This window comes from Scyliorhinus canicula, chromosome 9 (genome assembly GCF_902713615.1).
Source record: "Scyliorhinus canicula chromosome 9, sScyCan1.1, whole genome shotgun sequence".
Classification (NCBI taxonomy): Eukaryota; Metazoa; Chordata; class Chondrichthyes; order Carcharhiniformes; family Scyliorhinidae; genus Scyliorhinus; species Scyliorhinus canicula.
The window spans coordinates 120376445-120792968 of record NC_052154.1 but is presented as its reverse complement, the minus strand read 5'-3'; the positions used below and the strand labels follow the sequence as shown (position 1 = coordinate 120792968).

Genomic DNA, 416524 nt, shown 5'->3' with positions numbered 1-416524 from the left:
TACTGCATCCTATCATTTGTTTTGTATTTGTTCTGTTCTAACTCTTTGTACCTAATGCACACTCGATACAAATTCCTGTCATTTCTGATACTAGTTATGTTGTATTCTGTAGAATGAATCCTGATGTGTTCTCATCTGCACTATCCTATTGCATCCCCTCTAATAAATCGCCTGCTCCCCATTTTGAAGGCATTCATTACCAAATTTCAGCAATGTATTATAAAATATTTCAGTTGCACTGGCTATTTATGAGAAGATTTATTGCAGATAATCATTTGACCTTGGTCATTAACATATACAGAGTGTCAATCGTTCATTGCTTGCTGTTGGTGGTCAGCACAAATAGGTTTCAACATGCAGTGTGAACACCGAAATCTCAAATTCCTTGTCGCAGTTGGACCCTAATTATCACCGGAGAATTCGCCAGTCAGCTCTTCCGAATGCCGGGCCCGGTGCAACGAGGGCACAGTGAAGCTACTTTTCTTATCTTGTAAAGAGAGGCTGGTTCCCTGGCTGAGCTCCTGGACTCTGTCACATATGTCACAAATCTTTCTAAAGATGTCCTCGGTATCCGACTTTTTTAAACTAGTTAAGAAGAGGAGAGAGAGAGAGAGAGAGAGAGCGTATAACATAAAGGATAGTGGTAACGAGTTACGGGACTGAACAAATTAATGGATAACTTTAATATAATTGCTCAGTGTGTATTTTTGGAAACATATCACACACATTCTTACATTTATATATCAACCTCGGTGGGGCTGGACTGCAGATCCATCAGAATGATCCGAGGGTTAAAAGGATTACATTATGAGGACAGATTGCATAGACGAGGCATGTATTCCCTGGAGTATCAGAGGTTATGGGGTAATCCACTTGACGTGTTTGAGTTGATTAAAGGTTTTGCTGAAGGGGACATCCGGTGGCAGCCATGGAGGAGTAGGTCGCACATTTGATAGCTCCTGTTTGTGACAGGACCTTTTTCTCCTGTTTTTTTCCTGGATTTTATTGGTTAAATCGGTGAAGAGTGAGACAGTGATGAGAAATCCTCCCCTCCCCCCCCCCACCCCGTGTATGGGGAATTGGGCCAGAAGTGGCCGTGTGAGAAGACAAAGTTCTACAAGGAAGACGTGAGCAGAGCTGGCAATGCGTGAAAGCATGGCGAAGAAGCAGGGCTGCGGGGAGACGGCACAGTGGTCAATGGAGCAACTGGTGAAGTTTTATGAAGATTGCTACGCCAAGCTTAAGAAGGACACGCTGGACCTGATCAAGGCTTCGATTGATCAGGTGGTGCAGAATCAAGAAATCCATGGACGTGCGTTCCAAAAGGTGGAGAAAAAGGTGTCCAAGCACGAGGAATACCTAACCGTGCTGGAGACCAAGGGGGAGATGATGAATGTCTGCCAGAAAAGAATACAGGAGAATCTGGAGGACCTGGAGAACAGGTCCAGGAGGCAGAATCTGAGAATCGTCGGCCTCCCTGAAGTCAGTGAGGATCAGATGCAAGAACCTATGTGAGGAACATGCTGGAGAAGTTGATGGGGGCTGAGGTGTTCCCTTGGCCTCTGGAAGTGGATAGAGCGCACAGAGACCTTGCGAAGAAGCCCCGAGCTAACAAGCCGCCGAAGGCGATGGTGGTACGTTTGCACCGATTTCTGGACAAGGAACACGTTCTGGGGTGGGCCAAGAAAGAAAGGAACAGCGAGTGGGAGAATTGTGAGCTGCACATTTATCAAGACCTGAGCGCGGATTTGGCCAAGAGGCGAGCTGGGTTTAATCGGTCAAAAACGGCCCATTTAAGAAGGGGGTGAAGTTCAGGATGTTGTATCCAGCCCATCTGTGGGTCACATATGAGGAACGTGATTTTTACTTCAAAACACCAAAGATATATATATCCAATGATGAATATATCAAAAGATGTGCAGGTTAGGTGGATTGGTCATGCTAACTTGCCCTTAGTGTTCAAAATCGCCCTAAGTGTTGGGTCGGGTTACTGGGTTTTGTGGATAGGGTGGAGGTGTGGGCTTGGGTAGGGTGCTCTTTCAAAGAGCCGGTGCAGACTCGATGGGCCGAATGGCCTCCTTCTGCACTGTAAATTCTATGATTCTATGATTCACCAGACGATGTATGGACTTTCATCAAGGAAAAAATACTGGAGGTGAACTAAAGACACTGAATCCTTGGAGGTCATTGTCGTGGCGATTTGTTGAAAATCACTTTTGTGCTGGCTTGAATAAGTAGTGCTCTGTGCAATAAGGGGCTGTTTCGATGGTTAAAGTTAACTTTGTCTTACTGGGAGCTGGTTGGAGGGGGGCTGGTTTCTGTGGTTGTTTTTTCTGTGGCTATTTTTCCACTGTTTTTTCTGATGTTTGTTTACTGGGGAATGTGATGCTTTGAATATGTTTGTCCAAGTGGGGGGCGAGGGGAGAGAACAATGGGGAGACAGACTGTTTGGTGCCATGAGTGGGAGCTATCAAGTCAGCTTGGTCAGCTGACTCATGGAAGCACAATGGGGGGCAAGCAGGTGTTAAGCTGGAGCTTGATAGGGGGATTGGGTTTCTTGTGCTGTTACCAGGGGGGTGGGAGTGGAGGGGGGGAGCTGCTTTGCTGACAGGGGAGAAACTGTTACTAGGGGACAAACGGATGATCGGGGACGGTGAATGCCCAAGGAGGGGCTCGAATGGGCCGGGGGCGCGAGCTGGAGGCTGGCCTAAAAAGGGTGATGCCTAGTCGGCGGGGGAGGGGGGTGGGGGGGAAGCCCCCCCAACCAGGCTGATTACATGGAACGTTACGGGATTGAATGGGCCGGTCAAGAGGACTCGCTTGGTTGCGCATTTGAGGGGGCTGTAGGTGGACGTGGCAATGTTACAAGAGACACACCTAAAGGCTATAGACCAGACTAGATTGAGAAAGGGGTGGGTTGGCCAAGCATTCAACTTAGGGCTTGACTCAAAGACCAGGGGGATAGTGACCTTGATCAATAAACGAGTGGCATTTGAGGCAGGGAGAATCGTGTCAGACATGGGGGGTAGGTACATAATGGTGAGTGGAAAGCTGGAGGGGGTGCGGGTGGAACGCATGAACGTATATGCTCCGAATTGGGACGATGTGGAACTTATGAGGCGGGTGTTACGTAAAATCCCAGACTTAGAGTTACATAGCTTGATCATGGGGGCAGATTTTAACAGTCATTGATACGGAATTGGACCGGTCAGATTCCAATACAGGGAGGGTGTCAGCCGCGGCAAAGGAATTGAAGGGGTTTATAGAACAGATGGGGGGGAGTAGACCCATGGAGGTTTGCACAGCCAAGGGCGAAGGAGTTTTCTTTTTTCTCCCATGTCCACAAGGTATACTCTCGCATCAACTTTTTTGTTCTGAGCAGGGCTCTAATACCGGGGGTGGTGGATACTGAGTACTCGGCAATCGCAGTGTCGGATCATGCCCCACATTGGGTGGACCTACAGGTTAGTTTGGAGAGAGGCGAACACCCGCTATGGAGGCTGGATGTGGGGTTGTTCGCGGACGAAGCAATCTGTGGGCAGGTGAACACATCCACCCAGAAGTACCTGGAACCAAATGATACGGGGGAGGTCCCTGCAGCAACGGTTTGGGAAGCTATGAAGGCAGTGGTCAGAGGGGAATTAATCTCGATACGGGCCCACAGAGAAAAGGCGGAATGGGCTGACAGGGATAGGTTAGTGGAGGAGATACTCCAGGTGGACAGGAGATACTCGGAGGCCCCGGACACGGGGCTGCTGAGGGAGCGGCGGACGTTACAGGCGGAGTTTTGGGCTGTTGACTACAGGGAAAGTGGTGGAACAGGTGAGGAAGGCAAAGGGGCGATTTATGAGTACGGTGAAAAGGCTAGCAGAATGTTAGCGCACAAGCTCAGGAAAAGGGAGGCGGCCAGGGAGATAGGGAGAGTAAAGAGGAGAGGTGGGAATATGGTCCTGGACCCAATGGTGGTGAATGAGGTGTTTAAGGACTTTTACAGCAACTTATATGGGCCGGAACCCCCAGCTAGGGTGGAGGGGATGAGGCAGTTTTTGGGTCAGTTGAGGTTCCCGAGTGTGGTGAATGTATTATGGCAGCCATTCACCACTGCATTGCATTGTACTATGTTGTTGCCCTTGTGGGCTCCACCTATGGACCATTGTATTATATTACACCGCATTATAATCATGTTGGTGCCCTTGTGGGCTTCACCCCTGGCTCCATTCCTTTGGGGGAGGTATATAAAGCCGTTGCCCAGTAGGCGGCACTCAGTACAGAGCAGTCGCAGGCAGGCACTGTTCTAGCTGATTAAAGCCACTGTTCACTTCAACTCTCCGTCTCGTGTGGATTGATAGTCGCATCAATTTAATCAGCTACAACATTGCGATGGAAGCAGTCCACAAACCTGATCGACTGGAACTCGACCCACAGGCTGCTGAGGCCAAATGGATTTTTTTGCACTGGCTCCGCTGTTTTGAGGCCTACCTCGCCGCCTCCTCCTCCACCTCCGTCACCGACGAACAGAAGCTGAGCCTCCTCCACGCCCGGGTGAGCCATCGAATCTCCGTGCAAATCGAGGAAGCGACCACATACGCAGACGCGGTCGCGATCCTGAAGTGGCAATACGTGAGGCCGGTGAACGAAGTGTTCGCGCAGCATTTCCTCACCACTCGCCACCAACACCCCGGGGAATCGCTGGAGGAGTACCTACACGACCTGAAAGTACTCACGCAAAGCTGCAACTACAAGGACATCACAGCCTCACAACACGTGGAACTCGCCATCCTGGACGCCTATGTGGCTGGAGTCCAGTCCAACTACGTCAAACAGCGCCTGCTCGAGTTGGGCGCCCTCGACCTAGAAGAGACAGTAAAACTAGCCACCTCCCTAGAAGTAGTGTTGCAGAGCCTCAACACTTTCCCCTCCGACCACGCGACCCCCCCGTGGACACCCGACCAGTGAGTACCCCAGGCCTGTGCCGCGCGGCTGTCCGCCCAACCCGGGGCTACCTTGCTATTGCTGTGGCCAGCACCAGCACCCCTGGCAGCATTGCCCGGCTCGGAACGCGACCTGTAGCGACTGCGGCAAGAAAGGACCCTTTGCCAAAGTTTGCCTGGCCAGGTCCAAGTCCTCCAAATCACAGGCCTGACTCTCGGGCTCACAGGCTCGCAGACCCCGCAGTGTGGCTGCGTGCCTGCCAGCTCCGCCCCCTTCAGACGAGTCATCCGCCTCATGTTGTCCGTGGTGGCAGCCATCTTCGACTCTACACAACACATGTGACTCATGGGGGCCGCCATCTTCGCCGCCATCTTTATCACCGCCCGACACGTGCGGCCGACGGGGTCCCCCATCCTGGCCGCCATCTTCAACGCCGCCCGACACGTGCGACCGACGGGGGCAGCAATCTTGTGACAACTACCCACCACGAGGTGTGGGTAGCTGGCGTGGTCACCCTCGACCAGGCACGTTGAAAGCACCTCAGGAACTCTATGATGAAGATCTGGGTCAATGGGCACGGAACACCCTGCCTGTTTGACTCCGGGAGCACGGAGAGCTTCGTACACACAGACACGGTAAGGCGCTGTTGACTCCAAATCTCCCCCGCATTGCAAACAATGTCCCTCGCTTCTGGATCGCATTCAGTGCAGCTTTGGGGGTACTTTGCACAGCGACGACCAAGACCCCTCATGACCGCTTATTTGTTTTCCCTAGAAAATCCACTTCCGGGGTCTCGCTCCAGCCTGGCTGACGACATTGGGGCCCGTACTCCTCCGAAAACAAGTGAGGAGCCATAAGTCCAACCCCCTGGTAGAGAAGGTCCAGCTCCTTCACGCCAACCCCCAGTATGCCTGCTTAGCGCACTACAACGGCCGACAAGATACAGTCTCCCTCCAGGACCTAGCACCCGCAGGATCCCCTATGACCATCACCTACCCCCCCCCCCCCCACAAACTACACCGAACAGCGCCCCGCCCCTACATGGCCTCCACTCTCCCTCCTACACCCCCTCCCCCCATCGCCGACCTACAGTGTGAAGGGGTGAAGCTGCAGAAGACACGTTCCCGAAGTTCACACCCATGCCCGCATCGACGAGTTCAACACCCGTGCCTGCAGCAAAACTAGAGCTCAGGCGATCGCAGCGCACGATCAGGGCGCTGGACAGACTCAACCTGTGAGCCACTCCACCCCAGCTGGACTTCAATTTTTTTAACAGGGGTGAATGTGGTGAATGTATTATGGCAGCCATTCACCACTGTATTGCATTGTACTATGTTGTTGCCCTTGTGGGCTCCACCTATGGACCATTGTACTGTATTACACCGCATTCTATCATGTTGGTGCCTTTGTGGGCTCCGCCCCTGGATCCACCCCTTCGGGGGGGGGATATATAGAGCTGCTGCTCTGTATGCGGCTCTCAGTGCAGAGCAGTCGCAGGCAGGCAGATCTAGCTGATTAAAGCCACTGTTCACTTCAACTCTTCGTCTCGAGTGAATTGATGGTCGGACCACCGAGGGTGGATGAGGATCTGGTGGAAGGGCTGGGAGCCCCAATTGAAATTGAGGAAATAATTGTGGGGCTGGAGGGCATGCAGTCGGGCAATGCCGCAGGGCCAGATGGCTACCGGGTGGAATTCTATAAGAAGTTTTCAGAGATTTTGAGCCCACTGTTGGTGAGGACATTTAATGAAGCAAGAGAGAAGGGAGTCCTCCCCCCACAATGTCGCAGGCCTCGATTTCATCGATCCTGAAACGGGAGAAGGATCCGGAGCAATGCTGGTCATACAGGCCAATTCCTCTACTGAATGTGGACACCAAACTGCTGGCTAAGATACAGGCCACAAGGATAGAGGACTGTGTCCCTGGGGTGATAGGGGAGGACCAGACAGGATTTGTAAAGGGCAGGCAACTCAAGGACAATGTTCGAAGGCTTTAAATGTTATTATGATGCCCTCAGATGGAGGGGAGATGGAGGTGGTGGTAGCGATGGATGCAGAGAAGGCTTTTGATCTGGTGGAGTGGGATTACCTGTGGGAGGCACTGGGAAGTTTTGGGTTTGGTGAGGGCTTCATTGACTGGGTGCGGTTGCTCTATCAGGCACCAGTAGCGAGTGTGCATACGAACTGACTAAGGTCGAGGTATTTTAAACTACACTGAGGGACGAGGCAAGGGTGCCCCCTCTCCCACTACTGTTTGCTCTGGCCATAGAGCCATTGGCCATAGTGTAAGAGCCTCTAGGAACTGGAAAGGGCTGGTTCGGAAGGGGGTGGAGCACCGGGTCTCACTTTATGCAGATGACCTGCTCTTGTATATTTCAGACCCTTTGGAGGGTATGGGGGAAGTTATGCGGATCCTCGGGGAATTTGGTAATTTTTCGGGGTATAAATTGAACATGGGGAAAAGCGAGATGTTCACGGTCAAAGCAAGAGAGCAGGAGAAGAGACTGGGAGAGCTGCCACTTAGAATGGTGGGAAGGAGCTTTCGGTATCTGGGTATCCAGGTGGCCCGGGAATGGGAGGCACTGCACAAGTTAAAGTTATCCCGGCTCATAGAACAAATGAAAGAGGACTTTAAGAGATGGGACATGCTCCCGTTATCACTGGTGAGGATACAGACCGTGAAAATGATGGTCCTCCCCAGATTTCTGTTTGTCTTTCAGTGCCTCCCAATCTTCATCCCAAGGGCCTTTTTGAAGCGGTGAATAAGGTTATTGCAGGCTCTGTGTGGGCGGGTAAAACCCACGAGTGAAGAAAGTGTTGCTAGAGCGCAGTCGGGGGAAGGGTGGGTTGGTGCTGCCGAACTTGTGCAATTACTACCGGGCGGCTAACATAGCCATGGTTAGGAAGTGGGTAATGGGGGGGGGGGGCACTGATATCGGAACCTCTTCCGTTCTCGCCAGCCCGATACTCCACACGTCTGGTGATGGTGGTGGCTCTGAGAATCTGGGGGCAGTGGAGGAGATATAAGAGAGTGGAGGGAGCATCGGTTTGGACCCCGATTTATAATAATCATCGGTTTGTACCGGCGATGGCAAAGGGCAGGAATTAGGAGGAGGGGGGATCTATTTATAGATGGGAGTTTCCCCAGCTTGAAAGCCTTGGAGGATAAATTTGAATTGCCAACAGGAAATGGTTTTAGGTATTTGCAGTTTTGAGACTTCTTGAGAAGGCAGGTTCCGGCCTTTCCGCTGCTGCCACCGTGGGGGATACAGGCTAGAGTAGTCTCCAGTACCCGGTGGGAGAGGGGAAGGTATCAGATATTTCCAGGAACTTTTGGATGCAGAGGAAACTCGATGGAGGAGCTTAAGGGCAAGTGGGAGGACAAGCTAGGAGGAGAGATAGAGGCGGGGCTATGGGCGGATGCCATAAGCAGGGTTGATACTGCCTCATCATGCGCTAGGCTTAGCCTGATAAAATTCAAGGTAGTTCACTGGGCACACATGACGGTGGCTCGGGTGAGCAAGTTTTTTGGGGTAGAGGACAGGTGTGCGAGGCGCGAGAAACCCAGCAAATCATGTCCACATTTTGGGAATGCCCAAAGCTTAGAGGGTTTTGGCAGAGTTTCGCGAAGGCGATGTCCACGGTACTCAAAACACGGTTGGTGTTGAGTCTGGACGTAGCGATCTTAGGAGTGTCGGAAGAGCCAGGAGTTCAGGGGGTGAACGAGGCCGACGTCTTGGCCTTTGCCTCCCTGGTAGCCTGGAGATGGATCTTATTAACGTGGAGAGGCTCGAAGCCCCACGATTGTCGAGACCTGGGTTAGTGACATGGCTGGGTTTCTCATGTGGCACCCTAAGAGGGTCAATGGTTGGGTTCACCCGGCGGTGGCGGCCATTCAGCCACTTTCTCGGGGAAAATTAAAATGTCAGCAGAAGCAGAATTCAAAAGGGGGGGGGGTGTGCGGAGAGGGCCGGACTGTTGTTTTATGGTTGGTGTGTGTGAAGATTGTGATGGAGGTGGAAATGTTTATTGTACTATGTTTATGTCGCTGTTATTGTTATTATTATAAAAACTTGCAAATACCCTAATAAAAATATTTTTTTTTAAAAAAGGTTTTGATGAAGAATCAAAGAACCTCTGCACCCTGGTGGCAGTGATATTGGAACTGCGGCAGAAACCTGCAGATTCGATCTAAGTCATTCAGTGGGCAATATCAAGAAGCACTCCTTCAAACAAATGGTACTGGAAATCTGGAACACTTTCCCCCAAAACGTTGTCAAAACTAAGTCAGTTGAAAATTTCAAGATTAAGTTCCATTTTCTTTGAGGTGTATGAAAGAATCTGGAGGCGAGGTGGATAAATGGCATTGAGGTTCAACTCATTCAGGATCTAATTATTTGGCGGAAACAGACTCCAAAGGTTTGAATGGCTTACTCATGTAACAATCCTGTTACTATGTCCCTATGATTTCATACCCGCCATCCATCTACTTTGGTGTTATTCACACACTCAGCGCTGGGTTTTACCTGCTCCCATCAGGCATGATTTAACCGAGGAAACGACGCCTAGCCCACGATCTTGCCCCATCCCTGAGCTCCTAAGTAGGTCGGGGGAGAGGGGCCATTGAATTCAGCAGTTCATATGTAAATAAATCAATAAGTGTCAAATGCACTAGCCAATCATCCAATAATACCCGGTCCATGCCACAATATTGTTGTGTGGACTGGCAGGCTGATTTTCGAATTATTTTTTGAAAGGGGGGAAGGAGCGGGGCAGTGGCATAGTGGTGTTGTTGCTGGACTCATAACCCAGACACCCAGGATAATTCTCTGGGTACCTGTGCTTAATAATAATAATAATTTTTATTGTCAATAATAATAATTTTTATTAGCTTACATTAACACTGCAATGAAGTTACTGTGAAAAGTCCCTAGTTGCCACATTCGGCGCCTATTCGGATACACAGAGGGAGAATTCAGAATGTCCAAATTACCTAACAGCACGTCTTTTGGGACTTATGGAAGGAAACCAGAGCACCCGGAGGAAACCCACGCAGAAATAGGGAGAACATGTAGACTCCACACAGACAGTGACCCAAGCCGGGAATCGAACCTGGGACCCTGGAGCTGTGAAGCAACGGTGCTACCCACAGTGCTAACGTGATGCCCATAAATCCCACTGTATTATCCCACATGGGATCCATGGGGTTGAATGCTTACATTCCCCGTGCTCCTTGTGGAGTTCAAGCTCCTCTACTAGGGGTGGGGTTTCTCAATTAACCAATGTATAAATGCCCCTTGGTGTCCAAGGAAGTGTAGGTTAGGTGTGGTTATGGGGGATAGGGCAGGAGAGTGAGTCGAGGTAGGGTGCTCTTTCAGAATGTCAGTGCAGGCCTGATGGATTTCTTCCCAGCATTCACGTGGGAAGAGAAAAGAACTATAATTAGATACTTTGAAATGAAACCTTTGGCTCCCAAGCTACAGGATATAAATGTCAGGTGTGTCTCAGTGGGTAACGCTCTCATCCTTCAATTAGAATATTCTGTGTACAAGCCCCACTCCAAGTCTTGAGGACAAAATCTAGGCTGACACTCTGCACAGTTGGCGGTGCCACTTTTCGATGAGAAGTTAAATCGAAGCATTGTCTGCCCTGTGGATGTAAAAGCCTCCAGGCACTATTGCAAAGAATTGTCCTCGGTAACCTGCACAATATTTACCCCTTAAACAACATCACCTTCAATGCTTTATCTGGTCATTATCATATTGCTTTTTATGAGATCTCACAGTGTATAAGATCGACTCACTATTCTTACAATACAAGAGCAAAAATATTTAATTGGTTCCAAAGGCTTTTGGACCTCCTGAGGCTGAAAGGTGCTGTATAAATATAAATCCTCTCCTTTGCTTGGTGCTTTTCTTTTTTGTATATATATTTATGTATATATATTGCAAAGTTTAGTTCGGTTAATGTGTCTTTGCTCCGCACCATTTTACTCCTGCCTTTCCTTGATGGGATGGGAGTCACCCTCAGCTGATGGGAAGCTGGAACTTGCAATTTACGATTTTCTGCAATCTATTATCCAACATGTGTGGCATTTACCAGAGAGAAATCCAGCTGTGGTCTGATGAATATTTTGGCATTAAACATCCTGTCATTATGTCATAAATAAAAGGTCCAAAAGAGCTAGAGGCATTGCTCATTAGGCCTACTCACTTTCTAAAGTGCAAGTGCCATTCGATATCTGTAAAAGGACAGTGGTGGGGGGAAGTTGTAACCGAGCACAGCTCCAATTCTTTCCAAATGTGTCAATCTACTCCCCCACCTTCCCATCTTCTCTCCACAGGGCAGTAACACCACAGACTTCGTAATTTGATGTTAGTAAGCCAAATGCAAATACAATGACAATCATTTTACTTTTAGAAGCCAATTTTTTTCCAATAACTTAAAATCTTTTTCTCCAGACCTATTAGGTTCCTTTTCTGTCCTGCTTCATCCATCCAGAAGGAGGCAAGAGCACACATTGCAGGATGAACTTTAACACCCCAAAGAACAGTGGGTTGAGATCATACCTATGTTAATTTTTAGAAATCTGAAACCCACCCTACTGGAAGCAGGCCATGAGGCATACAGTCAAGTCACTCCCAGGAGGCGGGCTGGCAACTGAAATGTTTGAATGAGGCTTTCCCAGCCCTCAAGAAACTTGGCTGCTGAAGACACACCAATAGAGCTCTGGGTAGAATGGAAGCCTTTACAGAACTGCTTGTGGGCCAGGAGAAGCAAGAATCATTTTACTAGCTCCCCCAAGCTCCACCTCATCAAATGCTCCACCCATACAAAAGCCCATGGTTTTCTGCTGAACCACACAGACGAGAAAGATCTAAGTTCAGCCAATCTCAGCCATGTTACTCATTGGGATCTGACAACCAACCCTGGTTGTAACTCAAGTTTTAAAGAAGGAAACCAGCTGAGGTAAAATGTCTAAACATTGGGAGAATGATCACTCACCTGAGCACCATGAAACATACCTTTCGGATGACTGCTGGTAGAATAGATGCTTCTGCAGCCGCATTATTTCATCTCTGAGAAGACGGATTTCAGATTCCATGGTGCAGCAACGGAAATGTTCCTGGTGCAGCTGGTGTCGCAGATCCTTCAGGTGAAAATTGGAAAATAGTCATTTGGTGACAGAACTTGAGTACCGCTGATAAAGCACACATTTTGTCAAAGCTTTTCATCTTCAAGGACAATTTGCAAGAACTCCAATGTAAGGGGAAACAACAAATGTTATACAGTATGAGAAGAGAATGATAATTGGTTAGAAAATGAACACTGATTGATAGAGGCGTTGCGATGGAGAATGCACCAGTTGATGGTGACTGACAGTTAACTACCAAGCATTGTTCGAAATTTAAACCAGGCAACTTGATTCTGAATGGTCAAGGCATTGCCATGAGGAATGAACCCATAAATGGCTATCACTTTTTAGGTTAGCTGAAATGGGTGCAATGTGTATAAATGTTCTTTCTGTCTGCAAACAACAGGGCCCTGTGTATTAACACATGTAGTTTCTAGTACACACTAATGCGCCACACTGAAAGCCTGACAGACAATCTTAAATTGGTTGACAACATAGTTCTTAGCTCACTGAGGATTATTTAGCAGCTGTTGTCCAATCAAGGAATCACATCTAACGGTGGATACTGTTTTGAGTTTTCCAAACATGGGCTGGTTGGGTATGGTCTGTACTTTTCCCATTACGAACAGCAGCGTAGAATCCAGGCCAACTGTTGATGCCGGCGTCCAAATCAGTGCAAGTGACTCCGGCGTCAATGGGCCTCCAGGCCCAGGCATTCAACCCTTCCTAGGGGGGCTAGTACAGCGTCGGAGTGGTGTCCGCTGCTCTGGCGCTCGAAAGCCAGTGCGGGTCCGCGCATGCGCTTGCGTTGCCGTCTCCGTGCCAGCCCCCGGGCAATATGGCTGAGCCCTACAGGGGCCTGGTGCAGAGGAACATAGGCACCACACACCCACCCCGGAATTAGTCCGCCCACCCATCGGTAGGCCCCGATCGCGGACCTGGCCACCGTGGAGCCCCCCCCCCGGAGCCGGATCCCCTTGCCCCTCCCACCAGGATGGCTCCTGCAGCCATAACTCCGAGGTCCCTCCGGGTAGGACCATACGTAACCCACACCGGCGGGACTCAGCGGAACTCGGAGGGCTCTCGACCCATTGAGGCACGGAGAATCGCTGGGGGAGGGGGGGCAACTTTCAACGGCCCCTGATCGGCACGGCAGCGACCCCATGGGCACGATTAGCGCCGATTCTCCGGTTGTAAGAATCGGCAGCCCGGCGTCGGCGTGGCATGGCGTGATTCTCTCATCCCCCGACGATTCTCTCATCCCCCGGCGATTCTCTGACCCGGCGCGGGATCGGAGAATCCCGGCCATGCTGTTTGATATCATCTTTAGGATATACAGCCTACATACCTAGCACTGAAATTTACATATCACAATTAGTCATTTGTGCGAAAAACAGAGGGCAGAATCTACCAGTCGCGCCACGTCCCCGTTCGAGCTAACGGTCTGCAACGCCGCCAGTAGATGCCAGGAAATCTCTTTTCCTGGATCTACCCAGCTCGCCACGCCTCGCGTGACCTATCAGAATCTCGCAAGACCTTGCAATCTGAATCCTGCCTATATTTGGCAAATCTGCATATTACAGGGAAGCAGCTAGTCTCACTCTAAAATGCACCTTGCCTGATCGACCGAGGGATCTAACCCCTTCACCTTGGAGACCTTTATTTAGTACTGGTTCCCAGAAACATGAACCAGACAAAACGGCACCAAGGAGGTGGTCACCCAGGGAACCATCGTACCTCAGGTGGTTGCCCTCTGGGCAGGGTGGCACCCTGGCACTGCTGGTGCCACTTGGGCACCCTGGCACTGCCAGCTTGGCACCCTGGCACTGGCACCATGGTGTCAACCTGGCACTACCAAGGTGCCCAAGTGGCACTGCCAGCTGGCTGGACCACTGCCAAAGAACCAGGCTGGCATTTTTCCTGTGCCAGGAATTGGGCCTGGGAGTTCCCTGCCCATTTGAGGTGGGACATTGGCTGGACGACGGGGCCGGAGGACCCTCCTTATTGCTGAGTTGGGGCTTAGGGGATCCGAGGTCATGTCAGGGGGATGTTGAGAGATCCAGATGCCATTTTTAAACGGCGTCCTGATCTCCTCCTTCACTGATGAGTTCTGGCGAGAGGAGCTCCTAAGAGCAGTAAACGGGACCAAGTGGGGCCTTGGTGAGCACTGGGAAACACCTGGCTAAACAAGCTGGTCACGGGACTCTGTTGCAATTTAGTTAGATTGCTCCCACAATGTATTTTTGGCTTGACAGCCGTATCCTGTTTGCGGCAACTTGCCCGTGTGTTGCTACTGCATAGCAGCAGCGTGAAACAGCTAGATTCACCTGATGCTCACATTTTTGAGATCCTTGCCCTTCCAGGGTAACTGTTGTGATTCACGTTTCCTGCTGGCAGCGCGCCCCCATCCGTGGTTTTTCAGGTGGTGTGGGGTGGCTACAATGGGGAATCCCATTGACAAGCGGCGGGAAGGCGGAATCCTGCCGCCAGCGAATGGCGTGCCATCGAGAAATAAATGGCTAGTAGATCGGGGAATCCAGCCCATGGTGGTAAGAATTATTACAACCAGTTTTGAGCAGGTTTTCCACACACATGGTAAATGGTTCCTTCACATTTGTGAAGACCATACAGGACTTTCATATCGAGAACAATGCTGTGTACATGAGCTCATTTGACATTGCTGACCTATTCACCAGCATTCCGGTTAAGGAAGCCATTGATATTTGAGTTGAAGCAGAAATGTCATGGCGATCTAGATCCACCGTCATTGCGTGAAACAGTATTAGTTGAACTTATGAACATGACAACTTGCTCAGTACAGTTCAGTTTTAATGACACCATGTATGGCCAACTAAATGGTGTTGTTATGGGATCCCCTCTAGGCCCAGCTCTCTCAAACATCTTTGTTGAGTTCTTTGTTGGAGAACCTGTCTTCGATGGAGTGACCCCTTACATATTTCCAACATGTGGTCACCTTTGCTATACTTCAATCTGCAGCAACATGTAATAATTTCTTTACATGTCTTAATGGGCTCTATCCTACGCTCAAAAATACCTTTGAAATGGAGCAGTCAAATTAATTTGCTTTCCTTGATGTACTCATTGAGGAATCTGCCACCAGGTTCTCTTCAATGGATTACCGAAAGCCTACCTTTATTGGTCAATATCTTGGGATTCTAACAGTTCCACAGATTGGTCTAATGGGCAACCTGATAAATAGGGCCCAAGCCGTGCAGGTTTGATGCTGAAATAGTGCGCATTAAAGGCAGCCTGGAGGGTAATGGCTATCCTGATCGGATAATTTTGTGCTGTACATCATGAAAACTCGTGAACAAGGCCATCTTTACAACTATGAAAAGTGCCATTCTACCTCAGGCGACATCCTGGAGGATGGAGAGGACCAAGAGAGAGTGGAGGGAGGGCCCGAGGAGGACTGAAGTATGGAGGACAGGCGGTGACATGGGCAGGAGGACCAAGGATTCCCTCATCGCCTCTCGGTTCTCCCAATAAGAAGATTGTTGTCCGGCATCCCCCTCCACCCCAAAGATATCCGAGGCCACACACTCTGCCCCATTGAAATGTTAATTAACATCTGACCAGGGTGCTGAGTCTGGATGTCCATGTTCTTAAGTCTCGTGTCAAGGTCGGAAGGGGTTAATGACTCGCATTGAGGAAAGTTGTGGAGACTCCTGCCTGTCTGTTGACCGAACACTGACTCTCAGTCTCATGTCTGAGTGAGGGCCAGGGGCACATTCCTTTGTGCTGCAGCTCCAAAGGTGAGAAAGGGGTAAGCTGAAGTGTTCACTGAGTGATAGCACAGTCATTCCAATACGTTTGTCACCATGGGTACCATTGAGTTTTACTGTTCGCTCTGCTTTGAGGGCCAGTGGGAAGCGCTGATTTCAGATGGGATGATGACTTTTCCCAGTGGGAAATGGATCAAAGAAAGTGAGGTGTTAAGGCTTTGAACTTTAAAAGGTTTTATTTTTCTGATGAGTGATCGTGATACATCGTTTGAAACCTAACTAGGGGTGCCTCGCTTCACCTGTGCTCACTAAATGCCCCTAGGACTACTTAATGTGGCGAGGCATACCACTATATCTTGGTCTGTTCCCAGGATGCACATCAGAAGTGGAAGGGCCTGCTGCCTTCTGTGCCTGTAGCCTGAGATGCCATTGGTGGGCATTCCCTGGAGGGCCTGTACCAGGAGGGACCCTGCTGACCTTCGGGTGTCACTGGTGCTGCCGTATCATCTTGTTATGCCTGCTGCCCTTGAGGTGTGCCGGTGTCCGGAAGGGGGTTTCAGAGGTGCTGGAGAATGCCAAGGTCTCTTTGGTAGAAGGCCCCAGGATGGGCTCCAGTGTTTCCTCCGCCCTCAATGTGATTACATTGGACAGAGGGGCAGCTGATCTTTAGATGCGCCGATGTCGGGGGTTTTGGAAGAACTGGAGCACCAACTGGAGACCCCAGTCGCCTCCTTGGTGGCAGGCCCTGGGCTGGCCTACAGTGGCTCCCCATCCCTGATGGAGCTGGGAAGGCCCTGGGGGAGTTTCTATTCGATGAGGAGCATCTGGAGTAAGCTCCAGAGGCCTTTAGGTCTTCTGGCTCTGCCAGTCCTGGCATTTCCGTATTGTCTGCACCATGGTGTTGATGGCCTTAGCAATGGTCCTCTGTGTCTGGACCATGCTCGCAAGGCCCTCAGTTATGGTCCTCAGAGAGTGGGCCATGCCTCGGACTCCACTAGTCATGGTTCTGACGTCTTGATCCAGGCTTTCCACTCCGGTCGCCACCCTTGCAGTGCTGGCCTAGGTGCCACGCAATTCTGGCAACATCTCCTGTGACTGAAGGATTTGGGACTCCTCCAATCGGCCTTGCACTTGCAGGAACGTCACTGATAACCGCTCCTGGATTTCCTGGCTCTGACTTGGCATCTCTGGCATCTGAGGAAGGAACTTGTGCAGAGGCACAACACCTGCTGGGGCACAGCTGAGTAGTGGGATCCAGCAGACCTCCAACTGCCCGATCTCTAGGACATTCCACCTGATGTGCTGCAGAAGAAGTGAGCTGCTCATCAGATAGAGACCCAGAGGCCTGTCTGCTGAGGTTGCCCACCAAGGCGATTGTGTCTGCGATGGTGGATGGTGCGGTGTTAGATGTGGCATCTCTTTGATCTTCTCCTTGGAGATCTCCTCTGAGGTGGTGTCGAAGATTCAAGGGGAGGGGGGGGGGAGGGGGGCCCTGCTCCTTGATGGCCTTGATGGATGGTGTTCCTGCAAGATAAGGAACATGGTTTTAGTCCATGGCATGGTCAAGCATTTAGGCACTTAACAACTCACTTGAGACAGGTCATCTGGGTGAAGGTGCAACATAACCTCATTTCTGTGCTGTAGGTCAACCTTTTCTGTTGGTGATGGCACACTCCTGGCCCTCCCCAGGCGAGGTCCATTGCCCTTGCCTCGAAGGAAGTGAGAATTCGGAGCTCAGGCATTTCCCCACCCGTCTTCTCCCTTTCCTTCTATTCCGGAAACACGGAAGGGACATTATGAGCCCAACGCCTGTCAGGCCGGATGTCGAGAACAACTGGCATTCATGGGCACTGCACTGAGGCAGAACGGAGTTGTGATGAGGAACGCTGAGGGGTTTCAAACATTATGCTGTGAGGACAGGTGTTGGGAGTCTGCGGGTTGGCAGCAAATGGGTTAACAGTGACTTTCTGGGCTGACGGAAAGAACAAATGCCAGGGGGAGACCGGTGGTACCTCACCCTTGCAGCACATAGGAGGTTGTTCATCTTTTGCGACAGTGCACCCTGGTTCTTTTTGTCATGCTGCTTGCACTCACAACTGCTGGCACCTCCTCCCAGGCAGCATTGGTGACATTGCTCAGGGATCTCCTGCCAACACCTGGGTACATCGTGGTCCGCCTTTCCTCCAAGCTATTGAGAAGTCTGGTGAAGGCCCCCCTCAGATAATCTAGGCATGGGATTTCTTGCTGCTTTCCTCCTGGCTTGACTCAGAGTGAATGCCGTGCCCCCTTGATTGCAGTGCTCAGCTGAGCCCCACGGCGAGCAAAGAAGACACGTGGCGACTCAGGCGCAGCGTGTTTCATGTGGGCGGAAAACATTGACCAGCGCAAATTGCACCAATTTTCTCGCCCAAAATGACGCTTAGTCGTTGTGGATAATTCTGCCCAAAGATTCTGAAATACAAAGAGGAGCATTGCTTCAATCATACTGATACTTGACGAGGATCCATCTGGGGTTTAGAGGGTCAATTTATAAGGACAGGTTGCATGAAGGTGACTAAAATTCCCTTGAGCTCAGAAGATTGAGGATGGAACTAAATGAGGTGTTTAAAATGTTTGAAAGATTTGAAAGGGCAGATACAGGTAAACAATGCCTCGGCCCAACGCATTAGAACGGTGGGGCAGGCTCAATGGTGTACTCGAGTTCCTCTTTTACAAAGCTTAACAGTCACCTCAACCTTTTGCCTCCAACTCTTCACTTCTTTATATGTGCTGTCCTCCATGCGATGAATTTCCTCCGCGATAGAGGATGTGGATTTTTTCAGAACTTGCTGCACAACCTCTGCACTGAAGCAGCATTCCATCATGCTGTCACAGAAGAAAAGAAAAATGGAGTGAATGTCAGCAAGAAGAGATATGCTGCCCTACTCAATGGCACAGAAACAAAGATACCCATGCTCGGTTTAAGTATGGTATTAATATCACTGCCCTTTGATCCTGTTTTGATTGATTATGATATTAATGCTGACATAGTCCTTGCAAAATGGACAAACTTTCCCTTCCCTCTTGTGTAGTGCTGGGACTACTTTTTATAAATACTTATACATACTTCTATATAGACATATATATACGTTTTATATAGACGGGCGGGATAAAAGCAGCTTAACAAAGGTATAACGGCTTCCGGTGGTGGCTATGAGAGAGTAAGTCGCGCATTTGGTGGCTCCCGCTCTGGCTGGACTTTTGGACCATTCCCCCCATTTGTTTTGCGTTTTTGAGCGCTGGCTTTGAAGGCGAAGTCAATTTAGCACTGGATCCACACATTGGAGTATGGAATGAAGAACCCCAAGGGATCGAAAAGGGAGAAATAAGAAGACAAAGCAAGGGCTGGGTGGAGGTTGCGGCAGAAGTCAATATGGCTGATGGTCGGACCCCTGTTGCGACGGCCCAACCATCAACGGAGTAGTTTTTTTAAAAAATAATTTTTATTGAAAGAATTTTTTACATGAAGATATTTACCCCAACTAACTATAAAATATTACAAAATATTCCCTCTTAACAAATATCCCCCCCCGCCCGAACTCGCGCGCGCGTTGTCCCTCCCCCCCTCCCCCCTCCCCCAAAAACAAACAAAGCAACACTCAACATCAAACATGAACTGCGAGCAAATGTGCCCGCATTTCAACCGTAAATAACCCACCACAACCGTTGTTGCCACCCCCCCCCCTCTCCCCCCCCCCTCCCCTCCCCCCCGGGTTGCTGCTGCTGCGACCTCTGTACCCTATCTCTGAGCCAAAAAGTCGAGGAAAGGCTGCCACCGCCTAAAGAACCCTTGTACCGACCCTCTCAGGGCGAATTTGACCCTTTCCAACTGAATAAAGCTTGCCATGTCATTAATCCAAGTTTCCACGCTTGGAGGCCTCGCGTCCTTCCACTGTATTAGTATCCTTCTTCGAGCAACTAGGGACGCAAAGGCCAGTACTCCGGCCTCTCTCGCCTCCTGTACCCCTGGCTCCACCCCAACCCCAAAGATCGCAAGTCCCCATCCTGGTTTGACCCTGGATCCCACCACCCTCGACACCGTCCTTGCCACCCCCTTCCAGAACTCCTCCAGTGCCGGACATGCCCAAAACATATGGACATGGTTCGCTGGACTTCCCGAACACCTAACACATCTGTCCTCACCCCCAAAGAACCGACTCATCCTTGTCCCCGTCATATGGGCTCTATGTAGCACCTTAAATTGAATGAGGCTAAGCCTCGCACACGAGGAGGAAGAATTAACCCTCTCCAGGGCATCAGCCCATGTCCCATCCTCTATCTGTTCTCCCAGCTGCCCCTCCCACTTGGCTTTCAGCTCCTCTACTGATGCCTCCTCCGCCTCCTGCATTACTTTGTAGATGTCTGATATCCTCCCCCCTCCGACCCAGACCCCCGAGAGCACCCTATCACTCGCCCCCCTACTGAGGAGCAAGGGAAACCCTTCCACCTGGCGTCTAGCAAATGTCTTCACCTGCAAATGTCTAAACATGTTTCCCGGGGGGAGCCCGAATTTCTCCTCCAGCTCTCTCAGGCTCGCAAACCTCCCATCTACAAACAGATCCTTCAGCTGCCTGATGCCCACCCTGTGCCAGCTCTGAAATCCCCCGTCCATGTTCCCCGGGATGAATCTGTGGTTCCCTCTTAACGGTGCCTCCATCAGACCTCCCACTTCCCCCCTGTGTCGCCTCCACTGCCCCCAGATCTTGAGGGTGGCCGCCACCACCGGGCTCGTGGTGTACCTCGTGGGAGGGAGCGGCCATGGCGCCGTTACTAGGGCCCCCAGGCTTATGTTGCCACAGGACGCCCTCTCCATTCGTTTCCAAGCTGCCCCCTCCCCTTCCATCATCCACTTGCGCACCATCGATACATTTGCCGCCCAGTAATACCCTGAAAGATTGGGTAATGCCAGCCCTCCACTATCCCTACTCCGCTCCAAGAAGACCCTCCTCACCCTTGGGGTGCCGTGCGTCCACACGTAGCTCATGATGCTACTCATCACCTTTTTGAAGAAGGCCCTAGGGAGGAAGATGGGCAAGCACTGAAATAAAAACAAAAACCTCGGGAGGACCGTCATTTTAACGGACTGCACTCTGCCCGCCAGCGACAGCGGCACCATGTCCCACCTTTTAAATTCCTCCTCCATCTGTTCCACCAGCCTGGAGAAGTTCAGCTTGTGGAGAGTCCCCCAGTTCCTTGCCACCTGCACCCCTAAATATCTAAAACTCTTTCCTGCTCTCTTAAACGGGAGTCTCCCGATTCCCTCTTCCTGGTCCCCTGGGTGTATCACAAATACCTCACTCTTGCCCAAGTTTAGCTTGTACCCCGAAAAGTCCCCAAACTCTGCTAGCAGTTCCATCACCTCCGGCATTCCCCCTTCTGGGTCTGCCACGTATAGCAGCAGGTCGTCCGCGTATAGCGATACCCGGTGCTCCTCCCCGCCCCTTGTCAGCCCTCTCCACCCCCCTGAGCCCCTCAGTGCCATCGCCAATGGTTCAATTGCCAGTGCGAAGAGCAGGGGGGACAAGGGGCACCCCTGTCTGGTCCCCCGGTGGAGCCCAAAATACTCCGATCTTCTACCATTCGTCACTACACTTGCCGTCGGGGCCGAATAGAGCAGCTTCACCCATTTAATAAATCCCTCCCCAAATCCAAACCGTTCCAGCGTCTCCCACAGGTACTTCCACTCCACCCTATCAAATGCTTTCTCCGCGTCCAATGCCACCACTATCTCCGCCTCACCCTCCACTGCCGGCATCATGATGACGTTTAGCAGTCTCCGCACGTTCGTATTAAGCTGCCGCCCTTTCACAAAACCCGTCTGGTCCTCGTGTATCACCCCTGGCACACAATCCTCTATCCTGGTAGCCAGGATCTTTGCCAGCAACTTGGCGTCCACATTCAGGAGCGAGATAGGCCTATATGACCCACACTGCACGGGGTCCTTGTCCCGCTTCAAGATCAGAGAGATCAGTGCCTGCGACATTGTCGGGGGCAGAGCCCCCCCCTCCCATGCCTCGTTGAAGGCTCGTACCAGCACAGGGCCCACCAAATCTGCATCTTTTTTGTAAAATTCCACCGGGAACCCGTCTGGCCCCGGCGCCTTCCCCGTCTGCATATGCCCAATCCCCTTGACTAGCTCCTCTAACACTATCGGTGCCCCCAGCCCCTCTACCAGCTCCTCTTGGACCTTGGGGAACCTCAATTTGTTCAAGAAGCCCTCCATCCCCCCTCCCCTCGTCGGCGGCTCTGACCGATACAGCTCCTTATAGAAGTCTCTGAAGACCCAATTTACTTCTGGCCCCTTCTGCACTCCGTTCCCACCCCTCTCCCTCACTCCCCCAATTTCTCTAGCCGCATCCCGCTTGCGGAGCTGATGCGCCAACATCCTACTCGCCTTCTCCCCATATTCATAAATCGCGCCCTGCGCCCTTCTCCACTGTGTCTCTGCCTTTCTGGTGGTCAACAGGTCGAACTTAGCCTGCAAACTGCGCCGTTCCCCCAACAGACCCTCCTCTGGTGCCTCCGCATATCTCCTATCCACGTCCAAAAGCTCCCCCACCAGCCTCTCCCTCTCCTGTCTCTCCCTCCTTTCCCTATGTGCCCGTATGGAGATCAGCTCCCCCCTGATCACCGCCTTCAGGGCCTCCCAGACCATCCCCACCTGCACCTCCCCCGTGTCATTAGTGTCCAGATATCTTTCAATGCTCTTCCGGACCCTCTTACACACCTCCTCATCCGCCAGCAACCCCACATCCAGGCGCCACAGCGGACGCTGGTCTCGCGCCTCCCCCATTTCCAAATCTACCCAGTGTGGCGCATGGTCTGAGACCGCTATGGCCGAGTACTCCACTTCCCGTACTTTCGGGATCAGTCCCCTGCTCAATACAAAAAAGTCAATTCTAGAATAGACTCTGTGGACATGGGAGAAAAAGGAATACTCCCTCGCCCTCGGCCTCCCAAACCTCCAGGGATCTACCCCTCCCATCTGCTCCATAAACCCCTTTAACACTTCTGCCGCTGCCGGCCTCCTACTCGTCCTTGAACTCGATCTGTCCAGCACGGGGTCCAGCACTGTGTTGAAGTCCCCCCCCATGATCAGGCCCCCTGCCTCCAGGTCCGGAATGAGGCCCAGTAGGCGCCTCATGAAGCCAGCGTCGTCCCAATTCGGGGCATACACATTAACCATCACCACTTTCTCCCCCTGTAGCCTACCCTTCACCATGACATATCTAACCTCTTTATCCGCCACCACCTCCGTCGCCACGAACGACACCCTCTTCCCTACCAGGATCGCCACCCCCCGGTTCTTTGCGTCCAGTCCTGAGTGGAACACCTGTCCCACCCACCCCCTTCTCAGGCGGACCTGGTCCGCCACCTTCAAATGGGTCTCTTGTAGCATTGCTACATCCGCCTTCAGTCCCTTCAAATGCGAGATTACTCTCGTTCTCTTGACCGGCCCATTCAGCCCCCTCACATTCGAAGTGATCAGCCGGGTCGAAGGGCAACCCGCCCCTCTCCCCTGCCGACTAGCCATATCCTGTCACCTGCTCACCCCGAGTCAGCCCTCCCCTTCTGACCCGCTCCCCATGGCGATGGCGCCCTCCCCCCACCCCTCCGGTCCTCAACTTCTCCTCCCTGGCCTTTTCAGCAGCAACCCGGTAGCCCCCCCCTTCCCCCTCCCCCTCCCCCCCCCACCTCCCTCCCCCCCAGGCTAGGACCCTTCCTAGCCGCGATGCACCCTCCATAGTACTTCCGTAAGTCAGTTGGTTTACGCTGACCCGGCTGCCCCTGCCACAATCCGACTCCTCCCGGCATGGGGGACATCCCCCCCCTTACCACCCCTCCTTGACCCCGCTCCAGCGCGGGAAAGGGAGCCATTGCTGACCACGCCCCTTCCTCCCACCCTCCTCCCTCCTCTGCCCCGTGCGCGGGAAACCAGAGGAAAGCCCGCGCTTTCGCCCTGCCACTCCACCCCTCCATCTTCAGTTCCACCCCCGTCCCCGATCCCACACCGATAAAAAAAAAACCCCCACAAGAAACACATACCCCCGGCACTCCCCCCCCACCCCGCCCCCCCAACATAGCATTATAAATAACAGAAAAAAGAAAAAAACTGGTAGAGAGAAAAAAAAGGGTCCAAAAATACAGCCAAGTGAAAATCCAACCAAAAGAAAGCCACGTGTCCAGCTTAAAGTACCAGAGCGGCAACGACCGCCAAGTATCCCCTGGTTCTAGTTCGAGTCCAGCTTTTCTTCCTGGACAAAGGCCCACGCCTCCTCCGGGGACTCGAAATAGTGGTGCTGGTCCTTATAGGTCACCCACAAGCGCGCTGGCTGCAGCATCCCGAATCTGATTCTCTTGGCATGCAGCACCGCCTTCGTCCGGTTGAACCGGGCCCGCCGCTTTGCCACCTCCGCACTCCAGTCCTGGTAGATCCTCACCGTCGAGTTCTCCCATTTGCTGCTCCTCTCTCTCTTGGCCCACCTCAGCACCCTCTCCCGGTCACTGAATCGCTGGAACCGAACCAGCACCGCCCTCGGGGGTTCGTTTGCTCTTGGCTTCCTGGCCATTACTCTGTAGGCCTCCTCCAGTTCCAGGGGCGAAGGGACGGCCCCTGCCCCCATCAGTGAGCCCAGCATTTCTGCCACATACCCCTCCAGCCCTTCTGCCAGGCCCAGGATCCTCAGGTTTTTCCGCCTCATGCGGGTATCCATCTCCTCCAGTCGGTTTTGCCATTTCAGGTGGAGTGCCTCGTGCACCTCCACCTTTCCCACGAGGACCGTGGCCTCCTCCTCCCTCACAGCCATCTCCTGCTGCAGCTCCCGAATTGACGCCTCTTGGGTCGCCTGGGCTCCCATCAGCCTGGTGGTCGTTGCGTTCATCGACTCCAGCAGCTCCACTTTCAGCTCCGTGAAGAAGCGCAGGAGAGCGGCCTGCTGCTCCTCCGCCCATTTCCTCCAGTCCTCGGGTGCGCCGCCGGCCGCCATTTTGGGTTTCTTCCCCCGCTTTTTTCGGGGAGCTGCTGCCGCTTTTTTTTCTGCCCCACTTCGGGTGACGACCATAAATTTTGCAGGGTTCTCCTCTGGGAACCTTCCCCCACCGGGAATCGTCGTTCCAGCGCCGTTAGGGGCCCTCCAATCGGCCCGAAAACACCTTCCTCGCAGGAGCAGCCAAACGTGCGACTTAGCTGGTCATAGCCGCAACCGGAAGTGATCAACGGAGTAGTTGATGCAGGTCATTCAAGAGGGCTTTGCCAGGCAGAAACGGGACTGTCTTGACCCGATAAAGGAATCGATTGATCGGCTGGAACACAGGCTGGATGCTCAGGATCGGACTGGAGAAAGCGCTGGCGGACCAGGAGGAGCACCAAACGGTGGTTGAGCTGGAGGTGGGGATGTTGAAGGATCAGCAAAAAAGGCTGCTGGAGAAGGTAGAAGACCCGGAGAATAGAGTTCGCCGGCAGAACTTAAAAATTGTCGGTCTCCCGGAGGGGGCTGATGCTGGCGCGTTTGTGGCGAGTATGTTTCAGAAGCTCCTGGGGGAGAGGTCTTTTCCCTGACCGTTGGAGGTGGACAGGGTGTACAGAGCGCTGGCGAGGAAGCCGCGGCCGGGGAACACACTAAGGGCGATGGTGGTCTGGTTCCACAGGTTCCTGGACAAGGAGTGTGTTCTCCAGTGGGCCAAACGCATGCGGAGCTGCAAATGGGACAACAGCATTTTGCCTGTTTACCAGGATCTGAGCGTGGAGGTGGCCAGAAGGAGGGCAGGCTTCAACCAAGTTAAGGCGATCCTGTTCAAGAAGCGGGTGAAATTTGGACTGTTATACCCGGCGCGCCTTTGGGTTACGCACGAGGACCAGCACCATTATTTTGAGTCGCCCGAAGACGCAATGGACTTTAGAACATAGAACATAGAACAGTACAGCACAGAACAGGCCCTTCGGCCCTCGATGTTGTGCCGAGCAATGATCACCCTACTCAAACCCACGTATCCACCCTATACCCGTAACCCAACAACCCCCCCCTTAACCTTACTTTTTAGGACACTACGGGCAATTTAGCATGGCCAATCCACCTAACCCACACATCTTTGGACTGTGGGAGGAAACCGGAGCACCCGGAGGAAACCCACGCACACACGGGGAGGACGTGCAGACTCCACACAGACAGTGACCCAGCCGGGAATCGAACCTGGGACCCTGGAGCTGTGAAGCATTTATGCTAACCACCATGCTACCGTGCTGCCCCTAACTTTGCCAAGAGGAAAGGGTTGGTGCTGAACTGAGAACTTTTTGTTTTAAGTTGCAACTTTTTGAGTGTTGTTTATATGTTTCTACTGTTGTTTCTCTTCTGTATTTGAGTTTGGTTGAAGAAGGGGGAAGTAAAAGTTATTCGGTTTCTGCAGGTTCTGGAGGTGACTGGTGGGGCTTTTACTTTGTATTACTTTGATTTACACTATTGGGGAGGTTTTCTGTATGTTTTTCTTTTTGGGATGTCTCTTGTGTTAATTGGGCAATTGTTTGGGGTCATTTTGATGAGGGAAGTGGTTTTGATGGGCGGGGGAGAGGGGAGTGAGGGAACAATAGGTGGGAGGCCACTTGGCGCCGGAGGCGGGGCCACCAGGCTAGCTGGGTGAGCTAGTCTACGGAAGCAAAGTGGGGGGTGTGCATATGATTAATCTATGGCGGGGTTAGTTTACTATGTGTTGTTGCTGGTGGGGGGGGGGGGGGGTAGGGGGGAGTTACTCTGCTGACGAGGGAGGGATTTAGGTTTCGGGACAGTGAGGAGGTAGGTGGTGGAGGATGCCAGGAGGCGGGCTGATGGAAGCGTGGTGCATGGGCTGCTGGCAGGCCCAGGAAAGGGGTTGGCTGATCGGCAGGGGGGGGTGGGGTGTCACGGTGCCCCCCAACTAGGCTGATCACCTGGAATGTTGGAGGGTTAAATGGGCCGGTCAAGAGGGCACGTGTGTTCGCGCATCTGAGGGCTCTGAAGGCGGACGTCGTAACGCTGCAGGAGACACACCTGAAAGTGGCGGATCAAATCAGGCTAAGGAATGGTTGGGTCAGTCGGGTCTTTCATTCGGGGCTGGACACCAAGACTAGAGGGGTGGCGATTTTGATCAATAAGCGGGTGCAATTTCAGGTGGGCAGTATAGTCTTGGATGGGGGGGTGGGTGGGGGGGGCGCTATGTCATGGTTAGCGGTAAGCTGGAGAGGAGGAACGTCATCTTGGTTAACGTGTACGCGCCAAATTGGGATGACGTGGAATTTATAAAGAGGTTGCTGGGGAAGATACCTGACCTGGACTCGCACAAGTTGGTTATGGGAGGGGATTTTAATACAGTCATCGAACCCAGCCTGGACCGGTCATGTTCAAAAACGGGCAGGGTGCCAGCAATGGCAAAGGAACTGATAGGGTTCATGGAGCAGATGGGGGGGGGGGGGGGGGGGGGGGGGGGTGTTGACCCATGGGGGTTTAGGCAGTCGAAGGGGAGGGAGTTTTCTTTTTATTCGCATGTGCCTAAGGTTTACTCCCGGATTGTTTTTTTCATTTTGAGCAGGGATTTGCTGGCGGGGGTGGTGGACACGGGGTACTCGGCCATCACTATCTCGGATCATGCCCCACACTGGGTGGAACTGCAGGTTAGCGAGGAGAGCTTCCAGCGCCCTCAATGGAGGTTGGATGTGGGGTTATTGACAGATGAGGCGGTGTGCGGGAGGCTGAAGAAATGCATGCAGAACTACCCGCAGGTTAATGACATGGGGAAGTCTCAGCAGCGGTGATCTGGGAGGCACTGAAGGCAGTGATGAGATGGGAGCTGATTTTGATCCGGGCTCGTAGGGACAGGACGGACAGGGCAGAGACGGACCGACTGGTTAAGGAGATCCTACAGATAGATAGGAGGTATGCGGCGACCCCGGGGGTGGAGCTCTTAAGGAAACGTCGGAAGCTGCAGGCTGAGTTCGGGGTGTTGTCCATAGGTAAGGCAGTGGAGCAGCTTAGAAAGGCGAAGGGGGGGTTTTATGAACATGGGGAGAAGGCCAGCAGAATGCTTGCACAGCAGCTTTGGAAGAGGGAGGCGGCCAGGGAAATAGAGAGGGTGGTTCATGGGGATGGGAACTTGGTAGGGGTGTCGGCAGGGCTAAACAAGGCTTTCAGGGACTTTTACAGTAGTCTCTATTGCTCGGAGCCTCCCACGGGGCTGGAGGAGATGAGATGCTTTTTGGACGGACTGACCTTCCCAAGGCTGGGTAGGGAGCTGGTGGATGGGCTGGGGTCCCCGATTAGGGCAGAATAAATCATTGAATACTTGAAGGCAATGCAGTCGGGTAAAGCCCTGGGGCCGGATGGGTACCCGGTGGAGTTCTATAAAACGTTCTCTGGGATTTTAGGGCCATTGCTGGTCAAGGTTTTCAATGAGGCAAGGGACAGAGGGGTGCTGCCTCCGACAATGTTACAGGCCACTATTTTGTTGATTTGAAGCGGAACAAGAACCCGGAGCTGTGTGGGTCATATAGGCCTATCTCCCTGATTAATGTGGATGCCAAGTTGCTGGCCAAAGTTTTGGACTCCAGGATTGAAGATTGTGTGCCGGATGTGATTATGGAGGATCAAACCGGGTTTGTCAAGGGCAGGCAGTTGGTGGCCCATATAAGAAGGCTGTTCAATGTGATCATGATGCCCCCGGAGAGTGGGGAGGTTGAAGTAGTTGTGGCAATGGATGCGGAAAAGGCGTTCGACCGGGTGGAGTGGGACTATCTCTGGGAGATGCTGGGACGATTTGGGTTCGGTAAGGGCTTTATCGACTGGGTCAGGCTGTTGTACCAGGCCCCGGAGGCTAGTGTAAGGACAAATAGGACGACCTTGGACTATTTTAGACTGTACCAGGGGACAGGGATGCCTCCTCTCCCCACTGCTGCTTGCGTTAGCCATAGAGCTGCTGGCAATTGCTCTGAGAGCTTCAAGGGGCTGGAAGGGGCTGGTTCGGCGGGGGGCGGGGGGATGGGGTGGGGGGGGTGGGGGGGGCGGTGGGGGGGGTGGGGGGGGGGGTGGGGGGGGTGGGGGGGGGTGGGGAGGGGGGTGGGGGGGGGGGTGGGGGGGGTGGGGGGGTGTGGTGGGGGTGGAACACATAGAGTCTCTCTGTACGCGGATGACCTGCTCTTGGCAGCACGGTAGCATTGTGGATAGCACAATCGCTTCACAGCTCCAGGGTCCCAGGTTCGGTTCCGGCTTGGGTCACTGTCTGTGCGGAGTCTGCACATCCTCCCCGTGTGTGAGTGGGTTTCCTCCGGGTGCTCCGGTTTCCTCCCACAGTCAAAAAGATGTGCAGGTTAGGTGGATTGGAGATGATAAATTGCCCTTAGTGTCCAAAATTGCCCTTAGTGTTGGGTGGGGTTACTGGGTTATGGGGATAGGGTGGAGGTGTTAACCTTGGGTAGGGTGCTCTTTCCAGGAGCCGGTGCAGACTCGATGGGCCGAATGACCTCCTTCTGCACTGTAAATTCTATTTAATCTATGTAATCTTATATCTTTTGGATTCACGGGCAGGGATGGGTGAAATTATGGCAATTGTGGGGGAATTTGGCCGGTTTTCATGGTATAAACTGAATATGGCAAACAGTGAGATGTTTGTAGTCCAGGTGAGGGGTCAGGAGGGTCGGCTGACGGAGCTACCGTTTAGGTTAGTAGGGGACAGCTTCAGGTACTTAGGGATACAGGTGGCGCGATGCTGGGGCTGGCTACACAAGTTGAACTTGTTGGTTGAACAGATGAGGGGAGAGTTTCGGAGATGGGATGTGCTCCTGCTGTCGTTAGCTGGGAGAGTGCAGACGGTCAAAATGACGGTCCTACCGAGATTTCTGTTCGTATTTCAATGTCCCCCAAATTTCATCCCGCGGTCCCTTTTCAATAGGTTTAATAAGATCATCCTGGGCTTTGTTTGGGCGGGTAAGTCCCCGCGAGTGACGAAAGTGATGCTCAAGCGGAATCGGGGGGAGGGGGGGCTTGCACTGCCGAATTTCAATAATTATTACTGGGCGGCTAACGTAGCCACGATGAATGAATGAAAATGAAATGAAATGAATGAAATAATGAAATGAAAATCGCTTATTGTCACGGGTAGGCTTCAATGAAGTTACGGTGAAAAGCCCCTAGTCGTCACATTCCAGCGCCTATTCGGGAAGGCTGGTACGGGAATCGAACCGTGCTGCTGGCCTACCTTGGTCTGCTTTTAAAGCCAGCGATTTAGCCCAGTATGCTAAACAGCCCCAGCTGATCAGGAAGTGGGTGGTGGGGGCAAGGTCGGTTTGGGAGCAAGTGGTGGCAGCTTCATGTAGGGGCACCAATCTGGGAGCGTTGATAACGGCACCTCTGCCGTTCCCGCCAGCGAGGTACTCCACCAGCCCCGTAGTGGTGGTGGCACTAAGAATCTGGGGTCAGTGCAGGAGGTATGCTGGAGCAGTGGGAGCATCGGTCTGGTCCCCAATATGTAACAATCACCGGTTTGCCTCGGGGGGCTTGGATGGGGGGGTTCCGACTTTGGCGAAGGGCGGGGATTGAGAGGATGGGGGACCTGTTTTTAGAGGGGTGCTTCCCTAGCTTGAGGGCGCTGGAGGAGATGTTTGTGTTGGCAAGGGGGAACGAATTTAGATATTTACAGATGCGGGACATTCTGCGCAGGCAGGTATCCTTTCCACCCCTGCCACTAAGGGGGATCCAGGATAGAGTAGTGTCTAGGGGATGGATGGGGAGGGGAGTGCCTCGGACATCTACAAAGGACTCATGGGGGCGGAGGAGACGCAGACCGAGGAGCTGAAGCGTAAGTGGGAGGAGGAGCTTGGTGTTGAGGTGGAGGATGGCTTATGGGCAGACGCGTTGAGCAGGGTCAACGCAACTGCAACATGCGCCAGTCTCAGATTGATCCAATTCAAGGTGATCCACCGGGCCCACAGGACAGTGGCCCGGATGAGTAGATTCTTTGGGGTGGAAGACAGGTGTGTAAAATGTGTGGGCGGACCAGCGAACCATGTTCACATGTTCTGGGCATGTCCAAAACTTAGGGGATATTGGCAGGGATCACGGACGTCATGTCCAGAGTATTGAAAACGCGGGTGACAATGAGTCCAGCGGTGGCGATTTTCGGGGTGGCGGATGACCCAGGAACCCAGGAGGAGAAAGATGTTCTGGCCTTTGCTTCCCTGGTAGCCCGGAGATGGATACTGCTAGCTTGGAGGGACTCAAAGCCCCCAAAGTCGGAGACCTGGCGAACTGACATGGCGAGCTTCCTCGGCCTAGAGAAGATTAAGTTCGCCTTGAGAGGATCACTGTTAGGGTTCGCCCGGAGGTGGCAGCCATTCATCGACTTCTTTGCGGGGAATTAATCGTCAGCGCGGGGGCGGGGGGGGGGGGGGGGGGGGCGGTGAGAGTCGGTGATTGCACAATGCTTATTGTTCTTCTTTGTACATTGTTTTTATACTGTTGCTGTTTGTAATGCCAGAAATACCTCATTCAAACTGTTTATTCAAAAAAAACAAAGGTACAAGCACAGTTCAGAAGGTGAACAAAAAACGATGTCACAAAAAAATTCAATTCCTGATGATCAGAAAACAACCACAACAATTTTTTTCAAGTTCTGAAGAAGGATCTCAAACTTGAAATGTTTTCTCTCCACAGGTGCTTCACGACGTGAAGCATTTGCAGATTTTTCTGTTACATTTACGATTTCTCATATCTGCAGAATTTCATCTTGTGCCAAAACCTGAAATGTTCACCTGTGGTTCTTCAGAACTGATTGATTTATTTATTCACTCACAGACTGGGAGTGTCACTTATTGCCAATCCTTTAGTGCCTGTGAGAAGGTAGTGGTAGCTTGCTAGCTTATTTCAGAAGGCACTTAAGAATCAATCCTATGGCTTCCGGTGGCGGCCATTGAGTGAGTGGCCGCACATTTTGTGGCTCCCGTTCAAGGTGGATTTTGTTGGTCCTTCACCGTGCGTATGGGGCATATTTTTGTGCGAATGGTGTGTGTGAGCGCCGAAGGAAGATAATACTCCTCAGGTGAGTCTGGTGTATGGATCCTTTGGGGGTGGTGGTGGACAGCTAGAAGAGGCTGAGAGGTAAGTTGGAGGACCTGGGGAGTCGCTCCAGGTGACAGATTTTGAGGATAGTCAGGATGCTCGAGGGTATCGAGGGAGCAGACACCGCCAAGTATGTGACAATGATGTTGGGGCAGTTGATGGGGAAGGGGCCTTTGATCGGCCCCTCGAGGTGGATCAGGCACGTAGGGTGCTGAGGAGGCGTCCACAGGTGAGGGAGCCACCGATGGCGATGGTGGAGCGGTTGCACCGTTTCTTGGACAAGGAGAAGATTCTGCAGTGGGCAAGGCAAACCAGGAGGTGCATCTGGGAAGGGAGTGAGCTCCGGGTATACCAGGATCTGGATGCAGTGTTGGCGACGAGGAAAGCCATGTTCAACCAGGTAAAGGCTGCCCTCTTCAAGAAGGAAATTAAGTCTCATCAGAAGTAGGAGTTTTATTTTGATTCACTGGAGGAGGCGATGGGCTTTATGAGGGACCATGGACTGGGAGGAGTGTGAGGACACTGAACATTGGAGAGGAGCTTTGTGCAACTCACCTCGATGGGGAAAGAGCTACGGAGGGTAATAGAGACCAACAAGGGTCTGCGAGCCAAAATGGAAGATCTGAAACCAGGTCCAGGCGGCAGAATCTGAGGATCGTGGGTTTGCCCGAAGGGGTGGAAGGCCCAAGGCCAACGGAGTATTTTGTCATGATGTTGGCAGAGCTATTGGGGGAGGGGGCGATTCCTCTTGATACGAACTGGATCGGGCTCATAGGTCGTGGAGGACTATACCAAAGGCGAGTGAGCCACCAAGAGTAGTAATTGTGTGTTTCTGTGGGTACAGCGTGAAGGAAAAGGTCCTGTGCTGGGCAAAGCAGAAGTGGGAGGTGAATTGGGCTGGAGCTGGTATACGCATATACCAGGACTTTACGGTGGAGCTGGCGAGGAGGTGGGCAGCCTTCAGCCAGGTGAAGAAGGCACTGTACATCAGCAAGGTGCAGTATGCCATAGTATATCCAGCTAAGTTGAGGGTGACCTACAAATCCAAGAACTTTTATTTTGGGACGGCAAAGCGGCAGAGGGGTTTGCGAAGGCAGAAGGACTGAGGCAGAATTGAGAATTGGGACTGAGAGTGGGTCTTGTCCCGATGTAGCCTCATGTAACTTTATTTTCTCACTGCATGTTGATGTATGCACTAAATGAATTGATGGCTGTATATTTGGACAAAGGAGGGGTTGGGGCTTTCATTTGCAATGATGGTTCATTGGGGCTTGGGTGGGTATGCTGGGCTTCTGTGCTAAAGGGGATTTCTTGTTTTTTTTCCTGGGACCGGGCAGGGGGAAGGAGACCCAGGCGAGGGCCTCCACGCTGGCCAATTTAAGTTGGCCAGTGAATGGGAGTGAGGTGGGGGGAGGGGCTGCGGCCATCGGAGCCTGGTAAAACAGGTTTCGATGAGTCTAGCCAGGGTGAAAAGTTGGGGGAAGGAACTGAGGTTCGGGGGAGGAGTTTACAAGAGGAAGTGGAGGGGAGGAATTTTTGTGTGGTGGGGGGGGAGGTCTACAATTCATGGGTGTCATTCACGGTACTTTTTCGAGGATTGGATGGCTTTGAATATTAGGGGGAGGGGGGTGGACTATATATGTCAATGGTGACCATAGGCAATTCCTTTTTCGTTTTCTTTGTTTTTTTTCCTTGGGAGTTTTGTTTTATTTGATGCTTATATTGTCATGCAGGCTATTGCTGGGGGGGTGGTGGGAGGATGGGATTGTTTTTGTTCATAAGGGGATTGACATTGTATTCGTTACTGTTGACTGTTTGTTGGTGGGGTGTAAATCTTGAAGAAAATGTGAAAATGGAGAATAAAAATATTTTAAAACAACACACAATTATAATTTTGACTAGCCCGAGAAGCCTGCACTGTAGACCCCAAATCAATCTGATAATAGAATTGTTGGAAGTAAAAATAACATTTTATTTATTTAGCGAATACAAAGCCGTTTCTTTCATTGCTACAGTATTGAATACGGATAGGCCTGCACTGAATCTGTGGATTGGACATTCTTCTATGATGTGGTGGATAGTTTGCTCTCTCCCATAGGCACACAGCGGGACATTATGGGGTAATTTAGCATGGCCAAGCTACATCTGTGGACGGTGGGCAAGCAGGTGCCGTGGACGGTCCTGAACTTGTTAAGGGTTGACCACTCTTTCCTTGCAAGGTTGGAACCAGAAAGCTATTGGGCTGGGTTTGACACCAGATACTTGTTTAACCATTTGATTATCGATCCACAGGGATAGTGGTGTGTCAAAGATGCTGTCTATTGAAAGTAGATTTGTTCCCTTGGAATAAATAGACCTCAGCTGTTCTCCCGGGTATAGCACTTTACAAAAGATTATGGGTTAGAGATCCACTTGTGATGAAGCCTATTGGTGAAACCTATACTTACCTTTGTTTGAAGTTCAGAGATTGGGAATTCCAAGTCTGACGATCCTCAGGCCTTTTGTGCATGGGCTGCCGGGAATTGGCAGCTGTGCACTCCAGTCATTTCATACTCTTTAGGCCGAGGACTGCAGAAAAGGGAAAGAAGGATGGCGGGAAAATCCAGGTCAGGTACATGGACAGGAATAAGAAAAGGGACAGGGTGAGGTCCCAAAAGGAAATTCCAGGTAAGGGATTATAGAATGGACAAACATAGGTCCTGTTGAGTTAAAATAAAGGAGCAGAGAAATAGGTTCCAAATGAAAGAAAGAGCTGCAGGGAGTAGCTATTAAGTGAAGCGGGCATGAAAGAAGCCCTGAAGATTCACAAAGGCAGCTGAAGGTTGTTGACTCCAGGTTCAGGCTGTTAGCGCAAAGTACTCCTTTGGAACAGTTCTGTTTGCTTGGCACTGCAAACGATTTGAAATTGTGATTGTAAGGTGGCACTTGAGTGTTCTCAGAAATCCAGGGGGAAAGGAATCTTGGGGAGCGAGATTAAAACCTGGGAGGTGAGCCGTTGTTGAAGCCGTCCGAGTGGTAGCAATCTTTGGAGAGAATTTTAAGACGTGATTTTCAGATGTGGAGATTTTAAGCGCCCATGAGAAAGGCAAATTTTCAGGCTCACAATGTGGCAAACATCTGTGTGAGTTGTTGACAAATCCATGGAATCTGTTTTGGTCACATTTGTCATCAATTGTGTATATGGTGTGTCCAACCACAGTCCACCTGTTAATTCACATGAGCCCATACGTACTCTGAATGTTAGAGTATAAGATACATTGTAAATTGTTTTATCTTTCCGAACTGAATGAGATCTTTTTTTCGATTCAAAAAAAGAAAAAGGAGAGGAGCTTTGTGTTTGTGGCAGAATGTCTGGGGTGGGCATTTTGGGGTGGGTTTTGATGGCGGAGCAGCGATGGTGGGTGTGGCTTTTGTTCTTTGTTTGTTGGTGGCTGGGGTAGGGGGATGGATTAGAGGGGGTGGGAAAGTTAGAGGCCTTGGGCAGAGGCCACCATGCCAGCTGAATGGGCTAGTTAATGGAAGTGAAGTGGAGGGGTTATCAGGAGGAAGATGGAGGAATGGAATTGGTTCTTTGTTTGGGGGTGGAGGATTGCTGAAATAGGTGTGGTTGGTGTGGCGTAGTTGGGAAGGGAGAGGTGGCAGTGGAAATCCAAGGGTGGGGCTGGAGGAGTGTGTGACGTGAGTGGGGACTCGCCCAAGAAGGGATATGGCTGATCAGCAGGGCAGCAAGGGAAGGGGGCAGGGAGCCCCCTCCCCCCCCCCCCCTACCCACCCACCCGACCAGGCTAGTCACATGGATCGTGCGAGGGTTAAATGGGCCGGTTAAACGGTTGTGTGTGTTACACATCTGAGGAGTCTGAAGGCGGGCGTGTTTTTTTTTACAGGAAACACTCCTGAAGTTGGGGGATCAGACAAAGCTGGGGAAGAGATAGATGGAGCAGGTGTTCCATTCGAGGCTGGATATGAAAACGAGCAGAGTGGCGTGTTGATCAATAAGAGTGTGGAGTTTGAGGTGGGGAGCATTGTGGCCGATCAGGGGGGGTAGGCATATTGTGGTTAGTGGGAAGCTGGAAGGGATGCCGGTAGTCCTGGTTAATATTTATGCCCCAAATTGGTATAATGCGGATTTTATGAGGCGGGTGTTGGGGAAAATTCCGGATTTAGATACACACTGGTTGATTATGGGGGGGAATTTTAAGATAGTCCTGGACCCGAGCTGGGCCGGTCAAGCCTGAAGTCATTGAGAGGACCGGCAGTGGCCAGGGAGCTGAAGGAGTTCATGGAGCGCATGGGGGGTTGCGGACCTGTGGAGGCCTTGGGGGGCCGAGGGCGAAGGAGTTTTCATATTCTCCCAAGTGACCTGGGTATACTCCTGGATAGATTTTTTTCGTACTGGACAAGGCGCTGCTGGGGGTGGTTGTGTGTGTGTGGCCGACTCTGGGTATTCGGCGATCGTGGTCTCTGACCACGAGCTGCACGGATTTGTGGGTGGTTCAAGGGGCAGCCCAACTGCCTCAGTGGATGTTGGCTGTGGAGCTGTTGGTGGATGAGGGTGTGTTTGAGCAGGTGAGGGACGCCATACGGAGCTATGTGGAGATGAATGATATGGCGGAGGTCACAGCCGCCATGTTGTGGGAGGCACTTAAGGCTGTAGTCAGAGGGGAGTTTATTTTGATGCGGGTGCATAGAGAGGGTGAAGTGAGAGGAGAGGGCAAAGCTGGTCGATGAGTTCTTGAGAGTGGATAGGAGGTACTCGGTGGCACTGGAGGAGGGGTTGTTGGAGGAGAGATAGAGGCTCCAGATGGAGTTTGGATTAGTGTCATCAAGGAAGGCAGTGGGACAGTTACAGAGGGCTTGGGGGCAGTTTATGACTATGGGGAGAAGGCAAGTATGATGCTGGCCCAGTTGAGGAAGCAGGCAGTGGCAAGGGAGATTGGTAGAGTGAGGGATGAAGGTGATGCATCTGGAGGGGTTGAATGGAGTATTTGAGGCCTTCTATAGGAGGCTTTATGAGTCAGAGCCCCCAAGGTGGGAAGAGGGGATGAGACGGTTCCTGAATGGGTTGGAATTTCCAAGGGTGGAGGAGAGGTGGGTTCAGGGCCTGGAGGCCCCTATTGGGGGAAGTGATGGATGGCATGGAGGCGATGTAGGTGGGAAGGCCCTGAGTCTGGACGGGTTCAAGTCAGGTTTTATAAAAAGTTTGGGGTGGAGCTGGGTCCATTGCTGCTGAGGGCGTATAATGAGATGAGGGACAGGGGGGATCTCCCCGCTATGTTATTGCAGTATCCAGGTGGCGCTGAGTTGGGCCCAGCTGCATAGGATGAACTTGGCTCAATTAGTCGAGGGGATGAAGGCAGATTTTAAGAGGTGCGGATGGGATTCTTTGTTTCTGAGACTAAGTATTGTGGTAGTCTGTGTAGAGGTATTACGGTACCTAGTAATGCTGGAACACCATTGGTAGATAATGTATGCTTTCCATTGGTCGAGCCTGTATGGTAGCTCTGCCCTGCAAGGCGGGGTATAAGAGCCCGTGCCACCCCAGCAGCTTCCTTTCTGTACCTGAGCTGCTGGGGGAAACATCTCGCTTATTAAAGCCTTTAGTTGTACTACAACCTCGCTTTAGTAGTCATTGATTGTGCATCAATTTAATAAGCTAGATTTAAAGAATGGAGCTCCGAATTAAGCCAGAGTGTCTGCAACTCAGCCCCCATGAAGTAAACTCGGCGGCGACTTTCAAGCACTGGCTGGCGTGCTTCAACGGCTACCTCGGAATGGCAGAAAACACACCCGCAAGAGAACAGAAACTGCAGATCCTGAAATGAAATGAAATGAAAATGAAATGAAATGAAATGAAATTAAATGAAAGATCCTGCACTCGAGGGTGAGCCCAGAAGTCTACACCCTCATCGAGGACACGGACGACTTCAATGCCGCGATGAAGTTGCTGAAAGGACATTACATTTGCCCTGTGAATCAGGTCTACGCCCGGCATCCACTAGCAAAGAGGCGACAGATTTGTGGTGAGTCACTGGAAGAATTCTACCGTGCGCTCCTAGTGTTGGGGAGAAACTGCACCTGCTCACAGGTTTCAGCAAATGACCACACTGAACTGTTGATTCGGGACGCTTTCGTTGCGGGTATGCTGTCCTCTCAAATCCGCCAGCGTTTGATGGAGAAAGAAACTCTAGGCCTCAAGGAGGCACGGGCCCTTGCTGGCTCCCTGGATATGGCCTCCCGAAATGCCCGGGCCTACGCCCCTGACCGCATGGCAGCCCCCTGGGCAGCGTGGAATCCCTCTGCAGCCGACTCCGAGACAATGCCCCACACTCCCCAACAAGCTTGCGCTGCAAGACAGCCCAGCAACCCCGGGGGGCCCCGCTGCTATTTTTGCGGGCAAGCCAACACCCTCGACAGCACTGCCCAGCCCGTTCGTCCACCTGTAAAGTGTGCGGCAAATAGGGCCATTTTGTGGCGGTATGCCAGGCCCGGGCGGTCGCTGCGGTCTCCGGAAGCGAATGCGGACCGCCAATACAATCTTCTCCGCGGGCCCCAAGCAGCCAGTGAGCGCCGCCATCTTCCTCCTCCAGGGCCACGTGTGGCCTCCGGGCGCCGCCATCTCGTTCCGCTGACGCCGCGTGCGATGGATGGGCGCCGCCATTTTGTGCACCCACAGCCACGTGCGACCAGTGGGTGCCGCCATCTTGGATGGACTCCCAGGACCACAGTGCAGATGACCACACACTGCCCGACAAGAACACCCAGCTGCTGCCACGATTAGACTCGGTGACCCTGGACCAGTCTCGGCCTCAAACACTCTCAACTGCTGCTACAATGGTGCTAATCAACGGACACGAGATGTCCTGCTTAATCGACTCTGGGAGCACGGAGAGCTTCATACACCCCGATACGGTAAGGCGCTGTTCTCTCCCCGTCCACCCTGTTAATCAAAACATCTCCCTGGCCTCCGGTTCCCACTCAGTAGAGATAAAGGGGTTCTGTGTAGCAAACCTCACGGTCCAGGGAAGGGAGTTCAAAATTTACCAGCTCTACGTCCTTCCCCACCTCTGCGCAGCCACACTCCTAGGGTTAGACTTCCAGTGCAACCTCCAAAGTCTAACTTTCAAATTCGGCGGCCCTATACCCCCTCTCACTGTCTGCAGCCTCGCGACCCTCAAGGTCGATCCGCCTTCCCTGTTTGCAAACCTCGCCCCGGATTGCAAACCCGCCACCAGGAGCAGATGGTACAGTGTCCAGGATTTTTATTAGGTCGGAGGTCCAACGGCTACTGAGGGAAGGAGTCATTGAAGCTAGCAACAGTCCCTGGAGAGCTCATGTAGTGGTGGTAAAGACCGGGGAGAAGAATAGGATGGTCATCGACTACAGTCAGACCATCAACAGGTTTACGCAGCTGGACGCGTACCCTCTCCCCCACATACCTGACCTGGTAAACAGGATCGCGCAATACAAGGTCTTCTCCACGGTGGACCTTAAGTCCGCCTACCACCAGCTCCCCATCCGCACGAGAGATCGCAAGTACACTGCCTTCGAGGCAGATGGGCGGCTCTACCACTTTTTAAGGGTTCCTTTCGGTGTCACTAACGGAGACTCGGTCTTCCAGCAAGAGATGGACCGAATGGTTGACCGATACGGTTTACAGGCAACATTCCCGTATCTCTATAATGTCACCATCTGCGGCCATGACCAGCAGGACCACGACACCAACCTCCGAAAATTCCTCCAGACCGCGAAAATCCTTAACCTTACATATAACAAGGATAAATACGTGTTTAGCACCGACCGCCTAGCCATCCTCGGCTACGTAGTGCAAAATGGAGTTACAGGCCCTGACCCTGAATGCTTGCGCCCCCTTATGGAGTTCCCCCTCCCTCACTGCTCCAAGGCCCTGAAGCGCTGCCTAGGTTTTTTTTCTTACTACGCCCAGTGGGTCCCCAACTATGCAGACAAGGCCCGTCCTCTGATCCAATCCACAGTTTTTCCCCTGTCGATAGAGGCCCGCCTTCAGCCGCATTAAAGCAGAATACATTAAAGGCCCTCCCCTTCCAGGTCGAGAGTGACGCGTCCGACGTAGCTCTGGCGGCCACCCTCAACCAAGCGGGCAGACCCGTGGCCTTCTTCTCACATACCCTCCATGCTTCCGAAATCCGCCACTCCTCAGTCGAAAAGGAGGCCCAGGCCATAGTAGAAGCTGTGCGACATTGGAGGCAATACCAGGCCGGCAGGAGATTCACTCTCCTCACTGACCAACGGTCGGTCACCTTCATATTCGATAATGCACAACGGGGCAAGATAAAAAACGATAAGATCTTGCGGTGGAGGATCGAACTCTCCACCTATAACTACGAGATCGTGTATCGTCCTGGGAAGCTAAACGAGCCTCCTGATGCCCTGTCCCACAGCACATGTGCCAACGCACAAGTGGACCGCCTCCGAGTCCTCCACAAGGTCCTCTGCCACCCGGGGGTCACTCGCTTCTTCCATTTTGTCAAGACCCGCAACCTGCCCTACTCCATCGAGGAGGTCAGGACAGCCACCAGGGATTGCCAAATCTGCGCGGAGTGCAAGCCGCACTTCTACCGGCCAGAGAAAGCGCACCTGATAAAGGCATCCCGTCTCTTTGAATGCCTCAGCATGGACTTCAAAGGTCCCCTCCCCTCCACCGACCGCAACACGTACTTCCTGAACGTGATTGGCGAGTACTCCCAATTCCCATTTGCCATCCCCTGCCCTGACATGACCACAACCACTGTCATTAAAGCCCTCTATAGCATCTTTACACTGTTCGGATTCCCCGCTTACATCTTACATACATAGCGACCGCGGGTCCTCCTTTATGAGCGGCGAACTGCGTCAATTCCTGCTCAGCAAGGGCATCGCCTCCAGCAGGACGACCAGTTACAACCCCCCGGGGTAACGGACAGGTAGAGAGGGAGAATGGAACGGTCTGGAAGACCGTCCTACTGGTCCTACGGTCCAGAAATCTCCCAGTCTCCCGCTGGCAGGAAGTCCTCCCGGATGCCCTCCACTGCATCCGGTCCCTGCTCTGCACCACAAACAACCAAACACCTCACGAACGTCTCCTTGTTTTCCCCAGGAAGTCCTCCACTGGGACCTCGCTCCCGACCTGGATGGCAGCTCCCGGACCCATCCTGCTCCGAAAACATGTGCGGGCGCACAAGTTGGACCCGTTGGTCGAGAGAGTCCATCTTCCCCCCAGTACGCCTACGTGGCGTACCCCGACGGCCGACAAGACACGGTCTCCCTATGAGACCTGGCGCCCGCCGGATCCCCGCGCACACCCCCGCCGCCAGTCCCACCTCGCATCCCACCGGTGCACCTTACAGCTGCCCCCTTCCCAGGAGGATCAGTTCTTCCGCTGGCCCCGTCTAGGCCCCCTGCCCACCGACGCACCCCGCAGATGCTCCCTTCCCAGGTCAATCAGCTCCCCCACCAGTGCCGTCTAGGGGTGTTGAAGCTGCCACAGAGATCCAAACCACGCTCCCGGAGTCACAGACGCCCGAACCTCCACCGCATCACCACCAAAGCTTCGATGATCACAGAGGACAACCAGGGCCCCCGATTGACTGATTGCTTCATTTTAACGTGTATATAGTTAATTGTAAAATTGTAAATAGTTACGATAATAAGGCAAAACGCTGTACGGAGGCATTACGGTACCTCCATAACCATAACTTCTACCATGTTGTAATACCAAGCCACCAACCCCGCCGGACTCTCTTTTTAACAGGGGGTGAATGTGGTAATCTGTGTAGAGGTATTACGGTACCTAGTAATGCTGGAACACCATTGGTAGATAATGTATACTTTCCATTGGTCGAGCCTGTATGGTAGCTCCGCCCTGCAAGGCGGGGTATAAGAGCCGGTGCCGCCCCAGCAGCTTCCTTTCTGTACCTGAGCTGCTGGGGGAAACATCTAGCTTATTAAAGCCTTCAGTTGTACTACTACCTCGCTTTAGTAATCATTGATTGTGCATCAAGTACGCCAAAGCAGAATTTGTGGACTTTTCACGGCAGCAAAACTGGTGCCACATCTGGATCGATTCCACTACTGCTTAGGGGCTAGCACCGGGCCCACCTGGAACACAATCGATTCCAATGAGAAATGGTGTCAGATTCGCGATTGACACTCAGGAGGCTGACAAACTGCAGCTGCGTACACACATTCCACACCCCCTCTCCCCGCCCCCCCCCCCCCCCCCCCCCCCCCCCGCCCCCCACACACACCATCCCAGCCAACAAGATGGCAGCGAGGAGAGCAGCTCCATGCTTCACTAACACCAAGCTGGAGGCCCTCCAGGATGCTGTGGAAGAGTGGAGGGTGACCCTGTACCCGGCCTGGGAAGGAGGCTGCGAGCCGTCGCTGTACGTTGTGCCTGGGCGCAGGTGGCAGAGGCAGTCAGCGCCACCATCAACACCGTCCGGCCCAGCCAGCAGTGCCGGAAGAAACTGCACAACTTCCTCAGAGTAGCCAGGGTGAGTAGGCACACACCCGTAACCCGACCATCCGAACCCAGTGGGTGCCCGAACCACCACCCTGCACCACATGCCGGCACCCATACCGGCCGCCCTGGTGGGGGGCCCTGACCATGGAGGCCACCAGCTGCCCTCCCCCTGGGCTGTGTGAGTCAGTATGCCTAACACTGTTGTCTTCTGTTTCTCACTCCCCCCCCCACGTGCAAAACCACCAGACCTGCGGCCCCTCACTGTGGCTGAGCAGAGGGACCTTGACATGGTCGCAGTCACAGTCAGAAGAGAGGGAGGTCGCCAAGGTGGAGCTCGGCTGCAGGCAAGGAAGTGAGACCCTGCTCAGTTGTGGTTCGCCATGACACATGTGTCAACACTCCCCCCCCATCACCACCCTCACACCACCCTCACCCCCACATCACCGTCATTCTACACCACCCGCACCTCTATCCTCATCCCCACACCACCCTCAACCTACAACACCCGCACCCCTAAACTCTCCCCCACATTACCCTCATCCCACACCACCAGCCCCCCACCCTCACCCCCACGACCCCCACTTTCCCTCCGGCCCACGGTCTAATCATGTGCCTTGCCTTGTACCTTACTGGACCGGCTGGAGATGGGGCGAGTCCATCTGGTGCCTCCTGCCCCCAGCCAGTGCCACATTCGGAGAGCTCCGTGAGCCGAGCAGTGACGCTGAGAGCAGTTCGGATGGCAGCCCTCCGCCCGACACTCCGGAGACCCCAGAGCGACTTTCCACCATAGCTGTCTCCAACACCCACCACCATCCCTGAGACACTCACCTTGGTTGGGCATGTTGGTGAAGAGGCCCCTAGGACACTTTCTGGTTCGCACCACACAGCTGCTCCGGTACAGCAGGTGAAGGTACAAGGAACTCTGAGGTGTGCAGAGTGGACGCGGGTCCAAGGATATGGGAGTTATGGCAGGGGTTCTCCAATGTGAAGTCTGAGGTTCTGGACGTGAGGGTGACCCCGAGTTCGGACTGGCGATATTTGGTGTGTTGGAAGACCTGGGAGTGCGGGACGGAGATAAGCTGATGTGTTGGCCTTTGCCTCCCTGTTAGCCCAGGACTCGGAGCTGCTGAAGGCAGGAGTGTAGCTGAGCGACCTGGAAGAATTCCTGCGGTTGGAAAAGATCAAGTTCACTCTGGGGGCGTCAATAGAAGAGTTCACTTGGAAGTGGAAACCTTTCATTGATTTATTCAAGGAGGATTGAGGGATCAACAAGGGGGGGGGCTACTTTCGGCGGGGGGGGGGGGGCGGTAAGGGGGTAAAAATGGGGAAAGTTGGACGTGAATGAGCTCAGTGACAAGGAGCTGGAGGTTTGGGGTTGTTTGTTGGGGTTGATGTGATGTTCTGCTGATGCTCTTTGGTTGTTCTTTTGATATTTTTTATATTTATATTTTTGTTGAAAAGCCTTGAATAAAAATATTTTTTAAAATAGGGTCAATCACACGAATCAAGCAGAGTCACATATCAGCAAGAACTGGTAAAGGGCAGCAATATTCTTTCTCCAAAGGACATTAGTAAAGTGGTTGGTCTTCTCCATGAAATCTCTACAGAGCAGAAGGAGGCCATTCAGCTTATTGAGTCTGCACCGATCCTCTGGAAGAGCCTCTGACATAGGTCACTCCCCCGCCCTTTCACTGTAATCCCATAACCTAACCTCCACATTTTACAAACTGAGGGGCAATTTAGCATGGCCAATCCTCCTAACCTGCACATTTTTGGATTATGGGAGGAAACCGGAGTACCCGGAGGAAATCCACACAGTCACGGGGAGAACATGCAAACTCCAAACAGATTGTCACCCAAGGCAATCTGGGAATGGAACACAAGTCCCTGCGCTGTGAGGCAGCAGTGCAAACCACTGTGCCACCCTTGGAGGGGTGGGTGGTGGGGCCCCCTCAAGTGGTTGGGCTTGGTCAGGTAGCTGAAGCGTTCCAGGTTGGGTTCTCCCCTGAGCCAATGTCCACCTGTGTATGGGACATGTCTCTTAGTGACGGGGACATGATATCGAGGCTCTCAACCATAGTCGTCACAGACTGAGCCATGCCTTGGACACCACCACTCAAGACGTTTGTGCTGCAGTCTTTCCACTGCGGTTGTCACCTGAGCAGTGTTGGTCTCGGTTACATAGTTGGCATCATCTCCTGTGCCCGCAGCCTTTGTGACTCCTCCAATTGAATCTGCACTTGCTGAAATATTGCTGATAGCCCCTCCTGAATCTCGTGGCTGTGTCCTAGCATCTACATCAGCTCTGGACTAACCTTGTCCAACAGCTTGGCATCTGGCTGGGCCTCAGCTTAGTCCGGGAATCCAACAGACCTCTGACTGCTGACTCCCTTGGATGTCTTGCCTCCATCTGATGTGCATCAGAAACTGTGTGGTGCTCACCAGATTGTGCCCCAGAAGCCATTAATGTCACCCACTGAGGTGCATGTCTCTGTGCTGGTGGAAGGTGGGGGTGGTAGGTGTGGCATCTCTGGTCACCTCAGAGCTCTCATCCGAAGTTGTCTCTTGGGTGGCAGGGTGGTGACGACTTCAAATGGCCTAGCCCAACAGATAGAGATCCTCTGAGAGTCTAGATATGTGGTCAGTAAGAGCGGAGGATCATTTTATCTGACATGAACAACTCGCTTGAGACAGGATGGGTGAAAGGGCAGTGGATCGTCACCTCTGCGGCACTAACCTCGCTGTTGGTGACTGCCCTCTCCTCAGACAAGCCCGCGATCTCTAGTGCCCGTTCTTCATAGGGGATGAGGACTCAGACCTCTGATACTCTGCCCTCCGTTTTGGCCCTCTCTTTATTATGGGCTATCTTCTCCTGCGGTGACTAAGAGAGGGCATAGTGAGCTTAGTGCTGAATGCATCAAGGGAGTCTATAGCAGGTGGCATGTCTGGGACCTGCACCTGGGACATGAAGGGATTGTGCTGGTGGGTGCCAGAGGATTATGATAAACAAGCACGAAGATCGGATGTGGGGAGGGTGTGAGGTGTCAAACAATGTGACATACAGAATGCAGGAAGAAATTATTGTTGTAACAGAAGTGATAATGATCAGTCATTCTCACAAGCATGAAATTCCATATCCTACTTCTACCCCTTCCGCCTAACCCTTAGAGACTCCTTACAAAGTTGTTGGAAAAAGTATATTATGGCCAGTTTGTTGTGGGGGGGGGGGGGGGGGGGGGATTTGAGGGGTGGCAGGCGGAACTGATGCCAGGAGAGAGGTGGTAACTTACCTTGCAGCTTGTTGGAGATCGTTGGCCTTCTTCCTACATTGGCTGGCGGTCCTCCTTGTTATGCTGCCCGAACTGACCGTTGCTGCCACTGCCTCCCAGGCAGTATTGGTGACCCTGCTGCTGGCCCTCTGGCCCCCCTCGGGGAAACAAGATGTCCCGTTTTGCAGCGCCGATGTTGAAAAACCTGGCTAGGTTGGCATCCCCAAAGCGAGGAGCAGGTCTACGCGTTGCCATGCTTATGTGCTGACTGGAGTGAGTGGTGAGGGAGCGTTTCAAAGCAGCTCCTCCTTGTTCGCAGCGAGACGCTGAGGCACAAGTCTGGCGAATCAGACAGTGAGGTAGTCAGTAATGGCAAGAAGCTCGTGCAAGTTCATTTTCGGTACTAAGTACCGTTAAATACGAGCCATGATCTTGCCAACGAGGCTGTCAAGAAATACCCTGTCAATCACGCCCGACATGGTACTTAAATCGCGCCCAATGTTATTAAGTCCGATACAACTTTTGTTCAAATTGATTTCTCTCCTCTGGATTTCTAGTGTAATAGCATAACCACTATGCTGCACACTTGTTTTATATATAATATTAATTTAGCATAAATAGGTAGATTTCTATTCTTACCTTGAATGTATTATATTCCTTTATCTAAAACAGTATACTGATATTCTTACATGATGCAGAATATATTAAATGCTTATATTTAATCGAGTGTATTAATATTCTTACATCCAATAGAGGGTTTATATGTTTAAATAATTTTTCTTATTATATCTAATATAGAATATGCAAGTATTTTTCTCTCCAGCATGCAGTTTACATATGAGCGTACATACAAATAATGAGCAGGAGTAGGCTACTCGCTCCTTCGAGCCTTTTCCGCTATTCAGTAAGATCATGATTCCTGTCAATGTTATGATAAAGGTCCACAGTTGGAAAAGCTGCCAATTTGTACATTCACCTTCTAACTCGGAGTGTGAAAGGGCCTGTACCTTCACACCAATACAGGTTTTGATTAGGTTGTGAGTTTCTAATTGAAAACTACATACTATTCTCTAAGCAAGGTAATAACAGTTGCGCAGTTAACTTGACTGTACCATCCTGTCTTTCCCACAAAATAAAACTGGGGATAAAAGTGACAAAACACAAATGCTTCTCTACACAACTCCATGGATCCCCACACATGATTACATTGCCCGAAGTAAACAATCTAAATCTTTCAAAGGAATTACGGCCCTGTACACAATTTCTATCACATCAGGACTCAAATTCATATCTATAATTTTTGATGCAATTAACTCGTGGAATATTAGTTTTACTTTACTTTTATCCACTTTGATGTGATGTAGAAAGTATTCAGATTATAATATTGCTACTGTTCTAATAAATTGCATATCAATACTATTCTAATTTATGTGAAATATTTTAGAATCATTGTATTACCCTAGATCCAGTACAGAGTATATTAATATTACACAATATTCCTCTAACTCTAATATGAATATTAATATTTGATCATGCATAATTATAATATTTTAATAATTAATGACGCATTTCAGTACTTCTAGACACTGAATCCAGAGTAAAGTAATAACAACTCTTTTATATTGCTCCCTTATTTTGATGCTTACTTTCCACTCTGTGGTTTGGTCAGTAGGTAGCTGCTTTTTTGACTCAGATCATTAGCTCTGTGTAGCTCGACCAATATAGCTTCCAACAGCGAGTGGATTCCGGCAAGATCACTCGTGTCTGCTGCAATTTTAGACACTGCTTCAGATGACTCATTCATGCTAAAAATAAATTCAGTTATAAGACGCTTGGTTAGTACCCTGTTGTTGTACACAGGAAAGTTATCTAAACGTGTTCTTCTGCACTGCCTGCAAACTTAAATATTCTGAGCATTTCTGATGTTTCCCTGTCTGCCTTGTTGCTGCATTTTGTACTTGAGTAACTGCAATGCTTTGGTGAGGTTCTATTTGAATATTACGTGAAGAGGGTAAAGCATAACTTCAGCGGGGTCCTCAAAGGGGCAATCACAATTGGCAGCTCATGGGGGGGTCCAGAACAAAGGGGTGTAATGGTAAAATTCAAAGTAAACCATTCGGATAATGTCTGGAAGCATTACCCACACAAAGGGTAGTGGATATCTGGAACATTCTCTTCACAAAATCTGTTAAGTAATGGTCAAATAAATCCACACCTGAAATTATTAGACAGGCAATGGTTTAAACGTTATAGGACTAAGATTTGGATTATTATAGAAATTCGCTACAATGTAACTGAATGACAGAATAGACTCAAGGGGTTGATGAGCCGACTACCATTCCTATTTTTCTAGGCATGCTGCCCAGCTTTCTTTTCCACTGAAGTCAATGGAAGGGTGTGTAATAATCTGTTACCAAGATTTCAAAACCCTTGTGGCTGAAGTCATATTTTACTCTCTCAAAGACTCAAAGAATACGGCTTTTTGGACAGTCAATTAAGTTATGCCTGACCAAAACATCCATACAAAACAAAACATCTGGTTTAGCACAGTGGGCTAAACGGCTGACTTGTAATGCAGAACAAGGCCAGCAGCGGGGGTTCAATTCCTGTACCGGTATCCCCGAACAGGCGCCAGAATGTGGCGACTAGGGGCTTTTCACAGTAACTTCATTGAAGCCTACTTGTGACAATAAGCGATTATTATTATTAGATGTGAGAAACTACCAATTCCTTCAAACACATGTCTCTAAGAATTGTTGAGTTGTCTGGACAATCTGAACATATTTTGCCCAGTTCAGTTGTTTTACCTACTTTATTCTTCATTCTTTATGTCTCCCCACCACCAGAGTTGCCACACCTCTGTATTCTGCAGTCTTCCCTGCACTCCGCTGCCCAATCCATTGAACTCGTCACACTCCATCCTTTGTGCTGTCGGTGCCAATGGTGTCTCAATAGTTAAGTTGAGCAAATGCCTTGACTGGAATATTTAACCTGGAAATGTTTGTATGATTGATAACTGTCTGCAATATCGTAGAATGGTTGATCGATTTGAATCTCAAAGGTTTTTGTTCTAGTTTGTCATGAACTACAACATTCTGGAAACCTCCTCCCTTCTCTGATTGTCTAAGTGTCCTCACTTTCTTTGATATGCATACTGAACTAATCGATATGTTTAAGGTGAATTTCACAGGAATTATATTTCATTAGCTCAGCTTCATAACATTAACAGAATGATTGAACTATATTACAGAAGTTCCTGAGAGAATTTCAAACAAAAGAAGCATGCAATGATCAAGTCATGATGGCTGAGGGTATCTGATAAGTTCACTTGGTGAAATGCTTAATGTTTCTATTTAGCCACTTTCCATACTTCAAAAAGAAAATTTTTACTTTACTGTACATGAATCATGCTTTGACTCTTTTTGTAATGAACAACATTTCAACTGTTTTGTTCAGTCACTTGGATCTAAGAATAGTGTTGTCTCATCAAAGAGTTCCCTTCTCACACAATGATGTTTCAGCAAGTTAAATAGGTTTAAAGAGCTTGGGGCCAGAGTTTCAGAATAAGGGGTCTCCCATTTAAGATGGAGATGAGGAGAAGAGTTGTTAAACTATGAAATTTCACTACCCCATGGAGCACTGAAGGCTAGATTATTGAGTATATTTGAGGCTGAGTTCCAGTAGTTTTTGATCAACAAGGGAATCGAGGGTTATGTGGGGACAGGCAAGAGAGTGGAGTTAAGGCCACAGTCAGATCAGCCATGACTTTATTGAATGGCAGAGTAGGCTCAATGGGCCAAGTCGTCTACTCCTGCTGCTATTTCTTATGATCTTAATTTCTTCGAAAAGTAAGTGCATCACAGCATGTCAGATCATTAAATGCATATTGTGTAACGCAATGTAAATAATCAGAGTTTGTCACAGTATGCTGTACAACAGTATGTCAGTGTGCTACAGTGAAGCATATAATATTAATAACCTTTATTGTCTCAAGTAGGCTTACATTAACACTGCAATGAATGTACTGTGAATCATAGAATCATAGAATTTACAGTGCAGAGGAAGTCCATTCGATCTGCACCAGCCCTTGGAAAGAGCACCCCACTCAAGCACACACCTCCTCTACCTTAACCCAGTAACCCCAATTAACCTTTTTGGACACTAAAGGCAATTTAGCATGGCCAATCCACCTAACTCGCACATCTTTGGACTGTGGGGTACCCAGTGACAAGCCCCTAGTTGCCACATTGTGGCGCTTCTTCGGATACACAGAGGGGAATTCAGAATGTCCAATTCACCTAACAGCACGTCTTTCAGTACTTGTAGGAGGAAACCGGAGCACCCGGAGGAAACACACGCAGACACAGGGAGAGCGTGCAGATCCTCACAGACAGTGACCCAAGCTGGGAATTGAACCTGGGACCCAGGTGCCTTGAAGCAACAGTGCTAACCATTGTGCGACTGTGCTGCATGAGATGGACAATATCAGAAGGTGTTAAAATGAGGGCTGTGGGACATTAATGACACCGTACTTTCAGAGTATTACAGTAGGAAGTATGAGATATTCAGTTCAAGGACTGAATTTTACAGTGGGGGCAGGCTTCCTCTTGGTCAGCTATTCTCACAGCTAGTTAACAGCAGTCGGCCATTAATTAGGTGAAGAGGGCTTGCTGCCGCCACCGAGAAAGGCAAATACCTCCAAAACGTAACAAACAATGAAATGGCTGGCAACTTTCTTGTCGCAACAGCATCACCAGGTGTGGTGGCTGCCACTGCTAATATTGCAACAGCTCCGAGGAAGGTAAGTGAGGCAATGGGGCCTGGGATTTGTCTTTCCAGGGCCAGAGCCAGGTTAGCAAACCCCTGAGAGGCAAGAGGAGCGAGGAAGGTGAGGTGGGGGGGATGATAAAATTATGGCCGTACAAAAAGGGATACGAATTATGTCCTCTTAATTATAGAATTTAGAATTTACAATTCAGAAGGAGGCCATTCGGCCCATTGAGTCCACACCGGCCCTTGGAAAGAGCACCCCACTTAAGCCCACACCTCCACCCTATCCCCAGAACCCAGGGACCCCATCCAACCTTTTGGAAACCAAGGGGCAATTTAGCATGGCCAATCCACCTAACATGCACATCTTTGAACTGTGGGAGCACCCGGAGGAAACCTACGCAGGCACGGGGAGAAAGTGCATACCCCACACAGTCACCCAAGGCCGGAATTGAACCTGGGACCCTGGAGCGGGATTTTCCCTCAGAGAATTACAGTGGAGGCTGTGAGACATGGAATCAGAATTTTACAGTGAGGTGTGTGCCCAAATGTACCATTGTGAGGGATCTGGGATGCGCAAGTCCAAAGTGTAACCACCCTGTCCAGCGGGAATAAGGAGACTTCAGGCCAGATATCTGTTTTGCACCCCACCTGACTTTGCATTCCATTGATTTTTATTTAGAAAATCTAACTACCTCGTGGAGTTGGGGCGTTTTGTGCCTTAATTGGATGCTCAGTTAAAGAGGCAATGTACGTTCCAGTCGTCACTTCATGCCATTATTCAAATTTGGTCCCTGTTCCTCTGCCTGAATTCAGACATATTCTAATGGTGGACCTCCAGGCCAGCATAAAACCATTAAAATCAGCCCTAAAGGTTCATATTTCCATGTGGGAATGTGCACATCACACCTCCGCTTTGGGAGCAAACCTTCAGTTACACACTCGGTGAGGAATGCTTTACCTGATCGAAACGTCATTTGTTTCAGCTCTGAAGTCCCCAAGCATTTTATGCAAACTGGATTCTTGTTCTTGACTAACTTCCCATTGGTGCAGGAGATTGCTCATCTTCTCTTTGACTTTATCTGTCTGCTTGAACATCTCTTCCGTAAGGGCAGTGTCCTGATGGTACTCTGAATTAAAATCTACCAGCGTCTTCCTAGAATGGTCAAAGATTATGTTAAACTGGCATTGGAGGTACTTGAAATGGATAAAATGCCCCTTCCTTGCCTACACTGACACATGGTCAGCCTTTCAATAATCTCAGCCAAGAATTTGGGCAAAAGGAGACCTATATTAAAATTAACACCAAAGTAATTCATTGAAAAATGTTTGCAGGAACTTTCATGTTCAAAGTGTTAAGTGTTTGGAATAATCTTTGTGAGAAAGGAAAAGCACAAAGACATTGAAATAGCAATGAGATACCCCAATTTCAGAGATTGGTTAATGGAATGCCTTAATTAGCCAGTTCTCAACCTTCGCCCTTCTCTTATTCTGAAATGGTAAGTGTTCTAGCTAACGCTGTAATCTCTCCAACTTGCTAAACTGGAAAGAAACCATCTCAACAAAACCTTCTGAGGTATAGCTTACATTTGGTGTGCCTTCGCTGAGCCTCACCTGTGGGTTGATTTGACAATTACAGTCCGTCCACCTGAATCATGTTTCTTCCAGGTTTTCAGTCATTAAGATAAACAACTGGACATCTGGAGAGGGCTGTGAATTGGCAAGCTGATTTCTCTGTCCAATTTGCCCTCTCATGAAGTAAAGACCTGAAACAGGAACACTGCCTTGTAGACTTGATCCCAATACTTCACATCAGTTTGAAGCCCATTTGTTGGTCGGTGAACAAGATGGCAGGAGGTGAGATGCGAGGAGAACGATGAGTATGAACAATCAAATTGGTCAATTCTTTGCACCATAACCCTCTTTTTACAAATTAAAAATGAACTGGAGGGAGAGGTAATTTTTTTCAGTTTCCTTAGTTTGACCCTTCCACCAGCAGATGGCGAAGTTAGTAAACTTTCTATCGAAGAGGACCGATTGATTTCAATGGATGCTTGCAGTGCACAAGGAAGCCATTCGCCCCATCAAGTCTGCCCCAACCCCCCGAAAGAACAGCCTACCTGGGCCCATGACCGTGCCCTATCATCGTAACCCCACCTAACCTTTTGGACATTAAAGCGCAATTTAGCATGGCCAATCCACCTAACCTGCACATCATTGGACTGTCGGAGGAAACCAACGCAGACATGGGGAGAATGTGCAAACTCCACACAGTCACACAAGCTGCGTTTGAGAACTGAAAGCAGAGGCAGAAGAAACGGACAAACCCAGCCATTCTGAAATTAGAATACAAATGGTGGAAATACGAGGCAGATCAATCAACATGTGTAAAGACAAAATGCAGGTGAATGCTAGGTGTCTGATCCCTTTGGAAGAAACTATTAGTGAATGCCTTTTGTAAGACTAAACAAATATAGACGACAGGCAGAAATAGGTGAAGGAGGGCCTAGAGTTAGGAATGTTGACACCTGTCACAGAGAATAATGAATGGATTTGATAGCCTGCAAGGAGGTTTAGTAAAACAATGGAAATAAGTTAAAAACGGCTCCAGAGTTTACCCATATTGGCCAAGCAAGGGAAAAAGAAACCATTGAAACAAGGGGGAGAAACATAAATCAGTAATAAGGGCTGCAATTTAGTGGCTCCATTGATCTCACTCAATCTCAAATGCAACCAAAAACAGAATTTGCACCAATGAGATCTCAGGTTTAGATCTCCCCTGCCCCCTCTGCTGATGTAATCAGGTTCATACCCAGAAGGGGTGTGAACCTGATATACATGCATTTTAATAAATTACGATGGACTTACCGGCCTTGACGGCGTAATGTCCATCCATGCCTTATCCTCTTGCCAATCGCTGTGATGTCACACTTGCACAAATCACTACTGATTTGTAAAAACGAAAACCATTCGTGATGACCATGCCAGGGGCACAGAAGTAAGTAGAGCCACTAGATGGTGAAGGACATGGCTGGCACTGGTCTGGCATGGTATGGAGTTGACTGGAGAGTTGATCCCCTCTCTGCTAAGGTCTCAAATGCAGTAGTTCTGCCATACTGTCCATTTAATGGTTTTGCCTGCTGCGTTCTCATCTGTGAACAATACTGCAGTTATATCAAGGTTGTGTTGTAATTCACCGACTGACCACTAGGAGTCTCATTCATATATAAGTGAATGTTAGAGTCAGGTGACCTCAGACTGATTAGGGAGCTGAGAGAGAGGTTGCTTGTGCATGTTCATACTGTTATTCATCTGTTGTTTTGTATATATTTGACACACAGTTAATGATAATAAATCATTTATAGGTTCAGCTACAAGTGTTCTTGTAATATAAATCAGCCCATCTGATAAGAACATTACAAATGCTATCTAGGAAAATACAGAAAACAGACAAGCCAATTCTCGCACATTCATTACAAGGGACAATTCTTGAGTCTCACTCATTTTATGAGACAACTGTTAAATTTTGCAATTTTACTTCTGTACACATAAACGTGCACAAGTGCTTGTGAGGGTTTTCCCAAAGCTTACCAGGATGGTGACTCTGGGAGCTGCAGGCAGACAACTTGCACAGCATTGTGACAGACAGGACCTGAAGGTGTCATAATCAGACCCTGAGCATTGGGCTACGTGCATAAATGATTGCCCTGTTTTATCAAGAGCTTTCAAAATAAAATTTTATAATGTGTTTTGTAGTTTAAGTTTGTTGATACACTGATTTCCAATCACACCCCCTCAATGCTTCTTTCTCTCTTTCTCTCCCTGTTCGTTATTGCGCAGTACAATGAAATCTCAGATTATGGTGTTGTGGATGGAGTAAGGCTATTATGTTATGTAAGGTGATCCTCATTCCCCCAGGTCCATTCATCCAACTCACACCTGAATCACTGGCAGCTGTTGCACAATCACCAAGATCCATACACCAACCATGGACGCGATTCATAGAACATAGAACATAGAACATAGAACAGTACAGCACAGAACAGGCCCTTCGGCCCTCAATGTTGTGCCGAGCAATGATCACCCTACTCAAACCCACATATCCACCCTATACCCGTAATCCAACAACCCCCCCCCCCTTAACCTTACTTTTTTATTAGGACACTACGGGCAATTTAGCATGGCCAATCCACCTAACCCGCACATCTTTGGACTGTGGGAGGAAACCGGAGCACCCGGAGGAAACCCACGCACACAGGGGGAGGACGTGCAGACTCCACACAGACAGTGACCCAGCCGGGAATCGAACCTGGGACCCTGGAGCTGTGAAGCATTTATGCTAACCACCATGCTACCCTGCTGCCCTTGGGATTCAGTGATCCCATTGTGCCCTGCGTGTATCCGGGCATAGTGGGTGAATGGCCCGCAAGCCTCAAATTGGCACAAAACCTCACTCGAGTCACCTGACTCACTTCAGATCTCACCCTCACTGGCATGTGATCCAGATAATGATATTTAAATGAGCCATAAGGTGCCCCGATTCACCGACCGTGCCTGGGAGAACTTGCCAGGGCGTTGTTTAGTACTTGTCCACATAAATGTGGACCAGGCATAACAGAACCTTGGGGGAGGTCTCACAGGTCATTGGAGACCCCCAGGTGGTAGGTGGCAGGGCAAGGTGGCATGCTGGCAACCCCCCACTTGGGCATCCCACTGGCACCCAGACACCTTTACATTGTAAGCCTGGAACCCTGTAAGTGCCCTCTGGGTGCTCTGGCACTGTCACCCTGGCACTGCTAGGGTGCCAGCCTGGCAGTGCCAGGTTGACACTGCCTTGGGTCAGGTTGGCGAGGCCTTGGCAGTTGGACGGGGATGAGCAGGAATCCCTAGGTCACCCCAAGATTGGGTGGTTAAAGAGGGGCCAAAAGAGTTTGAGGTGCCAGAAAGGTGTGTGGTGGGGGGGGGGGGGGGGGGGGGGGGGGGCATGTGGGTTAATCGGGGCAGCCTTCCAAAATGGCGCCTCGATCTGCGAGGAACTTTCCCTGCTGACGAACTTCAGTTTGGTATCAAAGGTGGCTGCTCTGGAGTAAGGGGCACCACCGGTTATGGAGTTTTGATTTGCACTCGAGGATCTGTAGGGCTCAGATACGGAGAGGGTCTATGTACCTATTTGATTCTCTTCCCTGGAGTTGTAGGGAATACGAGACCGGCACTGATCACTTTCTCACAGTCTGTGGATACCACAATGCCCCGTCGGCGAAATTCCGAACATGCACCACATTGCCCGCAGAGAATTCCCTGGTGGGTCTAGGTCATCGTGCTTTGGGATGTTCCTGCCAGTCATGGACCTTTCCCCAATGTCTGGCAGAACGGGGTTCAACTGCTTGTGCAGCCAATGACCCATTAACTACTGTGAGGGCACCACCCTGTTGGCGGTGTGTGGCGGGGTTCAGGTACAGAAGAGGAAATGGGCCAGACGGGTCTCCGGGGTTCCGGAGGTCTGTTTTCGCATTCCCAGCTTAAAGTCTGTACCGCCCGTTTGGCCACTCCGTCAGATGACTGGTGGTAAGGCACAGTCCATACATGGCAGACCCCGCTTAGCTTCAGGAAATCGGCGAATTCCACACTTGTGAAAGCTGTGCGATTGGCCAACACAAACACCTTGGGAAGCCATGGATACTGAACGTTTGTTGTCGCTTCTCAGTCGTGGCTCGTGACGTCGTGTGGACAGGCAGTAGACATCCATCTACATTGAATCGGCGCCCATGATAAGTAAATACATGGCTCCTTGGAAAGGTCCAGCGAAATCCACATAGAATCGGGACCACGGCCAGCCCAACCACTCTTATGGGTGGAGTGGAGCTGCAGGGGGGAGCTCCTAGTGCTCCTGGTGCTCCTGGCATCATGTATATTGTTTTGCCGACGTTGCAATGTCTGCGTCTATCCTGGGCCACCATATAAAACTCTGGGCCAACATTCCCATCTTCGAGACCCCCGGGTGTCTGCTGTAAAGGCCTTGTAGGATTGCCCCCTCGCCTCACTCGGGTACGACCACCTAGGAGCCCAACAGTAGGATGTCATCCACCACATTGAGTTTAGCCACCTTTGTGGTGAATGCGTGCAGATCCTCAGGGCGAGCACAAAGTTGCGCCACATACAGTATTAAGTGGCGGAACATGGTCAACAGCGAATCCGTCTGTGACCATGCCTTCCCTTGGGCCTCCCTAACTGGCAAGGAATCCATGAAATACAAAGGTGAGGTGGCGGGTGTCGGAGTGTTGTTGGCAACAGGAGTCAGCTGAGGGCCTGCGTGTGCGGAATCTTTGTTCCTGGATGATATTTTAACATATATTCGTACACTGAATACGGGCGGACATCACAGTGGGGGGATTGCCCCATCCTCCTTAAATAAACCCATAAGAGGCTTGTGGTCCATTTAGGGCATATGTGTATGTCCGTACATGTACTGGTGCCATCACTTCATCCCAAAAACAAATGCTGATACCTTCTTTTTTGATCTGTGCGTAGCTCCGCTCCATTGGCGCCAGGGTGCGTGAAGCCCATGCAATGGGCAGTTCCGTTCCATCATCCATTCGGTGCGCCAGAACAGCTCTGATGCCATAGGTGAAGCATCACAGGTGAACAAGGGGTGGATGGGTCAAAATGAGTCAACAGATGTGAGGATGAGAACCTCATCAAACACCATCTGTTGCAGCTGGTCTCAAAACCATCGCTGGCCCTTCTTTGCAAGAGATGCAGTGGGGCCAAAACAGTTGTCAAATTGGGAATAAGTTTGCCATAATAGTTGATCAGGCCCAGGAAAGAGCAGAGCCCCTTGGGATCCTTTGGCACGGTGGCCTGCCAGATTGCTCGCACCGGGTGCAAGACATTCCAGTCCACCGTGTAAACCAAGTAGATCACCTCTTTTGTGTGAAATACACACTTCTCCTGCCGTATGCAGACCCTGACTGCCTTGAATCAACATAGGACATCCTCTAGGTTGTTCATATGGCCCCAGTCAGATGAACTGGTGATCAATACGTCATCGAAGTAAACTGTGACCTGCAGCAATCCCCTGAGGATGTTCTCCATCACACGCTGAAAAATGGAACATGTAGGTGAGCCTCCGAAAGGCAACCTGGTGTATCGTAAAAACCCCGATGTACTTCCGCAAAGCTGAGTCCAAAATTAACTGCAAATGAGCATGGCTCATGTCGAGCTTGGTGAAAGTACGGCTTTCACTGAGCTGAGTGCATAGGTCTTTTTTTAAATAAATTTAACGTACCCAATTATTTTCTTCCAATTAAGGGGCAATTTGTAGCATGGCTAATCTACCTACCATGCACATATTTGGGTTGTGGGGGTGAAACAGTGACCCAGGGCCGGGATCGAACCCGAGTCCTCAGCACTGCGCCACCGTGCCGCACTGTTTATAGATTTTCAATCCAGGGCATCGGGGAACAGTCCAAACATGACACCCAATTTATCGTCATTTTATAATCCCCCGCAGAGGCGGACGGGCCATCAGGCTTCAACTGGCACAACCGGTGCATCCCAATTCACAAACTGCACCAGGTGAATGTTCCCTAATCGTTCCAGGTGGTCCAACTCTACATCCACCATAAGCTTTAACATGTAGGGGATGCGGTGGGCGGGCCCAAAAATATAATGGCTGGCTTTGGAGCCCACAAAAGCTGGCAAAGCCCCTCGGATGGTACCCAATCCATCTTGGAAAATGCCCGGGAAATGGGCCAGCACTGCTTCCATCCCATTGGGGCACATGTGGCACACCTGCTGCCAATCTTTTTTTTTTTCACCTGCTGCCAATCGAGCCAGTGATGCTTCAGTCAATCCTGCCCCAGCAAGCTGGGGCACAAACCTCTCACAACCACCAATGGCAGGTTTGCTAACTGTGTCCCGTACTCCACGGGGACCTCCAAGGTGCCCGTGAACGCCAAAGGCTCCCTCATATACATCGCCAGCCTTGCATCGGAATCCCGCAATACCAAGCTGCGGATGCAGCATGGTGGCACAATGGTTAGCATTGCTGCCTCACAGGGCCAGGCACCCGGGTTCAATTTGGGCCTAGGGTGAGTGTCTGTGTCGAGTTTTCACATTCTTCCCGTGTCTGCGGGGATTTCCTCCAGTTTCCTCCCACAGTCCAAAGATATTCAGGTTAGGTGGATTGGCTGAGCTCAATTGCCCTTAAGTATCCAGGGATGTGCAGGATAGAGTGGGGTTATTGGGATAAGGCAGGAAGTGGACTTGGGTGGAGTGCTGTTTCAGAGGGTCAGTGCAGACCCAATGGACTGAATGATCTCCTAAAGCAATGTAGGGATTCTATGATTCTATGCCTGAGCGAACTTGGTTGTACATGTGGTGACTGACTTACTGAGACTGCGGTCCCAGTATCAACCTCCATCTGGATGGGAAAACCATTGATCTGGACCGTCACCTGAATGGGCGCCACCCATGGCGCCACGATACAATAAAGTTGGTTGTCCTCCGCCTGGTTCTCCACAAAATGGGCCAGTCCCTGGAGAAAGTCATCGTGGGTATGGCGGCAAGCGGATGGGCTTCCCCACTGACATCTGTCCTGTCAGTTTCTCTGGGCACCGGTGTGTCCATCCCGCAGGTTGGGTGTCTCTGGTGTGGGAGTGTGCCACCATCTCTTGCCAGGGAAACATTGACGCTGGTCCAGGTGTTGAGGAGTGCGCCCCCAATGGTGGGAGTTGTGAACTACAGCAAAGGTGGGTGTGATCTGCACCCAGCTGGGCGCCCTAGACTGAGGACGGCCATACCGTGAAGCTCCTGGACAACCCGCTCTGCGCCTTCCCGGAACAAAACTATGTCAATCGCCTTCTGGAAATCGAGGTGTGTTTCGTCCAGCAAACGTTCTTAGGTAGCCACATTGCATGAGAATGGTCACCGCTTGCCTTTTGTCGCTGATAATGGTGTTGAGTCAAATGAAGTAGCGCATTCGCTTAACATATTGTCGCACCTGTCTCAGCTTCGAACGCCTCTAACTTTCCAATTAGTGACATTCCTGCAGCCTGGAACATCCTTTAAAACAGAGATGAGGAGGAATTTCTTTAGCCAGAGGGTGTGAATCTTTGCTGCAGAAGGCTGTGGAGGCCAAATCATTGAGTGTCTTTAAGACAGAGATAGACAGGTTCCTGATTATTAAGGGGATCAGTGGTTATGGGGAGAAGGCAGGAGAATGGGGATGAGAAACTTATCAGCCATAATCGAATGGTGGAGCAGACTTGATGGGCCGAATGTCCTAATTCTGTTCTTATGTCTTATGGTCTTACAGACGGAGACCTCCTGAGCTTGCTGAGGTGGGCTGGGTTTGGAGGACATGGTGTTTCCTACAGCTCCACTTTACCCTTGCTGCCAGTGTAAAGTTCCAGGTGAGCGACCACACTGAAGCAGTGAGTTTAAGAAAACTCAATATTTTACCTACTATAATACAATTCCTACTCGTTGAAGAGTCTCTCGCCCCTGGCTCACACTCGGGTCGGGGTATTTAGGTCCCATGCGGCCCTTGACTTAAAGGAGTAGCTCCGCCCCCTCATCTGGGGAAATCATATTCAGGTGAGGCCACAGTTTCTCTAATGTTGCAGACCCCGTGGCCTCTGATCAGGTTACAACAATTGACCTCTGTTTTTGCCAGTTCAGTGCAGTCACTGCTGCATCAATAAACCGAGGGATTTTAAAATATTTCCTTGTGAACATTTTAAATGCACAGTGGGTAGCATCTCAACTTCACAACTCCAGGGTCCCAGGCTTGATTCCCGGCTTGGCTCACTGTCTGTGTGGAATCTGTACGTTCTCCCCGTGTTTATGTGGGTTTCCCCCAGGTGCTCCAGTTTCCTCCCACAAGTCCCGAAAGAAGTGCTGTTAGGTAATTCGGACATTCTGAATTCTCCCTCTGTGTACCCGAACAGGTGCCGGAATGTGGCGGCCAGGGGCTTTTCACAGTAACTTAATTGCAGTGTTAACGTAAGCCTACTTGTGTGTGGTGATCTCTACCACTGTATATATGTATGTGCTTGCATTGTATGACAGTACCTGCATTACAGGTTTTCGGGTAAGCCCTTGCTGGCTAGCTCTGCCCACAGGGCGCAGTATAAATATTCATACGTTTCCCTGAGATACCATTCTACAGCTGCAGACGAAGGAATAGCATCTCACTGTAATAAAGCCTCTCTTGTACCGTATCGAGTCTTTTGTGTGCAATTGTTAGCGCCACAATTTGTTACAGTGAAATTTTCCAACATAATGGACATCAGAATCAAGCCTGATCGCCTGCAGCTGGATCCGCAGTCGCCACACGCCAGGAAAGACTTTAACCACTGGCTGGCTGTTTTCGAGGCCTACATTTCCTCAGCGGACAATGAACCATCCGAGGCCCAGAAGGTACAATTCCTATACTCAAGGCTGAGCTCCCGCATGTTCCCGCTGATTCAGGACGCGCCTACCTATGCCAGGGCCATGGAACTGCTCAAAGAGAATTACGCTCAGTCGACGAACACTCTGTTTGCGAGACATGTACTCTCCACTCGCGTTCAACAACCGGGTGAGTCGATTGAGGATTTCTGGCAGGCCCTTATCCCTCTAGTACAGGACTACGACTGCCAGGCCGTCTCAGCCACGGAACATTCGAATCTACTCATGCGGGATGCATTTGTAACGGGTATTGCATCGGACCCCATCCGGCAACGACTGCTGGAAGATGCCGCTCTCGATCTTGCGGCAACAAAGACCTTAGCGCTCTCAATGACGGCGGCTTCCCGTAATGTGCAATCCTACCCCGCGCGGCCCACCCATCCTACCCCTCGTGGACCCCGCAACCGACCCCCCCCCCCCCCCGACTGGAGCCGCTCCCACGCAGTATGCCTGCACTGCTCGCCGCACCACGCACCCTGGGGGTCCCCGCTGCTACTTCTGCGGTCAGCAGAAGCACCCCTGCCAGCGCTGCCCGGCCCACACAGCGATCTGCAAATCTTGTGGCAAGAAAGGCCACTTTGCAGCGGTGTGTCAGTCCCACGCAGTTGCCGCTATCGCGCCCGAACTCCCCCACTCGCCGCAGCCGATCGCGCAATGGGCCCTGCAGTTCGCTGCCCCCGAGGCCAAGTGCGATCAGTGGGCACCGCCATCTTCCTTCCCTGACTCCACGTGCGATCAGTGGGCGCCGCCATCTTTCGCCGCCCTCGCCATGTGCGCACCATGGGCGCCGCCATCTTCATCCTCCGACTACATGTGCGTTCCATGGTCGCCGCCATCTTGCCCCGCCCCCGCAACGTGCGCTGCATGGGTGCCGCCATCTTCTTCCCCGCAGGTACTCCAGACGCCGCCATTTTGTCCTCCCCTCGGAACAGGACCACGGGACCCGGGTCGCAGCCGCTACTCAACGGACTTGTCTGACTCTTCGGGCAATCGCCCGCTACTCGCCTCCATGACGTTCGACCAATCCCGTCCTCGCAACCTGTCCACCGCTTCTACGACGGTGCTTGTCAACGGCCACACGACCTCCTGCCTCATCGACTCCGGGAGCACGGACAGTTTCATCCATCTGGACACGGTAAGGTGCTGCTCCCTCGCGGTCCATCCCGCCAACCAGCGGATCTCCCTGGCCTCCGGATCACACTCTGTCCCGATCCGGGGCTTCTGTGTGGTTAAACTCACAGTACAGGGTGCTGAATTCAACCGTTTCCACCTGTACGTTCTCCCCAACCTCTGTGCGACATTTTTACTGGGCCTGGACTTCCAATGTAACCTCCAGAGCCTCACCCTCAAATTCGGCGGACCCCGACCTCCCCTCACCGTTTGCGGCCTCACGACCCTCAAGGTTGACCCTCCCTCCCTCTTTGCCAATCTTACTGCAGATTGCAAGCCCATCGCCACCAGGAGCAGACGGTACAGCACCCAGGACAAGGTCTTCATCAGGTCCGATGTCCAGCGGCTGCTTCGGGAGGGTATTATCGAGGCCAGCAACAGTCCCCGGAGAGCCCAGGTGGTAGTGGTTAAAACTGGGGAGAAACACAGGATGGTCGTGGACTACAGCCAGACCATCAATCGGAACACGCAGCTCGACGTGTACCCCCTCCCTCGCATATCTGATATGGTGAATCAGATTGCACAGTACCGGATCTTCTCGACAATTGACCTGAAATCCGCCTACCACCAGCTCCCCATCCGTAAATCGGACCGTCCATACACTGCCTTCGAGGCGGACGGTCGCCTCTATCAATTTCTTCGGGTTCCCTTCGGCGTCACTAACGGGGTCTCGGTATTTCAGTGAGAAATGGACCGAATGGTTGACCGGTATGGACTGCGGGCCACGTTTCCGTACTTAGACAATGTCACCATCTGCGGCCGTGACCAGCAGAACCATGACGCCAACCTTGCTAAATTTCTCCACACCACATTTCTCCTCAACCTCACTTATAACAAGAAGTGCGTGTTCCGCCATCCTCGGCTACGTAGTCCAAAACGGACTACTGGGGCCCGATCCCGACCGCATGCGCCCCTTCATGGAGCTTCCCCTCCCCCACGACTCTCAAACGCTGCCTGGGGTTCTTTTCTTACTACGCCCACTGGGTCCCACAATACGCGGACAAGGCCCGCCCACTGATCCAGTCCACACAATTCCCCCTCACGGCCGAGGCACAACAGGCCTTCGCTCGTATTCGCTTAGACATAGCCAAGGCCGGGATGCACGCAGTAGACGAGACACTGCCCTTCCAAGTAGAGAGCGACGCTTCAGATGTCGCCCTTGCCGCCACTCTAAACCAAGCAGGCAGACAGGTGGCATTCTTTTCCCGCACCCTCCATGCCTCCAAAATCCGACACTCCTCTGTTGAGAAGGAGGCCCAGACAATTGTTGAAGCGGTGCGGCACTGGAGGCATAACCTGGCCGGCAGGAGATTCACTCTCCTCACTGACCAACGGTCGGTAGCCTTCATGTTTAACAACATGCAGCGGGGCAAGATCAAAAACGACAAAATCTTGCGGTGAGAATCGAGCTCTCCACCTATAATTACAAGATCTTGTATCGCCCCGGCAAGCTCAACGAGCCCCCAGACACCCTCTCCGAAGGTACATGTGCCAGCGCACAAGTGAACCAGCTCCGTGCCTTGCACGAGAGCCTTTGCCATCCGGGGATCACTCGGATGTACCATCTGGTCAAAGCCCGCAATCTGCCCTACTCCGTCGAGGAAGTACAGACAGTCACCAGAGACTGCCAGGTCTGTGCGGAGTGCAAGCCGCACTTCTACCGGCCAGACCGCATGCGCCTGGTGAAAGCGTCCCGCCCCTTTGAATGCCTCAGCGTGGATTTCAAAGGGCCCCTTCCCTCCACCGACCGCAACACCTACATCCTTAGTGTGGTCGACAAATTCTCTAGGTTCCCCTTTGCCATCCCATGCCCGGATATGACGTCTGCCACCATCATCAAGGCCCTTGATTCCATATTTGCTCTGTTCAACCCATGGGGAAACGGGCAGGTAGAAAGGGAGAACGGGACGGCATGGAGGGCCGTCCAGCTGGCCCTATGGTCCAGGAACCTCCCAGCCGCTCGCTGGCAGCAGGTCCTCCCTGACGCACTCCATTCCATTTGGTCACTGCTGTGCACCGCAACTAACAATACACCCCATGAACGTGTTTTTGCCATCCCTAGGAAGTCTACATCCGGGGTGTCGCTCCCGACTTGGTTCGCTGCTCCAGGGCCAGTCCTTCTTCATAGGCATGTCAGGCACTACAAGGCAGACCCACTGGTGGACAAGGTACGCCTGCTCCACGCGAACCCCCAGTATGCCTACGTGGAGTTCCCCGACGGCCGCCAGGATACAATCTCGCTCAGGGACCTGGCTCCCTCGGGTGCTGATCCCATGCCCACACTCCTCCCTACCCACGCACCACCCTCCTTTTCCCCGGCGCCCCCGAATTCAGCCCCACCAGGTCCATCCCTCGTTCCCCTGCCCACACTAGAGGACATGGAAGATTTCGGCTCGCTCCCGGAGTCATCCCACCACTGGCCAGCACCAACACTGCCAGCACCTACACCGTCATCGCCGACACTGCCTGTGCCAACGTCGCCACCACTGCTGCGTCGCTCGCAACGGAACGTCCGACCGCCGGTCCGACTCAACCTGTGACGGGCACATGGTTGCCCGATGGACTCTTGGTTCCTTCCCCCCCCCCCTCTGTAAATAGATCACGTTTATAGTTTCACGTCACCCCCGCCGGACTCATTTTTTACAGGGGGGGAATGTGGTGATCTCTACCACTGTATATATGTGTGTGCTTGCATTAGGGGATGTATGACGGTACCTGTATTACAGGTTTTCCGGTAGGCCCCTGTCGGCTAGCTCCGCCCATAGGGAGCAGTATAAATATTCATAGGTTTCCCTGAGATGCCATTCTACAGCTGCAGACGAAGGAATAGCATCTCACTGTAATAAAGCCTCTCTTGTACTGTATCGAGTCTTTTGTGTGCAATTGTTAGCGCCACATTGTGACAATAAAGATTATTATTATTAAATTCAATTGTTGAAAATTGCCCAGATTAACATACTATTTGGTATTTGCTCCAAGGGGCAAAGTAGGTCCTTAGTTCCTACCCCGTTCACTTTTGGCTGGATCTTAGTAGAAAATCATAGAATTATAGAATCCATTGAATTCCAAAAATGCAGGAGGAGGCCTTTCGGCCCATCGAGTCTGCATCAACCATCCGAAAGAGCACTCTGCCTAGATCCACACCCCCTCCCATCACTCCTAATCCCCATAACCCCATAACCTAAGCTGCACATCCTTGGACACTAAGGGGCAATTTAGTATGACCAATCCACCTAATGTGCACATCTTTAGACTATGCTTTCATTTTTGACAAATCTCTCATGCCTTTTCAGTTATTTTTGTTCTGTATTGATTTATGTTTGAAAAAAACCGTAACTCCTGAGTTATTCATTATATCAAAACTCTTGACTTGTAAGAGATTTTCACTTGCTTTATGAGATGGTGGATTTGGCGTTTCTGAAAAAATGAGTATTGGGAAATTTAGGAAGCAATGATGACGTGCCAGGAGAAGTAATGATCTCGTATCCATTTGTAATAGTGGAGGAGAGTGCAGGACACTGTCACAAGTGGACAGAGGAACATTATTACCTGAACAAAAAAATTTTTTTTGGAAAAAGGATGTATTTTAACAGTAGAAAGATAGCAAGCTGAAGTTCAATTTCTCCAAAGACAAAGCTGTTGAACAGAGAGCTTGTGCTCCAACATCCTACACACAGCCAGACCTGCTGATTCAATCTTAACAGTCAAGGTAAGCTCCAGGTTTGGATTGGAGGGCTGCAGACACACTGATCACTCATGGGTCAGAAAATGGCACTCTATTTCAAATTTACGAAAACGTTTTGCATGGTACAATGTAGCAGCTAAATAAAAGATGGACATCCATGGTGATTAAAAATTAGGCGGAAATTAATGTCCTCTGCAGAGAATTTGGAGGTGTAGGGCATTTATTCCGGCAGGAGGGTGCTGGGTGGGGACTTAGCCACTTTCACGCCTCTGCCCAATTAAGTCTGCAGTGGGAAGGCTCTTGGATGGCCTTCCTGCCCAGACGCTAATTGAGGTCCTGAAGTAGGCAATTAATGCCCACTTAAAGACCTCATATCACCTTCACTGGAGTTCAGCAAATGAGAAGGCAGGGAAGGCACCCATCGTGTTTGCTTGTGGGCTTCCAGGAGATCCTTCAGTGAAAGGCGCTCAGTTTCTGATTGAGGGACCTAGCATCACTGTGGGGTTGGAAACAGCTACCCGCTTGTCCTCCTTTCATCCAGTTAGGTACCCCTCGCCTATGGTCTGGATCTCTTGTCCATTCTAGACCTCTGCTGGGTGCAGTACTGACAGCAACCATTGCTCCCAGTGGTGCTATTGGACAATGGAGAGCTGCTGGCCTCCAATTGGCTGGCAGCTCTCAGTAGCAGCATTTCTACCACCAACGTTTAAATTCTGGGGAGGTCGAATTCTGGTCAGTTAAGTCCCTGTTGGGCACTTAATTCTGGAGGAACCACCCCAACAACAGCTCACCTTGGTTCTCTAGCCAGTGGTGAGAACCCCAATTCCAACATTAAGTTCCTCCCATTGAAGGGGCAACGTTGATGGTGTTGCACTGTGACATCTCATAGGGCACTTGGGCAGTGCCAACACCAACAAAACCAGGATGCTTGTGGCTGTGGACTGGACTCTCACACTAAAAGTTGAGAGGGCCAGAAGGCAAGATACCTCCTTTTAAATAGAAGATAATCCAAGAGAAACATAAAGAGGAAGTCAGAAATACAACTTAATTGGCTGCAAGTTGATAAACCAGTTATTCCTAAGGAGCTGTTGCTCACCCTTAAAGTGGGGGAGTGGGGTTGTTTACACTATTGAGCTGAAGGGACTGGCTTGGTTGACCAATCAGTGTGCAGAACCAAAGACCACATTGTTCAGTGGCGTCTCTTCGGCGGTGAGCAAATAAAGGACATCCTTAAAAGGGCAACCCACTGTCAAATAAGGTGTGAATATTGTGAAGGTGAAGATTTCAGGGTACAAAGGTGTAGTCTCCATCCAAATAAGATGCTTCCAGCACAGAAAGAGACCACTCAGCCCATTGTGACTGTGCTGGATCTCTGAAGGAGCATTTCACTTAGTGCCACTCACTCCCCTGTCTTTTCCCTGTGGCCTTGTAAATATTTCCTTTTCAAGTAATGGCCTTAGATCTTCTGGTCTCTGGAATACCAGACGTACCCCAGAAGATGCACCATGGAAGTCCAAATTCAAGGACTCGTGCAAATTGCCCGGGATGTTTGAAGTATCGCTGATCCCCGCTATCCTCCAAAAATCTTTGACTTAGGAGTCGAAGACTTTGGACGGTTCTGATTTACTTACCAGGATAGTTACCCAGAAATCATAGACATAAAATTCCAAGTCGAACTCTTGATTAACTATATGACTGATCTCTCTGGTCACTTACATTGAACCACACTGATTACCTCCCAACTCCCCCCAAATCCCTGACCCAACCTAACTAGCTCCCACTATCTGACACCCCCAACTTGATCTGACTAGCTCCCAACCCAAATGGATCACAAGACCTGGGCAAATCTTCAAAGGTAACAGAAGTGTTAAGCTGAGTGTTGGTATTTCTGTGTGCATACCCCTTCTTCATATGAGTGACCCGTCTAATTCATGATCTGCCTCTAGGAGAGTTAGGTTAGCTGCAACAAATGTTACTGAGGGTGGGGAGAGGCATGATAATGATTGTATGGATAAATCACCAGCAGAAGGAATCACGTCAGAAAAAGAATCAGAGTACAAATGAATGGGAGTTGACCTGGCCCAGACAAGGAGGAGGTTGTGACATTGCGATGCTGTTTGGGGAGCCCAGGCACTTACTAACTTTTTCATACATGTTATTCACTTTCAGATCCAGGGTGCTGACAACCATCAGGTATCAAGCCAGAATTGAAGGATCAAACTGAAGGGACTGGCAGAGTATGAGGAGATGGCCATCAATTTTCAAGGGGACATCTTTGGAGACTGCCACTCATCAATAATCCTCCATTTGTTTTGATCTTTAAACATTATCTGCCTGTTTAAGCCCTCACAACAGGGGATATGTTTGCTCAGCAGCTACATGACACATTAACAATTTACCAGCTGAGCCAAGCATCAGCTTACCAGGGGATATGATTCAATCATTCTATTAATAACGCAATAGGACTAGAAGCTGCACTAGTGGCAACAGGATGAGAAATGCGGATTAAAAGAAGCCACTTGATGGATACAACTTAATCCCAGGTGTATCTTTTTATTGGCACAAGGAAACATCTTCAGTCCCTAATTAACTCACAATGGAAAAGATCACAGCTAGGATTTGAGCAGTTATCACACTCAGGGGACACCATAGCCCAGATGTAGAACAATATGCTTTAGCCTTAACTCCGGAAGAACGTTTCCCTTCCCCAGTGCAGGCTGCATGATGTTCCTCATTTCCACACCAGCGTTTCACCAGTCAATTCATAACTTAGTGTTGAACTCTTCTGGACTGCCCACACTCAGATCACTTAGGATCCTTATACGAGGCAGGTGGGGGAGACTCAGGTGGAAAAAGGCGAATTTCACACTGGTTCATGGATGGCACCCTTGTCGAGAGTTGAATGTAGCTTGACCTATATAGTTGAGCGCGGATATTGGCGACACGAAGTGACAAAAATGAAAAGAGGTCCATTTGTCATCACTCACATTCTGCAGCAGGAGCAGTGCAAAAATCAAGTGCAGTCTCCATCACATAGTTTGTGCCTAGCTGTCAGGAATGGATTGTAAAACTGCTCTGAGATGTACACAAGCGAAATCATGGGTTGAATCCAGATCTTCATCTCTCCCCAAAACTCTTTCTCCAGCTCACTCTTTCCTCCTTTAACACCCACATTGCCAAGCTACTGGTCATCTATCCTATTGTCTCTTTAGACTTAATGTCAAGCTTTGTTGAATTATGCTCCTACAAAGCACTTTCAGATGTTCTATTATAATAAATATGCTCTATGAATGCATGTTGTTGTTAGAATCATAGAATCCCTACAGTGCAGATGGAGGCAACTTGGCCCAGCGAGTCTGCACTGACCCTCTGATAGAGCACCCTACCAAGGTCCACACCCCGCCCTATCCCCATAACCTAACCTGCACACCTTTGGATTGTGCGAGGAAACCAGAGCAACCGGAGGAAACCCACTCAGACATGGGGAAAATGTGCAAACTCCACACAGACAGTCACCCAAGGTCGGATTTGAACCTGGGTTCCTGGCGCTGTGATGTAGCAGTGCTAATCACTGTGCCACCATGCCAGCCCTGTGTTGTCGGGGCACTCCGGGATTAGAACATAGAGCATAGAACATACAGTGCAGAAGGAGGTCATTTAGCCCACCGAGTCTGCACCGACCCACTTAAGCCCTCACTTCCACCCTATCCCCATAACCCAATAACCCCTCCTAACCTGTTTGGACACTAAGGGTAAGTTAGCATGGCCAATCCACCTAACCTGCACGTCTTTGGACTGTGGGAGGAAACCCACGCAGACACGGGGAGAACGTGCAGGCTCCGCACAGACAGTGACCCAAGCCAGGAATCGAACCTGGGACCCTGGCGCTGCGAAGCCACAGTGTTAGCCACGTGTGCTACTGTTGTTGTCTATTGTGGATCTCCTTGTTATTCTAGGCTTCCGTGCGGACTCTAATTACCATGATGACATGGCGAAGCAATTCAATACAGGTTACGTTTCTTTGTTACAAAGCTAATCAAATGACGAGAACTAAAAAGGGCTGGTGGCATCCAGCAACATTAAGATGATAAAATTCCATCCCTCATAAGCTCAAAATAACCAGAGTACATGATGCATTATAAACAGCATCCGTAATCAACTCCAATGGCGACGGTAAATGGTTTGGATCATTTGATGATAGAGGGAACCATCTGCAATAAATGTCATTGGTGAGGGTGGTGGCAATATTTATATGAAAAAATATATCAATTTCTGCATTCCTTGACAGCTCTGTGATCCAGGATGTCATCATAGTAATTAGAGTGCACGGTAGTTAGCACTGCTACCTCACAGCACCATGGTTCTGTTATGTGACTTCCGGTTGTGACCATGGAGTGAATAGTCACATACAGGGCTGCTCCTGCTTAAAGTCACAGAAAAGAGCTCTTTTCACACAGAACTGGGTGGAATTTTGATGAAGAGACAAAGCTGAATGTTAGAGGAGTAGTGTACGCCGGGAGTGGCATGTCTGCTGGTTACCAGACCCGGCAGAAAACAGTGAGAGATTTGGCTGAAAAGTTGGAACAATCTTGTACTGCAGCAACAGCCTCTTTAAGCATGCAGGCGGGGGAAGGGCTGATGCAAGCAGGAAGGCCCCAGATACAGGAGCTAATGGCTTTTTATCAGGGAGGAATTCCATAAACGGAGGAAAGAAATGCATGAGGATCGCACAAAGGCCATTGCAGAAGCTGTGACATCCCTGAAGAGTTTTCTGGAATGGGTGAAGGGGTGTTTGGAGGTGCAGGGGTCACAGATTTGGGAGATTGAAGGAGTGATCTTGGCCCACAGCGATCATGTGATGGCTCTGGAAGCAGAGGTGCGGCTCCTAGGAGGCCTCTATAAAATTTAAGGTAAAGGTGGAGGAGCAGGAGAATCCCTCGAGAAAGCCGAACCTGTGAATAGTCGGCCTGCCTGAAGGAGTGGAAGGTGTGAGTGCCACGAGGTACGTCTTGAAGATGCTGGCGGGGCTTGTGGCAGAAGGGGTGCTGGATAAGGCACCTGAAGTGGACCGAGCGCATAGGTCCCTGAGGCAGAAGCCTAGAGCTGGGGAACTGCTGCTGGCAGTGATCGTAGGACTTCATAATTTTATGGAGGAAGAGAAAATTCTGCGATGGGCCAGGGAGAAGCTTACCTGCGACTGGGAGGGGAATAATGTCCAAATTTATCAGAACATCGGAGCCGAGTTGGCAAAGCGGCGGGCAGGCTTCAACAAGGCCAAGGCGCTGCTGTACCGGCGGCAGATCAGGTTTGGGGTGCTCTACCCGGCGAAATTAATGGCAACATTCGGAGGCTGGGAGTATTATTTTGAGACCCCAGAAGCGTCCGAAGACTTCATTAAGGAGTATAAACTGGGGGAGAACTGAGCGGACAATGCTTGGGAACCGGGGTGCTGGGACTTTGTAATGGTCAGGAGCGTGTTTGAAGTGGGGGTAGGGATTGGGGGATTTTCACCTTTTCTTGGGGGGGAGGGGGTCCCTTTTTAATGTTGAGATGGAAAGGAGTTGTAGGGGTGAAAAGTTTATGTTCCCATTCCCCCCCCCTCCTGTTTTATGGGACTGGTTGTGTTTAATATTTGTTTGTTTGCTTTTGGAGAAGGCTGCCTGGTTCAGGAGTAGCCCTTATTTGGGTGGGGGAGGGTAAGGTCAGCAGGGACCCTTCTTGTTTGAGCTGAGGAGTGGTGGTTGGGGGGGGGGGGGGGGGGGGGGGGGAGAGAGAGAGAGAGAGAGAGAGAGAGAGAGAGAGGGCGGGGAGGTCATTAGGATGTGCCTTTGGGCGGGGGCAGCCGTGCTAGCAGGTTATGCTGGTGAACGGAAGTGAGGTGGTGGGGGAGAAGGCCAAGAGGGGTGGCCGGGGAAGTGGGGAGAGGGTAAGTGGGGAGGTAGGAGGGGAAAGGGGGAGGTTGCTGTGACGTGGCAGGGCGTGAGAGATGACATGGCCAGGGGCGGAGAAAGGGGTCATCTGAGATGGGCTAGGTATAGGGTGGAATTAAGGGACGGGAGTTAAGTAGGGAAGATGATAGATGGGAGAGGGGTTTGGAGGCACAAGCCTCCGGTAAGGTTGGTAACGTGGAACGTCCGGGGACTGAGTGGGCCGGTTAAAAGGACACGGGTGTTGCTTATGTAGTAATCCACAGGGGGCAGGAGTTCTGTCACCACACCAATATTTATTTACAATAACAGTATTACAGGAGCAGCTACAAACAGTGCTGCTAGCAGTCCAGTCAACTTAAGACTGGCTCACAAAGCCTACACAGGTAATTATATGGGCTCCCTCAATGAGCTATCATTGAGGGAGCTCATACTCCAATTGGCCAACCAATAAAGCCAATTGGAGTTCATTACAGCTTACCTCAGGAGCTTGAAAGTGGGGGTTATCTTTCTGCAGGAGACGCACCACCATGTGAACGACCAGATTAGGTCAAGGAAGGGTTGTTCCCTGAGGGTTTGATTCAAAATTGAGGGGAGTAGCGATTTTAATGAGCGTGTGAAGGAGGTGAGGGATCCAGGTGGGAGATATGTGATTGTGAGCGGGGTATTGGAAGGTACACCGATTATGTTGGTAAATGTGTATGCCCCAAATTGGGATGATGTGGGTTTTATGAGGGGTTTGCTGGCAGCAATCTCGGATTTGGCCACGCACCAGTTGGTCATAGGAGGAAATTTTGACTGTGTCTTGGAGCCGAGGGTGGATACGTTGAGACCCAGGTCGATGGGTGGTGAGGGAGATGGGGGGGTTTATGGAGAGAATGGGTATGGTGGACCCATGCCGTTTTCAGGACCCAGGGGGAAGGGAGTATTCCTTCTTTCCACACGTCCGTAAGGTCCGTAAGCGGACCAGCCTTCTCTTTGTAGTAAGGCAGGAGATTTTAGTTCGAGTGGAGGGGCAGAGTATGCAGGGATAGTTATCTCGGACCATGCACCCCACTGGCTGGAGGTTCGGTTTAGAATGGAATGAGAGCAGAGGCCGGCATGGGAGTGTGACTCGGGGATGTTGGCGGATGGATGTTTTCGTGATAAGGTGCGGGCGGCGACTAAGATGTGTGTGGAGTTGAATCAAAATGGGGAGGTGTTGGTGGGCATTTTTTGGGAAGAACTGAAGGCAGTGGTTCGGGGAGAAATTATTTTGTTTACGGTTCGTGCGGATAAGGAAAGGAGGGCGGAATGTGACTGTCTGGTGAGTGAGATAGTGGAGGTGGACAGGGAACATTCGAGGGTGCCAAACGTAGAGGGATTGGCGAGGAGGAAAAAGTTGGAGGGGGAGTTTGACAGGCTGACAACGGGGAGGCGGTAGGTCAACTGCGTAGGGCTAGAGGGATGCAATATGAGTATGGGGGAAGGGGAGCCGCATGCTGGCGCACCCAGCTGTGGAAGCAGGCTGCGTCCAGGGAAATATTGAAGATACAAACTGGGGCTGGGGATGTGGTGTTAGAGCCAGGGAAGATAAATGAGGCATTTAGAGAGTATTACCAGGGACTTTATGTGGCAGATCCGGGAGGAAAGGAGGGGGACATGGGGCGGTTTCTGGATGAGCTGGAATTTCCCCAGAGGAAGCAAAAAGGCAGGCGTTGAAGGAGCCTCTGGGCTGAGGGAGGTGCTGGATAGTATCAGGGCTATGAAGTCGGGGATGGCTCCTGGGCCGGATGGGTGCCCGGCGGAATTTTATAAGGAATATGCAGCGGACCTGGCACTACAGCTGTTGGGGGCATTTAATGAAGCACTGGAGAAGGGGGTGTTGCCGGAGACGATGACACAGGCAGTAATCACACTAATCCCAAAAAAGGGAAGGATCCGGTGGAATGTGTGTCATACAGATCCATATCACTATTGAACACGAATGTGAAAGTATTGGCTAAGTTGTCGGTGGGCAGATGGAGGACTGTGTCCCGGGAGTGGTTGCAGGAGATCAAACAGGCTTCGTAAATGGCAGGCAGCTCGCGAGTAATATAAGACGGCTGTTGAATGTGGTGATGAATCCGTCGGGGGCTCTGGTACCAGAGGTGGTGGTGTCCATGGACGTGGAGAAGGCATCTGATTGGGTGGAGTGGTGGTATTTGTTCGAACTTTTGGAAAGATTTGGGTTGGGCCGGGATTTGTGGCATGGGTGTGGTTGCGGTATGTGGCACCAAGGGCGAGGGTGAGGGCAAATGATATGAGCTCACGAAGCTTTGACTTACACAGGGCTACGAGGCAGGGGTTGCTGTTTGCACCGGCCATAGAGCCGTTGGCGATGGCTCTCAGGCGGTCGGCGGAATGACGGGGATTATGTGGGGACAGAGGGAGCATCGGGTGTCGCTCTCTGCCAATATCCTCTTGCTGCATGTTTCGGATCTGTTGGAGAATATGGGAAGGATTATAGGCCTGTTGTGGAGGTTTGGAGGGTTTTCGGGGTACAAACTGAATGTAGGGAAAAGCGAGGTATTCCCGGTGAATGAGCCGGCACAGTGGGCTAATTTAGGGGGGGATGCCATTTACAGTAGCGAGGGATAGGTTTAGGTATTTGGGGATTCAGGTAGCGAGGGAAAGGACGGGGCTCCATGGGCGGCATTCTCCCCTACCCGGCGTGACGGAGGGTCCTGGAGTAGGGGAGTGGCGCCAACCACTCAGGGGTCGCGCCTCCCCAAAGGTGGGGAATTCTCCCCACCTTTGGGGGCCAGCCCCATGCCGGAGCGGGTGCCACCAGAAGACCGGCGCAAAAAAACGGCGCCCCCAGCAGCGGGGCTGGCCGAAAGGCTTTCGCCGGTCCGCGCATGCGCCGGCAATGACGTTCTGCTCTGCTCAACTGAAGAATAGGACAGGTAAGGTAAAGTCACCATAGATCCAATGATCATAGACTGCTTTCCCCTTTGAGGGGGAGAGCTGACTGGTGGTGATTTAACCTGAGAATCACTACACCTGAGAGGCACGGTTGAGAAGGTGGGCACTCATGAATAATCTCAGTCGTTCTATGAATTGAACCCGCACTCTGCATTACAAACCAGCTGTCCAGCCAACTGGGGCTGATTTAGCTCACTGGGCTAAATCGCTGGCTTTTAAAGCTTTTAAAGCAGACCAAGCAGGCTAGCAGCACGGTTCGATTCCCATATCAGCCTCCCCGGACAGGCGCCGGAATGTGGCGACTAGGGGCTTTTCACAGTAACTTCATTGAAGCCTACTTGTGAGAATAAGCAATTTTCATTTTTTCATATTGTCTAAAAGTTAGCACAGACAAGTAGCTATGTGCACAGGTCTGATCCCCATATTACAAAACAATTCGCGAAAAATATGAAATCGAGGTTGCAAAAAAGATTTACAAATTTAAAACTGGAATTAAGAGATTATAACCTTCGAGAAAGACTGAAATGGTGGGTTCTGTTTCCTTGAGAAGAGAATGCAAATATGCGGCCTAATAGAGCTATCTGACATTATTAAGGAGTGTGATAGGGTGAAGCAGAGTAAATGTTTCTGCTTATGGGAAATTCAAAATCTGTAGTCATAATTATATGATCGTCACTAATAAATCCAATGGGAAATTAAGAAGAAGCCTCTTTACCCAAAAAGTAGTTAAAATGTGGAACAAACAATCACAGTAGTAGTTGAGACGGATGTAACTTAAGGGGAAACGAGATATGTTTGTGAGGGAGAAAGGATTAGAAAGAAATATTGATAGGTTAAGATGAAATAAGGAGGTGGCTTGAATAACGCAGAAATATCCACATTTACCATTTGGGCCAAGTAGCCTTTTTCCGTATTGTAAATTCAATATCATTTTAACAGTGCTACCATTATCAGAAATATGTTCACGCTATGGGTTTACCTGACTTCTTCCAACACCGATGATAAAGATTTGGGCTTGTGGGGCAAGTTTCTAGTTTCTGATTCTTTCCTGGATGTTGCGGGGTCCTTCTCTAGCATTCTGTCCGCATTGGGATGCTCCTCGATGCTGTTTATCATGTCTGTCATCATCACCTCCAGGTCGGACATAGTGGCGACAACGTATTCAAGGGTCTGGCATAAACTTTCATTGGGGTTGTAATAGGTCGATGAGCCAGTCTCATTGGTCAGGCTTTTCTTTCGGAGTTTCTTGCTCAGATCGGCTTTGAGCTTCTTGTGTTTTTTCATGGTATCCTCTTTGATTCGTTTGCAAAGCTGTCGCAATTTAAGCTGACACGGGAGAAAAAGCACAGTGCATGATATCTCTGAGATATTCTGAACACTGTCATGCGCAATGGCACACAGGAAGCTCACACTTTGACACTATGAACAAATAGAGTCTTTAGAAGGAAACCCAGCATTTATTTCATTTACATTCAAATGGAAAATCTATTGGATTCGGAGTTGTTGCTTTGCCGGCGGGGTTTCTTAGGAAAAGCTCCAACTGATCCATTCCTGAATCACCCAAACAACAACTCTGACTGTTTTGAAACTCCACTGGCCTTCTGGTAGACATTTTTCAAACCCTAGTTCTTTCCATTGTTCTTTACTGGGTTGGCAAAGGGAAAAGTGTCCAAGTAAAAACAATAATTAAAACTTATTTGACATGCAGTTAAACACATTTGGTGTTAGCCATGCCTCTATCTCACCTCCATTCCGAAAGCTGTTCGAACAACTCTCAGCCCATAGCACTCGCTGCAGTACTGAGGGAATGATGCACAATCAGAGGTGGTGTCTTTCTGATGAAACATTAAACCAAGGCCCTGTCTGGCCTCTCAGATGGACTTAAAAGATCTAGGAAGAGCAGGGGACTTCTCTCTGATGTGCTGGCCAATACTTAACACAGAATCACAGAATAATACAGTACTGATCTTCAACTGAGATTACCTGGTGGAAATTAAATTCAATTACTAAATCTGAATAAAAAGCCAAATTTAGTAATTTTATCCTTGTTACTGCAGGTTATTGTAAAAACCCATTGGGTTCACTGATGTCCTTGAGGGAAGAAAATCGGCAACTGTACCTAGTCTGGCCAACATATGACTCCAGACCCACAGCAATGTTGTGTATTCTGGACTGCCTTTAATAATGACGCGGGAGTCCAAACTGAGTAAAAGTAAGAGCTAGGTTTTGTTTACTAACAGTATATTTACACTTCCTGGAAGACCCTTATTGGGTTCCTCCCTGGTTGGTACCTTACTGGCCGACCTTATATACACTGGGTAATTGAGATACCCCGCCCCTCGCGGGGGAGCTCGTACTCCATAAGGAGCATAGGGAAGACAGGCATTCCCATCCTGTAGGTCCAGTGCGGGATACTATACTGCCCTCTGAAATGGCCTGACAAGCCATTCAGTTGTATCAAACTGCGACAGAAAAGTCAAATGGGAATAATAACCAGGCAGACGACCCAACTTTGACCTAGGCACCAGAAACAAGAAAGACAATTTTACCCAATCAACCTTTCAAAATCCTCCTCAATAACACGTGTGGCCTTGTGCCAAAATTGGAGAGCTGTCTAACATACTTGTCAAGCAACAGTTTTGTCATACTCACCAATCATATCTTACAGGCAATGGCACAGACACCATCATTATTATAATACCTGTGTATGTCCTGTCCCAGCAACAGAACAGACCCACCGGTGATGGCGGAATAATGGTATACAATTGGGAGGTATGGCCCTGGATGTCCTTAAAATTGACTCCAGGTGCCATAACATCTCATGGTATCAGGTCAACTTGGGCAAGGAAATCTCCTGCTGATTACTATGAACTGCCTTCTCTCAGCTAATTAATCAATATTCATCCATGTAGAACATCACTTGGAAGATGCACTGAGGGTGGCTAGAGCACAAAGGTGTGCTCTAGGTAGGGATTTCAATGTCTGTCGCCAATAGTGGCATGGTAGCATCACTACTGACCAAGCTGGCTGAGTCCTGAAGAACCTTTCCTGTGAGGGAATCAACAAGAGGGAAAAACCTATGCGGCTTTGCCCTCACCAGTCTACCTGTCGCATATGCATCTACTTTGAATGCATTGGTAGAAGTTACCACAGCACAATCCTTGTGGTAACCAAGCTTCCTATTCACAGTAAGGATTCTCTCCATTGTTTTGTGTGGTATGACCACCATGCTAAATAGGATAGATTCAGAATAGTTCTGGCTCAAAACTAATGCTGTGGACCATCTTCAGCAGTACAATTGTATTCAACCACAATGTGTAATCTCATGGCTGGCCCAAGATACCACTCACTTTACCAGAACCACCAAGCCCTGGGATCTACTCTGGTTCAATGAGGAATGCAGCAGAGCATGCCAGGAGCAGCACCAGGCACATCTAAAAATGAGGCGCCCACCTGGTGAAACTACATGTGTGCTAAACTATGCAAGCAGTATTTGATAAACAGAGCAAAGTGGTCTCACAGGGAATGGATCAGATCCAAGCTCTGCAGTAGTGAATGTTGGGGGACGATTGAACAGCTAACCAGGAGAGAATGACTCCACCAACATTGCCATTCTCAAAGATGGCAGAGGCCAGCATTACAGTGCAAAACACAAAGCGGAAGCAACCATAGCCATCCAGAAATGCCATGCCAATGATCCATCTCAGCCGCCTCCTGACATCCCCAGCATCATGGCTGTCAGCCAACTGAGCTGCGGTGAGCTTCTTTTCCAGCGCAGCATGGCCGGAAGGTTTCACACTGAGTGTAGTCTAAACTGATGAGAAACTCCCCAGGGCCCAAAAAAAGGACTAAGCATCATTGAATAGCGGTGGGGAACTTGCAGGCAGAGCCGACGGGAAACACCCTGAAAGACCTGTCACAAATGAACTTAGAAATTATTCCGGAGAATCGCGCCCTATGACTCTACAACTAGGTATGAACAATAAATACTATCCCACCTCCAATGAATAGATGAAATAGCAAATCATCTGGTCATTAGCTAACTGCACCCTGTGTGTATATTGACTGCTTTACAACAAAAGCAAGTAAAGTTCTTACCTCCAGCAAGGAGGAGTTTTCTCTCACAGCAGCCGCTTTTCGCCGGATGCTATCTACGGATGCTTCCACATCTTCAGAGTCATACTAAGAGAAAATGGCCAAAATCAGGATAAAATTGGGTCAAGTTTCAATTCGAGTTGAAACAAAGATATGCCAATGCCTCCAACTAATGCAGGTGTTGTTTAAACATTACATAACGTTCTAGGTTTGCAATTCTTAACTTGTTTTTTATCTTGCACTTTGAGATGGTACAGTCAGCACCTAGTGCATGGGTGTTGCACGGTCAAAAGTAACCTAGGGTTCATTCTAAATATTTTGGAGTGGTATGAATAAACAACACTTAAAAATGAAAGAGTTGTTATACCACAACGGTTTTCATTTTTTATATCATTGTACATATCGACAATCTCTATAGTCGCGAGAATACTCTGTTTGCCTGGCTGAGTGCAGTTCTAACAATCCTCAAGAAGCTCAACACCATCCAGGACAATGCAACTGCCTTGATTAGAACTCCATACCCTTGCATTCTTTACCTCCACCACTGGCACGCGGTGGCAGCAGTGTGCACCATAGGGTGCAGTGCAATAACTTGACAGCTGTCCTTCAACAGCACCTTCCAGGCTTCACAGCAAAGGATATCTCAGGGAAATGATTCACAATGGAAAGAGAAAAATGCAGAAGAGGTGAAGAGGTTTGGAAAAGACCAAAAAAGAGGAACAAAAGAGGTAATTGGCAATGATTAATTTCACGAAGGTTAAAGCAACTGTACATTTTCTTTACTACATAGTTCTGGGATCGTGCCAAGGATTGCTGTGCTTACCTCTTCGTTTTTCTTCCTGCCATTGTTTTTAGTATTTTTTATTGAAATATCCGAGCATCCGTAGGTTCGCTTCAGCCCAACCCACATGACATCCAAGGGGTCAACAGTAGAACCAACAGTATAGTTGTTCAGCCTGTTAAAGAAGACAATACTAATGTTAGAGATATCCTTCAAAGACTCCAAAATCATTTATTGCAATTGCCTCAGAAATTGATTTTAATTGTCTCCAAAATAAACTTCAAAAGAGATTCAGCTCCACCATTAGAAAGACCATTTGAGCTCTCGGTGAACTATATCTTCTGCCAATGATTAAATTCAAGATGCCAAAGGTAATTGGCAATGATTAAAGTCAAATCCAGCATCTTTTCTTGATCCCTTGCTGGGAGCAAATACAGTTTTATTGAGAGAAAGTGAAGGGATATTGAAGCTGCCATTATTCTCATTCTTGATTTACATACAAATATTACACTCGAATACTTATGATTCCCCTGAAAAAGTCTAGTACCAGTTCAAAACAGCCAACGTTTCTTCAGACTCCACATATGATAGCTGTTGGGTCTCAGGATTTAACCATGCTTCCTCAACCTCACCCTTCTTAAACTCTGAGGACTGCCAAATAGTTTTGAAAATAACTTCCATTTTGATAGATGCAGTAACATGTAGTCAAATATTTTGAATAAATCTCTTTTGATCTGGCATGCGACCAAAACAAAAAGCCGTGCACGATAATGGCAACAAATATCAGGTTCTACAAGGGTAGTTCCTGTGTCATCGCTCTCATCCAGCTTTCAGTTAAGACAGGCATGGAACATGGCTGGGTTGTATTCAAACAAAGGTTGTTTCAAAGTCATGTTGCTAGAACACGGATTCATTCAGTTCTTGCGTCACACTTTGTGATGTCATAGAGGCTGCAGAATTTCAGCAACATGAATTTGTGGTCATTGGGATCCAAAGTCACATCACAATCATATTAAAATTTCCCAATTTTGAGATAATTGGGAAAATAACCAGATGGGAGATAACTGCAATGCTGCAAGTTTGAAACATCCGGAATACACTATCTGAAAGTATGGTAGAAGTAGATAGGTGGAAATTTACTCAACACGGCTTCAAGAAAAGAGCAGGGAAGTGGGTCTATTTGGATAACACTTTAACAGAGATAACAAAGACAGGGTGGACTGAATGACTTCCTTCTTTGCTGCTGGATTTCAAGATGCTGTGGTGCCATAATATTGTGAGCAAGCTTTGCAATGGAAGTTGAATATTTCCAAATAAAATACATTCAATTTTTTTTCCACGTGCCATGAATGTAAATTTTATTCACTACTTGCTTCACGGTCTTGATCTAATCTCATAAAGCAGGTTTTTAAAAAAAAAACAATAATGAAGAGGGGAAGGAGAGAGGTTCAGCAAGCAGGGAAAGTGGGAAAGGAAATGGAAAAACTATACACAACCAGTCGTTGTAATGATTTGTGAATAAGCTCTTCTGCACAGTCGGAAGCCAGCACTTCAGCATTGTGGCGATTTTCCTTAAAGTGTGGTGGTATCCAGTCAGTGATGTCATTGAAAACTCAACAAATTCTAAAACAAAGCCTTTCTTATGTCCCTGCTTCCTTTGACCTTGTTCAGTGCTTTAAATTTTTTAAATTAAATATATCTTCTTGTACACTGGAATGTTGTTCAAATTTCTATAGTTTTAATTACTTACATAAGTAGACACAATGAGGCCTACTGTTGCCATGTGAGCTTTTTTCGGACGCCATGCCCTGGGCGGATATTGACCCCGGCATTACTGGAAAAATTTATCATCATATAAAATGTTCAGCAATTTGCGACAAGGACGAGATATGCCATCAGTTGAGAATTGCCACAAATTGCTGGGCTCTAGGCACTGTCCAACAATTAGTTGAGCAAAAATAGAAGCTTGTTGTAAACCTCCCCATGAGTGTCAAGAAATTGCTACATTTATCTCATAAATATGAATGAAACTTGCTGCAGAGAGTTATCGTTGCTTATTCATGGTATGTCTATCAACAGGGCGACTTATGTTCCTGTCATTATACCCAACTTTAGTCCTTTCTGTCTCTTTTCTCTTCCTCTCGTATTCCAACTTTTCTTTTCCATTCTTCATTTCTCTCTCTCTGTCTAATCTGATTAGAATCCAGCCACTTCCTTCTTCACAATTTACAGTGGATGCGATTTAATGGAAATGTTTCTCAGTGTGGTAACGAGGGGAAACTGTCACAAGCATCCCGATGGTCGACCCGGTGAGGCTGTCACCGGTATCAAACATTAATTGGTCCACTTAACGTGCTTCACATCGCAAATTATAGTCCCACTGGCTGATTCGCTAGGACTGCGCCCACCAGCTCCCCACTAACAAGAGGGAGCAGCACTTAAACCGATCCCATAGAGTAAACCCCACACAGAACACAGCCGTGCGACTGAGGAGACCAGTCCCAAGGTTCGAGAATGCCGGCCTAGCCAGATTGTTGGACATGATTGAGATCGGACGAGAAGGCCTGTTTCCTAAAAGGGGCTCAGAGGGTTAGCCACAGGTCAGCCAGTGCCACCTGGGAGCTAGTGGTAGTGATCGTTAGTTTGGGGAGTGCCACCAGGAGGATCCGCACTCAGTGTTGTAAGAAGATCAAAGACCTCCACCTGGCCGCACGGATGGGTTGGCACTGGCCCCTGGCAACTGCTCTGCCCACTGACCCCCCCACCCCATGGTATTCACCTGGCACTGCCCCCACCCAGCACTGTACCGTGCCTCAGCCCACCCATGTTCCGCAGTGCCGCCCACGCTGGCTCCTCCTCCCAATCACCCCCCCAATCTCACCCCTCACCCAACATCCCACCATAGTCCCCATCCACCCATGATGAACAAAGCGTGCAGCTAATGATGCACTTTCTCTGTCCCTGCAGGAAAAGTTGGCCAACAACAGATGGAAGAGGGCCCAGGCGGACCTGAAGAGGAACTGGCCCTGGAGGTCGCGAGAGTGGCCGTTTCGATGGGTCACCGACTTAAAGGTTGTCATATGTCGCAGAGGTGAGGATTAATTGACACCCCGCCCAGATAACCTGTCACACGTGAGTTGTTACTGCCATACAGACTGACCCATCCCTACCACTGACCACACTTCCATTCTCCTGCAGGATCTCCATCTGACGGTGCTGGCCCATCTGGGGTGTTCCTGCCCCCTGACTCCCATGAGAACATCTTGGAAGAGAACTCCGAGGAGACCACCATATTCGAGGCATAGCTGCCATCCCCAATCTTCACCAGCGCAGAGACATACACCTCAGTGAGCAACAGTAGTGGTCGGGCTTCTGGGGCACATTCTGGTGAGCACCACACAGCTGCTGATGTACATCAGGTGGAGGCAGGAACATTCAGGTGAGATAGCAGTCGCAGGTCTCCTGGATTCTAGGACCCTGCTGGGCCCCAGCCTGATGCTGAGCCTCTGGACCAGGTTTACACGGAGCTGATGCAGTCGATAGGGTGCGGCTGTGATATTCAGAGGGGGATGTCAGCAAAACTCCAGCAGGACCCTCGCTGATTGAAGGAGTGCCAGAGGCTACGGGCGCAGGAGATAGGGCCAGCAGTGTGTGGCACAGAGATCAACACCGCTAAGGTGGTGACTGCAGTGGAGAGCCTGGTGCATGGCGTCAGCAGCATAATAGAAACTCTGTAGTGCAGAAGGAGGCCATTCGGCCCATCGAGTCTGCACCGGCACTTGGAAATAGTACCCTACCTATCCCCATAACCCAGTAATCGCACCGAACCTTTTTGGACAGTAAGGGGCAATTTATCATGGCCAATCCACCTAACCTGCACATCTATGGACTGTGGGAGGAAACCGGAGGAAACCCACGCAGACACGGGAAGAAAGTGAAAACTCCACACAGTCACCCAAAGCCGGAACTGAACCCGGGTCCCTGGTGCTGTGAGGCATCAGTGCTAACCACTGTGCCGCCCTTGAGTGGAGGTGTCCAACATGTGGCTCAGTCAGCGACAGCTATGGCTGAATGCCTCAACAACATGACCCAGCTGAACACGGTTAATTCCTCTTCATCATGTGCCAGGCTTAGCTTAATTCAGTTTAAGGTGGTCCACCGGGCACACATGACGGCAACGAGAATGAGCAAGTTCTTTAGGGTTGTGGATAGATGTGCGAGATGTGCGGGAAGCGAACCATGTCTATATGTTCTGGGCATGTCCGGCTCTTAAAGGATTCTGGCAGGGATTTGCTAAAGCAATATCCAAGATCTTAAACACGCCTGTGGTGCCGAGTCTTTGGTGTGTCCAGCGAACCGGGAGTTCAGGAAGCGAAAGAGGCCGAGGTCTTGGCCTTTGCCTCCCTGGTAGCCAGGAAACGGATCCTTTTAATGTGGAGGGACCCAAAACCCCCGAGTGTGGAGACTTGGGTCAGTGACATGGCTGGGTTTCTCAGTCTGGAGAAAATAAAGTTTGCCTTGAGAGGGTCCATGATGGGGTTCTCTCAGAGGTGGCAGCCATTCCTCGACTTTCTGGGAGAGCACTAAAATGTCAGCAGCAGCAGCATTCCGGGGGCGGTGGGGGGGGGGGGGGAGGCGGGGGTTATGTTGCACATTCTTGTTTTCTCTCTTTATATAATGTTAAAGTTCACCTTGTTTTGTTAAATGTTGTTAATTGTAATGTAGAAAATTTCGTTTTGATAAAAATCTGAATAAAAATATTTTTTTAAAAACATGGGGGATGGTCCCAGGTGGATCTTGATGATGCGCTGCGGAGCATGTCCCAGTCCCAGGTGGGCATTGTAGGGGCACTCCAGAGTATGCCCTAGTCACTGAGGAGCATTGCTAAGCATTACATCAACACCATGCTGCAGACATTGGGGAACCACCAGGGTTGGCAGAGCCAGAGGATGGAGGGGCAGGCAGGGCACAATCCTCAGCCCAATGTGACCTCCAGGGCCCTATGGGCACTGACTGGGAGGATGGGCCGCTGGGTGCCAACCTGGAATTACCCTACGGAGTGGTGATGGTGGACACCAGCTCCCCCGAGTTCCAGTTCCCTGACAACAACGCATCTCGGAGTCAGCACCCAGAAGAGGGCGGCATGCAGGGGCATATGCCAGTGGCAAATGGGCCGGGGTTCTCCAGCCCTAGGGCCTCAGAGCATGTCCTCCATTAAGCAGTGATGCACCATCGATTGCACGTGAGGCGAGTGATTTACCAATGTCAGGCTTTAATTAACTAGAACACAGCCTGGCGATCGTCTACAGTGGAAAGGGACGATCGTCAGGCTTCTGAGCATTTATACCTCGTTGATAGAGGCGTGGTTAACTCAGCCTCTCGGCCAATCGGTCGAGAGGCACATGACCAACCAGGGCCAATGGTAAGCCGACGTTCTGGCCCAATGGCAGACGAGTATGCAGATCATATCATCACAAGCAGCAGGCTGTCTCAATCTCTGAAACGCATCCTGGGTACACACCCAGACGCAGCAGTAGAGCAAGGAAGGCTAAGTAGGTCGAGGATCCCCCGCCACCACAGGCACACCACATGCAGGTGATGGGTGTGAGCGAGCAGACAGGCAGGAGTCAAACTATGATGTAGAATGAGGAGCACCAGCATCCAGTACTCAGCGGGTTATCATCACCCTCCAACCATTGACAGTGACCCGCTGACAGTGCCGACACAGTACAATCACTCTGAAGTGATGTTACACAGATCCTGGGAGGGTGGAACAGGTTGGTTGGGAGAGGTGAAGAGGGAAAGCGGGAAAGGGAGGTAAGGGGAGGGGTTAGGGGAGGGGAAGGGAAGGCCGATGGAAGACAGGGGAAGTGGGGGAGGCAGTGCGATTAGAGACAAGGCCACGTCCTAGGTTCTGAAGCGGGTGAGGATAAGGGCCTCCCTTGCCCTCTGGGCTTGCTGGACCCTCACCGCTTCCGCCTGTCCTCCATCCTCCAGCTCATTCTGCGGGTCCTCCCCGGGCTCGCTCTCCAGCCGCCCCTGGTTTTGGCACCTCCTCGTCCTTCTCTTAGAGGTGGCCACATGTTCCTCTCCCTCCACCTCCAGCATATCACCTCACTGCTGTGCCAGGTTGTGGAGGGCACAGTAAACCAGCACAAAGCAGGCCAACCTCTGGGAGGTGTTCTGGAGTGCACTACCAGAGCGGTTGAGGCATTGAAACCCCATTTTGAGGAGCCGGATGCACCGTTCAATTACAGCCCGGGTGGCCGCATGGGCCTACCTCTTTTTATCGGATCTCAGCATCGGTCACCAGCCTTTGTATTGCCATTGTAATAGAACAGTACAGCACAGAACAGGCCCTTCGGCCCTCGATGTTGTGCCGAGCAATGATCACCCTACTCAAACCCACGTATCCACCCTGTACCCGTAACCCAACAACCCCCCCCCCCCCCCCCCCCCCCGTTAACCTTACTTTTTAGGACACTACGGGAAATTTAGCATGGCCAATCCACCTAACCTGCACATCTTTGGACTGTGGGAGGAAACCGGAGCACCCGGAGGAAACCCACGCACACACGGGGAGGACGTGCAGACTCAACACAGACAGTGACCCAGCCGGGAATCGAACCTGGGACCCTGGAGCTGTGAAGCATTTATGCTAACCACCATGCTACCGTGCTGCCCATGCTGATATGTATAATCTAAGGAGAGTAAAGGGTTAACAAGATGATGTTCATGTATATCTTTTTATTAATAAATTTAGAGTACTTAATTCATTTTATTGAATTAAGGGGCAATTTAGCATGGCCAATCCACCTACCCTGCGCAGCTTTGGGTTGTGGGGGTAAAACCCACGCAAACACGGGAAGAATATGCAAACTCCACACAGACAGTGACCCAGAGCCGGGATCAAACCTGGGACCTCGGCGCCGTGAGTCAGCAGTGTAACCGCTGTGCCACCGTGCTGCCCTTGTTCATGTATATCAACACTAAATGGCATCACTGAGTAGTCTTATAAAAGGCTGCATCTTTAGGCATTCGGGGAGAAGCTGTTGGAGAAGTTGATACAGAAGGATAGTATGAAGTTGAATTAGAGTGTAGATTATATGTTAGAAAGATAATTAATTACTGTATCATAGATTCATTATTGCGTTAACTGTTACTCAGTAGAGTGTGCGAACCAATTTATGCATTGTTAAATAAACGACTTTTGATTTAAACATATAGCTTTATGTTCTTTGTCAGCACTATGACTTTGGCTAGCTTGGAGAACAATACAAGGAACATAACATGGTACCAGCAAATTACTGAAGTAATTTAATTAAAAAATAGTTAGAATCTAAGAAGAAAGAAAACCAGCATGTGCTCAGACTTCGACGGCAAGATTGCTTCCAGACCGGTTGCTTCAACACACAGACAAGTCCAGACCTAATGGAGAAACTGCAAACTCTGGGACAGTTCAGGACTTCTGGTAAAATTGATGTAAATTGGGAAATATTTAAGCAGTAATTTCAACTATATCTCTCTGCCTCAGATTTAGTTAATGCTAGAGATAACAGAAAACTTGCGTTATTTTTAACAATAACTGGACCACAGGCTATTGAACGTTATAACTCTTTCCAATTCTCCACGGAAGATGAAAAAAAAAATCATATTATTGAAAAATTTGATCTTCGTTGTGAAGCTCAAATTAATGAAACCAATGAACGGTTTATCTTTAAATCAAGAGTGCAAAAAGATCGAAAATCCATAGATTGCTTCATTACAGATTTAAGACTAAAGTCACAAACCTCTAACTTCTCAATAGTATAAGGCCCGGGCAGCACGGTGGCACAATGGTTAGCATTGCTGCCTCACGACGCAGAGGTCCCAAGTTCGATCCCGGCTTGAGATTGTTGAAGCCAATAGATCTTCACTACTAGGTGCACAAGCCTGTCAGGATTTACACCTTGTGAAACAAATCTACAGCACCAGCAAACCTCTTCCACCTGTGCAGGAAGATATTGAAAGCATCCTCACTAAATTTCCTCAGATATTTGAAGGTATGGATACTCTTCCTTTTCAATACAAGATTCAACTGAAAGTGAATGCTAAACCAGTGGTACACACTCCAAGAAGATTTCCTGCTGCATTCTGTGACGATCTGTGACCATCTCAAGCAAGAACTGGAACATATGCAGCACCTTGGAATCATTTCCAAGATCACCAGATTGGGGTCAGCGCGATGGTGTGCTTTAAGAAACCCAATGGAGACCTAAGGATTTGTACTGATCTGAAGGATCTGAATATAAACATCCGGGGCTGGATTCTCCCCTACCTGGCGGGGCGGGGGGTCCTGGCGGGATGGAGTGGTGTGAACCACTCCGGCGTCGGGCTGCCCCAAAGGTGCGGATTTCACCGCACCTTTAGGGGTCAAGCCCTCACCTTGAGGGGCTAGGCCCGCGCCGGAGTGGTTGCCGTCCCGCCGGCTGGCGTGGAAGGCCTTTGGCACTACGCCAGCTGGGGCCGAGGGAACTCCGCCGGCCGGCGGAAGCCCACGCATGCGTGGGAGCGTCAGCAGCTGCTGACGTCATCCCCGCGCATGCGCAGGGGAGGGGGTCACTTCCGCACGGCCATCGTGGAGGCTATGGCCGACACGGAAGGAAAAGAGTGGCCCCACGGCACAGGCCCGCCCGCGGATCAGTGGGCCCCGATCGCGAATCGCGGGGGCACCCCCCGGGGCCAGATCGCCCAGCACCACCCTCCCCCCCCCCAGGACCCTGGAGCCCGCCCGCCGGTAAGGGAGGTGGTTTGATTCACGCCGGCGTGACAGGCATTACAGCAGCGGGACTTCGGCCCATCGCGGGCCAGAGAATCGCTGGGGGGGGGGGGGGGGGGGCGCGCGGCACGACTGCCACCCCTGCCGAATCTCCGGTGCCGGAGAATTCGGCGGCCGGCGGTGACGGGATTCACGCCGCCCCCCAGCGATTCTCCGACCGAGTGGTGGGTCGGAGAATCCAGCCCCACATGTGAAAGCTCTCCAATACTGAAACATGAAGAGATTATGAGTGAGATGGCTAATGCCACAATATTCTCTAAACTAGACACTTCCAGATGTTTTTGGCATATGCAACTGAATGACACAAGCAAAAAATTGTATACATTCAACACACCGTTTGATCGTCACTGTTTTAACAGAATGCCATTTGGCATTATCTCAGCATCTGAGATATTTCATCATGCCATGGAAAAGATGACAGAAGGCATAGATGGAGTTGATGACATTATAATCTGGTCATCTATGTGTGAAGAAAATAATGAAGACTCCTCCAAGTTTTGCAGAGAATACACAAATTTGGATTGAAGCTAAATCGATCTAAGTGCAACTTTGGTATCTCAACTTTAAAATGTTTGGGTGATCAAATCTCAGAACATGGTTTGCAACCAGACAATGATCAGATTGCTGCCATTCAGAAGATGAAAGCCCCAGAAGACAAAAACGCAGCTTTGAGATTCCTTGGTGTAGTAAATTTCCTAGGAAACGTTATCCCCAACCGAGCTTCATGAACAACAACCTTGCGTAACCTCATTAAGCAGAACACATTATTCTCGTGGACTACAGAGCACAAGAAAGAATGGCTAGACCTCAAGTTGTTGCTATATTTATCTGGTTCTAAATATGGCGGTCAATATGGTCGCCTTTCTTAATCCTGATTATGTTTGCTCTAGAGTTGCCAGGTATCTTTTGATACCGCCACAAAGTTCAAACCCGAATACTGATCAAAGAACCAATGCACCAGTTAGTTAGTTCAAAGTCAATACTATTTATTTACACACACAGTAATATCTACTCATGCACAAAATACCATAAACTAAACTATCTCTAACGCTAACGCCTATACTTAACTTCGGGTGCCCACTCAGAGGAACAATGGCCGTTGTTCGGATCTGAGGCTGTTGGGTGCGAAGGTATACAGGAGAACAGCTAAGGTCGTCCATCTGTTGGCGAGCGTTGACCTTGGACTTACTTGCTTCTGGTGCAGCTGGTGGATGGGTCTCTCCGCTTCGAGAGCTGAGTCCAAGAGAGCGATTCTCTCTTGGGGGCTTCTTCTTATACCCAAAGGGGGCTTCGCGCGCTTTTGGGCAGGCCTTGAACTTGGCCCCAATTAATTGGACCGCATCTTGATCACTGGTATTGATCTCGACCAATAAAGGGGTGGGTGCCCTGATGGCTGGGCATGTCTTTGGTGGCCGTTGGCCTTGCTTTGTTTGTGTCTTTCTGGTGCCGGGGTGTCTGCCTGAGTATCGGTTACTTGAATGTTATTCCTTTGTTCCCGGAGATGGGCCATCAATATGTTAATTGACCTACAGTTTCAGTCTCGTCTGGGAGTTGCCTTCTCAATACGCATCCAGCCTCTATGCCTGCCTGCTTTCTTAGCATTGTCCATGTTTCCCTATAGTCTTTGCAAACATCCATTTTGTACTCTGGAAGTGGCCATCCCAGATGGCTACACTCCCTCCTTGTGATCCTCAATGCGAAGGATCAAAGGATCAAATAACTGCATCTGCTTTGTTCTCCTCTGAAGTCGGGCACTCATAAGTAAGGATAAGCCCTACACTACTCTGTCCTATGTATTGAAACTTTTACCTAAATTACTTTATGTACATACATCATTATAAATTTCCAAGGGGCCCTATGACATTCAAGCATGCATTACAAAATTAAAAAAACTGGAACCTCTAACTGTCCTACACTAAACTATCCTCAATCAATCAAAAGAATTTACAACATTTTAAACTGTACAATAGCAGCAACACGGATCTCTCTGGCTTGGCAGTCAAGCACAGAGTTTTACATTTCTTTTTATTGGAACAAATAAAACACACACACACACAAAAAAAAAACGGATGCACTTTAATTCACTTAAAGGGGTTGGGGAGTTTGTTGAAGTCCAAAAATAGGGGATCTAAATGTGTATATCGTAGTGCGAGTGCGGGAGGCTTTCCTCCGCCATTTCCTGAGTCTTAGGGTCTGAACGACACTACAGAGTATTGCAAGTACTAATAGTGATTCCACAACGTAGCATAGGGAATACCACGTTATGAACTTGTCACACCAGGTCGGTGTATTGGTTACTGTCTCGGGGTACAGTGTATGGCAGGTGTGTGTAACATTCACGGCCTGCGTGGTAGGGGTCAGGGGGGTAGCGTCCCCGCGCAACTGGAGGGATCCCGGTAAGATCCAACTGTAGAGCATGATGGTTGTCTTCATCTTTTCTTCTTTCTTTCTTCCTCCTGAGGCTTCTGTGGTTCCGGAGTTCTATGGACACAGGCATAATTTCTGTTATTATCTTGTTTAAGATCTCATGGGCGCGATGCTCCGCTGCCCACGACGGGTCGGAGAATAGCGGGAGGGCTTTCCCGACAATTTTCACGGCCTCCCGCTATTCACCCCCGCCCCCCCCTCCGGCCGCCCCCCGACACGAATCGCTGCTCGCCAATTTTTACGGTGAACAGCGATTCTCCGCAGGCCGATGGGCCGAATACCGCGGAGTTTACGGCCGTTTTCACGGCCGCGATCACACCTGCTTTCAGCGTTCGTGAAAACGGCTGCAAAGTGCCGTCTAGGACAACCATGGCGCCGATTGGCACGGCCGCACCAAGGGTGGCATGGGCCTGCGATCGGTGGGCACCGATTGCGGGCAGCAGGTCCGATACCCGCGCACTATTTGTTCTTCCGCTGCCCCGCAGGATCAGTCCACGGGGCGGCTGAGGGGCATGATGGCCCGCGCATGCGCGGGTTTGACACGTCTGCGTGATGACATCATTCGCGCATGCGCGGGTTGGAGCCGTCCAACCCGCGCATGCGTGGCTGACGTCATCGTGCACGTCAGCCGTCGTGACGCTTGGCGCGCGGACTGAGCGACGGTCGCTAAGGCCGCGATGCTGTGCTTCACGGGGCCCTGCTGCTAGCCCCGCCCAGGGGGGAGAATTGGAGGCTGCCGTGAAACACGGCCAGTTTCACGGCAGCCTTTACGACTCGCCGCATTTGCGGAGAATTGCGCCCCATATGTCTGTTTGTCTGTCCTCTTATTGCCAATTACCCATTATAATTGGTCACCATCTGTGACTCCCTCATGTTTTTTTGAACCAAATCTTTGGCACAAGACATCCGAGAAAAAGACTGACACAGTGCGAGCCGTCTTGCAGCCTGTGCAATCTACCATCCCAGTGTTCGAGGATGTAAATAGCATCTGGAAGCAACCTAAGGGTCGCCATAAACAAACATAAGAGTTTTGAACTAAAAGTGCCAAAATGGGTTGCGTATGGGCCACGGCGGGTAAGAATGGGTGGAATCCCCAGTTAGGACGGTGACAAGTGCGGTATGTGCTCTACCCGAGCGTAGCTGACCAGGGGGTCCTCAGGCACAGCGGGGACCAATGCCGTTACTCCACTGCCCGAGTGACCGGACAAGAACAGGTAAGAGTGTGGTCGGCGTGGTGGTCGCAGTTATGCTATCTCCTGCCTTTGAAGCAGAAGAGCAGTTATGAACGGTTGTCTATGGACAAAATTGTTCCTTTAACTGCCAGTGGGCGTCAAAGGAGTGGTGGTGTGGGGCCATGAAAACATTAAGCGAACAAACAACATTCAACATTGACAGTAACAAGCATTTAAGCAACAAACTAACATGACAAAATTGTGAAGGTTCCATCAGAAAGGACACCGTAAATCACATTTGGCCTGGGGTGTAACTAGCATATGGAGTCAGTGTTGCGTGACCAAAGAAGAGAGGAAGGAGGAGAGAAACAAAAATGAATTGGCATTTCTGAGGTGTCCTTGCCATGAGAAGTGGTGGGTAAGCGCTCACAGTTTGCATGGGGCAGCTGGGACCTTGTAGCTGCTGTGAGTGATGTTCTCTTTCATATCTGGGGGCAAGTCAAGCTGGTGGTGGGGGTCTCCTGCAATCTCGGGTGAAATGTCCTGACTGCCCACAGTTGTAACATGACCCCTGGGGCACGTAACAGGTGGAGTAGGCTGCTGGTGCGTTGTTCCCTTGGGTATGGTTCCCTGGGTGGGGGGTTGGGATGTTGGTGTCGTTGCTGGTTCGGGGGGGCATTGGTAGGCTGATTCCGTTGCTGTTTCGGGGGCGCTTGACATTCTCGTGCGTAGTGTCCTAATTGTCCGCAATTGTAACATTCTTGGGATTTAGGCTGCTGTGGGCCGTTTCTTCCCTCATTTACCCATGCGGGGTTCTGGTGCGTCCTGACTGGATGCATGTCTGCCTGCTCTTCCTCTGCTTTACCATACGCTGACTTACCTTGGATGGACCGCTCCCAAGGGCGGGACAATTTTTTCAAAACCCATTTCTCGTTGTGGGCCTCGTCTGACGGGTCGCAATTTGTGCAAGCTCTCTGTCCCTCTGTCGCATGAGAGACTAGGATGGGGGTCCATTTGGCCATATTATCTGGGGACAAATGGGCGCATGCTAACTCTCCGAACACCGCAGTAAAATGTATCCACAAGCGTCCACAAACTCTGTGGGGTGCTCTGTCTTCTTTTGCCTACACTTGTTTAGGCCTTCCACGGGGTGTCCTTTGTTATAGCTGATCGCGTCCAGGATCGCTGTGTGCATTTCTTGGAGTATGCCTCCTCCTACATTTTGTGGGTCAGGAAGGGCTGCCACGACTGAAGGGTCAAGTCTTAAAACTGTGAGCTTCACTTGCTCCTTTTCATCCAGGCCGTACATGGTAGCCTGCTGTTTTACTCTTGCAAAGAACTGGTGGGGGTCCAATGTGGGTAGGAACGATGTAATCTTCTCACATGCGTCTATCATGACTCTGCAAGGTATCCCATGATGTAGATTATCTAGTGAGAATTCAGATTCCCACTGGAGGATGGTCTGATCTAGCTAAGGTCATACCTCAAGCATCACCTCATTTATATATTGTTCAAGCGACTGATGGCTCTATTCTCAGAAGAAATCAATGTGCTCTTCTGAAAGTTCAATCTTCTCATACGTTATTTTCAAATCTTCAGTTTGATGATAATTTTTTCGTACAACTACAGCATCTGCTAAGCTTACGATGACTTCCAGAAGCCGTTGAAAACATTAACCACTCCACTGACTGGATTGAGATCATCCAGAATCAGAAAGAAACCCAACAGATTGAATTTATAAAGTAAAACAAATGAACTGTTCAACAAATTTTAACTCACTTGTTAACTTTTGGTATACATATCAATGTATCATGTAATAATGTTACTCATATTTTCCTTTTTATACTGTACAAAACATCTAAAAAAGAGGATGAAATGATATGTATAATCTAAGGAGAGTAAAGGGTTAACAAGATGATGTTCATGTACATCAACACTAGAAGGCATCACTGAGTAGTCTTATAAAAGGCTGCGTTTCTAGGCATTCTGGGAAAAGCTGTTGCAAAAGTTGATGTGGAAGGATAGTGTGAAGTTGAGTTAGAGTGTAGGTTATATATTAGAGAGATAATTAATTACTGCATCATAGACTCAATACTATTATTTTGTTAACTGTCACTCAGTAGAGTGTGCAAACCATTTCAAGTAGTGGAAATTCATAACATGCTACCAGTAGTGTAAAATAAACTTGTTTTGATTTAAACATATAGCTTTATGTTCTTTGTCAACACTACGACTTTGGCTATCTTGGAGAACAATAGAAGGAACATAACGCTACCCTTTCTTTCTTTCAGGATGTAAGCTTTTAGAAAGCAACACAACGAGGAATAAATAATTGAATTTTTCTTGCCATTCAAATGAGCCTTGTAAATTAATTCTGGTTCTTTAAAGAGACAGAATGTTATAAATGACAGAATATACACCATGATGTAGTTTGAATTGGAGAACCATGCCAAAGGAGAGCATGAGGGAGAGCAAACACGAGAGAGGGTCTGTTGGTATTACACTATTTTTCCTGTGTACACCGCCTAAAGACATTGTGTGTACCCCACAGAACTACTCATACTGCAGCTGGAGCCACTGCATTAGACAAATGGATATAATTACTTTGTTTATCTTCCCACCCATCTTAAATTATGGTAATTTTCCATCTTAAAGCTTGGCAATTTTCCAACCCAAAGAGACAATTTGTGAAGCTAGAGAGTTTTGGAAGAACATGATGACGCATCAACAACTTCCTCACCGACTTATTTTAAATACCTTGGGGTGGAAATCATCAGATCCTGGGAATTAGTCTTTGTTTAATTTCCATCACCATATTTATAGACATTGAATCTAGTTAGATCCTTCCCTTGACGTTTTTGTTGCTATTTTTTCTATCCCTCATACTTTATCCTCATCTTCTACTGCAAAGACCAGTACATTTGTACCAGTGCTATTTAGTATGTTCACCATTTCCAGTCACAATATTACCCACATCTGTCATTAAATAGCCCAGATCACTCTTTCTGTTAAACTATTTTAAAAAGCTTCAATCTTATCCATAATATCTCTTGTAAGCTTTTTCTTAAATTCTCTTTTTGTGGCTCGTACCACATTTTTTGTACCTCTTTGCTGTTCTTTATATCTCCATTGTTCTTTCCCTCAGTTCTTTCACTGTTGCTGGGCCAAATTCATAGAACTCTCTCCCTAACAGCATTGTGGGTGTATCTACATCACAGGGATTGCAGCAGTTCAAGAAGGCAGCACATCACCACTTTCTCAAGCGCAATTAGGGATAGGCAATAAATGCTGTCCTTGCCAGTGATGTCCACATCCCGTAAATGAATTAAAAAAAGTATAGTGGCTTTTGTTTAGTATTGTTGATAGTTAAATTCTTCACCCGGTAGTCTGGCTCAATAAAATGAGAGATGGATTTGTAGGTATAGTATCATTTAATAATAACTAACTTGCAAGGCTGGCTTACTGGGAGAACTCCAGAACACACAGCCCCCTCCTGTGAGTTCCACAGTAAGAGAGACAGAAGACAAAAAGGTATCTGCTGATATATTCAAACTCGCAGTAAGATTCACATATAAGCTTCCCATTGGTCATTCTATACACCTCCTGACCTGGCCCTCTATCCTAATTGGTCACTTTGCATTGTAACCCCAGCATCCTTTTCACCATGCTCACCATGCGGCTACCCTCCCCCGAGGGTCTCAAACAGGCTTTTGCTAAATCCCTTTGTCCTTTGTCTGTGAGCTAACTACCATCGGACCGGCCCTACTACCATCGGACCGGCCCCATTATCTATACTATTTTAACTAATAATCCTATTTTTATCACATTCATTTATTCATTTCCTCAGTATGACTACATATCTCACTTCTCTTGTTGACCAAAGATGTTTGAATTTAGGGATGGGCGATAAATGTTGGCCCAGCCAGCAATGTCCACATCTCACGAACTAATACAAAACAAAATTACACACACTTCCCTTTGGAGGTATGTACAGATCTTGGGCGAGATTTACCGGCCGTGTTGCGCCCGACAGATCGCGCAGGGCGGCACGGCTGGTAGATGCATTGAGGAAATGTGACGAGCGAAGCTCCTCAGTACAGGAACGGAACTAAGTGCAGCCTCGGCCGCGCGTTCCCCACTGAGGCTCCCAATTTATTTGAATGGCTGTTGGAAAATGTAGTGTTTCTTGGTGCTCCAAGTGCCGGGAAACACCTGGCTGATCGTGTGCATTACGGGACTCTGTTCCGTTCGGGTATATCGTGCCCTTGTATTCTATCAACCATCTTTTTGAACACCTCCCACTTCTCATGCACAATGTCGTTTGCTCCTGTCTATTGTGGGAAATTTCTGCCTCATTGAGTTAGTTTGAACTAAAATTACAATCTTAGCTGATGATTCGGCCTGGGGGCCACATGCGGCCTATCTGGTTCTGAGTGTGACTCATGAGGCATTTTGTTAACTGTTGCCCATGTAAAGGTTACCACATTCCACTGATTTCCATCCGTGTAGTTTTTTTCCTACCGTTATGCCTGTAGTGATACTCACGTAAAACAAGTGCAAGTGAAGTGAGGTGTGTGCTGATTGCAACAACATTGACTTTGAGAGACGTGCGTTCCCTCAGTGTCCAAAGTCTGAATATTTATTTTGTTTTTACCATTTAAAGTTGATGATAGTTCTATTAATATATAAATGATTAAGGCATTTTCCATAAATTGTTATGAGATATTTGGCATGTAAACACTAAATGTTTGTAAACACACGTTTGACACTAAATCTTATTCATGGGGTCACGCTTAGTGAACAAGCCTGATTTCAATCTTGTGACCCACTAAGATGAAGGATGAATGGCCCACTCACTAACCTAAGTTGCCCATCATTGGCCTGATCCCTCTCAAACCTAATATTGAATTCTATTTTTGAAAGCTAGTTGTTCTCTTACCTTTGAATTATTGCATAGCTCAGGGTTATTACTAAATCTAAAATGACCTGTCCTCTAACTGGTACAAGAACATTTCCTTCCAGCAACCTGTTCCAAAAGCACTCAAGAGACTCACTGTCTTTGGGACTTGAGCTGTTCTGTTTCCCTTGGATTATTGAAAATAAACATCGCTGGGGAGGGGAAGGTTTTGGAAATCTATAAGGAGCTGATGGACTGGAAGGGAGCCCCGGTAGGGAGGAGAAGCGGAAGTGGGAGGAAGAGTTGGGTTGGGAGCTGGTGGCTCGGTTATGGGAGGACGTGCTGCGGTGAGTCCATGCATTCTCATCGTGTGCCAGGCCTAGCCTTATACAATTTAAGGTGGTTCGCAGGGCACAAAAGACTGTGACCCGGATGAGCTTGTTTTTTGAAGTGGAGGAGGATAGGTGTGGGCAGTGTGCAGGTGGGCCAGCGAATCATGTCTGATGTGTTGGGTATGCTGGGTCTGCGAGGACTGCGTTTACCATAGCAGAGAGACAGGCTACCAACACTTGTCGAAGTACAACTCTATTTTATTTAACTATGAGCTGTTAAACATACTTGCACTGTAGGTTGACACTATGTTAGGTTGACTGGAGACCTGAGGCTAACCTGACCAGCCTATACTGCTAGCACATGGTAGATGTTTGTGTTGCTGATCACGGGCTCTGGCTGTCTCAGAGGCTGCATCCCGAGAGAGCGGGAAAACTAGTGACCTCTGGCTTTATAGTGGCCGTGTCCTGTCTGGTGATTGGCTGCTGTATTCTGTGTTGATTGGTCATTCAGTGTGTCAGTCAGTGTCTGTCTAAGCACCATCATATATTTGTGTGTACATTTTGACATCTCCCCGTTTGAAAAAAAAAATATGTGTAAGTGGCTATAAATAGTGTGGTATGTGAATGTGCTTGACTATATACAGAGCGTGTGAGCATATTTACATGACCATGATCCTGGCTATATACAAAAATCCTAACATATTTACATGGGAAGGTGTCTAGTGCAGATAGAGTGTACGTAACAAAACATGGGATATAAATAAGTGTGTTCAAACGAGCGAACGAAGAATCAGGGTAACGAAACAATCAGTTCATAAATTCAGTCAGTTCATAAATTCAGTCTCTGTGGTGGGCGACAAATTCTGGTTGGTCGCCTCAAGGGTGGATCGGGGGCCGCCTGCTCTGGAATGGGCGGGGCTGTGTCAGTCGCAGAGGGTGGCAACAGAAGAGGTAGATCTGCAAACTCTTGGAAGGGCATGTCCTGAGGGCGAGGCAGGGCATCACGATCTGGCGGCGAGCGTGGAAGCAGCCGCAGTGCCCGCTTATTACGATGAAGAAGAGCCATCCTGCATACGAACCAGAAACGATCTGGGGGCCACTTGCTTGATCATCACAGCTGTGGCAGACCAGCCACCTTCAGGAAGCTGAACACGAACCTGGTCATCAGGGACAAGAGCAGGGAGATCCGTGGCGCAGGCGTCATACGCCGACTTGTGTTGGGCCCAAGACAGTTGCATTCTTTGCAGGACCGGAAAGTTGTCCAGGTCCGGGATGTGTATTGCAGGCACCGTTGTCCGCAATGTCTGGTTCATTAACAATTGTGCCGGGGACAGGCCAGTGGACAAAGGAGTCGACCTGTAGGCTACTAGTGCGAGGTAAAGGTCGGAACCCGCATCAGCCGCTTTGCACAGGAGTCGTTTGACAATGTGTACCCCTTTTTCAGCTTTGCCATTTGACTGGGGGTAGTGGGGACTTGAGGTGACATGCGTGAAATTATACCACCGGGCAAATTTGGTCCACTCCTGACTGGCAAAACACGGGCCATTATTGGACATGACCGTGAGTGGAATGCCATGGCGAGCAAAAGTCTCCTTGCACGCACGGATGACCGCTATCGATGTGAGCTCATGCAGCCTAAACACCTCTGGGTAGTTAGAGAAGTAATCCACAATGAGGACATAGTACCGGCCTAGTGCGTGGAAGATATCAATGCCAACCTTGGTCCATGGGGACGACACTAGTTCATGTGGCTGCAAGGACTCTTTTGGCTGAGCTGGCTGGAACCATTGGCATGTTGGGCAGTTGAGAACGGCGTTGGTGATGTCCTGGTTGATGCTAGGCCAGTTTACTGCCTCATGGTCCCAACGGCGACACTTCTCCACCACCAGGTGACCCTCATGGAGCTGCTCAAGGACGAGTTCCCGCATGCTTTGCGGAATGACGATCCTGTCCAACTTTAACAGAATTCCATCCACCACTGCCAGATCATCTTTGATGTTGTTGAATTGCAGGCATTGGCCCTTGAGCCATCCGTTGTAAGATGGCGCATGAATCGTTGGAGCAAAGGATCCTTGGCTGTTTCACGACGAATCTGGATGACTCGTTCGTCAGTGGCGGGCAAGTTAGATGGACTGAACTCAACAAGGGCATCAATTTGGCACACGAAGCCCGACTGCTCGCATGGCGTAGCGACAGAATGGGAGAGTGCATCGGCCACGATGAGCTCCTTGCCCGGGGTGTCGACCAGTTCGAAGTCATACCGCCTGAATTTAAGGAGGATTTGTTGCCGGCGCGGCATCATATCGTTGAGGTCCTTCTGTATAATGTTGACCAGTGGCCTGTGGTCCATTTCGACCGTAAATTTGTGGAGTCCATAAACGTAGTCATGGAATTTGACAATTCCCGTGAGGAGGCCCAGGCACTCTTTTTCGATTTGAGCATAGTGCTGCTCGTCAGGCATCATTGCACGCGATGCGTATGCGACTGGAGCCCATGAGGAGGAGTCGTCGCGTTGGAGGAGCACTGCTCCAATGCCGGACTGGCTCGCGTCTGTGGAGATCTTTGACTCATTGACAGGGTCAAAGAATGCCAATGCCAGGCCCTTGGTGAATTTGTCCCTGAGTTCATGCCACTCTTGCTCGTGAGCGGGGAGCCATTGGAATTCGGTGGTTTTCTTCACTAGATTGCGGAGAGCTGTGGTGTGAGATGCGAGGTTGGGGATAAACCTCCCCAGGACGTTGACCATTCCCAGGAAGCGGAGGACCGCTTTCTTGTCCTCCGGTGTCTTCATGGCATTGATTGCCGACATCTTGTCTGCATCCGGCTGCACACCGAACTGTGATATGTGGTCGACGAGGAATTTTATTTCTGTTTGACCAAAGGAGCATTTGGCTCTGTTGAGGCAGAGGCCATGCTCGTGGATTCTCCGGAAGACGGGTTGGAGTCGGTCGATGTGTTCCTGCGGGGTGGTGGACCAGACAATGATGTTGTCTACGTATACCCTCACCCCCTCGATGCCCTCCATCATTTGCTCCATTATTTAGTGTCACAAGTAGGCTTACATTAACTCTGCAATGAAGTTACTGTGGAAATCCCTGAATTGCCACATTCCGGCGCACATTCTGTCGGGTACACAGAGGGAGAATTCAGAGTGTCCAATTCACCTAAAAGGCACATCTTTCAGGACTTGTGGGAGGAAATCGGAGCACCCGAAGGAAACCCACGCAGACACGGGGAGAACGTGCAGACACCGCGCAGTAAGTTCACCATAGCCTCCTTGCTCTTGTACTCTGTGCCCCAATTAATAAATTATGTATCCACATTGCTGCTGTCCCTTTTGTTCCTTGAACTACATCTTTTCCCACAAGTCTTTTGTGTGGCACTGTATCGGATGCTTTCTAAAAGTCCACGTACACCATATGAACAGCATTACCTTCATCGGCCCTTGCTGTTACCCCCTTAATAAACTCCAGCATCTAAGTTGAACAATTTCTCCATTAGAAATCCAACCCGGTTCTCCCTTATCAACCACATTGGCTGGGGCTGGTTTAGCTCACAGGGCTAAATCGCTGGCTTTTAGAGCAGACCAAGCAGGCCAGCAGCATGGTTCGATTCCCGGACCAGCCTCCCTGGGCAGGCGCCGGAATGTGGCGACTAGGGGCTTTTCACAGTAACTTCATTGAAGCCTACTCGTGACAATAGGCGATTTTCATTTTCATTTCATTGATCCACGTGACTCCTAATTCTATCGCGAATAGTTGTTTCGAGAAGCTTGTTCATTACTGATGTTAAACTGACTGCCCTATAATTTCTTGGGCTATCCTTCAAACCTGTTTTGAACAAGGGCATAACATTTACAATTCTCAAGTCCTCAGGCACCTCCCCTGAGTCGAGACAAGACTGGTTGATTATGGCCAGCACCCCTGCAATTTCCATTCTCACTTCCTTCAATATCCTTGGATGTATCTCATCCGGTCACAGGGCCAAAGTCTTGCATCCTTTTTTATTTTTCAGTTCTACCCATTGCGTTTCTAGTGCCTGCTCATCTACACTGACACTATTAAGATTAATCGTCCACCTTGGTTCTGGTACCTGAGATGGAACAGAATTCCACCACTGAGATGGGCTTCAAAAGGAACAGGCTGAGTCAAGGCCTAAGCTGAAAGGATCAATACAGCTGGGTCTAGCACACCTGTCTTCGCCCCCTGAAAAACCTACTCATCCTCATCCCAGTCATGTGGGCCCTGTGCAGCACCTTGAACTGTATGAGGCTAAGCCTCGCACAGGAAGAGGAGGAATTCACTCTTTCCAGGGCATCCGCCCACGTCCCCTCCTTAATCTCCTCACCCAGCTCCTCTTCCCATTTACCCTTCAGCTCCTCCACCGAGGCCTCATCCACCTCTTGCATGACGTGGTACACGTCCGAAATCCTCCCCCATCCAACCCACACCCCCGAGAGCACCCTGTCCCGTACCCCACGTGGGGGCAGCAGAGGGAACCCCTCCACCTGCCGCCTGGCAAACGCCCTAACCTGCATGTACCTAAACATGTTCCCCGGGGGGAGCCCAAACTTCCCCTCTAACTCACCCAGGCTCGCAAACCTCCCATCCACAAACAGGTCCCGCAACCTACCCTGTGCCAGCCAAGAAACCCGCCATCGATGCTCCCTGGAACAAACCGGTGATTCCCCCGTATCGGGGACTCCATTGAGCCCCCACCTCCCCCCTATGCCGTCTTCATTGCCCCCAAATTTTGAGGGTAGCCGCCACCACCGGGCTCGTGGTATACCTCGTTGGAGGGAGCAGCAACGGCACCGTTACCAGCGCCTCCAGGCTTGTGTCCACGCAGGACACCATCTCCATCCTCTTCCATGCCGCCCCTGCCCCGTCCATTACCCACATACGCACCATCGCTGCGTTGGCAGCCCAATAGTACCCACAGAGGTTGGGCAACGCCAGCCCCCCCCCCTATCCCTGCCCCGCTCCAAAAACACCCTTCTCACTCTCAGAGTCCCATGCGCCGATACAAATCCCGTAATACTCCTGCTGACCCTCCTAAAAAAGGCCTTTGGGATAAGGATGGGGAGGAACTGGAACAGGAACAAAAACCTCGGGAGCACCGTCATCTTGATGGACTGCACCCTGCCCGCCAGCGACAGCGGCAACATGTTCCATCTTTTAAACTCCTCCTCCATTTGCCCCACCAGCCTAGTGAGGTTAAGTTTGTGAAGGGCCCCCCAGCTCCTAGCCATCTGGACTCCCAGGTACCGAAAGTTCCTCCCTGCCCTTTTCAGTGCCCTTTTCAGTACCAATCCCCTCCTCTTGATCCCCCGGGTGCACGACGAACAGCTCACTCTTACCCAGGTTGAGCTTGTACCCCGAAAAGCCCCCAAATTCCCCAAGGATCTTCATCACTTCCGGCATTCCCCCCACTGGGTCCGCCACATATAGCAACAAGTCATCTGCGTATAAAGACACTCGGTGCTCCGCCCCACCCCGCACCAGACCCCTCCAATTCCTCGACTCCGTCAACGCCATGGCCAGGGGCTCAATTGCCAACGCAAAGAGCAAGCGGGACAGGGGACACCCCTGTCTTGTCCCCTGGTACAACCGAAAGTACTCCGATCTCCTCCTGTTCGTGGCTACGCTCGCCATCGGGGCCTCATATAACAGCCGCACCCAACTGACAAACCCCTCCCCGAACCCAAACCTTTCCAGCACCTACCAGAAGTATCCCCACTCAACCCTATCAAAGGCCTTCTCCGCGTCTAATGCTACCACTATCTCCGCCTCCCCTTCTACCGCCGGCATCATTATAACATTCAGAAGCCTACGTATATTGGTGTTCAGCTGCCTTCCCTTCACAAACCCCGTCTGGTCCTCATGAATGACCCCCGGCACACAGTCCTCTATCCTTGTGGCCAAGATCTTCGCCAACAGCTTGGCATCCACATTTAACAACGAGATCGGCCTATATGATCCACACTGCAGGGGGTCCTTGTCCCGTTTAAGGATCAAGGAAATCAGCGCCCGTGACATAGTCGGGGGCAAAGCCCCCCCTCCCTTGCCTCGTTAAAGGTCCTAACCAACAGGGGGCCCAGCAGGTCTGCGTACATTTTGTAAAATTGGACCGGAAACCCATCCGGCCCCGGCGCCTTCCCCGACCGCATGCTACATATCCCTTTAATCAGCTCCTCCAGCTCAATCGGCACCGCAGCCGCTCCACCTGTCCCTCCTCCACCTTCAGAAATCGCAGCCTGTCCAAAAAGCGCCCCTCCACCGGGGGCTCGGACCGGTACAATTCCCCATAAAAGTCCCTGAAGACCCCATTAATGTCCACCCCCCTTCGCACCACATTGCCTCTCCTATCCGTCACTCCACCAATCTCCCTGGCCGCGTCGCGCTTACGAAGCTGATGCGCCAGCATCCTACTCGCCTTCTCCCCATATTCGTACACCGCTCCCTGTGCCTTCCTCCACTGAGACCCCGCCTTTCCGGTGGTCCGCAAGTCGAACTTGGCCTGAAGGTTACGCCGCTCCCTCAAAAGTCCCTCCTCCGGAGCCTCCGCGTATCTCCTGTCCACCCTCACCATCTCCCCCGCTAACCTCTCCCTCTCTCTTTGCTCTCGCCTCTCCCTATGGGCTCGGATGGAAATCAACTCCCCTCTAACCACCGCCTTCAATGCCTCCCAAACCGTCCCCACCCGGACCTCCCCATTATCATTGGCCTCTAAGTACCTCTTGATACACCCCCGAACCCACCCGCTTCTCATCCGCCAGCAGTCCCACCTCCAGGCGCCAGAGCGGGCGCTGGTCCCTCTCCTCCCCCAGCTCAAGGTCTACCCAGTGCGGGGCATGGTCCGAAATGACTATGGCCGAATACTCGGCATCCTCCACCCTCGAAATCAGCCCCCTGGTCAGGACAAATAAATTGATCCGGGAATAGGCTTTATGCACGTGGGAAAAAATGAATACTCCCTGGCCCTCGGCCTCGCGAACCTCCAAGGTTCCACCCCTCCCATCTGGTCCATAAACCCCCTCAACACCTTAGACGCCGCGGGCCTCCTGCCCGTCCTGGACATGGATCGATCCAATGGGGGATCCAGCACCGTGTTAAAGTCCCCCCCCCAGTATCTGGCCCCCCGTCTCTAGATCTGGAATGCGGCCCAACATGCGCCGCATAAAACCCGCATCATCCCAATTTGGGGCATAGACATTCACCAGCACCACCCGCTCCCCTTGCAACTTGCCGCTCACCATCACACACCTCCCTCCACTGTCAGCCACCACCGTTGACGCCTCAATCGACACCCATTTTCCCACCAGAATCGCCACCCCCTGATTTTTTGCATCCAGCCCCGAATGAAACACCTGGCCTACCCAGCCCTTCCTCAGTCTAACCTGGTCCGCCACCTTCAGGTGCGTCTCCTGGAGCATAGCCACGTCCTCCTTCAGCCCCTTCAGGTGCGTAAACACCCGGGCCTGTTTGACCGGCCCATTCAGCCCCCTCACATTCCAAGTTATCAGCCGGATCAGAGGGCTCCCTGCCCCCCTCCCCTGCCGGCTAGCCATAACCCGTCCCCTGCCCGTCCGAGGCCAGCGCCACCCGCTCGCCCCGTTCCCCAAGGCGGCAAACCCCCAGCCCGCCCCCCCCTGCATACGCCAGCTCCTTCCTGGCCATATCAGCAGCAGCCCGGTACCCCCCCCCTCCAGGCTAGGACCCCTCCCAGCCGCGTTACTCCCTCCGTAACACTCCCGTGAGCCACTGACCCCGGCAGCTCCCGCTACACCTCCGACCCCTCCCAACGTGGGGCTACTTCTCCTCCCCCAGACCCATCAGCAGACCCACCTCCTCCCGCTCTTGCGCGGGAAAAAAGCCCGCACTTCTCAGCTCTGACCCCGCCCCCATCCACCCTCAGCGCGGGAAACAGAAGAAAAGCCCGCGCTTTCCCTCTGCCCGACCCCGCCCACGCAAAAAAAGACAGCACCCCACCCGCCCTAGAAACAACACACAACCTTCTTAAAACAGCATGAAACAGCATAAAACAAAGACCCTTCCCACCCAAAGTTAAAACAGTTATTTACAAACCCCCGACCCTCAGTCAGAGTCCAACTTCTCGGCCCGCACAAAGGCCCACGCCTCCTCCGGGGACTCAAAATAAAAGTGCCGGTCCTTGTAAGTGACCCACAGACGCGCCGGTTGTAACATGCCAAACTTCACACTCTTTCTGTGGAGCACCGCCTTCGTCCGGTTGTACCCGGCCCTCCGCTTAGCCACCTCCGCACTCTAGTCCTGGTAGATCCGCACTACCGTGTTCTCCCACTTGCTGCTCCGCTCCTTCTTGGCCCACCTAAGCACGCACTCTCGGTCAACGAACCGGTGGAACCGCACCAGCACCGCCCGTGGCGGCTCATTCGGCTTGGGCCTCCTGGCCAGTATTCTGTGGGCCCCCTCCAGCTCCAGGGGCCCCTGGAAGGACCCAGCTCCCATCAGCGAGTTCAGCAAAACGACCACATAGGCCCCCAGGTCTGACCCCTCCAGCCCCTCCGCGAGGCCCAGGATCCACAAATGTTTCCGCCTCGACCGGTTCTCCATCTCCTCGAACCGCTCCTGCCACTTCTTATGGAGCGCCTCATGCATCTCCACCTTTACCGCGAGGGCCACGGCCTCATCTTCTCTTTCGGAGGCTTGTTGTCGGAGCTCACGGATCTCCACCCCCTGGGCTGTCTGCGTCACCAGCAGCTTGTCCGTGTTTGCCTTCAGCGAGTCTAGCAGCTCCACTTTTAGCTCCTGAAAACAGCGCTGGAGAGTCTCCTGCTGCACCTGCGCCCACTGCCTCCATTCCTCGAGGCCTCCGCCGGCCGCCATCTTGATTCTCTTCCCCCGCTTTTTCTTAGGCGCTGCCACCGCTATTCTGCTGGCCCCACTCCTGGTCAAGACCATAGACCACTGGGGATCCGCTGCAGACACCTTCCCACGTCGGGAACCGTCGAGCAAGTACCGCTGTGGGCCCTTAAGAGCCCAAAAGTCCGTTCCTGGCGGGAGCTGCCGAAGGTGCGGCTTAGCTCCTCATAGCCGCAACCGGAAGTCGCATTTATATAATTCAATGTACAACGGTTCTTATTTCTATTTGCTCCAAAGAAGCCATAGAATCCATTGCACTCAATGATTAACTGTTTTTCTCTCTTCACAGATGCTGCCAAACCTGCAAAGATTTTCCACTATTTTTTGTTTTTCTTTCAGCTCTCTGGCATCCACAATATTTTGCTTTTATTAAGTAAATTTGTGACTGTAGAGCCTAGCATTGCTCTGGCACCAAAATTACTCCAGTACATTGCTTCGGTAGCACATGAAACTGAACTCGTCACTGGAGCTGTCCCCTCAGCCTCGCTCTAGCTGGAGGAGGCGCCCCCTCAGCCTCGCTCTGGCTGGAGGAGGCGCCCCCTCAGCCTCGCTCTGGCTGTGGGAGGCGCCCCCTCAGCCTCGCTCTGGCTGTGGGAGGCGCCCCCTCAGCCTCGCTCTGGCTGGAGGAGGCGCCCCTCAGCCTCGCTCTGGCTGGAGGAGGCGCCCCCTTAGCCTCGCTCTGGTCACCGGACGTGATGTGTGGGCTCCGGTTTCCGGGGGCGACTAATACATGCGCAATGATGGGACGTGAGGCCGGTTAGTGATTTGGCAGCTGGTGCCGCCGGGGTGCGAGCGGGAGCGCAGTGCCCGGGAGTCCGCGCACCATGATCCGCAATGCAGTCAGAAACCCGTCTGCGGGAGAACCAAATGGTTTGTTGGGTGTCCCGGAGACGGGGGGTGGACGGCAGCAGCAGCAGCGGGGGGAGCCGGCAAGGAAAAGCGGCGCTGTGGGGCGGCGGGAGGAGCAGGACCGGCGGAGCACCGAGTCCGAGGTGTTTGATGATGGAACCGTCACTTTCTTCTGGTGAGTTAGTGGCGATGGAGAGTCAGAAAGCGGCGGCGGAGGAGAGCGAGAAAGACAGTGAATACCCAGTGATGGTGAGAGACAGTGAATACCCAGTGATGGTGAGACAGTGAATACCCAGTGTTGGTGGGAGACAGTGAATACCCATTGTTGGTGGGGCAGAGAGACAGTGAATACCCAGTGATGGTGGGGCAGAGAGACAGTGAATACCCAGTGTTGGTGGGGCAGAGAGACAGTGAATACCCAGTGTTGGTGGGAGTGAGAGGGACGGTGAATACCCAGTGTTGGTGGGGCAGAGACAGTGAATACCCAGTAATGGTGGGGCAGAGAGACAGTGAGTACCCAGTGATGGTGAGAGACAGGGAATACCCAGTGATGGTGAGAGACAGTGAATACCCAATGATGGTGAGAGACAGTGAATACCCAGTGTTGGTGGGAGACAGTGAATACCCAGTGATGGTGAGAGACAGTGAATACCCAGTGATGGTGAGGGAGAGACAGTGACTATCCAGTGATGGTGGGGCAGAGGAACAGTGAATACCCAGTGATGGTGGGGCAGAGGAACAGTGAATACCCAGTGATGGTGGGGCAGAGGAACAGTGAATACCCAGTGTTGGTGGGGCAGAGAGACAGTGAATACCCAGTGTTGGTGGGGCAGAGAGACAGTGAATACCCAGTGTTGGTGGGAGTGGGAGAGACAGTGAATACCCAGTGACGGTGAGGGAGAGACAGTGAATACCCAGTGATGGTGAGGGAGAGACAGTGAATACCCAGTGATGGTGAGGGAGAGACAGTGACTATCCAGTGATGGTGGGGCAGAGGAACAGTGAATACCCAGTGATGGTGGGGCAGAGAGACAGTGAATACCCAGTGTTGGTGGGAGTGAGAGGGACAGTGAATACCCAGTGTTGGTGGGACAGAGAGACAGTGAATACCAGTGATGGTGAGGGAGAGACAGTGAATACCTAGTGTTGGTGGGGCAGAGAGACATTGAATACCTAGTGTTGGTGGGGCAGAGAGACAGTGAATACCCAGTATTGGTGGGGCAGAGAGACAGTGAATACCCAGTGATGATATGAGAGAGACAGTGAATACCCAATGATTGTGAGGGGCAGAGAGACAGTGAATACCCAGCAATGGTGGGGCAGAGAGACAGTGAATACCCAGCGATGGTGAGGGAGAGAGACAGTGAATACCCAGTGATGGTGGGGCAGAGAGACAGTGAATACCCAGTGTTGGTGAGGGAGAGGCAGTGAATACCCAGTGATGATGAGGGAGAGACAGTGAATACCCAGTGATCGTGAGGAGGAGGAGAGAGACAGTGAATACCCAGTGTTGGTGGGAGTGAGAGGGACAGTGAATACCCAGTGTTGGTGGGACAGAGAGACAGTGAATACCAGTGATGGTGAGGGAGAGACAGTGAATACCTAGTGTTGGTGGGGCAGAGAGACAGTGAATACCCAGTATTGGTGGGGCAGAGAGACAGTGAATACCCAGTGATGATATGAGAGAGACAGTGAATACCCAGCGATGGTGAGGGAGAGAGACAGTGAATACCCAGTGATGGTGGGGCAGAGAGACAGTGAATACCCAGTGTTGGTGAGGGAGAGGCAGTGAATACCCAGTGATGATGAGGGAGAGACAGTGAATACCCAGTGATCGTGAGGAGGAGGAGAGAGACAGTGAATACCCAGTGATGGTTGGGCAGAGAGACAGTGAATACCCAATATTGGTGAGGGGGAGAGAGAGAGAGAGAGAGAGAGAGAGACAGTGAATACCCAGTGATGGTGGAGCTTAGAGACAGTGAATACCCAGTGATGGTGGGACAGAGAGACAGTGAATACCCCGTGATGGTGGGGCAGAGAGACAGTGTAAACCCAGTGATGGTGGGGCAGAGAGATAGTGAATACCCAATGATGGTGGTGGGAGAGAGACAGTGAGGGAAGGGGTAGTGAACAATGGGGAGGGGGAATAATGAATAGTCGGTGGGGGTGGTGTGGGCATGAATGCCCAGTGGCAGTGGTGGGTGCGTGGTGCAGTGAATAAATACCCTGTGACCATAGTGTGTTGAAGATGCAGGGTGAATGGAAAAAGGGGTGCTGATCACTCGGGGGCTGGTTTAGCTCACTGGGCTAAATCACTGGCTTTTAAAGCAGACCAAGCAGGCTAGCAGCACGGTTCGATTCCCGTACCAGCCTCCCCGGACAGGCGCCGGAATGTGGCGACTAGGTGCTTTTCACAGTAACTTCATTGAAGCCTATTCGTGACAAGCGATTTTCGTTTCATTTTTCAATTCTTAGAGGAATGAGGAAATACACCTGAAGAAGAACAGGATCATCCCTGTGGCTGTGTTGAAGCTGAAGCATTTTATGAGGGAATTTTCACCTGATGGTCACCTGAATTGCAGCCCCAATGAGCACTTTAGTCAATTGTTTGGTCTCTGCTTTCTGAGCCACAGTACAGGAGATATTCTTAACCGATAGGTATACTCAATTTTAAATCTTGTGTTGGAAGTGGATTACTCCAGCTACTACTTGGAAGTGCCACATAAAAGTCACCTTGGATTATTTGAAAGGATCTTAATTGCCTAAATTATAAGGTGTCAAAGTTTAATTAAAGCACAAATTCTCAAACAAGGAAATGCATTAAAATGAATGAAAATCACTTATTGCCACAAGTAGTCTTCAAATGAAGTTACTGTGAAAAGCCCCCAGTTGGCACATTCCGGCGCCTGTTCGGGGAGGCTGATCCGGGAATTGAACCGTGCTGCTGGCCTGCCTTGGTCTGCTTTAAGAGCCAGCTCTTTGGCCCTGTGCTAAACCAGCCCCTAGTGATTTGCTCTGTAGTTTTGAAGTTTTATTTTATTTTTAGTTTTATTGCTATGAAGTGGATGTTTGAATTGTGACTTTTCACCGATCTGTGATCGGCAGAATCCAGATGGAGAACAGCCACTTGGGTACTTGTGCATAATACTTGTTATCCATGTGCAAATATACATTTCAACTTATAGTTTCATTATCTTTAGAATAGGCTGGCTACTTGTTATATGTTCATTCTCATGTAATCAAAGCTTTTCAGATGGTGATCCTACACTTTAATACTTAATGTTACTTTTGAGTGCTTAATGGGAGTGCAGTTTGATTACTGTTGCCAGATATGGAACGGCAGTGAGGTTTATTATGGAGGGGGGGTGGTTGGTCACTAGCTGGGTGACCAAATAGTGGCACGTCATTCTAATTCTGTGAAGTAAAATGTCTTTACTGGAATCTGACAATCTGCAGTGTTTACTGGAAAAACACAGCTGGCCCTTCAGCTTCTGGAGATAGAAATGCCAGCTTGATATCTCGGCTGTCATTTCTTCATTACAACATTCTTCTGTTTATCTTTCTTCGGTTTGGAGCAACCTGAGGCGTAATCAAACTTTTTTTCCCCCCAGTTAAGGGGTAATTTAGGGTGGCCAATCCACCTAACCTGCACATCTTTGGGATGTGGGTGTGAGACCCACGAAGACACGGGGGGAATGTGCAACTCTACACGGACAGTGACCCAGGGCCGGGATCGAACGCGGGTCCTCGGCGCTGTGAGGTGGCAGTGCTAACCACTGCACCACCGTGCTGCCCTAGGAGTAATCAAACTTTGAGGGTTTGCAGTAATTTGTTTTTCTTTTATTGTTTAACGATTTGGTGCATCTTGTCAACGCCTGACATTGTAGTGCCTCGCATGACTGAGAATGGCCCGTCGTTTTATGTTATCTTCCAAATTCATGACCTCTTACCATCTAGTAGGGCAAGAGTAGCAGATGTGTGGAATTACCCGTCACTTTCATGCCACATACCATCCTGAATTGGGCATATGTTGCCATTCCATCATTGCCACTGGACTTGGAGTGTATAAATTTCTACCTAACAGCACTGTGGGAACACCTTCACCAGATGACTGAAGTAGTTCCTCAAAGGCAGTCAGGGTAAATAACTGCTGGCCTGGCTATGATGCTCCGATCTCAAGAATGATTTTTAAAAAAATGCATCCTAACAATTCCTCAAGAATATAAGGTGGTCATTTAAAAACAAATAAAAAATACTTATCCTATTATGGCGCACACGGTGGCACAGTGGTTAGCATTGCTGCCTCACAGCACCAGAATCCCGGGTTCAGTTCCAGCTTTGGGTGACTGTGTGGAGTTTGCACTTTCTCCATCTGTCTGCGTGGCTTTCCTCCGGGTGCTCCGGTTTCCTCCCACAGTCCAAAGAAGTGCAGGCTGGGTGATTGCCCATGATAAATTGCCCCTTAGTATCCAAAGATGTGTCAGTTAGCTGGGGTTATGAGAATAGTGTGGGGTTTGGGCCTGGGTCAGTGCAGACTCGATGGGTGGAATGGTCCCCTTCAGCATTGTAGGAATTCTATGGTTCTATTCCATTTTTACCTTATTTTCTTTTTGTTAGCAGTTTTCACTTTTCTCTTGTGTGACCAGGACATAAAGTGGTCAGCCTTTTGGCTTCCCTAATCTGGATCACCTCTCCCTGAGCGGCTGTGCACACGTCTTGGTTTGCTTGCTGGACTGGTCCTTGCCAAATGCATTTGGTTGGCTTCAAAATTCGCCATGGGCAGTGATCGCGTAACTGTAAATTAAAAATGGATTCATGTGGAAATGGTTGAAAGGACAGAGGAAGGGAAAGACAACCAAACAAATGCAAAAAATGGAGCAGAACCAAAGAAGTATGTGACACGTTTGCAAATTGTTGATGTTGGGGTGGGGGGGAACGAAGGAGTGAAAAGTAAATAAATACAGAAAGGTGCATAAAGTGACAACTAGTCAGTAGCAGTATGGAGAGAATGAAACAGGTGTTGAGAAATGTGGAATAAATTCTGAGCAGGAGACAGTTTAAAAATGAAAGCATGGAGGTGCAGCTAATCATTATAGCATAGTTCATAAGACATTGTGAGAACGTTTCATTTTAGTTCTCCACCTTCTTTCAATCTTGTGTTTGTGTATCTTTGTGAACCCGTCTGTGCGAGTCTTTGCGTTCCCGCCAGTGCGGGTCTTTGCGTTGCGGACCCGCCAGTGCGGGTCTTTGCGTTGCGGACCCGCCAGTGCGGGTCTTTGCGTTGCGGACCCGCCAGTGCGGGTCTTTGCGTTGCGGACCCGCCAGTGCGGGTCTTTGCGTTGCGGACCCGCCACTCCGGGTCTTTGCGTTGCGGACCCGCCACTCCGGGTCTTTGCGTTGCGGACCCGCCACTCCGGGTCTTTGCGTTGCGGACCCGCCACTCCGGGTCTTTGCGTTGCGGACCCGCCACTCCGGGTCTTTGCGTTGCGGACCCGCCACTCCGGGTCTTTGCGTTGCGGACCCGCCACTCCGGGTCTTTGCGTTGCGGACCCGCCACTCCGGGTCTTTGCGTTGCGGGCCCGCCACTCCGGGTCTTTGCGTTGCGGGCCCGCCACTCCGGGTCTTTGCGTTGCGGGCCCGCCACTCCGGGTCTTTGCGTTGCGGGCCCGCCACTCCGGGTCTTTGCGTTGCGGGCCCGCCACTCCGGGTCTTTGCGTTGCGGGCCCGCCACTCCGGGTCTTTGCGTTGCGGGCCCGCCACTCCGGGTCTTTGCGTTGCGGGCCCGCCACTCCGGGTCTTTGCGTTGCGGGCCCGCCACTCCGGGTCTTTGCGTTGCGGGCCCGCCACTCCGGGTCTTTGCGTTGCGGGCCCGCCACTCCGGGTCTTTGCGTTGCGGGCCCGCCACTCCGGGTCTTTGCGTTGCGGGCCCGCCACTCCGGGTCTTTGCGTTGCGGGCCCGCCACTCCGGGTCTTTGCGTTGCGGGCCCGCCACTCCGGGTCTTTGCGTTGCGGGCCCGCCACTCCGGGTCTTTGCGTTGCGGACCCGCCACTCCGGGTCTTTGCGTTGCGGACCCGCCACTCCGGGTCTTTGCGTTGCGGACCCGCCACTCCGGGTCTTTGCGTTGCGGACCCGCCACTCCGGGTCTTTGCGTTGCGGACCCGCCACTCCGGGTCTTTGCGGACCCGCCACTCCGGGTCTTTGCGGACCCGCCAGTGATGTTCTCCTTTCCTCTTGTATGTTTCCCTGTAGCTGTGTCATGTTTGCAGTCATCGGGCAGTTGATACGTCAGGTTAACTTAAAATTGTACTACAAAAGAGATATATCATATTCTTTGGTGCACAAGTCGAATTGATTAGATTTACGATTTTATTGACCTCCATTAATATATAAGTTGAAGCGGTGTATGAGACGAGACCAGATCAGAAAAAAATTAATCTATTTAGTTAGTACCTTTATCAATGAAAATGAAAAATCTCTCAATTTATTTTAGCAAATCCAAATCTGGTTCACTGACAATGATAAACTTGGAGCAAACATTATTCCCAAGACAACTGTAAAACTGTATATTAGCTCATGACTAACAGACTATGAACACTTTCAACACCGTTTACTCTACATCAGAGAAACCTTTGAATTCTTCATCCTCCCTCTAAGTGGAGGCTCTCCATTAGCTTGGGGCTGAGGGAAGGACTGTAGTTCTCTTTAGCTTCCATGTCATTATTTTCCTCTGGCTGAGTCTCTTGTCTCTCTTGTCTGCTAATTATCCCAGTTTTGATGAATCCATTCATAACCTCCTCCTTAGGCACTTTGTCCATATTTAGGATAGATACTGTAGGTGCTCTTCCTCAATGTTCCTCTTGACAAAAGTGGGAAAGTTGTCTTGCTTCTCCTTCAAATAAAACGGAAACACTACAATGGATTGTCGATAAAATTAGTATTTCTGTCTGGAGCAATCTGTCTGGCCTTCAGACAGGGCTGAACTGTATTTAATCCGCGGCATGCAGCTCAAATTGGTCACACATTCTTCACACATTTTTGGTTGCCTTGGTTGAACACAATACATCCTGTGCCTTACGCCAGTCCCGTATATTTTTCTCGCTAATTCTGTACTTATGGTGAGCTCCCGCCATTTTTATCTGCATATGTAATGACTTCCGACTTGAATCCTGCAGTACAGGATTGACGTGACTTGACCGGAGGCATTTTGGTATGCGGCATGGTGTTTGCTTGGATTTATTTGCAAGGCATCGGTGTCTAAAATCCACTTAAATGGTAGGTAAGTTGAAGCGGTGTATAAGACTAGGCCTGATTTTCTGGAGAAAAATGTTTGCCTTGTGTACCAAAAAATATGGCGCATTAAATTGGTGAGAGTTCCCTGTAATACTATTTAAGTTACAATTGGTGGAAGATTCCCTGTTAAACTATTTAAGTTACTGAAATGGAAGTTTCAACTAAGGCATTATGTAAACGTTAAACCTGAACCAGCCTTAAAATTATTTGTGCTATATTGTCATCACTTGTTCAAACTATTTGATTTCCTTATTCGAGCAGTTACATAGAATTATATAGAATTAACAGGATAGAAACAGACCATTTGCCTCAGCTGTTCTATGCTAGTATCCATACAAGCCACCTCATACTCTAATCTCATTCTATCTGTATATTCTTCTGATCTTTTCTCCCTCTTGTACTTCTCTGCTAGTGTATTATGGTTCACTCGTTGTCAAACTTGCGATGGCAATATGCACTTGGACACTAACGTGTAAGCTGGAGCTGTGGGTAGCGATGGTAGAGCAGCCAATGTTCTTTCTGTCTCATAGTAACCAGGCATCTCTCTTGCTCTTATTACTTTTGACTGGAATGTGTTGATACTGAATCTGTCTGGCCGTCAACCTGTTCAGGATACATCTTGCGTGGCCATCCTGGGGTGGCACTTGGGTATGGAGCTTCTGCCTCAGACGGAGGAATGCTATCCATGGCACCACAAGATCTCCCATGTACTTGTGTAGCTTCCCTTTCAGTGCACCTGTGCTATCCTTTACTCCCTGTGTTGCAAGTCCTGCATTCGAATAATCTCTCAGAAAATTTGATTCTTCTGAATTGACTGGATTCATTAACTGCTATCTCCGTGTCCTCTAGTTTAAGTCTCTGTGACAAGTGGAAGCATCTTTTCTATTTCTGCTCCATCAAATCCCACTTTATTAGGTTGTCCTTGGACCTTCTATTTTCTGAAGAAAACACCTTAGGTGTTTCGTGATGGGTTTAACCTATTGGTTCTCTTATAGTCATTGTAATATTTTGTGCACCTACTCTGGTGTTTCTATATCTTTTGCAATTTGCCATCGCATCCCAAATCCTGAGAATATAACAAAGCAAATAAATTATTTTCTCCCTTCCCTGAAGGCAATTTATGTTGTATGTAATTCATGTTATGCTCTGCTAGCATTAAGTCTTCCTATCTTCCTATGGTAACTCGCACAAGTACATTTACAAACTAAGTATTGTGCTGGAAGTTGTTTTACTGTGGGTAGCATCACACGTGAGCCCAAGCTTGGCCTTCCCTGATGTCCACTTTCCAGCATGTCTCACAGGAATGGAATCAGCAATGGAATCTTAGCTGCCTATAATTTCTCTGTAGATTTTTAATGAAGAAATGGCTTATTGTGCCCCTGCTGATTCTCTTCAACAGGGGCTTGGTTAACTCAGACACTGAACACATTCAAAATTTTATTGATCTGTGCCTCACTGATATTTTGTATTGAGCAACTGGTGTAATTTAACCTAAGAAAGTTAAAATTATGTAAAGTCAGTATGATCCATGATATTAATAGACTGTTTCTTTTTGATCACCACTCCCCGTGCACTGCTGACTTTGTCATGTGGTATTTAAGGGTGTCACCATTGAATATTTTCTGGATCCGGTATTACATAGGAAGTGTATGTTGAATAGCTATAATTTCAATGTAAATTTCTGTTGAACTAGAGTTTTCTCGTCATCTGGATTATCACGCAAAATATGGTAACTGCACATTAATTTGTGTTAAGGTCATGAAGTAAATTGCCAATTGAAAGATGGCTGATGCTGACACATTGCAAACTCTAGCCTTCATTCCCTTTCATCTTCCCTCCCACCCCTCCATTTCCCATATAATAATGATTATTTTTAAATCCCAGGGAGAGATTACAAGTCTGTAATCTAATTGATGGGTTCAGCTGATGTTTATATATCAGTTGAGTTTGCTCTCGTGGTTTGTCATCTAAAATCTTTGATTAGATTACATGTTCAAAATCTGTGCCTGATATTCACTATTCTATAATATGTCATTTATGCAGTACACCAGAAATGGACTCCTTCTCGAACAAATCCACAGCGAAACTTATTTAAAAAGCTCCAAATCACGAAACATGTATTCCAATTAGGAGGAACTTGGCTGAATATAATTTTTATTGTTCAGTCACAGTTTATGATGTTAGTGTTAATGTTAGTGTTCTTTGATCAAGAGGTCAGAGCCAACATTTCCAGTAAAATACATCTGGTGGAATTATAATGGGCTGGATTTGGTTCAAAATGGGGGCTTTGTTAGACTTGCATTTGACAATAGCTTCAGCACTGGAAATGTTTGTCAGCCAACCATCCAAAAACCATGAACACGTTACAGTGCATCTGGAATCTGTTCAAACAGTGCAAATATTTGCATATGTAAACCAATCAATTGAAGGATTGCTAATAAGTAGAACGAAAACTGAACAGGGACATGCCACTAAGAATATTGAATTCAATGTCAAATCAGTTACAGAAAGCACAATAGAAGTGGGGGGAGGGGGGGGGGGGAGATTGGTTCAGGAATGAGAGACAAGACAAAAAAAATAACCATTTAAGTTGAGTTTCATTTTTTAAAAAGATCTCCAATAATGTTTAAATTCTGAAGGAATGGGATTCCATACTTATTAATTTTCAGCACCAGTGAGGTTATTTGATAGTGATTAAGACTTGCCATGCTATTAAAAGGGTACTTGCATGGGATTGGGCAAGCCCTAACAATTTGAGTTTAGTCTGTATCTGTAGCAATGCATTTGAATGGTGATTCAGATGACCAGATGATTTGTTTAGGAATATTTAGGAGGAATCTTGCACAGCGACATCCTGATCTCTGCATGTCTGTTTTCCATGTAAGGAACAGAGTGCTGATGGCATCACCATTATTTTTACCTCAAAGTAACCCAGGGGAAATGGTGGCACAGAGGTAATGTCACTGGCCTAGCAATCCAGAGGCCCAGACAATTGGTCCAGGTTCAAATCTCACCATGGCAGCTGGTGGAATTTGAATTCAATTTGGAATATAAAGCTGATCTCCGTAACGGTGACCACTGTCAATTTGTTGTAAAAAAAACCCCATCCGGTTCACTCATGTCCTTCAAATGAGGGAATCTGCCACCGTTATCTGGTATGGCCTACATGTTACTTTGAAATTTTCTCTGAATTGGCCAAGCAAGCCACTCAATTCAAAAGCAATTATGGATGGACAACAAATACGGGCCTTGCTAACGACATCCACCTTCCATGAAAGAATAAAGAAAAAATATAAATGGGTGACATTTTTATCAATTTCTAAATGCACTTGTCAGCTTCATTTTATTGTCACTACATAAAATTTGACTATCATATGCCTAATTGAGTAATTCTGATCTGGGTGAAGCCAGGATTACGTGAAATTGAAGAAATAATTTCTGCTTGCTTCAATCGGATTTAATCATTTCCCAGTATCGCTTGATTAAGGCTGCCCACACCACTGATAAAAAAGCAGAATTATATCAGATTTTCAGTATAGCATTAAACTGATTGAATGTCTTGTTAGAATATTCTTGTTCTGTTTCTGCCTTGTTATGAATCCATTCGCTTGTTACTTCCGTGCACTCTGCGACTCTCTTCATCCATCGTCCTACATTTGTGCCCATGTCAAAGTGCATTCCACTTCAACCACACCTTTTGTCATTTTCACTAAATCTCAACCTAATTCGTGCTTGGTCTCTAGCGTTGAATCTAGAACTGTTGCAGATAACAACTGGAAAATGTGAGGAAAATGAAGTCCATAATCAGCTGCCACACTTCTACATTTGGATTTTGAACAGAATGCTGAGATATTCTGAGAAACGGCTGTCACTGTCGGATTGCTGCACTGATTGTACTTTTCTGCACCCTGAAGCAACTCCGTATTCCTGACCAGTTCTTCCAAGTCCACTTCTCCAGAAATGTGAAGAACTCCATATAGCGGAGTAGCATTGGGGTGGAAGACTCCCCACTCCCCCAACTCTTTTTACAGCACTAGCTGCCATGAGACAAATTAAAATGAGGTGGCACGGTAGCACAGTGGTTAGCACTGTTGCTTCACAGCGCCAGTGACCTGGATTCGATTCCGGCTTGGGTGACTGTGCGGAGTCTGCATGTTCTCCCCGCGCCTGCGTGAGTTTCCTCCGGGTGCTCCGGTTTCCTCCCACAAGTCTCAAAAGATGTGCTTGTTTAGGTGATTTGGTTTTTCTGATTTTCCCTCCCTGTACCCGAACAGGTGCCGGAATGTGGCAACTAGGGAATTTTCACAGTAACTTCATTGCAGTGTTAATGTAAACCTTAAACCTACTTGTGACACTAATAAAGATTATTATTATTAAATGGCCATTGTGAAGGTTAGTTAATTAATGAAAGGGTGGATGAATGTGTGATTGTGTAGGGTGAGCACAGTAAGAAGTCTTACAACACCAGGTTAAATTCCAACATGTTTGTTTCAAACACTAGCTTTCGGAGCACTACTCCTTCTTCAGGTCACCTGGTGTTGTAAGACTTCTTACTGTGCTCACCCCAGTCCAACGCCGGCATCTCCACATCATTGTGTAGGGTGGGTGAGGTAAGTGGGTGAACTGGCAGGTGGGTTGGTGGAAGTCAGGGGCTCAGTGACTGAGGTGGTTCAGTCTACAGTTACTTGCGAGTTGGACTAGGTTTTTCCTTCACAGCATTTTCTGGGTAACTATTCAGTGAACAGCTGTGGGACTGTCCATAGTCTCCAACTCTAACAGAGCCATTCGCAGAGGGTTCCAGGGAGCGCACAATTTCTGGGCAATTCCTCTGAGGTCTGCGTGTTACACATCTGTGAGCTCTCAATGTGCATCTTGTGTCCTAGACTGATCTCCACAGATCCGCCGCTGACCGGGCCAATGTCTCAACAAAACAGGAAAATTACTCCAGTGCTTTTAAAATTCTTATAGTCTTGAAAATTTATGTGATAACAATGGTTTCAAGATCACGCCACCTGAGCCAAGAAGCCAGGAGCTAATTTATTTTGCATCTAGCACATGTTTTGCATTCAATATTTGTCATAAAGCAACATGCAAATAAAAACTGTATTTGGAAAATGTAATGAAGTTGTTTTGCCTATGCACATTGCTTTGTTTATAATACTTCATGCTGCAGTGAGTCCTGGCTTTAGTACCGTCAAGAGAACTTGAAAATTAGTTCCATGGTGTATGATTGTGAAAATGGAGCTGCTGGAGTTTAAATAGGGATTAAAAAGTTTTGGCAAAGATGCCACATTAAATTGAACAAGTAAGGGCAGGTACTTGAGAGTTCAGTGGGATCCCAGTATCTGGGACTGGTATGGAAAAAAAATGCCAAAGTCATTCATAGGCTAATCTAATCCAAAGATAACTTAAAAATATGAAGACAAATTTTGGGCTCAGTTTTGTTAAGATTATGGTGAGAATGACACACAGCTAAGTTGTGGTTATAAAGTTCCGTGGCTCTGGCCCCAGTAAGTGGCACACAAACTTCGCTTTCAGTTGTTCACTTTATTTTTCTAATATTTCACTGATTGTGTAAGGGTTGTCCAATATGTTAGCCACACATGGATAACTGAATAAGTTCTTTCCTTTCTCTCTTCACATGCTGCCTGACCTGCTGATTGATTGTGTTGTATTTGCCCAATTCAGATACCACGACCAGTCTATTTACTTAAATGTTATACCCAGATGTCTTTAGTAGCGAGGAGAACAAAATACAACACCAGTGTAAAATTCAACCAATTTTATTTAACAAACATAATATTAACCCTTAAATTAACCCACAAACAATATGAGATACCAAAGATTCGGTTATACTATCTGCAAAGATGGCTTTGTTGAACAGTGGGTCCGATTCCCGAGTCTTTCTGGTTTGTCGTCACAAAGGTGGTTGTTGCTCGCAGCTTCCTTCCTTTCTTCTTTGGTCAGTCGTCTGGATGATCAAGGTCACCTCCCATGTCGAGTCTTGGGCATGCATCTTTATCCCCCTCCCTCTCTTCCTTTCCAGAAACGCCTTTGGCTGCCAGCCAATGAGGTCTCACGGAGGAGAAGGGGGGGGGGGGAGGGCGGCCCAATGGGTTTCTTGATGTCCACTTGACAGGACACCGGGGCCCACCCCCCAGGTGTCCACCTCCAAGTGGTGTTCGTGGATATAACCTGTGCCATATGAGGTAATGGCAGCAACTCTGGGTGCCCAAGAGTCTCGCTCGGTCTGCGTTGCCCAAAACAAATCGATGTATGTCAATAGGATCGATAATCTCATAATATGTGATTGACTGGGTAGGTCCAGACAATTCTGGCAGTTTGTCTATGGCTTGTTTATTTGACTTGACCAAGTCCTAATTCCCATCAGCCTGCCTGAGGTTTGGACTGCAGTTTAATTTAAAGTGTTCAATTCTTTAATTTATGATATCTAATTTAATCAGGCTCAAAACTAGGCCGTGTCAGGTTACCACAAATGTTTCCAGCATTTTCTGTTCTTTTACTTTTGCCAATGGTAGTTAATAGAGATTAAGGTCTACATTTGGAGTAGATAGATGATTATCACCTTCAATATTATCATGCCCTGCTTGCCAGTGTACAGTAATGTGTCCAAATGTATAATAATTACTTATTGTCACAAGTAGGCTTCAGTGAAGTTACTGTGAAAAGCCGCTAGTTGTCACACTCCGGCACCTGTTCGGAGAGGCCGGTCCGGGAATTGAACCCACCCTCCTGGCCTTGTTCTGCATTATAAGCCAGCTGTTTAGCCCACTGTGCTAAATGTAGAACACACAGTAGCTGAAGGTGGGACAGTATAAATTTTGTTTAAAAAATTTTTTTTGAATTTGAACAGAATAGTGATTTGTGTATCTGAAAAGGCAGTGAACCGAAGCCATTTAGCCCCTCAATCCTGTACCACTATTTGATCGTGATCATGAATCATTTGTATCTCAACTTCATTTATCTCTTCAAATATCCTCTTGGCTGTCAAAAATTTGGTACCAAACTCAGCTGAAATTTCCAATTGACCTTTAACAGATTTTTGAGGGGAGAGAGTTCCTGATTTCCATTGCCTTTTGGGGAGGGATTTTATTTTGCTTGCAAAATTGGGAAATGTGGAATTCCGTTGAATTAGGTGGGAGTAGAAATGTTGATTTTCTAATGAGGGTTGAGGTGCAGAGATTAAGTCAGGGGTGTGTTTGTGGTGTGTCAGGCCTCACATTGTCCTGTGGTGATTTTCCACTTGTGAAACATTTGCATGCCATGAATACTCATTTGTGTAAAGCTTTTTTAGATATTTCCTACCTTTTGTGATAAAGTCAGTAGTGCACAAGACTCTTGTCGCACTCGGATCAAGTTCATTTAAAGATGGCCTGCACCAGTTGTCTTTGTTCAGCTGTGTGTGAGGTCAGTGGATTTTATTGTGGAGCTCTGCGGTAGCAGTTTTGGGAACAGGAGAATGGCAGCTTGCGTGGTGGCTTGGGACTGGCAAGGGTGAGTCCAGTGGTGGGGGTTGTGTAGGATGGGGTCGGGAGCATGGTGGAGCAGAAAAGGGATCCAAAGGAGGACGGAGAGTGGAGTCCGAAGCATGGAGGAGTGAAATGGGAAGGACCTGGTGTCCTGGTTGTGGAGGGGGGGAAACGGTTTGTCGAGGTAAGGAAATGAGGGGCCCAAAGGGTGGTGTCAGTGCTGTCCACATGTAGGTCCAGCTCTGGGTGTTGGCTGGCAGAGAGAGCCCTTTATAGTACTTTCACCTAAAACATTTCCGTTATCCCCGCTGAGCGTAACCTCGGGACAGTGGCCTTTATAATACATTGAAGGATGGGCCAGCTGAGCCTACAAGTTCAGCCATGTCCCAAGTGGCCAGTACAACAACAAACACTTCGGTGAACATTCAATAAAGAGTGAATGCAAAATACACCATTGTTTCTTCCACAATAAAGAAATGTCCATAAGTTCCCTGTAACCATCTTTGCATGCTAATCTCCAGGTGTGTCAGCACATTTAACTTAAATGAAAACAAGAAATGCTGGAAAAACCCAACTGGTCTGTAGTATCCTTGATGCGAGCAATAGAGATAACGTCAAAAAGTCATATTCAACTCAAAACATTATCTGTTTCTCTCTCCACATATGCTGATAGCACTTCCTGTTTGTATTTCAGATTTCCAGCATCTGCAGTATTTTGCTTTTGCTCCAGTGCGCTTAGCTCTCTGACCAAACTAGTTACAACTAGCGGTGATGTGCACATCAATGTAGTGTGAAATGTTTACAAGTAAGATCTAAATTTGAAAAACACCCATGTTGTCTTTGCACTCCAAATAAATCTTTTGTTAATGGCAATGGAGTTGGGTCGGAAAGTTCAGGCTGCAATAATTTTGCTCTTCTGTCTAAAAGATTCTTGTGTAGCCCATCTGTACCTACTATATTGCCAGCTGACTGCAGATTTCACCACTGAAAGGTTTCCCCCACCACATGATCACACCCGTCTCCTGTGCACTCCGCCAGCATTTTACATTTTTAATTGTAATTGTGTGGGAACTAGCAAAAGCAAGAGAGGGGAATGGCGCTCACTATTTGTCCTACAATTGGGAATGGTGCGCCACTGGTACTTTGTGTGGATAAAGTGCTTCCTGACATCACCATTGGCTCAGCTCATGTTGTAATGTTTTCCCCCTTGTTCTGGACTCCTCCCGCCTCGTCAAGTTGATCAGCGGCTGGTTTACCACAGTGGGCTAAACAGCTGGCTTGTAATGTAATGCAGAACAGTGCCAGCAGTGCGGGTTCAATTCCTGTACCGGCCTCCAAACAGCCGCCGGAATGTGGCGACTAGGGGCTTTTCACAGTAACTTCATTGAAGCCTACTTGTGACAATAAGCAATTATTATTATTAGATGTGAGAAACTATCAATTCCTTCAAACACCTTAATTAGACTGCCCGTAATCTTCAATGTTCTAGAAATTGCAGGTGTAATGTATGCAACCTGCTTTCTGTAATTTAGATACATTCAGTGGGAGTTTTGCACAGAAACAGAATCTGTTTCTATGAAGTTTTGTACACAAAGAATAACACCAGATACTTTTAAATCTCGGAATGAGATGTTAATTTGTATTTCTTTGACTTGCTAGTTTGGTCCTGATATCATCTTTTTATGATCTCAACCTGTTCAACTAGAAATAATGAAGCCAGGCAAAGCTCGGCAGACATTTGATTTGAGATAAAGATTGGGCAATTTGCTTACAATTAAACCAGTTATCATGAATTTTGATGTATATTGAATATATCCATATTGTGAATGTTAATATTTGCGAAGCCTGTGGAAAGTTTGGTCTGAGGTAGTTACAGTGATACAGTGGTTAGCACTTCTGCCTCACAACGCCAGGTACAAGGGTTCGATTCCGACCTTGGGCGACTGTAAAGTTTGCATGTTTCCCGTGTTTGTGTGGATTTCCGCCGGGTGCTCCGGTTACCTCCCGCAGTGCAAAGATGTGCAGGTTATGTGGATTGGCCATGCTAAATTGTCCCTTAGTGCCTAACGATTAGGTGGGGTTACAGGGATAGGGAGGAGGATTGGGCCTAGTTCGGGTGCTCTTTCGGAGGGTTGGTGCAGACTATTTTTTTAAAAATGTATTTTTATTAAGGCATATATAATTTTAACAATTTTCAAGAGGAAAAACAACAAAGTAAATAACACCCACCCAACCAACAACCAACCCAGCCAACATGGCTTGCATACACCATTCCCCAATCCCCCTTTCCTACTAACTATTTCCTCATCCAATCCTCATGCTTCCCTCTTTCCTTTTACCCCCCCTCCCAGTTGATAGCTTAATTTTCCCCAAAGAGGTTGATAAATGGCTGCCACTTCCGGGCGAACCCTAGCATCGATTCCCTCGGGCGAACGTGATCTTCTTAAGCCTGGGAAACCCGGCCATGTCACTAACCCATACCCTCGATTTCAGGGGTTCCGTGTCCCTCCACGCCAATAAGATCCGTTTCTGGGCTACCAGTGAGACAAAGGCCAAAACATCAGCCTCTCTCACCCCCCTGGACTCCTGGGTCTTCCGACACACCAAAAATTGCAACCTCTGGATTCGGAACCACCATACTTTCAATACCTTTGACGTGACATCGGCAAATCCCTGCCAAAATCCCCTAAGCCTCGGACATGCCCAAAACATATGGACATGATTTGCGGGCCCACCCGCACACCACCCACACCTGTCCTCCGCCCTTTCAAAGAACCTGCTCATTCTGACCACAGTCATATGCGCCCTGTGGACCACTGTGAATTGTATCAGGCTAAGCCTGGCACACAACGAGGACGTGTTGACTCTACGCAGGTACTCAGTGCATCCTCCTACAACCCCGCCTCTAATTCTCTGCCCAGTTCTTTCTCTCACTTTCATCCCCGCCCCCCCTCACATTCCATGAGCTCTTCATAAGCTTCCAAGACCGTCCCCGCCCCCATTCCTGTTTTCAACACTCCCTTGTCCTGTACCCCCTGGGGTGGAAAGGTCAAAACCTGCCTCTGCACAAAGTCCCTCGCCTGCAAGTAGCAGAACCCATTTCCACCAGGCAGCTAAAGTCCTCCTTCAATTTCTCCAAACGCAGAAAGCCCCATCAATAAACATGTCCCCAAACCGCTCAATCCCAGCGCATTGCCACTCCTGGAACCCCCCCCTGTGCAAACCAATGGTTGCCACAAATTGGTGCCCATACCAATGCTCCCTCCACCCCCATATGCTTCTGCTACTGACCCCACACCAGCAGCCACTACTACCGGGCTTGTGGGGTACCGAAATGGCAGAGGCACCATTAATAGTGCCCCTAAACTTGTGCCCCTACATGAGGCTGCCTCCACCCGCACCCCAACCCCTCCCCTACTACCCACTTCCTGACTATTGCAATGTTCGCTGCCCAATAGTAGTTTCTAAAATTTGGTCAGGCCATTTCCCCCCCCCCCCCCCACCAACCCAAGCAGCTTATTTACCTGTGTGGTTTTATCCGCCCACACAAACCCTGAGATCACCACATTCACCCTTTTTAAAGAAAGCCTTGGGGATAAAAATAGGCATGCTCTGAAGTATGAACAAAAACTTTGAGAGAACCGTCATCCCCCCCCTCCCAGCGGCTCAGAAACATACAAAAGCGGGTCAACCGTGTATAGCGAGACCCTGTGCTCCCTCTGAGGACATCATTATCACATTTAACAGCCTTCTAATATTCGCCACCAAATGTTTCCCCTTCACAAACCCTATATGGTCCTTCCCTATCATAAATGGCACACAACCCCCTATTCTTGAGGCAAGATCTTGGCAAACAGCTTGACATCTGCGTTTAGCAGGGAGGGGCCCCAGCACATCTGAGAACATTTTTATAGAACTCCACTGGATACCCGTCCGGCCCCAAAGCCTTGCCCGACTGCATTGCCTCCAACCCCTCCATCACTTCAACCAGCCCAATTGGGGCCCCTTGGCCTTCCACCAGCTCTTCATCCACCCTGGGAAACTCCAATCCCTCTAAAAACAGCCTCATTCTCTCCACCTCGGCTGGGGGTTCCGACTAGTATAACCTGCTATAAAAGTCTGAACACTGTTCACCCCCACCGGGTCTAAGACGGTGTTCCCCCTTTGTCAGTTACTTTCCCAATCTCCCTCGCCGCCTCCTGCTTCCTCAGCTGGTGTGCTAGCATCCTGCTTGCCTTCTCCCCATATTCGTATACTGCCCGGATCAGCCATAAACCCTTCTGGACCAGCCACCAACCCGCGTCTCAGGCCTGCTCTCGGGCACCCACCGTCATCGTACCTCTCCATGTCACCTTTTTTTAAAAAAAACTCCCCTGTCAGCAGTCTCTCCCCTCCCCAAACACAGAATAGCAACCCCAACACCCATTAACACACTAACCACCTGCTTACCCCTCACTGCACTTGCATGAACTAGCTTGCCCTGCTAGCCTGGTAGCCCCTGCCCATGGCACCTAGCATCCTATCACACACTGATTCCTCTCTCTCTCTCTCTCTCTCTCTCTTCCCCCCCCCCCCCCCCCCCCCATCCTCCCAGTGCAACTTAACAACCCCTGTCAAACATCCAAAAAAGAGCAACCCACCATCTCCCATCAAGGAAAAACAAACAAACCCAGAACAAAACAACCAATGGCCCAACCACAGTGCAAAAGTGCTCCAGACAAACCACAAAAATACAGAGCAGGAACATCATCTCCAGAGTTCAATGTCCTCCTCCTCCTGCCAGTTCATTGTCTCTAACAAATTCTATCATCTTCACCTTGTTAAAGGTCGCTCTCCTTTTGGCCAGCTCTGCATCCAGGTTCTGATAAACGTGCTGCTCGCTACCTTCCCAGGTGCAGTGCCTCATCTGCCTGGCCCACCTCAAAATCCATTCCTTATCCAAGAACTGATGCAGGCGCACCACCATCACCCTCGGTGGCTCGTTCCCCTGTGGCTTCCTCATTAGCGCCCTGTGTGCCCGGTCCACTTCCAGGGGCCAGGCAAATGCCCCTTCTCCCAGCAGCTTCTCAAACATCTGCGCCACATATGGGCCGGCATCCGCTCCCTCACTGCCCTCTGGTAGGTCCACGATCCTCAAGTTCTACCTGCGTGACCGATTAACCAAGTCCTCCACTTTCTCCTGAAGCCGCCTCTGTTGATCCTGCATCAACCCCATCTCCACTACCATCAAGGCAACTTGCTCCTCGTGTCCCCCACTGCCTCCACCTTCTGGATCGCCTGGCCCTGGTCCTCCAACCTCGTCTCCATGCGGTCAACCCCGCCTTTATCGGGTCCACAACCCCTGACCAGATCCTCCAAGTTCTCCTTCCTCAGCTGGCCAAATTTCTCATGGAGGAAGCCCACTAGCTGCTCTGTCGACCACTGGGCGGCCAGGATTGGGCCCTGACCCTCTGCCATCTTCCCCTATGTCGCAGGCACCACACCAGCTTTTGACGATTCTTCCCTCCTTTCTTGACCTCTTCTGGTCCACTAATCCATACACCAGTGGGACACTCTCTCCTTCCACCTCTCCTCCATCTTTTGCAATCTCGAGCCCCACCATTAGCCATGGAATAGGTCCAAAAGGTCCACCACGAGCGGGAGCTCCCAAATGTGTGACCACTCACACCATGGCCGCCACGGAAAGTTGGGTTGGTGAGAGTCGATGGGTTGAATGGCCTCCTGCACTAGGGATTCTATGATTCTAATCTGGAGAATCATGCGCTAGAATAAATCTCTCTGCTATTTTGTAACTCGTGGCTGTCGCAGAGTTTTACGCATCGGTTTAAATTAAATTGATCCAAGTGTCGGGGATGTTGCACTTTTTCAAGGAGAATGTTTTGAGAATGTCCTTGAAGCCTTCCTCTTCCCTCCTGGGTCTTGGCTTGCCGTGTTGAAGCTCCCGAGTAGAGCAGTTGTTTCGGTAATCTCGTTTCAGGTATTAAAATTATGTGGGCTGCCCAGTGGAGCTGATGCTGGGGATGTTGGCCTGACCGGGAACACTGAAGTTGGTGAGCCTATCCTGCCAGTGTATTTGCAGGATTTTGTGGAGACGGTGCTGGGTTTTGAGGTGCCTGCTGTACACAGTCCACGTCTCTGAGTCATATAAGAGGGCACTTGTATCACTACTGATCTAAACCATGAGCTCGGTGCCGGGTCTGAGATACTGGTGTTCAAATACTTTCTTCCTCACGCTACCAAAAGACCAAAGGCTGACACACTGGAGGTGATGTTGAACCTTGTCAGTGATATCTGCGTTGTTGACCGTAATGTGGGTGTGGGGAAAGTTGGTCGAGGATCTTTGTCTTATGGGTGTGTACTGTAAGGTCCATGCTTGCCTATGCCTTGGAGAAGGTGTTGATGATGGCTTGGAGCTCAGCCTCTGAGTGTGCGCAGATGCAAGCATACTGTCATTCAATGACAGGATGGGCCGACGTTGGGCCAGCAGGCAGTGGACGTTGAACAGATTTCTGTTTGTTCTGCAGTTTAGCTCCACTCCAGAGAGCTTGCTGAGGGTCAAATGGAGCCTTGCAGCAAGGAAGATTGAGAAGATTGTTGGTGTGATGACAGAGCCTTGCTTGACCTCACTCTGAATGTGAATTGGGTCAGTGGTGGATCCGTTGGCCAGGATCATGGTTTGCATGCTATCGTGGAGCAGGTGGAGGATGGTGACAAACTTCTGGAGGCAGCCAAAATGGAGGAGGATGCACCATAATCCTTTGTAGTTTACAGTGTCAAAGGCCTTTGTGAGGTCAAAGAAAGTTCCCTGCATTTCTCTTTTAATTGTTACATGGTGAAGATCATGTCTGTTATGCCCCTTAGGAGGCAAAATCTGCTTTGCGACTGTGGGAGGAGCTCTTCAGCCACATGGAGGAGACAATTAAGGAGGACTCTTGCGATTGCCTTCACTGTGACCGACAGCAGAGAAGTTCCTCTGGAGTTACTGCAACTTCATTTTAAGAGGCGGAAGATGTCTATGTTTGAGTTCTTTTAGCGGGGTGACCGTGCACACCAGCTACCATATAGACTTGACGAAGCAAGTTCTTGGTCTAATGGCAAAGGGATCCAAGATGACTGGAGAATAGGCTCTGTTGCATGGATTTAGGACACACAAGCACACATACTCCAGCTTTCTCCTTCCCACAGGACCTCTGTCCTGGGATTCATGAAGTGTAGTGACAGCCACATGAAGGTGGCACTGACCTGTCCGTGTGAATGGCCCTGCTGCTCCCCCTCGCTGCCGATGGCCCAATTGCCTCCAGATCCACTTTTAGCTGCTCACCTATTATGACTAGGCACAACTGAAATGTAACCCGATATATTTGAATATTGACAGCTCTATTGCTGCAGTTATGTATTGCAGCTAACGTGTACTCTTGTCTCCTTGTATCTGATGTACAGCAGAAAGAGACTGAAATGCTGCCGCCCATTGGGATGTGTGCTTTGCTATGTTTAATTAAATAAATTGGTGCAAAGTATTTTTAAATCTGTTTTCTAACTTTTCGTACTTTTCCATTCTTGTGGCACCACTGTTTTATTTTTGAATATGAAATGTGATAGTCTTAGCTACATGCTGTTAAAATTCAACAAAATGCAGAAATGCTGCTGTTAAATCTCTCCTATTTCTGACCTGGTCTGGCTGTATCTGGTGGTGGATGATAAAGGGGAGTGGCAGTCTTGCCTAGTGGAGCATACACACGCTTTTGTACCCTGTTGCTATAGTGAAGTGTTTTTTTAAAAAAAGCAATAGATCTATTGTCTCTTCAGTTAGCACTCCCGAGTATTATTGGATATAACCACTTTCCTACAAGGCAAGGCCTGTTTGCTTCGGCTGTGGCAAAGAGAACTTGCAAGTGTGAATGGGAGCCTGTTTTGAGGACTGTTAGCAGCTGGGCATAGTATGTGGCTGTTTCCATGCCAGTGTGTTTCAGTTGTTCCATTCCGATTAAGGCTTTTATTCATTTGTTAGTATAATGGTAATAAAAACAGAAAATGCTGGCACTGCACAGTAGGACAGTCAGCCTGATTTAAGAGAAGGGGCACACATGGTATTTAATGATTACAACCTGTGACTGCAGGGTTGGGAGTATGTAGTGGACACTGGAAATAATCTCCAGTCTTAAAGTTTGTTTGCTTTATGGTTTAGTATCTTGTTATATGTGTCATTCCAAAAGGGCTATTTAATTTGTTTTTTGTTGGCTGCTGGAACAACCCATTGGCTCCTCCTTATTGGTTCCTGAGAAAATGTACCTGAACATAAGTTTTAAGTTGATGGTCTGTTTGTGATTCTTCGTCAGAATCCTTTGGTTTCTAGTGATGAAGAATTCTGTGACTGCCTGACGAGAAGATTTGAGACTTTCCCTCCCGTACCTTGCTTAAAATGATTTAATTTAACATTAGGCTGAGCACAGCACTTTGACTGGCATCTTTTTGGACATCAGCTTCAGATTCTTACAGCTTTCTTCCATAGTAGCCCAATTTGATCATCTCTACCTGTTGGAAGCTTAAAATTAGGCAGATTCAAGGTGAAACGTGACAAATCGACTGGAGCCCTGAAAGGGAAGAAGTTTGAATGGATTGTTGAAGGTTTGCTGTTGGGGCCCTGTTCTGTTTCTGAATTGAAAATAGTTTACTGTCACAAGTAGGCTTCAATGAAGTTACTGTGAAAAGCCCCTAGTCGCCACATTCCAGCACCAGTTCGGGGAGGCTGGTACGGGAATTGAACGCACGCTGCAGGTCTTGGTCTGCTTTACAAACCAGCTATTTAGCCCACTGTGCTAAACCAGCCCCCTTAAACATAATACGAAAGCTGCCAAGGATATATAATGTATAAGTCTGTAATGACGCCAGATTAAATTCAATGCTGATGGGATTTAGTTGAAATGAGTGGGAACGTTAGAAGAAAAATGAACCACATTTGCTGAAAAAGCTAAAGGTAACTTTGAGCTATTTCTAGAGATGTTAATAGATTCTGATTAACATTTTCAATCACAGAGAAGCAGCAATCTACAGAACGATTTGAACCATTGAAAGGACAGCAACAGTTATTCGCTAAAACTGGAGTGCTCTGATGGATTACGTTATTTTGTGTCATAGAGACAGAAGGGCTCAATTGGCAAGAAAAAGATTAAAGATAAAATTCAATCAGTGCAAATGTCCGATAACTTAATCTAGCTTTGCATTAATTTGACGGTAAGTGGGTTTTATAGTAAATAAATTTACTTAAAATCTACTTTTTAAAAATCGGTCTAGTCACTGTTCCGAAAGGGATGTTTTAAAATTTGTTTGGAAACATTTCCCTGTAGTTACATTTATGTGCAAGTATCATCAGTTGAGCTAGTTCAGCTTTGTAACCTCTATTGAGAACCAGTAATTTTATTTCTATTCGCAGGAGAGCTCACACTTTGACTGTGTTATTCATCCTCACTTGTGCACTGGTTTATGTTACTCTGTTGGAAGAAACCCCTCAAGATACAGCCTATAATATTAAGAGGTAAGTGGAGGCCTGCTGTAAGCAGCTAGTGTAATATCTCACCTTCACTGTTGAAATCTAATATGATTACATATTACATATTGCCTTATTTTCCATTCCTCACACCTTTCAAATCTCTCATTGATGCACGGCTGTGCTAATCTGATTTAGCAAGTCTGGTGACAGAGGTTACGCATGGTTGTGTATACACAACCTCTGTTGAGTTGCCGATTGGACATTCTGTCCACAGCTTAATGGAGAAGACCTTGTGCAAATTATATGACTTGCTCTTCACATCATGGGAAGAAGAGGAAATTAAAAATTGAAATTGAATAATTTAAAATGACGCCAGACAGGCCCTTTTGGTGTTAGTTTGGAGAATGGAAAGTTTGCCTTCTATGCATATGTGTTAGGCTGCAGTGAACCAACGTGAGATTGGAGGTGCAGTGCAGAGGCTGGCTTGGTATTGCTGTTTCAAAACCAAGAACTAGAATCTGTTACCATTATTATTGAAAGTCATCACATTATTAGTACAATACAGTTGGAGGCTGTGCTGGGTGTAACAAAGCTTGGAATAACCTAAAATGTCACCTGAAATGCCGCCTGTTTTTCTATTGCACATCAAGTTTCACTTGCCCTGCATCCCATCCTTGGTTTTCAGTCCACAACCACCTCATGTTTTAAATTCACATCCTCGTGCTTAATCAATCTGTAGACATGCTCTTTCATATTTCTGTAAACTCCTCAAGCCCTATTAATCACTTGCTTCACCAGCACTGTACAGTGGCAGCAGTGTGTACCATCCATAAGATACACTGTAGCAACTCACCAAGGCTTAACAGCATCTTCCAAGCCCATGACCACAACCATTGAGAAGGGCAAGGACAGAAAAACCCTGCCCGATCCCTCCAAAACTCATCCCATAGTGTCTTGCATTAAGTGTCACTGAGTCAAACTCCCAGAATTACCCTCCTTTACAGTATTGTGGGTATACCTACACAGGCACTGCAATGGTTCAAGAAGATAGCTAACCACCATGTTCCCAATGGCATTTCAAGGATGCATAGTACGTTTTACCCTTGCTGTGATGATATGCATAAGCAACCTTGTATATAATAATGTTCACAACCTCCGACCAGCAAGTGGCACAGTAAATCAACTTTGTGACTCTGTGCCTCAGGGAGTTGGGAGTAAGTCGTGTTAGAAGTATTTTGCAGCAGCTCTGGGATAGTTGGTTAGTGTTAGCAGTTCGTAATATATTTATTCCAGTTATCTTTACCAAGCACTTGTTTTATAATCAATTATTTTAACTAGTCAAGAATTGGATGTTCTGTAGTGCATCATGCCTATTGCCAGTGCACAAGAACATGACTTGGGTACCAGGACTGAAGATCGACTAAGAACAAGAAGATTCTGTAAAGATCTCAACAATTAAAGATAACTCCGAAGAAGAAGGTACGCTATGGGTCACCGGTAACGTAGACACGAATTGGCGGATGTTCAAACAGCAGTTCAGACTCTATGTTGCTGCCCTTGGTCTGCAGGCACAGCCTGATGAGAGGTGTATTGCATTGCTGCTCACTGTAGCAGTCCTCAAGCAACACGTTTGTCTTTGATAGTGATGTGATCGGCATTGCTCCCCCAAAAGAAATTGAAACGTCGAGGGCTACATATTTCGCACGCACACCCAGAAAGCAGGCAAATCATGTAATAGTTTTCCAACCGGCTTGTGGTTGAAGGTGCAGTCGTGTAATTTTAGTACCCTCCAGTCGTCTATGTTCCGCGATCGGATTGTGTTCGGGATTTCTTTTTTTTATTTTAGAAAATATTTTATTGAAGCATTTTCAGTTCAACACATTAACATTTCTTAAACAACTGAACGGGCCGACACACGCAGAACACCTAAAAGAACAAAAACAGAAAACATCGTCCCCTATTACCCCCGCCCTATTCCTTAATTACCTATATACTAAGTTCCCTGTCCTTATTTAACATTGCCATGCCTCCTGTTCTCCTCCCCCCCCCCCCCCCCCCCAAATCTTTACCACTAACGTTCAATTTTCCTTGATGAAATCGATGAATGGTTGCCATCTCCAGGTGAATCCCTGAGTTGATCCTCTCAAGGCGAACTTGATTTTTTCGTGACTGAGAAACCCTGCAATGTCACGGGCCCATACTCCTGACTTTGGGGCTCCGAGTCCCTCCATCCCAGCAAAATCTGTCTCCGGGCCACCAGGGAGGAGAAGGCCAGGACATCGGCCTCCCTCCCGCGTTCGGGGATTTCTAACGACAAGGTACATGAGAGGTTTTTAAGAGAAAATGAGCTTCAGTTTGATGATGCTATCAAAATATGTCGCGCTAGCGAGCTTGCAACAAAGCAGATTAGCATTTTGAATCTCAGACATTTTGGTGTGAAGGTAGAAGAGGTAGCCGCCACCATTAGTGTAATGACTCACTGGAATAAGAAATGTGGTCCTACGTAGGCGGTCATTTTGAGCGGCCGACCCGATCTTCCATTTCACACCAGCGATGCGGTAAATGACGTCTGCCATGACAATGTCCAGCGTTTGGAAAGATATGCTCCAACTGTAACTTCAAAAATCATTTTACTACGCGATGATTTTCCAGGAAAAAAGCAAAACAAACAAAAACTATCAACACAGTTGATGAAGTATGCCTCGAAGACACGTTCTTCGTCGACATGATTTCTACTGTGGAGAAGGAGAGTCAAGTCATACAAAATGATGACGCTTTCATGATAATTTACAGCAATAGTGAATTGAATGCAAATACTCAAAGACAAATAGACTGTTCCATTAATGATTAATGACACACTAATGAGCTTCAAACTCTACACAGGAGCGAAGCAGTTTGTCAAGATTTAAATGAGCTGAGAATTAAACCGTAAGTAGTTAACAAAGCAGTACTGAGAGACTACAATGGAAATGAAATTACGATGCGAGGAGCAGGCAAGCTCGATGTAAATGTGAAAAACAGAGTTCACACTGTAAAATTTTCCATTGTAGAGGTGGAACACAAATCTTTACGAGGAGTAGAAGGGTGTGAGGAACTTCAGCTAGTTAAGCGGGTTTACAGTGCAGACTGCACTCAACCAGACAACATGCATCAGTAGATTCCATACTGAAGGAATTTCCTGAGATATTTCAAGGCTTTGGCACTTTACCCTACATCCAATTAAAGGAGAATGCAAAGCCAGGAATAACGCACCGAGACGTGTACCAGCTCCATTAAAAAATTACAGCTTTAGGCGTAATTAAACACAAAGAAGAACCTACAGACTGCGTAAACTTTATGGTTTGTGTCAAAATACATGAATAAACCACCAAAGACAGAGTCTTGCAAAAGGTGATATTACATCTTCACGAGAGATGGTCTAAAGGTTCCTTTTCGAGGTTTTATAATATAAGGGCAGAGTTAAGTGATGCAAATGGATTTTTGCTGCAAAAACAAAGAATTCTAATTCTGCAATCATTAAGGTCGGTAATTCTTAGCAAAATGTATGAAGGACACACGGGAAGAAAAGAGCCATAGACTGGGCATTAACTGAGATATTGAAGCAATGGTAAAAACCGGCACACCGTGCAGGAGAATGAACAGCTGCTCACAGTGCGGGAAGCTAAAAAACTGCACGATGTATAGAAGGCTTCAGTTCAACTGCCAAAATAGTCTGTTACTCCAAGATTAGAGAGGAAACCGATCTTTCAAAAGGGGAAGCAAAGGAGGTTTGAGGACAAATCCACAAGAGACTCCAAGCAATGCAGCCAGATGACTAAGTCACACTGGAAGATTCTAAAGGGAACGGACAGTCAGAGTATGTGAAGGTACTGCAGCAGGCAGGAGAAACAGAAGAGCTCTGCTGGAAGTGAAGCAACCTTTTGCACTCCAACCACAAGAAGAAGTTGTGAGAAATCCTAAGACGAGTGAAGAAGATATGGTTCAGCATGCGGAACCACAGTAACAAGGCAAAGACACACCAATGCAAGAAGAACAACGAGCAGCATCCACAATTACAAAGGAAGATGAAGTAACTTTACAAATTCAGCCGCCACTCAGAAGATCAACAAGGCAAAGGCGTGAACCTGAGAGACTAAATTTGTGATGGACTGCAAATAGTTAAAAAGTACAGTGCAGAAGGAGGCCATTCAGCCCATCGAGTCTGCACCGACCCACTTAAGCCCTCAACTTCCACCCTATCCCCGTAACCCAATAACCCCTTCTAACCTTTATGGTCACTAAGGGCAATTTATCATGGCTAATCCACCTAACCTGCACATCTTTGGACTGTGGGAGGAAACCGGAGCACCCGGAGAACATGCAGACTCCACACAGACAGTGACCCAGCGGGGAATCGAACCTGGAACCCTGGTGCTGTGAAGCCACAGTGCTAACCACTTGTACTACCGTGCTGCCCTAAGTGTTCTGAAGAATTATGCATATCATATGGCATTGTAAAACGAAAGTCATGAATGTAAATAAATACATTTCCAAAGGAAAGGGGATGTAATGACATGCATAAGCAATCTTGTATATAATAATGTACGCAACCTCCGACCAGAAGGTGGCAGTGTAAACCTACAATGTAACCCTGTGCCTCGGAGTTGGAAGTAAGTCGTGTTGGTGGATATACGTATTCTGCATTAGCTCTAGGATAGTTAGTTAGTGTTAGCAGTTTGTAATATATTTATTCCATTAATCTTTACCCTGCATTTGTTATGTAATAAATAATTTTAACAAGTCAAGAACTAGATGTTCTGTAGTGCATCATTCCTATCGGCCGGTACACAAGAACATGACACTTGCCAGCAAATGTCCACCTTCTATGAACAAAATAACCTCTCTACATCTCTCCTGAATACTGTTCCGGTTTCTTAATCAGCCTCTTTCTCTTTGTCTTAGTTGGCAGCTGTATCCTCAGCTGCCTAGGTATCACACATCAGCATTCTCTGATTCTCCACCCTGTGTTTTTCGAGTCCCTCAAAACCAAACTCTTTATCCAAGCCATCTCCTAAGCTCTAAACATTTGGGTTCAAGTCCATCTTCGTTATATCTATGTGTAGCACCATATGACATCTTTTTATGTTATAACATTACACTGATGGATGTATTGAGCTTTGTGAAGTTTGAATCTATGAAGATCACTTGAGAGATAGCGAATCCTTTGGTAGTTACAGCTTGCATTGGGGTATAATCTCTGGAGAGGTTTGCTGAGTGTTGATACAGTTCAAGTGAAGTGTTTGAGAAGGGTGACAGCCTGCCTTCAGTCAATTTCGGTGAGTTACAGTCTACTCTGTTCTGTTTATATTTGAATCTCCAAACACGTCTTTTTCAACATAAATTCCTACTCTGTCTATAAGATGCAGATACTGCTCCATTTTGGTGACACCTTATTATACAGCATCAATTGACTGTCCAAGTAGAACACAAACAGATGCCCAACATTTTTGAGGGTGTGAGAGAATTCTTTACTAGAGTGGCTAGAATGTAGAACTTGGTATCACAAAAGAGTAGTTGAGAGAAATAACATGGATGGTGGAAGCTTACTAAGTACATGAGGGGAACAGAATTCTGATTCCAGTTAGGAATGCTCTTTTCAGAGGGTTGGTGCAGACTCAATGGGCCAAATGGCCCCCTGTACTGTAGGAATTATATGGTTCGATTTGTAGTGAACCATTAGGATTATTGACATGGTTGGAGGATTGGCTAACCAATAGAAAACAGTGTGTTAGGATAAATGGGTCATTTTCAGGATGACAAACAACTGTAAAGTGCTACAAGAATCAGTGGTGTGGTCTCAACTATTTATGATCTATAGTAAAGACTTGGATGAAAGTACTGACTATATTATGGCCAAATTTGCTGCTGGTCCGAAACTAGGAAAGTGGATTGTGAGGATACAAAGAATTTGGGCTCCTGTCCACAGGTAAGGCGGTAGGACAGCTGAAGAGGGGATTATGAATATGTGGCAAAAGCTAGCAGGATGCTGGCGCACCAGTTGAGGAAACGGGTCGGCGAGTGAGATAGAGAAAGTGAGCGATGCGGGGGGGGGGGGGGGGGGGGGGGGGGTGGATTCTGCATCCGGCAGGGATGAATGAGGTATTTTGGGAATTTTACAGTAAATTGTATAAATTGAAACCCCAAGCAGGGTAGGAAATGGTGAAACGATTTTTTGGGGGGGCCTGAAGTGCCCGAGGATAGATGAGGAGTTGGTGGAGGAGCTGGGAGCCCCAATTGGAGTTGGGGGAGAAACAATCGGGCGAAGCCCCGGGACCGGACGGATCCCCGGTGGAGTTTTATAAGAGGTTTTCCAGGCTGCTGGGGTTGCTTTTGGCAAAGGCTTTCAATGAGTCAAAGGAGTTGGGAGTGGTCTGCCTGACATTATCGCATGCATGAATATTCCCTTATTTTGAAACGTGATAAAGATCCGGAGGGCTGTGGGTCGTATAGGTCAATCTCCCTTCTAAATGTGGATGCAAAATCGCTGGTAAAGATCTTGGGCACACGGATAGAGGACTGTGTTCTGGGGTAATGGGGGAGGACCAGACGGGATTTGTTAAGGGGCGACACCCAGCATTCAACATTAGGCGGTTTCTTAATGTAATAATGATGCCTGTGGAAGGACGCGAGATTGAGGTTTTGGTGGCCACGGATGCAGAAAAGGCCTTTGATAGGGTGGAGTGGAAATATCTGTGTGAGGTCCTGGGAAGGTTTGGGTTCGGACAGGGATTTGTGAATTGGATCCGGTTGCTGTATCAGGCACCGGTGGGAAATGTAAGGATGAATTGGGTGGGATCGGAATATTTTAGTTTGTGTTGGGGGACGAGAAAGGGATGTCCATTCTCCCCACTACTGTTGGCCCTGCGAACGTCGAATGTTTGGCGGGGGATAGTGAGAGGGGGTTTGGAACATAGGGTCTCGCCCTATGCAGACGATTTGGTCCTTTACATAACGGACCCATTTGGGGGGGATTTCAGGAATCATGGGGATATTAAAGGAATGGCCGGTTCTCGGGTTACAAACTGAATATGGGCAAGAGTGAGGTTTTTGCGATCCAGGCAAGGGGGCAGGAGAGGAGACTGAGGGCGATGCCGTTCAAGGTGGTGGAGAGGGCGTTTTATGTACCTGATATTCAAGTGGCACGGGACTGAGGTTAGCTCCACAAATTAAATTTGGGTAGGTTGATGGAATAGATGAAAGGGGACCTCCAAAGATGGGATGTGCTCCCGTTGTCATTGGCGTTAAGGATACAGAATGTGAAAATGACGGTCCTCCCGAGATTGACAACCACCGGTTTGCTCTAGGGGGAGCTGGACGGGTGCTTTAGGAGGTGGCAGTGGGCAGGGATCGAGAGATTTGGAGACTACATTGATGACTATTTTGGTGCTGCGGACCTGGAAAAATTCATCAACTTTGCTTGCAGTTTCCACCCCTCCATCACTTTCAGCTGGTGCATCTCAGACACTTCCCTTCCTTGATCTTTCTGTCTCCATTTCCGGCAATAGACTATCCACTAATATCCACTACAAGCCCACTGACTTCCACAGCTATCTGGACTACAGCTCTTCGCACACTACACCCTGTAAGGACTCCATCCCTTTCTCTCAACTCCTTCGCCTCCGTCGAATTTGTTCCGATGATGCCACTTTCCAAAATGTTGCTTCGAAAATGTGTTCCTTCTTCCTCAACCGTAAATTCCCACCTACAGTTGTGGACAGTGTGTGGTTCATCTCTCGCGCCACTACACTCGCCCCCTCCACTCCCTCCCAGAACAGGGATAGTTCTCACATTTCATCCCACCAGTCTCCGTATGCAAAGCATAATCCTCTGCCATTTTCGCCAACTCCAGCGTGATGCCACCACCAAACACATCTTCCCTTCACTCCCTCTGTCAGCATTCTTCAGAGACCGTTCCCTCCGAGACAATCTAGTCCACTCCTCCACCAAACCCAGTACCTCTCCCATCACCCATGGCACCTTCCCATGCAATCGCAGAAGGTGTAACACCTGCCCCTTTACCTCTTCCAAGCTTAACATCCCAGGCCCAAAGCACTCATTCTAGGTTAAGCAGCGTTTCTCTTACATCTCTTCCAATTTGGTTGACTGCATTCGCCGCTCCCAATGTGGTCTCCTCTATATCGGAGAGACCAAACGCAGACTGGGTGTTCGCTTTGCTGAGCATCTTCGGTCTGTGCGCATTCAGGACCCTGATTTTCCTGTTGCTTGCCATTTTAACAAAAGACCCTGTTCCCATGCCCACATGTCTGTTCTTGGCCTGCTGCAATGTTCCAGTGAAGCTCAACGCAAACTGGAGGAACAACATCTCATTTTCTGGTTAGGCACGCTACAGCCTTCCGGTCTGAACATTGAATTCAACAACTTCAGAGATCAGCTCTGCCCCACCTTGACCCATTTGTTTTCATCCCATTTCATTTTACCTGTCTTTTAGCACGGTAGCATTGTAGATAGCACAATCGCTTCACAGCTCCAGGGTCCCAGTTTCAATTCCGGCTTGGGTCACTGTCTGTGCGGAGTCTGCACATCCTCCCCGTGTGTGCGTGGGTTTCCTCCGGGTGCTCCGGTTTCCTCCCACAGTCCAAAGATGTGCAGGTTAGGTGGATTGGCCATGATAAATTGCCCTTAGTGTCCAAAATGGCCCTTAGTGTTGGGTGGGGTTACTGGGTTATGGGGATAGGGTGGAGGTGTTGACCTTGGGTAGGGTACTCTTTCCAAGAGCCAGTGCAGACTCGATGGGCTGAATGGCCTCCTTCTGCACTGTAAATTCTATGAATTCTTTCTTTCTTAATATATATTTAATTTACCCCTCCCCCAATCGTATCCACCTTTCCTTCACCTTTCTCCTCTTTGCTTCCCCTTTCCCCTCCCCATGCATCTACAGTTCATCCTCTGATGTTAGTTTCCCTGCTGTTTGACCTTTCACATCTTTTGTTCTCTCTGGGGACTTCCATGAGCACTCTTTCCCCTTGGTTTCTGTGGCCATTAGCGCCTGGTTTCCCTGGGTTTTTGTGGCTATGACTCATCTTTCATTCTCACTCCACAGTATAAATATTGCCCACTTCCTCTGTCTGTCAGCTTTGACAAAGAGCCATCGAACTTGAAACGTTAATGCTTTTCTCTCCAAGTGGGAATGGGTTCTGGTATTTACAAGTGCGGGATTTTGTCCGGAGGCAGGTCCCGGTCTTTCCTTGCCTCCCACTAAGCGGGCTCCAGGATAAGATGTCAAAAACAGGTTGGGGAGGGGAGGGTCTTGGAAATATATAAGAAACTGATGGAGTGGGAGGGAGCCTCATTAAGGGAGGTGAAGAGGAAGATGGAGGAAGAGTTGGGAGGGGAGCTGGAAGTTGGGTTATGAGAGGAGGCCCTGAGGAGAGTCAATGTATCCTCGTGTGCCAGGCTTAGCCTGATCCAGTTCAAGGTGGTCCACAGGGCTCAGATGACTGTGGCCTGGATGAGCAGGTTTTTTGAGGAGGTGGAGGACAGGTGTGGGGGAGGTCCTGCGAACCATGTGCATATGTTTTGGGCGTGTCTGAGGCTGATGGGATTTTGGCAGGGCTTTTCGGATGTCATGTCAGAGGCCCTGGAAGGGAGGGTGACTCCGAGTTCAGAGGTGGCAATATTTGGAGTATTGTAAGATCTGGGAGCCGGGGGGGGGGGGGGGCGCGGGAGGTTGACCTTTGCCTCCCTGGTGGCCCGGAGATGGATTCTATTGGGATGGAGGGGGGTCGGAGCCTCCTAAGTCGGGTGTTTGGGTCAGTGACATGGCAGGGTTTCCTGGGTTGGAGAAAATTAAGTTTGCCTTAAGGGGTTCACTTGGGCAGCACGGTAGCATAGTGGTTAGCGCAATTGCTTCACAGCTCCAGGGTCCCAGGTTCGATTCCCGGCTGGGTCACTGTCTGTGCAGAGTCTGCATGTTCTCCCTGTGTGTGCGTGGGTTTCCTCCGGGTGCTCCGGTTTCCTCCCACAGTCCAAAGATGTGCAGGTTAGATGGATTGGCCATGCTAAATTGCCCTTGGTGTCCAAAATTGCCCTGAGTGTTGGTTGAGTGGGGTTACTGGGTTATGGGAATAGGGTGGTGCGGGTTTGTATAGGGTGCTCTTTCTAGCGCAGGTGCAGACTCGATGGGCCAAATGGCCTCCTTCTGCACTGTAAATTCTATGATTACAGGGGTTCGCTCGGAGGTGTCAGCCTCATCGACATCTTCAAGGAAAATTGACTGTCAGCAAGGGGGGGGGGGGAAGGGAAGGCATGGACGTGATGAATAAGTGTAGGAAATCTAAATGCTTGGGGGAGGTGGGTATGGTATTGTGGGGCTTTTTGTGTTTGTTGGATCTCTTTGTTTAAAATGTTAAATTTATAAATGCCTTAATAAAATATTTTCTAAAACAAAAGTAAGAATTAGGAGCCACCTGGTCCTTCAAGCCTGCTCAGCCATTCAATAAGATCATGGCTGATCTTTTTGTGGACTCGCCCCACTTACCTGCCTGCTCACTATAACCCTCAATTCCTTTACTGTTCAAAAATCTATCTATCTTTGCCTTTAAAGCACCCAACAAGGTAGCTTCAACTGCTTCACTGGGCAGGGAATTCCATAGATTTGCAACCCTTTGGGTGAAGAAGTTCCTCCTCAACTCAGTCCTAATTCTGCTCCCCCTTATTTTGAGGTTATGCCCCCTAGTTCTATTTTCACTCACCAGTGGAAACAACCTCCCTGCTTCTATCTTAACTATTCCCTATATAATTTTTTCCCTTCATAATTTTATATGTTTCTATCAGATTCCTCCTCATTCTTCTAAATTCCAATGAGTTTGGTCCCAGTCTACTCAGTCTCTCCTCATAAGCCAATTCTCTCTACTCTGGAATCAACCTAGTGAATCTCCTCTGCACAACCTCCAGTGCCAGTATGTCCTTTCTCAAGTAAGAAAACCAAAGCTGTTCCCAGTATTCCAGATGTGGCCTCACCAGCACCCTGTTCAGCTGCAAAATAACATCCCTGTTTTTTTAAACTCGATCCATGAAGCAATGAAGGACAGAATTCCATTTGCTGTTTTAATTATCTACTGCATCTGCAAACCAACTTTTTGCGATTCATGCACGTGGGCACCCAGGTCCCTCTGCACAGCAGCATGCTGTAATTGTTTACCATTTAAATAATAGTCCATTTTGTTGCTGATCCTACCAAAATGAATGGCCTCACATTTACCAACATTGTACTCCATCTGTCAGACCCTTGCCCACTCTCTTAAACTATCTATATCCCTCTGCAGACTTTTAGTATCCTCTGCGCACTTGGCACTACCACTCATCTTTGTGTCATCCGAGAACATGTGATCCCCAACTCCAAATCATCTATATAAATTGTAAACAATTGGGGTCCCAAAACTGATCACTGAGGCACACCACTTGCCACTGATCGCCAACCAGAAAAACACCCATTTATCCCAACTCTTTGCTTTCTGTTAGTTATCTAGTCCTCTGTCTATGCTAATGCATTACCCGTAAAGCCATGCACCCGTATCTTATGCTGCAGCCTTTTGTGCGGCACTTTGTCAAATGCCTTCTGGAAATCCAGATACACCACATCCACCAGTTTCCCGTTGTCCACCGCACTTGGAATGTCCTCAAAGAATTCCAATAAATTAGTTAAACATGACCTGCCTTTCATGAACCCATGCTGCGTCTGCCCAATGGAACAATTTCTGTCCAGATGCCTCACTATTTCTTCCTTGATGATAGATCCGAGCATTTTCCCCACTACAGAGGTTAAGCTAACCAGCCTATAGTTACCCACAATTTGTCTACCTCCTTTTTTAAACAGTGGTGTTACATTTATTGTTTTCCAATCTCCTGGAACCGCCCCAGAGTCCAGCGAATTTTAAAAAATTACCACGAACGCATTTGCTATGTCCCATGCCACCTGGGATGCATTCTATCAGGGCCAGGAGATTTGACTACCTTTAGCCCCATTAGCTTGCCTGACACTTCTTCCATTAACTTGCCTGATACTTCCTCCTTAGTGATAATGATCATTTTAAAATCCTCACTTGCCATAGCCTCCTTGCCATCAATGATTGGCATGGTTATTTGTGTCTTCCATTGTGAAGACCAACACAAAATACCTGTTCAATGCCTCTGCTATTTCCTCATTTCCCATTATTAAATCCCTCTTCTCATCCTCTAAAAGACCAATGTTTACCGTAGCCACTCTAGTTTTATGTATTTGTAGAAATTTTTGCTATTTATTTTTATATTCTGAGCTAGTTTACTCTAATTATCTATCTTACTTTTCTTTATAGCTTTTTTTTCGTGGCTTTCTGTTGACATTTAAAGATTTCCCAATCCTCTAGGTTCCCACTAATCTTTGCCACTTTGTATGCATTTTCTGTCAATTTGATACACTCCTTTATTTCCTTGGATATCCATGGCTGGATCCTCTTCTCTTGTATATACTGTTGCTGAGCCCTGTCAAAAATCGCTTTAAAAGCGCTCCACTGTTCCTCAATTGTACCATCACAGTCTTTTCTCCCAGTCTACCGTCACCAACTCCTCCCTCATCCCATTGCAGTCTACCTTCACCAACTCCTCTCTCATCCCATTTCAGTCTCCTTTGTTTAAGCCCAAGACGCTGGTATTGGATTTTACCTTCTCACCCTCCATCTGTATTTTAAATTCAACCATACAGTGATCACTCCTTCCAAGATGATCCCAAACTACGAGATCATTAATTATTGCTGTCACATTACACAGATCAGATCTAGGATAAGTTGCTCCCTCGTAGGTTCCATTATATACTGTTTGAGGAAACAGTTGAGGATACATTCTATGAACTCCTCCTCAAGGCTGCCTTGACCACCTGGTTTGACCAATCAGCATGTAGATTAAAATCCCCCATGACAACTGCCGTACCATTTTTACATGCATCAGTTATTTCTTTGTTTATTGCCCACCCGACCCTAATATTATTTGGTGGACTATAGACTATGCTTAGCAGCGACCTTTTCTCCTTGCTATTTCTAATTTCCACCCAAGTGGATTCAACCATTTTCTCCATAGAATATCATCTCTCACTACCACCCTAACGTCATCCTTGCATATCAGAGCTACACCACCTCCCTCACCTTCCTGTCTATCTTCCCAAATAATCTCATACCCCTGGATATTTAACTCTCAGTTGTGACCACCATGCAACCATGTCTATGAAATGGCCACTAAATCATACTCTTGATTTGTGCCGTCAACTCACTTACCTTGTTTCAAATGCTACAAGCATTTAAGCAAAGTGCTTTTATGCTAGTCTTTTGCCTTCATTTTGAATCGTAACCTCTCCCATTAACATTTTTCATAATTTTCCCTGTAGTTGAACCCTCCTCCCTGCTTTGCTTTTCATTAACCATTATTCTTCCGTATTTTCCCGTATAACCCTTGAGGTCCTGTTCTTTAATTTAGTTCCCAGTGCCTGATAATCCCCCAAAAGGTCTTCTTTCCTGGTCTTGCCTATGTTGTTTGTCCCAACGTGAACCACAACAACTGGATCCTCCCCCTCCCGCTCCAATATCCTTTCGAGCTGGTCAGAGATGTCCCTCACCCTGGCACCGGGCAGGCAACATATCATGCGGGACTCTCTACCCTGCTTACAAAGGGTGCCATCAATCCCCGTAGTTATAGAATCCCCACAACTACCACTTGTCTTTTTGCTCCCTCCGCTTGAATGGTCATGGTGCAGTGGTCGGTTAGCTCCTACTTCCTCCAGCCCTTTTCCTCGTCCACACAGGGAGCAAGTACCTCATACCTGTTGGATAAGGTCAAGAGCTGAGGCTCCTCCGTTCCTGAATTCAGGATCCCTCTACCAGCGTCACTTGCAGTCCACCCTTCCTGTCCCTGACCACTGACTAACTTTGAAGTATTTAAGCCACGGGGTGTGACTGCCTCCTGAAACAAAGCATCCAGGTAAACCCCCCCCCCCCCCCCCCCCCCCCCCACCTCTCACATACCCACACACACACACACATACACACACACACTCCCAGATGTGCCGCAGTGTCCGAAGCTCAGATTCCAGCTCATCAATCTTTCCTCGAGATGTGGTCACTGCAGCTCGTAGTGGGATCTGCCAGCTCCCACATCATGCAGCGGCAGCACATCACCTGCCCAGCCATCTCTACCTAGTTAATTAAATTATTAATTTGTTTTGCAGTGTTCTCCTTCTAATCCCGCTAATCTTCCCACCCCCCTCCCCTCTCCCTGATCCACACCGTATGATCTCCAGGGAGTGGCAAAGAACCAGTGTTAAAAACCCAGGGCCAAATATGGGACAAAATTCTGGGAAAATGTCTCTCATACCCTTATTAATGAAGTCATGGATTTAAAGAGATAAGGGTTGAAGGTTGAAAGTTTTCTCCGAGAGCAGTTGTTGAGGAAGGTGGTGAACCTTCAGACCTTGTTAAATAACTGGTGCAGACTTCCCTTTGCACTAAATAAACCTAACTCATTCTTGACCTTTTGGTAACTTGCATTCCTTCTGCTCATGGATACTTTAAGCTACATTTGGAGGCAGAAATCTGTCACTGTATTTTGAACTGTAGTAACTGATCAGATGATTCTTTACATTCTTCCGTAATTTTTAAATGGTTGTAGTAAATGTTTTATTTTGAAGTTTTGTAGGGAACATGTTACAGACAAGCATCTTTCTTCAAAATATAGCTGATGCAATAAACTTCAAACGCCAAACTTAATCTATTTATGATCATGTGCACCTCTGAATGTGAGTATTGTTTTCAGACCACTTTCATGTTAATTTTAAAATAAGTTTTTGGGTTATTGAGTCAAGTTTGATGTCAGTTTCTTCTCTTATTTTGCTATAATAGGCGCATTGATGAACAATTAGTTATGCACTTCAGGTTATTCATACATAATGAATCTATACTGAAGGATGAACAATTGACAACACTACACAGTTAAGATAACCCCACTCAGTAATTCAAAATATATCAGTCCAGGGTACATTTATCTTGAGTGTCGAAATGTTTGAGTTGAGTTGGGAATAATTAAATTAAATATAAGCAATGCTGTTTTGAAGTCCTGGTATAAAAAATGTTGTTCGGATTTCCCTTTTCCCTTGGTCTGCACATTCCACACATGCTTTGCTATGTGTGCATATTTTTGCGTTGTGGTCATTTCCCCCACCCCCAACCCTCCTTTTGCCAAGTACATTTGTCCATTCATTGTGCTCAATGGTTTTGGTGGCTCATTGAATGCATTTAATTTGTGGCGCAAGCAACACGCTTCCACACCTCCTGCAATTATATTTTCAGATTTTTGTGAGCAATCAAATAAAACTGAATTGAGCAATGTTTTAAGTGTGGGAGGTATAACTAGGTCACAATAGTCTGTTCCTGAGGGAACATAGAAGTAGATTTCTTTAGTGTGGATGTAGGGCAGACAGAATGTTGGTTGTTCAGGGTGAAATAGAACCTAACATGTATATATTTTAGTTTAATTAAATAAGCTGATAGTGGCACAATTAGTCTGAGTTATTTCTCCTCTTGACACTTTTTTAAAAAAAAACACGTACAAGGGACATAAGACATATTATTTATTTTGATTCCTATTTTTGCATGTGGAAAAGAAACCTTGTGGCGACCCACCTGGCCATATCAGTGTCTTTGTCTGAGTGGGTTCATATTCTTTCAGTCTCGAATGTTTGTTTTGTTGCTGAAATGTGAATACCAAGTATGATATCAGTTGAGCATTTTTAAGTTTACTGAGGAGCATGAATCAATACTGCTGTCTTTGGCAAATGTAAAATCCAGGGCCCTTACACTAATTAATTGAAGTTGTATGTATGTGACAGAACATTTCCCTCCCATATACACTTTTGGCTTGATTTAAAAAAAACATCCTTTGTATTGTTTATATTGTAAATTCTACCTTTTCATTGTTTGAACAATAAACATCTAAGCCTTTATCAATGAACCACCCTTTTCTGGAGTTTTCGTTTTCCTTGCCATTCCATACCATGTGGTCAGTTTGATCCTATATAGTGGTTTGCATTTATTTATGTGTGTAGCGCTAACAATTATACTCAAAGCCGAGAGACTGGTTCAATAGAGGCTTTATTGTTGTACGATGTTGTCCCTCCATCTGCAACTGTAGACTAAGGGTCTGAGCAGCTCTCATACATTTATACATAAGCTCCCTGTGGGCGGAGCTAGCCGGCAGGGGCTTACCGGAGGGACCTGTATTACAGGTACAGGCATACATCCCCCTACTGCAGTACACATAACTACAGTGGTTATCTCACCACATTCACCCCCTGTAAAAATGAGTCCGGCGGGGGTGACATGTAACTCTAATACAAAGGATGCTATTTACAAGAGGGTCCAATAAGGAAAATCAAGAGTCCATCCGGTTAGCAGGTTACAGGTTGAGCCGAATCGGTGGTCGAACGTTCCGCTGTGATCGGCGTAGCTGTGGTGGTGACGTCGGCACAGGCGGTGATGGCAACGATGGTGCAGGTGTTGGCGGTGTTGGTGCTGGCTGCTGGCGGGATGACTCCGAGAGCAAGCCGAAATCTTCCGTGTCCTCCAGGGTGGGCAGGGGGATGAGGGATGGACCTGATGGGGACGAATAGGGGGGCGCTGGGGTTGGCGCGGGAAGGGGTGTGGGCATGGGATCGGCACCTGAGGGAGCCAGGTCCCGGAGCGAGACTGTGTCCTGGCGGCCGTCGGGGAACTCCACGTAGGCATACTGGGGGTTGGCGTGGAGAAGGCGTACTTTGTCCACCAGGGGTTCCGCCTTGTGGTGCCGTACATGCCTACGGAGAAGGACTGGGCCCGGAGTCGTGAGCCAAGTCGGGAGCGACACCCCGGATGTGGACTTCCTAGGGAAGGCAAAAACACGTTCATGGGGTGTACTGTTAGTTGCGGTGCACAGTAGCGACCAAATGGAATGGAGCGCGTCCGGGAGGACCTGCTGCCAGCGAGCGGCTGGGAGGTTCCTGGACCGTAGGGCCAGCTGGACGGCCCTCCATACCGTCCCGTTCTCCCTCTCTACCTGCCCGTTTCCCCGGGGGTTGTAGCTGGTCGTCCTTATGGAGGCGATACCCCTGCTGAGCAGGAATTGACGCAGCTCATCGCTCATGAATGAGGATCCCCTGTCACTGTGGATATAGTCGGGGAAACCGAACAGGGCGAAAATGGGATCCAGGGCCTTGATGACGGTGGCAGACGTCATATCTGGGCATGGGATGGCAAAGGGGAACCTAGAAAATTCATCGACCACACTAAGGATGTAGGTATTGCGGTCGGTGGAGGGAAGGGGCCCTTTGAAGTCCACGCTGAGGCGTTCAAAGGGGCGGGATGCTTTCACCAGGCGCATGCGATCTGGCCGGTAGAAGTGCGGCTTGCACTCCGCACAGATCTGGCAGTCTCTGGTGACTGTCCGTACTTCCTCGACGGAGTAGGGCAGATTGCGGGCTTTGATCAGATGATACAAGCGAGTGACCCCCGGATGGCAAAGGCTCTCGTACAAGGCACGGAGCTGGTTCACTTGTGCACTGGCACATGTACCTCGGGAGAGGGCGTCTGGGGGCTCGTTGAGCTTGCTGGGGCGATACAAGATCTCGTAGTTAAAGGTGGAGAGCTCGATTCTCCACCTCAAGATTTTGTCATTCTTGATCTTGCCCCGCTGCGTGTTGTTGAACATGAAGGCTACCGACCGTTGGTCAGTGAGGAGAGTGAATCTCCTGCCGGCCAGGTAATGCCACCAGTGCCGCACCGCTTCAACGATTGCCTGGGCTTCCTTTTCAACAGAGGAATGCCGAATTTCGGAGGAATGGAGGGTGCGTGAAAAGAATGCCACAGGTCTGCCGGCCTGATTCAGCGTGGCGGCAAGGGCGACATCTGAAGCGTCGCTCTCTACTTGGAAAGGCAGAGTCTCGTCTACGGCGTGCATCCCCGCTCTGGCTATGTCAGATCGAATGCGGGCGAAGGCCTGTTGTGCCTCGGCCGAGAGGGGAAAATGTGTGGACTGGATAAGTGGCCGGGCCTTGTCTGCGTATTGCGGGACCCACTGGGCGTAATAAGAAAAAAACCCAAGGCAGCGTTTGAGGGCCTTGGGGCAGTGGGGGATTGGGAGCTCCATGAGGGGGTGCATGCGGTCGGGATCGGGCCCCAGTAGTCCGTTTTGGACGTAGCCAAGGATGGCTAAGCGGTCTGTGCGGAACACGCATTTCTCCTTGTTGTACGTGAGATTAAGGAGAGATGCGGTGTGGAGGAATTTATAAAGGTTGGCATCATGGTCCTGCTGGTCATGGCCGCAGATGGTGACATTGTCGAGGTACGGGAAGGTGGCCTGCAGTCCATACCGGTCAACCATTCGGTCCATTTCTCGCTGAAAGACCGAGACCCCATTCGTGACGCCGAAGGGAACCCTCAGAAATTGGTACAGACGACCGTCTGCCTCGAAGGCAGTGTACGGACGGTCCGATTTACGGATGGGGAGCTGGTGGTAGGCGGATTTCAGGTCAATAGTAGAGAAGACCCAGTACTGTGCAATCTGATTGACCATATCAGAAATGCGGGGGAGGGGGTACGCGTCGAGCTGCGTGTACCGGTTGATGGTCTGGCTGTAGTCCACGACCATCCTGTGCTTCTCCCCGGTCTTAACCACTACCACCTGGGCTCTCCAAGGGCTGTTGCTGGCCTCGATGATACCCTCCCGAAGCAGCCGCTGCGCCGCTGGACTTCGGACCTGATGAAGGCCTTGTCCTGGGTGCTGTACCGTCTGCTCCTGGTGGCGACGGGCTTGCAATCTGCGGTCAGATTGGCAAAGAGGGAGGGAGGCTCGACCTTGAGGGTTGCGAGGCTGCAAACGGTGAGGGGAGGTAGGGGTCTGCCGAATTTGAGGGTGAGGCTCTGGAGATTGCACTGGAAATCCAGGCCTAGTAAGAGTGAAGTGCAGAGGTCGGGGAGAATGTACAGACGGAAACGGTCGAATTCCACGCCCTGTACAGTAAGTTTAACCAGGCAGAAACCCCGGATCGGGACAGAGTGGGAACCTGAGGCAAGGGAGATCTGCCGGTCGGCGGGATGGACCGCAAGGAAATAGTGCCTTACCGTGTCCGGGTGGACGAAGCTCTCGGTGCTCCCGGAGTCGATGAGGCAGGAGGTCACATGGCCGTTGACCAGCACCGATGTGGAAGAGGGTGCCAGGTTGCGAGGACGGGACTGGTCGAGCGTAACGGAGGCGAGCAGTGGTTGATCGGCGGTTGAGTCAGATGAGTCCGACGAGGAGCGGTAGCGACCCGTGTCCTGTGATGGCGGCCCCTGGAGACGAGATGGCGGCATCCGCAGTACCTGTGGGTAAAATGGCGGCGTCCATGGAGCGCACGTTGTGGGGTCAGAACAAAATGGCGGCGGCCATGGAACGCACATGGCTGTGGTGGATGAAGATGGTGGCGCCCATGGGGCGCACGTGGCGGGGGCGGCAAAAGATGGCGGCGCCCACTGATCGCACGTGGGGTCGGGGGAGGCGGACGGCGGGGCCCATTGAGGGAGCGGCTGATGCGGGGGGACCGGCGGCGCGATAGAGGCGACCGTCCGGGACTGACACAGCGCTGCAAAATGGGCTTTCTTGCCACAAGCTTTGCAGGTCGCTGTGCGGGCCGGGCAGCGTTGGCGAGGGTGCTTCTGCTGGCCGCAGAAGTAACAGTGGGGACCCCCAGGGGGTGCGGTGCGGCGGGCAGCGCAGGCATAGTGCGCAGGGGTGGCTGCTGGGGGGGGCCGTTTGAGGGGTCCACGAGGGGTAGGACGGATGGGCCTGGGAGGCCGTTTGCGGGGTCCATGAGGGGTAGGACGGGTGGGCCGAGTGGCTAGCGGAGTAAGTTTGCGCACTACGAGAGGCGGCTGTCATGGAAAGCGCCAGGGCCTTTGCGGCCGCGAGGTCGGGGGCGACCCCTTCCAACAGTCGTTGCCGGATGGGGTCCGATGCAATGCCTGTAACGAAGGCATCGCGCATGAGTAAATCGGAATGTTCCGTGGCTGTGAGGGCCCGGCAGTCGCAGTCTCGTACCAGAGGTATAAGGGCCCTCCAGAAGTCCTCAATCGACTCACCCGGCTGCTGGATGCGAGTAGAAAGTTGATGCCTCGCAAACAGGGTGTTCGCCGATGGTGCATAGTTCTCCTTGAGCAGTTCCATAGCTGCGGTGTAGTCGGTCGCATCTCGAATGAGCGGAAAGACGCTGGAGCTAAGTCTGGAGTACAGGAGTTGCTTTTTCTGAGCCTCCGTCGGGGGAGGGTCCGCTGAAGAGATGTAGGCCTCGAAGACTGCGAGCCAGTGATCAAAGTCTTTTCTGGCATGAGGCGAATGCGGATCCAGCTGCAGACGGTCAGGCTTGATTCTGATGTCCATGGTGAATGGGAAATCGTACAACAATAAATTGTAGCGCTAACAATTATACTCAAAGCCGAGAGACTGGTTCAATAGAGGCTTTATTGTTGTACGATGTTGTCCCTCCATCTGCAACTGTAGACTAAGGGTCTGAGCAGCTCTCATACATTTATACATAAGCTCCCTGTGGGCGGAGCTAGCCGGCAGGGGCTTACCGGAGGAACCTGTATTACAGGTACAGGCATACATCCCCATACTGCAGTACACATAACTACAGTGGTTATCTCACCACAATGTGCAACCATTCAATTATGTAACCTTGAATGACACTTTTACTCTTTCTGATAAGTTATCAATGTCTTTCATGGGCAATTACAAATAAAATAACTTTACTGTATATTTGCGTGACGAGTACATATTTTGCGTTTAGCGTTAGACCAACAAAATTGTCTTTGATATGTGTGAATTGATCATTTGGTCTATAATTATCACAAGATAATATAAGACAAATAGGCATTTAATCTGTTGGCAGTGGAGTTGCTAAACTGCATGAAGGGAACATCATAGCATTGGTGAATTTTTATGTTGACTCTTTAGTTTATGAAATTGTTTGAACAATACGAAAATGTTCTTAAAGTATAGCTCTGAGCTGCAGAATTCACTAATGTAATTTAGATTCCCTTTTATTGCCCTAAAAAATGGTTCAGTTTGGCATGTAGCTACGTGTTCAATCACGAGTCCTTCACTCCGGAGGGAAATTCATTCTTTCATACTTCATTCAACGAGCGTACAACAAAACCATGCTACAAAACCTCCGACTTTGTGGCATGACATGTACCTGACGAGAGCTGTTCTGCACGAGTCCCCTCCCCCCATCACAGTGATTACGTGACAACCATTTAGCACTCAAAAAGGATCAGTAATGATATAAACAACTTGTCTTTTAAAATGTACATTAGCAACTTGGTGACATTAAAAGGTTATCTTCACTTGACATTGCAAGACCACTAATGCAGGATTATCCAGCAAGAGCAGTTTTAATCAGATTATTCAGATTATTGCAGTAAATTGATCAGGGGCTGTAAGAATGGGGCAGTGTAGTTTTTATTGGCACCTTGCCCTTCATCTGCCTTGTGTTTAAGACACTTACTAATATCTACCTTTTTGACCAAGCTTTTAGTCACTTGTCCTCATATTTCCTCCTTTGGCTTTGCATCAGTTTTTATCGCCTGTGAAACACCTCAAAACGTTTTCCAACATGAAAGGGATGCAAGTTTTAGTAGCCAAGGATGCTACTAAAATATTCAAGTTTGTATTTCATCCAACCAGTTAAATGAAAGGTACATCACCAAAGCTGCTGAAATGCCTGAATTGGCATCTGAATGTGAATATGTCTTAAATTCTTCGGTCATCCCAAAAAGCAAATCTTGTGTATCTTCTCATATGTATGATCCAAACGTATTGGTTTCTGGGTTGTATAATCCTTTTAGGGTTTTCTTTGTGCTCAAGTGTATTCCATTCTTTTACGAAACTAAATTTGAGTTAAAGTATTAGGCTGTGTTTGCTGCCAATATCGAACATGCGTGGCCACCATCTTTATATGGGTACAGTAAGAAGTCTTACAACACCAGGTTAAAGTCCAACAGGTTTGATTCAAACACGAGCTTTCGGAGCTGAGGAAGGAGCTGTGCTCCGAAAGCTCGTGTTTGAATCAAACCTGTTGGACTTTAACCTGGTGTTGTAAGACTTCTTACTGTGCTCACCCCAGTCCAACACCGGCATCTCCACATCATTTATATGGGTAGTATGAAGCAGGGCGCATGTGCAGTTGTCTCTGATGCTGGGATTGCAAATTTAGTGCTGGCGGCATCAAGTTAATGCTTTTGACAACCCCCCCCCCCCCCCCCCCCCCCCCCCCCCCCCCCCCCCCCCCCCCCCCCCCCCCCCCCCCCCCCCCACAGCTCACCCTAAACCTCTCGGGGCTGGAAAGAAAAGTGGCAAATGCGACCCACTCCATCCACCCATCCTCACCTTAACTCCCAATTGACGTGGCACAACATGTTAGTGCCTTTTTGGAAATTTCTTGAAAGCTAACATAGCGAAAGAAATGGCTAGGGAGAGGGAGAAAGCAGGAGTGACAGTGAAATAACTGCTCCTTGTCAGCCTAACTGACGTGGAGGTGTGGAATTGCTTGAAATTTTTAATCCGTTCAGATCGATGTTCTATATGGTTGAGTTATGTTCTTTTGTGTTATAAATTATTTTGGTGATACACAGGCAATGATGTAAGATTCATTGTTAAAAGTTTGAAGACTGCTGAAAAGAAGCTGCACCATTTCAGGGTGGATTTGTACTTCCTGCAAAGGACATCATTGGATTCTGTGCGTACGATGACATGTACCAAATGGGTATTAGTAGCCATATTGCACGGCCATCTTGTGTTGGCAGGTGTTAATGCGGAGTATTAACCTGCAACTAGATATTTGGGTACGGTATGTCATCCTACTCATTGAAGTTGAAGTAGGTTATTATTCCTCGTGGGAACTAACATATTTCGGCTATTTATACCTTTTTGGAGCAAAGTTTTTTTAAAAACTAATTTACAAAGAGTGAACACAATCAAATATTCATATAAAGTGCTCTGAATTTTATTTGTGTGGATTTTTATAAAGCCGTAAACATGCCTTTAAATGAACTCTTGATAAATATTATTAACTACATACTTAATATTAGTCAAAGAAATATGGATTGCTTTAGATTCAAATGTGTTCGCTGCTGTGTCTGAATTGGCATTCGAGTCTCTCGGGTTCACATTGATGTTGAAGGTGTTAATTGGTAAAAACGTAAAAACCTCACTGCGATGTCGTGGGTGGTCAGATATCAATTCTCCTAGCTGTTTCTTTCACCGTTATTCCCAGCCTCCACCTGCCATCGCTGCGATAATTCCCAACATAAAACGAAAAGCACAACATGCAAATTTGTGCAACAGTGTCCACTGTGTAGTGAGATTTTTGCCAGTTACCCGATTCAATGCTTTGTTTTGTGTCAACGGAGAAAGCAAATGATTGGTTTGTATGCTGTGGGAATGTAGTCGGAGGGAATATTGATTTTGAGCATGTGCAAGGATTGTTTTGGTTCTTTCTGATTTGTGGAGCTGCTGCAATCAGCTGGGAGGTTCCAAGATGAATTGGGAGATGGAGGTGTCAGGGAAGTGGTTTCCAAAACTATTTTGAGGAACTCTGGGAAACTACATAACAGACTAGGATTCTAAATTTCCCAGTGTGGTGGCAGAAATAGTCTTCTGTCTCATTTATCTTGTTCCTCCCCATGTCCCCAATTGCTTAGTCAAACCACTCTGGGACATTCAACTTACTGGACATTACCAGACTGGCTCAGCAATCATATCTGACAGCAGAAAAATAAAACAAATTTTAAGCTGAAAGTTTGTTCAGTTAACTTTTATGAAAAAGACCTTTTGAAGATGTTTTAAATTTACAAATCTTGGATGTTTCTCCATTTTACTGTTTGATTTACAGAGGGATTGTTGCCAGCATTCTTGTATTCCTCTGTTTTGGAGTCACTCAAGCAAAAGATGGGCCATTCTCCAGACCTCACCCAGGTACGGTACTGTAATTTTGTAATGTCTCTGTCAGTCCTTCTCAGACTCTGTTTTCCACTTAGAAAAAGTCCTGCAAGTATAAAGAATGGTCAAGACAGTTAACCTGCACAAAGCACCCTCTCAATCCAAAGAAGTCAGTTTGGGAAGGGCAGTATAAAATGTATTGTTCAGTCAGCAATGGCCCAGTTTTTTTATTCATTCAAAGGATATGGGAGATTCACTGTCCAGGCCAACATTTATTGTTCATCCCTAATTGCTTTTGAGGTGGTGTTGAGCTGCCTTTTGGTGGTGAGCTGCCTATTTGAGCTGCTACAGGCCAAGTGGTGTAGGTACACCCACGGTGCTGTTCAGGAGGGAGTTCCAGGATTTTGGCCCAGCGACAGTGAAGGACTGGCGATATATTTCCAAGTCAGGATGGTGAGTGGCTTGGAGGGGAACTTAACATGTGGTGGTATTCCAATGTATCTGCTGCCCTTGTCCTTTTGGAAGAGGTTGTCTGAGGAGCCTTGATGAGTTCCTGCAGTGCATCTTGTAGATGATGCACACTGCTGCTGCTGCTACTGTGTGTTATTGGAGGGAATAAATGTTTGCAGATGGGGTGTCAATCAAGTGGGGTGCTTTGTCCAGCAATTTGTCAAGCTTCTTGAGTGTTGCTGAAATTGCACTCACCAAGCCATGGGGACATTATTCCATCAGACTCCTGACTTGTGCCTTCTAGATTGCAGACAGGCTTTGGGGAGTTGGGAGGTGAGTTACTCACAGCAGGATTCATGGCCTCTGACCTGCTTTTGTAGCCACAGTAGTTATATGGCCAGTCCTGTTCAGTGGTAACTCCCAGGGTGTTGATAGGGATTCAGCGATGGTAATGCTTTTGAATGTCAAAGGCTGTTGGCCAGATTCTTTCTGTTTGAGATGGTCATTGCTTGGCACTTGTGTTGCGTGAATGTTACTTGGTACTTGTCAACCCAAATCAGGATATTGTCCAGGATTTGCTGCATTTGGACATGGACTGCTTCAGTATCTGAGGAGTCACAAATGGTGCTGAACAGTACCTTAATACACTACAGCTACATGTCACTTTATACATAGATTCAATTTGATTTTGTACCACTTGAGCTACTCTGTGTTTTCACTACCTCAGGCAAAATTGCAGCAGTGAGACATGAAGTTCCATTGTGTATTTGAAGTGTAGACATTTGCAAGATATCTTGTGCCAAATCATTGCCCTATTGTTCCACTGAGATGTACAAACAGTTACCAGTTCACACCTGTACATTTTCTACAGGGCTCGCTTATGAAGAAACAAATCTTCTCACATTAGCCGGTGGAATTAGTAGTATTCTTATTTTAGGCAGCTCTCATAATGGGATGACATCCACTACTATCAAAAGGCTTGGTTAAAGTTTGTGTTAAAGTAATGGGTTCAGACCAGTCTTTTTATCTATTAATGTTAATGGGTTAAGGGTCCCCCTATTACAGGGTTTACTGGGGTGGGGGAAGAGTCCCCCTATTACAGGGGTTCCAGGAAGGGTTCCCCTATTACAGGGGCCCTGGGGAGGGGGTCCCCCTATTACAGAGATGTGGAGGGCAATTTCCGAGAGGGTGGACCAGGTTTGGGCCAATTTGCAGAGTGAGGGGGTGGCTGGCCATGGGAACTTGCTATCGGGTTGCCCACTCAAAAGACAGCGACCCAATAGCTGGATTCACTGGGAATCCGTTGTATTCCATGCCATGCAAATAACACTAAATTTTTTTACTGGTTTGCGCTTCCAGAGGGATTGTAAACTGGTTGCAATTCAGCCCGGCGGGAGAACTTAGTCTCCCAAGCGGAGAATCCAACCCAGGATGTCTTAGTAGCCTATAAAAAAAAAAAATCTGGTGAAACAAGTTGGAACAAAGTGTTCATGTCTTGGATTTAAATACTTTGTAGGGAGCTTATCAAATTATTTTGGGTGTGTTTCACCTTTGCGAGTGTTTGAGCATAATTGTTCAGAAAAAACTCCCCAAGTATGGTTTGGCAAAATACCATTCAACCTGCCAAACATGTTTTGAATTGCAGTCCATATGCAATTCATTTCGTCGTGGGCTTCACCAAATCCACTTCACAGTAGAAAGAACGGAAACTGATCCCAAACTGAAGTTGCTTGAGGTTTCTTCAAGCAAATTCACACAAGACCAAACAGGAGCTATCCGTACCTCCATGACAGGTGCAAACTTTGACGTGATGGTTCCACAGGTCCAGCAGCTTGCAAACGTTTCAACCATTCAAACATCTATTTATTGTTATACTAAAAGCAAGGTATCTAAAAGCTTCAGTAATTACAATTTCAAAATTCACGAGAGTAACCCCGAAACCACAATATGATGCCTGACCATAAATCATAGACCAATTTTGATGCAGGCATTTCCTCATTGCCCAACATCTACTACAGTAATGGGGTTCAGATTAATTGTGTGTGCCAACGTGCAGCACGATCTGCAGCAATTGCTTTTTTGTGGTTTTTATAGAAATTTGGGATATGTTTGGAACCAGTTTCCATCTTGTTGGATATATCAGCACAGTGGTTACCACTATTGCTTCACAGCGGCAGGGACCGGTTCAATTCCGGCTTGGGTCATTGGCTGTGCAGAGCCTGCATGTTCTCCCCATGTCTGCGTGGGTTTCCTCCGGGTGCTCCGGTTTTCTCCCACAAGTCCCAAAAGACATGATGTTAGGTCATTTGGACATTCTAAATTCTCCCTCTGTGTACCCGATCAGGCGCCGGAATGTGGCGAGTAGGGACTTTTCACAGTAACTTAATTGCAGTGTTAATGTAACCCTACTTGTGACAATAAAGATTATTAAATATTAGCTACACAGAAAAACCGTTGAAATTCAAGAGCCGTGGAAGATTCCGATACAAGCTGTTGTACTGGAGTTTCACCTGCAAGAGTTCTGCCAAATACGATCCCCTGCTCTCAACTTTGATGGCTTTTTAATTACTGCAACTTAAACAGAAAAGTTATAGGGTGTGGCACCAATGTTCTCTCTCAGCAATGTGGCCTTGCAGCAATCCGAAAGTTCAGCAGGTGCAGGCTGCAAACAAGTTTTCCATTTTAATTTGTATGTGCGTGAGTGTGCAAAAACATGTAAAGGGCCTCTGCACTTGGGTGGATTGGTCACACTCTCCAAAAACATTAAGAGTGCACATTCTTCAGACGTTTCACAAATCTTCATTGCTCCTGTTGAGAGATTAAATAGAAACATAGAAAAAATGGGGGCAGGAGGAGGCCATTCAGCCCTTTGAGCCTGCTCTGCCATTCATTGTGATCATGGCTGATCATCCAACTCAATGGCCTAATCCTACCTCTCTTCCCCTCCACCCTCCCGCATACCCTTTGATTTGCATGCCCCAGTATCTAACTGCTTCTTGGAAATGGGCAGTGTTTTGGCTTGAACTACTTCCTGTGATAATGAATTTCACAAGCTCACTACTCTCTGGGTAAAGAAATTTCTCCTCATCTCTGTCTCAAATGGTCTATCCCATATCCTCAGACTGTGACCCCGATTCAGGACACCGACACAGCCTTCTTGCATCTATCCTATCTAGCTAGTCCTGTTAGAATTTTATAGGTTTCTATGAGGCCCCCCTCTTATTCTTCTGAACTCCAGCGAATACAATACTAACTATCACTCTTCATGTCAGTCCCGCCATCCCAGGAATCAGTCTGGTAAACCTTCGTTGCACTCCCTCTATAGCATGAACATTCTTCTTCAGATAAGGAGTCCAAAACTGCGCACACTATTCCAGGTGTGGCCTCACCAAGATCCTGTATGCGTACAGCAAACTTCCCTGTTCCTATACTCAAGTCCTCTTGCAATGAAGGCCAGCATACCATTTGCCTTCTTTACTGCCTGCTGTACCTGCATGCTTACCTTCTGCGACTGGTGTACGAGGGCTCATTGCACATTCCCCTCTCTTAATTTATGGCCATTCAGTTAATACTTTGCCTTCCTGTTTTTCAATATTAATTTCCTTTAGTTTCTCCCTCACTAAATCCTGCATTCCTAACATTTCTGGTATCGAATCTGTGCCCCCATTTGTTAAGACAGAACCAAATTATGTATTTAGTTGCTCAGCTATTTCTTTGTCCCCAAATATAAATTCCCCTGTTTCTGATTGTAAGGGACCTACGTTTGCCTTCGCTAATCTTTTTCTCTTCACATACCTATAGAAACAGTTAAAATAAAATGCATTTATTGAGGCATTTAGAATTTTAACAATTTTCAAGAAAGTGAACAGCACATACCCAACACCCCAAACTGCATGCAGCTTAATTTTCCCCCAAAAAGTCGATAAATGGCTGCCAACTCTGGGTGAACCCTAGTATCAATCCACTCAAGGAAAACTTGATCTTCTCAAGCCTGAGAAGCCCAGCCATGTCATTAACCCATACTCCTGACTTGGGGGGTTCTGAGTTCCTCCTCGCCAATAAGATCTCTCTCCGGGTTACCGGGGAGGCAAAGGCCAAAATATCAGCCTCATTCGCCCCGGGATTCCCGGGTCTTCCGACACATAAATATCGCTACCTCTAGACTCAGAATCGCAATTACCTTCAAATCCTTCCACGTGACGTCGGCAAATCCCTGCCAAAATCCCCTAAGCCCCGGACATGTCCAAAACATGTGCACATGATTCGCGGGCCTTTCGCACAACGCCCACACCTATCCTCCACCCCTTTGAAGAGCCAACTCATCCGGGCTACAACCATGTGCGCCCTGTGGACCACCTTGAATTGTATCAGGCGAAGCCTAACACACGATGAGGACGGGTTGACTGTCCTCCGGGCATCCTCCCATAACCCGACCTCCAACTCACTGCCCAATTCTTTCTCCCACTTTCGCTTTACTTCCCTATCGGGGCTCCCTCCCAATTTATGAGCTCTTTATGAATTTCCGATACCTTCCCCTACCCCACTCCCATTTTCAACACTACTTTGTCCTGGACCCCCTGGCATGGCAGGAGCGGAAAAAGTCGAAATCTGCCTCAACACAAAGTCCCTCACCTGCATGTAGCGCAACCTGTTCCCACCAGGAAGCTTGAACTCATCCTTCAATTCATCCAAATACAGAAAGGGCTCATCTACAAACACATCCCCCGTTTGGCCCTCCCTCCTCCTCCTTCTTCTCTCCCCCCCCCCCCCCCCCAAGTGCAAACCGCTGGTCGCCACAAATTGGTGCCCACAATGACGCCTCCCCCACCCCCATATATGTTTGCCAAAGTCCCCACACCTTCAGGGCAGCCACTAATGCCGGGCTTGTGGGGGACCGAGCCGGCGAGAATGGCAGAGGCGCTGTTAACAGTGTCCCTAAACTCTTGCCCCTACATGCTGCTGCCTCCATCCGCTCCCACACCGACCCCTCGCCCACTTCCTGACCATTGCTACGTTCGCCGCCCAATAATAACTTAGAAAATTCGGTAGGGCCAGCCCGCCCCTACTGTGCCCAACCCCGCTGCAGCAACACCTTCACCTGCGGGGTTTTACCCACCCACACAAACCCAGAAATCACTGCATTCACCCTCTTAAAGAAGGCCTTGGGGATAAAAATAGGAAGGCTCTAAAATATGAACAGAAACCTCGGGGGGAACCATCATCTTCACCATCTGAATCTTCCCCGCCAGTGACAGCGGAAGCACATTCTAAAGTCCCCCTTTATCTGCTCCACCAACTGAGCCAGATTCAGCTTGTGCAGCTACTCCCACACCACCTGGATGCCCAAATACAGAAAGACCCCCCCCCCCCCCCCCCCTCCCCCAAACGGCATCTCCCTCGCTTGGATCGGAAAGACTTTGCTTTTACCCATATTCAATTTATACCCCGAAAACCAGCCAAATTCTCTCTAATCCCCATAATCCCTCAACCTCCCAGCGGGTCAGAAATGTACAAAGGCAGGTCGTCTGCGTAGAGCGAGACCCCTGTGCTCCCCCCCCCCCCCCCCAACCGTACTATCCGCCATCAGCCCTTTGATGCTCTCCGAGCCATCGCAAGTGGCTCTATAGCCAAGGCAAACAGCAGTGTGGGGGAGTGGACATCCCTACCTCGCTCCCCGATATTTCCTAAAATAGTCCGACCTCACCCGGTTCGTCAGCACACTCGCCACCAGTGCCTGGTACAGCAATCGGATACAATCTACAAAACCCTGCCCAAATCCAAACCACCCTAGGACCTCTCATAAGTACTCCCACTCCACCCGATAAAAGGCCGTTTCTGCAAGCATGGTGACCACCAACTCAACCTCTCGTCTCTCGGAGGGCATCATTATCACATTTAACAGACTTCTGATATTCACCGTCAAACGCCTCCCCTTCACAAATCCCGCCTGGTGCTCCCCTATCCCCCTGGCACACAATCCTCTATTCCCGAGGCCAGGATCTTGGCCAATAGCTTGGCATCTACATTTAGCAGGGAGATCGGCCTGTACGACCCACACTGGTCAGGATCCTTTTCCCACTTCAGGATGAGAGAAATCGAAGGGGGACCCGAGGTTTGAGGTGACATAGTTGTTGGGAGCACTCCTCGCTCCCTAGCCTCATTAAACGCCCTTACCAACAAGGGCCCCAGCGCTCCTGAGAACGTTTCATAGAACTCCACTGGGTATCCGCCCGGGCCCTGGGCCTCTTCCGACTGCATCACCTCCAGCCCCTCCACCACTTCAACCAGCCCAACCTTGCCCGACTGCATCACCCCCAGGCCCTCCACCAGCTCTTCCACTCTTGGGAACTCCAATCCTTCTAAAAACCATTTCAACCTCTCCACCCCGGCTGGGGGTTCCGAGTCGTATAATCTGCTATAAAAGTCTCTGAACACCCTGTTCACCCCCACTGGATCTATGACCGTGTTCCCCCTTTTGTCATTTACTTTCCCAATCTCCCTCACCGCCTCCTGCTTCCTGAGCTGGTGTGCTAGCATCCTGTTTGCCTTCTCCCCATATTCTCCCCAACTGCAGCTTCTGCGGCTCCGTCAACAAGCCCACCTCCGAGTACCTCCTGTCCACCCGAAGGATCTCCTCCACTAACTTATCCATCTCCACCCGCTCCGCCTTCTCCCTGTGAGCCTGTATTGAAATAAACTGCCCTCTCACCACTGCCTTCAATGCCTCCCACACCGTGGCTGCCGAAACCTTCTCCATATCGTTTATCTCCATGTACCTCCTAACGGCCTCCCTCACCCACTCAGATATCTCTTCCTCCGCCAACAACCTCATAACTAACCTCCATTACGGACGCTGCCCCTCCTGCCACCCCCGACTCATCGGCAAGTCCACCCAGTGCGGGGCGTGATCAGACACCACTATCACTGAGTACTCGGCGTCTAACACCCCCGCCAGCAATGTCTCATCTAAAATAGAGAAGTCAATTCGGGAGTACGCTTTAGGCACATGGGAGAAGAATGAATATACTTTCGCTCTCGGCCTCCCAAACCCCCCCCCCCCCCCATGTGTTCCATAAACCCCCTTGGCTCCTTCGTTGCCACCGACACCCTGATCTCAAGCTCGACCAATCCAGCTTTGGATCTATAACCGTGTGAAAATCCACCCACATAATCAGTCGATGTGAGTCCAGATCAGGATCTTCCCAACACCCGCCTCATTAACTCTACATTATCCCAGTTCAGAGCATAAATGTTCACCAGCATCACCGGCATCCCCTCCAATTTCCCACTCACCATAACATACCTCCCCCTAGAGTATGCCACTATACTTCCCACTTCAAACGCCACCTATTTGTTAATCAGAATCACCGCCCCCCCCCCTTGTTTTGGAATCTAGCCCCGAATGGAATACCTGCCCTACCCACCCTTTTCTCAGCCTGGTATGAGAAGCGCCACCCTTGGGTGTGTCTCCTGTATCATCGCCACCTCTGCCTTCAAGCTTTTCAAATGCGCGTACACATGGACCCTCTTGACTGGCCGATTCAACCCTGTCACGTTCCATGTGAGCAGCCCGTGTCCCACACCTCCTCAGGCCCACCCTTGAGCGCTCACTGTCATCGACCCTCCCTATATTACCGTTTAGAAGCTCCTCCCCTGTAAGCAGTTCACACCCCTTCCCTCAAATACACAATAAGAACCCTAACCCCACTCCACCCACCAAGCACCTTCGCACCCCCCACTGCGCTTCAGTGAACAAGCCTGCCAGCTAGCCTGGTAGCCGCTGCCCATGGCACCCAATATCCTATCCTCTTTTACCCCACCCCTCAACCACCCTCCAGTGCAAACTTAACAATCCCCACCAAACAAACAGAAAAGTGCAACCCACCATCTCCCATCAAGAAAAAAACAAACCCCAAACAAATCAATGGCCACAAACATAGTGCAAAAGTGACTCAAACAAACCACAAAAATACAGAACAGGAGCATCTCCTCCAGAGTTTAATGTCCTCCTTCTGCCAGTTCATTGTCTCTGACAAAATCCATCGCCTGCTCCAGTGTCCCAAATTAGAGTTCCCGACCCTTATAGGTCACCCACAGGCGTGTCGGGTACAGCATGCCAAACTTCACCCCCTTAAAGAGGGCCACATTCACCTTTTTGAAACTCTTTCTCTGTTTGGCCAGTTCCGCACCCAGGTCTTGGTAACACACGTAGCTCACTACCTTTCCAGGTGGAGTGTCACGTCTGCCTGGCCCACCTCAAAATCCGTTCCTTTTCCAAGAACCGGTGCAGGCGCACCACCCATTCCCCTCAGTGGCTCGTTCCCCTGTGGCATCCTCGTTAGCACACTCTGCGCCCGGTCCACTTCCAGGGGCAGAACAAATGCCCCCTCTCCCAGCAACTTCTCAAACACACGCGCCGGTATCCATCTCACTGCCTCACTGGTATGTCTGCCTCACTGGAGGATGCCATCCTGTACTAGGCTGACCTTGATGAGGTTCTTAAGGACATGTCCAGCTCTCAGATGGGCATGGCTGAGGCGCTGTGGAGCTTGAGCCAGTTGCAGGTGGGCATTGCCAAGGCGCTGCAGAGCATGTCCCAGTCACTGAGGAACATTGCCGAGGGTGCGGACCATGGGAAACAGCCAGGGCTGTCTGAGCCAGATGATGCAGTGGCAGCCGTGGCTTAAACCAGCTGCCCCTCCATCTCAAGGTGAACCCCAGGGCCCTATGGGCACCGACTGGGAGGAGGGGGTGCTGAGTGCCAACCCGGACCCGTCCTATGGGGTGTCAATGGTGGCCACCAGCTCTCCTGAGTTCCACCACTCTGATGAGGCCGCGCCTCGGGGTCAACACATTGGATAAGGCAACATGGCTGTGCCGTTGACAAGTGAGCCTGGGTCCTCCAGTCTCAGAGCCCTCGAAGGACAGCCATCAGGGGCATCGAAGGCTGCGAACTGAGGTAAGCAGCTGGCTACCTCCACCTCAGATGTGCATCCTGGGGTGACACCTACACAGTGGTAGAGCTTGGAGGGCAAAGCACATCGAAGAGCACTGAGGGCACCAGAGGTTGGAAGGGGAACGGGATAGGTAAGGGGGGTGAGGGGGGGGGGGGTTGCACTGTCAAGTGAGTGGGGACCGATATTGAACAATAAACACCCTTGAGCACAACCAGTAGCATGCCTCTGTCACTTTCTTCTGCAATGCATCACCGTGTGCAGGTGATGGGTGTGAGCAAGCATTCAGCAGACAGGTAGGGGTCAGACTATGGCATAGAGTGAGGTGCATTCAGCGCCCAGCTGTCTGCGGGTTATCATCCTCCCCGCCCTTGACAGTGAACCGTGGGCCGTGCCGACACAGTCCCAGCACCCTGGAGTGATGTGACACAAACCCACATACCACCCCCATTTCCCACCCTCCCAAGGTAAGGTTGCGATGTTGGATCAGGCCAAGTCCTAAGTGAATCGGGTGAGTATGATGGCCTCCCTGGCCTTCTGGGTTAGCTGGTCCTTAACCACTGCTACCTGTCCTGCAGCTTCCGGCTGGGCCTCACATTCCTCCCTGGCCTCGTTCTCCAGCCCCTGCTGGTCCAGCGCCTCATCATCATCCTCGTCCTCAGACATGACCACATGTTCCTCGTCACCAGCCTCCGGCTCATTGCCCCGCTGCTGTGGGAGGTTGTGGAAGACACAGCAGACCACAACAAAGTGGGAAACTCTCCGGGTGGTGTATTGGAGTGTACCACCAGAGCGGTTGAGGCATCAACTGCATCTTGAGGAGTCCGATGCACCGCTCAATGACAGTCCAGGTGGCTGCACGGGCCTCGTTGTAGCGGGTCTCCGCTTTGGTCTTCAGCCTCCATACTGGCGTCATGAGCCAGGTGATCAGCGGATATCCCTTATCCCCAAGAGCCAGCCGGCCATCCTGGAGTGCTCTTTGAAGAGGGCAGGGGGACTGACTGCCCCTGTATGTAGCTGTTATGCACACTCCTCGGGAAGTGTGCGCACACATGCATTATCTTCACCTGGTGGTCGCAGATGAGTTGTATGTTGAAGGAGTGGAACCCTTTTCTATCATCGTAGGGCACCCCCAAATGGCCTGGTGAGTGCAGGGCAACATGCATGGCATTAATGACTCCCTGGACCTGGGCTATCCTGGCGATAATGGAGAAACATGCAGCCGGGCTTCCTGTTGGGCTTGGTCCATGTCAAAGTGGATGTAGTCTTGGGTCCAGGCATACAGGGCATTTGTGACCCTTCAGATGCACCTGTGGGCTGTGGCCTATAAGATACCACACAGGTCCCCGCTTGAGCCCTGGAATGATCCAGTGGCGTAACAGTTTGGGTCTGCAGTGACCTTAATGGCTACCGGGATTTGGTGTCGTCCTCCTCCATGTGGTGCCAAGTCCGCGAGGATATGGCACAGGTGCCGCACCGTCTCCTTGTTGAGACGTACTCTCCTGCGGCACACACTGTCCGTCATCTGTTCAAAAGATCAGCGACGCCTGTACACGCCTTCTCTGGGTCCCTCCCTAGTCTGATGGGTGGCTGGGTCCTCAGGGCATGGCGCAGGGTCCGGCACATGGGCTGCTGCCTCGAGCATCTCTAGACGCATCTGCTGCCGCCTTCTCCGGCATCTGATGCACCAGCATCACTAGGGCAATCTCTGCATTCATCATCTCTGCCAGAGCGTTCAATATCTGCAAAGAATTGAGAGAGGGTGTTAGAGTGGTGGCTCCCATGCCGGACCCTCCATTCACCCAATGACCCTACCTGGAACGTCCTGCCGACTCGCACCCAGCTGCAACGGGCTCCCCTCACCGGAGCCTGATCCTGTACCCTGGATACCCGCTCACAACATCAACCGGAGGGCGCTCGACCCCTCCCCATGGCACTCATCCACCCTCGGACCGTGGACATGTTCCCCGAAGCTGTGTCCCATTCCTTGGGTGTTCGGATGTTGGCTGCTATGTGTGTGATATTGCCTTCCGCAGTGTTCTGGCAGACTATCCAGGCATCGCGGTCTGATTGGGATGCTAGGCAATGACGTCCGCATGCTACATGGCCAGCCCACCCATGGAAATACACTTGGGTTGTGTGAAGTCCTCACATAACCACAATTGCCAATTCCCTAGAGGCTATAACCTTCAGCTGCATGACCAGAGGCCCCGGCAGTCCTGGACATTATGTGTGGACGGTGGGGCAGTCAGACAAGCAGGAATAACGTTTGCCCCTCGGAATGGGTACAGATGATCCAGGGGTTGGCATGGTAGTGCAGCGAGTGGTTGCCCCCCAGTTGCTGCCCCAGTGCCCCCCCCACCCTCGTGGCGGCCCACCCTGCGGAGGGTCCCCCCCCCATCCTGAGTCGAGGGTCCACCTCCCCCACCAAATGCAGGGGCAGCAAGCCCAACGCCCCCGGGCTCTTTGCCTGTGAGCAAAGATGGCTACTCATCTACTCGGCTCCCTACAGAAGCCCTCCTGCCAGGTTCTTGTTTTTAAAAAGGAGTACTAATCGGCGCCACGTGAGTACTTGCTGGGGAGGCCGGGGTGGCTCTCGTTAATTGTATGGAAATGGAACTTAAGTGGTGATAATTGGTTTCTCGCCTCTCTACGGCGAGAGTCCGATTTCACTAAGGGGAGCGGGCCAGTTGCATTGCAAACTGATTGCCGCCTGGTGCGGTTCCTGCTTTTGGCCCCTCCTGCTGTTCACCCGTAATGAGGCCGGAAGATTGCGCCCTGCATATGTTAATAAATAGGGCCTTTTTACAGATGGAAAGAACATGTACACACTCATTGCGCCTGTTTCAGCTGAACAACATAAATGACAGTCATTTGTTTGTTCATTCCTGAGGGCACTGTCTTGACCAGTCAGTCAAACTACCTGGATACAATTTCCAAGCCATGCTTGGCAGTTAACGGTCAGTCACAATTAACTGATGCATTCTCTGGAAATGCCTCTACCACTTGCCAACCAATCAGTATAAAGTTGTTGTTTCCTCTGACATGTATTATGGACCAGGGTTTAGAGAACCCCAAGGTATATCATGGAATTCACCTGACCCACAACATAGAACATAGAACAGTACAGCACAGAACAGGCCCTTCGGCCCTCGATGTTGTGCCGAGCATTGTCCGAAACCAAGATCAAGCTATCCCACTCCCTGTCATTCTGGTGTGCTCCATGTGCCTATCCAATAACCGCTTGAAAGTTCCTAAAGTGTCCGACTCCACTATCACAGCAGGCAGTCCATTCCACACCCTAACCACTCTCTGAGTAAAGAACCTACCTCGGATATCCCTCCTATATCTCCCACCCTGAATCTTATAGTTATGCCCCCTAATAACAGCTACATCCACCCGAGGAAATAGTCTCTGAATGTCCACTCTATCCACCCCCCTCATCATCTTATAAACCTCTATTAAGTCGCCTCTCATCCTCCTTCGTTCCAAAGAGAAAAGCCCTAGCTCTCTCAACCTTTCCTCAGAAGACCTATCCTGCAAACCAGGCAGCATCCTGGTAATGTTTTAACATGGTTAACGTTTAATAGATTTTGGTTATGGGGTGCACAAGGGCCCACTTTACAGGTGTGATGCAACAGAGACTTTAAGTATTTTTAAAACAAAACAATGTTTATTCTGTGAATTCAGTTAACACTTTATTATCGCAGAGTAAAAATTTATCAACTACCAACACTGATAATCCCCACAGATGCAATACTCTATAGGTAACCCGTAATAACTTTCCTAACAACATCCATAAATCAAAAGACCCTTTTTAACAAAGACAGCAGGTTTGAAATCTCTACAGAAAGCAAGTATCACTTCTAAATTATCAAGTGATCTGAACACCTTTTTGACCTGCAAAGAGAGAGAGAGAGAGAGACTGCAACATCCTTGTAGTCTGAATACAGCTTTCAACTGAAAACTAAACAAAGACACTGCAGCTCCCAGCTCAAAACAAAAGTAAAAGACAGAATCACATTCCAGCTCCACCCACACAAATGACATCCCTGCAACTATTTGATAAACACACATTTCTTAAAGATACACTCCCATGACACATGTGCATTCTTGCGAATTATCCTGATGAGTGCAGTATGAAAAACATTAGCAGTATGTGATTTTCAGCAATATTCACGTTTTGTGCTACCAAATGACTAATTCACAATTGAGTGTTGATGGTGAGAGGTAATTGCAGCAATCTGTCCCTTTGTAAGCCAGGAAGATAAAAATCTAGAATCTTAAACAATTTGGTCTGCAATACTCTTTCAAAGTTGAAGTCTGAATCACCAAATGTATTTGAGCCACATATTGAAAAATACATAAAGTTAATAATCGAACTTGGAAGTATTCACCCAGTACTAAATTTCATGTTTGTTAACTTTTTTAAAATTCTAACATTTCTAAGGGCCCTTCAGTACCCTGGCCAAAAGGATGAACTCTTGCAAGGCTTTTGCAAATGGCTGTAGTTAATAGATAAAAAGTATAACAAGCACATTATAAATCCAACATGCAGAAAATGCTGAAAAAGTGCAGCAGTTTAATCGGCATCTGTTGAGAGATCAGACAAGTTAATATTGAAAAAAAAAATGAATGATACCCCGGCCTCCCCGAACAGACGCCGGAATGTGGCGACTAGGGGCTTTTCACAGGAACTTGATTTGAAGCCTACTTGTAACAATAAGCGATTTTCATTTCATTTTTTTTCAATATTAATTTGTCTGATCTCTCAACAGATGCCGATGATGCATCAGTTACTATAAGACTTTTCCTAGCTCCCTGACTTTAACTGTTGCTATGTCTTGATGGTGCACACTAATAGTTTAATTGTAAAACTAGTGTACTTTTGTTAAAATCCTATAAATAATTCATATGATATCATGCTCTCCTGAAATGGAGTTAACCAAACAGTACTGAACTCACCCAGAGTTGCTTCTGCTGTGTTAAAGTTAAAGGCACGTTTACAGGTCACATCGCGAATATCAAATTTGGTTAATTCAGTTATAAATAACTTTGCGCCATTTTCTCATATTCATAGTAGTTTTTTAATAATTAAAAGCATTTCATGTCAGAGCACATTGCTGCAATCTTGCTGCAGTAGCTATGGCTTTAATAAACTCTCATTAATCAGTAGATGAGATTTGTGCCACATTTGGGTTTACCTCTTCTATGGGGATTTGCTCTTGGCTCAACCAATTTTAACATTCCTAGAAGCATATATACATTTCTAAAACATGGATTCAATTTTAAGGAACTTGAGGTTATTTCCTGTGTTCCATTTGTCTTATGCAAAGGCACGGAATGGCAACAGTCTTGCTCCTGAAATTAAATGGAGGGGAGTTTTTAAAGCTTTTTTCTGAAATAGTGCACAATTGCTTCTGTGTATAAATATGCATTATTAAAACTTAGACTCCTGCTGTATAATTTGGAGACCATTGGCAACGGAAGTGTCCATCATCCCTGTAAGGAAAGTTGAAGAAAAGACCTGCAGGGCATGTAGCTGATCTACATGTTAGTTAATTTTTTTTGTAGGTAGGGAGAAGGGATGTGACATGGTCATGGTGCCTTGCATGTCCTTTTACAACAATTTGCATTTGTATAGCTCCTATAACAAGGTAAGGTGCTTCATAGGAGTGTTAGCAAACAATATTTGGCACTGAACAACTGAGATGTTCAGATTACTGAAACCATGGCTAAAGACATTGTTTTTCAAGAGTGTCTTTTATAGGAGGGCGGGAGATTTGGAGTCTAGGCAGCTCAACGCACAACATGATTGTGCAAGGAGTGGAGAAAACTGATTCATAGGACTGAAAGTGGTCAGCAATCATGATGGGGAGGGACAAAGTGATGTGGCAATGTGAAATTTGATATGTTGCTGGACTAGGATCCAATGCAGCTCAGTGAGCATAGGTGCTTATTTTTTTTACCTGATAACATTTTCAAAAAGACCAATTCTCACACTTTATAATCATAATCAAGTGGTTTAGAGAGAATTTCTTTTTTTTTTTAAATAATTTTTATTCAAATTTTCACAAAATATCAATAACAGAAAATACTAAGAACAGAAAGAACAAACCTACCCCCCCCCCCCTCCATGTATACAAAAAAGAAGAAATAAATTAATGCCCGTCATTAGCAAAGAACAAATATACACGTCCCTTCAGCCCAAAACAAAGAGACGGCCTCTTTCGCCTCCTGCACTCCCGGCTCCTCTGCAACCCCAAATATTGCGAGCCCCCAGCCCAGTTTGACCCTGGATCCTACCACCCTCGACACCGTCCTTGCTACGCCCTTCCATAATTCCCCCAGCGCTGGGCATGCCCAGAACATATGGGCATTGTTTGCTGGGCTCCCTAAGCACCTAATACACCTGTCCTCGATCCCAAAGAACCGGCTCATCCTTGTCCTGGTCATGTGAGCCCTATGCAGCACCTTAAACTGTATGAGGCTAAGCCTCGCACAAGAAGAGGAGGAGTTCACCCTTCCTAGGGCGTTCGCCCACGTCTCCTCCTCAATCTCCTCCTCCCATTTACCCTTCAGCTCCTCCACCGAGGCCTCGTCTACCTCCTGCATCACTTGGTACATTGCCGAGATCCTTCCCTCTCCAACCCACACCCCAGAGAGCATCCTGTCCTGAACGCCACGCGGCGGCAGCAGAGGGAACTCCGCCGCCTGACAAACGCCCTTTGCTGGAGCCTGACAAACGCCCTAACCTGCATGTACCTAAAGGTGTTCCCCGGGGGGAGCCCGAACTTCCCTTCCAGCTCACCCAGGCTCGCAAACTTCCCGTCTACAAACAGGTCCCTCAACCTCCTAACACCTGCCCTGTGCCAACTCAGGGACCCGCCATCAATTCTCCCCGGGACAAACCGGTGGTTTCCCCGTATCGGGGACCCCATCGAGGCCCCCACCTCCCCCCTGTGCCGTCTCCATTGCCCCCAAATTTTGAGGGTAGCCGCCACCACCAGGCTTGTGGTATACCTCGTTGGAGGGAGCGGCAGCGGCGCCGTTACCAGCGCCTCCAGGCTCATGCCCACACAGGACGCCATCTCCATCCTCTTCCATGCTGCCCCTTCCCCGTCCATTACCCACTTACGCACCATCGCTGCGTTGGCAGCCCAATAATACCCACAGAGGTTGGGCAGCTCCAGCCCCCCCCCCCTATCCCTGCCACGCTCCAAGAACACCCTTCTCGCCCTCGGGGTCCCGTGTGCCCACACAAACCCCGTAATGCTCCCCGCCTGAAAAAGGCCTTCGGGATAAGGATGGGGAGGCACTGGAACAGGAACAGAAATCTCGGGAGCACCGTCATCTTGACTGATTGCACCCTACCTGCCAGAGACAGCGGCAACATGTCCCATCTCTTGAACTCCTCCTCCATTTGCTCCACCAGCCTTGTGAGGTTATGCTTATGCAAGGCCCCCCAGCTCCTGGCCACCTGGACCCCCAAGCACCTGAAGCTCCTCTCCGCCCTTTTTAGTGGGAGCCTGCCAATCCCACCCTGCTGGTCCCCCGGGTGTACAATGAACAGCTCGCTCTTCTCCAAGTTGAGCTTGTACCCCGAGATATCCCCAAATTCCCGGAGAATCCTCATCACCTCCGGCATTCCCCCCACTGGGTCAGCCACATACAACAATAGGTCATCCGCATAGAGCGACACTCGGTTCTCCTCCCCACCCCACACCAGCCACCTCCAGTTCCTCGACTCCCTCAGCGCCATGGCCAGGTGTTCAATTGCCAGCGCAAAAAGCAGGGAGGGACAAGGGACACCCCTGCCTCGTCCCTCGGTATAACCAAAAATACTCCAACCTCCTCCTACTCGTGGCTACGCTCGCCATCGGGGCCTCATATAACAGCCTCAACCACCTGACAAACCCCTCCCCAAACCCGAACCTTTCCAGCACCTCCCACAAGTACCCCCACTCAACCCTATCAAAGGCCTTCTCCACGTCCAACGCCACCACTATCTCCGCCTGACCTTCTACCGCCGGCATCATTATAACATACAAGAGCCTCCGTATGTTAGTGTTCAGCTGCCTCCCCTTCACGAACCCCGTTTGATCCTCGTCGATAACCTGCGGCACACAGTCCTCTATCCTCGTGGCTAAAATCTTCGCCAACAGCTTAGCATCTACATTTAAGAGTGAGATCGGCCTGTATGACCCACACTGCAGGGGATTCTTGTCCCGCTTAAGGATCAAGGAAATCAGCGCCCGAGACATCGTCGGAGGCAGAGCCCCCCCCCCTTCCCTTGCCTCGTTGAAGGTCCTAACCAACAGGGAGCCCAACAGGGCTCCTCCAGCTCAACCGGCGCCCCCTGTCCCTCCACCTGTCCCTCCTCCACCCTCAGGAATCTCAGCCGGTCCAAAAAGCACCCCCCCCCCTCCGCTGGGGGTTCAGACCGATACAGTTCCTCATAAAAGTCCCTGAAGACCCCATTAATGTCTACCCCCCTGCGCACCACATTTCCTCCCCTATCCTTAACTCCACCAATCTCCCTGGCCGCATCCCGCTTGCGGAGCTGGTGCGCCAGCATCCTGCTCGCCTTCTCCCCATATTCATACACCGTTCCCTGTGCCTTCCTCCACTGAGCTTCCGCCTTTCTGGTGGTTAGCAAGTCGAACTCAGCCTGGAGACTACGCCGCTCCCTCAGCAATCCGTCCTCCGGAGCCTCCGCGTATTTCCTGTCCACCCTCACCATCTCCCCCACCAGTCTCTTCCTCTCTCTCTGCTCTCTCCTCTCCCTGTGGGCTCGAATGGAGATCAACTCCCCCCTAACCACTGCCTTCAGCGCCTCCCAGACCATCCCCACTCGGACCTCCCCATTGTCATTGGCCTCCAGGTACCTCTCGATACATCCTCGAACCCGCCCGCCCACCTCCTCGTCCACCAGCAGCCCCACCTCCAAGCACCAAAGCGGGCGCTGGTCTCTCTCCTCCCCCAGCTCGTGTCCACCCAGTGCAGGGCATGGTCAGAAATGGCTATCGCCGAATACTCCGCATCCTCCACCCTCTCATTCAGCGCCCTACTCATAATGAAAAAATCAATCCGGGAATAGGCCTTATGCACATGGGAGAAGTATGAAAATTCCCTGGCCCTCGGCCTCGCAAACCTCCATGGATCCACCCCTCCCATCTGGTCCATAAACCCCCTCAACACCTTAGCTGCCGCTGGCCTCCTACCCGTCCTGGATCTCGATCGATCCAGTGGCGGATCCAGCACCGTGTTGAAATCCCCCCCCCCCCATATTATCAGGCCCCCCGTCTCCAAATCTGGAATCCAGCCTAATATGCGCCGCATGAAACCCGCATCGTCCCAATTCGGGGCGTATACATTGACCAGCACCACCCGCTCCCCCTGCTGCTTGCCGCTTACCATCACGTACCTCCCACCGCTGTCTGCCACCACATTCAACGCCTCAAACGACACCCTCTTCCCCACCAGGATCGCCATCCCCCCCCCCCCCCCCCCACCGATTTTTTTGCAACCAGCCCCGAATGAAATACTTGGCCTACCCATCCCTTCCTCAATCTAACCTGATCCACCACCTTCAGGTGCGTCTCCTGAAGCATGGCACATCCGCCTTCAGCCACTTCAGGTGAGCAAACTCGTGGGCCCGTTTGACCGGCTCATTCAGTCCCCTCACATTCCAGGTTATCAGCCGGATCGGGGGCTACCTGCCCCCGTCGACTAGCCATTACCCTTCCTCAGTCCGCCACCTGCCTGCGCCCCCTACTGAGCCCGTTCCCCACGGCGACAGACCCCCATTCCGACCTGCTCTACATGCTGTAGCTCCTTCTCGGCCATTCCAGCAGCAACCCGGTACCCCCCCTATTCCCCCCCCCCCCCCCCCCTTAGCTGCGTAACCCCTTCCATTGTACTTCCGTAAGTCAGCCGATTCCTGCTGACCCCGGCTGCTCCTGCCACCCCAATGACCCTCCCCAGTGCAACACAACCACCCCCCCCCCCCCCAGTGCCGGCCTCGCCCACTGCTCCTCCAGCACGGGAGAGAGGCTGAGCCCCCCCCCCCCCCGACCCAACACACGGGAAAAGACGGGCACATGACCCAACAGGACCGCGAACCACACTCAAACTCTCAACCAATGGGGAAAAAAAAACAGCCGTGACAAAACGCCCAAGTAAACAGATAACAGTCCCAAAAAAACGAAAAAGCAGAACAGCAAAATGACATCATCAAATAGAACCGATAAAAGCGAAAGGATACCAAGGAGGACAAAGCCTCCGGGCTGTGTACACCGTTCCCCAGTCCTCAGTTCAAGTCCAGCTTCTCAGCCTGAACGAAAGTCCAGGCCTCCTCTGGAGAGACAAAGTAGAGCTGGCGGTCATTATAAGTGACCCAGAGGCGTGCCGGCTGTAACAGGCCAAACTTGACCCCCTTCTTGTGGAGCACTGCCTTCGTCTGATTAAAACCAGCCCTTCTCTTTGCCACCTCCGCACTCCAGTCCTGGTAGATCCTGATCTCCACATTCTCCCACTTACTACTCCTCTCCTTCGCCCATCTCAGCACACACTCACAGTCGACGAAGCGGTGAAAACGGACCAGCACCACCTGAGGCAGCTCGTTTGGCTTGGGTTTCCTCAGCAGCACCCGATGGGCACCCTCCAGCTCCAAGGGTCCCTGGAACGTCCCCGTGTCCATTAGCGAGTTCATAGGCCCCCAAATCCGAACCTTCCAGCCCCTCTGGGAGGCCTAGAATCCGCAGGTTCTTCCGACGGGCGCGGTTCTCCATCTCCTCCATCCTCGCTGACCACTTCTTGTGGAGCGCCTCGTGCGACTCCACCTTCACTGCCAGGCCCAGGAGTTCGTCCTCGCTCTCCAAGGCCTTTTGCCGAAGCTCTCGGATCTCTGCACCCTGAGCCGTCTGGGTCGCCATGAGCTTGTCCAGGGAGGCCTTAAGCGGTTCCAGGATCTCTACCTTCAGCACCCTGAAGGACCACTGAAGCAGCTCCTGCTGCTTCCGCGCCCACTGCTTCCACGCTACTGATTCCCCGCCCGCCGCCATCTTGCCTTTCCTGCCTTGCACCTTTCTTTGCTCCAAAGCCGATTTTTTGACCGCTCCGCTCCTGGTCCAGGCCATCCACTGGCGGAGAATCTTAGAGGAACTGTTCCCACACGGAGAAAAGTCCAACCAGTACCGCTACGAGCCCTTAAAAGAGCCCAAAAGACCGAAAATAGCAGGAGCTACCGAACGTGCGGCTTAGCTCCGCATCACCGCAACCGGAAGTCTCTTAGAGAGAATTTCTAATAGCTTTGGAGTAATTTATGTGAAGCTTAGCAACTTTGAAAGACAAGGTCATCACTTGCCTGTTGTGTAGTGTTCTCTATTCAACACAAGAGTTGCTTTTAAATGCTACATGAATCCACCTTAACAACTCATCATTTTCCCTCTTGATTCAATCTTGTGGAGCGGGTTGAAATGTGGGGCATTTTGAATATTACTTCCTGTGTGGTGACTTGATTATTGCAGGATGTCAGAGCTTAAGTCTAAACTGTCTACACTCGTGTTCACTCTGACCTTGGGGTTTAGACATGCTTCTACAGCCATATTGCCAGAACATGAGGACTGCATGTGACTTTCAGGTCTTTGGTTAGACTCTCTTGCTCTGCCGTTCTCCTAAAGCTATTCAGTTTCCACCCTGTGGGACAAGGAATCACCAGCTCCTTTTGACTTATCAAGTCTTTGGTGAAAATCTATGTTGTATCACCCATGACTCACCAGGTTTTTGCAAATGATTATTTAAAAAAAAGAGGAACACTACACCATGGGAAGGGAGGACAGGGGGGTTGTGATAGTTGCCCACATTTATATGGTTTGAAGGAAGATTGTGACTTCTCTGATTTGTTTATATTACTTAAAATTGGTTGCCAATCAGATTCCAGACAGCATAGTGTATTTTGGAATGCAAATCATTATTTTAAAGTATTCTATTATTGGACATTCTCTTTTGCAGCATACTGGAGATTCTGGTTATGTGTCAGTGTTGTGTATGAGCTGTTCCTCATCTTCATACTTTTTCAGGTAAGGAAGTAGACTTTGGTTCTTCATTTGAATGATTTTTAAGCATCCTCACAAAACTGCTTCAAAACCCATACGTTTGTGTAATAGATTTATATTAGCAAAGCTTCACTGTTCCCAGCTAAGGTAAACACTGGCGTTGATGATATCTCTAGTTAAGCTCCACAGTGAATGTTTTTTGTGGGGGCTCATTGTTGACATTAAGTGTTTGTGCTGAGCTGTGTGTGAAATACAAATGCTACTCTGAACTAAATGCTGATTTGAACTGTTCTCATTTTTGAACACCATAGCCAATCTGACTGCTGATGGCTGCAAATGCAGATAGATTCTTCACATGACTTAAACTACTCAATCATTTATTAAATACTGAAATGCTTCTACAAAGCCTGGCACAGTAGTCAAGGTTATCAAAGAACAAAGAACAAGAAAAGTACGCACAGGAACAGGCCCTTCGGCTCTCCAAGCCCGTGCTGCCCGTCTAAACTAAAATCTTCTACACTTCCTGGGTCCGTATCACTCTATTTCCATCCTATTCATGTATTTGTCAAGATGCCCCTTAAATGTCACTATCGTCCCTGCTTCCACCACCTCCTGCGGCAGCGAGTTCCAGGCACCCACTACCCTCTGTGTAAAAAAAACTTGCCTCGTACATCTTCTCTAAACCTTGTGCCTCACACCTTAAACGTATGCCCCCTAGCAATTCACCCCTCTACCCTTGCGAAAAGCGTTTGACTATCCACTCTGTCTATGCCCCTCATAATTTTGTAGACCTCTATCAGGTCGCCCCTCAACCTCCGTCGTTCCAGTGAGAACAAACCGAGTTTATTCAACCGCTCCTCATAGCTAATGCCCTCCATACCAGGCAACATCCTGGTAAATCTCTTCTGTACCCTCTCTAAAGCCTCCATATTCTTCTGGTAGTGTGGCGACCAGAATTGAACACTATACTCCAAGTGAGGCCTAACTAAGGTTCTATACAGCTGCAACATGACTTGCCAATTCTTCTACTCAGTGCCCCTGCCAATGAAGGCAAGCATGCCATATGCCTTCTTGACTACCTTCTCCACCTGTGTTGCCCCTTTCAGTGGCCTGTGGACCTGTACATCTAGATCTCTCTGACTTTCAATACTCTTGAGGGTTCTACCATTCACTGTATATTCCCTATCTGTATTAGACCTTCCAAAATGCATTATCTCACATTTGTCCAATTAAACTCCATCTGCCATCTCTCTGCCCAAGTCTCCAAACGATCTAATGTTATACTTAAATATGCATTGTAACATTTAACTGAAATCAAATTTGCAGTTTATTTTATCTCCATTCACATTTGAATTCCACATTTTGTATGTTTTGCTTTTCTTACAAGTTTTTGCACAACTTTTTGTTCTTTTGGCTCCCAATTCACTCATATTTGATTTAATAGCAGAACCAAGACTTTTAGATCTGAAATTTGTGTACACAGTATCCTTCATATTTTAACGTTAAATTCCATTTTATTGTTCCTAAGTTCAAAGTCTGATCTTCAGTTAGAATATTGAGAATTCTGTAGGAGCCCAGTCTGATGAGACGTTTTAAAAAACTAACAGCAGCTTTAATATGGAATATTAGCACTGAAGTTAACAATTCTTCACCTTCTCCCCGGGTCTGCGTGGGTTTCTTCCGGTGCTCCGGTATCCTCCCACAAGTCCCAAAAGACTTGCTGGTTAGGTGAATTGGACATTATTCAGTTAACTTTTATATGTCATGGGTATGTTTGATGAGAAATTTAATTTTTCACTTTCCATCCAAATCGTGGTTCCATTCTGCCTTAACTATACAAGCAAATTATGGCACAACCAAACATCTTCATAGTGTATCGATATACTAGAGGGGCGGCACAGTAGCACAGTGGTTAATACTGTTGCTTCACAGCGCTAGGGTCCTGGGTTCGATTCCCGCTTGGGTCACTGTCTGTGCGGAACCGTCTCTGGTTTCCTCCCACAAGTCCCGAAAGACGTGTGAGGTAAATTGGACATTCTAAATTCTACGTCTGTGTACCCGAACAGATGCCGGAGTGTAGCGACTAGAGGATTTTCACAGTAACTTCATTGCAGTGTTAATGTAAGTCTACTTGTGACAATACTAAAGATTATTGTTAAATTATCTTTTAACATTGATCCGCTGATTTTTTTTAAAAAGCCAATGTTGTTAATTTTATCTGTATATTGAGATGCATATTTCACATTCTGGATTCAATTTTGAAGTAAATAGTTGATTATATGATCTTATAGAGATTAACTCAGGAGATGGAAAGGTTCAAAAGGTTTTCGCATTTGTCTTGCATATTTACATATTACTGAATGTATTTGGCTAGTTTGTAAGCTCCCACAAGCCAAAGCATTTATGCATGACTTGGATCGTTTCAATTTTCTCTTCATTGTAGAAGCCTCCTCAAAGTGGGGCAAAAAGCTGATTGCGTATAAAGCCACTAATCCACTACTAATTATTTATTATAGGCAGTATTAAGAAACTGATGTGTTAGCTCAGTTTAGTGGAGCAAATATTTGCATTTAACTGTAATGTAGTCCCCATGTCACTTTATATCTGGTCATTTGTGCTGCATCTGACCCGAGAGTGTTGATATTGGACACTGGAAAGGAGGCGAGTGTTGTGTTCCCACTGTCTTCATTCTTTACCGTAAGTATTAATTCAAATAGAATGCTTCGTAGAGCTTTCTCATTTTGCTGATGCATCCTTTGCCATTTTTCATATTAATATTTTTGTTTATCTACTGATTTCTCCAACTTCTGAAGCTTTTTAAATCAAAATTCAAGTAAACACTATGTTCTAGGATTGAGTTGATTATTTGGAAGCAGGATGAATAGTGCATTGTAGTGACGGATAACCTTATGATTCATGCTGAATTGACAAATTGATTACATCATGATCTTCAATGTAATCTACTGGGCTGGAACCAGTGGCTGGTTTGACCGTTGTACCAGGAGTTAAAGGTCTGGATCTTTCCAACTTGGAATATAAAATTCTATAAATATTTAACTTAACGCAGTTGAAACAGGAAAACAAGTAATTGTTTACGAAGTAAAATCTGTTAATAAAACTTGATTAAGCAGAGTCTCTAAATCAATTCAGGATCAAACGTTTCTCTTGAAAACAGCTTGACCATTAATATTAATCTCAATCTCAAAGCCTGATCCTTGACCAGGCAATGCAGCATGATAATTGATGTTTCAATGTCATGATCCCATTAATAGTATTGAGATTTGATGGGGGAGAAATCAAGCTTCCTTTTTCTGCCACTGATAACTACTGAGTGATTCCTTGAATTGAACAATGGGTTGATTGAGGGCCATTTTGGAGGGACCGATAAGGTTAAACCAAGACCCTAGCAATACTTAATGCCTTCAGGGAAGAATGGAACTAAACTGGAACAGTGACCTTGAATCAGATGCAACTTTGCCATTCTTCAGCTCTTGTGTTTGTGCAACATCAGAAACACAAGTGTGCTCTTCATAAGCTGCATGTGTAGTGTATGACAATCTGCATGGATGTGAGTAAATGGATAAATACTGCTTTCTTCATTTCTAATTGCGCAGTCTGCTGCATTTATAATACCGCATGCCTGGGCAGCACGGTGGCGCAGTGGTTAGCATTGCTGCCTCACGGCGCCGCGGTCCCAGGTTTGATCCTGGTTCTGGGTCATTGTCCGTGTGGAGTTTGCACATTCTCCCCGTGTTTGCGTGGGTTTCGCCCCCACAATCCAAATATGTGCAGGGTAGGTGGCTTGGCTATGCTAAATTGCCCCTTAATTGGATAAAATGAATTGGGTACACTAAATTTATTTTAAAAAATAATATCTTATGACACATCTTTTGAGGCAGTCAAAATATTATATTCCAATCAGAATACGTATGATCATATAGATAAATACACGTAGGGGAGGCCATTCACCCGATCAGGCTGATCCATCCTAGAGTTCTCTTCCTTCACCCCATCATAGTATCTAACAGTATCTCGTGGAGATTTTGCTTTTTCTATATTTCCAGTTATCTAATTGACCTACTAGCCGTGCATCCTGACTCCATCTAAGTTTTCCTATTAGCAGTTTGTCGAGGTTTAAGTTCAAACTATGCTCTGTATTTATCTTAGCTGTTCTATAAAATAATTTGTATACCTCTATGCACTTGATATTTTGTTTCCTTTTATAAGGGCTAATGTCGTTATTTTAAGGTTGCATAGTCTCCTGTTCCATAAGTAGTATTTTAATAGTCATTTGGTAGTACAGTACCTGAGCATTGCTGAAAAGAGATTTTTTTTTTGTCAAAGAGTGGAGTTTGCACATTCTTCCCATGTCTGGGTGGATCTCACCCCCACAACCCAAAGATGTGCAGGTTAAGTGGATTGGCCATGCTAAATTGTCCCTCCATTGATTTTTTTAAAAAGAAGCTGATTGGTTGGCAAGTGGATTCTGATTGGTGCAGGCGTTGACTTGGAAAATGCACCAGCTGATGGTGACTGACAGTTAACTGCCAAGCATTGTTTGAAATTTAAACCAGGTAGCTTGACTCTAGTCAAAGAATTTTTCTGGGGAATGAACCAGTGGAATGGCTGTCACTTAATTTGTTTAAACAGGTGTAGTTTAAACAGGTGCAATGTGTCTAAATGTTTCTTCTGTCTGCAAAGAACAGGGCTCTGTGTATATGAAACTTACGATACATCCAAATGCACCACATTATGAGCCTGAATGACTATCTTGAATTGGTTGTCAGTTTAAGATTTTGCTAACTGAGAATTATTCAGCAAATGTTGTCCAATCACAATCCCGTCTGATATTGTTTCGCGTTTTGCAACTACGGGCTGATTGGGTATAGTCTGTACTATACTTGTTGTGAACAACGGAAGTGATATGCTGTTTCATATGATCTGCTAGTCTTTGTGATGTATGGCCTGCATATCTAGCATCACTGAAATTCATATCACAGTGTGTGATTTCGTGATTGGACAATGTATGCTAAATAATCCCCAATTGCGCTAAGAATTATGCCGTGACGAATTTAAGATTGTCAATTAGGCTCACAATGTGGTGCATTTGCGTGTAGTGTAAGCTACATACTTTAATACACAGGGTTCTGTTCTCTGCAGACAGAAAAACTTATGGACACATTTCAACTGTTTCCACTAAACAAAATAAGTGGCAGCAATTCTTTGGTTCATTCCTCAGGGCAATGCCTTGACCTATTCGAGTCAAGTAGCCTGGTTTAAATTTCTAACAATGCTTGGCAGTTAACTATCAGTTACCATCAGCTGGTGCATTCTCCATGGAAATGCCTCTACCAATCAGCATCCACTTGTCAACCAATCAGCACATTCTTCACATATGATATGAATTTGTTTAATTTTATTTTTCAGATGTGTGCAAGATCAAAAGCTTCGAAAAAATTTTTTAATTTTTTTTCAGCAATGCTTAAGTAGTATTCTGTGGCAAAATGGATGAAGCCCCATGATGTTCTCTGCATTGTCTCCAGAGATACGTTAAGCAGTACTCTTAGGACATGTTAGTTTCCGCATGCCACCTCTGATATGTATATCCTGATTTGGCAATGTAATTTAAGATTGTTTGCTTTATTGATTGTGACCAGGTGACTAAAAGCTTGTTCAAAGAGGTAGGTTTTTAGGAGCATTGTAAAGGAGCAACTAGGTGGAGAGGTTTAGAGCAGGTGCCTCAACCTTTTGGGCTCAGGTAGCTGAGCCCAAACCAACAATAATGGAGCAAAGAAAATTGGGGCTGCGCAATAGGCCACAATTGGATCTCAGGGCTGGAGGAGGTTAAATATGGAAGGTTATTTGCATTCAGGATGTGAATTTGAAATGGGTGTTTCTGGATCAGCAGGTACTGCAGGTCTGCATGTGCAGAGTGATGAGTGAACAGAATTTGGTGTGAGTTATGCTGCAAGCAGCACTGTTTTGGATGAGCCGAAGTTTACAGAGGACAAAATGTGAGAGACCAGTCAAGAGACTTAGAATAGTAGAACCTATAGAGGTAACAAAAGCATGCTTTGAGTGTTTCAATAGCAGATGAACTGAGATGGTGTAGGTAAGGGCAATGTTATGGAGATGGAAATAAGTGTTTTCAATGATGGAGGTGGTCTGGAGTGTGAATCTCAACTGAGGTTCAAATCATGTTTTATCCTTATCCAGTGGTCAAGAAGCGGGATGGAGTGTCTACAAGAACATTTAAACACACTTGCTGAAATTACAAGATATATGTTTTGTGAGCAACATGCAACATTGGAGCAAGGATGTCTTGCTGCAATTATGCATGGCCTTGGTGAGGCCATGCCTGGAATATTGTGTGCAGTTTAGGTCTCCTTATCTGAGGAAGGATAATAGAATCCCCACAATGCAGAAGGAGGCTATTTGGCCCATCGAGTCTGCACCGATCCCTGCAGCCCCAAAACCTGACTTTCGCACCTCTGGGCACTAAGAGGCAATTTAGCATGGCCAATCCACCTACCTCGTACATCTTTGTACTGTGGGAGGAAACCGGAGCACCCGGAGGAAGCCCACGCAGACACTGGGAGGACGTACAAACTCTACACAAACAGTGACTCAAAGCCGGTATTGAACCCGGGTCCCTGGCACTGAGGCAGCAGTGCTACCCACTGTGCTACCTTGCCCTAGAGGGAGTGCAGAGAAGGTTTTCCAGACTGATTCCTGGGATGGTGGGACTGATTTATGAGGAAAGATTGAATCGGTTAGGATTGTATTAGCTTGAGTACAGAAGAATGAGGGGGGTATCATAGAAATCTATAAAATTCTAACAGGGCTAAACAGTGTAGATTCAGGAAGGATGTTCCCAATGGTGTGGGTGTCCCGAACCAGGGGGGTCACAGTCTGAAGAAACAGGATAGGCCATTTAGGACGGAGATGAGAAGAAATTTCTTCACCCAGAGAGTGGTCGGTCGGCCTCTGGAATCCGTTGCCACAGGAAGTAGTTGCAGCCGAAACATTACATGTTTTCAAGAAGCAATTAGATGTAGTATTTGGGGGAATCAAAGGATATGGGGTGAAAGCGGTGTTATGCAATTGAGTTGGATGATCAGCCATGATAATGAATGGTGGAGCAGGCTCGATGGACAGTGGCCTCCTCCTGCCCCTATATTGTATATTTCCATGTAAAAATGAGTTGCCGTCATCATCATCTTCCCTCCCCTCCTCTCATTTACCTTGTTACCATAATGGCCCAGCTCAACTGAATCAAAAAGAACTTTATTTGTTCCCTTGCTTAAACCAAAATAGACTTTAAAGGTGCCTTCCAAAATTTGTCTGAAGCCCTTAATTCCAGTAGCATGCATTTAAGTAGTGTCTTTCATGAGCCCTGGATAACAAAGAACAAAGATGTCCCAATGTGCTTCACAACCAATTAAGTATGTTAGATGTGTAATCGCTATTGTAATGTAGGAAACATGATGGTCAATTTGTGCAGAAATACAATGTGATGGTCAGTTATTTGTTTTTGTCTTTCTTAACAGCCGTGGCTACTTTTCTAGACACCTTAAATGTTGCAGGATCATATTCAAGCTTACATAGAGAGATAGCTGCCATGGATTCATAACTTATGTCTGATGATTTCGCAACTATTTGTGAAAATATGGAGTGCATTAATAGAATATTGCATCTTTGGATTTGCAAAAGGCAGTTCAATAAGGTGCCACATGGAGCTTGTTGATTCAAACAAAATAAGGGACAAAGGGAATGTGGTAATATTGATGGGGAATTGTTTAGCAGAGGAAACACTTGCGATTAATGTTTCTGAGCCTGGAGGGGCCTAACCAGTCGTATCCCTCAAGGCTCAGTGTTGGTACCATTGCTCTTAATGTTGTGTATTTGGACCACTTAACAAAATGTTAAGTCAGGTGTAAAAAGTGATTTTTTTTATGAAGAATTCTGCAAACAGCTTCAGAGGCACATAGGTTAATAGATTGGGTAGATGGATATCCGATGAAATTTCATGGAGAAGTGTGTGGTATTCATTTTGAGAGAAAGAGAAGAGTCCATTTGTGCTAAATAGTGAAACTTTAAAAGGAATCGTGAAATATGGCCTTGGAGTTCAGATACGTAAATCTTTTAAAAGTGAAATTATTAAAGTTTTTCTTCTGGAATTCTTAAGTTTTATAGAGGTATAGGTTACAAGAGAGCTAATGAAAACCTTTAAATCGTGGTTAGGACACATTAAAATATTGTGCCCATGGATGGCAATGCAATGAAGGAAAGTGCACAAGTGTTTATTCAGATTTATCTTGAATGAGAGGTCATAGTTCAGAGGAGAAGCTTGATAAATGTGAACTCTTTATTACATCAGAGAACTATAGTAATCTTTTTAGAGATGGCAGGGCAAGTAAATTGGACATTTTTCAAAATTAAATATTTGGGACAGTTGGCTTTATAAATAGAAGCATACATTGCAAATGCATGTTATGCTAAACCTTTGTAATTCACTGGTTAGGTCTCGGCTGAAGTAACAAACTGACCCTTATCTACAAGGCCTGTATCGTCAGCACATTGATATATGGTGGCAAAACTAGACAACTTAGACCTACCAAGAACAGAGGCTCAATAACTTCCGCCTCTGGTGTCTGCAACGCATCACATTGAATAATAAGTTCACCAATGAAGTGGTTCTTTATAGGACAAGCATGCTTGTGCTAATCAAGCAAAGGCGGCTTTGCTGGCTTGGGCATATGCACAAGATGGAAGAAGGCTGCATCACCAAAGATATGCAATATAAGGAAATAGCCTCTGCCGAGAGACCAGCAGAGTATCCAAAGCTTCGATTCAAGGCATACTATTAAAATACATGAAAGCCCACAGCTTCATTCATGAGATTTGGGAAACTCTAACTGAGGACCAATGCACATTGTGACACCAGCTGTGGATAGGAGGTCACCACTGCCCTATAATTTGAAGAGGCGATCCAGTGAAGCTGTTTAAATGATCAAATGATAACATATTGATAAGGTAATTGTAAAAAAAAATTGTCGCTAGTTGGTTTGTCAGTAACTAATGTGTATAAATTTAAGATCATCGAAGAAATAAAGGAAGAGGTGAGAACTGACTTTTTTTTGCCTCTCCTCTCCCCCCCCCCCCCCAAAAAAAAGATTGCTGGGGCAAAGACTGCCTTACCAGAACCAGTTGTGGAAGTAAAATCCATAAAAGGGTTAAAAAGAAATTGCTAAACATTTAAAAGGAGGAAAGAACTGGAGACTACAATGATTGCACATGTGCTTAATTGGGCGTAAAGTGCTTTGGGGTGTCCAAAAAGATGTGTGAATGGCATTATATAAATGCAGGTTCTTCAGTTTGCTGGCTATTTGAGATCTGGCAGAGGCACTAAAGACTGATGATGGAATCTGTGCTGTTTTTTAAAAAAGTGTTCTACAATTCCCAAGAGAAAACAATGCTGTGACACTGAACAGCATTTCTTGCAAGTGGTTGAATAAACGCAGGATGCAATAATATGTGAAGAATTGTAAACCTGGGCAACTGAGTGCTTTGATGACTTACATTAATTAACCTGGCTTCGTGAATTATAAGTGATTAGAAACCATTTTTCCAGAAAGAAAAGACTTGCATTTATACAGAACCTTTCACAACTTGAAGAGATCCCGAAGTGTCTGTACATTTGATGAAATACTTCTGAAGTGTAGCCGCTGTAGTGTATGAAACCTGCCTTTGAGGACAAAAAGAACTTGAGCACACTGTCAGCGCTGTTGTGTATCCAGATGTACACATTATAGTTGATCCTATAATGGTCCTATGTGGATTTGGCATTAAAGATGAACTTGGCACAGGGTGGTGAGTGTTTTAACGTGGGGCAACGCTTTAAAAAGGTAGAAATTTTGGAGAATAAAGAGCGTAGATGGTGCGTTGGCTGCCTTGAATTTCAATTTTACTGCAGCTTTTGCATGTTTTAAAAAAAATTATGATCTTCATCATATCTCCCCTTTTTCCTTTTAAAACTGTTTTCATTGCAGAAAGATGAGATTTTTTTCTATCTGTTACCACCCTTGGAAAAGGTGCTGAGGAGATTTACCCCAGTGTACGGCTATAAAGGAAAGATTTCAATTATTTGGAGAGTATAGGAAACTGGGATTCTTCTCCTTTGAGCAAGGAAGCCTAAGGGTAGTTTTTTGGTTGTCTTAAGCTCGCTGCCTGAAGGCAGTTCCTTGCCGATTAGTCGCCGAACCATGGCAAAATATCATGATTTTTTTTTACTGCAGGCCGGCTGGGGAGGTGGGCTATGAGTCCATTAAACTTGAATAGGGATTGAATCTTGTGTAGTTGGTGTTAATCTGATCCACACGTTAGCTGTCGTGCTAACTGAACGACCATATCCCACCAAGGACCGATTAAGAGGTGTTTGAGATTATGAAGGGTGGATGGGAGAAACTCTTTCCATTGATGCGACGATTGGCAAGAGTTGGGGAGGTGAAAACTTTTGTTTTACACAGCAAGTTCCGATCTTTTTTACATTGTCTGGAAGGGGATGGAAACTGATTCAATAATGATTTTAAAAAGTGAGTTGTTCATATACTTGAAAAGGAAAGTGAGGAAAAATCAGGGGAGTAGGACGAATTGAACAGCTCTTTCAATGAGCTGACACAATGGGTGGAATGGCTTCCTGTGCTTTATCATTCAATGACTAGAATAGATTTGTTGTGGCAGTTCACTGTTCTGCACTGGTAAGCCTTATTCCCAATTGACCTGAATTTTAAATGAGGATTTACAGATTCGCCCATATCCAGCTGCCTGTGGCTTCCTAATGTGTATTTAGTTGAAATATGATTTCAACAAGCTGAAGATTAAAATACTACACCCCAGGTGGTCGGAGAAAAGACAATGTGTTGGCATATGAAGTAAACATGTCCTATGCTATATGAAGAGTTGACTGCAATTTTTTTTTTTTAATAACTTATATTGGAATGTTTTGAAAAATATATATCAACAAAACAATAATAGTAATAAACACCCCCCCGGCACCCGTAACAACGCATATAACAACCCCCCCCCCAACCCCAATAAACCACAAAATAAATTAACAATAAGCAAATTAACTTAAACACTATCCCCCTAAACCTCCCCCTTTCCCCCCCTCCCCCCCCCGGGTTGCTGCTGCTGCTGACCTAGTACCTTATCATTGAGCCAGAAAGTCGAGGAAAGGCTGCCATCTCCTAAAGAACCCTTGTACCGACCCCCTCAGGGCGAATTTGACCCCTTCCAGCTGAATGAATCCCGCCATGTCATTAATCCAGGTCTCCACGCTCGGAGGTCTTGCATCTTTCCACTGCAGCAAGATCCTCCGCCGGGCTACTAGGAACGCAAACGCCTCCTGCACTCCCGGCTCCACCCCCAACCCCAAATATCGCGAGTCCCCAGCCTGGCTTGACCCTGGATCCCACCACCCTCGACACCGTCCTCGCCACCCCCTTCCAGAACTCCTCCAGTGCTGGGCATGCCCAGAACATATGGGCATGGTTCGCTGGACTCCTCGAACACCTGACGCACCTGTCTTCGCCCCCAAAGAACCTACTCATCCTAGATCCGGACATGTGGGCCTGGTGCAGCACCTTGAACTGGATGAGACTAAGCCTCGCACATAAAGAGGAGGAGTTCACCTTCTCCAGGGCGTCCGCCCATGTCCCCTCACAAATCTGCTCCCCCAGCTCCACCTCCCACTTAGCCTTCAGCTCCTCTACCGACGTCTCCCCCACCTCCTGCGTTACCTGGTAGATGTCAGACACCTTCCCATCCCCGACCCACACCCCCGAAAGCACCCTATCCCTTACCCCCCACGGGGGCAGCAAAGGGAACCCCTCCACCTGTCGCCTAGCCAACGCCTTGACCTGAAGGTACCTGAACATATTCCCCGGGGGGAGCTCAAACTTCTCCTCCAGTTCACCAAGGCTCGCGAACCTCCCGTCGATAAACAGGTCTCCCAACTTCCTAATGCCCGCCCTGTGCCACCCCAGGAACCCACCATCCATGTTCCCTGGGACAAACCGGTGGTTCCCCCGCAGCGGGGCCTCCACCGAGCCCCCCACTTCCCCCCTGTGTCGCCTCCACTGCCCCCAAATTTTGATGGTAGCCGCCACCACCGGGCTCGTAGTGTACCTCGTTGGAGGGAGCGGCAGCGGCGCCGTTACCAGTACCTTCAGACTCGTGCCTCCACAGGGCGCCATCTCCATCCGTTTCCATGCTGCCCCCTCCCCATCAATTACCCACTTGCGTACCATCAAGACGTTAGCCGCCCAATAGTACCCAGAGAGGTTGGGCAGTGGCAGGCCCCTCTATCCCTGCCCCGCTCCAAAAAGACCCTCCTTACCCTCGGAGTCCTGTGCGCCCAAACAAATCCCAGAATGCTGCTGTTCACCCTCCTAAAAAAGGCCCTCAGAACGAAAATGGGGAGGCACTGAAACAAAAACAAAAACCTCGGGAGCACCGTCATTTTAACGGACTGTACTCTACCCGCCAACGTCAACGGCAGCATGTCCCACATTTTAAATTCCTCCTCCATCTGCTCCACCAACCTAGTAAAATTGAGCTCGTGCAGAGTCCCCCAGGTACTTAAAACTCCTCACTGCCCTCTTTAGCGGGAGTCTGCCAATCCCCTCCTCCTGATCTCCCGGGTGTACGACAAACAGCTCACTCTTGCCCAGGTTTAATTTATATCCCGAGAAACTCCCAAACTGAGCAAGAATCTCCATCACCTCCGGCATTTCCCCCACCGGGTCTGCTACATACAACAGCAAGTCGGAGTTGACTGCAATTTGACACCTATAGTTGGCCAGTGTTAAATGTTCACAAGCAGATGATAGAATGAAATGCATCTTAATATGGGGCAGGATAATACTGTATCCAGTGCTGTTCAAAATAAACGGTTTATCCATTTTGTAAATATTTAGGCTGACTGCAAAATAAGCCAAGACAGTACTGCCATTTGGAAGTCATTGCATCATGTAAATAATTTTGAATGTATTTTTGGTTTTAATTGGTGTCATGCCAATAAAGACATATCATATTCATAGCTTTACACTGCTGAACATGTATGGAAACTTAAGAACAGTCTTTTATTTGTTTAAAATGGACACTGATAAACTGTTACGATGGCCGCCAAGGGATCAGGTAACCTTTGCTCAGGTCAAAATTGAATAGCCATGTGCAGGGACTGTAGTATTAGAGTGTTTGGGACTGTAAGGGTTAATATGGGACTGTGGAAACAGTACTGCCCACATTATAATGTAGCAAGTCAACTGGGAATAGTAGAGTGTAGTAGTGAGTCTGATGGATGTTAGCATGAAGTTCGCAACTAGACCGGACTCTATCCTGTATATATATTTATAGTTATTAATAAACAGTTCTTCAACCATACAAGCCTCTGGACCTCTACATGAGATAGCGCATAAGTATACAACAGGGGCCTCCCCCTGGAAAGTACATAACCAAGACTAATGATATCTGGGGAATTCTCTCCAGCCATTGTTTGAAGCTGACTCAAAACAGAGTCAGTGGCCTCCTAGACTCTGTCTCCAGGTTTACAATTGAAAAAAAGAAAGTTGACGTCGCTCATTCCCAACATCTTCCAGTTTCAAAATTCACCAAAGAACAAAATCTTACATATTCAAACACAAGTAAACGTGCAACCTGCTCAGACACCTACCTTACAAAACCCTCAATCAAGTTTAAATTATTCAAGAAACCACAGGCTATCCACGTGGGAAAGCAGAAATTGTAAATTAGACTAATTTAACTGTACTCTGTAAATTTGCACCAACATTATCTGTATCCAATATTTGTGTGTGTGTGCGCGCCCGAGTATGGGACATTGTATTAATTCTGGGTAAATTTGTGATAATAAAATAGTATTTATGATAAACTTTCAAAAGCTTGCTGCAAAAAAGGGACTGCAGTGCAAGCCAAGGCTACCATGTAGCCTGTTGGGCCTGATGGGCATGGGGGTATAATGGATTTTGTCATCCAACTAGGCATGATTGCCATCATCCTAGTTGCCTGGCAGAGGCACTGAGGCTGTACGAGCAGGAGTTGCTCTGGGAAGGTCCCTGCAGAACCGGAGCCTGCCCCCAGAAGAACATGGGCCAGCCGATGAGGTAGAAAGCCAGCCGCAAAACAGGCCGAGGGCAAGGCGGGAAGGAGGCACCGCGCCTCGTGTATATCGGCAGCGTCTGTCATTCAAGGACCTGCCGGTCCAAGCGTGTCGCTGAAGACTCCGGCTGAGCAGGGGGACCATGCGACATCTCTGGCAGATCATAGTGTATCTGGCACCATGGGGTATGAGGGAAGACACCCGCTCCTGGTGGCCGTCGAGGTGACTGTCTCCCTGAACCTTTACACCACGGGGTCCTTCCAGACACCAGGTAGTGACCTGTCCAGGATCTCGCAGACCTCTGTGTACAGGTGCATCTGCGTCGTAATGGAGACCCTGTGTTCCCGGTTGGCACAATACGTTACCTTCAGTGTGACAGTCCACCAGCCTGCCTGGGTCATGGGATTTGCCACGATCACCGGAATGCCCAGGTCCAGGGGTGATGGTCGGGGAGCATGTCCCACTACGAGCATGGCACGTGAGAGGGTGGTCTTCACAAACTGAAAGGGGTTCCACTCCATGAATGTGCAGTTGGTGTGTGACCACATGATGCACATTATCCACGTCTGCGGCCGATACCTTGGCAGTATGGACGACGCCGTCATCCTGGCGCACACAATGTTTCACGACACCTTTGAGGCATACCCCGAGGTGAGTGGTAGGCTCCTGGGCGACACGTTATCTGCTGCGGCCATGGCTGATGATGCCTATCCAGTGGCCACAGATGGATGCAGAGAACTGCTACAATGACGCCTATGCTGCGACCAGGGGCGTGATGGAGCGGTGCATCAGAGTGCTCCATATGCGGTTCGGGTGCGTGAACCACTCTGTGGGGGGGAGGAGAGGGCCCTCCAGTATTGCACTAGGAGAGTCTCCCACATCGTGTGGCCTACTGCATCCTGTACAACATTGTGCAGCAAAGAGGTGACATGGTGGAGGAGGAGGATGAAGCCAGGCCTTGTCCGATGAGGAGGATGCAGAGGAGGACAAGATGGGCAGGGAGACCTGGGCAGCCACTGGAGGCTGCACAAGGGCCCCCCCCTCCCCCGCGCCTCCCTCCCACAGCCACACACACAAATCATCACCGCACCTGTGGGTCCACAGGCGGTACATCAGGAGAGGAAACAGCCTGCTGCCAATCCCACCTTGTGACCTGGGACTACTTTGGCGCTGTCCTCTGGAGTGACTGGGACTGGACGGGCCTGGCAGTCATTCGGGTTTCTCAGGTGATATGGTGCCACCCTGTTCTATCCACTGTCCATTGGATGTGCCAGGGATAGGAGGGGGATTGTGAGGCACTGCGGTGTTCCGGCACTTCCCCTGCTGGAGTCACTGGCATGGGCCCCAGCACCATCACCTCCTCCCGGGGAGGGGCGATGGCCCCTGGCTATTCCTGGGAAGGGGGTGTGGCTGAAGCGAGCTCCAGGGGCTCTCGAGCCACCTGGCACTGCCAGTCTTGGAGGCCCACTCTCTTCTGAGTCGAGATGCTGGCAGCCATGGTGCACAGGGACTGGGCCACGTCCCTCTGGGACTGGCTCAGGCCAACGCTGTTGATGCCCGCAGACATGACCTCTTGTCACTAGGCTAAGCTCTGGAACGCTGCAATAATGTCCAGGTGGCCCTCGTAAATGGCTACCTGTGACAGGGCTGTGCCTAGGCCACAGCCCGCACAGAGTTCCCCAGGCCATGGACATCTTGACCCATGACCGATGCCTTCGCATCCAAGTGATTGTGAAGTTGGTGTGTGACCATGTGATGCACATTATGCACATCTGCGGCCGATACCTTGGCAGTATGGACGACGCTGTCATCCTGGCACACTCAATGTTTCCCGACACCTCCGTGCGGTGTCGGCTTGGGTGGAAAGCATTGTCATCACTACCTCCTCTCCCTGCAGTTGGTTTGATTTCTCCAACTGAACCTGCAGGCGCTGGATGGTTGTAGACAACGCCTTGTAGTCCCTGGCTCTTCTCTTGCATCCCTAACCATTGATGGGACCGCCAATTCCAGAAGCCCGAGACACGTCTGCCCACTCGGGAGGGGGGGGGTTTCACCTCCACCTGATGTACTGCAGCATGTATGGTGCACACCAGATAGTGCCCCAGGAGCCTCTTCACAAATGTGCCCACCAAGGTGAGTGTCTCTGGGATGAGGGAGGATGTTGGTGACAGCAATACTGAGGAATCGCTGTTGTCCCTGGACATGTACTCCAGGGCGTCATGGGGCTGGGGGTTTGCAACTCCAGCAGGTCCCGACGTATTGCTGGATGAGTCATGGCGTTGAGAGTAAGGGACGTCAGGTGGGCCCGCCTTGTCGTCAAGTGATCCTGCAAGACATAAGACATGATGCATGGTTGGACATTGGTGGTCGGGGGTGGGCATTGCAATTCGTCGGGAGCTCACTTGTGCCCCCGATGTCGACCTCCACCTCTGCGATTGGCTGATCTCTGGCCCCATTGACTAGGTCCAATGTCCTCTGCGGTGAGGGGCTGTAGGTCCGGCTGGCCTCCTCCAGCCTGCTCTCTCTCTGGGATCGGGGGTGGGCCGCCTTCTCTTGGGAGACAAACAATGCACAGTGTGAGACACTCGGATGAGGGAATAGTAGGGCGTCTGCACCTGGTGGGGTGTAGGTGGCCTGCCAGTGGGTAGGGTTTGAACGGGCCCCACTCTGTACATGCCCCTCATAATCTTGTAGACTTCTATCAGGTCACCTCCATCATTCCAATGAGAACATGCTAAGTTTATCCAACTTCTCCTCATAGCTAATGGTCTCCATACCAGGCCACATCCTGGCAAGTCTTTTCTGTACCCTTTCCAAAGCCTCCACATCTTTCTGGTAGTCTGGTGGCCTGAATTGAACACTATATTCCAAGTCAGGCCTAACTAAGGTTCTATAAATCTGCAACATGACTTGCCAATTTTTAAACTCGATGCCCTGGACGATGAAGGCACACTTTTAACCCTGATAAGTGCGAGCTGATTCATTTTGGTAGGAAAAATTTTAATGAGGATTACAGGGTCAACGGCACGGTTCTGAGGAATATGGAGGAACAGAGAGATGTTGGGGTTCATGTCCACTGATCTCTGAAGGTTGCCACTCGAGTGGATAGAGCAGTGAAGAAGGCCTATAGTGTGTTAGCGTTTATTAACAGGGGGTTTGAGTTTAAGAGCCGTGGGGTTATGCTGCAACTGTAAGTGACCCTGGTGAGACCACATTTGGAGTATTGTGTGCAGTTCTGTTCACCTCACTATAGGAAGGATGTGGAAGCATTGGAAAGGATGCAAAGGAGAATTACCAGGATTCTGCCTGGTTTCGAGGATAGGTCTTCTGAGGAAAGGTTGAGGGAGCTAGGGCTTTTCTCTTTGGAGCGAAGGAGGATGAGAGGCGACTTAATAGAGGTTTATAAGATGATGAGGGAGATGGATAGAGTGGACATTCAGAGACTATTTCCTCGGGTGGATGTAGCTGTTATTAGGGGGCATAACTACAAGATTCAGGGTGGGAGATATAGGAGGGATATCCGAGGTAGGTTCTTTACTCAGTGGTTAGGGTGTGGAATGGACTGCCTGCTGTGATAGTGGAGTCGGACACTTTAGGAACTTTCAAGCGGTTATTGGATAGGCACATGGAGCACACCAGAATGACGGGGTGGGATAGCTTGATCTTGGTTTCGGACAAGGCGCGGCACAACATCGAGGGCCGATGGGCCTGTTCTGTGCTGTACTGTTCTATGTCTATAGCAAAATCAGGTAAGGATGGTAAATTTCCTTCCCTATGCACCTTAATGAAAGATGATTTTTTTTGACAATCTGGTAGTTTATGAATCACCATTATTGATGCTAGCTATTTATTACAGATTTATCAAATTAACTGAAATTAAATTAGTCAGATCTGCTGGTCGGATTTGAACTTGTGCCTCCAGGATTACTAGTCCAGTAAAATAAGCAGCGTGCAGCTAGTAATTATTGTTAGTTTCTGGTTATGCTAAAGATCTTCTGTTTATACTGCAGTGTGCATTGTACACTAATGAGATTTGAGCAAGTATTCTTTATTGAAAAGGCAAAATCTGTTTGCAGACCCATCTGGAAGACTGCACCCACAATAATACAACAGTCTCTCGGGCTCTTCACTGTGCATATGCGTTATCACGTGTGCATTTGTGGCTTTGCCAAATAGTTATGTAGATTTTGTCTGCTGAAAATACCTTGCTGGCTTCTGAAAGTAGCCTGAAAATAGACCACAAACAAGAGAACACCAACTACATGCTGTGACTTTTTTTTTCAGCCACTGGCGGTTTGGGCTGGAGGTAGGGATTAAACATTGCATTCCTGGAGGACTTCTCTGGCCCTCGCAGCAAGTTCACTGGGTTATTTATATTGCAGTTACTTTGGTGCATTTGGAGCAAAGTGTATGAATGCAGCATCAGTGTAATCAATTTGGTCATGGGTTATTTGCAGGAGGAGAAAGAGACAATATATAATTTTTTTACTGCAGGAGTTCTTACCCTTTATATTTAAAAGATTTGTGTTTTAGTTCATTAACTTTTTGTCTGCAGGCTCCATTCAATCAGATAAAGTGACACCTATTAATATCACTTAATCATGCATCTAGGTTCAGTATCCTTTACCAATGTATTACTGCAGCATTTCTTGATTTTCTTTTTGTTTCTGCAGACTGTTCAGGACGGTCGTCAATTCATGAAATTCATAGATCCTAAACTGGGTGTCCCTTTGCCAGAGAGGGACTATGGCGGGAACTGCCTTATCTTTGACCCAGGAAATAAGACTGATCCGTATCACAACATCTGGGTGAGATTGACTTACATTTCTAAACTGCTACATTCCTTCCCTCCCCCTCCCCCTAGTGGAAACCATATACAGTGGATGGAATCCAGTTACACTTATAACTCTTGGAGTGCCACCATCTCAAATTTTCAGAATAATGGCAGCACTTGGTTTTCCATCCCTGTCTTTGCTTTCTTGAAATTAGACTCCTTTGCAGTTCGGTTTGCTGAGTGCTGTGACCCTGATAGTTCACCCAAGCGGTTATCCTTGTATGATCCATAACATAACAGGTGGTTCATCCATGGCGAGAAGAAGTATTGCATCACAGCAGGTGTTGCCCGAAGGGAGGGAGCTTCAACAGATCTGCTATGATTCATTTCGGATTTTGCCCTTCAATGGGGTAATAACATGAAAAAAATAGGCCTTTTCCAAACCTCCAGAGTCACAAAAGTCAAATAGAATACCCCAACAAATAACAGCTGGGACTTATTCCACACAGTTTAATACAGTAAAATGTGGAGTCATCCCCAAACAAATTTTCACATCTTGACTCAAACGAGATGACCAAATATAGGTTTTAAGAAATGCCTTAAAAGTGGGAGAGGTTTAGGGAGGAAATTTCAGAGCTTGTAGTCTCAGTAGCCAAAGATATAGTTGCCAATGTTGTAGCAAAGAAAGCCAGGGATGTGTAAGATGTCAAAATTGGAGGGGCACTCAGAGGATTGTAAGGTGAAGGTAGCTCCAGAATTGGGGAGGGAAGATTGTAATGAGGGGATATGAAATCGAGAATGAAAATTTAAAATTGAGGTTTCTGAATCGTGATGTAGGTCAGCAAGCTTGAGGCTGTGGATAAATAGACTTGGTTTGAGTCATAATAATCATCCTTATTAGTATCACAAGCACTGAAAAATCCACGAATCGCCACACTCCGGCGCCTGTTCAGGTACATAGAGAGAATTCAGAATGTCCAATTCACCTAACCAGCACGTCTTTTGGGACATGTGGGACGAAACCGGAGCACCCGGAGGAAACCCACGCAGACACGGAGAATGTGCAGACTCCGCGCAGACAGTGACCCAAGCCGGGAATCGAACCTGGGACCCTGGTGCTATGAAGGAACAGTGCTAACCACTGAGCTACCGTGCCGCCCTGTTAGGATACAGGCAGTAGATCTGAGATGGAATTTAAGGAGGATGCAAAGTAGGAGGCTGACCAGAACTGCCTTGAGATGAGGTTTTTCAATTCGAAGTCGGCTGTGGTACATGCAGGGATGGGTGATGTTACGGAGATGTAAGTAGAGGGCGAAATTGGCCAGGATTGTTTCTCCCATAATCGGTATCCAGAAATCCAAGCTGGAGAGGATTTACTAAGGGAACATCAGGTAAAGGAATATTTCTGCCAAACTGAGTCCTATGCTGAACTAACCTGTATAAGTTAATGTTTATTGTCAGAATTGTGACATGTAAAATGATTGCTTTGGTAAAAATGAGGAGGGCAACAGTACCATCACTATCTTTCACACGCGCCCTCCTCCCTCGCGCGCCCTAACCCCTCGCGCGCCAGCCCGCCCTCGCACTCTCGCCCTATATAAAACCCCCCTCCTTGATGTTAATGTATCTAGTGGGGGAGAACGTTACCATCAAAAAGATTTACATTGCAGGTACCTATATGCAGTCCCTCCTTATCTTGCCTGTTGGATTAATTCATGGTATCATTGCAGTGCATTATTTATATATTTGACGCATTATATAACAGAAGAAAGCTGTTGTTTATCATAATACTCCAGTTTAATTCTGGTGTGAGAAATGTGCAGTAACTCACTGGATAGCTGTCATCTGTATTTGTGACTTTGTTGCATGTGTGCATTAAATGTGAATTGGGTTTGGTCTCCAAACCCAGTGTGCACATTAACATTTCTTTAGAACAGCTTTTTACTCATAAATGTGGCAGGGGTATTAGCTTATTTGATTAATACCACATCAAAACTCTCAACACTCCATTTTAGTTCATAACTGAAAGAATGGCTTTGAAGCTTCACTTGGGAGTAAAATGTCATGGTTTAATTTTCAACTTCTGCTAACGGCAGTTGAAGCTCCTTTTATTACTCAAATGCAGTTTATAGTTTTTCCCCCAGATTTTAAAAATGTAATGAGCAGTTAGCAAAATGATGTCCAATTAAGGGTACAGAAGCCTTTGGTTTTTATTTTGACTGTGTATTTTTTATCCACTTTTAAAAAAATCCTTCCCCCAAAGTGCTTTCAAACTAGAAGGCAGATAAACTACCTTGAGGGCTTCAAGTGCAGCTTTGTATTTTCTTCAGCATGTCTCATGTGAATGCCCTTTTCTAGTAGCTTGTCAGTGATCAAAAATTGGTTCTGCAGTGAGTCCAAAGCTATCAGGAGAGGAACAGGGCCTTTTACCTTTGAGCCTGCTCCATTATTCAATAAAAGCATGGTTACCTAGTGTGGCCCCAGCTCCACTTCCCTGTCTGCCCTCCCATAACCCTTGACTTCCCTGCTTAACAAAAATCTGTCTAACTCTGCCTTGAATAAATTCAAAGACTCTGCCACCACTACTTTCTGGGAAAGGGAATTCCACACCCGAATGACTAAAGTTCCCTCCGGATCTTGTATTTTTCAATAAGATCACCTCTTATTCTTTGAAACTCCAATGGGGATAGGCCCAACCTGTTCAACCCTTCTTCATAACTGAGCCCCTTCATTCCAGGAAAGAGTCCAGTGAACCACCTCTGAACTGTTTCTAAAGTGATTATCTTTTTTAAAATAGAGATTGAAACTGCACACTCGCCAAGGCCCTGTACAGCCGTAGTAAAACTTGTGTGTGGTTAGCACTGCTGCCTCACAGCGCCAGGGACCCGGTTTCAATTCCAGCCTCAGGTGACTGTCTGTGTGGACTTTGCATGTTCTCCCCGTGTCTGCGTAGATTTCCTTCGGGTGCTCTGGTTTCCTCCCACAGTCCAAAGACCTGCAGGTTAGGTGGTTTGGCCATAGTAAATTGCCCCTTGATGTCCAAAAGGTGAGGTGGAGTTACAGGGTTACGGGGGTGGGGGCATGGGCCTAAGGAGGGTGCTCTTCCCAAGGGTTGGTGCAGACTCGATAGGGCTGAATAACCTCCTTCTGCACTGTAGGGATTCTATGATTCCTGTTGCAATAAATGCCAGCATTCCATTGCTTTCTGACCACTATATTCTAACTTTGATTCATGTACTAGGGCACCTAGATCCTTCCACCTGTGTTCTGCAATCTTCCTTCTTTTAAATAGAATGCTGTTTTTGTCTTGTCAAAGTGAAGAAGTTTGCGTTTATCCACATTGTACTCCATTTGTCAAACTTTCGCCCACTTGCTTGACCTGTCTATAGCCCTGAACAGACAACTTACTTTCCTACCTGTCTTGGTGTCATCGGAAAATATAACAACCAAACATTTACTCCCTTTATCCAATTCATTGATACAGATTATAAATGGTTGAGAACTCGGGGGCACTTAAATAAGAACTAGGAGCAGGAGTAGGCCATCTGGCCCTTCGGGCCTGCTCCGCCATTCAAGGAGATCATGGTTGATCTTTTGTGGACTCGGCTCAATTTTCCCGCCCGAACACCATAACCCTTTATTCCTTTATTCTTCAAAAAATTATCTATCTTTATCTTGAAAACATTTAATGAAGGAGCCTCAACTGCTTCACTGGGCAGAGAATTCCATAGATTCACAACCCTTTGGGTGAAGAAGTTCCTCCTAAACTCAGTCCTAAATATACTTCGTTATTTTGAGGCTATGCCCCCTAGTTCTGCTTTCACCCGCCAGTGGAAACAACCTGCTCGCATCTGTCCTATATATTCCCTTCATAATTTTATATGTCTCTATAAGATCCCCCCCCCTCCCTTTTGCTGTTATTCCTACCAAAATGGATAACCTCACATTTGTCAAAATTGTATTCCATCTGCTAGACCATAGCCCATTCACTTAAACTATCCAAATCCCTCTGCAAACTTCCAGTATCCTCTGCACTTTTCGCTTTACCATTCATCTTTGTGTCACCTACAAACTTGGACACATTGCACTTGGTCCCCAACTCCAAATCATCTATGTAAATTGTGAACAATTGTGGGCCCAACACGGATCCCTGAGGGACACCACTAGCTACTGATTGCCAACCAGAGAAACACCCATTAATCCCCACTCTTTGCTTTCTATTAATTAACCAATCCTCTATCCATGCTACTACTTTACCCTTAATGCCATGCATCTTTATCTAATGCAGCAACCTTTTGTGTGGCACCTTGTCAAAAGCTTTCTGGAAATCCAGATATACCACATCCATCGGCTCCCCGTTGTTTACCGCACTGGTAATGTCCTCAAACAATTCTACAAAATTAGTTAGGCATGAACTGCCCTTTATGAACCCATGCTGCGTCTGCCCAATGGGACAATTTCCATCCAGATGCCTCGCTACGTCTTCCTTGATGATAGGTTCCAGCATCTTCCCCACTACCGAAGTTAAGCTAACTGGCCTACAATTACCCGATTTCTGCCTACCTCCTTTTTTAAACAGTGGTGTCACGTTTGCTTATTTCCAATCCGCCGGGACAACCCCAGAGTCTAATCACAAGTGCATTTGCAATCCCTAGCCATCTCTTTTAATACACTGGGATGCATTCCATCAGGGCCAGGATACTTGTCTATCTTTAGCCCCATTAGCTTGCCCATCACTGCCTCCTTAGTGATAACAATTGTCTCAAGGTCCTCACCTGTCGATAGCCTCATTTCCATCAGTCACTGGCATGTTATTTGTGTCTTCCAGTGTGAAGACAGACCCAAAACCTGTTCAATTCCTCAGCCATTTTCTCATCTCCCATTATTAAATCTCCCTTCTCATCCTCGAAAGGACCAATATTTATCTTAGCCACTCTTTTTTGTTTTATATATTTGTAAAAACGTTTACTATCTGTTTTTATATTTTGAGCAAGTTTATTCTAATAATCTATTTTACTCTTCTTTATAGCTTTTTTAGTGGCTTTCTGTTGCCCCCCTAAAGATTTCCCAGTCCTCTAGTCTCCCACTAATCTTTGCCACTTTGTATGCTTTTCCCTTCAATTTGATACTCTCCCTTATTTCCTTAGATATCCATGGTCGATTTTCCCTCTTTCTACTGTCCTTTTTGTTGATATAAACTTTTGCTGAGCACTGTGAAAAATGGCTTGGAACAAGTCAATCCAGAACTACCTGGAAACAAATGATACAGGGGAGGTCTCTCCAGCGACGGTTTGGGAAGCTTTGAAGGCAGTAGTCAGAGGGGAATTAACCTTGATACGGGTCCACAGAGAAAAGGTGGAAGGTGCTGAGAGGGATAGATTAGTGGAGGTGATACTCCAGGTGTACAGGAGATACTAGTTGGCCCCGGATGCGGGGCCACTGAGGGAGCGGCGGAGGCTACAGTTTGGGCTGTTGACCACAGGGAAAGCAGTGGAACAGTTGAGGAAGGCAAGCGGGGGGGGGGGGGGGGGGGGGGGGGGGGGGGCCATCTATGAGTACAGGGAAAAAGCTAGCAGAATGTTGGCACACCAGCTCAGGAAAAGTGAGGCGGCCAGGGAAACAGGTAAAGTAAAGAGTAGAGATGGGAATACTGTCCTGGACCCAGCAGGGGCCAACGAGGTGTTTAAGTATTTTTACAGTAAATTATACGAGTCGGAACCCCTGGCTAGGGTGGAGGGGATGAGGCAATTTCTGGATCAGTTGAGGTTCCCGAGGGTGGGAGGGGGACCTGGTGGAGGGGCTGGGAGCCCCAATTGAGATTGAGGAAATAATCAAGGGGGGCTGGAGGACATGCAGTCGGGCAACTCCCCGGGGCCTGACGGCTACCCGGTGGAATTCTATAAGAAGTTTTCAGAGATATTGAGCCCACTGCTAGTGAGGACATTAAATGAAGCAAGAGAGAAGGGAGTCCTCTCCCTAACAATGTCGCAGGCCTCGATTTCATTGATCCTGTAATAGAAAAAGGATCCGGAGCAATGCGGTCATACAGGCTGATTTCTGTACTGGGGCTGGTTTAGCAACTGGGGCTGGTTTAGCACACTGGGCTAAATCGCTGGCTTTTAAAGGAGACCAAGGCAGGCCAGCTGCACGATCCCTGCCAGCTGCACGGTTCAATTCCCATACCAGCCTACCCAAACAGGCGCCGGAATGTGGCGACTAGGGGCTTTTCACAGTAACTTCATTGAAGCCTGCTTGTGACAATATGCGATTTTCATTTAATTTAATTTCTCTACTGAATGTGGATGCCAAACTGCTGGCTAAGATACTGGCCACAAGGATAGAGGACTGTGTACCGGGGGCGACAGGGGAAGACCAAACGGGATTTGTTGAGGACAGGCAACTCGAGGCCAATATTTGAAGGATTCTAAATGTTATTAAGATGCCCTCAGAAGGAGATGAGGCGGAGGTGGTGGTAGCAATGGATGCGGAGAAGGCTTTTGATCGGGTGGAGTGGAATTACCTGTGGGAGGTGCTAGGAAGGTTTGGGTTTGGTGAGGGCATTATTGACTGGGTGCGGTTGCTCTATCAGGCACCAGTAGTGAGTGTGCGTACGAACCGGCTGAGGTCGGGGTATTTTAAACTAAACCGATGGACGAGGCAAGGGTGCCCCCTCTCCCCGCTACTGTTTGGCCTGGCCATAGAGCCATTGGCCATGGCATTAAGAGCCTCTAGAAACGGGAAAGGGTTGGTTCGAGGTGGTGGGGACGGTGGGGCACCGGGTCTCGCTCTACGCAGATGACCTGCTCTTGTATATTGCGGACCCGTTGGAGGGGATGGGGGAAGTACTGCGAATCTTGGAGGAATTTGGCAATTTTTCGGGGTATAAATTCAACATGGGGAAAAACGAGATGTTTGTGATCCAGGCAAGAGGACAGGAGAAGAGACTGGGAGAGCTGCCGCTTAGAATGGTAGGGAAGAACTTTCGATATCTGGGAATCCAGGTGGCCCGGAAATGGGAGGTACTACACAAGTTAAACCTATCCCAATAGGTAGAACAAATGGAAGGGGACTTTAAGAGATGGGACATGCTCCCGCTGTCACTGGCGGGGAGGGTACAGACCGTGAAAATGACGGTCCTCCTCAGATTTCTCTTTGTCTTTCAGTGCCTCCCCATCTTCATCCCTAAGGCCTTTTTCAAGCGGGTGAATAAGATTATTTTGGGCTTTGTGTGGGCGAGTAAAACCCTGCGAGTGAAGAAAATGTTGCTGGAGCGCAGTCCGGAGGGGGGGGGGGGGGGGGGGGGGGTTGGCGCTGCTGAGCTTGTGCAATTACTATTGGGCGGCTAATATAGCCATGATAGGAAGTGGGTAGTGGGGGAGGGGTTGGCATGTAAAGACATCAGTCTGGGAGCATTGGTAATGGCACCTCTGCCATTCTTGCCAACCCGATACTCCACAAGTCTGGTGGTGGTGGCGGCTCTGAGCATCTGGAGGCAATGGAGGAGATATAAGAGAGTGGAGGGAGTATCAATTTGGACCCCAATTTATGATAACCACAGGTTTGTACCGGCCAGATGGTGGGTTCTGGAGTTGGCGGGGGGCAGGAATTGGAAGGATCGGGGAATCTATTTACTGACGGGAGCTTTCCCAGTTTAAATGCTTTGGAGGATAAATTTAAATTGCCAGCAGGGAATGGTTTTAGGTATTTCCTGAGAAAACAGGTGCCGGCCTTTCCACTGCTGCCGCACGGGGGATACAGGATAGAGCAGTTTCCAGTACCTGGGTAGGAGAGGGGAAGGTATCAGATATTTACCAGGAGCTTTCGGAGGCGGAGGAAACTCCAGTGGAGGAGATTAAGGGCAAATGGGAGGACAAGCTAGGAGGAGAGATGGAGGCGGGGCTATGGGCGGATGCCCTAAGCAGGGTTGGTTGATACCTCCTCATCATGCGCCAGGCTTAGCCTGATACAATTTAAGGTAGTCCACCGGGCACACATGACCGCTGCGAGGATGAAATGAAAAAGAAAATGAAATGAAAATCGCTTATTGTCACAAGTAGGCTTCAAATGAAGTTACTGTGAAAAGCCCCTAGTCGCCACATTCAGGCGCCTGTTCAGGAAGGCTATTACGGGAATTGAACCGTGCTGCTGGCCTGCCTTGGTCTGCTTTCAAAGCCAGCGAATTAGCCCTGTGCTAAACAGCCCCTCATATGAGTAAGTTCTTCGGGGTTGAGGATAGGTGTGCGAGGAGCCCAGCAAATCATGTCCACATGTTTTGGGCATGCCGGAAACTTAGAGGGTTTTGGCAGGATTTTGCTAAGGCAATGTCCACGGTACTCAAAACACGAGTGGTGCCGAGTCCGGAGGTAGTGATCTTTGGAGTGTCGGAAGATCTGGGAGTTCAGGGGCGAAAGAGGCCGATGCCTTTGCCTCCCTGGTAGCCCGAAGACGGATCTTGTTAATGTGGAGGGACTCGAAGCCCCCGAGTGTAGAGACCTGGGTTAGTGACATGGCTGGGTTTCTCAGTCTGGAGAAAATAAAGTTGACCTTAAGAGGGTCAATAGTAGGGTTCTCCCGGAGGTGGCAGCCATTCGTCGACTTTCTCGGGGAAAATTAAAATGTCAGCAGATGCAGTACATTCTATAAACTGCTCTTCAAGGTTGCCTTGACCGAGCTGGTTAAACCAATCGACATGTAGATTAAAATCCCCCATGATAACTGCTGTACCATTTGAAATTAAATTAAATGAAAATTGCTTATTGTCACAAGTAGGCTTCAATGAAGTTACTGTGAAAAGCCCCTAGTCGCCACATTCCGGCGCCTGTCCGGGGAGGCTGGTACGGGAATTGAACCGTGCTGCTGGCCTGCTTGGTCTGCTTTAAAAGCCAGCGATTTAGCCTAGTGTGCTAAACCAGCCCCTTTTCTACATGTGTCAGTTATTTCTTTGTTTATTGCTCGCCCCACCTGAGTGTTGGCTTTTATACCTGTTTTGAATCTTAACACCTCTATCAGTAACCTTTCCTAAGTTATTTTTCCTTTTAACTTTTCTTCTAATTTTCCTTATTGTTGAACCCATATCTTCCATAAACCAGGGGGCTGGTTTAGCACAGTGGGATAAACAGCTGGCTTGTAATGCAGAACGGGGCAGCAGCGCGGGTTCAATTCCCATACTAGCCTCCCCGAACAGGTGGCGGAATGTGGCGACTAGGGGCTTTTCACAGTAACTTCATTGAAGCCTACTCGTGACAAGCGATTATTACTCATGTAATAACCGGGCAGCACGGTAGCACAAGGATCCCAGGTTCGATTCCCCGCTGGGTCACTGTCTGTGTGGAGTCTGCACGTTTTCCCCGTGGGTTTCCTCCAGGTGCTCCGGTTTCCTCCCCCAATCCAAAGACGTGCAGGTTAGTTGGATTGGCAATGATAAATTGCCCTTGGTGACCAAAACGATTAGGATAGGGTGGAAGTGAGGGCTTAAGTGGGTCGGTGCAGACTCAATGGGCCGAAAGGCCTCCTTCTGCACTGTATGTTCCAAGTTCTAAGTATGTAATGACAAGTAACTTCACTAGTTACAGCTTACCAATCAGAAAAAGATCAATTTATTCCTACTGTCTGTTCCTGTTTGCAAACCAGTCCTTTACCCTTGCTAATATGTTACCCCCGACAGCATGTGCCCTTATAGAACATAGAACAGTACAGCACAGAACAGGCCCTTCGGCCCTCAATGTTGTGCCGAGCCATGATCACCCTACTCAAACCCACGTATCCACCCTATACCCGTAACCCAACAACCCCCCCCTTAACCTTACTTTTATTAGGACACTACGGGCAATTTAGCATGGCCAATCCACCTAACCCACACATCTTTGGACTGTGGGAGGAAACCGGAGCACCCGGAGGAAACCCACGCACACGGGGAGGACGTGCAGAGTCCACACAGACAGTGACCCAGCCGGGAATCGAACCTGGGACCCTGGAGCTGTGAAGCATTTATGCTAACCACCATGCTACCCTGCTGCCCCTTGTGTATCTTGTGTAGTGACCTTTTGATGCGGTACCTTATCAAATGTCTTTTGGAAATACAAGTGCATCACATCTATCAGTTCCGATTTACCCACCTTGAATGTTATTTTCTCAAAAGATTCCAACAGATTGGTTAAACACAATTTCCCTTTCACAATGCCATGTTGGCTCTGCCTGATTAAATCATTATTATATAAGTATCCTGCTATAACTTCCTTAATGGATTTTAGTACTTTCCCTATGACAGATATTAAGCTAACTAGCCTGTGGTTTCTTGCTTTCTACCACCCTACTTTCTTGAATAAAGGAGTTTATATTAGATATTTTCCAATCTGCTGGAACCTTTCCAGAATCTAAAGAATTTTGGAAGATTATAACCAATGCTATCTGTGCCTTCATTTTTAAGATCCCAGATTGCAGGTCATCTGGTGCTGGGGACTTGTCAGCTTTTGGATCTCATGTTTTTACAAGTAACCTTTCCCTGGCGATAGTGATTGTATTAAGTTCATCCCTACCCATCATCTCCTGATTTTCAAGTCGCTTTGAAAAGTTTTCTAAGTCCTCTACCATGAAGACCGATACAAAGTGCCAGTTCAATGCCTCAGCCATTTCTTTGTTTTCCATTATCACTTCTCCACTTAACGCTAGCTTTAGTTATTTTCCTATTCAAATACTTGTAGATAGGAAAAGTTTCTAATTTTATATTTCTACCTAGTTCACTCTATTTGTACCTTGTTGCCACAATTCTTTTGCTAAATGTTTGCAGTCCAGTCTTAATATTTTGTTACTTCTGTAATCATAAACAATAAAGTTTGATAGTCACCTGTGAGCTTTATGTAATATATTTATTTTTTTCTCCCCTAGAGATCGATCAGTGAGGTAAAGTAGCTTTTTAAAAAAGGCACATTGAGATTATTACAAGCAAAGGGTAAAATAATAATTTTGTCAGATAATTGGTGAAGGGGCAAGTACTTTGTATGTTTAAAAAAAATTGAAAACTGAAGTATTTAATTAAAAGCTTTTCTTTAAAATGTAAAATGTTTTTGTTGTGTTTTAGGATAAATTGGATGGATTTGTCCCAGCCCATTTCCTGGGCTGGTACCTTAAGGTAAGATGAGGCCTGGATCAATTTTCCTTCATGACTATTTTGCTTGTGATTAAGAATATCTCAGTGTCCACATTATCAGTCGTGTTGCATAGATATTTTGGAACCTTTTCTGCCTGGTATGAGTGCTGTCAGAAGGGTAGGTTAAGCATTACGGTGATAGAATAGCAAATTTTCTCTTGGTTTTAATCTTTTTAAATCCTAACTAATGCATGTGCTCAACTAATTACAAACCTATGTAAAACTGCAGAAAAACGCTAACTGGGGTCTATCCTTGTACAACTCACTGCTCCATCAGTCCATGGATAGGATACAAGTATTTTCTCGTTTTATCCCACCTTTATGGTGGACCTCCAATATTTCATGAAATACCATTCTTGCTCCACGGTCTTAAACAGGTAACCCTGCATGCTCTCCACATCCTAAAATAGAAAACGATTGAGCATAGGAGGAGACCATTCGCTCCACATATCTGTACGTGTTATTTATATGTACTATCCAATTAGTCCCACTCCCCTGCTTTTTCCCATGGCCCTGCTAATTTTTGACCAAACGCCACAAATCCACCATATTCTCAATACATTTGGTTAAGAGTCTATTCATCCTAAATTTAAAATTAATAATTGACCTGGCCCCAGGTTGCAATGTATGGAACAGTTCCATACATCTAGCAGCCTTTGCATGATTTTTTTCCTCACCTCCCTCTGAAATGACCTAACGCTGAATATAATGATATTTGTCCTGTCCTAAACTCTGCTCGAGTGAAAAAGAAGAATTTATTTTCTCTCTGCTTGATCATTTCCTTTCAATATCCTAAAGCCCTCAATCAAATCACTCTTTAACCTTATACCAGCCTCTATAATCTACATAACCTAGCCCTTGTAGATGTGGTACATCTATGTTGCCATCTTTGCTGGGCCAATATTTCCTTTCTTTTGGAGAAATGCCCGGAAAAATGAATGACATACCCTGTGTGGTGATTGCTCTCACTACCCAAAAAGATTTGGTATCCTTAACCAATAACCATCTTGCTGATTGTCCAATCAGCCATTATCTCATCTTGCAATCTCATTCTTCAGGGCCTGAAAATAAACATCCAGTACCCCTGTGATTGCCATGGAGAAATTATCCCGTACAAATATTGGTCACTAATTAGTCTGTTTTAACAATAAGGACCAACTAATTGTATCATTTTTCCTCCTGTCTAGACGCTAATGATTCGTGACTGGTGGATGTGTATGATAATCAGTGTGATGTTTGAGTTCCTGGAATACAGTCTGGAGCATCAATTACCTAATTTCAGTGAATGCTGGTGGGACCATGTATGTATATGTACAAATACCATCTTAACCTGTGCTAATTGTCTAACTTGATGTAAACTGCATGTACTGAGCAATATTATAATAGTGCTCACTGTTAGATAATGGTGTAATTAATTAAAAAAGCATGTTTTATAAAGGAACAAAAACAGGAAATACTGGACAATCTCAACATGTCTGACAGCACCTGTGTCTGCTTGGGTTTCCTCCGGGTGCTCCCACAAGTCCCAAAAGACGTGCTTGTTAAGTGAATTGGACATTCTGAACTCTCCCTCCATAATAATAATAACTTTTATTATTGTCGCAAGTAGGCTTATATTAACACTACAATGAAGTTACTGTGAAAATCCCCTATTGGGTACACCGAGGGAGAATTCAGAATGTCCAATTCACCTGACAAGCATGTCTTTTGGGACTTGTGGGAGGAAACCGGAGCACCCGGAGGAAACGCACGCAGACATGGGGAGAGCGTGCAGACTCCGCACAGAGTGACCTAAACCGGGAATCGAGCCTGGGACCATGGCACTGTGAAGCAACAGTGCTAACCACTGTGCTACCGTACCCAAACAGGTGCTGGAATGTGGCGAGAAGGGGATTTTCACAGTAACTTCACTGCAGTGTTAATGTAAGCCTACTTGTGACAATAATAAAAGTTATTATTATTATGGAGGGAGAGTTCAGAATGTCCAATTCACTTAACAAGCACGTCTTTTGGGAATTTTTTAAGAAAAGGGGGCTAAAGTTTCGAATCTGAATGACTCTTTGTCAAAGCTTTGAAGGCACTAGTTATATAGAGTTTTTTGGAGGTGTAAACTGTGCCTGGAAAATAAATAATTTGATACCAAGTATGGAGATGAGAAGGTAAAGGTGGGAATAGAAGGAGGAAGAGGTGGGGAATGGGTGCCATGTGTACAGGTGGTGGGTATGAAGCTACAACTGAGCTGAGGAGGAATTGGGGGAGAAACTGCATGAAATGGGATGAGGAAAGGTGCATTTTATCATAGAATTTACAGTGCAGAAGGAGGTCATTCGGCCCATCGGGTCTGGACTGGCTCTTGGAAAGAGCACCCTACCCAAGGTCAACACCTCCACCCTATCCCCATAACCCAGTAACCCCACCCAACACTAAGGGAAATTTTGCACACTAAGGGCAATGTATAATGGCAAATCCACCTAACTTGCACATCTTTGGACTGTGGGAGGAAACCGGAGCACCCGGAGGAAACCCACGCACATACGGGGAGGATGATCAGACTCCGCACAGACAGTGACCCAAGCCGGAATCGAACCTGGGACCCTTGAGCTGTGAAGCAATTGTGCTATCCACAATGCTACCGTGCTGCCCAAGTGAATGGCAATGAATGAAAAAACTCACCAATCTGTAAAATGGCTTCAATTGCTATTTCTTTGAGATTAAAGGTGGAGAATAAGTTTGGGAGGGTTTGGACCTAGGTGGGGTGCTCTTTCAGAGGGTCAGTGCAGACTGAATGGGTGGAATAACCTTCTGCACCGTAGGGATTCTAAGATTCTATGAAACAGTTTAAGCCAGAGAAAAATGACAGTTCCATTTGAGGTGATCCAGTCAGATCTGATGAAATGTGATGCCATTTTTCACCAAGTATATTTTAAGCTTATAAAAGAAAGACAAACTTGTAGAACATGCAAAAGAGCAGTACAGCCAATTAAGTGGTTTTGCAGTGTAGCCCTTGTCATGTCAGAAATGTGGCCGCCAATTTGCACATAATTTCCCACGTACAGCAGTGAAATAATGACTAGATATTCTGTGTTAGTTGATCCAGGGATGAATGTTGATCAATATCCTGGATTCCTTCTGTGGTCCAGTGGTATAAGTCACCATACAAACCTAGGGCTATGCTCTGGTGTCCCAGGCTCGAATCCACGGTAAATGGTAAATCATCCTGTGGCCAACATTGGTGAGCTGAGAATGTTAATCAATATCCTGCCACCAGCCTCAGCATTCTTAAGATCATCTCTCCACTGCAAAGCATTCACACTGCTACTTTAACAATAATAATAATCTTTACTGTCACAAGTAGGCTTGCATTAACACTGCAATGAAGTTACTGCGAAAAGCCCCTTGTTGCCACATACCGGCGCCTGTTCGGGTACACTGAGGGAGAATTCAAAATGTCCAAATTACCTAACAGCACATCTTTCGGGACTTGTGGGAGGAAATCGGCGCCCCGGACGAAAACCACGCAGATACGGGGAAAACGTTCAGACTCCACACAGACAGTGACCCAAGCTGGAAATTGAACCTGGGACCCTGGCGCTGTGAAGCAACAGTGCTACCCACTGTGCTACCGTGCCACCTTTCCAACTCCTACCCATAATAATAATAATGAGGGGGCAGCATGTGGCGCAGTGGATAGCACTGGGACTGTGGAGTTGAGGACCCAGGTTCGAATCCCGGCCCCGGGACACTGTCTGTGTGGAGTTTGCACATTCTCCCCATGTCTGCGTGGGTTTCACCACCACAACCCAAAGATGTGCTGCTTAGGTGGATGGGCCATGCTAAATTGCCCCTTAATTGGAAAAGAAAAATAATAGGCCACTCTAAATTTATAAAAACAAAAAAATCATAATAATAAGGAAGAAACCCACGCAGACACGGGAAGAATGTGCAGACTCCACACAGACAGTAACCCAAACCTGGGATCCTGGCGCTGGGGAGCAACGGTGCTAATCACTGTGCCGTCTTTCCAACTCCTACTCATTCAGGTCCCCTGTTCTTTAATACAGTGCTGTGAAATATTTTGTGTCATTTGAGAGGGTAGATGGGTCTTAGTTTAAAGTCTCATCTGAACAAAGGCACCCTCAACAGGCTCCCTTGATACTGCAATAGAGTCTTAGCTGAATGATATGCTCAAGTGTCTAGAGTAGGGCTTAAACCTATAAACTGCTGAATTAGGTGAGAATGTCTGCTCATTTTGCAAACTTGCACCCTTGTAGAAGGGGTTGTAAAATTGTAAATAAAAACAGAAAATTCTGGGTAAACCCATTAAATCTGGCAGCAGCTGTGGAGTTGGAGCTCTGAAGACGTCATATGGACTGGGTACATTAACTCTGTTTCTCTCTCCACAGATGCCAGATTTGCCGAGTTTATCCAGCATTTTCTGTTTATTTTTCAGATTTCCACCATCCGCAGTATTTTGCTTTTATTTCGTAAAATATTACTTTTGTTTTCAGTGGATAATGGATGTCTTTCTATGTAATGGTTTTGGAATCTATTGTGCAATGAAAACTCTGGAATGGCTTTCGATGAAACCGTATCACTGGCAAGGACTCTGGAATATTCACAGTTACAAGTAAGTGAATTTGCTTGTCAAAGCACATTGGATGGGTTGAATTCTGTGCAAATGTAGCCCCTCATTACTCAATGCACAGTAAATGCCGATTAATTATAAACACACCTAGGAAGGGATACATTTTTTTGGTGAGATTTGGTGAGTTTTGGAATTTTTAACTATGTGTACAGAGTAGAAGCACCTACACAGGTATGTAAGCACAGTCACACTGAATCAAAGGTACCTTTATTCTACCGGAAGGCAACTATAGTTAGTTGTGCTTCTCATACAATGGCTGCACTCCATATTGTATGTGCCCCAATTGTTTGAGGAACTGACAACATTGTGTATCGAGAAAGGAATGCGTTTAAGAATGTTTTATCGTGGTGAGGGGCGGTTGCTTTCATTAAAGTGAATGCTGGGAGCTGATTCTGTGTATAGCAAACTGTCAATTAACTTTTTTAAGATTTAGAATTTCATCCCAGTGTCCATCAGAGGTTTACAAGCAGAGAAACTGTTTTCACTGGGTTTTGGAGCTGTTGATATCTAGCACTTAAATCATTTGAAAGGTGAAGGTGAAGCTGAATGTTCTCCCACTGATCATTACAATAAGGGCGCAATAACATAGTGATTAAGTTACTGGGCTCATAGTATCGAGGTCTGAACGAATGTTCTAAGAGTTCAAAACCCACAGTGGCAGCTGGGGAATTTAAAAAGATGTTCGTAATGTTGACTGCAAAATTAGTAATTGTTCTAAAATGGTGATTCCAGAGCACAGGACTACATGAAATAGCGAAAGCCACATCTTAGTGACAGAGCAAAGCAATTCTGCAATCAACAAATCAGATGTAAGCTCTATTCTGCCACATCCAGGCATGAATGGTAATGGACAATTAACCTAATGGGAGGAGGAGGCTCCATGACTATCCTCATCCTCTATGATGATGGAACCCAACATGAGTGCAAGCAATATGCCAAGTGGGTGATCTATGTCAACTGCCGCTTGCTAACCCTGCAAATGAGGAAATGAACAGAAGGGCATAATGGGTAGTTAGGCCAAGTTAGGAGTAAGATTTTACTGCAGTAGAATAAGGAGTTAGGTTAGTGGACTTTTAAACATCAACTGGGATTCAAGGCAGGAAGAGGGGGATGGGGAGCCACTAGGACCATTTCTTTGTTGCAAGGGATACTGGGAAAAGGGGCCTCAGGCCAAGTTAAGGAATGTGGGGAAAGCCTATGGGAGCTTTGCATTTGCACCATTGCCTTATTTGATCGTATGCATGTGAAACTTGATGCAACTTGAATGTATATGAAATGAGATGTTTTGTCCCTTTGTCTGCACTCTGGCTGTGGAAGATCCAGGAGACATGGTTGTGTCCTGCTCTCCCAATAGAGTGAGTCACCCAGCTAGCTCGTTAAAATAAACAATAATTGATACCTGCAAATCCGTCTCAAATTTTATTGAGACCAGACTGACGGCAAAAGAATCAGGATTGTTATAACCACAGATGCCAATCCAATTTGTGTTGAAATGGCTGATCCTGCTAGATATAGCTTTGACCCCCAACAATATATACAGTTTAGACTTACTCCAGTGGCACAGTAGCACAGTGGTTAGCACTGCTGCTTTACAGAGCCAGGGACCCGGGTTCGATTCCCGGCTTGGGTCACTGTCTGTGAGGAGTCTGCACATTCTGCTGTGTCAGAGCAGGTTTCCTCCGGGTGCTCTGGTTTCCTCCCACAAGTCCTGAAAGAAATGCTTGGTTGGTGAATTGGACATTCTGAATTCTCCCCCAGTGTACCTGAGCAGGCACCGAAGTGTGGCGACTAGGGGATTTTCACAGTAACTTCATTGCGATGTTAATGTAAGCCTATTTGTGACACTAATAAAGATTATTATTATTCTTAGAATGAACCTAGCTGCTCCAGTCCAGCTACAATACTGGCATCTGCACAAATTTAAATTTGTCCAAGTATATCCTGTCCACAAAAAGCAAGGAAAATTCAACCTGCCAATTATTGCCCCATTAGTCTACTAAACAAAGTGAGGGATGGGGACTTTATCAGTACTTTTAGGTGACATTTGCCAATAACCTGCTCAACGATGCTCAGTTTGGATTCCGTCAGAACCACTCAACTCCACAATACAACATTGGACCAAATGTGGACAAAAGAGATGAATTCTAAAGGTGATGTTTAAGTTTCTGTCCTTGACATTAAGACTGCATTCAACTGAGTATGGTGGCATCAAGGAGCCCCAATAAAATTTAATTCAATGGGAATCAAGGAAAACTCTCCATTGTCAAGGGTTCCAGCTGAAGAGAGATGGTTGTGGTTGCTGAAGGCCAGATATCTCAACCTCAGGATATTAAAAAAAATTAATTTACTGGATGTGCGTGTCAGGAACTGCGTCAGCGTTTATTGCCCATCCATATTTGCCCTTGAGAAGGTGGTGGTGAGCTGTCTTTGAACAGTTCCTGAGGTATAGGTGCTCTTAGTGAGGGAATTCCAGGATTTTGACCCAGTGACAGTGAAGGAATGACGATATGTTTCCAAGTCAGGATGGTGAATGACTTGGAGGAAAACGTACAGGTGGTGGTGTTTCTACGTATTTGCCACTCTTGTCTTTTTCTAGGTGCTGGCATTCTTGGGTTTGGAAGATGCTATCTAAGGAGCCTTGGTGAGCTCCAGCAGTGTACCTTGCTGGTACACACTGCTGCTATTGTTCATCGGTGATGGAGGGAATGAATGTTTGTGGAACGGGTACCAATCAAATGGGTTTCTTTGGACTGGATGGTGTCGGGCTTCTTGAGTGTTGTTGGAACTGCACTCAGCCAGCCAAGTGGAGAGTATTCTATCATCCTCCTGACTTGTGCCTTACAGCTGGTGGACAGATTTTGGGGACTCGGGAGTGAGTTACTTGCCACAGGATTCCTAGCCCTTTGACCTTTTGTAGCCACAGTATTTATATTGCTAGGCCAGTTCACTTTCTGGTCACTGGTAAGCCCCAGAATGTTGATAGTGGGGGCTTCAGCGATGGTAATGCCACCTAATATCAAGGGGCGATGGTTCGACTCTCTCATTGGAGATGGTCATTGCCTGGTACTTGTGTGGCGCAAATGTGACTTGCCAATTGTCAGTCCAAGCCTGGATATTGTTCCAGTCTTGCTGCATTTGGCATGGATTGCTTCAGTATCTGTGGAGTTGCAGGTGGTGCTGAAAATTGTGCAGTTAACAGAAACATTTCCACTTCTGACCTTATGATGGAAGGGAGATCATCGATGGAGCAGCTGAAGATGATTGGGCCTCGGGCACTACCTTGAAGAACTCCTGCAGTGATGTCCTGGGACTGAGATGGTTGACCTCCAACCACCTCACCAACTTACTTTTTGGGGGAGGGGGGGGGTAGAGCGTTGACTCCAACATGTGGCGGGTATCCCCTCTCATTCCCATTGACTCTATTTTGCTGGAGCTCCTTGATGCCATTGGTCAAATATTGCTACGATCTCAAGGGCAGTCACTCTCAGCTCATCTCTGGAACTCTGACCTTTTGCCACATTTGAACCAGGAGGTTAGGAGCTGAGTGACACTGGCGGTACTCAAATGGAACATCAGTGAGCAGGTTATTGTGAAGCAAGTGCTGCTTTAAGGCACTGTTGAAGACCCCTTTCATCACTTGACTGATGACTGATGTAGACTGATGGGGTGGTAATTGACTGAGTTGAAATTGTCCTGTTTTTTGTGTACAGAATATGCATACCTGGGAAATTTTCCTCATTGCCAGTGTTCTAGCTGTACTGGACCAGCTTAGCATTAGAGTTCCTCTGAGTGTCTTCAGCCCAACCACCTGCAGCTGCTTCATCAGTGCCCTTCCCTCCATTCTGAGGTTTTAAGCAGGAATGGGTGCTGCTGACTGCACCGTGTTCAGTACCAATTGCAACTCCATAACCATGCCTGCCTGAAGAAGAAGTTCGGCATTATTCAGGCTTAGCTGACAAGTGGCTTGTAACATTTGTGCCACAAGTGCCAGATAAGAGCCATCTCCAACAAGAGATAATTTAGCCACCTCCCCTTGGCATTCTGTGGGATTACCATCAGTAATTTCCCACCATCAACCCCGGTGGTCCCCACTGGCCAGAAATGTAATGAAGCTAGCCGCATAAATACTATGCCTTTTAAAAAAATTTTTTAGAGTACCCAATTATTTTTTTACAATTAAGGGGCAATTAATGTGGCCAGTCCACCTTACCTGCACATCTTAGGTTGTGGGGGTGAAACCCACGCAGACATAGGGAGAATGTGCAAACTTCACACAGACAGTGACCGGGGCCGGCATTGAACCCGGGTCCTCATCGCTGTAGGCAGCAGTGCTAACCACTGTGCCACCATGCCGTCCCATAAATATTATGCCTACAAGAGGAGTTTGGAGGCTGGGTATTCTGCAGAGAGTAGCTTGTCTTCTGACTTCCTAAAGCCACTCCCTCACCTAGGTTTGGCACGTGTTAGAATACTCTCACTTGCCTAGATCAGTGCATAGTCTCCACTTCCCTAGATCAGTGCAGCTCAACAGTACTCGAGAAGCTAACACCATAAAGGACAAAGCAGCCAGCTTGATTGGCATTTGATCCGCCACTGGGTGTATATATCACTAACAAGATGCACTGCTGCAACTCGCACCTTCCAAACATGTGATCTCAATCACTTAGAAGGACACTATAAAGACCAATTGCATTCTGCGAGTCTCAGTTTTAAGAACATTTATTTGGTGTTTATCTTCAAAAAAATTATATATAACAAATGAATCACCAAAATGCAGCTTCTAAAACCCATTTTTTATTCCAAGGTGCTTGCTGGCCCAATTGGTTATTTTGTTAGCGGGTTTTTTTGTTTCTCCCCAATGTTGCAATTGCTTTTTTTTAAACATGGGGGTGTTGTTGACCCATTAGATGATTTTTGCAATTTCTGCTACATATTTGTGGAAATGCCGCATTGGGCAATATAAATGGACTGTGGAGTGAGACATGTTAAGTAAACTACAAAAAGTTTCCGATTCAGAATTTCAGAAAGCTCTGAGATGCACAAAGTCAGATGTCAAGGGTGGGGGGTCATTCCCATCTAGAAAATAGTTCCCATGCCTTCAGTATTCTCATTCCCTTTGTGATTTTGTATCTCCTTACTGCTATCTGTCGATTATTAAAAAAATAATCTTGAGTGTACCTGGCATGTGAAAAGGACAAAACAACACACTTTGCTTTTGGTATGCAAGTGAGCTTTATTTCTATTTTCTGGTCAACCTTATAGCAGATTTAAATTAAGAGGAATTGAGCAGAGATAGTGCTGAGTTATGAAGAAATTGAATTGCTCAGACAATATACTTATTACTAGTTGAACTGCACGAATGCTCCAAAAAGTTGAAAACTTTGCAACCAAAAATTATGCACAAGTTATAAATTGAATCCATAACCCCTTTCAACTGACTTTTAATTGTTACAAAATGTATACTACAGGAGAAAGGAGCTGATTAGTTGGAATGTTGGCTGAGATGCTGCCATGGGACACACTGTTTTGATTCATTCAGCCAATTGCTTGAATGCATGACCTACATACCTGCTATTGTACTGCCACTGTAATTCATACTTGATATTGTTTAATTATGTGGTAGGAAGAACAGCTTCTGACTGGCAGCATTCTTTTAGTGATGCTAGCAACACCCGTGTCGCAACTACACAGTAGTCACGTATCTTCTGTTGTTCGTAATAGGCAGAGGACAAAGCATGCCAAACTAGCCTGCACTTGTAAAACCCAAAACAAAATGTCGACTGTTGGATGAGATTCAGTGACTGGGCAGCAATGGCTGAACAATCCTGAGTGTGTTAATACTTAGACGACCAACCAATTTAAGAAAATCAATCGAGCTCCTAACTTGGCTCATATAAGCTTGCTAAAAGTGATGTGCATTCATACACAAGGACCCGTTCTCTGCAAACAAAAGGAATTTGTTTAATCTTTGCACCTTATTTTGAATTACTTGAGTGCTTGGAGAGCCTAAAATTTCCCCTTTGATTTCTTTATGACAATGCCTCGGCCAATCAGTGTTGGCTTGCCAATCAGCACCCTTTTCTCCTATAGTATAAATTGTTGTGATTGGTTGAAATTTGGCATTCTTGCATTTATCCTGATGAGTGCAAGATTTGAAAAGCTTCAGTAACATCGCTGTCTTTTCAGCGGTATATAAGATGAACTACACCTCTGTTAACTATAATTATTTGACTATGGAATTTTGCTTAATTCATAATCCAACATTTTAAATTGCTGTTGACGGTACAAGATGCGACCAAGTGAAATAATCCAGCGTGAGATTTCTTAAAACAAAAGCTGGGATTGGGGGTAGCAAAAGCCAGTGATTTCATATTGAGTGCTGTTGGCGTGAAGCTGAAACTGGTGAACTTCTTACAGTTCCTAAAGTTCTCTGCCACATATCACATTTACACATCACCAGCTACTTAATCCATGCCCTCATGAGGGAAGTTGGCAAAGATATTCCCACTGGAAGATTGGCATTCTCTCCAGAATACTTGGTGAAAGGTCAGTGATGTCAGTTTGATTGACCTGAGCTTGCATTTCCTTAACAATAAGACTTTTTTCCCCTTAAAAGGGCACAAATCCAATGTAGCAGAATAGCATTGGTTCATTGCATGGTGTGGAACTGTCTAATTTGATTTACTTTGAACGATGCCATAGGAGAGTTGCTAGTGTATCTATAGAAACATTAAAAACATTTGTTCTATTTAGCTTCCTATTGGACCACATTGAATTCTGGAACACTTCCTTTGTGCTGGAGAGTTATACAAGGCAGACTTGTTTTCTTGTGTGAGCTGGATTTATTTGAACTTGGGAATAAGCGAAAAGAAATGTGAAGTATTAAATTTTCCATCTCATTAACTTTTTGTGACTGGAACATCCTTACAGATCTGGAAGCAGGGTTGTTCCTTATTCCATACAACTTGGAAATTCATTTTGGAATTGAGCTCTACTTGTTGTTGCAATTAGTGTTTTTCTTGAGGATAATCAGGTGCCTTAAAATCTAGGACAACGTAATTAATTACATTGTGTACGTCGAATGTGTCTTGAATTTCACAGTGATTTCTATCCACAAGAAGGGAGTTCATAAACCAAGAAACAAGCTGGAATCCTTACTGAATCTGGTTCTTAAGGTGGCTTTTGTAATGGCATTGATAGGTGCTTTGAAGACAGACAGAGTAATCAGAAGTATAGTTTGAATCTCACACTTGGGGGAGGAATTCTTACTGAAAATTGTAGTTTTAAATGAGATGATAGAATATATTCAGGGTGATCCACGGTTTCATTTCCTTTTTGTAAGGCTTTTGACCAAGTGCTTCTTGTGTTCCTCAGGAGGAGCTGGAAGCTTTTGTAATATGTGGATTTGGATTTTATCCAGGAAGTGTATTGTAGGGGCAAATCCAGGTTTATTGATTCTATCTCCAGAAAGAAGGGTGAGACAAGGTTGTTCGCTCAGTGTTTTTGGCAATAATATGTTGAACTCAATACATAATTTATAAGAATTGCAGCTTTTTAAAAAAACACGTTATATGCTGATCGCCTCATTTGAAGGTATAGCGAGGCCTACTTGGCACCTTGAAAAAATATGTTAAAGCAATGGATGAGTTGGTACGAGCCCCAACTGCGGCATTATAGCCTTGCATGGCTGGAGGGAAAATGAAATTGATTGGAAAGGTACAAGGAGCATTTGTTCTGATTATTCACCCATAGTATTACATGGTGAATGCCGAGTGAATCTAAGGTACACATCTTCACACTGTGGAGAATGTGGATCAGTTTTGTCTTCAGTAATTGCTTGAGGCAGGCAGGACATGCCCAAACCGTTCTTCATTGTTCAAGACTCCTGACAATGGGAAGAAAGGCTGACTGTGTGTCTGGAGGACTAAACTATGATGTTGGTTTATGTCAAGGAAGGGAAATAGATTCTGGGATTAAAGGGAAGGCTCTGTCCAGCCTGGTACAAAATATTTCAAAGGGCACGTCAATTTCATGTGTTTTCTATTGCCCCTCAGGTTTACTTGGGTGAAGCAGAGGGTGATTAATAAGACTGACGTGTGGCATTGATTATTGGCATGTGCATCAGATGGATGGAATATTTCAAACTGTCCTATGTAAACCCTTCCCCCATTTTGAAGGTAGATGCCTAGCATGTAGCCGATGAGGAAACCTGAGAGTTGAATAGTATTACTTGGCAGTTGTGTGTGAGAAAATGTTAATACATCCAGTATTTGTGCCTAACGTGACTAAGTCACAGAAGAGGAAACAGACACTGCTGAGCATTTGTATCTATTATGGTGGACTTTGTTATCCAGAGTGAGAGTCAGACAGATCTGCTGTAAAAGGAAGATTGACTTGTATTTATACATGGCTTTCAAGGCATTGGGAAGTCCTTATCGACAATTCGTCACTGATGAAGTTTTTTCACTGCTAAAATGTAGGAAGCATGGCAGCCACGTTTGTGAACAACAAGATCCCAGAAACACCGATGTGATAAATAACCAGATAATCGGCCTATAACAATATCGGCTACACTGCAAGTTGATTCTGATTGACTAGACTGCCAGTTTAACTAGCAGGATCTAGAAGGATATATCTCGTATGGCTGGGATTCTGCTCATTCATGTCAGGTCTAAGTAACTCTGTAAGCTATTGCCTTAGCCACAGGTTGACTGGTATGGGAAATGGACGACATGGTGGTTTGGCGTGCAGAGGAGTAGGGAAAGAACAGCGTCTCATTAGTTTAATTGGTTTAATAATTGAATAATAAGCTTGCCTCTGTTTTTGACAATGTCATTACTGCCTAAGAGTGCCTGATGTTTGTACTTGGTGCCTGAAACTGGAATGAGTTGTCAACCCCCACCCCACCCCGTGCTCAAAGGTGTTGAACAAAATATTGTACAGTTGGTGATTCTGGTTCATAATTGGTAACATAGTGGATAGCTGAAAAGTTGTCATTATTGTGCACATGTTTGATCATGTGTAGTGTCACAATATTTTAAGTATTAAATTCAATAATTCACTACATTACTCATCATTATTCAGTACACAAGACTAAAATCAGTAATAAATTCAACTCTTAGAACAATACCTCATGGAGTCAATCAGGGAAGAGGCTATTTTAGATCTTGTTTTGTGTATTGAGTCAGGATTAATTAGTCATCTCATCATATGAAATCTTCTGGGGAAAGCGTAATTATAGTGTAGTATTCACAAGTCTGTGAGTGACATGCATAAGTTTGAAACTAGAGTATTGAACTTGGAAAAATTAAAAATTCCATCGAGAAAGAGATCCAACAGTGGCTAACTAAAGAGGTTAAGCTTCGTATTAGATTTAAAGAAGGGGCCTATAATATCGGCAAGAGTTCAAAGCCTGAGGATTGGAAGAGTTTTAGATATCAGCAGAGGATGACCAAAAATTAGTAAAAATGAAAGATCAGAGTAAACTAATCAGAAAGTGTTTACACGAGTAGGTAAAAAGGAAGAGAGTAACAAAAGAAGTGCAAGTGCCTTCGTGGCTGAAGCAAGATCAATTCTAATTAGTAGGAAGGAAATGGCAGATATGTTTTTTTTTTAAGTAGTCTTCATAATCCAAGACCCAAAAATTAGCAGAAAAAGTTGGGAATCAAGAATTTAGTAAGAGTGAACAAACCTATAGTGATAAGGTTAGCAAATTAATGGGACTAGAAGCGAATATATATAAGGTGGACTTGAATGTCAGATCAGCCGTGATCCTGTTGAATGGCGGAGCAGGCTCGAAGGGCTGATCAGCCTACTCCATTCCTGTTTCTTATGGTCTTATAGTCTTATGAAGGGACTGAGTATAATGTACCCATGTTTTCTAATTGTACAAAGGTGGGAAAGTAAGCTGCATGGAAGAATAAAGGTCCTGAAAAGGACAGGTTTAAGTGTGTGTCATGTGGGAGTACCTTTAAGAAATGGATGTTTAAGCAATGTACCTTTAAGAAAATAGTGATGTCAGAGAGTGGGTGGAGCTGAGCTCAGTTTGGCCATTTTGAAGTTCTGGGTTTTAGTTTCAGTTTGAGACAGCAGCTTGGGTGTGACTGTTTTTGTGGCTGTTAGCTGCAGGAAGAAAAGCAAGGTGCTGGAGCTGAAGTCAACAAAGCTGATATATCTCTGCCTCCAACAGAAAATATATATTAACTGTAACCTGGTGTATTACTGTTTTTGTGAAGGTGAAGTCTTTTAGATGTGTAAAGGAAATGTTTGCAGGATTGGGTAGTGTTGTATTATTTTTGGGGTTATCTTTGAAGTAAGGGGTGTTAAGAGATCCAATGTTTATTTAAAAGGTTAATTTGAATTAATGGAATAAACATTGTTTTAAAAACTGTGTGTCCCTAATTGTAATACTACACCTGCGGAACAAGCCGTGTGCTTCAAAAGCAACAATCCATTAAAGGTGGGGGATTGGTTGAACTCCATGGTACATTTTGGGGTTTTGAAAACGCCTCTCCCATAACGTGTGTGGGGAAACTAAGGTTATTTAGTTCAGTAGCGAGAATTTAAAAACACTTTTTAAATGGTGAGAAACTATTTAAATGTTGGCCTTGAGAGAAACCTGTGTGACCTTGTAAATGTGTTACAGAATGTTAACATGCAGCCACAGCAAGCAATTATGTAGGCAAATTATGATGGCCTTTATTGCAAATGGATTGGAATCCAGAAGTCTTACTGCAATTGTACTGGACTGGAATATTGTGTACAGTTTTGGCTTCTGTTCCCAAGGAAAAATATACTTGCCTTTGAGAAAGGATTAATCCTGGGAAGAGAGGGCTGACCTACGAGAAAAAGTTGAGTAGAATGGGCCACAATAGAGTATGGAAGAATGTGAGGTGATCTCATTGAACCAGATAAGATTCTGAGGACTTGTCAGGATAGATGCTAAGTGGCTGTTTCTCCTGACTGGAAACTCTAGAACTAAGACTTGTAGTCTGAGGATAGCGAATGATGAGAAGTTTCATTTCAGAGTTGTAAATATTTGAATTGTCTACCCCAGAGGGCTATGCATTCTCAGTCTTTGAATATATTCACAGCTGCGATTGATCGATTTTTGGACTCCAAAGAAGTTTTTTTTTTTAATTTGTTCATGGGATGTGAGAATAGCATGCTGTGCCAGCATGTATTGCCTATCCCTACTTGCCGTTGAGGGGGCAGTTGAGACATTGCTGTGGGCCTGGAGTCACATATAGGCCAGACCGGGTAAGGATGGCAGATTTCCTTCCCCAAAGGACATTAGTGAATCAGATGGGTTTTTATGACAATCAACAATGGTTTTATGGTCATCATTAGACTTTTAATTCCAGATTTTTATTGAATACAAATTTCACTATCTGTAGTGGCGGGATTTGAACTTGGATCCCCAGAGCATTATTCTGGGCCTAAGGTTTACTAGTCCAGTGACAATACCATTATGCCACCGCCTTCCCGAAGTTGAAGGTTATTGGGATTGCGTGGGAAGGTAGAGATGAGGGTGAAGATCAACCTTTATCTTAAATGATGTGGAAGGCTCCAGGGACCTTCTAGCCTACTACTTCCTTTTATATTCTAACCTTTACAGAAGTGTGTGGAATATATGTACAGGATCAATTTACAAGTTTAAAAAGATGAATTTTACAAAATGGTTAACACCAATATATAGCCTCTGGCTTTTTTACGTTCTGGTCTTCGTCCAAATGAACCCTGTTTGATAACCTACTACTGCAAATCAAGATCGGGGACTTTAAATTCCCATTGCTGAATGGGATGAAGTTCAACTCTGTGGTTAGCTTTAACTGACAATTCAGAAGGGCCAGGCCTTTGGGTTCTTTATGTTTGGTGTTATGGTGGGAATCTTGCCTATCTGCTGTCAGTCATGTTCCTTCAAAATAAAATTGTCCCTCTTAGAAAGGTGATGAAAAATTGTAACCCAAAACTCATGAAACATTCTCCCCCCCCCCCCCCCCCCCCCACTGAGCTCTACACAACTGGATGAAGCATTTCCATTGTCTCTAACATAGTTGAAGCATTCCTTTAAAATAGATAGGATAAGTGGATTTTTCCTGTTTGTTCTTGGGAAAAGAAAAGGAATTTGTGGAATGTCCAAGAGATTTTTTTTGGAGCAGCTTGTGACAGAGCATATTAGGGAACAGGCAATTCTGGATTTGGTGATGTGTAATGAGGCAGACTTGATTAGGGAACTTAAGGTAAAGGAACCCTTAGGGAGCAGTGATCACAATATGATATAATTTACCCTGCAGTTTGAGAGGGAGAAGCTGCAATCAGATGTACATAGAACATAGAACGATACAGCGCAGTACAGGCCCTTCGGCCCTCGATGTTGCACCGACATGGAAAAAACTAAAGGCCATCTAATCTACACTATGCCCTTATCATCCATATGCTTATCCAATAAACTTTTAAATGCCCTCAATGTTGGCGAGTTCACTACTGTTGCAGGTAGGGCATTCCACGGCCTCACCACTCTTTGCGTAAAAAACCCACCTCTGACCTCTGTCCTATATCTATTACCCCTCAATTTAAGGCTACGTCCCCTCGTGCTAGCCACCTCCATCCGCGGGAGAAGGCTCTCCACCCTATCTAACCCTCTGATCATTTTGTATGCCTCTATTAAGTCACCTCTTAACCTTCTCTCTAACGAAAACAACCTCAAGCCCATCAGCCTTTCCTCATAAGATTTTCCCTCCATACCAGGCAACATCCTGGTAAATCTCCTCTGCACCCGTTCCAAAGCTTTCCACGTCCTTCCTATAATGAGGCGACCAGAACTGTACGCAATACTCCAAATGCGGCCGTACTAGAGTTTTGTACAACTGCAACATGACCTCATGGCTCCGGAACTCAATCCCTCTACCAATAAAGGCCAACACACCATAGGCCTTCTTCACAACCCTATCAACCTGGGTGGCAACTTTCAGGGATCTATGTACATGGACACCGAGATCCCTCTGCTCATCCACACTACCAAGAATTTTACCATTAGCCAAATATTCCTCATTCCTGTTATTCTTTCCAAAGTGAATCACCTCACACTTCTCCACATTAAACTCCATTTGCCACCTCTCAGCCCAGCTCTGCAGCTTATCTATGTCCCTCTGTAACCTGCAACATCCTTCCGCACTGTCTACAACTCCACCGACTTTAGTGTCGTCTGCAAATTTACTCACCCATCCTTCTGTGCCCTCCTCTAGGTCATTTATAAAAATGACAAACAGTAACGGCCCCAGAACAGATCCTTGTGGTACGCCACTCGTAACTGAACTCCATTCTGAACATTTCCCATCAACCACCACTCTCTGTCTTTCAACTAGCCAATTTCTGATCCACATCTCTAAATCACCCTCAATCCCCAGCCTCCGTATTTTCTGCAATAGCCGACCGTGGGGAACCTTATCAAACGCTTTACTGAAATCCATATACACCACATCAACTGCTCTACCCTCGTCCACCTGTTCAGTCAAAGAACTCGATAAGGTTTGTGAGGCATGACCTACCCTTCACAAAACCATGCTGACTATCCCTAATCATATTATTCCTATCTAGATGATTATAAATCGTATCTTTTATAATCCTCTCCAAGACTTTACCCACCACAGACGTTAGGCTCACCGGCCTATAGTTACCGGGGTTATCTCTACTCCCCTTCTTGAACAAAGGGACCACATTTGCTATCCTCCAGTCCTCTGGCACTATTCCTGTAGCCAATGATGACCTAAAAATCAAAGCCAAAGGCTCAGCAATCTCTTCCCTGGCTTCCCAGAGAATCCTAGGATAAATCCCATCAGGCCCCGGGGACTTATCTATTTTCACCTTGTCCAGAATTGCCAACACTTCTTCCCTACGCACCTCAATGCCATCTATTCTAATAGCCTGGGTCTCAGCATTCTCCTCCACAATATTATCTTTTTCCTGAGTGAATACTGACGAAAAGTATTCATTTAGTATCTCGCTTATCTCCTCAGCCTCTACACACAATTTCCCACCACTGTCCTTGACTGGCCCTACTCTTACCCTAGTCATTCTTTTATTCCTGACATACCTATAGAAAGCTTTTGGGTTTTCCTTAATCCTACCTGCCAAAGACTTCTCATGTCCCCTCCTTGCTCGTCTTAGCTCTCTCTTTAGATTCTTCCTCGCTTCCCTGTAACTATCAAGCGCCCCAACTGAAACTTCACGCCTCATCTTCACATAGGCCTCCTTTTTCCTCTTAACAAGAGATTCCACTTCTTTGGTAAACCACGGTTCCCTCGCTCTACCCTTTCCTCCCTGTCTGACTGGTACGTACTGATCAAGAACACGCAATAGCTGTTCCTTGAACAAGCTCCACATATCCAGTGTGCCCAACCCTTGCAGCCTACTTCTCCAACCTACACATCCTAAGTCATGTCTAATGGCATCATAATTGCCCTTCCCCCAGCTATAACTCTTGCCCTGCGGGGTATACTTATCCCTTTCCATCACTAATGTAAAGGTCACCGAATTGTGGTCACTGTCTCCAAAGTGTTCACCTACATCCAGATCTAACACCTGGCCTGGTTCATTACCCAAAACCAAATCCAAAGTGGCCTCGCCTCTTGTTGGCCTGTCAACATATTGTGTCAGAAAACCCACCTGCACACATTGTACAAAGAACGACCCATCCAATGTACTCGAACTATATCTTTTCCAGTCAATATTAGGAAAGTTAAAGTCTCCCATAACAACTACCCTGTTACTTTCGCTCTTTTCCAGAATCATCTTCGCCATCCTTTCCTCTACATCTCTAGAACTATTAGGTGGCCTATAGAAAACTCCCAGCAGTGTGGCCTCTCCTTTCCTGTTTCTAACCTCAGCCCATACTACCTCGGAAGAAGAGTCCCCATCTTGCATCCTTTCTGCCACCGTAATACTGTCCTTGACAGTATGTAATGGTATTACAATTAAATAAGGGTATTTACAAAGACATGAGCTGGCCAGAGTTGATTGGAAAAGGAGCCTAGCACGGAATACAGTGGAACAGCAATGGCAGGAGTTTTGGGGGGTTATTCGGGAGGCACAACAGAAATTCATCCCAAGGAGGAGGAAGCATGCTAAGGGAGGACAGGCATCCATGGCTGAGGAGGGAAGTCGAGGATAGCATAAAAGCAAAAGAATAAGCGTACAAAGTGGCGAGGATTAATGGGAAGCTAGAGGATTGGGAAGCTTTTAAAAGCGAGCAGAGGGCAACTTAAAAAAAAAAGCAATAAAGGGGAGGAGAAGATGAAGTATGAGTGCAAGCTAGCTAGTAATTTAAAGAAAGATAGGATGAATTTTTTTCAATATATAAAAGGTAAGAGAGAGGCAAAAATAGACATTGGACCACTGGAAAATGTGGCTGGAGAAGTAATAATAGGAAACAAAAGAGGAACTGAATAGTTACTTTATATCAGTCTTCACGGTGGAAGACACCAGTGGGATGCCAGAGCTCCAGGATAATGGGGGGGGCAGAGGTCAGTGCAATGACCATCAGTAAGAAGAAGGTTCTGGGGAAACTGAAAGGTCTGAAGGTGGAAAAATCACCTTGGCCAATGGGCTACACTCCAGGGTTCTAAAAGAGATAGCTGAGGAGATTGTGGAGGCATTAGTGATGATCTTTCAGGAATCACAGGAAGTAGTAAGGGTTCCAAAGGACTGGAAAGTGGCTAATGTAACACCGCTGTTGAAGAAGAGAGGGAGGCAGAAGATGGGGAAATTATAGGCCGGTTAGCCTGACTTCAATCATTGGTAAGATTTTAGAGTCCATTATTAAAGACGAAATCGAGGAGTACTTGGAAGTGCATGATAAAATGGGACTGAGTCAGCACAACTTCGTCAAGGGGAGGTCATTTCTGACAAATCTGTTAGAGTTCTTTGAGGAAGTAACAAGGAAGTTAGACAAAGGAGAACCAGTGGATGTGATTTATTTAGATTTCCAGAAGGCCTTTGACAAGGTGCCGCATAGGAGACTGTTAAATAAGTTAAGAGCCATGGTGTTAAGGGTAAGATGTTGGCATAGATAGAGGATTGGCTGACTGGCAGAAGGCAGAGAGTGGTGATAAAGGGGTCTTTTTCAGGATGGCAGCTGGTGACTAGTGGTGTGCCTCGGGGGCCGGTGCTGTGACCACAACCTTTCAATATACATTAATGATCTGGAAGAAGGAACTGAAGGCACTATTGGTAAGTTTGCAGATGATACAAAGATCTGTAGAGGGTATTGAAAAAGAAGGTGGGCTGCAGAAGGACTTGGACAGGCTAGGAGACCGGGCAAAGAAGTGGCAGATGGAATATAATGTGGAAAAATGTGAGGTTATGCATTTTGGAAGGAGAAATGGAGGCATAGACTATTTTCTAAATGGGGAGATGCTTGGAAAATCAGAAGCACAAAGGGACTTGGGAGTCCTTGTCCATGATTCTCTTAAGGTTAACTTGCAGGTTCAGTCGGCAGTTAGAAAGGCAAATGCAATGTTAGCATTCATGTTGAGAGGGCTAGAATACAAGACCAGGGATTTATTTCTGAGGCTATGTAAGGCTCTAGTCATTTGGAGTATTGTGAGCAGTTTTGGGCCCCGTATCTAAGTAAGGATGTGCTGACCTTGGAAAGGGTCCAGAGGAGGTTCTGAAGAATGATCCCTGGAATGATGAGCTTGTCGTATGAGGAACGGTTGAGGACTCTGGGTCTGTACTCGTTGGAGTTTATAGGATGAGGGGGAATCTTATCGAAACTTACAGGATACTGTGTGGCCTAGATAGAGTGGACGTGGAGAGGATATTTTCACTTGTAGGAAAAACTAGAAGCAGAGGACACAATCTGAGACTAAAGGGATGATCCGTGAAAACTGAAATGAGGAGCATTTTCTTCAGCCAGAGGGTGGTAAATCTGTGGAACTCATTGCCGCAGAAGGTTGTGGAGACCAAATCATTGAGTGTCTTTACGACAGAGATAGATAGGTTCTTGATTGATAAGAGGATGGGGGTTATGGGGAGAAGGCAGGAGAATGGGGATGATAAAAATATCAGCCATGATTGAATGGCAGAGCAGACTCGATGGGCCGAGTGGCCAACTCCTATGTCTCGTGGTCTTATGGTATGAGAGTTGCTGACAGCAGCAGCATTTATTGTCCATCTGTAATTGCCCTTGAGAAGGAGATGGTGAGTTGCCTTCTTGAAACACTACAGTCCATGAGGTACACATCCACAGTGTTGTTGGAAACAGATTGCCAGGATGAAGCAACAGCGATATAGTTCTAAATCTGGATGGTGTGTGGCTTGGTGGTGAACCTGCAGGTGGTGGCGTTCCGATGTGTCTTTTGCCTTTGTTCTTCCAGGCAGCAAAGGTCACAGGTTTGGACGGTTTGTTGAAAGAACCTTGATGAATTGCTGCAGTGCATCTTGTAGGGGGTACACATTGCTGCCATCGAGTGATGCACACTGTTTTGGAGGCGGTGAATAGATAGGGTGCTGGCAAGTGGAAAGCTTTGTTTTGGATGGTGTTGAGCTTTGAGTGTTGTTGGAACTGTACTTGTCCAGACAAGTAATAATAATCTTTACTGTCACAAGTAGGCTTGCATTAACACTGCAATGAAGTTACTGTGAAAAGCCCCATTCCGGCGCCAGTTCTGGTACACGTAGGGAGAATTCAGAATGTCCAAATTACCTAACAGCACATCTTTCGGGGCTGAGGAGAGGAAACCGGAGCACCCGGAGGAAACCCACACAGACACGGGGAGAACATGCAGACTCTGCATGGACAGTGACCCAAGCCAGGAATTGAACCTGGGATCCTGGTGCTGTGAAGCAGCAGTAATAACTACTGTGCTTCACAGTCCTTGGTTGTGCCTTGTAAATGTGGGCAGGCTTTGGATAGTCAGAAGGTGAGTTACATGCCGCAGAATTCCCAACCTCATTTCTGCTCTTACAGTGATTATATGGTGGCCCAGTAAGATTCTGGTCAGTTGGAACTTCCAGGGTGTTGTTGATGGAGGATTCGGTGACAATAATGCCATTGAATTTCAAAGAAAGACGGTTAGATTCTGTCGGCATTTGTGTGGCACAAATGTTACTTGCCACTGCTTAAGTATCTGAGTAGTTATGAATGGATCTGAACATTACAATTGTCACCAAGCATCCCCACCGCTGGCCTTATGGTAGAGAGAAGGTTGTTGATGAAATAACTAAAGATGGTTGGACCTAGGCCACCACTCTGAAGAACTCCTGCAGTGATGTCCTGGAACTGAGATGATTGACTCCCAACAACCATTACCTTTGTGTGCCAACCAGAGGAAAGGTTTCCTGCTGATTCCCATTAACTTCACTGTTGCCAGGGCTCCTTGATACTGCACTTGGTCAAATGCTGCTTTGATGTCGAGGGCAGTCATTCTCACCTCACCTCTGGAATTCAACTCTTTTGTTCAGTTTAGCCCAAAGCTGCAATGAGGTCAGGAGCCAAGTTGCCCTGGTGAAATCAAACTCAGCATCAGTGAACAGATTGTTGCAGTGTAAATGTTGCTTGATAGCACTATTGACGACATCATCCATCAATTTGATCATGATTGGAAGTAGATTGGAACAGTATTTGGCCTGATTGGATTTGTCCTGTTTTTGTGGGCAGTTTGCTCATCGTTGCCATAGCTGTATTGGAACAGCTTGATGGAGGGAATGGCTTGTTCTGTTTGTTGGACTGATTGGCTTGCTAGGCCCTTGTCAAAGAGCATTTGAGTCAACCTCATTGCCACATGCACTGCAGGTCAGTCTAGGTAAGGATGGCAACTTTCCTCTCATGAAAGTCATCAGAGAACTATTTGGGTTTTTATGATCCAGTAGTTTCATGATATTCCAGATTTATTAATTACATTTAAATTTGACGGCAGAGCATTGTGCGGATTGCTAGTCCAGTAACAAATCTTCTCTGCTACTGTCTTCAGTTTGTATGCAAGTATTTATTAAAGATCACCCGAGTGTTACAATTCTTGATTTTTATTTGATATGGTTCTGTTTATCCATCAGAGGAAAAATCAAGCGCATTGCTTTCCAATTTACGCCATATAGCTGGGTGAAGTTTGAATGGAAACCAGCCTCAAATCTTCGCAGGTGGCTGGCAGTTTGTGGAATTATTTTCATGGTAAGAAATTGGATATATTGTGTTGCAATTAAATGTGAATATTTATTTACAAATTGTGCATTTCAATATTTCAAAATTTTGTATTTTTGACACTTGTTATCCAAAGGAATTGGAGTAGTTTAATGTTTCATTCAGTGCTTTAAATTTAATGAATTGTGGAATAATATTGGCAAACAGCACATTTCCACCCCCTCATTATTTTGCTTGTCCCATCCTGTGGAGAATGGATAATCTAGCCATGAAGCTGGGAAGTGGTTAGTTGACTGGTTTCCCCAATTAATGTAAGCTTATAATTGACCAGCAAAAAGGTGTGATTCTTGCACCAGCGATATGATTGAGATCTTAGTTGTCTTTCCTAGTAGTGAAACATTGTCCCAAAGTCAACTTACAGCCTTCTCTGAAATCTGATGTAAAACATTTCACAAGTTTCAGAGGTGCTCGTTTGAAGCCCTTTTTTGATTCTTTTCTGTTTGCCAATGCCAAGCTTGATGCTTTTAGAAAAATGGGGAAAAGGATGCATTTTTCTTAAGTTTTGTAACCTATTCCTCTGTCTCTTTAGGGTAATTGTACAAAAAATACAATATATAGTACTTATTGTTTCAGCAACAGAAAAGAAAAGTCTGGTTTTGAAGAAAAATACCATCGACAATTTATTTTCACTTGTTGATCACTTTAATTCTTCTCTCTGAACAGTACTTTGTTTATGTTTTCCAGTTCTTGCTTGCAGAGTTAAATACATTTTACTTGAAGTTTGTCCTCTGGATGCCACCTGAACACTACCTGGTCTTGCTACGTCTCGTTTTCTTTGTGCATGTAGGAGGTGTAGCAATGCGTGAGATTTATGACTTCATGGATGACTTGTAAGTATCTGTTGCAAATGAAAGCCCAAAGATCAACAATGTTATTTGGTTCATTCAAATAAATGGCAAACTAAGTCAGTGGACTTTAACTGTCATGTGAAAGTTTATCATTGATGATGCTTTCAAACATACTTTTAACTCTAAAGCATTCCATGGATATTAAATTATTCAGTAGTAATCTCTCTTCACTATTGATTTACCAATTTTTCCAAAAGATATAAGTTTATCATTATCTACACCTGACTTTTAGGGCTTACCTCCCCATTAATCTGTAGTATTTTTGAAAAGGACTAGACTTTGGTCTTGGCAGTCAGTGACCTCTCCTAAATCAACATGCCGAGCATCAAGGCACTGATCACTCCACTGGGCAGAACATGTTGTTCATGTATACCTGCCATCAGACTCTGAAGCAACAGTTCCACTAAGCACTGGGTCCCAGCAGGAGACTCCCAGGAGGACAGTGAAAATGGTTTATGGATGTCCTTAAATCATCCCTGAAGAGGTCAAATAAACCCACCGGCACATGAGAGACTTCCTGGTTTGAGAGTGACCAACGTGGCGAATGTTCCTTTGGGAAGGCACCAAACACTCTGAGAGACTTTGGGAACATGCAGAAGGAAGTCAGAAGGTCTGAGAGTGTACAAATCTTCATATAATTCATGGGCCCGACATTTTGAGCACTGTCTGCCTCAAGTGGCAGAGTCTACAGATTGCGCACTGGACTGAACAGCATCTCGGAACCAATCGAACCAGCGTGGAAGCATGTTATTGTCAATCCCAAGGGATTACCTAACACGATGCCATCTCGCATCAAATTCAGTTCAAGCAATACTGGACCATTTTCCACGTCACCTGGCATTGTAACTGCACCAAAAGTAAACTCCAGTCAAATATTGAAATAAGACTCCTTGGTGAAACAACCCAAAGTGCAAATTTCTGTTGCAATATTGTGTTCTGTTTCTGGTTCAGATTCGCTCCTAGTCAATAAGATCAACTTCTTTGCTGTGATTTTAGACACATTTCCGAGATACACAGCTATCCATGCACTACCGCAGACCCCCCTGCCCTCTATAACTCTGGAATTTATTTCATTTATTGTTGAGATTCTCTATAAAAACCAGACCGTAAACTTCCTTTAAACTCAAAAGTCAGTAACTGCAGTGATGCTTAAAGGTCACTGTTGGTGGAACAACGACGTGCATGCATCTGTTTTAACCAATGGATTTTCCCAGTAGTTAAACTGGAAGAGCCAGATTCCAAGATTTGGGGAAGCACGGTAGCACAAGTGGATAGCACTGTGGCTATCATACCGCCAGGGTCCCAGGTTCGATTCCCTGCTGGGTTACTGTCTGTGCAGAGTCTGCACATTCTCCCCGTGTCTGCGTGGGTTTCCTCCGGGTGCTCTGGTTTCCTCCCACGTGCAAAGGCGTGCAATTTAGGTGGATTGGCCATCATACGTTGCCCTTAATGACCAAAAGGGGTTAGGGGGGGGTTATGGGGATAGGGTGGAAGTGAGGGCTTAAGTGGGTCGGTGCAGACTTGATGGGCCGAATGGCCTCCTTCTGCACTATGTTCAAAGCTCAGTGTAAGTGGGAGTTTACAAACAGAATATTTGAAACGGAAACAAAAAATGCTATATTGCTCAGCGGATCTGGCAGCATTTGTATAAAGGGAAATAGAATTGAAGATCTATGACCTTTCGTTGGAGCTGAGCGTTTAGGTGTGCTTCCTTCACAACTTGCAGCCTTCCTGGAAATGGCCCAGTGGTATAAATGATCTGAGGTTAGCTTAATGTGATACAGTATCTTCACTCCTCCTTTTCTGCTCTCTATCTCCCCCAACACCAAGAAAAGAATGCAGGATAGCTGGTGTGCAGTGGAGTAGCAACCTGGAATATACTGTGCAGTGTAACAAACAAGCACTCCGGAGCCAACATTCCCTTTAAGCTGCTCATGCATGGCAAGGACTACCCAATGTAACTAACAGATTGGAGGGAGCATTGCTTGTTGCCTTCTGGGAATTCAATTTTAAATATGTTTGTCCCGATAGATGGTCAGAGCAAATCCAAGTTAGGTTTTTTTTTCTTTTCCAGATTTAATAAATGAAGTATGCTAACTGGATTGAATGGAGCAGTCTCTTATAGCATTGTTTAAGGCGATAAATATAACTTTTGTTTATTTTGCAGAGCAAATTAACATTTTGAGTATGTCCTTTTCTATTGGCTTTCTGCAAAACCTGGAACAGTCTGAAGAAAGTCAGTGCCAGATAGAATTTCGATAAGCATGTAAATAGAAAGAAAGATCTGAGGGTGGGGGCAGTGGGGGGCATGGTAGTTTAATCACTGAGCAGTTGAAATACTTGGTATAAAAGCAAATGACTGTGGATGCCAGGATCTGAAACAAAAACAAAATACTGGACAATCTCAGCAATTCTGCCAAAATCTGTGGAGAGAGCACAGAGCTAACGTTTCGAGTCTGGGTGACTATCAAAGCTGAAATACTTGACATATTTGATGAAAAACATCTGAAAACTTTGGGTACCGTTTTACACAGCAAAGAAATGATCCAGTGCACGACCTTGAAGTCATTTTCAATGGAATTAATCATCCAAGTTTATGTTGTGCGTAAGTGGAAGGAAAACTGTTGCATGAATGATTTGTGAAGTTAATGAACGGTCATTCTTTCCAGTTTTTAAAAACTGATCAAAGTATAAACTTCAACCAAATTGTCAACCCTGTGACTTCTTGATGCTGTATTAATCACCTTTCTGTGCAGGAAATTCCATAAAAAACTTGGTCAGCAGGCTTGGTTGGTAGCTGCAATCACAGTGACGGAATTCCTCATTGTACTGAAATATGATCCATATACACTTACGCTACCAATTCCTTTCTACGTCACCCAGTGCTGGATCCTTGGATTTATATTAGTCCTGACTTGGACCATATGGCGTTTCTTTATACGGTATGTTTTATTAATGACTGCATGTTATATTTTCTACGATTTATTCGATCGATGATGTGATAAATAATTCCCTGTCCAATAGAGTTTTAAATAAACAATTCATACACTTAAGGATCCGATTACAATTTTACCAGAGCTTCCTTGTCAACTTGACTGTCTCGCCAGTGGTCTCATATTCCAGGCATGCTTTTCAGTCGTCAATTTTTTTTTTCTGTATTCAATGCTGCTGAGGTTTAAATATGTCAAGTTTATGAAAGCATTATGCAGTATGTAATGCTACTGTCATGTTTTTTAATTTTGTCGTGTTGCAGGACATTCTAGCAAAGCATTTTTTCTCTTTAGAAATTTTAGTTTAAAGGCTTCACAAAGTGCACATATTCATAACTTTGGTCACGGTAGCCAACTTCAGATTTTATTTTCTCTATCTGCATTAGGATCAAAACCTAAAAGGAAATTCATACACCATTAAACCTTATTCTTGTTTACTAAACTTGATTCTTGAATTGTTTTCTCTTTCATCCATTTTCTCCTGTCTGAAAGGTGACGACTCTCAGTTCCACTTATGAACCATGAAGCTTCAAATGTCTCACCCAAGCTACCGTTTATCAGATAGCCTGGACTATGAAAGTTTGAAGGCAGTGTAACATAGCCAAGTTCTCATCTCGCTGAGTACCAATCAGGAGAAAGGATCCAATGTGACTTTTCTCTTTAATTTTACACTGAGGACTTTACTAGGTGCTTTAGTAAGGTCAGAGAAGGGGGCAAAAGAGGGGGAGGTGTGGCGCTGCTAGTCAAGGACAGTATTACGGTGGTAGAAAGGATGCAAGATGGGGACTGTTCTTCCGAGGTAGTATGGGCTGAGGTTAGAAACAGGAAAGGAGAGGTCACCCTGTTGGGAGTTTTCTATAGGCCACCTAATAGTTCTAGAGATGTAGAGGAAAGGATGGCGAAGATGATTCTGGAAAAGAGCGAAAGTAACAGGGTAGTTGTTATGGGAGACTTTAACTTTCCTAATATTGACTGGAAAAGATATAGTTCGAGTACATTGGATGGGTCGTTCTTTGTACAATGTGTGCAGGAGGGTTTTCTGACACAATATGTTGACAGGCCAACAAGAGGTGAGGCCACTTTGGATTTGGTTTTGGGTAATGAACCAGGCCAGGTGTTAGATCTGGAGGTAGGTGAACACTTTGGAGACAGTGACCACAATTCGGTGACCTTTACGTTAGTGATGGAAAGGGATAAGTATACCCCGCAGAGCAAGAGTTATAGCTGGGGGAAGGGCAATTATGATGCCATTAGACATGACTTAGGATGTGTTGGTTGGAGAAGTAGGCTGCAAGGGTTGGGCACACTGGATATGTGGAGCTTGTTCAAGGAACAGCTATTGCATGTTCTTGATAAGTACGTACCAGTCAGGCAGGGAGGAAGGAGTCGAGCGAGGGAACCGTGGTTTACCAAAGAAGTGGAATCTCTTGTTAAGAGGAAGAAGGAGGCCTATGTGAAGATGAGGCATGAAGTTTCAGTTGGGGCGCTTGATAGTTACAAGGAAGCGAGGAAGGATCTAAAGAGAGAGCTGAGACGAGCAAGGAGGGGACATGAGAAGTCTTTGGCAGGTAGGATCAAGGAAAACCCAAAAGCTTTCTATAGGTATGTCAGGAATAAAAGAATGACTAGGGTAAGAGTAGGGCCAGTCAAGGACAGTGGTGGGAAGTTGTGTGTGGAGGCTGAGGAGATAAGCGAGATACTAAATGAATACTTTTCGTCAGTATTCACTCAAGAAAAAGATAATATTGTGGAGGAGAATGCTGAGACCCAGGCTATTAGAATAGATGGCATTGAGGTGCGTAGGGAAGAAGTGTTGGCAATTCTGGACAAGGTGAAAATAGATAAGTCCCCGGGGCCTGATGGGATTTATCCTAGGATTCTCTGGGAAGCCAGGGAAGAGATTGCTGAGCCTTTGGCTTTGATTTTTAGGTCATCATTGGCTACAGGAATAGTGCCAGAGGACTGGAGGATAGCAAATGTGGTCCCTTTGTTCAAGAAGGGGAGTAGAGATAACCCAGGTAACTATAGGCCGGTGAGCCTAACGTCTGTGGTGGGTAAAGTCTTGGAGAGGATTATAAAAGATACGATTTATAATCATCTAGATAGGAATAATATGATTAGGGATAGTCAGCATGGTTTTGTGAAGGGTAGGTCATGCCTCACAAACCTTATCGAGTTCTTTGAGAAGGTGACTGAACAGGTAGACGAGGGTAGAGCAGTTGATGTGGTGTATATGGATTTCAGTAAAGCGTTTGATAAGGTTCCCCACGGTCGGCTATTGCAGAAAATACGGAGGCTGGGGATTGAGGGTGATTTAGAGATGTGGATCAGAAATTGGCTAGTTGAAAGAAGACAGAGAGTGGTAGTTGATGGGAAATGTTCAGAATGGAGTTCAGTTACGAGTGGCGTACCACAAGGATCTGTTCTGGGGCCGTTGCTGTTTGTCATTTTTATAAATGACCTAGAGGAGGGCGCAGAAGGATGGGTGAGTAAATTTGCAGACGACACTAAAGTCGGTGGAGTTGTAGACAGTGCGGAAGGATGTTGCAGGTTACAGAGGGACATAGAAAAGCTGCAGAGCTGGGCTGAGAGGTGGCAAATGGAGTTTAATGTGGAGAAGTGTGAGGTGATTCACTTTGGAAAGAATAACAGGAATGCGGAATATTTGGCTAATGGTAAAATTCTTGGTAGTGTGGATGAGCAGAGGGATCTCGGTGTCCATGTACATAGATCCCTGAAAGTTGCCACCCAGGTTGATAGGGTTGTGAAGAAGGCCTATGGTGTGTTGGCCTTTATTGGTAGAGGGATTGAGTTCCGGAGCCATGAGGTCATGATGCAGCTGTACCAAACTCTGGTACGGCCGCATTTGGAGTATTGCGTACAGTTCTGGTCGCCTCATTATAGGAAGGACGTGGAAGCTTTGGAACGGGTGCAGAGGAGATTTACCAGGATGTTGCCTGGTATGGAGGGAAAATCTTATGAGGAAAGGCTGATGGACTTGAGGTTGTTTTCGTTAGAGAGAAGAAGGTTAAGAGGTGACTTAATAGAGGCATACAAAATGATCAGAGGGTTAGATAGGGTGGACAGCGAGAGCCTTCTCCCGCGGATGGAGGTGGCTAGCACGAGGGGACATAGCCTTAAATTGAGGGGTAATAGATATAGGACAGAGGTCAGAGGTGGGTTTTTTACGCAAAGAGTGGTGAGGCCGTGGAATGCCCTACCTGCAACAGTAGTGAACTCGCCAACATTGAGGGCATTTAAAAATTTATTGGATAAGCATATGGATGATAAGGGCATAATGTAGGTTAGATGGCCTTTAGTTTTTTTTTTCCATGTCGGTGCAACATCGAGGGCCGAAGGGCCTGTACTGCGCTGTATCGTTCTATGTTCTATGTTCTATGACACTTAGACCATAAGACATAGGAGCAGAATTAGGCCACTCGGCCCATCGAGTCTGCTCCACCATTCAATCATGGCTGATATTTTTCTCATCCCCATTCTCCTGCTTTCTCCCCATAACCCTGATCCCCTTATTGATCAAAAACCTATCTATCTCTGTTTTAAAGACACTCAGTGATTTGGCCTCCACAACCTTCTGCGGCAATGAGTTCCACAGATTTACCACCCTCTGGCTGAAGAAAATGCTCCTCATTTCAGTTTTCACGGATCATCCCTTTAGTCTCAGATTGTGTCCTCTGCTTCTAGTTTTTCCTACAAGTGAAAATATCCTCTCCACGTCCACTCTATCTAGGCCACACAGTATCCTGTAAGTTTCGATAAGATTCCCCCTCATCCTATAAACTCCAACGAGTACAGACCCAGAGTCCTCAACCGTTCCTCATACAATAAGCTCTTCATTACAGGGATCATTCTTGTGAACCTCCTCTGGACCCTTTCCATGGACAGCACATCCTTCCTTCGATACGGGGCCCAAAACTGCTCCCAATACTCCACAATACTTTTTAGCATCCCAACTGCTGGCCTGGACTGAGATCAGATCACTTCAGAACAGGTTTTGGAACTATTATGGAACCTCTGGCTCTGTGTGGATTCATTTAAGACTGAGCCATTGGTGGGGTTTTTAGTCCATTTTAATGTATATTATAAGTAAAATGCATTGTGACCTTGCGTGCAAATCCGTTTTTTACATTATAAATCGATGTAGTGCTGGTAGATTTATTTGGCACAAGGTGTTAAATTTGTGCTTCAGATTAATCAGTTTCTCCACCCTAATGCTAAGCGAGAGAATGTTTCTACCACTTGGCTGTATAATATGTGCACTCGGAATCAAATTCATATCAGCATCTCAAAACATCTACACAACCATTTAGAAAGTCCCAAATAGAGTGTACATACCTACAAGATCGTGTCCAGATTGTTTTCTAAAGATCTCTGCAGAGTAATGAGACTTAATAAGGGGCATATTGTAGAAATACTGAAATGTTAGATTTCCTAAAAATGGTGGCCAGTTTTGAAGCATTAGAAATCAAAAATCATTGGGAATTGAATGGGAGACCTTTGGAGACAGACATGCAAATAGAGAGAATTGTGTGAACCAGCATTGAGAAACACATTTGTGAATGCATCAGCTTCCATCTCCGATTGTAACTTGCCTATCACTAGTATTGCCTTAATCTATGGGTCACTGAAATTCTCCTCTATGCCTTTATTGCTTTCAAACTCAAACTTTTGCAATGGTCTTCTGGCCAGCCTACAATTCTTTACTGCCTGTAAACTACAGCCCATCTCCCAATGTGCTTCACAAGGAGAAAAAACAAAGAAAGCTTGGCCCTAAACAACTTGAGATATTAGGATGGGTGACCAAAAGATTAGTCAAAGAGGTAACTTTAGAGGAGCATTTGAAAAGAGGTGGAGAGGCTTAGGAAAGGTATTCCAATGCTTAAGGCCCAGACATCAGTGATGCAGGGCTTAATATTCAAGATGAGCAAGAGGCTAGACTGGAGGGGCACAGAGATCCTGGAGGAGCCCGTGGAGAAATTTGAAAAATGTAGACATTGCTAGACCAGAAATCACTAGATCAGTGAGTGCAGGAATCATGGTGAGCAAGACTTGTCACCAGTTCGGATTTCGACAACAGAGTTTTTGATGAGCTTGAGCTCATGGAAGGTGAAAGATGGGAGAGTAGCCAGGCAAATGTTGCAATAGTTCAGTTTAGAGGTAACAAAGGTATTGAAGGTTTGAGCAACAGATGAGCTGAGGCGGGATGGAAATGGATGATGCAGTTCAGGAAGAGGACCCGAGTGTTGCAGCCATTTATGTGGTCACCGTAAGGCCAGACTGGAAGCCAGTGTTCCAAATGATCTGGCTGGGCTTCCGACAGTGACATGGGATAAAGAATGGAGTGTGGTGGTTGCTGAAGACTATGCTTTTAGTCTTGCCAATATTTAGTTGGAGGACATTGCTGCTCATCCAGTTCTGGGTATTGGGCAAACAGTGTGACAAATCAGAGAGTGGAGGACTTAGTGAGACTGTGATGGGGTATTGTCATTGTATACGTGACCCTATGTTGTGTTTTTGTATGAGGTAGCTGAGGGAAAGCACATAAAATGAGAAAGAGAAGCCCTTGGTCACCCCTTGAGGTAATGCTTTGGGAGCCCATGAGAAGTTCTTTCAATTTTCCCCCTCACAGCACTTTTGCCATTGTTTGGGCCAATATTACAAATGTTTCCTTTTCTAGCTCAGAATCTGTTTCCATAAACTGTCTTGGAATATGTTTTGATATGAAAAGAAAGGATTAAAGTTCTCATTGTTTTTTCAATGGCAAGTAAGTTTAAAGTGGGCCATACCTTTAATTTCTTCTTGTTCGTCTAAGAGAACAAACAGGATTATGCTGTCATGGTTGCTTAGTACTGAGTCTAGCTCTAGCCTTTCCTCTATCAAATGTGTGGAATATCCTTGGAAGCCAAGTTACCATGACTTTCAAAGGATTCAGATGAGGAGCAAGTTTGCAAAATGCTTTTGGTAATAACTGTGACGGGCACGCTATTCATTGTGGAGAAGTAGATTTACAAGATGATTTAGCAGCATTATACCATGGATGAGAGGCTTCAGTTTTGTGGTGGTGCTCAGAATTAAGGGAGTAGATAAAGGAAAACCACACGGTTAGCATGCAGAGGATGCCTATTTAAGATAACCGGGGGGGGGGGGGGGGGGGGGGGAGAGAGGTTTACACAACGATTTGTTATGAATGCACAGTATGAAAAAATGATGGAAACAGTTTCAAGAACAATTCTCAAAAGTGAACAGCATAGATACTTGAAGGAGAAAAAAATGAAAAGCGGGTGAACTTATTGGAGCAATCTTTGAGAGAGAGCCAGTCCAAGCACAATGGGCTCCTGTGCTATGGGTTCTGCTTTCTTGGATTATCATAAGGTTATTGAATAATTGTGCTCTAAAGAATGGGCCTGGCATCAGAAGAATAATTTCCATTCTTGACCCAAGTACATACTATTGTTTTCTTAGTTGTTTGCGGACAAAATTAAATCTGTCACATAAATTGGCTCCGTGTGTGACTTGGGACCTGTGAATGGAGGAACTTGTAATTACCCTTTAATTCTGCTATTAAATTAGATTGTGTAATTGAAACGGCTATGCCATCGGCAGGTCTGTTTTTCTGATTGGACTGTTGCAATTGCTTTTTCCCTTCACCAAAGTGCAAGTCACTGTAAACATTTCAGAGTTCAGCAACTGTTCATTGGAGTCTATCCTTTTTCCCAAACTAGTACATATTTGAACACTTTGAATCAAATATTGTGCGAGTGATCTTGATGTAGGAATAATATAACTCCTTTGGCTACCGGTTTAGCTCACTTGGCTAGACAGCTGGTTCATGATCCAGAGTAAGGCCAGCAGTGCGGGTTTAATTCCCGTTCTGGCTGAGGTTATTCATGAAGCCCCGCCATTTCAACCTTGCCCATCGCCTGAGGTGTGGTGGTCCTCAGGTTAAATCACCACCACTCGGCTCTCCCCTCAAAGGGGGAAGCAGCCTGTGGCCATCTGGGATTATGGCAACTTTGCCTTAACCACGGGGCTGGTTTAGCACAGTGGGCTAAACAGCTGGCTTGTAATGCAGAACAAGGCAGCAGCGCGGGTTCAATTACAAGTTCCTCCATTCACAGGTCCCAAGTCACACACGGAGCCAATTTATGTGACACAGATTTAATTTTGTCCGCATACAACTAAGAAAACAATAGTATGTACTTGGGTCAAGAAAGGAAATTATTCTTCTGATGCCAGACTCATTCTTTAGAGCACAATTATTCAATTGGAATGCCCGAACAGGCGCCGGAGTGTGGCGACTAGGGGCTTTTCACAGTAACTTCATTGAAGCTTACTTGTGACAATAAGCGATTATTATTAATACAGGTAGATATTTTCATGAGAATGTCTGCCATTGGAAGCCAAGTGAAAGGAAGACATAATTGAATTTGGGTTGTTCATTCAGCAATTAGTAGAAGGTTCTAGGGAGGTAGGACCAACTCTATAGGAGAGCTCTATGGCTCTCGTATTGTGTTAACCTTTTAAAAGTGCAACTTCTTCCGATGAGTAGGTGACTTTTTGAATTTTCCTCTGGTTAGGGTGGGAACAGCAAATAAGATGGGACTTTTTGGGATTGCTTAACAGCAGACCAGCCACCTTGGCTGTTCTTGCCTGCCTTGGCTCGTTAGTCAAAATGAGTACATAGCTAATGCCAATTAAACAACCCATTTTTTTCATGCAATTAAATTGTTGCCTTGTAACTGTTGCGTATCACTTTTGCTGTCACTACTGAGTGTTTTGCTACCTGTGATGCAATGCAGCATGACTGGTCATTTGAATCTGAAGTATTACTTCACTCTTCTAAATGTTTCTAATTAAAGGCTAAATACTGGTTTTATCTGAAAATATATATAGAGACTTAAACAGGTTTTTATTGTATCAACTGAATAAATACAATTGCTTACTGCCAACAATCTAATCTTGCATGCTGAGCAGAGTAAACCAAGCCCCACCTTGCGATGCAGCCTCTTCAATGCATGGAAAACTCTTGCAGTTTAAAGCTGACGACCTGCACCATTGTGCTGATTGTTTGCCATCTTGCATGTGACCATGGTGTCATGGCTTGTTTACTGTGCAACCTGAGCATAGCACCATTTGATTGATTCTTTTTCCCTGTTTTTAGTGGGATGTGCACGTTCAGTCAGGTAGGTAGTGTGACCTTTTCTTATTTCAGCTCCTTCTCCCTTCATTTAATCTCTCCAACATCTTCCTGCTCTGCTCTCCACTCATGCACTTCATTTCCCATACTCCTATTGGAGGAAGTTTGCACGGAAATATGTTTATTGAGTTGCGATCTGTGAAGCTGTGAGCTCAGTCTCCCATCAATTCCCATCTGTTGTGTTGTAAATGTAGTAGTGCATGATTTATAGCATAAAGAAGTGGTGTTATTTTTTTTACTTCCATCATAAATTTAGCGACTGGTCTTTTTCAACACTTACTCAGATGCTAATTTTAGAAATTTGGAGTTCAGTCTAAGCTTGAATAGATAACTGGATTTGATTTGCAGAATATTTCTCCCATATATAATCTGGAGACTATGTAGAGGATATGTGGTCAGCCAATGCCCCTCTTCCTGCTGTTCATAATTTCTGACAATCTGCCTCTTCATAGTCATACATGTCAAGTTGTAAGGTAAAAGTTGTACTTGTGAAATATCAAAATTACAAATGTCTGGCATCTTGTCTGTCAAATTGACCAAATATTTTCCAAGTTATAATGACTTCAGGGTGTTCTCACTTTTATAAAAAGATTGACTTCCTGGTAAGAATTGGCAGTTTTTGTTCTTTGGCAATCAGCTGTAAGCATTTTAAAAAATATATATTTTTTATTCTACTGCTTTTTAACATTTTCTCCCAAATTTACACCCGCCAACAACAAACAATAATCAGGAACAAATATGTCAATCCCCATATTAATAACAACGATCCCATCCTCCCACCAAACCCCAAACATTAGCCCGCATGTTCACATAAACAAATGACAAAAAGAAATCAGGAATCACCCATAGTCACCATGAACACACCCTCCCACCCACCCACCCCCAACTAATGTTCGATGTTATCCAGTTCTTGAAAGTGCATGATAAATAATGCCCATGAATTGTAGAACCCCTCCATCCTTCCCCTCAGTTCAAACTTAACCTTCTCAAGAGTCAAGAATTGCAACAAGCCCCCCCCCCCCCCCCCCCCCCCCCGCCACGCCAGGGCACAGGGTAGAGAGGTTGCTCTCCCCCTCCGCAACATTCACACACATCATCTTCTCCTTCAAAGAATCGGCTTGTCCTCGCCCTCGTGAGGTGTGCTCTGTATACCACCTTCAGCTGCATCAGCCCCAACCTCGCGCACAAGGTGGAGGCATTCACTCGTCGGAGCACCTCACACCAGAAACCCTCCTCCATATGCTCTCCCAACTCTTCCTCCCACTTTGCTTTGATCCCTTCCAGTGGTGCCTTCTTCTCTTCCAAAATAGCTCCGTAAACTGCTGACACTACCCCCTTCTCCAGTCCCCCTGTCGTCAGCACCTCCTCCAGCAATGTGGATGCCGGCTCCACCGGGAAGTTCTGTATCTTCTTTCTGGCAAAATCTCGAACCTGCATGTATCTAAACATTTCCCCCTGCTCCAGCCCATACTTCGCTTCCAGCTCCTTCAGCTCTGCAAGCCGATCGCTGAGAAACAAATCTTTTAGTGTCTTAATCTCCTTCTCCTCCCATTTCCAAAATTTCTATCCCACCTCCCTGGCTCAAATCTCTGGTTCCCCCGAATCGGCATTTCCTTTGACCCTGCCCCCAACCCGAAGTTTTGGCGAAACTGCCTCCAAATTCTCAATCAATCTATTATTACCGGACTTCCTGAGTATTTCCCCAGGGCTATCGGGAGCAGCGCTGTTGCTAGTACTTTCAATCCCGACCCCCTGCACAAACGCTCCTCCATTCTGACCCACTGGGAATCAACCCCTCTGACCCAGCTCTGCACCTTCTCCACATTTGCCACCCAGTAGTAATACATCCGGTTCGGAAGACCCAAACCCCCTGCCTGCCTTCCCCTCTGTAGCAGCACCTTTCTAACTCTGGCCACCTTCCCTCCCCATATGAACGAAGTAATGCTTCCCTCAATCTCTCTGAAAAAAGCCTTTGGCAAGAAAATCAGCAGGCATTAAAAAATAAACAGAAATCGCGGCAGCGTGTTCATTTTAGCCACCTGTACCCGACCCGTCAGTGACGGAGGGAGACCATCCCACCTTGCCAGATCAGCTTTAGAGCTGTAAGCATTTTAACAACATTTTCCTCAGTCTACCACCTCCACTTCTGTGAATTTGAAGTTGGTAGTTGCTAATTTGTTTTCTCCAAATGTTTCATTGCTTGAATTTGGGGCAACACGGTGACCCTATCTGAGGAGAGAACACCAGAAATAATTTTCTCCCTGGATGTGGGAAAGGCTTTTGAAACGGTCGAATGGAGGTACCTCATAGAGGAACTAGAACGGTTTGGGTTTTGGGCCAGAGTTCACCACCTGGGTGAAACTACTGTACAGCACTCCCATGACTAGCGTACGGACAAATGCCACCAGCTCTGCTTCCTCCCGGCTGCTCAGAGGCACAAGGCGGGGAGAGTGCAGGCAATCAAAATGAACGTTCTGCCCAGGTTTCTCTTCCTGTTCAGATCCCTCTCGATCTACATCCCCAAGACCTTTTTCAACATATAAGCTGATCACAGTATTTATTTTGGGGAGTTGGCGCCTGAGAATTAGGAGCGGTGCCTACAATGGAGGAGAAATGTGCGAGGCCAGGCCCTCCCAAATCTCCAGTTCTACCGCTGGGCAGCCGCTACAGAAAGATTATGGGATTGGTCAACGAACTGGGAACACACTGGGTGAGGATGGGGGAAGAGTTCCTGGCAGGGGCACCCCTCCAAGTGCTAGCCACAACTGCACTCCCTCCCCCCTAGCTAGATAGTAGAAAAGCCCAGTGTTAGCAGTCATTCTCTGAATGTGGAATCAAATGGGACTAATGGAAATGTCCACCATGGCCCCCATCTGCAATAATCACACTCCCACAACAAAAGGTGGTGACAGGTCAAGGGAACACTGACGACTTCGTTAATCTCCTCTGTAGATGGGAGAATAACAACCCCATGGAGAAGTTCTGTCTCCCGAGAGTGAGTGACCGAAGATACATACAAGTCAAAAACTTCCTCTAAGGAAATGATGATGTACCCCCAGATTCTAGGACATTTTATGCCAGAAAAACTACTGAATACAGACGAGCTAGCAGAGGGGAACTGTGCGGACATGTACGGACAACTATTAGAAGAAACGCACTCTCCTCTGGACGAGACACAGAAAAAGTGGGAAGAAGAGCTAGGCAACGGTCTGGATCGAAGCACAGGACAAACTTCACCTCCCTGTGTGTAGGGTTGAGTCTAGCACAACTAAATGTGGTGCACAGGGCGCACCTAACCAAACTCGAATGAGCAGGTTCTTCCCAGAGGTGGAGGACAAATGCGAATGGTGCTAGGGAGGCCCGGCCAACCACACCCACGAGTTCTGGTCTTGCCCCAGATTTTCCGGTTACCAGATTTGAGGCCATGTCCAGGGTTCTGGGAGTGAGGGTGGAGCCGCGTCCGCTAGTGGCGGGTCTTTGGGGTCTCCAAGCAGATAGAGCTCTACATGGGGAGGGGGGCTGATGCCCTACCCTTTGCCTTCCTGATCGCTCTCCGGCGACCCCTTCTCAGCTTTGCCATGTCCCTCGAATTTCTTTTAAAATTCCATATCTTTATCGACCCATGTAATGACCATTTCTATTCTGATTGTAAAACTCAAATTGGTTTGGACCATGATCATTTTAATAGCTTAATCATAAGAGGAACTGTGTACATGATGGAGAAAGCAAGAGTAGTATATGCTAATGTGGTAAATTATGTAAGATAGAAGAATGCTTGTCCGGAGACTTCACATCTGTGTGGATCTGTTGGCCTGTTTCTATGCTGTATAATTCTATGTAACCTCAATGGTATTGACTCCTGTTAGAAAAGGAGTGGGAAAGCTCCATTCAAGGAATACACTGCTATTAATGCTGATCTGCTGGCACTGCTTTTCCTTTCCATATCCTCAAGAAGTTGTGATTCCTTGCAAAACACCTTACCTTTCTCCTCTTCCAGCTTGGATGTTTAAACAGTTGTGACAAAGAACAAAGAAAAGTACAGCACAAGAACAGGCCCTTCAGCCCTCCAAGCCTGTGCCGACCATGCTGCCTGTCTAAACTAAAATCTTCTGCACTTCCGAGGTCCGTATCTCCCTCTTCCCATCCTATTCATGAAATTGTCAAGATGCCCCTTAAACGTCACTATCGTCCCTGCTTCCACCATCACCTCCGGCAGCGGGTTCCAGGCACCCACTACCCTCTGTGTATAAAACTTGCCTCGTACATCTCCTCTAAACCTTGCCCCTCGCACCTTAAACCTATGCCCCCTAGTAATTGACTCCTCTACCTTGGGGGAAAAGCCTCTGACTATCCACTCGGTCTATGCCCCTCATAATGTTGTAGATCTCTTATCAGGTCTCCCCTCAACCTCCGTCGTTCCAGTGAGAACAAACCGAGTTTATTCAACCTCTCCTCATAGTTAATGCCCTCCATACCAGGCAACAGCCTGGTAAATCTCTTCTGCACCCTCTCTATAGCCTCCACATCCTTCTGGTAGTGTGGTGACCAGAATTGAACACTATACTCCCAAGTGTGGCCTAACTAAGGTTCTATACAACTGCAACATGACTTGCCAATTTTTATACTCAATGCCCCAGCCAATGAAGGCAAGCATGTTGTATGCCTTTTTGACTACCTTCTCCAACTGTGTTGCCCTTTTCAGTGACCTGTGGACCTGTACACCTAGATCTCCCTGACTTTCAATACTCTTGAGGGTTCTACCATTCACTGTATATTCCCTACCTGCATTAGACCTTCCAAAATGCATTACCTCACATTTGTCCGGATTAAACTCCATCTGCTATCTCTCCTCCCAAGTCTCCAAACGATCTAAATCCTGCTGTATCCTCTGATAGTCCTCATCGCTATCCGCAATTCCATCAACCATTGTGTCGTCTGCAAACTTACTAATCAGACCAGTTATATTTTTCTCCAAATCATTTATACATACTACGAACGGCAAAGGTCCCAGCACTGATCCCTGCGGAACACCACTAGTCACAGCTCTCCAATCAGAAAAGCACCCTTCCATTGCTACTCTCTGCCTTTTATGACCTAGCCAGTTCTGTGTCCATCAGTACTGCTCAGAGTCCGCTGACTTCAAGTGGCTAAGAAGGGCAGCTTTACTCTGCGAGAGCACTTACCAGAATGCTGGCTAACAGCCCAAGTGAAATAGTCAAATGTCAATCAGTTGTGTTTAATTCGGAATTCCTCTAATTCCGAACCAAACGTGGAATGCTGCAATATCCAACATACTCTGACATACCTTCTTTCCGTGCTCTGCATTTGCTGCTGACTTTATGCTGTGATTGCTGGTATCAAAATTGTTCTGTAACATTGAAACAATAAGGTTACATTGTCTCCAGTAATTCCTGGTCAAATAGATTGAACAATGGAGTGGGGCAGAGGGGAGGTGATGGGGATTTTGGGGGGGGGGGGAAGTGCATGGTGGGAGGGTGGGTGGCGGAAGGGGGAAGAAGGTTGGAAGGGTGAGGTGGTGGTTTTAAACAAGGGGAAGCAGCCTCAGAATAAGAGGTAGGCTATTTGGGACTCTGACTGATAAAGAGGAATTTCTTTACTCAGACGGTGGCGAATCTTTGGAAATTTCTACCCCAGATGGTCATGGAGGCTCAGTATTGAGTATGTTGAAGACAGAGATCAATAGGTATCAAGGGCTATGGGAATAGTGTGTGGAAATGTCATTGAGGTAGAAGATCAACCATGATCTTGTCGAATGGCAAAGGCTCAGGCTCGACGGGACCAAATGGCCTGCTACTACTCCTGTGTTCTTATATATGAAGGACACTGAAAGATCAGCATGTTAACGCGACCAGCATAACTGTGGCACTTTGCATGCCTTGGTGGCAGTGGAACCATCATAACAGAAAATTTATCATTTTGACTTGTGAAAACTTACGGGATTTCAACTTTCTGCGTTAGTCCGTTATTAAAGCTGAGAGTGTTAATGAGTTGCAGCCTGATCATTTTGGAAATGCTGACCTAGAAAGAGTTAAAACTTGTGTGTGACGTGACATATTTTTGAATATGAATGGTTATACAGTAGTTTTGACACCTGTTTTGTTTCTAACAGGAATATCACACTGCGATGGAAGGAAACAAGACTACAAAAGCAGGAGAATACGAGTGAAAAGAAAAAAGTGGGCAATGGCAGTGCAAGTCTCTCTATAAAGAAACAAGCATAGCAGCAATGATGTCCGACAAAGAAAATGTTCAATGTTATGAAGTGAATAGACTGACTACTATGCACCGATAAACCAGTCAATGATTTGAGTATCAAATGCATTTCAAGAGTCCAGTTTTTCCATTGGGCCTTGTCAGTGCTACTTCAGTTTTTGACTGAAGTATATATTCAAAAGGAATCTTAACTAAATTCACTGGGTGTTTAGTTTATGTATAAACTTTGCTGCACTAACAAAATTATCATAATTTCATGAAACTAAATCATGCCAATGTACAACCCTTTGGAGCAATGTTTCTGACACCACTTGCCAACCTATGGTTGTCCAGATTGGTTCTAAGCACCCTTAGATTCAATTAAACTCTCAAATCACTTTCTAACATTGATTACAAACTAATTACTAACTTGTTCATCTCCTACCAAGGACTTAACTTATTCCTGTAAGGAAATTTTGAAGTGGCCAGCGCGGTTGGATCTCTGAAGCGATTCAGGTTTCCATGCCTAATATTTAGAAATCTAAAAGTGCAGAAAACATTGGTGCATTACCACTCTACACTAGACTGCTTTAGTGTGCTAAGCAACCTACATAACACTGAACGTTGTTGGTTACATCTAGTGGTAGAATTGCACTGAAACACCAATCTTTTATTTTTGTTACAGGCAGCCAGCCTTCGATCCTTAAGTGTCTTGCTATACATTGGATATCTGGCTGCATTAGCACTGCTGGCCAGTGTTTTGTTAGAAAAGTTCTTCTTAATAATGCACAATGCAATGAGAATTTTGGCAGATTTTTTTAAATTTGAAAAAGCTTTTGCTTCATGAAATTACGATATTCAAATCCTTCAGCAATAGTGATCTTGGTTTTGAACTCTTAAAGCCATATATAACATTTTCATCTATGTATAGGAATCACTGTTTTTATACTTGGGATTAATTTTTAAATTGATAGTATTACTTGAATTTTTTTTCTTGTATGCTTCATTATGCCATTTTTTAAGCTGGTAAATTTGTCTCTGAATATTGGGTACAAGAAAGGGTGAGGTTACTTCTTTGAACAAAGCAAAAACAATGTACAGTGCTAAATGTTGAGATTTGAATAACTATATTGTAACTAATTTGGTGTCCTGTGTTCAAAATATAAACATTGTTGTGTTTTGTCGATAGATTATGTAAATTATATTTGGTATAAGCTAAAATGTCTTGTAAGGGTATAATATGACAGAATGAAGCCTGGGACATGTTCACTTTTGAACAGCGCTCTGTGCGCAAGAGATTGCGACCCCTACTGCACCTATGCTACTGGTATTTTATTGCCATGGTGAGTCCAATCAGTTCTGACTTAAAAGACAAGGTAGGTGCCCAGATTTCATAAGGGATATCAAGCTAATCACTCCAGAGCAATCGAAATTTGTATTGTTTTCATAAAACACTGAATCCTGTTTAGATTATAGCACCCTGATCAGTTGCCACATAAACACTGTGTAAAAGTAATATCCGAGTACTGGTTTGCTAAATTTATCAGAAGTTACTTCCCTTTCTTGCCCCATATAAAGCCAATCCTGTTAAGGGGAATAATACTTTCCTGTTGGAAGAACCCTCCCCCTTGAAGCTCTGTTATCTTTTGTTCCCGACTTGTAAAATAAGCCTGTGCCTGAGGTAATGATGGAAACTGCCTTTGTCTGTCCTATGGCTGAAAAGTGATCCTGTACCTGAAGCATCGACCACACCACCATAATGTAAAATAAACCTTCCCTTTAGCTTGTTTCCCCTGCCTTAATGCAAGGTAAACTGCCTGAAGGGTAGGCATAGTGATTCTTCTCCCACACCAGCTGTGCAATAAAGTCTCAATGAAACTGTACTGCACTTCAGATAGAAATACTGCTGTAAAGATAGTTGTTCACCTCAAGTTGTATAGTTAGACTGTTTTGAGGTGTTGTGCATCTCACTACGCTATAAAGTTAGCCAGTCCTTGACATATTGTACACCTCAACGTGCTAGAAAGTTAATCTGTCCCTGAGGTACTGAACACCTCACTATGCTGTAAGCCTGTCCCCGAGGTACTAGAACCTCATTATGCTGTAAAGTTAGCCTGTCCCTGAGGTATTTTACACCTCACTATGCTGTAAACTTAGCCTGTCTCTGAGGTATTGTACACCTCGTCATGCTGTAAGCCTTTCTGAGGTACTGAATGCCTCGCCATGCTGCAAAGTTAGCCTGTCCCTGAGGTATTGTACACCTCACAATGCTGTAAACTTAGCCTGTCCCTGAGGTACTAAACACCTCATCATGCTGTAAAGTTAACCTGTCTTTGGGGTATTGTATACCTCATCCTGCTGTAAAGTTAACCTGTCCTTTAGGCTATTTTGCTCCTCTTGTCATTGGAATGATGTGCTAGTAGAACCTGAATGTAACAAACATCAGTTCCCAACTCTCAGGAAATCCACATTTTTCCTTTTCCCTATGTTTTTGTGACTGTATTTTCAGATCTGCTGAATTCTTAGTGTGCTTGCATTTACTACAGGCAGGAAACTTTTAGATTTTAGTTTGTTAACTTGATTTGTGATTACATTAATTCTGTGCACTGAACATTTCTTAGTGGAAAATCTGTTGAATTGCAATGAATTACTTAGCAAACTAAGTTTGAGAAATTTTCAGCTCCTCCTTCATTGTAATAAGTAAACTATGAATCTGATTTCTAGTATTAATTGTCCTTTGTGGCCCACTTTGAGGACAGGACATCCACAATTTTGATTTTGTCTTTTTTTTAAGTTAAAAATTGATTCCAGAAAAGAAATGTTCAGAATAGTGTTCAAAGTCAGAATACAAAGGATTTCCTGTTCGATTAATCAAAATTAGGAATGCAATTAGAATGCGTTCTTGAGAAATAAGATGCTAGTGTCCTGGAATCACTGATGCCATTAGTTAACAAATACTTGCTCCAGCACAGTTTATTGGCATTATGGGTATTGGGAGGACGAAATACCCTGTGCAGTGCCTGCATGCTCTCTCCATTACAAGCCTCTGGAACACTTCTGTCCCCAGTAATCACCAAACATATGCAATTATATATGTTGATGTAAAAATGCTCTGGTCTTCAAAAGATTAACACCTACTCTGCCAAGACATCCAGTGAGTGAAGCAATACTGAACATACATTATAGGGGATTCAATCATGTCAGGGGCTGGACAAGTGCCTAAATTATAGTCACTATCCCTCTTCTATAGGCCCTTAAGACACAGTTTCAATGCTGTTAACAGCACATGTACACATCACTACATCTTAATAATTTACTAAACTTTACAATATAACAGACTGCTTTGATTTGTGTTGCAACACTAACAATGTTTTAAAGGATTTTATTTGAGGTACAAAAGAAATCTTAGTCCTTGTTTATTCTCATTATTTATACAAAGCTGTCAGATCCTTATTACTAGTATATAGCCTTTTGTAATGTGGATAGTTTTGATTTATTTTTGCATAGTGGTGCTCATCTCTCAACCAGGCATGTTTCTGATGAATTGATTGTGGCAATTAGTTCTCAATAAACTGGAAAGTTTAACATTGATGTTGCTTCCATTCCAGCTAATGAAACTAATAGTTTTGAAAAACCTACTACACTGCTGCTTTTTGTTTTGTTGCACAAACAAATTCTGTTGACCTCTTTGCAGTCAACATATGTGTATATTTTGGTATTGGCTATACTGCACAATCTTAATACCAGCTGGCCTGTACAGTGTATGAATGTTAGACCTGGGATATACTGTATAGCCCTGTGTGTAGGAGTTCATATTGGCATTATTGCAAAACCCCAGCGAACGTTGCTGGTGGTTGTCCTATAGACGCTAATATATGTACATCAACATGTACTGTAGAGCAGTGGTTCCCAACCTTTTATATGCCATGGCACACCTCTCTACCATTTAAAAAAAATTGAGGCGCAGCTATTTTCTCTGTCTACTTCCCTTACTGAGAACTTAATTTTTTTAAATTGTGACTGGTTTAGCACAGGGCTAAATGGCTGGCTTTTAAAGCAGACCAGGGCAGGCCATCAGCACGGTTCAATTCCCGTACCAGCCTCCCCGAACAGGCGCCGGAATGTTGCGACTAGGGGCTTTTCATAGTAATTTCATTTGAAGACAACTTGTGACAGTAAGCAATTTTCATTTCATTTTTTCATTTCAAGTTCTCCCTGTCGTCTCCCCTTTTTTTGTTTACCTCTCCCTGTCTCTCGCTTCTTCCAGGGTTTTTGTCCCACCTTTGAGTTTTTTTTTTGTGCAGGTGCAATAGTCCCTTTGTCTTCAGCTCCAAATCCTCTTGGTCATGGGCCTGACCAACATAAAAAATTGAAACCATGCATGTGCTGCTCTTTCGCAGCCAGCACATGCGCAGGAGGCCCACGATACGTTGAGTCTTGAATATGCCAACCACAGAGCTGAAGACGAAGGTTAGTTTTAGGTTAATTACATGAATCTTGAATCATTTTGATTCATTTTTCATGGTGCACTGAGGGGGGTGTGGGGTGACTTCACGGCACACCAGTGTGCCATGGCATTCTGATTGGGAACCACTGCTGTAGAGTTCCCAGTATATGTATGCATTGCTGTTGGTGGCTATACTGTAAAGTCCCAATGTCTGGCTCAGAAGTAGCACTCTCTCCAGTGAATCATGGTTTGTGGTGTCAAGCACAACTCTAGAAATTTCAATATATAATCAGGCTGTTATTTATGTACAGTAGAAAGAGGATTGCACTGTCAGGGGTGCAGTCGTTCGGATGAGACATTAAACTGATACCCAGCTATCCTCTGAGGTGAGCATAATAGCTCCTATGACGCTATTTGAGGACGAGCTGTATTTCCCAGTATTCTGGTCAACATTTATCCCCTAACCATCATCTAAAATATGATTCGGTCATTTATTTAATTGCTATGTGTGGGAGCTAGCTGTGTGCAAATTGGCTGTAGAGTTTCTGACATTACTTCAGTCACTTATGTTTGAAAAATATTTAATTGACTGTTGAGTGCTTAGGACATCCTGAAGGTGTGAAAGTTTTTTTTTATACACATGCAAGTCTTTTTATATGTTAACAGTAATGTAACATCACAGTTTTTGTGTTGGTTTGTAATGTAAAATCTTTGACAGTAATATAGTGATATGGCTTGTTTTAATCAAGTCATATTGGCTTACTGTTGAAGATTAGAAATGGGCTGCTTCCAAGAATAAGATCACCAAAATCACTGTACCTGTGAGTTACATGCTGACTATTCCATTACTGAATGATGCGGGGGTATAATTTGTCTTGGGTTGGTCAGTTTAAAGCTTTAGGTTGTGACTAGCTTCTGTTGAGACTGGGATCATCCACTTTGAACTCGTATGTAATCAAAAACCTATTTGTGTTGCAATGCCAGAGCAGGAAGATGAATCATATTGTGTCAACTGAAAATATGGTGTGAAATTTTGTGCAGTGAATTATGTGAAAAGATAGCACCTCTTTCTGTTAGTTAGACTTGTCAAACACTCCCAGTCAATTGAACATGCACATTTTCATCAGCAACTTTAAAGATAGATTGAAAATCGTGGAAAAGATCCACCAGAATCTTGATGCTTGCCATGTTGTACAATTCCCGTGGTACTTTCCCATGGCAAGGTCTTTAATTTAACTGAGTCCAATTATGTTTTACATTTTATTTTGTAAATTGTCAAGAGCAGAAATCTATCTTGTTTGATCTATACTGTGCACATTTTGTTCACACTTTGCATTGCTGAAATTCCAAGATTGTGTTGAGGAATAAGTTCTTCATAAAGCTTTGGGTTGACTAAAACTCTCCATCTGTTGCCTTCTCCAATTTATTACTGTTTCTGACTTGTTCTTTGAGGCAGGTAAGTAATGCCTGTTTATCTGTTTCGTGGCAAGTCTCTCGTATGCTACGTGCATTGATGTATGCAAGCTTGAGTTTTGTTTTAATTAAAAAATAATTGAAAGAAAATATTTCTCAAAGTGTAAGATTAATAATAATAATCTTTATTGTCACAAATAGGCTTACATTAACACTGGAATGAGGTTACTGTGAAAATCCCCCAGTCGCCACATTCCAGTGCTTGTTCGGATACACTGAGGGAGAATTCTAAATGCCCAATTGATCTAACAAGCACGTCTTTCGGGACTTGTGGGAGGAAACCAGAGCACCCAGAGGAAACCCATGCAGACACTGAGAAAGTGCAGACTTTGCACACAGTGACCCAAGCTGGGAATTGAACCTGGGACCCTGGCGCTGTGAAGCAATAGTGCTAACCAATATGCTACCGTGCCGCCCACTGTCTTTGTAATCAATTTCTGGAGCGTTCAAGATTATCAAATGCCTTAATTCCCATAGCTTGTCATGGTGCAATCATTGCTTCCTGATTTGTCTTCCCTCTTACACTCTTCAAAGTTGTCATCTACCAGAGGCTGGTTAAACACAGTGGGCCAAACAGCTGGCTTGTAATGCAGAACAATGCCAGTGGCGCGGGTTCAATTCCCGTACCGGCCTCTCCGAACAGGCGCCGCAATGTGGCGACTAAGGGCTTTTCACAGTAACTTCGTTGAAGCCTACTTATGACAATAAGTTATTATTATTATTATTATTATAACTCCGCTGCAAACGCCTTATAGCAGGCATTGTCAAATTTGGGGGCGCGACCCGCGGGTGGGTCGTGGGCGGGTGTCGGGAGGGTCGCTTGTGACAATAAGCTATTATTGTTATTATTACTGTAATCTTGACAATCTTAATTTAAAAGCAGCTCTCAAATGGAACTCTGCCAAGGAAGTTCACAAGGAAATACTAAGGGTTTTGGCAAAGGTTGAAATCATGACTGGTGCTGGCTTGTAGAGCCAAAGGGCCTGTTCCTGTGCTGTATAGTTCTTTGTTCAAGTACAGCAAAGGGCCTTTAAACAGTTTGTCGATACTTGACCATTTTAAATGTACCTTATATGGTTCCTAGAGGTTCTGGGAAACAAGAGTATTGATTGTACTTGAGACTCGGTTCCTAAATGTTGTTGCATTGGCTATTATAATATAGTTTAGAAGAAAAAGCCTATTTTTGTGCAGAGTATGTTTACTAATTGCTGGTGAAGAGCAGAGATTTGGGCATATTACACAAGCCGGTATATGGACAGTATTGGACTCCAAACTATCAGAAGACTATTGCGGTTTCAAAGAGTACATTGCAAGCTCACAAGGATTCTCTCTGGTCTGAAGCAATACATGTACTTCACATAAGGGATTTTTCATTAGAGAAAATCAGATTATTGGACCCCTGCCCTCAAAACCAGGGCATTTGGCTGCAAATGATCAGCCCTTAGCAAATACCTCTGCTTCATCCCTTTAACGTTTTCACCTCAATGAATTCAAGCTTGGCACAATGTAAGTTGCTCTTCTGTTACCTTCACCTTTATGTCTCCTCCTTTGGGCAGGAGTCTTCTCACTGCACAGCAGAGGCTTCCTCCTTTCTGGACCTTTCTCTTTGGCTTCCTTCCCTTTCTGCATCTTTCCATTGAGAATTGATGGTGTGACATCAGCTGCCTCAATTTCTCTGATCTTGTTTTATCTAACCTAGCTACTTCTGAACTTTCACCACATGGTATCGCTGTTTGGCGAACTGACCTCTATCCAATCAGAGGCTGAATGGTTATCCTCACACCTTGTTCTACCACCCCTGAGCAATGATGCCAACATCAAACAATTGTTTTCAAGACTGACCTCATCTGTGGAAATCTTTCCTCTATGGTCTCCAACCTCCTGATCTCCTAACCCCAAACAACCCACTTCCACCTGCATAGGATTTACAAATGGGACTGTCCTGATAGACTTATTGTTTCAGCCTGTTCTTAACCCACTAAACTGATCTCTATGTTCACCCTCTTTCTTCCTTTGTTCAATCTCTTCCCATCTGGATATACCATGGCACTTTAACAGTTTAACATTATTGACAAATGTGAGGTTATCCATTTTGGTAGGAATAACAGCAAAAGGGATTATTATTTAAAATGGCAAAATATTAAAACATGCTGTTGTGCAGCGAGACCTGGGTGTGCTAGTGCATGAGTCGCAAAAAGTTGGTTTACAGGTGCAACAGGTGATTAAGAAGGCAAGTGGAATTTTGTCCTTCATTGCTAGAGGGATGGAGTTTAAGACTAGGGAGGTTATGCTGCAATTGTATAAGATGTTAGTGAGGCCACGCCTGGAGTATTGTGTTCAGTTTTGGTCTCCTTACCTGAGAAAGGACGTACTGGCGCTGGAGGGTGTGCAGAGGAGATTCACTAGGTTAATCCCAGGGTTAAAGGGGTTGGATTACGAGGAGAGGTTGAGTCGACTGGGACTGTACTCGTTGGAATTTAAAAGGATGCGGGGGCATCTTATAGAAGCATATAAAATTATGAAGGGGATAGATGCGGGCAGGTTTCCACTGGTGGGTGAAAGCAGGGCTAGGGGGCATAGCCTCAAAATAAGGGGAAGTAGATTAAACTGGGTTTAGGAGGAACTTCTTCACCCAAAGGGTTGTGAATCTATGAAATTCCTTGCCCAATGAAGCAGTTGAGGCTCCTTCATTAAATGTTTTTAAGATAAAGATAGATAGCTTTTGAAGAATAAAGGGATTAAGGGTTATGGTATTCGGGCTGGAAAGTGGAGCTGAGTCCACAAAAAATCAGCCATGATCTCATTGAATGGCAGAGCAGGCTCGAGGGGCCAGATGGCCTACTCCTGCTCCTAATTCTTATGTTCTTATGTCTCTAGTTTCCTGTCTCTTAGCATTTCCCTTCACACCATGGGCATCCAATCTCTACACTTCCATCCTTCACTAGGATGGTCTGAGAACTCTCCCCTTCTACCTTGAGCAGAGGCTCAACCAGTAGCTGTCCACCACCACTCTCTCAACTTGTTCTAACTTTGAACAACAGCTCCTTCAGTTCCACTTACTTCCTCAAAATGGAAGGTGTTCACAGAATCTCTACAGTGCAGAAGGAGGCCATTCAGCCCATCGGGTCTGCACCAGCCCTCTTAAACAGCACCCTACCTAGGCCCAAACCCCACATTATCCCTGTAACCCCTTGTAGGGTCAATTTAGCATGGCTAATCCACCCAACCTGCACATCTTTGGACTGTAGGAGGAAACCGGCGCACCCGAAGGAAACCCTCACAGACACTGGGAGAAAGTGCAAACTTCGCACAGTCGCCCGAGATCGGAATCGAACTTGGGTTCCTGGTGCTGTGAGGCAGCAGTGCTAACCACTGTGCCGCCCTGTGTTGCTATGGAAATCTGTATGGATGCTAGCTCTTTTTGTGGGATGTTCACTTCCACTCTGGCCTTTTTTGATGCCTATAGTAATGCCATCTCCTGCTCTGATTTGGAAAATGTCACTGATTTTGCTTCCAATTTCTATCCTTTCTTAACCTGGTCCCCCTCTGAATGTCCAATTCCTCAATCTTGTCTTTCAAGGGACTTGAATAACCACCTGGAGAGGAGGAAAAAATGGCAAGGCTTTTGGTAAATGGTGGAGGTGCGGGACTAGCTTAGTGGCTCTTCAGAGCTAGCATGGACATGATGGGCTGATTGGCCTCATTCCGTGCTTTATGCATTCAATGGTTCAGCAACTTCTCGTTCTAGGGATAGACTACCGATGTTCACTATAAACCCACTGACTCCCACAGCTACTTTGATTGTTTTCCCTGTTACAGGGAGTGGTGGTGGGTTAACTTTACCCCTATTCCCTCACCTCTTCATTGTTTGCAAATGATATATATTTTTAGAGGGAGAGGTTTTAAACTCCTTTTGGATGTTGTGACTTAATATTAAACACAAAACAGGAATTCTGGTAAGCTTATAGCAGAAGAAAAAATGAACGTTTATTCGCACAATACCACAAAATGTTAATGCAACAAAACACTCCCTCAAATGCAGACATGTACAACAAGAAAAGATGAGGTGTGTGCTTAGGTTGTTAATGGAATAACAAGAAAACAAAGTGTGGGCTTAAATGAGTCCTTTAAAATGAACCTCATTGCAGGCCTGGATGTGGGGTCCTGCCTTGTGGTTCTTTGAAGGTGAATGGAGGTTGTAGGTCTCTAGGCTTTCAGACAAAGCTGTGCACAAGCATCTGTAGAAAAAGAGATGCACTTTTTTTGTAGTTGGGAACAAATTAGCCCTCTTCTCACTGCCTTGGTTAACTTATTAGGCATTTTGCTGGAGGAATGGTTCCTCCTGTACCCGGTTGGTCTCCAGATTAACACTTCTATTGTCCACATGTGATTCAAAATTAGAAACAATTGCTACACAATGGTGGATGAGCAATGGCTGTTCGCACCTGCTTGTGATAAATTGGATTTTTCATTCGTCTCTAAGTTTTGAGTTTGCAGTTGGAATGGGAGAGCTATTATATTTGAGTTTTGGTAAATATTCAGGCAATAGGAACTGTAAATTTTGCATATCTGGATATCGAGAATGCCTTTTCAAAGGAGGGGTCTCCATCCATGGATATGTACATTTAGTGACTTTCCAGAAGCATGTTCAAACATGAGTTCATCCTTGTCTGTCTAGAAACCACAAACCATTGTTACCTGGCTTCCTGGCAGCCATTTGTTTGGAGAGTACAGTGTCCATTCATTATGCCATGTTTCTTCAAGAGCCCATACTGAATACATTTCACCTCTTAAAGATTATGAATTTGACATGCCTTCACAGGGTCTGATATTTCACATATTATACTTTTTGTGAGGACTCTGGTTTATCCTCCCAATTTATCTGTCTCTGCCTGTCGTCTTGTTCTGAAGATGCATCCTTCCATACCAGTGCTTCTAATATGTCTTCCATTTTTCCTCAACCAAGGATTGCCCTCTGCATGGTTGACAGCCTTTTGATTATGCCCACCCCATTTCCTACACTTCTGCTCTCACATCACTTGCTCCCTCTCAGAAATACGATAAGGTTCCTTTTCCCCTCATCCTTGAATCCACCAGCATCCAAGTTCAATGCACCTAATCTTTCAACTAGGAACTTTTTTAAATTTCTGGATTCCATTCAGTTGAATAATTTAATCATGTAATTTGACCCAAGTTTTGAATTCAGCACTTGTTGATAATCAGTCTACTATTTTCTATTTACACCTTCTCTGGACAGATCTTTTGTTTTTGGCCCTTGTCCATTGCCTTCTCTTCTTGCCTTGAGCCATCATCTTTTTTGTCCTTTAATCTCTACTGCCTTCCACCCCATGACATACCTTTTCTTTTGCTCTTTCCTCCCTTTTTCTCTGCCGTAAAAGCTGTTATATCTCTACTTGCATTTCTCATCGAGTCATCAACTGAAAATGTAATGGTTTCTCACCACAGATGCTACCAGACATGTTGAGTATTTCCAGCATTTTTTGTTTTAATTTCAGATAATGTGGTACGATATAAATATTTAAAATGAAGGAAGTGTAAGGTTGGATGGAAAGGAGAAGAATGGGGCCTTTCAACAAGAGATCATAGGTACAAGGTTAAATGTAAAAGAGCCAAAAGAAATGGGTGGTGAAACCCCTGCATGGAGTTGTGAAATTGTGATGTTCACTTCCAGACTTGAGAGGCTGAATCTTGTCAATGTTCTAGTTTGGAAAGGATATTGGACCAGGGTCAGTAAATGTGAACAGTACTTTTGTCATGGTGGGTAGACACTGATACAGACTGGTTGGGCTGAATGGCTTCTTTTTCTGTCTTTTGGCATGGATCTCTTATCAGAACCTGGCTGCCCTAAAATTGTTAAATGCAGTTCTGTTCAGACAAAGCTTTATTTTACTTCAGTGCATAGGCCATTGCAATGTATACTTCATGTGGAGCTAACAATTTTGTGCCTTAATTCGTGGGCACAATTTGTTGTCATAGATCACCCATTTTTCATTCGATGATGTAACTTGGGCTGAGCGTTCCTTTTAAATGTCAGCTGAGTTTTTATCTACCATATTTGGAGATGAAATGCAGGCTTCTCTGCTTTTAGAGCAGTAACATGCAACAATAAGACTGAAGATTTTCTCACCCAGCTACTTTTGGTTCTGTGTTCAGTTAAGGAAGCCATTTGCAATACCCTGTGAATTCTTTGCATGTTACATATTCCTTCTGCTGGCCTGTAAACAAGATTGTTGAAATTAATAAGTACCATGGTAATTTAATCCTTTTTACGAAATGGATTCTGGTATTATTTCAAATAAATTACTGATCTAGAGTGGAGTGAGGGGGCAAGTGTTCATGTACACAGGTGAACATCTGTATGGTGGCAACTTATTGAAAATCTGAAACTCTTCATTTTAACTAGCTGTATGAGCTGAGATGTAATCAGAAAGTCTGAAATGGAGTGTGAAAAAACATGAAACTGATTCCTTCCTAAGGTTATGCGCATGCACTTGATCTAATCTCTGCAGACGGGTGGATAGAACCTCTGTTGTCTTCTCATTATTAAAGCAAACTGCAGTGCACCTTAAATCCTACATTCATGGTAAATCAAATGGGTTACTTGGAATAGCATTTCCATGATCCTACACAATCTTGGTATCTGCTCAGTAGTTTTCTCTGCTACTCATCAGTCACTTGACTATATCTACTCCTAAGTGGCAATAACTGTGTATCATGAAATGTATTGATATGTAAACTACCATGGCATTTTACCAAATAATGTTGGTCAAGATAGCATGACCTTTATTCATTTTCTATAATACTATAAAATAATGCAAAGTGGTCCCTTGGATTATGAGAGCAGACAGAAGCACATTTATCGTCAGCTCAATCATTAATAAGCAATATTGTTGATGCTTTTTGGAATGTTTTGCAAACCAGATCACATTCCCAGCCCGGAAATTATTTTTTCCTGAACCTCAAGTCTAGAGCCGTTACCTGGAATGTAACGCATCTGCTTTTCTGTTTGCAAACTGACTTATTGAAAATGTGGCTAGTGACCAAACTGTGTTCAAAAATGGAAATTGTGAAAGACTTGGGGGTCGGAGAATCGCCGGGGGGCAGGGTGAATCCCGCCCCCGCCGTCTGCTGAATTCTCCGGCAGCGGCCGCCCCGGAGAGTCTCCGACCCGTGATGGGCCGAAGTCCCGCTCGTTCTATGCGGGTCCCGCCGGTGTAAATTGGACTAGGTCCATTACCGGCGGGACCTGGCGGCGCAGGCGGGCTCCGTGGTCCTGTGGGGGGGGGCTTGGACCAATCTGGCCCCGGGGGGGCGCCCCCACGGTGGCCTGGCCCTGGATCAGGGCCCACCGACCCGGGGGGGGGGGGGGGGGGGGCCTGTGCCGTAGGGGCACTCTTTTCCTATGCGCCGGCCGTGTGGGCCTCCGCGATCCGGCGGGAAGGTGAACCCCCCCCCACCGCGCATGTGCGGGGATGACGTCAGCAGCCACTGACGCTCCCGCGCATGCGCGGACCCGCGCTGGCTGGCGGAGTCCCTTCGGCCCTGGCTGGCGCGGCGCCAAAGGCCTTCCACGCCGGCCTAGCCCCTCCGCACCTTTGGGCCGGCCTGACGCCGGAGTGGTTCATGCCACTCCGTCCCGCCAGGACCCCCCGCCGGATACGGAAGAATCCGCCCTTGGTTTCTGAGAGAAGTTAGGGAGGTGAATGATGGGAAGATATGGCAGTAAGGCTTTTCAACAGTCTTTCCATACCGTCCTTTATCATTTTGAAGCTAGGAATAGGCTCACAAAAGTGTGCAACTTACTTTGGTATATTACATCAGAACTAATACACAATCTGGAAATTGCTGGAACAACATAATGAAAATAATTTTTAAAGAAGGCTTCAAATTGCAGGAATGCTTGAAAAGATTGTAGCACAGGTATCTAATAACCTGCAAAAGTAATTTTCAATATCCAGAGTGTGTATGACGAAAGATGACATCTCTCCTTGAGAACACTTTATTTCAAAAACAATTAGAAACATGTTTGGCAGTGCCACATACATGGTGGTTTTGTAACTGTAAATCTGGTTAGTTGTTACACATAATGGGAAAGTGTCCTTGCACTGTTTCCCTCCTCAAACCTTAATAAATCAAGTGCAACGGAAAATCAGTCTACAAATCTCAACCATCGATATTCAAATGCACCTTGGTGCTAATTGATATTTTAACAGTAAAGGATCACGGTTCGATGAAGTAATATCAAAGTTAATGGACAGCCTATCCTTGATGTTGGCTTGATCAAATGAGTGTTTTAGATTATGACTAATTAAACAAGATGTATGTTACATCATTTATACAAACTAAAGATAAATTAAGGCTCATATTGTACTCTTGACCGATAGTGAATCGATGTGAAATATTAAAACTACCTTATCCCATTAAAGAACATAGCAAAATACAAATCCTAGATTTACTCGCACATGTTAAAGACTTGTATTTTGGTAGGATTGGGTTGCTATTCATCACCTGCTTGGGCAGTAATCTGCTGGTCGAGATAGCATGACCTTTATTCATGTTCTATAAAATGACATGGCAATCTATCCTCCCTGATTTTCAAAGTACTTCACAGAATGAATGTGAAGTGCAGTAACATATTTGTAGGCAAATACAAATGTGTAAAATTATACACAGCAAGGTCCCAAAAATAACCCTGAGATTGGTGATCAATTTGGTTGCTTGAAGGAAAGTATTTTGGGCAGACACCAGAAGAACCACCTAGGATCTTTGAACTTAAATTTAACGTCTCATCTTCAGGATGGAAATCTGCTAAAACAGCACTCCGAGTGCTACACTACAGTGTCAGATTAGGTACTCAAATTCTTCAGTGGAGCAAGCCCACAACCTGCCCGACTCTCAGATGATACTCAATAGGTCGCCATTGTGTAGATGTTTAAAGTTCTGTCCAAAGCACTGGGAGCAAATTTTCTCTTCAGCTGATAATGTCCTGGTTTGAGGTTAACTGTATGTAAATCCATGTGGCTTCAGTTTAATACAAATTAAACAGTGCATAAGAGAAATGCTACTCTAATAATAACTGAATCAGTGAAAGGTTTTTTTGTTTATGTTTAGTAAGACTATCATTTCCTTTCCCTCCCCCATTTAAAAAAAAAAAAGGTGCTACAAACTATTTCCTCTGGAATTAAAATTCAAGTTAAACTGAGGAGTTCTTGTGCCGAGCTTTCAATGTTTCACCAGACAATGGCACAGAGCATAGAAAGATGCATGTCGGTGAAACATTTCTCCGTTACGTTGCTCAGTACTGGGTGTCATGTGGCTTATCTTGAAGCTAGTCATCGATGTACTGTATGGCCATGGCAGTCTTGTCCCCTGGAGAGTCATCTGCAGGTGGTTCATTTTGTGGCTGTTTTTTGCAGACTGGAATTGAAGCATCTATGGTAGTGGGAGAAATATAGTTAATGCACCAAGTTTTTAAAGTATTTTAATCTATTTTCCCTGGTCACTGCCATGCAGCCTGAATGACATGTTCATGAAACAGTTGCCCACTATGTAAATAATTCAATTCAAACATACACGTACAGCTTATGACCAAAACAGCATCAGAAATGTGACGTTACATATTTTACCTACAGTATGTGGAATATTAAAAATACAGCCTGGAATAGCTGTGTATTAGAACTGTATTACTGCAAGCAGCGTGATTTGTATGTCCGCAAAGCCATTCAAACTCTGTCACGTTTGAAGCACATAATGTCTACCAAAAAAAAAGTTTTAAAAACGGAATAGTTTTTATGCCCAACATCACAGAGCTGGAATCCCCCTCCAAGTCCACTTTCTGCCTTTGCTGTGGGTGAGATCCATGAGCACAAGACCTTCAGCTGCATTGGCAAATTGTTACAATTTGGCCTTTGACAATGAGTGTCACGTAGCCGTGGAGACGGTGAAGCAGCTGGCATTGATTCATTGATATATTATGAATACTTTGAAACATGACATATGGTAAAGTGCAGCATGATCGGGAGGACCATTTGACTTTTGAATTCCCAAACCCCTCCTACTCCAGGCTATTCGTTGCATCATGTCTGGATCTGTCACAGTCCAATTGGGGTTCAGTTTTTATGATTAGTCAAACAATGGTACGCTGTTATTGAATTTTGAATGGCCACTTGGAAGCTAAATATTTGTCTTAAATGGACACTGCCTTGCCATGTTTTTGGGAAAGCTTGATGGCAAATAACCCATGTGATTTACTAAGAATGACACCAGCTGAGACAAATACTGTTTGAACTTTATGTGCAGACTATAAATTGAGCTTTGAATCATGGATAAATAAAAAATGCTCTGTTCATAGGTCTTTGAGCAGCATCACTAGCCCAGAGTCTGAAGTCCGTTTTGGTGGATTTGTAACATACCTGCTGAATCCATCACTCTCACGGACTCCGTTAACTTTTAAATGAATTTGGTCAGTGCATTGAAATGGTGATAGTTTCATTTGAAAATGGACATTTTTTTTTCAGCTTCTCTTTGGATTACGAGCAGTCTGGTTTGTGTTTTCTTTATGCAAGGGCATGCAGAGAATTTCGGTCATGTGACTTGCATTAGCAACAAACTTGTATCTGTACAGAATTTTTAACAAAAGTGGCCATTGTTATTAGATCAGCAAGCTGGAACTCATTGCAAATTGTTAAAATGAATTCAATAAACTGGTGTTCTGTGGGCTAAGGTGAGGAAAATAACAATAAAAGCTGACATTGTCTTTTTAAAAAAGCTTTAGTTCACTTGCATCCTTAAGGGAACACGCCTCACACAACTCCCTATCTGGCCTGCATGCAATTCACGTCCCAAGTTGACAACAGCTGCTGTGGTGAGTTTTGAACTCTCGTCTTCAGATCAGTAGTTCAGGCCTTTTAAGTACTAGTCCAGTATGCTACCAAGCTGAGTTGAGAGAAAGTAAGAATACCTGTGTATGTTGGAGGAGGTCTGTTACAATGCAGGTTGTGTTGAGTAAAAGATTCGATCATCCAGGATAGAACATCACTGCAGTATATCATCTGTAAAAATAGCAAGAACTGAACTAGGGAAATGCAGCTTCCTTTTTCAAGTTTCGTTTAAAAATTGATACAGCTATCAAAATGAAACAATTGGTGATCCGTCTGCATTTTGATTACAGAATTGAAACCACAAAGCACCTTCAACTATGGTGGGGAAATTCTAGCTATGGGGCCAGGCATACTGAAAGTGTAACCAGTATCTGGCATATCAGTTTGATGTCACATTGGTCAGAGTTAATATTGTTGGCTCTGAATGAATGTTTATCATTGCATTGGAACTAACATATTCTGGCTGGCTTGGTAGCGGTTTGATATTTTCAGTCTAGTACCATGCCATCAAAGGTCTAGTATATTATCTATGATGGCAGATCCTAGTACAGTACCAGGCCCTGCATACAGCAGTGCCAGATCTTCTATTACTTTAACGCTTTGTTCCACTAAATGCTTTACCTTACTCCTTTTCAAAACAAGCAAAATACTGATATGCTTGGTTCGTGTTTTGTTTGTTCAGTTAGGTGGTTGACTGTCATAGACAAAATAATGTACACATCCTCTTTGTAGTGGTATTATATTTTTGTGTTGTTAAACGTTTCCTTCCCATCTCCAATGCAAATGTTATTTATATTTCCATGAAGGTAGTGAGGTAGTAAGGAGCAGTTTTCCTCAACATCAGCTCCAGTGAGTTGCATCTGTGTCATTGTACCAAGTTTAAAATATAGCCACAGCTCCTAAACCTGGCAGTTACCATCACAATATTCAAATGATCACAAATAAAGCTCTGGTATGGCATGCTATGAGATCAGCATCAGTTTTGACCTACCCTTGTCTCTAGGGTTATGAGACGTTTTTCCTGTTCTTGAAGCCTGTTGATTGATTTTGACAATGAATCCACCCTAATAGGAACAAACCGTATAATTAAATCATTAGATGTTGATCTCTGCTAGGATTAAACAGGTGCCATTTAAGTTGAGGCTGCATGTAATTAGCCATATACTGGCCACAGGCCAATTCGGGAATTGGGGTAGTCTCCAGCTATGACCTATGTAAAATTATTTGAACAAATTCCAGAAACCAATTTGAAGATGCTGTACTTGCCACCTAGCTCCTAAAAGTTTGTTTCTATTTGTGAACACAAATGAGCTTAAATTGATCGATTAGTTAATTAAGCAATACATTTCCTGTAGCTTCTAGAACGTTCTGGAACCTGGAAGTTTAAATTATGGAAACATATTGGTTGAGCATAAATTAATAATTGGCCTTCGTTAGACACGATGCGATTGATTTGTGCATGTCAGTTCCATTGTCATTTATTAAATGCAGATTGGCCTGTATGCTATTTATTCATGTGGTGCAAGCAAACTTCCATGTGCTACATAAGATGTGCACAAATGCTACACCCACATACAATACTTTGCACATTGTGATCAGATGTTCGACATTGCACTGGTTCAAATTTTGTCTTTCCTGATTTGCCTTTTGACTGTTAAAAATCTAGGTATAGGATCCAGACCTTTCAGTAACACCAGTGTTCAAATGAGGAAGGCAAGGCGGGTCAGATTATTTTAAAAGTGTAGATTGCAAGAGAAAAGACAAACTGGTAAAGATGGGCCTGTCTTGACATCCTGGGAAAGAGTGTGTTGGAATAACCAGATCTAGGCTATCGGCGCTTGATGTTATTGAAAAGTAAATCAGACTCCAACTTCTGGTAACATATGTGCAGTTGAACACAAGTTAAGAAGTTGCTGTTAGGGTTGGCCTGCACCTCTCTGAGAGACATGAAATTGATATACCCACTGGATACATATTAAATATGCCAGAAAAAGTTATGCCTTGATCGTATCATAGAGTCCCTGCAGTGCAGGAGACGAACATTTTGCCCATCTCTGAAAGAGTATTCCACTAAGCTCACTCCCCGCCATATCACAATAACCACTCAACCTAACCGACATCTTTTTTGGACACCCAAGGGGCAATTTAGCATGGCCAATCCACCTAACCTGCACATCTTCGGACTGTGGGACGAACCTGGAGCACCCAAAGGAAACTCACACAGACGTTAAGCAGGAGATATAGTGCCAGAGAGCTTGCTTTGCAATGACTAAGATTTATCAAACCATGAAGGGATAACTGGCATTCATGGTGACTGTGTGGGGAGAATGTACAAACTCCACACAGTCACCTCACGGAATGTATTGAAGAGGCACTGTTGCTAAGCCTGCTCCCACAGCTCCCAAAACCTTGGTTGAGGGCACTGAAATGGTTCTTTAATTTACAGTATGTTGCCATGTAAAAGCCCACTCAAAAATCTCTGGGCAGCTATTAAAGGTCATGCATTGTGAGCATCATTTGACAATAAAATCCAAGCAAAAAGAATGGAGCAAAGAAAATTGAGGAGCAATGACTAATAATGCTACTTAACAAGCTGAGGAAACTTTTTACTCTCACAAAATAATATAATATTGAACTGTAACCGGCTAATGCTGACTGAACATTAGTGGTCTGGGGATTGAGTTTTATGAAATACTGGACTTGAGATTTCAGTGAGTTAAAATTTTAGCCTTGGATTTTAATTTTGAAAGAAGGTTAAAGGTACAGATTGAGAAGAAATTAGGGTAAATGAGAAAAAAGCTGATTTTAACAGGATGAAAATAAACTGGGGAAAATCAACTTGAAAAATTAATCAGGAATGGCACATATAGACAGTATGGCAACACTGGGGGGGGGGGGGGGGGGGGGGGGACACAAAAATCTGTCCTATCTGCAATGTTGGAGATGCCATCTATTGGAAATATGAAAGCGAGGCCCCATCCCCCAGCTGGATTTATTGCATGGCACTTATTTTGAAGAAGAGCAAGATATCTGGTGTCCTTGCTAACACGAGCAAGACCGTTAGAGGCTACAAGATAGAATAGCCAAGTGGACTTCCTCATGTACCTTATCTTAATAACCCACCCACCCAGTAATCTTGTGAAGAATCTATTTGGGGAAGGGCTAATAGTAATGTGAGACTTAAAGAATGCTAAATATAAAGGTGAGCAGTTTTCAAAGCTGTAAATGCTTCAAAAGAAAAAGCTTCAGCAATCATTTTGGACATGGGAGACAGGAATCTTCTAATAATGATGGTGATAATTTTTTTTCTGACCCTATTGCTTTAAGAGCACCTCTACAGAATGGTGCTCTTCCAGCTTTTAATTGGAGACAACGCTATTTTTGGTTTATTTACTGTCGTTGATCGGACCTACCCTTGCTCTAGTCATTCTCATATTTCTCACATATGTGTAAAAGGCTTTGGGGTTTTCCTTGATCCTACCCACCAAAGATTTTGAACCAATGCTGGTCAGATTGCATTTACTACCATCCTCAAACTACTGTACTTGTACTGCTGGTAGGCACATGATGGTGTTAAGTTCCACAGTTTTAGAACATAGAAAAATATAGCACATAACAGGCCCTTCAGCCACAATGTTGTGCCGAACTTTTGTCCCAGATTAAGAACAAATTAATCTACACCCCATCATTCTACCGTAATCCATGTACCTATCTGATAGCCGCTTGAAGGTCCCTAATGTTTCCGACTCAACTACTTCCACAGGCAGTGCATTCCATGCCCCCATTACTCTCTGGGTAACGATCCTACCTCTGACATCCCCCCACCCCCCTATATCTTCCACCATTCACCTTAAATTTATGTCCCCTTGTAATGGTTTGTTCCACCCAGGGAAAAAGTCTCTGAATGTCTATCTATTCCCCTGATCATCTTATAAACCTCTATCAAGTCGCCCCTCATCCTTCTCCATTCTAATGAGAAAAGGCCTAGCGCCCTCAACCTTTCCTTGTAAGACTTGCTCTCCATTCCAGGCAACATCCTGGTAAATCTCCTCTGCACCTTTCCCAAAGCTTCCACATCCTTCCTAAAATGAGGCGACCAGAACTGCACACTACTCCAAATGTGGCCTGATCAATGTTTTGTACAGCTGCATCATCACCTCACGGCTCTTAAATTCAATCCCTCTGCTAATGAACGCTAGCACTCCATAGGCTTTCTTCACAGCTCTATCCATTTGAGTGGCAACTTTCAAAGATCAATGAACATAGCCCCCCAAGATCTCTCTGCTCCTCCACATTGCCACGAACTCTACCGTTAACCCTGTATTCTGCATTCATATTTGTCCTTCCAAAATGGACAATCTCTCACTTTTCAGGGTTAAACTCCATCTGCCACTTCTCAGCCCAGCTCTGCATCCTATCTATGTCTCTTTGCAGCCGACAACAGCCCTCCTCACTATCCACAACTCCACCAATCTTCGTATCGTCTGCAAATTTACTGACCCACCCTTCAACTCCCTCATCCAAGTCATTAATGAAAATCACAAACATCAGAGGACCCAGAACTGATCCCTGTGGTACGCCACTGGTAACTGGGCTCCAGGCTGAATATTTGCCATCCACCACCACTCTGACTGGTTAGCCTGTTCGTTATCCAACTGGCCAAATTTCCCACTATCCCATGCCTCCTTACTTTCTGCACAACCCTACCATAGGGAACCTTAGCAAGTGCCTTACTAAAATCCATGTACACTACATCCACTGCTTTACCTTCATCCACATGCTTGGTCACCTCAAAGAATTCAATAAGACTTGTGAGGCGAGACCTACCCCTCACAATCCGTGCTGACTATCCCTAATCAAGCAGTGTCTTTCCAGATGCTCAGAAATCCTATTCCTCAGCAGACCAAAGAAACAGCAGACCAGGATATCGGTCCACTGTTGACAGTGCTTATATGACAAAGTCAAGTTTGCACTCCAAATACACTTACTTGGTGGAGGTTTTCTTCAATCTTTCAGTGCTGCTCTCTCTCTTTCCCTTTTCCAAACTAGCTAGATAATTCTCTTTCTGCACAGATTCCCAGATCCTGAGTTTCTGGTCCAAGGCCTCTGGTAAGTGTTTTTCTAGAAGAAATACAAAAAAAACAAATGCTGATTCCTTTTAATGGGGATTTCTGTAGTCATTTCTGTGCTAAAATTAAAACCAAACTCCTTCCATCTAATTTCAATTCCGTTTCTCCGCACCACACGTGCACCCCTTGTGGAAGGTCTCAACTCAAAAGATAATGGTTTGAGGGTCCACGTTCAACTAAAGAGAAATTGGACTGAAATGGAAGTGAAAGCAGATCTTGGATAAAACCTGCTCCACTTGCTCAAAAATCCATTTAATAATCTTTATTATTGTCACAAGTAGGCTTATATTAACACTGCAATAAAGTTACTGTGAAAATCCCCTAGTCTCCACATTCTGGCACCTGTTCGGACTACACTGAGGGAGAATTCAGAATGTCCAATTCACCTAACAAGGATGTCTTTCGGGACTTGTGGGAGGAAACCGGAGGAAGTTATAAAGTTAAGTCCATGATGATGAGCCTACTCCTTATGAACAGATTACAAATCAATGCAGAACTGGTTACGGCTATCAGAAGCAAATCAATAATAGAACCCCACTGGTGCTATTGCCTTCGGTTGTTACATTAGTTTATCTAAATAATGTGACAGAGGTACAGTAGTAGCCCCAAAGCGACTCCAGAAGAGACTTTACCAAGAAAAATTTAGAGACAGAATTTCCATGGGATTTCCTTAGGTATTTTCCATCACCTGAATGCTTTGATGACTGGTTTATTTAGCAGCTTAAACTATATAAAAGCTGAAAACATTTTTTTTTTAATAAACCGACGAACCTGCCGTTTCATGGATAAGTGGGACTCATTTCAAAAAGGTGGGTAGCACAGCGGTTAGCGCTGTTGTTCACAGCGGCAGGGTTCAGGTTCAGTTCCCAGCTTGAGTCACTGTCTGTGTGAAGTTTGCACGTTCCACAGTGCCAGGGTCCCAGGTTCAAGTCCCGGCTTGGGTCACTGTGCGGAGTGTGCACGTTCTCCCTGTGTCTGCGTGGGTTTCCTCCCGACAAATCCCGAAAGACACGCTTGTGTGAATTGGACATTCTGAATTCTCTGTGTACCCGAACAGGTGCCACAGTGTGCCGATTAGGGGATTTTCATAGTAATTTCATTGCAGTATTAATGTAAGCCTACTTGTGACACTAACAGAAATTATTATTGTAAAGATATGAGAGACTGAATAGCCTCCTTTTGTGTTGAACAATCTCTACTAGTGTTTCTCTAATGTACTGTTTTAAAGGTTTTATTTACCTGCTTTCCTTACTTTGCAGAAAAGATTCCAAGCATCTATGGTACCTAAACATGTATTTTGAGAACTTTGTAGCTCTACAGACATCCACAAAGGGCGTGGGCCTCATTTGAATAGATTTCCATGAATTTAAATGTTATTAGTGGACCATTGCCACATGATTCCTCTCTTTCCCCCCCCCCAGCCCCTCACAAAAGATTCATACTTCACCAATGTGACATCACGTTGGTGAGGTTCACAACCGGTTTGGCCAAACGAGAAGCTGTTGAGGTAATCCCTCTGGGGCACAGAGATAAGGGGCTATACTCGCTTCTGCAAACAGCAGTTGAAGCTAGATCAGTTGTCAATTTTAATCCTGAGATAGATAGATTTTTGTTATGCAAAGATATTAAGGGGTGTGGAGAAAGGCAGGTATACGGAGTTAGGTCACAGATTACCATGATCTCATTGAATGGTGGGACAGACTCGAGGGGCTGAATGGCCTACTCCTGTTCCTATGCTTCTCGGGGAAGAAATTCCTCCTCATCTTAGTCTTAAATTGGCATCCCTTTGTTCTGAGACCATGCCCTCTGGTCCTACACTCTCCCATGAGGGGAAACATCCTCTCAGCATTTATCCTGCTAAGGCCCTTAAGAATCCTGTACGTTTCAATGAGATCACCTCTCATTCTTCTAAATTCTAATGAGTAGAATCCCAACCTTTGTCCATAAGACAATCCCTCCAATCCAGGGATCATCGTAGTGAACCTTCTCTGAACACCTCCAATGAAATAATATCTTTCCTTAAATACGGGGACCAAAACTGCTCACAGTACTCCAGATGTGGTCTCACTAGCAACTTGTACAGTTGCAGCAAGACTTCCCTACTCTTGTACTCCAACCCCCTTGAAATAAGGGCCAACATTCCATTAGCTTTCCTGATTACCTGTATGCTAGCTTTCTGTGTTTCATGCACAAGCACCCCCAAGCTCCTTTGTGCTGCAGCTTTCTGCAGTTTGTCTCTCTGGAAATAATACTTTCCTTTTGTTCTCCCTTCCAAAATGTACAACTTCACATTTTCTCAAATTATAATCTATTTGCCAACTTTTTGCCCACCTAACCTATCTCTTTGCAAGCTGTTTGTATCCCTCACACAACTTGCCTTTCTATCTACTTTTGTGTTGTCTGCACATTTGGCTATGGTACATTAACTTCCTTCTTCCAAACCATTCATATATATTGTATACAGTTGCGGTCCCATCACTGATCCCTGTGGAACCCCAATGGTTGCAGGTCGCCAACCTGAAAAAGAACCCCTTATCCCCACTCGCTATTTCTTGCCCATTTGCCAATTCTCTATCCATGCCAATACATTATCTCCAACACCATAGGCTCTTATCTCATGACTTAACGTTTTGTGAGGTACCTTGTCGAATGCTTTCTGGAAGTCCAAATACAACACATCTTCCTCCAAAAACTCTAATAAATTAGTCAGACACGATTTCCCTTTCATGAAGCCATGCTGACCCTGCTTGATTAGATTGTGATTTTCCAAATTTGCTATTCCTTAATAATTAATTCCAACATTTTGCCACCAATAGATGCTTGGCTGATCAGCCTATAGTTACCCACTTTTTGCCTCCTTACTTTTTTGGGAGTGTCACATTGGTAGTTTTCCAATCCTCCAGTACTTCTCGAGAATCCAAGGAATTTTGGAAAATTGCAACCAATGCATCCACTATCTCTAGCTACTTCTTTTAGGATCCTAGGCTGCAAACCATCAGGGCCAGGAGACCTATCTGCCTTTAGCCCCATTAGTTGTCTAATACTGTACCACTTCTCTAGTGATTGGGATGGTATTTCATTCCTCCCCCGTATTCGTTCGTATTAATGGGATGTTGCGATTGATGCAAAATATATTTAATTCCTGTGCCATTTCCCTATTCCCCATAACGATCTCACCTCATTCATTTTCTAAGTGGCCTACATTCACTTTGATCTCTCTTCCTTTACTTAAAGAAGCTCATTGTCAGTTTTTATATGCTTCACTAACTTGCCCTCGTAGTTTATTTTCTCATTTTATTATCTTTTCAGTCCTCCTCTGCTGGATTCTGAATTCATCCCAATCTTCAGGGCTATCACTGACCTTTGCCTCCTATATGCTTTTTCTTAATACTTCCCTTAAATTTCTTCATTCGCCATGGTTGGTTTAACCCTCTCTTAGAATCCTTCCTCCTTACTGGGAAATATTTTTGCTGAGTCACGAACTCCCTCCTTAAATGTCTGCCACTTGTTTACTGCCTTTCCTGCTATGTTGAGTTTTGTTCCATTATTAAAGTTAGAAAATGTGAAACCCTATCCATTGATTTCCTCCTTTTGAGGTAACTTTGGGCGGATACCTTGAGTACATGGGTTTTCTTTCTGACCTGTAGCCGGCCCATCGGGAGAAGGGTCACTTACCAAAATGCTCCTGCTTGTGCTGTGGTTCCTTAATAATCCCACGAATGAAAAGGTTTAAGTGGCTGATGATGATGAAGGGTGGGGCCAGAGCTGGCCGGCTATGGTACTCAACGATTAGGTTGTACCGCTGAAATTTCCAGAATATATCGGTGTTTCCCTGGACAAGCTGGAAGGTATAACTGGAAGGGAAAGAAAGGCATTTCAATGAAAACCAGTGTCACACTGTCCATGCTTGGGTTGCGATCCCGGCAGTTACAATGGGAGCACACCCATTAGTTGCCCTCTGGGTCTGTAGGAAGCAACGAGTTACAAGAACCACTTGAGATGCACATCTGCCACCCACCTGAATCCATACCAGTGGAAACTTGATCATTTACTTCCGCAGGGAAAAGAATTGCTGTTGAACTAACATACTGTTCCAATCAGGCACAAAATCAGTTATTTGACCTTTTCGGGTCCAGATCGCCTGCTAGGATTGGACCGCCTGGTGCACGGGTTATACCTATGCTGGTATATTCACCTCACAAGGCAATTGCAGCACTGCAGGGTACCCTTTCTGTGGATCAGGAATAACTTGTGGTTCCGTGGAACCATCACTTGACTTGTATGGGGCAAATAAGTAAACAATAAACACTTGAATTTATGCAGCACTTATAGCAAACATATCTAGACCGCTTAATTATCCATAAAAGTTTTGATACAAAACGATAGAAGGGGCTATCCACTCATTCAATACCACATGTTGATAAGCAGTCTGACAATTTTGAGGCAGTGGTGGGAGAGTGGAGTGTCACTGATGTACATGTGGAACCTGAGATTACATTTTGTAAGTTCTCACCAAGTCCCACCCAGCTGGATGAAGGAAAGGCATGGAAGAGGATGTGGTCAAATGTGTCAAGGGTTGCAGACAGGATGAGAAAGACGAAGAAGCGTGGTATACCATGGTGACAGTCAAATAAAATGTAATCTGTGATTGATGAGGACCGTTTCAGTACTGTGACAGGGTCAGAAACCTAAATGAGGGGATTCAAACATGGAATAATGGGAAAGATCGGCAGTCCTTTGGGCACTGGCAGCACATCCAAGAATTTTGGAGAGGAAAGCAAGGTTGGATATGAGGCGATAGATTGCAAGGACATAGGGATCAAGGGGGTTTATTTTGAGAAGATGGTTGGTCCCAGATTTGAAAGGAAGGGGGACAGTATCAGAGAGGGAGAGCCATTAACATGAGCCGCCATGGGGAAATATGTGCGGTTAACTGGTTGAGTCGACTGAACAGAAGGTGGGTTTTATTAAAGATGTGTCGATGTGGGTGACTTCAAGAAATGGAATCAACCTTATTAAACCAGGTCTCAACACTATCTCAACGTTCGAGCAATGTTCCACAGTGAGCCCCATAGAATCAATGAGGAATTTCAGGACCTGAAGAATCCACATTTAAAAAAAATAATAATTTATGGGATGTGGGCATCGCTGGCAAGGCCAGCATTTATTGCCCATCCATAGATGCCCTTCAGAAGGTGGTGGTGAGTTGCCTTCTTGAACGGCTGCAGTACTCGAGATGCAGGTGCATCCACAGTACTGTTAGGGAGGGAGTTCCAGAATTTTGACTCGGCAATAGTGAAGGAATGGTGATTATATTTCGAAGTCTGGGTGGTGAGTGACTTGGAAGGGAAACTCCAGGTGGTGGGATTACCAGATATCTGCTGCTCTTGTTTCTAGATAGTAGGGGTTATGGGTTTGGAAGGTGCTGCTTAAGGAACTTTGGCCAGTTCCTGCAGTGTATCTTGTAAATGGTACACACAACTGCCACTGTTTGTTGGTGGTGGAGGGATTGAATGTTTGTGGAAAGGGTAGGAATCAAGCGGGCTGCTTTGTCCTGGATGGTGTCAAGCTTCTTGAGGGTTATTGGAACTGCACTCATCCAGGCAAGTGGAAAGTATGCCATTACACTCCTGACTTGTGCCTTGTAGATGGCTTTGGGGGGTCAGGAGGTGAGTTACTCACCGCATGATTCCTAGCCTTTGACCTTCTCTGGTAGCCATAGTGTTAATATGGTGAGTCCAGTTCAGTTTCTGATCAATGGTAACCCCCAGAATGTTGATAGTGGGGGATTCAGCGATGGTAATGTTATTGAATGTCAAGCGGCAATTGTTAGATCTTTCCTTTGGTCAATGGTCATTGCCTAGCACTTGTGTGGCACGCATGTTACTCGCTACTTGTCAGCCCAAGCCTGGATATTGCCCAGGTCTTGCTGCATTTGGACATGGACTGCTTCATGATCTGAGGTGTCGCAAGCTATCTGCAACTATTCCCACTTCTGACTTTATGATGAAAGGCAGGTCATTGATGAAGCAGCTGAAGATGGTTGGGCCAGGACACTACCTTGAGGTACTCCTGCATTGATGTCCTGGAGCTGAGATGATTGACCTCCAACCACCACAACCATCTTCCTTTCACAGAATTTACAGTGCAGAAGGAGGCCAGTCGGCCCATCGAGTCTGCACCGGCTCTTGGAAAGAGCACCCTACCCAAGCCCACACCTCCACCCTATCCCCATAACTCAGTAACCCCACCCAACACTAAGAGCAATTTTGGACACTAAGGGCAATTTAGCATGGCCAATCCACCTTACCTGCACATCTTTGGACTGTGGGAGGAAACCGGAGCACCCGGAGGAAACCCACACACACAGGGAGAACGTGCGGACTCCACACAGACAGTGACCCAAGCCGGGAATCGAACCTGGGACCCTGGAGCTGTGAAGCAATTGCGCTAACCACTATGCTACTGTGCTGCCCTTGGTCAGGTATGACTCCAACCAGCCGAGAGTTCCCCCCCTGATTCCCATTGATTCCAGTTTTGCTAGGGCTCCTTGATGCTGTACCCAGTCAAATGCTGCCTTGCTGTCAAGGGCAGTCACTCTCGCCTCATCTCTGGCATTCAGCTCTTTTGTCCTTGTTTGAAGCAAGGCTGCAATGAAGTCAGGAGTTAAGTGACCATGGCAGAACCCAAACTGAGCATCCGTGAGCAGGTTATTGCTGAGTAAATGCCGTTTGATAACACTGTTGATGATTTCTTCCATCACTTTACTGATGATGGCGAGTAGACTGGTAGGGCAGTACTTGGCTGGGTTGGATTTGTCCTATTTCTTGTGTACAGGACACACTTGGGCAATTTTCCACATTGCCAGGTGGATGCCAGTGTTGTAGCTGTATTGGAACAGCTTGGATAAGGGTGCGACAAGCTCTCGATTGTAAGTCTTCGGTACTATTGCCGGAATATTGTTGGGGCCCACAACCTTTGCAGCATTCCGTGCCTTCAGCCATTTTTTGATATCATATGGAGTGAATCGTATTGGCTGAAGAATGACACCTGTGATGCTGGGGACCTCTGGAGGAGAACGAGATGGATCATCCACTAAGCACTTTGGGCTGGAGATAGTTGCGAATGCTTCAACCTCATCTCGTGCACAGATGTGCTGGGCTCCTCCATCATTGAGGATGGGGATATTTGCGGAGCCTCCTCCTCCAGTGAGCTGTTTAATTGTCCACCACCATTCACGGTTGGATGTAGCAGGACTACAGCTCTTAGATCTGATGAGTTAATTGTGGAGTCACTTAGCTTTGTCTATTATGTGCTGCTTATGCTGTTTGGCATACAAGTAGTCCTGTGTTGTATCTTCACCATGTTGACACCTCTTTTTTCGGTATACCTAGTATTGCTCCTGGCATGCTCTCCTGCACTCTTCATTGAACCTGGGTTGATCCCCTGGCTTGGTGGTGGGGGAGTATGCCAGGCCTTAAGATTGCAGATTGTGGTTGAATACAATTCTGCTGCTGCTGATGGCCCACAGCGCCCATGGATTGTATTCAACAGTTGAATACTGGGCTGTTTCTGAGGGCATTTAAGGGTCAACCACATTGCTGTGGGTCTGGAGTCACATGTAGGCCAGACCAGGTAAGGATGGCAGATTTCCTTCCCTAAAGGACATTAGTGAACCACTGAGCTTATGTGCACTGTCCATTTGATAACCAGCTAGGGTTTGAAAAGTAAAATAGGTTGCACCAAAATAGTTTCTTGTTTGGTTACCTAAATCAAATGTTAGTGTGTCAGGTTTCACTGCTGTGGTGTTGGGCGCCGCTACCTTTCAAACCCACTCAGTAATGCAGCAACCTATGGCTACCAGCAGTGAGACAACCAGTACTCAATTTGTTTTCTGGAATGAAATTCTTCACAATGCAGAACCGTTGGTACGTTTATCCTTTTACATATTTTACGGTTGTCAGATTTATCAGTGGAATCGGTCGCCTACCCTGCTGTCAACTTGTCCATGTGTTGAGTGGTCTAGGAGTGGTACGACAGTGGCTGCAATTCCTCTCATCCCTTTGGCCCATCCTGAGTTTCGCTTGAGCATGGGGTTGAAGTTGATCACCCCAGTAATGGGATATATGGTGAAGAGAATTTTAGGAAAGGGGCAGGGAGTTGTGTTTGGCATTTTGTTTTGTCGAGGTTTGGGATTCAGGTATGTGTGCTGTTTTATATTAGCACTCCCCTGATGAAGGAGCTGGGCTCTAAAAGCTAGTGATTCGAAACAAACCTGTTGGACTTTAACCTGGTGTTGTAAGACTTCTTACTGTGCTCACCCCAGTCCAATGCCGGCATCTCCACATCATATTTTATATTATGAAGAACCACAAATTGGTCCAAGGGCTGAAGTGCTTCATATTGCAGGGTACACGTGGATAGATCCGTAAGAAGAGCCTCCCTCACCTTACCAAATGATGGATTTATCCTGCTGAACTGATAATGCATTGCACGAGTAGATTCACACACCGGGTTCATTTTGACTTTGACCGTTGTGCCCGTTCTACTTCTCACCCAATTTTCATCACCTTTAATGTGTAACAGGCAAGCTGATCCAAGATTTCCTTTTTGATACTACAGCCCAAAATCAAAATAATAGGTTTAACCATTGACATTGTTTCCATGACAGTGGTAACCTATTTAAAACCAAAGAGTTCCTGTTAGCATTAAAATAAAACTGTCAAAACACTAACCAGAAAATTTAAGCGATTAGGTATCGTAAGAGATGAAGGTTTATTTGCTAAGAAACATGCTTCCAATGTATTATTTGTTCCAAAGAAGCCAAATAGTCACTAACACAAGCCAGAATTCTCTGGTAGTTGTGATTCAATTTTCCTGCCAGCATTGTAGTCCTGCCAGTGGTTTTGAGCGGCGTGGGGTTGTTACAATGGGCAATCCCATTGACAAGCGGCAGGAGTATAGAATCCCGCCACCAGTGATTGGCACGTGGCCGAGAAACACGTAGCTATCCGACCAGAGCATCACCGCCCACTGACTATACAAGCCACAAGTAGCAAGTTATAAACCAGCTGACCAAGTTGCATTTCAAAGCTTAAATAATTGCTGAATACTTTTTAAAGGAGACTGTCATATCAAAGCATTTGGCGAATCTTTATTTTGTTTGGGGATGTTGAAATGCTTGCTGCTTTTTCTGATTGTGCCACTGGCTTGCGACATCTAATGTTGCATCCATATGTTTTCAAAGCAATGGAACGGGCGCAGGCCCGCACATGTTGTTAATGTCATTATAGCATCTCCCTCTGGCATTGAACAGGGTGTAACTCAAAAGTTAAAACAGGGTGTAACTCAAAGTTAGAAAATAAAGTATTGGCAGAATTGCACCAGGAAAATTGTTCAAGACATTTTGGGGTCCAAGTCTTTCGCTTATGGGCAGAGTGCAGCTCATTTCCTGATTTTATTTTGTGCCTCCTTCCTCACTTAGCCAACAATGTGAGTATTAATAATGAAAAATGCTCACTTGTTGAGAAGCTCACATGCAAAAATAGTTAATTGCGGCATAGGAATTAAAACACAAATTAGACACCCTAACTAATCACACTGGAGCAAGCTGATTGATTTACATCCTCAACTAATCTAACGCAACACAGACTCATTTTAATCAGAATCTAAATCAGGCAGACTTAATTCTGAACAAGATCGAGAGAGGTGTAGCATGTCAAGTAACAAATAGTCTGAAACAAATAATTGAGAGCACGGGAGTTTTACAACACCCGTTGCAAATCTTGAAAGGAATAGGCTACGCTCAGGGTTATCTTGTTATAAGAACATACGAACTGGGAGCAGGAGTAGGCCATCTGGTCCCTTGAGCCTGCTCCACCATTCAATAAGATATGGCTGTTTGAAATGAAAAAAACGCGAGGTTGAGCTAACCTTTGTGGCACATTGTGCTTACACAAGACTTTCCATAGTAAAATGACAGGATTTTTGGCATCATGGAACCGTATGATGAAAGCACAGATTGCTGGAGCTCGTGTACCGAAAGTTTGAAATACTTGGTCCAGGTGAACAAAATTGTGGCGGACCTAGTAATCCCATCTCTCCTAAGCATGGGAGGAGGGGTGGGGGGTGTGAGGGGTGGGGGGACTTCCAACTCCTGCAAAGTCTGGTGCGACCAGAAATACCAGGCTCGAAAACTTATAAAATACTGGAGATATTGCAGGCCACTTCTTATCTAAACTCTTGGTCATGGCCAAGAAGTTCATTATCCACAAATGTAATCAACAAGATGGTATATCAATCACACAATTCATAGCTACTTTGAAGAAAGTAGCTGAATACTGTAAATTTGGAGATGTCTTCAATGACACCATTAGAGACAGACTTATGCATGGGTTAAGAAGCAAAGCTATCAAGAAAAGGTTGTTAACAGAGAGCAACTTGGACCTAAAGAAGGCTTTATCAGTTGCAATCTCTGTGGAAGTAGCAGAAAAGGAAGTGCAACAATTAAGCTTGAGCACTAAAGTCCATGAGGTATCAGCTGAAACCCAAGCCACCGACACAGGTTTGAAATTGCAATTGATGTACAAAAACCGTTCACACAACAACTGATTGCTGGAGTAAAGATGCAGCATGCAAGAATTCTGGTAAAAAGGGACACATCGAACATGCTTGTTGGAGAAAGAAACAACAAGTTTCAAACAAGAATTATGAAAAGCAAGAACCAAATACATCAAGTGAAAAGCTAAATAGAGGGAAGAGGATCCACGTGATACAAAAAGGACTGGAATCACAATCAGGTAATGAACTGTTGTTTAAAGTACTGACCAATGCGGGGGCAACAAGCCATAACTAGGTCACTGCTTTACTGGACCGACCACCAATTAAAATGGAGGTGGACACTCGTTTTGTTGGTCCCAGAATCTGTTTACCAAGAGAAACTATGACATGTCGCCTTGAAACCGTCAAAGATAATCATATTCTGTACTGGGGAAGTCCATTGAGGGGCCGTATCGACATAAATGTGCAGCTAAATGGACAGACTGCAGACTTGCCCCTGCACGTCCTCTAATGGGGAGAACCTGGCTGGGGGGCAGGGGCAGTAGCGGGTAGTGATTTGGTGCCAAGTCCGTGGATTTGGAGTGTCCCCCTCAGGATCGGGGTGGCCTGGCTCAGACCACCTTTGCTGCAGTCTGTTTTTTAAATGTACCCCTTTGGTGCTACTTACAAACCTCTGGCTGCTCACACTTCTGAGGGCTGCCTGGGTACTTTGAATGCTCAGAAACTCTCTGGTCATCTGGGAACCCACCCAGGCTGCCACTCTGGACACCCACATATCCCAGCTGTATCATCAAGGGCCAAGCTCAATCAGGAGCCCACCAGGTGTTGGAACTCCTCGGAAGCGCTGCCCCATTGAGAGGAAGCAGGGGATCAGCAGAGCTCGCTCTAACCAAAGGACACCTGTACCACGGCCTTTGGAAACTTCCCTGGTTCTCTGCCCCTCTCAGGGCTGAGGACTCACCAGTGACCCCACCCCTTGGATCACCAGTTGTCCCCTCCTGGTGAGACTGGCAGCACTGACTGCCTCTGCCACAACCTCCCAAACAGTGTTCAGGAGGGCAGGCTTGAGACTGCGGCCACGTTGGGAAGGAGGTTCCCATCCACTCCTCACTGGCATGAAGCTGTGGGTCCACTTCAGACTCCTGACCTCAGGAGGCAGGTCTTCTCTGAGCCATCATGGTGGCTGCAGCGAGTGTGTGGTAAGTGGTGTGCTTAAAAACAGTTCCAGCTGTCAGGCTCTTTGGCGCTAATTCTGGCCCCAATTGTTAGAACGCCCGATGGGCCGGGAATTGTTCGGAATACTCAGCAGCAGAGTGCTGGCCCATTTGGAAGTACTGACTCGCTTACCGAATAGCGCCCCCAAGAAGAACACTAATCGTATGCAATTTAGTCCCGGCATCGACACTTAGACTCCCAAACGGAGAATTTCGTCCAATATCATCAAATTCCTGTCACACGAGTTGGCAACTCTGCAATGAGTTGTTCACCTCCAGACTTTGCAAACCCTCTCTACTACCTGCAAGGCTGAAGTCAGAAATTCTCATCGTGCAAGCAGAATGCACAAGACAAAGCATCATCTCAATATTGTGCTTGACTGGTCCCTCTCTCACTGAACTCAATATGGACCCACTTTACTGGGACACCAGCTGTAGTATGCATGATATAGAGGTTGCACTGTAGCAACTCTGCGTGGTTATTTAGATAACAGCTCCCTTCCCTGTGAATGACAGAAGCACCAGTAGTATGGGAACATCATCACTTCCAATTTCGTCTCCCAAGTCTTACATCATTCGCATTTTGACATACATCACAATTTCTTCACTGTTGCTCAGTCAACATCATGCAATTCCATATGTAACACCATTTTGGGTGTACCATCATCGCAAAGACTGCAGTGGTTCAAGGCGTAGGACAAGCCCCGCCTTTACAGAGCAATTAGGTAATGGCAACAAATGCCAGGAACACCCAATTCCTGAAGCCAAATAAGATAAAGGAAAAACAGAGGTGCACTGTCAGGAATGAAAGAGGGAAGAGACAAATAAAGAGGTCAAACAAGAGTAAAAGAACAGAATGGAAATGAAGGAGAAAGACAGAAATGGAGGACAGAAACACAAATGAAAAGAGGTCGTAAATAAAGGATGAATGTCACCTAACACAGGAAAGAAGACTGACCGGAAGAGATGGAGATATAAATGGTATGATTCATACTTTCCAAATAGACTTGGGTCTATTTAAATTGTGATTCTACCCAACTCAAAACTAATTAAGTCAGGCATTACCCTTACATTAGGATGGACATCACTACCGTATAGGGAACCACTTCCATCGGTGTTCTCCCAATCTCTTGCTGTAATTTTGGCATAAATCCATTTACACTGGTTTAGGGGCTGGTTTAGCTCACTCGGCTAAATCGCTGGCTTTTAAAGCAGACCAAGCAGGCCAGCAGCACGGTTCGATTCCCATACCAGCCTCCCCGGACAGGCGCCGGAATGTGGCGACTAGGGGCTTTTCACAGTAACTTCATTGAAGCCTGCACGTGACAATAAGCGATTTTCATTTCATTTCTACAAGGATTCTGCCAACCATTGTGCCAATTTATGGAACCAGATCGGAAAAGCCCAGCAAAATTCCAGTTGTAAATGTTTATACATCACCTGAACATGGCGATCAGAAGATTCAACAGCAGTACATTAGTAACCAGCAGAAAGATGACCAGAAGCATGATGACCAGCCAGTTTGCGTAACGATTAATGCAGTATGGTAAGTTATCTTCATTTGTCATATTATGTTGGTTACTGAAGCAGGGTCGATTAACCATCCGAGCTTCTAGAATTGCAATGAAATCATCTTCAGTACTGGCAACTCCAAAACTAGACTAGGAGGTGGATTGTGGGAGAGGCAGGCTAAGTCTGCTGTTGACATACATTTATTGAAAACCTTCATAATTTATGCTTTGACAATACAAGTTAAAGAAATTTTAAAAAACACAGATGTATTTTTATATTCCAATACAGTCAATCCAAAATTGGAGAATCAAAATTAAAACAAGGCTGTTAGGCCCTTCATACCTGTACCAATTCTTTGAAAGAACTATCCAATTATTTCTATTCCCCTGCTCATCTCTTCCCCCATAGTCACATAAATTTTCCTTTTCACGTTTATATCCAATTCTCTTTTTGAAAGTTACTGTTGAAATTGCTTCCATTACCCCTCCAGGCAGTGTGCTCAGTTTGGATAATGTGTGGACTTCACAGAACTATAAGGTTAGACCTTAAACCACGTACCATCTATTTCATCCAGTGGAATCTGGCCAAATATCTGAAGGTAAGGTCTGTAGAGAACATTCCTGAAGATCCAGTCCACACGAGTCTCGTTGGGATGCAGTAGAGCCTGAGTGGCCACACCGTAAGCAATGAGCCAAACAGTCAGGAAAAATAGGAAGAAGAAGACATCTTTCATCTGGTGGAGGAATTAGCAAAAGTGAGAGAATCAAATGTCAGCCTGCCCCTGCTCAGCCCACAACATTAAACACTGGGAAATGTGTACCGTTGTAAATGAAGATCTTCAGGGAGGAGAAAGATCATGGATTATGTCAACAAACTTTCCTGCAAGCTTCTCAACGATTTGTACAACTCAGTGTGATTGACTAAGCTAAGCAGACAGAGGCGGTCTCATATTCGTTCCTCAATTTTTGTAGAATCCTTTGATTTTAGTGAAGGTGATGGGAGGTTTATAACAAGTGACTTAGTACTGCAGAGTATATCCCCACACTATTAGAAAGACCCCCTACGACGTCTGGTGACGGTGATGTGCTGAGTAGACGCACATCAGGTGGCTCTCCTCCAGACCAGACCCAAATAGGTACTATTAGGCGAATTTGCCCGAATTTGATGACAACTTAACCTCAACGGTGAGAAGGAAAGACCCACACCAAAATGCCAGCAAACGGGAGCTCGAGGGATCGAAAGGATGGCAGAAGTGGCGGAAAGGGCCATGAGCATCAGGCAGACGAGCCAGCGAACCCCCGGAGGGAGGGGGAAATGGCCACCCAAGAGAGGGGGAGACAGACAACCCGAGCGCCAGTCTCATCACCACCTGGAGACGGATGAGACTTTCCTCATGAACGAGCCGACCGCCATGAATCTGGCGATCAGGATCAAAATCCAGGTGGCAGTGACAAAGGCGATGGTCACCATACAAAAAACGATTGATAAGGTGGAAGCACAGGAAAGGACAATCCACGATCTAGAGAAAACCTCGATGGACCAGAATGACTGGAAGCAGAAGTTAAAAGGTTGGTGGAGGCCCAAAGGAACTTAAAGAGGAAAGTCGAGGACCAAGAAAACAGGTCCCAACGACCGAACATTTGGATCGTGGGTCTGCCAGAAGGTATTGAGGGCAGAGACCTGATGGGCTACGCGCCCAAATGCTGGGCAACCTAGTCGGGAGAAACAGTTTCTCCAACCCCCCCAGAGCTCGACAGAGCACACATGTCACTCAGGCCAAAACCCAAGGTAAGGGAACAGCCGAAGGTGGTCATCGCGAAGCTGCTCCGATACCAGGACTGAGAGGATCCTGAGGTGGGCGAGTACCGGGGAAGTGCACAAAATCCGAATTTATCAAGACATTGAGGCAGACCTGGCAAAACGCAGGGCTGAGTTTAATCAAGCAAAATCAGCCCTGTACAAGAATGGGATGAGATTCGGTTTGCTGTTCACAGCCAGGCTCTGGGTCACGTACCAGAACAAAGAGCACTATTCTAACTCCCTGACAGAGGCAAACAAATTTGTACAGACCAATGGCCTGGACAAGGGGCAGGGCAGGCAGCTCAAAGGAGGATTGCTAAAGTGATACAGACTGATTGGACATTCGATATGTCTCCGCGGGACTGTGCTGCCTAGCCCTGAACAAAAAGACTGGGTCACAGAGAAGTTGCAAGGCAGGGAAATACAGGGGAGGGTGAGGAACAGATGGAGAAAGAGGATAGTCAGCGAGCGTAAGTTAGGGACTAGATCAGCCCCGGGTTGGGGGCCACCACACTAGCAGGGATAGCTAGCACGGGAAGAGAGATAGCAAGGTGACCGCAGTGCAACTCCCGGCAAGGTGGGGGCGAACACAATAGAAACAGGATTGGAAGAAATGGTTGGTTATCAGATTGACTTTGGCAGGCAAGGAATAGGTTGAGGAAACAAGCTGGCGCCGCATGCAGCCACTTTGGAGGGTCATGAGCAAAAGGTAACCCTGGAGTGCAGGAGCGCACCCACGTGTTGGATCCCTACTGGACAATTGGAAACCCCGGAGCACAGGGGCCCGGCCTCATGGTGAGAACGGCAACTGTGGCCATTTTGGATGGCCTTCTAACAAAGGGAAACCCTGGAGTGCAGGGGCACGTCCAGCAGGTGAGTATGGTTGATCCCGCAGGAAGTTGGGGACAAAAACCCCCTACCAGGATTATCACCTGGAATGTCAGGGTCTTAACGGGCCAGTAAAAAGATCCAGAGTCTTCGCCCATTTGAGAAGTTTGAAAGCCGACATAGACTTCCTGCAAGAGACACACCTGAGGGAGAAGGACCGAGGGCTAAGGAAGGGCTGTGTGGGAATGATGTACCTTTCATGTTATGGGATGAGGGCTAGGGGAGTAGCTATACTGATTAGTAAGAGGATGGTATTTACCTCAACAAGGACGGATATGGGCCCAGGGGGACGGTACATTATGGTCAGCCATGTCCTTGACCGGGCACTGGTTGTTCTGGTAAATGTGTACCCTCCCAAATGGGATGAGACAGATTTCATAAAAAAAACCATGGCTGAAATTCACGGCATTGACGCACACCAATTGATCATGGGAGGCAACTTCAACGGTGTACAGGATCCATTGATGGATCGATTGAACCCAGATCGGGAGAAAGGGCAGACATGGCTACGGCATTCATGGAGCAGATGGGGACAGTGGACCCATGATGGTTTCTGCAGGAAGAAGAAGGAATTCTTGTTCTTTTCGCCGATAGACCTGTTGCAGTGGGGAAATCGCTGCTTCCAGAAATAATAAGGATGGAATACTCCGTGATAGCCATCTCCGACCACGCCCAACATGACATGGGTGTGAGGTTGGAGACTGGTCATGCCAAATGCCCTACGTGGTGGTTGGACATGGATCACTTAGCCGATAAGGCCTTCTGCCAGAAACCATCACAGACCACAGCCGAGTACGTTACTAATAACCAGAATAGGGAAGTCTGGAGGTGGACAGAAAGTACTCCTAGACTCTGACCAAAGAGTTTGTGATGGAGAGGAAAAAGCTACAAATGAACTTTAATCTGCTATCCACTAGGAAAACAGTACACCAACTCCACCAGACACCTTGTATGAACACAGTAAATGCTGGCCACCTACTAGCTCATCAGCTGAGAAAGCAGGCAGCCATGAAGGAGATAGCACTGGTAAAGAATAGCAGAGACAAGAATAGTTAGTTGAACAAAAACAGGTCAAAGGAGCAGTTGAGACCTTCTACCGACGGGGACGCTGGGATGAAACGGTCCCTCAATGGACTGGACATGCCATTCGTGGGGGACAATAGATGGAGGGAGCTATAAGCACCAATAGGACTGGGAGAGATCATAGAGGACAACAACTCCATGCAGGTGGGGAAGGTGCCAGGACCCGATTGGGTTCCCTGTGGACTTCTATAAAAATTCCGCATCAGCCCTGGCCCCACACCTATGGGACATGTTCGCAGACTCGCTAGTTAAGGGCGCCCTTTCTCCTATGCTACCGCAGACCACGATATCGCTGATACCCGAAAAAGAGACCCGATGGAATGCAAATCATACAGACCCATTTCGCTGCTCAATGTGGATGCGAAGATTCTCGCAAAGTCCTGACCAAGAGACTGGAGAACTGCGTACCAGAAGTGGTCACAGAGGACCTGACAGGCTTTGTAAAGGGAAGGCAGCTAACTGCAAACATCAGGCACCTGCTGAATGTAATAATGACCCCATCCAGGGAGAGAACACCTGAGGTAATCGTCTCCCTGGATGCAGAAAAGGCCGTTGACCGAGTCGAATGGAAGTACCTTGTTGAGGTTCTGGAGCAATTTGGGCTAGGGACGGAGTTCATCTCATGGGTGAAACTCTTGTACATCACCCCCAAGGCAAGCATTTGGACCAACACCACCAGCTCGGAATACTTCCTGCTGCACAGAGGCACAAGGCAGGGATGCGCACTATCCTTGTTCCTGTTCGTCCTGTCAATCGAACCCCTGGCAATCACTCTGCGAGACTCAAAAGGCTGAAAGGGCATCCAAAGAGGAGGCAGACTTCCCCTGTGCTCACTGACCTACAATGAATGCTGGTTAAACAATACCTTGCCCTTAAAATACTCATTGTTTTCAAATCCACGCAGGGATTCACTGTTCTCTAGCTCTGAAACCTCCTCAAGCCTAATAACCCTTCATGTTCTCTTCGCAATCCTAACTCTGGCTTTGTGTGCGTCCCTGATTTTAATCGCTCTACCATCAGCGGCATTACTTTCAGCTGCCAAGGCGCTAAGCTCTGGAATTCCTTCTCTAAATCTCTCCACCTCTCTTTCCTCCTTTACAATCTCCTTAAAACCAACCTCTTCGATAAAGCTTTGGGCCATTTGTCCTAATACCTCCTTATTTGGCATGGTGTCAAATTTTATTATAGAATGCTTTTTGTGAAACACTCATTGACTCTGGAAAGATTAAACAGGTTGGGTGTGTACTCCTTAGAGTTCAGAAGAATGAGGCGTGATATGATTGAAACATATAAGATTCTTAGGGGATTAGACATAGTAAATGTTGGGAGGATGTTTCCCCTCATGGGAGAGTATAGGACCAGAGGGCATAGGCGGCACAGTAGCACAGTGGTTAGCACTGTTGCTTCACAGCAGCAGTGTCCCAGGTTTGATTCCCTTGGGTCACTGTCTGTGTGGAGTCCGCACGCTCCCCCCATGTCTGCGAGGGATTCCTCCGGGTGCTCCGGTTACCTCCCAGAAGTCCCAAAAGATGTGCTGTTAGGTAATTTGGACATTCTGAATTCTTCCTCAGTGAGCCCGAACAGGCGCCGGAGTGTGGCAACTAGGGGACTAACATTGTTGCAGTGTTAATGTAAGCCTACTTGTGCCAATAATAAAGATTATTATTATTATGAGGTTTTAGTCAGTTTTTATGTTCCCCGCAAGCTTACTCTCGTACTCTATTCTCCCCTTCTTAATCTTTGTTCTGCTTTGCTGAATTCTAAATTGTTCCCAACACTCACGTCTGTTGTCTCATTTGGCCAATTTGTATGCCTCCATCTTGGATATATTATCTCTAATTTCCCTAATAAGCCATGGTTTGGCCAACTTGCCATTTCCATTTTCACAGGGATGAACAGTTATTGTAGATCACCCATGTGCTCCTTGAATGTTTGCCATTGCCGATCCAGAGTCTCCCTTCAAGTAATGTTTCCCAATCCATTGTAGCCAACTTGCACCTCATACCATAGTGGTTATTAAGATTCAGGATCCTAGTCTCAGAATCAGCTATTTCAATCTTACGGTGATGCAGAAATCTATCATGTTATAGTCGCTTATCCCTAAGGGACCTCACAACTAATTGCCAATTATTTCTTATTACACAATACCCAATCTAGGATGGCCTGTTTTCTACTTATAGTTATAATCTTTGTTGTCACAAGTAGGCTTACATTAACACAGCACAGTGGTTAGCACTGTGGCTTCATAGCACTTGGCTCCCAGGTTTGATTCCCAGCTGGGTCACTGTCTGTGCGGAGCCTGCATGTTCTCCCTGTGTCTGTGTGTGTTTCCTCCGGGTGCTCCAGTTTCCTCCCACTAGTCCCGAAAGATGTGCTGTTAGGTAATTTGGACATTCTGAATTCTCCCTCTGTGTACCCAAACAGGCGTGGGAATGTGGCGACTAGGGGCTTTTCACAGTAACTTCATTGCAATGTGAGCCTACTTGTGACAATAGAGATTATTATTCTTATAACACTGCAATTAATTTACTGTGAAACTTGGCTCCTCAACGTATCAGTTCAGAAAACTATCCCGCAGGCACTCCAGGAATTCCCCCTCTACGATATTGTTACTAATTTGATTTGTCCAATCCTAATGCAGATTAATTTCACCCATAATATCAGGTGCTCCTTTATTGCATGCATCTCTAATTTCCTGATTAATGCCATTCCCAACATCACCACTACAGCTTGGGGGTCTATATACAACCCCCCCCCATTGCTTTTTCCCTCGGTGTTTTTCAGCTCTACCCATACATATTTCACATTGTCAGACCTAATATCCTTCCTCACTATTGTGTTAATTTCTTCTTTAACTAGCACGGCAACCCCGCCTTTCCTTTGTTGCTGTCCATGCTAAATACTAAATACCCCTGGATTATCAGTTCCCATCCCTGGTCACCTTGCAGCCACGTCTCCATAATCCCAGCTACATCATACCCATTTACATCTATTTGTGTGATTAATTCATCCACTTTATTGAGAATGCTCCATACATTAAGGCACAAAGCTTTGAGGCTTACCTTTGTAACACTCCTTATCATTATTCACTGTTGCCCGGTTTGATTCTGACTCCTGATTTCTCTACCTATCACTTTTCTATTTTGTTTTCCCTCTGCTGGACCAGGGGTCTGGAGGCCATTTTATGGAGCTACTCCAGCTGAGGTCACTTAGCTGAGCCTTGAGCAGGAATCAAGCTTGGGCCTTTCCTGATCTGGATGGTATTGTAGCACATTTTATACACTGCCCTTATAGGAGCTCTGCTTGAGCACTCTGACTATCACTAAATACCATCCTTATAAATGTCAATGAAAAGGGAAAGATGATTTTGTGTTGTGATACTAATCCTGATTGTATGATGTGCTGTCATGGTCACTGACACCCACCATTCGTTCCACAATGATGATCTTTGGTCCCAACTGTTTATTGATGGCAAAAATGTGAATCAATCTCAGGGCAAACACCATGAAATCCAGGCACAGAGTTGTGCGGCCTGCATTATATGTGACCGACACCATTCTGTAAAAGAAAAGGAGCACTTCACCACTTAGAAAAACAAACACAGATTAAATAAAGGCTCAACAACTAATACAGGGTGGGGACACAATATGAAAAGATATGGATAAATTACTCCTGTTTGCATTGGTGCACCAGGCAAATTCATTTCAACTCGCCAAAAGGCTGTTCAAGATGGATGAGGTGAGAAAGGTTAATATTTGCTTTTGAGTTTAATTTACAACAAATCAGGTTAATGTACTGATGATTTAAATTGGCCAAAAAGCCAAGGATATTGAAATAATGATATTTATGCCCTTTTAAACTTTAAGAATAATTGAAGATATTATAAAATAATAATGAATATATTAGGTTGTCACTTGTGCCAGATTTGTAAAATACAACCAAAGGATTCAAGAAGGCAGTTAAGCTACAATTTTACATTGTTTACTGAACATCACAGTTATGGTACAGTGGATGCCAAACTTCTTTTTGATTTTGTGGGTGGAGTATTGGCTTAAAATGAGAAACTATCATTGAACTTCAAATTAACTGGTAATCCACCATATACTAGTGAAACAGAATAAATCTATTAACACAAAAAATAATCCAAGCATAATCGGGGTTAATGGTGGGCAAATGCACATCGATGGAAAGATCATGACAAATTTGGGGAAAAATATCCCAAAGAGCAACACAGAGAGACAGGCAAAAGTCAAGAAAGAAACAAAGTAAAGTGTTGGATGTGGGAGATTTGTAATACATCTTGCACACATTCAAAGCATTGCAATTGACAGTGAACAGAATCTCCAGCCAGTACATCGGAAGGAAAGGGCAAATTTCGATGCAGAAACAATTCAAAAGGATTGAAATTGGTTTTGGGCATTAGCACAATACAGCGGGAGCAAATTGGGACATCTGCTTTTCTTTTCCATTGATGCACTTTTCTGCCATTAATAGAAAAGGAGTAACCAAAGAGATGGTCTCAATTGACTTTAAAATTGACAGAGAGACAGGGGTACTAAGGTATTCCACAGCTATTTCCAATAACAATGACAAGAAGGTGGGGCTGCTCAGAAAGCCAAACGAAATGCTGAATCAACCCACGTTCTGGGCATAAATGGGCAATTGGGAAACTCAGGTCAAGGAGCATCTTTGGAGAGAGAAACAGAGTCAACAATTCAGGTCAAGGCCCTTTCATCACAACTGAAAAAACTTTTTGAGATGTTACAAGTTTTAAGCAATTATAATGGCAGGGAAAAGACAGGGAAGCAGGGAAAGAGCTCAAGGGAATGGAGGAGAGATTAAATGATAGGAAATCATGATTCTGCTATTACCATTTACATCGCCTCTAAACCCGTGTTTTGTTTCTTTACTTGTCTCTTTACAATCTCCTTTTGCCTTGCACCATCATCACTTTCGTCATTAATCTCTCCTACCTTCCACTCTGCTCTGTTTGAAGGCATTGAATGATGGTTGATTAGCACCTAAGCAGCTTCAGAGTTACCTGTGAAATATAGCCTGATTTATGGGTCTTTCACTCTCGGACCTGCTTTCAGCCACATCTATTTCTTCTGTTGCCGTTATGAAAGATACTTAGATCAAACTTGAAAGCAATGAAGGGGTATTACTGTTATTACCAGTAAGCACTTCCTCAGAGAACAACTGCCTTGCCAGATCACTGGATCTGGTGTGTTAATGGAAATACACAGTGATGGTACAATTTCACAGAAACTATTCCTCATCGGCAAATTATGAACATTTTCAAATACTGAAATGATTATTAGTTTTGAAATAGATTTAAAGCTGCAAGGAGAAATAATTATGATTTTACTATAATCTCCTGAAATCCCGTTCTTCTGCTCAATTTAGATTTTTTAGTAAACTCATTTCATATTTAATAGCTTGAAATCTGTGGCCTTGAGTATTAGTCCATAGAATCCCTACAGTGAGGAAGGAGGCCATACGGCCCATCGAGTCTGCACCGACCCACTGAAAGAGCACGCTACTTAGGCTGACTTCCCCGCCTTAACCCTGTAACCCCAAAAAACCTGCACATCTTTGGACTGTGGGAGGAAACCAGAGCATCCAGAGGAAACCCACGCAGACACGGGGAGAACGTATCAACTCCACACAGTCACCTGAGGCTGGAATCAAACCCAGGTCCCTGACTCTGAGGCAGCAGTGCTAACCACTGTTCCGCCTGTCATCCTGGGCCCAAGAGATCAGAAATGTATAGTGGTCAACTTTATTGTTTCCAGTGTACGTTCATGTTGATAATAAACAGGTTTGCTGTTCAATTGGGTGTACTGCCCCACAGATTACTTTATGTACAATTGTATGTTTTGGATCAGAGGAAGTGAAGAAGAAAAAAAAGTGTTTTTAAGTGTGTCAAAGAGTTATTTTCAAACACTAGAAATGAAAAGCATTGTATCTGGCAAGTGTCCATTTTTAACCTGACAAGGAGACCCAAATACCCATCAGTAAGCAGGCATGAAAATACAGGGTGCCGGGGAAGGGAAACTGTGAATGTATTTCGCAAGGCCCAAATGTTAATTTATCACAGAATTGCATTGGCAAAGGGCTACAGTTCAGCAGAAAGATGGTTGTGAACAATCACAAAAATATTGTCTGCAGATTTTGTTCCTTACCGGCCACAAATACTTCAAGTTAGAGATATAATGAGGAGTGCTGTAGAAAGTCTATCAGGTGAATTATAACTTGAAGTCTGTGATGACAGTTGACAGAAACAGGAACAAGAAACCACAATCGGAAGACGTCTCTGCCAAATATGTCTGTCCATTCAGTGGTTTTGCTAGAAGAATCCAACTTCACCTTGATCACATCCAAAATGCAACAGAAAGACACATAACCCAGCAAATACTGCGGGTGTTTTTAAAAGATAAAAGCTCTCTGCAGCTGGCCAGAGGCCAATTTGGAGTCCAGTGGTATAGATTTGGAGACGTTTCTAATCTAGAATTGGCTGGATTCCCTCCGCAGGTCTCACCCACTGGTTGGAGAAGCAGTCAGAGACCGAGGTGGAGGGGGGAATTTAGGACCCCAGGAGCAGAGACCCCAATACTAACCTGCACGTCACTCCAGCTATGAACAGCACCAAGGCCACCATGTCACATTTATTCCACGAATCCTCCACATAAAGTTTAAACTTCTTCACTATGTTAGTGTTTCCTTCGGTGAAAAAGCTCTGGAGAACACAAAGCAATGGATCACAATTTGTGGGGCAATCTCAATATTAGTGACGACTGCGTATTTAGGAGGTAGGTATAAATAGAGTCCGCCAATAACAGTTTGTGCTGCATCAGTGAGCTCCTTTCATTGCATGACATCAGAAAATTAGAGGATGTGTTGGTAGTGTGTGAAAATACATTATTATTGAATGATTTACAACCCGAGGTGGCTCATTTTCCACATGCCTGCATTAGTGGCACAGTCTGCAGAATAAAATATATCCACAAATGGAAAGGCTTTAAGACTGTTAACTTTAAAAATGAGTACACTAAGAAGTCTTACGACACCAGGTTAAAGTCCAGCAGATTTGTTTCGAATCACTAGCTTTCGGAGCACTGCTCCTTCCTCAGGTGAATGAAGAGGTATGTTCCAGAAACATTTATATAGACAAAATCAAAGATGCAATACGATACTTTGAATGCGAGTCTTTGCAGGTAATTAAGTCTTTACAGGTCAAACAGAGCAACTGTAGAGAGGGATAATCACAGGTTAAAGAGGTGTGAATTGTCTCAAGACAGGACAGTTAGTAGGATTTTTGCAAGCCCAGGCCAGATGGTGGGGGTGAATGTAATACGACATGAATCCAAGGTCCTAGTTGAGACTGTACTCATGTGTGCAGAACTTGGCTATAAGTTTCTGCTTGGCGATTCTGCGTTGTCGCGCGTCCTAAAGGTCACCTTGGAGAACGCTTACCCGAAGATCAAAGGCTGAAATGTTCCCCGACTGGAAGGGAACATTCCTGCCTGCCGATTGTCGCGTGATGTCCGTTCATCTGTTGTCGCAGCGTCTGCATGGCCTCGCCAATGTACCACGCTTCGGGACATCCTTTCCTGCAGCGTATGAGGTAGACAACGTTGGCCGAGTCGCACGAGTATGTACCACGAACCTGGTGGGTGGTGTTCTCACATGTAATGGTGGTACCCATGTCGATGATCTGAATCATTTAGAATTTACAGTGCAGAAGGAAGCCATTCAGCCAATCGAGTCTGCATCGGCTCTTGGAAAGAGCATCCTACCCAAGGTCCACACCTCTACCCTATCCCCATAGCCCAGTAACCCCACCCAACACTAGGGCAATTTTGGACACTAAGGGCAATTTAGCATGGCCAATTCACCTAATCTGCACATCTTTGGACTGTGGGAGGAAACAGGAGCACCCGGAGGAAACCCACGCACACAAGGGGAGAATGTACAGACTCCGCACAGACAGTGACCCAAGCCGGGAATCGAACCTGGGACCCTGGAGCTGTGAAGCAATTGTGCTAACCACAATGCTGCCGTGCTGCCCTCACGTCTTGCAGAGATTGCCATGGCAGGGTTGTGTGGTGTCATGGTCACTGTTCTGAAGGCTGGGTAGTTTGCTGCAAACAATGGTTTGTTTGTGGTTGAGCGGTTGTTTGAAGGCGAGTAGTGGGGGTATGGGGATGACCTTGGCAAGATGTTCGTCTTCATCGATGTCGTGTTGAAGGCTGCGAAGAAGATGTCGTCGTTTCTCTGCTCCGGGGAAGTACTGGACGACGAATGGTACTCTGACGGTTGTGTCCCGTGTTTGTCTTGTGAGGGGGTTAGTGCGATTTTTTGCCATGGCGCATTGGAACTGTCGATCAATGAGTCAAGAACCATAAGCCATTCATATGAGGGAATCTTTCAGTGTCTGAAGATGTCTGTCACGCCCCTCCTCGTCTGAGCAGATCCTGTGTATACGGAGGGCTTGTCCATAGGGCATAGCTTGTTTAATGTGTTTAGGGTGGAAGCTGGAGAAGTGGAGCATCGTGAGGTTATCTGTGGGCTTGCGGTAAAGCGAAGTGCTGAGGTTACCGTCCTTGATGGAGATCAGTGTGTCCAAGAATGCAACCGATTCTGGAGAGTAGTCCGTGGTGAGTCTGATAGTGGGATGGAACTTGTGTAGTTGTTTCAGTGGTTTTTCACCGTGGCTCCAAAGGAAAAAAATGTCATTGATGTATCTGGTGTATAACGTTGGTTGAAGGTCCTGTGCGGTGAGGAGGTCTTGTTCAAACTTGTGCATGAAGATGTTGGCATATTGAGGTGCGAATCTGATCCCCCATGGCTGTTCCGTGTGTCTGGATGAAGAATGTGTTATTGAAGGTGAAGACGTTGTGATCCAGAAAGAAGCGGGTGAGTTGCAGAATTGCGTCTGGAGATTGGCAGTTGTCGGTGTTGAGTACTGAGGCAGTTGCAGCCGTCGTCATGGGGGATGCTGATGTAGAATGCCATGACGTCCCTTGTGGAGAGGAATGTTCCTGGTTCAACTGGTCCATGGGTGCTGAGTGTCTGTAAAAAGTCCGTCGTATCGCGACAGAAGCTGGGCGTTCCTTATACGATGGGTCTCAAGATGCCCTCGATGTAGCCAGAGATGTTCTCACACAGAGTCCCATTGCCTGATACAATAGGATGGCCTGGTGTGTTGGCCTTGTGTATTTTCGGGAGGCAGTAGAGATCTCCAATGCGGGGAGTACGTGGGATGAGAGCACGTAGGGTGCTCTGAAGATCTGGATCCAAGGTCTTGTTCAGTCTGTTGAGTTGGCGGATGTGTTCCTTGGTCGGATCTGTGGGTAACTGTCTGTAATGTTCCTGGTTGTTGAGTTGGCGGTTCACTTCTTTGCAGTAGTCTGTTCTGTTCAGTATGACGGTGGCCCCTCCTTTGCTGGTTTGATGACGATGTTGCCGTTGGTCTTGTGAGCGCGGATGGCGTTGCGTTGTTCTTGGGTGACGTTCGGGGCTGTCTTGTGAACTGGACTGATGAACCTGGCAATGATGAGACTCCTGACAGCTTGAGCATATATGTCGAGTCGAGGGCAGCGGCCTTCCAGAGGGGTCCAATTCGACTCTTTCCTCTTCGGTTGCCGCATCGCAGATCTCTTGGTCTGCTGTTCCGGTTCATTGGTTGTCTCCTTGGGTTCGCTGTGGAACCACTCCCGGAGCCTGTGATTAACCTGTGATTATCCCTCTCTCCAGTTGTTCTGTCTGGACCTGTAGACTTAATTACCTGCAAAGACTCACATTCAAAGTATCATATTGCATCTTTGACTTTGTCTGTATAAATGTTTCTGGAACCCACTTCTTCATTCATCTGAGGAAGGAGCAGTGCTCCGAAAGCTAGTGATTCGAAACAAACCTGTTGGACTTTAACCTGGTCTTGCAAGACTCCTTACCGTGCTCACCCCAGTCCAACACCGGCATCTCCACATCATTAAAATGAGTAGCAGACTCCATCTTGTGGTGGTTGTGAGTACAGCAGTCCCACTTCCCCATATTTCATAGGATCATAGAAAAGTTACAGCACAGAAGGAGGCCATTCGATCTTTCTTGTCCATGCCAGCCTGAGAACATCCAGGTTCCCTTTCTAATCCCACCGTCCAGCACCTGGTCTGCAGCCCTGTAGCTTAGAGCACTTAAGGTGCAGGTCCAGGTACTTATTAAAAAGAGTTTAGAGTCTCTGCCTCCACCACCAACTCGGGCAGCGAATTCCAGACTCCCACTACCCTCTGCGTAAAAAAAGTTCTTCCTCATGTCCCCTCTACATATTCTGCCTCTTTTCTTGAATCTATGTTCCTTGATTCTAGAATTCTTCAACAATTTTATCCTATTCGCTCTATTTCTTCCCCTCGTAATTTTGTCCCCCTCAATTAAGTCACCCCTCAGCCTTTTTTGTTCCAAAGAAAATAACCCCAACCTATCTAATCTTTCCTCACAGCCACACTTTTCTAGCTCTGAAAACATTCTTGTGAACCTCTTCTACACCCTCTCCATAGCAAATGCTGTCCTTCCTGTAAGGTGGTGACCAGAACTGCAATACTCCAGTTGTGGCTTCACCACTGTCTTACACAATTCCAACATTATACCCTTATATTTATATTTTATATGTCTGCCAATGAAGGAGAGCATTTCTGGAATCCGAAAATGGTTGCGGCACAGTGTGAGGCCATTCAACCCATTATGTCTGTGCTGCCTCTCTTACTCAGCTAGTCCCACACGTGCACTTTTTTCTATTGCCCTGCAAATGTTTTCTCTTCAGATAATTGACCACTTCTCTTTGAAAATCCGCGATTGAATTTGCCTCCACCACGCCCTCAGTTGAGGTAAAAAAGGTTGTTCTCTACGTCACCTTCGGTTCTTTTGTCATTCACTTTAAATCAGCGTCATGTGTATCATGATTCTTCTGCCAATGGCAACACTTTCTCCCCATCAACTCTGTCTGTAATCCCGCATGATTTATCAACACCTCGATCAAACTCCCTCCCATTCTCCTCGGAGAACAGTCCCAGTTTCTCCAATTAATCCAACTGACTGAGGTGACTTGTTCCTGGAACCAATCCCCTAAATCTTTACTGCACCTTTCTGAAGCCTTCCCACCTACCCCAAAGTGTAGTGTCCAGAATTGGCCACTCCAATACTCCAGGCTGTTTGATGTAGTTGTTCACCGTGGGGGTGGAATTCTCCTATCTCGTCTATGGTCGGACGGCTGCGAGTGAGAACGAAGAGTTTGGCATTCCAGCCAAATTCCATTCACTTTCAGCGGCACCGGAGAATCGCAGCCACGAAAGGGGATGGAGGTTTTCGCCTCCGATTGAAATCATCGGCACTTCGAGTGTGAACGAAGTGAAAGGTGACAGCACCGATGTGCAAATCAACGTGGAGTAGGAATATTTTTGAGGGGTAGAAGAGTCTTACAGACTTGAAACGTTAACTTTATTTTCTCTTTCCACAGATGCTGCCAGAATCTGCATCCAACTGCTCAACTCACTTTCATACACATGGCCCCTACAGTCACCAAATAGAGGTACCTTTCATCCCATCGTCTGGGATGGATGAAAACCTAGGCTTCAACCTAGGCCTCAGATGAATCACTACTCCATGCAGTCACCAACTTCAGCCTCCACCATAAAACTTAAAAATTGCTTCCCTCTTGTTTTCACAGTTAGAACTGTGTGGTGTTTTATTTTTGCTGTTGTTATAGAGTAATCATTCACTAAAGCTTCCATTCCTTTCCACCATCTACAACCCTGCATCTCTGTCACTAACTTTATTTCTCCTTCCATACAAATCTCCCCCACCCTGCCAGCTCCACAGTTACACTGCGTTGGGGTTAATGGCAAGAGGCTGGTCTCCTCACCTGTCTCAGCTCCTCCAGAGCCAAAGTGAAGACCCAGAAGTACAGCGTTATCTCTGCCATAGAAGGAGGAGGAGGCTTGAAATCCACCAGCAAAATGTAGGCGAACAGGGACAGGAACGCAAAATAGAGGATCACATTCCCCAGGAATACGGTGACTGGAGCTCCCCAGAATTTCTTCCACCTTCTTAAGATAAATTTTCTACTTTCATTCTCTCCACAGAGTCTGTTTTGATCCTTTGCGTCGTGATCACTGTCGGGCAATAAAAAAGTTGTTAAAATTTGAAACATGAGTGAAGTAGGTGCAAGAACACCTTTTCAAACCGGTGCTGTGTTGTTTGGGCTTGAGCAGACAGTTGTCTACTTGCCCTCTGTACTGTTGAACCCTTTATCCAGCAGCAGAATCATGGACCCAGGTTCTCACCGAGCTACTCGACTCCAACATAGACCAACACCGATAAATTGCAGCTCCCAAACAACATTACTTTATAGTCGACCATTTAAAAAGAACTAGACCGGGGTTCCGGGGGGAATTCCAAATACATATCTCACCAGTGCACCTAACACGGGTTGATTATCCCTTTCCCAAAATGTGGAAGCGTGCTTAATGCTGATGGGGAAATTGTTTAAAGGATGGGAATATCCTCGGGCCTGCTCCCATTCCATCACCACAACATCCCTAGGAGTGTTGTGGAAGCCCAGGTTTAGGTGCAGAGATTGCTGTATGACAAAGTTCTGGGAAATTCACAGCCTTAGTGCAGGAGCTCTAAGGAAATTCTCAATATTTGTTCATGATGCAGTTCATACTCTTACGGCGCTGTTTAAAAACCGACACAAGTTAAAATTGAATACAATGAATATAGGCAAATATAAAATGATGCAAACTGAATGTGTTTCATGGTCATGATACATCTCACGATATTAATATGCCATCTTTCTTACCCATCCTGGTGAAATGCAACATTGAAGCCAATTAATATCAGATAACTGCAATATTGGATAATTGTGTTAGAGGTTGTCTCATATAACTGGGACCATCATTAGCAACTTCATTTCAGTTTATTCATTGATAGTATTTATCGTATTGATATTAATCCTCATCAATACTAATAGCTGCCTTGTAGCATCACTCTGAAATGCTACAAGACTAGGTGTACCAACTGGTGAAATCAAAGACCTCAACGTTTTCAAATCAATTCATATTTTTCTTGTTGTGTTTATAGAATTTACAGTGCAGAAGGAGGCCATTTGGCCCATCGAGTCTGCACCGGCTCTTGGAAAGAGCACCCTACCCAATCCCACAGCTTCCCCCTATCCCCATAACCCAGTAACCCCACCCAACACTAAGGGCAATTTTGGACACGAAGGGCAATTTAGCATGGCTAATCCAACTAATCTGCACATCTTTGGACTGTGGGAGGAAACTGACGCACCCAGAGGAAACACACGCACACACGTGGAGAACATGCAAACTCCGCACAGACAGTGACCCAAGCCGAGAATCGAACCTGGGACCCTGGAGCTGTGAAGCAATTGTGCTAACCACTATGCTACCGTGCTGCCAGTTTATCAGTTGTTTTATCAACAGCTGCATTGTCGTCAAGAGCTCAAGTTTCACTTGTTTCAACTCGATACCTGGCCGAACACAAAAAGTTCAGATGGGGGAAGGAAAAAAAGAAATTAGAGCAGCAAAGACAGAGTATGAGGAGAGACTGGCAGCTAATACAAATTGGAATCCAGATGTCTGCCATGGACATATCAATGGTAACAGGGTAGTACACACCTCACTTCACTTGCCCTTGCTTTACGTACGTATCACTTCAGTCATACCGGTAGGAAAAAAGAGACATGGCCGAAAAACAGCGGAATGCGGTAACCTGTGCCTGGGCAACAGTCAACAAAATGTCTCCTGGGCCACACTCAGAAGCCAGTTGGGATGCATGTGGCCCCCAGGCCTCCCATCACTGCCCCAGAGAGCCCTCAGAAAACATTTCCAAGGGTGATCAGACATGAGGAACTTCAGTTACATGGATGGACTGGAGAGGCTGGGATTGTTTTCCTTGAAAGAGAAGAGAAGGACGGGAGGAAATTTAATGGAGGTGTTCAAAATGATAGTCTGGACAGAGTTGATAGGGAGAAACCGTTCCCAGAAGGGTCAGGAAGCGGAGGATACTAATCCAAGATGAAGAACCAAAGGTGGTCAGAGAAAAAAAACATTTACATATTCATTGGTTAGCATCTGGAACTGCATCTGGCACTGCCAAAGAGCTTGTAACGTAATTCATTTACACTTACTCGTAGCAACAGACATATATACCCAGAGACCCATTCCCTGTTAACAAAAGGAATATATTCAAGCCTTCCACCTCTCTTCTGCCATGAAACCCAGAGGGAGGTTCATGTTTTCACACAGGGAAGCATTGTTTCCTTCCAGTTCCCCCAGGTCAGCCTGACTGATAGGCAAGTGAGTGCACTTCAGAGCAAGCTGCAAGACCTGATCCCTGACCTCTAGGTGGGAGGGGAATATCTTTGTATTGGGGGACTGGGGCTTGCCAGCTAATTAGCCCACCCTGGTTAGTAGGGTTACCCACAGGCATCCGAACGTGGCTCTGTCAGATCCAGAAGTGAACCAGTTGGAGGCAGGTTGGAGTCAAGTTTTGATAATTTTGAAATTTGTCCTTTGCTGCCCACCCTTAACCCACTCATCCTTTTGGATTGTCAATCGTTGTGATTCATTGGCCTCAAAAGTATTTCAATCATTTTCGCACTCATGGGCGCTGAGCAAATTTCAGAAAGATAGGGCTTGGCACAACATTAACCATTAATTTCAACTACAAAAAGCTTGCTGAGCAAGAAAATAAAGTGATAATTTAAACAAATTTAGTAATAAATCAAGATGACCACTAGAATGTTAAATGGTGAAATTGTGTATCCAGCTCACTCCCAGTCTTGGGTGCTCACACCCTCACCCAATTTGCGAGTGCACATTGGTGTGTGGGGGTGAGGGTGCATGAGAATGCTGAATCTGGGAGACAGTCAAGCACACACTCACCCTTCCCTCTTAACACACTCACAATCATCCCTCTCACATGGACACACGCTGCCCATCTCATGCACACGCACACACACACACCCTTCTCACACGTGCACACACACACATACACACCCTTCTAACACACGCACACACACTCAACCCAACATGCACACTTAGAATTAACATTATAAGAATGGTCAATGCTGAATTTGGATGGGCAATAACAGTAAACATCAGGTCAGTCAGGTGTACGGATCGAATGTTTACAGTAAAATTGATGTCATCAATGCATATTGTTGGGTATCGACACTCCAGTTATGCCATGGAATGGGATCCTGCTGTAACAGAACCTTTGCTGAGAATCCACCTTTGCATGGTTTAGGGGCACTGCTCGCCTGTGAGTAAACCACCCCACCCACCCTCCCTCAGCCAAGCACCCTCACCTCACTCACCTCATTCATCAAATTGGCAGAGGAGGAAGTGCGATAAGAGGGGAAGAGACACATGGAATGAGGCCAGAAGTCTAGCGGTGCTCAACCCTAGTGAGCCTATCAGCAGCAAATATGGGAGAGACAGGCTATGATTGGTGGAACCGCCCCTTGCAGAAATCTTCAGTTTCATCAATTTGATCAGTGGCTGGGAGGGGGGGGGGGGGGGGGGGGGGAGAGAGAGAGAGGTGGGGGCGGGGAGAGGGAGGTGGGGGCGGGGAGAGGGAGGTGGGGGAGAGGGAGGGGAGGGTGACAACTAGGGGGTTAACCTAGAGGGGCATCATGGGCCAAAATGCAGCCTGTGAGCCGCCGATTCGATAAGCCTGTCCCATATGATGGCACGTTTTTTGGTTGGAGCAGTCTTCTCTTGTACTCTGAAACTAATCTTCTTCCCAGAAAGGTAATTAGCCCAGCATGTTTGCTTGTAAAGATTAGCCATGCTGGACTTTTAGTGAAACCAAAAGTTGCTTTTATCCCATTTGAGTCCATCTGGCCCTGCCCCACTTCTGTTCAATGATAGTTTGCCCCGGACAAACCTGTTTATCACGTCAGTGAGCAGCAAAGCCTTTTCTGTGTCCAAGCTATCCAGCTGTTTCAGTTGCTCAGATTTCCCTATGGACCCGTGGTCCCGTGCACTGAAAGGAAACAGGAAACAAACAGAGGGGGAACATCTGGTCATTTATCTCATCACTGTTTATGGGGGCGTGTGGACATATATTGGTTGCTGGATTTCGTACATTACCACAGTGACGAAGGGCTGGAATCTCCCACCCCACCCGCTGCAAGAACGCCACGGGCAAGCCGCGTACAATGGAGAACTCCATTGACCTCGGGCAGGATTCTCCGGTTGCTGAGCGAACATAGCCGGAGAATCCTGGCCTAAATTTCAAAAAGTGCTTGATTGGATGCAAAGCCCTTTGGAATGCCCTGCAGTCACAAAGGGTGCTATATAAATGAAATAAATGTACTCAGAATACACAGCATAGAAACAGGACATTTGCCCCTACCAGACTATACTGGTGTTTATGATTCACTCAAACCTCCTGACGTCTTTCCTCATCTAAATCTATTATCTATTCCCTTCCCTCTCACAGGTTTGTCTAACTTCCCCTTAAATTCATCTATACTACTCACTTCAACCACTCCCTGTGGTAGCAAATGACACTTTCTCACCACTCTGGTTCAAGTGTCTTTGGAATTCTCTGTTATATTTCTTGGTGACCATCTTACGATAGCCTTTAGCTATGCTTTTTCTCTGTATCTGCTCTATCAAAATATTTCATAATTTTAAGTCACCCCTCAGCCTTTTTTTTTTCAAGAGAAAAGAGACTCCGTCCATCAGTCCTTTCCCATATACCCACCTGCTTCTGGTATCATCCTTGTAAGTCTCCTCTGCACCCTCTCCAGTGCCTCCTGAGAGGAAGAGGAATTGTAAAAGGGGGTAAAACGTTCCATGTCTAAACTGGGGATTCAAAGAGGACATAAAGGCAAAACCTAGGGCATACCATACTGCGAAAGCTAGTGGTAAGCTGGAGGATTTGGCGATCTTTAAGGTTCAGCAAAAGGAGACTAAAAATAAAATCAAAAGAGCTGGGGTCAACTACTAAAGGAAACTAGCAGAAAACATAAACACCGATACCAAAAGTTTCTATAAATATATAAAGAGGAAGAGAATATCTAAAGTAACTGCTGGTCATTTAGAGGACAATAATAGTGGGGTAATAATTGTCAGCATGGTTTAATGAAGGGTAAGTCATGCTTGACTTACTTGCTTGCGTTCTTTTAGGATGTAACCAGCAAGGTGGATAATGGGGAACCTGTGGATGTGGTATAGCTAGACTTCCAGAAGGCGTTTGACAAGGTGTCACATAAAAGATTGATCCAGAACGTGAGATTGCAGGGGACTGGGGGGGGGGGGGGGTAGACTACTAGATTGGATTTAGGATTGGCTGACTGACAGAAAGCAGAGGGTCATGATAAATGGGTCCTTCTCTAGCTGGTGAACTGTAATTAGCGGGGTGCCGCAGGGGTCAGTCCTTGCACCTCAACCATTTACAATCTATGTATATGATCTGCAAACAGGGACAGAATTTAGCAAAGCAAAATTTGTGGAAGATACCAAAATAGATGGGAAAGCAGGCAGTGAAGAGGGGATAAAGATTTTACAGATCGATATAGATAAGCGCGGAGAATGGGCCATAATTTGGCAGATGGAGTTTAATATGATAAGTGTGAGGTTATCCATTTTGACTGAAAAAACTGAAAGGCAAGTTATTATCTAACTGGAAAGCAGATTCAAAATGCATCTGGGCAGAAGGTTCTGGGTGTCTTTATGTATGTTAAAAAGTCGGTATACAGGTACAGCGTGTAATAACACAGGCAAGCATTTATTGCAAAAGGACTGGAGTATAAAAGTAGAGAAGTGTTGTCACAATTGTATAGAGTGTTCGTGAGACCACATCTGCAGTATTGTGTCCAGTTTTTGTCTCCTTATTTGACGAAGGATGTGGTGGCATTGGAGGCAATTCAGTGGATGTTCACAAGATTAATTCCGGGGATGAAAGGGTTGATGTATGAGGAGAGATTAAACAGTTTGGTTTATACTCGCTGGAGTTTAGGAAGAATGAGAGGGGATCTGATTAAGGTATATACTGATGCGACCATCAATTCACTCAAGACACGAGTGGAAGTAAATTGTGGCTTTAATCGACTTACAACTGAGCCTGCCTGCGACCAGAAGAACTGAGGGCCGGCTCAAAAGACCGCAGCACATTATACTTCCGGTAGTGGGAGGAGCCATGGGCGGAGCCAAGGGTGGAGCCCTGTACAAGCTCCTCATCTCCCCGCGGGCAGAGCCGCGCAACGGCTCACAGATGGAGCCCACAGGGACACAGTGTGAATTATACGCATTATACATTCCCCACATTCACCCCCTGTAAAAAGAATCAAGTCTGGCGGGGGTGACGGCTCTACAGATTGAGTCGGTCCGGTGCCCGAATCGTCCGCTGGGATCTGTGGAGCACTGGGATTGCAGCTGCTTCGGATGGCTGTGTGCTGATGTCCGGTGTGAATCTGAGGGTGGACTCCGGGGGTAGTTCGTTCAGAGCTTCGTTCCTGACTGGTGCGACGGGCGAAAGGGGGCACAGGAAACCTGTAGGCGCACGGGCGCAGGGCGTGGGGGGTCGGTTGGGGTGTAGTGTGAGGGGTACCTCGGCGGTGGTGGTGGTGGATCCTGTAGGCGCCAGGTCCCGGAGGGAAACGGTATCCTGCCGGCCGTCGGCGTGTTCGATAAAGGTGTAGTGGGGGTTTAAATATAGTAGTAGGACCCTCTCTACCAGCGGGTCCGTTTTACGTGTCCGGAAGTGCTTCCGGAGGAGAACCGGGCCCGGTGTCCTCAACCAAGGTGGAAGCGACGCCCCCGTGGTAGTGCCCCTAGGGAAAACAAATAATTGCTCGTGAGGAGTCTGATTAGTGGCCGTACACAGGAGGGACCCAATTGCATGGAGCGCGTCGGGGAGGACCTCCTGCCAGTGGGAGGTCGGGAGATTCCTGGACCGTAGGGTCAGTAGGATGGTCTTCCAGACTGTCGCGTTCTCCCTCTCCACCTGCCCGTTCCCCCTGGGGTTATAGCTGGTAGTCCTGCTCGAGGCGATGCCCTTGTCGTGCAGGTACTGACGCAGCTCGTCATTCATGAATGACGAACCCCTTTCGCTGTGGACATAGTTAGGGAAACCGAACAGAGTGAAAACACTATGCAGGGCTCTGATGACTGTATGGGAGGTCATATCAGGGCACGGGATAGCAAACAGGAAGAATTCGTCTATGATGTTGAGGAAGTACACATTACGGTTGGTCGAGGGGAGGGGCCCTTTGAAATCGATGCTCAGTTGTTCAAAGGGCCGGGAAGCCTTTACCAGGTGGGCCTTGCCTGGTCTATAGAAATGCGGTTTGCAGTCCGCGCAGATCGGGCAGTTCCAGGTGAAAGCTTTTACCTCCTCGGTGGAGAAAGGCAGATTGCGGGCCTTGATGTAGTGGGCGAGCCGGGTGACCCCCGGGTGGCAGAGGTCATTGTGGATAGCCTGTAATTGGTCGTCTTGCGCGCTGGCGCATGTGCCGGGGGACAGAGCATCTGGGGGCTCGTTGAGCTTCCCCGGACGATATATGATATCATAATTATAGGTGGAGAGTTCGATCCTCCACCTCAAGATTTTATCGTTTTTAATTTTGCCCCGTTGCGAGTTGTCGAACATGAAGGCAACTGATCTCTGGTCGGTGATGAAGGTAAACCTCCTACCTCCGAGGTAGTGCCTCCAGTGCCGTACGGCTTCCACAATGGCTTGAGCTTCTTTTTCGACTGAGGAGTGTCGAAGTTCTGAATCGGAGAGGGTTCGGGAGAAGAAGGCTACTGGCCTCCCTGCCTGGTTCAGAGTGGCGGCGAGAGCGACCTCTGAGGCGTCGCTCTCCACCTGAAAGGGGACGGATTCATCCACCGCCCGCATGGCGGTTTTGGCGATGTCCTTCTTGATGCAGTTGAAGGCCTCGCGGGCCTCGGCTGACAATGGAAAGAGTGTGGTCTTAAATAGTGGGTGGGCTTTGCCCGCATACTGGGGGACCCACTGGGTGTAATTGGAGAAGAATCCAAGGCACCTCTTGAGGGCCCTGGAACAGTGAGGGAGAGGGAGTTGTAAGAGCGCATACGGTCCGGGTCAGGCCCTAGGACCGCGTTTTCCACGACGTAGCCGAGGATGGCTAGTCTGGTTGAGCGGAAAACGCATTTCTCCTTGTTGTATGTGAGGTTGAGTGTTTGGGCGGTTTGGAGAAATCGGTGGAGGTTGGCGTCGTGCCCCTGCTGGTCATGGCCGCAGATGGTGACGTTATCCAAGTACGGAAACGTGGCCCGCAGCCCGTACTGGTCCACCATTTGGTACATTGCTCGTTGGAACACCGAGACCCCATTTGTGACGCCAAAGGGGACCCGGAGGAAATGGAAGAAGCGGCCGTCGGCCTCGAACGCCGTGTAGTGGCGGTCCTCCGGGCGGACTGGGAGCTGGTGGTATGCAGACTTCAGATCCACCGTGGAGAAGATGCAGTACTGGCCGATCTGGTTGACCATGTCTGCAATCTGGGGGAGGGGATACGCATCAAGGTGCGTGAACCGGTTAATGGTCTGGCTGTAATCAACCACCATCCGGAACTTTTCCCCGGTCTTGACGACCGCCACCTGAGCTCTCCAGTGGCTATTACTGGCCTCTATGACTCCCTCACGTCGGAGCCGCTGGACTTCAGCTCTAATGAATACCCTGTCCTGCAGGCTATACTGCCTGCTGCGAGTGGCTACGGGTTTGCAGTTAGCGGTGAGGTTGGCAAAGAGTGGAGGGGGGGTCGATTTTTAGAGTCGCTTAGCTACATATAGTGAGGGGGGGGGGCAGGGGTCCGCCGAAGCTGAGTGTTAGGGTTCTGCCGTGCTGGGTAGATAGGGAGCGAACAGCGTCTTACCAGGTCTGGATGAACGAAGCTCTCGGTGCTCCCGGAGTCGAAGAGGCGTCCCCCAGATTGCAGACATGGTCAACCAGATCGGCCAGTACTGCATCTTCTCCACGGTGGATCTGAAGTCTGCATACCACCAGCTCCCAGTCCGCCCGGAGGACCGCCACTACACGGCGTTCGAGGCCGACGGCCGCTTCTTCCATTTCCTCCGGGTCCCCTTTGGCGTCACGAATGGGGTCTCGGTGTTCCAACGAGCAATGTACCAAATGGTGGACCAGTACGGGCTGCGGGCCACGTTTCCGTACTTGGATACGGAAATGGCACGATGGCGCTTCGTGGTGGGCGGGCAGCCGCGCGGCGCAGGCCTAGGGCAGTCTCTGGTCGGGGGTCCACGATGGGGTCGCGTGGTTGGCTGGGAACAACTGAGGTGTCTTGTATCCGTTGACCCGAATGGACATCATTGAGCTTTTGAGGTGCTTTGGCCGCGATTGGTCCAAAGTGACTGCGTTGAGTTGCGGGTAGTCGGTAGCTTGATCAGCAGTGCTGGAGCGGCCCCGTGATGACTGTCCGCGGAGGTCATAGTCGTCGATATGCACATCGGGTGATGGCCAAGATGGTGGCCCCCGTTGATCGCAGGTGGCGGGCGGTGAGGAAGATGGAGTCCAAGATGGCCGTCCCCATGGATTGCTCTTAGCGGGCGGCGAGGAAGATGGCGCCCAAGATAGTGGCCCCCATGACTCGCACATGGCCAGCCGCGTGGGGGAGGATTGCCAAGATGGCGGCCCCCATGAGTCGCACATGTCGTGCGGAGGCGGAGGCGGCAGACACGCTGCAACATTGCGGGGTCTGCGGGCCTGCGAGTTGGAGGAGCGATTGCTCTGGATAGCGGTAGAGTTTGAGGGTTTAGTTTTAGACAGGCATACCTTTGCAAAATGTTCTTTTCGACCGCAGCTGCTGCAGGTCGCGTTGCGGGCCGGGCAGTGCTGCCATAGGTGTTGGGGCTGACCACAGAAATGGCACGATGGCGCTTCGTGGTGGGCGGGCAGCCGCGCGGCGCAGGCCTGGGGCAGTCTCTGGTCGGGGGTCCACGATGGGGTCGCATGGTTGGCTGGGAACAAGTTCAAACTTTGGAAAGCGACCTCCAGCGAGGTTGCTAGCGTTACTGTGTCCTCCAGGTTCTGGGCCCCTTTTTCGAGGAGACGCTGGCGCACATAGTTGGACCGGACCCCTACAACATACACATCACGTACAGCGAGTTCCATATGCTGGGAGGCAGTTACAGCCTGAAAGTTACATTCCCATGCAAGAGCTTTTAGGTCACGCAGATAGTCCTCTAGCGACTCTGCGGGGCGCTAGCAGCTGGTAGTGAAAATATGCCGCGCGTAAACTTAATTTACAGGCCGCACGTATATGTGGTCGAGTATAGCGAGGGCTTCGGTGTACGAGTTGGTGCTATCAAGTTGAGTAGAAATGTGATGGCTCACCCGTGCGTGTAGAAGACTGAGTTTCTGCTCTTCAGTAACAGCGGAGGTAGTCGACGCAGCCAGGTAGGCCTTGAAGCACCGAAGCCAATGTAGAAAGATTTCCTTCGCTTCTGCGGCCTGCGGGTCGAGTTCCAGTCAATCAGGTTTGAGGGCTGATTCCATGGTGGTTTTTTTAAGTCGATTAAATTGATGCGACCATCAATTCACTCAAGACACGAGTGGAAGTAAACTGTGGCTTTTATCGACTTACAACTGAGCCTGCCTGCGACCAGAAGAACTGAGGGCTAGCTCACAAGACTGCAGCACATTATACTTCCGGTAGTGGGAGGAGCCATGGGCGGAGCCATGGGTGGAGCCCTGTACAAGCTCCTCATCTCCCCCTGTGGGCAGAGCCGTGCAACGGCTCACAGATGGAGCCCACAGGGACACACTGGTACACAGTGTGAATTATACGCATTATACATTCACCACATATACAATACTAAAAGGGATTGATAAAGTAAACGTAAGCCAAAAGTTCCCCCTTGTGGGGCAATTTAGAATAAGAGGTCACAAATATAGGTTGCGAGGCAGTAGATTTAAAGCTAAGATGAGGGGGAACTACTTCTGGCAGAGGGTGGTGAGCTTATGGAATGTGCTTCCCCACAGTGCGGTGGACTCTGAACCATTAAATGGTTTAAAGGCAACAATAGATACATTTCTGATAAAGAACGGGTTAAAGGGATATGGGAAACAGGTAGGCAGGTGGATTTGAGACCAGGAAGAGATCAGCCATGATCTGAATGAATGGAGGAGCAGGTTCGAAGGGCTGAATTGCCTACTTCTACTCCTAATTCCTATTTTCCTATGTCCTTTTTATTAAATAGTGACCAGAATTGCACAAACTACTTGGAATTGTGGTCTAACCAAGATTCAATATCGTCTCTACTTCTCAATTCCATTCCTTGAGCCTACTGCTGGTTTGCTCATCTTGTAACCTTACTAACCGGAGTCACAATTTTTTTGTGATTAATACTATTTGCACTTGGAGATCTCTTTGTCTTTCAGCCTCACCTAGACTTACACGTTCCAAGTTATGAGCAACCTCTTTATTCTTCCTACCAAAATATATCCCCTCACATTTATCTGTGTTGAAGTTCATGTACCGAGGTACAGTGAAAAGTATTTTTCTGCGAGCAGCTCAAACAGATCATTTAGTACATGAACATAAAATAAAATAAAAAGAAAATACATAAAAGGGCAACACATGGTCCACAATATAATTACATAGACACTGGCATTGTGCGAAGTATCCAGGAGTGCCGTATTAATCAAGTCAGTCCATAAGAGGGTTGTTTTGGAGTCTGGTAACAGCAGGGAAGAAGTTGTTTTTGAGTCTGTTCGTGCATGTTCTCAGACTTTTGTATCTCCTGCCCGATGGAAGAAGTTGGAAGAGTGAGTAAGTCAGGTGGGAGGGATCTTTGCTAATGCTGCCCGCTTTCCTCAGGCAGCGGGAGGTGTAGATAGAAATATGTTGCTGTGAAGCTATCAAAAGAATAAGTGAAGGGCATACTATAGTCAGGTTTTAAAAAAATAAAACATTCATTCTGTTGTTGGTTGAAATCACCAGAAGTGGGCTGTTTAGTTAATCTATCAATAGATGTTATCCCAAGACATATTCGTACTGATGGTTCCTAAGCCCTAAACCCCTGCAGTGAATGCTGTATAGAGCTCTTGGGTTTGAGCATTACTGAACATCTGACTCAAGTTCACTAGCAACTGTTGTTTATCCTCTGTATAAAGAGGTAACTCCACATATCTGTATTTAACCTACCCTTCACAACCTCTTAACATTTGGAAATAGAAATAAACTACATTGAAAGTACTTCAACTAAAATTAACAGTACCCATACTAGCCACATGGAGTCACTGTTTGATTTTCTTTGCTGTGAATGTGGGTGGAGCATCCTGTATCTGAATAATTATTTTATTGATGGTTCTGCTACTGCTTGCAAAATCAGAATGCTGCTTGTCAATCTGAGGTGTATCTCTCTCGTGTTCCTGGTGTTAATACAAGAAAAAGTCCATTGTTTGCCCATCTTGCTGTAACTTCTAGCCTCCAACCTCACATAATTGCTGCTGTGCACTCTTCGATCATGTGCTGAGTAAGCTCACAGAATACCAGTCTGTAGATTTTCCTCCTCCTTATGTCGAGGCCAGGAGTGATCATAGAATCTTGTTTTCTGACCTATTCCGCAGGACCTCAAAACTGGGGAACTCCTCATCTCCCTCAATCTCGAGGCTTAAAATCCAATGTGCTGTGTCGCCCGTACAGTACATCTAATCCCGCGGTGTGGGTTTTGCCACTTCACCAGAGGCATTGGCCTTTGACATGGCAGTGGTGGTGGTCAATGACTAAATCTATTTGGTCTTGCAGAATTCAGTTAGTAAAATTGGGCAGTGGATCTGGGTTTGAGTTGATCATTGAAACCGATATTGTGGTACAATATGGAAAGTGTATTGTATTATCAGGAACTGCCCATCAGATATGAAGATAGCCTAATGCCTTGACTGCTCTAATGATTTGGGTGGGCATTAAAAATCCAATGACACCATGAAGAATGTTCAGGAGAAAGATTTCACCTAAACCAACCCACCTGAAATGTAAGTTAACTGGGTATTAATCTTACCACTATACGTTACTGCAACCAAATGTTTCCCCATATTACAGTCACAGTCTTCACAAGTAATTTATAATGCAAAGCACCGTGAGACATCCTGGCTTGTTGAGATAAAATACCAGCGTAAACACTGGAAGGTTTTTTTCACTGATGTCTTACCTGAAGCTGATGAAGTTGGTAAATATCAGAGGAGGGCACAAGAACCCACACAGCAACTTCCAGATTGGAGTATCAGTTGACATGTCACCCCACCAGATTTTAGTCAACAGTGCCTGAAATACAGAAACTAACGTTAGTATTAACGAGATCACGGCCTTAAAATTGCTTTTGTTGATCCTATTGAGTGTCAGCTGTGGTTCACTTTGTGGCATTCTCATCTCTGAATTATTAGGTTTGGGGTTCACGTCCCACTCTCGGGCTGGAGCACAGAAATTGATCCTCACAGCAGTACTGAGGGAGCTCTGTACTCCCCGATGGATCTTTTTGGATGAGATATTAAACTGAGGCCCCAGATGCCCACTTGTCTGGTTGAAAAACACCGTCTGGTCACGCCGGCGGCGTACCCCCGCCTGCGGGTCTCCTGGCGGCATGGAATGCCAGCGTTGGGAGAAGAGCATACCGCTTCAAATGAACGTCGCGTCAAATTCTCCATCGTCACTAGCAGAATCACGGTCCCTGTGGCACTATTTTGAAGAAGAGCAGGGGATTTATCATTCTTTCCGGGCCAATATTTATCTCTCAATCCCAAATAAGAAGCGGGAGGAGGGGGAATCAAGCACTCTTCGAGACTCCTGCTGAGAAGTTCACATGTTTGAATGTGAAGTAAGACATGAGACAGCTGTTATATAGATCGATTCATCAAGACAACTAGTTCAATGGTACCAATAGTTTTAACAATCAAGTCCAATCACTTTCATACAGTCACAAAGCAGTAGGTGCAAAGAATGGCTATTAAAGCAATCCTTTGGAGCACATGAACTCAAGTCCTGAAACTTGTCAGTTCCTTTGTTCTTCGGTTCTCTCCTTCCTCCTTAAGATCTTGATATACCGTCAATTCCATATCCCCAATTGAACTTTTAAGTCATCCAATTCAGGACACTGTATCCCATTTTACCCATAGATAAGGAGATGTGTTCATTTTATTTTCCCCTGACTCTCTTGTGCGGTTTTCCACCAAACACAAAACCAAATTGCAGCAGACAGTTTGGAATTACTGTTGTGACATTCTCGTCAATTTGAATGCACATTTTCAGCAAGGCCTCTAGATAGTAAGCAGGAGTGATAAGTCTGTAAGAGCTTGCTTTCTTGGGATGTTTTCCAACGTTAAAGTTACGATGCAAATGCAAGTTGTTGTTGTGTTCCTTTCCCAGCTGCTTCAAGGCCATTCTTAGTGTCCAGATCGCTGCCCTGGCTGAGATTAGTTACCAAAGACTGGAAACAGATCCTGGCTCTTCTGCAACCTCATGGCTCAGTCACTGACTGCTGTAACCAACTAAGAACACTGGTGCAGCAAGTTTAAAGTCACAAATTAAAATAAACTCAATCTTATGTACAATATGACAGGAAGTACCATCTATAATCAGAATTATGCTATAGCAAAAAGTTTGCCACGTGGTTTTCCTGCCATGGGTGCGCCTGCCAATAAAGGAAAGAGGTTTTTAAGAGGATGATCACTGCCACAGTACTCTCTGTGCAGACCTGTGACACACACTCTTGGAAATTAGGCCAAGACTCCAAGTGCATGGGCCAATGTCATTCAGTAACCAAAGCAACAAAAACAGAAAGCTAGGAGCTCCGTTAAAGTTCAGTTAGCCATTGAGACCTGAAATGAATGAAAACGGAAATGGGACAGTTGCTATAATGGCCAGGCAATGTCAACTTTACACTCAATGTCAATGGCTTAGTCTCTTTTTTGTCCATTACTGGACCTTGAGCCTGCAGCTGACAGAATTGTGGTTATTGCGCAGTTGACAGAGTGGTGGAGATAGGGTAAATGCCAACAGTGTACACATTTAAACCGATTCTGTACCAGCAGACAATGGGCACGATTCAGACACTCCGTTGTGCCTGGCACCAATCTGGACACAATGGGTGAATTGGACACGAGCCCCAAATCAGATTCCGCGGCAGGCCAATTGCGAGTCACCTGACTCGCTCCACCTGTCGCTGGATGAGATAAAGATCTGAATATTTAAATGAGTCTTAAGGCTCATTTAAATACAAAGGACGCCGGATTCACCCGCCACCTGGGACTCGATGGCTGCGCCTACGAGACCCCGAGAGGGTGGGTTTAATACTGGTCCACAAAAACGTGGACCAGTCGTGAAAGCACCGGGAAGGGTGTCCCAGACCATTAGAGATACCCAAGGCAATGCCAAGGTGCCTGGATATCACTGATAGGGTCCCAGTCTGGAACTGCCAGGGTGCCCATGTGCCAAGGTGGCACTGCCAGGGGGTCGAGCCTAGTGGGGGAAAGCTTGCAAGGTAGAGGGGGTATGGGGTGGTTCCCGGGGGTTCTGCAAGGGGTGTGTGTGTGTGTGTGTGTGTGTGTGTGGGGGGGGTGATGGACAAAATGACACCCCAATCATGCGAGGAGCCTTTCCTATTGACAAACTCTCCCAGAGGCCAAAGAGGCTGTTGGATAGCGGGATGCTTCTCAGCATTGCAGGTATCGAGGAACATCCTGCTAAATGTCACTAAAGGGGGAGCAGCACTTCAGATGGGACCAAGAGCAGAAACCTGTGGGACTTTGATGGTGTCCATTGAAATGGTGGGAATATAATCCATTGCAGAGCCTGCAATGTAGGAAGAGAAAGAGCTAGGGAGCCAAACAGGGGAGATGTGATGAAGGAGGATAATGTGGTGCACTATATTATAGGTGGAGGGATGTTGAGGATGAGAAGGAAGAAGAATAATGCATTGTCACAGTGGTAAACATACTACACTTATGCAGACCAAACTTTGCAGAGAGGTAGTGGCAAAATGATTATGACCAACAATGTCTCGGCAGCGTGCCGTTCACTGGCAGTGGGATTCTCTACTCCCACTGCATGTCAATGGGATTTCCCATGAAGGCCCTCTCACGCCACCGGGAAACCTGCAGGCGGGGGTGCGCTGCTGGCAGGAATAGAGAATCCCAATGGCCGGAGAATTACAGCCAAAGTAAACGTTTCGAGCCCATATGATTCTTCTGTAGATCCTCATGGACTTAATGAAGGCCTACAACCTTAATGGCAGCCATTTGCTTTGCTAAAGAGAGTGAGGCAGAATTATTTTGTCATAATTCGAGGCATTAAGGGTCCAGTTTGAAATGTCTCAATATCTCAATACCTGAACACCATCGTGTGCAAAGAAGGATTTGGCATCTGCTTCGGTGGCTAACTGCAAGCAGGTGGTCTTACTCCAGTACTTGGTCTTGCGAATCAGCAGGCAAAAGGCTCTGTCTTCACAGTTAGTGTAACACTGACCAAACAAGTCTGGAATCAGAGAAAATAACAAATCACTTCAGATTGTGACAAGATGCGACTGCATTATAAACAGACAGGATGTCTCATTCGGTAGACTTGGACTTTCCAGCCTTGTCTTAAAAGTGATCTTATGGAACCTTATAGAGATATACCAGAGTAAGGAGCATAGATAAGATATATCTGGAAAATGAACTTGAAGGATGGAGGAAGGATGTTTGAGGGAGGAGGTGGGTGGAAATGGTTAAAAGACAAATAAAAAAACCAAAACAATGCTTGCGATGTTGACCAACTCAGGCAGTATCTGTCCGGTTAAGTTTCTCCAGCATTTTTATGGCAAATTAAAATAAACTGATTGCTCCTCTCCATCTATAAGTATCTTGTGATCAGAACCGTGATCACATCAGTGTTGCGGTAAGGAATGTTGCACAGACTCCTCCTTGTTTTTTGTGTTTCATTATACCTAGTGCCAGTTGATCATATTTTGCCTTCTTCATGCTACGAGCTGTCTCAGCATCCGATTCCAGATGAGCCATTTCCTTCAAGATTTTGCATGCGGCCAGTGCTGCAGGCACCGCTTCTGGACCCTGGCAGGGATAGAAATCAGTTACTTGCATGTATCAAGGGAAGGAGGAACCTTGTGAGTTCAAAGCTTATCGCACTAAACTTAGGTCCACATTAAAGCAGAGTCACAGCTCGCTGAGCATATCTACTAGCAAATTATATTTATATTTTGCCTCAAGGGTGGAAGTTAGGCAGGTAAACCAGAGGGAGAAGAAGCTCAATGGTACAGACTGTGAGTTTGGGACATTGCGAGGTAGGAGAATGGATGTGGATCACAGTGGGGTCATAAAGGATGTGTGAATAAGGATGAAGAAATGAAAGCTTATGGCATTCAGTGGAGACCAGGGACGAATCAGTATGGGATTGGGTGCCAGCTTGAAAGTTCATTGCTGCTACCTGAAGAGGATGCATTATTAACACAATAAAGCGTAAGCAGAATCAACTAATTGGAGCTTAATGGTCCTTTTATAACTGAATGCGTCTGCATGGGTTTCCACCCGGGTGCTCCCGTTTCCTCCCACAGTCCAAAGATGTGCAGGTTAGGTGAATTGGCCATGTTAAATTTCCCCTTAGTGTCCAACGGTTAGTTGGGATTACGGGGATGGGGCGCGGGAGTGGGCCTGGGTGGGATGCTCTTTCAGAGGGTCGGCACAGATTTGATGGCCAAGTGTCCTCCTTCTGCACTCCAGGGATTTTGTGAATGCAACAATTAAAGGGTGACGTACCCTGCGAGGGCTTTAACCTCCCTCAGCCTGCGCCACTCCCGTAAAATGTACAGCAATCTGAGCAGGAATGTCTCCCAATGTATGAAAAGGGACTAAAATAAGTCATGCAAAATCACTACACAGAGCACAGAGGAATGCACAGAACCAGAGTTCTCTTTATATTCACAATTTTCTTTGAAATGCTGTTTTTTTGTCATTATTTTTATTTTGCTCGTGATTGCTACCTTAACCTTACTGGCTAAATTCCTAGATGTATCATGAGTTAATTGATGGTATAAATTAATTAACAAAAGCAAAATACTGTGGATACTGGAAATCTGAAATGAAATCAGAAAATGCTGGAAAATCTCTACAGGTCTGCACCATCTGTCGAGGGAGAAACAGAGTTAATGTTTTGAGTCCCGTATGACTCTTAAGTCATATTGGACTCAAAACATTAACTCTGTTTCTCCCTCCACAGATGCTGTCAGACCTGTAGAGATTTTCCAGCATTTTCTGTTGTCAGTTCGGTTAATGAGTTGTTAGATTTGTCACTTACTTCCAAGTACAACAAGCCTCGATTGTAATAACATGCAAGTTGCCAATAGTCAAATGGTTATTAGTCAAGAGTGGGTCAGTAATAAAAAGACTTGAATTTATGTCGCACCTTACGCATCCCTCAGGACGTTGAAATAGCTTTACAGCCATAGTATGTATCTGACCTGCATCCAAAATGTACAAGGATGCAGTGGAGTAGACTGAACAATAGATATTATCAGAAATGTTATCTTCTAGCCTAACCATGAAGCTTGTACTGAAATGAATAAACGTAATAGAAAAGTGCCATGAGGATTAATGTGGAGATGTAATGACAGGATAAACAAAAATGTTGGCCCTGTTGATGATCTCAAATAATGTTGTTAGAGGGAACAACCTGTTACATATATCATTCTTGGTTTTGTGATAGCATCCTCATCTGAGCCACATGGTAGTGGGTTCAAATCCCGTTTCGTAATTTTATTTATTATATTACCAATTATTATTTCTTAAATATAATTTATTAGGATTTTGGCATTAGCATAGAAATAATATCTGACAAGTTTTAAAAATCTTGGAAGAACATATTGAGAGAGCAGCTAGAAAAGCATTTAGGATCTTCATAAATGGATGCATTGAATTCAAAAGCAGGGAACCTCTATAAATCTCTGGTTATATCACAATGAGAGTATTGTATCGAGTTCTGGTCACCACACATTGGGAAGGATGTGGAGGGGGTAAAGGAGATTTAACCAAATGATTGCATGGATAATGTGTTCTAGTCACAAGGTTAGGTTGGAGAAGCAGGGGTTCTCCTTGGAGTACAGGAGATTGAGCGGAGATTTCAAAAAGGTGTACAAGATTATGATAAATTTAGATAAGGGAGACAAATAAAATCTGATGGTGCAAGAAGGGAGGACCTAAATTTAAGACTTTTGGCAAGAGATGCAGGGAGAATACGAGGAACATTTTTATGCAACAAATGGAAATGATCTGGAACTGGCTGACTGAGAGGTAAACGGAGGCAATGATTGATTTCAAATACAAATGGGATGGATATTTGAGGGAATTAAACTTGCAGAGCTATGAGGATAAAGAGGGAAACAGGACATCTTGGATTGGTCCACAGAGAGCCGGCATGAACACCATGGCCTAAGTGGCCTCCTTCTGACCTGTAATGACTATAACTGGAGTATATTCCCCAGGATGACACTTCCAGTGCAATACTGAGAGACTGCTGTGCTGTTCAAGATGCCAACCTGTAGATAAGATGTCAGAGATCTAATTCAGCCTTTCCAATGGAGGTAAAGATCTGCTGTGTGTGGAGGCTGAGGAGCTGGAAGACTCCAAACTGAAGTTGCCACAGTGAGAAATGAGCAGGAGGCTGTAATAATAATGTGACAAGTGTACTTTTGCTTTTTCCCCTCACTGCACTCTGTGGTGCACAAGGCAGACTTTCAACTGTTCCCATAGTGAGACTTTTCCTAGAACGGGTTGCTAGTTGGTTGCCAGAGGCTTACTGCTTGAAGGGGTGCCTCTCCGCACCAAGTATAGCTGACCAGGAATCTCTCCCAATCTTACCACCTACCACTTGCGTGTTAGAAGAATTATGCAGGTTAACACTCAACCTGTTTCACCGCATTATGAGCACACTTTGTTACCATCAAGTCCTGTGGTGGGACTCAAATCCAGAGCTTCTGGCTCAGAGGCAAGGTCACTGCTCACTGTGCCACAAGACGTCCGATAAAAGTGGATTAGGAATATATAGTGTGAAACATTGACAAGACAAAACATGGTTTGTAAACAGGGATTGCATAAAGAGACATAATTTTAACATGCCAATTTTGTAAGTTAATAATAAACTATGGGTAGGATTTACCACACAACCCGCCACATGTTTTGCAGTGGCAGAAGGCTGCCAGCTATTGGCCGGCATTAGGATTTTCTGGTCCCCCCCCCATTGTTAATGGAGTTTCCCACTGAATGCACCCTTTACCGCCATGAAACCCGCGATGGGGGTGCGCCATGAGCAGGAGCGGAAGGTCCTGGCGGTGTGAACAGCTGGAAATTTCCAGCCTATCTCTTGCTGGGTGTGGTGGTTTGAAATACAGCAAGGCCTAGATTTCCCCGAGAAGCTGCTCACCATTTCCCAGAAGTAGTTAGCCATTTCTTGACGGTTCAGGAGCACTGCCCACAAAAAGAGGTCCCTCCAGGGGTTTTCCAGCTTCTGCCTTAAATCAGGCATCACAAACAACCTCTGACCACGTAATTTACTGTTCAGTTCCTGAAAGAGTATATTGAATTTGAATATCTGAACACAAGCCCAACTGTCAGTCCCATCAAAGCAAAACTTGATCATTAGAAACATGAAAAATAGAAACAGGAATCAGTCACTCGACGCTTGGAGTCTGCTTCACCATTCAATATGATCATGGCTGATCTTCTATCTCAACCCCATATTCTTTGATGTCTTAATAGTCTAGAAACATATCAATTTCCTTCTTAAATAGACTCACCTGATGAAGGAGCTGCGCTCCAAAAACTAGTGATTCCAAACAAACCTGTTGGACTTTAACCTGGTGTTGTAAGACTTCTTACTCTGCCCACCCCAGTCCAACGCTGGCATCTCCACATCATGGCTTCTTAAATACGTTCAGTGACTTGGCCTCCAAAGCCTTTGTGGGAGAGAATTCTATCCTTGATGTGGAGATGTCGGCGTTGGACTGGGGTGAGCACAGTAAGAAGTCTTACAACACCAGGTTAAAGTCCAACAGGTTTGTTTCAAACACTAGCTTTCACAGCACTGCTCCGAAAGCTAGTGTTTGAAACAAACCTGTTGGACTTTAATCTGGTGTTGTAAGACTTCTTACTATTATTATCCTTATTCTACTTGTTGTACTTTCCTAAGCGAGACTCTTCCCTTCTTTCCTTTCCTATATTAGTCCCTCTTCTGGTGCAAAGACTCTTGATCCTCATTCCCACCACCTCACTTTTCCTCTCTCCCACTCTCAGTGAATGAATTGGAGGGTAGAGAATTGCTTCTGCCTCTCCATAAATGCCCTTTTGGAGTGGGTGTGGTAACTTATGATGGGGGAAGGACATTATCTCAGTGAGGGGTTCAGCAGAAATACCTCAATGAGGAATGGGGAGTGCCTCAGCTGGTCGGAAGGGGTGGTTGGAAATGAGCTGCTACCAAAGGGGGACTAGCAAGGGGTGGGCATTACGTGCCTCGATTACGGGTATCTATGACAAATTGGGCAAAATTGTACAGCCCTTCCTGTCAGCAGGATCTTCCGTCCTGCCGATCGTGACCCCTCCCACCCCCACAGAATGTTGCCTGGTTGCAGGGGGTGGGAGATATACAAAACCCGTGGACATTGGCAGGACTGGAAGATCCCGTCACCGGCCAATGGCAGGCTGCCAAGCATACCCGCCCATTGCTTAAATAGCAGAGGTGGGAATTTGCCACAGTGGATGAGAGTGTTGGGGATAGCGGTGAGGAGAGTTTAGCAAAATGTTTCACTTGGGCACAGGAGGTAAGGTAATGTATGAGAGCCCAATTTAATAAGTTACTGAACTGTAATTTCAGGAAATATATAGCTTATATTTCATTATTTTTCGGGTGTTGTCAACTGTAAAGTATTGAGACCTGAATGTTAGAACTCCAAGTCCAAATATATTAGCCAGAATGGGATTTGATTTTTGACAGTTCCTTCAAGTAGTGAAGAGCCTCAAAGGTGATCTTCAACTGAAACACTGGCTTAGTCCATGTTTCGCATAAGACGTCATGAACGAGCGCTGGTAATCGCCACTTGTAGGATCGTTAAGAGGCTGAGTGCCACTTAAATTGCCTGCTAGCGCTTATTAACAAGACTGTGCAGTACTTTGGGTGCATAACACTTTTTTTCCCTTCCTTTTTTAAAATAAATTTAGAGTACCCAATTCATTTGCCCAATTAAGGGGCAATTTAGTGTGTCCAACCACTACCCTGCATATCTTTGGGTTATGGGGGTGAAACCCACGCAAACATGGGGAGAATGTGCAAACTCCATACGGACAATGACGCAGAGCTGGGATCAAACCTGGGACATCGGCGCCGTGAGGTAGCAATGCTAACCACTACGCCACCGTGCTGCCCATGGGTGTATAACACTTGACCTATTGGTTTCTCCCAGTATTGAGCAGCTAGATGGGAATAAACAAATTATTGCTGAGGATTTTGAACCAAAGGAATGTCATAGAATCTCCACAGTGTAGAAGGAGGCCATTTGGCTGCTTGGGTCTGCAATGACCCACTGAAAGAGCACCCCATCTAGGACCATTCTCCCACTCTATCCCTGTAACCCCACCTAAATTATACATCCCTGGACCCTAAGGGGCAATTTTATCACGGCCAATCTACCTAGCCTACATATCTTTGGACTGAGAGAGGAAGTCGGAGCACCTGGAGAAAGTGCAAACTCCACACAGACAGTTACGCAAGGCGGGAATTGAACCCAGGTCCCTGGTGCTGTGAGGCAGCAGTGCTAACCACTGTATCACCGTGCTGCCTGTTATAATCTTTTACTCTTCCCTTACTGCTCTCTGATCAATGGTAACCTCCAAAATGTTGATTATGGGAGATTCAGCGATGGTAATGCTATTAAATAACATGTAATGATCCATCTACATTCAATGTCCTGGTTAGGGGTATAGTTTGTGACGTGATGATGCTACCTATACTGAACTAGTAATCCAGAGGGCTGGACTAATAATTTTGCAGAACAAGAGTTTGGATCTTGCTATAGCAGCCTGAGAATTGAAATCCCGTTTGAAAAAAATGGAAATAAAAAGCTGACATCAGCTAACTTGACCAGGAAAGTTATCAAACCACCATAAAATTTCTAACTGATTCACTCATGTCTTTTAGGCATGTAAACCTGGGGTGGAATTCTCCGACCCCCCGCAGGGTCGGGGAATCGCCCGGGGCCGGCGTAAATCCCCCCCATGTCGTGGCCGGAATTCTCCGCCACCATCGGCGTACCCCCCCGCGGCGATTCTCCGGCCCGCGTTGGGCCGAAGTCCCGCCGCTGACAGGCCAATCCCGCTGATGTGGTTTAAACCACCTCTGGTGCCAGCGGGATTGGCGGCGCGAGCGGGCCCCCGGGGTCCTGGGGGGGGGAGGGGGGGCCGCGGGGCGATCGGACCACAGGGGGGCCCCCACGGTGGCATGGCCCGCGATCGGGGCCAAACCGATCAGCGGGAGGGCCAGTACCTTGGGGGCACTCTTTTTCTTCCGCCGCTTGCCATGGCCTCCACCATGGTGGAGTGCGGAAGAGACCCCCCCTACCGTGCATACGCCGGTGGTGATGTCAGCAGCCTGCAGATGCACCGGCGCATGCGCGGACCTGCAAAGGCCTTTTGGCCAGCCCCGACACCGGGCAGCGTATCGCCAAAGGCCATTGTGCCGGTTTTGGCGCCAGTCGGCGGAGCGGAAACCACTCCGGGGCGGGCCTAGCCCCTAAAGGTGCGGAGAATGCGCACCTTTGGGGAGGCCCGACACCGGAGTGTGTTGGCGCCACTCCGCTATGCCAGGACCCCCGCGCCCCGCTGGGTAGGGAGAATCCTGGCCCTGCTGCCATTGTTCAGTCTGGCCTAGATATGGCTCCACTCCCATTTGATTCTAAACTGCCTTCTGAAGTGTCTTGGTAAATCAAACTTTTCAGGATGTCCTGGGAATGTGCCAGAAATGTCAGCCTTGTCAGTGATACCCACGCCCCACTAATTAATTTATCAAACATAGAAACAAATTCCTAGGCTGGGCCTTATACTTACTGTTATTGACTTCTTAACACCCAAGGGCTTGCGAGAGGGGTTGGATTCCTGGAAGATCCCCTTGCATGCATCATGGAGGAAATCCTTCAGCACCTTAGACACTTCATACAGGGTAAACTTGGGCTTCTTCTCCAAGGAGTCACGATGTAAATTGGGGTTCATGCCTGTTATAGTAAGTTTCTGCTCCTCAAGTTTTTTCAGTAAGAGCTCATAGAGGAGGCACTTTTGCGGGATCGAACAGTAGAGCTCCTGGAGCCGGCCATAGTTAAGGAAGTCATACATATTCATTCCATTATCAATGAACAACCGGACAAACTCTGGCTTGTCATTCACCAAGGCATCCATCATTACTTCTTCCAGGTCGCAAGACTACAAGACAAAGCATATGATATTGTTCTTGTATAGGACCCTGATTAGGAGACGTTATTATGACCAACAGACTTTATAAAATAGTTACCTTGTGAACTGTCTCTTTTAATTTAAGATAAAGCAGAATGCTATGGAATAGGGGCATGGCGAGAAGTGGTACTGAGCCCTACAAGGTGGCAAGCCCATGCAATCTGGTTGCCATGGGTTCAGGGACCAAAATCAAAACTCATTCAAAGTTAGGTGTATGCTTTAACACCTGAACACAAAAGAAGAGGCTTCAAGGCCTTTCTTTGTGCAGACGTAGAAACACCGTCTGAGTAAGATGCATAGACCCTGGACAGAGAGAGATGCTGCTGGGTGTGCAAAACAGGGAAGCTACAACTATGGGAACAGGAGGCCTGTAAGAATCTGTTCAGAAAGAAATGACAGAACAGACTTTTGGAGGTCATCCTTTTTTAATTCAGGATCTGACCATGGGAAATTCAATTCAAGCATACAAAGATTTCAATAAGCCTTTCAATCACACTGATTCTGCCAAAATGTCTTTATCTGAATGAAGTGCTCGCCTGTTTCATTCTCAGTCCAGATAACCCCAGCATTTAGATTTCATTTTTCAGGTTGACAGATTTCGGATTTTCTTTTCCTACCTCTAATCAAACTGGTCTGGTGCATCTTACTTTGTTCTGACCCAAATGCAAATTGCAACCCGATATAAAGTTGCCAAAGTGTTAAAGACTGCAGTTCCACAGATATTGAACCCACCTTGCTGCTAACTTTAATAGGAGAATCTCACTCCCTCAAGCTTTCCTCTTACACCTCGGCCTACTGACATAAGTTACACATCTTACCGTCCACACCACATCACCATTGAAGATCTCACTCTTGGCAATATCCACCCTGTTCCAGGTAACGGCAAGTTTTAGTTCATCCAGATACTCCTGAGCTTCTTGAGTTTGACTTTTACACGCTACAGGAGAGAGAGAAAGACCATTATTGTGTGCATGATACCTGCTTTTAGAACATAGAAAAATACAGCACAGAACAGGCCCTTCGGCCCAGAATGTTGTGCCGAACTTTTGTCCTAGATTAGGAACAAACTAAGCTACACCCCATCATTCTACCGCAATCCATGTACCTATCCAATAGCCGCTTGAAGGTCCCTAATGTTTCCGACTCAACTACTTCCACAGGCAGTGCATTCCATGCCCCCATCACTCTCTGCGTAAAGAACCTACCTCTGACATCCGCCTATATCTTCCACCATTCACCTTAAATTTCTGTCCCCTTGTAATAGTTTGTTCCACCCGGAAAAAAGTCTCTTGACTGTCTACTCTATCTATTCCCCTGATCATCTTATAAACCTCTATCAAGTCACCCCTCATCCTTCTCTGTTCTAATGAGAAAAGGCCTAGCACCCTCAATCTTTCCTCGTCAGACCTACTCTCCATTCCAGGCAACTGGTAAATCTCCTTTGCACCTTTTCCAAAGCTTCCACATCCTTCCTAAAAACACAGTACTCCAAATGTGGCCTTACCAAGGTTTTGTACAGCTGCATCATCACCTCACGGCTCTTAAATTCAATCCCTCTGCTAATGAACGCTAGCACACCATAGGCCTTCTTCACAGCTCTATCCACTTGAGTGGTAACTTTCAAAGATCTATGAACATAGACCCCAAGATCTCTCTGCTCCTCCACATTGCCAAGAACCCTACCGTTAACCCTTTATTCCGCATTTATATTTGTCCTTCCAAAATGGACAACCTCACACTTTTCAGGGTTAAACTCCATCTGCCACTTCTCAGCCCAGCTCTGCATTCTATCTATGTCTCTTTGCAGCTGACAACAGCCCTCCTCACTATCCACAACACCACCAATCTTCGTATCGTCTGCAAATTTACTGACCCACCCTTCAACTCCCTCATCCAAGTCATTAATGAAAATCATAAACAGCAGAAGTCCCAGACGAATCCCTGCGTTACGCCACTGATAACTGGGCTCCAGGCTGAATATTTGCCATCCACCCCACTCTCTGACTTCTATCGAATAGCCAGTTTGTTATCCAACTGGCCAAGTTTCCCACTATCCTATGCCTCCTTACTTTTTGCATAAGCCTACCTTGGGGAACCTTATAAATTGCCTTCCTAAAATCCATGTACACTACATCCACTGCTTTACCTTCAGCCACGTGCATGGTCACCTCCTCAAAGAATTTAATAAGACTTGTGAGGCAAGACCTACCCCTCACAAATCTGTGCTGACTACCCCTAATCAAGCAGTGTCTTTCCAGATGCTCAGAAATCCTATCCCTCAGTACCCTTTCCATTACTTTGCCTACCACCGAAGTAAGACTAACTGGCCTGTTTTTGAATAGGGGCACGACATTCGCCGCTCTCCAATCCCCTGGTACCACCCCTGTTGACAGTGAGGACGAAAAGATCATTGCCAACGGCTCTGCAATTTCATCTCTTGATTCCCATAGAATCCTTGGATATATCCCATCAGGCCCGGGGGACTTGTCTATCCTCAAGTTTTTCAAAATTCCCAACACATCTTCCTTCCTAACAAGTATCTCCTCGAGCTTACTAGTCTGTTTCACACTGTCCTCTCCAACAATATGGCCCCTCGCATTCGTAAATACTGAAGAATTGTACTCGTTCAAGACCTCTCCTATCTCTTCAGACTCAATACACAATCTCCCACTACTGTCCTGGATCGGACCTACCCTCGCTCTAGTCATTCTCATATTTCTCACATATGTGTAAAAGGCCTTGGGGGTTTTCCTTAATCCTACCCGCCAAAGATATTTCATGCCCTCTCTCAGCTCTCCTAATCCCTTTCTTCAGTTCCCTCCTGGCTATCTTGTATTCCTCCAGCGCCCTGTCTGAACCTTGTTTCCTCAGCCTTACGTAAGTATCCTTCTTCCTCTTACAAGACATACAACCTCTCTTGTCAACCATGGTTCCCTCACTCGACCATCTCTTCCTGCCTGACAGGGACATACATATCAAGGACACGTAGTCTCTGTTCCTTGAACAAGTTCCACATTTCAATTGTGTCCTTCCCCGACAGCCTATGTTTCCAACTTATGCACTTCAGTTCTTGTCTGACAGCATTGTATTCATCCTTCCCCCAATTGTAAACCTTGCCCTGTCGCACGCACCTATCCCTCTCTGTTACTGAAGTGAAAGTTACAGAATTGTGGTCACTATCTCCAAAATGCTCCCCCACTAACAAATCTATCACTTGCCCTGGTTCATTACCAAGTACTAAATCCAATATGGCCTCCCCTCTGGTCGGACAATCTACAACTGTGTTAGAAAAGCTTCCTGGACGCACTGCACAAACTATTTGATCTAAAGAGTTTCCACTCAATATTTGGGAAGTTGAAGTCACCCATGACTACTACCCTGTGGCTTCTGCACCTTTCCAAAATCTGTTTCCCAATCTGTTCCTCCACATCTCTGCTGCTATTGGGAGGCCTATAGAAAACTCCCAACAAGGTGACTGCTCCTTTCCTATTTCTGACATAAACCCATACCACCTCAGTAGGCAGATCCTCCTCGAACTTCCTTTCTGCAGCTGTTTATACTATCTTTAATTAACAATGTAACCCCCACCTCTTTTACCACCCTCCCTAATCTTATTGAAACATCTATAACCAGGAACCTCCAACAACCATTTATGCCCCTCTTCTATCCAAGTTTCCGTGATGGCCACCACATCGTAGTCCCAAGAACCGATTTTAATGTAATATTTTACATTACATTTTCATGCCAGAAGATGGTTATTGTAAACTTAGTAAATATCTCCCTACCTTTGACAAGGGCTTTCAAGATAATGGTGTCCAAGTCCTCAGAGTTTTCCTGCTCGGAGTCATGTACTGTTAAAATATGGTCTTTGGCTATAATGCTTTGAATCTAAAAATAATCCAAAGTTTGTGTTCATTTTTTGTGGCAGGAATATATTTTAGATTAGTGTACCCAAGATTATTAAATCATGTAGATCAAGTTTTAAATATCCCACATTAAAGATGACTGATATTTATGAAATTATGTAGTTTGTACAATGAATAATCCCTCCTTTGAATTCAGAAGAGGATAAACTTCACGAAGAATGTATATTGCCAAGAGAGATAATAAACTGCAGATATTGTAAGGTTCAGGGTAAAGTGGAAAGTTCTGCTGATGAAGGAAAGGACAATTCCTGTAGAACTGAAATGCTGCAAGAATGGCTTATTTATTTATGGGATGTGGCTGTCAAAGGCAGAGCCAGCATTTATTCCCCATCCATTGAGAAGATGATGATGAGTTGCCTTCTTGAACTGAGTGGCTCGTCAGTCCACTTGTTGTGGGATTAGTGTGACATTTAAGAACAGTCCGGTAAGAATGGTAAGGTTCTTCCTAACGGATATTAGTGCTCCACAATTTGATTTTATGATTAAATTTTTTTAAAGTTACACTTTCATGGGATGAGTGTGTGATTGGAAAGGCCAGCATTTGTTGCTCATACCAATCCTTTAACTATTAGTCCAGTAACATAACCACTAAATTGCCTTATGCATTTTTTGTTTGTCATTATTAGTTTATTGGAAAAGAGTTGAAGCATTGCAGGAATGATGTGCTTTCTATAGACAGAGCAAACTGCCTCTATTCCTGATCAGTTGAATTAATTTGCTCATCCAATAAACTACCTTGTTTTTATCCAGTAACTTCTCGATACCTACAAGACATTTCAATAACTAACAACAACAATATACATTTATATAAAAATGTTATAAGGATCACAAGGGTGCAATCACAAATATGGATGCCTAGCCAAAGAATGAAACATTAGGTGATGAAAAACTTAGTGGGTAGTGGGTTTTAAATTCTGAAACAAACCAGAATAGATAAGAAAAATAGCTGTAGGAGAGCATCTATGAAATAGTGATCTCAACATAGTACAGTTTAAGATAATGGGCGGGATTCTCCGGGTCTCCGGCCCTGGGCCAGGTTGGAGAATCGGCGGGGGAGGGGCGCAATTGACGCGACGCCGCTCCGATGCCGGTCCGCCAATTCCCTTGTCACCGGGGAATCGGTTCCATTGGCGCCGGTCGCGGGCCGCTCTATGCGACGATTCTCCATGCTTGATGTGGCGAGTGCCCGCCGAGGTAGGCCGAGGTAGGCCGGTCCCGTTCATGTGTGGTCCTACCCGGCGGGACCTCACTGTTCATGCTGCAGGGCACGGCCTGGTTTGAGAGGGGGATTGGGGGGAGAGGGGGGATCCGACCCCGAGAGGGGGTCTCCACGGTGGCCTGATCCATGATCGGGGCCTACCGATCAGCGGGCCAGCTTGTCCTAGTGGGGGCCTATGTTCTTCTGCACCGGGCCCCTGTAGCTCTCCGCCATGTTGCGTTGGGGCCGGCGCGGAGAAGGCAACCCATGCGCAAATTCCTGCCAGCCGTAACACGCATACGCGGACCCGTGGCATCTGTTCTGATGCCGGTATCGGCAGCTGGAGCTGCGTGAAGCGCTCCAGTGCCGTGCTGGCCCCCTGTGCGGCACAGGATCGCTAGTCCCAGTGGCCCGTTGACGTCGTCGTAGAACGCGATGGCATTTACAACGGCGTCAGCACTTAGGCTCAGGATCAGAGAATCCCGCCCAATAAGTGAGAAAGACAAGTGTAAGACAAAGACCAAAGTAATAAATTCAAAACAGATTGATTTTAAGTGGATGAGAATGGAATTAAGGAAAGTAAACTAGAAAAATGTATTGACCGACAGAAATAGAGCAGCAGGAGGAAGTATTTAAAACAGTGATCTACGGAGTTCAGGCAAAATCTATCCCACCCAAAAGCAAGAGCAAACTAACCAGCAATGCCACATCATGATGGATAAAAAATAAGAGCAAAATTGGAATTAAAGAAAAATAGCATACATTAACAAAAGGGAATATAAAATAGGTCGGGGGTGGGGGGAGTTAAAAACAATTAGGAGACGGAGAAACTACAAAACAAAATAATCAGGGAATAAAATAATGGTAAACTGTTCAACAGAAACATAAATGACAAAAGCAAGGGAGGAGCTACTATGGGATACATGGGATACACTAACAAGTAACAACATTAAAATGGCATTTACATGATGGACATGACATTAGAAGAAGGAATCAAATAAGATATAAAGGACATTTAAGACAAAAGCATGAAGATTGTTGATTAACTAAATGCAATCCCAGTTGTTAACTCACCTCTTGCATGAACAATTTGGATGTGGGAATTGGAAATACAATTTCAAAATTTACAGGTGACACCAAATTGAGGTGTGTATTTCTATAGCACCTTTAACAAAACAAAATGTCCCATTGTGTATTATAAAGCAAAATCTGACCCCGAGCCAGAGGAGGCTTGCAATAAAATGCAGGAAGTATCATGATCCCACACCAGACACCAACTGTTACTCAGAGTGGTTTCATGGCACACTAATTAGCACTGCTGCCTCACAGTGTCAGGGAGCTGGATTTGATTCTGACCGAGAGTGACTGTGTGGAGTTTGCCCGTACTCCCAGTGTCTGTGGGGGTTTCCTCCGGGTGCTCTGATGTCCTCCCACAATCCAAAGCTGTGCAGGTTAGGTGGATTGGCTATGGTAGGTTTCTGGGTTATAGGGATAGGGTGCGAACATATTCTAGTTAGGGTGTGCTTTTGGAGGGTTGGTGCAGACTCAATGGGCCTGTAGCCACCTAAGATGGACACTGGGCTACAAAATGGAGAACTGCTAAGGCTGCAGGGAGAAAACAGTCTTAGCAAGGACAAGCAGTTTGCAGAAGGCTAATTAGCATTCTGCACGTACAGAAACCAGTTTATGGCCAGGTGCAGAATCTCAGCTAAAGGTGTAAATGGCAACAACGATTTGCATAGTAATGAGGTGATCCAGATCTAGGCCCACACAATAGAAACATTTAGGTTTGAATGGATACTTTGAGTGGACGCCCAGACGAAACGGCACCATAAGTATCCATCACAAAGCACCATAGAGACCACCCCACCCATCGAGAAGCGACCCTCAGATTGGGGGGTTTGGAAAATATCGATTGGGAGAAGACCCAATCGATATACAGCAGGTAGAGACCGCCCCGAAGAGGCACGGACTTTGGGGGGACCTATAAAAGTAGACCCCGCACATGGTCCGGTCTGTTGCCTTGGCTCCGGCTCTCTGCTGTCTTCATCGCTTTGCTGATACATCGCATCCTGACTCCAGTTCCATCACCAGCCGTTGAGCCACCAGCCATCGAACTGTAAGTTTCACCACAGCGATCGCTACGTGAGCCAGACTTGCTAGACCCTGACGACCGTAACACTTTGAGAGTTGCAGACCAAGAACGGGACGAAGGCCTCGATCCCCGACCTTGCCTGTTCCTGTTTTAGATAAGTATTTTAGTCGTTTAGTTTAGAAGTAACTTAGTCTCTTTAGCGTATGCATGTGTATTTATTATATTGGTTATAATAAATATCAATCGTTTGAACTTACTAATCGGTGTACAGATTTATTACTTTGAACCTGACCTTGATATACTTGTGAGGTGTCTAAATACGGCACCTGGCGACTCCGAGCAGAATTACATACACAGAGCTGTAGTAGTGTTAAGCACACGGCCTTTAAACGGAGGCGTGTTAATACACGCCAATAAAACGCGTAATACACTCAAGTAAAACGTGCAACAGGCCGAAAGGCCTTCTTCTGCACTGTAGTGATTCCATAATTCTATACTGGACAGACACCCCTATATTTTATTTAATTTGCAAGACTGAGAGGAAAGAATGCTTCACTCCAAGAGTTTTCCCATGCACAAATAGCGATATGGTATATTAAAACAAACTTTATAACACAGGATTAAAATAACGTTAAAATCACACAAGAATATAGTTTACAATTACCAATTAAACAATGCTTGACAATGAAACACACAATCCTAACTGCTAGCTTTTATCTCCACAAAAGCAAAACCCACCTCAGGTCAAAATCCACTTTTAAATACAGTTAGCCAACCCGGGAATACTTGTTGTATAGCAATGTCTTGGATAAACCACTTTGAGAGAAAGATTCTCCAGGATACAGCTGGCAGATTCTTTACTGCCTCAAACTATTGTTTCAACTGCCAACCTTTGAGACTGCTCCTGTCCAGTTCACAGGCGAATCTTTAACTTACTGTTTTAAGAGCAGCTGCTTGTCTGTTGACATCCCAATCTAAAACTGAATTTTAAAACTGAAAAACTTAGGGCGGAATTCTCCGCACTCATGACGGGGCGGAGAATAGTGGGCGGCGTAAATTTTTACGGCCACGCTGGTCCGACGCCCTCCTGCTATTCTCCCCCCCACGCCCGCCTCCCGACACGAATCACTGCCCGCCGTTTTTTTACGGCGAGCAGCGATTCTCCCCTGGCCGATGGGCCGATTTCCAAGGCCTTTACGACCGTTTTTATGAACGTAAATCACACCTGGTCTGACCGTTCGTAAAAACAGCCGTAAAGTCCCAATCTGGGGAACAACGGCCATGCCAAAGGTGCCATGGGCCCGCGATCGGTGCCCACCGATCGCGGGCAGCGGGTACTTACCCCGCGCACTCTTTCTCCTTCCGCCGCCCCGCTGTATCCATTCGCGGGGCGGCTGAGGGGCATGGAGTCGTCCAATCCGCGCATGCGCGGCTGACGTCATCTGACGCGTCAGCCGTCGCTAACTCTGGCTAGCGGGCTTAACGAAATTCGTTAAGCATGCGATGCCGGAGTTCACGGCCGCGAGATGCTAGCCCCGACCGGGGAGCAGAATCGGTTCCCGGTCGGGGGGGGCGGAGGCTGGCGTCAAACCCGCCCGTTTTTGACGCCAGCCTCACGATTTCTCGCGGGTGCGGAGAATCACGCCCTTAATACCTGACTGCTTCAGCTCTGGGCTCCTCCCAATAACTGTCACCTTACTAAAACTAAACACAATGGACGGAATTTAATGGAAACATTTCTAAGTTCATTTGTGGCAGTTTTTCAGGGAGTTACCCGCTGGCATATTCCCCACCCTATCAGACGACACACAGTCACTTTTTTGGGCCCTGGAGAGTTTCTCACCGGTTTAGCCCACACTTAGAAATGTTACCGGAGAATCGCGCCCTAAGTGTTGTAGCGAGCGGAAATTGAGGCGAGCTTCCCGGCGCTCGGCCCAGTGAGGCTGGCAACGCTCTTCAACGTTACTTGGTCCACTTAACGAGGCCTTGATGAATAAATAGATTTTTGTTAGGTATGGGTATCAAATGATACACTTCATAAGATCTACAGATACAAATGATTTAATTGAACAGCAGAGCACGTTTGAGGGAGTGAATTGCCTAGTTACTAACCACAATTCAACATCAACTGTCATCAGATAAAAGCAAATAACTGCGGATTCTGGAATCTGAAACAAGAACAGAAAGTGCTAGACAAGCTCAGCATTGCTGTCAGCATTTGTGGGAAGAGAATGGAGCTAACGTTTTGAGTCTGGATGACTCTTTGTCAATGCTGACTTAAAGCAGGCCCCCCCCCACATGTGTTCAATGCACTGATGACAATGCTAACCGTACCAGTTTGGTCCATTTGAGAATATCTTCCCTGGAAAAGATTTCTTTGGGGAATTTTTCTTGAAGTTGTTCTTGTACAGTCTCTGGAACCAAAGATTCATGCATCAATGAAGCAATAACATCGGCAATGCCTCCAGACCCTGCCAGGATCAGCCACGGAACAGAGTTTTCCATCCCTCGGTGCACTTTCTAAAAAACAAATTGAAGCACACTTATCAAGATTGATGTTTTTTGATTTATTAACAGCAAGCATTGAATATCCATCTTTAACAACTGTCCCAAGACCACAGAAAATAAAGTCACCCAACTTCTTCAGGGCATAAGTAAGCCATAATGGGACAGACTGCCGTGTTATGTGACAAACTCAGTCCAAAAGAAAGTTGGTGCTTGTTTTCTTCATTAATTTTCTCTATCAATTTTTCTACTCCAAACTTCCTTTCCTGGATGCTTTGTCTGCTCACCAGAATACATTCCATGTGCACCAGGCACTCTGAGACAATTCATCCACTCATCCCGTTTTTTATAATTCACTCATGAGATGTAGACGTCACTTGGCTTTTACTGCCCATCCATAATTTTGGTTGAGAAGGTGGTACTGAACTTCCTTATTTAACACCACAGGCCATGTGGTGAAAATATTCTCACAGTGCTGTCAGATAGGGCATTCCAGGATTTTCATCCAGCGACAATGAAGGAACAGTGATATAGTTCCAAGAAAGGATGGTGATTGGCTTGTAGAGGAACTTGAAGGTGGTGGTGCTCCGATGTATATTTTTTCTTACTAGAATCTCTACAGTGCAGAAAGAGGCCATTTGGCCTATCGGGTCTGCACACTCTGAAAGAGCACCCTTCCTAGGCCCACTCCCCCACCCTATCTCTGTGACCTCATCTAGCCTGTCCATCCTGGACGCTAAGGGGCAACTTTTATCATGACCAATCCACCTAACCAGCACATCTTTGGACTGTGGGAGGAAGCCGGAGGAAACCACGCAGACATGCGTAGAAAGTGCAAACTCCACACAGACAGTTACCCTCGGCTGGAACTGAACCCAGGTCCCTGGTGCTGTGAGACAGCAGTGCTAACCACTGGGCTACTGTACCGGCTGCCCTTGTCCTTCCAGATGGTAAAGGTCATATATTTAGGATGTGATGCCAAAGAATATTTAGCAAGTTGCTGCAGTGTATCTTGTAGATGCTATACACAGCTGCCACTGTGCATTGGTGGTGGAGGGAGTCAATGTTTAAGCTGGTGGATGAAGTGCTGATCAAGTGAGCTGCTTAATCCTGGATGATGCCAAGCTTCTTGAGTGTTAGAGCTGTACTGAGCCAGGCAAGTGAAGAGTATTCCATTACACTCCTGACTTTTGCCTTGTAGATGGTGAACAGGCTTTGGAGAGTCAGGAGGCGAGTATAGAACATAGAACATAGAACATTACAGTACAGAACAGGCCCTTCAGCCCTCGATGTTGTGCCGAGCAATGATCACCCTACTCAAACCCACGTATCCACTCTATACCCGTAACCCAACAACCCCCCCTTAACCTTACATTTTAGGACACTACGGGCAATTTAGCATGGCCAATCCACCTAACCCGCACATCTTTGGACTGTGGGAGGAAACCGGAGAACCCGGAGGAAACCCATGCACACACGGGGAGGACGTGCAGACTCCGCACAGACAGTGACCCAGCCGGGAATCGAACCTGGGACCCTGGAGCTGTGAAGCATTTATGCTAACCACCATGCTACCGTGCTGCCCAAACTCATGGTGAGTAACTCACCATAGAATTCCCAGCCTCTGACCTGCTCTTGTAGCCACTGTATTTGAAATGAAAATCGCTTATTGTCACGAGTAGGCTTCAATTAAGTTACTGTGAAAAGCCCCTAGTCGCCACCTTCCGGCGCCTGTCCGGGGAGGCTGGTACGGGAATTTATATGGCTAGTCCAGTTCAGTTTCTGATCAATAGTAACCCTATTGGAACTTTATACAGGTGGTGGCCAATTTAATGATGGTAATGCCAAGCTGTGAAGAGAACCTCTAAAACGCATCAGGAAATTTACTGGGGCACTTGGATAACAATGTCACAACCACTTAAGGAACATTTATTCCACAAATTCTCTGAGAACTTCAGCTAAAAAGAGTAAGTGTGATCCCACCTTACTGGATATCTTATAGGAGTCACCATGAGAAAAGAGAGTGCTTCGTCATTGCTAGGGGTGCCACTTGGTTGGGATAGGAATGTGAGGAGTAAAGGAAGCCAGGCAGTAAAGCACCAGCTGCTGCAGGAGAGAAGTTAGGAGGGAAAGGAGGGTGAGGTTGCATCCTTCCTTCCTGCATTTACAGAATATCACTCCTCCTCTGGACCTCATCCAGCGGCATCTCCAGAGAAGGAGATAAGGATCATCGAACATATAGTGCAGGAGGCCATTCGAGTCTGCACTGACCCAGTTAAGCCCTCACTTCCAGCCTATCCCCGTAATCCAATAACCCCTCCTAACCTTTTTGGTCACTAAGAGCAACTTATCATGGCCAATCCACCTAACCTGCATGTCTTTGGACTGTGGGAGGAAACTGGAGCACCCGGAGGAAACCCACGCACACACGGGGAGAACGTGCAGACTGCACACAGACAGTGACCCAGCGGGGAATCGAACCTGAGACCCTGGCGCTGTGAAGCCACAGTGCTATCCATTTGTGCTACCGTGCTGCCCTTAAAGATCTGTTCTGTTAACCTTCTCACTCAGTCTCTGAGCCAATCTGCGATTTGCTACTGTGTCCCAGCCAGAGAACTCCACACCCTCAGTCGATGTGTATGCAAGGAGTCCCCATATCAGTAATGAAATTTTTATTTTTTTTCCCCCTGTGCACCCTGTGTTTTTTCTTGATAGTGCACAGCTGTCTGGTTCACTGCAGGGCCCAAATACGTCTCTCAGCTGTTGGCTTGGAAACAAATCTGAGACCAACTATCGCTGACGTGAGAATTGGGTCCTTGTCTCGCTCTGCAAGGCCACTGTCTACCTTGTTCCGTATCTATGGCTTTCCAATGAGCTGCCTGCTCTGACTGGCAAAGCAGCAGCAGCCCTCAACATGGCTGCCATCTGCCTTCCCATTGGCACCAGCCTCCTGAAGGTGACAGTGCCTCGAATTGGGCACCAAGTGCCTCCTCGCCAATTAGACCATTTCCATTTGAAAATTACATTGTAAATGTGATGGAGCTCGGATGCAGGGGACAGACCCAGAATTCTCTGGGTGTCAGGATCCCGAACACAAACTAGAAATCTGGCCCAATAGTCCATCTCCTTGCCAGGATGGGAGTCAGGAACATTTCTTCAAACAGGTTCAGTCTTTGAGATACACACATAGAATAAAGGAGAAAGCCTGGTTGCTCTTTCAGTATGACTTGCCTTTATTATGTTAACTTTTTTTACAGGTCAAGAATCTTTCCCAACATGATCATATGGGTTCTACAAAGTAACAAGCCTTTAAGATTAACTGACCTGAGTTTATTTTTCAACTGGATAAGAGGGCTATCGCAACATATGTAGAGGGAAATTGAATCACATTGCAAGTGAATAAAGTTATAAACTTATCACATGACATCTTATTTACATTATGGACAAATGGTGGATTGAATTGGTTGGTGTGCTCCTATAATGAATTTAATGAAAGCTGTTCTTTGTGCCATGTCCATCAGTAAAAGAGTTGAAATGTGTTACAGAACCAGCATTCTATACACCAGCCAGTCAGGCAAATAGGTTGTTACCTGCAACAGATCAGGACCACCATTTACAAGAACACAGAGCACAGGAATTTCAATACTGCCCGTTCCTGCAAAAGACAAAAGCAGCATTTAAAGCACTCTGTACAACTCTCAATGCTGTGCTTTTATTAAGCGGGAAATCATTTATAAAAGACTAACCACACATCTTCAAAAGGATTAATGACACAATGCCTTTTTAGGTAGTAATAACTACACCCTTCCAATACTTGGGGAAAAAAGTATCCACTTTTGTTATTATTTTTTACATCTGGGTTGGCACAGCTTTTGAGATTGTGCAACAATTCAAAGGTCAGGTATTGCTTCTTTTGTATTGCACTATGTGCGTGATGCTTGGATAAGAATATTGTCACAGATTAAAGTATACTCTCTGCCCATGGTTAGAGTCCTGTCTGAAAGCAACTTTGCATGAGCTCCTAGTGGACCCATGCCACACAACTACCCAGCATTGGCCCAAACTGTCACTAAATTGACAGAGACGTCAATGAAGAAAATGGAAATATTATTCAACTCAGAGTTGGACTTGATGCAAGAAATTATTTCAGACATCAGTGGCTAGATTTTCAACTTTCTATCTTGGCATAGCAAAACGGCCGTTCCTTATAGAAACGGAATAACTTTCACTTCTGAAGCTCGTTGCAGCAAATGCAGCGCTGTGGCAGTATGGTCACTGTTGTAACATAGGAAGCAATACAGCCACTTTGAGCACAGGAAATCCCAAATGACCAAATAATCTGTTAAAGTGGTGTTGGTTGAGAGACACATTTGGTCAGGGCACTAGCAGGAATTGTCCTCTTCTTCTTTAAAATAGTGCCTTTGAATCTTTTACATCCATCTGAGCGGGCAGACAGGGCCTCAGCCGAAAGCCAGTAACTCCAACACTCCAGCGCACCCTCAGCCTAAATTATATTCTCAATGTCCCGGAGTTGAACTTCAATCCTCGCCCTTTTGACTCACACAAGAATGCTATTGCAGACTCATAGCTGACAGTGAATGACAAATGAAAATCAAATGGTTTCTCTAAGTTGTGACACCAGTTTTACGCCGGAAAGGGAAGCTGAAAATCTACCCAGGTGCAAAAGTGAGATAAATGTTTCATTCCACAGCATTTAAAATCCCTCTTTTTTTAAAACAGAAAATGCTGGAGATACTGTGTAGGTCTGGCAAGAGAAACAGAGGGCGGGATTTTCTACAATCCCCCTCTCCCCACGGCATGCTTCCCGGTGGTAGAGCCGGCTCGCCATTGCCCAGCAGTGGATATTCCAGACCCTCCAATGTCAACGACACTTTGTGTTGTTTATCGGCCTATCCACTAGGGAACCCGTCCGGGGTGGGGTCACCATTGGCGGGGCCAGAAGACCGCAACAGTGGGAAAGGCTGTAAAATTCAGCAACGAGTTTTTTATAATATATGTTGTTTCACAGGATGCAGATGTCACTGGCAAGACTGCCTTTAGTGCCTATCCCTAATTACCCTGAGAAAGGGCTGGATTCTCCGTTGCGCGCGCAGCGCACCCATGCCCAGGGATTTCCCAATGGCATGAGGTTGCCCATAATGGGAAACCTCATTGGCCGTCTGGCGGGACGGAGAATCCCGCTGCCAGTGCAGGCGCGCGGCAACAGAAACTGGTGTGGTGGGGCGGAGAATCCTGCCCATGATCTTTCATTTTGAAGGCATATCGGAAGCTCTGGTATGGAACATTGCATAATTCCAAGGGATGTAATGGAGAAGAAGTAACTGGGAAAATGGAAATAGAGTCCTTGAAGAAAGTGTGGTGTGAGGAAGTACAGTCAAGGTAGCTGTGTGAATCCGTGTGCTTATAATGAATGGCGGTCGATGGCCGGTCCCAGTAATTGAGACAAAGTCAAGGAATGGAAGGGAAGTGTCAGAAGTCAACCAAGTAAAGATGACAGAAGGGTGGAAATTGGAATCAAAGTTGATTAACCTTTTCATTCAGTTCAAGGTGAGAGCAGAAAATGTACCAATAGTCTTCAGTGTACTGGATAAAGATGTGAGGGAAAGTGACTGAAACCTGGAATATTCCACATAATCCCATACAAAGGTAGGCATAGCTAGGATCCAAACAGCTACCCCAAGCAACATCTCTTATTTGGAGGAAATGAGCAGAATTAAAGTAGATGTGATTCAATGTGAGAAGAGGTTCAGCCAGGTGGAGGGGATTGGTGGTGGGTGGAGACTTTTTGGGCCTCTTCAAGGAAGAAGCAGAGAACCCTCAGACCATGTGGCAGGAATTGGAGGGTAGAGGGATTGCATGCCCATGACAAACTGCCAGGAAATTGGAAATTGTTAAAGTGATGTGGGGTCTCAGAGGATTCATGGATGTAACTGGGCAAACAAAGAGGGGGAAAAAAAAGTGACGTAGGATGAAACAGTGATGTGTGTCAGAACAGGCTATTGTGATGTGTCGGGATAGTCCTGTTTGTGAGTTTTTGGAAGGAGCTGGAAGCGGTTTGTTTAGGACTGGGGAATGCTGCTGTTGGGGGCCATGGAGGCCCTCCAGAGATGAGGCCATTGACAGTCTTGGAAATTATGGTTTGATGTTTAGTGGTGGGAACATGCCCGGAGATGTAGGAGGAAGTATCAGGGAGCAGCAATCCAGCCTCTGACAGATAGTGGTCAATTCTCCACTCATGCATCACTCATGACAGCAGGTTTGGTGATGATGTTAGGGTTAAGTTGAGAGAAGAGAATGTAATGTTCAGAGTGAGAGAGTTCGGAATTAGTGAGGGGAAGAGTAAATGTAAGACAGCTGCTACCAGCAGTTCTCAAACAAGGTAAGAGGCTAGTGGGAGAGGTCCAGTTGTTTGGACTATACCGACGAGGGTTCTGCTGAGTGGGTGGCCAGAGACATTGACATGGAGGCAACGGCGACAGCAAAGTCAGCACCGTGCCAAGCTCAGACGTTATCGAGGTGGAAAGTGAGAGGTGATAAGGATAGATAGTTCAAGAGGTGAACTTCGGAGGGCATCATGAATACACAGGAAGGGGTGAGATTGGAAGAAGGGATGGGATCAGAGGATGAAGGATTCATAGAACATAGAACATACAGTGCAGAAGGAGGCCATTCGGCCCATCAAGTCTGCACCGACCCACATTAAGCCCTCACTTCTACCCTATCCCTGTAACCCAATAACCCCTCCTAACCTTTTTGGACACTAAGGGCAATTTCGCATGGCCAATCCACCTAACTTGCACGTCTTTGGACTGTGGGAGGAAACCAGAGCACCCGGAGGAAACCCATGCAGATACGGGGAGAACGTGCAGATTCCGCACAGACAGTGACCCAGCGGGGAATCGAACCTGGGACCCTGGCGCTGTGAAGCCACAGTACTATTCACTTGTGCTACTGTGCTGCCCTAATTCAGAAGGATGTTGGCCTGAAATATTAACTCAATTTCTCACGCTACAGATTCTCTCGGACCTGTTGAATATTTCCAACACTCTTGTTTTGTTATTTCTGGTTTCAAATACCTCCAGTAATTTGCCTTTGAAATCCCAGGTGTGTGCAAACAGATACTGGAATATGTTTGTAAACAATTAAATGGGGGCATTCTTATTCCCTGTAGTCTTGTAATTTAATGCTGTTAACTGGATGCTACAAATACACAAAACTTTTCTCCAAGTTGGAGATTTGTAGAGCTCCTCGAGAGAGAGAGAGAGAGAGAGAGAGAGAGGAGGTGAGAGAAGGACCCACCAGGAAGTCAGCAGCACCAAAAGAAGTCTGTGAGAGGAGGACCCTGGGACAGTCAGCAAGCAGAACTTACAGGAGTGTGTGGGATAAGAAGTAAGCAGAATTTAAAAAAAATAAATTTTGAGTACCCAAATCTTTTTTTCCAAATTAAGGGGTAATTTAGCGTGGCCAATTCATGTATCCTGCACATCTTTTTGGGTTGTGGAGGTGAGACCCACACAGACACGGGGAGAATGTGCAAACTCCACACGGGCAGTGACCTGGGGCCGGGATGAACCCCGGGTCCTCGGCGCCGTGAGGCAGCAGCGCTAGCCACTGTGCTGCCCCAGCGAGTACGAGTGAAGGACCCTGCGACAGAGGGCTGAAGAGACTAGATGCAGGGATGATATTTCCCCTGGTTGGGGGTAAAGAACAAAGGGTCATAGTCTCAGTATAGGGGCTAGGCCAGTTAGGACGGAATGAGGCGGAATTTCTTCATTCAGAGGGTGGTGAACATGTGGAATTTTCTACCATACAAGTCTGTGGAGGCAAAATCACTGAAAGTATTTGAGAAATAAAGTTATATTTTTGAACTCGAAAGGCACCAAGGGGTATTGGGTGAGAGTGGGAGTATATCATTGAGATAGAGGCCGCGATTCTCCGCAACCACGATGGGTGGGAAAATAGCGGGAGGTGCGGGAGCGGATTCTCCCACCCCCCACAAAATGGCGTGTCTGGTTTTCCGACACGCCATTCGGAGAAACGCGGGCCGCCGTTTTTCACGGCGACCCGCGATTCTCCGACTCGGATGTGCCAAGCGGCCTGCCGTTCCCGACCTGTTCACGACAGCGGCAACCACATCTGGTCGCTGCCGTCGTGAACATGGCGCGACGGTAAGTGTGGGGCCTAGGGGGGGGGCGGGTCGGGGATCGAGCACCACGACCGTGCTCGGGAGGGGACTGGCCCGCGATCGGTGCCCACCGATCGTCGGGCCGGCGTCTCAAGGGGACGCACTCTTTCCCCTCCGCCGCCCCGCAAGATCAAGCCGCTACGACTTGCGGGGCGGCTGAGGGGAAAGACGGCAACCACGCATGCGCGGGTTTGAGCTGTCCAACCCGCGCATGCGCGGCTGACGTCATTAGGCTCCGCCGCGGCGTCATTCTTGGCGTGCCGGGCCTTGAAGCCACGGACAAGGCCCGGCTGCCGAGTTTCCCGGTACGGCCCGCCTATCCCCCTGGATAGTGCAGAATAGGGGGCCGGGAGAGGCTTCCCACGCCATCGTGAACCTCTCCAGGTTTCACGAAAGCGTCGGGCCTTGCGGAGAATTCTGCCCAGAGGATCCACCATGATCATCTCGAGTGGTGGATAAGGCTCAATAGGCCAAATGGCCTACTCCTGCTCATATTTTCAACATTTCTATGTTTCAAGCAGAGCTACAGACGCTATCGTTGAGCCCTTCCCTCATTGTCGTATAGTTTGGCCAAATGATCAGTGAATTACTTAATGTTCATATACATTGTCACCAGCAAGGCAAAACCTATTGCCCCATATTTTATCATTTGAACACGTTCAAAATAGATTCCAGCAAAAAGAGGAAAAAGTTACTATCAGAGTGCAGACTGCAGATCACACTTCCATCTCACAACAGCTTCCCCTTGCCAACCTAAGACAGGGAGGATACCCATTATTCAGCTCAGTGTAGCAATGGAGATACCCATTCTCAGCCAATTTTTTTACCTGCGTAGCCTGTCCGCTGTTCAGAAATGTGTTTCAGTAGTTTCAGCCAAAGTTCAGTGGTGCCATTGGGAGTCTCATCATCCACTAGTATGAAATGGGAATGGTTATTGTCCAAAGAGTAAAGAGGTCCTTGTGCAGTCTCCTCGACTTCGTATATTGCTGGAGTTTGTTTCTAATTGAAGATTGTAAAAATTAACAGATAGAAAATTAGATGGTCAAAATCAACATTGATGAAATATCCAAAAACATTACTTGTTTCAGATAGATTTTTGTGTCAGTGGATAGTGTGATGTTCTTTACTTTCTTGGTACGGATGGCTTTGATGTGTAGTGTTCAATAATCAAGATAGGTTGATTAACAAAGCTAATTTATTAACACAACTTCTAACTAGATTTGAACGCCTTACTAATATACAGAGGTTGCTGAATAAACTATGCTATAATTCTATCTACAGACCTCCAGAACACACGACAACTTTCTATCCAGCCTATTCACCTACTCCCAGAATCAAGGGTGTCATGTGATCTACGTGACTGCTCTTGATTATCATCTGGTGGTTAGATGCATTTGCATAGAACGCAGAAAAACATAGAAAAATACAGCACAGAACAGGCCCTTCAGCCCACGATGTTGTGCCAAACTTTTATCCTAGATGAAGAACAAATTAATCTACACCCCATCATTCTACCGTAATCCATGTACCTATCCAATAGCCGCTTGAAGGTCCCTAATGCTTCTGACTCAACTACTTCCACAGGCAATGCATTCCATGCCCCCACTACTCTCTGGGTTAAGAGCCTACCTCTGACATCCCCCCTATATCTTCCACCATTCACCTTAAATTTATGTCCCCTTGTAATGGTTTGTTCCACCCGGGGAAAATGTCTCTGACTGTCTACTCTATCTATTCCCCTGATCATCTTATAAACCTCTATCAAGTCCCCCCTCATCCTTCTCCGTTCTAATGAGAAAAGGCCGAGCACCCTCAACCTTTCCTCGTAAGACCAGGGGCGGGATTCTCCGACTCCCCGCCGGGTCAGAGAATCGCCCGGGGCCGGCGTCAATCCCGCCCCCGCCGTGTCCTGAACTCTCCGCCACCCGGGATTCGGCCCGCGATGGGCCGAAGTCCCGCCGCTGACAAGCCTCTCCCGCCGGTGGGAATCAAAACACCGACCTGACTGGTGGAATTGGCGACGCGAGCGGGCGCCGGGGTCCTGGGGAGGGCGCGGGGCGATCTGACCCTGGGGGGTTCCCCCACGGTGGCCAGGCCCGCGATCGGGGCCCACCAATTGGCGGGTGGGCCTGTGCTGATGGGGCACTCTTTTTCTTCCGCCTTCGCCATGGTCTTCACCATGGCGGTGGCGGAAGAGACCCCCTCCCCTGCGCATGCGCCGGGATGACATCACCAGCCGCTGACGCTCCGGCGCATGCGTGGACTTATGCCGGTTGGCGCCAAAGGCCGTTCACGCCAGCCGGCGGAGCGGGAACCACTCCGGCGCAGGCCTAGCCCCTCAATGTGAGGGCTTGGCCCCTAAAGGTGCAGAGACTTCTGCACCTTTTGGGGCGGCCTGACGTCGGAGTGGTTCACGCCACTCCAACACGCCAGGACGCCCCACCCCGCCAGGTAGGGGAGAATCCCAGCCCTACTCTCCATTCCAGGCAACATTCTGGTAACTCTCCTTTGCACCTTTTCCAAAGCTTCCACATCCTTCCTAAAATGAGGTGACCAGAACTGCACACTGAACTCCAAATGTGGCCTTACCAAGGTTTTGTACAGCTGTATCATCACCTCACGTAAAAATTCAATTCCTCTTCAAATGAACGCTAGCATACCATAGGCCTTCTTCACAGCTCTATCCACTTGAGTGGTAACTTTCAAAGATCTATGAACATAGACCCCAAGATCTCTCTGCTCCTCCACATTGCCAAGAACCGTACCGTTAACCCTGTATTCCGCATTCATATTTGTCCTTCCAAAATGGACAACCTCACACTTTTCAGGGTTAAACTCCATCTGCCACTTCTCAGCCTAGCTCTGCATCCTATCTATGTCTCTTTGCAGCCAATAACAGCCCTCCTCACTATCCACAATTCCACCAATCTTTGTATCATCTGCAAATTTACTGACCCACCCTTCAACTCCCTCATCCAAGTCATTAATGAAAATCACAAACAGCAGAGGACCCAGAACTGATCCCTGCGGTATGCAACATGTAACTGGGCTCCAGGCTGAATATTTGCCATCCATCACCACTCTCTGACTTCTATCGGTTAGCCAGTTTGTTATCCAACTGGCCAAATTTCCCACTATCCCATGCCTCCTTACTTTCTGCATAAGCCTACCATGGGGAACCTTATCAAATGCCTTCCTAAAATCCATGTACACCACATCCACTGCTTTACCTTCATCCACGTGCTTAGTCACCTCCTCAAAGAATTCAATAAGACTTGTGAGGCAAGACCTACCCCTCACAAATCTGTGCTGACTATCCCTAATCAAGCAGTGTCTTTCCAGATGCTCAGAAATCCTATCCCTCAGTACCCTTTCCATTACTTTGCCGACCACCGAAGTAAGACTAACTGGCCTGCAATTCCCAGGGTTGTCCCTATTCCCTTTTTTGAACAGGGGCACGACATTCGCCACTCTCCAATAAAATTGTTAACCCTTCATTTACCATACAATATCCAGGGTGTTACAGAAAGCACTACTCTTGTCCAAGTTAGAAGATTGTAGATTCAAACCAAACTCCAGAGTCTTCAGTTCAAACAGGTTGTCACTTCAGTGCAGTACTGAGGTTCCCTGTCAGCGGTTCATCTTTCAGATGAAGCATCTGCCCTTTCAGGTGCATGTAAATGATTCCATGGACAGGATTTTTCAGTTGGCAGGATTTCCCGCCTTGCCACCTGAAGAATCGGTAGATCTCTGCTGATCATGACAGGGGGCATCCTGATTGGCTGCTAGCTGTATAGTCCCAGCAGCACTACTGGCAGGGGTGGCCAAGGCGAGCGGCCCCCAGATTATAAATCCAAGAATCCAGGGGCAGGTAAAGGTCGGAAGGGAAGGTGAGGACCGAAGGGGAGAGAAGGGTGGAGGTCTTGACGGAGAGGCTGGGAATGGAGAGAGCATCATAGGAAAGCGTAGGATGGGACAGACCTTGTTTGGTGGTAGGGGTGAGTGCCTGACTTGGAAAGGTGGTGCTTGAGGGAGGTGCCCCTCTGGGAAACTGGGAAAATGTCACACGAGAAGCAATCTTTAATGGCCGTAATTGGGCCAAGGGATGATGGGCTACCCTAGGCCTTGCATCCGCTGCTACACGCACCCCACCCCCCCCCCCCCCCCACTCCACCCACACACTTGGGATCAGGCTGGACAATGATGGAATAGCCAACGAGGGAATTTTAAAGGACTCCCAATACCTGTAAACTGGCCAGTGGAGGAGTGTAAAATTCTGTTCCATTACTTTATTTGAAGAGCTCTCTCACAGATATCCTGGATAATATTTACACCTTATCTGTTATTATTGCAGTTTGTGAGGAATGCTGTGCAGATTACCAGCTATGTTTTCTGTGGGCTGGAGGGTAAGAGGCAGGATTTTAGATAATAGTGGAGGCCAATATTACAGTGTGCCCTTGAAATCTCAGGCCCAGCTGTCTTTTGATTGGAGCTTTGTAAATAGAACCAACTCCCTCTTCAGGGTCCAAGCTAAATTCTAGGTGGGCGTGTACATGGTGGAAGCCACCTCCCTCTGGCCAACACTCCACTCTATTTGGAGACAGGCCGAGCCACTGGCCCCCAAAGAAAACTCCCTGGAAAGCAGCAGTGAGGATCAGGACCCAGCATGCATGGTGCCAACCTATTTGCTGGGCACCTCTCGATTTATGATTGAAGAATGAAAATGCGTCATCATCTTTCACAATAAGACACACCTCAGCTAGAAAGGTGTAATCAGAGGAAGGCAGTTAGAAATTATTTGAATAACTAACATTAACATTGGTTAAGCTTTCACGGTTAGAAATAATTCCCAACGACGATATTCCTATTGCAAAGACTTTGATTTTCGAGGATGTGTTGGCCATGGCATGATCACGGACTGCTTCCCCTATGTGTTTGGTGATTCCAGCTCGCAAACCACTTGTAATTATCCAAGCTCCTGTACAGAAATTAGGGGGAAAAAATTGATATTTCAATGATAAACAATAAAAACATGCTCATTATGTCTATTAGGTATAACATAGGACACTATTAGTCTTTAGGCAAACAACTGATAGAATTTATGAAAATGATCTGCCTTATCTCACATTTTAATCCACAGAACCCAGTTAGACCATGAGGTTCCATCAAAAAAAAGTATAAAATCATACAATATCACAGCAAGGAGACCATTTGGCCCATCCTGCATGTGCTCGATGCAGTCCCAGAACCAATGGGCGCAATTCTCCGCCCCCCACGCCGGGTGGGAGAATAGCGGGAGGGCCTCCCAACATTTTTCACGCCCTCCCGCTATTCTCCCCCCCCCCACGCCCGAACCACGCTACGAATCGCCGCTCGCCGTTTTTTACGGCGAGCGGCGATTCTCCGAGGCCGATGGCCGAGCAGCCGGGCCTTCACGCCCGTTTCAACACGGCAGCAAACACACCTGCTTGCTGCCGTCGTGAAACGGGCGGCAGATGCCCGTTTGGGGCATCTAGAGGCCCGATTGGCACGGGAGCACCACGACTGTGCTCGGGAGGGGACAGGCCCGCGATCGGTGCCCACCGATCGTCGGGCCAACGTCCAAAACAGACGCTTTCCGCTCTGCCGCCCGGCAAGATCAAGCCGCCACGTCTTGCCGGGCGGCTGAGGAGAAAGACGGCAACTGCACATGCGCGGGTTGGCGTTGTCCAACCTGTGCATGCGCGGCTGACGTCATCGGCCACGTCAGCCGCTGTGACGCTTGACGTGCGGCCTTGATGACCGTCGTCAAGGCTGCGCCGCCGTGACGCACGGGGCCGCGCTCCTAGCCCCGCCCGGGGGGGTGGGGGGGGAGAATCGCCCCGGAAGTGGCTGTGGAGGCTGCCGTGGGTCACGGCCTGTCCCATGGCAGCCTTTACGATTCTCCGCATTTGCGGAGAATCTCGCCCAATATTTTTCCTCATAATCCTGCAAGCCTGGCCTCCTCAAGGACATGTCCAAATGCATTGCGAAAGTTACTGTGTCATCTGAGTGTAGTACACGCTTACATAGGAGGAGGGGGGGTGCAGACCCAATCTCCCCCCCCCCCCCGCTCCACCGTGGCCTGTTGCAACTTGACCCTCCGTCCCTTTATCTGTTACATATTTAATGATTTTTTTGGATAGATTTTAGCTTACCCTTTAATCATTTCTCAAACTTGCCCTTTGTCCTTCTTCTATCTTTCTTTAAATTTGGACTACATTGTCTATATTCTCCTGCTCAGTTTTTTTATCGTATTTGGTACCTGACATTTGACAAAAATTTAAATTTTCTGGTAAAGTTAAATTTCATTTGTGACATAGGGTGCTTTATATGTCCTACCTTTCCTTCTTATGCAAACTTTTTAAAAATTTGGTCAGGGGATGTGGGTGTTGCGGCCTGGGACAGCAACTATTGCCCAATAAATACTGCCTATTATCTCTATCTTGAAGGTCTGCCATTATTCATTTACTGTTTCTTGGCCACTTTTCTGCTCAGTCCACCTGCACTCGATCCTTTCGCAAGTCATTGAAGTTGCCTGTCTTCCAGTTGGGTATTTTCACCGGTGATCTTTCTTTGTCCCCTTCCATAAGTTCAATTACTGCTTTGAACTTAATAATATTATGATCACAATTACACAGATGTTCTCCTGCTACAACACATTCCACTTGCCGACTTCATTTCCCAGAACAACATCTGGCACTTTTCAGCCTTCACTGGGCGACACACATGTTAAGAAAGAAAGTACTCTATGCATTTTATTAGTGTGGGAGTAAGTTTACCTGTGCTTTGAGCAGCCTTTACCAGACCTTTCCGGATTGTGTCCCGAAGCCATGATTTCATCAGAACATTTTCCTCTCCTCCGACAATGGATACAACTAGGTTTGGGGCTGGCAAGTTCCAATCTCCAGTCAGCAGCTCAAATATTGCAGCCGGAGGGGTGTTACAGGACACTTGTACAAACTGCACGAAAGAGCCAAAACAAATGGAAAATCAATCTACTTGCATTGATATACTTGAAGCAAAGTCGCCATAGCCCCAGGAAAACATAGGCTGCTTTCCCCTTTGAGAGGGAGAGCTGGCTGGTGGTGATTTAACATGAAGATCACCACATCTCGGGCGAGGGGCGAGGCTGAGAAGGCAGGTCTTCATAAATAACCTCAGCCAATACGGGAATTGAACCCACGCTGCTGGCCTTGTTCTGCATCACAAACCAACTGTCCCGCCAACGAAGATAAACTGGCCCCATTGATATAGCACTGTTAATATAGTACAGTATCCTGGGGCAGTGCAGTGGCGCAGTGGTTCGCCGGTTGTCCGTGTGGTGTTTGCACATTCTCCCCGTGTCTGCGTGGGTCTCACGCCCATAACCTAAAAAGATGAATTGGCCATGCTAAAATGCCTCTTAATTGGAAAAAAGAATAGGGTACTCTAAATTTATTTTTAAAAACATAGGGCGCGGATCTCTGGCCAGGCTGCACTTGAGCGGGATTCACCTAAGTCCCACGTGGCGGCGGAATTAGAAGTCCACACAAAAGGAGCGGGACCAAATGGCACTCGTGGAAATAGGTCTTAAACTTACTTAAGACGTCCTGACCTGATGCTCACTGGCCTCCCTCAATTCTCTGTCTTCCCCAGGGAGGCTGCAGCCAGGTGCCGATCAGTGCCTGTCCACAAGAACATGGACCAGGTGGAACAGCACCCGAGGGGTCACCCGGGCCATGGAAGGCTCTCGGGTGGTCAGGGGCAGTGCAGTGTGGCTCCCCGGCCCGCCCCCTGAAATGTGGCACCAGCTGGCACCTTGGCACTGCCACCCTGACAGTGCCAATAGTGCCCGGGTGGCACTGCCAAGCTGGCTGGAGCACTGCCTGGGTGCCAGTGTAAGGGTGCCTGGGTGGTACTGCCAAGGGTCAGGGCCCCAAGGGGGTCCATGCCCATGAAAGGAGGGTGGGGGGGGGCTTTGAAGAGTGGGGGTGTGCAGGGCAGGTCAGTAGAGGCCTCCGGAGATTAGCGGATGGGTGGGGTCCTGGAAGGGAGGGGATGCTGTAAGGGGGCTTGGGTGGGCCTGAAGCGTTGGGCCCCCAAGGACCCCATAGTGGGGTGTCCTCACTTGGGGGTGTGGGGACGTGCCGTTATATGTGGGGATGACATTGCCCATGGGTGGGGAGTGTGGGGGACCACAAGCTCACTTAAAAATCAGGGCACCCTTTCAAAATGGCGGCCCGATCTTGGAGTTCAGCTCCCCAGTGCTAAAAAAATTTGCTGTGGACTAAACGGGTGAGAAACTCCCCAGGACCCAAAAAAGTGACTCGGTGTCAATGAGCAGCAGTGGGGAACTCGCTGACAGAGCAAGCAGGAAACACCCTGAAAAACAAACCACAAATTAACATAGAAATATTTTGGGAGAATTGTGCCCATAGTATCGCACCTGAAATGTGCATAATTGAACACCAAGCCACATGAGATATTATGACGAATGACCAAAAGCTTGGACAAAAAGGAAGTTTTAAGAAACGACTTCGACGATGAGTTAGAGTTAGGGATGTGGAGAGGTTTAAGGAGGGAATTTTAAAGCTTATGGCCTAGTCGCTGAAGACACGACTGCCAGTGGTGGAGGAATAAAAATTGCGGTTGCCTCTTGCCAGAATTGGTGTGACATATCAATATCCAAGACTGTTAAATGATATGATATCAGAAAACGAGGTCACTAAACCACATCAGTTTGACACATACAGAATTGATCATCATCTATCAGTGCAAGGCTGGTGTTGACTGACAGTGCAATTCTCCTGGGCCAGTGAAACTCAGAACTGCACACCATTTAGATACTAGAACAGCGCTTCCCGAATATTTTCCTGCTGTAACCCCATTTTAATTCCCCTGGCTTCCTGTGACTCCAGAGTGAAAATGTGGGGTGGGGGGAGGGGGGGGGGGGGGGGGGGGGGGGCATTCAAGAGTTGTTGAGCAGGGTGGGGGGATGGGGCGAGGAGTGGGGAAGGTGTGAAGTGGGAAGAGACTTTAATTGTTTAGTGTAGAGGATTTAGGAACTTAGCTTTGGGTTAGTTCTTTTTCATAAATGTAGAGTACCCAATTCATTTTTTCCAATTAAGGGCCAATTTAGCGTGGCCAATCCACCTAACTGCACATCTTTGGGTTGTGGGGGCGAAACCCATGCAAACACGGGGTAGAATGTGCAAACTCCACACAGACAGTGACCCAGAGCCGGGATCGAACCTGGGACGTCAGCTTTGGGTTAGTTGATGAGAAGGCAGGGTTTCTACAAAAATAAAACGAACACCTATCTATTCACAGGCTTTTTTTTTCAAGCCGCAATCAGGCCTCAGAGAGCATTAGGCCATCAACAGAAATAAAATGCATGGATTTAAGGAGGGTTTGCAACTGACAGAAATCAGTTTGAGCTCCAGGGCAGCTATTGCACAGAGCTCGTGGCCACAAATCTTGCCTCGTGACTTCACCCGTGGTTTGGGAAGCCCGGTGTTGTGGTGATCTTTGTGAGGTGTTTCCAGGATGGAAGGCGTAGTGATCACAAAGATACACAAAGCTGTTTTGAAGAACTAAACTAATTTTATTAACACTACTAAATTTGAGTTCTACACTTATTCTGAATAGCAGACATGTAACAATTAAACTACACTCACTAACACTATCTTTATCTACTAATTATAACGATTATATCTTTATAACTAACTCTGCAACACACTATGAATCTTATCTTCTTCAGCTCCAGTCTAAACTCCTCCCCATAGTTTAAGAGCCAGTGCAATTTATAGCACTGTCTCTTAGCTCCCTCTAGTGGCCAGGTTTAACATAACATTAACTCTTCACATGCTGTACATTTGTATAATGTCACAGGTATTAGAAACTATTTGAAACAGATCAACTTTAGCAGAGCAACTGTACCAGTTATGAACTGATCTACATGCAATAAGGGTTTATTTATCCTTATTAATCTCATCCGATTTTTCCAAGAAAATTAACTTCTGGAAGTGTCAAGTGGTCATGTGACACCTTCACCTCCCTTTCTTGTCTCAAATAGGTCACAAAGAAATATTATGCATGGAGACATTACTGAATATAATGGCTTACAACTGTAGAGTTCAGTTATGAATGCTTAGCACATTCTGATTACAAAGGGGGCTGGATTCTCCGTCGGCAGAATCCTCCGTTTCACCGGCAGTGCTCTCACGCCCGTGACTTTCCCGACGTCATGGGAGTACCCACAATGGGAAGCCCCATTGGCCAGCTGCCGGGGTGGAGATTCCCGCTGCCAGCGAGGTTGCGCCGCACCAGAAAATGGGTACGGCGGGGCAGAGAATCTCGCGCAGATGTTTCCTGTCATGGGCAAGGTTACCCTTTCAGGACAGAAATAAGGGGAAATGTTTTCTCTCAGAAGGCTCTCTGATGTTGGAACTCTCTGTCTCAGAAGGTGATAGAGGCAAGTCATTGAATATTTATAAGGTGGAGGTAGATAAGGAAGGCAAGGAAATCAAAGGGGGTAGCTGGGAATGTGGAATTAGAAACACAAACAAATCAGCCATGATCTTATTGGTGCGGAGCTGGCTCAAGGGGCCGAGTGACCTAATTTATCTGTTCCATTCCCTCCATGCACTCTTTTTAAGGAGCTGTTGACTCATTTACCTTAAATTATACTTTTATAGTTAATAGAAGCAGCCTCATGTAGATCTGGATTACCCAGAACACTTTCCATTGTGGATTCTTCTTGGAATAAAGTAGAAGATTTGCACTGAAGCAAAAAGCTGCAGATGCTGGGAAACTGGGGCGAAATGCTCCGACCCCAAGCAAGGTCGGAGAATCGCCCGGGGCCACCGTAAATCCCGCCCCCGCCGTGGCAGAAATTCTCCGCCACCCGGGAATTGGCGGGGGCGGGAATCACGCCACGTCGAGCGGCGAGGCCCCTGCGGCGATTCTCCGGCCCGCGAATTGGCCGAAGTCCTGCCGCTGGGAGGCCTCTCCCGCCGCCGAGGTTTGAACCACCTCTGGTGGCGGCGGGTTCGGCGGTGTGAGTGGGCCCCTGGGGTCCTGGGGGGGGGGGGGGCGCGGGCCGATCGGACCCCGGGGGGTGCCCCCACGGTGGCCAGGCCCGCGATCGAGCCCTACCGATCGGCGGGCGGGCCAGTACCGTGGGAGCACTCCTTCTCTTCCACCGAAGCCATGGCCATGGCGGAGGCAGAAGAGAATCCCCCAGAGCGCATGCGCCAGTGGTGACTGGCACATCGGCAGATTGTGTGGCAAATCCTGCCCCCTGCCTGACCTACTGAGTATTTCCAGGTTTTTCTGTTTTCAGTTCAGGGGCGGCATTCTCCTCTACCCGACGGGGCTGGGGGTCCCGGTGTAAGGGAGTGGCGCCAACCACTCCGGCGTCGGGCCTCCCAAAAGGTGCGGAATTCTCCGCATGTTCGGGGGCTAGGCCCACGCCGTAGCGGTTGGCACCACACCGCCTGGCGCCAAAACCGGCACCAGCGGCCTTCCAGGCCCACCGCCCGGCGCTGGGCTGGCCGAAAGGCCTTCGCCGGTTCGCGCATGCGCCGGTGGTGACGTCAGTGGCAGCTGGTGCCGGTTTTGGCGCCAGGCGGTGTGGTGCCAACCGCTACGGCGTGGGCCTAGCCCCCGAACATGCGGAGAATTCCGCACCTTTGGGGAGGCCCGACGCCGGAGTGGTTGGCGCCACTCCCTTACACCGGGACCCCCAGCCCCGCCGGGTAGAGGAGAATGCCGCCCCTGAACTGAAAACAGAAAAACCAGGAAATACTCAGTAGGTCAGGCAGGGGGCAGGATTTGCCACACAATCTGCCGATGTGCTTTATAATGGAGTTTCCTGGTGAATACACCCCTCACTGATGTGAAACTCAATGCGGGGATGTGCCTTTGGTGGGACCAGAAGATCTCGCTGGTGGGAACGGCTGAAAAGTTCTGGCCACCATCTTTGGAGAGAGAAACAGCGTTTCAGTGGCACAGTAGCACAGTGATTAGCACTGTTGCTTCACAGCGCCAGAATCCCAGGTTCGATTCTCACTTGGGCCACTGCTTGTGCCGAGTCCGAACATTCTCTCCGTGTCAGCGTGGGCTTCCTCCGGGTGCTCCGGGTTCCTCCCACAAGTCCCCAAAGATGCAGGGCGCGATTCTCCGCTCCCCACGCCGGGTGGGAGAATCGCGGGAGGGCCCCCTGACAAAATTCGCGCCCCCCTCGACTCTCTCTCCCCCCGCGCCCCCTGCTCGGAAGAATCGCCGCTTGTCACGGCGAACGGCGATTCTCCGACCCCCATGGGCCGAGCAGCCTGCCGTTCACGGCCGTTTCACGACGGCAGCAAACACACCTGGTCGCTGCCGTCGTGAAACGGGAGTGAGAAGCCTGTTTGGGGCTTGTAGGTGGCCTAGAAAGGAAAGAGCACCACGACTGTGCTCGGGAGGGGACAGGCGTCCAAATTGGACGCACTATTTCTTCTCTGCCGCCCCGCAAGATCAAGCCGCCACATCTTGCGGGGCGGCTGAGGGGAAAGACGGCCACCGCGCATGCGCAGCTGACGTTATTAGGCACGCAGGCCGCGTCATTCTCGGCGCGATGCACACTTGGGATCAGGCTGGACAATTATGGAATAGCCAACGAGGGAATTTTAGAGGACTCCCAACACCTGTAAACTGGCCAGTGGAGGAGTGTAAAATTCTGCTCCATTACTTTATTTGAAGAGCTCTCTCACAGATATCCTGGATAATATTTACACCTTATCTGTTATTATTGCAGTTTGTGAGGATTGCTGTGCAGATTACCAGCTATGTTTTCTGTAGGCTGGGGGGTAAGAGGCAGGATTTTAAATAATAGGGGAGGCCAATATTACAGTGTGCCCTTGAAATCTCAGGCCCAGCTGTCTTTTGATTGGAGCTTTGTAAATAGAACCAACTCCCTCTTCAGGGTCCAAAGTCCCCTGCAAAGGCCGAGATTTACGGAGCGCCGCTCCTAGCCCCACCGGGAGTGGAGAATAGGGGGCGAGGAGCGGGCTCTGAGGCCGTCGTGAAACTCGGCCGAGTTCACGACGGTCCTCCCGATTGTTCCCGGGAGCGGAGAATTCCGCCCGTGCTGTTTGGTAATTTGGACATAAAGAGTGAGTTGTTTGTGATCCAGGCCAAGGGGCAGGAGGAGAGACTGAAAGAGCTGCCGCTCAGGATGGTAGAGTAAAGTTTTCGTTACCTGGGTATACAGGTGGCCAGGAAATGGGATGCCCTGCACAGGCTCAACCTGACCCGGTTGGTGGAGCAAATGGAAGGGGATTTTAAAGTTGGGACATGCTATTACTGTCACTGGCAGGGAGGGTGCAGACCGTGAAAATGACTGCCCTCCACAGATTTTTGTTTGTCTTTCAGTGCCTCCCCATCTTCATCCCTCAGGCCTTTTTTAAGCGGGTGAGTGGGATCATTTTGGGCTTTCTGTGGGTGAATAAGACCCCGCGAGTAAGGAGATCACTGTTGGAGCGCAGTTGGGGTGGGGGGGGGGGGGGGGGGGGGGGGGGGGTTTGGCGCTGCCGAACTTTAACAACTACTACTTGGAGGCCAATATAGCTATGATTAGGAAGTGGGCGATGGGGGATGGGGGGGGGGGGGGGGGGGACGGCGTGGGAGCAGCTGGAGGCAGCGTCATGTAAAGGTTCTAGTCTGGGAGCTTTGATAACGGCTCCTTTGCCGGTCTCGCCGACCCGTTACTCCACACGTTCGGTGGTGGTGGCGACCCTGCGGATCTGGGGACAGTGGAGAAGGCGCAAGAAGGTGGAGGAAGCATCGGTCTGGGCCCCGATATGTAACAACCACAGGTTTGTCCCGGGTAGGATGGATGGTGGGTTCCAGAGCTGGCAGAGGGCAGGCATCAGAAGGATGGGAGATCTGTTCATAGACGGAAGCTTGCCCAGTTTGAAGGCGCTAGAGGACAAATTTAACCTGCCGCCGGGAAATGCCTTTAAATATCTGCAAGTACAAGCCTTCCTGAAAAAACAGTTAGTGGCCTTTCCGACGCTGCCGCCACTGAGAATACAGTTCAGCATGGTCTCCGGCACCTGGGCGGGGGAGGGAAAGGTGTCAGATATCTACCAGGACCTACAGGAGGTGGAGGAAACCCCGGTGGAGGAGTTCAAGGGCAAGCGGGAGGAGGAGCTAGGTGATGAGTTGGAAGTGGGTCTGTGGGCAGAGGTCCTGGGCAGGGTTAATTCCTCCTCATCATGTGCCAGGCTCATTCTAATTCAATTTAAGGTGGTCCACCCGGGGGGGGGGGGGGGGTCATTTGGGCATTCTGATTTTTCCCTCTGTGTACCTGGGCAGACACTGGAATGTGGTGACTAGGGGCTTTTCACAATAACTACATTGCAGTGTTAATATAAACTTACTTGTGACAATGAAGATCATTATTATTATTAACATTTCAGGTAAATGACCCCTCATGAGAAGATTTGTACCTTGCCATGTTTCTTGCCAAATCCAAAAAACTCAACTTCTCCAACAGTGTAAATGGATTCCTTTTTAATGGACTCTTTAACATTGCGACCATTGTATTTTTTCTCTCTGATCAGTACCTCTCCTGCAGCCTCTCTTTGGTCCTTGTGAGGATGTAGATGCCAGCAAGCACTCTCTCCACTAAAAGATACAATGTACAATGTAGGTAATAAAAACAAAAAAGTCTGGAATTACTCAGCCGGTGTGGCAGCATCTGTGGGGAGAGAAACAGAGTTAACGTTTCGAGCCAGTAGGACATTCCTTCAGAGCTGTTATTTATAGGTAAACTAAAGCTGCCAAATTTAGTTTTTGTGCCAAGGTTGGGTTCCTTCATTTTATCACGAGCTTATAATTGGAAATATTGCTTTCATGAGGCGATGCTGAGGTTTAAAGGGAGCTTATATCACTGACCAGGGGCTGGATTCTCTGCTGCCGGGATTCTCCGTTTTGCCGGCGCCTGGGGGTTTCCCGATGACGTGAGGCTGCTCCATAATGGGAAACCCCATTGACCGGCCGGCGTAATGGAGAATCCCGCCAGCGGGTCGGGGCAGAAATGTGGCACGGCGGGGCGGAAAATCCCGCCCTCAGTCTAAAATGAGAGGTTTTAAAGAGCGCTGTTATTTTTAAACTTGATACCATGAATCCTTTTAGTTTTGGTCATTTGAGTGTCTGAAACACATGGAGGACCATGTGTAAAAATATCCACAGCAGAAGCTTCCCACCATTTCTTCAGCCAAGAACAGACTCTCCAGTTGGGTTTTGTCTTAAAGGTTTATCTGGAGCAACGTGGAAAGAATTCCAGTCCCCAATGACGGCCTACCTTCCTAGGTTCACAAACATTCGCTGTGTCCTGGAGTCCAACAAAAATCCCTAGTTCAGGTGTCATTGGGCTGGTTTTGTTCTGGATCTAAAAGTTTGATTTTGGCTCGATAAAAATCTGGGGCGAGATTCTCGCATTCGGCAGCAGAGTGTCCACGCCGTTGGAAATGCCGTCGCGTTTCACGACGGCGTGAACGAGCCGCTGAGAGTACCAATTCTGGCCCCTACAGGGGCCAGCATGGCGCTGGAGCAGAAGCAGAGAATCGTGTGCCAGCGTCGGGCAGCATGGCACGATTGCAGGGATTCTCCGGCCCGGATGGGCTCAAAATGGCTCAAAAGCCATTTAGAATTGTGAAATATTGCAGAAAGCTGTCCCCAGGCCCATGCTGACTCTCTCTTTGTCCCGGACCTTTCCCAAAACACCTTTAATATATTATGCTAATAGTGTTCTCTAAAACAAGTGGCAATGTTGTATTTATCCCCTCTTGAGTGGAAGTATTAGTGTTGTTGACGTAGTGAAAGACACTCCAGAGCTACATTCCATTCTTTCAGAGCTGTTCAGTTGCTGCAATCTGCAGTGTAGTTTCATCCATAGTTTGGGCATAGTCATGAAGTGAATTAAGGGCTGCTTACTTTACCCTGTGAACCATCAATTTCTGTGTTGACTTGTCACCAACCTTCTACCTTTCACATCCTCCACATCCGTTCTTTTCCAACCCATCATCAATGAAGGGTGGAATTTTCCACCAGCTGGATTTTTCCCTCCCACCGAAATCAATGGACTCTTAAATGGCTGGCCACATTTTCCAGCCCCAACCTCTCCATCTCTTCCTATCCTTGATGTGATAGCCAAAGAGAAGCACACCAAGGGTTTGCATAAATCCATCTATTTTCACATTATTAACAGGAACTACTACAGCTGAAATTGTGGATTGTGGCTACTTTGCAGCTGTTTAGGAGAGTGGGAGGTTCTCGGTGTAAATACTGATTGGCAATGGATAATCATTGGACCAAGTAACTTCAGTAATCATATCAAAGGTATGAGCAGTGTGCTAGCAATAGAGAGAGTGATTGGAAAAGTTTAATTTTCATGGTTCTAACAGAAACCTATTGTACAACAGCAGTCTATCCTAAGATGCAGTCACTCAAATTCAACTCACTGTTATGAGATTAGTCAATTAAGTAACCCCAGCATTGGGCTGGATTTTAACAGGGTGCCGCAGTCTTTGCACCTGCCCCCACCCTCCCCCACTACCCTGATTAAAAGGTCAGTGGGAAGCATGATCCTGACTGCCACCCCACAGCACTTTAAAGGTGTAGACAGCATTCATTAATTTAAGATGAGACCTCTGCCCTTATCTTTAGAGGAAGTCCTGCCTGCCAGTCTGATTGAACAGCAGTTCTAGCAGTAATGGTGACTGCTGTGTTATAGTTAAGGAGCCCAGACAAGTCTTGAGGTGTCACAGGAGCAGTCAATCTGTCCTGAAAGGGGTGTGGGGGCTGAGATCAAGAAGCCAGGGGAAGGACCTTGGGCGAGTATTGCTTCCAATGGGCCCAGGGGGCCCCACAAAGGAGGTCCCTCTGTCCAAAGTTTCCCACCATGATGTGGACCTTGCATGTTGTTGATAAAATACCAACGGGGTTGGGGTGCGGTTCTTTAGTGTCCATTAATTGGCCATTTAAGGGTCTCCAGAGGTGTAGGGACAGGTCAACGCTTCCCCAGCCCCCTGCAAAATTTTGGACAAGTCATGGGCATTCAGGTAGGCAGTGGGAAGGCCACCTATTGAATTTTACGTGCCATCCCTCCTTCAAACCTGCTGGCAAGGGAGCATAAAATTCAGCACATTGTGTGCAAAGGAAAAAGGCCAGTCAAATTGAAATATCCTTGTTTTAGAACCTGTTCTCAAACTGCTATTATAAAATACGTTTGTCTCATGTGTGTACGCTCACTTATGCACACAAGCTCTCCACACACATGTGCCCTCCTGAGTGCTTATACACACATGCATGCACACATAATAAGAAAACTAGCATTTTTCGTAGCATCAACCCATCAACAACAACAATAACTCAATGCCCTGCAGGATCTAGAAAGTGAATCTATATAAATAAGATGCAAAATAATTACCAGAGGATTTGCATTGTGCTGCAAATCAGGCAGGTGCATCACTTACAGAGGAAATAAATTTGCATCATTTTAGTTTGACTTCCATCATGTACTTTCCAACACAGGTTTAGGTTTACTAGATTCAGTGTTTTGAAAAAAAACATTTCATTTAGAATCCATAGAATCCCTACAGTGCAGAAGGAGGCCATTCAGCCCATCATGTCCGCACCAACCCTCTGAAAGAAGACCCTACCGAGGCCGACACCCCGCCCTATCCCCGTAACCACGGCTAATCTGCACATCTTTGGACACTAAGGGCAATTTAGTATGGCCAATCCACCTAACCTGCACTTCTTTGGACTTTGAGAGGAAACTGGAGCGCCAGGAGATGACCTGGGAGAATATGCAAATTCCACACAGACAGTCACCCAAGGCCAGAATTGAACCCGGGTCCCTGGCGCTGTGAAGCAGCAGTGCTAGCCACTGTGGAACCATGCTGTCCAAAACCTTTCCGACACAATCTCGGCTTTAAAACATAGTTATAAACACATAGAGTGATACTAAACTTAAATACATTGTTACAATCAGATGAGGAGGGAAAGAATGGCTTCCCTCTGTCCCCACTCCTTGTTTGACTGTCACAAAGCTTTTGTCAAAAGGATATACATGCCAATTCAGTGAGTGAATCCTGTGATCATAAAATAAGCAATCAGACATGTTTTCTTGAGTGTAAGAAAGCTGTTAGCTGCATTATAATTCACACAGTCCATGCAAGAATAATATACATACACACCACGTGACTTGGCTGATTTTGGTCCTCCTAGTTCCTTCGCTATGATTTTAAAGTGTAGCTGTTTCATTTGGCAATCCTTCTGAAGACAACAGTACAAAGTTGGTTTCCTTCATAAAGTGTCTGTCTGAAGCAGGGATAACCTTGGTACTCACAGGGTTGGCCCGTTCCATGACTGTAATCAAGTTGGGGTAACTCTCACGAGGACCATGAAGGATCGCTGATTGATCTCCCACGGGCTTTGTAGAATAAGGGTGCCAGTGGCGAGCGGGCAGAGGCCTACTCAGTTGGGGCTTGTTATTGGACCCTTTAAATGTAGCTCCCAGATTGGACCAGCAGTTCCCAAAAGTCCTGGGTTGGGAAGTTTGTTTTGTGTGCCATGTGAGCAGCCTTTTCAAAATTCCCTGATGACAACTCCAGTAAGAAACAAAGCAAAAAGAAAAACCTGGAAATGCTCTTGCTTGGAACACTCAATGCCTTAAGATGCAGACATGGAGGACTAGTCCAGTACGCCAAACACACGCACTACTTCTTCCATGCCAACTGCATAGAAAGGGATCCTTTTGACAGCAGATGGGACCCTGATGTTCAGCATTATAAAGCCTTTAACTTATCCTGTAGCCCCTGACAAACGTTCAATGAGCTTGTGGATCTAGTAAAGAAGCATTATAACCCAAAGCCATCAATAATTCCCCAGTGTTACCGATTCAACATGGCTGGGAGGATCCCTGGGAAACCCGTGACAGAATTCCTGGCTAGATTAAGGAAGATGGCTGAATACTCCGAGTTTGGCCCATCCCTGACCGAGATACGGCAAGACCGGCTTGTGTGTAGGATCAAAAATGTCACTGTACAAGAGCAATTGTTGGCAGGACCCACCCTAGACCTCAAAAGGGCTGTAGAATTAGCACTATCCTTGGAGAATGCCGAATAAGTGGCCCAAGAACTCCAAGGGGTGATAGACGGAGTGTTCTCGGGCTAGGTGGGGGGGGAGAACCTACAGACCGAAGTCAGCATTCTGAACGAACGCTCCCACATACCTCACTCATGTAATGGCCGCTAAATATTGCAAGACCAAAAAACGAATTTGCGCCGGCGAGATTTCAGAAGGTGATCTTCCCTAGCCAACCCTGATGATGCAATCAGGTTCACGCCCAAGAAGGACACAAATCTGATTTGTAACTATTTGAATCCATTATAATGTACTTCGTGAGGATAACGTCACATCTTCAGACCTCACTGAACCTTCCCACCCACCAGGCGTGATGTCACTGCGGCAAACTACTACTGCTTCAGGGCAGCATGGTAGCATAGTGGTTAGCACTGTGGCTTCACATATCCAGGGTCCCAGGTTCGATTCCCTGCTGGGTCACTGTCTGTGCGGAGTCTGCACGTTCTCCTCGTGTCTGTGTGGGTTTTTTCCGGGCACTCCGGTTTCCTCCCACAGTCCAAAGACGTGCAAGTTAGGTGGGTTGGCCACACTAAATTGCCCTTCATGTCCAAAAAGGCTAGATGGGGATATTGGGTTTGGGGGATAGGGTGGAAGTGAGGGTTTAAATGGGTCAGTGCAGACTCGATGTGCTGACTGGCCTCCTTCTGCATTGCATGTTCTATGTCCTATGCTTTTTAAAATCGGGAACCAGGATCCATGACCACTAAGAGGAAGCAAGGAGGTGAGCACCATTGTCTCCACCTAGCACTAGCGAGTCGAAGGGGACAAAGCCTGCTGGCCAGCTCCAGGGAGGAGGGCGCGGGGAGGGGGAATGTTGGGTGCAGTGGTCAATGTGGTAGATTCAAGATGGAGTCTGCAGGTCTTGGAGGTCCAACCAAAATGTAGTGCTTTGTTAATACTACAGGCTGCAATGTTACACTCCCTGTTTGCCCGTGCGAATGGCCGATGGTGGCATTGTTCTGATAAAGTGTCCCTGTCAGCAGCAAGGCTGCTTGTGAGGAAACACTAAAAATATTATGAATACACAACATTTCCTCCCCTTTTAAATCAAAGGTCCCTGACGCAATTAACAGTATAACATGAACGATCAATTAGCAACATGAACAATTAACAACAGTCAATACATCAGACGTTCCGGATGACTCAAAGCACCATGTCCATAACCTCTGACAATATTGGATCTCTTCTGGTATGCTTCTTCACTTGTCTACCTACTCAAAGTAGAAAATGTTTCCCCACATACTGCTGGTCGACAAACTATTTGGTAAGGGCAGTAGGGAGAGTCTATCTGCATTCCCATGAAGGTTTGACGAATGATACTGGATCATGTATGAGTGTGCTGACAAGAGCAATATCCACCTCTGCATCCTGTTCGCTGCCAGTGATGGAATCCCAGTATGAGATCCAAAATGAGTTATTATTTGACGATGATTTGTCAGTAAAATGAATTTCCTCCTTTAGCAACTTGAGGAAGCCTGCGCTAGTGAAACAAGGTCTTATTGAACTATCTACAATACTCGGCCCACAGCAGTAACTCTCTCCCAATCCAGTCCTTGTTGGGAAAACCAACAACTGTGGGCCCAGCTTTTATTTGTATTCTTTAACGAGCTCCAGCTAGGTAGCCTCTGCCCGCTACCTGGGAAGCTCGTACCCACGGGGAGATGGACAATTGCTTCCCTGTGGTCCTCATGGGGGCTATGGCACCCCTCCCCCCCCAGTGTCCGAACGTTCCTCTTCAGCCACCAACGGTGGGGGCCTTCTCTGCCACTCTACCCGAGACGCTGGGATACGGACTTGGCTGCGGGGTGGTTCCTGGCACGGAGGAACATCAATGCTGCTCGTTGGGTATCATACAGCGCGGGCTCCCGCTTCTTGAGGTACTCCAAATGCTTCTGCTGAACTCACCCCTGTATCCTAATTTTGTAGGACACCAGTCCTCGTCTCTCCAGCATGACACCTGGGAGCCAAAGCACCCCGTTTCCAAAGTTGAGGGCATAGACTGCATCTGGGTGAAACTTGCCCTGCGGTCATGGTGTAACTCCTGCGCCTCCTGCTGTACCTCCACTTTACTGCCGCAGTTCAGAAACATGAGGCTCAACCAGTTTCTAAGCTTTCGGCCCATCAGCAGCTCTGCAGGGTTGATTCTCATCATCAGGTGTGGCGTTGTGCAGTAGTTAAAAAAAGAACCATGCCAGGTTTGGAGTCCGTGGTTTGTTTTTTTATGCCCCTTTTGAAAGTCTGGACCACCCTTCCCACCAGGCCATTGGATGTAGGGTGTCAAATGCCGTTCCGTTTTGTAAACGTGGCCATCTACTCACTTGTGGTGGGCATCCCTCGTCCGTTACCAGGACCTCATGGATTCCATGGGTGCTAAACAAGCACCAGAGATTTTCTACCAGGGCCCTAGACATCTTTGAGACCATCTTGTACACGTCAAGCCACTTCGAGTGGGCATCTATGATGATGAGGAACATGGACCCCATGAAAGTCCCTGTTAAGTCTGTTAGCAGTCGCATCCATGGGCATTCCAGCCATTCCCATGGATGAAAGGATGCTGCTAATGAGAGCTTCTAATGCTCCTAGTATGCCGGCCAGCTGTGTATGACCTTCTCAATGTCCCCATCGACACAGGGCCACTAGACATAACTACAGGCCAACATCTTCAACTTAGAAGGTGCCCGGGTGCCACTGTGTAGGTCCATCAGCTGGGACTCCTGACCCTGAGATTAATAAGCAAGCGCCCCACAATATGTCACTTTCCTCCACGCTGAGCTCTGAGAGCTTCTGGAAAAAAGGCTTTAGGGCTACAGGAAGGGTCCCCTGCATTCCCCGCACAAAAGAATGTGGGGAGTTTCACCAATCTCGGAACCCACTGCGTCCATGCACGCACCTGAGTAGCCATCACTGGCAAGGTATCCATTAAATTAAGAGTTGAAACTACTCCATCCATCACTGGCGGGGATGGGGATCCCAGGGCAATGGTAGAGGACAGAGGGTCAGCATGGGCAATCTGCATACCCAGGTGGTGTTTAAACAAGTATTCATCCCAGACGAGTAGAAGTGCTCAATGCTGAATTCTAGTTGATATGATGGTTGGAAATCCCTAATCCTCCCTAAAAAGATTGAGCAGGGGCTTGTAGTCAGTTACAACAGAGAAGTGCCTCCCATAAATACATAGGTGGAATTTCTTGACTCCATATATTACCGCCAAGCCCTCCTTCTTGATTTGAGCTTATCATTGCTCAGAAACCACCAGGGTCCTCAAGGCAAAAGCAATGGGACATTCTGTACTGTTGGCCCATCTGTGGGTAAACATGCCCCAATGCCCTAGGAGGAGGCATTGCACGTTCGGATTAGTGGCTGAGCTGGATTATAGCGATTGAGGAGCTACGTGGATGACAGATGCTCTTTTACATCGGTGAATGTTTTGGCTTGTGAGGCACCCCAGACCACTTCCTGTCCTTCTTCAACAGTATGTGAAATGGAGCCATTGTTCCATTGTTGGTCAGGTTGGCAATGAACTTCCCAGGCCTAGGAACGACGGAGTTCAGCAGTGTTCTTCAGCGTTGGGCCCCTTTTATGGCCCGAATTTTATCTTCCACTTGGTGAAAACCATCCCTATCACTGTTTCCTCAGTAAGTTACCGCTCTAGCGTGGAAGGCACACTTGTTCCTCTTTAGCTGGGTGCCCACTTGGGAAAACTGCTTGACTTCTTCTTGCAGGTTGTCCATATGCTCCTTTTCTGTAGTGACTGTGATGAGCATGTCATCTAGCTAGATGGCCACCTTCAGCAGACTCTGACGGATATTTTCCATTACACGCAGGAAAATTGCTGGGGCTAATGAGACCCTAAACAGCAGGGGAGTGTATTGAAATATTGCCGTATGGGTGTTTATGGTCACAAAATTTCTGGACGCTGGCTCCATCTGTAAATAGGCGTGGCTCATGTCAAGTTTTGTAAAAGAACACAGTCCAGCTAGTCTACTCTACGCATCAGGTACTAGTCCAGGTGAGAAACTCTGCTTACCGTGAGTTTGCAAACCTTGCAGAGTATTGGACTTCATTACTGGCACCACGGGTGCGGCCCACTCCACAAATTGTACAGTACGTTAAATTCCCAGATCCTTCAGATGCTGAAGCTCCACGTCAACCTTGGCAAGCAATGTGCATGGGACAGGCCTCGCCTTGAACAACAGGATCCATATGGATACGGGCCTGACACATTAGGGTATTTGCTCAACTCTTGGTAAAAATTCCCAGTGCCTATCAGAAAAAACAGTTGCCAGTTGTAATCAGTCATGCCCTAGAAAAGTGGGCCCCCATCCCCGTACCACAACCAAGGAAAGAAAGACCGACTGTTGCCTGTGTGTTACCAGAGTTATGGTGGTCCCCATGATGCTCAATGGCTTGCCGATATAGGTCGCCAACTTGGTGTTGCATAACATCAGTGACAAGATCCCTGCGCAAAGTTGTCAAAATGTCTGATGGTCCACATTGGGGACAGCAGCTCCAGTGTTCGTTTCCATCACCACAGGGTGATCATTCATATTTAACGTGACCTGGATCGGCGCTACATTCGGGGACATGATGCAGTTCAGCTGCATCAAACAATTCTCCTCATCCGGGGGACCGGACCATGTGCAAGCCCAGGCTCTTGATGATGACAGCAGCTGTCTTAGATGGCATTCCCTGTGGCGGATTTGGTGGCCCTGGCCATCACAAGTCCTCCGGCGATCACATTTGGCAATGTGGTCAGTTCTCCCCTTTGTCTTAGGGCGAGGTATCGCGTAGGCCTGCAGAGGCTCCTGAGTGCTTGATGCGGCTGAGAAATTGCTTCTGGGGTTGCCCTTTGGGAGTAGATTTGGCCTGACTAACATTGCCCCATGATGCAATGGGACTTAAACAAATGTCGAGCCAAGCTATAGTCCATGAATCCCTGCAGCTTTTGTACTCCTTTCTCTGCCCTTTTGAAGTCTAAGGTGGGCTCCTCCTACAGCTTCCTCTGTGTGGCCTTGTTGTTTATCCCACAAACCAGCCTTTTACTCAACATTTCAGTGAGGGACAGCCCGAACACGCAATGTTCTGCCAGATACCTATGGCAGGTCAAGAAATCCGTGACCGATTCACCTGGAGACCATTTCACCATAGTAAATCTATACCGCTGCATGATAATGGAAGGTTTAAGGTCATAATGTTCAGGTACAATGCAGCCAGTTCCTCAGAAGATTAGGGGCAGGATTCTCCCTTCTGGGGACCAAGTCCCCACGGGCGCCGGAAAATGGGCAAGATTCACTCTGGACTTTTTCTTCGAAGGTCCGAGCTGATTCTCCGTTTTCCAGGGAGCCAGCACGCGCTAGCCAGACTGCGCTTGCGCACGGCAGCTGCAAACGGGTCTGCACATACGTGTGCCGGCCCACCTCGGCTCGGTCGCCGCCGACACGGCAGAGCCACAGAGCGGGCCCATGCGGAGGAAGGAAGGTCCCTCCCAGATCGCAATGGCCCGCAGATCAGTGGCCCCTGATCGCAGGCCTGGCCATAACTGAGTCCCCCCTGGAGTCAGAAATCCCCGCCCCCCAACAGGAGCACCACCACCACCAGCTCCCACCGGGTGGTACCACATGTAAACCACGCCGGCGGGAGCTTGGCCGGTCGACCGCAGAGAATCGCCGCGGGGGCTTGTTCCAACGACCCCCGACCAGCACCGTATCGACCACGCGTGTGGGACTGGCGTATCCGCGGACAATCGCGGAAGCATCATTGTGTCGTATTTCCAGCATGAACGTCTATTCTCTGCCTCTGCTCCAGCGCGGAGGGTCGGAGAATCCCGCTCTTAGTGTCTGGTGCGGCCAAATAAGTGAAACCTTTTAAAATTTCAAAAGTCGAGGCCCTGCAAGCAGTCAGGAGGATGACTTTCTGATGGTCTTCCCCCAAAACTCCATTGGCCTGGAAGAAGTGCCTCATGTATTCAGCATACTGACTCCAGTCTTTCAGGCCTGCATCGAAGGCTTCCAGCTTACCAACAGTGGCATCTTGAACTTTTTATGTCCACATGTTCCATGGTAGTAATCGTTCAGGACAGATAGGTGGTGAGTTTGGAATTTCTTTGTCCTTATTGTCAGTTTAGCAATTTGAGAAAGCCAGCATAGTGGAACAAGGTTTTATTGAACTATTTACAATACTCTTCCCACGGCAGTAACTCTCTCCCAATCCAGTCCTTGTTGGGACAATCAACAACTGCAGACCCTGCTTGGGACGGATTTTATGTGTAGTCTTTAACGAGCTCCAGCTGGGTGGCCTTTGTTCCCTACCTGGGAAGCTCATACACCATAGGTCCACAGGGAGATCGACAATAGTTTCTCTGTGGTCCTCATGGAGGTTATAGCACCTTCCATACAGGAATTGGTAAAACCGTTTTATTCCAAAAATGATTCAGAGGGCTTCTTTTTCTATTTGTGCATAATTGCTTTTGGCTTGATCCACGCCCTCGACATGAAGGCACTCGGCTTCTTTTCATCTGAGGGAATTATGTTGGAAATCATCACCCCAACTCCATCGGGTGGTGATGCGTCACATGCCAGTTCCAGGGTAAATCTGGATCAAAATGTTTCTGGACTTCTGACTTTAGTAGCACCTATTTGACTGGCACGAATGCTCTCTCATGGTTATCCACCCATGTCCACTTTTAATTTTGACACAGTCGATTGTGCAAAGGTTTTAGAACAGTCACCAGATTAGGAACAAACCAACTGCAGTAATTTAGTAAATCTAATAAAGATCAAAGTTGGTTGACATTTGAGGTGCTTCGGTAATTGCTTTGACTTTCGAAGGTGAGTTATGCAGTCACCTGGCATCGATGACATGATGCAGATATTCAATTGAGAAGTCATCCAAATGCTGGACTCCACTTGGTCAGGCTGCTGGCACTGACCAGTGCTGCCACTGTCTCGCAGGCAGATTCGCCACCTGGCTGGAGCGCCTCCTGCCAGTCCAAGGGTATATTGTAGCCCACCTCTCCTCCATGTCATCCAGAAAGCAGCTGAGGAACCACTCGTTAAATCTAGGAGCTGGTTTCCTAGCGGCCATCTTCCTGGCTTGAATGAGAGCAAGTGCTGTGGGGCCATTTAAATGCAGTGTGCCTTCATTAAAGTGGTCAGATAACCTCCTGGATGGGAAAATCAGATGTTTCATGCTTCAGGCATGGCATTTTTCAGGTGGGGGAGGAAATCTCGGTCTGGATTGCGCCGCCTGGGCCAGCAGGTATTGCACCAAGTTTCTCGCCAAAAATGAAACTGCCATTTCTTGGGAAAATGGTACCCAACATGTCTGTCTTCACTATAGAAGGCACAAATTACAGACTAGAAATAGAGGATAATCAAGGGACTACTAAGCGTGAGGTTGTTCATATCAACAATGGGACTAAATTCCAAAAAATTCCTGGGATTTGATTTCCTAATCCTAGAGTTCTTAAGATGTTGCTGGAGAGGTAATGGTTGTGTTGATTCTGATTTTCCAAAATTCTCTGGGTTCTATAATAGTCCCAACTTTTGAAGATTAGGGCATGTAACACCAGTATTCAAGAAAATGAGGGAGGGAGAGAGAGAGAATGGAACTACAGACCATTTAGCCTAACTTCCGTAATTGGAGAAGTGCTCAATCCTATTATGAAGGAAGTCTTAACAATTAACTGAGAAAATCATAGTCTGGTCAGGCAAAGTCAACGTAGTTTCATCAAAGGGAAATTGTGTTTGACAAATTTTAGATATTTGATATAAATATACAGAGTAAATAAAGGAGAACCAGAAGATGTACTCTCCTTGGAATTCCAAAAGACATTCAATAAGTGGCACAGAAAAGGTAATGCTGTAAAGGGCTTTCAGTTCATTGACATGCCATCTAAGGACAGGAGAAATGCACTTGGGTACCTTTGAGTGCATTTACTCCTCCAGGAACCTTGTGGCTATAGTGTGTCATAGAATCCCCACAGTGCAGAAGGAGGCCAATCTGCCTATCGAGTCTGTACTGACCCTCCGATAGAGAATCTGACCTCGGCCCATGCCCCTGCCCTAGCCCCGTAATCCCACCTAACCCTTTGGACACTAAGGAGCAATTTAGCATGGCCAATGCACCTAACCTACATATCTTTGGACTGTGGGAGGGAACTCCGCGGAGCAGCCGGACGAAACCAATGCAAACATGGGTTGAATTTGCAAACTTCACACAGTCAGCCAATGCCGGAATCGAACCTGGGTCCCCGGTGCTGGGGCAGCACCCCTGACCATTGTGCCACTGTGCTGTCCATCATGGGGACGTCTTCCACATCTTGTAGCTTCGATTACATCCTCATGCGGAAGCTGACCCTCATCTTTCTCCCTCTTCAGATTCCTGCCCTTCATCATCTGAGGAGCTCTCAGCCTCCTTCACCTCTCCCTCTGGTAAAGGATCCCCGCTTTGAGCGCCAGGTTGTGCAGGGCACAATGGACCACAATGGTGCGGGACACCCTCTGAAGACAGCCCTACCTGAGGGGGTTTAAACATCAGAAATTCAACTTCAGGTTATCAGTGGACTGCTCGATAATGGATCGTGTCACACAGTGTGTGGCACTGTCTCTTGTTCATCTCCAGATAGGAACTGCGTCTTTGATGGACCTTCTTGGTACATCCCCAACATTCGCAGCAGAGGTGGAAACAACCTACTGACTGCTACATCCTGTTGTCTTGGATGACTTTGGCAGACGTCCTCTAGAGGGCTGAGGCCTGGAGGGCAGAGGCCTCGAGTGCCCTGGCCTTCTTTGCATCTCTAAGGCAGGTACACTCTCTTCGGCCTGTGCAGCTGGAGGTTATGGACTCACAGGCAGAATCGACTGAACACTCTCAGATTCACCATGGCCCCCGGGGTCTTAAGCTGCTGGTCCTCCACATATGGGTGCCTGAGGGTCCCTGCCCAACTCCCTGAAGAGAAGGGGTTGCTGGAGGGTGGTCGAGGTGTCCAGCCCTCTTCTCTTCTAGCCAGTGATAGATCCCACCAATGCCTATAGTGATGGAATGAAGTGCAAATCCGACAGACCCTGTTGGTCCCAAGTCTCGAATGTGGCCCCCACCCTTCCCATGGTGACCTCAAGGCACTCGCATTAAAGAGCCACAACATCAGACAGAACATAGACGGACTCCTCCATCCTTTGCCACAGTCTGTTGACTGTCTCTTGCAACACAGACTGTGGCTGCTGTCTTTACATCTCCAGCATGTTTGCAACAGCTGTTTACAGAGGCTCATCATCTGACTGGGACTCAGCAGGTGCCTGGTCTCCAGCAGTCCTCAAAGTGCCAGAGACTTGGTCTGTCACTGCCTCTGACTGCTTTGGAGACAAGTCAGTGAGGTATTCCCCAGAATACGACCCCGATCTAATCTAGATCTATGACACACTGGGGCTGTATGTCCCGGTGGTAGTGGAGTGTGCAGGTAAATGTAGTGGTGGGTCTTCTTCAAATGACTCCTCAGTTTCCTCTCCTGAGGTCACCTGGGGGCTGGAGCTTATGTTGGTTCGGGTGTCTGTCTGGGACTGTTAGGGTCTGTAAAAGAGAGATGGTACAATTAATTCTTGAACAGACTGAATACAACATTGCATGTTACTCACAGTGAATGTCAGAATACGATCAACTCATGAAGAGCTCATCCATAATGGAAGAGACTGATCGCATTTTCAACACAGCAGCAATCTCGGCTCTTGCCTGCCAGCTCGGTAGCATCCTCCTCAAACTTGGAGAGATCCTGGGTGTCTACTGTCCCTTCTCCAGCCAAGGACCTCACCTTCTTGTTGTGAACAAGCTTGGTATGCATGAAGACAAAGGAATGGATGTGACGAGAAGAGATGAAGGATAGTTGAGAAGCGTGCATGCCTGCTGTGTGTGCTGAGCCCTCTGCAGGAAGGGCCGAGGATGGAGTTTGTGCAGCATGGCAGGTGAGATGCTGGTGAACAGGCTTTCAAAGTTGATAACTCCACTGCTAATATTTTGTGAGATCTCAGAGCTAAGTGATCCTCTGAGTGCTTGATGCCATTATGAGAGTGTATGATTGGAGTGAGCTGAAGAGTGACTTACCCTGGCGTTGTGGAAGAGATGATTCACCCTCTTCCTGCGCTCAGCTGGTGAGCTGACACCCCTCACAACAGCCTCCCAGGCCTGTGAGGTTAGGTTGGTAGGTGGAGCCCCTGGAGCCATCCCTTAGGTCGAGGACATCCCACTGCTGGCACACGCCAGGGATAAGAGCTTCAAGGGAGTCATCGCTGAACCTTGGTGCTGCTTTCTTTTTGCTTGGAGCCATCTCAGCCTTGGTCGTCCACACAGCTGGGCTGCAGAGTAATGTGTGTGTTCAGCTGGCGTTTAGAAATGACGGTAGGACCTTTGACCCATTAGGTTAAGGCGGGGCGGGCAAATCATTGGCCTTCTGGGGATTTGGAGAGCTACTTCCGGATGGATAATTAATTAGCTTCCAAGAGCAAGGTCGAGCACGATTTCCCAACCCGCCAATCAGTGAGAAACTTACCGCTAATCCACACCACCCTCACACTTATTCTCCAGAGCAAGTTCAGATCCCACCGCAACAGTTTGAGAATGGAATTCAGTTTTAAAAAGCCTGGATAAAGTTTGTCATCAGTGAGCCAACTCATTAATGCTATCTTTACCCAATCTGACCTGTATGTGGTCCAATCTCTCGCCAATGTGGTTGACCTATCTGTCTTTACCATGGTTAGGCACGCCAATCAATTGTATTAAACTGGTGACAAATAGCAGAATTGCCAGTGACTCAATAGGCAGAGAATACATTCTTAAAAGTGAATCATTTACAATATGAAATTTCAAAATGTTCTGGACCTCCCCTTCCCCCTTACAAAGCCTGAGTTACTATTTGTTTTTCACATGTCATTAGTCATAATCAGGGTGATTAATGTACCTCAAACATACACCACCCTATCTGAGCTAAATTACACGCAGACCCAAAGCCAGATGAATTAGCATTCTTTAAGTAGGGCATCAGCGATGGATTACCAGCCTGTCATATGGAGTTTTAAAAATGTTGCCAGTCAGAATCGCAGATACTGTACTAACAGGCTTCTGTCTTTGGTCCAGATCTAGTTCACTTCTGTCTCCTTTTCTTTTAGTGAGGTGGGATGTGTCTTCCAACTATTGGGAAGTTTAGAATTTGACACTTGTTCAGGAGTTGCCCTAAATAAATTATTGATATGTTTCTCCTGGTATGTTTCAACTTTGATAAATAGATCTACAACTGCCCGTTTCACAATGCTTGACCAATGAGTCATTGGGATTTTCAGGGAACCACAGGCTTTTCCCAGGTTGATAGCGCTGTTGTGACTTGTAATGTTAGACCACTGTCCGGGGAGTATAAAAAGGGTAGGCTGATTCTTTCAAAGTACTGCTAAGCATGGTGCTACCTTTAAAAGCATGGTTCGCACTGAGTGATTCTATTCAGCAGCTTGTGGTTTACAAATATCAGCGTGCTGACTCTAACAGCAGTTAGTGAATTGATGGAAATGAATGCTACGTCATTTTTAATACCTGCTTGAATTTCAAGAGAAAAGCGATCGGCCTTTAAGAAAAAGGAGAAAAGACGGTTTAAGAGGCAACTTCAGACATGGACAAAGGCACCCAGGTAAATCTTAAATCAGTGAATTTTGACAGCGAGTCAAGCATTTTCAATGTGTAGCCTTAACCATGCCCAATGAAAATGACATTTAACTGTGAAATCCAGCTGTTTTGAAGACTTTGGCCATTTACTAGTGAGAGTCTCACCAACCGTAATGCTTAACAACCGCCCATACCAAAGGGGATAAAAAGGTGTGATGATTCAGCAGTGCAGACCAGACATGACTGTATCAAGTGTTTCTATGCAACAATAAACTAGCTATGGGCTGAGCATTGAATTCCCATTACTTTCCTGAAAAGTTATTGCATTTGTCCAAAGTGGTTTAAGTACATTACATTATCCCCACCTTTCTATAAATCTTCACTCTAAGCTTTATTTCTCCTGATGTCATCAGCTACTACATTCCAATGATTACGGAAGTTTCATGGTAATAATTGCAACCAGGCAACACGCACAACAATGGTAGCCTGTTTGCATAATTTCCATATCCTTTGTTACAGGCCTATGTTAACTGGATCCATGCCAGCTCGTGTAGTTTTATATATAATCTTTATTGTCAAAAGTAGGCTTACATTAATACTGCAATGAAGTTACTGTGAAAAGCCCCTAGTCTCTTATGAGTGGCATGGACAGAGTGGATAGTCAGATGCACTTTCCTAGGGTAGAAGAGTCAAGTACTAGGGGATATAGGTTTAAAGTGCGTGGGGAAAAGTTTCAACCAGATGTGCGAGGCAAGTTTCTTTACACAGAGGTTGGTAAATACATGGAACGCGCTGCCTAGGGAGGTGGTGGGAGCAGGTACAATAGCAGCATTTAAGGGGCATCTAGACAAATATATGAATAGGGTGGGAATGGAAGGATACGGACTCCGTAAGTGGGCCCCTGGAGCTGTGAAGCAGCAGTGCTAATCACTGTGCTACCGTAAGAAGTCTTACAACACCAGGTTAAAGTCCAACAGGTTTGTTTCAAACACGAGCTTTCGGAGCACGGCTCCTTCTTCAGGTGAAGAAGGAGCCGTGCTCCGAAAGCTCGTGTTTGAAACAAACCTGTTGGACTTTAACCTGGTGTTGTAAGACTTCTTACTGTGCTCACCCCAGTCCAACGCCGGCATCTCCACAACTGTGCTACCGTGCACTAGGGACTCAGCAGCTTTCTTTGCTGGAGAGAATTTATTGACTTCGTTCACAGGCAGCACTGCTACACCTCACCAGTGTCCCAGCCATCCCCATTTATAGGTGTAGAGATACCCATCACCGTTTAACAATGTATTTGCCATCGAACCTTAATGTCATTTGTAATGAAGACAAAATTTGCAACCTAACCCCATGTTAAAATAAATGCAGTCCTGTACTTACCTTGTGGTAAGTTGTGATCCTACGATTTCTCCACAGGTAATGCACTCTTCTTTATTAACACGATGGGTGCTCTGTGAAGAAAAATAAAAAATGTTGGCACAGCAACAACCTCACGTCAGCAATCAGTCATTGTGAATTGTTTACCAATAAGAAGAGAGCTAACCATGCTCGACAATTCCACTAGTTACCTAACCTGGATAAGTTAGCTTCCAGTTTAGATGAACCAAGACAAAAACGAATGCCACCTTGCAAGGCCCGGCGTAATATTGATCACTTCTCTTTAATGCTTCAATATTTCTCGCCATGCCTTCAGCAGCTCTGAAGAAGAGTCAAATTCGACTGGAAATGTTAACTCTGTTTCTCGCTCCACAGATGCTGCCAGACCTGCTGCGTATTTCCAGCATTTTCTTTCTTTAATTTCAGTTTTTCAGTTTTTTGCTTTCACTTATACAAGGACCAGGATTTGGCTTGGGGGTTTATTTCTCACCAGACATCTATGTCTGACAATATTGTGGAGGAATAAACAATCCATGTCTACACTGCATAAGTGTCTTAAATTCGAAGTAAAATCTGTCAACATTAATGACAGGTAAGTAGAAGTATGTATGTTAGCTGAATGGGGAGTTAGAGTCCCAATACAACTCCTTCTGATACAGCTTGGTTTACCATGCATTTCTGGACACTCTCTGCCAGATACTAAATGAATGTTCAACAACTGATGTACTGTGCAACATTATACAAATAGGTTATCTGGGAGTTGCAGGAATATTGAGTGTAACTTGAACCTTTCGGAATAGATGGCAGATAACAGCGGCCAGGACCAGGAATACTAGCCAGCAGATTCACTCCATCTCTCCTAGCTAAGCTGTCCCAGTACAATGGCATTGACCCGGCAATGTAGAAATATAAAAAGCAGGACAAATCCAATGCAGCCAATTACTGCAACGTCAGTCTACTCTCGATCATCAGCAAAGTGGAAGGTGTCAACAATGCTATCAAGCAGCACTTGCTCAGCAATAACCAGCTCATCGATGTTCAGTTTGTGCTCGGACTTCATTCCAGCTCTATTTAGACTAAGGCTGTATTTCAGAGGTCAGGTAAGAGTGACTGTCCCTGACATCAAGGCAGCATGTGACTGTATGAGTCCCAGCAAAATTGAATTTGATGGCAATCAGAGCACTCGAAGGTACCTACAACAGATGGACTGCAGCGGTTCATGAAAGCAGCATTTCACCACCTGCTCAGGCAAAAATAGAGATTGACAATAAATGCTGGACCTTGGATCTCTACTTGCTGTTCATCTCTAACACCTTCCAGTCCTGATAATAAAGGCCATTGGCCCACAACATTAACTCTTTTTTTTATTTTCTCACCAGACGCTGGCTGACCGAGCTGTGTTTTCAGGGGTTTTTGCTTTTATTTCAGGTTTAAGCATTTTGCTTCTATTTTCAAAAGCGTCAATTTCTGACCTGTTGATTGATTACAGCTCTCTCCGTTTTGTTTCACGTTTCCAGAATTCAGAGTGCTTGTTCAGTTGTTTCTTTCCATATTCCTATATTTGAATAATGCTAATTCTTCCTCGACTTTGACAGTGCTCTGTATGTTTACTGTTTATAGCCATGGCAATTCTGGTTTACGCAAATAATAAACTGAATTTGCATTCGTTGACATGAATAGACTAAAGACTCAATAAACAGGTACGATTTGCGCCTGTTGCTTGTTCATTATTTCTGTGGGTTTCTCAAGTATGGTTATGCTGAACAACAACTCTGTGCACAGTAAAAAAACAATCCCAAAAACAATGAAAACAAACAATCTAAGCCTTCCTTTGATCTGAGGCACTGAAACTATCCAAGTCGGTTGTCTAGCAGACATCAGAACAAGTAATAATATAATAATCTTTATTGCCACAAGTAGGCTTACATTAACACTGCAATGAAGTTACTGTGAAAAGCCCCTAGTCGCCACATTCCGGCTCCTGTTCAGGTACACAGAGGGAGAATTCAGAATGTCCAAATTATCTAACAGCACATCTTTCGGGACTTGTGGGAGGAAACCGGAGCACCCGGAGGAAACGCAGACACGGGGAGAACGTGCAGACTCCACACAGACAGTGACCCAAGCCGGGAATCGAACCTGGGACCCTGGTGTTGTGAAGCAACAGTGCAAACCACTGTGCCCCCTCACAACTATACCACACAATAAGAAGTCTTACAACACCAGGTTAAAGTCCAACAGTTTGATTCAAACACGAGTTTTCGGAGCGCAGCTCCTTCCTCAGGTGAAGGAGCTGCGCTCCGAAAGCGCGTGTTTGAATCAAACCTGTTGGACTTTAACCTGGTGTTGTAAGACTTCTTACTGTGCTCACCCCAGTCCAACGTCGGCATCTCCACATCATGGATACCACACAATGTACAGGGTATTTGTAGCACAAGTGAGCAAAGCTCTTTAACCAATTTAACTAAAGAATCTTACTGAGGCATTAATCCCGGAACCATGAACTATATATTAGGAAGTACAAATTGAACCTAATGATGTAGAGGAAACAGAATAACAATTGGTAAAGGTAGACAGTGGCCGGAATTCTCTGGCCATACACTGGATTCTCTGCTCCTGCCACCAGCGTCCTCCCGCTACGGGTTACCTGGCGGCGTGTGGTGGCATCAATGGAAAATCACATTGACATCAGCAGGAGAGGAGAATCCCACCACCAGCAATGGCGCGCCGCCTCCCACTGCCAAGAAACAGGTGGCTGGAAGGCTGGTGAATCCTGCCCTGAAGTAAGAGAGAGAGAAAGAACAAAGCAGTTGGCTTGATCAACACTCCATCCACCATCTTACCATTCATTCCCTCCACCACCGACACCCAATGGCAGCTGTGTGTACCATTCACAAGATGCACTGCTGCAACTCAAAAGGCTCCTTGGACAGCACCCTCCAAATCCGCAGACTCTACAACCTAGAAGGACAAGGGCAACCAGCGCGTGGGTACACCATCACCCACAAGCCACACACCATCCTGACATGGAACTATATCGCTGTTCCTTCACTGTCGCTGGGTCAAAATCATGGAATTCCTTTCCTAATAACACAGTGGGTGTACCTACACCACATGGACTGCAGTAGTTCAAGAAGACATTTTACCACTACCTCAGCAAGGACAGTTTAGGATGAATAACAAATGCTGGCCTTGCCGGTGATGCTCACATAGCAAAAAATATATTTTTTTAAAGCTAAAAGAGACAAACAGGAAAAAAAATAAAGGGGAGTTCCCGTGGTGACATGTGGGTCGCACATTAGGTGGCCCCTGCTAGAGTTTCTGGTTTTTGAACTTTTATGCCCAATTGCGGGGGTAGTTTGTGAATGAATTGGTGCAGGAAGTTATAAGGAAAATGTGAAATGTTGAAGACCCAGAAGGGTGCTGGAAAGAAGGTGGCGAGCGAAAGTCGAGTGAGTCCTACAGGAAGAAAGATAGTGGGGGCTGGGTCGTCGCGCGGGGCCGCTCTCCTCACGATGGAAACCCTGACCGAGGTGATGTCGGTGGAGTTCACGAGGCTGTTTGCCAAGCATATGGAGGTGCTTCGGAGGGAGATGATGACAGCGGGTGGAGGCGGCGATGAAAGAGTGGGTGGAGGAGGAATTTCCCTGGTAAAGGCGGCAGTGATGAAGATATCAGTCAAGGTGCGGGGGCAAGGAGAGATGTTGAGGAGGGTGGAGGAGGCATTGTCGCAACACATCGACCAGTCAACCTCGATGGGTGAGGAGGTGGTGGAGGCTAACAAAGGGCTCAGAGCCAAGGTGGAGGACCTGGAGAACAGGTCGAGGAGGCAAAATCTGAGAATCATGGGCATGCCTGAGGGGGTGGAGGGCCCGTGGCCATACGAGTATTTTGCAAAGATATTTGCGGAGTTGATAGGGGTGGAGGAAGAATCCTCCCGCGACAAGTTGGACAGGCACATCGGACACTCAGGCCGAAGCCTATAGCAAATGAGCTACCAAGGGCGGTTATAATCTGCTGGCACAAGTTCCACGTCAAGGAGAAGGTCTTGAGCTGGGTGAAGGCTGCGGAGGTCTTCGTTAAGGATGAAGGACTTGGACTAAGATGAGAGTTGGGATTTGGACTTGGTGGTGGGGACGGGGATGGTGTTTTTCTTATGGAGGGTTTTCTATTTGATTGGGGCTTTGTTTCTCTGTTTCCTGAATGGGGGGTTTTGTTTACATGTATTTTGGGTTCCTTTGTTCCTTTTAGATGCGGTTCTGTATTGTTTTGTGGTATAAGGGAAGCGGGGCTTTGGGGTACATGGGGCCGGGTTACTGAGGAGGGGGATTGAGGACAGGGCTCTGGCGGGGGGCCAGCCCATTAGCAATCGAAGTTGGTTAGTTAACGGGAGTATTGTGGGAGAGGGGCTGCAGTCATTGGAACCTGGTTGAGCAGGTTTTGATGGACCTGGGAGGTGTGAATGGTGGGGGGAGGGGATCGATACTGGTTGAGGTGCTTGCAAGAGGAAGTGGGTGGGAGGATTCTGGGAGGAAGGGTTCAACTGTAAAAAAGGAATAGGTGGGCCTGGCCGGATGAGCAGGACTCGGGATAATGGTGATGGCGGATAGGTGGGGCGGGGTGAGAGGTCCCCGGTTAGAATAGTGAGGTAGAACCTAAGGGGGTAGGGGGACCGGTGAAGAGGGTGAGAGTTTTTGCACACTTGAAGAGTTTAAAAGCTGATGTGGTGATGCTGCAGGAGACCCATTTGAGGGTGAAGGCCCAGGCGGTGCTTAGGAAGGGTTGGGTGAGTCAGGTGTTTTATTCGGGTTTCGATAGTAGGGCTCGGGTGGGGGGCAATTTTTGTGGGTAGGAGGGTGATCTTTCAGATGGAGAAGGTGGTGGCTAAAAAGGGGGCAGGTACGTGATAATGACAGGTGCACTGGAGGGGAGGTATGTGTGGGGGGGGCAAAGACATTGGCTGGGCTCATGAGGGAGATGGGATGGGGCGGCACAATGGCGCAGTGGTTAGCACTGCTGCCTACGGCGCTGAGGACTCAGGTTCGATCCCGGCCCCGGGTCACTGTCTGTGTGGAGCTTGCACATTCTCCCCATGCCCAAGTGGGTTTCACCCCCACAATCAAAAGATGTGTAGGTTAAGTGGACTGGCCATGCTAAATTGCCCCTCAATTGACAAAAAAAATTGGGTACTCTAAATTTAAAGAAAATTTTTTAAATGTTAAAAATGAAGGAGATGGGAGGAGTGGAGCAGTCGAGGTTCGTACATCCAAGCGAATGCGAGTATTCAATTTTCTCCCCGGTCCACAAGGTCTTTTCGAGGATTGACATTTTGTGGTGGGGGGTTGCTGGCTAATCAGAGCTTCTGTGACAAGTTAGGGAAGTTGATTGAGGAGTATGTGGGGTTTAATTGCTTGGGAGAGGTCTTACAGTCAGTGGTCTGGGAGGCTCTAAAGGTGGTGATGAGGGGGGGGGGGGGGGGGTGATCTCATTTAAGGCTAAGGTGGATGTGGAAGGCAGTGAGGAATGGCAATGACTGATAGAAGAGATTTTGTAGGTGGACGAGAGGTTCGCGGACGTGAGTCCCCTGTCAAAGAGGAAGGAGTTGCAGGTGAGTTACGGGGAAAGCAATGAGTCAGTTGAGAAGGGCAAGTGGAGCTGTTCATGAATACGGGGAGAAGGCAGGGCGTATGTTGTCAGGTCATCTCCAGACGGAAGCCACGGCGAAGGATAGTTTGGGTGCGGGATAAGACATGGAGTTGGTGGTGGCTCCGGAATAGATTAACAAGGCGTTTGAGGAGTTCTATAGGGATATGTACTGATTGGAGCCACTGGAGGAGGAGCAGGAGATGAGGGAGTTTTGGATGGGCCGGAGTGTCCAAGGTTAGGGGAGGTGGAGAGGGCAGGGTTGGAGAAGCCGATGGGGGAGGAGGGTTTGCAGGTGGCGATTGGGAAGATTCAGGAGTGAAGGTGATGGGGTCCGATGGTTTTCCAGTCGAATTTTATAAAAGATTTAACGATAAACTGGTGCCGTTGATGGTGGGAATGTTTGAGGAGGTGATGGTTAAGGGTGTTATGATTCAAAGAATGAGGCAGGTTTCCATCTGGTTGTTGCTAAAGAAGGACAAGGATCTGGTAGAGTGTCGGTCATTTAGGCCCATATTTCTGCTGAATGTGGATGGAAAGATCCTGGCAAAGTGTTGATGTTAAGGTTGGAAGGGTGCCTCCCAAAGGTGATTGGGGAGGACCAGATAGGGTGCATAAAGAGAATGCAGTCATCCTCGAATGTGAGGAGGTTGTTGAACGTGGTGCTTTCTCCGGCAGAGGGGAGTGAGATGGAGGTGGTGGTGGTGCTGGATGTGGACAAGACAGTCGATCAGGTGGAGTGGGATTATTTGATGGCAATATTAGAGAAATTTAGGATTGGGCCAAAGTTTGTGGTATAAGCGGAGCTGCTATATAAGGGGCTAATGGTAAGTATGCCACAAATAGTATGAACTCAAGGTATTTTACATTGCACCGGGGTGTGAGACAGGGATAACCCATGTCCCCCCTTCTGTTAGCACTGGTATACAGCCCATGGTTATTGAACTGAGGAGTTCGGGTTTGTGGAAGAGGAGAGGGAGAATGGAGGTGGTGGAACATACGTTGAAGATCTTATATGCAGATGATTTGCTGCTGTATATTTCGGAACTGAGCTCTTCGTGGGGAGTATAATGGGGTTGGTCCAGAGATTTGGGACGTTTTCAGTGTACAAGTGGAATATGGGGAAAAGTGAGTATTTTGTGGTCTCCCTTCTGCGAGTGGGGGTGGGGGTGCTGGCATTTCGCCTTGCGGCACCTCAGGTATTTGGGGTGCAAGTGTCCCGGGATTGGGCAGGGCTTCGGAGGTTTAACTTTACCAGCTTGGTGGGGAGGGTGAAGGCGGATGTGCTGAGGTGAGACAATCTCCCTCTGTCCTTGGTGGGCCGGGTGCAGGCAGTAAAGAGAATGTTGTGCCACGATTCCTTTCTTTATTTCAATGCCTGCCAGTCTTTTTGCCCAAGGCGTATTTTAGGGGGGGCGGACAGGCAGATCTCCTCGTTATTTTGGGCAGGGAAGGTGGTCTTGATTAGGAGGGTGATACTGCAAAGGGGATGGCGGGGGGGGGGGGGGGGGGGGGGGCAGCAGTGGGGGGGGGGGTTAGGCCACCCAAATTTGTTGTATTATTATTGGGTGGCAAATGCAGAGAAAGATTAGGGTTGGAGCAGGTGGTGGGGGGCTATGGAGGCGAGGATGGTGGTGGGCTCTTGCAGGATGTCGGGGTTGCGGGTGCTGGCAACAGCACTGCTGACGATGGTTCCACGGAGATATACGGTGACTCTGGTGATGTTAGCCACGTTGAAGATCTGGAGGCAGTTTAGACAGCATTTTAGGGGAGATGGGCCGGGGGGAGGGGGGGGGGGGGATGTCAGGCTTAGAGGATGGGAAAAGAGGGGGATTAAGAAACTGAAGGATTTGTTTCTGGCAGGGCGATTTGCGAGTTTGGAGGAGTTGGGCGAGATGTTTGGGCTTGCGCAGGGTGGAAGTTTCAGGTATATGCAGGTGCGGGACTTTGTGAGGAAGGTCTTCCCGAACTTCCCAATAGCACCTGTCTCCTCATTGTTGGAGGTGGTGCTGTTGGGGGGGGGGGGATCTTGGAAGAGGATGGAGTGCCAATTGAGAGGAGGGGATTAAGATAAAGTGGGAGGAAGAGTTGGGGGAAGCGCTGGAAGAGGATTTGTGGTGTGAGGTACTGTGGAGGGTAAATGCCTAGACTTAGTGCGTGAGGCTGGGGCTGATACAGCTGAAGGTAGTTTACAGGGCACACCTTACAAAGTCTAGGATGATCCAGCTGTTCGAAGGAGTGGAAAATGTCTGTGAACGATGTGGGAGGGGCCCTGCGAATCATGTGCATATGATTTGGTCCTGTACAAAGCTGGAAAGGTTTTGGAGGATGGTATTCATCACCATTTCGGGGGTATTATATGTGGACATGGAGCCCGGTCCCCATGGAGCTATATTTGGGATGTCGGACCTGCTGGAGCTACAGGCGGTGTGGGGCAGATGTTTTAGTCTTCACCTCACCAATCACTTGCAGGCGGGTCTTGTTGGGCTGGTGGTCAGTTTCTCCGCCCTGTGCCTCAGCTTGGCGGGGCTGGAGTTTGCTCTGAGGGGGGGCGAGTGATGGGTTCTACAATTGTTGGGGTATGTTCATCATTTTGTTTGTGAGTTAGTTACTGTTGACGGGAGCTGGGGGGGGGGGGGGGGGGTGTTTGTGGGGTTGTTTAGTACTGTAAAACTGTTGAAAATTTGTTGAATGAAGATACTTTCAAAAAAACTTTTTACAAATTAAATATAATCCTTTAAAATCGCTAATGTTAATTATCTTCTGAAGGAAAATTACATTTTTAGGGCCAGAGGTTGTTGTCAGCAAGTATCTTATACGCCTGCCCCAGCTCTTAACTTTTTATGGTCTTCAGTGGGAACCACTGGTAAGAATTTCAAATTCATGCCACAACACTAATTTCAGTGCCAAGTCTATTAATAATGCTACAAAGCAGCCAGAGGAGAAGCAGGCTATTTTGGATTGCAAGTTTGGAATTTCTGTTTACGGATGTCAGAAGTTACAGTCTGTTTTCCTCAACTATCGTAGTGAGCACTGATAGTCTCACTGCCTGGGATTTTCCAACCTCCACAGCGCCAGGAATTGTCACGGCTGGGGAAGGAAATTTATTTTGGCTGCTCTCTACTCCTGTCCCACCCACTGCTGGCAAAGGCATAAAATCCAGGCCACCTTTTTAAAAAATAAATTGTACCCAATTATTTTTCTCCAATTAAGGGGCAATTTAGTCTGGTCAATTCACCTACCCCTGCACATCATTTTGGGTTGTGGGGATGAACCCATGCAGACATGGGGAGAATGTGCAAACTGCACATGGAATCGAACCCAAGTGCTCGGCGCCATGAGGCAGCACAGTGCTAACCACTGCTCTACTATGTTATCTTTTTGTTCATGTATTAGAAAAAATTCAGATCAACATGAATCCACTCTCTTGTTATTGATTCCTTCTCCCTGGCTTCTCCCTCAGGCTCGACCAGGCCGTTCAGAATCTCAGTGCCTGTTTGTTCCTCTAGTGAGTATCAGATCCACCTCTTCTGTATCACAAAGCCAGTTTCTTTAAAACCATGTCGCACTATCTGCCTCCATGCCTAGCACAGCTCCACCGCTGCTGAAATCCTCATATGTATCTGTCATCTTCATGCCCGACTTTCCTTGCCAACTTCACAACTGCCACCCTCCAACATTTAGGGAATCATAGAATGGTTCGGCACAGAAAGAAACTATTCAGCTTTGCTGTGCCTGTACTGGCTCTGTGTAAGAGCAACCCAAATAGTCACACTCACTGTCTCTTCTATCCCTGAAAGACCACCAGACTCTTGCTTGTGATAAATTCAAGATGTTATTATATTATCCTGGTATCCATGATGTGGAGATGCCGGGGTTGGACTGGGGTGAGCACAGTAAAAAGTCTTACAACATCAGGTTAATGTCCAACAGGTTTGTTTCAAACACTAGCTTTCGGAGCACTGCTCCTTCATCAGGTCAATGAAGAGGTATGTTCCAGAAACATATATATAGACAATTTGCAAGATGCCCTCGATACAGCCAGAGAGGTTCTCACACAGGGTCCCATTGCCTGAAACGATAGGACGGCCTGGTGTGTTGGCCTTGTGTATTTTCGGGAGGCAGTAGAGATCTCCAATGCGGGGAGTACGTGGGATGAGAGCACGTAGGGTGCTCTGAAGGTCTGGATCCAAGGTCTTGATCAGTCTGTTGAGTTGGCGGATGTGTTCCTTGGTCGGATTAGCGGGTAACTGTCTGTAGTGTTCCTGGTTGTTGAGTTGTCGGTATACTACTTTGCAGTAGTCCGTTCTGTTCAGTATGGTGGTGGCCCCTCCTTTGTCTGCTGGTTTGACGACAATGTTACTGTTGGTCTTGAGAGCGCGGATGGCATTGTGTTGTGCTTGGGTGACATTCGGGGCTGTCTTGTGAATATGACTGATGAATCTGGCACTGACGCGACTCCTGACGGCTTGAGCATACATGTCGAGTCTAGGGCAGCGGCCTTCCGGAGGGGTCCAATTCGACTCTTTCCTCTTTGTTTGCCGCACCGCAGATCTCTCGGTCTGCTGTTCGGGTTCATTGGTAGTCTCCTTGGGTTCGCTGTCGGCCTCTTGGGATCTGTGGAAGAATTCCCGGAGCCTCATTCACCTGATGAATTCCTCCGTGTCTGCCGCGAGACTGATGGGGTCCATTTTGATGGTGGTGCAGAAATTGAGCCCTCTGCTGAGGACTTCGATTTCGTCTGGTTGAAGGGTGTAGTCCGACAAGTTGACAATAGATTTCCCTGTATTGTTTTCTACTGTGGTACCGGGGGAGGCTTGGTTGCTGCTGGCGGTGATGCCGGGTTTCTCAAGCTTCCTGTTCTTGGTGTGCATATAGGTGGCATAGTATTGTTGTCTCATCTGTTTGGCGGTGTACCGCAGCTGGTCTGCTGCGTCCTGAGCACAAGTTGAGAATATGGCCTCTATCTTGGTTTCCAGATTGCGTCGTCTGCTGTAGAGCTGGCGTACGAGGTGGTTGAGGAGTGTGAGAGAGGTGCGACGGCGTAGTCTGTGTTGTAGGTCGACTTGAACATAGAACATAGAACAGTACAGCACAGAACGGGCCCTTCGGCCCTCGATGTTGTGCCGAGCAATGATCACCCTACTCAAACCCACGTATCCACCCTATACTCGTAACCCAACAACCCCCCCTTTAACCTTACTTTTTAGGACACTACGGGCAATTTAGCATGGCCAATCCACCTAACCCGCACATCTTTGGACTGTGGGAGGAAACCGGAGCACCCGGAGGAAACCCACGCACACACGGGGAGGACGTGCAGACTCCGCACAGACAGTGACCCAGCCGGGAATCGAACCTGGGACCCTGGAGCTGTGAAGCATTTATGCTAACCACCATGCTACCGGTTGAGTGGGTTTGTGATCTGTAGCCCTTTCGGGATCTTGTCTGCTTTCTTGCATCTTTGTAGAAACTTAATGTCAGTGTCTATATGCGCGATCTTCCTGGAGATCCTGTCCACTTTAAGCCAGCAGTTTGTGGTGTCGATGGTAGCCATGATGTGGAGATGCCGGCGTTGGACTGGCGTGAGCACAGTAAGAAGTCTTACAACACCAGGTTAAAGTCCAACAGGTTTGTTTCAAACACTAGCTTTCGGAGCACTGCTCCTTCCTCAGGTGAATGAAGAGGTATGTTCCAGAAACATATACATAGACAAATTCAAAGATGCCAGACAATGCTTAGAATGCGAGCATTTGCAGGTAATCAAGTCTTTACAGGTCCAGAGATTGGGGTAACCCCAGGTTAAAGAGGTGTGAATTGTCTCAAGCCAGGACAGTAGGATTTGTCTATATATATGTTTCTGGAACATACCTCTTCATTCACCTGAGGAAGGAGCAGTGCTCCGAAAGCTAGTGTATGAAGCAAACCTGTTGGACTTTAACCTGGTGTTGTAAGACGTCTTACTATTATCCTGGTATGACAAAACAAGCTGAGTAGCCATAGCCACCCCCCCCCCCACCCCCCACCACCACCATTATAAAGTACATGGCAATTTACCAAGTAAATAAAATCCTTAAATTCAAGTGATATTTCAATCAATCCCTTATGTTAAATTTACGCAATGTTTATGTTGAACGCGATGGTGAAATATCAACTCATCCCTCTCAATAGTGGATTCTGAATAGGGAGATTGCGTGCAAATGCACTTTAGCAAGGGCTGGGTTTTAAGTTATATTTATCTTACCCCACGGTGAAATTTTATTTTAGAAAGGAAAGGCAGGTTCAGCTGAGCAAAGAGCAACTGCCTTGATGGCTTATTGATCAAGTGGAATTATTTGATGGCCATAAAACGATCTGTACGATGCCCTTTTGCAAAAGGCTTGGCCTGAGCTGGGGAGGAGAAAGGCAATTCAGAAATATTGCAAAGACCTATAAATCTAACAAATCTGGCAGCACAGCACCTGTTTTTTAGGTGCAGTCTGACCTACTAAGTTCCCAGCATGGGGGGCAGGAAGCACACACATATTTCCATGTCACATTGAATGAGAAGGAATAGGCGCCAAAGGCGCACGCCTGAATTAGACTTTATTTGCATGTGCAAATAAGACCAACACCTGTTTGAGGCTCCCAATACAAGACAGGTTCACCCTGAGGGAGCTGGTGCCAGCATCATCTGCATTCTCTAAATCCATACCCTGGGACCACCTGTTACAAAAATGAAAGTTTTTCAAATTTGATTATTTGAAAGTAGAGCTGGGAGGAGCAGGAATGTTCCCTCCAACCCATTGTTTAATTAAAGCTCATTATTGTTTCTGGCACCTACTATACCCCGTCCCCACCACTACCACCCACAAACATAGCATCTCCCTTAACCCTCAAACTTCTCGATACACCCACAATCTCTGATCCCAACCATACCCTCTACCCCCATCTGAGCCTTTAATCCTGATGTTCCTCAGCCAGAGCTCCGATCCCCCTCCCCAAGGTGATCCTTCCTCCCCATACTGTCTCCAATCTCAATCCCTGTTACAGTACAAAGGGTTATTAATAGCAACAAAATGTATTGCCTTATATTAATGACAGAGCTGCTCTAGTCTCAAGAATAGACATCCTTGCACTATTTGGGGGCTCTGGAATGCTTCCTGTGTTGGAGCTTGTGCAGTAACTGGCATTACTGCAGCAGATCTGTGATGTTGAGAGCTTTATAGAACCATTAGAAAGGTTATGTTGCAGAAAGAGTCCATTCAGCCCATCATGTATGTGCCAGCCAAGAAAAGAGGAAAAAGAAACTAACCACTCATTTTAATCCCACTTTCCAGCACTGGTCCACAACCTTGCAGGTTATAGCACTTCACATGCAGATCCAAGTACTTTTTAAAATTAGTTGAGCATTTTGGTCTCAACCACCAACTTAGGGAATGAATTCCAGATGCCCACAGTCTCTGGGTGAAAGGTTTTCCTTATGTCCCTCTAATCCTTCTACCAATCACCTTAAATCTATACTCCAGGTAATTGTCCCCTCAACTCGGGGAATTCTCTACCACAGAACGTTGTTGGGGCCAGTCTGTTGGATATATTCACGAGGGAGCTGGACATGACCCTTGCGGCTAAAGGGATCATGGGGTATGGAGAGAAAGTGGGAATGGGATACTGAATTTGAATGATCAGCCATGATCATATTGAATGGTGGTACAGGCTCGAAGGGCCAAATGGCCTACTCCTGCACCTATTTTCTATGTTTACCACCCAGTCGCACCCTTCTTTGATTCAAGTCCCTGTTATAGCCACAACATCATATTTCTACATGGCAATGTGCACCTGTGACTCACCAATCTTATTTACCACACTATGTAACCCTGAAAAGAGACGTTATTACTTTCTCCCTTACCGTGACCCCACCTATTAACTTTCTCCCTTACCCTGACCCCACCTATTAACTTACAGCTCATTGTTCTAGTGCATTAATCTTTCCCAGTATTCTGTGTACCTTGGTGTTCCACTTTGATCTTATTCCCTGGTTCTCACACCCTCGTCAAGTTGGTTTAAACCTTCCCTAATCGCACCAGAAAATTGCACCTCAAGGAACTCAGTCCTTATGCAAACCGCTCAGCCTATGCCGGTCTCATCGCTCCCAGAATTATTCCCAATGTCCCAACAATCTAAAGTTCTCCCCCAATCCATCTTTCCAGCCACATATTCACCTGCTTTATCCTCCTGTTTTTATAGTCAGCTATGTATAGTATTGGGAATAATCCGGAGATTACCACTTTTAAGGAGAGAGAAGGGAGCTAACGTTTGAGACTCAAAATGAAATGAAAATGAAAATGAAAATCGCTTATTGTCACGAGTAGGCTTCAAATGAAGTTACTGTGAACAGCCCCTAGTCGCCACATTCCGGCGCCTGTTCGGGGAGGCTGTTACGGGAAATGTCTAAAGCATTGACAAAAAGTCCTCCAGACTCAAAACGCTGGCTCCCTTCTCTCTCCATAGATGCTGTCAGACCTGGTGAGATTGTTTTTGTTTCAGATTCCAGATCCGCAGTTATTTGTTTTTCTACTACTTCTGAGGTTCTGCTTGCTAATTTCCTACAGAGAGCTCCCTAAATTCTGACTGCAGAACCACACCCTAATTTTGCCTATGTTGTTCCTACCAACATGGATCACGACTGGCTGTTCACCCTCCCTCACTGAATGCCCTACAGCTGCACAGTGACATCCTTGACCCTCTAACCAGGAAGGCAACATACCATCCTGGATTCAGGTTTGTGGCCACAGAAACTACTGTCTATTCCCCTAACTATTGAATTATCTATCTCTATTGCTCTTCCAGTCTTCCTTCTACCCCCTGTACAGTTCACCCACCCCTGGTGCCATGAATTGGATCTGGCTGCACTCCCCAATTGAACCGTCACGCCCATCTGTATTCAGAGCTGCAGAAATGCCTGCATTACCCACCTGTTCCTGTTTGACCATCTGGTGGTCATTCATTCCCTCTTCCTCCTGCATACCCTGAAACTGCTTGGTGACCACATCTATAAATGTGCTATCCTGAATGGTATCAATGGCTTGGTTGAGTGGGCAGAGAAGTAGCAAATGTAATTCAATCCAGAAAAGCGTGAGGTAATATATTTGGGGAGAGCAAACAAAGCAAGGGAATACTCAGTAAACGGGACAATATTGAGTGGAGTTGAGGAAATAAGAAGCCTTGCAGCGCATGCCCACAGGTCGTTGAAAGTGAAGGGCTGGTGGATAAGTTGGTCAGGAAAGCATATGGAATGTTTCCCATTATTGAGTGTGGCATTGAATACAAAAGCATGTCATGATGGAACTGTATAAAATGCTCATTAGGCCACAGCTGGGACTTTGTGTAAAATTCTGGCCATCACATTGCAGAAAGGACATTATAAGACCATAAGACCATAAGACATAGGAGTGGAAGTAAGGCCATTCGGCCCATCGAGTCCACTCCGCCATTCAATCATGGCTGATGGGCATTTCAACTCCACCTACCAGCATTCTCCCCGTAGCCCTTAATTCCTCGCGACATCAAGAATTTATCTATCTCTGCCTTGAATTATCGCTCTATAGAGAGTGCAAAGGAGATTTACAAGTATGTTGCCAGAGTTTGAAAATTGCAACAATCAGGAGCAGTTGAATAGGCTAGGGTTGTTTGCCTAAAAACAGAGGAGGCTAAGGGGTGACCTAATTAAGGTGTTAAAAATTATGAGGGGCCGAGAGTGGGTAGACAGGAAAGCCTTGTTCCCCGAGGTGAGGGGCCAATTACCTAGAGTATAGATTTCAGGTGATTGGTATAAGGATTAGAGGGGCATAAGGAAGACCTCTTTCACCCAGAGACTGTGTGCATCTGGAATTCATTGCCTAAGTTGGTGGTTGAGGCAAAAATGCTCAACTAATTTATAAAGGTACCTGGATCTGCATGTGAAGTGCTGTAACTTGCAAGGTTATGGGCCAAGTGCTGGAAAGTGGGATTAAAATGAGTGGATAGTTTCTTTTTCCTCTTTTTTGGCTGGCACATACACGATGGGCTGAATGGACTCTTTCTGCAGCATAACCTTTAGATGTGGCCCCTAGTTCTGGACGTCCCCAATTTCGGGAACATTCTTCCCACATCTGGCCTGTTCAGTCCCATCAGGATTTTATGTGTTTCTATGAGATCCCCTCTCATTCTTCTAAATTCCAGTCAAATCAAGCCCAGTCGATCCGCTCTTTCTTCATATGTCAGTCCTGCCATCCCAGGAATTAGTCTAACTTTTGTTAGTCACGCCCAATAGCATTAATGCCCTTCCTCTAAGAGATCAAAACTGCACACAATACTCAAGGTATGGCCTCACCAAGGCCCTGTAGAACTGCAGCAAGACATTCCTACTCCTATATTCACCAACTCTCACGCTGTGAAGGCCAGCGTGCCAGAAGCTTTCCTCACCGCCTGCAGTACCTGCATGCCAATCTTCAGCGACTGTTCAACCATGACACCCAGGTCCCATTGTACTTCCCCTTTTCTTAAACTGCCACCATTCAGATAATAATCTGCCTTCCTGTTTTTGCCCCCAAAGTGGATAACCTCACATTTACCCACATTATATTGCATTTGCCCACTCAGCCAGCTTGTCCAAGTCAGCCTGCAGCCTCTTTGCATCCTTCTCACAGCACATACTGCCACCCAGCTTAGTGTCGTCTGCAAATTTGGAGATATTGCATGCATTTCCTTTGTCCAAATCATTAATGTATATTGTGAACAGCTGAGATCCCAGCACTGAACCCCGTGGTACCCCACTACTCACTGCTTGCCATTCTGAAAAGGACCCGTTTATTCCCTCTCTGCTTCCTGTCTGCCAACCAGTTCTCTATCCACGTCAATACATTACCCCCAATACCATGAGCTTTCATTTTGTTCACTAATCTCTTGTGTGGGACCTTATCAAAAGCCTTTTGAAAGTCCATGTACATAACAGCCAGTGGTTCACCCTTGTCCACTCTACTGGTCACATCCTCAAACAATTCCAGAAAATTTGTCAAGCCCTTTCGTGAATCCATGCTAATTTAGACTGATCCTTTCCCCGATTTCCAAATTCTCAGTTATTTCATCGTTAATAATGGACTCCAGCACTTTTCCCACCACCAATGTCAGGCTAACCGGTCTATAATTCCCCATTTCCTCTTTCCCTCCTTTATTAAAAAGTGGGGTTACATTAACTTAGGAATGAGGTGGGCCAAGTGAGTCAAATGTCAGGAGGAGAACATTTAGGGGACAGTGATCATTGTATCTGGGGCTGTTTAGCACACAGGGCTAAATCACTGGCTTTGAAAGTAGACCCAGGCAGACCAGCAGCAAGGTTCGATTCGCGTAACAGCCTCCCCGAACAGGCGCCGGAATGTGGCGACTAGGGGCTTTTCACAGTAACTTCATTGAAGCCTACTCGTGACAATAAACAATTTTCATTTCATTTTTATCATAATGTTTAGGTTAGCAGTGGAAAAGGACAAAGAACAATCCAGAGGAGGAATAACTAACTGGTGGAAAGCCAACTTTAATGGGGAAGGAAAGAATCTTGGCCAAATAAATTGGACTCAAAGGCTGGTAGGAAAAACAATGGGTTACCTTCAAAGAAGAGATCATTCAGGCACAGTCAGGGTGTATATTCCCAAGAAGGGGGAAGGCAGGGCAAACAAATCCAGAGCTCCGTTGATGACAAATGAGATAGAAATTAAGATAAATAAGAAAGATTGTGCTTATGACGGATGTTAGGTGGACAATGCAACTGAGAAATAAGCTGAAAACAAAAGGTTCAGAGAGTAAGTGAAAAGGCAAGTGAAGCAAAAAGAGAATGTAAAAAGGGATTGACACCTAATATAAAAGAAAATCCCAGGTCTTCAATCAGCATACAAACAGTAAAGGGCAGCTAAATGGAAGAGTCGGACCAATTAGGGACTAAAAAGGCCAATTATCCAGAGAGACAGGGTATTAAATGAATACTTTGCATCTGTCTTTACCAAGAAAGAAAATGCTGCCCAGGCCACGGTTAAAGAGGAGGCAATTAATACACTAGAGGGATTTAAAATTGACAGGGAGTGGGTGTTAGATAAACTGTCTGTACTTAAAAGTTGATAAGTAATCATGATTGAATGAGGTGGACTTCCGGTGGCAGTTATGCAGCAATAAGCCACACATGTGGGAGCTCCCGTTTTAACGAGATTTTTCAGCTCTTTTAAGAGCCCAAAACGGAAATTTTTCGACGTCTCCCGGTGGGGGAAGGTGTGCTGAACGACTTTCCCTGCAGTCCATGACTCGAACTCGGAGTGGAAAGGTGGAAAAAACAGCAGCAGCTCCTCAGGAAAAACGGGGGAAGGGATCCAAGATGGCCACCGACAAAGCTCCAGGGGAGTGGAGACTCTGGGCCCAGAAACAACAAACTGATCTCCTGCGCTGCTTTAAAGAATTCAAGGATGAAGTACTGAGCTCTCTGCAGGAAACAAACAGAAGGCTGTCAGAGATTCAGTCCACCCAGGGTGCTGCCATCAAGAAGTTGCAGACGCAGGCCATTGAACGAGAGGAGGAGGCCGTGGTCCTCGTGAGTAAGGTGGAGGGGCACGAAGCACTCCACAAGAAGTGGCAGGAACGCTTCGAGGAGCTGGATCACCGCATGAGGCGGAAAAACCTGCGGATCTTGGGCCTTGCGGAGGGGCTGGAGGGATCGGACCTGACAGCCTATGTGGCTGTAATGCTGGGTTCGCTAGTGGGGGCCGGGTCTCTCCATCTGCCCCTGGAGTTGGAGGGAGCACACAGAGTACTGGCCAGGAGGCCTAAGGAGAATGAACCCCCGCGTGCGGTGCTGGTGAGGTTCCACCGGTTCAGTGATCGGGACTGCGTGCTGCGCTGGGCCAAGAAGGTGAAGAGCAGCAATTGGGAGAATGGGGTAGTGCGGATCTACCAGGACTGGAGTGCGGAGGTGGCTAAGCGGCGGTCCGGATTTAATCGGACGAAAGAGGTGCTTTATAGAAAAAAGATAAAGTTCGGAATGTTGCCGCCCGCGCGCCTGTGGGTAACTTATTCGGACCGGGACCATTATTTCGATTCCCCGGAGGAGGCGTGGGCCTTCGTGCGGACGGAGAAACTGGACTTAAACTAGGGGTTGGGGGTTGCGAGGTCGGCTGTAAGATATTAGTGCTGGATTCGGCTGTTGCTGTGTTCTCTTTTTCTTCTGTTTTTTTCTTCTTGTTTTAGTACTTTTGCAATTTTGATATGGTTATTTACGGAGGGGTTGTTCTGCTATGTTTTTGTTTTTGTGCTTGGGGCATTGTTTGGGCTGTGTATCTTGCGGGGAGGGTCGGGGGGGTATGTTGTATTCTATGTCGGAGTGGGGGTATGGAGGGGGGCTGATATTTGGGAGCTGCGTCAGAAGGGTGTGGTGGGGCAGGGCGAAAGCGCGGGCTTTCCTCTGGTTTCCCGCGCTGCGGGGCTGGGGGGGCGGAGATGGTGACGGGGGAGGTGGGGCCTTAACTGGTTCTTCCCCGCGCTGGAGCGGTGCCAGGAGGAGGGATAGATTGGGGGATGATCCCACTTCGGGAGGGGTCGGGCTATTGGCGGGAGTTTCCGGGGTCAGCAGAAGTTAGCTGACCCACGGAAGTACAATGGAGGACGGTTCGCGGCTGGGAGGGTTCCTAGCCTGGGGGGGAAGGGAGGGGGGGAAAGGGGAATACCGGGTTGCTGCTGGTAGGGTCAAGAAGGAGCTGGTGGGGGCTGGGGGGACAGAGGTGAGGGGTTGTCGCTATGGGGACAGGGTCGAGCAGGGGACGCTGGCCTGGGGCGGGCAGTCGACGGGCTATGGCTAGCCGACGGGGGAGGGGGGCGGGACGCCCTCTGATCCGGTTGGTCACCTGGAATGTGAGAGGGTTGAATGGGCCGGTGAAGCGGTCAAGGGTACTGGCTCACCTGAAGGGGCTAAAGGCGGATGTGGCAATGCTTCAGGAGACCCACCTGAGGGTGGCGGACCAGGTCCGCCTGAGGAAGGGATGGGTGGGGCAGGTTTTCCACTCGGGGTTGGATGTGAGGAACCGGGGAGTGGCGATTCTGGTGGGGAAAAATGTGTTGTTTGAGGCATCGGAGGTGGTGGCGGATAAGGGGGGTAGGTATGTGATGGTTAGGGGCAGGCTACAAGGAGAGAAGGTGGTACTGGCTAGTGTGTATGCCCCAAATTGGGACGATGCGGGCTTTATGAGGCGTATGTTGGGACGGATCCCGGATCTGGAGGCGGGAGGTCTGATCATAGGGGGGGACTTTAATACGGTGTTGGATCCTTCACTGGATCGGTCCAGCTCTAGGACGGGTAGGAGGCCGGCGGCAGCCAAGGTACTGAGAGGGTTTATGGATCAGATGGGTGGAGTGGATCCATGGAGGTTTGTGAGGCCGAGGGCACGTGAGTACTCTTTCTTCTCCCACGTACATAGGGTCTACTCTCGGATAGATTTCTTCGTGGTGAGTAGGGGACTGATTCCGAGAGTGGAGGAGGCCGAGTATTCGGCCATTGCAATCTCTGACCACACTCCGCATTGGATAGAGTTGGAAATGGGGGAGGTGCGAGACCAACGTCCGTTGTGGCGGTTGGATGTGGGGTTGTTGGCGGAGGAGGAGGTGTGTAGGAGGGTCCGGGCAAGTATTGAGGGGTACCTTGAGGTGAATGATACAGGGGAGGTTCAGGTGGGGATGGTCTGGGAAGCCCTGAAGGCAGTAATTCGTGGGGAGCTGATATCCATCCGGGCACACAGGGAGAGGAGCGAGAGGACTGAGAGGGATAGACTGGTGGGAAAGATGCTGGAGGTGGACAGGAGGTATGCAGAGGCACTAGAGGAGGGACTGTTGGGGGAGAGGCGCAGCCTGCAGGCTAAATTTGATTTGCTGACCACTAGAAAGGCTGAGGCACAGTGGAGGAAGGCACAAGGGGCAGTGTACGAACATGGTGAAAAGGCGAGTAGGATGCTGGCTCATCAGCTCCGTAAGCGGGATGCGGCTAAGGAGATTGCTGGAGTGAGAGACAAGAGTGGGAATGTGGTGCGGAAGGGGGTAGAGGTGAATGAGGTCTTCAAGGACTTTTACGGGGAACTGTACCAGTCGGAGCCAACGGGGGAGAGGAGGGGAATGGAGAGGTTCCTTGACAGGCTTTCTTTCCCGAAGGTGCAGGAGGAGAAGGTGGAGGGACTGGGTGCGCCGATTGAGCTGGAGGAGCTAGTTAAGGGGATCGGGCAGATGCAGTCAGGGAAGGCACCGGGGCCGGATGGGTTCCCGGTGGAATTTTATAAAAAGTTCGTGGACCTAGTGGGCCCCTTGCTGGTGCGGACACTCAACGAAGCGTGGGAAGGGGGGACTTTGCCCCCGACGATGTCACAGGCGCTGATCTCGTTAATTTTAAAGAAGGACAAGGACCCCCAGCAGTGTGGTTCATACAGGCCCATATCTCTCCTCAACGTGGATGCTAAGGTGCTGGCAAAAATCCTGGCCATCAGGATAGAGGACTGTGTGCCAGGGGTTGTGCATGAGGACCAGACAGGTTTTGTGAAGGGAAGGCAGCTGAACACGAATGTGCGGAGATTGCTGAATGTCATTATGATGCCGGCGATTGAGGGGGAGGCAGAGATAGTGGTGGCGCTGGATGCGGAGAAGGCCTTCGATAGAGTGGAGTGGGGGTACCTATGGGAGGTGTTGGGGAGGTTTGGATTTGGTGAAGGGTTCATTAGATGGGTAAGGCTGCTATATGAGGCCCCGATGGCGTGCGTGGCCACGAATAGGAGGAGGTCGGAGTACTTCCGGCTTTACCGAGGGACCAGGCAGGGTTGCCCCTTGTCCCCCTTGTTGTTTGCACTGGCAATCGAGCCGCTGGCGATGGCATTGAGAGATTCAGAGAGGTGGAGAGGCTTGGTGCGAGGTGGAGAGGAACATAGGGTGTCGTTGTATGCCGACGACCTGTTACTGTATGTGGCGGACCCGGTGGGAGGGATGCCGGGAGTGATGGAGTTACTAGCCGAGTTTGGGACCTTCTCAGGTTATAAATTAAACTTAGGCAAGAGCGAGGTGTTTGTGGTGCACCCTGGAGACCAGGAGGAAGGAATTGGAAGGCTCCCGCTTAGGCGGGCAGGGGAGAGCTTTAGGTACCTGGGGGTGCAAGTGGCCAGGGACTGGGGGACTCTCCACAAGCATAACTTTACCAGACTGGTAGATCAGATGGAGGAGGAGTTCAGGAGGTGGGACATGCTGCCATTGTCGTTGGCGGGGAGGGTGCAGTCCGTCAAAATGACAGTGCTTCCGAGGTTCTTGTTCCTTTTTCAGTGCCTGCCCATATTTATCCCCAGGGCCTTCTTTAGGAGAGTGACCGGCAGTATTCTGAGCTTTGTGTGGGCACATGGAACTCCGAGATTGAGGAGGGTATTCCTGGAGCGAGGAAGGGATAGAGGCGGGCTGGCGCTGCCCAACCTTCTGGGGTACTATTGGGCAGCCAATGTGTCAATGGTGCGTAAATGGGTGATGGAGGGGGGAGGGGCGGCGTGGAAAAGAATGGAGATGGCGTCATGTAGAGGTACAAGCCTGGGTGCCATGGTAACGGCACCGTTGCCGCTCTCCCCCAAGAGGGTTACCACGAGCCCGGTGGTGGCGGCGACCCTAAGAATCTGGCGACAGTGGAGACGGCATCGGGGGGAAACAGGGGGCTCGATGGAGGCTCCACTGGGTGGCAACCATCGGTTCATCCCGGGGAACACGGATGGGGGATTCAGGGGATGGCAAAGGGCGGGCATCAGCAAATTGAGGGACCTGTTTATTGGCGGGAGGTTTGCGGGCCTGGGGGAACTGGAAGATAAATTTGGCCTTCCCCAGGGGAACATGTTCAGATACCTGCAGGTAAAGGCGTTTGCTAGGCGACAGGTAGAGGGATTCCCTTTGCTGCCCTCGCAGGGGACGATGGACAGAGTGCTTTCGGGGGTGTGGGTAGGAGAGGGGAAGGTGTCTGACATCTATAAGGTAATGCAGGAGGTGGAGGAGTCGTCAGTGGAGGAGCTGAAGGCTAAATGGGAGGAGGAACTCGGGGAGCAGATAGAGGATGGGACTTGGGCGGAGGCCTTGGAGAGAGTCAACTCCTCCTCCTCATGTGCGAGGCTTAGTCTCATCCAATTTAAGGTGCTGCACCGGGCCCACATGTCCGGGACTAGGATGAGTAGGTTCTTCGGGGGTGAGGACAGGTGCACCAGATGTTCGGGGAGTCCTGCGAACCACGCCCATATGTTCTGGGCATGCCCAGCACTGGAAGAATTCTGGAAGGGGGTGGCGGGGACGGTGTCGAGGGTGGTTGGATCCAGGGTCAAACCAGGGTGGGGACTCGCGATTTTTGGGGTTGGGGTGGAGCCGGGAGTGCAGGAGGCGAAAGAGGCCGGTGTCCTGGCCTTTGCGTCCCTAGTAGCCCGTCGAAGGATTCTGTTACAATGGAAGGATGCAAGGCCCCCCAAGCGTGGAGACCTGGATCAGTGACATGGCGGGATTTATAAAATTGGAAAAGGTCAAATTTGCCCTGAGAGGATCAATACAAGGGTTCTATAAATGATGGCAGCCTTTTCTGGACTTCCTGGCTCAGAGATAGGTAACTGGGTCAATAGCAGCAGCAACCCGGGGGGGGGAGGGGGGGGGGGGGGGGGGGGGGGGGTGCATTATTGTAGTGTTTATTCTGTAACTTTATAGTGTGTTAATTTGCGTTGTTGTTAAAATGCTGGGTTGTTCATGGGGATGGGGCGAATGTATATGATTGTTAATATTATTGTTATTTTCGGTATTTTACTAAGGTGCGTTATTGTTGTATAAAATCAAAATTTCTCAATAAAAATTATTTTTTTTAAAAAAATGATTGAATGAGGTGCATCCAAGGATACACAGCAAAGTGAGAATGGAAATTACGGCGGCACTGATCATAAATTTCCAGCCTTCCTTACCCTCGGTTAGTCCCAATAGGCTGGAAAATTGCAAATAGTACACCCTTGTTCAAAAGGTGTGTAAAGATAAGCCCAGCAACTACAGGCCAGCCACTTTAACTGGTGGTGTGGAAACGTATGGAAACAATAATTTGAGTCAAAATTAATCATCATATAAACAAATGCAGGTTATTTAAGGAAAGCCAGCACAGGTTTGTTAAGGGAAAATCTTATTTAACTAATTTGCTGGAATGTTTTGAAGAGGTAACAGAGAGGGTCATTGAGGGCATTGCTGTTGATGTGTTGTACATGGACTTCCAAAAGGCGTTTGACACAGTGCCGCACAACAGACTTGTGAGCAAAGTTGTAGCTCATGGACTAAAATGAACAGTAGCAACATGGCTATGAAATTGGGTGAGTAAGAGAAAACACTGGAGTGGTTAATGGATGGTTTCTGAGCTGGAGGAAGGTTTGTAATTGAATTTCCCAGGGGTCAGTGGTCGGATCCTTGCTCTTCCAGATATATATTAATGGCCTAGACCTTGGTGTACAGGGTATAATTTTAAAATTTTGGGATGATATGAAACTTGGAAACATTGTGAACGGCTGGGAGGATAGTGTAGAATTTGAAAAGGACATAGGGAGGTAGGTGGGATGGGCAGACAGGTGGCAGAAAAAGCTCAATGCGGAGAATAGTAGATTATAATAATCTTTATTGTCACAGGTAGGCTTACATTAACACTGTAATGAAGTTACTGTGAAAATCCCCTAGTCGCCACATTCTGACGCCCGTTCGGGTACACACAGAGAGAACTCGGAATGCCGAAATTACCTAACAGCACGTCTTTCGGGACTTGTGGAAGTAAACCAAGGCACCCGGAGGAAACCCATGCAGACACAGGGAGAAGATGCAGATGCCACACAGACTGTGACCCAAGCCGGGAATCGAACCTGGTACCCTGGAGTTGTGAAGCAACAGTGCTAACCACTGTGCTACCATGCTGCCCAGAGTACAAGAACAAGGAGGTTATGTTAAACTTGTCTAAGACCTAGCCTCAGCTGAATTATTACATCCAGTTCTGCAATTTTTATTTTATTCATTCAGGGGATATGAGCGCCGCTGACTGGACCAGCAATTAGTGCCCATCCCTAACTGCCCTTGAACGGAGTAGTTTGCTAGATCGTTTCAAAGGGCATTTAAGAATCAACCACTTTTCTATGGGTCTGGAATCACATGTAGGCCAGATCAGGTAAGGGTAGCAGATACCTGTCCCTAAAGGACATTAGTGAACCAGACGGTTTTTTACGACAATCGTCAATGATTTAATGGTCATCATTTGACTTTTAATTCCAGATTTATTTTGTTGCATTCAAATTTCATCACCTGCCGTTGTGGGATTCGAACTCAGAGCATTAATCTAGTCCAGTGACAATATCACTACGCCACCACCTCCCCATAAGAGAATTAGAGAAAGTCCAGATATGCTTCACAAGAATGGCTCCAGGGATGAGGAACTTAGTTATGAAGATAGACTGGATAAATTTGTTTCTCTTAGAAAAAAGAAGGCTGGGAGGTGATTTAATAGAGACATTCAAAATCATGAGGGGTTGGTACAGAGCAGACAGGGAGAAATTGTTCACACTAGCTGAAGCATCAAGTACAAGAGGGCTTAGATTTAAAGCAGCACGAGGAAAAAACTTTTCATAATTGGAATGGTTCTGGAATGGACTATCTAAGAGTGTGGTGAAGGCTGGTTCAACCAAGGCAGTCAAAATTGAATTAGGTTATTATCTGAAAAGGAAGAATATGCAGGAGTGCAGAGGAATGGTACTAGTTGAATTGCTCATTTGGACAGCAAGCTCAGGCTCGGTGGTCTGAATGGCCTCCTTCTGCACCTTTAATAATTTAGAACTCACATTTCAGGTGCAGTGAGAGTACCTTGCACCCCACTCCCACACATCCAAAAATGGATTAATCTGAAATTCGACCCCAGTAAGTCTTATTTTGCTTTGTTTGTCTAGGGAGGATTGTGGCATTTGTGAACAATTTTGCTCATCACAAATTGCTGTTTTTTTTAGGCGTTAATAATGATGGGTGCCTTTACTTTTCCAGCAAGTTGAGGGTCAATGTGACATATGGAGATGAAATAGCTCCTATTGATAATTTTACTGGAAATTTGAGTAAGGAGGAAATTAGCCCTTAATCACAGAATCATCGGATTTACAGTGCAGGAGGCCATTCGGCATCGAGTCTGCACCGGCCCTTGGAAATAGCACCCCACTTCAGCCCACACCTGTAACCCAGTAACCCCACCTAACCTTTTTCGACACAAGGGCAATTTAGCATGGCCAATTCACCTAACCTGCACATCTTAGGACTGTGGGAGATGTAGATGGCATATGTGAACACTGCACCTGGACATGGAGAGATTGTGCTGGTGGGTGCCAAGGTATGCTGGAGAACAAACGCAATGATCAGGGACGAAATTATCCCCTACCCGGCGGGGCGGGGGGTCCCAGCGTAGCGGAGTGGCGCCAACCACTCCGGCGTCGGGCCTCCCCAAAGGTGCAGAATTCTCCGCACCTTTAGGGGCTAGGCCCGCGCCGGAGTGGCTTCCGCTCCACCGACTGGCGCCAAAACTGGTGCCAACGGCCTTTGGCGCTACGCCGATCAGCATCAGGGCTGGCCAAAAGGCCTTCGTCGGTCGGCATGAGTCCACGCATGTGCCGGAGCGTCAGCCGGCGCATGTGCGGTGGAGGGGGTCTCTTCCGCCTCCGCCATGGTGGAGGCCGTGGCGGCGGCGGAAGAAAAAGAGTCCCCGCACGACACTGGCTCACCCGCCAATCGGTGGGCCTCGATCGCGGGCCAGGCCACCGTGGGGGCACCCCCCGGGGTCCGATCGCCCCGCGTGCCCCCCCAGGACTTCGGGAGCCCACTCGCGCCGCCAATCCTGCCGGCACAGAGGTGGTTTAAACCACGTCAGCGGGAGAGGCCTGACAGCGGCGGGACTTCGGCCCATCGCGGGCCGGAGAATCGCCGCGGGGGACACGCTGATCGGCAGGGCGCGTTTCCCACTCCTGCTGATTCCCGGGTGGCGGAGAATTCCGGCCACAGCGGGGACAGGATTTACGCCGGCCCCGGGCGATTCCCCAACCCTGCGGGGGGTCAGAGAATTCCGCCCCAGTTGTGGGGAGGATGCAAGGTGCCAGCTGCTGACCTGTTGTGAGGGTCCGAGGTCGGGGGGTGGCAGGCAGAAAAAAAAATAGGGGGCAACACGGTAGCATTGTGGATAGCACAACTGCCTCACAGCTCCAGGGCCCAGTTTCGATTCCGGCTTGGGTCACTGTCTGTGCGGAGTCTGCACATCCTCTCCGTGTGTGCGTGGGTTTCCACCGGGTGCTCCGGTTTCCTCCCACAGTCCAAAGATGTGCAGGTTAGGTGGATTGGCCATGATAAATTGCCCTTAGCGTCCAAAATTGCCCTTAGTGTTGGGTGGGGTTACTGGGTTATGGGGATAGGGTGGAGGTGTTGACCTTGGGTAGCGTGCTCTTTCCAAGAGCCGGTGCGGACTCGATGGGCCGAATGGCCTCCTTCTGCACTGTAAATTCTGTGATAAATTCTATGAAAACCGGAGCACCCTGAGGAAACCCACGCAGACACGGGGAGAAGGTGTAGACTCCGCACAGGCAGTGACCCAAGCCGGTAATCGAACCTGGCTTCTTGAAGCTGTAAAGCAACTGTGCTAACCACTGTGCTACCGTGCTGCCATCTGGTTAAAAATATAAATACCTGGTCCAAAAATTCCAAAACTGTTCACTCTTTGTAGAAAACTGTTGTTTCAAAAACTCAGATGTGCTAATTCACGACAACAAAGGTTTCCCTGGAACACCATCATGTGAAATTTCTGTGTACTCCATATTACTCTCAGAGATTTGTTTCCCCCTCATCTCTATTTTAAATGGGTGAACCCTTAGTTTTAAACAGCGACCCCCAGTTCTAGATTCTCCCACAGGAGGAAACATTGTTCTAACCCCTTTGAAATACATGACTGTTTTATAACATCCCACAAAAGGCACTTTCACGCAAAAGCATTTCTCCAGTGCATGGTCAGAGGGAATGAATCTCTTGTGATAGTTAAGTACCTCTGTATATTGGGACTTGCAGTTGCTCACTGATTAATACAAATATACAAATAAGGAGCAGGAGTAGTCCATTCAGCCCCTCGAGCCTGTTCCGCCATTTACTAAAATCAATGCTAATCTGATTGTAACCTCACGTCCGCATCTCATCTACCCCCAATAACCTATTACCACCTTGCTTACCAAGAATCTATTTCTGCTTAAAAATATTCAAAAACTCTGCTTCGGCTGCCTTTTCAAGGCGAGAGTTCCAAGGACTCACAACTCTCAGAGAATTGTTTCCCCCTCAGCTCTACTTTGAATGGGTGAACCCTTAGTTTTAAACAGCGACCTCTAGTTCTAGATTCTCCCACAAGAGGAAACATCCTCTCCACATCCACCCTGTCAAGATCTCTCAGGATCTGATATCTTACAACGATAAACCCAATGAAAAGTCAAGGCCTCAACTCCTCTGAAAAAGTTGCCTGTTGCCAAGGTTAAATTTATTATTAATCAATTTATTGAATTTTTTCAAAGCTGAGATAGATAGATTTTTGATAGACAAGGAGGTCAAGGGTTATGGGGGGCAGACAGGAAAGTGAGACCACAACCAGATCTGCCATGATCTTTCTGAATGGTGGAGCAAATTCAAAAGGCCAAATGGCCTTCCCCTCCTCTTATGTTCCGATGAAAATCAGAGGACGAGATTATCTGGCCGCCCTGTGGCGTATTTCTCAGCGGTGAGCGGGCAGCCCGCCATTGGCCGGCGATGGGGTCTTATGGTCTTGCTGTTGTCAACTATATTTCCCATTGAATCCACCCCACGCCGCCGGAAACCTGAGGAGGGGTGCTCTATCGGCAGGACCGGAAAATCCGGCTGGCAGGGAAGATCTCACCGGTTCTAACCAATATCGGAGTATCCCAGATCGGTCTCTCTGGACCGGTCACTACAGAAATCATCAGTGGGAGACTCTGCAGGAATGACTGAGGCACTTCCTAATGTAAAATGGCAGCCACTACCCACTGAATACTTTTCTGTGCATATTGCAGACGGAGTTACAATCTCAGACAAGTATTAGATATCACTTGCACCATGGTCACAGACTCCTGGATCTCATACAATACAATCCTGGGTTGTCATATTCCAGCTAAAACAAAAGCTGTATCCTTCCTGTCTCACCTGTTTTGAAAGAATGACACTTATTTTTTAAAGAATTAGACAGTGCTGAAGTTTCTCACCTGCTGTAGTTCCATGGAGCCAGCCATCCCGAATTCTCTCCCCAAACCAATTCAAGAGGTCGCTCAGTTTTCCTTTCGAGTGCCTTCAGGAGCTCTCCCTCCCCGGACGAGCCTCAGCTGCAAGTTGGCCAAAGGAGCTTTCTGACGGCGAGTGTGCTCTGCTGCTGTTTCGTACCGCTTCCTGTCTCAGTGTTTCAGGCGAAAGTTTGACGCCTCCAGCTCTCATTACCTGATAAGAGATCTGTGATAGTGACAGCAGCTTCAGGTTGAATGGGGAAGGCAGAACGGTAAAACTGGGCGTGATCAGCCCAAAGCCGCGATGTTGGATCCATTCTCCAAGCTTCATATGCTGTTGAAGTGCGCTGTTGTCATCTGGGCACACTGCAAACACCCATAAATATCAATGTGAAATGACCGGGATTTTTTTTGACTTATGGTGAGCTGCCTTCTTGAACCACTGCAGTGCATGTGGCATAGATACACCCACAGTGCTGTTAGATAATCATAAAATTTACAGTGCAGAAGGGGACCATTCGGCCCATCGAGTCTGCACCAGCTCTTGGAAAGAGCACCCTACCCAAGTCCGCACCACCCTATCCCCATAACCCAGTAACCCCACTAAACCAACACTATGGGCAATTTTGGACATTAAGGGCAATTTAGCACGGCCAATCCAACTAACCTACATATCTTTGGACTGTGGGAGGAAACCGGGGCACCCGGAGGAAACCCACGCACACACGAGTAGAACGTGCAGACTCCATACAGACAGTGATCCAGCTGGGGATCGAACCTGGGACCCTGGAGCTGTGAAGCAATTGTGCTAACCACTATGCTACCGTCCTGCCCTGTTAGGGAGGACCTTCCAGGATTTTGACCCAGCAACAGGGAAGGAACAGCGATATAGTTCCAAGTCAGGACTGAGGGGAACTTGCAAGTTGTGGTGTACCCATACACATGCTGCCCTCATCCTTCAAGATGGTGCAGATCTTGGATTGGAAGGTGCTGACAAAGGAGCCGAGATGGGTTGCTCCAGTATATCTTGTAGATGGTACACACTGCTGCTACTGTGCTTGGATATGGGGGGCAGTGAGTGTTTACAGTGATGGATGGTGTGCCAATCAAGCGGGCTGCAACGTAAGTATTTTTGGAGCTGCACTCATCCAAGCAAGTACAGATTATTCCATCAGACTGCTGATCTGAGCATGTAGACAGGCTCTAGGGAGTCAGGAGGTAAGTTACTCGCCACACAATTCCCAGCCTGATCCACAGTATTTATATGGTTAGTCCAATTCATTTTCTGGTCCATAGTAACCCCGAGAATATTGATAGAGGTGGATTCAGTGACGGTAATGCTATTGAATGTGAAGGGAAGGTGGTTAGATTCTCTCTTGTTGGAAATGGTCATTGCCTGGCACATGTATGGTGCGAATGTTACTTGCCAGTTATCAGCCCAAGCCTGGATATTGTCCAGATCTTACTGCATATGGACATGTACTGCTTCAGTATCTGAGGAATCACGAATGGTGCTGAACGTTGTGCAGTTATCACTGAATGTTTCCACTCTGACCTTATGTTGGCAGGAAGGTCATCGATGAAACAGCGGAAGATGGAGGGGCCTAGGACGCTATCCTGAGGAACTCCTGCAGTGATATCCTGGGACTGAGATGATTAACCTCCAACAACCACTACCATCTTCCTGCATTCACTTGAAAGAGAGGATGGGATGGGTACCGCAGTGGAAGTTGGATTGGAGGGTTTCAAAAAAGTAGCAGTAAATGGTTGGAGTAAGGTGGCTAAGAAAACATTATTCAAAAGTTTGGAGAGAAAGGAAAAGTGGAGTGCAATGAGACATTAAGGAATTTTTTTCCAGGAGGTAATAAATAACATATATTTTGAAGATACTATGGGCCAGGGTTTAGAGAACCCCAAAGTGTATCATAGAGTTCACCTGACCCATAACTTTAACTAGATTTTGGTTATGGAGAGCACAAGGGCCCACTCTACAGGTGTGATGCAACAGAGAACTAAGTATTTTTCAACAAAAACAAGGTTTATTCCATGAATTCAGTTAACATTTTTAAACACACACAGTAAACATCTTAGCAACTATCAACTCAAATATACCCCCCAAAAATATAGTACTCTATAAGTAACCCTTAATCGTTCCTTGCAACATCCATAAGACAAATACCCTCTTTAACACAGAGATCAGGTTTAAATTCTCTACTGAGAGCAGTTAGCACTTTTAGATTAGCAAGTGATTTGAAGGCATTCCTTTCATACAGAGAGAGACCAGAATTACACCTTGTTTCTCAGGATGAAGCTCCCAATCTGCAAAACAAAACCAAACACACCCTGTAGCTGCCAGCCCAAAGCGAAAGTAAAGCAGGCAGACAGCCCAGCTCCACCCACACTCTGATATCACTGCAGCTATTTGATAAACACCCATTTCTTAAAGGTACTCTCACATGACAAAGGTGATAAGAATAACATCCGAGGGTAGAAAAAAGATGAGAATCCTGTGACATTAGGTGGTCGAGTGCTAGGATTGAAGAAGATTGAGGTAGAGATCTTGGATTCATGGACAATTTTGGGTCATAAATGCTGGTGCAGGAAAGAAGATAATGGAAAAGGATGGGGCTTGTTGGGAAGAGGATTTACTAGGTAAAAGTTTAAGTTAATGAGGCTGCAGTTGATGGTAGAACAGAGTCCATATAATCAGCTCCTTAGTCAATTTATGTATCATAGATGCATACGAGTAGGCCATGTTTTTTATTCATTCATGGATGTGGCAAAGCTAGCATTTATTATTCGTCTTTGATTGCCATTGAGAAGGTGGTGGTGAGCTGCCTTCTGGAACATCTGCAGTCCATTTGGTGTAGGTGCATCCACAATGCTACTGGGAGGGAATAAGAGGATTTTAGCCCAGTGACCATGAAAAAATAGCGATATATGTACCAAGTCAATATGGTGTGTGACTTGGAGGAACCTTGCAGGTGGTCGTGTGTGAGTTTAGAAGGTACTATTGAAGGAGCCTTGGCAAGTTGCTGCAGTGTATCTAGTAGGCAGCACACACTGCTGCTACTGTGTGTCGGTGGTCGAGAGAGTAAATGTTGAAAGTGGTAGATGGGATACTGACAAGCCGGTTGATTTATCCTTGATGGTGTTGAACTTCTTATGTGTTGTTGGACGCTCACTCATTCAGGCTGGTGAAAAGTATTCCATCACAATGCTGACTTATGTCTTGTAAATGTTGGACAGGCTTTGGAGAGTCAGGGGGTGAGTTACTCACCACAGAATTCCCAACCTTTGGCCTGTTCCTATAGCCACAGTATTTATATGGCTGGTGCAATACAGTTTCTGATCAATGATAATGATGTTGATAGTGGGGGTTTCACTGTTAGTAATGATATTGAATGTCATGGGGAGATGGTTGGATTCTCTCTTGTTGGAGACCATCATTGCCTGGAACTTGTGTGGCATGAATGACATTTGCCATTTATGTGCTCAAACTTGAACATTGCCCAGGTCTTGCTGCACGTAGGCAGAAACTGCATCAGTAAAAATTGCCCAAGTATGTCCTGTCCAAAACCAGCAGTCTACTCTCGATCAGTAGAAAAGTGATGGAATGTGTCTATGAGCGATGTCATAAGACTGATTTGGTTGGCCTCCAAAAATGACAGCCATCTTCCTTTGTGCAACCATTAAAGAGTTTTCCCCTTGAATTCCATTGACTTAATTTTGCTATAGCTCCTCAATGCCACACTTGTTCAAATGCTTCCTTCATATCAAGGGCAGTCATTCTCAATTTCCCTCTGGAATTCAGTCCTTTGTCCATGCTTGGATCAAGGTTATAATGAGGTATGGAGCCAAGTAGCCCTGGCAGAACCAAAAATGAGCATTGATGAGCTGGTTACTATTGAGTGAGTGCTGTTGATATCATTGCCAATGACACTTTCCATCACTTTATTTTTTGTGGACAGGACGTACCTTGGCAATTATTGGGTAGATGCCAGTGTTTTATCCCAACTGGAACAGCTTGACTAGGGTGTGGCTAGTTCTGGAGAACAAATCTTCAGCACTACAGCCAGGGAGTTATCCCAGAGCCATAGACTGTGTTGTGTCCAATGTATTCAAAGTTTTCTTGATATCACCTGGAATGGATGTAATTTGCTGACAGGACCAGGAGTGGACCATATTGCCTGTCGAGCCTGTCCTGATCATGACTGATCTTGGGTTTCAACTTCACTTTCCTGCCGACTCCCCTTGATTCTGTGAGCATGGGGCGGGGGGGGGGGGGAGCATGCACGTAGAGGGGTGGGGTGAGGAGGGTGTGGGGGGGCATAGGGGATGGAGTAAAGGGAGGTGGTGTGGGGGGGAGGGGATAGGGTGAGGTCGGTGTGGGGGGCTGGTGGTGGAGGGGATGGAGGGGTGGTGTGATCGGGGCAGGGGGAGGTGGGGGGGGGGGGAGTTGTGTTATGTACTTTAAAATGTCCCTTTTCTTTATTCCTACTTATAGTATTTTCAAGAGGTACTTTGAAGACCATAAGACATAGGAGCAGAATTAGGCCACTCGACCAGTCAAGTCTGCTCCGCCATTCAATCATGGCTGATATTTTTCTAATCCCCATTCTCCTGCCTTCACCCCATAACCTCTGATCCTCTTTTTAATCAAGAACCTGTCTGTCTCTGTCCTAAAGATACTCAGTGATTGGGCTCCACAGCCTTCTGTGGCAAAGAATTGCACAGAGTCACCACCCTCTGGCTGAAGAGATTCTTCCTTATCTCTGGTTTAAAGGATCATCCCTTTAGTCTGAGATTGTGCCCTCTGGTTCTAGTTTTTCCTACAAGTGGAAACATCCCCTCCACATCCTCTCTATCCAGGGCTCACAGTATCCTGTCAGCTTCAATGAGACCACCCCTCATCCTTCTAAAGTAAAACTAGTACAGACCCAGGGCCCTCAGCCGTTCCTCATACGACAAACTCTTCATTCCAGGATCATACTTATGAACCTCCTCTGGACCCTTTCCAAGGCCAGCACATCCTTCCTTAGATAGGGGCCTGAAACTGCTCCAAATGGGGTCTGACCAGAGCCTTATACAGCCTCAGAGGTACATCCCTGCTCCTGTATCCCAGCCCTCTCAACATGAATGCTAACATTGCATTTGTCTTCCTAATTGCCGACTGAACCTTGAACAAAGACTCCGGAATTCCTCTGTGCTTCTGATTTTCAAAGCATTTCCCAGTTTAGAAAATAGTCTATGCCTCCATTCCTCCTTCAAAAGTGCAAAACCTCACACTTTTTCATCTGTCACTTCTTTGCCCACTCTCCTATTCTGTCCAAGTCCTAGAGAATTGGATATAATCTGATATCAAGCATCTTCCAAAGGTTTAATTTAAAGGGGAAGTTATGGCAGGAGAGTTTAAAGCCGTGGTTTGCTCGCTGTGCTCCATGTGAGAAGCTGGGAACATTTCCAGTGCCTGGGGCCAGAATGTGTGCAGGATGTGTCTCCACTTGAAGCTCCTGGACAGCCTAGGTTTCGGAGCTGGAGCAGTGGCTGGGGACACTGTGCAGCATCCGCGAGGCGGAGAGTATCATGGATAGCACGTATAGAGAGGTGGTCACACACCATAGCCTTCTACTCCACAGGCAGGAGCTAATGAGTGACCACCGGGCAGAGCAAGAGGGCGACGCAGGCAGTGCATGAATCTCCAGTGCCTATTCCCCTGCTAAACAGATGTACCGCTTTGGATACTGTTGGCCTCTCAGGGGAAAGCAACAACAGCCAGATTTGTTGCACCATGGTTGGTTCTGCTGCAGAGAGGAGTAAAATATGTGGGAATGCAATAGTTATAGGGGATTCAAATGTATGGGGGATAGATAGGCATTTTTGCGGCCGTAATCAAGACTCCAGGATGGTATGTTGCCTCCCTGATGTTAGGGTCTAGGATGTCTCAAAGCCGTTACAGGACATTCCGGAGGGGGATGGCGAACAGCCAATGGTCATGGTACACATTTGTACAAATGACATAGGTAAAAAAAAGGGAAGGAGTTCTAAAAGGAGAATATACAGAGTTAGGAAGAAAGTTTGAGAAGTCGGACTTCAAAGATAGTGATCACAGCATTACTACCAGTGCCATGTGCTAGTCAGAGTAGAAATAGCAGGATGTGGCAGATGAATATGTGGCTGAAGAGATGTTGTGAGCGGGAGGGTATCAGATTCCTGGGGCATTGGGACTGGTTCTGCAGGAGGTGGGACCAGTACAAACTGGATGAGTTACACCTGGACAGGACTAGTGCTGATGCCCAAGAGAGAGTAATTACTAGAGCAGCTGTGGAGGGTTTAAACTAAAATGGCAGAGGGGGTGGGAACCTGTGCAAGGAATCAGAGGAGGGGGAAGCAAGGACAAAAGCAAAAGACAGAAAGTGGAATAAGAAAAATGATAGGTAGAGAAAGCAAGGGCCAGATTCAGCAAGGCCACAATGAAAAATAGTCGGAACAGGACAAGTAGTGTTAAAAAGAAAAGACTGAAGGCTTTGTGACTTAAAACGTGGGGTATTCACAATACTGTGGATGAATTAAGCGTGCAAATAGATGTAAACGGGTATGATATAGTTGGGATTACAGAGACTTGGCAGCTGGGTGATCAGTGATGGGAACTGAACATCCAGTGGTATTCAATATTTAGGAAGGACAGGCAAAAAGAAATATGAGGTGGCATTACATTGCTGGTTGAAGAGGAAAATAATGCAATAGGAAATGCAATGTGGAATCTGTATGCGTAGAGCTGAGAAAGGAGCAAAAAGCATTATATACTGACCCTCAAACTGTGATGTTGGGATTGGCACTAAGCAAGAAATTAGAGACACATGTGATAAAGAAACATCTGTAATTATGGGTGATTTAATCTGCATATAGTTTGGGCAAATTAAATTAGTCACAATACCGTAGAGGAGGAATTCCTAGAGTGAATACGGGATGATTTTCTGGACAGTTATGTTGAAGACCCAACTGGAGAACAGACCATCCTAGGCTGGGTGTTGTGTAATGACAAAGGAATCTGTGCCAATCTAGTTGTGCAACACTCCTTGGGGATGAGCGATCATAATATGACAGAATTTTTCATCAAGATGGAGAGTAACATAATAGATTCTGAGACACTGGAACCTTAATAAAAGAAATTACAATGATATGAGGTCCGAGTTGGCTATGATAAATTTGGAAACATTACCTACTTAAACAGGACGGAAGTGGGTTGGAGACTCTGGAGCGAAGCATTGAGTAGGGCAAACTCCACCTCCTCCTGCACAAGGCTAAGCCTCATGCAGTTTAAAGTGGTGTGAGTACACCTAACCAGAACCCAGATGAACAGGTTGTTACCGGAGGTGGAGGACAAATGCAAGTGGTGTCAAGGAGGCCCGGTCAGCCACGCCCACATATTTTGGGCCTGCCCCAGACTTGTTGGGTTCTGGACAGCCTTCTTCGAGGCAATGTCCAAGCCAGTGGGGGTAAGGGTGGAGCCATGCTCGAGAGTTGCAGCCTTTGAGGTATCGGACCAGCCCAAACTTCATATGAGGAAGAGGGCCAACGCCCTTGCTTTTGCTTCCTTAATTGCCCACTAGAGGATCCTGATCGACTGGCGATCAGCAGCACCACCCATAGCTGCAGACTGGCTGGCAGATCTGTTGGAATTTCTCCATCTGGAGAAGATCAAATACACCATCCGAGGGTCGCATGATGGCTTCCACAAAGCAGGCCATTCATCAGCCTGTTACAAGACCTGTTCTTAGCCAATAATTGATAGGAAGGGAGGGGGGGTGGGTGGGTGGGAGAGTGCATAGGAATCATCAGGACCATATAAAGATTACAGGAACAAGGGGAGGGGGTCAATGGGGGAGAGACCGAAGGAAACAGCAGGAGCGCACCCAGGGAGAGACTGATGAGGGGACCAGAGCCCACAAAGCTATAAGAGCAAAATGAGCGATAGAAAATCCAGCTAGGGCAGAGGAAAAGGCCTAAGACAGGGCCCAAAAATATCAGGAAAAGCAAGGGGGGGGGGGGGGGGGGGGGGAGGAACAAGAGCGGGAGAGGGGGTGCCAAAGAAAATGAACAATGTGTAAATTGTAAATAATAACCATTTCAATCATCTCCTGTACAGTGTACAAATGTAAAATTCAATAAAATTATTTATTAAAAATAATTAAATGATCCCCACCAAAGAGGGGTGCCAACTCCGTTGCAAACGCCATATAGAACTCCGCCGCAAATGCCTTATAGAACTCCGCCAGAAAGCCACCTGGCCCCGGAGCCTTCCCCGACTTCAGCCGCCTCATACTATCAATCACCTCCTTCAGGCCCAGCAGCTCCTCCGATGCTTACCTCCTCTCATCCTACAACCTTGGGAATTCCAAGCCATCCAGGAACTGTCCCATGTCCCCTTCCTCTCCATCTGGCACCGCCATATAAGTTCTCAGTGTGCCCTGGAACATCTTATTACTCTCCGCCAGCTCTGACACTACCTCTCTGCTCTCCGTTCTTATTTTTAAGGTTTCCTTGGAGGCAGCCTACCTCCTCAACTGATGGGCTAGCATGCGACTCGCGTTCTCCCCATATTCGTATTGAACCCCCCCTCACCCTATTTAACTACCCACTGCCTTCCCCGTTGTCAACCTATCAAACTGCCCCTGCAACCTCTTCCTCTCCGCCAACAGTTCTTTCGTGGGGGGCCCGCGTATCTCCTGTCCACCTCAACTATCTCATCCAACAGCCGGACATACTCCTCCCTCCGCCACCTGTCCCTGTGCACCTTAAACAAGATAATCTCCCCTCGGACCACCGCCTTTAATGCCTCACAAAATGTGGCCGACGACACCACCCCATTCTGATTGATTTCCAAGTACTCTCTGAATGCCGACCTCATCTATTCACAGACCCCCTCTTATCCATCGACAGACCCGAACCTCGCCTCCATTCTGGTCTTTGCACCCGCTCCTCGCTGAACCTCACCTCGAGCCAATGCGGCGCACGATCGGATATCACATTCCCATGTACGCCACCTCCACCACCCCCAACAGCACTGTCTGGCTCACTGTAAAGAAATCAATTCTCGAGTACGCCTTATACACATGCATGAACCTCCCTGCCTGGTTCTTAAACCTCGATGGGTCGACCATTCCCATCCACCCCAGAAAACCCTCCCAGCTCCTTTGCCACCCTCAACATTCCCATTGACTTGGGGCATGACCTGTCCATCCTTGGTTCCATCTCGCAAGTAAAATCTGTGCCCCTGATCAATTGGTGCGTATCCAGATTCGGGATCGCTACCAGCACACCTCTCACAATTCCCACATCATCCCAATTCAGCACATGTAGATTAACACCCCCAGCGTCACTTCCAACACCACACTCACTATTACATATCTTTCCCCCCGCCCCCACCCCAGGTCCTGTACTTCCTTAGCTCACTTATTCAGCAAAATGGCCACCCCCTCTGCGACGAATCAAACCCCACGTGGAATATCTGTCCCGACCACCCTTTCCTCAGCCTAACCTGGTCCTTCACTTGGAAGTGCGTCTCCTGTAAGATCACCTCCGCCTTCAAACACCACAAGACCCAGGACCTCTTAATCGACCCATTTAGCCCCTGAATATTCCATGTTACAATTATTATCGGACACTTACACGTCCATTCCCCTCCATTGTCCCCCCCGGCTCTGCATCCTCTAATACCAGCCTAAATTGGGCCCATCCAAGATGGCCCCTCTCTTTGGCCATGACCACGCTTAGTCTCCAACACCCCCTCCCCTCCCCCCTCCCCATCCCTCCCCATCACCATCCCTCATTCCCCACCTCACCTCCGTTTACCAGCATTACCTGCCAGCTTGGCAGCTCCTGCTCGAAGGCCCTCCTACACACACCCCGCCCGCAGCAAAGAAATATCCGAAGTCGCAATCCATCCCCTCCAAATAGGATACTACAGACGGTGGGAGGGGGGGAATGAGGGCAATTACCCCTGTAAAAACTTATAAACTTTTAACTCCACAAATACAATTTACAGCAATAACAATCAACAAACAAGACACCGTACGGCTGTTGTGTTCCATGACCTTGCCTTTGGGATGATTCTATAGAACTGGTGACTCAACGAGAATGATGTTTTATTGATGTACACTTGGTAAGATAACAATCAGAATACTGTACAGACCAAGTTATTGAGAGAGTTACATAGATTCTCCTGGAACTACCTCTATTTGCGACTGTCCTGGTGTACGCCTTACAACCTTCTGCTGATAGCCGAATGTCACATGGCTGATATCAGACATCACCTGCTGGTTGTTGGTCGCACTGCTGAGTGTATGTAATATTATTCACAGGCATATCACTACATCCCCCTTCCTTTGGAGATATTGATCTTTATATTGTTGGGGCCTCACGGTAGCATGGTGGTTAGCATCAATGCTTCACAGCTCCAGGGTCCCAGGTTCGATTCCCGGCTGGGTCACTGTCTGTGTGGAGTCTGCACGTCCTCCCCGTGTGTGCGTGGGTTTCCTCCGGGTGCTCCGGTTTCCTCCCACAGTCCAAAGATGTGCGGGTTAGGTGGATTGGCCATGCTAAATTGCCCGTAGTGTAAGGTTAATGGGGGGATTGTTGGGTTACGTGGGTTTAAGTAGGGTGATCATTGCTCGGCACAACATCGAGGGCCGAAGGGCCTGTTCTGTGCTGTACTGTTCTATGTTCTATGTTCTATATACAAACATGAAACATAATATCTTTACACATTTGCTTTATGGATAAACAAATTTAACTAATGTGTCCATAGACATGGTATGGCTGCTAGGTGTGTATCCATTGAGCACAGCTCATTGTGCTTCCCTCACAGGATCATCACGCTGATCGTTTGGGCTGTTGCCAGCCTTTTTGAAGACTGGTTTGCATGCCGGTTTCTTGCTTCGTACCCTTTTGACGCAATGCTTTTTGAAGGCATGGCCCCTTGTTTGGCCACATCTGCGTCACTAGCTTTTTCTTTTTGCGTTTCTTCACACAACGCTCTTTGCTGCTGCTGCATCATTGTCTATTCTCTGTCTCTGGCCTGTCGGCCACAGCATCGACATCTTTCCTGGTTTCATCAGTTGGGATGTACTACCTCCCGCACTCTCCTTCTCTTCCTCTTTTTAACTTTGTTGATTCTCTTGTGAGTGCTTCTCTGTTTACGTTTGGGTTTGGCCCCTGTCTTACTACTAATCTGCATAATGTGTGCAGAAGTGTGCGGATCTTCAGTTGGGACTTCTAGTGCCGGCATGCTTCCGAGGGACTGTGTAGTCACAACCTAGTCTGTGCCTCCAACTGGTGGTTGCAGAACCTCGCAGTCTGGTGCCTGGGTGGAAATCACATCTATCACATCAGGTGCTGCCTGTTCCTGACTTGTTGGAACATCTATTGATGGCTCCTCATCACTGGAGATTACGATACAGACATTCTCTGGCCCTGGCGATCCGGACCATAGGCCATCCTGGCCTTGCACTAGTATGTATGCGTGATCCGTCGAGCTACATAATGATATAATCATCAGCTCCTCTAACTCATCTTCTGCTGGAGTAGCCTCGAGCATCAGGGAGTCGACTTCCAGAGCCATTTCGGAGGGCTAGCTACACAATTCACCATGTGGCTCTGGAACCAGTTTCTCCAAGATGGAACGATGTTTTCTGTTCTTAGTTTATTCGAGTGCTGATCCTCCAGGGTGTCGGCTACTGCAATCTCACTTTCATTTCGGAGTGCACCATTTCAGAACTTCTGCACTTCTCGGCATCCTGCACAGTCTGGGCATCCCTTGTGACCACCTCGTCATTCCCGCCAAACCACCGGAGCAGCGTTGCTCGAGCTTCTTCATCTAGCTCACCATTACTCCCGCGAAACAGGTTCACCAGTGTTTCATAGTCGTCTTCATCTGGCTCACCTTGCACGTCTTACTTTCTGCATCGTCTTTGTCGTCTTCGTATATGTCATCATGGTATTCGTCATCAGAGTCAGTATGTTCTGCAAAGACTTCTGTAAAACATAACATTATACACGGAATTATGTGTTCACGCAGCAAGCAGCCAATTTCAAAGCATTGAGTTTTGCTGCAGAACTTTTATCCAGCATTCCATGCTGTGGAACTTCAGGAGGACTGAAGAAATTGAAGAATGAGTCATTTGGTACAGTTTTGGTAATTGTTTTGCGAGTACTCTGACCCTTTTGCTTCGGCTTTATTTTAATGGTTTTCAGCGTGACATTTTTTTCCTTTCTTCCAGTCAATCTGGTGTCCTGTGCACCCCATGATTTCTAGTTCATCATAGAATGAAGATTCAAACTTGTCTGGCAATTGCAGCTGGTATACTTTTGAAAGTACCTCATTTGTAAAATGCTCATTAGGCTCAAACTGAAACACCAGAGTGAAGCTCCTCAGCCGTTCACACTCTGAACATTTAACATTCACAGATACTTTAAAGGGGCTCATCATGTATCATGCCATGTAGTATATACACCTTATTGAAGACTGTTAACCAGAAGTCTGGAATGCTCTTTGGCTCTTCTGTCTCTTTATCTGATTTGTTGTCCTCTGCCTGGACATCTGCTGGATTATCATCGAATGAACCCACGATCATATCTTGTGATTTGTAGAGTTTGGCTGGCCATCCGCTGTCTGGATCATACAGCTGCTCAACTAGGTTCAGGGCCTCACATGAATCTGCTCCAATAATGGACTTGATTTTCATGTTCACAATGTAAAACAGTAACATGTACATTGTGTCGTGCACGCTTAGCTTACATTCAGCCAATATCTCAATCTTTTTCCTACTGTAGAGTATAGGCAGTCTAGGTCGATTAACAACTTTTGGCTGTGCGTTCAGCCTGTGAAAAATGGACCGACTGAGGAGATTGGCCCTCATTCCCATGTTGAGGTTGCATCGTAACAATGAGTCATTCATCCACATTAAAGTTTTCCA

At 47.2% G+C, this 416524-nt stretch overlaps 3 protein-coding genes across 5 annotated transcripts; 1 reads left to right on the top strand and 2 right to left on the bottom strand.

The window, feature by feature from the left end:
• Positions 1 to 243: 243 nt before the first annotated feature.
• LOC119971641 (testis-specific serine kinase substrate-like) lies at positions 244 to 80394 on the bottom strand. Its single transcript, XM_038807466.1, has 9 exons — positions 80049 to 80394; positions 79544 to 79676; positions 78724 to 78807; positions 75605 to 75951; positions 51407 to 51601; positions 47322 to 47480; positions 18541 to 18676; positions 11956 to 12080; positions 244 to 585 (listed from the first exon to the last, which is right to left on the bottom strand). Exons 1-9 carry the CDS (start codon positions 80180 to 80182, stop codon positions 402 to 404), a joined length of 1497 nt encoding a protein of 498 aa, XP_038663394.1. The 5' UTR covers positions 80183 to 80394; the 3' UTR covers positions 244 to 401.
• Positions 80395 to 106757: 26363 nt separating this feature from the next.
• On the top strand, positions 106758 to 254721 carry ptdss2 (phosphatidylserine synthase 2). Of its 3 annotated transcripts, XM_038807465.1 has the most exons (13): positions 106758 to 107074; positions 131111 to 131212; positions 155148 to 155230; positions 176614 to 176681; positions 195510 to 195644; positions 206688 to 206738; positions 207944 to 208057; positions 211265 to 211383; positions 230458 to 230572; positions 231287 to 231432; positions 234207 to 234392; positions 242623 to 242644; positions 248789 to 254721. In XM_038807465.1, exons 1-13 carry the CDS (start codon positions 106875 to 106877, stop codon positions 248843 to 248845), a joined length of 1398 nt encoding a protein of 465 aa, XP_038663393.1. In that variant the 5' UTR covers positions 106758 to 106874; the 3' UTR covers positions 248846 to 254721. The 3 variants fall into 3 exon arrangements, with proteins under 3 accessions (XP_038663393.1, XP_038663391.1, XP_038663392.1); XM_038807463.1 differs by lacking the exon at positions 242623 to 242644 and having other exon boundaries at positions 106760 to 107074; XM_038807464.1 differs by lacking the exon at positions 242623 to 242644 and having other exon boundaries at positions 106763 to 107074; positions 195519 to 195644.
• Positions 254722 to 262795: 8074 nt separating this feature from the next.
• trpm5 (transient receptor potential cation channel, subfamily M, member 5) lies at positions 262796 to 403740 on the bottom strand. Its single transcript, XM_038807462.1, has 26 exons — positions 403533 to 403740; positions 374572 to 374642; positions 356853 to 357030; positions 349158 to 349338; positions 347169 to 347335; positions 343185 to 343356; positions 337742 to 337806; positions 333981 to 334166; positions 328213 to 328315; positions 325246 to 325364; positions 324029 to 324397; positions 320358 to 320498; positions 316873 to 316996; positions 316276 to 316421; positions 313105 to 313217; positions 303851 to 303949; positions 299796 to 300045; positions 294499 to 294617; positions 291304 to 291436; positions 284666 to 284840; positions 284036 to 284207; positions 274497 to 274675; positions 270681 to 270813; positions 266684 to 266756; positions 265773 to 265863; positions 262796 to 264244 (listed from the first exon to the last, which is right to left on the bottom strand). The coding sequence occupies exons 1-26, from the start codon at positions 403557 to 403559 to the stop codon at positions 264141 to 264143; spliced, it is 3690 nt and encodes a 1229-aa protein (XP_038663390.1). The 5' UTR covers positions 403560 to 403740; the 3' UTR covers positions 262796 to 264140.
• Between the last annotated feature and the right edge of the window lie 12784 nt (positions 403741 to 416524).

Coding starts and splice junctions, on each gene's coding strand:
- trpm5 (XM_038807462.1), bottom strand. CDS start 403,559: ATGGCTGGCTCCATGGAACTACAGCAG. Junction 294,618..299,795: donor CTCTGGAGGAGCTGAGACAG/GTGAGGAGACCA, acceptor TGTGTTCTCCAG/AGCTTTTTCACCGAAGGAAA. Junction 265,864..266,683: donor TCATAACCCTAGAGACAAGG/GTAGGTCAAAAC, acceptor CTATTTTTACAG/ATGATATACTGCAGTGATGT.
- ptdss2 (XM_038807463.1), top strand. CDS start 106,875: ATGATCCGCAATGCAGTCAGAAACCCGTCTGCGGGAGAACCAAATGGT. Junction 131,213..155,147: donor ACAGCCTATAATATTAAGAG/GTAAGTGGAGGC, acceptor TTTGATTTACAG/AGGGATTGTTGCCAGCATTC. Junction 195,645..206,687: donor ATCCGTATCACAACATCTGG/GTGAGATTGACT, acceptor GTTGTGTTTTAG/GATAAATTGGATGGATTTGT.
- LOC119971641 (XM_038807466.1), bottom strand. CDS start 80,182: ATGGAAGTTATTTTCAAAACTATTTGGCAGTCCTCAGAGTTTAAGAAG. Junction 47,481..51,406: donor ACAAATGACGTTTCGATCAG/GTAAAGCATTCC, acceptor ATTTATTTTTAG/CATGAATGAGTCATCTGAAG. Junction 18,677..47,321: donor ACCAAACCACAGAGTGGAAA/GTAAGCATCAAA, acceptor CTTCTGTGACAG/CATGATGGAATGCTGCTTCA.